This window comes from Saimiri boliviensis, chromosome 2, assembly GCF_048565385.1.
Source record: "Saimiri boliviensis isolate mSaiBol1 chromosome 2, mSaiBol1.pri, whole genome shotgun sequence".
NCBI classification, from domain to species: Eukaryota; Metazoa; Chordata; class Mammalia; order Primates; family Cebidae; genus Saimiri; species Saimiri boliviensis.
Genome location: NC_133450.1, coordinates 172,579,918 through 173,044,108, shown reverse-complemented (window position 1 = coordinate 173,044,108; position 464,191 = coordinate 172,579,918). Strand labels below are relative to the sequence as shown.

The 464,191-nt window shown below is 39.8% G+C and overlaps 1 protein-coding gene, 2 long non-coding RNA genes and 1 pseudogene across 4 annotated transcripts; 1 reads left to right on the top strand and 3 right to left on the bottom strand.

Moving 5' to 3' along the window:
• Positions 1-115,985: 115,985 nt before the first annotated feature.
• Positions 115,986-118,027, bottom strand: LOC141583734 (uncharacterized). Its single transcript, XR_012516593.1, has 2 exons — positions 117,918-118,027; positions 115,986-116,135 (listed from the first exon to the last, which is right to left on the bottom strand). It is a non-coding gene; the product is annotated as an uncharacterized LOC141583734 (long non-coding RNA).
• Positions 118,028-118,150: 123 nt separating this feature from the next.
• SLC24A2 (solute carrier family 24 member 2) lies at positions 118,151-424,928 on the top strand. Of its 2 annotated transcripts, XM_010338722.3 has the most exons (11): positions 118,151-118,304; positions 120,163-121,245; positions 279,660-279,698; positions 282,291-282,399; positions 304,833-304,883; positions 325,181-325,279; positions 328,773-328,891; positions 381,080-381,220; positions 403,815-403,904; positions 411,480-411,646; positions 415,995-424,928. In XM_010338722.3, exons 2-11 carry the CDS (start codon positions 120,316-120,318, stop codon positions 416,242-416,244), a joined length of 1,995 nt encoding a protein of 664 aa, XP_010337024.1. In that variant the 5' UTR covers positions 118,151-118,304; positions 120,163-120,315; the 3' UTR covers positions 416,245-424,928. The 2 variants fall into 2 exon arrangements, with proteins under 2 accessions (XP_010337024.1, XP_010337025.1); XM_010338723.3 differs by lacking the exon at positions 304,833-304,883 and having other exon boundaries at positions 118,152-118,304.
• LOC120366401 (uncharacterized protein C11orf98-like) lies at positions 190,172-190,810 on the bottom strand (annotated as a pseudogene).
• LOC141583732 (uncharacterized) lies at positions 374,318-380,733 on the bottom strand. Its single transcript, XR_012516591.1, has 4 exons — positions 380,459-380,733; positions 377,525-377,628; positions 377,056-377,232; positions 374,318-376,281 (listed from the first exon to the last, which is right to left on the bottom strand). It is a non-coding gene; the product is annotated as an uncharacterized LOC141583732 (long non-coding RNA).
• Positions 424,929-464,191: the final 39,263 nt, after the last annotated feature.

The window sequence follows — 464,191 nt, the reverse complement described above, 5'->3', positions numbered from 1 at the left end:
CTATGCCAGAATTTTCCCATCAGATTCTAAGAGATGACAGAAAGATCAAGTAAATACAGCCTATCAACATTCCGTTTTTTCTGTGCCTGTAAATATGAGATGAATGACAATTGTAGCTCTAAGCAGCAAGGTGCTTTCTCCAGGTTCCTCTGCATTATTTTCTGTGTCACTATAAATGTGTATATCTTTGACTGGATATAGATAAAACTGTAGCCTAGACCTGTCCTTACAGAGAAGGTTTGATGTTTTGTTTGTACTACAGCACATCTGTGCAGGTCTGTGGGGTCACTAGTTATTCGTGGAGTGATACTGTATGCTCCCTGGTGTAAGGCAAGCTGTGTTTTTCTTCGATACTGAAGACCAAGGATCCAAGGGTGCTACAGAAAACTCCAGTTTGATGCATTGACTGCTCTGGGGCCAAAGACCCCTTAGAATTGACTCTACTTGAAGCCTGATCTTCAAGAGTACTGAGCCTAGAATCGTCAGAAAAGCTGGGTTCGTTCTGTCTGTGCTGCATTCAAAGGCATGGTTCTTTAAGAGCCAAATGAGCTGAAGGATAGTCATTGTAGGGCAAACAATAGACTCTCACAGAGATAGCAGAGCAGGAGGATGCTGGGGGGTTGCTGGTTGCTTTAGTGAAAAAGTTATTCCACTTTGTCCTGTGTTTTACCCTTAGAGGTTCAGTCTTCTTTTCTCCTCTTTTATTTGCCCTGGGGCCAATCTTAGGAAATTAACACCAGCAGGCAATGAAAGGTATTTATTTTGAGCCACAAGACATGGACTCCCTATTGGGTCTTGAGGAGGAGTCACTTGGCAAAATAACTCCTTTCTGAAACAGTGATGCCTGTGATCACTGATTAGATTCACAATAGCACTAAGTATGGACTCTTGCAAATCCATTTTCTAAGATTTCACCTCCAAACAGGGTGCTTATAGAATATACTATGGCATGATCCTTGAAATAATATGCTTGCTTCGAGGATAAAAAAAAAATCCTTGGAAGACATTTGTTTAGACCCTCGTTATCCTTCTCCCAGGAGCCCTAGGATTATTGGTAAAATCCAACTTAACACCCTCAGTGGCTTCTGTGGGAAAGATGTCTGGAAACACTGATTTCACTGATGGACACAGCTGACTAGATTAGTGATGGAAACCTGACCAATAGGACATTCTAGAAGCCACGGGCAGTATAAGCCCTGAAAAGGGGAGAAGCAGGGAATAGGTAACTGCAAACTGCAGGAAAAATGGGGTGGTGGACTCCCCCAAAAGCAGCCATTATGGTAGAGCTCTAGTGAAAAGAAACACTCATATCTGAGGCTGGGGACAACACATCCTAAATTGCACGACCACCCTGGACAAGCTGGCACATCTCAGCTAACTGAGAAGGGCATCCTGGCCGCTCTCGTCTCTGTTTTCCTTACTCCTATGCAAATAGTTTGAGAGTTACCCGCATTGCCAGAACCAACTGGGTATATATCCGTGTTCCTTAAAGAAATTACAGAAAGTTCCTTAAAGAGCAGAGCCAGCTGCTCTGCTCCCTCACAGGATGACGGTGGTACAACGGAGTGAACACAGTGTCACTTCTCTTTGTTCATCACCCTTGCTACCCACTTCCCTTTAGAAATGATCCAACTCTTTGTAATCCCAGCACTTTGGGAGGCCGAGGTGGGGGAATCACCAGAGGTCAGGAGTTTGAGACCAGCCTGACCAACATGGTGAAACCCTGTCTCTACTAAAAATACAAAAGATAGTCAGGCATGATGGCACACGCCTGTTATCCCAGCTACTCAAGAGGCTGAGGCAGGAGAATTGCTTGAGCCCAGGAGGTGGAGGTTGCAGTGAGCCGAGATTGTGCCATTGCACTCCAGCCTGGGGAACAAGAACAAAACTGTCTCAAAAACAACAACAACAACAACAACAACAACAACAACAACAAACACAAAATAATGTATTTGTCATTGTAGGGGGGCACTTGGCAGATTGCATTCTCCAAAGGTGACCACAACAATATCCCTATTTCACATGTTCTTCTACCATGTGGCCTTGTCATTCCTCCATGAATGGGGTGGTCTTATGACTGCTTCAACCAAGAAGACGGCAGAAATGATGCAATGTGGCTTCCCAGGTGGGCTGATAAATGACAAAGGACTGCTTTTGATGTGTGGCTGGGTGGGTAGGGAGCGGAGAGAGCCAGGTCAGGAGAGATCCCGGGGCAGGGCTGACTGCTTCCTCATCATGGCGAGGGTGCCATGCCTCCTCCATTCTAAGATGTTGCATATTTTGAAAGTGTTATCAATTCAGTGAAGACTTTTAGGGAACAGAGAACCACCACCTCAATGTTAAATGTGTCATCTATTATGTGATGCATTAAAGAACACATTAAAATATGAAAGAAATTCATGAAATGCAAGAAAGTACGGTAAGTCCTTCAGTGTCCATGGACATCTTTTAGTACATTCTAAAAGTAGAAGGGATGGAAGGCTTCTAGGCTTTATAAACCTCTGACTTCCCTAGTATGTGCCAGCCATGCCGATTTATCTGCTAGGCACAATGTGGAGGGCCCACAATACTTTTAAGGTCCCAGAAAAATGTCTTCATTTCTTTTAAAAATTAAAAAAACCTTTTAGGTTGAATTAAATGTTTTATATATATATATAAATATTTATAATATATAATGGGAATATATTCATCTTTAATCCAACATACTCATAAAATATAATTTTTAATATTTAAGATATTTCACGTAAATATTTGTAAATATTTAAGTTATTATGATCATGCATTCGAGTTGTCTCTGATCACCTGAGACTCAGACTCGTACAAGCTTCTCTTTTTTTTTTTTTTTTTTTTTTTTTTTGAGACGGAGTTTCGCTCTTGTTGCCCAGGCTGGAGTGCAATGGCGCGATCTCGGCTCACCGCAACCTCCGCCTCCTGGGTTCAGGCAATTCTCCTGCCTCAGCCTCCTGAGTAGCTGGGATTACAGGCACCCGTCACCATGCCCAGCTAATTTATTTTTAGTATTTTTAGTAGAGACGGGGTTTCACCATGTTGACCAGGATGGTCTCACAAGCTTCTCTTTTACCCTCTCAGTATCTAGATCTCAAGGAACCTCTAGGAATGAATCCCTGAAGGGATTTTTTTTCCTTTCAGCACTTCCAGATTTGGAGTCTAGATGGCCCCATTGCTCTAGAGTTAGCTGTGTGATGGGCTGTGATTTACAGTGACTGTTAGGATGCTCGCCAATGCCCCCTATGAAGCAGGCAGCGGTTACTACTTTCAGTAGACATTGTTCAATGTGCATAGCTGGGAGGAGGCCTGGGATTTTTCATAGCTGTCATTCTTTGAAACCCTCAGTCCCTGAGGATAATCCCATGGAAGGTAAAACCTGGCCATTTTCCACTCTGCTTGAATTATTGAGCATGCTGGGCATGAAAAATTTAAATGTCTAGGAAAATAAATAGGGTACGTAAAAAGGTTTTATTGCATTTCTCCAAATCAGAGAAGAACACTAAATGGCTGCTTTTAAAAAATATCATAGGAAGTCCCTGCAATTTGTTAGCGGGCTCCTGCCTCCCTTGAAAATCATGGACTCAAATACTTAGGGACAAACTATCAGAAAAAAATATAGCTCCCTGAAGCTGTTTCATACTTAGGGAGATGGCTTATGAAACTTTTGAGTGAAACAATAAATTTTCCACTTAAAAAATGTTTAGATTAGTCTTTTAGACTGGATGGTTGCTCATGAAACAATGGGAATAGGCCAATGTATCCAACTTTATTTTCTCTATCTGCTTGGGGAAGAACATACATGCAGACATGTATGAACAGAATTAGGTGAATCAAGGTACATCTTAAGAGCCTAAAAACCCACTCATAGCATTCTTGGGACAGGAGTCTCATTTCTTGTATTTCTACTTTTAATTTGTCTTACATCAATAGAGACTTCTTAACCCTTTTCTCCTCTCTTGGCCACTTTGAAAAGTGATTTGCTCCTATCACATTAAATTCAAATTTCATATAAATAATAGATGTGCTGTTTGTGTTGTGAATTGCCAGCAGGGCTTGGAGTCTCTTGTCTGTAAAAAGAGGTGAAAAGAGGCCTTATGCCATAGAGTTCCCTGAGGAAATGCATGTTTAGACGTTGTGTTATCTCTAGGAAAATATAAGACTCTCTCAGCTAAACTTCACCAAAATATGTTCAGGTGAAGGGTCTAAATGCTCCCCCAAAATGATGATGAATATATTCTTCCCTGTATGCATGGAAAATGAGCTTTTTTTGATTGAGGTGAGATTATTCAATATTGCATATGGCATGGTAAGTTCTAAATTCTTAGTGAAGATAGTAATACTATAGAAAGGTCATTAAATGAAATATTATCAAATAAAGGTGAGGAGAAGACAGGTAAATGGTAACTGTTTACCACAGGGGCACTATAATGGCAGGTTGATGATTTACTTTAGAACACCCCCCCCCATAATTAGGAATAAATAGTATATGGCATACGTCAACATTATTTTTAACTCATTAATTATATCAACTCACGTAACAGCCCTATGAGGGTAGTACCATGATTATCTTTATTTTATAGATGAGGGAACTGAGCACCAAGAGGTTAAATGACTTGCTCAGGGTCACAGACAAACAGAAGCAGAGCTGGTTTGAACCCAGGTTGGCTCTGGACTGTGTGATTTTATATTCAGTCTTCTGCCTCTCAGATCCAGCTCCCTACAGATACACACAGTGTAGGTTGTGGAGGTTGGTCATTCCTAGAACTCACCATTGTGTCGTCCCTTACTGCCCAGGACTCTCTGGTTGTAGATATGCATCACACACAGGCTGGTGGGAAGCATGAAAAATTGACACCCACCCCTTCCCTAGCAGCTCTCAACCAAGGCCCACATGGAGATGGTGGATAGATACCAGCTCACTGCAGGTGGGCTCCTTCAGCCTCCCAGAGGCTCCCTGCAGGTAGTCCACAGCAGTACTTAGGCCCTCAATGTACCCATTGCTGGTTTCCTTACCTTCCCTGTTTTACTTCCTCAATTCCATGGCAGTATTTCCTGGGATCTCCTCCCAAATAAACTGCTTGCCCTCAAATCCTGTCTCAGGCTCTACATCTGGGGACCCAGCCTAAGACATGGACTTTGTATTTAATAGTTTGAAAAAATCATGACTGCTGAAGTAATCATTGGCAACTATGAAAATTATTAAAACTAACTCCATTTCATTCTACCATACTGCATTGACCAAAAACAAATAGTCAGTCTGCATAAAATATTGAGAGTCTACCAAATGATTTTAAACAATCCTTGATAATGGAGGAGATCATTTGTTTCTATGCCCCTGTACTTAAATGAATCAATTTGACAAATGTTCTTAATAGAAACTTAAAAAAAAAAAAAGGAAATATATAAAATGTTGCATGACTATACCAAGGACCCAGAATTACTTTTAGAAATCTGACCTAAAAGGAATAACACAAATAAATAGGATATTGAAAATACTCAGATCAAAGCAAAAACTGCCACATTTCATTATAATTTTTCCAATATATTGAATATATTGGGCTCCGATATTTTTTGGTTGTATCCCCACCCAAATCCCATCTTGAATTTTAGCTCCCATAATCCCAGCGTGTTTTGGGAGGAACCCAGTGGGAAGCAGCTGAATCATGGGGGTGATTCCCTCCATGCTGTTCTCATGATAGTGAGTTCTCATGAGATCTGATGGTTTTATAAGGGGCTTTTTGCCCCTCTTTGCCCTGCACATCTCCCTGCTGCCGTCATGTGAAGAAAGACATGTTTGCTTCCCCTTCCTCCATGATTGTAAGTTTCCTGAGGCCTCCCAGCCCTTCAGAACTGTGAACCAATTAAACCTCTTTTCTTTATAAATTACCCAGTCTCAAGTGTTTCTTCAGAGCAGTGTGAGAATGAACTAATACAGACTCTTTTGGGAAAAAAATGTTTTTATCCACAAACTGTGCATTTTGATATTTAATTGTAGTTTTAATTTGTCCTAAGTATATGTTGGTTTCTAGATATTTTTCTTTTGCCAAAAGCCCATGTGAGCTATTTTTCTTGCTCTCTTTAAACGCTTTCCTTGTTCCTCCATTTTATTTCAATTAGAGATCGTAGCAATAAAAAGCACATCACAATGTCCAAGATTGAGCTTAACTGGTACCTTGCCATCATCTCCCAAAGCACAATAAAGTAGAATATTCTAAAAATAACTGTGAAAGAAGGTGTGGAATCACTCTCAGTGATTATTCTCTAAGTGCCTCTCTTTGGGCCTGTTTGCTTACTAAGCTGAACCCCCTGGGAGCAAGCCACACTGTTCTTTCCCACCATAACCTCCTCTAACTCTGTTCAGAAATCATTTCCCCGAAGCAAGTTCAGATAGGTTCCATAGCTTTCTAGGTACTTTCTGGTAATAAAAGTTTTCCTAAAATTGTTAAATAATTAAAATCCCATTCAGTGTGATATCAAAACTCCAACCTTTATTTAATTTAAATTTTCTCTCCTCCTCTCTTCAGATCCTGGGGAAGAGAGGAAGAAACCTTATAACTCAAATGATCCTTCTTGCCCAGAACATTTTAATCTGGCAGCAGTACCATCTATGTGGTGGTTGCACAGTGGTTGGCCCCCTTTTATATAGGAGTTTGGTGGTTTCCTAGAAGTTCTTCCTATTAGACATAAAAGGGCAGTTCCTCAGAGGCAGATAAGGCAGCATCTGGCTGGTCACATGGGCTGTCCACCTCCCAGGATTTGGACTTTTCTTGGACCACCTGTGGGTGGGTCTTGGAGTCATATTATTCTCTTGGTGAACACCTTTAAGATGAATCTCACTAGGACCCTTTTTATGGCATATACACTTGGAGTCTGGGGAAACACACACAGGACTCTTCACTGGCAGCAGATAGACAACCTCAACCAGCATCTCACCTTTAGAGCTATCATGCTCCAACGCAGTGACATGGGGGTGAATTGGTGGAAATCAGAGATGTGGAAAGAAGGGAAAGTGTGAGCCAGGGAACAAGAGAGGGAACCTGCACAGAATGAATCTAAAACCCACACAGTGTCTCAGAGCATAGAAGATGACAGCAGAATACTTTCCTTTCCTTTTTTTTTTTTTAAATATAAAGGCAGAATAGCCACAATATCAAAAGGTGACACATATAGCACAAAACAGCAACAAAAAATGCCAGGCCAGTCTTTCATGATATAATGATGATAAGTGCTAAATGCAAACAAATAAAATTCAGCAATAACTTAAAGAAATGCTACACTACAACCAAATGAAAGAGTTCCCAGGAATGTGAAGATGGTTTATATTAGGAAACACATATATGTATATGTATATACAGACACACACACGTAATATCACTTGTTAGAAGAAAAAATATGATATTTCAAAGGATAATGACAAGGTTGTAATAAATTTCAACTCAAAATTTTTATTCAAAAAAATGATTTTGCAAACCAGGAGTAGAAGGATGCTTCTTTAACACAAGGAAGAATTTTTATCTTAAGCCAATAGCTAATTATTCCCTTAACAGCAAAACAAGCACTACCGGTATGGCCATTACCAAAGGAAAAAGATAAGGATCCCCTTTGTCCACACTGTTATATAATACTGTTGTTAAAGTTCTAAATATTCTACTAATATTTGAAAAAGAAAAGTGACATATGTTACCAGTAATGAAGAGACAACATAACAACTATAAGCAAATAATATCACATAATCTTAAAACTCCAAAGCATCTACTGAAAACTATCAAGGTATAAATTTGAGACCTAAATACAAATTGAAATGTTTATTAAGTATCTGTTAAAATACATTTTAAATAGAAAAGCAACGAAAGGTTTCTATTCATGATTTTATCAAGACACACAGACGACTCAAGGGATAAGCTTATGTGCATGATCCATACGAAGAAAATCACAAAACTCAGCTGTAATTCATAGAAATAGAGGGATAGATTATGTTCCTGGATGGGGAAATAAATACTGTAAGGATATCAGCTTAATGTAGAGGTCTAATGTAATCCAGATCTCAATGGGATTTTTTGAAAATTTGACAAGGTACTGATAAAATTCATCTGGAGGCAAAAGTGTACACTAAATGCCAAAAAAGACCACAAAAAGACAGAAAACTCAAGATCAGTTCTAGCAAATCACATTTTAAGACCATAAGAAACAAAATGTTATGTCTAAAAAGTTACGAAAGAATCTAATTAGATAGTTCCTAAAGACATAACACTAAAATAAACTTCAGGTGGCTAAGTGAGATCAAAACAAAACCTGAAGGTAGAGAGAGACAAATATCTGTGGTCCCTTTGTGAATAAGGACATTCCAACCTAAAACAGTTAAAGAAAATACAAAAGGAAAATAAGAATGAAATTTAGAAGATTTAATTTCAAGGAATATCTGAAGCTGCCATAAGTCAAAATATTTAATTACCAAAATTAAATGTAGATACGAAAAATGAGAAGAAAATTTGCTATACATAAAACAGGTAAATTATTTGCACCCATACATAAAGAACTTGGAATTCGTGTAACTCATTAGGAGTGGTACAGAATTTAATCATGAAAATGAAGACTCTTAAAATAGTCTTTGATCCAGTGATTCTACTTATAGCATCTATCCTAAGAAGGGAATTAGAGATGCACAAAAAGACACATAAGCAAGTTTATTGCATCATCATTTATGCCAGGAAAACACTAGAAATAGCCTACATATCCATCTCTCAATAAGTGACTGTTATATATCCATATAACAGAATGCAGTTGTAAAAATGGCATTTTCCAAGAATATTTAATAATAGGGAAAATTGATCCTGATATAATGCTATATTGAAAAAACCAAGATATGAAGCTATGCATTTCAGTTTCCATAAATATGAAAATGTGTATTATTTATGTTCTTAGATGTACATGCAGACACATTTGTAAAAGCGGAAGGAAATGCTTCAAAATGTTAACAGTGGGTTGACAATGACTGGTAAAGCTTCTCTCTTCATTTTTATCTTAAATTCTTAAGTAAATTTTTAAGTTGCATAAAATAAGCACATAGTAGTTTAAAAATTATTTTATATGAAGATGTGCACAAGCTTTTAAATTTTTGAAGTAAATGAGAACAAAGTTGGAAGACTCATACTTCTCAGTTTCAAAACTTACTACAAAGCTGTAGTAACCAAAACAGCATGGTACTGACATTAGTATAGACATATATACCAATGGAATTGAATTGAGTGTCCAGAAATAAACCATACATGTATGGTCAATAAATATTTTGCAAGGATTCCAAGACCACTAAATGAGGAAAGAATCGTCTTTTCAATATATGATCCTGGGTTAACTGAATATTTACATGCAAAGAGTGATTTGGACCTCTACCTCATACCATTTAAACAAATTATCTCTAATGGATCCAAGACTTAACCTAAATATTAGTGCTAAACCTGTAAAATTCTTAGAAGAAAACAGCTGTGATATAGCTTTATGACCTTTGGGTAGGCAACAGTTTTTAAAATATGACATTGAAAGCACAAGCAGCAAAAAAAAAAAAAAAAGTTAGACTCAATCAAAATTAAAATATTTTATGTATAAAAGGAAACTATCAAAGGAAAAGATGACCCAGAGAATAGAAGAAAATTTATGCAAATAATATATCAGATATATCCAGAATATATAAAGAATTCTCACAAAACTCAAGAATAAGGCAACCCAACTAAAAGATGAACAATGAATTTTAACAGATAGTTCTCTAAAGAAGATATGCGAATGGATAATAAACATATGCACAGATAGATACTCATTAGGAAGTAGAAAAAGGCAAATAAGAAACCACAATGAGATGCTACTTCATACCTACTAGAATAGCTGTCATCATCATTTTAATAATAAACCAAGAAAATAACAACTCTTGGTAAGGGTATGGATAAACTGGAATCTTTAATATATTACTGGTGGGATATATTATAAAATGGTGCAGTGCTCTGGAAAAAGTTTGGCAGTCCCCCAAAAGTTAAAGATTTACCATTTGACCCTACAATTCTATACCTAAGTATATAGCCAAGAGAATTGAAAATATATGTTCACACCAAAGCTTGTACAGGAATGTTCATAGTAACATTATTCACAAGAGCCAAAAAGTGGAACCAATTCAAATGTCTATCAACTGATAAATGGATAAACAAAATGTGATATATCCATGCAATGAAATATTATACACAATAAAAAAGAATGAAGCACTGATACATGCTGCACTATAGATGAGCCTTGAAAACATTATGCTAAGGAAATAAGCAGACAAAAGAGGTCACATTTTGAATAACTTTATTCATGTGAAATATCCAAAATAGGTAGATTCATAGTGACAAAAGCAGTTGCCAAGGACAGGTAGAGGGTTGGTTTGGGAGGTACAGGCTGCCTTTTGGGGGTGATGGGAATATTCTGGAGTTAGGTAATGGTAATGGGTGTACAACATTGTGAATATACTAAAAACTATTATATTGTATACTTTAAAATGGCTAAAGTGGTGAATTTTACATGAATCTTTTTTTTAATTATTAAAATATATGTTTTAAAACAAAATACAAATCAAATGTATGCAGAACTCCTGAAGCTCCTCAACTCAGATCTTTTATATAGCCAGACTTCGTAAAGACCTGGCTAAGAATCTGGATCCCATTCTGTGCGCACGACACTGGGGAGGATATTTGTTGTCTGGAGCCCATTTTCTCCTCTATGAAATGGGATGCCTTCCTGCCTCATCTGAGTCATTACATGGTTCAAACGACATAATTTGGTAACTTTTGGTTATGACAAGCCAAGGTCAAAAGAGATTATTATTGTAATCTCTTTTCACTTTTGGCTAGAATGTCAAATGCCAGAGGAGTGAACAGAATGCCTTAAGAGAACATGTCTTGCCTGACTCAGAAAAGATGGTATTTGAGCTGGTCTTAAAAGATGACTTTGCTAGGCCAATACCTGAGGAAAGCCTTTTTAGACAGAGGGAAATGTATATTATTAAAAATGCACAAACTCAGAAAATGCCACATGTTTAATTAGTAACTGGAAATCACTGGAATGCAAGTTGTGGGAGAGAGCAATTGAGAGGAATTTGGACCAGATCAGCTAGGGTCTTTTGTATAGGGTGTCTGGGTTTTTTTTAAATAAAATGTGGCATATCCGTGCAATGAAATATTATACACAATAAAAGAGAATGAAGCACTGATACATGCTACACCATAGATGAGCCTTGAAAACATTATGCTAAGGAAATAAGCAGACAAAAGAGGTCACATTTTGTATAACTTTATTCATGTGAAATACCCAAAATAGGTAGATTCATAGTGACAAAAGTAGTTGCCAAGGACAGGTGGCGGGTGCATAATAGAAAGCCAGCGGAAATCTTTAGGAGGCATGTGTGAAGATCTAGTATGGGTCCTAGGAAGAGGTTGGATGACATCATGGAGGATGAACTGTGTAGGGACTGGTATTCAGCAGATATCTGACAGGAGGTGATTGAAACACCTAAGTGAGAGGTATCAAGAATCTAACCTGAGGCAAGATAAAAGTAAGGACAAAAAGCAAGATCTGAAAGGAAGAGCATTTTGAGGTAAAACCCATTTGGTAATAGACTAGATGTGTAGTGAAGCAGAGGAGGAATAAAGGGCAACTGTGAGGTTTCTGGTTTTGAAAACTGGGCATACTACCCAGTTAATCAAAAGTGTGCATACTACCACTGATCAAGATTCTAGGCTTTTGGAGGAGTTGGCATAGTGAGGAAGACTAGGTTGGTTTAGGATATATTAAGAATTATCTTGCATGTCCTTCACATGTACCCCAAAACCTAAAATGCAATAAAAAGAGAAGGAAAAAAAAGAATTAAGTACTTACCCAGAAAAACAAAAATTTTAAAAAGGAAAAAAAAATTACATGTGAATTGATGGAACGCAAGAAACAAACACACTCAAAGAAATGCAGGTAAGCAAGAATTTACTGTGAGAAGGCAAAAATCAAATGTAGATCTGTGGGGTCATAGACCACGTTTTCCTTATTTAGCAAAATTTCTCTTATACCTAGCAAAGTTCCTGGCATAAAGTAGGTTTTCAAATTGTATTCAAAAAACGAATGGTAAATCTCACGAAATACAGTGAAAGCAATAAAGCATAGGCTTGCTGGCACTGGAAAATTCTCAGGCAGCCACATACTCTGTCTTTCTGAAATCACGATATCCTTTGCTTTGCTACCCTTTGCATTTCTGCCCAAATCTCTGGATTCTTCCTGTATATTGGCTTTCTCTGCTTATTTATCCTCAGGACACATTCTAAGCTGTATATCACCTTACAGTTGGAGGTGATTGATTCCCACACAGGGGAATCTGACTGGACCAGCTTGGATGAGATAGCTACTTGGGTCAAATCAGCTGTGGCCTGAGGAATGAAGTCACAGAGTGATTTATGTGACTACTCTTTATGGGATGTGGGCACGTCTCTAAGAAGGGAATGTTGGCAGAAAAAAAATGACTGGCATCTTGGTATAAGGCTGCAGCCAAACATTTAGGAGTAGATGAGAATATGGGGCCTCCATTTGGAAAGACTAGCCATAAATCTTGGAGTCATCGCAAATAGATGGTGGTTGTATTCATCAATTTAGATGAGAAAACCAGGGAAGAGTATGTAAAAATGATGTGAGAATGCAGAAGTGATAGAAACTGGGCTACAGAAAATAGAGAAATAGCCAACGAATAAGAGAAATAATTGTCAGAGAAACATAAAGAAAACCAGGAGACTTGGGTCATAGACTTTAAGGAAGGAGAGAATATTAAGAAATAGGTAACAGCTTCATTTTAATTTTTACAAATGATTTGCTGATTTGTAAGCCTGTAAGTTGAGGAAAAAGTTAAATACAGTGTTTCTGTACTTCAGCCAGGCATTTGACATCTTTCATGACATCATTTTGGGAAAAAATAAAGAAATAAGGGCTGGAGTGAGTTCAAAAGGAAAAATCATCAATTAGGCAAATGAAGAATCCTAGGACATGCAGGTTGATGGGATAGTATACACCACTGGAGGTTTAATGTGAGCTGAAAGGCTCCAGTGTTTTTTTCTTCTTTGTGAATGTTTTATAAACGATGTGAATGTAAACTAAGATGATTTATTTATCCATTTTGTGAATAGGACAAATCTGGGAGGAATAGTAAGAAATGTGTGACCAAGTGAGGGTTCCACATGTATTTAGTGGAAGAGGGGTAGAATTGTTTATTGTTAGATAGATGCAGGAAGGCCATGTGTTGTACTGTAGAGAGAAGGGAACCCATGTTCTAATCCTGACTGTCACCCAATAACTTGACAAATTACTGAAACCAATGATTTCCACCCTACATCTGAGTTAAATCCCTGCTGGGATAGAAACAGGGAATTCATATAGTATTTCTAACCATTTTTCCAGGATGTTCAAATGCTACTCATCTCTATCCACATGATAACATCTGAAGGCACTGACCTAAAATTTTAATAGGCTCAGTGTCTCCATCTCTAAAATGATAGCTCACCAGGATGATCCCTAAGGTCTGCTTTCCAGCTCTGACATTTGTATCTGTGCTTGTGTACAGGAAACACGTGTCTCAGCAGAAGAGCTTGCCTAACATCTATCTGCTGGCCTCAGTCCCCACCCTGAGATTTAAATACCTCCATGACACTCCATAGTTAAGAATCCTCATTCTCTGGTCATAGCGAAGCTATGTGGTGGCTTTAAAAGAATGCTTACAATGTAAATATACATTTATATAAAATTATTGGGTAAGTAAATAAAACCGTAGGTCTCAGACACTAAAAGGCTCACTGGCATGTAATGCTGATTGTCTGTTTGTCAAATATATCCACATTTGTTTGCTTAACCCTCAAGTTCACCCTTAAATGTCTGATTTTAGTCTGAATGGAAAGAGAATCCAGTGTGCTGGGATAAGATCTAGGCAAGTGATAGTGATGGTTCATCATAGACTTTTCTCCCACAGCCACAGGTCAAGTGGAGTTCCTACCACAAGACAGGCTTAATGGGGTATTGAGTGAAAGGCAAAGATAGAGCCATTAATGTCTCATTGCTAGGAAGAGAAGCTGAGTATTCAATGACACTTTCAAATAAAACCACATTTGAGACTGGGCACCATGTCAGTAGCTCAGGGAATCTCACTCAGTCCTGGAAAAGTTCAGATCAAGGCTTATCTGATGCCTCATTCCACAAACATTAGCTCAGTACCCACCATCTGCCAATCACTTTTCTAAAGGGCCTCACTGCCTGGTGAGAAAGATAGAATAGAGAGCTATAAAATGACGTAAAACACTACTATAGAAGCATAGAGGAAGAACACCAAGTCTTCCCTCCAGGAAGAAGGGCTCTCTGGGAAGGCTTTTCAGAGTTCTATAGGTAAGTATAAGCAAAGCTTTGAAGAAGAATCTAGAAACATCTGAAGGTAGATATAGCTAGGTGTCAGTGGGTAAGAAGGCCTGAGAAAGGTTGTTCCCGAGTTACAAGGTTAAATACATAGAAGTACCAAACATGCTATACGTGGAGACCTGCAAGTAGAGAGAGTACAGGGAGTTAGTGAGGCTGGAGATGGGGGCAGTGACAAAAATACGAGACCCCACTCAGGAACTTGTACTTTATCCTATAGGAAATTGAGAATCTTTTTGAGGGCGTATAAGCATAGGAGTGACCTCTATAGCCTGTATCTGGAAGGTGGCTTTAATGGAGCTAAAACTAGAGGCAGGAAGACCAGTTATAATAACCACTGATGAACAAAAGATGAGTAAGGCCCGTCTAGAAACATGGCAGTAGAGGTGGAGGGAAGAGGAATCATTGTGGACATTTTCGATCATATCCACTGGATTTGGTGATAGAAAAAGTAATGAGCAGGGTAAGACTTGGATGAGCTCCTAGGTTTTTGGCTTGGATGATAGGATGGCACTAATTTAAGACGAGATCACAGGAGGAAGATCAGGCAGCATGGTTCTGGGGTTCGGATGAGGTGGAAATAAGATTGGATAGTAGCCGGAAGGGATGGAGACACTAGACTATACATTTCAAGAAGGCAGAGATTACATCTGCATTATTCACGCACAATACCGTCAGCATCTAGAACAATGCTTGCCCTTGGTAAGCACTCAATAAATATTATTTTGAGTGAATATGGAAGGGCCAGTGGAAGGATCATTAAGATGAGAAGAATTTGAACATGTTTGCAGGAAGAGAGAAAGAGGTAAGTGTAGGAGGAAATAAAGCTGTAACAAAGGGAGGTTGTGCTTGGTATACTGGGGGATCAGCACATGCCACCCCAATATACACCACTCTGGCATAATAATTTTTTTGAGCTGAAGGCAATTGAAAATCAGCAGTTGCAGGAAGGGTATACTGCCTTCCTATCATGTGCTTAAAATCAGGGCATAAATTTACCTTTGTGAAGATGCCCTCCCTGCCACCAAGAAAAGAATGACTCTTATCACCAGAGACAGAAAGTCAACATAGAGATAAGTTTGCATAAACAGACCTTTCTAAAATATCCCTTCTGTTTCATTAGCTCTCCCACATATTTCTAGTCATTTCCCCATGATTTACAGTCCCTTAAAGCCCAAAACCCCTTTCCCTTGTTAAGATTGTATATAAACCCAAAGTCTAACCACTTCTTGAGTTTCACTTCTCTTCTGTGACCTCTTGTGTACATAAGTATTAATACAAATTATGTGCTTTCCTCCTGATAATCTGTGTTTTGTTAATTTGCAGATCCTCAGGGACTAAACCTAAGAGGGCAGAGGAAAAGATTTTTCTCTCTGATAATAAGAGGTCCCTTAAGAGGTGGGAAGGGATGGAGTCAAAGGCATAAGCATTTGACAAAACGTGCAACATTGCATCCTCTGAGACGAGAAAAGTTGCTGCAGATGAATATAAATATAGGTATTTACTGGGACAGTACTGGGGAACTGAAGGTAGTTGTGCCTATGGGCCCTCATTTCCTTGATGAAGTAAGAGACAGTCTGAGTAAGACCCCACTCTTTTTCATTGTCCATGACCCAACTGAGCCAGAGGGCTGGGCTTTTTGTTTCCTCCCTGTCAGATGCTGAATGATGCCTCTCTAAGCATCATTAAGTCCCAAGAGGTCTGGCATTTTATCTATTAATTGAGAGTAAAAGAATCTTAGAAACTCCTTTACAACAACAATAATAAATCTAATTTTCAAGACTTGCTATGTATCGTACATTGAGACTTTTTCCTTTACCTCCACTCTCTTCCTTTTAAATCAATTCTTTACTACATGGGTCTTTATTCCATTAAGTAAATAGAGTCCTGCCAGCCTTCTCTACCAGCTGTGTAGATATGTCCAGACTTGCCTAAATCCCAGGGCAGAAAAAAAACCAACAAACTCCGCTTTAAGCTACGTCTCCTACTGTGCAAATAGACCTGTGGATCCGTTCAGTAAGAAATGAGGCAAAAAATGTAAATGCCCAAAAGACTATAAAAATAGGTGAGGAATATGAAACAGCAAATGAGAAACCATACAATGTATGCAGCATTCATGTTACCTGACTGAGAAGAATCATGAGTAATGAAAACATCAAAAACCAGGAAAATAGTCTCTTTTTGCTCCCTAAATGCAAGAATCATTTTGTGGCAGGCCTTATCAATCTAGCCCTACTACTTTCAAATGGGCAAAGAAAATGTAGTTTCATTGTTTTCACCCCTGATTAATCTTGAGGGACCAGTTTTGGCCCAATCCAGTAAACTTGGTCCAATTCAAGAATTCAGCTAATGTCTTTAGAGAACGGAGTCTCTGGGTAATTCTTGGTCTTCTCATTTTCTCCCCCATCTTTTACTTCTCTCCAAGACAGCACATGGCTGCAGAGGGTGATATTGGTGTATAATCTCATGGTGGGTTACGGGAGAGAGGCAGATGCCTTGGATCAATATAATGTCCTCTATTTCACTGCTTCTGAAACTTAAATGTGACATGAATTAAGTGTTCATCTTGTCACAGTGCAGATTCTGATTCAGTAGTTCCAAGACGGTGCCCAAGATCTTTATATCTAACAAGATCCAGTGATGCTGGTCTGCTGGTCCTTGCACATACTTTAAGGAGTGAGGCTCCAGGTCCTTGCACGTCTCTGCTACATGTCCAAGCTGCTCAACTTCTAGGCTACTGATCTCTGAGGCATGATTTGTCCCATTAGCCCTGCTGAGATGATGTACTGGCCCTTACTACTGACATCCATGGTCTCAGCCACCTTCCCTTAGTTACGAAATCTTTGTGCACTGGAGCCTCTTTGATTCTGTGTTAGTCCGGCCTTCTGAAGAGAGGGGCTTTTGTTTCCTTTCTGCCGTATCCTGAGTTATGACTCCCTACTATGGACTGTGTGTTTGTGTTCTCCCAGAATTAATATTCCAAAGCCTTAATCCCCAATGTGTTGGTATTTGGAGGTGGGCCTTTGGGAGATAAATAGATTTAGATGAAGGTGGGGCACCCATGATGGGATTGATATCCTTATAAGAAGACAAAAAGAGACCAGAGCTCCCTCTCTTTGTCTGTCTGTCTCTGCCATCTGCCATGTGAGGATATATCAAGAAGGTAGCTGTCTGTAAACTAGGAGGAGGGCCTTCACCAAGATCCCAGCGAGGCTGGCATCCTGATCTCAGACTCCAACCTCTACAACTGGGAGAAATAAATATTTGTTTCCAAAAACACCCAGTCTGTGGTGTTTTGTTATGGGCTAAACTAAGACACGTTCTAAGAAGAACTGAGTCTCACAAAGTCTTGCACTTGATCTGATCATGGGAGTTAAAGAAATTTAAAAACTCGCTTATTTTTAAGCTTCATTTTCAAGACTTATTATCGACTTTGATACTCTGTGACTCTTTTTCCTAGGTAGGCTCAGTCCTCACTTTCCCCAGACTAATGAGCCTCCCAGCTCAGCCATGAAGTTGAAAGACTGCAAGGGAATGTGATTTAGGAAGGAAATAAAACTACGTTGGTTTACTATGTCAAATATGTTATATCTGTAACCATACTCACACCATATCACAGAAATGTTGGTTCATGTAGCCGATTTCTTCATTTCTGATGTAATTGTAATATAGTGATTACCTCTTATGCCTGCGTTCTCACTCCGAAAATATGGCTCTTTCTGGAGATCTCCAAAATAATGTTCACTGATATGTGATACTGATAGTAAAACTGTGACAATTCCAGAGACTCAGGCAAGTGACTCAGTATCTTCTTCCAGAATGAGCCTTTGTTAAATACAAAGGACATTCACTCTGCCTGGGCTAATCCTGTGGGCCTAACCTTAACAGCTTCTTGGGGCTTTGGCTGTTGTTGTTTATGATGATCATGATGAGGAGGATACTCAGTTTTCTGCTGTTAAAAGCTTTGCCTGTTAAAAAATATCTGACTACTGATTATCTGGGCCCTTTGATTTCTGTCAGGGCAGGATTAATTTGTTGTAAGGTGTAAGCATAGGGCTTTTCTCCTCGTCTATAATGTCCTTTTTCCATTTGCCTGCCTTGAAATTCTTAGTCTTGTAAACTAAAAGTAAAATCCTAAGCCTCCCAACTGACTGAAGGGACACCAACACACCATCTTGGCCAAAAGGAGCCCAGAGAAGCCTTAAAAACTGAGTTCCTGGCCATGACAGGATGGAGGTTAGACACATCTCATTATACCCCTTCACTTTTGCAGTCTAGACACAACCAACAAGCATTAATGTTAAAGTAGCCAGAACAGTCTCTCTGTGACAATAAAATACCAAATTACAAACAGGGCCTAAGGCTGCGCCAGGCAAGGGTTAATTAAGTCCTGCACCCTACACTTAAAGAATGAAGTATGCTCTAACTTCACAAGGCTTTTCTTGTTCTGTGGCAGCCAAACAAGCACTTGTCTCAGGGTAAGCAATATTCAAACAATTGGCAACTCAGTCACATTCAATTTACTGCCCACTGACTGCTGACCAACTGACCAGCACCACCTCAGTCCCCCTCCTACCCTACCTGTTCCACAAACCATAACTATAGCTTTGACTAGATAAGAGATCAGTAACTCTCTCCTGGTAAGAAGAGCACCAACCACAGACTAATCCTGGCCAGTTGTACGGAGATTGCACACTTGATTGCCTCCGTGTCCCAGCCTCAGCCTTTGACATCTGGGGCCTAATTGTATATATCACAATATTAAGTCTCCACCCCCAAAATGAACATGGATCATATGTTACATGAATATATAGTGAATACACATGCATTAGAACCACTTTCATGAATATTTATAGTTCCTTTTGTAACCTGTTGAATATGTGTAATAGCCAAACCCATTTCAACATAAAGCTCCTCCTCCTTTGACCTCCATTGAAGTGTCTGTCTTCTGGTCTTTGCCAAAGGCTACACTTTGCAGCCTGCAGCAGAACCATCTTTGCAGGCTGTAACCCCTTGTAAGCAATAAAGTTTCCTCTCAAAACGTATAGATCTCATTATTCTTTTGGTTAACAGTCTTTGAAACCCAGTTGCAATGCCGCCTACTGTGTACAGCATCCTCTGCGTCCTCCCCTACACCCAGGAAGTCTTAAGCTCCCTTTGTGCCATCTTTATATCTTGTGAACATCTCTATTATCACATTTTTCACAGTGAGTCATGAATATTTTCCACCATGCCTAGCTCCCTTACAGAGTTCTCTGTATCATTCACACCAGTTCACATCTGGCACACGACAGGTGATCAGTAATGTTTGTTGCCTGCTGAATGAATAAATGAGTGGGTCTCAAATGCCAGTGCCAAGGTCCCACAGCTAGGAAGAAAGAAGGCTGAAATTCAACATTGGACTGTGATCGGCAGTCAGCTTTTGCTCTACACCATGCTGCTTTGCACTTTTGGGATTTAAATTAGTTTGTTGTCTACCTGTGATATATAGGCGTGAACTTCCATAAGCCTTATGTGCTTTTCCAGTCCTTTCCCTCCTCCTCACCCTTTCTTTGATGAAGAGCATATTTCCCAAAATCATCAGTGGAACCGGGTTTTAGGGTGAATGTTAGTAAGAGAATAGAGAAGACTACCATCAAATGAGCGCTAAACAATGAAGAGTATGACAGAACGACTTTCCTTGAAGTCTTCCTCTAAGAATTGCTTGCATTGCTTAGGTGTTTCTTACGTGTTTGTCATAGTAGTAAGTTATTTCCATACTTTATTTCATTTAATTATAACAATTGTCCTTTAAAATAAGTCTTACTACTGTGCCTTATTTCACAAATCGGCAACTGAGACTCCTAAGAGAGAACGTTAATTTCCCAAGGCCTCATGGTTTTAGTTAGAAGAATAATTGGGACTTAAGCCTGACCAGGCCTGCCTGATACCGAAATCAACTCCCCAAGATAATGGAGTCCACCAAGAATAGGCGAATAGGGAGGAGAGAGGGGAAATTAATTATAAATTAACATTTATTGGGAGTAGTAGATATCTGTCAGTCTTTGTGGTCACCCAGTGTTTTTCACTATCTTTCCTACATTTGGGGAATTTTCCATATTGAAAGTCTCACATCCCAAAGGTGTAAGCCAGTTTCTTGTTCTTGGGTAAAAAGGGAAAATGCCATTTATCACACACACCAGAACTGGCTAAATGGCGCTCAGAAAGATAGAAACAGTAGCAGCTGTGCAGGCCCCTGTAATCCACTGCATTCTGGAGCAGAGCACGGTGGCTTAACAGGGCCAGACAACAGACTCCTAGAGAGAGACCCCAACCTTGGGCCATGGGACTTATGAACTACGTGATTAGCAGTGGCCTCTCCCCTCAGGAAGTAAAGGTTTCAGGGTGTAATAGTCATATGACATGTGATATGGTTTGACTGTGTCCCCATACAAATCTCATCTTGAATTGTGTTAAGATCATTAATAGTTCCCATAATCCCCATGTGTCATAGGAGGGACCCAGTGGGAGATAATCGAATGATGGGGGCAGTTACCTTAATGCTGTTCTTGTGATAGTGAATGAATTCTGACGGTTGTATAATGTAGCAAGCTATTGGCTTGAGCTCCAGCACCTCAATCTGCATTCAAGACTCAGGAAGTACCAGCCTTTCTCCTGGGATGCAAGACTCATGTCAGCCAGAAATTAATGCCTTAAGCCTGTCCTGTAGCCAGTTTCCATCAAGTTGTAAAGGAGCAGCTCATTTGCTAGATGGCAGCTTGCAGAGAATCAGTCTTTGACAAGGTTCCAAGGGGACAATTTCCCCTTTCTCCCTGACTTTCCCAGTCTCCCTGGCAGCAAGTGCATAAATGTGTGATTTAGGCTCTACCAGAGACATGCAAGGTTTCTCAGATTGTCTCACAAGCTCTGACTCACTCCAGGCACCAGTGCTTCAGGGCAAGTGGCTGGAGCCTGTTCTATGATCCTCTGATTTCCTCCTCCAGCCAGGCCTTTACTTGTCCTCTCTTCCACAGTCATGTAAACTCCAGTTCCTCTGCTATAGTCATGATTTCTCAAATGTGTAATTCTCTTTCCCTGACTGGACTGTGACTGATACAATCAGCAAAGTGAAAAGTGGGATGGGAAATGACACACGTGGTAAAAATAAACCGTGGTACATAATTCTGTTCAAAGCACCAGAATAATGGAAAAATATTGAGCTTTGGATCACACAGGCTTGGATTTTAGTCTCAGCTTTGCCCCTTGTAGCTGTAGAATGTTCAGCAAATTACCAAACATCTTCAGTTACCTCATTTTAAAATGAGGATCATAAATAATACCTCCCTCATGGGGTTTCTGATGATAAAAGTGTTGTGAACATAATAGACCCAAATATCAGAATGTTTCCATTTAATAATCAACTTTTAAAAACCAAATATAATGAGCACATGTATATGTTGCCCATTCTATCTTGGAACTGTTGCTTTATATGGACTTTCAAGGTAAAAATAATATCTTTACAAAATACAGTGTTTTAAACTATGTATACTTATAATTGTGATTGCTCTGGGTTTGCTTCCTCAAATTGGTTTTTAAATGATTCTATGTATGCTGTGTTTCTTTTAATACATGTCAAAAAGAAGAGTAAACTTTTATAGGCAATGAATTTTTAAGTTTTGGGAAAATGAAAATTTTATTTTTCACATTTATAAATATGAAAAAAACATGTTGAACTAACATGTACTTGATTAATAACTAATAGGGGGTCACTATTTACAAAGGACACATTTGACCAATACAATGAAAGCAGAAGGGTAGATAAGAGTTCATTGTACTCACATGGTGTGGCACATCAGCAACTTTGAAGAATTCTACCAAGGCCCGGTTCCCCAGTCTAAAGCCCCAGTAATGACTGGGCTCTTTGGACCTCAATTTCCTCATCAATTACTGTGAAGAAGGCTTAATGTGGACTCCTCCAAGTTCTATCAGTGTAAGACCACGAATGTGAGCTCTGTTGGCAATAAATGTAGTTTACTCAGTCCAACTTCTATTCGCCAAATGAGAAAAGTGCTGGTAATTAGATTTTTCCCAGTTCTTGAATTAGACACTTTAAAAGAATAATCAAAGCATGATGCACATAACAAGACATTTACTGAATGTTTTATGTTCAGTATATAATTGAATCCTCACAAACCAATGATATACAATTGTTTTTGTTCCCCTTGTATAGACAAAGAAATAGAGGCAGGGCAAAGCTAAGTAACTCCTGAAATGACATCCAGTTAGGAAGATGGACAAAATCTTCACCATAACTCAGTGAAGGATATTGGCTCTGTAAATCAGACTGACCTGGTTCAAATGCCTGACTCTGCCATTTAGTACCTTCATGAGTAATTTGGGGCCAAATCTGGGGCCAGATTACCTAACTGCTCCCATGTTCCATTTTTGTTATCTGTTAGATGGTGATTATACCAGTTGTACTTTCCTCCAAGGGTTGCTGTGAGAATTAAATGAAATCTTTTGTTTAGTGTTCACTCAGTTTTGTCTATGCTGGAGATAATAATAATTTAACCTTTCTCCCAAAGAGTTTTCTTTTAACAATGCCTAGTATTCTGAGCAAATTGGCATTTCAAAGCTCAAGCAGTGTATACCAATGTTGTTAGACAAATGTTTATCTTTTTAACTGACTGGAAAGACCAATGCCACATACCTGGCTAAGCTGTTTCACATTTCATATGTACTCACAAAGTCCAAAACATTGGCTCTTTTCGACAGATTGCTGTACATCATATTTACATTTCCTGTCACCCACAAGAACGCACTTGGCAATCCAGCAGTTTTTCAGCATGCTAATTAATGCAAATAATGCATCTTGCCTTCCTTTGAAAAGGGCAGAGGAATGTGTTAGATCTCCCTTTCATCTATTAGAAAATATTTACATTCTTCTGAACTTTCGTCTACTTTACCCTCAGAGCTGGCAATGCCATCAGGACTTATTGGACAATCTCCCCCAGAGCCTAATGGCAAGAAACATCTTGACAGCTTTGAGCTCTGCTGTGTTCATTAGGTTCAGAAAGGCCCCGAGAAGACAGCAAATGTATTCAGATTTTTATTTGTCTGCAGTTTGATGCAATAGTGTTTTATTTTGGGCCCCCAATTGCTCAGCAAAAGAAAAAAAAACAACAACAAAATAAACCTTGGTGAAGCTGCTGATTTCCTCTAAATCGCTGAGCACAGGGATTGTAGCTTGATGAAGTCATTTAGTGCTGGATGTTTATATTCAAACTGTGCCAATGGCTCTTGCTGGAGTTTTTCATGAGGAATGTGATGATGTTTACTTCTTTATGGAGTTAAAATGACTATGAATTTTCCAGAACTAACTTGCAAGGGATTTTCAAACTTTTATTTTATCTTTAGAGCTTTGAAATATACAATTTTATTTATGTTCTCAGGGAAGGAAATGTCACAAAGAGAAATCATGTAAACTTTGACCAAAAAAAATTAGCTGCAACTTCTCTAATATTTCTGAGTTCATTGGTCATCAGGCTGCCTGAAGGTAGCATCTTTAGACCATTCCCCAAAGTGTATTGTGGAAGTCCATTTGGATAGAAAAATTCATGGTTGTGGCATCAAAAATAAACAGAGAGAAGAAAGTAGGGATGAGAGAACTTATATAATAAATATACCTTGCCCATTTTTTTCTTTTCCTATTTTATTTTCTGTTTTCTCTCTTCTCCCATCCCTGAAGAGAAAAGAATAGTCTGAGAAGGTAGGCTGTGCTTACTCAAAATCAGAAAAAATATTAAATTAGAAAAGCTGTTGGCTCTCCAACCATTGATTCAGTAAACATGTATTTGTTGAATACCTGTAAAACGCTAGACATTATGCTAGAGATACATAAACAAAATTGGCTGGTTCATCAATTCAGTCATTCATGTAATAAACATCACCAATTAGCTAATGTTTGATTCAGGAAAACTGAAAATAAACAATGCTAACATACGGGATGAGTGTGTAAAAGTATTCAAAACACTGGAGCAAAAATCTCAGGACATTTCTACAATAACCTATAGCATGTGTCTCATGCTCAGAACCTCAGGCCACCTCAGGACACATAGAAAAGCTATCTTTGGTACTCTGCCTCCTCTCCTTGGCTGCCAAGTGCTCAAGAAGCAGTGTGGGATGATGAAAAGGTTCTAGTCTCTGGAAGCACATAGTCCTGTGTCCACATCCCTGTTGTGCCAGACTGCTAATTGTCTTTCAACATCCCCTTCCCCTTCTTCCTCAAAAACAGAAATCCTGAATTTAGCTGGGCACGTAGCCACCCAGAATAGACGATGTTTACCAGTCTCTCTTGCAGCTGGGCAAGTCTTTGAGATATAGTTCAGATCAATGGTGGCAAGTAGAAGTAGTGTTTGTCACTTCCAAGCAGTGTCCTTAAGAGAAGTGGAAATTCTTTTCTTCTCCCTTTATTTCTTCCTGCTAGTGGGTAGTTGGCGACCCACTGCAGCCGTCTTGGACCATCAGATGGAAGCCCTGTGTGGAGGATGGCAGAGAAACATGAGGTACAGAGTTTAACAATTGAGAAGACATGATCCCAGCCCTGTGTGGCCTGAGAGAGGAAAATACAACTCACGTTCTGTTTCAAACAATCTTGGGTTGCTGTCACTTGCAGTCAAAGCTAATTCTAACTAATACCAGTAATGAAAACTTAAACTCTCTGAGACTCAGTTTTCTCATATATAAAAATGAGGACAATAACATCTATTTTTACAATTGTTGGGAGGACTGAATTACAAGGTTAAATATGTTTAATTTACCTGGACTAATGCCAGTATCCAGTATTATTATTATTAACAGTAGCTACTATTATAATGTTTTCTGCCTATTTAAAATTCCTGCTCCATGAGTGTCTCCAAAACTTTAATAGAATAAAAACTCCTATTCCCTGACTGTTGCACCAACCAGAAAGGTGTTGATCTAATCCAAGACGTGTGATGTTTGAGACCTAGCCTTCCCAGGAACTATATGGAATATGGCTCTTTTCCAGATATGATACAGCCTTGGGAGAGAAATGCATGGTTTGATGGGGGAAGGAGAGCCTCCTTGCTTGAAAGCAAGGCCAGCAGAATGGACTCTGATAATGGGCAGGGAAGCTAATGTGATAATAAGAGCAATCTCATGTCTTCTGAGCTATCCCACCGTAAGATCCCTCCCTGCCCCACTTGCTTCTCTGCCTGCCACTCAAAATACTATTCATAGAGACTTTCTTACCTGCTAGATCAAAATGGGAACAAAATGGAAACATTATTAATGGGGAATTTCTTTTTGGTGGAATGTGTTTGGGGAAATCATGGAGAGGATTTTTCTCTAGAAAGGAGCTACATGTCTTCTTCCTCTCTAGAGGAAACAAAACCTCCCCTTGTTTTGCCTGGTCACTTTCTCTTATGATCTAAGGGTACTTGGGCAGCCTGTTGGATAAATGAGGCAGGTTTTCAGCCCTTGGAAAGGCCGTTGGGTGGGTATAGATTTACTGACAGCCAGACTGAGTTCCAATGCCTGATCTACCACTTACCAGCTGTGTGACCTTGGACCACAATCCACTTTCTTCTCCAACCTTCAGTTTCTTCACCCATAAATGTAAAAATAAACCAAAAATTTTTCTAGGCATGAAAAAAACCAGATGATCCAGTTAATTAAGTGGATAATAATGAACTTTAGAAACAAATTGGATATTAGCCCCTTGGTGATCACTTAGGTGGATTTCCTTAGTCCTTAGATCGCTCTTAACAATAAAAGTTAAGGGCCTGTCTTGAAGGTGTGTGGACAGTGGGTATTCAATTACATTTGTTGGTTGGATCAGGCAGTCAGTCAGCAAACACTTATAGAGCACTCGTGATGCACCATGCATTGCTCTAGGCACTAAACCTATTGTGAAGAACAAGAGAAACAAAGACCCAAACTCTAGCTCATTTTCTGGTGGGAGAGAGGGACAAAACAGACGTGAAAACATTGAAATAAAGTTATTTTGTTTACTGATAAATATCATAGGAAAATGACAAAATAGGATGTGATAGGGTCCAGCTCTCATCCCAAGGATCCCTGCCTTGGGATGAGAACAGGGATGGACACTACTTTACATGGGGTGGTCAGGGAAGGTAACTAGAAAAGCAGATTGTTTAGTAGAACATGAACTATAAGAAAGAGGCAACTCTACAAAGATTACAGGGAAAACAGTCTAAGCAGAAAAAAAAAGGAAGTGCAAAGACCCTGAAGTAGAACAAGTTAGTCATATGGGAGGGACAAAAAGAAGGCCCATATTGGTAGAGAGTGACAAATGAAGGGAACGAGGGAGGGAGCCGAATTTGAAGAGGTGAGTTGAGTTGAAGACATAGAAGTGAGTTTGAAAGAGGCAGATTATTTATCTGGTTATACGATTTGGATATTTGTCCCTTCAAAACTCGTATTAAAATTTGATCCCCAATATTGGAGGTGAGGCCTAATGGGAGGTGTTTGGGTCTTGAGGGCTGATCCTTCGTGAACGGCTTAGTTCCATCCTATGGTAGAGTGAGTTCTTGCTCTCTTAGTTCAGCTCTCTCAAGAGCTGGTTGTTTATTTCATTTTTAACTTTTATTGGTGTTTTGAGAGCCAGGACCTCGCTCTGTCACCCAGGCATAGCTCACTGCAGCCTTGGACTCTTGGTCTCAAGCAACCTTCCCACCTCAGCCTCTCAAATCACTGGGATTACAGGCAGAGCTGGGAATTTAAAGGAGCATGGCACCTCTGTCCCCTTTTCCTCCATCTCTCAACATGTGACTGCTTGCTCCCCCTTCATGTTCTACCATGAGTGGAAGCTTCCTAAAGCCCTAACCAGAAGCAGATGCTGGTGCCATGCAGAACTGTGAGCCAAATAAACCTCTTTCTTTATAAATTACTCAGTCTCGGGGGTTTTTTTAATGGCAACACAAAACAGACTAATACATCTGTTTTATATTAGAAAGTGAAGGAAGATTCTAGATTTAATTCTCATTACTATAGGAAGGCTTTGAAGCATTTTAACCAGGACAGTGACATGCTCTGACCTATGCTCTGAAACATTTTCTGTGGCTCCCTCTGCAGAATCTGCTGTGAAGAGGACAAGACCGAAGAAAAAAAGAGACAGGAGGCCACTTCAGTAGTCCAGGTGAGAGCTACAGTAATGGAGATGGGCCAGCCAGGTAAGATTCAGCACATATTTTGGAAGGAGAGAATAAAGGACTTGCAGATGAACTGGTTGCATTGTATGAGTGAAGAGGAGAAATCAAAAGTATTTTACTTAAAAAGTCGGGGATATAGGATAAGAGATGATCAGAGAAGAGGGTAGGCTTGGAATAAATCAATCATCTTTTTTGCAGATTAGCAAAGTTTGAGATGCTTATCAGGCATCCAAGTAGAAAACAAATGTCGAGTGAGCAATTGGATGTATGATTCTGTAGCTAATGAGAAAGGTACTGGAAAAGCTACAGATGTGAGATGTGTCAGAATATGGATACTATTAAAAGCTATGGGATGGTACGTGCCTATAGTCCCAGCTACTTCAGAGGCTGAGGCAGGAGGATTGCTTGAGCCCAGGAGTTCAAGACCAACCTGGGTAACATAGTGAGACTCCTGTATCAAAACAGTAAATTAATTTTTTAAAAAGCTATGAGAGAGAATGACATCACCCAAGAATATAGGTATCAAGATAAAAGACCAAAGAAAGAGCCTTCAGACATTTCAATAATGTTTAGAGGTCAGTAAAGGAGAAGGAGTCATCAGTGAGAAAAACCGAACCAATAAATATGCTGACACAGAAAACCAGAGACCTTGTATTTTAAGAAGGAAGGAATTAATTGTATCAAATGACACTGAGAAGTCAAGTAAGATGAGGACAGAAAATTGCCCATTGGCATTGGTGAGATTTGGGTCACTGGCAACTTGGATATGGTAGGCATCCTCTAAAATAGCCTCCTGTGGTCGTGGCTTCCTAGTACTCATGCCCTTGTGTGGTTTCCTTCACTTCATCGTACACTACATCTACTGACTTGTTTCTAATAGAATATGGCATAAGTAATACAATGTCACTTCTGAAATTAGGTTATGAGAAGACTGTGTCTTCCTTCTTGTTGACTCTTTCTCTAGCATTTGGCTTGGGTGCCAGCACTGAGTAAAAACATAGGTTTAAACTGGCTTGGAATTTTTTAAGGTGATTATGATAGAGAAACAGAGGTGTGTGCAACTTAATCGGGCTTGTAATGGAGAGGTTAAATTGGCGGTCCATAAACTCAAAACTAAATAAGAAGGTAAATGAGGCTATGAACTGTGTATAGATAGAAAGAAGTGGATGAAAATATTAGAAACACAAATGGATGAGGCTTGGTGCAATACCACAATGACTGAGAAAGGAGGATAAGAGGTAGTCAGTGGAAAGGACAATGCTTTAAATAGATATTTCAAAGCTGGTACTGATGAAGTCACATCTACAGTCCAACCCTAAGAATAAATGGTCCACATGGAGCAAAGGAGAAAACTAAGGATATAGAATGAATCATTGATATAGGTGGGGAAGTCATCTAGGATTTTGACAGCCATCGTGGTAAAACTGACAGTAAGGCAGATGTCAGTGCCATCAGTTCATGATTCCATGTGAGTGGCAAGTTGGTAGAGATAGAAACAAGAAGGGATAAAATATCAATGACATAATTTAAGAATCCTGAATTGAAGGAGGAAGGAGGGAAAATGGTTTGGAAGCAGCAATGGGGACCCCATTCCTAACCCTTGAAAAAGCAATAGAGGAGGAAGTGTTCTCAGGAGGAAACCTTGGTGATTGCTGAGGATGAATGGAGGACTATGGACTATTTTGTAATTACTAAGGATTAAGTTTGTATTTAACTTTATCACCTTTCAAGTGATGAGTATCAAAGAAAGTCCATCTGGGTATGCTACATCTATCTAACAACAATAATCTCCATTTATGGAACACCAACCAAATGCCAAAGACTTTTTTCCCCTATAATAAACTTGCACTACAGTTGAGGAAATCAGAGTTCAGGTGGATTATAGACACACCCAGTGTACTGGCTTTATACCATGTTTGTTTAGCTAAGCTGAAACCACAAGTCCTAGAATTCCCTTCCCAGTGTAAATCCAGGTTGAGGATGTTCCCAGGAGAACTTTGTGGAGGGGCTGGGTGGTGGAAGAGAAGCAGCAGCCATTGTGCTCTGAAGATTGATGCAGGGTGCCAAGTACTTGCTTATTCAGTGTCTGTGCTGTGCTGGCTCACACTGATGGTCCGAGGCCATGGCTCTCCTCATCTGGCTTTTCTGACTCCTGAGCTGGGGTGGGGGGGGCGGTGTGGCTGCACCAGATTCTCCATGAGAAGGCTACCAGGGTCTTTGTCAGGATACCTGTGTCACAGGGTTAGATTCAGGGAGAAACAGACCAGGTTCAAATTTTTACTTGTGGATTCCAGATCGTCCTCATGGGTTCCAGTTGTCTTTGTTTCCCCCTCCCACTCTGCCTTTCACAGGAAAGGGCATTTGGCACTTTTTCCCAAATGCCTTCTCAGTCGACCTATAGAGACTTCAGGCTACCACTGGACACAGAGGCAGCAAATTCTATACTTTGAATAAGTCTCTTATCACTCAGAGTGGGTTATCTTCCCTGACACCCCTAGGATCATATATTAGAAAGTGGTAAAACCAAGATCAGTACCATAATTTCTCTAAATACAGGTCCTTTGCATTTCTGCTCTTCGAGAATACCTCTGAGGCCTACAAATAAACATTATATTTAATGAAACACCACAGAATCAAAAGTTAAAAGTCCACAGATAATTACGTGCCACAAAGATTAAATCACTCTAAATAGGGAAGTCATGTTACACGCAAGATTGGGGGTTGTATTAGCAATAAAAGAGAAGAAAAAAGTGGGTTGCTTGTTGCATGCTCCTCAGTCACTTTACATTTTATCAGTGAACAAGAAGGTCAGAAAATTAGAGAAAGGCAAAAGGAATAAGGGAAAATTTTGGAAAACGGAATGAAAGGGAAGTTATGAGAAGATCTTTCAAGTCATTTGCACCTACCCAGAAATAAACTTAAAAGAAACATTATTCTGTTATATAAACATTTTCCAGAAAAATTAAAACACAATGGAGGCATTTTGTTTGTTAACAGGGTGACTAGGTCAACAGCCCACTAAGAGGTTGGAAAGGATACTTTTGAAAACCAATTGTTTCCATAGGATTTGGGGGAACATGCACTATTTGGTTACATGAATAAATTCTTTGGCGATTCCTCAAGGACCTAAAAATAGAAATCCCGTTTGACTCAGCAATCCCATTACTGGGTATATATCCAAAGGATTATAAATCATTCTACTACAAGGACACGTGCGCACGAATGTTCATTGCAGCACTGTTTACAATAGCAAAGACCTGCAACCAACCCAAATGCCTAACGATGATAGACTGGATAAGGAAAATGTGGTACATATACACCATGGAATATTACGCAGCCATCATAAACGATGAGTTCACGTCCTTTATAGGGACATGGATAAACCTGGAAACCATCATTCTCAGCAAACTGACACAAGAGCAGAAAATCAAACACCGTATATTCTCACTCATAGGTGGGTGTTGAACAATAAGAACACATGGACACAGGGAGGGGAGCACTACACACTGGGGTCCGTTGGGGGGAAATGGGGGAGGGGTGGGGGGGTGGGGAGGTGGGAAGAGATAGCATGGGGAGAAATGACAGATACAGGTGAGGGGACGGAAGGCAGCAAACCACACTGCCAAGTGTGTACCTATGCAGCAATCTTGCATGTTCATCACATGTACCCCAAAACCTAAAATGCAATAAAAAAATAAAAAAATAAAAATAAATAAAAATTAAAAAAAATTCTTTAGCGGTGATTTGTGAGATTTTGGTGCACCCATCACTCTAGTAGTATACATTGAACCCGATTTGTAGGCTTTTGTCCCCTACCCATCTCACCCTTTTTCCTGACTCCCCAAAGTCCGTTGTAGTATTCTTTTTTTTTATGCCTTTGTGTCCTCATAGCTTAGCTCCCACTTATGAGGGAGAACATGTGATGTCTGATTTTCCATTCCTGAGTTACTTCACTTAATAGTATCCAGTTCCATCCAGGTTGTTTTGAATGTCATTAATTCATTCCCTTTTAGGGCTGAGAAGTATTCCATCATATATATATAATTTTTTTATCCACTCATTAGTTGATGGGCATTTGGGCTGTTTCCATATTTTTGCACTTGCAAATTGTGTTGCTATAAATATGTATGTGCAAGTATCTTTTTTGTATAATGACTTCCTTTCCTCCGGGTAGATACCCAGCAATGGAATTGTAAGATCAAATGGCAGTTCTACTTTTAGTTCTTTAAGAAATCTCCGCACTGTTCTCCGTAGTGGTTGTACTGGTTTACATTCCACCAGAAGTGCAGAAGTGTTCCCTGTTCACCACAGCCATGCCAGTATCTATTATTTTTTGATTTTTTGATTATGGCTATTCTTACAGGAGTAAGATGGTATTGCTTTGTTGTTTGGATTTGCATTTCCCTGATCATGAGTGATGCTGAGCATTTTTTCGTATTTTTGTTGGCCATTTGCATATCTTCTTTTGAGAATTGCCTATTCATCTGTATAGCAAAAGATGCTATCAACAGAGTAAACAGACCACCTATAGAATGGGAGCATATCTGCAAACTATGCATCCAACAAAGGTCTAATATCCAGAATCGACAAAAAACTTAAGCAAGTTTACAAGCAAAGAAACAACCCCATTAAAAAGCGGGCAAAGAACATGAACATTTTTTTTAAAAAAAATTCTAAGTTCTGGGGTACATGTGCAGGATGTGCAGGTTTGTTACATGGATAAACATGTGCCATGGCGATTTGCTGCACCTGTCAACCCATCACCTAGGTATTAAACCCAGCATGCATTATCTACTTTTCCTGATGCTCTCCCTTTTCTTGCTCCCTCACAGGCTCTAGTGCAGGCATCCCCAAACTTTTTACACAGGGGGCCAGTTCACTGTCCCTCAGACCGTTGGAGGGCCACCACATACTGTGCTCCTCTCACTGACCACCAATGAAAGTGGTGCCCTTTCCTGAAGTGCAATGGGGGGCCAGATAAATGGCCTCAGGGGGCTGCGTGCAGCCCGCAGGCCATAGTTTGGGGATGCCTGCTCTAGTGTATGTGGTTCCCCTCTCTGTGTCCACATGTTCTCATCATTCAGCTCCCACTTATAAGTGAGAGCATGCAGTGTTTGGTTTTCTGTTTCTGTGTTAGTTTGCTGAGGATAATGGCTTCCAGCTCCATCCACGTCCCTGCAAAGGACATGGTCTCATTCCTTTTTATGGCTGCATAGTATTCCATTATATATATGTACATATACCAATTTTCTTTATCTATTCTATCCCTGATTGGCATTTGGGTTGATTCCCTGTTTTTGCTATTGTGAATAGTGCTGCAATGAACATATGTTTGCATTTATCTTTATAATAGAATAACTATGTTCCTTTTAGTATATGGCCAGTAATGGGATTGGGTAAAATGGTATTTCTAGTTCTAAATCTCTGAGGAATCACCACACTTTCTTCCACAAAGGTTGAACTAATTTACATTCCCACTAACAGTGTAAAAGCATTCCTATTTCTCCACAACCTTACCAGCATCTGTTGTTTCTTGACTTTTTAATAATCACCATTCTAACTTGTATGAGATGGTATCTCACTGTGGTTTGATTTGCATTTCTCTAATGATCAGTGATGTTGAGCTTTTTTTTCATATATTTGTTGGCCATATAAATATCTTATTTTGAGAAGTGGAACAGATACTTTTTAAAAGAAGACATACCCACAGCCAATAAGCTGATGAAAAATGCTCAATCATTAGAGAAATGCAAATCAAAACTGCAGTGAGATACCATCTCATACTAGTCAGAATGGCTACAATTAAAAAGTCAAAAAATTACAGATGCTGGAGAGGTTGTGGAGAAAAGGGAATGCTTATACATTGCTTGTGCATGTGTAAATTAGTTCAGCCATGTGAAAAGCAGTGTGGTGACTTCTCAAAGAACTTAAAACAGAATTACCATTCAATCCAGCAATCACATTTTTGGGTCTGTACCCAAAAGGCATATAAATCATTTTATCATAAGAACACATGCATGCGTATGTTCCTTGCAGCACTATTAACAATAGTAAAGACACTATTGAATGAACTTAAATGCTCATCAGTGGTAGACTAACTAAAGAAAATGTGGTAGATATACACCATAGAATACTATGCAGTCATAAAAAAGAATGAGTCCATGTCCTTTACAGCAACATGGGTGGAGCAGAAGAACTTAGCATCATCCTTAGCAAACTGACACAGGAGCAGAAAACCAATGACCACATGTTCTCACTTATAAATGAAAGCGAAACAACAAGAACATGTGGATAGATACAGGCAAATAACACACGCTGGGGCCTACTTGAGGGTACAGGGAGGGAGGAGGGAGAGGAACAGAAATAATACCTTTTGGGTACTATGCTACCTGGGTGATGAAATTGTCTGTACACCAAACCCCCATGACACACAGTTTACCTATATAACAAACCTGTACATGTACCCTTGAACCTAAAATAAAAGTTTTAAAAAATTATCCTTAATCATAATTAAGTGCTTAATTACCACTACGCCACATGCAAGCTGCACAGCTCTGAGCTTGTTTCTTCTGTAAAATGGGGAGGGGATAATAACAAACTTTCATAGAGTTTCTGTGAGGACCAACAGGCATTGTGTGTGAACATGTTTTATAAGTTGTAAAGTTCTCTGTACATTAAGGCATCATCAACCTGAAACAACCAAGATTCCATGTGAACAACTAGTGTTTCTGTCTACTCAGGCCCCTGCCCACCTTCTTTCAGTCATAGAATAGATCCCCTTCCTTTGAAGAACTGTTCTTCATTACTCAATGGAAGTGCCTCCCCACTGAAGCACATCTGGCCACAGTGATGGGTCGGGAAAGGCAAGACAGTTAAACCAATCTAATCAGAGCTCTTCTTGGGGAACTTTTTTTTTTCTTTCCAAGAACTGTAAGGATATGTCCCCAGAGACACTGGTGGCCACATACCCTGCCATATGGAGACACTCCCAAGGATAAAGCTGACATGCAGAAGGAATGAAAATTGAGAGACAGAGTCTGGAAAGAATTCCAGTCCTCCTATATGGTCAGTTCCATCCAACCTTGTTTACTTTGTAAGAATACAGATGCTCCTCACCTTACCATTGTGGTTATATCCCAATAAATCCATCAGAAGTCGAAACAAATCCTAACTCAAAAATATATTTAATTCACCTAACCTACTGAACATCATAGCTTAGCCTAACCTACCTTAAACACAGCCAGAGTACTTACATTAGCCTACAGTTGGGCAAAATCATCTAACACAAAGCCTATTTTATACTAAAGTGTTGAATATCTCATGTGATTTATTGAATACTATACCTAAAGTAAAAACAGTGATTGTATGGATACTCAAAATATGGTTTTTACTAAATACGTATCACTTTTGCATCATCATAAATTTGAAAAAATCATAAATAGAACAATTGTAAGCCAGGAACCATATGTTTATATATAAGAATATATTTTAGGGATATATATGTGTGCCTCTGTGTGTGTGTGTGTGTGTGTGTGTGTGCGTGCATGTATCATGTAAGCATTGGTATTTCTAGTGCATTTCATTCACTTCCAACCTCGCGTCTGGCTAATACAAATTTTGCAATGAAAAACTTACAAATTAAAAAATGGGAGAATAGGAGAACTTGCTAATAGTCTCTTTTTCAACTATACAACAGTGTTCACAATAGTGAAAACACAAAATTCAAATACAAAACCCAGATACAGCACCAGGATGGTGTATACAGAATGAGAAGCTGTCATCCAATAATCATCAAGCAGCAATATTAATTAGCAGGCATTTGTACAATGTGGTGGAGGAAATAAACTTCTTTAGAAATAGTGCTCATAAACACTGGGTGAGGGGACGGAAGGCAGCAAAGCACACTGCCATGTGTGTACCTATGCAACAATCTTGCATGTTCATCACATGTACCCCAAAACCTAAAATGCAATAAAAAATAAAAAAAATTAAAAAAAAACACTGAATTTCTTAAAAATTAATTGTATTGTTTTGGTTTAGCTATTCTAAACTAATACACGTTATTATAAAATTCTAAGTAAAAAAGATCATTATACATTAATTTCTAGACTGAATGCATTGACCCTCTTGTAAGGGATGATTAGTATATGTCATATACTTAGAATGAGGCACAAAATGTAGGCATATCAACCACTTGTCCTATTATTATCACATGAATATACTTGATATTTAAAGCCATTGTACTCAATAAGATCACTTGACTCTAGCAGAGACAAGGTTCTAAGACTGAGACCTGAGATGGCTTTTTTCAGAATAAGTAGTATCTTTTATAGGGTAGATTTTTAATAAGGCCAATTTCTGTCTATGTATGGTACATATTAGGACAGTGATCCAGTTGGAGGAGCCTTAGAGATACATCTAAAACAATGTAGAGAAACATCATTTTACAGATGAGGAAACTGAGCCCCTAAAATGGTAAATGACTTGAGCAAGTCCACATGCTTTGCAGATAAATTAGGTGAAGATTCTTTACTTATGAAATAATTCTTTTCCATATAAAATGCTGCACTCTAGTTTTTATTTTAATTGCTTACAGTATAAATTTCTTATCTCTATTAAATTTGTAAAACTCTGATTTGTACACAATTTAGGAAGGCATTTATTGCACCTGTATGTAATTTCAGTCTAGACATACCACTTATGATACTAGAAGTTTATCATCTTTTCAATGAGTCAGCATTGAGATAGATAAAATGGTGTAGATTGGCAAATCGCAATATCTTTAAGAAACAGAGACATTTGCCTGGTGCAAACATGATATTCATAAATAATGTTCTAGCAGTTCTTAAAGCAGTAGACAAAATCCTAATTGCTATTACTCTTGTATTAGGTAATTTTTAATCATTTGATATTCTAAATCACAGATGTTTAATCAAATGTTTGTAATAAATAGAGATCTTACACACAGCATGAAGGCTATTGTTAATAAAATTATGCCATATTTGGGATTTCTGCTAAAAAAAAAAAATGTTTAGCCAGATTCTCTTAAAGTACAATTATTTTCGTCAGTGTTCCTGCATATCACTAGCACTGAGAGCTCTAAAAGGAATCCTGCATCAGCTGCTTGGGGGAGTAGCCTTTTCACCCTGCAGGGCACAGCTCAGTTTAAAAGATTTTAAAAGATGACATTTTTCAGATGTTACTCAATGTTGCTTGCTGCTGGGTTTTATTTGAATCATTGAGCTAAATTCTCTAACACGTGGGGTGAGTTTTATATATCTTTAGAAAGTGTTTTCCCTGTAAATGACTGGGTGGTGCAAACCTATTCTCTTTTCTTTTCTTTTTTTTTTTTTTTAAAAACACCTCCTATATCCCATCCCTGTAGATCCTTAGGAAGCTTTTGCAGAGGGACCAAATCCCCAGTAAGTTCAAGTTGACAGTGGGCAGCACTGAGCATTTGCCTAGAGTCAGGACTAGGATTTCTATGCCATTACTTGCGCCCATTGCTTTTCAGGGGACTAAGGAAAGTGGGGGTGGGGGGGATGGAGGGAAAAGTCATTTCATGAACTATCAGTCATAAGGAAGAGATCCACACATATCAAGATGACATGTAACCATAGTGATAAAAACCAAAAAAGACCAAAGAAGTGGAACATAAAAATCTCAGAAGGAAAAGAATTCAATGTTTAATAAGCAAATAAAGATGCTAACCTTTGGACTGAAAACTAAAGCAAGAGTATGATATCTTTATTCATGGAGAAAAATGTCACAACTTAAAAATGCATGTTCAGTATTGGCCAGGGTGTGGTGAGGTGGGCACTTTATCTCTGTTGGCATATCTTATACTGGTATAATAATTCTAAAAAGCTACTTAACAGCAGCCTTTAAAATATTCATGCTTTAATCCAATTTTTGAAAACTACCCCTTACCCCAAGGAAATAGAGAGAAGGCCAAAGATTAATGTATGACAGATTAATATGGTGGTGTTTGAAACAATTAAAAATTATAACACCATCAACGTGCAAAAGAATAGTTAAATGAATTATGGAACAGTCATAGGTTGAATTATTAAAGTTATTAAAAATGACATTTGTGAAAAAAATTAACATGCAAGAATGCTCACAATTTAATACAGTGTGAACAAAGTGGGACACAGAACAAATGTACTGCTGAGTCCATGAAACCAAAATTGCCCACCACTTCCCAAGTTCCATTTTGAGGAAACCACCTTAGCAGTTGTTTATGTCTAATGTTGACTTAGCTTGTAACAAGACAGTGGTATTACATGGTTTGACATGTGCACATTTAACTCTATGTTTGCAGCAAAAAAAAAAAGAGAGAGAGAGAGAGAAATAACTACTAAAAGAGTTCTGGCAATGTTACCTACTATTCCACTAAATAAGCGTGTACCCCTAAGTTACCATGAGATTAGGGTTGTGAATTTTCTGTGCCCTCAGACAGTCTTAGTCTCTAAGGAGCTGTCATAGCGGGGGTTCCTTGCAAAAATAATCATAATTCTAGTGTATAAAGATACAAGTCTGTAATAGTATCCTTTACAAATTACCTCTTTTTTCTACTGTACTTTCCCATCCGAATAGCTCTTGTAAAGGTCCCTTAAAATCTCTGTGTAGCCAAACTCAGGAGACGGTTTGCAGGCTTCATCTTATTAAACTTGACAACAGCACGTGATATTTTATCTCTGCTTTCTTCTAGATATTTTCAGTTGACTTCTGGGGACACTATCCTCTCTTTCTTCTTATCCTGTTCACTCTTAAGTGTCCTCTAGTCTCTTCCCCCTTCTACAATCTAAAGATTGGAGGATCTCAGCTCTCAGTCTTTGAACCCTGTCTTCTGCTAGACTCAAGGGATCTCACTGAGTACAATGGCTTTAAATATCAACTAGACTTATGTGATAATAATAGGACAAATGGTTGATATGCCTACTTTGTGCCTCATTCTAAGTATATTACATATACTAATCATCCCTCACAACACCACTAAGATTGTTTCTACTATTATCCTCAACTTAGAAGGAAAAGGGAGGCATAGATAAGTTAAATCATTTGCCCAGAGTCATAGCTAGTAGAGTAAAGAGCCAAGACTGGAACCCAGGCAATCTGAATCCAGAGTAGCTGCTTTTAAGCACTACACAACATGCTTCCTTGATGACTCCTGAATTATACCTCTATATCCTGCGTGTCCTTTAAAATCAAGATTTGTACAATGAACATCTTTGGTTTGATGGTTAAGATGTATTTCAAACTTAACATATCCAATCCCCCCAATCTCTTCCTCCTGTATGCTCCTTCAGTAAATGGCCCCTGTCTATCCCAGTTGCTCAAGCCATCCCTGACTTCTCTCTTTCATTTCCCACACTCATTCCATTAGCAAATAATGTTAGCTTGCCTTCTAAATATACCAAGAATCACTGCTTTTTTCACCTTTTCTGTAGCTAATACCCTAAGTCACATCAACTTCTCTCACTTGAATTCTCATATTGACTTCATAAGCTAAATTCTGCATACATTGAGACTATACTATGTGCTAAGAGAAAGCAGCCCCACTTCCATGGCCATGAAATATTGGCCCAAGGATCAGAGTCCAAGCCAGTAGTAATTATGTAAAAGTGGACATAAGAAAGGTTAAATCCCTTTGGCCAATAAGGATGCTCCATGTGTGGTGATGTATGCCAGCCCAATCAGATGATAACTTTGGAAGATATAGGATGTAAAGTTGCATGCCAACCAGTCCTGAGTTACTTCCGTGGTTCTCCATGTGTTAATGTCAGTTTACTCTTGGAAGCATTGGAATGCTGTGTTCAGGCTAAGAAGAAAACATATCATACTACCTCTCATGCCATCTCACCATTGCTATAAACTCTCTTTTAAAAAAGTAATTGCATTATAATACTGCCTTATACTTTTAAATACCCATAGGGAAATGTACAGGAAAATAGTGGAAAAAAATAAATCAAAACACAAGAAGATTTTGACTCTAGGCTGGGTCACTTTATTTTGTTATTTTTTACTTCACCATCCTTTTCTACCTTTCAGAATATCTTAGTTTGATACTCAAAGAAAATATTAAGAACAAGTTTTAAGAGGGACTGTAGGAAGGGAGTTTTTATATTTAAAAGTGAGGGGATCAAGGTAATTATAAAAGACATTGTTATTTATGTGCTACTTTTATTATAAAATTTATTCATTCTACTTTGCAAATACTTAAATCCTCTAAGCAAACAAGAATATAAAAATTCCAAATGCTGACTTTTGCATTCATATTTGAAGCAACTCTTACTCTTTAGGGGGAGGAGGGAACAGTAATAGAGCTGACTCAAGAGCATTTTTAGTTCTAATCAACATGCCCTCTACTGGCTTTTTCTTCCATGTTTTTCAGTAGTTGTACTTTTGAGTTGGGGAGAATATTTTCTGATACTACCATGACTACTATGAGGCAAATGAAAAAAAATAACTATTCAGATATGTAAAACCAAGAACATTTTAACATACAAGTCTTTATAACAAGGTGCCATTGAACCCAAAATAACTTGCTATTTCCTTTAAAATAAATAGGTAATAATGACTACACCAGACATTTATATGATGCTCTATATAGGTTTTCCTAAACTCAAAGCAATTTGACTTGCCACAGCAATTCCAGCCTACCATGATTCACATATACAGCACTCAGCTATAAAATAGCTCTTTGCAGACTGCATGCAAATTAGCTTACTACCGTCAGCCTCCTCTCAGGGCTGCTGCAGATGGTTTCCTTGACTCTCAGCCTGTCTGGCCTCACAGCCCTGTGGTCCAGCATCTCTAGCTTCATGCCAGTAGCAGCCCCAGCATGGCCTTTCTGGGGATATAACTACTCCTTGTGTAAAGGCTGAGGAATGGACAGAGGTAGGAGGAGCTGCATTCAACAGAAAATAAAGAAAAGGTGGAATAAAGATCAGAGGGCTGATACAGAATGTCTAATTGCCATAAGGGAATGATGGAGTTTTTTTTTTTCCTGTGATGATAAATGGTTCTGAAGGTGGCTTCCAAAGAGAAGTCCAATATGTTTTGAATTATGTACTGTTGTCTCTATCCTCTAGAGAGAATTATTTTGAAGACAATATTCTATGGGTGACATAATTTGGGATTTCCTGGGAGAGCAGGGGAAGGAGATTGTATTAGTCTGTTCTTGCACTGCTATAGAGAAATACCTGAGACTGGGTAATTTATAAAGAAAAGAGATTTAATTGACTTCCAGTTTCACAGGCTATACAGGAAGCATGGCTGGGGAGGCCTCAGGAAACTTAAAATCATGGTGGAAGGCAAAGGGAAAACAAGCACATCTGACATGGCCAGGGCAGGAAGAAGAGAGAGATAGGAGGAGATGCCGTATACTTTAACAAGCCAGATCTGGTAAGAACTCTATCAGCACCAAAGGGGAAAATCCGCCCCCATGAGCCAGTTACCTCCTACCAGTCCCCATCTCCAACACTGGGGATTACAATTCTACATGAAATTTGGGTGCGGACACAAATCTAAACCATATAAAAGATTGTCATGATCATTATGCCATTTCTTATTTTGTTTTTAATTATTTCTATCCTGCTTTCTTAAGATAATTTCCAAAGATGTTATGGAGTAATAAGCAGTATTATTATTATTTTTTAAATCTAAGTACTCATCCTGGATTACCCAATGGCACTGGCCCCACTCCTACTCCTACTAAGAAACTTGCACCCAATCCTTCCCCTAGCAGCAAGAACTTCAAATTCTTATTGGCATCAAAGTCTCCAGGTGTTATGGAGCTGTTTTCTCAGGATTGCTCCAAACAGCAGCCACCTAAGTTCTGGCAGCTTGAAAATAAGGAATCTTCTTGCTGATGAGGGCATTTTTGTGCTCATTCCAAAAAAAATAACTAAGAGCAATAGGTGTTGTTGTCCCTCCTTGCAGCAGTCTGGATCTGTCCAGCCCAGAAAAGCTCTGCACAGGGTGGTAACAGGTCTGCTGTCTTTGTGGCTGTGAGTTCTAGCCAAAAACATCTGCCCCTTGTGTTACCCTCAAGCCTCATAGTTTCACATTTTTCAAAAATTAAATAAGCACAGGCATAAATTTATAGGAATTAATAATGAAAAAAATAAGGATGAGAAAATAAGATGGAACCAGGAGTAAAGATGTATATTAAGTGTACACCGCAAAATTGTACACTCGTGTAACCTAAAAGTCCCAGTTACTTCAGCCCTTGTTGTTTCACTGTTCTTTAATATCCAAAGCAAGAGTCCAAGTATCCATTCCAGGAGACCAAAGGCAATCCAGTCTTCCACCAGGTTCCTGTCTCCGAGTGTTTCTGGAGCTCTGCAGAAAGCCTCCATCTGCCACAGTTCTGTCTCAGGGGTTGCTTCCCTTCTCAGCTTTCTATCTCACTTTGGGCAACTGACTTCTGGTCATCTCAGATCCAGCTTTGTCCTGACTGCTGCTACATTTTCACATTCCTTCACTCCAAGCATTGTGCTATTCCACACTTGAGGTCAGTTTCTGCAATATGTAAGACTTTACTAAGAGAAAAGGAACTATCACAAAGAAGTTGCCACACAGAAAAGGAAAATTCTAAATTAGATATGAAAATGGTCAGTGCCTCTAGAATCTGTAAGCTCAACTATGGAGTTTGGAGTTGTAGGCCAAACAGATTCTAGAGGCACTGACCATTTTCATATCCAAACTATGGACCTCCATAGTCTCTCTTCCCAGCTGTCTCTCCTTTTCCTCAAACTCAGTCTAATGGCAGGCTCCAGCCTGCTTCTTACAGAGGAATTTTTCTTTCTCTGATTCCCCTCCCTTTTGAAAGTCAAGGAGCCTAGCCCTCCCTGGGATCCAATAAAAAGGAAAGAATATCACTTTTCCCTCACCCTCAGTCTCAAGCCCTTCTTCCAGACAATGGCATAATAATCTGCACAGACATGAGTCCCCTAAAGAAAGGCAAAGTTTCATATTAATATTTAGAGAAATTTAGCTCCCATATTGTCCAGTTTTCCATTCTGAAATAAAATTTTTGGTTTTACCTTTGCAAAAGATAAATGAAAATATTTCTTGTAATGTAGAAAATAGTCCTCCTCTAAAATGAAGCAGAAAACAGCTGGCAGCTTTAAAATAGCAGCTTGAACTGACTTAGATCAAGATCTCAAAAATATTGACTCAATATTTTTGGTGAACCACAAATATGGTTCTAAATCTTCTAGCAACCCCTGTGGAGAGAAACATGATTCACTTTGTGTTTCAAGGTGTCCATAAGACAAAAATAAACTTTTCCCATGGCTATGAGAGAGAGACACACACTAAGAAAGCTGTATAATGTAATAAAAACATCTTTCATAATATCTATTAGTTAACATAGCAACAAGCTCTATGAAACTATTTCTTACAATGATCCTCACTATAAATCAGAGACATCACCATTCATTAAAAGCAGTTCTATGGAGAGCCCATTTAAAATGGGTTAAGAGCATAATTTGCTGCTAACCTGACTTAATCCAGAAGAAGATTGTAAAAAATTTAGCCCCAGGGTCTTCATATAGCCCCTTACGTATGGCTTCCAAGAACTCTATGAATTAACAGAATTGGCACGCGCGCACGCACACACACGCACGCGCCTTCAATAAACATACACTTTAATTTCAATCCATGCATTGAGATATTATCTCATTCTACGTAAATGTGAGATGGCATGATATACTATTGTCTATCCTCAGGATTTTAACTCATGTAATTATGTTTCATTATTTCCTATTGAACATGCCCTGTGGCCATTGACTCACATTCATGATTACGAGAATCTTTCTATGTTTATGTGTTGTCTGGTTAAACTGGAAAATATTCAAGAAGCATAGTAATACTAATATACTCTTTGATTTGGCTTTAATAATCAAACCTGTTGGTACTAACAATCCTGAAGGAAGACTTTACATGATTCAAATATATTCCACAGAGGTTTTTCTTTCTTTTTTTTTTTTTTTTTTTGGAAAAAGTCTTGGCATTCTACTAAATCTTGCATTTTTCCCAAACATTAAACTTTGTTTTGAAGTATTGGATGAGGTTGCTTATCTCATTACCACACACAACTGGAGAAGCCTTGGTTAATCCATGTGCCTTGGAAATCATTGAGCAAATGTATGACTTGAAACAGAAAAGAATCTGAAGCAGTGTGTTCTTCAACTGACATGATCTAGCTCCACATTCTTCTCATATTTTAAGCACTTTCATAGAATAATTGGCAGCTATTCATTATTCCTTTCAGTATGCAACTGTATGCAACCACCACATTTCTCACTGTAGTTCACAACTGATTTTCATCTGCGATCAGGCCTATACTTCAAAAAAGAATTCCTCTTTCCTGAGCCCTGTTTTGAAATTTCAAAGGCTCTCACTGTCTTCAAAATGGTGGCAAGTTTCTTTGCACGAAAACCTCCCCATGAGGATAATCTTGATATTCTGCTCATAGATAGAGCCCTTGCAGGACTTGAGAACACATCTGAGTTGCTGCTTTGATGAACAAAGAGTCTCCATATGTCATAATGACTCATTGCTATACTCATCAGTATGCTTTTCAGTTAGAGACTCTGCCAACCAACTTGGAAGAAATTTTGTCATCATCTACTTAGAAGTAAGTCCTCAATTTCATCAGAGTCAGGGCTTCATCCACCTCATTTTCAAATGATTTTATGAAGAAATGAGAACAAAGTTAAAATGTTATCTACTAAGCAGAAGTACACTGGTTTTTTTTTTTTTTTTTTTTTTTTTTTTTTTTTTTTTTTTTGAAGACAAGTCTTAAAAGGATTGATTGAAGGATCAAGAGGAAAATTCAGTTCTTTGGGAGAGAAAAGAAAGCTTGTTCCATATAATCTGACACAAAGATATCCATTTATGATTGGGTTTTCTCGGTAATACTTTTGGCCATAGGCAAGAGTAAACTTTCCAATGAAGGTATCAAGTCACCCTATAGATGATAATTATTTATAAACAAACAAATAAGGCAAAAACTTTTGGCTTAGCTATTTTTTTTTTTTTTTGCAATTCTGGAAGATAAAGTTAAACATAGAAAACAAAATTAACTAAGTTAACTCTCTGAAGCTAGAAGTGCTTCTGTAAATGAAGGAGAATTAAAATAAAGCCTTAGAGGTTTGATTGTAGGCAGAAATTTAAAGACAAACATTGAAGAACAATACTCTGCTCAGATTATTTGCTTACAATTTGGAAAACCGATTAAGAAGACTTCCTTCCACTGCTAAGACAGCATCAACAACTCAGACAGAGACAAAGTTGACCTCAGAAATCAGGACAAATGAAATGATGCAGTGTAAATTCAACCTGAAGAATCTTGAGGGAACTCAAGTGTCTAGAAATAAGCCTGTCCTTGTCTGGCAAGAGAGACGTGAATACCACAGACCTTTCTAAAAGTTTTCAGACATTGACATGAAAATTTTAAAAGTACTTGGGTCAAAGTCATACACATTTCCATATTCAAGATTGTTATACAATTTCCAACTTTCTGTACATGCCAACAACAACCTCCTTCATCTTGCCAAAAACTTTTCTACTTTTCAGAATCAAATTCTACTTTTAATTTTGTTTGACTTTTTGGATTTTTTTCTAGCAAGTATTTTATTTTCTTTAAATGAAAAATAAGAATAGGAGATACTATCTTTTCGGGGCAATACTTTTCTATTCCAACTTTGTGGAGCAATTAAATTATCAGAGCAATGAATTACAATGATTGAAAAATATGCCTGGCCACCATGGCAAAACCCTATCTCTGTTAAAAATACAAATATTAGCTGAGTGTAGTGGCGGGTGCCTGTAATCCCAGCTACTCAGGAGGCTAAGGCAGGAGAATTGCTTGAACCCAGGGGGCAGAGGGTGCAGTGAGCCAAGGTTACGCCACTGCACTCTCTCCTGGGTGACAGAGCCAGACTCTGGCTCAAAAAAGTAAAAAGAAAACGAAAAATATCATATGTACAAGTTTACAGAATTTCTGCCTTCTGTAGCTTTCAGCCATTGTTTTTTTTTTAATTTTATTTATTTATTTTTTTATTGCATTTTAGGTTTTGGGGTACATGTGATGAGCATCATTGTTTAAAGGGATTTATTGCTTCAAAAATTTTAAGAATTGCTGATCTAGAGAAACGAGTTGAACAAATTATCCTTAAAGCAGGCAATAAGTGTTGTTTCTAGAAAGTGAGATTTTGATGGATATTGAGAAGTAGTGATTTGGTGATCTGGGGCACTGGGCAAGTACATGGAGTCCAGTCAGATCATTTTGTAGCTTCAATGCTGTGTAATATATTTTATCCCCCTTCTCCACCATTACTTTGGGTAGGCTCAAAATTCTTATAATAAAACTGAGTTTTGTCTCCAAAATTCACACATAGCAGAATCCAGTCCCTCTTTTTAGGTGGTGAAGATTCTCTTCTAAATATAATCTGGGTAGTTGAAGCCCCAAAGTTCTACATCACAGAATTTAATAATTTCAGCTGGAATAAAGAAATAATATTAGACATAAAAATCGAGTATTCTCTCTCATATGACAGAGACTGAAGCAGAGTCTAGAAACTTTAGTGGAATTAGAAAAAAAAATCAGTTATCTGTGAGCTTTTAAGACTGGGATGTAAAGTTGTGGTCAAGTTTAAAGAAAGGAGAGTGAAATTCAGGAAAGGGTTGAGTGAGCTAGCTAGCTTTCTTTCTTTCTTTTGCTTTTTCTTTCTTTCTTTCTTTTTTTTTTTTTTTTTTTTTGACAGAGTCTTGTTCTGTCGCCCAGGCAGGAGTACAGTAGTGCGATCTCAGCTCACTGCAACCTCTGCCTCCTGGGTTCAAACGATTCTCCTGCCTTAGCCTCCTGAGTGGCTGCAACTACAAGCATGCACCACCACACCTGGCTAATTTCTTACGTATTTTTAGTAGAGACAGGGTTTCACCATGTTGATCAGGCTGGTCTCGAACTCCTGACCTCAACTGATCCACCCACCTTGGCCTCCCAAAGGGCTGGGATTACAGGCATGTGACACTGCACCCAGCCACAGTTGAGTTTTCTGTTGTAAATGCATGTTCACTTTGTATAGCATCCATATACTAGATGAGACTGTTGGTGCTAACGAGAAAATAATAAATGGTAAGGTTTAGGTGACTTACTTGGTACCGACAGCTACATGTATATTATTTTATCAATTCACACATTTTAATAAAGAAGATGAAGTAGTGTGAATGAGAAAACATCTTTCCAAAGTTATAACACCTGGCTTTGCCAGGTGCAGTGACTCATGCCTATAATTCTAGCACTTTGGGAGGCTGAGGTGGGAGGATTGCCTGAGGCCAGGAGTTTGAGACCAGCATGGCAACATAGTGAGACAAAATAACTAGGCATGATAGTGTGTGCTTATAATCCTAGCTACTTGAGGGCTGAGGCAGGAGGATCACTTGAGCCCAGGAGTTCAATATTACACCACTGTACTCCATCCTGGACAACAGAATGAGACCCTGTCTCTGGAGAAAGAAAGAATAAGAAAAAGCAAGAAAGCAAGAGGAAAGGAAGGAGGAAGGCAGGGAGGGAGGGACGGTAAAAAGGAAGGAAGGAAGGAAGGAAGGAGGGAGAGAGGGAGGGAGGGAGGGAAGGAAGAAAGGACTGACTTAGATTTATCTATTTAATGCATGACAGAAATTCAAACCTGATTTCATAACCCAGTTCTTTCCCACTAAGGCCATACTGCCTCTTCAGACTTTCTGAGTTCAAACAGAGGGACAAACAACTTGATTTTTAATGATTATGCTTATTTCTGTAATGCCCTGAATCATTCCTCTTGTTCCCACCTAACCATTAACCAACACCTTAGACCAGTTCAGATCTCTTAACAACCTGGAATTTAGACATGAGGGATTTAAGGAGCTAATCCCCACCACTATAGGACTGACTTTATTGCCCAAGCTTTGGAAACCTGATTCTTCTCGGATTCCTGTGAGAACTTGCTATGAAATTGCTATGGTATAAGGGAATATTTTTACAAGGAGACCCAGCACTGCCAAAATCCTGCTCTGTCACTCATCCCTTCCACCTGAAGGGATGAGCTGAAGTTTCCAAAAGAGCTGCCATATACAGCAAGGATTACTAGATAATAAGAAACAGGTTAATATTGTATTACTTGTACTAGGGCCCTAATGCCCAAATGTCTAAATCTTTTAAAACGGAATTGGAACACAGAGTTCAGGATCAAGGCCTTAGGAGGGAGTTATCACAAACAAAAACCATCAGCAACCTGCTCTCAGAGCCCTATGAGACAAGGTGGGTACAGTGTAGAACAGAAAATGAGTAGAGAGCTTAGGAAAATGACCTGAGACAGAAAGCAGAAAATAGAAAAGAAGGCACCACATGCATACATATGATCTTCTGGTAAAACAACCTCAATCACTAGAAATGTGTATCCCTGTGCTAGCACCTGCCCAGTGAGAGTGTGAACTCCTCCTTTATCTTTCTGAATGATTTGAAGTGAGGAATTAGGCATAATCACCATAATAATGAGAACTCCATCTCCTTCCAGGGCTTTGAGTCCCCTCTGTGGATAGCTGTCTATGGAATGAGATCTCAGGAGTCTCCAAAGCTGAGTAACTGCCTGAATCTCTGAACAATGCATGTTGCTATATTTCCCATAGTTAGACTGCCTGCCTTCCTGTTACTATACATTGGAGCTTTCTAGTATCCTTTGTGACCACAAAAAAAATCTTACAAATTACAAGTTTTAAAAACATTTTCTTTAACTGTAAGTAGTTTTTACCACCAAAAAAGAAAAATTTGCATACGTTTAAAAAAACAACCAGTAAAAATGAGCTTACACTAAAATGTAACTTTTCTTAAGATAATATCCCAAATTCTCCTGCCCCTTCCAGAAAAACTATTGTCATTCCAAAAACATTCTATGCAAACACAAGTATAGATAAATAATAATAATAAATCCCTTCTTTTTACACAAAGTAAAGCATCTTCTATACACAGTTTCAGCCTAACTTTTTTTCAATTAACAACTACTCTTGTATATTGTTTCATGCAATATATAGTCTCTACACACATGTACACACATATATACAAATATGAATAAAATGGATACTATGAAATTGAAAAACACATTAACTGAAATGGCAAATTCACCAGAGGGGATAAAGAGCAAATCTGAGATAGCAGCAGAAAGATCCAGTGAATTTAAAGGTATAGAATGTAGGCCATTTGAAGAACATAAAAAACTACCAGTAGAACAACATAAATCTTTCTGTTCTTCAAACTGGATAAAGCTAAAGAAACCCAAGTAGCATCAACATAAAAGGAATTAACATCTAAACAATTTATGGTCAAATTACTGAAATACAAAAATCTTGAAAGCATCAAGAAAAAAAATTATGTTCAGCCAACAACAATATGAATAATGGATAACTTATTGTCTGAAATAATGGAGGCCAGAAGGCAGTGGAATTACATGTTCAAAGAATGGAAAGAAAAGAACTCACAGACAAGAATTTTATATTCAGCAAAACTATTATTCAAAAGTCAAAACTATAAAGCTCTTTGAAAAACGATAGGTATCTTTCTGATCTTGGATTAGGCAATAGTTTCCTAGATATGAGAGCAAACACATGAACAACAGAAAAAAATGAAACTAAAATTAAAAATTTTATACATCAAAGAATATTATCAAGAAAGTAAAAAGACAATCCAGAGGATGGGAAAAATATTTGGAAATTATATAAGCTGATACGGGACTTGAATCCAAAATATATACATAACTTTACAACTCAACAATAAAAAAGAAAAACAACCCAATTTAAAAATAGGCAAAGGATCTGAAAAGACATTTTTAAAAATTAGATATACAAATGGTCAATAAGTCCTGGAAAAGATGCTCCGCATCATTATCCATGATATAAATATAAATGAAAACTACAAGATACCACTTCACACCTAATAGGATGGCCTTAGTCACAAAATAGAAAATAACAAGTACTGGTGAGAATGTTTAGAAACTGGAATCCTCATACACTGCTGGTGGGATAGCAAAACGGTGGAGTCACTATGGAAAACAATATGACAGTTTTTTGAAAGATTAAACATAGAATTACCATATGAGTCAATAATTCTACTCCTAAGTATATAACCTAAAGAAATGAAAACACATATACCTACAAAAACTTGTACATAAATGTTCATGGCAGCGTTATTCATAATAGCTAAAAAGTAGAAATAACCTAAATGTTCAACAACTGATGAATCAGTAAACAAGATGTGGTATATCTGTACAATGGAATATTATTCAGCCATAAAAAGAAATACTGTGGTTACATGCTACAACATGGATGAGCATTGAAAACATTAAGCTAAGTAAAAGAAGCTTGTCACAAAAGGCTATGATTCCATTTATATGAAATATCTAGAATAGGAAAATCCATAGAGAAAGAAAGTGGACTGGTAGCTTCCAGAGGCTAAGGGGAGGGAAGAATGAGGAATAACTGCTAATGGGTACAGGGTTTCTTTTGTGAGATGCTGGAAATGTTCTAAAACTAGATGGGGATGATGGCTACAGAACTATGTGAGTAAGCTAAAAAAAAAAGACTAAATCGTAAATTTTTCAAGGGAGAGTATTATATTATGTGATTATATTTTATTTTTTAAAATTCTGTCCTGCAAAAGTAAGGATGAAGCGTATAAATTCGTAGATGAACAAGGACTAAGCAAACTCCTTGCTAGGAGGCTTACTTTACATAATTACTAAAGGAAGTCCTTCAGACTGAAAGCAAGTGGCACCAGACAGTAGCTTGAATGTACATAAATGAAAAGCACTAATTACAATAAATTTGTGGAAAAATACAAAAGCTCCTTAAATATATTTTTCTTTTAACTTTTTTTAAAAGACATGACTTCTTAATAATTATACTGTTGTTGGATTTATGACATATAGCGTTTTCATACACATGACAAGGATCGAACAAAGGAAGAGGGAGGAAAAGCACACAGCTTTTTTAATTATCAGGACTTAGTATCATTCTGAAACACATTATGATAAATTAAGATAGACGTTGTAATATGTACAGAAACCACCAAGAAAATTAACTTTGGAATTACAAGTTTTTAAAATCAGCAAAGAAATTAAAATGTTAAACCAGAAAACATTTATACGACCTGTAAAAGTTCGTGAAGGGAGGAGAGAGGACAAAAAAACTACTGTAGTCATAGACTACGGAAGAACAAAGAAAACATTCTTTAAAGGAGCAAGAGAAAAATGAATGCTCAAGTACGAGAGAACAAGAATGTGAGTAAGTGGTAAATTATTGTCAAAAATAGTGGAGGTCAAAAGATATGAAACAAGAAAAGGCCAAATGCCAGACGTAAATCCCATAAATAGGGTGCGGTAGCTCAGGCCTGTAATCCCATCACCTTGGGAGTCCAAGCCAGGAGAATCACTTGCGCCCAGGAGTTTAAGATCAGCCTAGTTAACATAGAAAGACCTCATCTCCACTAATAACAAAAAAATTAGCCAGGAATGGTGGCTTATGCCTTTGGTCACAGCTACTTGGGAGGCTGAGGGCCATAGGATCACTTGAGCCCAGGTGGTCAAAGCTGCAGTGAGCCATCGTGCTGCCACTACACTGCAGCCTGAGTGACAAAGTGAGACTCTATCTCAACAACAACAAAAAATCACACGTAAATAACTACATTAATTGTGATGAACTAAACACCCACTCAAAAAGCAGAGAGTGTCACACTAGATTTTTTAAAAGGAAAACTCAGGCCAGGCACAGTGGCTCAGGCCTGTAACCCCACTTTGGGAGGCCGAGATGGGTGGATCACAAGGTCAGGAGTTTGAGACCAGCCTGGCCAACATAGTGAAACCGTGTCTCTACTAAAACTACAAAACTTAGCCAGGTATGTTGGCACATGCCCGTAATCCTAGCTACTCAGGAGGCTAAGGCAGGAGATTGCTTAAATCCAGGAAGCAGAGATTGCAGTGTGCCGAGAGTGTGCCACTGCACTCGAGCCTGGGCGACAGAACCAGACTCCATCTCAAAAAAAAAGACTCTATTTTGAATGAAAGTGACACATCTTTCATTCAAAAAAGTAAATAGGTTAAAAGTAAAACAATGCAAAATGATATATCATACAAAGAGGAACCAAAAGAGAGCTAGAGTTGCTAAATTAGTATAAGACAATACAGACTTTAGAATGAGAACAATTATTAGAGACAAACAAAGCCATTACATAATGAAACCAGGGTGAATATGACTAGGAAGATGTAGCAATTATAAATATATACACAACTAACAACAAAGGTCCAAAATATATTAACTAAAAAACATGAGCAGAACTGAAAAGTGAAATAGACAAAAATAATATCCCACTCTCAAAAATGGAAAGAACAGCTAGACAGAAAGTTAACATGGACGTAAAAGACTTGTACATCATTAATCAAATTGACCTAACTAACATTTACATAATATTCCATCCTGTGACTGCAGAAGGCAAATTTTTTCCAAGCACACATAGACGATTTTCTAGGACAAACCATATGCTAGGCCACAAAACAAGTCTCAATACATTTACAAATATTGAAATCACAAAATTTATGCTCACAAATCTTGATAAAATTAAATTAGATTCACAATAGAATATTTGAAAAATAAATAATAAACCTCTACAGATCAAAGAATAAATCACAAGAAAAAAATTTTTAAAAATACATTAAACTTAATGAAAACCATTTTTTTTCAAAATTTATGGGTTGCATAGTGCTTACTATAATGGTATAACTAGTGAATGCAACTATTAGAGAGAAGTTACTATTTTAAGCACCTGTATCAGAAAGAAGAAAGATCTCAAATCACTGAATGTAAGTTTCAACCTGAAAATGTAAAATAAAGAGCACACTAAACCCAAACAAGCAGAAGTAAAGGATAAATAATAGAATAAAAATAAAGTAGAAAATCAAAACACAATTTTAAAACAAAATCAGAAGTTGTTTTTATGATTAATAACATTGACAAACCCTGAGGCAGACTGATCAAGATAAGAGGAAGGATCAAATTACCAAAATTAGGAATGAAAGAGGAGAAAGCACTAGTAATCTTAGAAATAGGAAAAAATAAATAAATAAAAAGGAGTATTATGACAATTGTATGCTAACAAATTAGACAACTTAAGTAAAAGAAACAAATTCCTAGAAAGACACAAATTACTGAAACTGATTCAAAAAGCAATAGAAATTCTGAATAATTCTCTAACAACTAAGTAAATTGAATTCATAATTTTGAAATGTTCCCACAAAGTAAATCCCAGGCTCAGATTGTTTCGCTGATGAATTCCATAATTTACTTAAAAAAGAAAAAATATCAATCCTTTAAAAGTCATTGCAGAATACAAATGAGGAAACATTCTCCAACTCATTCTATAAGTATTATCTGATGCTAAGGCCAGATAAAGATATCATAAGAACAGAAAACCACAGACCAACATAGCTCATAAACAATTCAGCAGCGAACCAAATTCAGTAACATATTAAAAGAATTAGGCCGGGCGCGGTGGCTCAAGCCTGTAATCCCAGCACTTTGGGAGGCCGAGGCGGGTGGATCACGAGGTCAAGAGATCGAGACTATCCTGGCCAAGATGGTGAAACCCCGTCTCTACTAAAAATACAAAAATTAGCTGAGCATGGTGGCACGCGCCTGTAATCCCAGCTACTCGGGAGGCTGAGGCAGGAGAATTGCTTGAACCCAGGAGGCAGAGGTTGCTGTGAGCCGAGATTGTGCCACTGCACTCCAGCTTAGCACCTGGCGACAGAGTGAGACTCTATCTCAAGAAAAAAAAAAAAAAAAAAAGAATTAAACACCAGCACCAGGTAGGATTTATCCTAGGAATACAAGGTTGGTTTAATGACCAAAAATCCATTAATATATCATATTAATAGAATAAAAGAAGAAAAATCAGATTATCACAAATTCTGCAAAAAAAAAAATTGACAAAATTCTTTAGCCATTCATGTTTAAAAGGTGTTTATGAAAAGATGAATAGAAACTTCTTCAACTTGATGAAGAGCATCACAAAAAAAGAAAACTCACATCGTATTTTATGTTGATAGACTAAATTCTTTACCCCTGAAATCAGGAACATGTCAGGAATATCAGCTCTTGCCACTCTTTTTTCCTGTTTTTTAATTTTTATGGGTACATAGCAGGTGTATTTATTTATGGGGTATGTGAGATTTTTTTATGCAGGCATGCAATGCATAAGATGGAGTATTATAAATCCCCTCAAGAATTTTTTTCTTTGTGTTACAAACAATGCAGTTATACTCTTGGTTATCTTTTAAGTGTACAATTAAATTATTATTATTATTGACTACAGTAACCCTTTTGAAATATCAAATACTATGACTTATTCATTTATTCATTTTTTTAATCCATCAGCCATCCTCACCTCCCATCCAAGCCCCTAATACCTTTCACAGACTCTGATAATCAGCCTTCTACTCTCTATCTCCTTGGGTTCAATTGTTTTGATTTTTAGATACTACAAATAATAAATGGGAACATTTGATGTTTGTCTTTTTGTGATTGGCTTATCTGCCTAACATAATGATCTCTAGTTCCATTCATGTTGTTGCAAAGATTCAATCTCATGATTTTTTATGGTTTAATAATATAAGGACCACATTCTCTTTGTCCAGTCATCTGTTGATGTACATTTAGCAAGATTTGGACATTCCAAATCTTTGCTGTTGTGAATAGTGCTACAATAAACATGGGAGTGCAAATATAGCTTCACTATATTGATTTCCTTTCTTTGGGGTATATCCTCAGAAGTGGGATTGCTGGATTTTATGCCAGCTCTACTTTTAGTTTTTTGAGGAATCTCCAAACTGTTCTCCATAGTGGCTGTACTAATTTACATTAGGATCAACAGTGTATCAGTGTTCCCTTTTTTCCACATCCTTGCCAGAATTTTTTATTGCCTGTGTTTTGGATATATGCCATTTTAATTTGGGTGAGATCACATCTCATGCTTTTATTTTCATTTCTCTGATGTTTAATGATGTTCAGCACCTTTTCACATGTCTGTTTGCTGTGTCTGTATTCTTTTGAGAAAGGTGCATTCAAATCTTTTATCCACTTTTAAATTGGATTATTAGATTTTTCCCCCCAGTAGAGTTGTTTGAGCTTCTGACATATTCTGGTCTGTATTCCCTTGTCATATGGGTAGTTTGCAAATATTTTCTCTCCTTCTGTGGGTTGTCTCTTCAATTTGTTTATCATTTCCTTTGCTGTGCAGAAGCTTTTTAACTTATGATCCCATGTGTTCATTTTTGCTTTGGTTGCCTTTGCTTGTTTGACTCAAGAAATGTTTCCCTAGACTGAAGTCCTGGAGAGTCTCCCCAATGTTTTCTTGTACTGATTTCATAGTTTGTGGTCTTAGATTTAAGTCTAATCCATTTTGATTTGGTTTTTGTATATGCCAAGATATAGGGGTCTTGTTTTATTCTTCTGTATATGGATATACAGTTTTCCCAGCACCATTTATTGAAGAGACTATCTTTTCCCCAGTGTGTGTTCTTGGCACCTTTGTTGAAAAGGAGTTAACTGTAGGTGTATTGTTTTGTTTCTGGATTCTCCATTCTGTTCCATTGGTCTATGTGTCTGTTTTTATGCCAGTACCATGCTGTTTTGGCTACTATATCTCTGTAGTATAATTTCAAGTCAAGTACTGGGATTCCTCCAGTTTTTTCCTTTTTGCTTAGGACAGCTTTGGCGATTCTGGCTTTTTTGTGGTTCCATACAAATTTGGGATTGGTTTTTAGGGTTGGTTTTTCTATTTCTGTGAAGAGTGTTATTGGTATTTTTATAGGTATTGCATTGTATCTGTAGATTGCTTTGGATAGTATGGACATTTTAACAATAGTGATTGTTCCAATCCATGAACTATGGAATATCTTTCCTTTTTTTGGTGTCTTCTTCCATTTTTTTCTTCAGTGTTTTCAGTTTTCATTATAGAGATTTTTCATTTATTTGGTGGTAAGTTGATTCCTGGGTATTTAATTTTACTTGTGGCTATTGTAAATGGAACTTCTTTTTAAATTTTTTTTTTTCAATTTGTTCCGTTGGCATATAGGCATGCTACTGACCTTTGTATGTTGATTTTGTAACCTGCAACTTTATTAAATTTGTTTATCAATTCTAGTCATTTTGTGGTGGAGTCTTCTGGTTGTTCCACATATAAGATAACATCATCTGCAAACAAAGATAATTTGATGTTTTCCTTTCTAATTTGGTTGCCCTATATATCTTTCTCTTATCTGATCACTCTAGCTAGGACTTCCAGTATTATATTGAATAACAGTGACAAAAGTGGGCATCCTTGTCATGTTCTAGATCTTAGAGAAAAGGCTTTCAGTATATCCCCATTCAATATACTAGCTGTTGATCTGTCATACATAGCTTTTATTATGATGAGGTATGTTCCTTCTATACCCAGTTTTTTGAGGGATTTTATTGTGAAGGGATGTTGAATTTTATCAAATGTCTTTTTATCAAATGAAATGAACATATGGTTTTTGTCCTTCATTCTGTCGATATCATGTATCACATTAATTGATTTGCATACATTGAACCATCCTTGCACTGCTGGGATAAGTCCTACTTGGTCATGATAAATGATCTTTTGTATTGTTGAATTTGTTTCCCTAATATTTTGTTGAGGATGTTTGCATCAGTATTTATCAGATATATTGATCTGTAGTATTTTTGTTTGTTTGTTGTTGTTTGCTGTGTCTTTTTCTTGTTTCAGTATCAGAGTAATACTGATCTTGTAAAATACGTTTGAAGTATTCCCTCTGCCTCCTCTGTTTTTTGGAATCATTTCAGTATGATTGGTACTAGTTCTTTAAATGTTGGTAGAATTCAGCAGTGAAGCTATTAGACCAGGCTTTTGTTTATTGGAAGACGTTTTATCATGGCTTCAATCTCATTGCTTGTTATTGGTCTGTTCAGGTTTTGAATTTCTTCATGGTTCAATCTTGGTAAGTTGTATGTGTCCAGGAATTTGTTCATTTTTTCTAAATTTTCCAATTTATTGGCATATAGTTGCTCGTAGTAGCCACTAATGATCCTTTTAATTTCTGTAATATCATTTTTAATGGTTTTTTCATCTCTGATTTTAATTGTTTGGATCTTCTCTCTCATTTGTTAGTCTGGCTAAAGGTCTGTCAATTTTGTTTAACTTTTCAAAAATATCTTTTTGTTTCACTGATCCTTTGTATTTTCTTCATTTCTATTTCACTTATTTCTGCTCTAATCTTTATTATTTCTTTTATTCTATTAATTTTGGGTTTCCTTTTCTAGTTCTTTAAGATGCATCATCAGGCTGTTTATTTGAAGTTTTTCTTTTTTGATATAGGCACTTATCTCTATCGACTTCTCTTATAGTTTTGTTTTTGCTATATTTCATAGGTTTTTGTAAGTTGTGTTTCTGTTAACCATTGTTTCAAAAATTCAGTTTTCTTTTTAATATTTTTATTTACCTACTGCTCATTCAGGATAATATTTAATTTCCATGTATTTGAATAGTTTCCAAAATTCCTCTTGTTATTGATTTCTAGTTTTATTATGGTCAGAGAGGATGCTTGATATTATTTCAATTTTTATGAGTGTTTTGAGACTTGGTTTATGACCTAACATATGGTCTCTCTTTGAGAATGATCCATGTGCTGAGGAAAAGAATCTGTATTCTGCAGTTCCTGGATGAAATGTTCTGTAAACATCTATGAGATCCATTTGGTCTAGAGGACAAATTAAGTCTAATGTTTCTTTGCTGATTATCTCTCTGGAAGTTCTGTCCAATGCTGGAAGTAGGGTGTGGAAGTCTCCAGCTATTATTGTATTGTAGTCTATCTCCTTCTTTAGCTCTGATAATATTTGCTTTATATATCTGAATGCTCCAGTGTTGAGTGCATATGTATTTAAAATTGTTTAATATTCTGGCTGAATTAACCCCTTTATCATTCTATAGTAACCTTGTCTCTTTTATAGTTTTTGTCTTGAAATCTATTTTGTATAACAACTACTTTTTTGGCTTACATTGGTATGAAATATTTTCCATCCCCTTATTTTCAATCAGTGTGCATCTTTATAGGTGAAGTGTGCTTCTTGTAGTAAACAGTTATTCCTATCATTGTGCTATTTATTTTTTGGTTGTTTTGTGGCCTTCTCTTCTTCCTTCTTTTTTTTTTTTAAATACATATATTATTGCACTTTAGGTTCTGGGGTACATGTGCAGATCATGCAGGATTGTTACATAGGTACATATGTGGCAATGTGGTTTGCTGCCTCCATAACCCCATCACCTATATCTAGCATTTCTTCCTATGTTATCCCTCCCCAACCTCCCTACTCCTTGCTGTGCCTCCCCTATTCCCTCCAACAGACCCCAGTGTGTGATGCTCCCCTCCCTGTGTCCATGAGTTCTCATTGTTAAACAACTGCCTATGAGTGAGAACATGTGGTATTTGATTTTCTGTTCTTGTGTCTGTTTGCTGAGAATGATGGTTTCCAGATTCATCCATGTCTCTGCAAAGAACATGAACTCTTCATTTTTTATGGCTGCATAGTATTCTATGGTGTATATGTGCCACATTTTCCTTGTCCATTCTATCATCGATGGGCATTTGGGTTGGTTCTAGGTCTTTGCTGTTATAAACCCTGCCTCACTGAACATACGTGTTTATGTATCTTTATAACAGAATGATTTATAATTCTTTGGATATATACTAAGTAATGGGATTGCTGGGTCAAATAGAATTTCTATTTCTAGGTCCTTGAGGAATTGCCACACTGTCTTCCATAATGATTGAACTAATTTACACTCCCACCAACAATGTAAAAGTGTTCTTGTTTCCCCACATCCTCTCCAGCATCTATTGTCTCCAGATTTTTTAACAATTACCATTCTAACTGGCATGAGATGGTATCTCATTGTGGTTTTGATTTGCATTTCTCTAATGACCAGTGATGACAAGCATTTTTCATATGTTTGTTGGCCTCATATATGTCTTCTTTTGAAAAGTGTCTGTTCATATCCTTCACCCACTTTTGAATGGGTTTGTTTGTTTTCTTGTAAATCTGTTTTAGTTCTTTGTAGATTCTGGATATTAGCCCTTTGTCAGATGAATAGATTGCAAAATTTTTTTCCCATTCTGTTGGTTGCCTGTTCAATCTAATGATTGTTTCTTTTGCTGTACAGAAGCTCTGGAGTTTAATTAAATCCCATTTGTCTATTTTGGCTTTTGTTGCCAATGCTTTTGGTGTTTTAATCATGAAGTCCTTGCCTATGCCTATGTCCTGAATGGTTTTGCCTAAGTTTTCTTCTTGGGTTTTTATGGTGTTAGGTCTTATGTTTAAGTCTTTAATCCATCTGGAGTTAATGTTAGTGTAAGGTGTCAGGAAGGGGTCCAGTTTCTGCTTTTTGAACATGACTAGCCAGTTTTCCCAACACCATTTATTAAGCAGGGAGTCCTTTCCCCATTGCTTGTTTTTGTCAGGTTTGTCGAAGATCAGATGGTTGTAGATGGGTGGCGTTGCCTCTGAGACCTCTGTTCTGTTCCATTGGTCTATTTCTCTGTTTTGGTACCAGTACCATGCTGTTTTGATTACTGTAGCTCTATAGTATAGTTTGAAGTCAGGTAGCATGATGCCTCCAGCTTTGTTATTTTTTGCTTAGGCTTGTCTTGGCTATGTGCTCTCTTTTGGTTCCATATGAAGTGTAAAGTGCTTTTTTCCAGTTCTGCGAAGAAGGTCATTGATAGCTTGATGGGGACAGCATTGAATCTATAAATTACTTTGGGCAGTATGACCATTTTCATGATACTGATTCTTCCTAACCATGAGCATGGAATTTTTTTCATCTGTTTGTGTCCTCTCTGATTTCCTTGAGCAGTAGTTTGTAGTTCTTTTTGAAGAAGTTCTTTATATCCTTTGTTAGTTGTATTCCTAGGTATTTTGTTCTCTTTGTAGCAATTGTGAATGGCAGTTCTTTCCAGATTTGGCTCTCTTTAAGTCTGTTATTGGTGTATAGAAATACTTGTGATTTTTGCACATTGATTTCATATCCTGAGACTTTGCTGAAGTTGCTTATCAGTTTTAGGAGATTTTGAGCTGAGACGATGGGGTCTTCTAAATATATAATCATGCCATCTACAAATAGAGACAAATTAACTTCCTATTTTCCTAATTGAATACCCTTTATTTCTTTGTCTTGCCTGATTGCTCTGGCTAGAATTTCCAATACTATGAATAGGAGTGGTGAGAGAGGGCATCCTTGTCTAGTGCCAGATTTCAAAGGGAATGCTTCCAGTTTTTGCCCATTCAGTATGATATTGGCTGTGTGTTTGTCATAAATAGCTTTTAGTATTTTGAGATATATTCCATCGATACCTAGTTTATTGAGAGATTTTAGCATAAAGGGCTGTTGAATTTTGTCAAGGCCTTCTCTGCATCTATTGAGATAATCAAGTAGTTTTTGTCTTTGGTTCTGTTTATGTGGTGGATTACATTTATAGACTTGCATATGTTGAACCAGCCTTACATCCCAGGGATGAGCCTACTTGATTGTGATGGATAAGCTTTTTGATGTGCTATTGCAATCGGTTTAGTGGTATTTTACTGAAGATTTTTGCATCTATGTTCATCATGTATATTAGCCTGAAGTTTTCCTTTTTTGTTGAGTCTCTGCCAGGTTTTGGTATCAGGATGATGTTGGTCTCATAAAATGATTTGAAAAGGATTCCCTCTTCTTGGATTGTTTGGAATGGTTTTAGAAGAAGTGGTACCAGCTCCTCTTTGTATATCTGGTAGAATTCGGCTGTGAACCCACCAGGACCTGGGCTTTTTTTGGTTGGTAGTCTATTAATTACTGCCTCAACTTCAGCCCTTCTTAGTGGTCTATTCAGGGTTTCAACTTCCTTCTGGTAGCCTTGGGAGGGTGCAAGTGTCCAGGAATTTATCCATTTCTTCCAGATGTACTGGTTTATGTGCATAGAGTTGTTTATAGTAATCTCTGATGGTAGTTTGTATTTCTGTGGAATTGATGGTGATATTTCCTTTATTGTTTTTTATTTCATCTATTTGATTCTTCTCTCTTTTCTTTTGTATTAATCTGGCTAGCAGTGTGTCTATTTTGTTGATCTTTTCAAAAAGCCAGCTCCTGGATATATTGATTTTTTTTGAAGCGTTTTTTGTATCTCAGTCTCCTTCAGTTCTGCTCTGATCTTAGTTATTTCTTGTCTTCTGCTATCTTTTAAGTTTTTTTAATCTTACTCCTCTAGCTCTTTTAATTTTGATGAGAGAGTGTCGATTTTAGATCTTTCCTTGCTTCTCATGTGGGCATTTATTGCTATAAATTCCCCTCCAGACATTGCTTTAAATGTGTCCCAGAGATTCTGATATGTTGATCTTTATTCTTGTTGGTTTGAAGAACATCTTTATTTCTGCCTTTATTTCATTGTTTATCCAGTCAACATTCAAGAGCTAGTTTTTCAGTTTCCATGAAGTTTTTTGGTTCTGAGAGTTTCTTAATCCTGAGTCTAGTTTGACTGCACTGTGGTCTGAGAGACTGTTTGTTATGATTTCCATTCTTTTGCATTTGCTGAGGAGTGATTTACTTCCAATTATGTGTTCAGTTTTAGAGTAGATTCAATGTGGTGCTGAGAAAAATGTATATTCTGTGGATTTGGGGTGGAGGGTTCTGTAGATGTCTATTGGATTTACTTGGTCCAGATCTGAGTTCAAGTCCTGGATATCCTGTTAATTTTCGGTCTCATTGATCTCTCCTGTTCTAATTACTCTTTTCTTTGTGTTTGTGAAGAAGGGTTTATGGGAGCCTATATTTGAAAGCCATTATGGCTTATGTCAAAATGTTGGGACAAGTAAGCACAGATTTCTTACCAGCTATAAAGAGCCTGCTCTGTTCATTCTATCATCAATTACCTGAGGGCCATTTTCATTTTCCACTTCCTTGTTGCTATTTCTGTTTCAGCAACATGCTCAGAGATAGGGATGATTTCTGTTAGGTGTCATGGCAAATTGCTTCTTCCATTCTTGCTGTACCCAGGGAATGCTATCAAGTAGTGCAGTCTGGATTGTATATTTCTCTTTGTTTCTGTATTTCTTTTTTGTTGTTGTTGTTGGCATCCGAACAGGGACATGAATCTGCATTTCTTTATAGAACCACCTGACACATTCTGTTGTGTAGTGGATTGATAATATAATTCAAATAGCAAATATATTTTTAAAAAGAGAGAAACAATAATTACAATTGTTTGAAGGGTCAAAGTCTGGATTGGTTGAAACTGATGGAGGAAGATCATGAAATTTAGGGACTTTTTACAGTTTGTGAAAGTGTTCCCTTCAGGCTCCAAAACACAGCTGAACTCTAGCAATAATTTCAAGAAATTATAGTAGTAATGAGCTGCATAATAACATTTAGGTCAATGACAGACCACATAAACAAGAGTAGTCCCATAAGATTATAATGGAGCTGAAAAATTCACCTAGTGATGTTATAGCTAGCCATTGTATTAATTGCCTACAGTATTCATTACATAACATACTCTACAGGTCTGCAACACAGAAGTAATAAGCTATTCCATATACCTTAGTTGTGCGGTAAGCTATGTCATCCAGGTTTATGTGAGTGCACTATGTGTTGTTTGAACACTGATAAAATCCCCTAAAGATGTATTTCTAAGAATGTATACCCATCATTAAGAGATACATGATTATGTGACATTTTCGGAATGGCAAAATAGAATTCAAAACATAACAAAATCATGGGAACTTCAGGGAGAACTGAATTTGTGATTCCAAGACCCTGCATAGACAGGTTAATTGTAGTCATTCAAAACTCATTTTTAACAATATTTCTGTATATAGCCTTTCTTTAAAAGCAATGGAGGTAAACACTGTCATTTCCCTAGGTAGCCTCTTTCAACAATTTATAGTCCTTATAACTGCAGCTATTTCTAGAATTAAACCAGTACTCAGCCTTGAACAGCAGTAGTCATAATAAGAAATAACAGGATTAAAGGACCCACACTAAAAATGGAAAGAGGAACTATAGGCCTCTTAATTTCGAATGTTTGAGGAGGGACTTAATGCATCCCATGCCCCTGTTCAGTTATACAGGAGCTTTCCCTGGGCCCTTAGCTAATCTCTTTTGTGACTTTATTTCTGGGGAATGACCTTGAGTTTTTGTCCTAGTTTAGTGAACAGATATTCATCAAATTGGGATTATAGATTGTTTTGTAACTTTACATTTATTTTGCATTTAAATTGTCATAAAGTTTTTCATTGAGTTAAAATTTACATAGGATGAAATGTATTTAAGTGTATCATTCAATGAGTTTTTGATAAATGCCTATTTCCATATGACTCCATCCCAATCAAGAATTACAACATTTCTATCACCCCGGAAGGTATCCTTGAGTTCTCTTCCTCTTTCTCTGATTTTTATCATCTTAGATTAGTTTTAGCAGTTATAGAACATCACATAAAGGGGATCATACAGGATGTACCTTTGTAACTGGCTACTTTTGCTCAACAATTTTTTTTTTAGAATTATCCAAATTGCTGTGTGCATCAGTAGTTAATTCCTTTTTATTGATGAGTAATATTCTACTGTACACAAGGGAGTATGCATCAGTTTCCTATTGATGAACACTTGAATGATATATAGTTTTTGGCTATTGTGAATAAAGCAATAAATATTCTTACGTAAGTGTTTTCATGGATGTTTTAAAGTTTCTTTGAACCATAGACTTTTCAACCACCATTGGCTTAAATGAACACAAAGAACATTTAAGTTTTCTAAAGCCATTCATTAAACACATATTAATTAAGTGCTTACTCTGAACCAGGCATTATTTTAAATGCTGAGGATGCAGAAATGAACAAAATAGCATGTCTGTTTTTGTGGAGATTGTTTTCTGGAGAAGAGACTAAAAATAAAATAAGTAAGAAAGATACAACGTTATATGTCAATAAGTGTTATGGAATAAAATCAGGCAGAGAAGAGGAATAGAGGGTGTGAGGTGGCCAGCAATGCCATTCCTGAGGGGATGGTATTTGAGCAAAAACCTTAAGGAGATGAGAAGCAAGTCATTTGGATATCTGGGAAAGAAGCATTCTAGGTAAAAGAAGAGCAGGGTGAAACCCTTCAGGCAGACACATACCTGGTATGTTCAATGTGCATTGGTGAGGTGCCCCTCAAAGAGATTGGTAGGATAATGGGTTGGGGGAGGGCATAATGTATTAGGTAGGATGACATGCCAGTTATCAATTTATTACCTCTTAGCTCTTAATTCACCCCTTTTGCCTGTTCTGTGAAATTGGATCAGTGCCCTTTAAATAGTTTTTCCTTGCCAGGTCACACTGAAGCTTTGTCATTTGAGAACACTGAATACAACAGGAATATTGGTAACAAGAAAGTCTGGGGAAGAGGTATACAGCTGGATCTCTCTCAATGGACATGGACCGCATAGATATTTGTATCCAATATCAATGCTCATCTACAGAGATCCATTGCAGAGGAGACTCTTAATAATCAGGGGACATAGTTATTCATTCTGTGGCTATCAGTAACACCAGCCACCCTAGTGCTTATTGGGCCCATGAACAAAGTGTCTGTGGTGGCAGGGATGGAGGCTAAGCATAGGATTAACAGCATGAACATCTCCTTATGAAGAATGATTTGTCTAATGTTACTGTTGAGTAGCCAATCTGCCAACAGCAGATGGAATCCAAGATGGAATCCTGCATATGCCATCATTCCCTGTGGGAATTGACTAGTCACCTGGTGACAGGTTGATTACATTAGACATCTTCTATTATGGAAGTGGCAGAGATTCATCATTTTAGGGATCATCTATATTCTGAATAAGAATTTGCCTTTCCTGCTTATAATGCGTCTGCCAGCACCATATCCAAGGACCCTCAGAATGCCCTATCCATCATCATGGATTTCTCTACAGTATTGAATCTGATCAAGAAACTCATTGGCCACAAAAGAAGTGCAGCACTAGGATCATAACTATCGAATGCACTGGTCTTACTACATACTCCATGAGCCAAAAGCAGCTAACCTAATTGAAAGATAGAACGGCTTACCGAAGACTCAGTTATGATGTGGTTAGGAGCCAACACTTTTAAAGAATGGGTTCTATTATACAGAAAACAGTTTATCCTTTGAATCAGAGTTTATTATATGCTGCTGTCCCAATGACCAGAATACAGGGGTCCAGGAATCAAGGGATGAAAGTAGGAATGGCTACTCTTACCATTCCAAGTCATAACTCACTCACAGACATTCTGCTTCTTATCCTGGCAACTTTGAGCTATACTGGTTTAGAGACCTTAGTCTTCAAGTGGGGTATGTTCCCACCAACAAACACAGTGGTTCCACTAAACTGAAATATGAAACTACAACTTAGAAATTTTGGGTTCTTTATGCTACTTAACCAATAGCTGTATTGTATTTGTGGTTTTATCTAGTCTACACAATCCTATCTGACAGTACCCATCTAAAATTTTTGGTCTCTCTTGATTCTTCAAAACACAGCTCAGATCACTAAGCTTCCACTAAGCTCCCTAGCTCCTGGGGATCTCTTCCTTTGAGAATAAATGATTTTATACTTTATCTTTCCTAATGCTGGATTATTGCTTATAACATGTTTTCACTGTTTAGATTTTATTTCCCCCAGCTGATTGTAGGGTCATTTGAAGCAAGAATGGTGTCTATATCCCATGGTAGTGTTTCTCAAGTGCTGGTGCCAGTTCATGAATAATGCTGTCATCTGTCTAGGACAAAGTGAAAAAAATAAAGATCATGTAGCCAGAGTTTTTAAAAAAGCTAATATATTCAAGAGTGTCCTTTATTTTGAAATTGTGGCCTTCATACTACCAAAAAAAAGTAGGTGGGTATTGTGGCGGGTACTTGTAATCCTAGCTGCTCAGGAGGTGGAGGCAGGAAAATTGCTTGAACCTGGGAGGCAGAGGTTGTAGTGAGCCAAGATCACATCATTGCACTCCAGCCTGGACAACGAGAGCAAAACTCCATGTAAAAAATAATTATTATAATTTCAACTTTTATTTTAGATTTGGGGGGTATACATGCATATTTGGTATATAAGTATGTTGTATGATGCTGAGGTTTGGTGTATGATCGATTCCTTCACCCAGGTAGTAAGCACAGTGCCCAGTATTTGCTTTTTCAACCCTTGCTGCCATCCCTCCCTCCCTATTCTATTAGTCTCCAGCGTTTATGATTGCCGTCTTTATGCCCATGAGTCAGTGCAGTGTTTAGCTCCCACTTAAAAGTGAGAGCATCTAATATTTGGTTTTCTGTTCCTGCATTAATTTGCTTAGGATAATGGACTCCAGCTGCATTCATGTTGCTGCAAAGAGCATGATTTCATTCTTTTTTATAGCTGCATAGAATTCCATGGTGTACATGTATGACATTTTCTCTATCCCATCCACTGTTTTTGGACATCTAGGTTGAATCTGTGTCTTTGCTATTGTGACTAGTGTTGCAATGAACGTATGAGTGAGTACATGTGTCTTTTTGGTATAACAATTTCTTTTCTTTTGAATATACACCCAGTAATGGGATTCGTGGGTCAAATGGTAGTTCTGTTTTTAGTTCTTTGAGAAATCTCCAAACTGCTTTCCACGGGGGCTGAATTAATTTATATTTCCACCAACAGTTTATAAATGTTCCCTTTTCTCCCTAGTCTTGCCAGCATCTGTTGTTTTGTGACTTTTTAATGACAACCATTCTGACTGGAGTGAGAAAGCATCTCATTTGATTTGCCTTTCTATAGTGATTAATGATGTTGAATATTTTTTCATATGTTTGTTGACTGCTTGGATGTCTTCTTTTGAGCAGCGTCTGTTTATGTCTTTTGCCTGCTTTTTAATGGGGTTGTTTTTTGCTTATCGAATTAAGTTCCTTATAGATTTGGGGTATTAATCCTTTGTCAGATGCATAGTTTGCAGACATTTTCTCGTTCTGTAGGCTGTCTGTTTATTAAGTTTATAGTTTCTTTTGCTGTGCAGTTCTTTAGTTTAATTGGGTTCCATTTGTCAATTTTTGTTTTTGTTGCAATTGCTTTTGGGGACTTAGTCATAAATTCATTCCCAAGGCCAGTATCTGAAACAGTGTTTCTTAGGTTTTCTTCTGGGATTCTTATACTTTGAGCTCTTACATTTAAATATTTAATCTCCCTTAATTTTGTTACATGGCGAAAGGCAGGGGTCCAGTTTCATTCTTCTGCATAAAGCTAGCTATTCCAGCACCTTTTATTAAACAGAGTCCTTTTCCTGTTGCTTATCTTTGTTGACTTTGTTGAAGATCAGATGACTGTATGTGCACAGCTTTATTTCTCAGTTCTCTCTTCTGTTCCATTGGCCTATATGTTTGTTTTTGTACCATTACCAAGCTATTTTTGTTATTGTAGCCTTGTAGTATAGTTTTGAAATTGGGTAATGCAATCAGTGCCATGCTATTTTGGTTACTGTAGCTTTGCAGTATAGTTTTGAAGGTGGTAATGCAATGCCTCTGGCTTTCCCACCTCCTAAGGATTGCCTTGGCTATTCAGGCTCTTTTTTGATTCCATATAAATTTAGAATAGTTTTTTTTTTTTTAATTCTGTGAAAAATGACATTGGTAGTTTGACAGAAACAGCACTGAATCTGCAGATTGCTTTGGGCAGTATGACCATTTTAACAATATTGATTCTTCTAATTCATGAGCATGGAACATATTTTCAATTTGTTTTTGTTATCTATGATTTCTTTCAGCAGCGTTTTAAAATTCTCCTTGTAGAGATCTTTTACCTCCTTGGTTAGGTGTGTTCTTAGGCATTTTGTTTATTTTTGTGGCTACTATACATGGGATTGCATTCCTGATTTGGCTGTTAGCTTAAAAGTTATTGGTGTGTAGAAATGCTACTGATTTTTGCACATTAATTTTGTATCTAAAAAATGCTACTGATTCTTGCACATTAATTTTGTATCTAAAAAATGCTACTGATTTTTGCACATTAATTTTTGAAACTTTACTAAAGTTGTTTATAAGTTCCAGGAGCCTTTTGGCAGAGTCTTTAGGGTTTTCTAGGTATAGAATCATGTAGAGATAGTTTGGTTTCTTCTTTTCCTATTTGTATCCCTTTTATTCATATCCCTTTTTGCAGTCTATTGATTTTTTTTATGCTTTCAAAGAGCCAACATTTGGTTTTTTGACTCTATGGATTTGGGAGGCTCAATTTTATTCAGTTCTGCTCTGCTTTTGTTTATTTCTTTTCTTCTGCTAGGTTGGGGTTAATTTGTTCTTGTTTTTCTAGTTCCTTTAGGTGTGATGTTACGACATTATTTTGTGATCTATCTAACTTTTTGAAGTAGATGTTTAGTGCTATAAGCTTTCCTCTTAAGATTGCTTTTGTTGCATTCCAGAGATTTTGGTATGCTTTGTCTCTAGTTTCATTTATTTTGTATAATTTTTTATTTCTGCCTTAATTTTGCTGTTTATCCAAAAGTCATTCAGGAGCTCATGCTAGTAATTCCAGCACTTTGGGAGGCTGAGGCAGGAGGATTGCTTGAGCCTGGTAGTTCAGTAACAGTATGAAAAATGTAGTGAGACCCCATCTCTGCAAAAATAAAAAAAATAGGCATGGTGGTGCATGCCTGTGGCCCCAACTACTCAGGAGGCTGAGGTGGGAGGATCACTTGAACCTGGAATGTTGAGGCTGCAGTGAGCTGTGATCATGCCATTGCTCTCCAGCCTGGGTGACAGAGTAAGATCCAGTCTCTTAAACAAAATGCAAATCTGGCTTAAGTTCTGCTCATATAATTTTAAGGTAAAAACAACTTCTCTAATTATTTGACATTATGCAGTTATTATATTGGACTATGTATAGTAAAGGATCTAATGCTGTATAAATGCAAGTAAATATGTAGTACAAAAAGAGAATCATTCATAAGGTAACAAAGAGTATACATTTCTGCATCTTTTAATAAAACTTTTGTTTATTTGTTAATTTAATATTGCCCATTACTTAAGTAGCTCTGAGATAAGTTTCTCTTAAAATTTTATATTGGGAAAAAAATTATGTGTTCCAAAGACTAAATTGCATTATTTTTCAGATAATGCAAACTATATATAATGTTTCTCTTTTAGCCTTGACTGCCAAGAAGTTCAATGCTAAACAAAACTCTCAATTGCATTAACCTATCTTCTCATTGGTTGTTGATATAAATCTCTCCCCCTCTCCTGGGTTCTTATTCCCTTCAAAGAATTGTGCTTACACATGTGTGTTTTTAAGGTAATTTGTCTCAATTACTTATGAAAAGTAGGAAAAATAAAAATAATAGATGTATCACCAATAAGTAGAACTATGCACATTGGAGAGAAGACTGGGAGCTCACCCAGAAGGCAAGCATAATGTATACTTTGCTACATCCATGTCAGCACTTGCATACCATCCTAATCCTTGTGATTTTGACGTTTTCATCTTTTATTCAGACCAGTAAACACTGGCCTAATTTGCTCAGAACAAACAAATGGTGAGTTCATGGAACTCACAGTCATTGTTGGGTCATTTTATGTTTGGATAAACAAAGCTCTCAGCCTCGGATGGCTGCAGAGGTTCATCCCAGCTTTGAATCTTATTGTCAAGGGACTTCTCTTTTTCAATAGCAAGTTGCAGTTCAAATTTGACAACCATCAGCAACTACCTTGTGACCACAATTCTTGTATGCGATCAGACTGTGTTACACTCCCTTGCCTTATTATTTAAACTATTCAGAACAGATGGATTTTGCTGAATTTAAACATGTTAACTAGACAACACTAAACTTGTATAGAAGTGGAGGTTTATTTATTTTGTTACCAACCAAAAATAAGCATTGATTTCTTTTTTGATTTTTAATTTTTACCAAGCAAGAGGAAGCACTGAGAGAGGAAGAGGTTTAAATTGTGGGTTTGCTGAAAATATTATGCTAACCCTTAGGGGAGAAAATAAGTGGGGTCAAATTTTGGCTCTATCATCTTATCTTCTAGCTGTGCTGTTACTTGTACAAATTATTTAACTTCCTCTTGTTTCTGTTTCTTCATTTATAAAATAAGCAACAATTTATTATTGGTGTGGAGAATAAATGAAATATATAGCAGTGTAGGTAACATATTGTATATAAATGATTTATATAGTGTATGTAAAGTATTGTGTGTAAATGATACATGGTATTGTATTTAAAGCACTTATGATGGTCATAGCCAAGGGATAGCTATTACTATTTTTGAATTACAGAAATGTAATTATATATAATAAGCATTACAAATGGATAATTTAAAAATATGCTTTCTAAGTTAAATTTCACAAAATGGGTAGAAGATAAGATAAAAAATGTAAAAACCTTCTAATCAGAAAATATTATTCTTCATTATTTAATTGGTTTCATACTTCTTTGTGGTCGATGGAATTATATCCACTGATTTTTGTGTGTCCTACTTGACCTGAGCGTTTGTTAAATAGAAGACGTTCAATAAATGTTGACCTGAAATAATCTGAATTCTGACCAGCTGCCATTCAAAGGCTATGTTTATTGAGTGCCAAGGATGCCCCAGGCACTGGATATACAAAGATAAATAAAATATGGATTCTGCATTCAAGGGAAGTACACCCTAAAGGGGGAGGCAGACATGTTAAAAAACAACTGCTTCTCCAGGGAAGTGGCACATACAAGAAATGTGCAGAGGGCTGGGGGCACTGAGTGGGCAGAGACCCTGGGGAAGCGTGGCTGTCGGAGGAGGTGTTCCCGATAGTGTGCTGCTGCATCTTAACCTTCTCTCTGCTCTGTGTTTGGGATTAAAGTCAGGAAATGAGGCAAGAAAAAAAACAAGGATGTATAGGGCAAAATTACTTTTGAAAATCTCTTAATTGCTTGCTAAGAATACATAAAATAAATCCTATAAAGATACACACTTGTATACATGTGAAATGTTTCTGATAATGTAAAGCATATCAGTAATATTTTACAATATTTTAATTTTTAAAATTATTTTTCTGAGACAATATTCTTCAATTCAGATAATTTAAAACTGTAATTGATGAGCTTCTCCTGAAAATAGAAGATAAGGCCTATGTTTTAACAATATTGGCTAATGAAAGACGTTGTACTACTATTACATTAATGACTCTAGTTTGTGAATGTTTCAATGGAGAAATAAAGCACACTGAGGAGAGAAAAGTGTGAATTTAAAAATGAAATGCATTATTGTAAAATAGTTATGAATGTGAGTGAAAATAAAATTTACTCACCAATGTTTAGGCTATAGCCTAGAAATGCATCTATTTTTTATGCTATAGACTTTCTGTCAAGTATCCAAGTAAATGTCTCTGTCCTTCTAAGTCTGTAATGTTATGACTCTGAGAAGACGTAAGTATAACTGGCACCAACCTAAACTGCAGAGAGCAAAACACTGAGATGATATTTTATCAACAATCAAGGATATTTAAAGTGAATGTCTCCATAATGAATTTAGATATAGAAGGTTCTTTAACAGTCGTTGTGAAATAAAAAGAAAAAGGAGCTGTTATATGTGAATAACATTTGAAAGGCAGTTAGCACATTCCTAGCAGGCTATTTTTCCACAAAAAGGGCCAGAACTCTAAATTATAAGAATAAAAGCTGCTTTTTTTGTAGGATGAATGTTATATAGAGCTATGTTTCTGAGTAAAAGCCTGATGCTCAGTTCTTTATAAGAATATTATCCTGAAATTATATAAATGCCTATACACTTATAAAAACCTTAAAATAATTAAAAGTAAATTAAGCAGTCATCAGAATAGTTAATAATTTTAAATTACATTTAATATGATAAAGTAACATACAACATTATTCAGTGCTCTCATCTTTATAATTTCTAGGTTATACTGCAATAAATGCAAAGTTCAAAGGACTTTTCTAATTTGCATTTTGAACATTTTTCAAATCCAAGGAAAAGTTCAGGAAGTAGAACATTTGAATTGTGTAGTCACCATCTAGATAACAAACTTTTTAAATTTGAAAAGCATATATATATATATGAGCAATGATATCCCCTCATAAATATGCATACCTTTTATTAATAGCTTTATTGAGGTATAATTAACAAAAGAAATCTACCCTTTTAAAGTATACAATTCAATGATTCTTAGCAATTCATAAAGTTGTACAGTCATCACCAAAACCCAGTATTAGAATATATCCCTTATCTCCCCCCAAATTCTCTTGAGCAATTTTCAGTTTTTCCTTCCATTCCAGCCATAGGCAACTAAGGATCTCCTTTATGTTTTAATAAGTTTGCATGATCTGGATATTTCATATAAATTGAATCATATAATATGTAGTGTTTTGAATCTTGCTTCTTCCATTTAGTATAATATTGTTTTATGTATTAAAAATACAGCATGTGTCAATATTTTATTTATTATTGCTGAATAGTTTTCCATTATGAGTATATGCCATATTATGTTTATCCAGTCACCAGTTGATGGATATTTACATTGTTTCCAGTTTTTGGCTATTACGAACATTCATGTACAAGTACTCATGTGGGCATATATATATTTTAAATTTGAAGTTCCAAGGTACATGTACAGGATGTGCAGGTTTATTACATTGGTAAATGTGTGCCATGGTGATTTGCTGCACCTATCAACCCACCACCTAGGTATTAAGCCCAGCATGCATTAGCTGTTGGTCCTGATGCTCTCTCATCCCCACCGCTGACAGGCCCATTGTGTGTTGCTCCCCTCCCTGTGTCCATGTGTTCTCATTGTTCAGCTGCCACTTATAAGTGAGAATATGTAGGGTCTAGTTTTCTGGTCCATTAGTTTGCTGAGGATAATGGCTTCCAGCTCCATCCATGTCTCTGCAAAGAACATGATCTCACTTCTTTTAATGGCTGCATAGTATTTCTTGCTGTATATCTACTACATTTAAAAAAAACTAGTTAATTATTTATTGGTTTTTGGGTCGATTCCATGTCTTTGCTATTGTGAATAGTGTTACAATAAACATACATATGGATTTATAGCAGAATGATTTATATTCCTTTGGGTATATGCCAAGTAATGGGATTGCTGGGTCAAATAGTATTTCTGGTTCTAAATCTTTGAGGAATTGCCACATTGTCTTCCACAGTGGTTGAACTACTTGACATTTCTACCAATGGTATAAAAGTATTCCTATTTCTCTGTAGCCTCACCAGCATCTATTGTTTGTTGACTTTTTAATAATTGCCTTTCTGGCTGGCATGAGATGGTATTTTATTGTGGTTTTGATTTGCATTTCTCTAATGATCAATGACATTGAGCTTTTTTTCACGTTTGTTGGTCACATAAATGTATTTTTTGAGAAGTGTCAATTCATGTCCTTTGCCCACTTTTTAATACTGATGTTTTTTTCTTGTAAATTTGTTTAGGTTCCTTATAGATTGTGGATATTAGACCTTTGCCAGATAGTTAGATTTAAAAAATTATCTCCTATTTTGTAGGTGGTCTCATTCTGTAGGTTTACTCTGATGATAGTATCTTATGCTGTACAAAAGCTCTTTAGTTTAAATAGATCCCATTTGTCCATTTTTTCTTTCATTGTAATTGCTTTTCACATTTTTGTCATGGAATCTTTGTCCATGCCTATTTTGTGAATGGTATTGCCTAGATTTTCTTCCAGGGTTTTTGCAGTTTTGGGTTTTACATTTCAGTCTTTAATTCTTCTTGAGTTAATTTTTGTATAAGGCTTGGTTGTCACCAAGTCTGTGTCTGAACCAGTTCCTCACTAAATGTCCTGTTTACTTTCATTTGACACTGTACTTCCAAGCTTACTGGGCCATCGATTTTTTTTTAAGTGTCATCATTTAATATCCTAATGAATAATTAGCATTGCCCCAACCTCACTTTTCATATTTCTAGTCTACACAACATGACTTGGTTGATCATTTTTATGGAATCCATTACTAATCACTCATTTAAATTACTCATATCTGGCTTATAACAAGGTGATATAGGTTTGTATGAACCATAAAATTCTCTTTTTTTTATTTTTATTTTTTCTTTTTATTGCATTTTAGGTTTTGGGGTACATGTGATGAACATGCAAGATTGTTGCATAGGTACACACATAGCAGTAACTTGGGGTAGTCATTTAAAATCAGCCAAATAAGATTGAAGGCATATTTTGTGGCCTCCTTGTTTAAATTCTAAATGGTACAGGTGTTTTGGGTTACAGCTGGAATACTCTGCTCATCAGACCAAAATCTGGGATTTCCTCTCCTTCTGGGGCAATTAGATTCTGCCTATTCTGAAACCAGCCTCTCTTGCCATGCCTTGGCATTTAATGGTTGCGGAAATGCCTGGATGAGAAAGTACAGACAGGCAAAGATGTTATCTAAATCTATCCCACTATTACAAAGTTCAACACAAACAACAAAATAAACAGACAAAAAATAATCCAACTAATGCTGGATCAGCAATGCTATCTTTTTCATTATGCTAGAATATTTTTAATTTGATATGTATCATAAGAAAAATGTTTACTTGAGAGTTACTAACATTTTTGTTGTATATATTCTTCTATGCTAAGTTTAGCAAGGAAATGCAATTATAATTTGAATGGCATATCTTGGCTCTAAATGTTTTCTTTATTTGGAAAGCAATAACATTGTTTCAAAAGGAAAATAAATATTTGGCATGGTGAAGGCTTGAGGTTTTTTCTCACTACGAGAAGTCTTTGTCCTTTTCTATTCTTTGTCTCTGAATCACTGAATAATTTTTAAGACAATGTTGTCTTTCTAATTAGAAATCATTTCAAAAATTCAATTGGGGAAATAAAAAACCTATGAAGCATACATCGAGAATCTAATGATATTTGTAGCACTACAATTGTTTGAACTGATTTGATTTCAAATTTATTTAGAGACATGCTTTAAGAATGCATGCTTATTTTTTTATTATTTTTTATTTTTTTCAAGTTTCAATATAGCTTATAAGTGGCCTTATTTTATGTGCTAGCAGGAAGAAGCTACTTTATATGGAAAGTTAAAGAGTGAGAGTATTGGAGGAATTTAAAAGAGGTATACAAAATAGTGGACTCGATTTTCTTTTAGTTTTTTTTTTTTTTTTTTTTTTTTTTTTTTTTTTTTTTTTTTTTTTTTTTTTTGGCTGAGATTTGTATTTTGCTTGTTATATGGCCACTTTTTACTATTGCTTCATGTGCATTCGAGCAGATATATAGTATCTTATTTGGGATGCAGAATGATATATAATTTACTTCTTTTATTATAAAGTTCTAGGGTACATGTGCAGAATGGACATGTTTGTTACGTAAGTATACAGGTTCCACTGTGGTTAGCTGCATCCATCACCCTGTCATCTACATTAGGTATTTCTCCTAATACTATCCCTCCCCTAGTCCCCCACTCCCTGACAGGTCCTGGTGTATGTTCCCCTCCCTGTGTCCCTGTGTTCTCATTGTTCAATATCCACTTATAAGTGAGAACATGTGGTGTTTGGTTTTCTGTTCTTGTGTCAGTTTTCTGAGAATGATGGTTTCCAGCTTCATCCTTGTCCCTGCAAAGGACATGAATTCATTCTTTTTTATGGTTGTATAGTATTCTATTACATATATGTGCCACAATTTCTTTATCCAGTCTATTACTGATGGGCATTTGGGTTGGTTCCAGGTCTTTGCCTTTGTGAACAGTGCCTCAGTAAACATACGTGTGCATGTGTCTTTATAGTAGAATGATTTATAATCCTTTGGGTATATATTCAGTAATGAGATTGCTGGGTCAAATGGTATTTCTGTCTCTAGATCCTTGAGGAATTACTACACTGTCTTCCACAATGGTTTAACTAATTTACACTCCCACCAACAGTGTAAAAGCGTTCCTATTTCTCCACTTCCTCTACAGCATCTGTTGTCTCCTGATTTTTAATGATTGCCATTCTTACTGGCATGAGATGATATCTCAAAAACAAAGCTAGAAGCATTACGCTACCTGACCTCAAGCTATGCTACATGGCCACAGTAATCAAAACAGCATGGTACTGGTACCAAAACAGAGATATAGACCAATTTAACAGAACAGAGACCTCAGAGATAATGCCACACATCTACAGCCATCTGATCTTTGACAAACCTGACAAAAGCAATGGGGAAAGGATTCCATATTTAACAAATGGTGTTGGGAAAGCTGACTGAAAGCCATGTGCAGAAAGCTGAAACTGGATCCCTTCCTTACACCTTATACAAAAGTTAACTCAAGATGGATTAAAGATTAAAACATAAGACCTAACACCATAAAAGCCCTAGAAGAAAACCTAGGCAATACCATTCAGGACATAGGGATGGCTAAGGTCTTCATGACTAAAATACCAAAAGCAATGGCAACAAAAGCCAAAATAGACAAATGGGGTCTAATTAAACATAAGAGCTTCTGCGTAGCAAAAGAAACTATCGTTAGAGTGAACTGGCAACCAACAGAATAGGAAAAAAAATTTTGCAATCTGCTCATCTGACAAAGGGCTAATATCCAGAATCTACAAAGAATTTAGACAAATTTGCAGGGAAAAAAAAAAAAAAAAAAAAACAAGTAATCCCATCAAAAAGTGGGTGAGGGATATGAACAGACACTTCTCAAAAGAAGACATTTATGCAGCCAACAAAAAATATGAGAAAAAGCTCATGATCACTGGGTCATAAGAGAAGTGGACTTGATTTTCATGTGGACTTTCAGGAGATGAAAGACACAACAAGAAGGTCTTGAATGGGCACTCTCCCCTGGCAGCCAGACTAAAATGCATACAGGTACCTAATCTAGCTAGTAACCAGAATTCTTATAGTCAGTGCTATGGTTGGAATGATGATATCCCCTCTAAAACTCATATTGAAACTTAATCCCCAATGCAACAGTATTAAGAGATGTAGCCTCTGAGAGGTGATTAAGTCATGAGGGCAGAACCTCATAAATGGGATTAGTACCCTTATAAAAGTGTTCACGGTTAAAGGGAGCACCTCTTGCCTTTCTTTTCCTTCCACCAGGTGAGGACACAGTGTTCCTCTCCTGTGGAGGATATTGCAACAAGGCACCCCCTTGGAAGCAGAGAATAGCCTTCACCAGGTAGATATCAATCCTGCTGATGTCTTGGTCTTGAACTTCCCAGCCTCCAGAACTGTGAGAAATATGTTTCTATTGCTTATAAATTATCCAGTCTTAGGTATTTTGTTATAACAGGACTAACAGACTAAGACAGTCAGGCATACACCATTCATTCAGTGTCCTCTGATTGGCTCTTTGGCACATGCCCCAATGCTGAAATCTTCAGAGTCCCTGTAATGTGTCCAGTTAGGGAAAGGCAGGAGTGTAGAGTCTGCTGGGTCTAGAGGATCTGCCGCATTGCAGAGCTGCTCAGATGAAATTTTTGTGGCTTTGCTGGTTCATAGAGTGGAAGACTCCTGAAACAGTCAATCAATTTCATTCTCTCCTGAAATATACTAATGTTATTGGGAATTGAGGTTTCTAATAAATGATTCTGGGTCCAACTCATAGCTGTGTGAATTGGGATAAGTTATATAACCTTTCTGAGAGTCAGCTTCCTGATTTGTAAAATGTAGCCACTACAAATTCTTACCTCACAGTGTTGTGGTGAGAATAACAAACTAATGCATGTCAAAATCTGACACAATGCCTCATGGCAAATAAACATATCAAATGTGTTAATGTAAGGAATATATTAATTAATTTAAAAGGCTCTAGATTCCTGAGGATTTCTCAGAAACAACTTACTTTGCCTGGGGCAAGGATACCCTGGCATAAGTGAAACTAAACAAAGTGGCTAGCAATTTCTTTTAGCCATAAAACCCAATACCTCAGATAGATGATGTCAGTGAACTCTATTCAAAGTGGCCTTAAGACCCGCATGGCAGCCCTGGAGATATGCCTTGGAATTCTGCTGGAAAACTACAAGAAAGACTCATCCACCATGGACTGGCTCCCTCATCACCCATCTGCCCCTGCCCTTGGGTGGCCAAGGAAGCCAAGCAGGCTGGTACTGTTTCAGGTTGTATTTATTTACTCTTCCTCTTATATCAAAAAAGAAAGAAAGAAAGAAGGATTGAAACTAGAGAATCCAAATACAATAAAATCTCAAACTTTAATAAAAAGAGAAAGGAAGGAAACAAGTAATTATGCCAGAATAATTAAAGTTTTAAAAAGTATATATATATTTTTTAATATAAAGTTACACATATATTTATAGTGTATATATGTTATATATTTAATATATTATGTTAAATATATATAATATATAAAAATATATATATTTATATATTTTTATAAATATATATTTATATATATAAATATATTTATAAATATATTTTATATATTATATATTTAATATATAATATATACAATATATATAAATATATAATATAAATATATATGAATATATATTATATATAATAAATATGTATAATATATATGAATATATATTTAATATATATATTATTTATTTATTTAAAGTTTGGCCCATGCCCCGATGCAGAAATCTTCAGAGTCCCTGTAATGTGTCCAGTTAGAGAAAAGCAGGAATGTGGAGTCTGCTGGGTCTAGAGGTTCTGCCACATTGCAGAGCTGCTCAGATGGACTTTTCGTGGTTTTCCTGGTTCATAGAATAGAAGACTCCTGGAAGAATCAATCAATTTCATTCTCTCCTGAAATATACTAATGTTGAGGATTGAGGTTTCGATGAATGAACTATATATGTATAAAACTTTAAATATAAATTTTATATATAAAATATATATATACACACATATATATTTTACGTGTATAAATGTAAATATATTTTATAAATATATATGTGTATATATATATATATATATACACACACACATATATTTTGTGTGTGTGTGTGTGTGTGTGTGTATAAAACTTTAAATATATGTATTTTTAGAGACAGATTCTCACTCTGTCACCCAGGCTGGAGTGCAGTGTTACAATCAGAGCTCACTGCAGCATCCAATTCCTGGGCTCAAATGATCCTCCCTCCACAGCCTCCTGAGTAGCTGGTATTACAGGCACAAGCCACCATGCTCAGGTTATAGTTTTTGTGGGTTTTTTTTGAGACGGAATTTCGCTCGTTACCCAGGCTGGAGTGCAATGGCGCGATCTCGGCTCACCGCAACCTCCGTCTCCTGGGTTCAGGCAATTCTCCTGCCTCAGCCTCCTGAGTAGCTGGGATTACAGGCATGCACCACCATGCCCAGCTAATTTTTTTGTATTTTTAGTAGAGACGGGGTTTCACCATGTTGACCAGGATGGTCTCGATCTCTTGACTTCGTGATCCACCAGCCTCGGCCTCCCAAAGTGCTGGGATTACAGGCTTGAGCCACTGCGCCCGGCCCAAGGTTATAGTTTTTTAAAAGGGGGAAAAAGAAATTTCTAATAGCTGAGGTATGATGGGAAAAATTAAAGTTTTTTTAGGTTTGATTCTCTGCTTAAAAAGCACTAGCCAAACCCTATCAATGCCTTTCAAATCATGTATTGAGTGCTTGCAACAGGCCAGGTCCTCTGTTAGATGCTCTTCAACAGCAAATCATTTAGTCTTCTCAACCACCAAGTGTGGTCTTAGGTCTTATCACCTCTGAATGGGGGAGGCTAGTAGCAACCACGCCTGAGCTCCAAACTGTTCTCTGTGCCCTTTCATGTGGCCGTGGACCTTATGGGCTTCATAGGCGGAGAGTCTTGAGAGAGAGGGCAGAGGTAGCAAGAAAGTGACACAAAGAAGCAAAGACTATACAAACCCTCACGCTCTGTGAGTTTCAGGTATGTGAAGAAGGTATCATCTCCATGATGAGAATTTGATAGGAAAGAGATTTATTGTGTAGACACCAAAAGGAGTTTAAGCAAGGGGTTAAAGATGTAAAAGGAAGGATGGGTAAAAGAGTATGGGAGAGGTGGCCAGTCAGTGTGAGGATTAGTAGGCAGTAGAGGAGAGGGTTGCAGGGTGTCCATTAGGGATCTGGAGGGAGATTTGCTAAACTTGTTAAAGTAGCCCCACCTAGACTGCAAATAGATGTTGGGGTGGAGCCAGAATTTCTCTGGGCCTGAGCAGCAAGCAGGCCCTCCCCTCTGCTAATCCTACAGACAACTTCAGCAAAGCAACTGATGCTGAATGACCTGCCAACATCTCCTCCCCTCCACATACCCACCCCCTCAGGCAATGTGGTATTTTGTGACACCTGTGGTATTTTGTGACACCTGTGGTATTTTGTGACACCCTCAGGCAATGTGGTATTTTGTGACACCTGTTCACTTTTTACAATTCATTGCAGCTGTCCAATCTGTGCACTGCCACCAGATTTTATCCAGTTTTAAATCTTAGGGTCTTAGGGGTTGTGGGAAAGTAAGGGCAGGAACAGGATATGATTTGCCCAGTCCCAATGTGGATCTAGATACAAGCCCCTCTCATTCATGAATTTACTCACAGAGTGCTGAGAACAGAAACTCATTTCCTATTTTTAAAAATATTTAATTCATATTCAGGGTTTTTTGTTTTGTTTATTCTTAATTTTTTATTTTGAATTATGGATAAATAATAGTTGTATATATTTATGGGGCACATAATGTGTAACCATCAAATCAAAATAATTGGGATTGCCATCACCTTAAGCATGCATCATTTCTTTGTGTTAGGAACATTTCAATTCCATTCTTTTAGTTATCTTAAAATATACAATAAATTATTGCTAACTATAGACACTCTGGTGTGCTATTGAATACTAGCTTTTATTCATTCTATCAAACTGTATTTTTGTACCCACATTCAGTTTTGTTCAGGATAAATAGAGCAATGTACCAAAGTGCCTGCACTTCTACTTGTAATTGAATCATCGTAGGACCATTTGTACCTTAAAAAATAATAATGTTGACCATCATAAAAATCAGGCTGGGCTGTTAAAAATTAATCCCTTGCTGCTTTCTGTCATGCAGTCTCTCAGGAGGACAGTTGGATGGCAGAGGACATGCCCATGTGGGAATTACTCAGATGAGTCTCAATTTGCAGGAGAAGAAAGGGCATCAGCTGATGGAAATAGTCTAGACATGTCTTATACATGGGAGATTCCAGAGTTGGTAGCATCCTCTTGGGAAGGATGCTTAACCCTCAATAGGACATTTTAAATAGATGATTTCTTCTCACCCAGCTAATAAGCAAAAAAGGTATCTCTGGGGGACAGGAGTGAGGAACTAGAAAATATCATCTTATTCCCTTGATTGTAAGACAGCAATTTAATGAGAGCTTCGACTTGTTTGTTTGATTTAAAGGACGAGGGAGGGAGGTAGAGGGGAAAGAAAACATAGAGATGCCACATTAAACATGCTTTGCTGCACCTATCAATCCATCATCTAGGTTTTAAGCCTCACATGCATTAGGTGTTTGTCCTAATTCTCTCCCTCCCCTTGTTCCCAATTCCTGACAGCCCCCGCAGTATGTTATATTCCCCTCCCTGTGTCCATGTGTTCTCATTGTTCAGCTCCCACTTATGAGTGAGAACATGCAGTGTTTGGTTTTCTGTTCCTGTGTTAGTTTGCTGAGAATGATAGCTCCCAGCTTCATCCATGTCCCTGCAAAGGACATGAACTCATTCTTTTTTTATGGCTGCATAGTATTCCATGGTGTATGTGTGCCACATTTTCTTTATCCAGTCTATCATTGATGGGCATTTGGGTTGGTTCCAAGTCTTTGCTATTGTAAATAGTGCTGCAATAAGCATACGTGTGCATGTGTCTTTATAGCAGAATTATTTATTTATTTATTTATTTATTTATTTATTTTGGAGACAGAGTTTCGCTCTTGTTACCCAGGCTGGAGTGCAATGGCGCGATCTCGCTCGGCTCACCACAACCTCCGCCTCCTGGGTTCAAGCAATTCTCCTGTCTCAGCCTCCTGAGTAGCTGGGATTACAGGCACACACCACCATGCCCAGCTAATTTTTTGTATTTTTAGTAGAGACGGGGTTTCAGCTTGTTGACCAGGATGGTCTCGATCTCTCGACCTCGTAATCCACCCACCTCGGCCTCCCAAAGTGCTGGGATTACAGGCTTGAGCCACCGCGCCCGGCCCAGCAGAATGATTTATAATCCTTTGGGTATATACCCAGTAATGGGATTGCTGGGTCAAATGATACTTTTGGTTCTAAATCCTTGAGGAATCACCACACTGTCTTCCGTAATGGTTGAACTAATTTATACTTCCACCAACAGTATAAAAGCATTTCTATTTCTTCACAACCTTGGCGCATCTGTTGTTTCCTGACTTTTTAATGATCACCATTCTAACTGGCCGGAGATGGTATCTCATTGTGGTTTTGATTTTCATTTGTCTAATGACCAGTGATGATGAGCTTTTTTTCATATGTTTGTTGGCTACATAAATGTCTTTTTTTAAGAAGTGTCTGTTCATATCTTTTGCCCACTTTTTGACGGGGTTGTTTGGTTTTTTTCTTGTAAATTTGTTTAAGTTCCTTGTAGATTCTGGATATTAGACCTTTGTCAGATGGATAGATTGCAAAAATTTTCTCCCATTCTGTAGGTTTCCTGTTCACTTTATAGTTACTTTTGCTGTGCAGAAGCTCTTTAGTTTAATCAGATCCCCATTTGTCAATTTTGGCTTTTTCTCCATTGCTTTTGGTGTTTTATTCATGAAGTCTTTGCCTATGCCTATGTCCTGAATGATATTGCCTAGGTTTTCTTTTGGGGTTTTTATGGTTTTAGGTTTTTACGTTTAAGTCTTTAACCCATCTTGAGTTAATTTTTGTATAAGGTGTAAGGAAGTGGTCCGGTTGCTGTTTTCTGCATATGGCTAGCCAGTTTTCCCAGCGCCATTTATTAAATAGGGAATCCTTTCCCTATTGCTTGTTTTTGTCACATTTATCGAAGACCAGATGATTGTAAATGTGTGGTATTATTTCTGAGGCCTCTATTCTGTTCCATTGGTCTATAGCTCTGTTTTGGACCAGGACCATGCTGTTTTGGTTACTATATCCTTTTAGTGTAGTTTGAAGTCAGGTAGCATGATGCCTCCAGCCTTGTTCTTTTTGCTTAGGATTCTTGGTTTTATGAACTCACCATACCACCCTGAAGGCATATGATCTAATCTAATGTTAATTTTTGATTAAGCATTGTACTGGGATTCTGTAAGAAAATTCTTTACCTTTAGAAAACACACATTGAAATATTTAGAAGTAAAAGAAGAACATCATGCATATAACTTTTTCTTGAAGGGTTCAAAATTATGTGTTTGTGAATACGCACATACACACAATGTCAATACAGGGAATCTGGATGAGGCTATTTGTAAATTCTTTGCACTATTCTTGCAACTTTTCTGTAAATCTGAAATTACGCAAAAATAAAAAAAGGTATAGAGGGATCTAAATACTATTATCTTACCTGTGTTCTGCTAAGATAGCCCATACTTTATAAGGATTAAGTAGCTCAACCAAGCTACTAGGTGATATGGCAGATCTGATCTTTGGAGAAGCAGATGCCTAGAAGGGACTACAATTGGAAAAGATTTTACTGGGGAAATCTCTGTTAAAGAGGGGAATATAAAGGAGTGGCCAGGGTGAGTTTTAGACAGCCATGTAGCTCTGACTCCTGAGAAGAAGAGGAAGGAAGGAGGCTGCCTCCATCCAAGTCTCTAGAGGCCTCTGTTCTCCTCCAGCTTCTTGGAGAAGGGGCCTGTGGCTTTGCATGAATGGAAATAAGTTTATCATATTAATGTGTTAAGGAACTAGAAATGATGGTACCTTTCCTCTGACTAATGAGCACTCCCTTACATTCTGTGATGAAGTCCTTGTAAATAACAGTCTTATTTTAAAATTCTGAGCCCGTCAACTTATTTTCCATTAGCCTATGCAATCACATTGTCTCAGAGATATTGCAAAGTGGGCTGTAGTTCAGCACATACCTAGTTAATTAATCAAGGCTAATATTTTCCCTAGCCAGTTTTTTGGTACAACAGAACATCAGTCTAATTCTAACTTCATGGTGAAGTGTATCATTCCAGTGATGATAAACCTTTAGATTTACATGGGATTATCAGAGGTCACATTTTGCATCAAGAAAAGGTGAGATATCAGTAGGAAGAATAAGACCAGCATCAGTCACAGGTCCTGAAAGAAATGTTTTACTTAAAGCTCTAAGGAGTTTGTCAAGAAAGAATTTTCATAATAACTCAAAAGATTCCTATCATCAATTATATATTTTTAGTCTAAGCCAACACTGCCTGGTCTGTAGGTGGCAAGCCCTTAAAGGGTCTACAAGTTTAAAATGAAGGCCAAACATGATTTGCATGGATAACATTCCCCTCATACATAGGTCTTACACTTTTACAAAAACATGCTGATTCTATCGTGATTAATAACATGTAAATACAGCTTAAAACATTGCTAAGAGTAGGCATTATCACTAGGTTATTCTTCCATCAATAGATACGAAAAGTACAACTTCTAACACACTATAGCTGGTGATGCTTTTCTTAGTTTCAAAATGGGCCTTGTATTTTAAAAAGTTGGGAACCACTGCTATAGATGATGCCTCAAACCGTTAAATATCTTGCACACTATATCAAGTCCCCAACGTCCTCGGGTGAGGGCTTTCATAAAATTGATATCACATTCTTATTTTTTTAAAACAGTACTGTATATTTTCAAAACTTTCAAATAAACACAAAGAATATGTAGGTATACATCTTATAGTTTCAAAGTCAACACTAGTACGTAAGTTTTTCTTATTTAAATACATACTAGGATACTTCCTATTTCAACACATATACCTACAAACACGTGGCCATGCACATAACCTTGCTTCCTGCCACTTGCAAGAAAGTTAGGATATACAATATTGTACACTGTTTCAACTTAAATCTTGTTAGAAAATTAATGAGGATGGCATTTAAAAATTCTGATCTAAGAAACAGAAATGCAGGAAGATAATTATTCCTTAGATTAAAAACACTGAAGGCTGATGAAAAGTTAAGATTTAAATTTGGCCTAGATCTTTCGATTTCAGAAGTTCTACTCGAAATTTTCAACCCGAGCATTCTGAGTGTTTTTCAGCCTGTCCTGTTCTCTTCTGTATCTTTCAATATCACTGGGCTATCACATTCTTAATAGATTCTTTTGAGCACTTCCAAATCCATCTGGAAAGGCAAAAAATAAATCAATTTCCAATCTATAAGATGAATAGAAATAGGGACTATCTTCACCAATATGTTAATTAATTAAACAAAATGAAGGGACTGTGTGTTTATTTCTGTATTCTAGATGCATAACCTAGATTACAAATTCTATGTGATCAAATTTCATTTTGGGTATCAAATTCAATTTTCACCCCTTAAGACTTAGCACCAGCTTCTTCTCTCTGTTTCTGACTCCTCGCAGTGCAGTATAAATTGGCATCACTCTGGGGGATACAGAAGTGTAGGCAGTTAAATTGGCTGTTTTCACACCTATATGTAAAGCTCTCCTACAAAACAATCATTCAGAAACTATCCACTAAAAAAAGTTACCGTTTTATTTCAAAAGCAAGCCAAAACCATTCAGAGGTTTTAAAATAAAAGTATTTTTCAAAAATATAACATCTTAGAAAAACATTTGGTTATTCACTAGAGAACTTCTTTATGCAAATATTAGGCTGGGGTCTAAAATGTGTCTTCTTCCTTGATGTTGCAGAAAACATAAATGCTACAACTAAGCTCTCTGATGGGAATATGGTAAGAACATGTAGATTTGCAAGCAAAGGTAATCTAGTCCAGCATTATTTGAAGGATCCAGGTCTTCTTCTGTATCACATAAACCTTAATCAGCAATGTAATCCCCTATACATGCCCACAGAGACAGACATACATATGTACAAATACACACACTTGCACACCGAATCCTTAGCTACCTTTATCATTAATCCATTACCTTGTGTCATAGATATCACCCTGGTGAATTTAATTAAAGGTTTTCTGTTACAAATCACTTCTGAAGTCCCTAACTCCTTATTTTTATTTATTTATTTATTACTTTTTAAAACTTTTTATTTCCATAGGTTTTAGGGAACAAGTGGTATTTGGTTACATGAGTAAGTTCTTTTTTTATTATTTTATTTTATTTTTCTATAAGTTATTGGGGTACAGGTGGTATTTGGTTACATGATTAAGTTCTTTAGTGGTGATTTGTGAGATTTTGATGCACTCATCACCCAAGCAGTATACGCTGCACCGTATTTGTACTCTCTTATCCCTTTCCCTCCCCACTCTTCCCCCCACAATCCGCAAAGTCCATTGTCTCATTCTTATGCTTTTGTGTCCTCCTAGCTTAGTTCCCACGTACCAGTGAGAACATCCAATATTTGGTTTTCCATTCCTGAGTTACTTCACTTAGAATGGTAGCCTCCAATCTCATCCAGGTCACTGCTAATGCTGTTAATTCATTCCTTTTAATGGCTGTGTAGTATTCCATCATTCATATACATATATACACACACACATAAATATATGTATATATACACACACACACATATATACATTTATATGTATACAGATGTATATACATATATATCTCACACTTTCTTTATCCATTCATTCATTGATGGGTATTTGGGTTGGTTCCACAATTTTACAATTGTGAATTGTGCTGCCTTATGTTTATACATGTGTGTGAAGCATCTTTTTCAAATAATGACTTCTTTTCCTCTGGTGGGATTGCTGGATCAAATGGTAGTTCTACTTTTAGTTCTTTAAGAAATCTCCACACTGCTTTCCATAGTGGCTGCACTAGCTTACATTTTCACCAGCAGTGTAGAAGTCCTCCCTACTCATCGCATCTACATCAACATCTACTCTCTTTTGATTTTTTGATTATGGCCATTCTTGCAGGAGTAAGGCGGTATCACATTGTGGTATTAATTTGCATTTTCTTGATTATTAATGATCTTAAGCACTTTTCATATGTTTATTTGCCATTTGTATATCTTACTTTGAGAACTGTCTATTCAGGTCCTTAGCCTACTTTTTGATGGGATTGTTTGTTATTTTCTTACTGATTTGTTTGAGTTCATTGTAAATTCTGGATATTAGCACTTTGACAGATGTATAGATTGTGAAGATTTTCTCCCACTCTGTGGGTTGCCTGTTTACTCTGCTGACTGTTCCTTTTGCCATGCAAAAGCTCTTTAGTTTAATTAGGTCCCAGCTATTTATCTTTGTTTTTATTGCATTTGCTTTTGGGTTCTTGGTCATGAAATCCTTGCCTAAGCCAATGTCTAGAAGGGTTTTTCCAATGTTATCTTCTAGAATTTTTATAGTTTCAGGTCTTAGATTTAAGTCTTTAATCCATCTTGATTTTTGTTTAAGGTGAGAGATGAAGATCCAGTTTCATTCTCCTACTTGTGGCTAGCCAGTTATCCCAGCATCATTTCTTGAAAAGGGCGTCCTTTCCCCACTTTATATTTTTGTTTGCTTTGTCAACGATCAGTTGGCTGTAAGTATTTGAGTTTATTTCTGGGTTCTCTATTCTGTTCCATTGGTCTACGTGCCTATTTTTATACCAGTACCACACTGTTTTGGTGACTATGTCCTTATAGTATAGTTTGAAATCAGGTAATGTGATGCCCCCAGATTTGTTCTTTTTGCTTAGTCTTGCTTTGGCTATGCTAGCTCTTTTTTATTTCCATATGAATTTCAGAATTTTTTTTTCTAATTCTGTGAAGGACGATGGTGGTATTTTGATGGGGCTTGTTGGATTTGTAGATTGCTTTTGGCATTATGGTCCTTTTCATAATATTGATTCTCTCCATCCATGAGGATGGGATATGTTTTCATTTGTTTGTGTCATCTGTGATTTTTTTCAGTAGTGTTTTGTAGTTTTTCTTGTAGAGGTCTTTTGACTCCTTGATTAGGTATATTCCTAAGTACTTTTTTTTTCAGCTATTATAAAATGGGTTGAGTTCTTGATTTGATTCTCTGTTTGGTCGCTGTTGGTATATAGAAGAGCTACTGATTTCTGTATGTTAATCTTGTATCCAGAAATGCTGGTAAATTATTTTGTCAGTTCTAGGAGCTTTCTGGAGGAGTCCTTAGGGTTTTTAAAGTAAATGATCATATCTTTAGCAAACAGTGACAGTTTGTAAAGTTCCTAACTCTATTTTGAATTCATTCATCAGATCGCAGAGCAGATTTATCTCATTGAAGTTGAAGTCCTTTCCAGCTTACAGATTCTCTGCTTCTCTGGCTCTCCTAGCTAGCCAAACAAATTAAGACTGGTGAGAACATGAAGCATCTTGTAGGGGGTAGGATTTAGAGACTTTGTGAAAAACAGTGCTGGATGAGCCAAAGGAATGTTACAGGAATGGGGAAAACAACGCCAGAAACTCAAAATGTGCCAGGTATTGCACCAAAGATTAAAGATAAATAAATCTTGTAGTCCTTGTTAATCTGATAAACTCCTCAGTAAAGGTACATATTTAAAGATACATTATAGACCAGTGTGGTAGCTCATGCCTATAAAGCCAGTACTTTGGGAGGCTAAGGTGGGAGGATTACTTTAGGTGGGAAGATATCTTGAGGCCAAGCATTCAAGACCAGTCTGGTCAACATAGACTCCATCCCTACAAAAGATTTAAAAATTAGCTGGATATACTAGGGTGTACCTGTAGTCCTAGCTACTCACTCAGTAGGCTGAGGCAAAAGAATCCCTTGAACCCAGGAGTAGGAGGCTGCAGTGAGCCATGATTGTACCACTGCATTCCAGCCTGAGTGACAGAGCAAGAATATGTCTCTTAAAAAAAAAAAAAAAAAAAAAAAAGATACATTATAAGGCTAACATTTAGGGATTTGGTGCAAGCAGAATTTCACTTTTAATCAAACTCCGTATTTTGTAATCAAATCTTAGCTATAATGTGAAAGAGGCAAAAAGTTTCCTGATGTGTGTTCTATGTATACCTAATTCCATATCTCAAATACATCATACCGCCATTGTAAAATTAATATGCAAAAATGAATATACATAAATATGTTAAGTGAATATACACAAAATTTAATATATAATTTATGTATTACATACTGATATACAAAGTCATCCAATGGGAATAGGTTGGTTTGCTCAAAGATCTTTACTCAATGATCAGTTAACCCAAATTCAACCCACTTTTGATTGGTTATTTATCTGTTCTGATGTTATACTATCTTTTGCCTCTTTTGGGCAATTAACTCATGATACAGTTTGAAATGGGAAGGCTAGTATTCAAGCAAGAGTCTCAGGTGTAATTCCCTTATAGTTGCTTCTCCTCTTTCTTTTGATACATATGAGGGGTGATCCAAACTGGCAGACTGAAGCAGAGATTTAAGAGTGATGCTGCCCCTCCTGGTACATTTGACATATGAAACTGAGAACACACAGTGCCTTCCAGATTATTATTTTGATACTGTGTAAATTGGGCATCTACAACCTAATAAAGCTGCTGCTTCTCTAAATTCTGTATACCACATGTGAAATCATTATAATACTAATCACAAACTATTTCAAACAATTGCATTCATTCCTTTTCATTTATGCATTCTATGAATATTTATTAGTGCTGCTATGCCGGTAATACATCATGGTGTGGCAGAGACAGGTAGTGACATGGTTTGTATATATGTCCCTACCCAAATTTCATATTGAATTGTAATTTCCAGTATTGAAGGTAGGGCCTTGTAGGAGGTGAGTGGATCATGGGGGGAGTTTCTCATGAATGGTTTGTACCATCCTCTTGGTGCTGTGAGGCTAGCAAGTGAGTTCTCATGAGATCTTGTTGTTTAAAAGTGTGTGGTACCTCTCTTGCCCTCTCTTACTTCTGCTCCTTCCATGTGAGATGCCTGCTGTCCTTCATCTTCTGCTATGATTGTAAGCTTCCTGAGGAGTCACAAGAAGCAGATGCCAATGTTTTACTTTATGTATAGCCTGTAGAACTATGAGCCAATTAAATCTCTTTTCTTATTAATTAACCAGTCTGGGATGTTTCTTTATAGCAATGCAAGAATGGCCTAATACAGGTAGCTACCACCAAAAATTAATTCGTCCCCTTCTACAGTGTTGAGATAACCCTAGAAAGTGGCTATTCATTCAGGAGTTCCATTTCTCAAACCCCCGTACACCTTGGGTAGAGCCATGCGACTAGTTCTTACCATCAGAATGTGTTTGGAAGGTAATGTGTGTCACTTCTGGGTCAAGGAAATTATAAATGGATGCCTCCTCTATCTTCCTTTCCCCTGCTAGAAGTAGAGAACTCTGAGGTCCTAGGGGATAATAGAGTAACAAAACAGAAAGAGCCTGAATCCCTAAATAACCATGTGGAAGCCACTTACCAACCAGGTGAGGCTGAGGAGGATTTAACTATGCAAAGAAGGAAAGAAAGACTGAAGGAAAGGCATGCACAGAATATTTCTAGTAAGAAAGCACATTTGTGAAGAACTAAAAGAGATCAGCATAATTGTTGATTTCAGCAGCTGGTTGTCACAAACAAGCCTGGGAAGTCATCAAAGCCATCAGGAATTAAAACATTCTGATTAGGGTTAAAAAAAATAGAGCAAAAAATAAATAGATAATCACACCTGTCCAAACATGGAAATTATTGGAATTATTAATACTTATTCTCCATTACCCATTACATGGGCTAAAATTGTTATACATATTTCTTCGTGTTATAATCCAGTGTGAGGTTATGAACTTGAAATAGTGAAAAGTAAAATATTCAAAAGTAGGAATATATCCTTAGGGATACAAAAGAGCCTGTCAACAAAGTGTTCAAAACTCAACAACCATATATTTGAAAGAATTTAAAATGTGTCATCGTTCCTTTAATTTAGGAGCCTGTCACTCTTATCATCCTGCAGGCAAAAGTTTGTGGTTTTGTGCATAATGTATTTTTCTAGGGATAGGTTCCACGGCATATATTTGAGTCTACAAGATTAAGAACTAAATGGATTTGCATGTAAAAATATTTAAAATAGGTTTTTTAAAGGAGAAAAAAGAATATGAGCACTCAAAAGGATGTAAAAACAGTAATAAAGTGCTGAATTTTAAGTGAGCTGGTAATTAGGAAGGAACAGGTTTTAAAGAAATTGTCCCAGAGCCCATCCAATGAACATAGAATCCTTCCAGTTATTATTTCATTAGTACAAGTAATATATCCTCAGAGGACAGATTTTGTCTTCCATAACAGATTGGAAAAGGAAGAAATGAGAATTTGAAAAATTAAGTGCCTTGTTCAGAATTTTCAGGAGAATCCCAAACACCTCTTGAGTCACTATTTTTTTTCTCTCTTAATCATCTGGTTATTCCCATAAAATTGAATTGGGTGCCAAGAGAGCTCTTACCCTCAGAATTTAAATCTCTTCCGTGTCTTAGGGCCCAATGTTTGTAGTTATTAACTTAATAGGAAAGTTTGCTTTGATTAGCCAAAATCTATGATTCTTCTCTATCTTTAAAAAGAACAAACATCTCAAATTGCAGACCAATTGGTCTGAGGGATAGTTTTTTAGAATTCTCTGTAAATTGTATTTTCACCAAATTTCAAGACCACATTTTCCAAACCTAACATAAAAGGGAAACTGTTTTCTGACATTATTTTTTCAGTGTTCATCACTCTTGCAAGATTTTTACCTTTCTGTTAGAAACTGAGACATCATTTGCAGGACTTTTTTCTAAATGGGATTCATTTTTTATTTCATAGACAGGAAACTGCTACTAAATTTAGCAAGAGATTCCTAATGTCTAAATGCTGACAATACTTTTGTAAGAGAGCCACAGCAGCAATCAAGTTCTAGTAGGTCAAGAAACTATAGTTTGTCATTTTATCCAGGGCAAAGTGGGCTAAAAAAGACTAGTTCATCATACAGATTATGGCAGTGGACTCTGGTTTTGATTATTTACCTTGAGAAATATAATTACCAAATAAACTGGTAGATTCATTTCTGAGGATTAGCACATTCTCTCCAGGTCTCTAAGGAAAGCTCAATTACTACCTCAAGGTTGTTTGGTAAGCAGGGATCCAAACATAGAGAGTTAGATGATTTTGATAGCAAATGTTAACCAAGTTATAATTGTTTTATGAGCTCTCCTAAGTCAGAGGTGGATTCTGGCAACTTGTTTCCCCAATATATAAAATAACCACTCCCTATTCTTCCAAGAAACTATAACTGGCTTCCATCTCTCACTTTGGAGCAGAGTGCTAGTTGCTTATCCCAACATTCATTCTCCCCATTGTTTCCTAGAAACAGAATCTTGATTTTTATTTGGGCATATTGTCATTTAAAAAAAAATAATTATCTTTCTCCATGTGAGATATGACCATATATAGAGAGTCTTGAGAATGAGATATTGGTGGGTATGATGAAGAACTTACAGCAGACCAATATTCCCAATAAGAATCATTAGAAAAGCTAAATAAAAATGTAAAACAAGCAAACAACAAATATGTTGAAAGCCATTAGAGGGCTACTAAAGCCAGCAGAACTATAGGAACTATCATAGTTCATTTGGTCCTCTATAGCAAACTATTATGGCCTTGGGTAGCTTATAAACAATAGAAATTTATTTTTCACTTCTGGAGGTTGGGAAGTCCAAGATCAAGGTACCCAGGATTCACTGTCTGATGAGGGCCCATTTCCTAGTTTATAGAAATGGCACCTTCTTCCTGTGTCCTCACATGATGGAAAGGGCTAGCTAGCTCATTATGATCTCTTTTTAAGGGCACTAATCCCCATAAATGGGGTCTGCACTCTTGTGACCTAATCATTTCCCAAAGTCCCCCATCTCCAGATACTATCACTTTGGTGATTTGGTTTCAACATATGAATTTTGAGGAAATGCAAACATCCAGATCATAGCAGGAATTAAATTTTGAAAAGAGGAAGATGGAATGGATGTGGTGGTTCATGTCTGTAATCCCAGTACTTTGGGAGTCTGAGGCAGGTGGATCATTTGAGATCAGGAGTTTGAGAACAGCCTGGCTAACACGGCAAAACTCCTTCTTTAACAAAACATACAAAAATTAGCCAGGCATTGTGGTATGCGCCTGTAGTCCCAGCTACTCAGGGAGGCACAAGAATCACTTGGACTTGGGAGGTGGAGGTTGCAGTGAGCCAAGATCATGCCACTGCACTCCAGCCTGGGTGACAGAGTAAGAATCCATCTCAAAAAAAAAAAAAAAAAAGGAAAGAGGATGATGGAGAAGTAATCAAGTTGAGTTGATCATTTGCAACTATTTCTCTCTGAGGGTACTTGCCCATTCTGAGCCAGGGCAAGAAGTGGTTGAGATTCCAGGCTTTGCACACACAGAGGGCTGCTAACAGGGAAACCAGTAGAGATTTCGATTGTGTCATGAGGCTAGATAATTAAAACTAGAAATATCCTGGGTCAAAAACTGTGAGGAAAGCAGGGGCAGAAAACGAAGCCTGACATGTGGCTGGCTCTTCCCTTAACCATTTACCAAATTCTGAAACTAAACTGAGCAGGAGACTAAGGAGCTAAATAGAAAACCCCTGGAAAACAGAACAGTTTTCAGCTAAGAGGCAAGGATTAGAACTCAGGATCTTTCAGGTGCCCAGAAAATATATCAGGCTCTTTGTTGAAAGCCCTGGAGGGCTACACCTTAGGAACAAAGAAGACCAGAAGTAGGCAGACACTTACTGAAACTAAAGTGCCTAAACAGAATAAGATTATCAGACCCAATTTTTTTCTGCCTAAAAAAATGGTGAATACTTTCTGGAAGGAGAAAAAAATTATCTGGAGGCTGTCGAGTAATAAACAATATTTGGCATTCAATTAAATTTATTATATACTCCAAAAGATAATACCATATGACATAAAATGAAAAGAAAAAGTAGACAACAGATATAGAACTACAGGTGGTTCTTATAATGGAGTTATCAGATTTTAAAACAGCATGATTAATATATTAGAGAAAATAGATGAAAAAATTAAGAATTTTATTATATAATTAGAATTCATAAAAAGAATCAAATGAAAGTTCTAGGACTAGAAAACATAATAGCTAAAAGTAAGAATTCAAATCATAAGTTTAACAAGAGATTAGAGATAGCAATAGAGAGCATTAGTGAAGTAGACATTAGATTGCTAGAAATACCTAGAGTGAAACACTGAGAGATAAAAGGATAGAACATTTAGAAAAATGTATGGTATACATAACAAAAAGTTTAACATACACTTAACTGGATTCCCAAAAGAAGAGAAAAAAGAATATGGGGGGAAAATTGAAGAACTTTTGAAGGACTGAAGAATTTCCAAAAGTGATTTTAAAAAATAGAAATCATTCCACAGAGCAGCTGAGAAAAGAAAGTATGTTATCTTCAAATACAACAACAATAACAACAATAAAATGGAAAGTAATTCTCAACAGAACTCCTGAAAGCCAGCAGATAATGAGATTGTGTGTTGAAGGAAATGAAAGAAAATTACTTTTATTCTACAACTGTATATCCAATGAAATTATTCTTCAAAACTGAAGGCAAAACAAAGATGTTTTTGAATAAACAAAACAATTTTTATCAGCAAATCACTAAGAGAAATGCAGGCAGTAAAGACAGGCAATGGAAAAGATTTTTAAAATGAAATATTAAGTATACAAAGCAATGATAATGTCTTACAAGGTTTTAAATACGTATAGAAATATAAAAGTTAGAAGAGGGATAATTGTTAGAAGTATCTAAAGTTTTAATGTTATCAGAAAAGTGGTAAGAGATAATCCATATTTGACTAAAACTAACCGAAGCTACATGCTGAAATCTTCATCAAAACCTTTGAAAAAATGGTAAAAATAAATGTAAAAATAAAAGTTAATAGAGGCTAGGCACAGTGACTGATGCCTATAATCCCAACACTTTGGAAGTCTGAGGTAAATGTAATAATAAAAATAATTTGATTAATTCAAGAGAAAACAGGAAAAGAAAGATAGAAAAATAGGTAAGTCAAATAGCAAATTGATATGTCAAACTAAATATAACTGTAATTACAGTATATATAAATAAACCCATTGCAAATTTAAGCTCAATAATGTAACTGAACTAAATACTCCAAATATTTTGTTTTAGTTTGGTGTGCTGTAACAAAGTACCATAGACTGTGTGCCTTCCAAACAACCGAATTTATTTCTCACAATCTAGGGGTTGGAAATCTGAGATCAGGGTGCCAGTATACTTGGGCTCTGGTGAGGGTCCCCTTCTGGGTTGCAGACTGTCAACTTCTCATTGTATGGCAGAAAGAGAGGGAACTAGCTCTTCAGCACTAATCTCATTCCTGAGGGTTTCCCCTCATATCCTAATTACCTCCCAAGTCTCCACCTCCAATAACATCAATTTCAACATATAAATTTTGTGGGGCATACAAGCGTTCAGTCTGTAACTTACTTGAATGATACACATCAAATTGCTCACTGTGGTACCCCTGGGGAGTAAAAGGGGTTGAGGGGAGAATAAGAAGAATTTTGTTTTCAAAAATTTCAGTTGTTAGAAACATTCCCAGTAAGTGTGTTTTATTTTTAAATTTAAAATAATTAAAATGTGATAAATATTTTATATACCTATTTATCTAGTCAACTATTCTACAAATTTTGTACATTTTTTTCTATGGTCTTCACATATTTTTTAAGGTTTTTTAAGGTTTATTGGTTATTATATAGTTTTTAAAATTATTATTATGATAAACTATCATTGTCCATTTTGTTTTCTAACAAGTTAATGGTTATACACAAAAGAGCTACGGATTTTATCATGGTTTTTCTTATAACTGGATATTTTAGTGGACGCATTAACTGAATCAGCTCTCCTCTTTCAGACATTAAAGTAAGTTAGCATCATGGAACATATAGGTGTACCCTCTTTTTACCTAGTTACGGAAGTGTGTAACACTGATGGACTGTGGGAACCCATTTCCTCCAGTTACCATTAGAGCCGATGAGTTCTTCATGTTCTTGATACAGTTCCTATTTTGTCTCCAACAATCACAGATCCTTGTGTTATTTGGCTTAATCGCAGATTAAGCCTGTGTTATTAACCCTGTGTTATTTCCTATTTACACAGGTTTTGTTTTTTGTTTTTTTTGTTTTTTTTGTTTTTTTAAAGAGACTAGTCTTTAAAAACAGACACTTTATTACCGAATAAAATAAAACACCTGCAAATATGAACCTTAACTGTTCCACCAGGCAGCTCACTTTCATGCACTCGAGGACCCTCTGCTCTGGATGTCCAAACTTCTAGTGGCTGGGGTATCTGTTCTCCTGAGACTGTGCTCGTGGGGTATCTGGGGGTGTCAAAGCTAACCTCACTAATCCCGGCAGCCACCTCTCCCCACTTTCAGACTTCATTAGAGCACTTACTCTCTCTGAGTTAAATTTCTTCTTGCTGCTTACTATGGTTCCAGCCAGCAGTGTGGTGTCTCTGCCCCAAGGGCTAGATCAAACTGAAATATTCTAGAGGCTGTTCATTTAGAAGTAGGTAAGTTGTCTGGGGTATACAGCCGGGGTTTGTTGTCTCGCACCAGGAAAATTTAGGACACGGACACACAGGAGGAGCTTAGGAGTGGAGGTTTAATAGGCAGGAGAAAAGAGAAAGTAAAACAGCTCTCTCTATAGAGAGGCGGAACTTGGGAGAGGAAAGGCCGGCAGTCGACGGCTACGAGGGAAGTTACAGTCAGGTTGGAGGAGATGCTGTCTGAGTGTGTGCTATAGGGCTCACAGACTGGTTCGATCAGGTATGACGTTTACATAGTGCAGGGGAGAGCTGGCTGCCCCACCCTAATCTTACAATGAAAATAAACTTTCCCCTTGGCTGGCACCATCTTGTCCGCTTCTTACTATACACGTGGCTGACAAACAGCAGGGAAGATAGAGCCACCATCTTGCACATGATTGGCACAGCTGCCAGCATCTATGTATGCAGCTTGATTTTACAGGCTGCTATTGTTAGAAAAGAAAATGATTTGGGGCTGCTTTTCATTAAAAGGAAACCTTACAGGGGGCTTCCATACCCTCACTGTCTGCCTACATAATTTCTTCTTAACTTCTGTGTCATTTGATATACTGAGAAAATACTCTTTCACCAGGTACATTAGTTTTGTAAATCCTTAACATTTTAAAGTGTTTATGTATTTTTACTCCTTTGCATTTCAGAGCATTTAATCCGTATCTGTGTAATTTCTTTAAAAATCCAATTGATTTTGATGTTTTGTTTTTTCTAAGTCCATTGTTGATAGATTTTTTAAAAATAGATATATAGACGTTAAAAATAAAACTAAAACTATCCTATCATTCCATTACCCAGATGACTCCTATGGACATTTAAAAAAATTAAAGTTATACATGTACATAATTAAAAAGTTAACAACAGAAAAACAAAGCAAAAGCCAAAAGGTCTATTCATTAACTCATTCATTTGCAAATATGTAACCAGAGGTTATGATGGGACCAGAAATGAGATCCAGATGCTGCAATCTTTGGAGATTGGGGCCTATTTTCCGTAAGTTTTTATTGTGATCTAGACAGAAAAGCTTTCTTAAATAATCTTGAAATGTTCATTTCTGTAAGAAAACATTTTAAATGGTCCATTTTAAAGGCACGATAAATCTAAGCACAGGCAGCCAGCCTGCAGATATAACAAACTGCATGGCTCAGGCTCCTAGAAAGTCAGAACAGAATGTAGAGGAGGAGTCAGCTCATAAAAAGGAAGAAAGTTTTATTATTGGGAAATCGAAACTTAAGCAGCTAAGGGGATGGGGTATAACCTTACAAAGGGGATAATGAAACTTGAGGCAATGCGACCCCATAGTGCTCAACCAGTGAGGAACTGTAGGAGGGACTTGCATGCAAGGAGATAAATTACCTGCAGTAGCTACCCCGGATATGCCTGATATCTGATCTTGCAAAACCGCTATTAAAAGTCTCACTTTCGCTGTTCTTTGTGCCTGAGTCCATTCTCTGGGTTTGGACAGGTGAGCATTTTTCCCACAATTTCCAACACTGAATCAGAAAACTCTTGTTCTTAAACTTGTAAACTGTTGTTCTCAGGACAAAAAGTTCTATAGTCAAATACTCACATTGTACATGTCAACCATTTCTTTCATAGGACATAAAGTAAGTTCCAATTCATTACTCACATGCTTTTTCAAAGCAGAATCCATGTATGTTCTTTAAATTTATCAGAGATGAGACAGAATACTGAGGTAAATTCAAGTACACCTGTGTCATCTGGTAATGCTGACACTACCGTAGTGGCTTTATTTCAGGTACTTTCCAGCACAATCTATATTTAACTACAAGGAACAGTGGCTATTTCTTAGGAGTCTAAAGCAAGATCCAGAAAGAATTCAAAAAGATTACTCAGTAACTCTCCATTTGTAGGGACTCCATGGGGAGCAGAACCCAAATTATCTATCTTTCCCCACAATTGTCTTTCACCACAGTGCTTTGCATTTAGAATTTGCTCTATAAGTCTTTTCTGAATTTATTGAAAGGGATAACCATTTAGAAGGGATGACTTATACCTTAAAGATGTTTCCGGTGAATCATTGTGCTTTTTCTTCATCAGAAAAAAAAAACGAGGTTGTGGTGGCGGGCATTCCTGAGGCTCTGACTCTGAACAAATGAAGAATCGGAGTTACAATGCTAGAACTGGTGTAAACTAGCCCTTACACAGGAAAACTAAAAGTACTTTTCAATTTCACAGGGCAATAGTTTTGTTTAAAGCAGATTCAAAACAAAAGCCATAATGTAGAAGAGGAGGTAGAGAGAGAGACTATCTGCAGTTTGAAAAGACAAACTTCATACAATTTCAATTAGCATGTGAAAGAGACTTTCATATCCATTTTTATTCAAATATACCGCCTTTGTAGTCATAGTAACCCTTTTATATTTAGATTTGGTTGCAGCTACAAGTCTACTTGAACCATTCATTGTATCCTTCTTCCTAAATATAATTTCTTTCTCATTTTTTCTTTCTAATAGAATCCACTGTTGTACTTCTTCTTTTTTTTTTTATTTTCATTTTTTTTTACTGCATTTTAGGTTTGGGGGTACATGTGAAGAACATGCAAGATTGTTGCATAGGTACACACATGGCAGTGTGGTTTGCTGCCTTCTTCCCCTTCACCTATATCTGGCATTTCTCCCCATGCTATTTCTCCCCACCTCCCCAACCCCCTGTCTCTCCCCCATTTCCCCCCAATGGACCCCAGTGTGTAGTGCTCCCCTCCCTGTGTCCATGTGTTCTCATTGTTCAACACCCGCCTATGAGTGAAAACATGCGGTGTTTGATTTTCTGCTCTTGTGTCAGTTTGCTGAGAATGATGGCTTCCAGGTTCATCCATGTCCCTACAAAGGACAAGAACTCATCGTTTTTTATGGCTGTGTAATATTCCATGGTGTATATGTACCACATTTTCCCTGTCCAGTCTATCATCGATGGGCATTTGGGTTGGTTCCAGGTCTTTGCTATTGTAAACAGTGCTGCAATGAACATTCGTGTGCATGTGTCCTTATAGTAGAATGATTTATAATCCTTTGGATATATACCCAGTAATGGGATTGCTGGGTCAAATGGGATTTCTATTTTTGGGTCATTGAGGAATCGCCACACTGTCTTCCACAATGGTTGAACTAATTTACACTCCTACCAACAGTGTAAAAGTGTTCCTATTTCTCCAAATCCTCTCCAGCATCTGTTGTCTCCAGATTTTTTAATGATCGCCATTCTAACTGGTGTGAGATGGTGTCTCAATGTGGTTTTGATTTGTATTTCTCTAATGACCAGTGATGATGAACATTTTTTCATATGTTCGTTGGCCTCCTGTATGTCTTCTTTTGTAAAGTGTCTGTTCATATCCTTTGCCCACTTCTGAATGGGCTTGTTTGTTTTTTTCTTGTAGATCTGTTTTAGTTCTTCTTCTAACATATCAGTTCTTCCTAAAGGATGTGAGAAAAGCAAAATAAAATATCACATTGAATAACCAAATTAGGAAACAACTTCCTGTACTAACAGAAAAGGCTAGAAGATGTTGTTTTCAGATAAATGGCAAAAGCCAAGTTCTTACATAAATTTCAAATCTATTGCCTTTTTTGTTGTTGTTGTTCCTTGTTACCATAAAGATACACCACTTTACTAACTTAAAGTCCTGGTATTATAAATAGCTCCACTTAGATTATGAAGTTCAAGAGTCAGATCAGCAAGATTGTTTCCAAAAAAGGACAGAATTCAAATGCTACAGAGACTTGAAGTCCATTTTTTATTTCTTTTTTAATCGTAAAAGAAAATCTCAACTGAGATATAAGATGTAGTATAAAATTAGCATTTCTCCCTATGTTTTCTCTTTCAGTGTCTGTTTTGACATGTGATTTTGTGATTACAGAAATGAGTTTTCAAATCTATCTCTTTAGAAACAGGCATCAAAATTTAAAGCAGATGGAATCTCAGGGTTTGTCTAGCCCAGAGTCTTTATTTTACAGATGAGAAAACTGAGGCTACAAAAAAAGGAGGGACATACTTGTGAAGTTGTTAGAACCCCCATGTGAGAGATGGGAAACTTCTTCTTCGAAGTCTAGATCTTAGACTACATTATAAGGAGTTATAATCTCTTGTTCTGTGGTCATTATCCACTATTAGCATAAACATATACCCATGTATATATATTCCCTAAATCACCTACATCTTAAATCAGCTACCTTGGCTCACTCCAGCATGTCTGAACAGAACTGGGCAAGCTCCAAACCCCTGGTACATGCCATTCCGTATTTGGAAACCCTCCTGACCTTCTCCTGACTAGCTGCTTCATCTTCCTTGTCTTCTTTCCCACTTATCTATTCAAAAAATTTTCAGGATTTTAGCCAATTGAGTCAAGCATAGAATGTGAGGTCCCATTCTGGCCAATGGAAACTGAACACAGCAGTAGGGCGATTGCGTCAGATTACGAAAGTTATAAATGTCCCTGTCTCCTTTGTTCAGGTGTGCTCTCATGAAAAGACTATGGGTGAGTTGTACCCTTTCTGCAGAAAGTCAACTAGCCTTGCTGAGCTATCCATTGTCTTGGTGTGGATTCTTTACAATGTTATAAACACATTTCCAAAACCCCAAAACTACTTTTAAGTTATAAGAGAGATGTGACTGTGATGTGAGTCGTATAGTACATAGTTGCAACTTCTGCTTCTTAGGTTATGGATTAACACTCTTTCTCATTATTCTTAAATGACTAGAAGAAACCAGAGACCAAACTTCCATGCCTTCTAATCACTGACTTTGTTATATTCATAGATTAGCTATCTCCTGTATTGTCCTGTCTAACTTAGATCGGATAGCACAGAAGATCTCATGACTGTCATATCTTTGGTGTAGAATGTTAAATATACCTGCCCTGAAAGAAAAATACGATCTCAACCAATTCTATCCCAAGCATATTGTAACTATACAGTAAACCTATACAGAATGATGCTGACATTTTCTTAAGCTTTCCTAAACCTCATCTATATAAATGACCACAAACCTTTATATTTCAAAACATTGATTTCCGTTCTTTGAAATCTGTGCTTTCCAAGCACATGTCCTCAAACTTTGTACTCAAATGAACTCTATATCTAATCATATTTTCTGAATCTCTCTATATAAGGTGGATATACCCAAAGTCACACATCTAGTTAATGGCTAGAAGCCAAGCCCCCGATGCTTGATCTATGTGTGCACTCCACTGTTTACCCAGTCTTCACACCAAGCTGATTCCACTATATCCTTTATAGCTTTAAATTTCAGGATTTCACCTGTTGCTGAAGTTTTTCTAGATAATTATATTTTTAAAATAAAATTAACCCTTTTTAGTCTGAGTTATCCTAATACTTGATTAACAGTATGCCTATTCTAGTTTTATCTAGTTTAGGAGCCAAAGTCAAAGTAAAATGAGGTACTACAAAAGTTTTGCTTTAATTTTTAGGAGAGAAAAATACTTTCATTTATTAATTTATTCAACAAGCTTGAATCTATAGTGACATTTCACTGTGAAGATAATAAAACTTAATCCTCAGGGACCCACATTTGCCCAACCCTATAAATGCCCTATAAATAAGTTTGCATTTTTTAAAATTCAGACTCATAAAAGCATTTGAACTTCAGGCCACACAAAACCAGAATCTAACAGTGAAAAAAAAAGTATCAAGCTGATAGCCTGAATGCCTGGATGCCTTTGAAGGCATAGGTTCAAAAAGAACTAATCAGGGTAACCTAATTTTTGTTTCTTGTCTTGATCTCTCACTAGGTTTGATTGCTCACAGCAAGGGATTAAATTCATTCACTTAGGCAACAAATGTTTATTAAGAGCCTTCTGTGTGTCAGGCATTATTCAAAGGTTTGGGGATATCACATTGACAAAGTACTTGCCCTCAAAGAGCACAGTCCAACGGAATCAACCATATGTATGTTCATTTTGAGTTAATCTCCTAAAATGTGTTTTTTAATAAGGTGAGGTAATACTACTCTGTATAATAGCATTATTGGGCAGATTTATTGTTAGATGAACCACCAAACATTAAGGTATTTATTAATGGATTTATGTTGCCTTGGATAGTAGTCTCTAGAAAAATAGCACAGGAAATGTTTGTTTATGGCATTGTCATGTTCAATTATACTAACTACCTCAATGTGAAACATAAGCATCCTTACAAAATATAAAGCTTAAGAGGGTAAGTCAATATGATGAGTGACAAAGTCAAAATATGTCAGTATTTTCCATAAAATATAGGGGGGTACTTATGTAAAATTATTCCATTATTGACACCATTATAACACATATTATATTGTGTTGACCAGTGTCAAGAATAATATATCAGTATTCTGTGTTCAATCATAATGATGGTTTGTCAAATTATGTCAGCTTTGATAATTAAAATATTTCTTTCTTGTAAAGTTAAAGAAAGTGCTAATGCGCTGTTAGAATATCATTTATTAAAATAAAATCTCCAAACATCTGAAAGTCAATTAATATAATATGCCACATTAGTAGAATAAAGGAGAAAAGCTACATGATCATTTTGAGACACAAGAAGCATTTGATAAAATCTAAGATGATTTTATGATTAAAAAATAAAACACTCAACAAACTAAGAATAGAAAGGAGCTTCCTCAGCCTGATGAGACCATCTATGAAAAATGCACAGCCAGCATTGTACTTAATGGTGGAAGATTGAATGCCTTCCCCCTGAGATCAGGAATAAGACAGCTCTCACCACTTTCATTCAACATTGTACTGTAGGTTCTAACCAATGCAATTAGAAAATGGAAAAAAAAAAAAAAAAAAAAGCATCTTGATTAGAAAGGAAGAATTAAACTCTATTTGCAATTGACAGGATCTTGAACACAGGAAATCCTAAGGACTCCCCTAAAAGCTATTACAATGAATAAACACGTTCAGCAAGGTTATAGGATGTAAAATAATATATAAGCATCAATTTTATTTCCATATACTAGCAATGGAAAATTAAAAATGAAATCAGGAAAGCAATTCCATTTATGATAACTTAATAATAATACAGTTAAAAATAAACTTGACAAGAGTACCTCCATAAATATGTATAAATAGCCTATATTCATTGAAAAATTTTTTCAAGAGGTATAAAACATATACTCTGAAAAGTTACAAAACATTTTTGAAAGAAATTAAAGAGGACCTAAATAAATATAAATAATTTCCATGTTTGTGGATGGAAATATAAATAATTTCCATGTTTGTGGCATTCTTTCCAAATTGGTCTACCAGTTCAACACAATTTTTATAAAAATCCCAGCTGGCTCCCTTGCAGGCTGCCCTCTTTAACAAGCTGGCTCTATAATTCATGTGTAAATGCATGACACCCAGAATAGCCAAAACAATATTGAAAAAGAACAATGTTAGAGAACTCACACAACGCTGTTTTTCCACAACATCAGAAGATGTACCAGGTCAGTTTATTGTCAATATCATTTCTTCTTCACTAAATAACATTTCTTCTTCACTAAATGTAATTTTGCATCACTAAAAACAAGAGAAATGTATATTTTTAAAAGATGAATTTAATGGGATATGAATTAAATCTCAATAAAGTTGTTTTATTAATAGAAACCTCAATGCTCCAAACTCTGTTTAGTTTCTCAAATATTAAACTATGCCCTTTCACAATTTCTAATAATGGCATAATTTCCAAACTGCTTTTTCAGCTCTAGCACCATAAGCTGACAATTGAAGTGCAAATATTTCTCTAATTTTTATTATTTCATTTATCATCTCTTCTGAATTATTAGATAATTCTTTCTGATGTTTATTTGATGAAAAGCAGTAAATATATAGTTCTTGAAAAAACATTTATTTTATATTTTTATGGCATTAATCATAAGTGATCAAATATGGTTACTTAAATAGTGCCAAATTAAAATATCCAGATTTTTTTTAAATTATGGTTAAAACTCCAGACTTTCTCCTTAACATTACACTGGCACAACTACATAAAGTCCAGTAAGGTTTTTATGTCCATATATTTCACTGAAATCATTTTTTCTCAAGCATCACCAACAAAAAACTTTTATTGATCTTATGTATGTCAGTTTCCCAAGACTAAAAAACAAAAGAGCAATTTTCAAGTCTCTCCTCAAAGTACTGAATTTTTCGTTTAAAGAAAATGATTCTACGATGTTTATATAGAGCAGATGAAGGTTCATCAATAATAATTGAAATTTTACTGTCTCAATTTATGTTTTCCAAAAGAAGCATTCTCATTTCACTACACCAGAACTGCCTATATAGATTACAATTATGTGTCCTGTCTTAGTCCATTCAAGATGCTACGACAAAAGTGCCGTAAATAGGTGGTTTATAAACAATAGAAATTTTTTTTCATAGAGTTCTAGAAGTTGAGAGTCCCAGGTCAAGATGTCAACAGATTCAGTGTCTGGTGAGGGCTCACTGTCTGCTTCATGTGGCAACTTCTTTCTGCATCTTCACATGACAGAAGAGGCAAATAAGCTCCCTAGGATTTATTTTATAAAAGCACTAATCCCATTCATGTGGGCTCCATCCTCATGACCTGATGACCCCCTAAAGGCCCAATCTTTTAATACTATTGCATTGGGAATTACATTTTAATACATACGTTTTGAGGGACACAAACATTCAGACCAAAGCATGTCCATATTAACATTATTATTTTTCTGAAATTTTATTAAATATTCATGCCTAAAACTGTCCATTACTTTTCTGCACTTTCACATAATTTCATTTACTTTTTCAAGAATTTGATTTTTAAAACTTTTAAACGTTATTATTATTTTACCCATTCTGGATTTTTAAAAAAGATTGTATCTCCTTTGTTTAAACCAAAAGATTTAATAGATCATTATTTCTAATCAAATAAAATATTTAAGCATTTAACATTTCTACCTTTTAATAATATAATTTTGATATCATTTCTTCTCTATATTACCACAGATCCAAACAATTCCTATTCATTGTATTTAACAGAAATGTTGAGAAACATCCAGAATTTGTTGTTCCTTCATCCTGGGTATTTGTATTCAGTATCTTATTATAAGTCCTTGTTTTTGAAACAATGTAATATACATTTACAGAAGATTTACAACACAGTAGCTATGAAAGACAAAAACCAAACTATTCAGATACAATAGGAACTATAATTCCATGATGAAGATACACTGGTGATTCTCCGAAAACACTGAGTTTTATAAAGAATACACAATGTATCTGTATTGCTTACAAGACATTGGCCAACCAGTCACAGAGCTACAAATATTTCTTAGATGTTGTGACAGCTGACCCATGTATCAGGGGTTGTTGAGATATCCTACAATATTTCACTTCAACTAATAAATTTACTCTAAAGCTTATAAGTCAACTTAGCTGCTTATCATGTTACTGTGATATAATGTTTCAAGTGATGTAGAAGTGTTTCAATATTTTAGCAAAAAACTTGCCCATTAACTATCAGCTCTAGATCTACGGGGTCCCTCTTTGTAGGGGCAAGAGAATTATCTTTAATAAAGGACAGCCTCCATTGCAGTCTGATACGTTCTTGGTTTATAGAAAACTAACAATACATGAAGTATGTGGGGAAAAGATAGTAATTATTTCCTAATACTTTTGCTATGGACTTTAGCCAAGACAAGGCTGGAGGCCCATTGGCCCTCCCTGTGAATTACATATAAGGTAGACTCACCACTGATTATTGAGAGAAGTGGAGTGATCTATGGGAGAATATCAGCAGAGAAGACTTTTCCTCTCCATCCCACTCATTAAAGATAGACACACATGAATTTCCAGATAGTTCCCCTTGGCAAGAAACATACTCCAAAGAAAATAAGAGAATCTTTCCATGCTGAGATACATGTATAATTATATCCATTACATTGTTATTTATAACTGGAAAACAACAATAGGGTCATAGGGGAATTGCTAAATAAATTATGATTCATATGTGAGATAAAATATTAGGCAGCCTTTTGAAATGTACTATATAATACATGTTTTTCCCCACTTGCCTCATTAAAGTGCCTCCAAATCAACAAGACAAAATTATACTGTGAAGGAAATTCCATCCACAATTAACCCAAGAAATGGCTATATTCGTAACTAACAGAAAGAATTTTTGCAAAGTACAATGATATTTGGACAAATTGAGAGAATTTTTTATAAAGTAGTAATGTTCCAGAGCTCAATAATATTCCCTCACAATAAGTGGTAAGACAAGAGAAATCTAAGTTCTTGCTTACAACAACAAAAAGTGAAGATATAGACTAATAGAGGAGGAGAGGCTATACCTTGGGGCCTCACTTTCTCATCATGGATTGGCAGGGCTAGAAGGGTCAGAATGTGGGACAATGTATTATTTTCTCAGACTTGGACTTCTATTCCACAAGTAGTGAGTTGAAAGATGCCTTCCCCATACATGGCTACCTGAAACCTCAGAACATGATCTATTCCAAATTTAGAAATCATCCTAGATTTAGAATGGGCTCTATATCCAATGACTAGTGTCTTTATAAGAAGAGAATAGAGGCTAGGTGCAGTGGCTTATGTCTGTAATCCCAGCACTTCGAGAGGCCGAGGCAGGCGAATCACCTGAGGTAAGGAGTTCGAGTCCAGCCTGGCCACCATGGTGAAACCCCGTCTCTACTAAAAATGCAAAAATTAGCTGGGCATGGTAGCGGGTGCCTGTAATCCCAGCTACTTGAGAAGTTGAGGTAGGAGAATCACTTGAACCTGGGAGGCAGAGGTTCCAGTGAGCTGAGATCACGCTACTGCACTCCAGCCTGAGTGACAGAGTGAGACTCCATAGAGAGAGACAGAGAGAGAGAGAGAGAGAGAGAGAGAGAGAGAGAGAGAGAGAGAGAGAGAGAGAATAGAGATATACAGAAAAGAAAGCCATATGGGAAGGATAGCAGAAACTGCAGTGATGTAGCCACAAATTCAGGAATGCCAAAATTTACTGGAAGCCACCAGAAGCTAGAAAGAGTCAATGAAGGATTCTTCTCTGAAGCCTTAACCATGCTAGGAGATGTCAGACTCCTCGCCTCCAGAACTATGAGGGAATAAATTTCTGTTGTTCGATGCCACCAAGTTTGTGGTCATTTGTTGAGACAGCCCAAAGAAACTAACGTATCAATTCAAAAACCAGAGTATGATAGAGAAAGGGGAGAGTATTAAGCATATTTATAGTGGTGACCAAAGTGGACTGAATAGAAATAAACACCAAATTATTAAACACAAAATATCTGGGATCTATTAGCCTTCATTACGACCCGTGCTGTGAGCTTGCCTGGATGTGCTTTCTTACTGCAGTTAGGGGAGGCTAAAAGTTAAGGAGAGAACTGGCTCATGCAGAGAATCTATAGGTTCTATGCTATCTGTGGGTTTCAGCTGATTTTAAGCTGACGGGTATCTCAGATGACTCCTCCTCGTTCCTTACCTGCCATTCCTCTCCAAACTTCAGGAGCTAAGTGCAAGCATGTAGAGAACTTACCACAGTCAAGATGAATGAGTAAAGGACACAATATGGATTCTACCAAATAGATACACACAGAATGCGGCAGGAGGTTGAGGGAAACATCACAGGCAGACGGCTGATAAATAATACACAGAAGAAGAATTACTTTAGGAAACAGAAAAAATATATCAGGCAAATACTTCAGCAAAGTATTTTCTCTCAAAGAAATAAAAGTGACAAAGACTTTTTCTAAGTAGATAAAAGAAATAAAGCTAAGAGAATGAATGAAATATAAGACTGGAGAAATGAGATAGTAGGGAAACAAAGCATGAGTTAGAAAAGTTGAAAAAAGAAATTGAATATAAGAAAACAAATAGAAACAATAGAAATAAAAGTACCATTAGCAGCAGCAAGAAGTAGAATAAAATCTGTTTTTAAAAAGAGTGAGTAGAATAGAGAAGCTTGCTTTGGCAATCCCATGAAATGAAATGAAATACAACAAGAAGACGAAAATGAGAGAGGAGATGATACAGAGGATGAAAAGGTGATATATGCATAATTGTACATTTCCCAATGAAGATGACACAACTAGAAACAGAAAAAAAAGTCACATTTTTAAACCAGTAATAAAGTAAGATTCAGAGAGAAGGGCATGCCTTATTTAATAAAAAGTAGAGAGGGGTATAAATAGCTATAGATCTTCACTGAGACTTGCCGTATGTGTTATAGAACTTCAACGATAAAGGAAGAATACTTCAGGCATATGAGCAGATAAAGCAAGTGAAAAAATTATGGAAACTGTACATGTTTCTCTAGACTAGCAAATCAAGTGACAGAGTCAGTGGAACAGTGTCTGCAATTTCCAGGGGTGTGTGTGTGTGTGTGTGTGTGTGTGTTATAAAAGATTTGATGAAACTTATTGTTAATATATAAAAGCAATGGAAAGATTTATCAGTATTAAAGATCTCACTCATAGACCCTCTTTGTAAAAATGACTTGGTAATTAAATCCAGTTAACCAAGATATGAATTAATATAAAAACTCTACAAATAAGAAAGTCATGTTTTGGAAGACGTAGATGGAGTATGCAACTTATTCAGTAAAGGACTAAGGCCAACTATGGTGGTAGGAATTATTTTGTTCCATACAGTTGGGAAAGGGATTTTAAGAAAGAATGTTAAGTTCATAGTGGTGTTGTTTTTAGCAGCAAATCAATACTACTATCTAACATTGACAAATCAACAAATACATGTGTAATCATATTACATAAAAGAACAAATGAAAGAATATGATGGAGCCTTAAAAACATAAATATGAAATGTGACAAATTTTAGATAAAACATATGTCAAGCAACTAAAATGAATAAACTAGTTTATTAAATGAAATTTAATCTCAGAATTGGATTACAAAGACAAGATCCAATTCTACAGATGCATGAATGAAAGGTAAGACTGGAGAAATGAGATACTAGGGAAAAAGAAAGCATAAAAGGAAAGAAGAACTGGCCCATACCCGATTTCTGACTGACAGAACTGTAAGATAATAAATGTATGTTGTTTTATAACACAAAGGTTGTGGTAACTTGTTACAGTCTGTAATAGAACACCAATAGAGCAAAGGCATGAGACGGGGCTGAAAATAGGAAGCTTGAATGGAAATCTTAAAGGTACAATAGTGTCTTCAAACACCCTTCTCCATCCTTTATGACCAGGAGGCTGCCCCTTCCTGCCCTGGCAAAAAGGGGGAGGTTGACTCTCTGCAGAAGCTAAGCCAGAGTTCTAGGACATCAAGCAAAACTGAAGATAAGGGTAAGCTACCTTAAAGTCTATAAACTGAATAATCAAAGTCCCCCAGCCTCTCTTCTAGCTCAGCTCTCATACTGCTGGCAGCCAAACACAAATACTTCAGAGAAGAGCTTAGAGAACCCTGCCTGGGGAAATTTATCAGCCTAAGACAAATTATGTACAGATACTGACATGTGTTTCTGGCAGTGAAATGGTTGCATCCTCACTTGATTACCCTGCAGTAAAGACCTCGACGAGGCAGGTCACATCCAAGCAAGCTTTCATTAGCATTTTAATGCCTGATTCATAATTATTAACAGACATCAAAGATCACCAGAAACTTTAGAAAGGCCTGTGGTATGAAACCCAGGCCAGAACAAATATTAGAGTAAAAAGGAACTTGTGGGAAACAGAAACTTCAGGGAGCAGAAGAAAATACACAATAAGCTACAGTAAATATTCTCATTAACTCAAAGGTACTTATTGAACACCTGCTATAGTAGGCACTCATTGTTCTAGACATTCAACATAAAGTAATGAACAAACAAAATAAAGTTTATAGCCTCATGAAATTTCCATTATTTCAGAGACATAAGAGAAGCTACTAGACCTATGAAATAAAAATGGGAAACTGTAATCGAAATATGCAAATAACAAGATAGAACTTCTTAAAAGTTAAAAATGTGAGGACTTTTTTTTTCCAAGAGAAGGGTTAAATGATAAAGTTGATGAATAGAAAATGGAGAAAAAATGAAGTCTTAATGAGAGGACCAGGCAAGGAAGGTCAATACGAAAACAATAGAGATTCCAAAAAGGAAAGAGAAATGGAGATAAGAAAAAAATTTAAATATACACAAAACAAATTTCCCAGATATTTGTGAGTTTCTAGACAGAAAATAATGAGAAAAGATCTACTCCAAGGCACGTTATCATCAAGCTTTAGAACACTGCAAATAAGAAGACTTTAAGACCTTCTTAAAAGAAAAAAATAGATCCCATCAGAAAGGACCAGGAATTCAGATGACATCAGGCTTCTCTACAGCAACAATGACATGTCAAATACAGTGAAGAAAGGATTACCTTAAAAATACGCAGGGAACACGATTTCTAACCTAGATATTCACACAAAGCCATATTTTGAAAACAGAGTGTGCGAGTGGGATAAAGACATGAGAAACAGACACGGATTCAAACGTTTTCCTCCTGTGCCCCATTCTGGGGAAGATACTGGAGGCTGTGCTCCAAAAACCAAAGGAGTAAACAAGAAAGAGGCTTCACGACACTGGATTTTTAACATAAAGAAGAGGCACAGAAAATTCCTAGAACGAGTACCATGTGGGAGACATAAAATCATGGGCATGGGCTCCCAAGGAGGAAAGAAGAACCTGGAAGATCTACTGACATGTCTGAAAACACTGAGGGGAAATGTACAGTTCCACCAGAGAGTTGGGGGTGAATTAGTATACTATGCAGCTCAACTGACGGTTATAGTTACATAATTAAAGGATGCAAATGGTGACTGTTTCTGTATTCCGAGTGGTAATATAACTTAAGATAACTATATGGGAAGAATGGAGGAGGGAGTATGCTGAGATGGAGGCTTCAGGGAGGGAGTGGGGAGAATATTTAAGAGGAAGAAATCCACCTCTTCCCTGATAAGAATTTAGCAGCTAACATCCAAATCAAAAAAATCAGGAGACAACAAAGCAACCCTACTACTTTGAAAGATGGTCCTAAGTATCAGGAAACAAAAGCTTTAAAAAACCAAACGGCTAAAACCTTTTAATACAGTTCTTTCTAGAGACCAGGAAGCAGAAGTTTCTGGGAGAAAGAATTAGTTTTTCAATATAAGCCTTGCAGCAATATTTGAAGTATTTGAGGGTTTCAATATATATCACCTGTCCTCTGTCTTGGCTTCAAACAAATTGAGAGATGAGCAGAAAAAGAAGCAAGTGGAGAGGTACTGTCACTGTTATTGCTGCTCGTCCATGAGATGTTAGCAGCAGTGATGTATCACTTCCAAGCTGCAGCTTTAAAAGCAAGTTCGAGATGTGCCATGCATCTTTTCTCTCTGCAACAGCAAAAATCGCATTCACCATTTAGAAAATGGTGGGCATGAACCCCAAACAGGCTTATTACATGAATCCTGGCATTGGGCCGGGGGATGGTAGACGGAGGGTGCCTGCTCACACAGTGTCAGGATGCTGAGGAACCCCCACCCCTCGAGAGTACACTACACCCACCACATCTGTACATACTGTATGGAGGAGATAGAGGAAGGTTTGCTCCAATTGAATAACTTGAGACCCCCTCCCCACAACTGAGCTGGGAAAATAATTAGTGACCTTCATTTCAATTTTACGAATTGCATAACACAAGTGTTTTGATTCAGCATTCAGAAACCAGACACAGCAGCACCTTCCTTCTGGCTTGCCCTATGTTTGAGGCTCAAGGCACGTGGCTCCTCTTTCCCAGTATCTTAAACTTTATGTTGAAATTCTGAAACAAAACTAGGTAGAGAGCATGTAGCTTAAGAAAGAAGGCAACAGACGCACAGTTTTTTGAGTTGTAAAAGGCAATGCTCCTTGTTTGCCTTGCGAGTGAGCTGTCCTGCCTCTGTACCCTCTTCTCCAGTGTGCCTCCCTTACCAGTATTATATATCCTTATTTCCTTGCTGATGTGGCTCTGAGACACAAGAGAGCACCCTGGGGGACTCTCAGGAAGTCCCTGCTGGAATCAGGAAAACAGCCAGTGTTTAAACTCCAAGTCTCTTGATGAAACTGATAGACCCCACTTCCAGCCCTCACACTGTGGCCTTTCCTTTTTTTTTTTTTTTTTTTTTTTTTTTTACTTTCCAACTTTTCTTTCATGTTCCAGAGGTGCAGGTTTGTTACATTGGTAAGTGCATGTCACAGGGGTTTGATGTACAAATAATTTTGCCACCCAGGTAGTCAGCAATCCTCACCCTCTTCCCACACTCCACTACAAGTAGGCCCCGTGTTTATTGTTCCCTTGTGTCCACGTGTACCTGATGTTTAGCTCCCACTTATAAGTGAGAACATGTGGTATTGGTTTTCTGCTCCTGCATTAATTCACTTAACTCTATAATGACTATAACCTATCTTGGTGCTCAGGAGCAATGAAGTTGAGCTGGTATTTCAAAGAGAAGCTTAATCTCAGGGCTTCTTGGGCATTGAAGCCCAGAAAAATTCCTGTTCCTAATGTAAAAATAATTGGCATTCATACTTCTCACCTCATAAGTGAATAAGAAAAGAAGAAAGAGCAATCATGTGGGGGTTAGCCTTAAGTGCTGTTGCAGAAACCTCCATCAAAAGAAAAGAAGCCTGCACTTTCATCCCTCAATCCCACAGAAATTTGTTTCTGCTTTTATGGTTCTCATTGAACCGAAAAGGAAAGCCACCAGTCAAAAAATGAGCTGAATGCAAAGGAAAACAAAATCAGTCAGGGTTTAGAGACCTGAGGAGAACATTTCTTAACAGACGTCAGAATATTTTGATACTTATATCTGTGATTTTTTTAAATAAGCAAAGCAGGTCCTTTTAGGAAGTAGACAGCTATCCTCAATTGTTGACTGGCTGTTGGTAGAAGAAATCCATAGGTTCTGCCTAAGTATATAATCTCAACAGGAAAAACACAACTAACTCTCAGGCAGAGACTGATATACTACGATGAATAGTCGAACTCGGGCTTTGGAGCTATTATTGGATTCACATGAGAGCTGTTTGGTATTTGGCAAGCTACTTAACCTCATTGAGCTTCAGTTTCTTCATCTGTGAATAATAATAGTGATAAAACTCGCGAGATCGAGAAGAGATTAGCAAACACCCTAGTTCATGGTAGATGCGTAACATATCAGTTCCCTTTTTCCACCACTGATGCCCATTGTGGTAGTTATTATTGATGATCACCAAATCTTTCCATTCTTCTCTCAAACACACAGTGGAACTTCACTTTCTTGCTCCCTTGAAAAATAGATATGGCCATCTGATTTGCTTCAGTCCATGAGATATTAGCAGCAGTGACGCATCACTTCCAAGCTGAAGCTTTAAAAGCAAGTTCAAGGTTTACCATGCATCTTTTCTCTCTGCAACAGCAAAAGGCAGTGTTCCAGATAGTGACCAGCTTGGGGTTAGGAGTGAGGATGACGCAGCAAAACACAAAGGACAGGTAGCACAAGTGAGAAACAAAAACCTTCGTTGTTTTAAGCCACTGTGATTTTTGAACTTTTTGTTATCATAGCATAACCTACAGCCTCCTGATTGACACACCTTCCTTTAAGTAACTGTATTTGCCATCATCTTAATTCATTCCACAGATATATGTTGGCCAAATGCCAAGCACAGAGCCAGATGCTGAGAACTGCATGATTCTGGCTCTTTGCTCTCACGGGGCTCATAGTAATGGCAGGAGAGTGAGGGTCATTATCAGGAGCCTTTTAAAAATATCCCCAGTTATTTTGTTTAGTTAATGTCAAGGTTGGGGGCTACTGCTTTTGTGCACATTGAATACTTCATATGTGTGCCGGTTACCTGTCAATTTTAATAACAGAGAAGCTAGACATTTTAATAAAAATCAGAAAAAAAGTGGTGTATCTGAAGAGAATGAAGAAAGAAATGATTAAACTAAGTATGAGTACTGTACTTCATTTTGTCCCTGGGTTGCCCACAACTTTATGATTCAGCTATCTTTTTTTTTTTTTTTTTTTGAGACAGAGTTTAATTCTTGTTTCCCAGGCTGGACTGCAATGGTGCTGTCTCAGCTCACTGCAACCCTTGCCTCCCAGGTTCCTGATTCTCCTGCCTCAGCCTCCCAAGTAGGTAGGATTACAGGCACCTACCACCATGCCCAGCTAATTTTTTTGTATTTTTAGTAGAGACAGGGTTTCACCATGTTGGCCAGGTTGGTCTTGAGCTCCTAACCTCGGGTGGTCCACCCACATAGACCTCCCAAAGTGCTGGGATTACAGGTATGAGCCACTGCACCTGGCCCTCAGCTAGCTCTTTTACCTTCCCCTCATGGTAGTTTACTAGAATTTTTTTCCCTTGAGACTGAATGTCAAATCAAAAACAATTAAAAATTGCTAATCATTACAATGACTTCAGAGCCACTTCTTTAAAAATTCTGGAAGTTACAAATTATAAAGCCAATGCAATGAATTTCTAATGATGGAATTGTAGACCAAGTGGCCCCCTGAGGATATTATTTCAGATAGGGCAAGTGAATATTCCTAACCCTATTTTAAATCATGTCATCTTAGATAGCTATGTGAAAATGATATGGGTGCTTAGCAAAACTATTATTAACTAGTACTGCTCTGGCAGTTTTATATTAAAAATTCTTTATTAGCTTAGGTGTGATCCAATGATTTTTAAAATTCATTACTGATTTTTGAAAGCCTCCTCTTCGGAGCAAAAAGAGCCCATTGTTCTTAACATTGGTAAGTAATAACAATGATTCCTATAAACTATATGTTCAAACAAATCTTACAACTAATAGAAGTGTAGATATAATGCCAACTAATGTTTATGCTTATATGAGTATCCACAAATATAAATAGCTCCTTAGTAATTTCTTAAAAAAAGGCCCATTGATTAATCTACTTGAGTCTCTTAGCAAGTGCTACTGTTAAATAACTCACCATTTGATGGTAGTAAATTTTCTTCTTTCTGACTAGACAATAAGGTCTGTGGATCTGGGAGACCTACAGGTGTTATTCAATTCCTCTGCTTCCATGTTGTGTGATTCAGACAAATGACAGGCCCTACTTTTCTCCATTACTAGCAGGATGGCAGTTGTAGCCTTCTCCACTCTTGTGGCAGTTAATTGCCAAGTTCTTGGTCAACTGCCAAATCTTCAGTCCAATATGGATCTCATCGAAATGCTTTGGAACTGCGTGTCAAATAATTCTAGTCACTCGCACATCTATTTCTCTCTTCTCCATTACTGAGAGATCCCTGATTTTCTAAAAGGTGACTGTGTGCCCAGTTAAAATATGGTTTATACTCCCTTACTATGTCTGACCATGTGACCAAGTTGTGATCAGTGAAATAAATGTAAGTGAAGCTTTGACAGTGTCCTTTCCTAAATAAAAAGACAAAAGCCTAGTGAGGAGGCCTTCTACCTCTCACCTTTTACTCTTTCCCTTCTTCCTGCCTGGAACACAGATGTGATGCCAAAGGAAGAAACCATTTTGTAGCCATGAAGATAAAGCCATACATTAAGAAAGACATATCAAAGGATCTGGGTTCCCGGATAGCATCTTGGAGTAATTTTATAAATTCTGGGCAGTCTGCTTTCAGACTTCTTTTTACCATGAGAAAAATAAAATCCCGTTTGGCTTAATCACCAAGAATGAATTTTTATTATATGCAACCGAGTGCAAACCCCAACCAATACAATCTCTGGTCTCATCAGGTCTTCATCTGGATTTCATTCCCCTTCTCACCAAATCAAGACTCAGAGTCATCTCTGGGCTGTAGGGAGAGAACCTGAAACCATAAAAAGTATAAAAGATAACGTAAGAAAAACTCTTCTAGACATTGGCTTAGGCAAGGAATTCATGACTAAGACCCCAAAAGCAAATCCAATAAAAACAAAAATAAGTAAATGGGACCTAATTAAAAAGCTTCTGCACAGCAGGAGATAATCAGCAGAGTAAACAAACAACCCATAGAGTGGGAGAAAATCTTCACAATCTGTGCATCCGGCAAAGGACTAATATTCAGAATCTACAAGGAACTCAAACAAATTAGTAAGGAAACAACAAATAATCCCATCAAGAAGTGAGCAAACGACATGAATAGACAATTCTCTAAAGAAGATATACAAACAGCCAACAAACATGAAAAATGCTCAAAATCACTATCAGAGAAATGCAAATTAAAAACATAAGATAATTTGTTCATAATCGACAATTTGTTCAGTTGTTTTTAAAAAATTATGAATTTATAGATATAATCATGCTAGATGTGTTTTAAACAATTGTGATTATTATTATTATTTTGATGCTCAAATTAGCCCATCTATGGTCAGTGAGATCCTATTTGAATTGTTCCCTGAGTCTCCTTGACACAACCCTAGTGGTAGTTGATAGTTTTTTTTTTTTTTTTTTTTTTTTTTGCTTTCTGAAAATATTTACAGCTTAAATGATATGATCCTCTGGGATTTGCTTCAAAATGATGGCACAGGAAGAGGTGGTAGAGAGGAAATATGATTGGCCATGAGTTCATAATTGTTTAAAGTTGGTGATGGCCCCATGCAGATTCAGTATACTATTTTCTTACATTTGTGTATGTTTGCAATTTTCTAAGTTAAAAGTTAAAAATAAAATTCAATCAGGCACCTGTAGTCTGCAAACCCTTGGGAGTCTGAGACTGGAGGATTGCTAGAGCCCAGGAATTCAAGACAATACTGGGCAACATAGACAGATACGGTCTCGAAAAGAGAAAGAAAAAGAAAACGTCCAGTCTTCAATGCCTGGATTTGATGGGGGAAAAAAAGATTTCTAAGTTCCCAAGTCTTCCTTTGACTTATGGATGAGTAGGCATAGAGGTCTCGCTACAGAGCTGTACTCTAAATTAGAGGTAATGAGCTCTCAGAATATATACCCATTACCCCATCATAAGGAGGGCATGAATAAACCCTCTTGGATAGGGGAGAGAACAGAAGGATGGAGGGTAAAGAGAGAGGAAAAAGTACGAAAAGCTTCCGGAGCTTCACGAGGTGGGTACCTCTTGGCAGCTTTGCTGGTGGTTGCAGGGCTGGGTTACAGGGGTTCCCTCACTACCAATTTGTCTTACCACCGTCTTCCATTCTTTGGCCCAGAGTCTAGCCTCTAATCCCCAAAAAGCCTGATTCTATTTCTTGTGGTCAAGGGGATCTTGCTTTCCAGACAGGACAGGAAGGAGCACTGGGCTGGAAGTCCCGAGGCCAGAAGCCGAAGCCTGTCAGTGATGCAAAATGGCACTGGGTCTTGCGTCTCACTTTCATCACCCATGAAATGAAAGATCAGCTTGCAAGACTAAAGCCCCTGCAGTGTCCCAGGCATCCAAATCCAACACTCAAGAAGTCCTGGACTCCAACAGCCTGTCCTGCAGGCCTCCGTGCCTTTTCACTGAACGTCTTTTCCACCATTACATATTACATCGCCTCCTACAGAAAAACGCGGCTGTAACCACTTTTTGCAGATAATTAGAGAGGCGGTGCTCAGCATAAGATGACCCCAAAGTTGACAGCACTTTCAGGCTTGGGGAATTAGGCGCGTCACCGACCTGTACGATTTCTCCTCTCTGCCCTTGCTCGCCTGCAAATCCTGACCCCCGTCCACACTGCGGAGAAATCTCCTAAGCGCGCGTCGCCTCTGCGCCCAGGAGGCGTGGAGCAGAGGACTCGGGAGCTGAGCGCGCTGCGGCCCCGCTCCCGGCGCACAGCCCAGAGGGAGGGGCCGGCGGGGGCCCGGCAGCGCCAGACTCGGAGCGCCGGGCTCGCAGCGGCTCAGTCTCCTCCCGAGCCCAGCCCCGGCTGGCGAGAGCCGCGGCCAGCGCGAGCCGGAGCCCGGGCCTCGGAGCAGGGAGGCGGAGGGCCGCAGAGGGCGGCGGACTGCAGCGGCGGGCCGCGCTCGGGGTCCCGCCGTGTGCGCGTCCTCCCAGCTTATCCTGGTAAGTGCGGGCGGCTGCGCCCAGCCAGCCGCGGTAGCCGCGGTGGTCGTCGTCCCCGGATCAGGGTTGCGCGCATCCCGTTGCTGCGCTGCAGGCTCACAGGTGGCTCTGCCGGGGATGTGGGCGTCCCAGGCCCCGCTAGGAGTTAGCCAACTCTCTCTGCTCCGGGACACGGATTTGGACCCCCCGCCACTTCTACCCTTACTTCTGGCTTGGGTTGGGGGGCGCAGAGTAGGGCCTGCCGTCGGGGGAGACGCGCAGAGGGACGCTTCTCTTCCCCCAACCACCTACAAACGACCCAGGGGGAAGCGGGCCAAGCGCCTCACCAAATGCAACCCAGCTCCAACCTCACAGGTGGGGCGTCTTTTTGTTAGGTTTATTTTCCTATCAATCCACCAGGGAAAGTTTGGGACCACGCAAGGCAAAGTTGGGGCGCAGCTGGGGGCGAACTTCTCCTACGGAGGCAGCTCCTGGGGAGACTAGCGGTGGGTTTGCAGGGGGAGCGAGGACCGGGGTGGATGTGACTTTGCGCCCCGGGAGTTGAGTCTGTCCCTGCCGGTCGCCTGGGCCGGGCATTTTGACAGTCCCCAGAGTGCTGTGAATCGCTTAATCGTCCCTGCTAAGCGTTGACGTTCGCAGCCAGCCACGAATCTCCGTGATGGGTTCGGGTTATCTTAAGAGTGGCAGCAACTCAGCCTGGGTTAATTTGTGCTCTTGCTTTACTCAGAAAACCTGAGCTCCAGCTAATCTCACTGTTTAAGTGGCGTGTGTTTAATTAGCTTATTTTACACCTGAGATTATCTCAGTGCCTGCCTCCAAAATGAAATCGTTGGTATGGAAAAGAATAATCTTTTTAAAGAAAAACTAAAAAGAAGGCTCTTCAGAATATCAGTCGTTGTGTCTGGCTATTTTACCTATCTCCTCCATGGGATAGAGAATGAAAACTCTGCTATGGATATATAACCTATTAAAGTCGGTGTTGGGGCTATTTTGGGCAGATTTTGTGGACAGAGGTATTGCTACAACTTGCGTATTGTTTATGAGATACACATGTGGTCTCTCGAAATAGCCTACTTGTTATTTCACTGCATTGGGAGTTGTTTGACTTACTAAGCTGCCTATTTTAAATATGACTAAAGGTTGTTTTTTTAAAAGAAGCTTTAGCTAAAAACAATGTCTAGATGTTTATGGAAGACAGCTTGTGCATGTCACCAGAATATTTTTTTGTAAACTTATATTTGTAAAGGACTACTTGACCCCATCTGATAAAGGAGAGGCTTTTTATGAAAAATAAGATAATAACACTGTGTGTGCAGAAAAGATCACTAAATTAAAGAAACACTCACTTTCCAAATGATAGATTAAATCAGAAAAATGTACCTACAACTGAGAATTATATAATCGGACTAAAAGAAAACATAATGAATAATGGTTAGTTGTCAAGTACCTAGACAGTTCTGAAAGAAGCAGGACCTTTATAGCACTGGAAGGTTGTTATGTAATTTAAGGTGAGATAATCTGAGAGATTTTCACCTATAAAATTTTTAATCTTACACACATCTACATTTTCTACATCTAACATTGAATTTACCGAAATATTTATTTGGGTTTATACATACATCTTCATGAGTGCCACATCCTATTCTAAGTGCTACCTATGTTTTTGCTCATCTTAAAAACAATCCTGGGTGGTAGCTACTATCATTGTCCCCATCTAAAATGAGAAAACTGAGGCACAGAGAAGTAACCCAAGATCACACAGCTGCAGGACAGGACTTTATCGTATCTGCAAAAATCTTTTCATTTAAAAGACATGATTTTAAGATTTACTTATTCTCATTTTTATTTTTTATTTAAGCATAAATGACGAACGTTTCCCGTGAAGCATAAGAATCCCTGACTGTGGACGTGCCTCACAAGCATCGTTAACTACAAAGTAAGGAAAAGTATGAAAGAACCATCTGACTGAGTCTAAAATTGGAAGATCACCACATCCACCAGAAGACCCAGGATGGATCTGCACCAAAGCACCACCATCACGTTCCTGGAGAAATGGTGTTTGGATGAGTCACTGACTGGCTGCAGAAGACATTATAATGTCAAGAAAAAACTGAAGTTAATTCGAATCTTAGGCCTTTTCATGGGTCTGGTAGCCATTAGCACTGTCTCATTTTCAATCAGTGCCTTTTCTGAGACAGATACACAGAGCACAGGAGAGGCCAGTGTTGTAAGTGGCCCTAGGGCAGCACAGGGTTACCATCAGAGAACTCTCTTAGATTTAAATGACAAGATTCGGGATTATACTCCACAGCCACCTCTTTCAAAGGAAGACGAGTTGGAGAATAGTACAGATCATGCCCAAGGAGACTACCCGAGAGACATCTTTTCCCTTGAGGAGAGAAGAAGAGGTGCCATCATTCTCCATGTCATTGGAATGATCTACATGTTCATAGCCTTAGCCATTGTCTGTGATGAGTTCTTTGTTCCTTCTTTGACTGTCATCACTGAAAAACTGGGCATCTCTGATGATGTGGCTGGAGCCACCTTTATGGCTGCAGGGGGGTCAGCCCCAGAACTTTTCACGTCTCTCATAGGGGTATTCATCGCTCACAGCAACGTTGGCATAGGCACAATTGTAGGTTCCGCAGTATTCAATATCCTCTTCGTTATTGGCATGTGTGCTCTGTTTTCTAGAGAAATCTTAAACCTGACATGGTGGCCACTCTTTCGAGATGTGTCCTTCTACATTGTTGACTTGATCATGCTGATCATATTTTTCCTGGATAACGTTATCATGTGGTGGGAAAGCTTGCTTCTCTTGACAGCTTATTTTTTCTATGTGGTTTTCATGAAATTCAACGTCCAAGTCGAAAAATGGGTGAAGCAAATGATAAACCGCAATAAGGTCGTCAAGGTGACAGCACCAGAAGCCCAAGCAAAGGTTAGTGATGGCGGTTTTTTTATTTAATGCTTTTCTTGACTACAGTTCTGAGTATTATGTTTTCGAGATCTGCAACTTTTTTGATATGATGATGTTTGGGGCTCTTGTGGATAGCAGGTTGATACTGAAGTTCTGTGACAGCCAGACTAACATAGGAATGGAAAAAATAATTTTAGGGTATTCTTGAAGATGTTTACTAAGTTCCTCAGCTACTTGCTTCAGAGTAAAACACTTGTAAATAGAGGTTACATAAGCCTCCCAGAGCCGATTCGGCAGTTACTGGCTTCTTATTTTCTGAAAGTAGGCATGATGATTTTGTGAGCAATTTAATTTTCATAGGAAAGTGTGCATGTGCCTAAAAAGTTGCAAGGCCTTGTCTTTTTAAATGAACAAGTGACAATTACCAAGAAAGAACCACCTCTTTAGATATGCCTGAGGAAGAAAGTTTGCGTCACCATAGCTGTACCTTCCAGTCAGCAACCCAACCTAGCAGGTCTGCTCGTTATTGTTATCATGGCTGTTTGCGTGACTGACACAATCATGTCTTAGATCACTTGACCAGGAACTGATTAGCATCCATTGTAAAGAGAGTCATTGGCCAGCCCTGCCATCTGCCTCTGCATCACTATGACCCATTTTGCACACCATAATAAACATGACTTCAAATATTTTTAGAGTAGAATTTGAGGGAGTCTTAATAACAATAGTGGCTATCCTGCCACTTAGATGGGTGGAAAGCAGATTGGTAAAGAGCTTAGAAGTAATTCCTGCCAACATGTAAATTACATTTTTAAATAGCGGACGAGTGGCATCAATAAAATTGTATGTCGTATTGTAAAGCAGTTCTGATTTCTATCCTAGCAGTGGAATGTCATCTCTGAGTGTGCTTTTAAATAGAAAGCCAAAATACACACATAGACTTTTCATGCCAGCATCTGGGAAAATCTCATATATGGGGGGGGAAAAAAAAACAGATGTTTGAGCAGGGGGTGAGAGGTTTTGTCCAAAAAGAAAAGAATCATGATATTAATTTAGTTAAATTTACATAACTTATTGTCAAGTTCGATGACCTTCATTTTCATTGCAGCCACAAAATGGAAGCGAAGTGCAGAAAAAAATAACTAGTAATATTTCTACTTATTACATGCAAAAGAGAAACGTTTTGTACTACATTTCTAACATGTCTCTTGGTGTATGCTCGCTTGTTAGAAACTATAGTAAAATCAAAAAATCGCTTAGTAAAATATATGGCAAAAAAGCATTCAAATGTGACAATTGAGTACATCTTCAGGGCCTAAGACAGGACCATCATTGAAAGTTCTCCCCTGCTCTAACTTGGCAGCCGAAAGAATCCTTGAAGCACTCTCTTGGAGTCTGTTCAGGTGGTTTACATTGATAGCCTTGTGTTTATTGAAGTTAAAGTGCTGAACAATTGTCAAGGAGATGTATATTTTTTAGAGGCAAGGAAATGATTTGATGTCTTATAAATTTCTTGGGCATATCCATAGTGAAAAGTCTATTTTAGAACTCAGTACTTTCTTGTTTTCTTACACCTTAGTGGAACTTCATTAACTTAGAGACTTGGCTGAATATTATATTGGCAACATTTATGAAAAATGAATCTGCAGAGCAATCCAATGGTGTATATACGATTGTGGGAGAATTTGGTATTCTGACTTTAGTGGGGTGGAAGATCCTTTAGTGGAGTGGAAGATGGTTTCATGCATTTTAGAGATAGTTTTCCAAATACAGGTTTTAGACTGTATTTAATCAATTGTAAACCTTTTATTAAAATATCCTTGGAAGGATCTTGACCTACTCAATTAGGTGATGTGTATTCTTTTTATGATTATTTTAAAGTCAAAAATTCAGGCTGTCATCACTTAGCACTTGTTATTTATATCCATAATTTTGTGCTATACTTAATATTGCATGAGTCCTAAAATTTGGAAATTCTAGATTTACTTAATTAAAAAAGAAAGCAGGTTATATTCCTAACTATTTCTGTTTCTGGTTTGCCCCCAAAAATGTTCATTGTATTATTTTCCCTTTAGCACCAAATAGTTTTAATTTATTCCATTTAGTCATTAATGTTTCTTTCGACATTCAATAATGAAAGTAGAGATTTTTTTCTAAACAAAGCTGTGTCTTATTTGGTACTTCCCAAAAAATGCTAGAGCACGGTCATACGTTTTTAAGTGGAATGTGCATAAAGATGTGTAATTTTTTTAGGAAGTTTCACCTTGCCAATTTTATTTTTGAATTATTGCTGGAATTTTTTTCAGCAATTGCAGCCCTTACCAAATGCCTGATTTCAGAAACTTATGGAGGTTTGCTCCCCAAGTACTGAACATCAGGTGTTCAAAAGAGGAATGAATTCTTGAATGTGGTCATCTAGTCCCCTGGGCTGCAGAGCTGAATTCTGACTGTGTAGCTTACCTTGCTTACAGAAATGCTTCTGACATCACCAAAACATTTAGGGAAAAAAGACTAAGCCAAATGTGGCCTTCAATGGAGTCTTCATAGAGAGGACTGTGCTGTACAAGAATTTAGGAAGCAAAATACTAAGCATGTTTTCATGCAAAGCCATTTTATTGTCCTGTTTGCAAAATTATGGGGCATGGGAGTTTGGGAAGGTAGAGGAAACACATTTTAGATATTCTTATGCAAATCATCAAATGGTTCTTGCTAAAAAGTCAACTCTGCTGGGCTCTAGGCAGTGAATATCTTCGAAACTGCTTGCTTCATAGACAAATAGAGAATCTTAATTTGGTTCCATTATTGATGATGTACCTCATAGGGTAACTGTGAAACATGGAAAAACGTAAACTGGCATTTTTTTCATAGTTAAAGCAACAGGTTATCATCTCATTTAATTGCTCTACCTTGTGTGTGGTTCTTGTTTTTATTGTTATTTCTTTTAGTGATGCTATTACCCTTTTAAAAAAGTTGTATACTGTCATGACATAGTGAAAAAACCCTGGGGCTTTAACTCAAAAAGGAAACAGTTTCTAGCTTGGTTGTGTTATAAGCCCAGTGATTTCAGAGAAGTCATTTTAACTCTTTGAGCCTCCGTTTCCTAACTGGAAAATGAGAATAATGATATCTACTTCATAAGATAGTAAAATTATTAAGTGAAGAAATGAATGTTAAGCATCTAGCAGGATCCTTGGAAAATGTGGGTTTCTTTCAATAAATGTCAATTGCCTGCCTTTTATGTTTCATTCTTAGATGAAAACTGAATTGGAATAAGTTATTTTAGATTCAAGAATTATAAGACATTCCTTGAAGACTGAATTTGCTCCAGTGAATCCTTGAGTTAAGCAGGCCATTATACCCCTTAGGGTTATATAATACTTGCCGTATTATAATATTCATAAGCTCTAGTTCACATACAGTGAATATGTATGGGCCAAATATTAACTCCAAGGAAGCTTCAAAATGTCTTTATTTTGTCCTGAAATTTTATTATTTGGAATTTTGCTTAAAGTGGGTAAGCCCATTGGCTGGGACTTAGCAATATCCATACTAAGCAAAGACTTTTGCTTTGGGGGTATTTTTATTTATAGATGGTTGGGGCTCTCTTCTTAAAACATAGCTATAGCTCATTAGAAATAAGTTTGAATCCTGCAGGATGTGAAGCAGTTAAGTTTCAGGTCATTCGGCTCATTTTGCTGTGCTCCTGGCCTGGCTGCTGGGGGCCCTTGATCTGTTATGGTGCTAGGCTGTCATTGGCCTAGAAAGCAGCTGTCCATGGTATTTAACTTCGTCTTAGACTTGGCACTGTAATCTGACAGCAAGTTGGCCTGGTTCTAATGAAGGGCACGATCTAAATAAAGATGCTTAAAGCTGGATAGTTGGAGGACCAGACTACTTAGTAATTTAGGTGCACTTTGCTTTATTCAGTTTGTATGTTTCCTAAAAGCTGTTAACAGTTTTTGCAGTTCACGTTGTGATTAATGTTCTTTGGAAAAACAGGATTAAAACAAAATCATTATAAATATTCTTCATAAAGTGAAGTATTTCTTGTGAAGGACTAAACCACAAACAATTGTACAAGTATACATGTGTTGCCCCAATTTTGCTTAAGATGCAGAATTTGTTAATTAGTAAAATTAATATATAAACTTCAAAGTAGATAAGATGGCCCTTATATTAAATAAAAAGATGTATTACTTGATAGATTTGGAAACTAATTCTCTGTCTGTCTTAAAAGAAAAAAATGCAGGCATTAAAATTTTTAACTGACTGTGAAAGTAGTGTGTTTATGTATCTAGGGATACAACATGGTGATATTTTTCTTATTTTGTTTCCCTCTACTTATCCTAAAAGTAAACCCAGCAGTTACTGTTTGTGATTGAGAGAGTGAACGAGGCGTTTTGAGAGACTCCAAAGGGCCCAGCGGGTTTTGATACACACCGTTCTGGTTGCCCTTGGCCATTCCCATTCCTATTCTGGTTTCACCCGGCAACAGATGACCTGAACTTTGTGAATCCTAGAGAACTGAAGGCACCATGTCTCTCCCTTCCGCCCTTTCCCACTTCGTCCTTGCCTCTCTTTGTCCTTCTTTTCGTCTCCTCTTCCCTCCTTTTCTTTTGTACGCCACTCCTCTTTTTTGGTAGAACCAGATAATTTGTATCTTAACTTTAGCAAAGAATGGGATTATTTGTTACTGGGGACACAAGTACATCCACAGTGTGGATTTGACAGGTTTAGTTTTTCCGTTCTTTTATTTTCAACCTTCTTTTGTTTTAAATAAGTCTCTAGTAACCAGAATATAGATGCACTTTATTTAATTCAGTTTGACAAGCATAATCTTGTAACTGCGAAGTTGAGTTTGTTTATATTGGCTGTGATTACTATAATACTTGGATTCTTTTCCATCATGTTACTGTATACTTTCTATTTCTTCTGGTCTTTCTTTTCACAGTTTTTTCTTGCCTTTTTTGGGATTTTTTTCTAAATCTGTTTTTCCCTTTAATAATTTGGAATGTATAAACTCTATTGGTATCATCTGGATGCTTGCCTTAGAAATTTTAACTTGTGTATTTAACTTAACATAGTATAAAATTAATAAAGATGTTTACACTTCAGCTAAAGGACTGAAGTACCTTAGAAAATTACTCAGTCACCTCTTCACTCATTGTATATAATTTAAAGTCCAGAATTTAAGTTCTACCTCAATGTTTTGTAGCGGCTTTATTTAGGCATAACTTTCATTTTTTAAGCCTCATAAATTAGACATTGTCATTTTACCATCAGTATTTTTAGTTTTATCCACATATGTACTGGTTTTTCCCCTCCTCATTCCTTCTTGTATATCAAACTTTTTATCTAGTTTTTTTTCCTCTACCCCTGATGTACAATCATTATAAGTTTTTTAATCTGTTAATAGTAAAAGCACCTGATTTTTATTTACTTAGAGGTGTATTTCATTTTTGTTCTTGAAATATAGGACAAAAGTTATTAGTAGAAAATTATTTTTTCATCCCACTTTGATAATATTCCAGTGTCTTTCAATTCCATTTTTCCTGTTGAAAGACTATCCATGTAAACATTGCTCCTTTATAAGAAATTTTTGATTGACTACTTTTGAGGTTTTTGAGTATTTGGCATTTTTTTAAAGACACGTCAGGTGTGATTTTCTAATTTAAGTATCCCGTTTGTGACTCATTAGGCTTCTTGATTTTGAGGATTAGTGCCTTCCAACAGTTTTGCTTCTATCCCAGTCGTCCTCTATCTGCCTTCTAGAATTCCAATTAGACATATCTTGTATTATCTTATCTTCCATGTCTTTTAACTGTTCACGTTTTTCTATCTGTGATCCTTATTCTTGTCATTGCTTTATAGCTACCTTCTAGCTTCTCATTTTCTCTTTAAGTTTGTCTAATCTGCTCTGAAGCTCATCTGTTGAGTTTCTAATTTTAGTTATCATATTATTCATTTCTACAAGTCTTACGTGGCTCTTTTTCAAATCTGTTAGGCTGTTTTTCATTGTTTATAATTTCATCATCATACTTTTAATGCCTTTTATTCCTCTAAACATGTTAAGTATATTTTATATTTCATCATTGATAATTTTTGTGGCTATATCCTTGTGAGTCTAGTTTTGTTATTTTATTGATTCTTAACCATGAAGTTTTTTTAAGATACGAGCACATGTTTCTTGGAACTTTACCTGTGGGAATCCAGCGAGGCCTGGGTTTTAAGTGCATTCCTCTAGAGAGGATTGCTCTGCTGTCAAAGGTCTGGGAGTACTACCAACTGGGACCATTCTAACCTACATGTTTGATTTTTTTACTACCCAGGTAGTGTGAATTCAGACTGCAAACCCATATGAGTGAGCCTGTGTTTAAAAATTCTTAAGGGGGTCTCATCTTTCTTCCCCTTCCCCAACTTTCAGCAGCACTAAAAACCAAGATTCACATAGACACATCCTGCCATCTCCCTTTCCGAGGTAGATTTTTTTTTTCTTGCTTGCTTACTCAAAGTGTCAACCCTTCAGGATTCTCAACTCACAAATAGAGAAGATCTCTTAACTCCCTTCTCCCTATCAGGCCTCGTGTTTGTAGCTTCCAAAAACCTAGTCTTTAGGCCACTAAGGAATGGCAAATACCTTGAAGGCAAAGCAGTATAGACTTTTCTGAATTTGTAGTCAGTGTTCTGGGTTCTAAGAATCCCTCATTCCTCACCAAATGAAATACTTGTATATTTTAAAAATATATTTAAAGTGAATATTTCAACATTTTAGGGAGTAATATATTAAGAAGGGTTTATGTGAATGCTTATTCTATTGCCAGAAATATATGCTTCAGACTATAGATTTGTCAAAAGATAATGCATATAACAAGTGACATTGTCACGGAATTTTAATGCCATACTCTCTAACACTTAATACAGCCTGATCATCATATTAAATGTTCTCATCAAAATAAGAAATCCTAGAAACAACAAAAGTTTTAGCCATTCAAATCTGAGAGGCAATTCTAACATGAAGTTATATGAGGCCACTTTAAATCTTAGGTTTGTCTTTTAAATAATATATTTGTCAGATACTTAAATAATGTTTTCATTGTACAAGAGTATAAAAACACATCAAAATATAAAAAAGAAGATTTTAAACAGTTTATAATCTCCATTGCATCATCCATGGATGACTATGCACATTTTTGCATATAGCATTCTTCTGAACTTCTCACATAAAGATACATATACACATGCATATGTACATAGGCATATATATATATATATATATACACACAGACACACACACACACACCCCTATATATTTAAATAAATTGGAACATACTGGACATGCAAAATTTTAAATTTACTGTATTGAATATATACAATTTTAAGATTTTTTTAAAAATTTGGCCTATTATGGGCCTTTTCCCCGTCATTAAATGTTTTTCTAAAATGCTATTTACTGTTTAGTATTATGATATAGAAAGCCATTTTCCTGTTGTATTTTTATTGTAATATTTCTCTACTATAAAAAACACTACAATAAACAGCTTTACACATGAATTTCTGATTTCGTAGAAGTGGAATTTCCGGATCAAGGCTTATTAGTTTTTAAAGTTTCTGCCACATTGCTACCTACTTGGTAGTGTTGAATATTGTAATTTTTAATGTTTTCCAATTTCATAGATGAAATATGGCATTTTAATTAATTTTTTAAAATTTGCATTGCTTTATTTGGGAAGCTGAGCTTTGAAGCATATGTTTATGAAGAATGACATTTTTCGTTTATAGATTGCCAGTTTCCTGTGTCCTTTGTGTCAGTGTTAAAGCTGGCTGTGATGACTCACACAAAGATCTCTTACAAATGTATGCTGAGAATCACTAACTTTAGCTCTCCTCTCTCTCCCCATTTCCACACCTAAATAAAGCCAGGAAGTTTTTGCAGGTTTTGTTTTTGTTTGTGTTTTAATGGGAGAACTATTCTGAAGAGGAGGCCTCATAACCAAGCAGTTGGGAAATGACATTTTCAGGGACTGAGATGGGCTCCTTGGCCATTTAACCTTGGGGAATGATTCTGTACCTCCAACGAACCCTGTGGCCACATCTGGAATATGGGAGATTCAAACTCAATGACCTAACAGATTTTTAGCTGGTCATTTCTATCCTCAGGAGCTCTCATATTTACAATGTGGAATATTCTAACCAGGCCAAAGCAGCAATCTAGTACCTTCATGCTAAACAGAAGACCAGAGTCTAACCATGCCCATATCGCCCAACTCTTTTTCTTAATTGATTTGCATGTAGTAGTTTCTCTCAAATGATTTAATTGACTTGACCAAGCAATAATTTTAGCTTAAGCATGCTGTGGGAGGTAGCTCTTCCAGACAGATGGGAGAACAACGTGCATGGGAGAAAGTCATTTAAAGTTTACTGTAGGACGCTAGACCGCCTCAACATTTGTGGCTTCTGGCAAGGAAAACTTGGCAGCTGCACGTGTGTCCCCAGGCTGCTGGTCTCTGTAGGTAGTCCAGAGAAGAGAGGGTTTTGAAAACTAGGCAGTGCTTAATACCAGGTACTTACTGCATCAACACTCTGAAATAAATATTATCACCTCCATCTGCAGATCAGGAGTCTGAGGATTGGGAAACGTAAATGCCTAAGATCCAAATTTAGTGATATTTAAACTGCATTTGAACTTGAGTCTGTCTGATTTCAAAGTGCAAGCTGGTTCTCTTGTACCTTAGTCCTTCTTACTGGGCAATTAAGAATAGAGACAAAGCAAGCCTCCAAATTAGATTCGCTTTTCACATTGGGAGCTGTCAAATCAGTGATTTTTAAATGTTTTTGACCATGACCCATGTAAATATATTTTGCCTCTCAACCCAATATGTGTGTGAACATGCATGCACATATGCATATGTGCATATTTACATATCCATATAAAAATAAAATCTAAGGTAAGGTACTTTTATATTTCTTACATTTTTTCATTAGATTAAAAATACTGGTTTCAAGTTTCTGAAAATACTGGTTTCAACTTTCTGAAAAACTTCTTAACATAACTTAGGCCACCAAAGGGCTATGGCCTAAGTTATGTTAAGTTTTTTTTTCCTCCTTCTTTCTTTCAGCAGGGCTGCCCTGCAAAGCTGTGCCAGCTGTATACTGGCACAAGGGCATCTTTTTGATCAAGGTGACAAATAGGAGCAGGAAGCCAGATGTCACTCCACTGGATGAGCAGAGTGCACTGATGTGGGACTTTGGCTGCCTAGAGGGAGGGGTGCCTTTTCTTAATTCCATGAACGTGTCTTTTAGGCTGGTAGTGGCCTTGCTTCTTACCCTCAACTTTACCTTTTTAAATAATTTATTTAGCATATCCGAGCCGGGATCTAAAAGGACCATTATATACATGTAAATCCATGCTAATCTTCATGGCTGGGACTCTTTCAGTCATTTAGACCTAGATCCACACATCATCATTGCTTCCTCCCCAAGCACACACACCATCTGTGTCCATTTGTCTAACTCTGACCCTTGCAGATTTCTGCAGATTCCTGAGGCCAACACCCACCACACCAAGTATTGCTCTCTGGCACTGACATAGACCAATTGCAGCCTAAGGAAGGTGTAGATCACAATATAATGGGCTTGCCAAACCTCCAGTCATTCTTGGATCCCAGTGAGCTTCTTATCAAGTGAAAAAGAAAGGTGGGTGAAGCAGAGAGGTTATGAAATCAGAGAAAAGCAGAACCTAGACAGGAAGCTGCATTTTGATTAGTTGAGTTTCCTTTTTATGAAGCATTGGATCTGTAAACCAAATGACGCAGACATGGTTCTTGTACGAGTGAAAACTGGTGGTTTTGGAAAGGATCTGGCACCAGGCCATATTTAATGTCGTGTTCACAGTTTTAAAGGGTGAAGTTCACAATTTTGCATCAGCCGGACTAAGCCTGGAAAGAAGTCCCTTTCGTCCCAGACACTGGCTGCGTAACCCTGGGCCAGGCTCTTTGCCCCAAGCATCTTCTCTTTGAAAACGAAAGGGCTAGTTTATCTCCAAGATCCTGCTAGCTCTGATAACTCTGTGCTTCTTTGTTAATGGGAAAGAAACAAGTATACTTGTTTGTAATTATGTGTTGGCCAATAGAAGAGATAGTCAGGTCATGAATCGCTGAACTTACTTCTTTCAGAGTGTTTTTCCAGTTAAGAAGCCCAATGAAAGAGGATTGCTTCCTTTGGAGGAGTTATGAGAGCTTCTTTACCCATCTTCAGGACCTTCTTAGAAAGGGCCAGATGAGTTTCTGGTTCTTTGTAAGTAGCTTTCTCTTTTACTGCTTGATGGATATTGAGATAGACAAGCAGGGTGCAGGCAGAAACATAGGTTTCACCTTCAGCTGAAACCTGAAGCCCCGTTTTTCCCACTTAACCCGTCATCTGTTGTTCTAACAACTTACATAGGCTGAGTTGATTTTCTTTTTCCCTACCACCTGATAGCAATCAAGTATATATTGAACCACTGATTTTAGGCCTGTATAGGCATTGAATGTTGGTGTATTCCAGGAACCTGTTAGTTTTCCGAGATGTGGGATGATGGTTAAAGGTTAACACAAGAAATTATTTATTATTTAGGCCTACGACAGAGATGATTTTGGATAGACTTTCCTAGCTGTGTGATCTTGGATACATTACTTAACCTCTCTGGGCTTATATTTACTTAGCCATAAATTTTAAAAGTAATGGAATTTCCCTCATAGGGAAGCTGTGAATTTTTTATAATATTAAACAGGAAAAGCGTTTAGCTGAGTCCAGCTTCTGCATCCCTCCTCCTCAACCCATCAAAGATAGTCTACTCCTGATCTCTTTTGCTCTGAATTCCTTCTCTGTGCTACAAGCCTACTCTTCTTCAGTCCTGTCTCTCCCTGCAGTTTTCCTCCTGCCATTTCAGGGCCTTGCCTACTGCCTAGGCTTCATTTCCTAGACCTCCCTCTTCATGTCTCCCTTGCAGCCATATGAATCTTCCGTTCCCCAACTAATCCCTAACTAATAGTCAAATCCTCAGTGTTTGGACTTGACCCTGCTTTCCTTTTATTCCTACAGAGGATTAAGAGAGAAATAGTTCCCTATCTCTGAAACTAAACCTTGCTCAACCATGAAATTCTCTTGAGCCCTCCTCTTGCCGCCCTGTAAATGCGTTCACTCTTTTCTTGTGTGCATCCTCAGTATTTAATACTAGCTATTCATGCATCCATCGAGTCATAGCTGTGTCTGATGTACGTTTGCCAGTATCCGTGTTTTCTGTCTTGGATTGAATCACTCCCCTTGACTCAGTAACTAAGCAGTCCCATTTGCAGTATTTGGTGCCTAGCTTGGTGTCATAGGTAGAAGGGCAAAGGGCACTTAATGCTTCAAAAAGTTGATCATGGTGATGATGAGTGTTCATGATAAAAAGTCTGGGCCTGAATGCGTCATAAAATGTAGTGGCTTATGTATTCAACTCAAGCAGCAAATGACTATTTCCTACTTAAGAAACAGGATCCTATTCATTAGAAATTCTCCCATCCCCTCAGTTTGCAAGTGTGGGCATCAGGGTAGGTAAGGAATCTCAATTCTAAAAGCCAGTTTATTCCAGCTGTGACCCAAAATAGTTCTCTTTGCCTTCTAGCATTGTATAATGTTTCTCTATTGACTTTTTAATAACAGCTTTTCTGAGATGTAATTCATTTACCATAGAATTCACCCTAAGTGTATAATTCAATGTTTTTTAGCATATACATTCAAAGTCACACGACCATCAGCACTACCAATTTTAGAACATTGTAATTACCAAAAAGAAACCCTGTACCCACTGGTAGTTTCTCCTGATTCCTCCCTCTGCCCAGCCTGCCATAGCCACTAATCTACATTGTCAGTATAGATTTGCCTATTCTGGATATTTCACATAAATGAAGTCATATAACATGTGACTTTCTGTGCTGGCTGCTTTCATTTAGCATAATGTTTTTAAGGTTTGTCCATGCCGTAGCCTTTTTATGGCCAAATAGTATTGCACTACGTAGGTATACCACATCTTATTTATTCATTCACCAGTTGGTGAATGCATTTGGATGGTTTTCACATTTTGGGCATTATGAATAATGCTGAAATGAACATTTACTTACAAGTGTTCATGTGAACCTATTGTTTTCAGTTCTCTTTGGCATATACTTATGAGTAGAATTGCTGGGTCACGTTTCTATCTCTGTGTTTAATATTTTGGGGAACTACCAACTCTTTTCCAAAGATATAGAGCAATTGGAACTCTCATACACATAGGAATACACAAAATCATTTTGCATTCCTGTGTGTATGAGTGTTCCGATTTCTCCACATCTTTGCCAACATTTGTGATTATCTGTCTTTTTTTATTATACCCATCTTCGTGATTCCAAAGTGGTATCTCGTGATTTTGATTTGCATTTTCTTGATAGATGGTGATGTTGCACTTACTGGCCATTTGTATAACCACTTTGGAGAAGTGGCTACTCAAGTCCTTTGCCCATTTTTGAATTCTGCTATTTACCTTATTATTGAGTTTCAGAGTTCTTTATCTATTCTGGTTACAAGTCCCTTACCAGATAAAGGATTTGCAAATATTTTCCACCATTCCGTGAGCTTTTAAGAAATGTGCTCCATAGATAAGGTAGCTCCTAGCCTGGGAACCCCTACAAAGCTGTTCTATATTTTTTTCTAAACACACTTTTCACAAGAGTGATTTGAGGCCCTTGGATCAACCCTAAAACTGCTTCTTCCTTTTGAGATAGTCCTCAGAAAAGATTGTTCCCCTGAAGCTAAGGACTGGAGGAGGATTCAGGGGTTGTTTGGGACCCAGGACTTCCTGATTATAGAGAACCTGGGAGTGCAATGCTGCTTGAACATTGGACCCAGGATGCCTGTCACCTGGTTGCTGCATCATCCTTCTTGGCCTACTCCTGATTCTTCTCTGCCTTATCTGAAAGACTTTCTTGTCATAAAATCTTCACCACTTCTTGCCCAGAAGCCCTACCAGCAAAGCAGTTAGGCCACAGGCCTTTGCTCCCAGATGTGAACTTTGCCTGTTTTGCTGTCTGTACCTGGGCCCTTAGCTTTATACGTTTGGTTATGGGCCAAACCTGCCCATCCACCTTCCATCACCCAGTATACGTAACTGCTCCCATTCCATCCCCTAGGAACATTTGCATCCATCTTGAATACCACTTTGTAATTGTATGAAGCTCCATACAGTAACAAATAACACTAGCGGTAATGATCTCCTCTGTCCTTGTCTAGCATGGACAGTAATTGCACAAACCTGATTAATGTGCACATTCCAAGGGCAAACAGAACTTAACCACATGATTGCGCTTTATACAAAAATGCACAATTGGTTCAAAGCTCCAGTGGTTTCCTAGGGGCCCAGGAAAATTCCTCGCTCTCGCTTCTAGCTTGTGTCAGCTACATAGTAACTGGTTGCCACTCTATGGTAGGTAGAGTTTTGTGGCCCTGTTGTATAATAATAGGCTGATTTGTTTAAATAGCATTCAGCTGAGCAGCCAGGCTGCTCTTTTGATGCTTAGTATGAAGGGCCATTACAAATCTACTATTTTCTGCTGCCTTTTATTTTAAGTCCAATTAAGTAGATAGCCACAAATAGCTCTGACCTTGAAAGTCTAAGTGAAGGTGAGATGGGAGAACAGGCTTAGGAAACATATGTTTTGGCGTGTTAATGCTCTGCAAGTTGCACACACTTAAGGAAAATAAATAGAACAGGACAAGATAGTGTTGTGGTTTAGGAGGAAGAATTATACACCCTGGGAAATAACACCACATGCTTCACTGGTGCAGAATCATAAACTGGGCTAAAAATTAATCCAACTCTATCTCCACTTCACTGGGAGAAAATCCCCAAGTAAGTGGTATTGCCAGTTATGCTCAATGCATAATCACCTTGGGTTGGCATCTGTGCCACATGCCACCACTGAGTGATGCTTCCTTCCTTTCAGCAATCCCAATACGTGCTTTTGGTTATTTATTTTTAGTAAAATGGTGCTTAGAATACCATACCACCATCTCAGTCCAGTTTCTTGCAACTGTGGATGACAGGATGAATCTTCCAGAGTTGAATACCTTGTTTAAAAAATATCATCAGCAAGGGGCCTTCTTAATGAAAGTGTTGAAGTCTTAGAGTTGGGTTACAAAAATTTAAAGAGCTGTGTTTTTACCATCTTAAAAAATACTGCTAAGTACTTATAATGTGCTAGGAGTTGCTCTTCTCTATCTTTAACCTTGTCAGTCCTGGGAAATAAATACCTTTATAAGGATCTTACTGACTCACTGAATGATCAGGGTTAAGTTTTAGTTTGTATAAACCTATCTCAAGATATGTTTATGTTGCTGCTATCTCACTACATGCTCCATTTTATACGTTACCTATGTATTTATCTGTTCCCAATTTTCTCCATCAAGAAGTGGGAGCAGATGGCCTTTCTCTTGCCTTGTGGGATAGTATAATAATTAATAAGGTAATAGGAATGGATCACTATCTGAGCCCATGCTAAAACGAAACTGCAGACATGAAGAGACAGTGACAAGTAGATTAAAGATTTCAAGCACATTTTTAGTGTAAGTTCAAATAGTCTTTATAGAAAGGATTATTCTCGTGCCTATCCTATGTAGTAATCCTGAGAGATTAATAAAGCACTCTCTGGCAAACTATATTTGGGTATGATTTAATCTCATAAACTTCCATTAATCCAGAAGTCTCTTACCTAGATGTCCAGACAGAACCAACATCCAAAACTGAGAGAACTTTTGAACAGCCAAATAGATGCCAGAAGATCGATGCTCTAAATTCTAGGAACTTAGTCATATAGCAACTTCTTGAGACTCTACATTAAAGTCTGTTTACTTTGAACATATACAGAAATCAGGTAAGTTAGGTTTCCTGGCTCATAAAGAAATTAGAAGCAGCAAATGCAGTCTACATGGGACGATATAGAGTCCATTTGCTGCTTCTAATTTTTTTTATGAGCCAGGAAACTTAACTTACTTGATTTAGGTAAGTTACCTAAAGTAACTAACGTAAGTACACAGTGTGCACAATGCCTGCCACTGACCTATTTAGTGTCTTTAAGCAGATTTTAAAAGGCTCCCTGGCTACGCCGACCAAATAGAACAGGCAACCCCCACAGACACAATTGTAGACAGACCTGTAGGTGTGGAATGTGTTGAGCAAAAGCCATTTTGTGCAAGAAGAAAGGTGCCAGTTTTTCTGGGTGGGCAGATGCAGTGGCCACCATTATGCATGGCTTAGAGTGTGAAACCTGGCCTCTGATCCCCACTCGGCCATGCATCTCTGGGCAGTGCGCAGTGTAGGCTGCAGCTCTGCTGATTACATTGGTAACACAGTCAATTGCAGTAAGCATCAGAAGAACTATAAGAACGTAGAAAAATACATTTGTCTGGGGTCAGTAAGTGTAGAGTCAAAACATAGCACTTTACCCCATGGCATCTGTGGGCATGAGAGTGATACAGTAATTAATGTTGATAATACCCAAAGAAACACTGACAAAATCTGACTTGTGTTCATTGTGAGTCATGTGAGAGGCAGTGGAACTGTTGAGACAGGCTGTAGGGTCAAGTGTGTGAGCAGAGTGACCCACATGTTCAGGCGCTGGTGCCATGAATCAGGTGGGTGACGGGTGGTGGCCTGGTCCAGGTGGTGGCAGCAGAGGCAGTAAGAAGTGATCAAGTGCCAGACGTATCTTGAAGGTAGAGCTAACAACATTTGCTGATGGGTTTGATGCAGGTATGATAAAAAGAGAAAAATCAAGGGTGTCACTAAGATTTTCTGGCCTGTATAACTGGAAGAATGGAATTGCCCTTAATGGAAAAGGGGAAGACTTCAGGAGGGGTGAGTTTCAAGTGGAAGAGAGAAGTTCAGTTTTGGGTTTAAAGTGATTAACTTGAACATTGAAATGGGGGTGCTGAGTCGGCAGCTGGGTATGAGTCTGGAATTCAGACTAGAAATACAAGTTCAGACATCCTGAGCATATAGGTAATGTGTAAAGCCATGGGATGGAATAAAATCACCCAGAAATGAGCATAGCAGGAAAGAACTCAAAGGCCTAAGTCCTGAGATTCATAGCATTGAAACATGAAGAAAACAAAAAGAAACCAGCAAGGGTGCCCAGTAGATGGCAGCTACTAAAGGAGGAAGAAGCCTGGACAATGAGGAAGCCAGATGAAGAAAGCACAGTAGTCCCTCTTTATCCACAGTTTCAGCTACCCACAGACGACCACAGTCTAAAAGTGTTAAATGGAAAATTCCTGAAATAAACAATTCATGAGTTTAAGTTGGGTGCTGCTATTCCACGTGGCATGGTAAAATTTTGTGCTGTCCCTCTCTGTCCCACCCAGAACATGAATTGTCCCTTTGTCTCTGTCCCATCCAGAACATGAATCATCCCTTTGTCTAGGGTATCCATGCTGTAGATGCTACCAACCCACTGGTCACTTAGTAGCCATCAGAGCAGTCTGAAGTCATCCTGGGAACTCGAGCTTGGTTAGGGGAGGAGTGTCCACCATGACTGAGGCTTGAGTAGGCCATTTTTCCCTCACAGTGTAAACAAAGTCTGGGAAGTTCAGACTGTAGCCACTGTAGCCGGACTGCTTCTCTAGATTCCTCATTTCTGGGCAGGGCATTTCTGAAAGAAAGGCAGCAGCCCCATTCAGAAGCTTATAGATAAAACTCCCATCTCCCTGAGACAGAGCACCTGGGGAAAGGGGCAGCTGTGGGCATAGCTTCAGCACACTTAAATGTTCCTGCCTGCCAGCTCTGAAGAGAAGAGTAGATCTCCCAGCACAGTCCTCAAGCGCTGCTAAGGGACAAACTGCCACCTAAGTGGGTCCCTGAACCCCATGCCTCCTGACGGGGAGACACCACCCATCAGGAGTTGACAGACACCTCACACGGGAGAGCTCTGGCTGGCATCTGGCAGGTGCCCCTCTGGGAGGAAGCTTCCAGAGGAAGGAGCAGGCAGCAATCTTTTCTGTTCTGCAGGCTCCGCTGGTTATATCTAGACAAACAGGGTCTGGAGTGGACCCCTAGCAAACTCCAGCAGACCTGCAGAATGGGGACCTGTTAGAAGGAAAACTAACAGACAGAAAGCAATAGCATCAATATCGAAAAAAAGAGCATGCAAAAACTCCATCTGAAGGTCACCAACAGCAAATACCAAACGTAGATAAATCCACAAAGATGAGGAAAAACCAGGGCTAATAGGCTGAAAATTCCAGAAACCAGAATGCCTCTTCTCCTCCAAAGGATCACAACTCCTTGCCAGCAAGGGTTCAAAACTGGGCAGAGGATCGACAGAAGTAAGCTTCAGAAGGTGGGTAATAACTCCTCTGAGCTAAAAGAGCATGTTCTAACCCAACATAAGGAAACTAAGAACCTTGAAAAAAGGTTAGAGGATTTGCTAACTAGAATAACCAGTTTAGAGAAGAACATAAATGACCTGATGGATCTGAAAAACACAGCACAAGAACTTTGTGAAGCATACACAAGTATCAATAGCTGAATCAATCAAGTGAAAGAAAGGATATCAAAGAAAGAAGATCAACTTAATGAAATAAAGCTTGAAGGCAAGATTAGAGAAAAAAGAATGAAAAGAAACCAACAAAGCCTCCAAGAAATATGGGACTATGTGAAAAGACCAAACCTATGTTTTATTCGTGTACCTGAAAGTGACAAGGAGAATGCAACCAAGTGGGAAAACACACCTAAGGATATTATCCAGGAGAACTTCCCTAACCTAGCAGGATAGGCCAACATTCAAATTCAGAAAATACAGAGAACACCACAAAGATACTTTTCAAGAAAAGCAACCACAAGACATATAATTGTCAGATTCACCAAGATTGAAATGAAGGAAAAAATATTAAGGGCAGCCAGAGAGAAAGGGCAACTTACCCACAAAAGGAAGCCCATCAGACTCATTATCAGATCTCTTGGCAGAAACCTTACAAGCCAGATTTTGTCACCACCAGGTCTGCCTTACAAAAGCTCCTGAAGGAAGCACTAAATATGGAAAGGAAAAACCAGTACTAGCCACTGCAAAAACAAATGCTCAAGGAAATAAGAGAGGACACAAACAAATGGAAAAACGTTCCTTCCATACTCATGGATAGGAAGGATCAATATCATGAAAAAGTCCACACTGCCCAAAGTAATTTATAGATTCAGTGCTATTCACATCAAGCTACCATTGACTTTCTTCACAGAATTAGAAAAAAAGTACTTTAAATTTCATATGGAACCAAAAAACACCCAGCATAATCAAGGCAATTCCTGAGCAAAAAAAGAACACACTACCTGACTTCAAACTATACTATAAGGCTACAGTAACTAAAATAGCATGGTACCAACACAGATATATAGACCAATGGAACAAAACAGTGACCTCAGAAATACCACCACACATCTGCAGCCATCTGATGTTTGAAAAACCTTACAAAAACAAGCAATGGGGAAAGGATTTCATATTTAATTAATGGTGCTGGGAAAACTGGCTAGCCATATGCAAAAACTGAAACTGGACCCCTTCCTTACACCTTATACAAAAATTAACTCCAGATGGATTAAAGATTTACATGTAACCCTAAAACCATAAAAATGCTAGAATAAAACATAAAAAATACCATTCAGGACATAGGCATGGTCAAAGACTTCATGACTAAAACACCAAAAGCAATAGAAACAAAAGCCAAAATTGGCAAATGGGATCTAATTAAACTAAAGGGCTTCTTCACAGCAAAAGAAGCTATTGTCAGGGTGAACAGGCAGCCTACAGAATGGGAGAAAATTTTGCAATCTATCCATCTGACAAAGAGCTAATATCTATAATCTACAAGGAATTTAAACAAATTTATAAGAAAAAAACCCATCAAAAATTGGGTGAAGGATATTATATGAATAATAAAAGAACATATTTATGTGGCCAAAAAATATATGAAAAAACTTGTCATCACTAGTCATCAGAGAAATGAAAATCAAAACCACAATGAGATACCATCTCATGCCAGTTAGAATGGGAATCATTAAAAAGTCAGGAAACAACAGATGCTGGAGAGGATGTGGAGAAATAGGAACAGTTTTACATTATTGGTGGGAGTGTAAATTAGTTCAACCATTGTGGAAAACGGTGTTGCAATTACTTAAGGATCTAGAACCAGAAAAACCATTTGACCCAGCAATCCTATTACTGGGTATATACCTACCCAAAGGATTATAAATCATTCTACTACAAAGACACATGTACACATATGTTTACTGCAGCACTGTTTACAACAGCAAAGACTTGGAACCAACCCAAATGCCCATCAATGATAGACTGGATAACGAAAACGTGGCACGTATGCACCATGGAATACTATGCAGCCATAAAAAAGAATGAGTTCATGTCCTTTGCCGGGACATGGATGAAGCTAGAAACCGTCATTCTCAGCAAACTAACACAGGAACAGAAAACCAAACACCGCATGTTCTCACTCATAAGTGGGAGTTGAACAATGAGAACATATGGGTACAGAGAGGGAAATATCACACACCAGGGCCTGTCTCAGGATGGGGGACAAGGGGAGGGAGAATATTAGGAGAAATGCCTAACGTAGATGACAGGTTGATGAGTGCAGCAAATTACCATAGCACATGTATACCTACATGATGAACCTGCACGTTCTGCACCTGTATCCCCGAACTTAAAGTATAATAAAAAAATAATAAAAGTAAGCAAAAAATAGTGCATTTGTTTGGTAACGGGAATTACCAGCAGAGGAAGGATTTGATAATTCAAGAGAGTGGGAATTACTGGTGCAATGCCCTTGAATGGGTGTGGAAAGGATGGGGGATTCTGCACACAAATGGAAAGGTTGGGCCTGAGAAGTGCCCACATATTAATCGTAAGGAGGAAGCCAGGTGACTGCACAGCAACAGGTAATGGATGAATACCTTAGTGGGATTTGAAGAATCTGTCTTTTTTATAATCCTATTTTCCCAATATAATAGGAGGCAACAGATTTTCAAAATTTGATTGAAAAATGCCTTGGTGAATATTGAAAATCATCTGTGGATCACATCAACATTCAACACAATAAAGTTATGTGGCTCAGATTGAATTACCAAAATCTGTACTGCTTGAGAAGCCAAGAAGCAGGGTGTAAACATTAATCTATCTTATTTTAAAAGTCCACATTATTTTTTAACAAAAGGGTATAGCAGAGTGTTTATATGGATTTTGAAGGGCGGCAAGGATGGTTCTCTCGCTTTCTCAGGATCCCTAGTTATGCTAGCACATGGTTTATGGTACAAACAGAAAGAATTCAGTGAACTGTAAGTTTCATTCAGGCAGAAATTTATTTTATTCACACATGAATCCCTAATGTCTAAAAGGGTGCCTGGCAAATAATAGATTCTCAGTAAATAATTATTGAATGAATGACATGTCAAAACCAAGGTCAACTAGAGCATTCTTTACTTAAAAAGGTACAACAATTAAGTAATCTGTTTTTACATTGTCAGTTTTTATCATTCAAGTGCAAGTGTCCATATGGCTGCAATGCTGCCATTTTCCTCCAAACATTGTTTTGTGAACTGACTAAAGAATAGTGTTCTGCTTTTATGGGATAACTTCAGAGGATTCAATCCATAAATTCACTTTGTAGTTGAAAAGCTGGCAGAATCTGTGCAGAATATAAGTCCGTTCCATGATCTTATCTGGTCCAATCTCATTATTAAATGGTTATGGAGATCATAGTGTTTAATGGGTAAAATGCTGGGCACCATCTGTTGGTAAGCTGGACATCAATACTGAGAATCCCAGATATGGTTATGGAAATTCAAAACAAGATTCTCTGGTATTTAGGTTATGCCAACTTGCTACCATATGGCAGACATGGTAAGAATTAGAAACTAAATAGAAGTATTGTGCTTTGTATTCCAGATCTAGGTGGCAATTTGTAGGTGCCTTTTGTTTGATCTTCTTTGTAAATGGCAGGATCACAAAGTAAGGTAATTGTACTTTATTTCTCTTTGCTTGGCAAGATGAGTATCTTCACCTAAGTCAATAGGCTGCATACTGATTGCTGTGCAATCTTGACACCAAAGAGTTAGACAAGCACTTTTTGCAATCTATCCCAGAAACCGAAGGAAGGTGTATTGCAGTATGGGGTAAGCTATTGAATCAAGGAGAACAGATGACTTTACCTTAGTAGAACAACAGAATGTGTTTTAACTCCAACTTTCTGATTAGCAGGAATTATTGACACCACTGATAAGCAGGAAGTGAAATGATTCTTGATTTCTTTCTTACTGAATATAGTATTAGTTAAAAGGAATTACTTTATTGAAAACAAACCAAACTTAGTAAGTTTCTTTTTCTTCTCGACCCTCACACTTGCAAAAGCCAACCCCATTGAACAACCTTTCAAATGTACACTACTTCTTTGGTTCTTTCTGGTTCCTTGGGCCAAAAAGGGAAAGCATGATCTCTTGTTCCTATTTAGCAAGGAGAGTTTTCCAAATAATGTTATATTCTAATTATTTGATTGATTTGTTTTTAACTGAAGACCTACTGAAAATAAATAAGGAAAGTTTAGAATTCCATATAGAGGATTCCTAATTAGAAAACTTTCTGACCCCACAAACAGGTTATATATAGTTTTTCCTCCTTCCCTATTCCAGAGAAGGGCTGGGGTCCTATTCATGTGGACAAACAGAGTGATGGGATGGGAAACTGGGGTTGATGGATACTCCCTGTGTTTGTATTTGTCACCAACTTAGTTCAGACAAAAGCTGGACTCCATGCCTATTGGTAGGTCACAGGTTATTTTCTTTCATGTCCTATAAGCCAGTTTTTCCTGTTTTGTATCAAAATTATTCTAGCATAGACTCAGTGATCAAATCTCTTCAGTTTCTCTGTCGGTATGTATCTTAGTCCATTTTGTGTTGCCATAACATACTACCTGAGACTAGATAATTTATAAAGAAAAGAGGTTTATTTAGCTGTTGGTTCTGCAGGCTGGGAAGTTCAAGGGCATGGCCCTGGCTTCTAGGGAGGGCTTTCATACTGCATCCTAACATGAAAGAGAAGGTCAAAGTGGAAGTAGACGTGCAGAGAGAAACCCAAAGAGCATTCTGGCTTTATAGCAACCCACTCTAGAGGGAACTAATGTATTCCCAAGAATAATAATACAGTGTTGCCAGAGGGGAAAACTCACCACCAAGAGTACAGCACTAAGCCATTAATAAGGGATCCATCCCTCATGACCCAAACACCTCCCACTAGACCCCAATTCCCAACCTCCCACCACACACTGAAGATCAAATTTCAACATGAATTTTGGTGAAGCCAAATAAATGATAGTAGTATGTCTATATCTTTTTCAAGGTTTTTACTGGGTTTTATGTGATTTTAAAAGACTGGGAAATTTCACTGGCTTATTGGGGTATTTTGGATTTTTCTTTAGTTCAATTCTGGGCCTAGATCTTACCTCAAGCTAATTTTTAATCATCAGTGGGCTATTTCTGCTTTGCATCTGTTTGCTAACAAAGAAAAAATAGCCTTCTAGAATTTTAGGTGAACATTATTTAAAGCAAGAAAAAGGAGGAGGAGGAGGAAGAGAAAGAAAAAAGGAAACAAAAGAAACTGCTTTACAATTTTTTTCTTCTTTGCAACTAAACTTATGAATCAGTGAAATTTTAAATTATGACAAGTGTTTATATACAGCCATGTGTTTTGCTGCCATGTTTAATTTCATCCAAAGGTCTCAAATTTATCAAACATACAGTGTGCTAAATACACAAAAATCTCCATTCTCAGCTCTTGGGGTACAGAGACAAATGAAACAGAGCCTTGCCTTCAAGGAATTTACAACTTGTTATCATCTGGTAGTCAGTTGTTTCAATTGTGAGTTGGCAAATTGGATGAATTGACTCCAGAATTTTGAGGTGGACATTTCTGTTTTTAAAAAGTTTCAGGCTGGGCACAGTGTCTCACACCTGTAACCCTAATGCTTTTGGAGACTAAATCAAGAGAATTTCCTAAGCCCAGGAATTTGAGGCTGCAGTGAGTAATGGTGGTGCCACTTCACTCCAGCCTGGGCAGCACAGTAAGACCCTGTCTCAAAAAAAAAAAAAAAAAAAAAAAAAAAAAAAAAAAAAAAAAAAAAACCTTGAGTAGAAGAAATATGAGCACAAAGCTCTAGCTTTATACATTTCTGGTGTCACTTTTTCTCTCCCTAAAGTACTTCCCTACACTTGAGCATTTGCTACAGAAAGATTGCAGAAACATCATCTTTTTCCAATTGAAGTCAACAGACGTAAGTCAAGGCTTCTTTCAAAGGACCTGGACTGAAATGGAGCCAGAGAAAATCTGGTTTTTAGCTCCAGAATCATCTGGAACTTTAGGATAATCCATAGTGCTTCTCAGAAGTGAATGTCACGTTTTAACATGATTGCCCTAGCAGAGAACCCAGCTGGGCCATAGTGGGCCTGGACTTCTGACAACAGAAACTGTGGGATAATACATAAATATTGTTATATGCCTCCAATTTTGAAGCAATGTGTTAGAACAGCAATAGAAAACTAATACACTCATAATAACAGCATTATATAAAAAGCTGTCCAAAAATGTTAGAATAGCAATAGTTAAGCTTTGAGTATTTGCAAAGAATCACCACAAAATATTTAAGCCTGTGATTCTCTTCTTCTCAGAGTCCCTTTGGATTTATTTTATTTCTTGCCATTTCTATAGCTTTTTTTAAACTCCTCTGCAGAAGGGCACATCCATTTGTTTATGGATTCATTCATCAAATATTTATTATATATCAACTATGTATGTGCCTGGCTGGGCATTTGGAGGTAAAATTCGATTTAGGGATGGTCACTTCACAGACATGAAAGCAGATCGTTGTATACAGTTTCAGTGCTCAAATTTGAAGGTTATTGCTGAGCACACAGGGCACTCGAAGCAGGTAGCAGGTAACTCAGTGAATTTACCACGGCCAGGAACCCGGCCCTCAGCCCAGTGGAATCATAAACCTGATTGTGATGGCTCTCTGCAAACGGATTGTCTCTCAGAGGTGGACTTATATGAACCAAGCTCATTACGACTGCTATATATTAATACAAATCCAATTAGAGGCTGTTGTAATACAATGAGAGCTACATTGCTGAAACCAAATGGAAAGCTAAAATCAGTACAGTATCTGCCTGTAGGCAAGTAAAATTATAATAACCAGGTGGCAATCTATTAATTTACAAAAAGGAATTAAACTGTCAAGTTGACTGTTCTGACCAGCACATTCGCTCTGTACAGATAACAAAATAAGGAGCCAGATTATGGCATCATGGTGGACTTAAGAAGTGTTGCTTTGCACAAATAGCTTGATACTCTCACTCACAGCAGGGATGACCTTACTGAGGAAAATGGAGCATTTGCGCAGCCAAGATTTCTTCTATCTTTGAGCACTGTTGGACAGGCCTAGCCAGCTCTGGCTGTGATTTTCCCTCTTTGTTATACTTCCACACCCAGCCACCTGTTTCACGCTATTTCGATAACATGGTACAGTAGAGACCATTATGTTTCCACTTAATAAGTTACAATTTTTTTTTCAGTGCTTCTTTAAAGTTACTCCCAAATCACATTGATTAGAATTCGGAGTATTCTACTTTTTACTTATATATAATAGACGGTCCTATGGGTTTGTGCTCACAGAGGATTGATCAATACAATGGGATAAGTGCTATAAGAGAAGTGTACAGAGGGTCCTATGGGAACTCAGGACAAGAAAAAACTAACATGTATTGAATTCCTACTAGGGACCAAGTACTTGGCAAGGATTCTACATGTATTATCTTATGTAATCCTATAATATCCCCATCATGTAAAAACTGAAGATTAAGGAACTTGCCCCTGGTTGCAAATCAAGCAAGAGGCGGGACCAGGGGTTAAGCCCAGGCCATCTGAGCTCAGAGCTTATGTTCTTAACTGCTGTGCTCTGTGGCCTCCCTTTCATCTTTCAGTCCTTACACCTGCTCAGAAGGATAGAGAGGTATATCAGTCTGGGCTCGGTTGCAGAAAATAGAAACCATCTTATTATTTTAAAGAGAGAGTAGGTTTTGATGTAAGAATTAGATGCTTACAAAATCACTGAAATGCTGGAGGAGCAGGCTAGGTCTCAGTGTGCTAGGTCTCAGACCACACTGTAAAACTGGTCTGCCCAGAGAGCAGCTGCTTCTGCCTGTCAGGAAGGAAAGGAATCGGGATGCTGCCACTGGAACTGTTGCATTTTGGCCCAGACCACCACAAGGGCCCTGCTGCTCAGTGCTTAGGATCCTAGTTATGAAACACCACAGGTTATTTAAAAAAAAAAAAAAAAAAAAAAATCCTCCCTTGATTTCCAGGAGAAGGAGCAGAAACACAGCCTCTACCCTGACTTTCACCTTCTAAATCCAGCTTGAGAGTGTCTGATTGGCTGAACCTAAATAAACCCTGCACCCAGCTGCAAGGGCATCTACACTGTCAGATTTCCAAGCCTCTGCAGATTAGGAAGGCATGCTAGAAGGAAGGTGGAGTAGACACTGGGCACCAGTCCTCATGTCATTGAAGAATTCAAGGCTCAGAGTTTGGGTTGAAGCGCTTAAGGTCACACAGTGAGAAATAGGGCTGGCCAGGCTCTCATCGGATTGTCACGCTCCAAGTCCTATGCTCTTCGTGGTCTTCTTCATTGCCTTGGGGAAGGAGGATAGACAGGGGTGGCTTCAGAAAGAAACTGGCGCTTAGAAGAGTGGACTGAGGTCATTTTCCTGCCTCAGCGCTCCACCCACCACCCGGGGGAGGCAGTGAGTGGGGGAGGGCCTGTGGCTGCAGGCGGATCCTTTCTACCACCCTGCCCACTGAGGGTGTGGCCCCTTTGACAGAATCTCTGAGGAATTCATTCAGTGGCTTACCTTGGTAAAAGCTGAGTAGTAATCTTTTTGACCTTCAATATTGTAGTTTAAATTGTTAATGTTGTAGAAAGATAGTTTTCTTTTTTTTTTTTTTAAGCGTGCTTTTCTGTATCCATGTGCAAATATGTAATTTAATCAGTCATTTCAAAAGTTCGCTACTAAAAAGACTGCTTGGTTCTCTAAGAGAAGCTTGGAGTTTGATGCAAGTAGAAGGAGATGCTGGCAGACGCCAGTTTTTGGAGCCAGAAAGTGCTTGTGGGTTTCATCCCCTGCCACGTTGTGACAGAGAGAAATCTGAAGGAACTGTTGTCCCATACACATCCCGATGACATAGGATGCCCATCTGGTCCTTGGCTTGCTTTTCTTACTAGTACATACCTTTGGTGGGATGGTAGTTTTTGCTGTTGTTTTGGGGATTTTTTGGGTTTTTTTTGGCGGGGGGAGGTTTGAGATGGAGTTTTGGTCTTGTTGCTCAGGCTGAGTGCAATGGCGTGATCGCAGCTCACCTCAACCTCTGCCTCCTGAGTTCAAGCAATTCTCCTGCCTCTGCCTCCTGTGTATCTGGGATTACAGGCATGTGCCACCATGCCCACCTAATTTTTTGTATTTTTAGTAGAGACAAGGTTTCTCCATGTTGGTGAGGCTGGTCTCAAACTCCTGACCTCAGGTGATCATGGGATGGTAGTTTTAAAGGAATATAGCTTATTCTAAAGAGGTGGCCAAATAGGCAAACACTGTGCTTGGTGGAAAAAATGAGAAAATACTAAAGCAAGGAAGTGCCTTAGGGCACATGAAATGGAGGTTCAGATATTACTGCTCACAGTGATGAAATTTAATTCATTTCTTAAAATATAGAGATGAACGCAACACTAAAGGAAGATGGTGATTTAAAAATAAAGATTGGTTTTGTGCCAGTCTGACTAATAAGCACCCAACTGTATGAAAATGAACAAACTCTTTGAAGATGTTAATTGTTTAGGGTTATTAATATTTTTCTGCATTCTTAGATCTGCTCACCAGCACTTAGAACTCTCCAGAATAAGCTCTGTCTCTATTCTTAAAAGCTTTATTGATTGTCAACACAGATAAAATCCAGTTGCACAAATGCCAGGACTACGGAATCTGAGAAATCAGATGAGCTGCCTGGTGAAGCACTGGATGGGAGAGACAGTTAGGTGAGAAATGATTTTTCTGCAGGTTCCTGTCCTCCCTGCCTGCTGAGTCAGAGGAGCCACCAGTGGCTTGAGGACTTTTGTGTCCTCATTCAAGGACCTGCTCCATCCAGCTAGAGTCTGCAAAGAAAAGTAGGGAATATGATAACATGTGAATCTAGGTCTGAATCTTACTCTTGGCACCTTAGGGATCAGGGACCTCCTTTGAAATCCTTAGGGATTCTGGCCCTTGCATTTTTCTTGCATCAGCCATTTGTCTTCATTTTGTCTTCTAATCCATATAGAGAATTTTGAGCTCAGTATTGCAGTAGGAGCCTAGTATTGCAGGTGGTGCTAGATTGCCTTGGATCAGAATCCGCCTTGGCCATTTATTATTATCTGTACTGCTTTGGGAAGGTCACCAATTTCTCCGTTCCTAAGTTTCTTCATGTCCTCATCTGTAGAACAGGCATAGGAATAGTACCTACTGTCTAAGATTGTTGTGAGGATATAATGAATTGAATACACAGATTCTCTCTCTTTTGCTCTCTCTGTCAGTGTTAGCTGTTGATATAGAGTCTTTTATTTCTTCCTCCCCATAACCATATGAAGTAGGTTTTTTATTGTCTATGTATATATGAGGAAACTGAGGCTCAGTGAGTTTAAGGAGTTTTCCCAACCTGATGGACCTCCTAAGGGGCTGGGCCAGGGTCCAGCTCCCCAGGACTGTGTGACTGCATGGTCTGTGTTAAATGGCATCTTTATCTGCCCTGATGATCGCTTTGACAGACTTAACCCTTGAAGAGACAGCCTCTTTTCTCCAGTCATAGGGAATCTTCATTTCTTTCTCATTCGGATCCTGCCAACCACTTAGTGTTTGGGTCAGAATTGATCTGTCCATCACCTCATGAGCCCCTATTGTTGTCCCACATTTGACCCCTGCTGATCAAATGTACAGTAACTCACCCTAGGAAAGGGATCACCTTGGATCAAGTCCTCATTCTTTCTGCACCTCTTCTCTCTAGTTTCCATTTCTTCTTATTTCTTCTCTGGAAAGCATCTAGCTCTGATGACACATAAACAAATGTGTCACAGGCACTCATCAAATGAACATTTTAAGGTCAAATTCTGCCATTTGACAATCTTTTGACTCTGTGCAAAGTGGCTACTACATTGTACCTTCTAATTTGAAGAAGAGAATGATTTCTTTGTAGAGAAGTAGCTGGTACATAGGAGCAGGACAGGTTCATTCTGTCTTTGAAGATTAGGCAGAATTATAGTGTCTGTGCTCAGAAACACCTAATTCAGCTAAGCCTTCTATCTCCTGATAAAGTGCACTGCCAGGTTAGAAAGGAACCAGCTCCACCACCCTTCTCACATCTCATCCTCCAGCCAAATATTTGCTAAGAAAAGAGCCTTGAGGACAAGGCTTGAGGACAGATAGGAATCTGTAATGTTCAGGAAGGGGGCAAATTGGCACGTCAGGTGAGTGTGACACTCTGCTCACCTACACATCTTATGCTTGATGGGACACTGGGGCCATGGCTGCACAGCTGTGGAACTCTCCATAATAGTAGTTCAGCCTCCTAAGGTTGCTGTGAGGATTAATGAATTAAGATAGATAAAGAGCCCCAGAAAATTGCCCAGCACATAGTGTTGGCTACAATAATTTTTACTGCTATAGTTATTACAGTCAGTGCTTGTGTGAAGTCCTAGGGGTTCGCAGCAAATAAAGCATGGTCCTTCCCCCAGGCTCATAATCCTATGAGGAAGACAAACATGTTACTGGATACGCTCAGCATAAAATAGTAAGCCCCATAGTGAAGGCATAGAATGCTATGGGTATGCAAATTAGGGAAGGTAGCAAAATCTGCAGTCGAAAAAGAAGCTGGCTTACCAGAAGCTGGTCTAACACTAGAGCAGGGTCTTCAGTGAGTTTGCCAGACAAAAGCAGAGTAAGCAGAGGACATTCCAGGCACAGGAACCGTATGTGCAAAGTCATCTTGATGTGGAAGAGCATCAGATGGCAGACAACTGTCTGGTAGTTTGGCACCATCTGTTGTTGGGGGAAAGTGATGGTCGGGAAGCTGGAAAAAGACCAAAGCCAGACCTTGAAGGACCTTTGTGTCTCCTGGGAGGTAATTGGATTTTATTCTCTAGGCATGAAAAAGCTGCTTAGGTACTTAAAAAATAGAGAAACATTCTCAAAATTGCGTTTTAGAAAGATATATCAATGAAAAGAGTAGAACAAAAGTAGAAATGGCTGGGCAGAGGCAGAGCTCAGTTCAGATACTTTTGCTCTTGTTGAGATCAGAGATAATGATAACTCGAACTAAAGGAGACATAGTCTCAAAAGGAATTGGCGTTTGATTAGCTGCAGTATGAGGGGGCAGCGGCATCCAGAGAAGACTTGAAGACTTCTGGGCCTGGGGCTGCTGGAGTCTTCCAGGCTGTCTGTAGTTGAGTTGGGAATTACAGGAAGGCAGATGGGTTTCGACAGGAAGAGGATGACTTGAGTGTTAAGCATGTTGAGTTTGAGAGCTGTGGGATGTGAGAGGATGCTTAGATAAAAACATTCATTAGGCAACTGGGGAGGACAGAGAGAGATTGCAGTGGCCCCTCAGCCTTTCTGGTATTCCCAGTGAATCTTTCTGTGTTCTGCACCTCAGTTAAAACATTATCCTCCAACCAGCTTTGCAAGCTAAAAGCTGGAGTGGTCTTCAAAGACTCCTTTGAACCACCTTCTGACACCCAGTATCCCCCGGCAGTATCCAACAACTGGTTCTCCTAGTCTGGGAAGCATGGGTCACTGCAGTTCCTCTGACCTTGGCTTGAGTTCCTGCAGGGTCTAGTAGCCATGTGCTTTGCTCCCAAACTTGGTATATTCCACCAGACTTGATCCCACGTAGGAGATAGGTGATCCCAGGTAGGAGAATTTGGTTTATGGTCCCTTTAGCAGAATGCACTGCAGTGCGACGTTTACTTTACACTACTAAAGAAAAATGTTAGCAAGTCTCAATTGTAAGTGTATGGACTCGCTGCTGCTGCACAACCCCAAACCCCACAGAGTCCCACCTAATTTGAGTTGCCAGATAAAATATAAGCTGCTAGGTAAGTTTCATTTTTCAGTATACAATGAGGCATTTTTTTTTAGCATAAGTTTACCCCATGCCGTATCTGGGGCATACTAAAAATGATTCATTGTTTATCTGCAATGCAAATTTAGCTGAGTATCTTGAATTTTGTTTGCTAAATCTGGCTACTCCTAAATTTAATCTGCATTGGACATTTCTTATAATGCCTAGAATCTCTTCTAATAAGAAATAAAAAATCCCTTTTGCCTTTAGCACAGGAAGAGACCAGTTAAACTCCTTTCTTGGGTGACGTGGCTGAGCTCTGGTTCTCCCTTATCCCACAAGCAGGAAACTCAGTTTTGTTTTGTTTGTAATCTTTGATGGTCTTTGTTTTATCTTTTGAACAAACACACCAATACCTTTTTAAAAAATGGACATCCAACCCAATACAAAAATGTGATCAAAAAAGATTCTGGTTGCTTTAATAGTATTCAGACCGGAAGACAAGCCAAAATAAATGAAATGTGTGCTATTCCTTTATCTCTTTTAAAAAGAATTGAATAACGGTGTTTCGCTGAGGATTCAGGAAATCTGGATAGTGTATCTTTTTGTTGTCTATTTTAACCTTTCTCACCTAAGCAACCTGAGCTGAGAGCAAGGAAGAGAAGTGACTTGGGTCAGTATCTGGAATGCCCACAGCGATTTGCTGATTCATGAGAACCTCAGGAGGTTATTGATGGCATCTGGAAATAACTCTGGAAAGCCCGTTGTGCTGATCAAATGTGTCTTATCCTGTACTTCAAGGTCTCTAGAGAGAAGGAGCTTATACAATCTGGTACAGCAACCTGCTCCAGATAGGAGGAGGTTCTTGTTGTTTCTAATTTAACACAAACCAGCTTCCTCCTGTGCTGTCTTCATTTGAAATGAAGAAGGGTTGCTTATCACCCTCCTCTGCGGTTGAACTGTACTTTGTGATTCACCGTTCCTTCCGCTTCTAGGAATGTTTTATCCCTTCTGGTCAGGCCAGTGCTCTCCGGAAGCTGAAAGGACGTCTTTAGCTGTGTTGTTAAAACCAATCAACAAACAAACCAAAAAAAATCAAAAAAGGGACAATAAAAACATCTGGGCCTAGGCTGCTTGGGTGAAGGGGCTGACCAATATTGCTGAAAATTTATTATCAGGTTAAACCACAAAGATCATAATTGTAACATTAACATTGCACATCTGACGTTCATTCTGCACAATCTTACTGCTCAGCTGTGACTCAAAGAACTTTAACAGATCTGTTCTCCTGCATAGTATCTCTATATCTGCCTCAGCTGAGCTAAGTGTGAGCCACTGTCCAGAACAAATGGCTTTGGGTATTTGCTTTTGGTAAATAGTTCAATAAACAACCTGGGAACACACATGATATTCACTATTACATATCTCTTTCGTGAACTTACAGATTTTGCAGAACCGGCAAATATAGAAATCTGTGTAGGCTAAGAGTCGAGAGGCAGCTGAGTGTCAGTCCTGAGCCCAGGCTCAGGAGCAGGACTGCTTGCATAGAGCATCTTGCTGTGACAGTACTTGCTACCTTTGTGATCTCTGGCAATTTCCTAACCGCTTTGTGCCTCAGTTTCCTCACATGTAAAATGGAAATCATCAAAACCCCTTATTGATTTGGATGGGTGAAATGGGTCGACGCAGAGCAGCCCCAGTCAGTTCTTGTCACATGGTTAGCCTTCGTGTGTGGGGTGTGTGTATGAGCATGTCTGTGCCATCACAAATGTGTTCAAGCAGTTTGTGGCGATACACTTGTATTTGATCTGTCCTGTGTCACATAGAGCAGATAATATATGAGTTAGAGAAGACACTCATAGTAAAAGTTAATTTCCAGATAAGAAAATTTGCTTTGGCTGTTCTCTTGAAAGGCAAAGGGGTATGTCAGATAATAACATGTGTATCACTAACTTCTGTCAAATGCTGATTACATACTAGCCACTGTGCTAAGCACTTTATCAGTATTATTTAGTTCTTTTCTAGGTAGGATTATTATCCCTGTTTTACAGATGAAGAGATTGAGGCGTAAAGAGATTAAGTGTATGTATAAAGACTTGCATAATGTAACACAGCAAAAACAAGCAAATTGCATGTATATATTATGAAACCTTTTATAGAAATGTTTTAGACACATATACATACATGTATATGTATATTATGGGAGAGAAAATATAGGCATAAAAAGTGCATAGGAATGATAAATATCAATTTCATGATGGTGAGGAAAGAAAGAGAATGAAGTGGGATGAAGAGGGAACACAAGGGGCTTGAAATTTATCTGGAGTATTTTATTTCTTTCAAATAAGTGTGAATATTAAAAATATTAAAATTTGAATAAATAAGGCAGTAGATTCATCGTTGGTTATTATATCATTCTGTATACCATTTTGAGTTTTTAAAATATTTTGTAACGTTAAGCTGGGTGCGATGGCTTACGCCTATAATCACAGCACTGTGGGAGGCCAGGGCAAGCGGATCACGAGGTCAAGAGATCAAAACCATCCTGGCCAACATGGTGAAACCTCATCTCTACCAAAATTACAAAAAAAAAAAAAAAATTAGCTGGGCGTGGTGGCATGTACCTGTAGTCCGACCTAGCTATTTGGGAGGCTGAGGCAGAAGAATTGCTTGAACCTGGGAGGCGGAGGTTGCAGTGAGCCAAGATCATACCACTGCACTCCAGCCTGGTGACAGAGCAAAACTTCATCTAAAAAAGAGAAAAAGAATCGTAATTTTAGAAAGAGGTTATACTCTAATGATTTGGAGAGCTCCAGCATAGTGCTGGCCCACAGCAGACAATCAACAACTGGGACTGTTGTTGTTAGTTGGCTTTTTCCCTTGCAATGCTCTGAAAGAAAATTGTTGATTTTATTGTTGAAATTACATTCTAAAGGAAAGCTCCAGCAGGTTAGGGACTCTTATAAGAACCCCCAAAAGGAACTCAAAACACTTTTGCAAAAATTCTTGCTAGCAGTCACATAAACCAACAAGATAAACAAGTGTGGCTAAAAATAAGCACCTATGAGTGCACTTAATAAACGTTGTTTGTCAGAAATAGCACTTAGCTTGGCCTTCCCATGGATTTTGTTTAGACTTTTTGACCTTAGCTTTTTAAAAGGAGATAAAGGAGTGAGGACAAAAATACCGGATCTCAGAATAATGCCAGAATCGAGGAAAAATAATTCTCTGAGTCAATAATAAATAATTAAAAGCTTCCCATTGTATGCCCTTGGGTATATTTTATATTTTTTCCTATTGTAGAAGTATCCATTTTCGTGACACCCTAGACTATTATGATAATGGAGTTTTTTAAATTAAATTCAATTATAATTAGTCACCATGTGACTACACACGCTATCTGCACTAGGAGTTGCCTTAGGCACCCCTAAGAGCATGGAGATATTGAATATTTTCATAAGGGATTAGCCATTTTTCTTTTATGTCATGGCTGTAAGAAAAGTCAGCAATGCTGATTTCATTTCACTTAGATTTTGCATCTGCTTTTGTAGTTACATAGAACTTTGTTGAATAAAAGATAAAATAATAATTTAAATTTATTTGTGTCCCATCGGAAAGTTGTCATAGGCATGGGGAACAAGAAAGCCACTTACCTCTTGACAGTGTTGTGTCCTGTAATTGGAAAAGGATTGAACCTGCACTCATATGCACTCATGCATTTAAGAAAAGAAAAAAGATTGGAGGGAAATGCATGATAGCAGTGGTAGAATTCTGGATGACTTTTTTGCTTTCTTCTGTAGTCTTTTCTGTATTTTCCAGCATTTCTTCAACTAATGTGTTAGACTCTTACAGGCAGAAAAAAGCACTATTTCTAAAACACATATATCATATGATATATGTCAGGAAACTAGATTGATATGAACTCTGACACTTTCCTAACTATGATTCTAAGAAAGCCACTTAACCTCTTATTGCTGCTTTCACATTTATATGATGATTAAAGGGGCATAATAAACTTTTTTGACTTGCTTTGCCTATTGTGTAAGATTCATATTTGCAGAAGTTAGGTAATAAAATATGAAAAACCATTTAATAAAAAGTGCTATATCAATGCAAAGTCTTTCCCAACATGTAGAAAAGGAGCTGAAATTATGGGGCAAAATTCAGAGGGATAGATTAATTCTTCTCTGGCAACATGTACACTCACAGGTAGGTATATTTTAGGGCAGTGGTTCTGAAACTTGCAGCCATCACAATGCCTAGAAGGCTTGTCAACACATAGATTACTGAATCCATCCCTATAGTTTCTGATTTAATAGATGTTGGAAGGGGCATGAAGTTCTTGAGTTCTAGCAGGTCCTCAGATGATGCTGATATTACTTCTCTTGGAATCACTCTTTGAAACTCTTGTTTGAAGAATGTATGAAGATATGCCCATGTGCATAAGTATTCAAGAGTATTCAGTGGTATGTTATTCCATTTGCATTGTGTAAAGGAATACCTGAGGCTGGGTAACTTACAAAGAAAAGAGGTTTAATTGGTTCACGGTTCTGCAAGCTATACAAGAAGCATGGCACCATCATCGGCTTCTGGGAAGTGCTTAGGAAGCTTTCAACCATGGCGGAAGACTAAGGGAGCAGGTGCATCACATGGCAAGAGCAGGCACAAGAAGGGGTCAGGGAAGTGCCACAGTCTTAACCAGATCTCACATGAACTCAGAGCAAGAACTCACTCATTACCAAAGGGATGGCACTAAGCCATTCATAAGGGATCTGTCCCCATGATCCAGCACCTCACACTAGGACCCCCTCCAATAGGCTGGGTCACATTTCAACATGAGATTTGGAGAATAAACATCCAAACCCTCAAGTGGTTAGAAACTTCCTAGTGACTTTCAAGAATATACTTTCAGAAGAGTGGAAAACATGTTGAAGTTGGATAAGGAGAGAACCATGAATGTGGAAAAGAAGCCAACAGTTACAGCCTAGATGCTTGGGAAGCTTATGAGTGCAATAACAAGGTATTTGAATGGGAAGCAGAATCAAATGAATGTTTAAATGAATAGGTGAAACTTGCAGTTGGAACTAATGAAGTATTCATTTCATCCACAATGAAACAACACACAGTGTTCAATTTTTAAAACTGTAGTCAACATTTAAAACTTAGCAGATTTCGTATGTAAATCCAGATTCCCATTTACTTTTGGAAAATCATACAACTTGGGGTCTTCATTTCCATGTGACAACATCAGTTGGAGCCAATGAGCAGCTGTCTCCTTTCTCTATGGTATATGCTTTGGGTTAAACAGCCCCTGTCTGGTCCTTCCCTTCTTTGGATGACCCACCAGTCCTCTACAAGCACGTGAGTCTGCAACCACAAAATCTAACAAGGTAAACATATAGACTGCTAGTGCGAGGACACAGAAGAACTGAAGATGCTGGAGTGTTGTGATCATACATGAACAAGGATCAGGAAGAGGAAGGAGGAGATGGAATCAAGGGCACAGTGGGATGGATGGCTTCGAGAATAAGTAGGAACATCCATCCCTCAATTATGGTAGGAGGAAAACAGAAAACATAGAAGTAAAGGAAGCGGTATTTTGAATCAGAGATGAGGATCTTTATCCTCTCAGTAATATGAACAGGACCCTCTTCTGAACCTAAGAGAGGAAGGCACAGGTCCTAGGGAAAAGAAGAGAAAGTTTGATGTCATTGATGTGTTGTAACATCACATAACAGCCCTGCCAGCCCATCTGAGATGAGGTATCCTGTGGCGGTCCTCTCTAGCAATGTTGTGAAGCATGAGCAGTGGGGGTGATGATCAGGACTGGGGATTGGTCTCTTAAGGGCACAAAGCTTTTAAGCCACTAAGCAATCAAATAAACATATCTCTGAAGTTTAGATATGGGCTAATAAAGTGAATAAGTATCCTCCTTACCTGCACCCCTACGAAAACCAGGTACCAGTCCACTGATGCTATTGATCCATCCTTCTGCAGAGGTTCTATAATGCCAAGAACTGTGTCTAAATGTCCATGCTTTTTTAATTGGGAGAGGCAGTAGTGTGCCTCAGGATAAACTGAACCCTAGGACCTGAGCTTAATTTTATTGGTAGATATTTTAAAGGAGGGAAGCAGTTAAATAATTTACTTAGCAAGTAATTCAGGGTATTTTATATTATGTGAACAAGAACATATTATAGAATATAAAATCCTTTTCTCTTTGTTGAATTTAACACCAGCTTCAAAGAAGTTGTGCTTCACAGTAACTGCTTTGGTCTACAAACTTCTGCCCAGCCCCCAAAGCACACCTATTCTGTCCCCTACCCTAGATCAATAGTAAAGTTTCAGAAATGTCACTGAAGGAGAACATTCACTCTTCAAAATTGAACTTATAGTATAGTCAATGATCATTGTTTTTTAAAAATGTAGCAAATTGGTGCTGTGTATTTCCAGTACTGTTTCCTTAAAATGCAGCTGATTAAAACTCTACGTAATTTATAAGGTAGATTACACATCAGCGTATGATCAAGTTCACTATAGACAGAAGTGATAAACTGACTGGCCCTATGATATAACCTCAGCAGTAATTGTCCGACTCAGCCATAACTACTTTCTGAGCACGCATCTTTTAATGCTGATCCAAAGAGTGAAACCAATTTTTACTTTTTTGATTTTTACATGCTGTTGTTTTGTAAGATAGTTGTTAAGCACACAATTCCTATATTTTTCAAAATAACATTTTTTTCAGACTTAGAGAAAAATCAGAGACATTTCAATTTTTTTTTTTTGACATTTAAAATTTCTTAAGCCTGTTATTGAAACAGCAACATAAGGATCCTCTACTTTTAATTGGAAATTCCCATTTCCCTTTGGAATTTCTATCTGCTGGTAAATAGTCTCAGTTGTTTCCATTCCAAACACAACAAAATAGTTCAATGAAGCAGTCATCCATCCCAAAGGTAGTGCCATCAACATTAGAGGTACATTTGTATCCCATTAGAGGCCAGTTGATCCAGATGTCCTATGAGAGGGATTCCTGAGGACAGATATGGGTGTGTGGAGTTAGGGGGTTCCTTTCACAGGTTGTCTTTTTGTTGGCCTTGTTCCTGAAGAAGGCATGTTCTAATGCTAACTAGAGAGCCTTCCTGAGAGGAGGGCCAAACCCTGAATCAGAAGACCAGGGTCCAATCTCTATTTTGCCATGGTTCCAATCTTCCTGTACCGAAAAATAAAATGTAAGAATAGATATGGGAAGTACAGAGTAGGGTAGTAGTAATACCATCTCGATTGCATGAGTAATCTCACTTAAGAGTGACGTGACAATTCAGTGTTGTTATGCTAGTGAAATACTCTTCAGAGACAGGTCTGTTGTTAAATAGAACATAAGATGGGTGTGTTTAAGGTTGTCTCAGAATTTTATTCAGAGATAATTTCCTTGAAATAAAAACATGGATTGAATGTGAACCTCATTATCTAACAAAAATTTAAAAATAGGTTTTTCTCTCTAAGTTAGGTTCCTAACTTAGGGCATTATCTATCTGTTGATTTAAGAAGATAATTTCTATACTATTGAGGGCCTCATTTCTGGTCTTCACACCTTCTGAAAGGATGGACAACTGAGAACACACTGCTAATATGAAATAGTCTAATCCAGGTGAATTCATTGTCATTTACTGAATTTTTTCCTTAGGATAATACCTGTCCATCTTTCCACAGCACATTTTGAGGGAGCTCTTTGTTTTTGGCGGTGTTGACCCATGTAAAATGCAATTTTCCTCTCATCTGTTTTTAGATTAAGCAGCTACCTTATGGCTTTCCTATGATTATGACATCAACACTTCAATGGCAGTTGCTGAGACAGAATTTGGCTTTTTGGCCTCTGAATTTCAAGTATTTCTCTATCAGTTTCATTCACAATGTAAAGGTTTAAGAGAAATAGTGTGAACTTGTGAGAGATGTGTGGCTTATGCTCAGATATACTTTGTCAAAAATTGTCCCATTACACACTGTACTAACTACAGTATTATTAAAGCAAAACTTACTTAATTTTCAGTAGTCATTTTTAAAAATATTAATTGAGATAGCTGAATTTTCACATAATTGAAATTGTTGTTCTGCTTACCTGGGATGGGGAAAAGAAGCAGAGGGTGTTGACTTTACACAAATGTTTGCTCAATGAGAGAAAATAATCACAATTTTATGTCATCACACTGGCAGCAAGGGCAAAATATATAACTCTTGGAGGTTGGATCAGTCAGGATCCAATCTGGAGGCAGAAATCACATCTGTTGTTTCAACAGAGCGTGCTTAATATAAAGACTTGTTAACTAGGTAGAAAGTTGTTAATTATCTAAAGTGTAAGAGAACTTTAAGGTCCCAGGGAGGTAGAATTGCAGGAAGCATCTGCCACTCCTAGGCCTGGAAGATCAAAGAGAAAAGGCTAGAATTATTAAACCATGGAAACTCAGATGAGGGAGCTGCTCAACTGGACTTGAGCAGAAAGTGTTGAGGCTGTTATATATATGAGTGTTGGAAAAACTGTGCCTTTGAATTCACCTGCTGTGACGGGAAGGAAATGCAGCCTCTGGAATGAATCTCAAAAAATCAGGAAACAGTAAGTATACAGGAAGTAAAAAGTAAAAAGCAAGCTTCTTCCTTCTTTTTCCTATAGGCTTCTCACCTCCCTCTAGTTCCCCTTTTTGGCAGAACCAGAAAGCCAGCTGGCAAATCAGGAGCATGGTTTGCAGAACCTCTTCTCAGGTGTCACAAAGCCTGAATATAGAAGAGTGGGTCAGGAGTCAAGAGGCAAGAGCTGAATCAATAGCACAAAAGTTTTCCCACAAGGTTAGCTGATGGCAGCAGCAGAAACCAAACCTCTAAGTGCCCAGGAAGGGTGAGACAGCATTCTGGGTGCCAGGAATGACATACAGAGGTTAGCAACATCTCAATGCTTGCCCTCAAATGACATTCCGTTTCCACAGTGTGTGTTTACCTTCAAATAAAGCCAATAAAACTATGATTCAATGGTTCAGTGAGAGAGGGCGGTAAAAACCATGATGAGGCCTGTTGTGGGTCTCTGTGAATAGTTTTCTCTTTCTCTTTTTTATTTTTTTTTTTTTTGGTCTTTTTTATCATGGAAAATCTCAAACATATACAAAATAGAAAGAATAGTGAAACAAACCCCCAGATATCTGTACCCCAAAAATAACAATTGTAAGCATTTGGCCACTCATGTTTTCTTTAGCTTCCCCACACACACACAGACACACACCTCCTCCCTATCCTCCCAGCTTCCCATTGAATTATATGTCATTTTAACCCTAAATAGTTTCATATTTCATTACAGCTCAGTGAATTTTCACAAAGTGAACATGTTTATGTAAACCCCACCCGGACTGGAAAATAGAAATTACAAACACCCAGAGCCCCCTCTGTAATACTTTCTTAGCCCTTTCCTCACTCATTCCCAAAGGAGTAGCCACTATCACCTATTGTGAACTTTGCATATATGGATTCATAGAATACGCGAATTTTGGGATTTGGCTTTGTCTAACATTGTTGGTAACATATATCCATGTTGTTGCATATAGCCATAGTTTATCTTCATTGCTCTATAGTATTTCATTGTAAGAATACACTACGATTTCTTCGTTATACAATTGGCTTGTTTCTACCTCTTGAATATTACAAATCATGCTGCTATGAACATTCTTATACATGTCTTTTTGTACACACCTGCATGCATTTCTGTTGAGTATATACCAGGAATGGAATTGTTAGGTCTTAGGATACACATATATTCAGATTTATTAAATACTGCCTAAGAATTTTTCAAAGTGGTTGTGCTATTTCACCTTCACCAGTTCTGATTGCTCCATATCCTTGTCATCACTTGGCATTGTCTGTGTTTTTCATTTTGACCAGTCTGGTCGGCATGTTATGGTATTCCATTGTCACTTTAAGTTGCATGGCATTGATGAGCACATTTTCTGATGCTTAATTGGCTCTTTGAATAGATTCTGTAATTGGTTTGTAGGAGTTCGTTATATATTCTGGATATAGGGTTTTTATATTGGACATAAACATTGCAGTTGTCTTCTCCCACTCTAACTTGCCTTTTCTTTCTCTTAATGATGACTTTGTTAATACAAATTCTAATTTTAATGTAATCCACCTTTCAGACTTTTTCTGTATAGTTAATGTTATTTAGTCTTGTTTAAGAAATTTTTTTCTGCCTCAATGACATAAAGATATTCTCCTATGTTATAGAAGCTTTTTAAGAATTTTTAACCTTTCACATTTAGCTTTATAATCTACCTACAGTTGACCTTTGTTTATGATGTAAGATGGGGTAGAATTCTTTATTTCCTCCTATTAATAACTAAGTGATTTACTGCCATTTATTGAAAAAATTGTTATTTCTTCACTGAACTGCAGTTTCACCTTTATCATAAATTAGGTGATGGTATGAGTTTGTTTATGGTTTGTCTATTTGTACATCCTTCTGCTAATACCATCTTTTTTAATTGTAATAAAGGTTGAGACATCTGATGGTATGCATTCTTGAGCTCTGTTCTTCAGAACTTTCTTGGTTCTTCTTGGCCTTTTAAATTTTTCAAATAAATTTTAAATCGGCTTGTCAACTTTCAAATTACCTGATAGGATTTTGAGTAGGATTGCTTTCAACTATAATTTAATGAGTAGAAATGACTTATTTACAATATAGAATATTTCTGTTCATAAGCATTTTGTATCTTTCCATTGATTTAGACTTCGTTTTCTGTAAATAATATTTTTGTAGCAGTCATGCACATTTTTTATTAGATTTATTCCTAGATATATAATTTGTATACTATCTTAATTTTTTATTTTTTCATTTTCTGTTTTTAGCTAGCATATGAAAATATAACTGATTTGCTAAAAACTTGCTTGTAATAGCCAAGAGGTGGAGACAACTAACTGTACATCAGTGGTAGAATGAATAAATAAATTGTGGTATATTCTCATAATGAAATTCTATAAAATTTAGTTATTCAAATAGTTTACTTGAAAATAATTTTGATGTTTTTCTATATATATAGTCATATTTTCTGAATATTATAACAGCCTTGTTTCTGCCTTTCTAATCCTTTTCTTCTTTTTCTTTTTTTACTTTATTGTATTGGTTAAAACTCATACCACTTTTAGACTAGCATGTCACAAATCCACCCACTGACCACAACAAATTTATTAAAGAATGCATGGGTTCTCTCTCACTTGTGATCCGTTACCCTAAATGTCCACTTTTACCCTAACATCATCCAGCCTCGTCCCAGAAAAACATTTCTCCATATCTCTTGACCTACATTTTTTAAACAAAAGGCAACAGCATTCAGATTCCATGGAAGTTTCTAAGTTGTGCTCATGTTGATAATGGGGACAAGCACTGCTTTTCCGTGAGGAAGAGTAGAGTGACAGAAGCACTCAGGTAGTTTGTCAAATTAACTTGACAGATCGATCCTCCTAGATAGCATAAACATATAGATTCTTTGCATAATATAATATTGATTCCCAGTAGGTCTGAGCTTTATTTTCTCACTTGTCTTGCATTCTGACTTTTAATTCTGAAGGTCAGCAAGTTATTCAGAAATTAGCAACATTTTTTGAGTAGTTGTATATGCCAACTGAGCAATATTTTGCAGTATGAAACAATTTATATTACTCTTAAGTTTTCATATATTTAGGTCTAGACCTAACATTTGTGAAGCTTCATGGTGATTCTTTTCATTGGCATACAGAAGTACATTCCATGTTAGAACTGAAAAAGTTTCATTTTTATAAAAATATTTAATAAAATGTATTAATTTTTTAAAAATCAAATTTAAAATATGTTTTCTTAATATTGATTTAAAATTTTGAGACTCAGTAATTTATTTGTATTTTGTCTTTAATTTTAATGTATAATCTTGAATATTTTAGAAAAATAGCATTTTTAAGCCAGAAAAAAATAACTTTTTAAATATCTTAGATGTTTCTTATTTTTGATAAAAAGATATCAAAATGTTTACACCTTGAATGCAATTGCATTTTGTTTTTTAACCTTTTTAATCATTAGTGTTAATAGTGTGCCAATATTATGAATATCTTATAAAAAGATAAATTTGCTAAAATAAAGGCATGAGAAATATTTTATAAAATAAATATGTAATGGTTGGTGGATTATTCATGCCTTTGCTTTATGATATCATCATTCACACATGGCCAGCCCATCAATAGAACACCCCTGCATGTTCCATAATAATTAAATATAATAATCTTTGGTATTTTGCTAAATTTTCATTTCTGTGTAAACAATAGTCATACTTTTAGTTTGTCACCATGAAGATAAATTTGTCAAGATAGGAGAATAAAATACATTTTGACAGTTTTTTAGCTTGATTTATTAAATTAACATATTTAGATATGTAGAATGTGGACCTCTCTCTGTCTTCATGCCCCTGCTCCCACAAATTAATCTGGGTGAGTCTGGCAAAGTCCTCAGTGCAGTGCTGCAAAGAGAAAAAGGTAGCAGATGTCCTTGTTCATCTTGTTCTTCAAATATTGTTTGTTCAATACTGATTTTTTTTTTGCTTGCTCTATCAATTTCTGGAAGAAGTATATTAAAATCTTCCGCTATGTTTGCAGATTTGTCTGTTTCCCCATTTGGTTCAGTTAATTTTTGCTTTGTCTTTTTTGAAACTATCTTATTAGACATTATAAATTGAGAATTATTAAATCATCATGACAGGTTAACTATTGCGTAGTATAAGATTATTTCTTTTTAAGACAGGGTCTTACTCTGTCACCCAGGCTGGAGTACAGTGGCCTGATCATAGCTTACTATAACATTAAACTCCTAGCCTCAAGGGATACTCCTGCCTTGGCCTCCCAAGTACCTAAGATTGCAGGTGCACACCACCACACTTGGCTAATTTTGTTTTTATTTTACTTTTCTTTTTAGAGATGAGGGTCGCACTATATTGCCCAGGCTAGTCTTGAACTCCTGGCCTCAAGTGATCCTCCCACTTCAGCCTCCCAAAGTGCTGGCATTACAGGCATGCTGCATTATGCCTGGCCTGGTCTTGATTTCTAGAAATTCTTATGGCTTTAAAGTCTACTTTGTCTAATTTCAGCATTGCTAAACCATACTTCTTTTGGTTAATGTTTGTCTATAATTTTCTATCGCTTACTTGCAACTTTTTCGTGCTCTTATATTCAAAACGTATCTCTTGTAAGCTGCATGTGATTAGGTATTGTTTGTACTGTTTTATTTATAATTAATTAGATTTAATCAATTTACATTTGATGTAATTTGGGGTATATTGGGAGTTTAAATTCATCTATTTTCTCTGTCTTATTGAGATTACATTATTTTTCTCTCCCTTTTTTGCTATTCTTTGGATTAATCAAGTATTATTACATTTTGCTTCCCTCCCCTATTTTGTTATTCTTTTATTAAAACTGTAGAAAACATGTAATGCATACTTAACTTACAAAAGTCCAGTATAAATGAGTACTTTTATGACTTTTCAGACAACATGGACTAAGAATCTCATAATATTTTAATTTCGCTAATCCCCTTCCACTTTTTGTGTTACTCTTATCACATATTTTAATTCTAACTACATCCGAGCATGGCTTAAACTGTTGTGTTTAGTCTCTGTTCAAATATTACTTCCTCAGAGAGCCTTGCCTCTATCATCATAATTAAAGTAACCTCACGCCACCCCTTTCTCTTCCATTCCCTTATTGTTTTGCTTTTCTTCCTGGATTTATTACCTGAAATAAGAGTATTTATTTGTCTTTGCCTGTCTCTAGCACTAGAGTGTAAGCTTCAAACATACAGGAGTTTTCTACCTTGTTCACAAAGGTTTGGCTGACAGAAGGCACTCAATAAATATATGTTAAACCACAAACGTAGATCAGAGGCGCCCAACAGAGACCACAACTATTAACTCTTAGAATGAGGAAATCAGGGGCCCATAGGACATTGGAGAACTTCTACAAACCACAAGTAAGGGTATTTTTATGTCAAAAAAACTTGGAAGGAATACTAGCATCAGTCCAAAAATAACTAAGTGGGCAGATTTCCTCTATTCATGGTTTTTCATTCATTCAACACTTCCTGAACACCTGTGCAAATCCTGGGTGCCGAGCGAGGTGTGAGTGCCGTGCTAGTCTTCATGCTGTGTGCTGCAAGCTGCATTCTCTGTAGGCTTCCTTCACAGACCGTCATTGGAAATGAGACCTGGTGTAAGGGGGCACTGGGCTGTGTGACTGAAGAGGATATGAGAAGAGAAAGGAGATAATCTTGCTCGTGAGGCATTCTGGGTTGAAGAAAATCAAGAGCTTTGATCCTGATACCTTTAGGTCAGTAATGTTAAGACGGTATCCAAATGATGTGAAAAGGCATTCACAAATACAGGGTATACAAAATTGTTCCAAGAAAATTCTAAATCCAGAGCCCCTGAATTTATAGTGCCCTGTTCTCCTCATTACTGAGACTTAGGCACCAAAGGATGGTAGTTCTGGAAACTTGGAACAAGATGCCATCCAGAGGGCAGCTCACATGCCCAGTGTTTGCTTAATTTGCCCAGTGTTTTGTTTTGTTTTGTTTTGTTTTGTTTCAAAAAAAAATCGCAATTTAAGACTTCTAAAATGTATCATCTTTATGTGACTTCACAGTCATCATTTTCTTCCCTGTAGCTATTGGGATTGAAATGGTCCAAGGGATACCCCTCTCTAGCTATTGCTCATTTATGAAACAATAAAACAAAAAGGGCACAGGTTAATTTCCAGGTTCTACTCACAGAATGGCAACTGAAAAATCTGGATTTTTTTTACACTGGGGCTGTATTTTCACATTTTCAATTCTCAGCCTTTTCTCCAGCCTGACAGGCAGATGGGAGGGCAGCTGGCCCTGCAATCAAAAGTGACCCTAGCACCCAGTGTCTCTGCTTCACAGTGTGTCCTGAGACAGGAAGACCTGGCTTCTGCATTTGAAATGTGATGGGCAAAGTGGCTGCAGAGGGAGAGCCGGCACAGACATGGGGTAGAGGTAGCTTTCAGATTGCGACGTTAGGACTATATACTAATGTATACCTGGCATTGCCGAAGCCTCGTTAAGACATTGGATATGTTCCTTAGCTTGACTGAATCTTTCTACAGTTTATACATAGATCGCAACCTCACATTATACCCCATAAATATACACAATTATTTTGGTCAATTAAAAATTAATTTTTAAAAATAAGAGAGACTGCCAGCCCGGTTGGAGCTGCGTGGATGGGTGTGCTCATGCTGTTTAATAGCCAGTATTGCTAGTGTTTTTGCAAGAGGTGGTCTCAGGCCACTATGACATTCCGAGCTAGAAGTCAAAGCTTTCTCTAACAGCTAATCAGAGAGTGTGGAAATTAATCCCACACCCTCTGCCTCTTCAGTACCAGCAAGGGGGCTAAACCACTTGGAAAGTTTGGACAGCAGACATAATGTGCCCACTAGGGGTCAGGCACTGGACTGAGCATTGAGCATAGCTGAACAAATATCTGCACCTGCCCTTTTGCAGGTATGTCTAAGTTCACCAGGAAGAGATTTTTTTCAATGAAACAAGGAGCTCTTTAAAGTTTTATATTGGACATCCATAAAAAACATAGCAATAGGTATCATTTTTGAGCACCTGCTCTGTGCCAACCCAATCTCAGTGCTTCTCCTCCATGTTTTCAATTCCTCACAACCCTGGTAGATACTGTCATACTCATTTCACAGACCAGAGAGATAATATTTGCTCAAGTGGTTGGAGAAACTGGCTCACAATGTATAGGTGGTAGCTGCCAGGCAGCGTGAGAATGCGGTTCCACTATGCATGAGGTCCCGCTAACAGGTTGCTGTGCAAAGTATGGGCTGCCTGCAGTCACCATTTATCCAGTTCAGCTGTGTTTCGTGTATTAATCAGCTAGGGCTGCTGTAACAAAATACCGCAGACTGGGTGGCTTTAACAGCAGAAATCTCTTTCTCATAGTATTGGAGGTGAGAAGTCCAAGGTCAAAGTATCAGCTGACTTGGTTTCTTCCCAGCTCATAGATGACCAGCTTCTTGCTGTTTTCTCCCATACTGTAGGTGCGTGCACACACACAAAGGCACACACACACACACAGAGGGGGAGAGAAACAAGTGCTCTTAAGTGTCTCTTTTTATAAGGACACAAATTTTATTAGATCAAAGCTCCATCCTTGTAATTTTATTTAACTTTAATTACTTCTTTATAGTATCTTCAATACAGTCTCACTGGGGGTTAGAACTTCAATATTTTAATGTGGGTGGGGGCAGTATGCAAACTATCAGTCGATAGCATTATGCATATAATCCTCACAAGAAATATATTTTACAGATGGAGAAACTGAAGCTCAGAGAAGGTAATTTATACTAGCAGCTTATGGCAAAGACAGGATTCAAATAGAAATCATGATTCCAAAATTCACACCTTTTCCACCAGTTAGACCACCTTCAAAAGTTTATTTGGTGGCTTGATATTAAGACAATATGTAAATGAAAAGAATTGCTAAACTTAGTTTATCAGCTGCTTTATGTTCTATGCTAGTTTGTTTTATGCTGGCTTATTTTGAAAGATTAACTCAAGATAAATCAATTATCACTTAGCATTTGAACAATTAGACTATAAAGCAAAATGAACTGAGAAGCGTGACAGTTTTAAGTATGGTCAGGTGCTTGAAAGATGAGTATTTTTTTTTTCCATTGTCAAAAACTTTTTATTATCAAAGGTAAAAAAATAACCTAAGAGTTATGGGGTTTAAGTATAGAAAGGAGTAGGAGTGATGATTTAAACACTATTAAATGTGACTTTAAATATAGCCATTTTTCCTTAGAAAATATATGCATCAAAAAATATTTGAAGCATATTTAAAGTTTTAATGCAAAAGTAATATATTTATATTTTAGAAATTCAGGCAATAAAAAAGGTATGAAAACCATTATCAATATACATATGCATGTATTCTAAACAACCAAACGTGACTCTTGAAGTAGATATAAAATTCTGCAACTTGCATTTTTCATTTACTATATAAGTTGGATATGTTTTCATGTTGTCATTTATAAACTTACCTCATTCTGTGAAATAATGGCCTAGCATTCTTAAGGTTGTGACGTCATTTGTTTATCCACCTATCGTTGGGCAATTTAGGTTGTTTTCCATAGCCACAAAAATATGGCATTGAACATCTTTGTACTTCTACCTTTATATACATTGACAGATAAATTATATAAGTTATATAATTATATATTTATATAATTATATAATTCTACAAATATAGCTATGTAATTTATCTGTGGGATAAATGCAGTTACTGTATCAAAAGCCTACACGTTACTGATCTTGATAGATATTGCCAAATTACTTTCAAGATAAATTTCTACATTCAAATATTTTGCAAAGACTCATTCTACATTGAAGGCAGTGAAATATTGTCATGGTTCTCACTGCATTCTGTACCTTCTCTTTGGTGACACTTGTTCAGAGGCCTGAAGGAAGCAAGGGAGACCCCAGGCTGCTATGGAAAGTACTCACAAAAGCAATCAGGTAGTCTGTTTGCTTTCCCTACAGCCTGGGGTAAAGGGACGTGGCATTCATGCATTTAAATGGCAGTGGCTTTCCATTTTTTTAATTTTATGTTTTTAACTGACAAATGATAATGGTACGTGTTCATAGGGTACATAGTGATGTTTAGGTACATATAATAATGTATAGTAATCAGATCAGGGTAGGTAGCATATCCAAAATCTCAAACATGTATTATTACTTTGTGTTGGTAATGTCCAATGTCCTTCTTCTAGCTGTTTAAAACTATCTAACATATTTTTAACTCGAGTCATTCTACAGTTGGTATGGAGCACTAGATCTGATTCCAGCCTTCTAGCAGTTATTTCGTATCCTTTAATAAATCTCTCCCTAGCCCTCCCTTCCTCCTGCCCTGTCCAACCTCTTATATCCTCTTCTCTTCTTTTTACGTCTGTGAGATCACTTTTTTTTTTTCAGCTTCTACATATGCATGAGAACATGTACTGTTTAACTTTCTGTTTTTGGCTTTTTTCACTTATCCACAAGTTCCATCCACATTGCTGTGGATGACAGGATTCCATTCTTTTCATGGCTGAATCGTATTCCATTGTGTATGTATAAAACATTTTCTTCATCCATTCACCTCTTGATAGACACCTAGGTTTAGTCCATATCTTCATTATTGTGAATAGTGCTGCCATAAATATGGAGTGCAGATATCTCTTCAATACACTTATTTCCTTTCCTCTGGATAAATGCCCCGTAGTAGGATTGCTGGATCATACAGTAGCTCTGTTTGTAGTTTTTTGAGGACCCTCCATATATTCTCTATGGTGGCCATACTAGTTAACATTCCACTAACAGTGTATAAGAGTTCTTTTTAATCCATATCCTTGCCAGCCTTTGTTATTTTTTTGTCTTTTTGATAGCAGTCATCCTCACTGGGGTGAGATGATACTTCCTTGTGGTTTTGATCTGCATTTCCCTGATCAGTGATGTTGAGCATTTTTTCATATCTTTGCTGGACATTCGTATATCTTCTTTGGAGAAAGGTCTGTTCAGTTTTACTTCTTATTATTTATGCAGCAGACATTTACTGTTTACTGTGTGAAACGTGAAATGATGGGCATTAAGAGTGTTCTAAAGATGAGGAAGTCAAATATGGCCTCCCTCAGGCTCCTGTGCTTCACTTTTCTTTTCATGATAGGCAGTTATTTTAGGTTTAATTTGCATAGAGTAAATTTTCTCCTTTTGGTGCACCGCTTCGCTTTTTAGTCTCAGCTTCAACTCAAACAAATAAAAATGACGATATTTTGGTATTGAGTATGTCCTCTCTCTCATCAGTAAATAAAACCTTCTAGTCTAGAGTTCTTTGAGCCTCTGGCTGTACAAAAATCAAGGAGTCTTTCAATATCTGGAGCTTTCTAAAACACCAGTCTGAACAATTAAACTTGTTTTTGGATGTAAAATGTTGGTGGCAACTGTCATTTTTTTTTTGAAGCAGTTATGTGGTCTTTGAAAATTGTGCATGCCTATTCTGAGCCTTTTTCCCGCCAGAGTTGAGAACCTTCTATAATCACTACATGTGTGACAGTTTAAGATTTTTTCATTATAAAAAGCAGAAAGAATAAAAGAATTTTAATGAAAGGTATAGTCTCCTGAGCTGAAACTACATTACCGACCTGAAGGCTGGAAAATGCTAATACTCAGTATATTAAAAGAACAGCCAGCTTAGTCCCTTTAATGCCCATTTGCCTGAATTTATGAGATATCATTCTTTTCAGCTTGGCATTTGTGAAGTTATCCAGCTGGGAGTGAGTCAAGTTCTTTTTTTTTTTTTTTTTTTTTTTTTCTGTCACTAATTCATTAAAAATATCAGTCATACAAAGAAACTCAAGGGAGACCATCTGCCTTTCTGAAAACCTTAAATGCCCATGAGAAAGAGGAACTGTATGCCTTGGACCTGGACTGGGACTGCTCTTAGAAAGGGCACAGCCTCAAGTGAAGGCAGGTTATGCCACGGATAATGTGTCTGACTGCGGATCAGAAAGGGCATGGCCTCCATGGCCCACACACCTAATCCCATTCCCAGTCCCGGCTTCCTTACCTGGCAAGCGGTGGAAATCTGTGAGCCTCAGCCATTTCACTTGGAAAGGGCTGATACACTGACCTCCCAGAGCTGTTCAGACCCTCAGGGTTAACCTGCTTTCTTTCACTTTTATGAACTTTTAGAGATGTACCACAAACACCAGAAGCAGCCCCTTTCACCACTGAGAAAGAGATAGGAATGATCTCAATTTGTAATTTCTGATTTTTAAAAGTAAATGACCATGTTTTTAAACAAATGTAAAACTGATCAGACCTTTGCTGAGAGGGATATAAGGTAAATTGTGGTAGGATATTTTTTCAAAGTCTTCTCTTCCACACTTAGGATAAATTCATTTTAAAAAGTTATTTCTTCTGGAAAAGGATGTGTAGCAAAATTACTTGAATCCTTAAAAGAAAAGTAATTGGAGAAAGAGTAAATGATGTCATATTCATTCACTGAACAAATAGGCACAACTGTCTGCCACATGCTAGCCATCGTTCCAGGTGTCTGAACTCCTGCAGGGAACAAAACTGGCCCAAATCCCTGCTTTCTTGGAGCTTCCCTTCTTGTATAGGAGGGAAGACAGCACAAAATAAATGACTAAATGATGTAGTGTGTGGGAAAATGCAAAATGCTATAGAGAAAAATAAGTTAGGAAAGATAGTGGGAAGAATTAGAAAGTCAAACTCTAAATGCCAAATGATCACATGCTTAATGGGATGTCAGTTTTTTAAGGCCACTTTTCTAAAATTTGGGTGATATCTAAAGTACTCTTTTTTTGTTTCATGGGTGATGACAAAAATATCACTATATACAGATACCCCCTTCTTTGATTTTATCCACATAAAAATGTCTAGTATTTATGTCAACTTAAACTGCAGCTATAGCATTAAATGCCAGCAAATTTGCTTGATAAGAACCTAGGAATGGTAGAGGCCACAGACACAGAATTGCTGCCTCTTCTTTCCTAATAAATAAGATGATACAGTCCTTGCTGTTTTAATCGTGGCAAAGTTTCACCCTGAATGTTTTAGGTGCTTCAATGAAATGAGAAGAAGCAATAAATCTGAGATTGACTTTACAGAGGCATCTGACAGTATGATGAACTAACATGTACTACCACGTGATAAATAAAATACCATCTTTCTGACATGAAGGAAAAAACAAAATGTACCCAGGAGCATTCATTATAACTTTAAAGCCAGCCTAAAATCTTCCCTTGGCATAAAAGAAAAGAAAGGCTCTATATATCACTTTAAATATGCCTTGGGATAGATCAATTCTAGAGGGTGCAAAAATATTCTATGGAACAGTTGGTAAACTGCAAATGAATTTAGCTATGTTAACCATATGTGAATAATGCCATCCTGCAATGATTTTAAGTAAGTCATATTCATGACAAGTAGAGGATATTTAATGCCAAATGATTGTATTAGCCAACAGGAATTTGATAATCATTATGAAGAGAGCAAAATCACATTTTGCACTCAGTTGAGTTTGGAGAAGGTCGCTGAGGTCTCCAGGAGCCAATCACAGCCTTCTCTTCTGTTCTTCGTCCTGCTGTATGGGGAGTGCTGTGCTTTCTGATTGCTCTGTGGAATCACACTGCAATTTTATTTGCTTTCTCATTAAAACAAACAAGAACAAACAAAATCAATATGAGTGAGAATAACACAAGCTTAACATATTCACACACACCAAAAGAGAACTAAAGTTTATGGAACCTGATTTTGCCTTTTCCTTTTACCTTTTTAAAAGGTTGGATATTTTCTTGAGGTTATATTCTTTTCCAGGCAATTAGAATGTTAATACTGCAGCAAGAAGACTGCCTATTGAGCTAAAGTGTAATCCTATGCAATGTTCAGTGTGAAATGTTTGTGCACCAAGAGATGACCCCAGGGAGACTGGTTTTTTAGGAGCTATAAAGCTGGAGGCAGAAATCTTGATTAGGGCTCATAGGCTTTGACTCTGCTTTCATTCTTCAATAAGGATGTGGCTTCCCTAGAGCTGAGTCTGCTTTAAATCAGTACATCATGGTGTTTGTAAATATTCCTTGTTATGAAGAAGGTATACAGAAAGCATACCTTTTTTCCCAATGCTATGTATGTCTGGATATAAAAGGACCAGGGTAGAGCAGGAATTGGGTTTTTCTTTCAAGTCAGACATTACTGTACCCCAGAGGGGAATATGGGCCGCAGCTGTGTATCCTGGGAGTATGGACAAAACTGCTCTCAGATATGCTACACTGAGGGCTGATCTGTGGGTCCATATTACTTACATTCAGTTCTGTGTCTTTAGAAACATGGAGGAGAGCATGTTAACTATTCTCACCACTTCTCACCCATAAAAAATTGCAGTCATGGTGGCCTTTATATATATTTTTAATACTGCAATCTTTATTCGCATACCATCTCATTATATTCTTGTGTATATTTCCCTTAAAATGGCAAAAATAAATGTGCACAAAAATAAAATGCTGTAAAAAATAAAATGCTGCCATGTATATAAATGAAGTCCTAGGAAAATAGCTTATTATGAAGACAGTTTACCTCCAACTCTGAAAGTTTTTATCAAAACATTCGACAGAGTTTGTACGCATTTCATCCTAAGCCAAAATAGAATAAAAATAAAATGTTGAGCCAAATTCTTACCTAAACTATTTACTTATTCTGGAGGAGGCACATTTGGATTGGCATTCGCTCTTTTAGCTACTGAGAAAACGACTGATTGAGTTATATGTAATTATAACGTAGAATATAAAATTAACCACTTACCAGATGTACAATGTGCAGGATATAATCAGAGTTTCTCAACCTGAGCACCATTTCTTTGTTGTGGGGGACTGACCTGAGCACTGTGGCTCTTTAGTGGCATTCCTGGTCTCCGCTTTCTAGATGCCGGTAACACACACACACTCTCCAGTTGAGACAACCAAACATGTCTCAAGACATAGCAAAATGCCTCCGGGGTACAAAATTACCCCACTGGCATGCACAATAGTGGATAAATATAACTACAGTGTAAGAGAGAGGTTTTGGATAGTACAGGCCAGGGCCGGTAAGGTTGTGGAGCAGGTGAGTGAGCGCCACTGGCAAGGAGTGTTGGGGAAGCTACAAGGAAGAGGTGAGGTTTGACTGGTGCTGAAGGTTGTATAGGATTTTGGATTTAACTGTGGTTTGCTTATTAGTCTTCCTTTAATGGTATCAAATCTAACTAGTGTTTGTTTGAAATATGCCCTACTGGTTCCAAAGAGGTTTAAATTTCTAAATATGTCAAAATTTGTGTATAAATCAGAAATTGAAAGAATTTAAATATTTTTTATTTCACTTTTTAAACTAAGAATGAATTTTTCCTGAAGTTAATAATGTGGGTCTTTTGGAATTAAAAGCATCTGGAGGTAATTAGATTGGGAATAAGCTGAACGTTCTCCATTTACAAATGTCACAAAGACACTTGGCATTGTTTTACTGAAAAGGAAGTAAAATATCAAACCTCGTATTAATAATGTCAGCTTTTAGCAGGATCTCCTCCCAACCTCTGCCCACACCCACAAAAAAGCAAAATGCGTGTCAAGTGGTTTAGACATTGTATTCCATCCCCAGTTCATCTTTTACAAATCAAAATTGCGCAAAGTTGTCTTTCAAATATTTATTGAATCTTTAATTTAATCTTAACTTTGAAGGCATCAAAGTTTAAGTCTACTTAAGCATTTAAGTCTGGTTAAGGAATATCCGCTACGCACTTAACCAAGTGTGAGATTAATCATGATTCTGTATCCACCAAACTTTGTAGTTCTGAATTATCCAAAAAAGAAGTCTTCTAGAAGGACTTGCTCTTGAATTCCTCTTCAAATGAGTTAATGTTCTCTCCCGGGTGCAACATTGTGTCAGTATTGATAGCACTATATGGAATTAAATTATGAGATAATGGCAAAAATTATAAAAGTGTTGACATTATTGAGTGTACCATAAATCAGTTTATATCATAAGTTAAATTATAAATTAAAGACATATAGATAGTTAAATGCATTCCAGCAAATGTAAATTGTAATAAAAAATACTCAGTATGGCAAAATGCTCACATCAACAGAGACATACCTTGTACAGCACTCAGTGTCTAGTAGACTCTCAGAAAAATGTTTGTTGAATTAAGCTTTTTTTGTTAATTTCTGTCCTGAAGTATGATGTAGGAAAAAGTTTTTGAGTCACAAATTTTGCTATAATTTTTTTCTCTCTTTGCCTCTGGCCCCGGACTTCTATTACTAATTATTAATAGAAATTCTTTTGAAATTTGATTTCAAGAATAATTCTATGAATAAGACAGTAAATGACATGTCCATATCTGATTCAACTATACTGGGACACAAGGTAATAGCCCCGATATTTCTTGGAGTCCCTTCTAATGTTATACTCGATCCTAAAGTCATATGGCCAAAATTGCTTATTTCACAGGGTCTATGTTAGAGTCATTATGAGATGATGAAAGACGCAGCTTATGGCTTTAAGATGGTTTGGTGGGGGACCTTGACTGTAAGTTAAATGGAAGATGATAGAATGTTTGGAATGGAAACACCTGTATTAAATATTTTTTTTTAATGAGGGAAGAATGCCAGATGTTCTGTGGGCTCATTCTTTTTTGGTGCATCTTATTTTCCTTTGTTGTTAGCAGAAATATGAACTACGTTTAAACTCCTTCATATCTATGCAACAAAAATAGAATAAGAAAGCAAATGACATGACTGCTAGATAAAGCACTACCTAAAATAATTGCCTTAAGCTATTTGGAGACTTATTGTAAATTAGATTGCAGGAATGTGCATGATAAAAATGGCATCTGTCATTTAAAAACAATATAATTTAATTTAAAATGGGTCCATGTGCATGCTTAGATTGACAGGTCTTTAAATTTTGATGATAATTTTATCACTACCACCCTCAAGCCCCAATATTTTATGTGCCGTTTGCTTTGGGATTTTCCTTGAATTAAAAATTGAACAATCTTATTGCACTAAGGAAGGAATTTCATTACTTTTAGAGGTGACCTTCCAGATTCTATTAGGACAAGAAAATAGCCTTTCACGTCAGTCAAAATATCTTTCCGTATGAGCTTCACCTGAGTCTAGCACCTCCAAATGCTCTAGAAACTCTCTTTGACATTTCTCCTTCTGCCTACCCTTCCCAGCCAAAGTCAATGATACGTATGTGCTAAGATTGTTTGGGAGTCATATTCTTTATTGCTTTGTTTGTTTGTATGATTCTGACACTGGAATTTCTGTTGCCTAGGCTCTTCAAGTTGAGAGTTAGTACCTTGAAGATAGTGATTGAATATTCCGTTTTCTTTTTAAAATATCCTATTTCTTAACTTTCCAGAGAAACTAATTCACATGCCTGTGTCTAATGGGCATTTTGTAACATTACTAACTGGTAATTTCTGATAAATACCCCATGATTCCTTTAAAGACTGTCTTGACTTATCCTGTACTTTTGAGGTATACCAGCAGAACGACAAACTACCTATTAATCAACTGTTTTCAGCTTTTCTGCCAGAGATATAATAGCATCAAAGGAGATATGATTTTTGTTTGTTATTGTCTAGCAAGCCATACTATTTTTATTTTAAAATGATACCAAAATATATGTTGAAACCAGCATTCTCATTTCAGCTCAATTAACAATTACATTACGGCAATTAACAACCATGAAGAGTTGTATTTTTATTGCTTCAAGAGAATTGATAATCTCATAAACTTTCCAAAAGAACATTCTTGAAGATGGTATCTGATTTCCTCTGTTTCAACATTCCTAAATCCAGTTTTTTTTTTTTTCACCTAAGGAAATCTATTAGCACCCACTTCCTACTATACATAGAACTACTTAAATACTCTTCTCTATAGTTTCCATTTGGATTTGAGCAAGACTATGAAGGTAACATTTACAAAAAATGTAATAGCAGCTGACAGGTAGCCTCTGGGATGCTTTCCCCTCTCAGGAGGGATTACATAACCAGTGGGGTGTGAGGAATTTGGGAAAGTACTATGCAAAGTAACCTTCAATTAGAAGTTGGAGAGTAAAAGAGCTTGAAAATATGAGGTCTATTTATCTGAAAAAAAGTAATGAACCTCACTAATTTAGTGACAGTTTTCAGTTATGTGAAGAATAATAACAATGTTTTCTCTATAAAAACACAAACATAAAGGCTAAAAAGGAAACTTTGCATGGCAAAGATTATGATTAAATAGGATGAAACTATCCTGAAAATGAAGGCTAATAGATGTTGGAATGATTAATTTAGGAGGTCCGTAGAACTGTTTCATTAGGAAGTCATAGGAATGGTGAAGACACATAAAACGTCTGAAATGATGGGGATTATATGTCATTTTAAAGAGCCTCCTGTTTTAATGCTTCTTAAGATTTATCTTCATTTATTATTTATTTATTAATTGTCCTGATTTTATCAGATTTATCTCACAATTAAAGCTTTTAAAGCTTCATTGTGAAAAAAGAAAGAAGACTTTAATGTTTAGCTATTTCGTTGGGACACATATTGCTGTCTTCTTTTGTTGTTGGTACAGCAATCAAATGAGAGCACTAGCTCCAAAATAATAAGTAATTTCAAATACACACAAAAATTCTTCTATTCAGTATCAACATAAGGTCAGCATTTTGGAATATTTATAACAAAAAGGGTTACGGTAACTGAAATCATTTTGCTCTGGGTCTCTATGAATATACAGAATTGATGTTTCATTTTAAAATAAACCAGGTGAGGTGTATTTTTAAAGTGAGATTTTTAGAGTGTATTTTCAGAATTGATGCTGTTTTTCAACTTCTTTCTTTTTAGTTTCTTCTGAGGAATTTGGAATCCCATGACATTGGAACAACCATGATTTTTCTTAAATTTATAAAAGGTAATTTTTACTATGGAGTTAAACTTACAGGAAGAAGGATCATAAACTGATATTCCTATTACACACTCCAGAGCCCAGTGTAAAATTGCTGGTACCTAAACAGTCACTTGTGTCAAGCACTGTACTTTGGGAGTGTAGACAATCAAATCATGAAAATATTAACATCTGGGAAATATGTGATGCTAGTAGAAGCTTTTGGAGATACAACACACACACACACACACACACACACACGCACACCATTCTACATACACACAAATTGTTTTAGAACTACAGAAAGAAAATTAAGAATATGAGTTTCTATTTAAAGTGTTTGTTATTGAGTTGAGTCACAAATACATTAAATCCTCTTGAACCACATCAAAGTGATTTGTTGTGGGGGTACTGGGTTTGTTTTCATTGTCATTGTTAATGCACAATATGTTCAGTGTAAAGCATTTCCATATCACAGACTTTGAGACTCCAGCATTAGGGAAAATTCCTAAGCACCATGGACAGCTACAGCTTTCTTTTTTTTAATTGCATTTTATATTTTGGGGTACATGCGAAGAACATGCAAGATTGTTGCATGGGTACACACGTGGCAGTGTGATTTGCTGCCTTCCTCCCCTTCACCTATATCTGACCTATCTGACCTGTCTCCCCGTGCTCTCTCTCCCTACCCCCACCCCCCCGTCCCTCCTCCATTTACCCCCCACAGACCCCAGTGTGTAGTGCTCCCCTCCCTGTGTCCAAGTGTTCTCATTGTTCAACACCCGCCTATGAGTGAGAACATGCAGTGTTTGATTTTCTGTTCTTGTGTCAGTTTGCTGAGAATGATGGTTTCCAGGTTCATCCATGTCCCTACAAAGGACACAAACTCATTGTTTTTTGTGGCTGCATAGTATTCCATGGTGTATATGTGCCACATTTTCCCTGTCCAGTCTCTCAGTAATGGGCATTTGGGTTGGTTCCAGGTCTTTGCTATTGTAAACAGTGCTGCAGTGAACATTCGTGTGCATGTGTCCTTATAGTAGAATGATTTATAATCCTTTGGATATGTACCCAGTAATGGGATTGCTAGGTCAAATGGAATTTCTATTTATAGGTCCTTGAGGAATCGCCACACTGTCTTCCACAACAGTTGAACTAATTGACACTCCCACCAACTGTAAAAGTGTTCCTGTTTCTCCACATCCTCTCCAGCATCTGTTGTCTCTAGATTTTTTAATGATCGCCATTCGAACTGGCGTGAGATGGTATCTCAAAGTAGTTTTGATTTGCATTTCTCTAATGACCAGTGATGATGAGCATTTTTTCATATGTTTGTTGGCCTCTAGCTACAGCTTTCTTCTAGCAGTTCCACAGTTTAACAACACTCAGGGACCAGTTAAGTATTCATTCTGGGCTCATAATCCATATGTTCACTGTGGAATTCCACCTTGAATTTTCAGACCATGGTGTCTCAAGTCAGCACTTTCATCTTCACGCCATTGTTGAACAGTTTGTGTGTCATCTTCTGCAGCTCTTTCACAGTATCTGATAAACAACTGTAGATTCTAAGAATAAGTCAAATTGATATCCCCAGAGCCCCAGATCAGTGTGGTTGGGTTTTGTGGGGCACACCCAGGATTTCTTATGATATAATATTTTCAACTTTTATTTTAGATAGAGAAGGTACAAGTTGAAAATTAAAAAATAAATACATTACAAATTAAAATTTTTAATAGAAAAAATACAATATAGCAAAGAAAGGGTTGCCTATATTTCTTGATAATATTAGGTTGGTACTTACTTTTAATGGCAAAAACTGCAATTACTTGTACACCAACCTAATAGTACTGGCAACATAGCATTTCCAGTTTATCTCCAGCCTAGTTCATCCATTTATGTTACCTTCCCAACCTCTGTAGAAATTTCATTATGTGAATCATATCATAGAGTTCCAATAAGATTTCGAAAGACTTCAGAGTTACCTCATTTGAAGACTGAGACCATGAAAGCTAATGTGGCTTGCTCGAAATCTCGTAATAATGTATGTATATGTTTCATGTATGCATTGATGAACACAGTTTCTAGATGTGATCAATTCTATTATGTGCAACTAATGGAAACCCAGAGAGAACGTGATTCAAAAGGAAAATTAAAACATGAGATAAAAACTTTTCAGCCATCGAGATAGTTATATGAAGTGTCTAGGTTTGAAATCCATTTTATTTAATCAGTGAACTTGCTGATATTCTTGTAAGTACTCAAGATTTGACCTTAATTAAAAAATGAAAGTTTCCATAAAGTCGTAAGTGCAGCCCAGGCTGGTTCCTTCTTTCACTGCTCCGCATCTCAACCTTCTGGGCCCTTTCTTCTCTATCATTAACAGGAGCTTTAAATGCAAACTCTCAAGCAGTCCAGTTCCTCTCATTTATCAGCCTCAGCTCTCACGCTGCACAACAAAGGTCTAGAAGCAATATAGTTAAAGGCAGCAGAACTCTTCTCACCTGGGAGTGTTGTAAAGAAGTCAGAAAAAGCAAAAAAAAATGATTTGGAGTAGTCTAGGTAAGACAAGAACCAGAAAAATAGTGCTAAAGAAATTAGAACTAGGTAGCAAATCATCTACAGGTTTTTCACGTTAGCAACACTTCCTCATCTACTAATTTGGTGACAAGAGTGCTGTAATAAGTCCCCAGAGTAATAGTGAGATGCTCCTACCCAAAGCTCAATGCTAGTAATCACAGAAAAGAATGTCTTGTGACTACAAGCACCAGGCTAGCAAACTATGCCCCAGAAAACTTCTTCAAGCAATAAAGTCTTGGCAGTTTATGCCCCAAAGGAAGATTCCTCAGGAACCCTGGAATTTGTGTTATTATATGAAGTAGAGGTGGAAGAGAGGTGAGTGAGTGAGACTCATTTTACAAAGGACTTGATTGCTTTCTTCTAATATTCAGTGTGACAGCTATTGCACATGGATTCTTCTTTCTCAAATAGTTTGAAATGTGTCAAGGGAAATGTGTCCCACTTTCACAGACCAGCTCTAAAATTTCAAAAGGCAAGAAACCAGCATAAATTCAGAGAGAGTCATGAGGGAAATAAGTTGACACCACACTTTAAAGTTCCAGAAGTTGAAGAGCACTGAAAATGGGTCATCTTTTAATGAACTGAAAGAAAGCTTTCCCACAGTGGAAACTTGATGTAAGCATTTGAACATGTATGAGATTCATGTCAAGGTCTAGTCATTCAGTGTCCCTGATGCAGTGGCCATAAGCCTGGCTGCCACTAAGAACCACATGTGCCAGTCCAAGTAACATGGTGATGCTATAAGAGTGTTAAATTGGCTGGACTCAGTGGCTCATGACTGTAATCTCCACACTTGTGAGGCTAAGGTGGGCCAATTGCTAGAGCTCAGGATTTCAAGACCAGTCTGGGCAACATGGTGAAACCCTGTCTCTCCAAAAATTAGAAAACAATTAGCTAGACATGATGGTGCACACCTGTAGTCCCAGCTACTCAGGAGGCTAAGGTGGGAGAATGGTTAGAGCCTGGGAGGCAGAAGTTGCAATGAGCCAAGATTGCACCACTGTACTCCAGCCAGGGTGACAGAGCCAGACTCTGCCTTAAAAAAAGTATTATATCGGCCAAATGCAGTGGCTCATGGTTGTAATTCCAGCACTCTGGGAGGTTGAGGCGGGTGGATCATGAGGTCAGGAGTTCAAGACCAGCCTGGCCAACATGGTGAAACCTCGTCTCTACTAAAAATACAAAAATTAGCCAGGTATGGTGGCGTACACCTGTAATCTGAGCTACTCAGAAGGCTGAGGCAGGAAAATTTCTTGAACCCAGGAGGCACAGGTTGCAGTGAGCTGAAATTGTGCCGCTGTACTCCAGCCTGGGCGATAGAGCAAGACTCCATCTCAAAAAAAAAAAAAAAAAAAAATTGTTAAATCATCTGGCCATTATTTTTGTCTTTAGACATCCCAATCTGATTAGATCTTAACACACGTATGCATTTTCTTCCTGTAGTAAAGTTTTTCATGCAATTTTCATTTAGTGGGGTCACTGAAGAATTAATTCTTTGATAATCTTGTAATGGAAAAGCCTACTCCAGTATAATCACTGCAAGAGGCTTTAGATGATTTTAGTCACAGAAAAAAGAGGAGAAGGTGTACAGAAGAATTAAGAAAATAATTTAAAAGTCAGCTAAAAAAATCAATAAATTAGGCCCAGAATGGATGAACAGGCCACTACGTAACTTTATTCTTGAAAAGTTTAACATTAGGATGTAGCTAGACTTCCATTTTTTTATAATTATTTTTAAAAGACAAATCAATAGGATTTTTTAGTTGTTATGTTCTTAATGACCTCTGAGGCAAATACTTTGGCAGCAACTTTTTATTGATACATGCATTTTATCCTGATTATTTAAAAATTAGAAATCTATAGTGCATATGATAATTCTTGGTTAATCAAAGTACTAAGCTTACCTAACCATTTCATTCCACCATCATTTCAAAATAAACCAGTGTGTGCTGAGCTACATGTGAGGTATCTTTTTCCTGTGGAACCTTAGTATATCTCTTTTTGTGGTCTAACATTCCCATTTTCTTTTCTGAAAACTGGAAAATCAGTGAACCAGCACAATATGTTGAAGTTTACATAGAAATACACTGCAAAACTTGGAGCCCTTTGGCCTGTCTTCCAGGGTGCTAGTTAAACATTGTCAGTGCCCCTTACATTTCGGGAAGAACTCTCATTGTCTCTGGCAAAGTGAGCTGCAGTAGTTGACTATCCAGAACTCATATATCAGATCACAAACAACTTCAAGCATCTAGAATAGCATCAAACTATGTTTGATCGGGGAGAAAGGAACACTGGGGGAACCGGTGAATGTGTGTTGGAAAGAATATTTTACCCAGCCTTTGAACATACAAAAATACAACAGTAAGTAAGAAGACCTGGAAACTCAGAGATTGTAGTAGTATCATTGACTGACCAGACTGAAAGCATTCAGATATGACCAAGACAAAAGACAAGAAAGCAGAAAACGTGGCAAACAACAGAAGAATAGAAAAGGAAAAGAGACTGTGGGGATGGGAGTGATGATAGTGGCTGTAAACTATAAACACCAAGAGTCTGTAAGAAAGGGTCAGATCGCGGAAGTAGGCAAAGGGGCTTATCAAAATCCTGTTCTAGATCTCACTGGTCTCTCAAGGTATGATTGCCCTAAAGGCAAATATCAGTCATCAGCCCCAAAAGAATACCACTGTATTGGTCTCAGGAGGGTCATATTAAATGTGAGGATAAATCAGATCACCCCTGGGATCACAAAAGAGTGTCACTGCCTGCAAAGTTGACTGAAGACCTTCATACATGTAGTTCACCAGTGACCATAAGCGCCGTGAAGCCAGGAACCTTGTTCTATCTGTCACTGGGACCCAAAAGTTTCTTGGCTCATAGTAAGTGCACAATAACTGTGCTGAATGAAATAATGAGTAAGCCGCCATCATTGTCATATAATCAGGATAAAATGCATTCATCAATAAATAGTTGCTGCCAAAGTAGAGCTTTTGGCTGCAGAATACTGTGAACATGTGCTGTTAAATAAAGGTGAGCGTGTTGTACATGGTATCTTGCAGTATGGATTAGGAAAGGCAAATGGAAGAAATAGAAGAAGGAAAGAAAACATAAAATGACTTGAAATGAGAAAGCTGGGAAAACCTAGGCTGATAAGTAGATTATTTATCCTTCTCTCTTCTAAAATAACTTGATTATAAAGAGATGCTCTTCATAAAGCCTCTAATTCTGTAAGTTTGTTGTGCATTTTATCCATATATTATTAAAGCTGCCATGCTTAGCTGAATGGGCATATCTCTTTTATTTGAGATTTTGTCCCTGAAAAAAGAGAATACTTTTCTCTCCCTCCCTCAAAACAACTGCAACTCATAACAACTTGAAAAGAGACATGTTTTGAAGAGCAAATTAGAAAAACAGATTCGTTTTAGTTGAATAATGCATGATACTTTCTGCTAGACACTTTGCCTGGTTTTAGCCTTTGTACATAATCAGCATATAATGCAGCTATATAAAAAACTGCCAGTTGCTTATTTCTTCAAGAGAATGCATTTATAAGCACTCTCCAGCCCTCTGAGGAGCGTGTAATGGTGTGCCTTGGTCACGTTTGCCAGTTTCCCTGTGGACTGTGCCTGGGTTCAAACGCAATGAGGACAGGTTGATGGTTCCTACAGGGACTGGCCTTGTAGAAAACTAAAACTTTCAGCTTTCAGAAAATATCTGTAGCACAGAGATATCTGAGGAGTTATAATGTTGATTCCAAAGAACAAGCAAAGACAGAGATGGATGTGGAATATTTCCCAAGGGGCTCTGGTTTTTTTTTTTTTTTTTTTTTTTGTACCTTCAGGGAAAGATTATTTCAAACCTGAGTCCTACTTGAGTATACTCTTCTCTCCAGTTAGGAATTAAGCCTCTAATCTTGAAGGGGCAGGGTTAATATCTTTGATCATCTTTCTGCCTGTCAGTGTATCAACTGAGATATATTTCAAAAAGCAAAATATTATAAAAGGAAATGCAAGAGGACTTTTGATATTCCTTGCAAATACTGTATAAAACATTCATACTTATTCATGAAAATGTATTTTGTAGATGTCTGTAATTCTTTCAAAGCCTGACATTGGGAAATGTAGTCTGGCATCTGGTGTCTAGAAGTGTTAATTCCCTGATGATGATCATTATTACGGTGTTTGGTGGTGGTGGTGGTAAGGAAGGAGTTAGGGGGAAAGGTTGAGGCAGCTTAGAAGTAGACTTTTCCCACCTCTTCTCACATAAATTCTTGGACTACTTTGTATCATTTGACTTACATCTTCCCATTTCCTTCCTCCCCACCTCACTCCTAAGAACCGCTGTTTATTCTCTATCTATCTCTGTACAAAGTAGCAGATATGTAGGACAAATGTGTCTCAAGATCTAATGTACAATGTGAAGACTATAGTTAATAGCATATTGTATTTCAGGATAGTTGCTAAATGAGTAAATTATAGCTGCTCGTGCCATAGGGGATGAAATGCATAACTCTGTGACATGATAGATATTTTAATTCATCTAACTGCAATGACCATTTTACTCTATATATGTATTTCATAACATCATGTTGTATACCTTAAATCAATGCAAAAAAATTTTTTTTATTCTCAAACAACTCATAAGGAATGCTCCTTCTCCATTCAAATAGTGAAAGGGAAAAGGTAAGTGATGTGAGTTGTCAAAATGGCTGACTGTAGAAATCACCAACAAGGTTTAGAGGAATACTGAAAAGTTGATAAGACTCTAGAAACAGAAGTAAAGATGGTGACTGATTGATTGATTGATTGATATTAGAATTAAGATAACCCTGAAAGGGAAGGGCTGCTCTTGGTCTTTGATTCAGCAGTCAATTTTAGACAAGACAGGCTAGGGACACTGCCTTTATGGTTCTGTGTGTTCTGCACTCCCTCTGGAAGAGGAATCAAGTTGTAGGGTCACCCTTGGGGTCATAATTCTGAGACTTTTACCCACCCTTGCTTGCACATATGCATAGCTTCACAAAAGGGTAGCCATAGGTTACACACGTACACACACACACACACACACACACACACTCTCTCTCTCTCTCTCTCTCTCTCTCTCTCTCTCTCTCTCCAGATTTCCGAATATTAAAAAGGATACCAGTGTGTGTTGTTGTAGATTTTCATCAGTAAAAACGTAGAAAATATGAAAGTAGAATTATGTAACTTTTAAAAATTCTAGTTAATATATTAAGAAGTTCTTAGTCCATTGAAATTTTTAGGATCTGAGGTGTTATGGAACTTCATTTAATAATTGGCTAGATCCAGGTTGTAGGAGAATATCCTGACCATTTACCAGCAGTTAGGGTATATTCTTCCCTTATTCTCCAAAATGTGCAATTTACTTGGTGCTTGTAGTTTCTTTTGAATATTTACGGTTATTTCCAGAAGAAATGTCACATTTTATAAATTAGTCTAGTATTCTTAAAGAATTCAGATAGACTATAACAAATCATCAGGGGGAAAAGCCTCATTCTTACAAGTAAGTAAGGACTTTTAGCACATGATTAAATTTCCTAGGGCTGGAGTCACTGAATTGATAGGCTTACCCAAGGCAATGCTAATAAAAACCTCTTGGAAACATATTTTCCATTTATAACTATGAAGGAAAGTGCAGGCCTTTCATCAGGACTTTTTCTCATTATCAGAATATTTTTTGCTCAATGGCAAGTAGACATCAATGTTAAAATCAGGTAAAAACATAGATTCTTGATGATATGAAATGACTGCAATTTTAAGTCTCAAAATTGATACTATTCATAAAAGTGGTTGACAAATACATTTAAAATTGTAATTCATTTTTGCATTCAAAGCATAATTTTAGATAAGGTGGGTAAAAGTGTACCCATTATTAGAAAATTTCCTAAAGCCTTGTCATTGTTATATAACAACCAATAACAGATTTTCACAGCTAAATTGAGTTGAAGCTTTTCTGTTGGCAGCATGCCTCCATTCCCCCAGAATTAAAACTTCCTGCCTCACTTTTGACTTTACGAATGGTGCAGGTACTTCCTTCCTTCATTCCTTCATTCAATAAATATTTATAAAGTATCCACCGATCAACTAGATACTAGGTGCTAGGATTACAGCAGTAAACAAAGGAGGCAAAGTCATAAGAAACAAAGAAGTATCTGATATAATGTTAGCTAGTGATAAATGCTAGAAAGAAAAATAAAACAGGGAAAGGGGACAGAGAGGTACAGGGTTTTGCAAAGGATTCCCTGGAGGTGACATGTGAGTCTAGAACTAAATTAAGTGGGAAAGTGAATCATGCAGATATCTAGGGCAGTGATTCTTAACCAGGGTGACTTTGCCTCTCCAGGGACGTTTGGTGTCTGGAGAAGTTTTTAATTGTCACAACTGGGGGAAGGGACGGTACTGGCATCTGGTGGATAGAGAACAAGGATGCTGCTAAACACCCAGTGCTGCAGAGGGCAGGTCCCTGTAGCAAAGAATTATCCAGCTTAAAATGTCACTAGCACTGAAGTTAAGAAACCCTGATCCAGAGAAAGAGCATTCCAGGATAAGAAGAAAGTAAATAAACACAATAGGCCATGAGATGGCAACTTGCTTGATATATTCAAGGAAGAACTAGGGGTGTATGTCACTGAAGCATAGCGACAAGCAGCTACATTTCAGGAAAAGAATTTGGAAGATAGCTCAGGGCCACGTCACATGGGGTAACAGGCAAGACTCCTGCCTCTCATGTGTCTGCTCTGCTTCCCTCTTTATTAAGCTCCTATTCCAAACTTCCCAAGGAGAACTAGCCGGCTTTGTTGGCAGATGTCCTAGGAAGTTGACTGGGTTTTGGTGGGAGACGAGGCTTTCACATATGCATTTGCCTGAAGAGTACATTCAAGCCCATCTTGCACCGCGATGCATCTTAGAGTTGGCTCTCCACAGGGCTGGGAAGATCATTTCACTAAAGTTCTGGAATAGAGTTTTCGAGTGTGGTCATTACTAGTCTCATGGCTCTTTAAATGTATATTAGTGAAAATGAAATAAAATTAAATGTTCAGTTCCTCCAATGTACTAGCCACATTTCATTCCTAACAGTCATATGGAATCCTCAATGCTAAGCATGGAACTCCGACTGCCCTCAGTCTCTGGGGCCATTTTCTGTATTGCTCTTATCTTGCCCCCCCCCCGCCAGACTTTTTGTGATGAGATACCCACTGACGTCTTGGAAGGGCAGCCACTTTGGTATTGTTCAGGTGCACAGACAAGTGTCCTCTACTGGCTCCAGGCCTCTTCGGATGGCATGTGGATGACTACCAGGGTTATGCTTGATTGGCTAGCCCACTGCCCTTGTTTTTTTTAATGATGGTTCATAGGGGATCCTAAAATCCTTGTGGGTTGGCAACTTGCCTTTAGAGCTCTGGTTCTGAGTCTGGTTTGCATCATTTCTCCTCACTGTGTTATTTTCCACTTGCCCACACTGTCACTTCTATTTTGCTTTTCTGCCCACACAACAGAGATTTTGTTCTAAGATACGAGTATTACTCAGTGACTCTGTTTTCTAACTTTAAAAATAAGTTTAAAGAACAAAGTATATTCAGAATTGCAGATACGGATTTCATATTTCTACTTAGTACATTGTATGGTATGTGCTTTGATTCTGTTTGTTGGATGTGTTCTTCTGGAAATGAAATCCCAGGTATTATCCTTATATTAAGCTGGCAATGGCTCAGATTTGAAAGGACAACAATGTTAAGATGAGAATTAGGCTCCTCAGGCTGGGCGTGGTGGCTCACGCCTGTAATCCCGGCACTTTGGGAGGCTGAGGCAGATGGATCACGAGGTCAGGAGTTCAAGACCAGCCTGACCAATATGGTGAAATGCTGTCTCTACTAAAAACACAAAAATTAGCTGGGGGTGGTGGTGCGAGCCTGTAGTACCAGCTACTTGGGATGCTGAGGCAGGAGAATCGCTTGAACCCGGGAGGCAGAGGTTGCAGTGAGCCAAGATCGTGCCACTGCCTCCTCCAGCCTGGGCAACAGAGTGAGATTCTGTCTCAAAAAAAAAAAAAAAAAAGGAATCAGACTCCTCAATCAGTAGAGTTTGTTCTCACTCATCATTTTTTTAAGCTTTTGATAGTGAATGCTTTTAAAATGCTTTTTAAATGTTTATGGCATTGGTTGTCAAATTTTGTGGCTTCAGGTTTCTTTTCCACTCTTAAGCATTATGGAGGACCTCGAAGAGCTTTTGTTGTGGGGGCCATATCTTTCTATATTAACTATATTTGAAATTAAAACTGTGACAAATTTAAAGCTCAAGAAAATCCAAGCACACATAACTTCAGCCATCAGAGCAATTTCATTATCACACATCGTGTAGCCTCTAGAAGAATCCACTGTATGTTTGTGAAAACACAAAAGCAAAAAAGGCAAACAGCATCTCAGGATTGTCAGGAAAATAAGTTTTGATCTCACAGACTCCTCAAATAGAAATACAGTGACCCTCAAGTATTCCCAGACCTTACTTCAAGAACTGCTAAGTAGACAGTTATTTTGCTCCTATATAATATTTTTTCTGCTACTACTGGGTTAATCTTCCCTTGGCCTGAAGTGGCCAATAGATGTCTGTGGAGAAGAAAATAGGTATTTATTAAGTATATTCTCTGTGCCTGTTCCATCATCTCCCAACTCCCAGTTAACCACCAATCTCATTTCATGTATAGTTATTCATTTCCACTGGCTTGAGGATAGGATCACCTCTCCCTGTGTTCCTGCAGCAGCCTCCTAGCTGATTTGCAGTCCTCCTGGCTTGTCTCAGTCCTTCCTCCACCTGTGGCCAGAGCAATCGGCTTAAAGCCCCACTGCGACCATATTGACCCTGAACTTTCCCGCAGCCCTTTGGATGAAGTAAAACTTCTTCCACATGGCCGACAAGGCCCATTCATGACCAAGCTCTACAGACCCCTCATATCATTTGCCTTCTTTCGACTACCCCCACCCTCTACCCCTTAGTATATGCTAAGACTCATATCTTAGCACTTTTAGTTTGTTGAACACCTGAATATTTGTGCTCTTTCTTAAATTCGAACCTGTAAATGTGTTATTTCCACCGTCTGGAGCCTCTCAGCTATTCCTGGCCAAGACCTACTGGTTCATCAGATCTCAGCGTAGACATGACTTCAACAAGGAAGACTTCTTTACCACCATACCACCACCACCACCACTCCCCTGGTGGGGTTGGTACTCCTCTTATTTGCCCCTGTGATACCTGGCCTTCTCCTTGTCATAGCACTTGTGACACTGCAGGGTAATTGTGTTCTCCTTGGTTGCATCCCCTTACCTGAAAGCATCCTGAGGTAAGGAGACATGTCTGGGATCATTTGCATCCTCTGTCCTTAGGGACAGATGATGGTCTCATGGTACACAGATGTTGAATGATGAATTAATTAATCAGTCAACTTCTTTTTTCCGAGTGCTAAGGCTTTATTACAAATGAAATTGACTGCTAGAGAGGCCGTTCTCCAGTCTTTATTCTGTACCTTCTTCCCTCCCAAAGACATTTTTCCAGAGGAGAATTAGGGAGGAAGAAATCTGGTGAGTGAAAGGAGGCACTGCTTTTGCCAAAGTCCTCTGAAACAACCACCAAGTTCTTCTGGATCCAGTTGAGAATCTTCTAGAGGAAGAGGTTTAGCTCTCCTCTTCAAGGGCCTTCATTTCTACATCCTAGGGGGCTTTTGTCTTCTTGTGACCTTTGAGTTGTGGTTCACTAGTCCTGGCTGGCTTTGAGGGGGTTTCTGCTTCTGTGGCTGCCTTCTCTTTCTGGGCAAGCTGGATCTGCTGGAGAAGTTTTCTGAGCTTCTTCCTCGACAGAGTAATGTTGGCACGTGCACTGGATGCCTGCTTCTTGAGGTGGTGCTGCATGATCAGCCCTTGGTCTGTCACAGCCCCGACCACCCGATGCCCCAGATGCTACTCCCAGTCCAACACCCACAGGTGCTTGAACAGCTCTGCTCCAGTTCCGTTTGGGGTCGGTTGATCTTTCCCTGAAGAGTCCCCATAGTCGTGCCACAACGCCAGTTCCTCCATTCAGTCAACTTTTTAAGTATTTCCTTTACAATAAAGGCTTTATGTGCATTATCTCATTTAATCATCTCAACTTACTTCCATTGCCTAAACATCCCAGCAGCTAAAAAACAGTGAAGCTGGAATCTGAATCTTTTTCTTACCATCATATGCTGAGAACAAAGGGATCACCCAAATGGGGACAACTCACAGAAATGAATAAAGTGTAAGGTAAATTTTCGAAGGGAAAAGGCAGGCAAAGAATCATTCTGACAAAGCAGGTGGGTCCTCTTTCAACTTCTAAGTGACATTGCTGGAATATTCCCAACCAGAACTCAAGAGTAAAACCACTAAAAATACTTGTTAAGGGAAACCGATCTGTTTCATCCTGAAAGTACTTTCCCAGTTGGCAGTCTTGAAAATGTCTATGCTCCTCGAGCTTTATAGCCTTACTTTAAAAAAAAAAAAAAAAAGTTTGGTTTTTAAAATAAATTCCAAGAGCTCTAGGAACATGAAGGTTACACAGACTTAGTTCACATTTAGCGGAAAATTCTTGTCCTACAGGTCTTTCTCTCTTCTGACAGTTTCTTGTTACATTGATTAAATCCCCATGGGCTGTTTTCTTCCAGTTCAGCCTGTTGGTTTCTGCTTATTTTTCCAGAAATAACACAGTAAAATTTTGAAAACAGAAAAGGAATCGAAAATAGAGTTTTATTATTTATAGTTTTAAAGAGGCATGTTCATAGTAGATGCAGATACACAAACACAGAAAAAAAACTTTAAATGATTTTCTGTAATTCTGCCACTGTTGTTATTTTAATATATATTCTTCCCATCTGTCTTGCACATACACACACACTCTCTCTCTTTCTCTGTTTCCCTCTCTTTCTCATGTGTGAATGTATGCATATTTTTAAAAATTTATCAATATAGTATCATGTGCAACTAATTCTTATAAAATCAGCCCATTTTATTTTATTGCAAATATCTTTCCATGTCATTAATTATGTGCCTCTGCTTTTCAAACTTTAATACATGTACGAATCACTGGGGAACTTGGTGGAAATGCAGACTCTCAGGCCCGCCCCCAGACCTACTGCGTCAGAAAATGCATCTTAACAAGTTCCAGGTAAAGGTGACAGTATCGGTTCACATACCAAATTTTAGTAGCAAAGGTTGAAGCCTTTTTTGAAGATGGCACAGGGTCCCGGTGTTGATGTAGTTAATTTTAAGTAACTAAGCCCCATATGGTCAAACATTCAAGTTATTTCCAATTTCTCTGCTAGGATGAAACACAGTCTTATAAATATTAGCATATATCTATCAATATTTCCTTAGGAGAAAAAGCCCTGTAGATGGTTTGCTGAATCATACATATTTTGAGGGCAATAATTTATTTTTAAGGATTACAAGATAGTGATTCATTCTACTTCATAGCACATAAGACTATAAAATGTGTCCATAATACTTCCTGTCATATATCTGTATTTTCCCCTACTTGCAGTGAACCAAGACAGAGCTTTGATATGTTTTATTATTCTGATCAAAGTGCTGTTATCACTTGAAATGGCTTCACCTCTGTCTTCAATTCATCTAATTTTATCCACCCATCAGCACAAGAGTTTTAATATTGTTTCTTCCTGAAAGTCTTCCCTACTAGTCCAACTTACAGTGGGCTCACTTGCTAAATATTTTCACTGTTATTCTTTGGGCCAGTCACCTCAAAACACACTTTTCTACTTTCTCTTGATACAGCTTAAATATATGGTTTTGGTCCCTCTCATCTCCTTGACTGGATTATAAGTGACAGAGGGAAGGGATCTTCATTGTGCTTTATCTTAGCCCTCTGCAACCCCTCTCAGTCCAAGAAGGTCTGAGTACGATAGAGAAAGCACAGGATTTGGAATGGAAGAGCTCGTGTTTGAGGCCCAGCTCTGCCATTAACTGAGGATTCAAGGAATAAGTCATGTAACCTCTCTGAGCCCTAGCTTTATCATCTGTAAAATGGAAACAATATCTGCACCGCTTATTTAACGAATTACCTAACAAGGTTATTGTGAAAATTAAGATTATAATCCATCGTATCATTTCCAAAAATCTAAATAATTCAGTGAAAATCTCAATGTAGAGCTTGTCTCTAAATTTGATATAGATATGCAAGTCTCTCTTTCTCTCTTTCTGTCTATCTCTCTCTCTCTCTCAATCTCTCTCTTATATATACACATTTACACACACAAACACAAAAGAATGTATCTCAAGCTCAGGAACTTAACCCAACAACAGTATCTGGCAGGAACTGAGCAACATTGTTTTGTTTTCACTGGATTACATTTATTTACTTTCTTTTAAAAATTATGTTACTTTCTTAATTGGCAAATATAAATGTATATGTATGTGCACAACATGATGTTTTACTATAGGTATACTTCATGGAATGGCTAAATCAATGAATTTATTTATTTTCTGTTTATCACAAGCAATATTGGTTTTCTAGGTATGGTAGTGATATGAAGTTCACTTTTTAAATAAACGTATTGAAATTTTAAAAGGTAAGTCAATTTAAGGTAAAACACTTGGTAAATAGTAACACATAAATTAAGAAAATGTGGCAAAATATCATGCTGATGTTATAAAAATACTGAAGTTTGGGCAACAGCTAACTGTAGGAAGCCACCGCCGACTGTAATGTAAGATGCAGACTTTGGATGTTATTGTAGCTATTATTATGTAAACCACTGGAAGACCAGTCCGGGAGCTCTCGATTTAATAGATTCTCAATAAAAATACTCAAATGTATGTTAAAATAGAGCAAAAAGTCAAGTGTTCTGTTATGTGACAAGTCACCATTGATAAATTTTGCAGAACTATCCAAAGTATATCCAGAAGATTGTTTGCTCCTGATGAAGTTAGATACAAATGTAGTGAGGGGCTTTATCAGCATAACTAAGATGAGCCAACACAGTTCCAACTGGGAAAAAGTGGTGAATAGATTACTTGCATAGACATTACTCTTCGTTATCAAAAACAATAAATATTTTAGGAGCGCCAAGTATACAGAGGATAAGTTGCTGGCATTTGACTAAAACCTGCATTCATGAGCAAAACAAAGGGTTTAGTGTCCTTTGAATCAACATGATTAGTTCTATTGTATTAGAACTCAAAGCAAGTTCACAGAGTTTTCCGTTTAACTCTGAAATCTCTCAAAAAAAGGAGTAAATTATATTCTGTCTTTACATGAAGAAATGAAATCAGTCAGAGAGAGATTAAGTGATTAGTCTAAGATCATGTGGTTATTTATAACCAGAATGAAAAACAAGAGATTCTGACTTTATGTACCTTGTAATTTTGTTATTGTTTTCCATCCAGGGTAGACTTCTGCTAGTCTTGGAGTATTAGATGATTTGACTCAAGTGTTCTAGATTGAGATTGTGCCAAAGTGGGATTAAATTAGATGGATTAAAATAAATAGAAGGATTAAATTCAATTAAATGGGATTAAGATGACGCCGGATATGCTTGACTTCAGGATAGTGCAGAGGAATTTTCACCACCACATTCTCCTGTCTTGGTTCTGATTATAAAGAGAAGAGGAATTCAAGAAGGCTCCTTCAAAGAATAAGGGGCCGCAGCTTGGCCTGCTTGTACCAGAAGCTCGGTCAGTATCCTTCAAAGCAGTTCCGTACTATCTTCAAACCTGCGTCTTTATTTTAGCCCAGTAAGATCTGTTTCAAACTTATGCCCTCCAGAACTGTTCAATAATACATTCATGTTTCTTTAGGCCTTTTTAGTTTTTAGTAATTTTCTACAGCAGCTATAGGAAACTAATACAACACAGCTCAGAGTTCTACCCAAAGGGCAAGGGAGCTGGAATGTTTATGTGTCAGCTCTGACCAGTTATTGGCTGAGTGCTGCCTGTCATGGTCGTGTGAATTCCTTAGCACTCAACTAAAGGTGGGTAGATGCTGGCCATTAGAAATCAACCAGAACACACTGAAGTGCTAAGACTCTGGAAAAATGGACTGGGCACTAGCAGATTCTGCTACAATATGCCTTTTATCTGCCTCTTCCTTTTTAATCTGTCTTCACAATCATGGTACATGTAGATCATCCCCTTCCATCACTCCACTAGCACCTTCCCTAAACAGAGAGGGTCTTCAGTGGGTTGTTCTCTTTCTCAAAAATCTTCAGCTTTCCCATAAGAAAAGATTCTTAAATAAGGTGGACCACACTTCAAATAATAAGTTGGACTCAGTCCTCTAATACTTTAATCTTAGTCCTTGAATTTTTAAGTTTGGCTGTACAGAAGGAACAGTGAGTATGCTTGGGTATCTATTTGGGTACAAAGTTCCAGGCTTGGCATACAAACCTTTGGAGTCTTGAAATGTTGATCCCTTAGGTCTGCATTCCTTAGAATAGCAGTAACACCATGAGGAAGTGAGAAAATTGATTTGAAAATGGAGAAGGTTAATTAAAGGAAACAAAACTTCAAGACATGTGGTTGTCAATTGACACTAGAGAAGCCAAGCCTGAGAAATTCTGAGTTCTGCACATTTACAGAATGTCACAGGTATATTTAGATAAATCCAGAATCTAAGGAGATCTAATTGCTGAAATAACTTCAGCCTACCAAAGCAAGGACGTTTTCACGCTTCCTACTCTGCCTGCCCTAATGGAAAGTGCTTACGGTTTCAGAGTGTTCTGTGGAAGACTTCAAGCTCAAATGACCCCATAAAATCTGTCCACAGTCCTCACATTGATTTTGGCAAGTTCTGCTTACTTTGTGTTTGCTGTTGGTCCAAACCATAAAATGGTGGAGAAAGGAAAAAGAGTGCATACATTTTTAACATATCAAAAAATCAAAGTAAATAATATGCTTTAAAATTAGAACAGAAAGTGCTGATGCCGGAGCATTTTTTTTTTTTAATTCTTGTTTCAGAGTAAAGGGTCGAGTGGGGAAAGACAGGGCCTAAGAAAGGAAGAAAGCTAACATTGACTGAGTCCCGCATATGGTGTTGAGTTCACATCGACCTTCTGAAGAAGGCAGTAATACCCTACCTGACAAATTAGTAGGCTAAGGTTCAAAGACGTTCTGTCATTTTAGTGATGTCCTAAAACCAAGAGGTTGCTCATTTGGGATTTGAGTGTGTACTCTTGTCTTATCTATGTCTCAGGTGAGACATAACTTGCATTTATATAGTACTTTTCAAAGCATTTCTCTTACGCTGTCTTTAAACTTCATCTATGAGGCAGATAGAAATTGCCACATTTTACAAATACAAAGGCTCAGACCTTTGCCCAAAAGGACCCAGCCAAGAAGCAGCACAACAAGTCTGGGTCATGGAGCTTGGGTCTCAGGACCTCTCCTGGGCATCTGTGTGTCCTAACTAGAAGGGGCTGAGTCATTGGTGTCCTGAAACCAGTCAGGAACAGACAGTAATTTCAGAGAATCATCTGTTCTCAACAAAAATTTAACTAAGACTTTTATTTTTCCTAAATTATGAAATTAATGGAATCTCCTTGCAGAAAATTTGGAAAATATACAAAGGAGAAAAATAAAAATCATCTATAATACCGCCACCCAAAAATAATCACAAGTATTTATTTGATACATTTCTTCCCAGTGCTTGTGGTACAGATATGCATGCATACTGTATTTTTAGAAAAGTATTTTTAGAAAATGTGTGCCATATATAGTTTAATATGCTGGTTTTCTAATTAACATTAGATGATGAATATTTTCCCAGGTCCTTAAGTAATCTTAAGAAACTACCTCATGTATCATAATATTGCATGAACGTAACCTTAATTTAATGAAACATTATTCACTTGCTGTTGAACATAACTGTCCCTGGTTATAAGCTTACACATAATGCTGCAACTTTGGCATCTAAACACAAAATTTTTATTTCTAACAGCAATGGATGATAGGACCAATTTCTCCATTATGAGTGTTTTTAAGACATTTGCAAAATAGATAGGTAGAAACAAATTCTTCCTTGAATTTGCGTTTTATAGATTACAGCCAAGCTGAATTTGATTCCCCATGTTTACTTTACCAGGTGTTCTGGTCCCCATACAGTCCCACATTTGTTAATATGCTAACACAGTACTCAGAGACCCAGCAGTAGGTACCAAGATGATCAGGTCTTACAATAATTCCCTGAACCCCTGAGTCTGGGAGCTGCCAGCACTGGAGTATAAGCACCTCTGGGCAGGAACTCCATCTTATTCATCTTTGTAGTCCCCATTCCTGGTTCTAAGCCAGATACCTGTCAAGTTCTCAATACATTTGGTGAAAATATTACAATAGACCATATATTCTGATTTTGGCCTTTCAACTTGCTCTGTGACTTTTGACAAGTTCGGTCACCTCTCTGTGCCTCCTTGCCTTCTGCTGTAAATGAATGGACATGTGATGTGCCATACTTTGTGAGCAGAGTGCTAGAGCAGTGGTACAATTTTAACATAAAAGGCCTCTATGGGCGGGTCTAGGTCATATAGGTAGGATTCCTTTCCTTCTCCGACACAGAGAGTGAATTCTATGTGTATTTGAGATTCCGGTTTGTGGTCCCTTCCCACCTTTCATACTGATGTACTATAGCTGAAGCAAATTTCTTTTGTTCCTTTTTAGGAGTAAACAAATGAATGGCTAAAGTCATTAATGATGAAAGGATGAGTAAATATTAGAGCTGAAGGAGATTTTACAAATCTAATTTTAGAGGTCTTCTTGGTTACCATTTTATTTTTGTAGGCACAGCTATACAGATTAAATATCCCTTACCCAAAATGCTTGGAACCAGAAGTGTTTTGGATTTCAGATTTGTTTGGATTTTGAAATATTTGCATTTATATAATAATATATCTTGGGGATTGTACCCCAAGCTAAAAATCAAGTTTATTTATGTTTCATAGACACATAGCCTGAAGATAATTTTATATAATATTTTTGTTAAATTTTGCATAAAACAAAGTTTTGAGAGCAATTTCACTGAGAACTGTCACATGAGATCAGATGTGGAATTTTTTTTTTCTTTTTTTTTTTTTTTCACTCCTGATCTGAGGTTTTGGTATTCTGCAGGCTATTGTGTTCTATTAATGAATGTTACAGTTGTGTTACTCAGGGGCTATTGAGAGTTTACTATGCAATACAGCAGCAAATAATATACCTTATGAGAGGTACCTGAATAGAGAGAAAGCCACTTCTTCAGTACTTTTCTAGATCTGATATATTGGTTTTAAAGAATTGCCTCTCTCATGATAGCTTGGATTTTGTTGTGTTTTGTTTTCTTTTCTTTTTTTTTTTTTTTTTTTTTTTTTTTAGAAAGAGAAAAAGAATAAGAAAAAGAATAAAGAAGAGGAAGAAAGAGAAAGAGGAAGAGGGAGAGAGAATGGGGGTATTGCTTTGTTGCCCGGGCTAGAATGCAGTCTAAATATGGGTATGCCTATAATTGTCCTTAATAATGGAGACATGAAAGAAAATGAGGGAAGAGAGTAACAAACAAGGAGCCAACCAACATTTCGTTTAAACTTCTAAGTTGATATGATGTGGTACTGATAAGAGTGTATATTTTGTGTAAAGTGGAGAGTTCTATAAATGTTAATTACGTTTACTTGTTCCAGATCAGAGTTCAAGTCCTGGATATCGTTGTTAATTTTCTGTCTCATTGATCTGTCTAATATTAATGTTGAAGTCTCCCACTATTATTGTGTGGGAGTCTAAGTCTCTTTATAAGTCTTGTATGTCTGGGTATTCCTGTATTGGGTGCGTATATATTTAGGACCTTTAACTCTTCTTGTTGTTGCATTCTTTTATCATTATATAATGTCCTTCTTTGCTTCTTTTGATCTTTGTTGCTTTAAATACTATTTTATCAGAGGCAAAAATTGTAACTTCTGCTTTTTATTTATTTATTTTTGCTCTCTGGTTGGTTGGTAAGTCTCTCTCCATCCCTTGTTTTGAGTCTTTGTGTATCCTTGAATGTGAGATGGGTCTGGATGCAGCATACAGTTTTAGTTTTTTGTTCAAATTGCCTGTCTGTCTTTGAATTGGGGAATTTAGTCAATTTAAATTTAGAATTAATAATGATATATGTGAGTTTAATACTGCCATTTAATATTAGCTGGCTATTTTGCCCATTAGTTGATGTAAATTCTTCATTATATTGATGTTCTTTGCTTTTTGGTATTTTTTAAGAAAGGCTGATACTGTTTGTTCCTTTCTATGTGTAGTGGTTCTTTCAGAAGCTCTTGTAAAGCAGGCCTGGTGGTGATGAATTCTCTGAGTGCTTGCTTGTTCACAAAAAACTTTATTTTTCCTTCACTTATGAAGCTTAGTTTGGCTGGATGTGAAATTCTGGGTTGAAAGTTCTTTTCTTTAAGGATGTTGAATATTGGTCCCCACTCTCTTCTGGCTTGTAGGGTTTCTGCTGAGAGATCTGCTCTAAGTCTGATAGGCTTCCCTTTGTGGGTAACCTGACCTTTCTCTCTGGCTGCCCTTAGTATTTTCTCCTTCATTTCAACCCTGGCGAATCTGACGATTATGTGCCTTGGAGTTGCTCTTCTTGAGGAATATCTTTGTAGTGTTCTCTGTATTACCTGGAGTTGAATATTATCCTGCCTTACTAAGTTGGGAAAATTTTCCTGAATAATATCCTGAAGCATATTTTCCAGCTTGGATTCATTCTCTTCGTCACATTCAGGTACACCTATCAAGCGTAGATTAGGTCTTTTCACATAGTCCCATATTTCTTGGAGACTTTGCTCGTTCCTTTTTATCCTTTTTTCTCTAATCTTGTCTTCTAGTTTTATTTCATTGAGTTGGTCTTCGACCTCTGATATCCTTTCTTCTGCTTGATCAATTCGGCTGTTAAAACTTGTGCATACTTCACGTAGTTCTCGTATTGTGTTTTTCAGTTCCATCAATTCACTTATTTTCCTCTCTAAATTTTGTATTCTTGTTGACATTTCGTCAAACCTTTTTTCAAAGTTCTTAGTTTCTTTAGATTGTGTTAGAACAAGTTCTTTTAATTCACAGAAGTTTGAAGCCTGCTTCTGTAATTGGAACACACTCGTTCTCCATCAAGCCTTGTTTCGTTGCTGACAAGGAACTGGGATCCCCTGCTGAGGAAGAGACGTTTTGATCTTGGGTATTCTCAGCCTTTTTTGGCTGTTTTCTTCCCTTCGTTGTAGATTTATCCATCTGTGGTCTTTATAATTACCGTCTTTGTAATTGGGTTTCTGAGTGGACGTCCAACTTACTGATTCTCAGCGCCGAAATCTGAGCAACCCACTGCACCGACTAAATCAGCGGCGTTAAGATTGATGGTGCTGGGCGCGGTGGCTCAAGCCTGTAATCCCAGCACTTTGGGAGGCCGAGGCGGGTGGATCACGAGGTCGAGAGATCGAGACCATCCTGGTCAACATGGTGAAACCCCGTCTCTACTAATAAAGTGCAAAAAATTAGCTGGGCATGGTGGCACGTGCCTGTAATCCCAGCTACTCAGGAGGCTGAGGCAGGAGAATTGCCTGAGCCCAGGAGGCGGAGGTTGCGGTGAGCCGAGATCGCGCCATTGCACTCCAGCCTGGGTAACAAGGGCGAAACTCCGTCTCAAAAAAAAAAAAAAAAAAAAAAAAAAAAAGATTGATGGTGCTTTTCTGACTCTGCACCAAGAACCGGCGCTCCGGCAAAACCGCCTCGCCGGTCACAAGAGTCGCGCTGGTGACCCGTGGGCCTCCTCCGCTGGGAATCTCCTGGTGCGTGAGCAACAAGAATTCATGTGAAGGTGTGGCGTCCTCTCGTTCTTTGCGTTTTCAGTGGGAGCTACAATCCCGAGCTGCTAGTGATCAGCCATCTTGGATCTCTCTCCAGATGTGGAATTTTTCACATATGGCACCATGTCCATGCTGAAAAAGTTTTGGATCTTGAAGCATTCAGATTTTGGATTTTCAGATTAGGGATGTTCAAACTGTATTAGCATCTTCACCTTAGAACCACTTGCTAGAATAAACTCATATCATTTAAACAAGACAAATTTCAATAACTAGCCATGGAAATTTCATTTGATAAAATGTGATAAAAATGTTTCCATATTAAAACATTTTTGTTCATTTTTGTTTTCGTTATTGGCCATGATCTTAATATACATTTATATATGTTAGAAGCATAGAGTTTTCACTTTTAGAGGGAACACACCTTGTAGGAAGGAAGGATTAGATTAGAAATTGTTTTTACAGGTAAACTTTGCCACCATATCAAAAAAAATGTAAAATTTCAGTTTCCAAAACTAATTTGAATGAGTACTTAATGATGTCAATGAAAAATGGAAAGTATAAATTGTGTCTTCTTTGAGGATCTTTTTCTTTAAAAGATGAACATGATTATTTTAACCTGCTAAATGTGTATTTTTTTAATGTTTTACTACTGGGTATAATAATATTTCTAAAATGACAAAATGATAATTTTAGCTAAGCCAATGTAAGGAAATTAAAATATATACTTATAGAACTCACTCAGAACTTTTCGTGTATCACTTATGCAATTAAAAAGGACAGATACTTTTTATGCTTTTCCCAATTCCTAAATGAATTCTCTGGTTAGAACAAATTTGTGCCAAAGAAAAAGATATTTTCTCTTCAACTTTTAAGTTCTGGGGTACATGTGCAGGTTTCTTACATAGGCAAACATGTGCCATGGCGGTTTTCTGCACAGATCAACCCATCACCCAGGTATTAAGGCCAGCATCCGTTAGCTATTCTTCCTGATGCTCTCCCTCCCCCACACCCCGGCAACCCCCAGTGCGTGTTGTTTCCCACCATGTGTCCATGTATTCTTAGAAAAAGATATTTTTAAAATAATTTCAGATGTTATTTCAATTTCAAAAGCCATTGATAAAATCACTTGTGTAGGTACTTAATATATTGATAAGATCTTAAAACATTGACTAACATGTTGTTTTTTTAATTTTTTAGAATTATTATTGTGGATCATAACTGCTAAATATTTCAAATATAATCAGTTCTACTTTTTAGCAATTAAAATTTTACCCCAATGTTTAGTATTAAGAACACTTAAAAAAAATAGCTCGACATGGCATGTGACGTATTGGGATCTCTTACAAAATTTTCAAACCAGGTACATGACACAGTTACCTTATATACCTGGTTATTAAAAAAGGAAAACTCAATTCTAAAATAATGCCACTAAGGTTAAATTTAAATTATATATTTGAAATTAAATGACAGATATTTTTTAAGAAAGCCTATACATTTTAATTTTATGTTTTAATGCATATAATAGGCTTTACTACACTTTAGATTCTCTAAAAACTACTATGTTTGTGGAACTAAATTCCTACTTCATGAATGAGACATTACTTTTTACTGGATGCGATATTTTATCTTTCTGATGACATTAAAAATAGGTTTATTTAATATAATTTAAAACGTACAAAAGATAGCAAACCCCAGTAGACCCACAATGCAGCTTAGGAAATAAAATATCACATCCTCTAAGTTGTCTGTATGCCCATCCCAGTTACTTTCCTTCCTGCCAGCCTCCCAGACGAGACCTCCATCTTGAGTCTGCCACGAGACTCAATAGCTAAAATGTAGTGCTTTACAGAATTGGTAGACAAGTATAAATCCTTAAAGCAGTGGTCCCTAACATTTTTGGCACCAGGAACTGGTTTCAAATTGTGGAAGACAATTTTTCCACAAACAGAGGTTGGGGTTCGGGGGTATGGGGAGGATGGTTTTGTGATAAAACTGTTCCACCTCAAATCATCAGGCATTAGATTCTCATAAGGAACACACAACCTAGATCTCTCGCATGCATAGTTCACCATAGAGTTCCTGCTCTTGTGAGAATCTAATGCCATCACTGTTCTGACAAGAGGCAAAACACAGGCAGTAATGTTTACTCACTGGTCGCCCATCTCCTGCTGTGCAGCCTGGTTTCTAACAGGCCACAGACTGGTACTGGTCCACAGCCCACGGGCTGGGGACCCCTGCCTTAAAGGAGATATAGTAAAGTTGTTGCATGTATTTATTCAAAGATTATTAACTTTGTATAGTATCTTAATGAATATGGTGTCCTATAAGTTGCTTTTCTTAAGTCAACATTATATTTACGAAATATATCTGTATTGAAATACTTAGCTCTAAGTCATTCGTTTTCAGTGATTTTTGTCATTCAACTCAACTATATGAATAGTCTATTATTAATCTATGCATTCTCTTTTTGGTGAATGATTAGATTTTTTTCTAGCTTTTGTTTGTTTTTTGCTACTACAAGGAATGCTGCTATGAATAACCTGTGCGTGTCTCCTAGTGACATGTACAAGACTTTCTCTGAGAATTGCTGGGTTTCAGGTGGGTTTAACTTCATATTTGCTAGATATTGCCAAATTGCATTTCAGACTGGGTTTTATCAATTAGTTTCTCTTTTTAAATTTTTTAACGGTTTCTGTTTCTCCAGTTCTTTTTTTTCTTAAGTTGTTTGGTTGGTGTTTGTGTATTTTCATCTCTGACTTTCTTTGTGAGGGCTTTCCTCAAGTGTCTGGTGAAAGGCAAGCCAATCATATTTAAGGGTAAAGTCCAAAAGAGCCTTTGGAAGTCCTGTGTGAGTGATGGGGACATGGGACAGGTTTTCTTAAGTGGCACTGCTGACATTTGGGACTGGATAATTCGTTGTTGTGAGGGCTGTTTCGTTGTTCTGCGCATTGCAGGATGCTTAACAGTTTCCCTAGCCTCTACCCACTAGATGCCAGTATCACCATGCCCCTCCAGTCATGGAAATCAAAAATGTCTCTAAATATCCATCCCCTAGTGAAGCCCACCCCCACCCCGTTCCAGTTAGAACCACTGCTCTAGGATAAATGCATGTCTGGCCGACTTTTTGATTTGCCTCAAATTTAAATCTCTAGTGGCCTTTTCTCTGAGGTCATTTACTTCCTCCAGGCAGGATTCCCCAGCCCCTATCCTTACTGGAGGAAAAAGGAAAAACAGGGAAATAAACTTGATGGCAGGCCCAGTACAGGCTTTTGCTCAGTTCCTCCATTTTCTCTCTGTATGCCCTGGTTGCCCTTGGCTGCATTTGGTATCTGTGAGTCTAAGCCTCCTAGTTTAAATTCCACAGATGCTCAGCCTCCTGTCTCTGTAGGGTGGTCTCACTTGCATGAATGTGGTGGGAAATAAGGATTTATACTTTTATTACCTCTGTAACTAATATTGCCATGATTATCCTTTTATCTTTGTGCGTATCTGAACTCTTTATGATAAATTTCTAAAAGTGGTATTTTAAAATATGTACAATTTGACATGCACTTCTCAGTATATGAACTTTAACCCTTGATGCATACTGCGAGTATTCATCTAATCACAGTCCTTTTTTTCTTTTGGGCACCATTTACATTTAGAAAGTCTTTCACCTGTTAGTTTCCCTGTAGCCTTTTCCTTATCAGAGAATAAAAGTAAAATAAATTATAAGTCCCCAATGGAATATGAGAAAAAAATATTTTTTTCCTCTCCTCTGATTAACAAATTGTTTAGAAAAGATATTAGAGAGAAAATCTTCCACTGGTGAGAGAACAAATACTTATATAAATGTAACCTGTAAAAACCTTGATTTAGCACCTTCCTTGTATAAAATATCTCTTAATGAAATATTTAAACTGAGTGAGAAGTGATTGAGCCAATTGCTAAGATAATATTCTATATGCCTTTACCCTATCTGTTGAGATTTCATTATTTATTATTTTCCTGTGCAAATAGGTAATCATTTTCCTAATCTTTTAAAAACATGTTAATTTAGAATGAACAATATAAGAATTGGGATTTTAGTTTTAGAGAATCCTAGTTAACCATGTTTTAATTGGCAGTTGTTTTAGTTGAACCAATTAATTTTGTCTTAGTGGTGAGAATTCGAAAATTCTAATTTGAAGAGGATTTAACATACATTTTCATCTTCTAAGAAAGTTTCTATTGATCATTTTTCCTCCCCAACCTACCTATTTTTTAGATACTTATCTTGTGTGTGGGAAACAACCAAAAACTTAATTTAGTGGCTGGGCATGGTGGCTCATGCCTATAATCCCAGCACTTTGGGAGGCCGAGGCAGGTGGATCATGAGGTCAGGTGTTCGAGATCAGCCTGGCCAATGTGGTGAAGCCCCATCTCTACTAAAAATACCTGGTATGGTGATGGGCGCCTGTAATCCCAGCTACTCGGGAGGCTTAGGCAGGAGAATCACTTGAACCCAGGACAGGGAGATTGCAGTGAGTCAAGAGTGCACCATTGCACTCCAGCCTGGTCAACAAGAGCAAAACTCTGTCTCAGAAAAAAAAAAGTAATTTAATTCTAGCTAATGAACAAAGACAGGTAGAAAGAAAGAAAAAGGAAGAAAGAAAGGGAAGAAGTTTTTTGTTTTTTGTTTTTTGTTTTTTTTAAGAGTGCCTTGGAAATCACCCTTATAAAAATCAAACTCAACTTTTCCCAACACTGTCTTCTGTAAGTGAGAAGCATCTTAAAAACAAAACTGACCTTTTAGGAGGGACCAGGGAAATGACTTTAGTGCTTATCAGTCTTGCTGATGTCCTGTTCTTATTTTTGTCCTCTAAATGTATTTGATTGGAGAAAACACCATTTTTAAGTCTCTTTATACTGAAGCTATATACAGAGTAAGAGTTTAGGTATATAAAGGCAATGCTTTCATCTAGTAATTTCTTGTCCTTGGTTTTAGACAGGGCCATCAACAACTGAAAAATCATTACTTCCTGTGACAAAATTAAAATAAAAAATTATTAAACTAATAAACAATCATGGTGCACCTACGATGGGCCAAATCCTTTACCAACAGGCTGTAGTCATACATAGACAGATGAATGAATACAGACCTGGTTGTGAAGGTAGAAAAACCAACACTTTCATGGATATTACCTCATTTTATGCTCGCAAGTGCCCTATCAGTCAACGATGTCCCCATTTTATAGACAGAAACATAACCTGTTAGAGGTTATATGGTTAAGTGACTTGCCAGAGGTCAAATGGCTAGCAAGTGTGTCTTTTATGGATCTGAATCTGATGGATAAACCTTGAAAAATGAGAGGATTTGCTAATTGTAAACTCTGGTCATTAATCAACATTGATTCATCTAACAAATTTTTATCAAGCACCTTCTACGTACTGGGCATTTTGCTAGGTGCTGGAAGACTACATGAATAATATAAAGTCCCTATCCTCATAGAGCTTACATTCTAGTGGAAGAAAGAGACAATAAACACAGCAAATAAGAAAGTGATGCATAGTAACAAGTGCTTGAAAGAACAATAAAGCAGGCTGAGTGGATAAAGAGTGATTATTAGAAGGATGAGAAACTATTACTCCACCTGAAGTCACAAAATAGATAAAGCATCTTTTCCTTGCAGTTCAAAGAGAAAGCCATGTTTTATGTTTTACTGCTGGCATATTTTATCCACAGTGAAGCTGAAACATGAAATTTAAAGAATTTTTTTAAAACTTTAATAAGGTAGCTTCAATTTTGTCTTACAGTATTATAGTCCATCTTCAAACAATATCTAAACTACAGTCTAATATTTTCTAGCATGAATCAAAAGAAAATCTAGTGAGGCCATTATTAGTGTCTGTAAAATTCAAATGGAAAAAAACGTGGAAATCTGTCTTTGAAAGTCTATTCCCAGAGTTCAAGTGGCAACTGTTTTGTGACTTGACAAGATAGTTCATGGCTTTTAAAGAGAGATGCCTTGTTCTGCTTAATATGGTTTCCTGCTAAGCCCTGAGATAATTTTTTAAATTATACTTCTAGTTATGCATACATAATTGCCATTCATCCGTGACATAAGTATAGCATTTGGTATCTACTGCTTTTACAGATGGGTTAATGTAGTGAACTCCTTGGTTATTCTTTACCCTTTTCTGAAGACAGGAGGTAACAATAATGCACTCACCTCTTGTTAAAAGCTCCATATTTGACTGTTTTACTCCTTTTTATAGCTCCAATGATTGTTTGCAAACAATCTTCCTTTGTAGTGTAAAGACAAGACATTGGAGTGGCCTGAGCAGAGGGGTGGGGTAGAGCTTTCAGGAACGCAGTGATGAAACTGATACCCCTGGACAGTATCAGCATCTCAAGGGGAGCAACTTTTATCCTCAGCCTCGTTCTTGACTTGAAGTCCAGTCCTTGTTCTATATACTAGCGTTGCCCAATGAGTGAAATCCAGTACTGTGGCATTTAAAAAGATTTTAGGTGGTACAACAAACATTTTTAATGATTATATGCTTATTTTAACATACACTAGGAAAGTGTATAACTGGTTATATACTTTTAACCAGAGAAATAAACCCATTTCTCAAAAGGTGTTGCTTAAAAGCAACAGGAAAGTAAGTGAAAGAAAAGCGAGTTCACTTAAAGCAGTAGGTTAATAAGAGCAGAGATAGAACACAGCTATGGCAGAACTGTGATGGTAGTGCATAGATGACTGAGGGTGAATGAACACAACCCTCACTGTGGTCTTCAGTCACCTTGAGCCCTGCTTTTCCTGAGACTGATTCCCTGTGCTCCCTGCTCTTCCAAAGACTGGTTCCCTTTGGTCCTTTTCTTCATTTTCTGATACCCTCTTCTGCTGCCCAGGGGAGATTTCATAGCCTGGCCCTGTCCTGTGGGAGCCTCACTAGAGTGAGTCTCAGGGGGCTGGCATGTGGCTACACTGAGAATTGCTCAATCCTTGGAGACCCCTGTCTATTGAACTTCCTTTTTTGGTTGGATAGATAAAGGCCCTTCCAAAGTTTCCGTTACATGCAGATGCATCCTACATTTGTGAGGGCTCCTCTCATCCTTTCTTGGTTACAACTTCAAAGAAGAATGTTTTAGTGTTGCCAGTGTACTAAAGTTGAACAGAATATCTTGTGCTGGGCTTCTGGGGTCTAAAATTATCTTGGGCATCTTCGAAGGTTTTCATTATTTAAATTGTCACATGACCCTATTGCTTGAATGGGACACTGTTCACTGTTTCTTTTGCCAGTACACATTCTCTCTCTCTCTCTCTCTCTCTCTCTCTCTCTCTCTCTCTCTCTCTCTCTTTCCCCTCTCTCTCTCTCTCACACACACACACACACACACACACACTCACTCTACACCTCCCTTAGTGGTGGCTGTACTACTCCAGCTGATCCACTTTTCCGTTCCATCAAGATCCACTGTGTACTGTGCATATTCATAATTTAGCATCAGGTATAATCTAGTGATTCATAGAGGAAAAGGATTTGGAACCAGACTAAATATATAAAAATCTACAGAATCACTTGCATTTGTTTATGCAAAAAAAGAGGAGGGGAGGAAGCCACAGTAGTTTATGAAACTGAATTGTCCAGTAGCTTCAGAATGGTTAGATCTAAAGAGGCCTCAAGCAGTTTCATTTAGCCTTTGCCTCTTTCTGTGTATCTCTTGCATTCAACTTTGCTTTTCTGTCACTTGGTTTTATTCTCAGGAAGGCTCCTTATACAGTAAACAAGAAAACCACCAGTAGCTCTTAGCTTACATCTCATCAGCTTAATATCCCCAGAGGAAAGACAACTCCTGTTTTCCAGTGCTTCCTCAATCTCAGCATTTGACCAGTTTGAGTCAAGTGCGCAGCCTCTTACCAGTTCCTGCAAGCCCTACAGCCCGGAGGTGAGGCATACTTACTGAATGAGCCTGAGTCATTCATCCTCATGAAGCTGAGGGGCTGAGGGTGGGATCTATCCCCTACTAAATCAAGTGGACTCACAGTAGGAGAAAAGGTATATTACTCAGAGTTCTCCAGATAAATAGAACCAACAGGAGAAGTCTGTGTGTGTGTATTGTGTGCCTGTGCCTGTGCGTGTGCGTGTGCGTGTGTGTGTGTGTGTGTGTGTGTGTGTGTGTGTGTGTAAAGCTACAGAGAGAGAGAGATGTATTAGGTTATTGCTCACACAATTATGGAGTCTGAGAAAGCCCATGATCTGGCATCTACAAGCTGTAGACCCAGAAAAGCTGGTGTCTTTCTGGAAATTCCAAAGTCCTAAGAATTGGAGCACTGAGGGCAGTAAATCAAGGTCCCAGCTCTGTTCTCTGCCTCCTTCTTCTTTTTTTTTTTTTTTTTTTTTTTTTGAGACGGAGTTTCACTCTTGTTACCCAGGCTGGAGTGCAATGGCGCGATCTCGGCTCACCACAACCTCCGCCTCCTGGGTTCAGGCAATTCTCCTGCCTCAGCCTCCTGAGTAGCTGGGATTACAGGCACGCGCCACCACGCCCAGCTAATTTTTTGTATTTTTAGTAGAGACGGGGTTTCACCATGTTGACCAGGATGGTCTCGATCTCTTGACCTCGTGATCCACCCACCTCGGCCTCCTAAAGTGCTGGGATTACAGGCTTGAGCCACCGTGCCCGGCCTGTTCTCTGCCTTCTTATTCTGTTCAGGTCCTCAGTGGGTTGGATGATGCATACCCACATTGGAGAGAGCTGTCTGCTTTACTCAACCGTTCAATTCATATGCTAATCTCTTACAGAAACACCCTCACAGACACACCCAGAAGTAATGTTTAACCAGCTGTCTGGGCATCCCTTGGCCCAGTCAAGTTGACACATAAAATTAACCCAAACAGAGGGAGCCTCTAAGATACTTGAGATGCTATTTTAAAAAGAGGAGGGGTAGATGCTGGGCAGAAGAAAATAGCAGATCCAGGTGAGGGCCTTACACATTGGACATGGTCAGAAGTGGAAGCCATTGTTTATGATGAAGATCAAATTAGGTGTGCCACACTGACAGTGGGCCTGTGGCATTTATTCCCTGCAAACTGTAAGAAACATGATGTCATATATCACACTTCCCTAGAAAGTAAAATGAATATTCTGAGCATTAGTCAGACATGTTGAAAGAAGTGCCCGATAATTCCTTAATATACGAAATGCTTTCAGCAGCTCCCCTTACTAATGAGAATATCAAATCAGAGGAGCTGTATCAATCTTATTGAAACTACATTGGGTAAACTAAGAATATGACCTTTTGAGAAAAGCTCAGAACAACAGAATTGTAGAATAAGTGGCTGATTTATTTGCTCTTTTTCTCCTCTTTCAAGAGTCCTAATGTAAGTAATACACTTCTTCGTGGAGAAGGGCACTGGCTGAGGAGCCAGGAAAGCTATGCCATTTGCAACTTACACCATTTAATTTACTTCATTCAGTCTGTTACCTCCTCTGTAAAATGGCAATGATGATATTTGTCATATTGAAAATGTGAGAAAATAATAAAACAACTAGGAAAATAGCCAGAATGAAAGCAATACTTAATATGCTAGTTTTTCTTTCAGTAAAGGGACATTCAAGATAAATTTAGAGTTTTTATAAATATATATTAATTTGTTTTATAGAACTTAAAGTTTCATGTTTGGGTAAAATTTGGACTGAGGTAATATATATTATGTACTCAGTGGTAGCAAAAACAATTTGAGCTTAACACCATGAGACTGTATTTATTCAAGTAACAGATTAAAAGAATTTAAATTCTGGCATCTCTGAGCATGACATCCAGGAACATGCAAAATAAGAGGCAGTCCTCCAGCTTAGGGAAAGACATGTATGTTGGGGCCAGATAAGAAACTCATATCAATAAAATGACTTAAAATTTCTGAAGATGCACTCCTAGTGTATTTCCTAAATGAAAGCTATCCACCAGGAACATATTCTGCTTTGTGTCCTTAAAATGAAGATAAAAACAAACTCATTCTAAGGAAATTTTCTTTCTAATCAACTTAACTGAGATGCAGGTTTTTTCTTTTCTTTTTCTTCATTTGTTTATTTGTTTTTCTTATATGCAACTCTTTTAAAAAAGTAAAGTTTCCTACAGCTTTTCCATAGACCCCAGTGACTACTTGGAATCACTTTTAGGTTTTCTGCTCAAATGAAGATTAACAAATGTGTAGTAAGCCTACCAGATGATACCCAGCATCCTATCCGCAACATTTTCATGTTTTCTCCTTTTACTTTGCCACAATACCATGAGGGAGATGTTACTGTTTCATTTTGTAATCAAAGAAACTGAGGCTCCGGAGAATTATATGACGTACCTAAAGCTACATAGTCAGTAATTCATAAAGCCAAGATTATCAAGCCCTGGTTTCTAAAGGCAGGGCTCTTTTCACAGGGTATTAGTAGCATATTCTAAACTAAAATATTTTGTTTTGCCCATTTAATCGTACCTTACTTCATCAAGATTTCTACAGGCTGAGCAAATTTATCTGCAGGTTATTTTTAGAAATCATTTCACCCATCACTGAGAGCAGCCTTCACAGGGCTTTTGAAAGCATATAAAAATATTGCCTGGCAGTTTAATGAAATCGTAAAAGAAGAGAGATAAATTATTGGAAACTACAGAGTGTTTATGCATAAACAGTAGAAGACACACATGGGGCAGAGGGATGACTCCTCACTATACTGCCTTGCCTGAATTAACATTTAAGTTACACAAACATTTTTGTCATTGCCTAGATTCTGAGGGGTCACAGCACCTGACTGGAGCATTTATCACTCAAATTACAGGGTCCAAAACCAATCCTAATGACTCAGGATGCTAAGCAAGATAGCTGAAAATAGTAACTGATAGGAATGTGAGTTGAACTCAAGAAGGTAAGCAAAGGTCAGAGCCAGAGTGCAAGTACCAAGGTCAAGTGTAAAATGCTGATCAGGAAAGTATTCCTATGATCTCAAATTTGGAAGCTCAGGAAGAAGTTGAGAAACATGGCATGAAACACATTGGTACAATTGTTTCAGAATGAAGAATGTGAACAGTGTGAGGCAGTCAGGAAGCATTTTCTGTCACAGCTAGGGCCTGATATGTGAGACCAACCAAACGGGCTAAAGGATTTTATTCATCTGTTTGCTCCCTAATTGATTCCACCTTCCTGTCTATCACATGAAGCTCTACAGAGTTTTATAATGCCTCATAAACTTTAAGTAACTTGAGGACTGTGCACACGGGGTGAGTAACGTGCCGTTTTATATATGGCATACCCAAAACACAGTGAACTTGTTCTGTCTTGTTTTGTTTTTTTTAATTTGTGTTTTAGGTTCAGAGGTCACATGTGCAGATTTGTTAGATATATAAATTGCATGTTACGGGTTTGGTGTACAGGTTATGTTGTCACCCTGGTAATAAGCAAAGTACCCAATAGGTAGTTTTTTGATCCTCACCTTCTCACCCTCCTCTCATTCTCCACACTCAAGGACACCCTGGTGTCTGTTGTTCCCATCTTTGTGTCTATGTGTACTCAATTATTTAGCTTGCACTTATAAGTGACAACATGCAGTATTTTGGTTTTCTATTCCTATGCTCACATAGGATTATGGTCTCCAGCTTCATCTATGTTGCTGCAAAGGACATGATCTCATTCTTTTTATGGCTGCATAGTATTCCGTGGTGCATATGTATCACATTTTCTTTAGCCAGTCTACTTTTGATGGGTATTTAGGTTTATTCCATGTCTTTGCTGTTGTGAATAATGTTGCAGTGAATATACACATGTGTATTAGTTCATTCTCACACTGCTAATAAAAATATACCCAAGGCTGGGTAATTTATAAAGAAAAGAGGTTTATTGACTCACAGTTCAGCATGTCTGGAGAGTCCTCAGGAAAATTATAATCATGGTGGAAGGGGAAACAAACACGTCCTTCCTCACCTGGCAGCAGGGAGGAGAAGTGCTGAGTAAAGGGGGGAAAGCCCCTTGTAAAACCATTAGATCTTGAAAGAACTCACTTACTGTCATGAGAACAGCATAAGGATAACTGCCCCCATGATTAAATTACCTCACATGAGCTCCCTCAAGATGTGGGGATTATGGAAACTACAATTCAAGATGAGATTTGGATGGGGACACAGGCAAACCATGTCAATGTGCATGTGTCTTTATGGTAGAATGATATATATTCCTTTGGATATGTAGCTAATAATGGGATTGCTGGGTCAAATGTTACTTCTATTTTAAGTTCTTTAAAAAATCACTTCACTGACTTTCACAATGGCTGAACTAATTTGCATTTCCACCTACAGTGTCTCATCATTCCCTTCTCTCTGCAACCTTAGCAGCATGTTATTTTTTGACTTTTCATATTGCCCATTCTAACTGGCTTCGTATGGCCTCTCACTGTGGTTTTGATTTGCATTTCTCTAATGATTAATGATGTTGAACCTTTCTTCATATGCTTCTTGGCCATGTTTATGGCTTCTTTGGAAAAGTGTCTATTCATGTCCTTAGACCTTTGTTCAATGCTTAGTTTGTGAGTATTTTTTCCCATTATTTAGGTTGTTTGTTTACTCTGTTGACAGTGTGTTTTGTTATACAGAAGCTCTTTATAGGTCCAATTTGTCAATTTTTGTTTCTGTTGCAATTGCTTTCAGCGTCTTCATCATGAAATCTTTGCCAATTCCAATATCCAGATGGTATTTCCTAGATTGTCTTCCAGAGTTTTTATAGTTTTAGATTTTACATTTGTCTTTAATTAATCTTTAGTTGATTTTTCTGTGTGGTGTAAGTAAGGGACCCAGCCCCGATCTTCTGCATATGGCTAGCCATTTATCCAAGCACCAGTTTTTGAATAGGGAGTCTTTTTCCCATTGCTTGTTTTTTTGTTGACTTGCTGAATATCAGATAGTTTGGGTGCGACTTTATTTCTGTGTTCTCCGTTGTGTTCCATTGCTCTGTGTGTCTGTTTTTGTACCAACACATGCTGTTTTGGTCACCATAGCCTTCTACTATAGTTTGAAGTCAGGTAAAATGATGCCTCCAGCTTTGTTCTTTTTGCTTAGTATTGCCTTGGCTATTTGAGCTCTTTTTTGGTTCCATATAATTTTTAAGATAGCTTTTTCTAATTCTGTTAAGAGTGTTATTGGTAGTCTGATAGGAATAGCATTAAATCTGTAAATTGCTTTGGGCAGTATGACTATTTTAACAATATTGATTCTTCCAATCAATGAGCATGGAATGTTTTTCCATTTGTTTGTGTCATCTCTGATTTCTTTGAGCACTGTTTTGTAATTCTTGTTGTAGAGATCTTTCACCTGTCTGTTTAGCTGTATTTCTAGGTATTTTCTTCTCTTTGTGGCTGTTATGAATGGGATTGTGTTGTTGATTTGGCTCTCAGCTTAGACATTGTTAGTGTATAGAAACGCTCATTATTTTTAGCATGCTCCAGTTGTGCAATCAGTTAATGTGCAGTGCTTACTTATAAAGAAATGCTAGTGATTTTTGTACATTAATTTTTATCCTGAAACTTCACTGGAGTTATTTATCAGATCTAGGAACTTTTGCACAAAGGATGTTGTTTTCCAGGTATAGAATTACATCATCTGCCAACAAAGATAGTTTGAGTTCCTGTCTTCCTATTTAGATGCCTTTTATTTGTTTCTCTTGCCTGCTTGCTCTGGCTAGGAATTTTAGTACCGTGTTGAACAGGAGTAATAAGAGTAGGCATTCTTGTCCTGAAAACATAGTGAATTTGTTAACCCAACCAGGAACCAGATTTGAACTCAGCTCTGCAATGCTGTCATCTTGTCATCTTCTGGGCTGAGTTTTCCAGGTTTCATATATACCTACTTTGTTCATCATTTGTCTTTCACAGTGAAAGATTCAAATTCCAGATATCGACAAGCCTAGATGAAAATCACTACCCCGAAACCCTTAAAGTGTCCAAGGATCACCTTTGCCTGTCAGATAGACTAGGCTTTCCCCTTCCTTGGTTATTTGGTGCTGTTATGCCCAGTTGTAGTGTGGTCTGTAAAGTGCTGCTCTCCCCAGCCACATGTCTTGAATGCTTCAGGAAAAGCACCCATGTCTCCTTGACAATCACAAGAACTGGTCTTGATCATATTGATCAAAAAGAGCATCATCAGGAGTCGTGAAAGAAAGTTTGCTCTAAGAACATTACCCTAATAATAGAAGGAAAACCCCCTTGAAGAGGAAGGAGGATGTTCTTCAGTGCAGCAGAGAAATTCCTTCACTGATTTCCATTGAGGGAAAGGATTCTTGCCTCTTTCAGCACAAACCACATGGTCCAAGGAGGACCATCTCTTTCCCAGGCCTTAGAAATTTGGATTAAATCTCACAAAAAAAACAGGAAAAAAAAATATTGGAGCAGGCCCTTCAGTGGCATCCTGAAAAGATTACCCATCAGCTCCTGCTGCCTGATCACCTAGAGCACCCTACGCTCTAGGTGTTTTTAAACCCGATTCTTGATTTTCTTTCTTTTAATCCAGTGAGTTCCCCATTCTTGACAGTAGAATGGCTTTTCCAAATTAAGCAGGAAGTTTATTTTGCTTGTAACCATCGTATTCCAAGGGCTACTTCCCAAGGGGGGAGATGGTGAAAAGCCAGACGCAGGGAGGAACTGCCAGGAAGTAGGAGAAAGAAAAAGAGGTGTGGCGTCCCTGGGCCCAGGACTGGTGACCAGGAAATCACCAACAGCTTTTTTGTTTCCCCCACAAAAAGTAATGTTTTTAAATGCTCCCATCTCAGCACAAGAAAGCTGTTCTAGCTATATAAAATTTCACTTCTGTTTACACTTAGATAGATTTTCATCACCCGGTATAGCAGTCCTTGCTACTTCAGAAGCTCTGGTTGAAAGCCTCCATTTAAAGGAAATGGGAAAACAAATTAAATATTGTTTCATTAGTGAGGTTTGGTTGAGCACACATTTCATAAAAAAATTAATTTATGTTTTTGGAAAGTGAAAAAAAAAACGTTCGGAGCACAATTTCCAGGCACAACACTGAGTGTGAAATGATCACCTGATCACAATGGCTAGGTGTGGTCAGACCGAACACCCATCACCTTTTCAGTACTCTTCCATTTCCAGAAAGACTGTGAGCTCCTCTGCATCCTTCCAGATACCACGCAACATCCATGTAATCTCCCAGAAACCTATGCTGAGGCAATAGTTCCTTTCCCTTTGCTTCAGTAGCACTCTAGGAGCAAAGACCTGTATTTCCTGGGATCAGTTTTGTAATTGTTCAGGTTTATCCATCTCTCCCAGCAAACTGCATCTTGCCTGTTTAGGGATTTGCTTTCAGTGTTCTACCTCACCATACTTACAGTGTCTAGCATACAGTAAGCACTCAATAGTTAATGTACTGTCCTTTAAGAGGATTTCATAGTAAACCTTCCCCTCCTCTCCCTTTGACAAATGCCCTGCACTGAAATTTTCCATCAGCATTATGCTAGGAATGACATTTGTGAAGCTGAATTTTCACAGTGAGTTCCTAGCTTTGCTGCACTCATATGGTGCACTTTTCACTCTAAACCTTTTTTGAAACAGCTGCTTTCAGTTTTGTTTTGTTTTTTAATCCATCTCACTCTAAGACAGTACAGCTAATCAATATATAAAGTAAAAAGAATGGAAAATTGATGTAAGTCATGACTTTTCTGGGGTTTCCTTTTGGCCCTACCTTCAAAATTTTTCCACCTCTTCCATCACTTGCTTAGAATAAAGACAAATTAGTTTTCACGATTAATGTATTTTACTATCAACTACACACATCTGTTTGATCCCAAATTAAAATGCCATGATATTTCCTGTGGATATTTCTTACAGTACGTTTTTGTATTTAGAGGTCACCCTCCTTATGCTGTGTTTCTCCTGCTCCCTGTATTGTTGCTGTGTCACACTATATAATGCAGTGGTTATACTGTGCCATGGGAACAGGCCTTTCCTCAGGGTTTTCTGCATACCATGGCCACAGAGATTGAGGTGTTCCACTTCTGTGGTTTGCTATTGAAGTTTTTCCCCTTTACTATTTTAGTTAAAATTTATAGAAGGGGGAAGGCGCTCTAAAGGAGAGGGTTGCTCCTGCTGACATCTTTATTCCTGCTACTATCCATTAGCAATTTAAGCTAAGATAATGTTTCTCCCAGTTGGGCTTACAAAAGGGCCCAGGTTTTGTTCTCAGTTATCTTACTGTAATTCTGTGTGCAGCCATCTACTATCAGCACCAAAAGGAACATTCAATGCCATTTCATGTGTGCTGCCTTAAACATTGAGACTTCCTCCTGCCCCAGTGAACATTTCTAGATGTTCATCTCTGCAGGTATAAGCATCGTTATAATTAGAATCTTATCTCTGGAAAATGTTCATATAAAGCACATCCATGATGCAGGATAATGAGTTTCAGAGGCTCCTCTCTAGGTCCCAGTTCCAATTAACCTGTGGCAGGGAGCACTGCATAAGAAATATCAACATAAAATCAAGCCCGTGAATTTGGGCAGAAGTAAGGATGATCAATTACCCTGGCAGAACCAATCAGTTCCTATTTCTGTTACATGAAGGAGTTGTTTTTCCAAACTAGTGTTTGTTACTCCTCTCTCAAATAGTCTTAAAACATAATACACTGCTTCTCAGATAAAGGTTAACTGAATGAGTCTCTAGAGAATGAAAGCAAATGATTTTGCCACTCATTAATGTATAGATCCTCAATATGTGTCTGAAATGCTCGTGTTTACAAAGAACAGAGATGACAGCCAAGCCTGCTGATGTTCTATTAGTGGGCTCTATTATTGCCCACTGCTTTATTTTTATGATTGTGCTGCATAAAGAATGCTTTTCCTCCAAAACCTTTTTTAACTGAGCAGTATGAACCAGGGACAAAGAAGATGGAGACACTGAAATCCCAGTGAGACCCAGTTTCTCCACAGGACCGCAAGTGGTTTGCTTTTCGAACTGCCCCCAAACCTCAACTGGGTTAAGCTAGGGAATACAGCAGGGAACAAAAGAGACAATGATCCCTGCCCTTGTGGATATTACATTCTGGAAGACAGAGCCATAACATAAACAAAATAAAATAAGTAAATGAGATAGGATGTTAGAAGATGAGAAGAGCTGTGGAAAACCATGAAGGAGAAAAAAGAGGGAGTTTGGCGGGGCAGAGAGGTTGCAATTTTAAATAAGGTGGTCCAGAGGCCTTCTTGAAAAAGATAATATTTGAGCAAAGACTTGAAGAAAGGGAGGGAGATATCAGAGATCTATGTGGATAGCTAGTGTAAAAAGTATTCCACAGGCCAGGCGCGGTGGCTCAAGCCTGTAATCCCTGTAATCCCAGCACTTTGGGAGGTCAAGAGAACAAGACCATCCTGGCCAACATGGTGAAACCCTGTCTCTACTAAAAATACAGAAAAAATTAGCTGGGCGTGGTGGCACGCGCCTGTAGTCCCAGCTACCTGGGAGGCTGAGGCAGGAGAATTGCTTGAACCCGGGAGGCGGAGGTTGCAGTGAGCTGAGATCGTGCCACTGCACTCCAGCCTGGAGCCTGGCAACAGAACGAGACTCTGTCTCAAAAAAAAAAAAAAAAAAAAAAGCATTCCAGAGAGTTAGTGAAAACCATTCTCTCCAGCTGGAGAGACACAGCAAGGCAGTTGAGATCAGAGAGGTAAGATTGGAAGGGGGTAGTTGTAGACCTGGAGGCTCTCTATAAAGGCACTGACTTCTGCTCTGAGATAGGGGCCATTTGGAAGGCTTTCAATGGAGGAGAGACATGTTCTGACAACATTTTATGCAGGGTCACTCTGGCTGCTGTGTTGAAAACAGACTGGGATGAAGGCAGAGGGGACAGGGAGACCAGTAAGACAGAGGCTATTGCACTTATCAGGCAGAAAGTGATGAACCAGGGGGTAATAGTAGGGGCCTCCAGAAGTGGTCAGATTCTGAATGCATTCACACACACACACACACACACACACACACACACACACACACCCTGGTGTCTATTTGAAGTGTTTAAACTCAGTATAAATGTCTGAGCATTTCTTGATGAGAAAGAAAGAACTGTTTGTCACTAGTTGTATTTGTGAGCTTCTCAACATTGTGAAATTGACTTTTCAAATGTTTTGAAGCCGTGAATCTTTGCCTTAAAATAAGTAAATTTGGGTCGTGGATAAGAGTATAGAGGAAGGGACCCCACAGTGAAATATATACTTTCATAAATTTGGCTATGAATATATATGTGTATATATATATATATATATATATATATATATATGTATATGTGTGTGTGTGTGTGTGTGTGTGTGTGTGTGTAGAACTGTCTGCATTTCTCATAATGTTTAAGAAAGTGGCATTAAAGCATTATTACTAACAATCATTTTGATGAGTGAAAGTTGCGCAAGGAAACTAGGATTTTCAGCTGAACCTTGTCAACAGTAGAGAAGTAGCTGTGGCAGATCCAGACCTCCATGTGGTGTGCTTCCTTCATTTTCATCCCTGACCTCAGCCTTTGGGCAGTGGGTTTGCCCGGCTGTGGTCACCTGAGCCACACTCTTCTCTCAGTGTGCCCTGATACTTTCTGCATCCATGCCTTTGCATAAGCTGTGACTTCCACCTGAAGTGCCCAGTTCTCCTCCAGGGCTATCATCCTTCAGAACTCAGCTGAAGGGATACCTCTTCCGTTAGGGTCAGATGCTTTCCCTATTGGTTCTACTATACCCAGGGACCTCAGCCCACTTACAGTACTTCTCAGTGTTAATAGAGTTATTTATGTGTCTTTTTCTGTAGACTGTAAATTCCCTGGGGGCAGAAACTGTGTCATAGTCTTTGTAGCCCCAGTGATGGAATAATATTGTCTGGCACATGGTCAGTACTTAGGGTGTGCTACCGAATTCACTTTCAGTTGAAAGAGTCCATAGTAGCTAATCACTTTATGTTAAATGCATTTGCAATGACCAGTTAAGGTTCCTTTCTGTGGTAATAAGAATGGCAACCATTTATGTTTTAGGGTTGTCCAGAGAAACAGAACCAATAGAATACACACACACACACACACACACACACACACACACACACACACACACTGTATATGTCAGGAGAATTGTTACGGGAATTAGCTAATGTGACTCTGGAAGCTAAGAGATCCCAGTATTTGCCATCTGCAAGATGGAGGATGAGGAAAGCCAGTGGTATGATTTATTCCAAATCTGAAGGTCCAAGAACCAGGAGCATCAATCACCAATGGCAGGAAAAGAATAATATCTCAGTTTAAGCAGAAAGAGCACATTTGCACTTCCTCTACCTTTTGTTCCATTCAGGCCCTCAATGGTTTGTATGATGCCCCCTGACATTGGTGGGGGTGATCTTCTTTACTCAGTCTACTGAGTCAAATGCTAATCTCTTCCAGAAACCCCCTCACAGACACACCCCAAAATGTTTTACCAGCTATCCGGGCATCCCTTAGCCCAGTCAAGTTGACACAGAAACTTAACCATCATGATTTATTAAGATTGTCCAGTGTCCCCAGTACTGTGTAAGGCACATGGCAAATATCTCATTCAGGCCTCCAGCAACCTATAAGCAAGGTGTGCTTTATTCCTATTTTATAGGTAGGCAACTGAGGTTCAGAAGAGCAAGGCAACAATAGAAATAAACCTTTATGCATCCTTAGAGATCATCAAAATGGATAATATAATGAACCTAAAGACACTATTTCCCTTTAATATGTATAAGTAAGTATTCTGTAAACTGTAACTTGTAAGGTAAAAACCTGTCACAAGCTGGCCTATAATAACACAAGCTTGGGTAACAGGGTGGGTGACTGCCTCAGTCCCCTGCTGGGTCCCTGTTCTCAGTGGAGAAGGTGATTCTCTCATCCTGAGAGTGCCAGGACAGAATTAGAACCTGAACACCTAGTGATCGTTTGCAGCTCCTTCAGCTTGGCCTTCAGTCACTTGTGTAAGTTTTGCTTTCTTCACTTATGTGTCTTTTGTGACAGCACAGACTGACTGAAATATATTATTTTTCATTAACCTCCTATTCACAGTTCCGCATTTACACAATCGATTTTCTTGCTCCACTTAGCATGTTATGGTAAGGTGCTTCTCTGGTTGGAAGGACGATAAATTCGCAGCCTCATTTAACAGTTGATTTTTATCAATTCTGTGAACAATGAAAAGGTATTTAGAAGAAACCCATTATTGTCTCTCAGATAGGAAGTCTCTTCATTCCAGACATTTTTATAGAAGTTTTATTTGAATGAAATCTTAATGTAACTAAAAGTGCCAGCATCTATGAACTATTTAGCAGGAATTAGTTGAAAAGGCAAAGGCACAATATTTGTTATTTATAGGGAGATCTTCAGATGTCTTGTCAGCGTGCTATGGTAATGCTTCTGATTTTCTTTGGATGAACAGTAAAATTCAAGAAATGAAGACAAGAAATAGAACCTGCAATGTTTTTTAAATAGAAATGAAGTATTACTCTAGACCACTAAGTTAGAGATATCAAAAGGCTAGTGCTTTATTTGGTTGTTTTATTTTTTTATTTTTTTTAATTGCATTTTAGGTTTTGGGTTACATGTGAAGAACATGCAAGATTGTTGCATAGGTACACACATGGCAACATGATTTGCTGCCTTCCTCCCCTTCACCTATATCTGGCATTTCTCCCCATGCTCTCTCTCCCCAACTCCTCACCCCCCGCTGTCCCTCCCCTCTTTCCCCCCAACAGACCCCAGTGTGTGATGCTCCCCTCCCTGTGTCCATGTGTTCTCATTGTTCAACACCCACCTATGAGTGAGAACATGCGGTGTTTGATTTGGTTGTTTTAATCATTTCATAGGTTTTCCCAGATTGGTAAGGAGGTTTTGAAGTCTTGAATCTGTGATGCATTCCAGTGAGCTGCTACTTCCTGAAGGTTAGGCAGCTGCAGAATTAGGTGCAAAGCTTCTTACCAGATATAGATGTTGGAGACGGTTCTGTGAGCTACACAAACTGTAGTGTTGGGTGGTGTGGTGGAAAGAACACAGAATTTAGAGTCAGAATAACAAAGAAAAGCGGCCATGGCGGGTTTCTGTTATTGAGTGCCTGCTCTATGCTAGGCTTGCCACCGCACCTCCTCATTTAATCTTTATAACAGTCCTGGGAGTCAGTGTTATTAGCCCGAGTGCTGGGATACGGAAGGAGGCTCAAAGGGGTTGAGTCATCTGCCTAAGCTAGATCTGCAAAGCTAGCACAACAGAGATAAGATTTAAGACCAGGATTGTCTGGTTGAAACCCTCTGTTTTTCCCGTGACACCTGATGCCTGGAACCTAGCTCCGTCATTGGTCATTGTTTTGTGTGCTTGTGTGTGTGTTTCTATTTTATATGTTTATGTTTGCTTACATATGTTTCTGTATGTATTTGCTTGTATTAACATAGTATATAATAAATGTATATGTTTATATAGAACCATATTTATACTATATACAAATCTATAATATATAATAGATGTCACAATATAGAATGTGTGTTATACGGAATGTATACCACTTTGTATATTGTATACAATAATTAGATATATAAATGTATAGTTTTTAAAATATTCAGAATGTTTATTTGATTTTAAATTGCCAAAATTCATGAGAATTGAAGGTTTTATTCATTTTAATTTGAATTTTCTAATGAAAAACTTTTTCTAACTTTTAAGTTTAGGGGTACAATGAACGTTTGTTATATAGGCAACTTTGTGTCACAGAGGTTAGTTATACACATTATTTCATCACCCAGGTATTAAACCTAGTACTTATTAGTTGATTTTCCTAATCCTGTACCTCCTTCTGCCTTCCGTCTTCTGATAGGCCCCATTGTGTGTTGTTCTCCTCCCTGTGTCCATGTGTTCTCATCATTTAGCTCCCACTTACAAGTGAGAACATGCCGTATTTGGTTTTCTGTCCCTGTCTTAGTTTGTGCAGGCTAATGGCCTTAAGCTCCATCCATGTTCCTGCAAAGGGCATTATCTCATTCTTTTTTATGACTGCATAGTAGTCCATTGTGTATATGTACCACAGTTTCTTTATCCAGTCTACCATAGATGGCCATTTAAGTTAATTCCATGTCTTTGCTATTGTGGATAGTGCTGCAGTGAACATACATGTGCATGTGTCTTTATAATAGAATGATTTATATTGCTTTGGGTATATACCCAGTAATGGGATTGGTGGATCAAATGATGTTTCTATCTTTAGGTCTTTGAGGAATCACCACAGTATTTTCCACAATGGTTGAACTAATTTACACTCCCACCAACAGTGTATAAGTGTTCTTTTTTCTCCATAACCTCACCAGCATCTCTTATCTTTTTAACTTTTTAGTAATAGCCATGATGACTGGTGTGAGATAGTATCTCATTGGTGAAAAACTTTTTATTGTTAAAATTGTTCATAAAGAATTCTCTTAGGTTAAGAAATTAACTGTTAAGCAATAAAATAGTTACTTTCCAAAGCCAAATTTGTCCCTCCTAATATGTAACTCAATATGGACAATATTTTATCCATTTTTTATGTGACATTTTAACTGGAATGAGATTGCAAGACAGTAAACATCTCCACTAATGAAGAGTTCATTTATTTGTTTTATTTACTTTCCCCTAGTCTTTATCTTACTTAACTAATTTTTAATGAAATACTCTTTTTAAGAACTTTTCCTACATTATAAGATACATATGTGGGGGAAAAAATGTTTTCATTGTGGGAAAAAAATAGAAGATGTAGATAAACAAGGAAACAAAGACAGACACTCAGCTACCACGGTGCCAGGACAGAGCCCAGCTCCTCAGACTTCCAGGTCTATCTGTTAAGATTCTGGCAGCGAATGGGGAGGAAAATGGCAGATAGGAGGCAGGACTAAATTGCATCTCCCACTCGGATGGACAGAACAGCAAGTGGAGACTCATATCGTGAAATTTTGCTCCAAGAACTACTGCAGGAACATAACAGGAAAGCCAAGAGAATCCACAGACCCTTTGAAGGAAGCAGATTGCTCCTGCAGGCGGCCCTGGGAGACAGTCAAAAAACTGTGAGTGCCCAAAGTGTGAAATTGTGAAAGGAGGATGATCCAACCTTGAACACACACCCTCACTGGGGAACCTGAAGGTCCAGATCACAGGAGGAGGATTTGACCTTACCTGGAGCTGAGACAGTTTTAGAGAGCTGAGAAAAATACAGGGGTAGAAGAAACAGTGGAAAGAGCCCTATAGGCTCTTGGTCCCCAGGGAAGCCATTTCTTACTTTGTCTCACAGAGGTCCTTGTTGGGGGGGCGGGCTGCCAGAGGAACAGGGAAAAGACCACAGGAAAAAGGAAACTTCCAGCTGAACTTTGTAACAATTTTGACCAAACATGAAGTTTCCTGAACAAAACTTGGGGAGAGGGTGAATAGGGAGTGCAGACACAGCATGAAGCCACAGCAGGCGGGGAGGCACAAAACCTGAAAGCCCTGTTTGATTTCTCAGCCAGGAGGCTGGCAGCCTGGGGTAGGTTTCCAGCCCTGCTCACCGGCTGGCTGAAAATAAACGTGGTGCTTTCGGAAGGGCATGGTGGGAGTGAGACTGGTCTTTGGGGTTGAGCTGGGTGAGGCCTGTAACTGCTAGCTTTCCCCCACTTCCTTGGCAACCTGCATGACACAGTAGAGGCAGCCATAATCCTTCTGGGAAAATAACTCCATTGGCCTGAGACCCACACCCTCATCCTATACGGCAGCTTCAGCAAGCCCCGCCCAAGGAGAGTCTGAGCTTTGACTCACTAACCCCACTCACATCTGATGGTCTTTCTCTGCCTGCCCTGGTAGCTGAAAGACAAAGGGCATAATCTCTTGGGAGCTCTACAGCCCTGCCCTTCACCGGATCCTCCCTGTTCTACTGTAGCTGATGCTCTGTTGCAATTGGCAACTCCCGGCTGAAGGCCAACCAACACAAAGCTAGTGCAATAAACAAAACTACAACTAAGGACTCTTAAAGAGTCTATTTCACTCCCCTACAACCTCCACTGGAGCAGGTGCTGGTAATCTATAGCTGAGACTGAAGACAGTTCACATCACAAGACTCTGTGCAGACACCTGCAGTACCAGCCTGGTACTCCACTGGGTGACTAGATCCAGAAGATAAATAATAATACCTGCAGTTCAGCTCTCAGGAAGCCTCATCCTTAGGGGAAGCGAGAGAACACTACATCAAGGAAGCACCCTGTGGAACAAAAGAATCAGAGCAGCAGCCCTTGAGCCCGATCTTCCCTCTGACATAGTCCACTCAAATAAGCAGGAACCAGAAAAGCAATGCTGGTAATATGACAAAACAAGGTTCTTTACCACCCGCAAAAGATCACACTAGCTCACCAGCAATAGATCCAAACCAAGAAGAAATCCCTGAATTGCCAGAAAAAGAATTCAGATGGTCAATTATTAAGTTAATCAAGGAGGCAGCAGAGAAAGATAAAGTCCAAAATAATGAAATTTTGAAAAAGATACAAAATAGGAAGGGAAAAATCTTCAGTGAAATAGATAGCATTAAAGAAAAAACATAACTTGAGGAAATGAAGGATACACTTAGAGAAATGCAAAACGCACTGTGAAGTCTCAGCAACAAAACCAAACAAGCAAAGAACTTCAGAACTCAGAGACAAGGTTTTCAAGTTAACCCATTTCAATTCAACAAAGAAAAAAGAATATTTTTTAAAAAATGAACAAAGCCTCCAAGAAGTTTGAGATTATGTTAAACAACCAAACCTAGGAAAAATTGGTGTTCCTGAGGAAGAAAAAAAATCTAAAAGCTTGGAAAACATATTTGAGTGGATAATCAAGGAAAATGTCTCTGGCCTTGCTAGAGATTTAGGCATCTAAAAGTTGTGATATTTTCCTGTTGGACAAGAAAATACCACAACAGGAAAATATCACAATAGGAAAATATCACAATTCTTCATATATTGTTGGGAGGCCAAATGGAAAATATCACAATTCTACATGTATATGCACCTAACACTGGAGTTCCCAAACTTATAAAACTATTACTACTAGACCTAAGAATTAGATACAATAATAGTGGGGGACTTCAATACTCCTCTGACAGCACTAGACAGGTCATCAAGACAAAAAAATCAACAAAGAAACAATGGATTTAAACTATACCCTAGAACAAATGCACTTAACAGATGTTTACAAAACATTCTACCCAATAACTGCAGAATATACATTCTGTTCATCAGCACATGGAGTATTCTCCAAGACAAACCATATGATAGGCCATAAAACAAATCTCAATAAATTTAAGAAAATTGAAATTATATCAAGTACCATCTCAGACCACTGTGAAATAAAATTGGAATCAACTCCAAAAGGAGCCCTCAAAACCATGCAAATACATGGAAATTAAATAACTTGCTCCTGAATGATCATTGGGTCAACAATGAAATCAACATGGAAATCAAAAAATTCTTTGGCCTGAATGATAATAGTGACATAACTTATCAAAATCTCTGGGATACAGCAAAGGCAATGCTAAAAGGAAAATTCACAGCCTTAAATGCCTACATCATAAACTCTGAAAGCACAAATAGACAATCTAAGGTCACCCCTCAAAGAACTAGAGAAACAAGAACAAACCAAACCCAAACCCAAGAGAAGAAAAGAAATAACAGAGATCAGAACAGAACTAAATGAAATTAAAACCAAAAAAAAAAAAAATGCAAAAGACAAATGAAACAAAAAGCTGGTTCTTTGAAAAGATAAATAAAATTGATAGACCATTAGCAAGATTAATGAAGAAAAGAAGAGAGAAGATTCCAATAAGCTCAATGAGAAATGAAATGAGAGCTATTACAACTGATAGCAAATGAAATGAGAGCTATTACAACTGAAACCACAGAAATACAAAAGATTATTCAAGGCTACCATGAACACCTTTACATGCATAAACTAGAAAAACTAGAGAAGATGGATAAATTCCTGGAAATATACAACCCTCCTAGATTAAACCAGGAAGAAGTAGAAACTTTGAATGGACCAATAATAAGCAGTCAGATTGAAATGATAATTTTGAAATTGCCTATAAAAAAAAAAAGTTCGGAATTCACGGCTAAATTCTGTCAGACATTCAAATAAGAACTGGTACCAATCCTATTGACACTATTCCACAAGATAAAGAGAGAATTCTCCCTGAATCATTCTGTGAAGGCACTATCACCCTTATACCAAAGCCAAGAAAGGACATTTTAAAAAAAAGAAAAATAGCCCTGATGAATATAGATGCAAAAATCCTTAACAAAATACTAGCTAACCAAACCCAAAAGCATATCAAAAACATAATCCACAATAATCAAATGGGTTTCATACCAGGGATGCAGGGATGGTTTAACATCTGCAAGTCAATAAATGTTGATATGCCACATAAACAGAATTAAAAACAAAAATCACATGATCATCTCAATAGATACAGGAAAAGCATTTGACAAAATCCAACATCTGTTTATGATTAAAACCCTCAGCAAAATCAGCATAGAAGGGACCTATCTTATGATAATAAAAGCCATCTGTGACAAACTCACAGCCAACCTAATACTGAACAGGGAAAAGTTGAAAGCATTCCCACTAAGAACTGGAACAAGAAAAAGATGCCCACTCTCACTAATTCTATTCAGCATAGTAGTGGAAGCCCTGGCCACAGCAATCAGACAAGAGAAAGAAATGGAGGGTATGCAAATTGGTAAAGAGGAAGTCAAACTGTTGCTATTTGCCAATGGTATGATTGTATACCTAGAAAACCCTTAAGACTCCTCCAACAAGCTTCTAGAACTGATAAATACATTCAGCAAAGTTTCAGGATACAAAATTAATGTACACAAATCAGTAGCAATCTACAAATTCAGTGCCATTTCCATCCAAACATCCTCACGTGTGATGTTTGAGTTACTTCTTTTACACTGCTAGTGGGAACATAAACTAGTACAACCACTATGGAAAACAGAGTGAAGATTTCTTAAAGAACTAAAAGTAGAAGTACCATTTAATACAGCAATCCCACTTCTGGGTATCTACCCAAAGGAAAAGAAGACATGCAAGAGACATACTTTCACACATATGTTTATAGCAGCACAATTTGCAATTGCAAACATATAGAACTAGCCCAAATGCCCATTAGTCAACAAATGCACAAAGAAATTGTGATACACGCACATACACACAGACACACAGACAGACAGACAGACACACACACACACACACACACACACACACACACACACTTGCAGCAACCTGAATGGAATTGGAAACTATTATTCTAAGTGAAGTAACTAAGGAATGGAAAATCAAACGGCATATGTGAAGAATGATGTATTTGGATGGAAACTGCATTGAATTTGTAGGTTGCTTTTGGCAGCATGGTCATTTTCACAATGTTGATTCTACCCATTCATGAGCATGGGATGTGTTTCCATTTGTGTCATCTGTGATTACTTTAAGCAGTGTTTTGTAGTTTTCCTTGCAGAGGTCTTTCACATCATCCTTGGTTAGGTATATTCATAAGTATTTTATTTTATATTTTTGCAGCTATTGTAAAAGGGGTTGAGTTCTTGATTTGATTCTCAGCTTTGTCACTGTTGATGTACAGCTACTGATTTGTGTCCATTAATTTTGGGAGCTAAACTATGAGGACGTCAGCCATGAAAAACAGTGAATTAGTGGCATCCACAGCAACCTGGATGGGATTGAAGACTATTATTCTAAGTGAAGTAACTGAGGAATGGAAAACTAAACATGTGTTCTCACTCATAAATGGGAGCTAAGCTATGAAGATGCAAAAGCAATAGAATGATACAGTGGACTTTGGGAATTCGGGGGAAAGGGTAGGAGGTGAGTGAGGGATACAAGACTACACATTGAGTACACTGTACACTGCTCGAGTGATGGGTGCACCAAAATCGCAGAAATCACCTATAAAGAACTTATTTATGTAACAAAACACCATCTGTTCCCCAAAAACCTATTTAAATAAAAAAGAAAACAAAAACTATGTGTTATTTTATCACTCAGAGATGATCATTGCTAATGTAAGAGGTTATAGCCTTCCAGGCTTTTTAATGCATCAATGTTTAAATGCTATTCCTACTTATTTATGTACTCAACACATAATTATCAAGCACTGTAATTAGTAAATTCTTCTGTTTAGGAAAGTGCTTTGAAACAAAGATCTAAGTTTCTTTTTATTATCAAACCTCCCTGTAAATAGTAGATGATCACAGAATTAACCCCATTCTAATCTGACTTTTTAGGCTAATTAGTTTGAGGTCCTGGCACTGGTGGCTGGATTAACAGTTTTTATCAGGGATATCAGAAATGTTCCTTAGAAAGCCATAAGGTTCATTCAGCACAGATAAAGCAGGCCTTGCTCTACCACCTGGTAACCTAAGCAGTGACAGCAACTTATGGGGGCGCATGGAACAGTTACCCTTACCCCGAGACATACAGGAGTTTGGGCCATGCCTGCCTCTTCAACCTAACCTGCATTTATGGGCCTGGGCATGTTCTGGAGACTGGTAGAGCTAGAATCAAACTCTGACTACACTTACTTGCTATGTGCTCTTTGGACAAATAATGTAACCTCTCAGTACCTAAGTTTCCCCATCTGTAAAATGGGAATAATAATAGCAACTAAATAGGATTGTCATAAGGAACAAATAAAACAGTGCATAAAGTCCCTGGCACTGTGTACTGGTAGCCAGCATAGTTATTATTATTTGAAGAACAAAATCATGGTTTTTGTAGAGTTGATTTTTCTAATATTATATTAATAATAAATGGCTTTAAATATTTTGTTTTTTAGTCATATTTGGAAGTTTTTGTCAATATCAGCATTGAGGACTAAGATGGCAAAAAAGTTAATAAGTATTAAGCCAGGCTAAATAAGATAACATGTCTCCCCATGACCTTCATTCTTACCTGTGCCTACCACCTCCAGCTACAATTGAGAAGGGGTCTCGAGACTGAGACCTGATGTTCCTGATGGCTTCCATTGGTGTCTCAAGAGACGGGAAGGGGTGTGGAGGCTGTGGGCCTATAAGATGGAATGATACTTCACAGACTGCTGAGGATTTTACTGGGGTATATATTTCAGAGCTCTCTAAGTGAAGACTATTCTCTGAATCCCTGTCTTGAGGCAGACCCATCTAACACAGAAGATAATCACCGAGGTCCAATAATTGTGGGATGTCCTCCAATGTGGGCACACTGTGATAGGCAGAATGATAGCCCACAAAGGTGTCACATCCTAATCATTGGAACCTGTGAATATTTTATGTTACATAGCAAAGGGAATTCAGGTTGCAGATACAATTAAGGTTGCTAATCAGCTGACCTTGAGATGGGCAGAGTACCCTGTGTTATCCCGATGGGTCCAGTCATCACAAAAGTCCTTAAGACAGAAGAGGAGAGTGAGTGATTCTGTGGAAAAAGGTCTCAACTTGCTGTTGCTGGTTTTGAAGATAGAGGACAGAGACCATAGGCCAAGAAATGTGGGTAACCCCTAGAAGATGGGAAAGTCAAGGAAATGGATTTTCCCCTGGAGCCTGAAGGCAGGTATCAGCCCTAAAGAGGCTTTGCTTTTAGCTCAGTGAGACCCGTGTGAGATTCCTGACCTACAGGAGTTTAAAGTAATAAGCTTGTGTTGTTTAAGCCTCAAAGTTTGTGGTTATTTGTTATGGCAGCAATTTTAAAAAGCTAATATCTGCACCATTGGCATTTTGGAGAGCACAGTTCTCTGTTATGTGAGATTTCGCAGTGCATTTTAGGGCCTTTAGTATTGCTGGGTTCCAACCACTTATGTGACTGCCAGCATTTCCCCCAAAACCCACCCCCACTCCCCACCCAACTGACTCACACATTTCCACCTACACCACAAGGGAGCTGTGTTCTACTCCTGGTTAAGAATAGTCTCCAGAGAAAGGTTGATCCTGTCTTTCTCTTTTTCTTTCAAGGATTCAGACCTGAAGACCCAAATTACGTATGCCTTTCCCCTCTCATCCTCCTCTTCTTTCAAGCTATGAAGAATAACTATACCATAAGATATAAATACAGTTGAGCCAAACACCTGATCAGATACTTATTTTCAGATTACCAGGCCAGGTGCTGAGGGGACAAGAATATTTATAAAACCTGTTCTCCAACAGAGACAGACTGATGAAATATAGCACTCATTCACTTATTCATTCAGTACTATGTGCTAAATAGTACTTTGTACTGTTATGTACATAGCACTATATAAGGGGCTGTGGTTACAGAAAAATGAAAAAGACCTGGTCTCTGCACCAAGGGTACTAATAACCATCATATGAGCTAGAATATGGTGAAGGCCGTGAAAGCGAAGGTTCAGGGATGTGTGTCTGTGTGTAAAGATATTGTAGGATGCACAGGAGAGGAAAACTATTATTTCAAGCTGACAGAAACAGAAAATGTGAAAGACGGGGAGGATCCCTTGAGCCCAGGAATTTGAGGGCTCCAGTTAGCTATGACGGATGGTGCCACTGCACTCTAGCCTGAGCAACAGATGGAGACCCTGTCTCAAAAAAAAAAAAAAAAAAAAAATGTCAGCAGCATTTGAAATAGAACTTAAAGGGGAAGTCAACAGCATTTGAACTACAACTTAAAGGGAAGTAGGAATTCTGCCGGTAGAGGAGAGGAGAGTGAAGATTGAGCACAAGTATGGAGGTACAGAAATGTTTTGCACTTTGAAGAAATTGCTCCCAATGTACTGCTTATATCCTGCAAAGGCAGCAGGGAGGAGCATTAGCGTATCCGGGCTGTGCAATTTCACCCAGCTCTCGGGTCAAATCCTGACTACTTACTAGCAGTGTGATACTGGTAATGTCTTCCATGCTCTGAGCCTCAGTTGCCTCATCTATAAGATGAAGATAAGAGCCTGGTGGGATTGGAAAATAAAATATATTGGGAGGATATAGAGTAGTGGAGAAAAGAAGTAACAGACTGTTGGCAATGCACAGCTGAGATCATAATTTACTTTAACATTTGATGGGTACCTGATGTGTCCACACAGTAAGGCCGGAGGAAGCAACAATGACTTAGAAACAGTCTCCACGTCCAGGGAGCTTCCAATATGGCCAGGGAGATAGACTGTATAAATTAAAACATTAAAAATACTGTATGGAGTATACAGAAATAAAAAGAAGGTCAAGATACAAAAGGGCTGCTGAGATGGCAGTGAATGAGAAGGAAAAGTCTAGAAGTCTTCCTAGAGTAAGAACTATCAGAACTAGCAGTGGGTTTAAGGATAATTTCCTAGGGTTACAAGATGGAGGAAAACATTTCCAGGCAGAGGAGCAGCATGGTAGGGTTGATAGGCCGCAGACAGCATAGAACAGCTGGAATATCAAGTGCAGGCTAGGGCAGGGAGTACTGAAATACAAGTCTTCACAGAAGGAAGAGATCATTCTGATGGGCTTCTCATGCCTTTCTAGGGAGCTGACCCTCCAGTCTGTAGGTCTTGGGGCCAGTGCTTCACCAGGGAAGAACAGGGCAATTTAGAAAGTTCCCATGGACTGCAGTAGAGAATGAATGGGAGAGCTCCAAGACTAGATGCTAGAAGACCTTTAATGGGCTATTATGGAAGTTCAAGAACACTTGATCCAGGGAGCAAATATAGGGGTGGAAAGAAGGAAGGAGCCAAAGCAGTAATCAGGAGGTAGAATTGCAAGGATCCAGTGGCCAGTCAGACCTGGGCAATAAGAATGAAAGTGTTCAGGACAATGCCAGACCTCAGTTTGGGTAATGGAATCATTAACCAAGATAGGAAATGTGGGAGAAAGGTTGGATCTGGGTGGGAAAGTAGAAAGGACAAATCACAGTGCATTCAGTTTTGAATATTTTTTGAGACACCTGAAGAAAATACAAGGGGAAATAACCAGATTGCAGAAGACTTTGGCATGATCTCTGTCCTTATTTTAGCAACTTACTTCTTTCATTATGATCCTTAGCTCAAGGTTTTATTTTCTCTTTTTACATGATAAATCATTGAGGTTGTGTTTTTAAAGGTCAAGAAAATCCAGTTACTTCTTTTTAATAATGGCATCTAGATTTATGAGTATCTTAGCTGAAAGAACAGATCCCAATTATACAAATATTAAAATACCCTGATCTTTATTAATTTATACTGAATGTTTTATTTTAAATATTTCAAGAAAAGTAAGAATTATTTGCATAGCCCTGACAATGTACACATAAATAGTACTTGTCGTGGTGGGAACACTGTGCTTTAGAAAAGATAAAATGTCTCAGACAAAGAACAGAGTCCCACTTAGGGAGCAGTTTACTGTCTGAAATCATGAAAGGCACCAAGTACTATAACCTCAGGGAAAGAACAAGATGTTCTGCATTGGAAAAAACATAATGGTTGTAGTAGCCCTTTAGACAGGGGGAAAAAATCTGCTAGGCAAGAGAAAGTGCTATTTTGTTACTGGTACATGCTGTTCCCATGAATTACTGGAAATAAAGAAATATATAGTCTCTACATAGCTGGGCTTTCATTCACTTACCTTGTCCTTTTAGTTAAAAATTTTTAAACTCTGCACTAAAAATACCTTATAGTTGCACAGACAGAACTAGAAAATGATTTTGATTTTCTTACGATATTAAAGGGAGCTTGCACTGATCTTTTGTATCTGTATTCTGCCATTTCCCCACACTTTTCCCACATTCAATTGAGGAAATAAAAACAAAATCCTCTCTATTTTAAGATAGTGATTTTTTTAAAAACAGCATCTCACTTTGTTGCCCAGGCTGGAGTGCGGTGGGGCAGTCACAGCTCATTGCAGCCCTAACCTCCCAGGCTCAGGTGATCCTTGCACCTCAGCCCCTCAAGTAGCTGGAACAACAGGTACATGCCACCACACTTTGCTAATTTTTGTATATTTTGTAGAGATGAGGTCTCCCCATGTTACCCAGGCTGGTCTCAAACTCCTGGGTTCAAGTGATCCTCTCGCCTTGGTCTCTCAAAGTGCTGGGATTACAGATGTGAGCAGCTGTGCCTGGCCAATAATAAAAATGATTAAGATGTATCATTGAAATGTTCCAAGAGGAAAGCATCATATTACTTATAAAATATTTTATAAATGCTAACCTCTGATTATTTGCTTACCATATGCTCTTTACATATGCTAACTCATATCATTATCTTTATTTTTAACAAATGAGAACACTGGCTGGATGCAGTGGCATACCTCTGTAGTCCCAGCACTTTGGGAATCCAAGGTGAGTGAGGTACGTAAGCCAAGGAGTTCAGGACCAGTCTGGGCAACATGGAAAAACTGCCTCTACCAAAAAAAAAAAAAAATATATATATATATATATATATATATATATACACACACACACACACACACACACACACACACACACACACACACACAAATTAGCCAGGCATGGTGGTTTGCACCAGCTACTTGCGGGCTGAGTGGGTGGATCACTTGAGCTCAGGAGGTCAGGCTACAGTGAGCCACGATCATGCCACTGTACTCCAGCCTTGGCAACAGAGTGAGACCCTGTCTCAAACAACAACAAATGAGGAAACTGAAACCCGTGCAGTTAGATGACTCACCCGCCGTCGCGTAGCTGCTGTATTGCCTTACAGGCAGTACATACCTACATTTGCCTGATTCTAAAGCCTGTTTCCTTAGAGAATTCTACCGCCAATGCATTTCAGTTAAAGTCTATTAGGTTTAAATCAATCGCAATAAACTCCCCTTCTCACGATGGCATAAACACCCACCCAGTTACCCAGGCCAGAAACCTGAGCATCCCAGCTGAAAGCCGCTCACCCTCGCCCCACATCTGAGGTGCTAGCAGTTTTCAGCTCTGCCTTCTCAATACCTATCACAGTCGTCAGTTTCTTCTCACTTCCACTGCCATCAGGTGAGCACAAGCCACCTACTTTTTCCTTGGACAATGGCAACACTTCTAACCAGTCTCCCGTGTGTTCCCCTTTATCCAGGGCCATGCCTTGCAAAACTCACCTCAGATAGGTGGTGTCATTCCCCTGTCTAATGCTTCTCACTGCTTTCCTCAAGAGCAGGCGAATCAGATATTGGCAAGAGTGAGGTGTCAACAGCCACGGAGCAGGCAGCCTTGAAATCCTTTGAGGAAGAGGAAGTATCTTTAGAATCAGCAAACCTGGTATTCCCAGGCATATTTGTTTTCTAGGGCTGCCGAAACCAACTGCCACAAACAGGGCAGTTTAGAATGACAGAAACTTATTCTCTCATAGTCCTGAAGGCTGGAGGTCTGACAATCAAGATGTTGGCAGAGCCATGCTCCCTCTGAAGGCGCTGAGGCCCCTTCCTTGCCTCTTTCTAGCTTCTGGGGGTTGCTGGCAATCTGTGACATTCCTTGCCTTGCAGCTGTATCACCCCCAATCTCTGCCTCTGTCATCATGTGGCCTTCCTTCATCTCTGTGTGTCTGTCCTCTATGTCAGATCTCTCTCACTCTCCTTATAAGGACACTAGTTATTGGATTTAGGCCCACCCCGATCCAGTATGACCTCATTTGAACATGTTCAAAGACTCTGTACCAAATAAGGTCACATTCACAGGTACTGTGGATTAGGACTTCAACATACCTTTTGGGGAGACACAATTCAACCTGCTTCACCAGATTGACTTGATAACTTTGCACTTTCAAACCTCGATTTCTCACTTACACATACAGCAGGAATGCTGATAGCTCATTTTCAGGGTTACCACAAACATCAGAGTTCATGTGTGTTGTGTGATCCTCCAGTGCCTGCATCACAGAGACCATGCTGTAAATGTCAGCTGATTTACAGCCAGACTTTTTTCTTTAAAAAATTATTTGTAAGCTAACTTCTATTCTAAATGCACCAATGAAACTTACCATTTAAGGAAACCTTGCAGCAAAGCCCTTGTGAAACAAAGCAAATAATCTTCCTCATTTGTTTTTATTCTGATTTCTACATGCTAAGTGTCTTTATAGCAGGATATATAGACTATCACAAAACAAACCGAAATCCAAACTCAAATTTTAGGTTTATCCAAGAGTGCTAATCTATGTGTGATAAGACTTCAGACTAAGCTGGCAGAGAAACTAATTGAGGAAACCCATCCATGTTCTCTACATGGTCGTGACCATCTCCAGGGAAGGTGCCACAGCACTCGGGATGGCAGGTGCAGCGAAGAGCAGCCCTGCCATCTCTTTTGCTTTCATCCGTCTATCTGCTTATCAGAAGGAGAGACAGGACATCAGAAGGGAAGTTGATTCCTCTTTGCAAATTTAGATTTGCACCCTGGTGCCCTGCTGCCAGGCTTGTTACTAGCAGCTTCAGTGTCTTGCGGTTGGTCTCAGCAGCCCTGGGATTCCTGTGATAGCAGCAACCATGGTGCCAGGCACATGCATGCTTAGTTTAATCAGTGCTATTAGGCAATGTTTAGGCAGACTCCATTACAGAGAGTGGCAGACGCACTTAATGAGGGAGAAAGCATCATTTCAAAAGCAGGGGGGCACAGTAAAGCAGTTTCTCACACTCAAAGGCTGGAGTTGACCCCTGCTCTCTGACAGCCTGCGGGACGTGGACCCAGGGCCTTTACTGCTGTTCTGATCTGTTCCCAGGTCCCCAGGAGCCTATTCTGTTGACAAGTCAGGAGGCATCTTCTGCCACTAGCATTCACATTTGACAGAGTGGGGAAGGGAGCAGGCTCTCCTGGTGGGGGGACTGCAACAGAAAAGACCTGTGGCTGTGCATTGTGCTCCCTCCGACGATCTGGATAGAGACTACCGCTGAGCTAGGGTTTATTTGAAGTGATCAGAAAGCTTCTGCTCTAGAACTTAGAGGGAACTGGGTCCTCAACACAAAGATCAGCTTCAGGGACACACTGACCTGGACTCTTAGTCCTCTTGTGGCACTCACTAGCTGTGCAGCCTTGAGCAAGTCTCTTGACCTCTCTGAGCCTCTTTTTTCCTCAGCTGTAAAATGGGGGTAATAGCACCTCCCTTGCAGGGAATCATAAGAATTGAAGTTCCATGTTTTCCTTTCCTATTCCAGGAAATGAGCCAGTATGTTGGGCAGTTAGCCATTTACCTATTTTGCAGGTGATAAATGAAGAGCATGTCTTAAGTCAGAAACCTATTTTATTTTACAGCTATAACGATCAATTGATGTTTTGTTTGGCATACGCTACGTAGCATTCCTGCATTCATTTTACAGGGACAGTCTTTGGTATTAGTGATCTAAAACCAGTAAGACATGGAATATACACAAACACACACACATGCACACACAAAACAGCTCATGGGGCAGTGAATGAAACCAAGGAGTAATTGTGAGTATATAATGTACATTTTGATGAAAGATGTTCAGAAAATGGGCATTAAATCAAATTGAGAGGTGGCAGGGGACAGGGTGCTCTGTGACAGCAGGTGTTATTTTTCAAAAGAGAAGGGGAAAGAACATTCCTGGAAGAGGTAACATGTACCAAGATGAGGAGGCCTGCAATGGAACTCCAGATTTAGGGACTATAAGCATCTCAGTGTACTCTGTGGAAAATCAAAGCACACTCCTTGGTCTCTTCCAAGGGCATGTAAATGAGTTGAGGGGATTAGTTCCTTGGAGGGTAACTAACACCCCTTGGAGGGTAACTAACACCGGCCACAGTGATCATTGCAAACTGACAGAGCAGAGATAAATGTGGCTAGGAGGAAGAACTGAAAGCAACAAATGTTTGAGTCTACCTGTGTGCCAGGAACTATGCTGTCCTTCTCGGAACATGCGGTCCAGTGTTGTGCCGTCCAGTACACATGGCTTCCGAGCCCTTGAAATGTGTCTAGTCTGAATTGAAATGTGTTGTATTGGCTGGGCTCAGTGGCTCATGCCTGTAATCCCAGCGCTTTGGGAGGCCAAGGCAGGCAAATCACGACATCAAAAGATAGAGACCATCCTGGCCAACATGGTGAAACCCCATCTTTACTAAAAATACAAAAATTAGCTGGGTGTGGTGGGACACACCTGTAGTCCCAGCTACCCAGGAGGCTGAGACAGGAGAATCACTTGAACCCTGGAGGTGGAGGTTGCAGTGAGCCGAGATCATACCACTGCACTCCAACCTGGGTGACAGAGCAAGAGTCCGTCTAAAAAAAAGAAAAAAAGGAAATGTGTTTTATTAACATACACTCTGGTTTTTAGAAAGCTGATACCAAAAGTAAATATCTCATATCTCATTAATTTTTTTCTATTGATTACATGTTGAAACAATAATGTGGCTATATTGGGTTATATTAAATATGTCATTAAAATTAATTTTACCTGTTTCTTATTACCTTTTTAATGTGGTTACTAGAATTTTCACAGTGACATGTGCAGTTCATATTATATTTCTATTGGACAGCAGTGGTCTAGAGATCAAAAGGTCTTGGCCAGGAATAGCAGAGACACGGAGCTTGAACACTACTGTAAAGAATGAGTAAAGCTCAGGGGCACGTAAAGAAAGGCGAATGAGGCCGGGCGCGGTGGCTCAAGCCTGTAATCCCAGCACTTTGGGAGGCCGAGGCGGGTGGATCACAAGGTCGAGAGATCGAGACCATCCTGGTCAACATGGTGAAACCCCATCTCTACTAAAAATACAAAAATTAGCTGGGCATGGTGGCATGTGCCTGTAATCCCAGCTACTCAGGAGGCTGAGGCAGGAGAATTGCCTGAACCCAGGAAGCGGAGGTTGCGGTGAGCCAAGATCGCGCCATTGCACTCCAGCCTGGGTAACAAGAGCAAAACTCCGTCTCAAAAAAAAAAAAAAAAAAGAAAAGAAAAGAAAAAAAGGCGAATGAAGGAGAATATGGTGCAATGGACAAGGTCTATTTAGGTTACCTGGAAAGAGCAGATGAAAAACTCTCAGTAGTATTTTGATAAAACAACGTATTTTCAGGAATCTACACTCAGATATGTTGATAAGCTTCCTAAGGTCAGTAGACAGACTTGGCCATTATTGGCAGCAGCAATGGAAAATTACAACCGGAGGATCCCTAGTTTTTCATTTTTGATGGTTTTATAGTCAAGGGTTGCCTTTGAGAAAATTAAAATGCTAACTCATGATTAAAGTTTTGATACAAATGAAGGGATTAATGATTCTTGTCACACCGTTTCTTTGGACTTTCTTAACCCAATGACTTCTTGGAACTATAAATATAAATGTGTTCAAGGAAGATATGCTCCACAGTGATACTCTGCAGCAAGAAATATTGAGCTGAATTGGTCCAACATCATAGTTTTCATTCTTGCTTTTAAAATACTTAGAAGAATATCCCTGGACATGATGATTTTACAGTAAATTATGACTTTTCTTTAACCATCCAAAAGATGACAGAGCAAGACCCTGCATGCATATAATACTGGGGACATTAGTAGTTTATGCAGAAATGTCAGTGATATGTGGTTAAGGACTGGTCATTAGAAGTGTCGATTAAATAACGAATACACAAAACTATGTTAATGTGGAAATAGATAAATCATGGGTAACTTGTATTGGATGAGGAAGAATCACAAAAAAAGGTTATTTAAGTCTAAATGCTTGTAATGGCAACATTTTTTACCATGTTTTTCTTGACCAGCAAGCCCACAGACTCACACAGGTGAAGGTTCTCACAAGAGCAAAAAGCAATAAATCCCATATGGAAGTCTGCAGGTATGTTCAAACACTAGCTCTTGTAGCAGGATCACTAGCTGGCAGGCTCTGGTGTACTAGCCACACCCCACTGGGCCAGAATTGTTGGATATCTCAGCTCAGACAGACATGAGTTACGAGACATTAACTAGTATGTTACCTTAAAAAAATTACAAAACCTCTCCAAGCCTCAGCTTCTTTATCTGTAAAATGGGATTATAATACTACCTGTCTCATAAAAGTTTCATGAGGGTTACATAAGATAACCTATAAAGTGCTTTGCCCAGTGCCCAGGGTTTGAAAGCTGGGTGTGTTGGTTGTGCTCAAAGTTCTAGAATACACTTTCCTTTTACAAGAGGAAAAATGGAGTCTCGGAATCACAAAGCAGCTTTTTCAGAAGGAAGTGCTTTCACTCCAAGACTTCTAACTCACCCAGTTACTAGTGCGAACCTTTCCCTGTTACTGCATAGTAAAGCCCAGGGCATCTGAAGTAAAATTTCCTCAATCTTTGTCTCTACCTCTTAGCTGCTCCCTCACCTGTCCTCCTCTTCAAGAGGACAGTGGTCCCTCCCAGTTTTCCCTTTCTTGCCCTCCCTCCTACCAATCTGAGAAGTTTTTCATTTCTCAAGTGTCTGGATGGAAACACTTTAAATAATTTTCAGATAAATGTCTGTGTTTTCCTTGGTGCTCTGAACCACAGCTGACCTGAGGTGCTCATTAAGAGAAGGGTTAAAGTATGAGGATAAATATAAATGCACTGAGACATAAGGGTTAAGTTGTCACTGAGAACGTCCCACCCTGCTACCCATACCTACTTGTATGAATGAGTCACTTCTACTAAAAATAGTGTCATCCTTAAAAGAAATGGTAGAACAGTAATTAGCAGCTTCCTCCACCTGCTTCCCCAGGGCAGGAACTGGGATATGTAGAGACAGGCACTGAGCTGGTCAGAAGGGACAACAGGCAGAGAAATCCTGTGCGGCAGAGGAAAACGTTCAACCTGTACCTTTCATCCGTTGGCTTTCTCTTTCTTTTTCATCTGGAAGAATTGCAGCTTGTTACGTGGCCAGCCTATTTGTATTCAAAAGGGCCTGGTCCCCTCACAATTCCCTACCAGTTCACCTTAAAAATGAGGATACTGTCTGATAGTTTTAGGTGTGATGGTATAAAGGTCAGCACCTGAGCTCTTGCCCGGCACTCTTCTGATGGTATTTGTGAGAAACTCTCAAGCATATTGGAAAATCCTGACCCCTGTGGACCCTGGATTTCACTTGTTCCATTCCAAGCATGTCTGTGTCTCTTCAAGAAATCGGGGAGGGACAGGGGGTGGGGAGGTGGGAAGAGATAGCATGGGGAGAAATGACAGATACAGGTGAGGGGACGGAAGACAGCAAACCACACTGCCATGTGTGTACCTATGCAACAATCTTGCATGTTCTTCACATGTACCCCAAAACCTAAAATGCAATTAAAAAAAAAAAAGAAATCAGCTCACTTAAGAGCTCACTTTTCATCACAGCTCTGCCAGTTAACACAGACCCACCTGGTCTGAGAATCAGACATGTCATCAATGCTAAAAATACCATCTGCAACTCTAGTGTTCAGGCTCAATGGCATTCAGGGAATTAATACAAGCACTATGTAAGTTTTATCCATGATTGTTATTAGCATTGTTATAGAGGATAAGTGTTTGAGTTTTACCTTCACAGCCCTGAATTCAGTTCCTAGCCTTTTCACCTTAGGAAGGTTGGGGACCCAGCAGAATACATGTAGCGCACTCAAAAAAAAATAATAATAATTGAAGAGAATTTAATGAAAGGACTATTTCCAAAGGCGTAAGTAAATGTATTTGTTCTATAGGGCTGCCATAACAAAGTACTACATGTTGAACGGCTTAAAACAGAAATTTGTTTTCTTACCGTTCTGGAGGCTAGAAGGCTGAAATCAAGGTGCTGGAAGGGTGATGCTCCCTCTGAAACCTGTAAGGGAATCGATCCTTCCTTGCATCTTCTTAGCTTCTGGTGGTCCCCAAGAATCTTGGGCATTCCTTGGCTTACAGCTACATAACTGGAATCTCTGCTTTCATTCCCTGTGTCTGTCTGACTTCCATGACCATCTTCTTCTAAGGACTCCACTCACATTGGATTAGGACCTCCCTACCCCTTATCTTAACTAATTACATTTGCAACAATCCTGTTTCCAAATAAGATCATATCCTAAAGTACTGAAGTTCTTTATTGTATCCTAAAGTACAGGTATCCTCTGATACCTGTGGCTGTAGAAAAGGGCTACTGGACAGTGACCTTGGTGGGAGAAACCAGCTCTTGGCCTTTTATATCTAGACAGAGGAGCGCTTAAGAAATTAGTATTGCGAGCTCTCTCCTCCCAACCTCTGGTCTCCTGGGTCTCCCGCTGGTATCTCCCATTGATTGGGTCCAATAGGAAGCCCCAGAGCAGGAGATCATCAATTCCACACCTAAAGGTTGGTTTCCTGGGGCATACAGCAGAGTGAAGAGGGTGAAGATTGGGTCTGAAGGAGTAAACAGACAACAATTAACGTAACCTGTTAACCTTTCCCAGGTTCCATTTTCCCGGCTGTAAACTGGGGATAATAGTAGTGCATGCCTTACAGGGTTTTTAGCTTGGTGCCCAGAACATAGTAATAATAAATGTTAGCTATTGTCTTATTACGGTTCTGATCATCTTCAAGTGAGCCAGCTTCCCCACCACTACCTTATGAACCTGGTAAATGTGAGAGGTACAGGTATTGTTTTTGTGAATGGATACAAATACATAAACAGGCATTTTTTTCCCAGCAGTGTGTTCTGATTTTTTGAGTCACCAACCCAAATGAAAGCTCTTTAATAGCTGTGACCTCTGCTGGCCAGAGGGCAGCTTGGGCAAAGGCTGGGTTAATTTCCATAATGGAAATTAGTATGAAATGAAAACAGTCTAGCAGGACACAGATAACCCTCACTGCAAGTAGAAATCAGGAAAGTTTTAAGACTCATAAGAAGTTCTCCAGCCTGGGCAACATAGTGAGACCTCATCCTACAGTATGTATTTTGTTTTTATTAGCTGGGGGTTGTGGTGCATGCCTGTAGTCCTAGCTACTCGGGAGGCTAAGGTGGGAAAATCGCTTCAGCCCAGGAGTCCAAGTCTGCGGTGGGCTGGGATTGTGCCACTGCACCCCAGTCCTGGATGACACCACAAGACCCTGTCTCAAAAAGGAAAAAAAAAGAGACTGAGGGTTCTACACTGTGACATCTGAGAGGATTTTGCGGAAAGGGCAGTGTATGGGCTGAGCCTTGAAGAAGTAGGATTTTGACTTATGGCGATGAGGGAAAAGGGAAAGCAACAGCCAAAGTCATAACAAGTGTGACTGGCCAAAGAATCCACAGGGAGGGTAGGGTGAGGGGAGGGAGAGCATTAGGACAAATACTAACACACGCAGGGCTTAAAGCCAGGATGATAGGTTGATAGGTGCAGCAAACCACATGTATACATATGTCACAAACGTGCACATACTGCACATGTATCCCAAAACTTAAAGTAAAATAAATAAAAAATAAAAACATGAAAAAAAAAAATACACAGGGGACCATGAGTAGATCTGGTGGTATAAATAAAATTGTGGGAGAAGGAATAAGACAACAAACAGGATCACAGAGGAAATAAGACTTAAAACAATAATGGTGGAGGATGGAGTGCCGGGCTGAGTTTCCATCTAAAGCTTAGCACTCAGTACATGAGAGATGTGCCTCTCTGTAGGCATCGCCATGTGTCTGTCATGCTCTGAATGCAAACAGACTCCTTTCCTCTTCATAGTCACCCTGTTGAAATACATGTAGTTGTTTAAAGGTTCCTCCAAGATTGAATTGAGATTATAGTCTGGAGTTGAGAGGCAACTCCTAGAAGCCAGAGATTGTGGTGGTAATTCAGCCAATGCAAAGGGAAGAAACTGAAAGCCACCAGCCACCAAACTGTCATCAGACAGAAGGGTACCCAGGAGCTTCTGAAGGGCCAGAGGGAGAGTCACCCTAGTGAATCCCTGAGGAGGTGGGAGGGGAGGGATGTCAGACGCTAGGGAAGGGGTTAAACTCCACCTAGAAGGTGAAAGGTAACAGTGGATGTGGAACATAGAAGCTGGGGGTGGGGAGCAGAAGGCAAAAGAGAAACTGATGCATTTCAACTACCACAGTTGCAAGGAAGAGGAGGAGTAAAGAGAAGAAGGTGAAGGGAAACCATGGCTCCACATCAGATTTCAAAAGAGGAGGAGGAACTGGAAAGGAAATGCAGAGAGATAAGAACAAGGAACACAGGAGTGTCTTGAGTCTTGCTTGTGGTGCTCTAAAGATGAGGGATAAAAACAGGAATATTCCAAATAGGGGAAGTGGGAATCTGGAAAAGAGACTAAAGAAAGTGAATACTTGAGGAGGGATGGTAGGAGAAGCTTTTCCTTGAGAGTATTTGGGATCAAGAAATAATAAGAGAGTTGAATGAATAAAGAGACACTTGAGATGGAAAGTGAGACTTTAGAATAAAAGGTTTTTAGACTGGCCAAATGCAAGAGAAAATAATCCTAGAGTTCTGAAGGCCAAAATAAGTCACATAGGTTGTGGTAGCCGCAAATAAGGGATTAAGTCAGGCTGATCTGACTTTCACAGAATAACCACACAAATCACTCCACACTTCCCAGGTATTAGTTTTTAGTATTTCCATTTTCATCTTTTTATATTGGTTGTAGCCTTGACAACCACAAAGACTTTGTATTCTGTTCATTGTGGTATGTTATATAGCAATTTGACTTAAATAAAAGTTCTCTCTATGGAAATGATCCATTCCCTGGTTTAGAGAGAGAAACAGTCTGGTTCACAGTATTGAATCTGACAGTCTGAGGTCTTGCACAGATAATTCTGATAGGGCCCACTTGCCATAATTGCAGACAAGGGTTTAGAAATCCAACCCGGTGACAGTGATTTCAGCTCTGTGAGGACAATTAGAATAAATGACTATCTGTGATCCTTTTTCGGTATCAAGTGTGGCACCTTGAGATTGGAAGGTTAAACATGAAGTTGTCAAACCACAGTGCACTTCTCCCATGCCTGTGGAAGACATCACCAGTCAACCTCAGCAGCCTCTGTCACTGAGCACAGCCAAATGTGAACTCAAAATTGTTCTCAGCACAGCACTCAGGCAACCTCCACCCACCAATTCTAAGTGGCAGGGGAGTTGAAACCCATTATCCCCCAGCCTTCAGAGAGTCTTTCTTGCAGTTTCTTAGAGGAAGTTTATATGACTGGAATTTACATCACTGGGCAACTCCAAAAATCCATAGTGAATAAAATCTTTCACCAGTTAGTGCCCTGACACCTTATTTATAAAGCCTTGTCACCGAATAAGAATTATAAACAAGTACACTTTCCAGGTAACTGAAACCTGTTCACTTTCATTGCCATTTCTAATAGAAGTCTTTCCAAGGAGTCCTCATTACACCCTTCCCCGCTTAGGAAATAGAGTCCGTTAAGCATAATTTAACCTTTTGTTAACTTAGCCTTTCATTTTTGAACATATTTGAACATATTTTTTGCTCTTGTAAAGATGCCACGAAAGTCATCTGCCTCCCTTTCTATCAAATTCTGCGTCTTTATGATGCTGGTGGATCAGCTTGTGGGTTTCGTTACCTTCTAGTTTTCTGTTTAAGCTAGATGAAAGGCCACCAAAAACCCCAGGTAACAAAAAATGTTCAATCATGAGCTCACTTCCCACCACTACCAAAACAACAAGTGGAGGGGCTTTGTGAAGAATTTTCCCCGCTGTGGTGATAGATACTCATTTTCCATACTTCTGAATCTGAGACAGCATTACACATGTGTGAGGCCTCGAAGTATAATTTCAAGGTGAACAGACTATTTGGACGTTATCTAAAAGTTGTTTTGTTTTGTCTACAAAAATATTAGGTGAGTGGGTTACAGGCTCTATTCAATGAACATCCATAAGGAGAGTGGCTTTTCTGAGCTTGAGCCAAGGAGAAAGAGGGCATGATCACTTGTATCCATGTTGTAGATATGGTTTATTAGGTCCCTTTTGCTTGTCTCCACAGTGAGTGCTCATCCTTGCTTTGCAATGTGTGTATGGAGAGCCTGTGCCGGGGATTTAGATGGCCAAAGGGAAGAAGTCTGGGCTGAGCAAAGCACTTGAACATCAGTGCAATCATGGAAATAGGATTATAAGCTGAGTTGGAGATACTGGAGGCAGATTTAAAGGGTATACGTAGGTAAATGAAAAAAGGACAGCTACCCTCAAGGAGATCACAAAGAATTACCAGCTGGTGCTAGATTCCCAGACCTACCAGACAGATGTTAGAACAACATGTTATGCCATCTTTTCTCATGCCTCCTTTACCTAGAATGAAATTCACAGATAATATGTCTAAGGGAGAGGGAAGTTGGAAGGGAACCTCCAGATTCCTCACTGGGGCAACCAAATAGGCAGAAAAGTGGTGCTGCTAACCAACTGAGGAGAAAAGCAGGTTCTCCAGGTGGCCACAAGTCATGGTCTCTTATGCAAGAGAAAAGGCCATGATTTAGGAACCATCAGCTTCCTGGGAGCACACAGGTGCTGAAGGGCAAGGCAGCCAGGCCAAATGTCAAGATCACACTGAAGCCACAGGCCTAGGCAAGACAGAATACAAATCCATGCTTATATAAGCAGCAGGACAGATGTGCCTCAGAAACATGGAAGAGTGCAGTATCAAAGACTATATTCTGTATGATTCCACTACATTCTATATGAGTTCCATCCTGTATGAAAGTCTCTAAAAGGCAACACTGTAATAACCAAAGGCAGGTCAGTAGTTGCTTGGGGCCATGGGTTGGGGATTACAAAGGGGCATGGAGAAACTTCTTTGAAGTGACGGAAGTGTTCTATATCATAAGTGGGGTGGTGGTGGTTACACAACCTTGACATTTGCCAGAACTCATCAAACTGTGCACTAAACATGAGTGACTTATATGTAAATTTTGCCTTAATAAGGCAATTTTTAGACACACAGTCTGGCATAGATGTGGAATCACTCACAAAACACCTTGGCTCTTGGCTTCGAGGACCAGCAGGTGAGATTGGATACAGGACATAAGGGAGATTTCGGCAGGTCAAGCATCAGCTGTCGCACTGGAATCTTTATTCCATGTACACCTACTACATGCCAGGCATCATGCCAGGCCCCAAGTGTGCAAAGATGATAGAGGAATGACAAAGTTAAAGTCAAGGCTTGGAATAAAAGTCTGAACTCAACTCCAAGCTCAAGATTCTACTGAGATTTGATATTTTTGTATCAAGCTTGTCAGCATGGCCATTTTGGTAACTTCAGGAGATTAACTTTCCACCTGGTAAGAAAGCTATCAGAATTAAGACTATTGATCCTCATTGGTAAATTATAAGGATATGCATTCAGACACAGAGATATTTATCCACAATGAGCACTAGCCTATAGTCACATCCATTCAGCACATTTCTTGAGCACCTATCATGTGTCAAGCACCAAAGACACATATATGAATGAGTCCCCAGTCTCAAGAGGATTATGAAGGAAGAAGACAGTCTTACTGCTGTGATCATAGTCAGTGATGGCGCATGATCAAGTGTCATAGCAGAACATCAGTAGGCTACAGTGCACAGGAGAGTGTGAACTCACTTCTGGCCATGCTGTTTAGGAAGATTTCAATAACAAGTCTTGTGTACTCTGGTCCCTTTGTTATCAAGCCATGTCCTCAAGGGAAACAGGTTTAGCTGTACATGTCCAAGTTTGTAGGGGTGAGCAGTGAGGTATCCTGAGGTGAGCCAAGTTTATGATTAGTCAGGTTTAGGTCTGAAATTAGAACACTGGGGGTGAACCAAAGTCAAGTAAGATGCCCTATGGGATGGGTTGGCTTTTACTTGACAGACATTGAAACAGAACATAAAAGATGGAGAAGAATGGCATGGAGGAGAAGGCTTTTCTTGTCATTCTGCTGACATAATCACAGTGCCTGGCACATAGCAGGGGCTCCATGAATATTGGTTAAATGAATTGAATGGAAGAGTGATCATTGAATCTGGTGAGATAAACTACAGAGAGGAGAGGCAGAGATCAAGGATGCTTAATTTTGAGCAGACATGAACATCTGAACAAGGGTGATTGTATTTAATTCCTATTACTATCAATACAAATTACAACCAAATTTGTGACTTAACACATATTGATTATGTTAAAATTCTGGACGTCAGAAGTCTAAAATCAAGATGTTGGTAGAGCTGTGTTCCTGGAAGCTTCAGAGGAGAATTTGTTTGTCTCTTTGCCTCTTCAATTTTCTAGCTAGACTGAGCTGCATTTCTTGGTGTGTGTCCCCTTCCCCCTGTCTTCAAAGCGCATCACTCCAGCCTCTGGTTCCATGTTCACACCTCCTTCTTTAACTCTGTCACCTCCCTCTTATAAGGACCCTTGTGATTACATTGGGCCCAACTGAATCATCCAGAATAATTTTCCCATCTCAAGATTCTTAATCACATCTTCTAAGTCCCCTTTTGGCATATAAAGTAACACATTCACAGGTTTCTGGGGTTAGGACAGGACACAGACATCTTTGGGGACCAGTATTCAGCTTACCATGGTAAAATCAAATTCTAAAATGTTGTCTTCACCAAACAAGAAACCAGGATCTAGAGGAAGTACCCTATCTTGAAAACCAGTGAAAGGTGAGAGTATAGTAGCAGTAACCTCTAATCACATACAAATCAAATATTAGGTACCACCAATTAGCTTTAGCAATAGAGATTCAAAAAGATTTGAAATTCCTCTCTATGCATAACACTTAGTATAATTTTATGGAACAAAGTAGTGTAGGTATCTCCTGTAATCAAGCAATTTACTTATGAAAGAATTCACTCACAGAGGACTCCCCAAAAGGAAGAGAAGAACCAAAATTTGCAGGGGAGGAAACCCATGGGGTCTTTGAGAAAAAGAGCTATCAGTGAAACTAGGAATGACATCTGAGTTGTAAAAGCGCAGCTGCTGAAGACTGTGGAGCACGTCCTAGAGAGACCTGTGAGAATCAGGAGCAGGTAGGTGCTGCTGCTGCAGGCACTGCCATTGGTTTGATGACCCCAGGAATTTTTAGGGCCCTCAATCCTGATCTTGGCTTGATTCTAAACCTCCTCATCTGCAAAATAAAGGCATTGGTTATATTATCTCTAGGGTTTCCGACAGTGTCATGTTTTTGTTTTGCCATTTTGGCCTAATTTTACCAAGTAGTGAAAGTTTGCTTCCCATAGACTAACACTTCAGGGAGAAAATGGGGAAAAGAGAGAAAGAAATTGAAGATGGTAGAGGTGGGGGGTTTTCCAGCAGCGAACCATATTTCCTTAGTGTCTAATGTCACGTTCTTCCCAGGAGGCCTTACTGACTACAATGTGAAGTGTTGTTAAGAATATGAGTTCAAAGTTAGACTGCCTGGGTCTCAGTCCTCATTCTATTCACCATATGACCTGGGACAAGTTGTCTCATTTCTCTCTGCTTTACATGTTTGTATATAAAATGGGAATGATAACATCACCTTCGCCATTGGGTTATTAGGAGAATTGAACTAGGCGGTACATGTAACATGCTTAAAACAATGAATCGTACCTAGTAAGTACTATTGCAAGTATTTGCATCTTTTTAATTGGATGTGATTAATGCTGACGTGGTTTCTGCTTAGGGTGTTGTAGCTTCACTTAGAGGGCTTCTTTCATACCATAGTATAACTGCAGATGAGGTCATCGGGGCTTCAGATGTGTGCTCATACTATTAGGTCTACTTCTGAGCCTGTTTCTGAAAAAGTACTAATTTTCAAGTTTTCAAATTTTATAAGGCAGCACATTATTTATCTGTGAGGGATGTAGACATCCTATCACTACAAGTTGACCACTTAGCTATGAGATTTCTTCAAATGTAAGCTAAAGGCATAGTTATCCACTTCAGAAGCATTTCAACCCTGCCAACAGAAGTGACTTTACAGACAGCTGTTTGATGCTGGCATACACACACACACACACACACACACACACACACACACACACACACGCAAAGCTGATGTTCACAGTGCCTGTGAATTTTTATTGTAGTTGTGAATCCTAGTGGCTGTTTGTTTCAGTATTTTTATTTGTGAGTGTGTGCATGCCATGTTTTGTTTCCTCTGCAGATGGCCTGGCTGTCTGTGAAAAATTGATCCACTCAGGAACATTGCTGACTGTTTTTAATGAGGCCAAGGTCACAGCTTCAATTCCCATTTGGCCAGTTAGCCTTGCTCTTACTCCCTTTCGCAGCCACAGGCTGCTCTCTAATCATCACATCCAAGCTGTCTCCCTGGGATCGGAGGCTGATGGGTGAGGCAGATTATCAGGGCTTGTCCCCAAGTGCAGACTAAGCACGTGATGGGCCAGCGGCCCAGCAAAATGATGGCTATGGTCACTCACTGGGTTGTTCTTCTTTGTCTTCAAGGGATCACTACTTAAATTTCGCCATGCTGGGTGCCTGCAAAAATCCATTTTGGGTTCTGTTTCTCTTATCCATTGCACAGGATCATTTCAGCATCCATCACCTTATACTGCAACATAGACTCCTGAGACCAGATTAGTACCATTATGTTTTTCTTCTGGAGATACTACCTTTGGTTTCTTACATTTTCAGCTTTTGAATCTTTTGCCAAAGAATCTGCTAATAAAAAGCTTACATTGATTGAGCATTTACCAGGTACCAAGACCCTCTATGTGAATGATCTCCTTTCATCTTCAAAATAGCCTGCATGGTAAAACCCAATATTCCTTTTTCCCTGTGAGGATCAAGGTTTTGTCACCAGTTGTACCCCAGCAGAGTTAGGATTCAACTCTGCAATCTGCTTTCAGAGCCTGCACTCCTTAGCCATTGTGCTGTGAGACTTGCCTACGAGCGTGACATGCTGAACAGAATAGCTAGCAAGTGGACGATTACTGCAGATTCACACTGCTTTGAATTCAGACCTAATTCAGAGGGATGGCTCCTGTATTGTGTCACTCTCGTCGGAGTTAGATCTCAGATAGCCACCTGGGAAAACTGTGCTAATTGGACAACTTCTTTCTGTGACAGTAGTTAAATCTTATTTCTTTACACGGTCCATATTTCTTTGTTGAACCACATGCAACTGGGAGTGAGTGGACCTAAGAAATGTTTGATTATACAGAGAAGCTTGAACATGCTAGTAGTGGTGACCAAATGAAACCTATGTTTGAGGAAACCTTTGATCCAGTTGTACTCTCTCCAAATGTCAGTGTGTACTAGACCATATTTTTGGCAGTGATTTTTCAAATGCTGAAAGAAAATCCACATTGAAGTCTAAACATAGTATTCTCACCAACGCCCCGCCCCCACCCCTTATCGTGAACATATGGTTCTAGCGCTTTAAAAAGCAATATGGTATAACATCAGTGCTTTCTTTTTAAAAGTGCACTAGTATTTTCTATCTTTCCTTCAATTTTGTAATACCCAACATATTTTTGTGCATAGCAATTCAAGCTACAGATCAACATATATTATCTGGAAAGAAAACAAAGAAAGTCGAATGCTTCTCGTTTATTGTAAAAGTAAATTGAAAGAGCCTACTCCATCATCTCAAGTGTACAAAGTTTTGTATACCCTGCTTATCAAAGCTATTTAGCTATAGTTACAAACCTCTGAACACTTGCAGTTTTTACAAGTTCACTAATATTTGACACTGATTCATTTCTAGTTTTTAAATTGGTCTGACTGATCCTGGACCTTGGAACTTTCTAGTTGATGTCCACTTTTCCCATCACCCATGTTTTCCAAAGAATTACTGGGGTTTATTTTGTTTTTAATCAACCATGAAAAATTCACTAAGCCCTCTCATTTTGAAATAAATATCTTTAGGCCCAGAGAGTTTGAGTGAAATCAACTTTATTAAATAACTTTGAGTCATTTCCTTCCCTGTTCTAGCTTTCTGAATCTGCCAACACACGTGGGTGGTCTGTGTGAAACTGAACACAGATTCAGTCTGTGAAACTGAATACAGATTGACCCTTTTATAGATTGTTTAAAAAACATAAAACCCAATAACCAACCCTAACCCCTTAATCTTAAAAGTGTCCTCTTTAATTAGATGTTCCTCCTTGTCAGTGAATCAGTCTTTACCTCGGTTCCTCCTGCCCAATAGAATTAAACAACGCTTATCCTATTCCAACTAATTCCCATTTAAAAATAGTCTCCTATTCTGGGCTTTCTTTCTACAGGTGAATTTTATTTCCTTCAATTCTCCTTAAGTGACCTGGTTTAGTTGCCTTGTTATGTAGCTTTCTATTATGTTGGTATAGCTTCTAGTTTTAGCCAAATTGATTCTTTTTCTTACCTCAACTTTTTCTCTTGTGTTTTGAAAGTATCTCCATCGGTGGCATCCAGCTCCTTTGGGTGCTTTGATTTGGGGGCATTTAGGGTTTTTTTTTAACTCAATTTTCTCACTGAATCTCCTGCTACCTCTCTGAATTCATTTAATCTGACTTTTTGAACTGCATTATTTTTATTTGGCAGATTTTCCTTGTTTATTAGAATCAGACAGATGTGGCAGTACCACTGCTTAATTGGGTGGCCTTTGAACATGTTATTTAACCTTGCTGTACCTCTGTTTCCCATGTGGATCATGAAGATAATAATATCTACCTTAATGAGTTGTTTGTCTGTTGCATAAGCTAATGATTACCCACTGCCTGCTACAGTTTATGCCACTTTTGTTAACGTTAGCACCATTTTTATTTGTGAGAACTAGTGAATAAGGCTGTCTTGGCTTGGCTAGTTGGCTCTTCGTCTTATCTTTTGTCTTTCTTTATTGCTTTTCATACATGTTCCCTGTCACTACCACCAATAGGAACAGGAAGGAAGTTTAAACTCAGGGTTCACAATCCTTATTGGAATACCCACTATAAAATAGATACTGTCCAACTCAAGTGAGAGACCCTATAACCTTGTTTATTACAGACCTTCTCTTTGTGCTGCTTGTGAAATCAAGTATTTTTTTACCTACCGATAGAAGTTAATGATTTGTATAGAGGTGAGAACCTATGTTTACTTAAAGGATGGGGGTTAACAATTGAGATATAAATGGTATCTAATTGACTAACTTGGTAATCATTCTTTCCTGCTGGTAACACATCTTGCTTGTTTTCCCCTTTCATCTAAATCCAGAAATGTTCTCCTCTTGTATTTGCATATGTACATATTGTCCTGCCCTTAAATTGCCATTAATGCCCCATTTCTCCATCCCCTCCATGGCATTGCTAAGCCAGTAGTCGTGTTCTGGGCAATGCTTGCTGCTATACCTTGTCTCAGGGACACCTGCCACATGAAAACATAGTCATGGATATCCATATATTTCTCATCTTTCCCAGTGCTTTTACTTCTTCAAATTTAGAGAACTGGTTGTAGTCTTGTCCTTTCTGGCCAAAATTTTCAGTAAAGGAGATATAGGAAACCCTAATACAGACCATCTATAAGTTCTCCGAGATTAAAATAAGGGGGGAGTGGCTTTGAAGAGTTTTAACAGATAAATATTTCTATGGACACCTTTAATAAATGGTTAGTTTCTATGGGGGATACATAGATGTCTGAGATTTCTTGTCAAGGAAGAGTTCATAACATAGTAGAGAAACAGAAATAAAAAGTAAGTTGGTGATCATGGCAGGCTATGAACCTCTTACAGTAGAGGGAGAGAGAGAGAGGAGACAGAAAGAGAGGAAAGGGAAATGAATTTCATCTGGGAAAATCTTGGAATGATTCATGAAAGTGGTGAGAGTTAAAAAATGGATGGAAATTGGACAGACTTCTACAGGGGAATGAGCCACAGAGAGTATTGCAGGTAAGTAATAGAGAATTAGTAACTGCTCTCCCTCAGTGTGTGCGAGCGTATGTGCATATGTACATACATGTGTTTTGGGATAAGGAGAGGCATTGTAGGGGGAAATACTTGCCTGGGAAAATTGGTTGCAGCCATATTTTTAAGGCTGTAAAAGCCACAAAAACTTATTTTCACTCTAAACATGTCAAAGAAATAACATTGTGGGAAGAAGGAGAGAGAGAACAGAGAGACTGTGTTTATATCTTATTCCTGTCTGTGTAAGCACACCCTTGAAAGAGGAAAGCTTGTTATTATCCATCAAAATCTTTCTGGCGAAACAGCGTGTCTGTCAATCTATTCCCACCCAGTTTGAGGCCCTGCACACAGATCCATCCCTCACAGCAATGACCTTTCTTTAAAAGGCAAACCTGGCCTGACATCACTGATGTTTTGAATTCAGCATTCAGAGCTTTAGAGAAATTTCTCTCTGAAGGAGAGAAAGTGTGTCAGCCCTGAAGTGACAGCCTCCTGCATGCTGCTGAGAAGGATACGGGTTTTTGTGATAATTCATGGCAAGGGCAATTTCAGAGAACAGAAATGATCTGTTGGGTAAAAGCACAGTTTATCTTCAAATTTTCTTCAAGGAGAGTCTACAAACAAGCAAGAAACTGAAATGGCTTATATTTTAGTTTGTGAGGAAAAGAAGCATTTAAGAAGATTTATAGGCATTTGACTGTTAGTTACACAAAGTGGCCAGAATTCCTTGCATTCTGATTAGCTGTATGCCTAGAAGAAGTTGCTTGATAGCAGTGATTGAACTGCTGTACATCATTTCCATGGTAATCTAATACGCATCATCCCATTTAATCTTCCTACCATCCATAGGAAGGATGATCACAAAGCTATCAGTGGAGAAGCTGTAACCAGAGAGGCCAATGCCTTTCCCAAGATCACACAGGTAGGAAGACACAGAAACAAGACACTGATTGAATCATCTGACACAGGTCCAGTGCCCTGTGCATTTCAAAGTCACCTCTTTAGGGATTCTTTTCTTCTTCTTTAAAAAGAGAAGACTGGACAAGAATAATTGCTTCAGAAATTGTTTGCAGACTAGAAAATTTTGTATTAGTGATTCATAATCAAAAATTAGTGCAAAGTCTTCCTTCTTGCAGAATCAATATAAGGAGCCAAAGATTGAGGTGTGGGGTATATCCAGAGTCATGGGGTGCTTGGGCCACTGGGGTGTCCTCCACTGTCCCCACCCCCATGCCGCTCTCTACTTGACCTCAAAACTGTCACCAGAACTCACCCAAAAAATACTCATTCATCCCACCTCTATCCTAAGCCCCATCTCTTCCACATCCTTCATTGTCACTATGTTTTTAAAACACATTTATTTTTTGCCACGATGTTTAAAAACCAGAGCATGTTTATGTGAAGAATTTATTCCAACATATAAAATATGTCCCTGTTTTTCTCTTACGACCATAAACTCACAAATTAAAATATGCAAAATCATAGCCCCGAATATTAATTGTCACTATGTGGCATACTCTATGTGGAACAAATAAATTTTAAGTCTAAAATGATAATTTTATAATCATCAATCACCAGTACAAGATATTCTTAAAATGGCAGAATTTCCAGATAGCTTGGTCTTTACAAATGAATGTGAATATAAATTGTATTCATACCGGAGCTAAGGTAATCTCTAGGAGCTGGGGTACTACAATGTCCAAGCGTTTTTTATGTCCTTGGTAACTTGTCCCTCTGTCCATAACTTTGCCGTGTGGCGCTTGAATACTTAAACCATTCTTTTCACCAGTATACATGAGGAGCATCTAAAAAACCATACAAAATAGAAAGAATAGAGTGTTTTTTTCTCACCTTTAAGCACTGTATATTTCTTATTCTCCTCGTATAGTTTCATGCCTGTTCAAATTTAGCCTGAAAATTCCAATTTATGCTTAATGTATGAAAAAGACCATATTCCAGGAAATGCACTTTCAGATTTCAGAAATCACAGGGTGAGAATATTAATATAGCCATTCACCTAGAAAATTTTCAACGCAAAAAAGTAGCATTAATGATGACAAATAGTCTATATAAGGAATTCATTTTTCTGATATTTACAAGTATTTATTAAGCAAAACATGACCAATGTCTTTTTTTTAAAAAAAAAAAAAAACTTATGTTTCAGGCATATTGCTTACATAAAAATATAGAGAAAATATACATAAGCCAAAGTGAAGTGAGGAAAGCAGTGAGGACTGTAATTTAAATTTATACAAGCTAGAACTGGAGATAAAGGGCAGCATGATGAATCGGAACACAGACTTTGAATGTAGACTGCCTGAGTTCAAATCTCAGCCTGTTCACTTTCTGTAGTATGCATTGGGCAAGTGATTGAATATTTCCCTTTCTCACTTCCCTCAGTTTTCCCATCTGTAACATAGGGGTGAAAACAAAACTGATCTCATAGGTTTACTATAAGGATTCAATGAGTAAATCTATGCAAAATACGTAGACCCTGCCAGCTACAATAAATGTTACCTTTAAAAATTACAAACATGTCTGTTTAGGCTGGATGTTCTCATCCCTCAGTCTTCTACCTGCATTTGCATGAATTGAACTGTGCTAATAACTTTATTGGCTTCCAGAAAAAAGCAGAAATCAGCAGTTCTAACGTCATATCTCCCCAACACCACAAATGCCAGTACTTCTATCAGCATTTCTAACACTGCACCTTATTCTCAACATGTAAATCTTTTCTCTTTCAATGGGAGATACCATTACTCACTAAGCTGTAAGTTTACAACTGAGATGTTAAGGTGAAAAGGAATGTCTTTAGTTGTGAGGTGTGTCAGTCAGACACAGTTTATTATTCACAATGACTCAAGTGCCTAATTTCATCAACTTACTTTTAAAAATAAGAATAGTTTCAAAGTGATCTCAATACCATCAGTCCCCCTTAATTGAAGTCCAGCAAGCTACCTCAAATAGGAAGAAGGTAAAGATATAAAATTCTACTGAATCGTACAAACTGTAGATTAAATATATCACATGATGCACAAGTGTCACACATGTCAATGTCATCATGTTTTGCAGAAAAAAAAAACTTAAAGTTGACAACTGCTGTCCTAAGCAACGTGTTAACAGAGATATATTACAAGATCTTTTCAGATTGGAGATGCATGCACAGATGTTCATAGTTATTTTGAGTAAATATATGTTACAGAGAGAATGCTCAGACATGACAAGTCTGCCTACTCCAAAGGATGGGAGAGTTTGGGGCTGTTATCCTGGACACAGTGTCTATGGCAATAAGCCCTTCTCCATCGTCTGGCACATCTGGATCAGGCTCACTTGCTGGCCCATCCACAGCAAACACCCTGCATACAGAAAAATATACCCCAAAGGATCTGTGCTCAATTTGCTACCATTTTAGGTACATTTCCTTCAATTATTCCATTTTAATGGTGGTAGCCATTAAGTGTGGAGTATCAGGGACTTGTCAAAAAATAAGCTAAATATACTTGATGCAAACAAGATTAATAAAAAAATAAAAACATCTTGCCTGAATAATGGATCCTTTGATCTCTGCAGATAGTTCAGTGGGAAAGAGAGATTATATATAATATTTTTATACTATAGAGAATGAGTTTAGTAAAATGCAGGTATGAGTAAGACAAATATTTATAACCTTTAAATAGGTAGCATTTAGATCTTCATATGAGTAGGGTCATGACAACTTACATTTGATATGCAAAGAACATTCAAAAGCAATAGCTACTAAATTAAAATTTACTGGTTTTTATCACTGAATATATTCACTAATTTTTTATAAGGCAGATGATTGATGAATTCATTCAGATCTGTTTAAAAGAAAAAAAAGAATACTATCTCTAGAAGCAGAACCTTGCAATAATGCTACATGAAAAATCATAGCATCACAGTCTCATATAAGCCATTCTCAAAGCCAAATTAAACAACAAAGCAAGCAATCAAACAACCTCTATTTTGTCAATGTAAGTAGGGCCGGACCTATAGGCATAACTACTGGTTAAGTGGCCTCTGCATTAGTGTACTTGGCTCTCAGAGGAGTATGCAGTATACACTTAGCTTGGAAAATTGACCCTGTTATTTTGGTGCACTGCCAGCTGGTGTCAGCCCTATGCAGGCCATGGATGCTAAATTCATACAGGCTGAGCTCCAGCTGAGCTTTGTCACCAACCCTCTCTGCTCTGGCCCCTGCCAGACAGATGACTGGACCCATCTTCACTAAGATCACTCTGCTCCCTGTAATACTAACCAGCAGTACCTACTAAAGTCTTCTGGAGTATTTCCCCTTCTGGTCCCAGGCCCAGCTGTGCAGACCCAGCTGGTAGGAGGAGAGAGAATGTGTGTGTAAGCCTAAAAGCTGGGACATCTTCTAGTCTCTGTCCTACCTGGAAAGGCTCAGGCATATTCCAGCTCTCTCCACCCTGCAGCTTCCACCTCCCTGAAGCCAAGCCAGTCTCTTCTTATACCCTGACTTGGGAATTTAACACTCCTACTCATACACTCTTCCTCTCTCTCCCAATGACTGCTCCTTCCACTGAGTCAGAAACTACCCTACTGTGTGGGAGCTATACCCTTAGTAGGCCTACTGAGGTTGATGCTGATTTTATTTAAAGAAAAATCAAGAAACATTTTGGCAAAATTGATGGGATTTCCTGGTGGATTGGATGTGGGAGAAAAGGAGAAAAAAAAGAAATAAGCAGTAATTTTTAGCTTGAACAGCTGAGTAGAATGATAATGCCATTCTCTACTGGAAGATATATGGAAGATTAACACATTTGAGAATAGACATAATTTCCAGTAAACATGTTGCTTTCATAGTCTAAACACATATATGTTAAGTATTAAAAAATGTTTAACTCCATCCCTACTAAAAATACAGAAATTAGCTGGGCATATTGGCACGTGCCTGTAGTCCCAGCTACTCGGGAGGCTGAGGTAGGAGAATTGCTTGAACCCAGGAGGTGGAGGTTGCAGTGAGCCAAGATTACACTACTGCACTCCAGCCTGGGTGACAGAGCAAGACTCCACTCCCCCACCCCCCAAAAAATAGTTTAAGCAACTTAAACAAGAAATATAAAGATGTTTTGTAATACCTACATTTGTGACTGAATGACTGAACTAATCCCAACAGCAGAGAAAGACTTCTTTGAAAGTGAATTTTCATTTTGTTAAGTTTGTTATGACATTGAATGGAAATGGTGAGCTGGCAGTTGCAATTGGATCTGCATGTTTGGAGGAGACAAATTCAGAACTAGAGATTCTGTTGCTGGAATTTAAGGCCAAGGGATTATGTGACAACACAAGAGGGCTGAGTTCCCAAGACTGAGAAGTCAGTAAAGTAGAAGGACAACTATGAGAGAATCAACAGCAGTAAGGCAGATGCTGAGATGTCACATAGATATGTGGACAGGGAAGTGGCCACCAACTTTACATCTGTGTGGTCTTTGGTGACTTGGTCTGGACCAGAGCAGAACCACTAGACTGATGCATCAGCCTCCTAACTATTCTCCCATTCCCCACTTTTGATTTCCTGCCAAACTCCACAGCAATGAAAGCCAACTTTTACAACACATCAAATCCTATCAGTCATTTGCTTTAAAACTTTAATTAGCTTACCTTTGGAACTTAAAATAGAATATAACTCCCAGGGATGGAATTAGGATAAGGTGAGGATGGCACGCAGGCACAAAATTTAAGGGGGTGTCCAAAAATCTTGGTCATCAAAATAAATAATATTTTAATGCAGTAGTTAAATTAGCAGACTCCAGCTCATGAACCAGCTGCTTGTTGTTATAAATAAAGTTTTATTGAAACCAGGGCCAGGACTAGGGTAAGATGAGTAGGGAAGATTTAAGTGCAAGGTAAGAGCCTCTCTTTACTTAAAATCTTTACATTTTGTTCATTGTGCATTATATTTTGCACTAATTTTGATTTTTTGAAATATTGCATTATGTCACTTATCCGTAATACTGAGTTTTTTGGTACTGCCTTACATTTTGTCCAGGAGACAAAGCGAGGCATTCATCTCATCCTTATCTTGGCTCTGCCAACCCCGTATCAAGGTCTATACTTTCCAGTCAACATGTGTAGCTTTTATGGTCAGAAAACATAAATATTCATTTATGCTTTCGAAATTTTTTAAGTAACTAAAAATAAAGTAATATGAAGGTGTTTTATGTAGCAGTACAGAGAGAAAGGAAGCCAAATTTAATATCTGAAAAGATAAAGATTCAACTTATTTTCCAAATGAATCTGCTCTTCTTTATGCAGTGAATACTCAGCAAGGCACATGGATTAATAACAGCAGGAGAGCCATTTTTAGATAAAACTGGTGATGCTTTTATGGAAAGGTTCCAGGCAGATTAAAATTGTATAAGACATAATGCTCTTTGACTGCTTAAATATGTTATCATCATAATTTTATTTTGTGATTGCAACAGAGAAAAAGATTTTCCTTATTTATTAGGTTATCAACTGAAAGAACCAGGCAGCTTTAATTTCTTCATTTATCTAATAAACTCAAGTTACTATGCTGAAGCATGAAGGATCTTAGAAATCCATTCACAAACATATTTTTAAGAAGGCATATGGTTTGAGGCTTGATTAACAGAATAAATATTTGTAGGTTTTCCAAGTTAACATAAAAATGTTTTCTTTCTCTTAGTCTTTCCTCCCTCTACTGTGCCTTATGTTTTAAAGGTTGGTTTGCTTCCTCTGTGGATATAACATTGTGAATAAATGAATTCAACAGAGCTTATAAACTATTGACCTCATCTTAGTTAAGCTTTTATATTAGAGGAGATGTGTCTATCTCAATTTCCCTACGTCAGGCTGAAGAATTGCTAAGGCAAAATGTTGTCATCATTACAAATGGAAATACGTTATACAGATATTGCCAATATGACCCATATATCTGTACAAGATTATTGGTAAGAAAAACACCTGAGTGAGTCCCATGCACGTACACAGCCCCAAAATATCTGCCTCCCTGGGCAGTTGTGATTTTCTGTCCTCTGACCAGATGATGGCTGGCAGCCAGTAGCATACCCCAGGCTCGTTCAAATGGCAGTTGGGCAGAGGTATAAGGGACCATCTGGAGGCGTGCAAGGCTTCTTGAGGCCTAGGCTGAGAACTTCAACCATATTCTGTTGGTCAAACCAGCACAAGTCACAAGATTAACCCAAAACAAGGGGAAGGAAAATAAACTTTACCTACTGACACAGGGACCTGAAAAGTCACCATTGCAAAAGGACTTCATTATAGGGAAGAGAAGAATTGCAGTCTTTTTGTAAACTACCACAATTAACTAATAAAATTAGAAAATCCACTCAATGATCTACAATAAAGTGGTACATTTTAACAAGGTTTTTATGGCGGAGGAAAGGGAGTGAAGATCTGTGGGAGGGAATCTTTGTATTAGGGAAAATAAACCACTTGCAAATGCAGAATAGCGATCATTTGATAAGACCATGGAGAAATTGAAGCAGATTATGTTTCCGTCTGTCTGGAATGATGATGATTGACTTGCCCTATTCTTCATATTTATGTGAAACTGAAATAAACTGAAATTCTTGGCCGAAGCTTAGAGTGAATCAGGATTTGTTCAGAGGTAGAAATTCCAACCTGGCTACCTGCCATCTCCAAGTTTATACAGCTAATTGCTTCAGTTGGAGATTCTTATCATTTTATTTTCTTATACTCTTCAGACACTGTTTATTGAGTGTCAGTAGAGATCCAGGAATTTTACCAGTGTCATCTTATTTGATTTGCTGATTAAACAACCCTCTGAGATAGCCATCATCCACATTTTGAGGCTTAGAGCTCTTCAGTAACTAGTAAAGGCCACAGAACTCATCAGTGGTAGAGTCAGGACTCTTTAAAATATTTTCTCTTATTCTGAGTGTCATCCCATAGCTTTACCCTTTTGAATTATACTTTATTTTTAATATTTAATATTAGAAATAAAAATGTCACAATCTAACTCACTGGGAAATAATTATTCCATTAACCGAAAAAAAAAATAGAAATTACCTTAGATCCCCCAGGATGTTTAAATGCTTATTTGTGAATTTTTTATTCAGTAGTGAGAGCAAGTAAAAAGAAAGTTTTAGAATCATCTGCCAAATGAATATTCATTGGCAATAAAGGCAAATTCAACTTACTAAAATTTGATTTCCTGTGAAACTGCTTAGGAATGTGTGTATTGACTATGAGTGGCCTCAACTGGAGGAAAATAACCTTTTTCTCTAACTTGGTGCTCTCCAGTGGTCTGAAAGTCTGTGCCGACAGAGAGGTTAACAATTATCCAATCTCACCTGACCTATAACCTCAAGCCTGTAAGGAGGAGAGCCAGACAGCCCCGAGTATGGCCCCAGCTTTATAAAGTACTGTATTTGAGACCTTGGGCTATTTACTCCTCTCGCTGAGCCTCTCTTTCTCCAGCAGGAAAATGGATTCAGAATGGAGCTATAAATATTAAATGAATAATACATTTAAATCAAGTAATTTGAATGCTAAGTGCTATTGATTTCTCTCTCACTGTACATTTTTCAACAGAAGCTAGCACAAAATAAAGCAAGCAAGCAAACTACCCCCCAGTACAGGCAGACTTCACTGGTGATTGTTCTTTTGCATTTTTGTATCCACACCTGTCCTCTCCCAGTGCGTTATAAAACAACAAACTGCGATAGAAAAGGACATTTTACCAACACGGGTTCTAGCCTCAGCCCTGCTCACTGAGTAAATGGCTATCTTTACATCATCCAGTTGCTCCATCACTTTGAGCTTCACTCCCATCTAGCTGTGCAACAAAGATGCTAAGATGATTCTAATCATTTTAAAACTAGGAAGCAACTATGTAAAAACACCACACACTGTGCCTGGTACTTCTCCATGCCTTTATTTCCTTTGGTATTTACAGGGAGTGCACCCATTTCCAAAATGACCAGAAAGGTAAAAAAGAAGACTTTTTCGCACTCGTTTGTTTTGGGTTTTTCTGCTTCCCCCTTGTGTGTTTTTTCAAGGTGAATGCAACCACCCTCAAGACTACCAAAACCTACAGAGGGGCAACAGTTAGAACAAACATAGTTGGGCAACATTGGTGCCTGATGCCCAGAGCAGACCTCCGGCACCCTGCCCAGTCTCTGCCCACTGAATAGAGTTGGACCATCTGTAGTGACATTCAAATCTTTTCCTGAAGAGCTTGAACTAATTGAGTACTTGTCAGCGTGATAAAATGCTTTATGCTGCCTCCTGCTCTGTTCTTTGCCTGTGCCAGAACCCATTTCAGTGGTACCAGGCTGTTAGTTGGATGGGCTAGATGGGTCCTTTTGGAATTTATCCTTTCCATCAGTTAGCATTTAATACTAATGCCATTAGTATTATTTGAATATTATTTAAGGCTTTCAAAATGCATACCCTTTGGAAGCCGGAAGGCATTATTCCAAATAATTATTCCAAATATTCCAAATAATTATTCCAAATAATATCTTTCAGCTTCCAAAGGGCAAGTATTTTGAAAGCCTTAAATCAATGATTCTTAACCTTTTTAGGGTCATGGACACTTTTAAGGCTCTATTGGAAGTTATGGACACTCTTCCCCCTCCGCCTCGAAAGTTTATATACACACAAAACTTGACAGTGTCAGAAATTTCACAAACTGTTGCCCCCCCAACCTAAATTCAGACTATAGATTCCAAATTTAAAACCCTAGCACTGGCCAGGCGCAGTGCCTCACACCTGGAATCTCAGCATTTTGGGAGGCCAAGGCAGGTAGATCACTTGAGATCAGAAGTTTAAGACCAGCCTAGCCAACATGGTGAAACCTCATCTTTACTAAAAATACGAAAATTAGCTGGGCATGGTGGTGGTGCCTGTAATCCCAGCTACTCAGGAGGCTAAGGCAGGAGAATCACTTGAACCCAGGAGGCAAAGGTTGCAGTGAGCCAAAATTATGCCACTTCACTCCTCCACTCCAGCCTGGGCAACAGAGTGAGAAGCCATCTTGAAAAAAAAAAAAAAAGAACCCTAGCACTAAATAGCATTTGTATCTATAAATGTCTGTGTAGTGATGAGTATTGTCCACCAATAAGCCAATACAAGCAGCAGTCAACAAATGGATACTCTTGTCTAAAGCAACTTTGTTTTTAATGAACTAAATTATTGTTGTTGATTTGCCCTCAGGGGTTGCTGGTAAAGTAGGGAAGGGAGGATTATTATATAATATAATTTATTTGTTAATTATATTAACAAATAAAATAGATATTTTGTATTACATGTATTTAATAACTAACTATGGGGACAAGAGTGTAAACACCAAGAAAATTAACCATGTCAAAAAATAAACACCAGTAGTAGGTGTTAACCTGCTAAGGCAACACATACCTATTACATACATACAAAACGTACACGCATCGTTGTTATGACTGTACAGGAGAATGTCCATATCCTGAGAAGATAAACATATGAAACATTTAAGGGCAAAGAGGTTGTGTCATCTGCAGTTTATTTTTAAATTACTCACATAGAATTATTAATATGGACATACTGATAAAGCAAACAGAGAAAATGTTAAAAATGATTCTAATAGTGGAACTATAGCTATTCTGAACTTTTCCTATGTTTGAAATTTTTCATTATAAGAACTTGAAGAATGAACACACATTATTTTGAGAGAAATGTCAATAGAAGTAGTCTTTCACTTTGGAATTGGATTTTATTTCTTTGGTAAGTGTGAATTCTCCTGTAAGTCCAACATATTTTTTTGTTGTGATTTAATTAAATCCTTTCCAAAGCTATCCAATGTTTCTATGATTTAATAATATAGTAAACTTTCAGTGATGATATCATGCAATATTGTATGATTATTATCAGCATTTAAGATGCTCGCTGGGCAGTAAGCTTGTACTATGGGACCTGCTACAAAACAAAATGCCCACCAGAACCATCTTGAGAAGTTTCTGATGGCTAAAGCCAAAATTTCAGAGCCAGCAGTAATTAGGGGAAAAAAAAAAAAAAAGCTTTTTCAACAGGATATTTCTCCTGTCATTTTCCCCTAATTCTACAACAGATTTTTAATTCCAACACTGAAAATAGTCCTGACCATTTGGCCAAGAAGTTGGTGCTGACTGTAATGTAAGTACCTCCTGGCTTCATTTGACAGTAATGCAGTGATGACTTCCAGAGCCCATCTTTTCCCTCTCTATGACTGTGAGGCTACGTCTGTTTTCAACAGTGCACAATTTCCATTGTTCTATTGACAGATAACAGATAAGATATATCCTAGGAGACCACAGCTACTATCTGGAACCAGAATTTTTATTTGAAGGGTGAATCTCTAACATCATCAATCCATTACTACTTCCTCAGCAAAAATTGAGTTGTAACCTTACTTAATGGTAGATCTCAATTTCATCTCTATTTTTCCATTTTGTACTTTATAAGATTAGATAACTCTTGTCTTAATAAGATTAGAAGGATGCCTGATATTGAAAATAATCACTTATTTTTTAATTATGTACTTTTCCTTCAAAGCAATGCTAATAATTAAAGCTCTAGGTTTCCCTAAATCGTTCTGTAAAGATTCGATGATTTCTATTTTCTGAATACATTTTGTTCTGTCCCACATAGAGGGTGAATTTAGAGGGTTTTATGTTTACTTGGGGAAAGCAAAGAGATTCGCCTTAAAACAAGCAAGTAAAGTCATTAAGAGGCTATGGTTTCAAGTTAGATTGTCTGCATTTTAATCCCAGTACCTTCCATACTATCTGTATTGTTGTGGACAAGTTAGTTAACTTCACTCAGTCTTTTACCCCTAATCTTTAAAATGGGCATATTTGCATCCATTGAGGTACAGATAAATAAACAAATGTAGGGCATAATAGCAATGGAAAAGCCATGGGCAAAAAATGGGCCATGACATAAAATTATAAAACATCTAGGAAAAAAATAGAAAATCTTCAGCACCCAACACTAGGCAAGGAGTTCTTAGACTTGCTACCTAAAACTGACCCACAAAGGGAAAATTTGATAAATTCAGCCTCATCAAAATTAAAAAACTTTTGCTCTGTCAAAAACCATTTTTAGAGAATGAAAGTACACATGAAAGACAGGGAGAATATGTTTGCAAACCACATATCTGACCAAGGATTTGTATCTAGAATATACGAGAAACTCACAAAACATAACATTAAAGAAACAAACAGTCCAATTAGAAAATGGCAAAAGATATGTACAAACATTTCACTGAAGAGATGCACAAATAGCAAATAAGCACGTGAAGAGATATTCAACATCATAAGCCATTACAGAAGTTCACGTTAATACTATAGTAAAGTTGAGCACCTGTAATCCCAGTGATTTGGGAGGCCCAGGTGGGAGCATTACTTGAGCCCAGGAGTTGAAGACCATCCTGGGAAACAGGGTAAGATGCTGTCTTTACAAAAATAAAAATGAAAATAAACAACTTTGATACTATAATGAGATACCACTGCACCTTTATAGTGGATAAAATTTTAAAATAACAATAATGTCAAATGCTGACAAAGCAGAAACATTTCATCACTCACACATTGCTGGTAAAAATGTAAAATGCTATAGCACTCTGGAAAATAGTTTCCAGTTTTTTTAAATAAAAAATGGTCTTATTGTATAATCCAGCAGTTGTGCTCGTGGACATATATCCCAGATAAATGAAACCTGTTTACACAGAAACTTGTACCTGAATATTCATAGCAGCTTTAGTGACAATAGCTCAAAATGGGAAACTATCCACATGCCTTTCAACATGCAAAGGTCATTAAACTATGGTGTATCCATACCATGAAATATTACTGAACAATAAAAAGGAACAAACTGTTGTTACATACAATAATCTGGATGCACTCTAAGGAAATTATGCTAAATGGAAAAAAGCAAACCTGAAAAGTATACATATGACACTATTCTATTTATATATCGTCTATGAAATAATCACAGAAATGGAAAACAGATTAGTGGTTGCCAGGGATTAGCAGGTGGGGTGGGAATGGGTGTAGACATAAAAGGATAGCACAGGGGAGTCTTGTGATGTTGGTACGGTTAAGGAACTTGATTGCAATGGTGGTTACATGAGGCTACCTGTATAATTAAACTGCATAGAACTACACACATACAATGCACAGACATAAATAGGTGCACACGTAACTGGTGAAATCTGAATGTGTTCCGTGGATTGTACCAATGTCAACTTCCTAGTTTTAATATTGAACTATAGTTGTGCAAGCTGTTTCATTGGAGGAGGTTGGGTTAACCTCACTCGGCCTTTTACCCCTAATCTTTAAAATGTTTAAATCAATAAACAGGATCACCCTGTTTATTGTTTTTGCAACTACCTGTGAATCTATAATTATTTCCAAATAAAAAGTTCTTAAAAATGTTTCCTATGAATACCTGCCACCTAGGATTACAAATGAGCATTTAGCACAGTATTTCAACTATAGTTAGTGCTCAGTAAAGGTCGGAAAGGATTTTATATATTAACTGCTGCTGTTGCTACTTAATTGGAAGAACGTGTCTTCGAAGTGAGATTTAGGCTAGAATATACACTACATGAAAGCAAGGATTTGTTCTATTTTAGTCACTTTTTTATCCCTGCACCTAGAAAAATGTAACACATAGAAGATGCTTTTTAAGCATGCGTGTGATAGAGAATGAATGGGGATTTTTTTAAATGCCGCAAAGAAGGATATTTGACAAATGAAGCAAGAGGGAATAACATAATATCCAGGGTAAGCACAGATAAAATGGCAATTTGCCTGGACTGCCTATGAGAGCAAAGGATGGCAGGTGGGGTGCAGGGAGTGAGCTGAGATATTGAGGATGAGTTTGAATCTTGATTTGACTCACTCTACCCTAAACTGCATCAGCCTCCGGTGCCTTGAGAAGGCAACTGTCCTCGTGTCAAGCCCCACTAGTGGGACTCCTAGTCCTTACCATGCGCTCTGTTTTCCAAGGTGGCCAGGTGTCTCACAGTCAACACCCACTGGAACTGATTCTTACTGCCACATTCTCCACTTCACTTCATGGTGGGCCTATTCCATTCAACACTTTCACCAGCTGAAAGAGATGACCCCTACTGTACTCACCTCAGCCATTAGTAGTGCAGGTTCAACTGGACCACCAAAAGAAAGACTGGCTTTCTCAGGTTAAGAGACCCATACAACAGTGTCTGGGCACAGAGCCTCAGGGACTAAGCCAGACAGTGTTTTAATAACACCACTCTGTGTTAGTCAGATAGTTTCTGCTGACCGTGCCCTAGGCCCCAACACTGAATGCAGTCACCTCAATTCTTTTGTGCCTCCTGGTGAGTTTCCTGCATGTTTGAGAATTCTCCTTCCTTGCAAAGTCTAGTCTAACCGCTTGTAACCAGCAATCGAAACCTCTATGTTTGCAGAGTGTCTGTGAGGTGGCAGCACACTGGTAGGAAAATATGAAGTATAAAGATGTGTAATATGTTAAGACCCCCTCACTCAAGGAGTTTTCAAGCCCAACGAAGCAGGCAAAATGGCAAACACAAGCAGTCGGGAGAGTTCTGAAATGATGACTTTAACTAACACAGGAATTCAAAGAAGGGAGGTTTGATATTGCTGCATTTCCAAAGGACTGAGAAGATAGTGGCCCGGTCAGAGCACTCACCCCAGATACCTGGGAGGAGACTGATTCCAGAAGCAGTGGGTCATTCACAGGAACAAATGCCAAGAGGAAAGTGACACAATTCAGCGTTGGACCGAGAGGAAGCTATTTACCTCCAGCCTCATTATGGATGAGCATATGGGCTCATTAAAAATATATAAGATCTGATTTAACTTATTTATTATTAAACACGCATTTACCAAGCATCGAGCACCACTATGCTAGGTACTGTGGAATGATATCAAATGGAATAGGCATGGTCTGTGCCTTCAGAAGGGTGCTCAGTAGTGAAAGAGAGAGAGATGAGACAAATGATACAAAAGAATGAACTAGGGAGGAAATGGGGAGGAGGGGACACACAGTGGGAATGGAATGCGGCAGTAGCCAGGCCCTGTTTGAAATGAACTTGCTGTGTCCCACTTTTATAACTCATCTTCGTGACATGAATGATTTTAGCTTCCTCTTGGCCTCCCTTGGGAAAGAAGAGCAGATCAAGGAATGAGACTGGTTCTCATTATCAGTGCATTTTCAAAAGAAAATGCTATATGCTTGATATTTGTGCCCTTTATTTTTCCCCAAGTTTACTTACATTTGCATTTATATTATTAAATATTTAAATTGGTTTCATATGATGTTTTTGCTGCCTGGAAATTCCAAAACTAAGTTCAGCAAATTTGGCGTCTGTATTTTTCTGCCTATATGGAAATTTTATCAGAGTCCTTTGGAATCAGGTACTGATAACGGTAACTGCTGAAATTTCTGAGATCAGAAGTTAAAATGTGATGAAGAATGAATCGACTATATTAATGAGGCTGCACTGTTGTAGCTAGAAGACCATAAATATGAAAAGTTTTGTGCATCAAAATCACTATTTACATTCAAATTGTAGGGTTTTGTTCTCTTTGAGGTTCAAGGTTTCTCCTTTTTTAAAAGATTGGCAAACAAATTGTTACCATTAATATTATAAAAAATTAAATTACACCTTCAATTATCAGTTTTAAAAATTCATCGTAGATATCTAGTGCCCTTTGCTCAATCAATGCTGTTAATATATGTGTTGTTTGTAGTTTTATAGACATAGGTTTGTTCTTTATGTTTTTTATAGTCTTTGCCAGCTTCTCTCCAAACAAGAATAGATGCTAAATCTAGGATTAATAAATGTATGATAAAGTGTGATTACAAAAGCAATGATTAGACCACAGATAATCCTCCTAAGTGTATTCTTAAGTGTAACACTTAATTTTAAGTAATCTAATAATAACTACCCTTTCTATCTAGTTAATTTAATGATATAACATATTTATTCTGAAATGCAGGTTCCATAAAGACAGATATTTTTGCCAGTTTGGGCCACATCTAAATCCCAGGAACCTAAAAGAATCCCTGGCCATATATAAGTGTGTGATAAAGATTATCAAATAATTATTGTTAAATGAATGAATGAATGTTCTTTATTCAAAACTTGCTATTCAGACTCTCGCTGATGCTTTAAACACTGAGTGATTATTTTCATTTTTTGAGCTTGTTCTTTCCCTGAAACAAAGAAACAGCACTAGTCCTTGAAGTGTCAGAAATAAAGACCAAGCCCAAACTGCCAAACTAAATATAGAATAGTGTCTCATGATCGCAGTGATAACTGAGACCACCAGGGGGCCCCTCTTTTCCCACCTACTGCTGAGCTATCAACTCTTTAATGCAAGTCAACTTGATACATGGAGTAACTCATTTGCAGTTTTACTTAAACCTGTGCCATTCTGAAGGCATAAAAAGTGCCTCCATGACCTTCAAGAGACACAAATAATAATAGTAAATCATGACAATAGTAAGCGAGTCTAAATAACGATGCTGGAAGAGAAAAAATAGCCTCTGCAACTTCCTCTGCTCCCAGATACCAGCTTTTTGTGCAAAATAAACACAAAAGCTTTCATTCTAAATTCACAACAATCACTTGCCACTATTTTCTCACCTCCATTGGAAGTCAGAGCTTATAAACAGGTTTTTTCCCCCCTACTCTTTTTTATTTTATTTTATTTTATTTTTTTCTATTTTTTGAGACTGGCTCTTGCTCAGTTGTCCAGGCTGGAGTGCATAGGTGTGATTGTGGCTCACTGCAACCTCTCCCTCCCCGTTTCAGATGATTCTCCTGCTTCAGCCTTCCAGGTTGCTGGGATTACAGGCAGCTGCCATCATGCCTGGTTATTCTTTGTATTTTTAGTAGAGGTGGCGTTTCACCATGTTGGCTAGGCTGGTCTTGACCTCCCAGCCTCAAATGATCTGCCTGCATTGGCCTCCCAAAGTGCTGGGATTACAGGCCTGAGCCACTGCACCTGGCCTAATTTTAGCTTTTTTTTTTTTTAATTTTGTGTTTCTAATAAGTCTTTACCAAACATGCAACTTTTGCTGAATGATTATTGTGTATTCCTTTTTTATTTTTTCTTTTTTTTTTATTAGAGTGGCTAAACTAGCTTTTTTTTTTCTTTTTTTATTGCATTTTAGGTTTTGGGGTACATGTGAAGAACATGCAAGATTGTTGCATAGATACACACATGGCAGTGTGATTTGCTGCCTTCCTCCTCATCACTTCTATCTGGCATTTCTCCCCATGCTGTCTCTCCCCAAGTCCCCACCCCCTCATCCCTCCCCTATTTCCCCCCAACAGACCCTAGTGTGTGATGCTCCCCTCCCTATGTCCATGTGATATACACAAAATATTTTTTACTGTATTTGGAGTTGTACTGTCTGCAGTCTGCTCACAGGTCGCTGCAAGGAAAATGCCACTTTCTCATTTCCCCAGTGCTTAGGAAGGCTCTGGAGCCCAGCTGTCGGAGTTTGTATCTGAGCTCTGCCACTGGCTGGCTGTGCAGCCTTGGACAAATTGTCCAACTCCATTGGCTTCAGGGTCCTCGTGTGTTAAAGGAAGAGTAAATGCTTATAATCCCTGTTATTGTGAGTATTCAATGAGTAAGGTATTATATATATAACATTTGGCACACATTGAGCCACAAATATTACCTGGTATTACTGAAATCTGCCTCATTTGCTACAAAGTACTCTGTAGTTTGTTCCACACCAGCATTTGTTGGACCTTTTTAAAAACTCACATCCTCTAAGCTTGTCCAACCCGCGGCTTACGGGGCACAAGCGGCCCGGGATGGCTTTGAATGTCGCCCAGCACAAATTCTTAAACTTTCTTAAAACATTATGAGTTCTTTTTTAATTCATCAACTGTTGTTAGTGTTAGTGTATTTTATGTGTGGTCCAAGACAGTTCTTCATCCAGTGTGGCTCAGGGAAGCCAAAAGACTGGACACCTCCTGTCTTCAACACATTCCTCAAAAGAAGTAAGGCAACCGAGACTTAATAGGTGGGTGCATGTTGCGTTCTTTACTAGTCAAAGGAAATTTGTGTGACTAATGCCAGAACACCACTAACAGACTCTGTTTGATTGGCATATCAAAATTATTCATTAGCAATTGTGAGAATTGCTAAAACAGTACAACAAAGTAAATTAGGAACATCTGGATTTTTCAGGGGAAAAGATAGCAGTGGTTAAAGTTGGGTTGTTAATTCCTAAATCAAATGAATTAACACTGGTGCTTAGTATCCTCAGTACAGAAATAGTCTGAGGCCCTTCTTGCTTCTTTCTCCATTTGTAAGATGAGGGTTACTGTCTTCTATGTACCTACTTAATAAGAAAGATTAATTAGTACTTTAAGAAGTAGACTTAAATAATCACCGTTACTATTAATTTAGCCAGTGGCACAAGCAACTGAGAAGCTCTGGTAACTGACACAAACACACAGTTCTGTTCTGCCTGGGTGCTCTCACTCACCCAGGCCACTTGATTGTGTTTTAAGTAGCCACAGTTAGGGACCATGGAAGGCACAGAGGTGAATCCTGTCCTCAAGGATCTTACAACTTCCAGTATTAGGGAAGCTAACTGAAGGAGTTGGGTAAAAGATATTAAAATATTGCATATAGCTTATCAATTCTGTGACAGGCATTGAAAGAATTCATTTTTTTTTTATTGCATTTTAGGTTTTGGGGTACATGTGATGAACATGCAAGATTGTTGCATAGGTACACACTTGGCAGTGTGGTTTGCTGCCTTCCGTCCCCTCACCTGTATCTGTCATTTCTCCCCATGCTATCTCTTCCCACCTCCCCACTCCCCCGCCCCTCCCCCATTTCCCCCCAACGGACCCCAGTGTGTAGTGCTCCCCTCCCTGTGTCCATGTGTTCTCATTGTTCAACACCCACCTATGAGTGAGAATATACGGTGTTTGATTTTCTGCTCTTGTGTCAGTTTGCTGAGAATGATGGTTTCCAGGTTCATCCATGTCCCTACAAAGGACGTGAACTCATCGTTTTTGATGGCTGCGTAATATTCCATGGTGTATCTGTACCACATTTTCCCTATCCAGTCTATCATCGTTGGGCATTTGGGTTGGTTCCAGGTCTTTGCTATTGTAAACAGTGCTGCAATGAACATTCGTGTGCACGTGTCCTTGTAGTAGAATGATTTATAATCCTTTGGATATATACCCAGTAATGGGATTGCTGGGTCAAATGGGATTTCTATTTTTAGGTCCTTGAGGAATCGCCACACTGTCTTCCACAATGGTTGAATTAATTTACATTCCCACCAACAGTGTAAAAGTGTTCCTATTTCTCCACATCCTCTCCAGCATCTGTTGTCTCCAGATTTTTTAATGATCGCCATTCTAATTGGTGTGAGATGGTATCTCAATGTGGTTTTGATTTGCATTTCTCTGATGACCAGTGATGATGAGCATTTTTTCATATGTTTGTTGGCCTCCTGTATGTCTTCTTTTGTAAAGTATCTGTTCATATCCTTTGCCCATTTTTGAATGGGCTTGTTTGTTTTTTTCTTGTAGATCTGCTTTAGTTCTTTGTAAATTCTGGATATCAGACCCTTGTCAGATGGGTAGGCTGCAAAAATTTTTTCCCATTCTGTTGGTTGCCGATTCGCTCTACTGACTGTTTCTTTTGCCATGCAGAAGCTGTGGAGTTTGATTAGGTCCCATTTGTCTATTTTGGCTTTTGTTGCCATTGCTTTTGGCGTTTTGGTCATGAAGTCCTTGCCTACACCTATGTCCTGAATGGTTTTGCCTAGATTTTCTTCTAAGGTTTTTATGGTAGTAGGTCTGATGTTTAAGTCTTTAATCCATCTGGAGTTAATTTTGGTGTAAGGTGTCAGGAAGGGGTCCTGTTTCTGCTTTCTGCACATGGCTAGCCAGTTTTCCCAACACCATTTATTAAACAGGGAGTCCTTTCCCCATTGCTTGTTTTTGTCAGGTTTGTCGAAGATCAGATGGTTGTGGGTATGTTGTATTTCCTCTGAGGCCTCTGTTCTGTTCCATTGGTCTATATCTCTGTTTTGGTACCAGTACCATGCTGTTTTGATTACTGTAGCCTTGTAGTATAGTTTGAAGTCCGGTAGTGTGATGCCTCCTGCTTTGTTCTTTTTGCTTAGAATTGACTTGGCTATGCGGGCTCTCTTTTGGTTCCATATGAAGGTTAAGGTGTTTTTTTCCAGTTCTGTGAAGAAGGTCATTGGTAGCTTGATGGGAATAGCGTTGAATCTGTAAATTACTTTGGGCAGTGTGGCCATTTTCACGATGTTGATTCTTCCTAACCATGAACGTGGAATGTTTCTCCATCTGTTTGTATCCTCTCTTATTTCGTTGAGCAGTGGTTTGTAGTTCTCCTTGAAGAGGTCCTTTACGTTCCTTGTTAGTTGTATTCCTAGGTACTTTATTCTCTTTGTAGCAATTGTGAATGGCAGTTCGTTCTTGATTTGGCTCTCTTGAAGTCTATTACTGGTGTATAGCAATGCTTGTGATTTTTGCACGTTGATTTTGTATCCTGAGACTTTGCTGAAGTTGTTTATCAGTTTCAGGAGATTTTGGGCTGAGATGATGGGGTCTTCCAGATATACGATCATGTCATCTGCAAATAGAGACAATTTGATTTCCTCCTTTCCAATTTGGATACCCTTTATTTCTTTTTCTTGCCTGATTGCTCTGGCTAGAACTTCCAGTACTATATTGAATAGGAGTGGTGAGAGAGGGCACCCTTGTCTAGTGCCAGATTTCAAAGGGAATGCTTCCAGTTTTTGCCCATTCAGTATGATATTGGCTGTTGGTTTGTCGTAAATAGCTTTTATTGTTTTGAGATACGTTCCGTCAATACCTAGTTTATTGAGGGTTTTTAGGAAAGAATTCATTTTTTAAAGTTTATGCTAATGTTCCAATGGAGTGCACAAGATAATGATTTGGTATGCCAGATAAAAAAGGTTAAGACTTCTATTTATTGTTATCTTTTTAAAAAGAGGGAAGAAATTAGTCCATGTTTTTATAATGGTTGACAGTAAGTAGTACATAAATAGATAAGTAGATAGACTGGGAACAGTTGCTTACACCTATAATCTTAGCACTTTGGGAGGCTCAGGTGGGAGGATCACTTGATGCTAGGAGGTCAAGACAAGTCTGGGCAACATAGCAAGAATCTGGTCTCTAAAAAAATTTTTTTTCTTTTCTTTTTTTTTTTTAGACGGAGTTTCACTCTTGTTACCCAGACTGGAGTGCAATGGTGCGATCTCAGCTCACTGCAACCTCCACCTCCTGGGTTCAGGCAATTCTCCTGCCTCAGCCTCCTGAGTAGCTGGGATTACAGGCACGTGCCACCATGCCCAGCTAATTTTTTTTATTATTTTTAGTAGAGACAGGGTTTCACCATGTTGACCAGGATGGTCTCAATTAGCTGGACATCATAGTGCTTTCCTGTAGTCCCAGCTACTTGGGAGGCTGAGGCAGGAGGACTGCTCGAGTCCAGAAGTTTGAGGTTTCAGAGAGCTCTAGTCCCATCACTGTACTCCCGCCTGGACAACAGAGCAAGACTCTATGTCTTAAAAAACTAAAATAAAAGAGTACATGAAGATTCACATTATATATGCTACTTGTTGAGAATGTAGAATGTTTCTGATAATGGTATATGATCAAGAAATTTTGGAGACTCTGATTACAGTTGTGTAGATTTAGCTTGTCAGTTAAGTTCTGCTTCATGAAGTCACCCTGGCCCCCTTGCCTTACTGAGTATTTCAAATTGTTCTTCAACTGTCTCTAAGCAATTTCTCTTCTATTCCTTCCATGTTGGCGAACATATCTATTCTTCTCAAATTTTTTTCTACTACCTCAAGCATTTCGTGATCCTGAGGGTTATTCAAACAGATCATCAAAAGGCTTTGCTTCCACACTGTGAGCTTTCATTACCACATTTCTTATTTAGTTCATTTCTACCCCTTCTGTTCATCACAATGTATTTCTTTAAACCAGAACTGTGAAATGGGTATTCCTGGACCCTGGGCTGTCCTCTTCAGCACTTCATTGTTCTCTGAGATTCCTTCTTTACAGAAGGAGCATGATTGTGGGATAATTACCCAGCAACCAGGCAAAGTAATTTGAATTTAAATTTCTATTTCTTCCTCTAGGAATATATTTAATCTCTCCTCCCTTAATGTTTTAGGGAATATGTAAAGACACAGTAAAAGGAGGGAGAGAGAGATGAGTTTCCATCTGACTAAGAGGTGGTAGGATCTCTTTCCTTTTAGACTGCAGATTTGTGGTCTCTGCACCTTGTATCTAGTCTTCCCAGTAGGCTTTGAGGTTTATTCATCTTTAACCAGGAGAGACATTTTGAATGTTTTTGTTTGTTACAGTAATGTATTGAAAGAAAAAGGAGACATCATTTTACATTTTGATGTTAGTTTTTTTTTTAATGAATATCAGTCATTTAAATCATTCCTCATCAAATCTTTCTGAATTCTAAGACATTAAAATTCATGTCCATTGGAATATTGGATTCCTATTTTAATCAAGGGCATATTTGTTTCAGATTTTTTTTGACAAAATAATTATATATTTAAGTTTATTTCTATAGACTTCTTAATGCTTCCAGGTCCTTGGCACAAGGCATTTTAGGCACATTTTGCAGGCGTCGGTGGAATATTAAAGTGGTAGAAGTTGATGGCTGTTACTTAGCTTTTGTGACAAATTGCTTATTGTTCTTCCGTGTCTGATGCCACGTCATTGACCAGAAAAACCATCCCTTATTTTCCACACTTGTCTTTTGGCCTATGAAGTCTTCTTGGTGACCCATTTGATTATGTGGTTTGTAAATGGATAATTACCAGAGTGAACCATGGACATGTTAGTATCCTCTTATTGAGTGGCCCTGAGGCAGCTGGACTGCAGTATTGACCTAATTTTTATGTGTGTGAGGTGGGACTAAGGGCCTGTATGTGGTGAAAGGCTATATACAAAGTTCCATCAAAACTATACCGTATAGTCAGCAAAATCATTTCTGGCTTTTGAGGATCAAAGGAAGAAAGATGATTTAAGGACTTGGGACTGATTTATAGTGTGAAAATGCTATCTAAATGAGCTATGCATTTTGTTATCTGGAGTGGCAGCATAAATGGATACATTCAAAACACCTAGGAAATAAGTAGCAAAATTCCTATGTAGAAATGGGATTTCCACCAGGAAGGACAATAGAGATTAACAGCATCTTCCAGTTGCTCAATTTAAGTGAATTCACCATATGACTAATTTGGAGTTATCGAGAAGAGAGCTGGTTTAAATCGAATAAAGATTTGAATTACAGAATAATTTCTTGTAAATGGAAGATGGCCTGCAAAAGTCTTGCTTTCATGAATGGAGAGGGGAGTCTGCATTGGCACACCAAAGCCCTGACCTAAACTTCACGATGCACTTTATGAATTCTCTTAAACAGTCCTCTAAGAATTGCTGTGTGTGTGTGCGCGCTATGGATTGGCTTAAAAGATTTTTTTCTATAGCTATCGGAAATTTATTTATAAAAGCATTCATTAAGTTATTTATTTATTTATAGGAATTCGTTAAGCCATCCTGCAGCACACTGACCACCAGGAATTGGGCTTTCATAATGGTACAGCCCAAATGAGTGGTATTTTGGTGTGTTTAAAATTAAAGGAGTTAAAAAGCAAAATGCATCATAAGCATGCCAAGATTAATCCTTAAAGTCATGTTCATCCTCTTTTGAAGAAGGCATCTTCTGTAACATCCCGTGGGTTAGAATAAACTTGCCAGCTATTCAATGGCCCTAAAAATAAATTCACAACACTAGGCCAACCCAAAACCTACTAGCTATACATATGAAAATCATTTCTTTGTCACCTTCGCTAGTTACTTCCAGTGTAATTAAACCCCTCTAAAATTAAATTTGTAATGCAATCAGCTGCACGTTGTCATGACTGCGAGTCTGCTTCAGCATGCAATTAGAGCAAGGCTGAGTCAGGTGAACCTTGAATTATCAGTAGATGTGGGTGAGCCCCTGGAAATGGGCAATTACCATAATAGTCACACTTCTTATCTCTTTTGCAGCAGGGCTACATAAAAGGAAAGTAGAGGGGTGTTTTAATGGCCTCCGCTGCCATTTGTGTGTATCCCTAAATTTACCTATTATACCCTGATGTATATTCATGTCTGCAGATCACACTTGAAAGAAAACTAATGATGTCAACCGCAGACATTAAACAGTGGGAAATTTTGTAAAGAATTTCAGACCTTTCTCTGCACTCAGTTTTTTCTTTGTAGAATCTATGTACAAGGCATTTTCCTTCCACTTTTTATGTATTATGATCCTCCTTGTTTATGAGAGAAAAAAGAATTAAATAGAGTAGATATTTTTTTCTTCCTTTCAGACCAAAAAACAGGTTTGGATTTTTTTTTTCCTTCTTTAAATAATTTAGTTAGATATATTTTTTAAAATTCAAACTCTTAGCTGGTGATGGATGTTTCTGCCCACCTCTTTCTCTCCCCACCTTCCTCCTGTCCCTTCATGTTCTATCACTGTGGTATCAATTCCGGCTCATAATTATTGGCCTCCCATTTATCCACAAGGTTTTAAAGTTGCTAACTGATGAGGAGTGCTCTGATGGTTCATCTCAATGTATATCTACAGGCTGAGCTTACAGCCCTGGAAAATTTCCCTGAGGGATTGCTCTGTAGAATGTGAGGCCATTTGTTGAGCTGTCTGATGTGGAAGGAAACAAAAGGAGAGGACCTGCCAGAGAGAAGCAGGATTTCAGAGGAAAGCGAGAAATCAAAGGACAGTTTCCAGTCCACTCCAGTTCCACAACAGGCTCTGGGGAACTAGGGCATCAGGATATTTCCCTATTAGAATTTTTAGAGAAGTCACTTAGAGAGAGCCTCCAACCCAAGAGGTATGGCAAATTTAGAGATGCCCACAGGCTGCGCTCAGAAATACCACCAACCCAGAACCCTTCTATGTCTGAGACTTGCAAGTTCTTCAAAAGCCTATAAAAATGCTTGGAACCAGAAGGGGAAAAAAACACATTGGTATTGACTCCAGAATCCAAAAAGGTGCTACAAAAATCAAAATTATTAAATGTCTAATTGAATATCCACAAAATATTTAACATCAGCCTCATTATGTATTAAATTGCATCTTCTTAAAAATCCATTACAAGTGAAAATAAATTGTAGATTTCATCTTTTCACTTTGTAAGATTTTGAGCATGCTGATACTAAATTAAATGAATGGCACATAGCCAATAATTTGAAATTCAAAATTATAAGAACCCCTTCTATTTTTTTTTTAACACAGAACTGTATGTTTTAGGTGAACTGTATGTTTTAAATGGGGTATCGGGAGATCTTAATATCTTTACATGGCATGTGTGGTAGACCCTAAAAGAGAAAGCCTGGCGCATGTGAAGGTTTTAAAACAGCTCTGTATCTGGCTACTCTTCTCTAAGTGTGTGATTATTCCTGAAGACATCTGCTCAGACCCTAATGGGGAGGACCAGAAGGCAAGACAGGGGAAGGGTTCCAGTTTGTTCTTGCTGCCTGCACCTGTAGTTGAGGTGAAGAGATGAAGGTAGCGTCTAAGCATGAGGAAATATTCACCTGGCACCTGTATCTCATTGGAGAGATCCCAGGGTAGTGCCTTATTCTGGCAAAGGAGAGTTCCTATTGAATTGAAGCAGTAAAAGCTATCCAGGTAGTTCACGTGGGTAGAATTCCACTGCCCATTTGTCTGCATTGCATTCACACCCAGCAGATTGCCAGGCCTTTATGTGCCCTTGTGTTCTAATCCACATTTCCAAACTGAACAGAGACTTCTATTTTTAGAATAGAACACTTGAGGTGGCGGGAACAGAAGAAAAGATGAGTTATCCGATTTCCCTGTGGGGTAACCCTAGTCTTTAATTCAGTGGCCTAACTTCTGTGAACTTTATTTTACTCATAATGCGTAGAGCAATGAGTGCCGACCTCCTCCAAAACGTAGAAAATGACATTTCTTTGCAATCCCATCTCCCAGTAACAACCACTAATAACAATTTGGTATCATTCTTGCAGAATTTTTTTTCTTTACAGGCACTAAGGTATTAGTAATTTATTTTTCTTTATGAAATGAAACAATAATAAATATAAATGTTTAATTTTTTGGCTATCAATATATCTTAGATATTTTCCATATCAGTACATGTAAATTACCTCATTCATTTTAATGATCACATGGTACTCCACTGCATGGCTGGACCACAGCTGACTTAACTGTTCTGTATTGCTGGGCATTCAGGTTGGCCATTCAACTTTGACCTTTCAGAAGAATGAATCATGTACCTAAATAAACCCTTATATATTAGCTAGAAATATATATCCTCAGTCCCCTGTTTTGGTTTAACTCATCCCAGGAGCAGAAAGAATGAAATCTTCCCCTATACTGATGCTTGTTATTAAATGTAAATGTCATATGTGATTCCTCATTTATTTATTTCTTTGTCTTTTGTCTTTGCCCTTTCCTCTTATGCAGCCATCTGCAGCGAGGGACAAGGATGACCCGACTCTGCCGGTAGGAAGCAGTGGCTTTGTCTGTACCTGCTCGTGTGCCTGTGGAGAGTGGGGGGCAGGGGTGGGAGGGGTTTGTGTGCTCAAATAATCTCTTTCCCTTGGAAAACTTAAATAGTCTAACCCCTGATGTGTACTTCTACTCCATGCTACAATGAGGGATGACTGAATTCTGACATTCACTGACACACGTTTTCTGGGACTAGGTTTCAAAAGTTTGAATTTCCTCTTCCATTTGATGTGAACTTTCTTAGGAGTTGGAAGAGTGAGATATTTTCAAATTGCATTCCAAGGGATGTTGAACTACTGTTTGGGGGTGGTGTGGATCTAATGCTCAGTATCTGTTTTCTTTGTGTGTCTGCATGCACTACCTCTGATTAGAAATTTCTTTTGGTCTCATCAAAAGAAATGCTGCATGAGACCTATATGCTTAATATGTATATTTACTTCCCAAAAGAATGCTTTCAGTATTTCTCTAGACATAATCTTTTTCAGATGAAGATCTCCACAGCGGAGTTCTTCCAGTTTCCAAGAATAAGGACAATAGAGGTTATGACAAATTATTACTGATAAACACATTTTTAGTTCCTATTTAATTAACACATCACAATTCAACTTTTGCAGCATGGTAAAGAAACAACCTTCAAATTTTTTGTGTTCAGCCATCAAACAGTGATTAAATTTCCATTCTCTTCAGGTCTCCTAAGCTTGCTCCTAAAATATTTTGAAACTTAATCATCTGAATCCTCTATAATAACACAATACATTCAGAAATGTTTAAGATTTTCAAGGCTAAAACGATTCATAATAAAGATACATATGACCCTGTCTTTCCTCTTGTAATGCTCAGAGCAAAGACATAACATTCACTGAGAGCCCATAGAATACACCTGATCCAGTACCAGAAACAGTACAGACTCAATCTCGTCTACTGAGGAGCTATAATCTCGTTCACCATTGAGACACCAGTAATCCCCACTGATTCTTTTCCAACCCTATTGAATTGGCAATATGATTTCCAATAGAATATTATAATGAATCACACTAAGGAAGCCAGATTTCTTCAGTTACCTCAGAGTGAGATTTTACCCATGCTTTCTACGGGTTTCACGTTTGTCTCCAAATGTGTGGACCATGATTATTAACAAGTATTCTACAAAATAAGAGCCTACGGGTAATAGTTTGGAAACACTGCCCAAGTTAATCAAGTTAAACGTATTTCTGTAGTGTTAGGCTTACTGGTCTAATGTGTAGTTTGAAACCCAAAGGTGAGTTGGTCTAGGATATGGCACTTTCCAATATATATTAAATATGTATTTGATCATGGAGTCCCTTATGGGGCGTTTTTGGGGAAGCCCCCTTGTGGGTCTGGAATATAATGGAATATTTTGGAAAACCCTGTTATGCAGAAGTTTAAAAGACATAACGAAGAATAGTATTTTATTTTTACCTGCCCCAGAAAATTTACATGTCAAGCTTTTACACTGGAAATTCAATACAAAATTAATTCCCTCACGTTACAATACCTTTCAGCTCCTTAAATCTGTCTGTCTGTAAAGCTTGGCTGCCTCACAGCATCTTCCGCTCGTGATAATCAGCACAAAATCAACCGTGGGGAGGCAGCAGATCCTATTCAGGATACAAACCTGTCAAAATACAGAGGAATTGGGAGTTTATACATTGTTTGCTTTTAAAGATAGAAGAAAAAGAGTTTGTTAGCAACTTTAGATATTCATTCTCCCTTCTCACCTACCGTTTCCACTTACTCGGCCAAAGGATCACAACTAGCAGTTTGTGCCAAAGGAGCCCCCCTCAAAGTCAGGAGAGGTCTCGTGGCTTCATGATAGCAGGTTCTGTCTCCTTGAGCCTCACTTCACACAGGCCGTGCTGCTTTCTGCATCAGAGCTGTAGTCCCAGGCTAGAGACGAGGTAGCGCAGGAGATGTACAAGACGAACCTTTGGAAAGCGAGGAGAAAATATTAGCACCTCTGTCATTTACTGTGTTAGACTTCTTAATTTCTGTTTCTGAAAATGTTTTATGTGTTTGTATTTTAGTATGTGTGTCTATGTAGATATGGGCATAGATGCCTATTTATATACATTTAAACATTTTACTGATAGGATGCACACTTCAAAAATGTTAGCGACGACCCACTGGTTTAGAGAGCAGTCTTTGAGTAAAGCAGACCTGGGATCCATCCCTCCAGCCTCCACTTCTTGTCAGTATGACTTGGACACCTCATTTCACTTCTCTGAGATGAAATGTCCTCATCTATCTAACAAGAATAATAATAGCATTTACTTCATAGGGTTCATTTTGCCAATGAGATAAATGAACAGATGTGAAGCATGTAACACATTGCCTGGCATTTACAAAGCTCTTTTTTAAAAGGGAAGCAATGCATTCATTTAGTAGGAAAGGATGCGGGACAGCCATTGCCTCAGAGGCTTTGAAATGTACTTTGAAAATCTTTGGCTCAATAGTGTGTGATCATGCGACAGAAACGAGTGGCCACCAGACTAGGTGAGGATCTTGTCTGTAATGTACTTGCCTTTCATTTCTGAGACTAACCACTTCTTTGGTTTCTCTGCTCAGGCTAAGCCGCGTCTCCAGCGAGGTGGAAGCTCTGCCTCCCTCCACAACAGTCTCATGAGGAATAGCATCTTTCAGCTCATGATACACACCCTTGACCCACTCGCTGAAGGTAAACATCAGGCTTTGGTTTGGGAGTGTGTTCGGGGGTGGAAAGGATGTCAAAAGGCTTCTCTACATAAAACATGTTTGTGCTGTCGTCATGCACGCCTGCCACCCTCCTCTTGTTTAGCATCTGCCACAAGCAGCCCTGGCCCTTTGACGTGTTTTATCTGCAACAGCTCAGTTCATGATCAGTGGTTTTTGTACCAGGAGTAGGATGTGAGGTCTGCGTGCTGATTCTATCTTTTGATGCCTCCAGCATAAATATAGTTTGTTACGAAGCAGAGAGGTCACAAAGGTTTCCCTCCCTTCCACCTAAAGTAACAGTTGTCTTTTGTCATCATTTCTAAATTTCAAAACAAAATTTGTGTGTGAAGCTAAGTTGTGCACCTTAAGAAAGAGAGAAAAAGAACTCTTGATTTAGGAGGGCCGTGATTGGTTTGGGGAATGCTATTCATGGTAGAACATTGAGACTGTATTGATTCTTTGGCAATTGGAGGGTGAGAGGTGAGCATCTATGCATCTAAAAAGCCCTCTCTCAGAGAACTGCTTAGGAGCTGTCATTGGAGACCCAAAAAGCCTGGCTCACCTCCCAGTGTAATCACATGAACCATCACAAACGACCCATTATTGTGTACTTCCAGTGTTACTCAGGCCCAATGAAGCCACATACATCATGTTTCTTCAATTGCATTAATATTCCCCCCAAATTATTTTCAAGTAGATAGATATTTGATGTGTCGAATAAATATTAGTTTTGCCTCTAGGAAGGGGTTCAAATATAACCAAGTGTGTTCTCCCTTCATCCCTGGACTTTATAATTGGGCTCGATGTTACAGTGGAGCTAATATAGCCTGGGAAACAGACACGTGCCACTGAATGAAGCCAGGGGATCTGATTGTCAAATCATGTCATATGCATCAGAGATCTTACCCAATATCAAGCTTTGCTAAATAGTTTCAAGAATATAGGCAATCAAGAAATTCATATGAGGTAAAGAAAAATCTGAGACCCAAACATGACTCCCAAGGACCTATATTCCTTCCTTGGACACACATCTCACTCAGAATAATAGGTAAGGAACACAGGGTCACCTCTCCCTGCAGAGCATGGAGCATTTCAATCACAAAACATCTCCCTGCTATACCACAGAGAGTTGTATAGCTGATGCGATATTCTCCAGGGAGCCTTGCTTCACAGGTCCTGGGATATATTTACTAGAGCTAATTCTTAGCCAGGAACATCCTACATATCATTACTCTATCCACGAAGAGGTCCATTTGACAAGGAGGTTAGACCTGGTCACCAGCCTTCTTTTCTTTCCTCTGGGATATGCCCCCAGAGATGGGAGTAAAGGGTTTGCAGGCCAATTGCTTTAACTCCTTCCTCCCCACCACTAAGCAGTTGTGTGACTTTGGGCAAGTTAGGGTCTCTAGCATTTGGTTTCATCATCTATAGTTATAGTAATAGTTATCTTTGGTACCTTACAGTTGACAAAGCATTTCTGCATCTGTAAACTTGTGTTTACAGTAACACTTTGTAACTAACATTATTACTCTTCTTTCACAAAATATAGCGCCACTAACGTAGATCTCAAATGTATCTACTGCTCTCCCTCCTGCAGCTCCTTATTCCAAATCATCTCCATCGCTTGCCTGCATTCCTGTGGTAGCTTCGTAGCTGATCTTTCTGTTCTTCCATTGCCACTGCCTAGACATATGTTCCACGCAGCAGCCCAAGTAATCTTCTTAAAAAGTAAATCAGGTTATGTCATTTCTACTTATAACCTTCAGTGGCTTCCCAGGGCTTTTAGGAAAATTGTGAAATCCTTGCACAAGCAGTATTTGTGCAAAAGGAGCCCCCCTCAAAGTCAGGAGAGTTCTCAGGGTTTCATGATAAGAGATTCTGTTTCTTTGAATCTCACTTAACACTGGCCATGCTGATTTCTGGATTGGAGCTGTAGTCCCAGGGTGGAGATGAGGTAGCTCAGGAGATGTGCAAGACAATCCTTTGGGAGGCAAGAAGTAAATATCAGCACCTTCATCATTTACTTAGTCATTCTTCTTAGCTTCTATTTTTGCAAATGTTTTTGTTCATATTTTAGTATGTGTATCTATAATCAATATGAATATAGATATAGATATGAATATAGGTGCCTATTTATATACATTTAAAAATTGTGCTTATAGGATGCACAATTCAAACATGTTAGATGGCAGTTGGAGGGTAGGAGGTGAGCCACATTATGGTCTACATTAGGGGTCCCCAGCCGCCAGGCCCTGGACTGGTACCAGCAGGAGGTGAGCGTCTGCAGGGAAGCAAGCATTACCTTACTACCACCTGAGCTCCGCCTCCTGTCAAATCGGCATTGGCATTAGATTCTCATAGGAGGGCAAACCTTATCGTGAACCTAGCATGACAGAGATCTAGGTTGTGCACCCCTTACTAGAATTTAATGCCTGATGATCCAAGGTGGGAACAGTTTCATCCCTAAACCATCCTCCTTGACCCAGCCATGGAAAAATTGTCTTCCACAAAACCCATACTAAAAAGCTTGGGGACCACTGGTCTACATGATCTGCCTCTTGCTCCAAACTCAATTTCACTCTGCTTTAGCCACACAGGACTTTCTGTCTTCAGACAGACACCTCTTCCCTGCCCCAGGTTTTTGCATACGCTGTTCTCTCCACTTCAACATTTTTCCTTTCCCCCACCCCTTTCCATTTTTCCCTGTTTTACTCCTGCCTGTTTTTCAGCACTCTGTGTAAATGTCACTTCCTGACCATTCAGCATAAAACAGGGTTCCCAATCCTCATCTGTCAATGCACCCCTTAATTTTTCTTTATTGCTTACATTATGATTTCTGTGATTGTTTATTTATTGTCTGTTTCTGCCAGAATACGGGAAGTTTCTTGAGAGCAGGGACTCTATTTTGTTCACTAGTTATCCACAAAGCCTAGAAGAATACCTGGTACATACTACCAGCTGAGGCTCAGAGACATTAAGCAACTTGGCCGAAGTCATGATATTGACCTGATATTGACTATGTGAGAGAAGAAAGGAACAATTTTATGTAGGCCAACTCAATTATGATCAAGGGCCTGAGTATGTTTATTGGGGGTAAGGCAGTATTCTGTAGCAATTAAAAGGACAGACTCCAGAACCAAACTCTGAATCCAGATCCCAGTGCTGCATTTACTACCTGTGTGATCTTGGACAAGTCACATTACCTGTTCATATCTCAGTTTCCTCATCTGTAAGACCAGGAACATATATTATGATGTCTGCATTTCAGGTTATTTTAAGGATTAAAAAGTAAATATACCTAAAGCATTAAATATACTCCCTAGCACATCTTAATTACCAAATACAGGTTTGGAATTATTCTGTTTCATTATTTTGAAAAGTAACACAATACATGATTTTTTTTAATTCAAAATATTGCAAAGGTTAAATTGGAGAAAAAAATGTCTCCTTCTTTCACCAGCCTTCTAATTTTCTCCAGTTCCCCAGTTCTCCACAGAGGAAACCACAGTTCTCAGTTTTATGAAACTCCTTCTAGAGATGTTCTATCATATACAAGTGTGTGTGTGTGTGTGTGTGTGTGTGTGCGCGCGCGCGCACGTGCACACATGGGTACCTGTGAGTGCAGGCATGTTCTCGCCCACAGGTCTCAACAATCTAAATGTTTCCGGGTTTTGTTTGGAAGAATTCAGTTTCTGGTAGGGCTTGTTTCTGTTTTTTCTGTTTAGAGAAGAGGTTATGTTTTGTTTCTGTGAGATAAGAGAAAGTGAATCTAGTTTGTCTCAGAGTTGGGCCATCAGTGATTTTCCAAAACACCTGGCCCATGTGGAGCTGTGCTACAATTAAACTGTTTGTTCCTGCTGTAGCAAGATGTGCCTTCTGAATCCAGGCACCTGCTTTCAAGGTGAAACCTCTCCCTGAAAGATGTGGGAGGCTCCAGTGGTGTGAATCTGAGAGATGCTGACAGCCATAATCAGCTCTGGACTTGAGTGATTAGAAAATATGGAAAGCACTTCAATGCTTTAAAATTGCTCCGTAGCACGCGGCCAAGAAAGCAGATTGCTCTGGTATTTTCCCCCAAAATTCACAATCATTTTCCATTCCAAGAACAGCCAAAAAATTAACCCACAGCTCTCAGAAATAGTCATCTCTCCTTTAGTTTGCATCTAATCACTTGATTCACATGTCCTTGTGCCAAACTGCCACCTTTTAACAACATAGAGTGTGCTAGTTACATCATCAAGTTGATGGCATGAGCGCTGCAGTCAGTAGGTAGCTTCCTTATAGCACTAAGGAACAGTTTGCTCATGTCACTGGTGTTCACCTGGTGGGGTAGTGCATTGGCATTACTGGCATATGGTGTATGTTCAAAAGGAAACTATTCAAATGCATTTGGAAACATCATCTAGGACAGATGGCCTATGGAAACACATTCCCCTTTGTCTCATCTGTGCCACTCAGGTGTCGTTGTTGTCCAAAATCCAGTGATTGATCCCTTGCCAAAAGCCTTCATTGGTGGTTAGTTCAGCCTCTGAAGCCTGAGTCACAAGGGTCCAGCAGTGTTTTGTGTTTCATTATTTGTTGATGTTGATTTAAGCCGCTAAGCACCCCAAGACTTAGTGGCTTAAAACAGCCACCATCTTATTATTACTCGTAATTCTGTGGATTAAGAATTTGAGCAGGGACCACCTAGGTGAATCTTCTGTTCCATGTGGCATCATTGGAGGTCATTTGGTGAGATTCACCTGGTGGATGAGTAGGTTAGAAGGTCTGAAAGGACCTCTCTCACGCTTGTCACCTACATAGGAAGACACATTGGAAAGCTGGGCTCAGCTGGGTTCCCTGACTCCCCAAGTGATCTCAGGACCTTTCCATGTGGATAGACTTGTTTTCTATGGTAGTTAAGGGTTCCAAGAGCAAACCTTCCAGAAAGCCCAGGCAGAAGCTGCAAGGCTTTATATGACCTAGCCCTGGGAAATCCCAGGATGTTACTTGTACTGCATTCTGTCAGTCAAGCAGTCACTAAGGCCAGCCCAAACTCATGGGGATGAAATTAGACTCCACCTCTCAATGGGAGAAATACCAAAGAACTTGAAACCACCTGTGATCTCATCCAGTCTATTTCAGGGACATACATTGCTTATTGGTTCCACTGTTGATTGTTCATTGGTGTGCTCTGGACAAACCACATTGTGTAGAGGGGCCAAAGCTGGCCTGCCTGGGTAAAGGTTTAGTCCAAACAAAACTGAGCAGTGCCTTTACAGGGACACAGAACTCTGAACAGGACATTGTTCATGAAAAGAAGGAATCTGCTTAAGGCAGATGAATGGTTAGACTAAATGTTTTCTTTCCTTTATAAGCAAGCCTTGAGGAACTATAATTATTGGTCTTTGAGATCACAGACTGGCTGTCTAAATCGATCTTTCTAATAAATTCAGTGTCCTATATTGATTTTAACATTGTCTCTAAACAAGCTTTTATATTTGCTCAGGGGTACATCTTCATGAACCTAAAACAAGGATGTGGGATGCTGCACTTTTGCAATGAGAAATATCTTCTCCTATCAATTTGTCTCATAATGGTAGCACCAACTAACATTTGCAGAGTACTTACTGTAGGCCAGGAACTATGCTTAGTGCTTTGTATTAACCATCTCATTTAATCCTTCCATGAGCCCTACTCCATTCAGAGGACACTGACATGTAAAGAGGCTATGGCTTGCCCCATCAAGGCAAGGTGACGAAGGGAGTAAACGGCAGAGCCAGAATTTGAACCTCTCTCTGCTGAACTCCTAGTCTGTGTTTGTAGTTCTTCTGCTACTCTGCCTCCTTGTGTAACCTCATGTCCAACCCAGCATTCCCTGTTCTCCTGGTGTAGACCCTAGCCTAAATCACAAGAGCTCTGCCCTATCTCTAGACTAGGGATAGATTTTTATTATCATTATTATTTTATTATTATTATTACTATTCCTCCTACTATGCCACCACCCCTACTACTTAGGAAGACTCGAAGAACCTCTTTTGCCAGAGAGAGTTTTTTAAAAGCTCTCTCTTCCTCTGGTTTGGGACAAGGAGAAGAAAATAGAATGCTGGGAATAAATATGTTCAGGATTGACCTTCTTTCAGAAAGAGGAGCATAGAGAAAACATGGTGATGTCTTCCCCCTCTCCACCTTCGTGTCCTGATCCTGTGCCGTGGTGGTTTCGGTTCAAAGAAGTGAAAACTGTGAAAACATGTGGTCTTGAACTGCTCCTAAAGCTTCTGCAGCCCAGTCCGCCATCTCTAGAAAGGAACTGGCAGGTCGTATTCGGCAGGCATATCGGCATATATCTGCTCCCAAAGACTTCAGAGAAAGGAATCCCAGTCTTTTCTGGTGATCAGTCACAGTCACCACAAGGCAAATGACTTTTAGAAATTCAGGGGTGAAAATTACCACCTTGACCAAAGAGATAACAAAGCTGTTAAAAAGAGAGGGTCTACTGTAGGCTAGTATTTTTACTGAACAAAGTGTAGCATGATCACTATGGGCAACAGTAGCTTCCACTTATTGAACACTTGTCTCTTATAAATCTCATCATCCCCACTTCATGGATAAATACCAAGGCCCAGAGCAGCTTGGTGACCTGCCCAGATGGATGTTATTCTCCACCCACGTTGATCTGGTTCCAAAGCCATTTTCTCTGTCTGCTGAGTACTAGGAAATCAAACACAGAAAATCCCGTACATGACTCAAGATGAAAATTGTTTTCTATCAGTTGTTTTTTGTTTGATTGATTTTAGAAACAGGGTCTTGCTGTGTTGCTCAGGCTAGACTTGAAGTTCTGGGCTCAAGCTATCCTCCCACTTCAGCCTCCTGAGTGGGTGGGACTACAGGTGCCTGCCACCATACCCAGCTTGTTTCTTGTCTTTGATAAAGACCTATGAGCACTGAATCAGCAGAGAGGAATTCTCGTACAGCATTCAATAAGAGTGAGGATTGACTGAAACTAGACCCCTGGGTTCTGTTCCCAGCTCTGCCCTTCACTATCTGTGTGACCTTGGATGACTTGTTTAGCCTCTCTGTGCCTCAACCTCCTCGTTTGTAGAAAGAGAGTAATAATACCTACTGCACAGGGTTGTTTTAACAGTATACTAGCTAATATATGCTGGGCATGTTGGCATACACCTGTAATCCCCGCTACTCTGGAGGCTAAGGCAGGAGGATCACTTGAGTCTAGGGGTTCAAGGGCAGCCTGGGCAATGTAGCAAGATCCCTGTCTCTTTTAAAAAAAAAAAAAAAACTAATGAAGAGTATATGAGCTAATATATGAAAAGCACTTAAAAACGGCCTGTCAGAGAATACGTGCCAGTTAAATGCACAATGTTACTATTAAGAAATGACAGAAAATGACCTCAGGATAGAATCTTGCTTGCTCCAGAGAGTCATAGTGATAATAATAGTGTTTAGCTGTCACATTTGAGCTCTTGGTACCAGGTACCAGGTACTGTGCTTTGCAAACATTATCTCACTCAATTCTCTCAGCAAGCTCATGAGAAGGAACCTGTTACCCTCATTTTACAGATGAGGAAACTGAGACCCCAAGTGGTTTTCTTACCTGCCTGAGGCCACAGTCCTGGGATAGTAGAGCCAGCTCTTTAATGCAGATGGTCAGAGCCAGCCCCACTGCTTAATACTCTCTGTTCCCTCCACCTCTCATGAGCAGTCCCCTCGCCAAGTGTCGTGCTTCTCAGATGAGATCAATTTGACGAAATCTGTTTTCCCAGGTGCACACTATGTAACTCTATAGCAGACGACAGTTACAGTCAGATGTGTTCACCTTCTTCTTCTCATCCCTAGTAACCTTTGTCCTGTCTTCTCAAGTTCTCAATTTATAGGGAAGAGATAGAAGTTCCCCTTTTCCCTCTTTTTGAAGGGCTGCCTTTGACCCATGAGTCCACATTTTTTACAGTGGCTCTGAATCTTTACCCAAAAAGGGCATGCCCCAAACTTGTCCGTAGAAGAATCCTGGTTCCCCTAAAATGTAAGTCAAATCATGCCCCACCTCTGCTCAAAACCATCTCACCAACAGGAAGAGCCCTAGACCTCACAGTGGTCCCAGGCCCCCTGCGACTTCGCTCTCTACCTCCCTCGCTTTTTCCCCTCCCACCTCCTCTCTTCCTCCCATGCTCGCTTCTGTCCTCTCACCCCTCCTTCCCTCCTGTCCTCCCTCCTCCCCCCTCCTTCCTCTCCCTCGTCTCTCTCTGCCCTTCTCTCACCTTCCTCCCTTCCTCCCCTGCTCTCCGCCCTCCTCTCCCCTCTTTCCTGTCCCCTCATGTCTCAGCTCTTCTCTCTCTTCTCTCGCATGTTATTTCCCTTGTTCTGCTTCTCCAGCTGCCTAGCTAGTTCCTTCCAAATTCCAAGCACACTCCCGCCTCAGGGCCCTTACACGTGTTCCCCCTTTTCCTAGATACCCAGTTGGCTCCTGGTCTCCCTTCCTTCAAGTCAGCCTTCGTGTGTCACCTGATCAGAGGCCTTACTCCGTCAACCTTTTGAAAATATCAGAAGTAAAACGATGAAAGTGAATCCGAGTTCTCGCTCTGCCTTGCCCTGCTCTGTATTTCTCCCTAACACTTATTCTCACAAATGTGGTTTATTTGTTGTGTGCTGCCTGTCTCTACCCTTATACCTACAACAGAACAGGACTCAGGGCAGGCTCAGCTCTATCCCCAGTGCCTGGCACAAGTAGGCCCCAATACATATTTGCTAAATGAATTGAATGAGAACTTGCCTTTATAATTTTTCTGCTGGGAAATTACATGCCTCTAGCCATGTAGATTTTCTTAATCCATGCCCTAACAAAGGGCTCTGTTGTTGTGTCCAACAGAGTTCTATTTAATTGATGGGTGTCTCGCGGCTGTGAATGGTGATCACATCTGGTTTGGCCACCATTGTATAATGCCAGCGCAGCACTGCTGTTATTACTTAGGTGCTTGGTTGGCATTTGCTGGATAATGGAATATGTCTCTCTCTAGTTCTGGAGTCACTGCTGCAATGGGAAACTTTTGCGGTCTGCCTCACACCTTCCCGATGAGTTCTCACGTGTCCTTGTTCCTCTCTTCCATCCAAATGCTTTGTTCTTCTCTTGTTTCCTTTCATTTTCTTCTCTTCGATAAACTGTTAGTTCTTTCCTTTATTGCATTCCCCAGGCCTAATTCTATATGTTCAGAGAATTACCATTGCAACAAGATGCTTAGATGTTTACTGTTATAACCATTCATTCCTTTGACAAAATCAAACACCTGTAAAATAACATACATACACCACTTAATGTGGTGTTAAGATGAGTTTGAGAAGGAAAAAAAAACAAAGCTTCTTATTCATTTTCTGTGGACTCTTGCATACTTTCCTACATTTCTAGTAATGTCTCCTTCCTCATAGAGATTCAAATTTTGATTTACATTTTTTTCACTATAACAACAATTGTATTATTAAATGCCAGTATTTAACACATTCATTCACTAGATACCTTAAGAAACACAAAAGTAGAAAAATACTTAATGCATATAAAATACTCAATTACGTAATTGAACTAAAGCAGTGGTCCCCAGCCCCCAGGCCAGGGACTGGTACCAGTTCATGGCCCATTAGGAACCAGGCCACACAGCAGGAGGTGAGCAGCCAGTGGGCGAGCAAGAAACCACCTGAGCTCCGCCTCCTGTCAGTTCAGAGGAGGCATTCGATTCTCATAGGAGCGCGAACTCTGTTGTGAACTGTGCATGTGAGGGATCTAGGTTGCGGCTCCTTATGAGAATCTAATGCCTGATCATCTGAAATAGAACAGTTTTATCCCAAAACCATCCCCCCCACTCACCCCATGCCCATCCGTGGAAAAAATGTCTTCCATGAAAACCAGTCCCTGGTGCCAAAAATGCTGGGGACTGCTGAACTGAAGGATTATTTACCTACAGGACTTGAGCCAGTTTAGAACAGCAGATCCCTTCATGCCTGATATATAATTCCCTTGGGGCCACTTTTCCTGACAAAAACCTTTTGAATCCTGTAATAAGATGGTTGAAAACGACCTCATACTCATAGTAGGATGCCTGCCTTATTTGCCATTAGAAAGACAGCAAGTTTTCTCCATGGTAAGCTCGCTTCGTGTCGTCAGAGCTGACCTTTCTGTTGCTGTTACTTTCCAGCCAAAACATTTATGTTTCTTTCATTGAGATTGGTCGGGGAGCATCCCGGGAGCGTTTCTCCCACCTTTCTGATGATGGCCGTCAGAGAGGAGGCCAGGCAGCAAAACTGTCTTTCAGAACATCTGAATTGTAAACACCTCACACATGAGTACCGAATATCTAACTTTTCACCATCTTCTCTGTACCCTAACGGGTTTTCAAGTATTTAGCAACAGAGCCTTTTGTTCAAGGAATTCTCACAGGGAAAAGTAAATGGTGCTTGTAAGTTGTTAGAACTACTAAAAGTTTGCTGGTGTCAGAATCTGTACCAGTGTGCCTAATTCAGTCGTCTTGCTATAGGCCAGCAATAACAAGCATGAAAGCAATAAAGACCCCACTCACAAGTGCAACAAAACCGTAAAATACCAAGGATTAACCCAAAAGAAATACCTAAGAACTTTATGGCAAAAATCATCACCATCATCATTTCTGAAGAACATAAAATATCTAAAGAAGAGCCGATATATTATAAAGATGTTCATTCTCTCCAAATTAAACTCTAGTGCAACTCAGTCCCAGTCCTAGTGTCCAACGCTTTTGACAAAGAAGGACAAAAGGGATTATCCCACCAGAGATCAAGAGGTATCATCAAGCAGCAGCTTTTAGATGCTCTGGCTGAAGTACTTAGGAGGAAGGTGAAGAGGCTGGGTCGGAGGCCACCGGGGTCTCCTCTGAGTTGGTCCTGGAGGGACGTACTGCCATAGGGTGTAAGCATCACTGCCCTGGCCAGATCCACTAAGCTACTCTTGATGAGGCACTAAGTGGGGCAGGAGGGGGCTTCCTGGAGCATTTGAATCACCAGGTTGAAGGGACATGGGCCTCATTCCTGAAGCCGTGAGAGCACACATTCATGGAATGGCCTCCTGGCATGGCAAGCGCCCTGGTGCGTGTACAGCAGGCATGGCGCTGGCCAGAGCACTGGCTGCAGGCGGGCATGGCATGCCAGACCCTCAGGAAATCCAGATCATTGTGTGAACCCTGAGGAAGGGCCGTCGGGGAGTGTTCCTGGAGAAAGTGAGTTTTGAAAGCAGGTTCTTAAAGGAGGTGAGGCGCCTGCGTGAGCAGAGGAACCATCTGGCTCAGGGAAACCCAAAACTGTGTATTGTTGTCCCAGCCAAAACATGGTTCCTTTGAGATGAGCAGGCATGCGGCTTCATGCCCACTGGACTAAGGCTCTAGCAGTGTCTCTTGTGGAGGGGTGCTAGGAATGTGTGAGTGTCTTTGCCTGTGTGTGTGAGAGAGAGAGATCTCAGTACATGAAACCACAGGCCTCAGAGATGGGGGAGACGGAAAACAAGCAAGTGGGGCTTCTGTAGTACCCGCTCGGTGCCATCTCACGTAAGTCTCTCAGCAGTGGCTATGGGAGGTCATATGCGCGTCTTAGCTCTGAGAAAACCGCAGTTTCAAGGGGTGGCATGACTTGCTCATAGTCACCGAGCTCCTAAGTCTGACTTCCGAGCCTGGACACTTCACTCACACTGAACTCTTTATCTAGGGCTGCACATGCTCACACATCTCTCCGTTTCAAAAAGGCTTTCCAGGTCTTCAACACAGACTTGGAAATGTTCATGTTAACTTGAAGCTGACACGAAGATTAAACTGTCATTTGCTTGCTGGATTTGCTTTCTGTCTCACCAAATACCAGAGCTTATTTCTCTTCCCTTCTATTAAAAAAAAAAAAAAGCTCCAAAATGAGCTTTCATAAAATTTTGTTTGGTCACAAAAGAAAGTCATTTCATGCCTCTTTTATCCAAAAAGTGGGGAAGGTGTCTCTCAAAGGCAGTTTTGTGATCTTTCTATCTTAAATTGTAGATCATTTTAAATTAGAAAGATGTTTGTGTGCAGCCTCCACCTGGTAAGTGGATAGGCAAATGAGTGAAAATCTTCACTGGAGAAAAATAAAATCCAGTCTACTGGCCATGGTTTTCTAAGATGACCGCAGCATCAATCCCTTGATAGAGGAGGACAGGCCATTAGTGCCTCTCACAGAACAAACACAGGTTGAGTTAAAGAGCCCCTCTCTTTAGGGAATAGTAAAGCATTATTCTCATGTTTGAATGTGAAAGATTGTTGGAACTGAATCTCTCTGTGTTGTACACATTATAAATTAATATTATTTGAGCCATAAGAGAATGTGAATGGTCTTAGTGGAAGAAATGCTTTTGAGTATGAGCAAAGTTCCCTCTCTCTTTCTTTCTCCAATACAAAGATTGGCTTTGAAGTTAAAGCCACAAGGTATGTGGCCAAAAAATTGATTTTGATGGCATTTGAGCTCAGACATATCATGAAGAAGGAAAAAGTATCCCTCAAATTAGAGCTTCATCTTTGTCCTCTGGAACTTATGGTAAAAAGGGAAATCCTTCAGAAGGGAGGGCTTAAGTTCCCAGAGATAAAAAGCAGCTGTCGCAGATGCGATTCCCCTGGGGGCGGGGGGGGGTGGCAAAGGATGAGGGCAGTCACTGAAGGTGAAAAAGCACTTTCATTAACCAAAGACGGCCCCTTCAAAATGTATAGTTACACAGACATCTTCTGTGATGTGAGAGCATCCAGAGGTGTTTTTTCCCAGATGAAAGGCATTTACACTAAAGACACCTCTCAGTGTGTAATAAAGTAGCAGGGCCTCACTTCACAGGATGAGGCTGAATGACTTGCATTCGATGATGAGATGGCTTTCTCTGACACTAGGGAACACTCTTCCTAGTTGGCTCTTCCGTCTGGGATTTACACTGGACACAACTCTCACGTGTACATGCTGATCATATTGTAAACTCAATCCTCAGCTGACTGTCAGGGTCCATTTCTCTCCTGACCTCACATTATCAGATCCACCAAATCTTGCTTCTTTACCTCAGCTATTAAAAAGAATTTTCTCACCCACAGCAAACTGTCCTTTACAGGCTGTCCCAGGGCTCAAATGAGGCTATGTTATACACACATGCACACACACGTTTGCAAAGAGTCAAGCAGCATCGTTGCTTACATTGTTTACAGGTCTATATCAGACTAGTTTTGTGTGTGTGTGTGTGTGTGTGTGTGTGTGTGTGTGTGTGTGTGTGTGTTCATATATTCATTCATTCATTCACGAAACATACTGCCACCACTGCAAGCTGACATGAGTGGTAACCCTATTGGGAATGTTCTCCTTCACAGGCCCCCACTATAGAGAGTACTCTGGGGGGGCATCAGCCAGTTCTTGCCTTAGACTAGTTAACTCCCCGAACACCAGTTTAACTGCTGTTGTTGAACCTGCCCTTTAGAAATGCAGTTGCAGTAACCTGTGTGACTGCTTCTCTTTGACCTTCTAGATGGCAGCACTTAAGCCCAAAAAACCAATAGTGAATGTAGCTTTGCTTTTTAGTCTAAGGCCCTGAGGCCAGAACAGCCAATAATGGCAAGCATTAAATTCCACAGTAAACCAATCTCATTTTAGAAAACTGTTTATGATGAAAATTCTCCTCTGCCATTTCTGGGAAAAAAAAAAAAACTTATCCAGTTTTTCATATTTTTTTCGTGCAGCACCTTTCCGTAAGTGATACAATACGTCATGTAAGGTTTCCTTTCTGGAACAGGTTACAGCTGTTTTCTTGACCTGATAGCTATACTCCATCTTGTCAATGCCATTGAGGATTAGACCCTGAAGAGCTGATTTCAGGAACCCAAAGGTGATATCACACAACGTGCCCTTTAGAAAAACCCTCTCTAGCCTGCTTGCGGCGTGTCTGGTGACCTCTTCCCATCGGCTTCTTGGGAGGAGTGGCAGAACTAGTTGTTGAGCAGACACAATGAGGAGCCAGCCACCTGGGTTTGAACTCCAGTTCTGCCTCTTACTAGCTGTGTGCCCTTGGGCAAGTTATTTAACTTCTCTGTAACTCAGCTTCCTCTTTTGTGAAATAGGGAAGATAACGAGGTATCTGTCATGGGCTGTTAAGTGTATTCATTGGAGTCCTATTTGTAGGGCACATAGAACAGTGCCCACCACATCATTAGTTCTCCAGATAAGTTGCTGTCAGTTGTTCATTTTTTCTTGCAGCCATCAAAATTTTAGACAGTTTTCAGTGGTTCAGTCTTAAATCCTTGAATTATCTTTTCTATATTTTCTTTCCTCAAAAAGAAGCCTATTTACCATGTGCCACATCTTCAGGTCCTGGCGTCTGTCTGTAGGATAACATGGGAACCGATTTTCTATTCATCAGCTTCTCATTGAGCAAAAGTTATCCCAAAGCTATATAATTATAGTCTGTATTTAGAGTTCTCCTGTCCTTTGTGCAATGAGAAGGAAATCATGTGGCATAATACTTAACTCATTTTCTTCCAAAAGGGCCAGATTTCATCTGGGGTTCATAGCTGTTGAGCAGACTTGAAAAAAATTCCACCTGGGGTCCACAGATGTTCAACAGACTAAAAAATTTGTCTTTCCAATATATTGATAAAAATCTACAAAGCATTTACTCTATTAATTTTTTAATTCTGCTGAAACAGTCTTAGGCTACCCTTTGGGGGTCACTTGAGTGTCAGCAGATAATGGCATGCCCTACTTCCTCTTGCATAACCAAACCTCTGGTTTACTGGCAGCCATTTGCTGTTTAATCAAAGGTGTATAACTATTTGGGAAAGATATCTTAATCTTTCACCCTTTCTTTGCATGCAATATTTTAAACTGACTTATGTAATCCCACTTATACAGTCTAGTATTTAATAGGAGTAATGGTACATAGATTTATACTTGCAAAAGATGAACTCTAAAAGAATGTATGAACATTCCACTTTAAATTCATTCCTGTGAATTATTCATAATTTGGGGTGATTGTTTCTGTTGCGGTAAAGATCCAAGTATTCAGGAAAATGACATACCACATAATACTGTAGTAAAGAATATATCATTGTAAGAATCAATTTTACCTTCAATTACTTTCACATCAGTGGCGTTAATTTTATGTCTTCCAGTCTTTTTTCTCTTAATTTCATTGTGTTCTCGAATTCTCTTGCCCTCTCATATTTCTCTCTTTTCTCTTGCCTTTTTCCCTTCTTAGATGGCAGGAGTTTAATTTTTTTTCTCGTTTCACTGGTTTTCCTCTCCTCCCCTTGGATACTTTTCTAATATTGTTGGATGCTTATATGCACCAGAGGGTAGAAACTCGGCTGTGCTGACCCAGTAGCTGGATATAAATTAGCACTGATTCTCTCTGCCTAGCAAAAACTGCTGAATCCAGCCAGGCCACAAGATGGAATCAGGAGTATATCCAAGTTGTTCTCTAGCCAGCATGCAGCATCCATTCTGTGCACCAGTATTTGCCACTTCCATTTTTTAAAGACAGTGCTGCCATTTTATCTTTTGTGTGCTGAGGACTCTCCTGATGGCTCTGTTGCATGATGTAAGTCCTCCTACTTTGCAGAAGCAATGACGGGGATTCCAAGAGTCAAGACCACCATGTATTTTTACTTCACAGGATTCCTCCCCACAGTGACGCTGTAAACAAGAATAGTTGAAGCTGTGGAATTAGAACACTAAAATGGGAAGAATCATAGGCATCAGTAGCAAAGGCAACAAGGGTGAGGAAGATTAACAGAGCACTTTAAATAGATATTTAAATCAACTTAGCAGCCGGGCGCGGTGGCTCAAGCCTGTAATCCCAGCACTTTGGGAGGCTGAGGCGGGTGGATCACGAGGTCAAGAGATCGAGACCATCCTGGTCAACATGGTGAAACCCCGTCTCTACTAAAGATACAAAAAATTAGCTGGGCATGGTGGCACGTGCCTGTAATCCCAGCTACTCAGGAGGCTGAGGCAGGAGAATTGCCTGAACCCAGGAGGCGGAGGTTGCGGTGAGCCGAGATCGCGCCATTGCACTCCAGCCTGGGTAACGAGAGCGAAACTCCGTCTCAAAAAAAAAAAAAAAAAAAAAAAATCAACTTAGCAGCATTTGTTGAACACATACGGAGTGCTGATTTACTCTGCTGGGTGCTAAAATTAGCAAAATGAGTACAATGACTCTTTGCCCTAAAGGGCAGAAAACAAGCAGGTTAAGGTACGTTTGATGAGCACAACAACAAAAGTGTATACTTGGAACAGATACACAGGAGGAAAGTGACTTAATGCTAGGGATGGGTGTTGAGTAATGCTGCATGGAGGAGGGAGCCTCAGTGGGGTTCTGAAAAATTAAGTAAATTAGGAGACATAGTAGAATCCCAACACAAAAGCACAGTATGTGCAGGATTGAGAGGTGTTGTAGTTTCACTTTGTGTTTAGAAACGATTACCCTGACAAGGATGAGAAAGGTAGGTGAAGGGTGCTGGGGACAGACAGGTGGTAAGAAAGATTAGGAAAGAAGCATGCAAGTAAGACCATTGCAGTAGTCTCGGCAAAGCCTCAGACTAAGGCCAGGGCAGTGGAAATGGAGCAGAAAAGACAGAATTGAGGACGTTTACTGGTGGAATTGATTGGACTTTGGGACTGGTTGGATTGTGAATATGGCTTACAGAAGCATCAGTATCACTCTAGTGCCTCCTGCCTCCCCTTGCCCTGTGGATCTTACTTAGTCACATGTAATATAACCAAGCTCCTGTTTCTGTGAAAGAAACTGACGGGCCTATCTGTATACATCATCTCATAAATCCTTTAAAAAAAAAAAAAAAAGCATAGGAATAGAATGGAATGCTTTGCCACCTCTAAGACTGGGTAATAAATGTTTTTCTAACCCCCAGCCCAAAATTGATAGGATTTGGTGAGAAAGTACCTTTGCTTGATTTTGTAAATACGGTTTTTCTTTTTATAGACATGTGAAAATGTACCCAAGATGTTAGATGTAATTAATGAAAATGTTAGCTTCCTAACCCCCTAACCACCCACCCCCAAAAACTTAAGGACATATTTTAGAAATTTGCTATTAGAAGAGTTCAAACATATTTTCTGGAATAAGAAATTCCAAATGTTGGATGGATGGTTTCAGACATTCTATGCTCCTTTCTCTTCAAATCGTATTTTTTCACTTTCTTTAGCAATACTGTTTACCCCCGTCAAACTACAGCTGAAAAAGGGACCAGAGAAAATATTGAATATTCAGCTCGAACTCTGAATTAACGCATGTGGAGGCAATAATAGTGACAACAGGAATAACTAATATTTATTGAATATTTACCATGTGCCTGCCAGACAGTGAGCTAAGCATTTTCTACAGATTAACTTATTTATTTTCCGCATCAATCCTATAAGATAGGAACTTTTATCATAACTATATCGCAGACAAGAACATTGAAGTTTATAGTAACTAAATGATTTACCCAAGACCACACAATAGAAACTGATAGAGCTGGGTTCAGGTCCAAGATTCTTGAACCCCAGAACCCACTCTTTTAACTACTGGACAATACTACTTTCCTAAATAGCTAAAGTCCCTTTTGAGTTTTCCTTTTAAAAACCAAAACTTAATGATTGTTATGTTATCTCTTTCTCTGAGTTGTACATTCTTTAAATAATACGAATGTTGCTGACATCAGATCTCAATGTGCCTGATGTTAGATTATACAAAAGGATGTAAATGACATTCACAGACCTCCTTTAGCATGACATCACTGGTCATTATTTTTGTCATTCTCTTTTTACCTGTTTCTTCTCCAATATAAACTCGTGAAAAGGATGTTAGAAACAAGGTTCAAATCCTGGGTGGTCACTTGCAACATATTATCTTAGTCTGGGCAACTCATCACTTGCTAGCTGGGGCCCAATCATAGAATGATGGGTCCCATGTATATGAGCACTTCCAATGTTCCGAGCATAGCACAGAGCTCCTTGCGACAACATATTGAGGGAGATACTAGAATTGGCCCATTTACAGATGAGGAAACTAAGATTTTGAAAGGCTGTCTTACTACAAAGTCACACTGCTAATAAGAAGCAAAGTCTGGATTAGAACCCATATCTGTTGACTCCAAAATTTCCACTGTGCCACAAGATCGCCTTGTTCTGCACTGTAGTGATAAGGTCTCTTGATACCAAGTTCACTCTGATTTGTGAAGATCAGAAGAGTACTATGTATGGGAGCTTCCTGATTAATTTGAAGGTTAACCAACTGATGCATTAAAGTCGTAATAATACTTACCATATATTTAGTGAATATTACCTGCCAGTTACAGGTTAAGTGCCTGTAATTCTCACCACAATTTTATAAGACAACTAGTATTGTTCTCATTTATGTAAATGTGAGAACTAAATCTCAAAGAAATTAGGTAATTTGCCCAAGTCTCACGGCTAGCAAGTGGCGGACCCGGTTGTCAAGTCAAGGTCTGTAAGGCTGTAAACTATGCATGCAACCGTCATGCTGTATCATCTCTTGTCTCTTGGACTTTGTGAAAAAGGAAAAAAATATGTATATATTCTAAGAAAGTGTCATGTTTAAAATTATCTTAAGATTGTTATTGAGATTTTTAATTATACAATAGAAAGATATTCATAAAAGGCAGATTGTTTGGGGTTGATTCTCTTGTCTAGGTTGCTAATTGCTTTTCTTTAAAAATCCTTTTCAAAAACCTGGCTATTCTGTCCTGCACTCTCCCCCTTCCTAGCCCACATCAAAAGGAAAGCAGCAGAACAGCACATCTAGGTCCCATTTTTCTTGCTTGATCATCCAGAGCATGTAAAATAAGGTGAAATACGGCCTGAGTCAGCTCCTCACAGGACAGAAATCAGTAACCACTGATATTGCTAAGCAACACCACAAAGAAGCAAAGCTGAAAATTAGCTGGCAAATTTATAAGAAATTGCAGAATCTGGGGACTCGCTTGGGCATTTCATTATGAACCATCTGCATGATCCACAGTAATGACCACACATTATTGTTCACTGTTCGAGGATGATAATTCCTACGTAATTACATTGGCACCTCCCTCTGTGATCGTAACCTACCTTTCAGAACTTCCACCATATTCTCTATAATTGAGACCTGCCCCTGTGAGATAATTGGGAATTGTTACATCTAATGGGCAACTTTTATTCCTCCCCCAAATGAAATTTAAAACAAAACAAAAAAGTCACTCTTTTGGCTAGTATGATACAGAGCTAGACTGGTAGTAATATACATAAAGGAGAAAATTAGTCATGGGATCATCACAGCTAAGTGACATGGACTCTGCCACAGTGGCATGAAGGCGAGTGTGATTCTATGATGGGCAGCATTCACCATCGGATTACAGGCTCATCTCAAACACTGACCACAGGGTTCTGGAATTTCTTCTCCATCTGTATGGGCTTCTTAGAGAAATGTTATAGAGAAAAGGCACTAGGTGGTACCCAGAATGACATTCATAGGTGACGTATGGCTCTTCCAGTTCTGGCTGCCTCTTGCTTCACTGATAAAATAAACAGGCTAGATGATGTTAAATAATACGCTCTTGAACTCCCTTACTTCTGTCTCCTGTTAGCCCCAAAACTAACCTTGGATTAGCCCCAGTTTGATTCCTAATCCAGTTATGTTTAAGGTGCCTTGGTTATTCATTATCGGGAGTGTGCTGGTTGCAAGTCATGTTCCTATGCAGGTGAGTTTTCATTTATGCCTCCCAAGTCCTCTCAGTGAGAGCAGGTCTGGCCACAGGCTATCAATAGACAGTTACTGAGGCCACTTTCCAGGAGGTATCGTGGCCTGTAGGACCCCAGCCAGGTGCATGATGGGCTCTGGTTTATGCATGCATGATGTATTTGCTGGTTGCATGTCATTCCTCTTCCTGTGCCTCCTGAGTCCCTGCTTCAGGGAAGAGGGCCTCGTGGTTCCTGGAGTTGCTGCCCCACCCTCCTTAGGATGCTGCTGCTGAGTTCACCATCTCACCATCTTGTTGCTGTTAGTGTTACAGACTGTATTCTAGCAGGCTGGTTTCCATCTCCATTCTTTTCTAACTTTTCTTCAGTAAGCTGCAAACATGGTTCCCTTTGTGTGGGCAGATACCATCCCCTTCTGCTGCCGCCTCACTGTGCCTTGAGTTGCCACATCACCTGCTGTTACTCAGGTTTTCACTACTCTTCTTCCTTCTATTCCACCATCATTAGCCTCATTTTCATTATGTTCTGCCTAGTTCTTGTCCCTCTGTCCCACTCATCATGCAGGGAAGCAGCTAAGAAGCGATCTAGACATTGCCACATTGGCAAAAATGTATGAGCTTTGTCCAATATGTACAGTTCCGATTCCAACTATGTAAAAACAAAGCGATAATTAAACAGTATGAATGTATTTATACCTGATTCTGCAGGAGATGAGGTGAGGAATAATATCATCTGCCACAAGCAGATGTTTGACAGTTGGGATTGATACATGAAAACAGGTGTGTGCATACAGAGAGGTTTGCGTCTACAAAAACGGATCTATAAAAATGCAATGGTGTATAGTCACTGCGTAGAATATAGTTTATACCCAACTTTGCAAACACAGAGCCACCCACATTCTGTTTGCTGAGCAAATGGTAGAGAATGCCAGCTGCTTATTCCACTGCTTACCTCGGGGAAGGAAGAAAGGTCAGAAAACAATTAGTTGGCTGATATGATTTGTTAATCTCCTGCAAGATTACTCACACATACAAACACATATATTATGTGTGAAACCACTAGGAACATATGTTTCAGATTTATATGTTTTATATTTATGAAAGTATTTAGGTCATTTAAGAATTCCAAACTTGTGCAATGTCAAATATATAAAACTGTTCTTAAAATACCAGAATATACATATATATATGCATATATATGTATGTGTGTGTGTATATATATATAGATATATATATATATGCATGTGTGTATATATATATATATATATATATATATATATATATATATATATATATATATATTTCACTGGTGGCAGTCCCCAAAAGTCACGAAAAAAAATTTCTTTTTATTTACACAAAATTCAATTTCTTGTTGAAGCACCTGCATCTTTTGTAATATGTCCAACAAAAGCCAGAATAGGCAGCTCTTTGTGGAAACATAAACATGTGGTGATTTTTCTCCCCAAGATATAATTTTGTACTGGTGTATTAAAACAGTTTTAGATAGAAATCTAGGCACATGAAAAATGTATAAATGATGTATCATTTAAATGTGAAATACAAGAATATTTATTATTGCATTTTAAGCTAGATGCTTCATCTTGCACACAAAACCCATCAATTTTAAGTTGATCCATATGAGGATTCCCAGCAGCTGGCCCAGTTAATGGACCATGGGAGCATTCTGCAGAATCACGGGAATATCTCTTGAGTCTAATTAATGTCTTGACATTTATTGGGAGAGTGATGTTATGACCAGAAAAGAATATTTTTAACCTGCTCACAAAACTGCTTAAAATAATCTAGAATTTTCAGACAAACAAGGATAAAAGTTGTTATTTTAAAACTGAAGTAAGAAAAAAGAAATGATACATCCCCACCTCTTCTCTCCCCTCACTACAGCTGCCACTTCCACCAGCTCACTCAAAACAGATCACAGTCTGCCAGGGGTTTCCATTACAGGGGGGTTCATTGATGATCTGTACACAGAGGAGGATCTGCTGGTCCTTGCCTTGCCAGCCACCAATGCTGTGGTCCTGGAGCTGTGGCTGCCCTGTCACCTGCCTGAGCTGGTGGTCTTCCCTGGGTACATGCCTCCTTTTTCCTCCCAGAGCACTCTGTGTTGTCTGTCTAAAACACAAGATAAGAAGAGAAGGGGAAGTTTAGAACGTGGTTTTTCATGTTAGGTTTTCCTAGGTAGCCTTCCTTTTTCTCTAGGAAATGGTTCTGTTGGAGAAAAGCTGTGAAATGACCTTGAACTCCTGTTCCATGCCAAGGAATCGCAGTGTCTGCAAGCTTCCATGAGCCTGGACATTGTCCTTGTTCAGTCCCTTTCTCTTGGAGTGTCACCTCTATAAAAATTACAGGGTTACAATAGACATGGGGTGAAGCTATCTTTGCCAAGTACTCTGTTTTATTGGATGTTAAGATAACTGTGCCCTATTCTGTAATGCAGGGCACACTCTATCCCCAGTAGAATAATATATTTAAAGTGATATCTGAAAATGGGCCGTGAAAGCTGTCTGCCACATGGCCCATGTTTTCACATTTCCATATAGTTACGATTGCAAAATTTGACAGTATAACTCTGAATCTGATTAATTAAAAATGTGTAAAAACAAAGTTCTTGCATTATAGCTCGTTCCTTATCTTTGTGTCTTTTACTGTGATGTTGTAGAACTTGGATCATATGGAAAACTAAAATATTATGACACAATGACTGAAGAAGGTAAGAATGATTTTAGAATTGTATGCATTGGCTTTTTTTTTTTTTTCATTTATGGCGTCTGTTGCTTGCCCATTTTTTATTCTTTTTTTTCCTTCTCTGCATGACTTCAGTGACATTGTGTGACTTACTCTTCTTTCTGCATTTTTGTCTAGTTTTTGTCATTGTGTTTATTTGGAATTGGAGACGTGCAATACCATGGGTAATCATGTTATTCCATTCAAACAATTCAAACCATCATAATTGTATAATACACTCAGAGAAATGGTGTCAGTAATGTAAACACAAACACCTACTGCGCCAGTACTTTTCCCCCACATGCTCACACAACATGTAGAAACATTCATCCAACACTTTTCTAATGTGTCCTTTATTTCAAAGGGAGATGTATGTTCTGGTGATTTTCTGATTTAAGCAAAAGAATGAAAGATCTGAAATGACTTCTGTACCCAGAACCAGCTAGACACTTGATTCTGAGGCAGAGAACTCCAGGCTCACGCCCTCAGACCCTGCAGTCCCTAATGGATCAGATAAAAGCCTTACTTTGAGAAGCTGGGTCCACCCTTCCAGCCAGTAGCATTGTCTACATGAGGGTTCCCACACCATGAGGATGGGCATATGATTTTAACCATTTTCTCTGAGTAGAGATTTATTTAAAATGTATTTATTAATGAATTCCAGGCATCCAGAACACAGCCTTGTCCCAGAAAGAATCTCTTTTCTGATTTAGGGTCACCATGGAACAGCAATGTGAAGATTTTGAATTCTTGTTAAGGGAGTTATCCTATGGCCTTATCCCCTATTTCATCCTACACATGCTGTGACCTTTTGAATAATATACAATATTTGTAAGTTATGAAAACATTTAATGTTTTTACATGACTTTTACATGGATACTAACAAGCAATCGAAAAGTACCCTAGTAGAGGAATCAGTTCATTTTATTCTTCAGCATGAGAGAGAAACTCCCAAATGTGTTGCATATCTTGCTTTCAGCTTCTAATATTTCTAAGCTGCCTTAGCTTGCCAAAGATCTCCTAGTTGCTTTGCATGCAAGAAGTGGAATATCCGACAACCGTAGGTAAGAGGAAGCCCCTTCCCGGCCCCTCTCCACTCTGGCTTTTGGACAGCACCTAGGCCCTTCTCTATTGCTAGCCCCGTGCTCTAAATTAACAACTGTGATAGTTTCTAAAACAGCAGGCCACTACTGGGATCTCAGACTGGGCCCTACCAACAGCTTGGGGAAATGTAGACCCAGGGGCAGCAAGCGGTCCAACAGCAGAACCCTACATGTAGGAATGTACCTGCTACCAAGGACTAGAAAGCGCTAGTTATACCTTTAAGGAAGACTCCCGTCCCAGCTGTTATTTTATTCTTGGCTTAGGTGGGGTGGATTTGTTGGCATCCGCCTGACCTGTCAAGCCCGTTACTTTCTCTTTTTCCTCCATCCTGTCCATTACCCTCTATCATGAATGTCCTACCTCCCACCTACCTTCTGTTTCCCTGCCATCCCCTTCTCCTTTCCTTCCTCTTCTCACATCCATCTGAGCAAATGTTATCCAAGTGTTCCCTTTTTTCCCTCCCTACACCAGACAATTCAAGATCAGATGAAGATGAAAAATTGCACTTCCAATCTGATTATATCACTTGATAACAACTAGGCTTTGGAAGCAGGAAAACACAGTCAGAATCATGTCTGAAATGAGAGCTATGGCTGGCCCTGAGCAAAACTGTCAAATTGTGTTTGGTGGCCCTCCCTGGTCACCATTGGCATACTTCATTCTTCTCTTGATTTTCCCATCCCCTCCATATATCCCTTTGTGTCCCATTCTTAGATGAAAATTTATCCCCATTACAGTGATAGGTAATAATTCCAAAGGCAGCATTTTAAAGGTGTGTTCTATGAAATACCAGTTTCATATGATGACACTAGGAATTTTGCAACAACCAGGAAAAAAGAAAAAACAAGCAAGATTGATTCCATAAATAAGAGAGTTTCTGAGTTAAGTTAAATAGGTCTCTTTTCCTTTTTTTTTTTTTTTTTTTTTTTTTCCTGAGACAAAGTCTCACTGCGTCACCCAGGCTGAAGTACAGTGGCACGATCTTGGCTCACTGCAACCTCCACCTCCCAGGTTCAGTCAATTCTCCTGCCTCAGCCTCCTGAGTAGCTGGGATTAAAGGCGTGTGCCACCATGCCCAGCTAATTTTTGTATTTTTAGTAGAGACGAGGTTTCACTATGTTGGTCAGGCTGGTCTCAAACTCCTGGCCTCGTGATCCACACACCTCGGCCTCCCACAGTGCTGGGATTACAGGCAGGAGCCACTGTGCCTGGCCAAATAGGTGTCTTTATCATGTAACTTCTCAGAGTTCTCAATATGCTGCTGTGCACTGCAGCATATAATAAATTGTAAAGAAGGATGGAGTAGGCAGTGTTTCCCAGACTTTCTGATATGAAGCCTCTTGTGGAACCTTTCTGGAAATGCTGGCTAAGAACAGGAACCTTGGAAAGATTTTTAAACCTTCTAAATGTATAGCAATTCCTCTCAAGTACTAGAAAAAGCATATTCTGGAATAGCAGCTCTCCATCCAGCCACCTAAAATCACATCCTTTGACAGCTGCCTCCATGACAAGCCACGTCTGGCTTAAACCTCAATCTGATACTCCATCTAAAAGGCTCAAAGTCAGTTCAGTAACCTCAGACCTGGTAGAAGCCAGGCTTGGCCAACTCTTCAAACTCTCAAGAGCCTCTTCCCTCCCACTGGAAAACAAGTCTAGTATCTGTGACTTATGTCACTTTCATGTTGTACAGTTTAAGGAAGTATAACATAGACAAAGGTGTTTGGGGCAGTAACTGTGGACTAGCTAGCCTTTGAGAAATACCTCCTCCATTTAAGCATTTGCACAATTTTAGAATTGTGACTAGCTTTTGAGCAGGAATTTGTTGTGACTGCCCATGTGACAAGTCCTTATCTATAACTGTTTCCAGGAAATTCTCTGGATGTTGTGTGAGGACAGCTACTTGTAATGAAGCCTGGCTGGTGGTGGTTGTTTTCCTTAAGTGGACCCAATGGAAAGATGCTTTATATATGCCACCCCATATCCAAAAAAGAATTGAAAGATGATTTCTGAATATAGAGACTTGTGCTACACATATTCCATTGATTGTTTTTAAGCACCTGTTGTGTACAAATTATTCTGCTAGGTGCTTTGGGAAAACAAGAGTAAAGGGTGGGTGATTTGATCATGGAACTTACAGACTAGGGGAAAAAATAACACACAGCAATCACTGAGACACCGGGAAGAAAGTGGTAAGTACCACAAGTGTTCAGAAGATGACAGACTACAGGGGAGGAAAGCTTACTTTCCATGGAAGTTGGGTGGGTGTGGGAGGAGATTTTATGGAGAAGGTGATCTTTGAACCGGGCTCTAAAGAATCAGTAAATAGGAGGTAAGTCAGAAAAGGAGGGTGACCTTCTAGGCTAAGAAAGGGATGAAGGGATGAGCACACACCAGCATTCACTGGGTGCCTCCAACTTGCTGGGTTCAATGCTGTGGGCTTATAAATATTCTATATCATTATCTTCATAATGATCACAAAAAGTAGATTTTATTGACGAGGAGAAAATCAAGGCTCAAAGAATTATTTTATTAGCTAAGGAAACTAAGACTCAGAGAAACAAAGTAATCTGTTTTGGGACACAGAGGTGGTGAGTGGTGATGCAGACCCTGAGCTCAGGACTGTGAGTTCAAAGGCCGCCAAAGCCCTGCCCTTTGGGCTCCACTGCAGCTTATTGTACAAGATGGGGAGCGGAACAGAGACAGATGGAATTGGCCACAGCATAGGGAGTGGGAAGGAAGACCTGATGGAGACCATAGACTAAGAATGAGGGCATCATGGTGTGGTTGACAATGAGCTATTGAAGAAAGCATTTCCCCCTACATGAACACTTTGCCATGAAAAGATTGTTTTAATAAAACCATACACTTAATCTCGCATGCAAGACAAAGTCATGATGTTTGAAAAGTTTCTCCTTGCCCTCCAAGCCTTTTCCCCCTCCCCCATCACCCTCAGTATTAAGGTTCCCTAGAACCTCACTGAAGCAGCTCCTGGGGCCATACTCAACCTCCTCTCCCACCCCAAGCCAATCTGAATTTTAGCCATTTATTTATTCATTCCTTCATGCATTCTTTCATCAACATCCAGTATGTACCAGGTGCTGGACTGGGGTCAGAGTGGAAGAGATTAAAGACAGTTCCCCTAAAGAATTCATCATCTTGTGGGAGACACAGGCAGAGAGATGAGTAGACCCTAGGTGCTGTAAGAGTCCAGTGGAAGGCATCTTTCTTAGCCTTAGGAAATGAGGGCAGGCAGAATCCATAAAGCCCACAGCACTGTGCCTGGTAGGTGATGATGTCTCCACTGCCATGTTCATGTGTCCCAAGATGACACCCTGTGTTTCCTGCCACCTGTGCTAACAGATTCACTTAGTAATAACTGGGCACCTTCTCTGAACAAGACATTTTGCTAGACATGATAAATTAGTGAACTTTACTCCTCCCAGGGACTTTACCTCTGTAACAAGATGTTTCTGGGGACGAAAATGGCATTTGATAGCTTCAGCTCCCTCTACATGGTCAGCAATCACCTTATCTTCTCATACAGTGATACTGCGTATTTTTGGGAGAGCAGTCTCCAACTTCTAAAGTCAATAACACGTATCTTGTTTCTCATCTGAAGACACCCAAATTTCATATCATTCTCATTCCAGAAAATTCTAAATAAATTGAATTTGGCTTCCTTCCTAAAATTACTCTAAATAATAATATAGAATGCTTCTTCAAAAGTAGGAAAGTTTGTGTGATGGGGAAAATGGACTAAAACGAGAAAAGACTTTTCCACCAATGGCAGTATACAGAATTAGTCATTTTTGCTCCTCGAAGATAAATGTTTCACAGAGACATGTAGGTGGGTAGATAGGTAAACAAATATCCCAATTAGTATCTTGCATTGAAGCAATATGTGGGGAAAGCTGTCTGCATTGTATGGTCCTAAACTCACTGCCATTTAACCAAAAACATTTCCAGAAAAATAATTTCACCACTATTTAAAAAGTCAATCTTTGTTCATTTGTCTAAGGGAGAAAAAAGTAGAAAAATTTTTATATCAAGGATAAATTATAATGACCTTTTCCATAATTAAGTTAGGCCTACTGTTTCATGGCAATCAACTGCCCCTTTACCAAGCTGAAAAACTAATAATGTCTTACATGAATCATGGGGTCCCAAATAAGGCCTGTGGCTATCTTGAAAACCCCTATTATTTCAAAGAAACAAAAGCATCTTAAAGTCACATCGTCCAGCCAATCATTTGATGTTCTTAGTTGCAGTGAAATAGTCTAATTCTTTTCAAAGAGAAATTGAGTTTTGGAATACCATTCAGCAGTGTTTTTCATTGCCCAGGATATATACACTAAATAATGTTATTTTAAAATAAGTCCTTCTTGTTTTCTGCGACCTTCACAGGACATTTTGATCCTTGCTTGAATGGATGAAATTGTGTCATATACACTGATACATCAGGCAAGATAACTTCAGCTATATATAGCAGAAAATCCAAATTAACAGTGAATTAAATAAGTTGAAAGTGTATTTTCCCCTCAAGTATAAGAATTCCAGTAGCAGAAAATACATGGCAGCTCTGGCAGCTCCACGATAACTCAAGACCCAGGCTCCTTCCATCCTTCTGCTCTGCCACCCTAGTAAATGATTTGTAACCTCAAGGGCACTTCATGGTCCAAAATGGTTGCTCTGGGGCTCCGGCCATCACATCTGTGTTCCTGGAAGGAGGAAGGGTCAAAGTGATTTTCTCTAGATATTTTGTCTTCTTTTTAAGGAGCTTTCCCTGAAGAGCCTCTCCATAAAATTTGCTGAAAACTCAGTCACATGACTACCTAGTTTCAAGGAAATTTGGAAATGTAGTTTGTTAAACTGGGTGAATAGCTGTCCCCAATTATGTCATTAAGGAAATGGGAATAGATATTGGATAGGCAACTTGCAGTCTCTCCGCAGCAGGGAAATCTCACTTTCATTAATGTTCAGGGAAATCTCACATAACTGTGTGTTGGTGGGAAAGACGGAGAATAGAGCAAGCTATAGGAGGAAGCTTGAGCACTCATGTTAAATTTAAAATGCCTATGAGACATCCAAATGGAGATGTTGAGAAAGTGTGGATATAGGAGTCTGGAGCATGGGACAGAGGTCAGGCAGAGCTGTAGATGTAAATTTGGGAGTCCTAAAATGTACGTGTTATTTAAAGCTACAGAACTGGACTATAATACCTAGCTAATTGATAGAGAAGAGAAGGCCAAGAATTGAGCCCTGGGGACTCCAAAGTCTAGAGTCTGGGAAGAAAGGGGAGGCCCAGCATGGGAGACTGAGGTGGGAAGAAAACCAGGAGAGAATGATGTCTCCAGAGCCTAGTGAAGAACATGTTCAAAGGAGGGCAGTGAAAAGGTGAGAGCATCAATGAATTGACCAGTAAGATCAGAGAACCATTATAGTAGAGAAAAAAGAGTGATGGACAGAAAGTGAGATGCTTCACATTGGGGGCTTTTTGACTCCCCAAAAACTTAATATTGAATTGGGGTTTTGGAAGTGGTACAGATATTTCTGGTGATGAGGTGTCGGGACTGACCGCAGGAGTGGATGGATGAGGACAAAGGGAGCTAGGAGCGAGTAGGTGAAGGTACTAAGGTAAGGAGCCAGGTGTCGCAGGGCTTACCTACAAAACGTCATCACAGATGGGGACAGGAGTAAGGGCAGAGAGGAAAATAGTGAGCTAGGTTCTACAATCTTCAGGAACCAATGGAGGGAAACCAGGAAGTCAGCTTGGGTAGAAAGGGTGAAGTTACTGGTTTGTGCACCCAAGGAGGGAGGAGAAATTATCTAGAAGCAATAAGGAAGGGCAGGATGGAGAGCAGGTTCTTTGGAGGAGCAGGCAGCTGCCACTTTCAAGGGCTACAGGAGAAAAGGGGCCTTCGGGAAATAGTCAAGTTTCAGTAGGAGCAAGAAGACAAAGAGAATTTTCAGAAAAAAAGGTGAAGGATCTAGATTTACTGATGTCAGGAGTGGGAGATTGAATCAGGTCGGGGACGTTCAGGGCCATCTGGATATGAGGATCTGGCTGTTGATGAATGACATGGAAGCTCTGCTGAAGTGAACAAGGATATAGCATGTAGTTAGGAAACAACTTGAAAATGTTTTAGAAGCTGTTACTATAGCCTATTGCTTGAAATTGGTCCCATGGGCAGCTTGCCATGATAAAGTAGGGTCTGTCTTTCCAGGAGAGGGGAGCTTTGGTTAGGGAAGTACATCAGCCTTCCTCAGTTCGGAGACAGACAGTTCAGCCCAGCATAGGAAGACCTCTCCTACAGACATATCCAAAGATGGAATGGCCTGCCTCAGAAGGGAGTAAGTCCTTTTCTCTGGAGAAGACAGGGAAGCCTCCATCCAAACAGTGTTCAGCTACTGGCACTTTGATGCCCCTTCTTTTGCCATGCTCAAGATTCTGTCCTGGCACCTTCTATTAAGTGTAATGGTAGACATTGGTCTGCAGTCCACTTAAACCCTATAAAAACTTGACCTTGCATTTTGAGTAAGCTGCCACCAAGACTATGGTAGGTAGATTCCTGGGTCACAGCATCTGAAATAAAAGGCTTGTATATTATTTGATCTAGTTCATAGCCAAAGTCTTTATTAATATGGTTAAATATAGCAAATAGTACATTGGATAGTTCCTAATGTGCTATTACATTCGTGAAATAAACCTTTAAAATGATGAAAAAATAGATATTCCCTTTTAGTTACAAATCCAAACATTTACCACAGTAGAAATCTTAAATCATAAAATAATTGTAACTATTTTTTGTTATAAAAACATTACATGCACACAGAAGTAAAAAGCAAACACCACATTAGGAAAGACAGTAAGAATGAGTCTCCTTCCTACCCCAGATCCATTTATTCCCTAGAGATGCCCAGTTTTATCAGTTTCTTTTCTAACCTGGCTTTTGTTACTAATTGTATCTTGGAGATCTTGCCACGTCAGCACAGTTAGACTTTCATTCATTTAACAACTACTTAGTATTTTACTGCATGGTTGGTTCAATCAATCCCCTATTGATGAACATTTAGGACATTTTCAGTTCTTGTTTATTTATTTAGTTATTACAACAATACTACATCAGTATCCTCTTTGCCCATCGAGCACATTCTGCTGAGTAGAAGGCATAAACATATAAAATAAATTTCTGAAAATTGAAATGCCAGATCAAAAACCATCTGCATTTCAAAATTTGAAAGATATTTGTCAAATTATCCTCCAAAAGAATTGCACCAATTAACGCTCCCGGTAACAATGAATGAGAGAATCTCAACAGGTCTTGTTTTGTTTTGTTTTTGTTGTTGTTGTTGTTGTTGTTGTTTTTTTGAGACAGAGTCTCAGTCTAGAGTGCAGTGGTGCAATCTCGGCTCACTGCCTCCTGGGTTCCAGCAATTCTCCTGCCTCAGCCTTCCAGGTAGCTGGGATTACAGTCAGGCACCACTGCACTCAGCTAATTTTTGCATTTTTAGTAGAGATGGGGTTTCACCATGTTGACAAGGCTGGTCTTGAATTCTTGATCTCAAGTGATCCGCCCACCTCAGCCTCCCAAAGTGCTAGGATTACAGGCATGAGCCACCACTTGGGGCCTCAAACAGTAAATTTAAATAAGTTGTTTGAAGAGAGATTCAAATTGACTTCATTACAAAGCACATAAGACTTTGTAGTATAACTACCTTCTAATCTACTTGTTTTAGAAACCTGAGTTTTACCAAAGTTCGGTTAAATACAGGGTACAGTTATGATAGAGGTATTTGACCTCTCTAAATTAAATGATAGGGTCAGTCTCCTACACAGAATATGCAATTTCTACAGCAACGTGTGCCCTTCGTACCTCAAGATCATTGCTATCCCTACAGAAAGTCTGAGAAGCACACTGCAAGTTGGCTTTCTACCTTGCAGTTACCAAAGCAGGGAGCTCTAATTGTGCACAGACACCATTTCTGATACCGTGTTATCTTTCATTCATTCCAAGTTTTAGTTTAGCTCATGCAGTTCAAACTTTCATAACCAGAGGATTTTTCTGGGTACTTGAATAGATGTTCTCTGTAAGGCTGGGCCTTATCAAAAAAAAAAAAAAAAATGTAGTGAACCAGTACTAGCCACATTACTGCTTCAGAGATGTATTCTTATAAGCATCTTCCTGGGGCTGGATCTTAGGAAGACAGCAGCCTAGTCTGTGTGCGTAACCAAACTAACCAGCTAGTAACCAGCATCAGGTCTGATAGAAAGACCAAACGAGCTGTGTGGGTAAAGCCACAGTCTTCCTGAAAACAGGACCAAGGAATTCTAATTAGAATACATCCAGCTTTTCAGACTTCATTGCATCTTATTTTCATCATCTGAACTGTCAGCAGTAAAAGCAGAAAGATTGGACTTGGCAAAGAGAGGCAGATTTTGCCACACTGCATATGTAGAAGGTGTTAAATGGCAGCAGAAGGCAAATTGTGGATGCTTCTTTTTGTGTGTTTTTGAAATCTCTAGAGATGAAGATTTAAATTGCCTTCATCAGTCAAACATGAATACTGTTATTTTAAATTAATAACATAATCCCCCCACCCCAACTCATGAAGCTTTCTCTTTTTTAAAAAAAGAAAAAAAGATGGGAATTTGTTATATTCAGAAGCTGGCATGTTCAATTACGCATGGTAAGTTTCTCTTTTGATTAGACCTGCGGTGAACCAAATCATCTCATTTTAGTCATGGGCCTCTAAGCCTTTAGTTAAGGACTCTCCGCATGTGCCAGCGCTTCTGCTGCTAACCCGCGTTTCAAATGAGATTTACAGGTACCAGATTACAATGTAAAGTTGAAGACTAAAATAAAAATAGAAACTTAAGAACTCAGATTAAGTGACAATTCATAGACCTATGAAATCTAGGAGTCAAGAGATGCTATATGTTCATAAAATAGGGTCAACTACTGAATACCTGCTAGCCAAATATAAAATCTCCCACTTTATAATAAAATAAATGATTGGGCAAAATATTAGGTTCCTCAAAAGAACTATTTTGCCTGATTCTGCTTTTTATATATAGGTCATCATAATCTTTCAACACATACTTCTTGAGCACCTACTATTTTCCAGATGCAATAAATCAGATCAAAACTCCCCAAATGAATAATGTCACAACCCACTTGCAGAGAGACATACCCAAAATATGGGCTTTGACAAATTGACTCTGAAGAGAAATTTTATACCCATTAGGAGGTAGTTGGGTTAAATGCTAGCAGGTCTTAGGATATGAGGTCTTCCTTTTTAGTAAAGTGATTCTTCATTCGTTTATCTCTTAGACATTCAGAGAGTTCCAGAGATGGGAACAAAAGGAGACATTTAAAGCTTCTTTCCAGCAGGCTCTACCTGGCTCAGAACTCCAAATCTGAGCATCAGACAAACCCCTGAGAATTTCTTTGTGTGATCCATTTGTATCTGTATATCTGAGATTGAAATGTTCAAAAGATTAAGTTCCTAAAACAATGAAGAAGGTGTCCGAAAATGATAAAGAACATCAGCTCTGAAACAGCATCAGAGTCAGCCATGATTAATAAGTTGGTCCTTTTCCTGAAGCGTCCTATTCTGCAATCTGATACTTGCTGGGAGGTTTTTTGTTTGTTTGTAAAATACCAATTACATCTGAACTCAGTTAGATTATTTTTTTAAAGGGGGTGTATGAAAATAGATAAACATTAACTATAAATGCTATTAGACTTAGGAAACTTAACCACAGCATTAACCAAGCAGAAAATCTGGCAAGTTTCCCACAGTGTGTTTCTAGTCTTTCCTTCTTTCCCTACCCCTAGAAAGGAAGGTAAGCTCAGAATATCATTTCATATAGTGAAAAATCTGAGCACCTTCTCACACTCACACCCACTAATGTCTTCTTTGTTGTTTGTGTTGATGTTGCTATATTCACTAACACTTCTGAGGACCAGCCTAGACAGTGAGCATTGAGGGCACAGATGAAGAACAGCATCCTTATCCTTGAGAGCCTCACAGTCTAGTTGGGGAGAGAGTCAGTAAAACACGTTTGAGGCTCTATGACAAGTGCCATAATAGGATAGGTATCAGGTGCTATGTTGAAAGAGAGGGACTCAAGAAAGCTTCCAGAAGGATGAGATGCCTAAAGCAGAGTCTTGAAAAAGAATAAGACAAATTCCTTAAGCTTCTTAAGAAGAAATAAAACAAATAAGAAGTGTGGAGAATTCCAAGCCATGTGAAGGGTAAATCAGGAGGATGCAGGTGATGCGATTGAAAATTGGGAGACCAATTACAAAAGCACATTCTTATTTCTAATGATAAGGTGACCCTGCTAGGAAAGATGGTAGAACCAATTCATATTTGGGCTGATCCATCCTTTATGGGTAGCCACAAAGGTCATTATTCTAGAACATTATTAAAGAAAGCCTGAATGGGCACATGTGGGTAACCATATAAAAAGATGGCACTGGATTTGTCATTTACCATTTGCATCTGGATGGCTTTCAAATGAAGCAATTAATTATTTAAATGGAACACAGTTATTTAAATGGAGCACAAAGCTGCTGGAAAAATATACTGGTTACTTCTATTACAATTAAAGCACAAAAGTCATAAATAGATAAAGACAGCTATAGCTATAGAAATTTATATATATAATTCCATATACATGTATATCTTTTCTTAGCTCTGCCCACTAAGAAAGCCTAGGAGCAATGACATCTTAGTAGGCGTAAGCACACATAGTTCTCAGATCTTGGTTTCTAAATACCATTTTCCAATAAAAGGAGTCAGTGCTTCTGGAGAAGTTATTACTTCCAAGTGCTGAACCAGGAAACATACAAAATGATATTGAAACATCTTGTGATGCCAGAAAATAAAGAAATGCTTTGAAAAGGATGAAGCATATTGACTGAACACAGAATCCAATCTAAAAGAGCTCCCAGAGTCTAGGCTGAAACAATTAACCAAATAAATAATGGACCCATAGAATAAAAGAAATATCCACACATTTATACTATGTAAATAAATAAATAAATAGACAGGTACTACTTTTAGAATTCCAATTAATGAGTGTAGAGGAAATGAGGAAAATATCTTTTTTTATGCAGTAGACATGAATGGGGGAAAAAGGTCTTAATAAAAAAATTCAGCTGCCCCATTTCATTGTATAATGGGTTTGGTCACCACTTGAGGTACAATCATGAATGTATTCTCATTCATCACAGAAACTAGTCCTATGATTGTATCTATAAATCTAATATGACAATTAAATGTTGTTAATCTTCTCTATTATATGGTTTATTAACAAAATATTTACTAAAGACACTACAAAATATTACAAGAGTAATTTAATTTTTACTGATATCTGTGTGGCCCTGTAATAAGTGGTTTGCATCATGCTTCACAGAAATTAGAAAAATAATTAGAGGTTATACCTCAAAAACAGATTTGGAAATAAATAAAATTCTATGTTCTTAGTAGTTTTGTTTAAGATGAAATTATTGTTTTTAAGAAATAGAAATTTCTTTAAAATGTTGCTTTTAAGAATAAAAATTAAGCCTGCCTCTATTAGGTGAATTAACTGTTCCCTTAAGACAGTCGGTAGAATAAAAGAGGATTTGTTTCTTCTAGTTGCTAGGTGGCATCTTGTGTGGAGGAACTTTGACTCTTATTCTCTGAGCCTGTATATTCTCCTAAGAAGGCCTCCACCATCCATCAGAGCACAAATCCGAAGTGTCTTTCTCACTTTAGGTTATGAACTCTACAAGGGTACCAGCCAGATCTATATTATTCACCAAATACAGCCCAGCACATAGCACAAGTTTGCTTACTATTTGCAGTGTGTTAATTTGTGACTTGTACTAGCTTGAAAGGAAGCTTGACTTTCTGGAAGAGCTGATCATAGTGAGAGCTTCACTGCAAGACAGTGGAGGCCTGTGATGGGCAAGGTATGATCCTAGGACACTTGTACAAGGATACTAAAGATGGCGGAGGAAAGATCCCTTTCCCAGAAAAGACTGCTTGCTGCTGGGGAAAGCAGATGTGTGAACAGCAAGCTGAAATAGGGGCTGTGACATGTACGAAGTGCCATGAGAATGATGGGTTTCCACTTGGAAAAGAGGGGTGTGTGCAGAGAAACCTTCAGGTTGGACGTTGAGTTAGGCTTTGATGAATGAGGGGCAGCTTAATAAAAACAAGAAGCCCAGGCCCAGTTTTCCCTGCCCTGCTCTGTGTTCACCTAACCTCCTGTCCCATGAAAAGGGCTCCTTTGCACATGCACCTTGCTGGCCCTGGAAGTGTGTAGAGGGGGACAACTGATGTGTCTCCCCTGCCTTCCACCACTACAGTGCAAACAGCTGGTGTACCCCATTTTTCTCCTATTTACCTCTAGAAAGTTCATGGGATCTCATAGGTAGACACTCAGCTCTACTGGGGCCATGGGCTTGGAGGTCCTAAAGACATTTACTCTGAGTCATTTGCCAACTGGAAGCACATTACAGAGTCATAACCTCATCTACTAGCCTAGAAACCATGAACACAAGGATTTGTTGAGCCCAATCTGATGCTGGAGATACAGCAGTGAACAAAACCAGTGAAAAGACTTGCCCTTTTGAAGCTTGTCTCTGCCAGTGAAAAGCACCAAACAATCATAATCATAATGATAGAGTATATTAGATGGTGATACCTACTTTAGAGCAAATAAACCTGGGATAAGAAATGCTGGAGAGAAGCTACAGATTTAAATACGCTGCTCAGACAAGCCTCAATGAGGTGACCTTCGAACAAGCTCGGTGGCCCTTTGCAGGAAGAGTACTACAGGTAGAGGGACCAGACAATGCTATGGCACAGAGGTGAGATGGTGCACAATGTTTTCAAGAAACAGCCAAGAGACCAGCATGGCTGGAGCAGTGAGAGAGGAGAGGGGTAGGGCACAAGGTCAGGGCAGTCAGGATGAGCTTCATTGGACAGAATCAGTAAGACTTTGGCTTTCACTTTGACCTGGGGACCCAGTGCAGGATTTTGCAGAGAAGTGTCATGCTCTGTTTTATTGATCACTAAAGATGCTGGAAGGAGACTGGCCAGAAGCCAGAGAGGGAAGCGTAGAAGCGGAAGACTCAGACCAGCAGAATTATTCCTGTGTGACTTGGTGCTGGTTGGGTGGGCGTGCGGAGTAGGGAGTGGGAAAGGGGTGGAAGGAAGAAGTGGTCAGATTCTGAAAACTTTTAAAAATAGGGACACCAGATTTGCTGGTAGATGGCATGTGGGGTGTGAAGGAAAAAAGGGGAACCAGGATAACTTCACGGTGCTGCGTCAGTTCTTCTGCAAGCCTTCAAAGAGTGATGATGGCCAATCTGCCTAACTCAAGTCTCTGCTTCCAGAAAAAAAAAAAAAAAAAGGACGAGAAATAAAGGGTAGGAAAGTTCAGGCACACTTTTGCTTTTTAAGCTACCTGCCAAGCCATAAACTTCAAAGAAAGGGACAAGAAAAGCAGAACTGAAAACACAAAAATAGATTTTAAAAGGCTGTTTCCTAGTTTTTCGTCCTGTGTTATTTTTTCCTTTCTTCTGCCAAGGTTTGGTCTGTTCACCGAGGTATGTGCAGCCACTCTCTTTGCATCTTTTCCTCTCTTTGGTCCCATCGTTGTTTCTGTGTTGCAGATGCTTAGAATGCTCTGTAGCAGCTGGAAGCTAATCTGATCATCACCCCAAAGGATTCCATTTGTGACCTTGCCTATTATAGGCTGGGTGGGAAACATGGGAAGGAATTTCCAAGGGGCTGTTTTAATAAACAGCAGAAGAGAAAGTACATTTATTTTCTTTGCGTGAACAGACCCTCCAAAGGTGGTTTTTTTTAATGCAGCATGAAGCTTCTGTTTTGTGTCAGAATGATCTGGTCAAGGATTTTGATTGCTGGTTGTTTTTCAAAATTCACATTCGGCTCTTATGCGTGGATCTTTTACTTCCGCACTTCCCTACCACCCCCTCAACACACACTCCTCTGAGGACGCTCAGCTGGTACTCTTTGGCAGATTTCAGACCAAGCTAAACTATATTAAAATTGTGTACTAGGTTTTGACGTAGGTGCCTCACGATTTGAGCAGTTTGCTACTTCTGAGATTTTTAACTATACAAATATCTGTAGCTACATAAAAATACAACACTTTAAGGGTTTAGACCACAAGAGAGTATACTTTTTAAGGTTGCCTCGAAACACATTAAAAATAACTCCTTCGCTCACCTTGAAAAATATCATAATTCTTTTTCGCCAGCACAAAGTTATACAATCATTTCTTAGATTCGTTCCTCTATGCCACCCTTTAGGGTGGAATCTGTGCCTAACATATCTTGGAATCTGTGCCTAAAATATCTGAGCGATCCCTTTACCACCGGGTCTGCACCTGAGGCTGCTAGGCATCAGTTCTGTTTTAAATATCAATCTTATTTTCAGTAATTTAGGGGAAGAATTTCCTGTGTTCCGCTTCCATAATAATAGCAACCCTTTCTGAGTAGCAGTTCCTAAGCTCTTGCTGTTTATCAGAGGCCATTGAAACATACAATGGGTATTAACCCATTGGACCTTCCAAGAACTGTATGAGCTGGATGCTCTTCTTGTCTCCATCTTACTCATTGTGAACCTGAAGTGGAGAGGGGTTAAGAACCTAGTGTATCATGAGGTTCTTTTGAGCAAATGCCTTTTGCAACAGCAGTAGTTCCTTGGTCTGAATTTTGGTTCTGCAGGTGATGGGGGAAAACTGATCATTATCTTCCCATTTTAAGATTGCAGAGCTATCCATGGTTAAAGCCCAAAAGCCAGCTCTATCACCCTGACCTTCTTAATTGCAGAAAGATGTAAAATGATTCTTTTTCTAATCAGTTTTGGGGGATTCACTGAAACCTGAATACCAGTCCAATAAGGCCCTATATGCTTCAACTCCTGGGTCTGAATGTGGCTGATTATTTAGCTCAGCCTGTGTGGATTGAGAGAAGAGAAGATGGCAAAATTCTAGAGTGACTCTGGGCCACATCACCCTTATCCTTGAGATTCTGTTTGATTCTCGTTTTTCCTCTTACTTAGAGTTCTTTCAGTGCCACACATTGTGATAAGCCCTTTACCCACATTTTCTCACAGAAGACCCCTGCAGCTAAGCTCTTCCCTGGATGACAGAAAATGAGTACAGGGCATGTATGGACATAGTATGTCACCAGTAACTCTACCAATACAACTGGAATCCCTGCTTAACAGATGGGAAAACTAAAGCCCAGAAATATTTAGAAACTCACCCATCACTCAGCAGAGACACTGAGAGAGCTGGGAGTTGAACTCAGATCTACCTGCCTCTCAGTCACATCCACTTAGCCTCCATTTAACCATCAAATTGTGCTGTCCCAACACACACACACCCTGTTACTATTCTTCCTAGCTTGTGACTTGGGGATGAACAGATTCTGAAGGTGCCATGTCTTCCAACCCCAAGGCAGAGAGGATCACTTCAAAACTCACAGGTTCTCTGCTGGCTTCTCCCCCGGTCCTTCAGGCTCACGTGTATCTGTTAGCTTCATCCTCACAGCATTTCTCAAAATGTGCCCTGTGACGATCCCAGGGCTGTCCAATGGGCTGGAATCAGCGAATCTGGCTTTGTCTCGCTCTGCCCCACCCTCCTGAAGGATTACACATGTGTGCCACATTCTGAAGGTGGGCCCTCAACTGCTCCCTTTCTAGAAACTAGTCTTTAAGGGAAAATCCTTCTAGGCTCTGGAGCAGCCGTTGTCAGCACTTATGTCATGGAATGACGTAATGATGCGACAAAAAGAGAAAAGATGGAGATAAGAGCATCCACCTCATACAGTTCTTGGATGGTCCAGGGGACTGTCTTTTCCTTTCCTTTCCCTTTTTCTTCCCATTTTTAATACCCATTGCATGTTTCAATGGCCTCTGATAAACAGCAAGGACCTAGGAATTGCTACTCAGACAGGGTTACAATTATTATAGAAGTGGAAGACAGGAAATTCTTCCCCAGGTCATATTAGTTGGGACAAAGAATCATCTAGGGGAGAGGTTGAATTGAAGAAGGTGGAGAGGTCTGTGGAGAAGATAGTTCCCCACCAGTCTTGCTGCTTTGCCTTGCTGCCCCTAAGGCTAAATCCCAAGAGGATACAAATAAGGCTAATCCCTCCTACTGTTCAGTAGTGCAGAAAACCTGAGGTGCTGCTGCGGTGGGAAGAGAGTAACATGCAGTCTCACTGGCCTGTAAAGTATCTGAGAAACTATCAAATTCCAATTCTAGGGTTATCGCCTACCCTGTTCGCCTAGATTTTCCTTGGAGATTTGGGGAAAACCAGCCCATGAGTGCCAGTGGCCAACAGTGTCCTGAAAGATGCTTCCTGGCAGACGGCATGGTTCCCCTTCCATGCTTTTGGGTCCCTTTTATTATCATTTCTCTCTGGCACACACCTTAACTCTGACAAGAGTCTTATAACCACAAGCAATATGTGATTAGCTGGTTTCTATCCAGTATTTTCTCTGGCATGATTCATGACTTTCGGACATTGTTTAAGTTGAGTTATTTCAGGTTTAATTTCCACTGACCTATTTGTTTCTGTTTCTGAATGCTTTCCTGCTTTATTATTATTTTATGTATAACTTTAAAATAGCAAATACTGATCATCTATCTTTCTTAGAGTGGCAGGATATTCTAAGTTCCAAAAATGCCCCTCAGACCATGATGGAATGGTTTTACTAGTAGAAGCCTCGTCTCCAATAAAGTTTCAGAACCTCCTTTTTTTCTCTTCTGGGTGGAAAGCACATGATTTGGGACTTTCTGGAGTTATCAACCCCTCTTTAGGCTGAGAGCTGCAGAGTACTGAAGCTCACTCTCGTTATCTGTTTATCTAATCTCCTAATAAGACTAGGTTTGGTGGCCAGGAAAGTGTCTTACGTTCACACGGCCTGGACAACCTCCAGGCAATCATAGCCCCCTGCCTGCCTCCTTCTTCCTTGCATTCCTCTCTCTCTCATTTCTATCCTTTCTTGTTCTTCTTTACCGCCTCCTTTTCCTAATCTTCAGGCTTTCTTTCCTTTCCCTTATTCTTCCCAGAGTTTCCCTTGGAGATTAAATAGAAACAACCAAATTCCAGCTACCTGCCAGGATGGTGAAGCTAATGCTGACCTTCAACATTCCTCACGGATGGAGTCATGCCCATCACCTTATCCTTCTTTCTCATTCCTTAGGCAGCCCAAGCCACACACTGACCTCTTTTTCTCCATTAAATGTTTTCCTTCCTACTTCTTTTGAGAGTGTACTCAGTGGTGCCCATTCATTGCCTAGACTAAGGTACTTATGTCCTAGAGATTGCCTTTGTTGTAACAGTGTCCAGGCTTGTGACTAATGGAGCCGTGAGCAGAAAAGGTCACACAGCCTGTGTCATTTTCACCGCTGGAGTCCATTGATCTGACTCTAGTTTACAGGTGCTGTCAGTCCCAGCCAGTCACACAAGTCATCACTATGACCACATGCCATGACTCCAAACCATGGAGGCAGGCAGTGGGTGCCTGTCTGCCATGCTTTATCCTAGGAAAAGAAGCTCTCCGGGAGAAACATTTTTATTTGGTTTGGTTCTAAATAGAAAAGTAGAGTGAGATCCCTTGTTAATATTCTGCTAGGGAACACAGTCAACAGAAAAATACCTAGTGGGAAAACTGTAAGGGTTGTGGTGTTTTGAGACACTCATATCTGAATCTAGGCAATAGTCAGTTTAAAATGAGAATTTTTTTATATATCTTAAATGTTCCCAAGGAAGAAATTCAAGGATTAAAAAAGAAAAATGCTGTTTCCCTAATCTCTGCACTTTTGCCTGCTTTTTTTGTTGTTGTTGCTTATTGCATGCATTTGCCCATTCATTATGTCAATAATGAAGAAGAAATTAAACAATGCACTTGCAGCATAGCTGTTTAAAATGATTATTTTGAGAATGGCATTTTTTTCTAGTACCTTTCTTTTTTTATTTTTCCGTAAGTTATTGGGGTACAGGTGGTATTTGGTTACATGAGTAAGTTCTTTAGTGGTGATTTATGAGATTTTGGTGCACCCATCACCCACACATACACTGCACCGTATTTGTAGTCTCTTATCCCTCATCCCCCTCCCACTCTTCCCCCCAAGTCCTAAAGGCTAGTGTATCATTCTTATGCCTTTACATCTTCATAGCTTAGCTCCCATATATCAGTGAGCACATACGATGTTTGATTTTCCATTCCTGAGTTACATCATTTAGAATAATAGTCTCCAATCTCATCCTGGTCTCTGCAAATTCTGTTAATTCATTCCTTTTTATGGCTACATAGTATTCCATCATATGTATGTATACATATATACCATGGTTTTCTTATCCACTCGTTGATTGATGGGCATTTGGGTTGGTTCCACCATTTCTCACTTGTGAATTGGGCCGCTATAAACATGCCTGTCTGGCACCGTTCCCAAAGTGTCTCATCACCAACATTACTTGCTGCACTCAGTTGATCCTTCCTTGCCCTAAATCCACAAATGGAATCAGTTGCCTCATTGATGCCTTAAGTGCAGCTGACTCAGCTAATCTGGAAAGCCCTGATGCATGCTCCTGACTCATTTAGAAACAGCAATGTTAATTATAAGAGAGGTTGAGTATCCCTTATCTAAAATGCTGGGGACCAGAAGTGTTTTGGATTTCAGATTTTGGCTTTCTGAATTAGGGATACTAAACATGTAAATGTTTGAAAACTGAAGTCAAATCAGGGGACCCTGGGTTTGGCTTTCCTTCCCAGCCCATTGTCAAAATCTGGTCTGGGATGAACGTTTAAGTCCAGAGAAATGGCCATGCCTCCAGAGCAGCTCTCTTTCTCTAGACCTGTTTTGGAGCTCAGCAGTAGGGGAGCTTTAGTGATGCTTGGTGCTTTTGTTAATTTTATCAGCAACTTGGATGGGAGGGAAGAGATTCTCAAATAGAGAATGGGCTGAAAAATCTACAAAGGCAAGAAAGTACCCTTCAGGAAGGTCCTGGTGCATTGGAGTTGGACAGAGTGGAGTGATCGTGCTGTTAGTACAGCGTGACTGAGGCGGCCACGTGCCTGCTTGGCCCTGAGACTCTTTATCTTCTTTCTCATTGTGTCTCCTTCCTGCTTCAGGGAGGTTCAGAGAAAAGGCTTCAATTCTCCACAAGATTGCCAAGAAGAAATGTCATGTGGATGAGAATGAGCGGCAGAATGGGGCTGCCAACCACGTAGGTAAGTGCAGGGAAGCATCAATCCCATACCTTTCCTGGGGGAAGCAAGGGGAGCAGAGAGTCAGAACCAGTGTGGGAACCCCTGTCTTGGTGCGGACACAGACCTCTGCAGCACAGCCCTTTCCCGGACAACAGGAAATGAGTCCCTCTTCCCCTGTGGGAACAGGGTATGCATGGGCATTGCACGTCACCAGTAACTCTAGAAGTCCAAGAAGAGTAAAATTATTCTCTGAGGAACCTGAAGTAAAACCAACTCTTAACTAGTCATCTCCATTCAAGAATAGAAAATCACTGTATTTCAGGAATTCCACATAAAGAGTATACACGTACACACACATACACATGTACACGCACGTGCGCGCGCGCACACACACACACACACACACACACACACACACACGATGTCATTTAATGTTTAACCAAAGGTGAGAGTCCCCCTTTTGTAATTCTTGCCTGCTAACCAGATTTTTTTTACCTGTGACATTGCTTATGGCACAGACTTGGTCACTCCTGAACTGAGTGACAGAGTCCTTTTGAGATGAAGCTGCCTCCTGTTTCTTAAGAATTCAGCAATAACAGTCCCCAGGTCTCTTTACACTGACTTTTGCAGAGCTCCTATGTGACCAGATTGTGACATTCAGACATCTTATTTTAACTTGGAACATGATGTTCCTTCTCTCCTGTCTGTAACTATAATATAGCTCTCTAATTCTAAATTCAAACTAAATTTAACCTGATCTGGATCTATGCTATAAACGAAGCTATTACCCAAGTAACTAAAATTATCTGCAGACAAAATTCAACAGCATTGCACTCCAAATACTGACACTCCATAGAAGACTTTCTGCCTCTCCTGTCATCCTAACTTCTACCTCAGGGAAAATTTTTGGCCGAGAAATAGTTAAGATGCAGTTAGATATGAAAAGAGAAACTGGAAAGAAGTCAGCTAAAATGTTAACAATAGTTACTTCCTAAAGCTGGGATGATGAGTTATATATTTTTTTTCTGCTACTTTATGCTTCTATAAAGTTTTTTAGAATAAGTATATTTTACTTTTGTACTATAAAAAGGTAAAGCCACGCCATGAAAGTCTACCGCATAGGTTGAGTTTTGTTAGTGATGTTTAGATTCAACTGCACAAGTTATTTTTTCTACTTCCCTTGTTGACTCGTGTTTTGTAGAATGAGGTAGCTTAGAATGAAAGATTCCTAGGCTCAGTCCTAGTCCTCCTCCTGATGACTGGCCAAGCTTAGACTTGGATTTAATCTTTTTTAAGGAGGTAGGACACTTAATTCCAAGGATTTTTCTAATGTTATTGAGTCTCTGAATGACTTTGTAACTAGAAAATAGTGTGTGTCTAATGCTTTTCAAAGTAAGATTTATGTTCATATTTTCTTTGAGTATGAGCCCCCACCCAGCCTGCTGTGTAAAAGCACTTTGTAAGCTAAGATGTGCACACACAGGTTCAGTATCATCCCTGGCCAGTAGTCTCTGCTCCTCTGTTCATCTCTGTTCTTGGACATCTTCACTCCCCTTTTATGCGGTATTCTGTGTTACTAGGGTCAACTTACCATTGCAGGCTGATCCTAAGGTTGTATCACATCAGCCAGTAGATTTATCCAAACAGAGTTTTAATGTTTACCCAAGGTCCTTAGTATTTTTTAATTTAAATAACTGAATCAAGCATACTAAGAAAAACTGGCATAGCCACACGTACCACATCACATACATATTGCTGTCACTGCTAAAAACTTGGAAAGATAAAGTAAATTTGAGTTTCTATGGTATTTCTAATTTAAATCTTTTCATGTGTCTATATTCCACAACTAAATACATAAATAAACGTAAATATTTCCATGTGATTTCCAAAATGTGGCTGCTTCAAACTCAACAATTTTTTTGTAACTCAAATTATTTTCTTAAGCACCAGTGATAGAAATGTCTAGTCCTTCTGAAGCTGCTGGGGAAAAAAAAGGTTATTCTCATGTTTGATGAGCGGCTGATACTACTCAGATATGATACTGATGAGCATTCTGATACCCCCAGCAATGCTGACAGCGTACTACAGCCTCATTTCCTCCCAAAATCCATGATTTGACCTAAAACAGCCAGAGTGTGTGCTTTCAATAGGAACCTTTAAATTTCCCTCCCAGTGAAGTCTGAGCAGACCTCAGTGGTGCAAAACACTGATCACCTGGAGGTACTCCTGTTTGTTATGATAAAAAAGAATTCCTCTAGTGAAAGGCAGGCACTATAATCAGGATCCAAATCGTTTATGCTTCTTAATTGCTCTGCACAAGGCACTGTGCTCAATGCTTTATATGCATTTTCTTATTTAATCTTTACAGAAGTACTCTTTTCTCATATTTGTCTTATTGTCGTTATTAGTGGTAGTAGTAACAACAGTAATAGTAGTAGCAGTATTGTTGCCATCACCCCAATTTTACAGATGAAGAAACTGAATCTCAGAGAGGTTGAGTCGCTTGCTAAGGGTCACATAGCTCAAGCTGTAGATCCAGAATATGAAGCCAGGCTTGTCCGATTCCCAGTGTTACAGAGTCCTAGTGCTTAACCATTACCCTAGAGTCACTTCTCAAGTGTCAGATCCACACTTGCTGACCTCTGACTTCACTCTAGCCAAATGTTCTCTCTGATTGAGGAATGACACAGGCTTTGGCCTCTATTACTTGTCCGGCTCCCCGTTGCCTTGCCTGCAATAGGAAGCGCCCATGTGGAGTGTGCTGAGTAGCATTCACCAGCCTGCCCTGCCCATGGCCACCTAGGCACTGGAAGAGTTTCCACTCACAGAGCCTGAATTACAGCTGAGCATAATGTCCCTTGGAGGTCAACCTGTCAAACCCCCTCATTTCACAGATAAGTTTCCCAAGTCCCAGAGGAAGAAGGAGACTAGCCTAAGGTGACAGCCTGATCGTAGCAGAGTAAAGTCTAGGACCCTGAAGCCCTAGCCAATATCATTTCCAGAGTACAGTATGAAAGAAAAGGTATTGTTGTAAGAAAATATCTGAAGGCTGCAGTCCTGGGTGTAAACAATAATATGTAGATTGGGTATGGTTTTGGTTTTTAAATGTCTACGTTCATGTTCCTGAATAGCTAGTTGGTAAAATTGTCTAGACTCGAGAAGGGCATACTATAGGAGCTGATAGGGCACTCAGGGTAAGGTGTCATGCCAGAGCAGCAAGCCAGGGTACTATTAAGGATTCAGGGTGGTATCCTGAAAGATGTGGGGAAGAACAGTGAAATTCCTTTCCCACTGGGCTCAATACCAGCCCTGGGCCTTATCACCTCTGGGACACCACTGTCCTCTGCTTTGGCCCAATATTTTAGGAAGTTCTTTTCAATATTGCTCTTTACCCCCATTGATTCCATTTGCGCTCTCTCTCTCTCTCTCTCTCTCTCTCTCTCTCTCTCTCTCTCTCTCTGCGTGTGTGTGTGTGTGTGTGTGTGTGTGTGTGTGTGTTTAAATTATGTCACAGAAAAAATAGAGCTTCCGAACAGCACCAGCACAGAAGTTGAAATGACACCATCCAGTGATGCTTCAGAACCTGTACAAAATGGAAATCTCTCCCACAACATTGAAGGTGCAGAAGCCCAGGTATGGCTTTTCTCCATTGCTGTAATGGGCTACTGTTCTTATTGATGTCCTACCTTGCAGCACAGACCCTGTTTTCTCCTTGGAAGCTCCAGCTCTCAGCTCGGTGGGAATCAGGTCGGGTCTTATTCATCCTTGTGTATATTGCCCAGTGCCACCTCAGGGTCCCACATGCGGCAAGCTCTACATTTATTGAATGAATATGAATATTCTCTAAGCCACTGTTTCTCCAGGTGAGGACTTATACATCAGCATCTCCTAGGGATGAAAATGCAGATTCCTAGGCCATGTATCAAGTGTGATAAAGCAGGATCACTGGGAAGAAGCCCATAGGAATTAGCGTTTTTAATTAGCTTCCAAGGTGATTTTTTTTATTTATTTTTATTTTATTTATCATACTTTAAATTCTGGGGTACATGTGCAGAACATGCAGGTTTGTTACTTAGGTGTACACATGCTATGGTGGTTTGCTGCATCCATCACCCTGTCATCTACATTAGGTATTTCTCCTAATGCTACCCCTCCCCTTGCCCCCTACCACCTACAAGCCCCAGTGTGTGATGTTCCCCTCCCTGTGTCCATGTGTTCTCATTGTTCAACATCCACTTACGCATGAGAACATGCAGTATTTTGGTTTTCTGTTCTTGTGTTGGCTTGCTGAGAATGATGGTTTCCAGATTCATCCAAGTCCCTACAAAGGACACAAACACATCGTTTTTATGGCTGCATAGTATTCATGGTGTATATGTGCCACATTTTCTTTATCCAGTCTGTCATTGATGGGCATTTGGGTTGGTTCCAAGTCTTTGCTATTGTGAACAGTGCCGCAGTAAACTTACATGTGCATGTGTCTTTATGATAGAATGGTTTATAATCCCTTGGGCATAGCATATACCCAGTAATGGTATTGCTGGGTCAAATGGTATTTCTAGTTCTTGATCCTTGAGGAATTGCCACATTGTCTTCCATAATGGATGAACTAATTTACAATCCCACCAACAGTGTAAAAGCGCTACTATTTCTCCACATTCTCTCCAGCATCTGTGGTCTCCTGATTTTTTAGCGATTGCCATTCTAACTGGCCTGAGATGGTATCTCAATGTGGTTTTAATTTGCATTTCTCTAATAACCAGTGTTGATGAGCATTTTTTCATATGTCTGTTGGCTGCATAAATATCCTCTTTTAAGAAATGCCTGTTCATATCCTTTGCCCACTTTTTGATGGCATTATTTGTTTTTTCTTGTAAATTTGTTTAAGTTATTAGTAGATTCTGGATATTAGCCCTGTGTCAGATGGGTAAATTGCAAAAAAATGTTTCCGTTCTGTAGGTTGCCTATTCATTCTAATAATAGTTTTTTGTTTGTTTGTTTGTTTGTTTGTTTGTTTGTTTTTTGCTGTGCAGAATCTCTTTGGTTTAATTAAATCCTACTTGTCTGTTTTGGCTTTTGTTGTCATTGCTTTTGGTTTTTTTGTTAAGAAGTCCTTGCACATGGCTATGGCCTGAATGCTTTGCCTAGGTTTTCTTCTAGGGTTTTTATGGTGTCAGGTCTTATGTTTAAATCTTTGATCCATCTTGAGTTAATTTTTGTATAAGGTGTAAGGCAGGGATTCAGTTTCAGCTTTCTGCATATGACTAGCCGGTTTTCCCGACACCATTTATTAAATAGGTAATCCTTTCCCCATTGCTTGTTTTTGTCAGGTTTTTAAAAGATCAGATGGTTGTAGATATGTGGCATTAATTCTGAGGCCTCTGTTCTGTTTCATTGGTCTATGTCTCTGTTTTGGTACCAGTAGCATGCTGTTTTGACTACTGTAGCTTTATAGTATAGTTTGAAGTCAGGTACTATGATGTCTCTAGCTTTGTGGCAGGGGGGTTTGTTTTTTGTTTGTTTGTTTGTTTGTTTTGCTTAGGATTGTCTTGGCTACTTGGGCTCTTTTTTGATTCCATATGAAATTTAAGGTGTTTTTTTTCCAATTCTATGAAGAAAGTCAATGGTAGCTTGATGGGGATAGCACTGAATCTATAAAATACTTTGGGCAGTATGGCCTTTTTCACAATATTGATTCTTCCTATCCATGAGCATGGAATTTTCTTCTGTCTATTTGTGTCCTCTCTTATTTCCTTGAGCAGTGGTTTGTAGATCTCCTTGAAGAGGTCCTTCACATCCCTTGTAAGTTGTAGTCCTAGTTATTTTATTCTCTTTGTAGCAATTGTGAATGGGAGTTCACTCATGATTTGGCTGTTTGTCTCTTATTGGTGTATAGAAATGCTTGTGATTTTTACACATCGATTTTGTATCCTGAGACTTTGCTAAAGTTGCTTATCAGCTTAAGGAGGTTTTGGGCTGAGATGATGGGGTCTTCTAAATATACAATCATGTCGTCTGCAAATAAAGATAATTTGACATTCTCTTTTCCTAATTGAATACCCTTTATTTCTTTTTCTTGCCTGATTGCCCTGGCCAGAACTTTCAATACTATGTTGAATAGTAGTGGGGAGAGAGGGCATCCTTATCTTTCAAAGGGAATGCTTCCAGTTTTTGCCCATTCAATATGATATTGGCTGTTGGTTTTTCATAAATAGCTATTATTATTTTGAGATACATTCCACTGCTACCTAGTTTATTGAGAATTTTTAAGATAAAGGGCTGTTGAATTTTGTCAAAGGCCTTCTCTGCACCTATTGAAATAATCATGTGGTTTTTGTCTTTGGTTCTATTTAACTTATGGATTACATTTATTGATTTGTGTATGTTGAACCAGCCTTGCATCACAGAGATGAAGAAGACTTGATAATGATGGATAAGCTTTTTGATGTGCTGTTGGATTTGGTTTGCCAGTATTTTATTGAGGAATTTCACATTAGTGATCATCATGGGTATTGGCCTGAAATTTTCTTTTTTAGTATGTCTCTGGGGGTTTTGGTATCAGGATGATATTGGTCTCATAAAATGAGTTAGGGAGGATTCCCTCTCTTTGTATTGTTTGGAATCGGTTCAGAAGAAATGGTTCCATCTCCTCTTGTACCTCTGGTAGAATTCAGCTGTGAACCAATCTAGTTCTGGACTTTTTTTAGTTGGTAGGCTATTAATTGCTGCCTCAATTTCAGACCTTGTTATTAGTCTATTAAGAAAGTCAGATTCTTCCTGGTTTAGTCTTGGGAGGGTGTTTAAAGTCCAGGAATTTATTCATTTCTTCTAGATTTAGTGGTTTATTTGCATAGAGTTGTTTGTAGTAATCTCTGATGGTAGTTTATATTTCTGTGGGATCAGTGGTGATGTCTCCTTTATCATTTTTTATTGCCATCTATTTGATTCTTCTCTCATTTCTTCTTTATTAGTCTGGCTAGCCATCTATCTATTTTGTTGATTTGTTCAAAAAACCAGCTCCTCAATTTACTGATTTTTTGAGGAGTTTTTTGTGTCTCTATCTCCCTCAGTTCTGCTCTGCTCTTAGTTATTTCTTGTTTTCTGCTAGCTTTTGAATTTGTTTGATCTTGCTCCTCTAGTTCTTTTAATTGTGAAGTTAGGGTGTTGATTTTAGATCTTTCCTTCCTTCTCTTGTGGACATTTATTGCTATAAATTTTCTTCTACACACTGCTTTAAATGTGTCCCAGAGATTCTGGTACATTGTGTCTTTGTTCTCATTGGTTTCAAAAAGCATCTTTATTTCTGCCTTCATTTCCTATTTATCCAGTAGTCATTCAGGAGCAGGCTGTTGAGTTCCCATGTGGCTGTGCAGTTTTGAGTGAGTTCCTTAATCCTGAGTTCTAGTTTGATTACCCTGTGGTCTGAGAGACTGTTTGCTATGATTTCCATTCTTTTGCATTTGCTGAGGAATGTTTTACTTCTAATTCTGTGGTCAATTTTAGAATAAGTGTGATGTGGTGCTGAGAATAATATATATTCGGTGGATTTGGGGTGGAGAGTTCTGTAGATGTCTTTTAGGTTTGTTTGGTCCAGATCTGAGTTCAAGTCCTGCATATACTTGTTAATTTTCTCTCTCATTGATCTAATATTGACACTGGTGTGTTAAAGCCCCCCACTATTATTGTGTCAGAGTCTAAGTTGCTTTGTAGATCATTAAGAACTTGCTTTATGTATCTGGGTGTTCCTGTATTGGGTGCATGTATATTTAGGATAGTTAGCTCTTCTTGTTGTATTGATACCTTTACCATTATGTAACGCCCTTCTTTGTCTCTTTTGATCTTTGTTAGTTTAAATTCTGTTTTATCAGAGACTAGGATTGTAACTCCTGTTTTTTTGTTTTGCTTTGTTTTTTCTCTCCATTTGCTTGCTAAATTTTTCTCCTTCCCTTTATTTTGAGTGTATGTGTGTTTTTGCTCATGAGATGGGTTTCCTGAATACAGCACACCAATGGGTCTTGACTCTTTATCCAATTTGCAAGTTGTGTCTTTCAATTGGGGCATTTAGCCCATTTACATTCAAGGTTAATATTGTCATGTGTGAATTTGATCCTTCCATTTTGATGCTAGCTGGTTGTTTTGCTCATTAGTTGATGCTGTTTCTTCATAGTGTCGATGGTCTTTACAATTTGGTATGTTTTTGCAGTGGCTGGTACAAATCATTCCTTTTCATGTTTAGTGCTTCCTTCAGGTGCTCTTTTAAGGCAGGCCTGGTGGTGACAAAATCTCTCAGGATTTGCTTCTCCATAAATGATTTTATTTCTCCTTCATTTATGAAGCTTAGTTAGGCTGGATATTAAAGTCTGGATTGAAAATTCTTTTTTTAAATAATGTTGCATATTGGCCCCCACTCTCTTCTTGCTTGTAGGGTTTCTGCTGACAGATCCACTGTGAGTCTCATGGGCTTCCCCTTGTGGGTGACCCGACCTTTCTCTCTGCTGCCCTTAGCATTGTTTCCTTCATTTCAACCCTGGTGAATCAGGTGATTATGTGTCTTGGGGTTGCTCTTCTCAAGGAACATCTTTTTGCTGTTCTCTGTATTTCCTGAATTTGAATGTTTGCCTGCCTTGCTAGGTTGGGAAGTTCTCCTGGAGAATATCTTGAAGAGTGTTTTCCAACTTGGTTTCATTCTCCCCGTCACTTTCAGGTACCCCAATCAAATGTAGATTTGGTCTTCTCACATAATCCCATATTTCTTGGAGACTTTATTTCTTTTCACTCTTTTTTCTCTAATCGTGTCTTCTTGCTTTATTTCATTGAGTTGATCTTCAATCTCTGATATCCTTTCTTCTGCTTGATCAATTCAGCTATTAGAACTTGTGTATGCTTCATGAAGTTCTCATGCTGTGTTTTTCACAAGTTGTTTATGTTCTTCTCTATGCTGGTTATTCTAGTTAGCATTTTGTCTAACCTTTTTTCAAGGTTCTTAGCTTCCGTGCATTGGATTAGAACATGCTTCTTTTGCTCATAGGAGTTTGTTATTACCCACCTGCTGAAGCCTGCTTCTTTCAGTTCATCAAACTCATTTTCTATCCAGTTTTGTTCCCTTGCTGGTGAGGAGTTATGATCCCTTTGAGGAAAAGAGGCATTCTGGCTTTTGAAAATTTCAGCCTTTTTTGCTGGTTTCTTCCCATCTTCGTGGATTTATCTATCTTTGGTCTTTGAAGCTGGCAATTTTTGGATGGTGTCTCTGAATGGATGTCCTTTCTATTGATGGTGAAACTATTTCTTTCCGTTTGTTAGTTTTCCTTCTAACAGTCAGGCCCCACTGCTGCAGAACTGCTGGAGTTTGCTGTAGGTCCACTCCAGACCCTGCTTGCCTGGGAATCACCCACTAGGGCTGCAGAACAACAAAGATTGCTGCCTGTTCCTTCTTCTGGTAGCTTTGTCCCCAAAGTGTACCCGCCAGATGCCAGCCAGTGCTCTCTTGCATAAGGTGTCTCCCATTCAGGCTACATGGGGGTCAGGGAGCCACTTCAGGAGGCAGTCTATACCTTATTGAAACTCAAGCACTGTGCTGGGAGATCCATTGCTCCCTTCAGAGCTGCCAGGCAGGGACGTTTAAGTCTGCTGAAGCTGTACCCACAACCGCTCCTTTTCCCAGGCGCTCTGTCCCTGGAAGGTGGGGGCTTTATTTATAAATCCCCGAGGAACTGCTGCCTTTTATCAGAGATGACCTGCCCAGCAAGAAGGGATTCTAGTGACAATCTGCCTGCAGAGGCCTTGCTGAGCTGCCATGGGCCCCACCCAGTTGCTGTGTAAATTTCCCGGCAACTTTGTTTACACAGGCCAGGTTAAACCACCTACCCAAGCCTCAGCAGTAGCAGACACTCCTCTTCTACCAAGTTCAAATTTCCAAGGTCGAGCTCATACTGCTGTGCTTGCTGCGATAATTTCAAGCCAGTGGATCTTAGCTTGCTGGTCTTTGTGGGGGTGGGACCCGCCAAGCTAGATCACTTGGCTCCCTGGCTTCAGCCCCCTTTCTCAGGGGAACGAGCAGTTCTGTCTTGCTGGAATCCCAGGCGCCACTGGAGTATGAGAAAAAAAAAAAAAAAAAAAAAAAAAAACTGCAGCTAAAATGACCACCCAATTTTGAGCTGGAAACCTGGGGCACTGGTGTTGTAGGCACTAGAGGGAATCTCCTTGCCTGCAGGTTGTGAAGACCGTGGGAAAAGTGCAGTATCTGAGCCAGAGTGACAGAGTGTCAGAAAAAGTCCCTAATGGCTTCCCTTGGCTAGGAGAGGGAGTTCTCTGGACCCTTGTGCTTCCCGGTTGAGGCAATGCCCCACCCTACTTTTTCTCACCTTCCTTGGACTGTTCCCACTGTCTAACCAGTCCCAGTGAGATGAACCTGGTACCTCAGTTGGAAATGTGGAGATCACTCGCCTTCTGTGTTGCTCATGCTGGGAAGTGCAGACCAGAGCTGTTCCTGTTCGGCCCCTAATCCCCATGTAGCTTCTCCAACCTAGCAGGGCAGGCCAACATTCAAATTCAGGAAATACAGAGAACACCACAAAGATACTCCTCAAGAAGAGCAACCCCAAAACACATAATAATCAGATTCACCAGGGTTGAAATCTTGGCAGAAATCCCCAAGATGATTTTTAATGTATGATAAATTTTGATAGTTGCTGCAGTCTAATCCTTTCTCCGTGACTTTAAGGTCAGTGTTAAGTAATAGAGAAACTGTAGCCATCAAAACTCAGTGAGCCCACTTTGGCTTTCTCTGTCCCTGCGGTTGAAATTAACACTCTCTGGCCCAGCCCACTATCCAATGGCACAACCACTTGAACTGTTCGGTGTAGTAGTTGTAAAACCTAACATTTCTCAAACACCTTCTATTTGCCACAGCTTCGGCGCTAGGCATTTTAAAGATGTATTAGTCCATTTTCACACTGCTATAGAGAACTACCTGAGACTGGGTAATTTATGAAGAAAAGAGGTTAAATTGGCATATAGTTCCACTGAGAGGCCTCAGGAAACTTAGGATCATGGCAGAAAGTGAAGGGGAAGCAAGCATGTCTTACCATGGCAAAGCAGGACAAGACAAGGGTCAATGGGGATGTGACGTACGCTTTCAAATAACCAGATCTCATGAGAACCCACTCACTATCACAAGAACAACAAGGGGGAAATCTGTCCCCATGATTTAGTCCCCTCCCTCCAGGCTCCTCCCCCAACACATGGGGATTACAGTTCAAGATGAGATTTGGGTGGGGATACTGCCACACCATATCAACATCACCTTTAACCTCACAGATGAAGGTATAGGCATTACTAGCTTACTAGCTCCTCTTTTTTTTTTTTTTTTTTTTTTTTAGACAGAGTCTCACTCTGTTGCCCAGGCTGGAGTGCAGTGGTGCAATCTCTGCTCACTGTAACCTCCACCTCCCAGGTTCCTCCCTTGCCCTCCTGAGTAGCGCACACCACCACGCCTGGCTAATATTTTTTGCACATTTAGTAGAGACAGGGTTTCACTCTGTCTGTTGACCAGGCTGGTCTCACACGTCTGACCTCAGGTGATCTGCACGCCTCAGCCTCCCAAAGTGCCAGGATAGGCGTGAGCCACTGTGCCCAGCTAGTAGCTCCATTTTAGAGTTGAGGAAACTGATGCTCAGTGAGATGAAGTGGTTAATTAGGATTACCTAGTTTGTAGATGGTAGAGCTGAGATTTCATCTCAGGACTGTCCAACTATACCATTTCCACCACTGCCTCTAAACCACAGTTGCTCAAAGAGAAGGCAAAACCACCTTTGGTGCTTGTTAGATTTCTGGATCTCATTCTGATCAGGTGAATCAGAGTTTCTAAGGCCTGGAGCCCCAAACTTGCATTTTAATTAGGCATTTTAAACCCTGCATTTTAACTAAGTCAGTGTTTCTCAAACTTTAATGTACTTATAAATTCTCTGAGGGGTCATATTAAAATTCAGATTCTGAATTTGTCAGGTCTGCCATGAGGCCTAAAGTCTGCAGTTCTAATGAGTTCCCCAGTGACACTGATGCTGCTGGTCCAAGGACCTTACTTTGAGTAGCACTACCCTAAAGTTTGGAAGCAGCCTCTAGACAGAATTTCCCCAGTGAGCTGAGAAGTGATATGATGCCTGCAAATAGAAAACAGTGTACAGTCAGTATAACCCAGCAGCCACTTCTTAGGAAAAACATGCTAATTGTTGCCTGTTACCCTTATTCTCTGATAGAAATTATATATTTATTTTCTAAGGAAAATTTCTTGATTTAACAGAAAAAGTAAAGAGCCTGCTCCTCCTTCTAGCCTTGTCTCCCCTGCCTTCTATACTCCTTACCTTCCTGCCCAGAGCCCTGTGTTCCCTTTGCATTAGCTCAAGAGAGAGCTGGAAGAGCAGCTTATGTCCACATGGATAAGCAGCGTGTGGCAGCAGGAGGCAGGCCCCAAGGACATCTGGCTGCCCTTGGGGATGGCACAGTCACAGGTGTGCAGAGGGCAGCCTCATCGCCGTGCCTCTGCATCTGACTGACAGAGGGACATCTGTGCCCCTGCAGGGGAGGACCTTGCTGCAGGGGAGAAAGAGTCCCAGATGACCCCTCTCTGAACAGGGCTGTGCTCCTAGGTCTCCACAAAGGGGAACAGAACAGATTTGTGCACCACCCTGATAAGCTCAGAGCTCAAGAGCAATCAGGTCCTCAAAGAGCCACCCCACCATGGCCCACTGCATTTTTGGTAGAGACGGGGTTTCACCATGTTGGCCAGGATGGTCTCAAACTCCTGACCTCAGGTGATCCACCCGCCTCGGCCTCCCAAAGTGCTGGGATTACAGGCATGAGCCACTGCGCCTAGCCAGAAGCAGTATTTCAGTTGAGATCTAAGGACAATAGGTAGTAAAGGAGAGAGGTGGTGAGAGTGGGGGTGTCAGCAGGGCAGGAAAGAGAAGAACATCACCCTTTTTAAAGTTTTTAACTTTTGTGGGTACATAATAGGTGTATATATTTATAGGTTACATAAGATAGTTTGATACAGGCATGGAATGTGTAATAATTGCATCAGGGTAAATAGCATTTACCTTTGTGTTACAGACCACCCAATTATACTTTTAGTTTTTTAATTATTTTTGCCTGTAGTCACCTGTTCTGTTAGAAAATGCTAGGTCTTACTCATCCTTACTATTTTTTGTACCTTTAACATCACAGCTTCCCCCCCGCCCCACAACCCTCCTGCTACCCTTCCTAGCTGCTGATAACCATCCTTCTATGCTCTGTCTCTTTGAGTTCGATTATTTTAATTTTTAGCTCCCACAAATAAGTGAGAACATGAGACGGTTGTCTTTTTGTGCCTGGCTTATTTCACAATATAGTGACCTTCCCATTCCATCCATGTTGCAGATGATAGGATCTCATTCTCTTTTATGGCTGAATAGTACTCCATTGTGTATATGTACCACTTTTTTTTTTGGGGGGGGGGGACGGCATCTTGCTCTGTCACCCAGGCTGGAGTGCAGTGGCGTGATCTCGGCTCACTGCAACCTCCACCTCCAGGAATCAACCCATTCTGCTGCCTTGGCCTCCCAAGTAGCTGGGATTACAGGTGCGCATCACCACTCCCAACTAATTTTTGTGTCTTTAGTAGAGATGGTGTTTTACCATGTTAGCAAGACTGGTCTCAAACTCCTGACTTCAGGTGATCCATCCACCTCGGTTTCCCAAAGTGCTGGAATTACAGGCATGAGCCAGGATGCCTGGCTTGTACCACATTTTCTTTGTTTACCTGTTGATGGATACTTATGAAAGCAACCTGTTGATGGTTGCTTTCAGATCTCAGCCATTGTGAAAAGTGCTGTGCAGGACAGCCTGTGAGTGAATTCTAGATCCATCAGGGTCAAGTTACCTAGCTTCCCTGAGCTTTAATTTAGTTGCCTCATCTGTGAAGTGCCAATAGTAACAGTGCTTGCCTCATTGTGGCTATTATAAGGTTAAATGAAATAATATACATAAAGCCCTTATTACAGAGCTAGATGCTATTCATATGTCTCATTACAGCACCATTCAAGGTGTCCTTTCCCTGAAGGAGCTCATTGTAGGTAAAATAAAAACTTTTTCTGTGTATATTTGGGGAGCGTTCTGGGTATAATCAGTGAACATTGTGGTAGGTAAATAATTATGACCTGGTATGATCTTAGAGGTCTGTACAAAATGCTCTGAGAGCCTGCTGGAGGAAGAAGTTGGTCCTAACTAGGGGAGGTATAAAAACTCCATAGTGGTAGGTAAATAATTATGACCTGGTATGATCTTAAAGGTCTGTACAAAATGCTCTGAGAGCCTGCTGGAGGAAGAAGTTGGTCCTAACTAGGGGAGGTGTAAAAACTCCATAGAAGAGGCAACATTCAAGCTGGGTGTTGATGGGTGAGTAGGAGTTTGTCCCTCAGAGAAGAAAGAAATAACCAAAATAATAACGTGTGCAAAGGTGTAAAACCTTAAAAGGGAAGGTCATGTTTAGTGATTGGAGAGAAAGATAATAGAACTGGAGCCTAAAATAAAAGGTGAGAAGTAAAGAGCTATCCACCAGAAAAGGTGAGTTGGCTTGAATTTCTTCCATTATCTAATCAGAAAAGTTTGATTGTTTATCTAATATGTGTCAGACAATGTACTGGGCACTGCAGATCCCCACATGTTCTAGCGGAGAATATAGACAGGCCATGAACAAAACAAAGCAGCATGACAGGATGGAAGGAAAGTGGAGAGGCCCCTGTGGGCTGGGAGATGAGGGAAGGCTTCCAAGGAAATGGCATTTGAACTGAGACTGAACTTTGAGAAGGAACCAGCCAAGGGAACAGCACCCATAAAGGCAGAAATAAACTTGGCTTGTTTCAGAAACAGAAAAATCAGTATGGCTGAAGAGAGAGGAGTGGAAGGAGGAAGCATGGTAGCGACGAAGTCAGAGAGGAGGGCCAAGCAGAGCTGGCAGGCCTTGTAGACCGTGATAGGGGAGTTGACTTCTGTCTAGGGCAGCAACAGGCCATTGGGAGTTAGCAGATGTGATTTGCACTTGTAAAAGGTCCCTGGCACCATGGCGTCTTAGAGGTTGGATTTGGGGGAAAGAAGTGTTTATGATAATAGTGGGGCAAAGAGGTTGTTGCAGGCGTTGAGGAAAAGAGCGGCTGGCGACACGGTCTGATGTGATAGACGTGGAGGTGAGGAGAAATAGGTACATCATGAAGAACATTGTGGTACTGCCAACTAGTCTGGACTTCACCCTCTTGGGAGTGGGGATCTGCAGAAGATTTAGAGGGAGCAGTGGCAGCATCAGATTTGTTTCATAGAAAGACAGTTCTCTTAGAACGGTCTAGAGGGATCAGAATAGAAAAATACTAGACGTGGGGAGGCGAGGTAAGAACCCGCTGGTTCCGGGATTAGCACACTGCGCTCCACGGGTCGGATCTGGCCTGCAGCCTGTTCTGTGTGACCCATGAGATGAGAATGGGTTTTACATTTCTAAAGATTTTTTTTTTTAAAGGAAGCAACAGCAGCATATGTGGCAGAGACCATATGGACCTCAAAGCCTAAAATATTTACTATCTGGCCCTTTACAGAAAAAGTTTGCCCATCTTTAGTTTAAACCATCTGTCTTAAAAAGCAGAAAGAAAGGGGGAAAAAAGGAGTAAGAAGCTCTTCATGTACTGCAATGCAATGACCTTCAATCCATGTTGTTTAGTGAAAAAGGCAACCTGCCAAATTGTATCCAGTCTATTTGTACACTGAAAAAAAAGGGGGAAGGGAAATATCATAGAAGCATTTGCTTGGAATGCTGTCAAATAACTAGTGAGGCTACTTACTTCCAGAACAGGGGCCTGGGCAGTGGAAAACTGGGATGGAAAGGAAGCTTTTTGATATGCACCCTTCTATAACTTTTGAATGTTGGACCAGGCAATTGCATTACCTTTTCCAAAAAAATAATGCTAAAAATAATAATGGGTTAAATGAATACAGGAGCAGTATGCTTTGGTCACTAGAGCACGGACTCTGAGGATGGACCACCTGAATTCGAATCCCAGCTCTGCTGCTTACCAGCTGTGTGACCCTGGATGAGTGACTTAACCTCTCTGTTATCCATTTTCCCTCTCTGTGAAACAGGGATAATAATAGTTTCTATCTCAGGCGTCCCCAAACTTTTTACACAGAGGGCCAGTTCACTGTCCCTCAGACCGTTGGAGGGCCGCCACATACTGTGCTCCTCTCACTGACCACCAATGAAAGAGGTGCCCCTTCCTGAAGTGCGGTGGGGGGCCGGATAAATGGCCTCAGGGGGCCACATGCGGCCCGCAGGCCATAGTTTGGGGACGCCTGGTCTATCTCATAGCACTGTTGTGAGGATAAATGCTCTTAGAACAGTTCTTCACACATCATAAGCACTGCTAGGTGTGTGCTGTTATTAGCAATACTTAGTAACATTTTTTTAATGGCTATTGATTTTTTAATGCCCAGATGGCAAGGTAGTCTGTTGGTAGACCATGTATGAAGTGTGGATGAATGGCAGTGGCTGGATTTGAGAGGCATTTCTGAGCCTGAATTGGGAAGATTTGGTATTGACTTGGTCATAGAAAGTGAATAAGAAAAGGAAGCTGCAGATGATGCTGAGGTTTCCAAGCTGGAAAGTCTGGATGATGGGATGAAGTAGGGCTGAGCCTCCAGAGTCGGAAGGAAAATGTGAATGCGGGATGATCAGGTCACCAGAAGCACAGGTCCATGGAAATAATTCAGTGCCTTTTCATTTTGTTAGTTTTATTTCCTTTTGAGTTGTATTTTTAGCAAGCTCCATGAAGAGTGAGGTGCACATCCTGACTTTATTAATGGAAATTATGAGCCTCACGCACCACACTCGTTGCTGTTATTCTCCTGAGAGCTTAGCCTGCCTTGTGTAATTAACCTGTTGTTTTAAAAACCCTATTTACAAGTGAACTAATTTCACACTGTCACCTCATCTGTGAGAGGTTTCTGCCATACAGTCTTCACCGTGGTGATGGAGAGCATTTTAAAAATACTCTCTCGCAGAGGAATGAAGTTTTTGCTTCATTTATATATTCTGTGGAACCGAGAAATAATATGACTTTTTAAATGGCTGACTGATAATTATCTTTTCCCAATAACTGCTGACCCAGTGTTGTTCATTCCAACCCTGAGAAATCTGATCTGGGCTGCCACAGAATTTATCAACCTTCTCAAATCTTTTTTTTAATTATCATCCTTTAAGTTCTGCAGTTCATGTGCAGATCATGCAGGTTTGTTACATAGGTATACATGTGCCATGGTGGTGGTTTGCTGCATCCATCGCCCCGTCATCTACATTAGGTATTTCTCCTAATGCTATCCCTCCCCAATCCCTCCACCCCCTGTTATTCCTCCCCTAGCCCCCCACACCCCAGACCCCGATGTGTGGTGTTCCCCTCCCTGTGTCCCTGTGTTCTCATTGTTCAACATCCACTTATGAGTGAGAACATGCGGTGTTTGGTTTTCTGTTCTTGTGTCAGTTTGCTGCCTTCTCAAATTTTTGATGTTGAGAATTTAGCCAGGTTTGAAAGATAGTTCAAGGCAACATGCCCTCCCACCCAGAACCCAGCGTTTTCTTACATTTCAATTTTCCTGATCTAGATGGGGGATTTGCACTTGGCCCACATATACTGCAAAACTGTCTGCCTGCTGCATCATAATCCCTGCTGCTGTGACACATCAAAACTCTTTAAATACGCTCACAATGAGGGTAGCAGGGGGAGAGACTTGCAAATTCCTTAGATTCTAAAATCTAAAACTTCAACTTTATAAAACTGTGTCCTACATTTTCACGCAGCATGAGACGGCTTTTTATGTGTTGCAGTTTTTATTTCATTTCACTTCTAAGATTTTCCTCTGTCCTTAGGGAAATCAGAATTGTCCTTGCTTGGGCTAAGAGCTTCCCAGACGCACCGGTGGGCAAACAGATTTATATAAGAAAATCACATTCCTAGGAATGTGATTGACCAATTGACAGATAGATACAGAGACAGGAAGATAGATAACAGATGGCTGGAAATAGAGAATGTGTAAAATGCAGGCTTTTTTTTCTCACTCTACAACTGAAATACTACCTTGCCATATTAAGCTCTCTTTTTCTCTTTTTGGGAATTTAGCCCTGACTTACTTCTCCCTATCATTATCTTTACGTAAACTCAGTGAACTTTTTAAGATCTGCTTTCATAAAGCATCGTGGTGCTGATAAAAGTGTTAGTGAGTTTTATGTCACTAAGTGAAGAATGAGTAGTGGAAACATGATGGAAGTGACTGTGATTTTTAATTTCTCTTTTTTATTAAAAAATGCTCAAAAATGTCTTCCTACTATTAAATTTAGATCTCTGAGGTTGGTTTTTAAAAAACATGCCATGGCCAGGCATGGTGGCTCACACCTGTAATCAATTCCTGTTTTGGGAGGCCGAGGCGGGCAGATCACTTGAGCTCAGGAGTTCGAGACCAGCCTGGGCAACATCGCAAAACCCTATGTCTACCAAAAATAAGAAAAATTAGTGGAGTGTGGTGGTATGCACCCATGGTTACAACTACTTTGGAGTCTGAGGTGGGAGGATCACTTGAGCCCAGGAGGCAGAGGCTGCAGTGAGCCATGATCACACCAGTGCCCTTTAGCCTAGGTGACCCCATTGAAAGAAGGGGAAGGAGGGAAAGCAGGAAGGGGGAAACGGGGAAAGAGAGGAAGGAAAGGGAGGAAGGGAGGGAGGGAGGGAGGAAGGAAGGGAGGGAGGAAGGGAGGAAGGGAGGAAAAGAGGGAGGTCGGTCATTATGAAAATCAGCACTTCGTTACAGATTGTTGTTGTTGTTTAAAGTTACAGCTATGATTTTAGATCCTCTTTGGAAGATTTAATACATGTTGGTCCAAAAATGTTAGCTCTGATAGGGTTTTCCAAGATTATCCAATCATATGGTATCTGGAATTCATATGATGTCTTTCTTCCTACAATATTACCCTAAGTAAGCAAACACCTAAGTTCTTCACAGTGGTGAGGTTTAATACAGGGTTTAGGAACTTCCAAAGAGAATGTCACCTTTCTAAATAATTAAGGGGTAACAGCCAGGTCCACCATTTTCAAAGTTTAAAAATAGGCAAGACCTGCATTTCCCTGGTTTTTCAATTTCCTGAACGTCAGTGAAGTATAAGAGGCTCTGCCGCCCAAGAAGTAAAGGCATTGGCGAAAGGTGCCGTGTGTGTATCTGTGTCTGACACCTCCAGAACACAAGAGCAGTGATGGGGGAGAGACTCCAAAGCTGAATAGTGAAAGAAACAGGAATATCAAAAGACTCTCCATCAGACTGGATTATTTTATTTTATTTTTTAAAGCTGGGGTCTTGTACCATCACCGAGGCTGGAGTGCAGTGGTACAATCGTGGCTCACTGCAGCCTCCAGCTTCGGGGCTCAAGTCATCCTCCCACCTCAGCTTCCCAAGTACCTAGGACTACAGGTGCACGCCACCATGCTCAGTTAATTTTTTAAAATCTTTTGGAGAGATGGATCTTGCTGTGTTTCTCAGGCTGGTCTCAAACTCTTGTCCTCAAGAGTCCTTCTATCCAGACCCCCAAAAGTCCTAGGACTACAAGTATAAGCCACCATAACTCAGCACCAAAATCAGACTGGATTTTTCAAGGCCCAAACAGTGTTAGAACTATGACTGCCTTAGAAAAGAAATCCATTCGTGTCAGAGAAAACCCAAGACAAATTACAAAGCAAGCAAAAATTAAGTTTTTTAATTGACCAGGCCTTGGCATATGGGTTCCATTTTCTGGAGGGGATGTTTTTCTATACATACATATATTTTAGGAAAAATTAAGAGTCTAGTTCCTGTATGTGATAACCTGAAAAATATTTACCAACTGCTTAAGATGCACTCAAAGGCCTTTCAATACATTTAAAAGATGAAATAGATACAGATTAGAGTTCCTGCCTTAATTTTAATATGGACAAAGAATTATATATTCACTAAGCATCTTGCTATTAAAAATGCCATTTGTCATTGTGCTTTTTGAAGGAGTTTAAAGAATGTCAATTGTCCACATAAGATACATTAAGGGCTGATCATTAATAAAAAGGAAAAAAATTCCATTACCACCCTAGAAAGAAATACTACCATTAATATTACTGTTCCTATGAGTAATTTTAATCCAGTTGATAATAAGATGATGAAAATTATTTTTTAATTTTTTGATGATTCTCCAGTTAGCTATTATGTTAGCAAATCTCTTCTGGATTGTACCAGCAAGATTTACAAAGCCTATGAAAACTCTACAAAAACCAATTTACTATAGCAATACAGAAAGAAATCCATCTTGTCTGCAGGTTGCACCTCAGAATCATTGGAGCAAAATGTGAAGTGAGGGAAAACAATTGCATTTCACCAGACTCTTCAGAAGCCATTTTGCATGTTTACAATATGGTTTCTTGGCCTCTCGGAAAAGTTAGGTCCAGACAGCAAAATATTTTGAAACCTTGATTTCAGTTCAGAGTCTTGTCCAAGAAGATTAAGTTGTTTTCAGGAGGCCATTACTGAGTGAAACCTTCTCATGTTGTGTTTAGGGTGCCAAATTCTTGATTTTTTTTTCTATCTATATGTAAAACAAACCATATGATGGTATTATAAAGGGAGTGAATTATTTTCTACCACCAGGCAACCAAATATTTATCATTTTTAAGAAGTCTGTTTTCCACTTAACTGTTAGCTCTGTTGGTTTAGGATGTTCACACAGAAGGCAAGACAAATGTCTCAGATGGCACTGCCTTCCAAAAAGAAACATGTAAACTTGCCTCTTTTTCACTTATCTCATAAACAAGAGATAAGTGATAGGAACGTAAAGGATGAGAACAGACTACAGAGAATGAGTTGGTTAAAAATTACAAATGCAGGCCGGGTGTGGTGGCTCCGGCCTATAATCCCAGCACTTTGGGAAGCCAACGTAGGTGGATCACTTGAGGATAGGAGTTCAAGAGCAGCCTGGCCAACATGGTAAAACCCCATCTCTACTAAAAATGCAAAAAAAATTATCCAGGTGTGGTGGCTGGCACCCATCATCCCAGCTACTCGGGAGACTGAGGAAGCAGAATCACTTGAACCCAGGAGGCAGAGGTTGCAGTGAGCTGAGATCGTGCCACTGTACTTTTCTAAGCCTCAATAAAGAATGAGTGAAAAAAGGCCAATTTAAAAATAAATTACACTAAGTGAACACAATGATTTATTTCAAAGCCAAAAAGTTCTATTCAAAAATGAGAGCCTTGAAAAAGATAAACATCCATATGGGCATTGTATTAGTCTACTGGGGCTGCCAGAATAAAATACCATAGACTGGGTGGCTTAAACGACAGTTTATTTTCCCACAGATCTGGGCTTAGAAATCCAAGATCAAGGTTCTGGCAGATTCAGTATCTGGTAAGGGCTTCCTTCTTGGCTTGCAGATGGCTGCCATCTCATTATGTCTTCACATGGCTTTCCCTTGGTGCACGTGCACTGTGGGGGGAAAGGGGGACGTAGAGACGGAGATAGCACAAGCTTTCTGGTATCTCTTCTTATGAGGACACTAATCCTATTGGATCAGGCCCCACCCTTATGACCTCATTTAGCCTTAATCACTTCATTAGAGGTCTCATCTCTGAATATAGCCACACTATAGGGAGTGGAGTTTGGACATATGAATTGGAGGTTGGGGGAAGGGCTCGTAAACTTTCAGTCTATAACAGTCAGTAAGGACTGACATCATAGAATTGAGTAACTGAACTTTTCTGAGTACAGCTCTCTGTTTTCCTATCGTGTAGTCTAACAGTTTTTCTTCTTCCAGACTCTCCCTGTTTTCATTTTCTTTTCAAAGAGGAAAAGCAAATGATGCTTTATCTTCAGCCTTAGAGCCCTAGGAAAACCATCCCAGTACTCGGAGTTTGCTTTGGAAGTGAATGACAGCACGCCTTGTTTGGCGAGTCCTAAACTATGGTTTCTGGGTCCCAAAAGTTCGTTTTCCATGTGTCACTTAGGGATTTTGAGATCAGGTATTTGGGTCTGTGAGACCAAAATGATCCAAAACCCAGTAGGGAATAATTGTATGGGTCAGTCTTCCATATCCCAGTTTCAAGTATAATGTACGATTTTTTAGTCCATTGACTTAATGAAGGCCATTAGTATGCTGACCCCACTAATTAGGCAGCCTGTTCAGGAAACAATGAAGGTGAGAACAACTTTCTATTCCTGAGCCAGCCAGTATTTTGGATGGGAGTTTATAGGCATTTCCTTTGTGAAATGTGTGGTGTGATTTAAGCTTACAAAATGGAGAGCGCTTGACGGAACATTTCTCGGGAGGCACCTTTTATTTGGCAAATAGTTGTTTATTTCAGAGTGTTTCCCTATTTCAAAGTGTGACTGTGCATTTTTGGTAATTTTACCTTCTAGAGTTCCAACTCTACCATTGTTTTCAGCTCTGCACAAAACACGGAATTAAGGTGTCACAATATTATGAGTCTTGCCACCTGCTTAGAAGCTTTGTTTCTGATAGAAAGTCTACTCAAAGCTTATCTACTGGAATAAAATCGTATTTTCTCTTTAGGGCTGTGAATTTTCCCTTTCATCTCATTTACAAAGGCTTTCTATTTATTCACATTACCTGAGAGAATAAGAAATTATTGATCTCATTAAAGTCAATGAATGCTCGATAAATATTGGATCAAAATTTTTGCAGTTTCCACCTTCATATCAAAAAATTGAATTATAGAATTGTATTGCTAGAAATGTTGTTATAATTTACCTAGCTTTTCTCCGTCTTTGAAGAAATTGTTTTCCCATTTACTTTAAATAATAAGTAACTTTTTTTTTTAATGTTTGAGTGTTCACTATGCGACAAATACTCTTCTAAGTGCTCTTCATGGATTATTCCAGTTAATTTTATAACAGCAGTGTTGTAAAAGAATGCAATTTATATTTAAGACAGCCTTGGGTTTGACTTCCTGTTTAGTAGAAAACCATGTGAAAAGTGGGTCTGTCCCTTGATCCCCTCTCCACTGATCCCTGCTATTAGGTAAGGCACTCTCAAGATGCCTTCTCCTCGGGGCCTCACACACCCTCACTGTTTTACCAGTTTCCAAGGAAACCTGATTGGAAAAATAAAACATGCCACCTTTGTCAGAGAGAATATTTTTAATGCTTCAATAATGAAAGAGGAGGGATCTAGGAGGAGAAGCAGATAGTTCCTTGTTTAAAGATGATGCTGTTTCTGTTGTGCATATTCTTCTCATGGGGCTCTCTTGGCCTTTGAACACTGAATGCTAGAGTCTGAAAATAACCCATCTCCTATTTCAGTTCTTGCTAAAATTAGCCCCAGGAAAGTTTATTGTTGTAAAGGGCTTAATCTATCTTCTACAATGTCCCCCAGATATCCATTTTAGAAGTAGCCAGTGTAAGCTTCTCCACAGTTATGGGAATTGGGGGTGACATCAGCAATGAAGTGCATATAAAATCACAAGCCCTCATTTTGGCCATAGTGTACTTGGTTGCCACCTCCTCGTACACCGACCTGGGCTAAACCTCTGTACTTCTTTCTTGGACAGAGATGCTAAAGAACAAGTCTTTCTTCCTAACTTATATTTGAGGTCCTGATGTTCATTGATGACTTAGCCCCTACACTTCCTTTTTAAATTTGCACCTAGGAACTTGGAGATGTTACTCAATGAGCTAAAGGAGAGAAGAGAGCATCTCAGTGAGCCCTACTCTCCACACCCCCCCCAGATCTGCCCTTTATTTTCTCTTCAAGGAAAAGGAAAAAAATACAACATAATACAACATTCAGATTTTTCCTTTTTTTTTTTTTTTTTTTTTTGAAGTTCAATGTTTATTGAAAACCAGCTCTACTACTAAATTTTTTGTATTATTATACTTTAAGTTCTGGGGTACATGTGCAGAACATGCAGGTTACCTAGATATACATGTGTCCTGGTGGTTTGTTGTACCCATCAACCCATCATCTACATTAGATACTTCTCGTAATGCTATCCGTCCCCTAGCACGCCCCACTCCCCGCCACTGATAGGCCCCAGTGTATGATGTTCCCCTCCCTATGTCCATGTGTTCTCATTGTTCAACACCCACTTGTGAGTGAGAACATGAAGTGTTCTGGTTTTCTGTTCCTGTGTTACTTTGCTGAGAATGATGGTTTCCAGCTTTATCCATGTCCCTGCAAAGGACATGAACTCATCCTTTTTATGACTGCATAGTATTCCATGGTACATATGTGTCACATTTTCTTTATCCAGTCTATCATTGATGGACATTTGGGCTGATTCCAAGTCTTTGCTTGTGAACAGTGCTGTAGTAAACATACATGTGCATGTGTCTTTATGATAGAATGGCTGATAATCCCTTGAGTATATAACCCATAATGGAACTGCTGGGTCAAATGGTATTTCTAATTCTACATCCTTGAAGAATCGCCACACTGTCTTTCACAATGGTTGAATTAAGTTACACTCCCACCAACAGTGTAAAAGCTTTCCTATTTCTCTACATCCTCTCCAGCATCTGTTGTCTCCTAACTTTTTAATGATCACCATTCTAACTGACATGAAATGCTATCTCATTGTGGTTTCGATTTTCATTTCTGTAATGCCCAGTGATTATGAGCTTTTTTTCATGTTTTTTGGCTGTATAAATGTCTTCTTTTGTGAAGTGTCTGTTCATATCCTTCACCCACTTTTTGATGGGGTTGTTTTTTTCTTGTAAATTTTCTTAAGTTCTCTGTAGATTCTGGATATTAGCCCTTTGTCAGATGGGTAGATTACAAAACTTTTCTCCCTATTCTATAGGTTGCCTATTCACTCTGATGATAGTTTCTTTTACTGTGCAGAAACTCTTTAGGTTAATTAGATCCCATTTGTTGATTTTGGCTTTTCTTGCCATGCTTTTGATGTTTGTCATGAATTCCTTGCGGTTGCCTATATGTCCTGAATGGTATTGCCTAGGTTTTCTTCTAGGGTTTTTATGGTTTTGGGTCTTATGTTTAACTCTTTAATCCATCTTGAGTTAATTTTTATATAAGGTGTAAGAGAAGGATTCAGTTTCATCTTTCTGCATATGGCTAGCCAGTTATCCAACACCATTAATTAAATAGGGAATCCTTCCCCCATTTTTTTTTTCCTTTGGTCAAGTTTGTCAAAGATCAGATGGTTGTAGATGTATGGCATTATTTCTGAGGCCTCTGTTCTATTCCATTGGTCTATATCTGTTTTCATATCAGTACCATGCTGTTTTGATTACTGTAGCCTTGTTGTATAGTTTGAAGTCCAGTAGTATGATGCCTCCAGCTTTTTTGTTGTTTGTTTTGTTTTGTTTTTGTTTGTTTTTTGCTTAGGGTACTCTTAGCTATCTGGGCTCTTTTTAGGTTCCATATAAAATTTAAGGTGTTTTTTTCCAATTCTGAGAAGAAAGTCAATGGTAGCTTGATGGGAATAGCATTGAATCTATAAATTACTTTTGGGAGTATGGCCATTTTCACAATATTGATTCTTCCTAATCATGAGCATGGCGTGATATTCTATTTGTTTGTGTCCTCTCTTATTTCCTTGAGAAGTGGTTTGTAGTTCTCCTTAAAGAGGTCCTTCACTCTCTTGTTAGTTGTATTCCAAATCATGAGTGAACTCCCATTCACAATTCCTAGCAATTATGAATGGGAGTTCATTCATGATTTGGCTCTGTTTGTGTCTTATTCGTGTATAGGAATGCTTGTGATTTTTGCACATTCATTTTGTATCCTGAGACTTTACTGAAGTTGCTTATCAGCTTAAGGAGATTTTAGGCTGAGATGATGGGGTCTTCTGAGTATACAATCATGTCATCTGCAAATAGAGACAATTTGGCTTCTCCTTTTCCTAATCGAATACTCTTTATTTCTTTTTCTTGCCTGATTGTCCTGGCCAGAACTTCAAATACTATGTTGAATAGGAGTGGGGAGAGAGGGCATCCTTGTCTTGTGCCAGTTTTCAAACAGTGCTTCCAGCTTTGGGCCATTCAGTATGATATTGGCTGTGGGTTTTTCATAAATAGCTCTTATTATTTTGAGATGTGTTCCACTGACACCTAGTTTATTGAGAGTTTTTAGTATGAAGGGGTGTTGAATTTTGTGAAAGGCCTTCTCTGCATCTATTGAGATAATCATGTGGTTATTGTCTTTGGTTCTGTTTATGTGATGGATTATGTTTATAGATTTGCATAGTTCGAACCAACCTTGCATCCCAGGGATGAAGCTGACTTGATGGTGATAGATAAGGTTTTTGATGTGCAATTGGATTCTGTTTGCAAACATTTTATTGAGGATTTTTGCATTGATCTTCATCAGGGATACTGACTTGAATTTTTTTTTTTTTCTGTGTCTCTGCCAGATTTTAGTTTCAGGATGGTGCTGGCCTCATAAAATGAGTTAGGGAGAAGTCCCTCTCTTTCTATTATTTGGAATAGTTTCAGAAGGAATGGTACCAGCTCTTCTTTGTACCTCTGGTAGAATTCTGCTGTGAACCTGTCTGGTCCTGGACTTTTTTTGGTTGGTAGGCTATTAATTGCTGCCTCAATTTCAGAACTAGTTATTGGTCTATTCAGGGATTTAACTTCTTCCTGGTTTAGTCTTGGGAGGGTGTATGTATCCAGGAATTTATCCATTTCTTCTAGGTTTTCTGGTTTATTTATGTAAAGGTGTTTATAGTATTCTCTGATGGTAGTTTGTATTCCTATGGGAGCAATCATGATATCCCCTCTATCATTTTTTATTGTATCTATTTGATTCTTCTCTCTTTTCTCTTTTATTGGTCTGGCTAGTGATCTATCTATTTGTTGATCTTTTCAAAAAAACAGCTCCTGGATTCATTGATTTTTTTTAAGGGTTTTTTTGTATCTCTGTCTCCTTCAATTCTGCTCTGATCTTAGTTACTTCTTGTCTTCTGCTAGCTTTTAAATTTGTTTGTTCTTGTTTCTCTAGTTCTTTCAATTGTGACATTAGAGTGTCAATTTTAGATCTTTCCTGCTTTCTCTTGTGGGCATTTAGTGTTATAAATTTCCCTCTACACACGGCTTTGAATGTGTCCCAGAGATTCTAGTACACTGTGTCTTCATTCTCACTGGTGTCAAGGAACATCTTTATTTCTGCCTTCATTATTTATCCAGTAGTCATTCAGGAGCAGGTTGTTCATTTGAATGACTGCAGTCATTCATACAGCAGTTTCCACATAGCTGTATGGTTTTAAGTGAGTTTCTTAATCCTGAGTTCTATTTGATTGCACTGTAGTCTGAGAGGCTGTTACGATTTTCATTCTTCTCCATTTGGTGAAGAGTGTTTTACTTCCTATTATGTGGTCAATTTTAGAACAAGTTTGATGTGGTGCTAAGAAGAATGTATATTCTGTTGATTTGGGGTGGAGAGTTCTGTAGATGTCTATTCTGTCTGCTTGGTCCAGAGCTAAGTTCATGTCCGGGATATCCTTGTTAATTTTCTGTCTTGTTGTTCTACCTAATATTGATAGTGGGGTGTTAAAGTCTCCCACTATTATTGTGTGGGAGTCTTAAGTCTCTTTGTAGGTCTCTTAGAACTTGCTTTATGAATCTGGCTGCTCCTGTATTGGGTGCATATGTATTAAGGATTGTTAGCTCTCCTTGTTGCATTGATCCCTTTACCATTATGTAATGCCCTTATCTCTTTTGATCTTTGTTGGTTTAAAGTCTGTTTTATCAGAGACTAGGTTGCAACCCCTGCTTTTTTTTTCTTTTCATTTTCTTCATAAATCTTCCTCCATCCCTTTATTTTGAGCCTATGTGTGTCTTTGCACATGAGATGGGTCTCCTGAATACAGCATACTGATGGGTCTTGACTCTTTATCCAATTTGCCAGTCTGTGTCTCTTAACTGGGGCATTTTGCCTATTTACATTTAAGGTTAATATTGTTATGTGTGAATCTGATCCTGCCATTATGATGCTAGCTGGTTATTTTGCTCATTAGTTGATGCAGTTTCTTCATAGTGTTGATGGTCTTTACAATTTATTATGTTATTGCAGTGGCACCAGCCATTCCTTTCCATGTTTAATGTGTCCTTTAGGAGCTCTTGTAAGGCAGGGCTGGTGGTAACAAAATCTTTCAGCAGTTGTTTGTCCATAAAGTATTTTATTTCTCCTTTGCCTATGAAGCTTAGTTTGGCTGGATATTAAATTGTGTTGAAAATTCTTTTTTAATAATTTTGAATATTGGCCCTCACTCTATTCTTGCTTGTCGAGTTTCTCCAGAGATCTGCTATGAATCTGATGGGCTTCCTTTTGTGGCTAACCCAACCTTTCTCTCCTAGCTGCCCTGAGTGTTTTTTTCCTTCATTTCAACCCTGGTGAATCTGACAATTATGTGTCTTGGGGTTGCTGTTCTCAAAGAGTATCTTTGTGGTAGTCTCTGTATTTCCTGAATTTGAATGTTTGCCTGCCTTGCTAGGTTGGGGAAGTTCTCTTGGATAATATTCTGAAGAGTGTTTTCCAACTTGGTTTTATTCTCCCCATCACTTTCAGGTACACCAATCAAACGTAGATTTGTTCTTTTCACATTATCCCATATTTCTTGGAGGCTTTGTTCATTTCTTTTCACTCTTTTTTCTCTAATCTTGTCTTTGGTTTTATTTCATTGAGTTCATCTTCAATCTCTGATATCCTTTCTTCTGCTTGATCAGTTCAGCTACTGAAACTTTTGTAGGCTTCATGAAGTTCTCATGCTGTGTTTTTCAGCTCCATCAGGTTGTTTATGTTTTTCTCTATGCTGTTTATTCTAGTTAGCATTTTGTCTAACCTTTTTTCTAGATTCTTTGCTGTCTTGCATTAGGTTAGAACGTGCTCCTTTAGCTTGGAAAAGTTTATTACCCACCTTCTGAAGCCTGCTTCTGTCAATTCATCAAACTCATTCTCCATCTAGTTTTGTTCCCTTGCTGGTGAGGAGTTGTGATCCCTTGGAGGAAAAGAGGCATTCTGGGTTTTGGAATTTTCAGCCTTTTTGCACTGGTTTCTTTTTATCTTCATGGATTTATCTACCTTTAGTCTTTGAAGTCTGTGACGTTTGGATAGGGTCTATGAGTGGATGTCCTTTCTTTTGATGTTGAAACTATTTCCTTCTGTTAGTTTTCCTTCTAACAGGCCCCTCCACTTCAAGTCTGCTGGAGTTTTCTGGAGAAAACTCCACTCCAGACCCTGCTTGCCTGGACATCACTAGTGGGGGCTGCAGAACAGCAAAGATTGCTGCCTGTTCCTCCCACTGATAGCTTTGTCCCCAAAGGGTACCCACCAGATGCCAGCCAGAGCTCTCCTCTGTGAGGTGTCTCTCAGCCCCTACTGGGAATTATCTCCCTGTCAGGCTACATGCGGGTCAGGAAGCCACTTGAGGATGCAGTCTGTCCCTTATTAGAGCTCAAACACTGTGCTGGTTGATCCACTGCTCTCTTCAGAGCTACCAGGCAGGAACATTTAAGTCTGCCAGAGGTGTACCCACAACTGCCCCTTTTCCCAGGTGCTCTGTCCCAGGAAGGTGGGCACTTTATAAGTCCCTGAGGGGCTGCTTTTTTCATAGATGCCCTGCCCAGTAAGGAGGGAGTCTAGTGACAGTCTGCCTGCAGAGGCTTTGCTGAGCTGCCCTGGGCTCCGTCAGATGTTTCCTACTAGCTTTTTAAAGCAATGTGATGCAAGGCACAGTAGCTCACACCGATAATCCCAGCACTTTGGAAGACCAAGGCAGGAGGATCACTTGAGTCCAGGAGTTTGAGACCAGCCTGGGCAACTAAGTGAGACCTTATCTCTACAAAAACAAAAATTAATCAGGCCTGGTGGTACATACCTGTAGTCTTAGCTATTTGGGAGGCTAAAGTGGGAGGATTGCTTGAGCCCAGGGAGATGGAAGCTGCAGTGAGTTGAGATCGTGCCACTGCACTCTAGGCTAGGTGACAGAATGAGACCCTGTCAAAAGAAGGATAGAGGGAAAGAGGAAGGAAGGAAGGAAAAGGAAAGGAAGAAAAGAAAAGATAGAAGAAAGAAGAAGAGAGAGGATGGGAGAAGAGGGAGAGGGAGTGGGAGGGAGAGGAGAGGGATTCATTCAAACCATTAGAAATTAGTTTTACACTCAAAAAAATAGAAAAAAGTCAATTAAATGCTTCATGTTTGCTATAGCTAGCTTTTATTTTTTTTTTTTTTTTATTTTTTTTTTTTTTGTTTGTTTGTTTTTTTATTGCATTTTAGGTTTTGGGGTACATGTGATGAACATGCAAGATTGTTGCATAGGTACACACATGGCAGTGTGCTTTGCTGCCTTCCGTCCCCTCACCTGTATCTGTCATTTCTCCCCATGCTATCTCTTCCCACCTCCCCACCCCCCCGCCCCTCCCCCATTTCCCCCCAACAGACCCCAGTGTGTAGTGCTCCCCTCCCTGTGTCCATGTGTTCTCATTGTTCAACACCCGCCTATGAGCGAGAATATACGGTGTTTGATTTTCTGCTCTTGTGTCAGTTTGCTGAGAATGATGGTTTCCAGGTTCATCCATGTCCCTATAAAGGACGTGAACTCATCGTTTTTGATGGCTGCATAATATTCCATGGTGTATATGTACCACATTTTCCCTATCCAGTCTATCATCGTTGGGCATTTGGGTTGGTTCCAGGTCTTTGCTATTGTAAACAGTGCTGCAATGAACATTCGTGCGCACGTGTCCTTGTAGTAGAATGATTTATAATCCTTTGCATATATACCCAGTAATGGGATTGCTGGGTCAAATGGGATTTCTATTTTTAAGTCCTTGAGGAATCGCCACACTGTCTTCCACAATGGTTGAATTAATTTACATTCCCACCAACAGTGTAAAAGTGTTCCTATTTCTCCACATCCTCTCCAGCATCTGTTGTTTCCCGATTTTTTAATGATCGCCATTCTAACTGGTGTGAGATGGTATCTCAATGTGGTTTTGATTTGCATTTCTCTGATGACCAGTGATGATGAGCATTTTTTCATATGTCTGTTGGCCTCCTGTATGTCTTCTTTTGTAAAGTATCTGTTCATATCCTTTGCCCATTTTTGAATGGGCTTGTTTGTTTTTTTCTTGTAGATCTGCTTTAGTTCTTTGTAAATTCTGGATATCAGCCCCTTGTCAGATGGGTAGACTGCAAAAATTTTTTCCCATTCTGTTGGTTGCCGATTCACTCTACTGACTGTTTCTTTTGCCGTGCAGAAGCTGTGGAGTTTGATTAGGTCCCATTTGTCTATTTTGGCTTTTGTTGCCATTGCTTTTGGCGTTTTGGTCATGAAGTCCTTGCCTACACCTATGTCCTGAATGGTTTTGCCTAGATTTTCTTCTAAGGTTTTTATGGTATTAGGTCTGATGTTTAAGTCTTTAATCCATCTGGAGTTAATTTTGGTGTAAGGTGTCAGGAAGGGGTCCTGTTTCTGCTTTCTGCACATGGCTAGCCAGTTTTCCCAACACCATTTATTAAACAGGGAGTCCTTTCCCCATTGCTTGTTTTTGTCAGGTTTGTCGAAGATCAGATGGTTGTGGGTATGTTGTATTTCCTGTGAGGCCTCTGTTCTGTTCCATTGGTCTATATCTCTGTTTTGGTACCAGTACCATGCTGTTTTGATTACTGTAGCCTTGTAGTATAGTTTGAAGTCCGGTAGTGTGATGCCTCCCGCTTTGTTCTTTTTGCTTAGAATTGACTTGGCTATGCGGGCTCTCTTTTGGTTCCATATGAAGTTTAAGGTGTTTTTTTCCAGTTCTGTGAAGAAGGTCAATGGTAGCTTGATGGGAATAGCATTGAATCTGTAAATTACTTTGGGCAGTATGGCCATTTTCACGATGTTGATTCTTCCTAACCATGAACATGGAATGTTTCTCCATCTGTTTGTATCCTCTCTTATTTCGTTGAGCAATGGCTTGTAGTTCTCCTTGAAGAGGTCCTTTACGTTCCTTGTTAGTTGTATTCCTAGGTACTTTATTCTCTTTGTAGCAATTGTGAATGGCAGTTCGTTCTTGATTTGGCTCTCTTGAAGTCTATTACTGGTGTATAGGAATGCTTGTGATTTTTGCACGTTGATTTTGTATCCTGAGACTTTGCTGAAGTTGTTTATCAGTTTCAGGAGATTTTGGGCTGAGATGATGGGGTCTTCCAGATATACAATCATGTCATCTGCAAATAGAGACAATTTGATTTCCTCCTTTCCAATTTGGATACCCTTTATTTCTTTTTCTTGCCTGATTGCTCTGGCTAGAACTTCCAGTACTATATTGAATAGGAGTGGTGAGAGAGGGCATCCTTGTCTAGTGCCAGATTTCAAAGGGAATGCTTCCAGTTTTTGCCCATTCAGTATGATATTGGCTGTTGGTTTGTCGTAAATAGCTTTTATTGTTTTGAGATACGTTCTGTCAATACCTAGTTTATTGAGGGTTTTTAGCATAAAGGGTTGTTGAATTTTGTCAAAAGCCTTCTCTGCATCAATCGAGATAATCATGTGGTTTTTGTCTTTGGTTCTGTTTATGTGGTGAATTACGTTTATGGACTTGCGTATGTTGAACCAGCCTTGCATCCCCGGGATGAATCCTACTTGATCATGGTGGATGAGCTTTTTGATATGCTGTTGCAATCGGTTTGCCAGTATTTTATTGAAGATTTTTGCATCTATGTTCATCATGGATATTGGCCTGAAATTTTCTTTTCTTGTTGAGTCTCTGCCGGGTTTTGGTATCAGGATGATGTTTGTCTCGTAAAATGATTTGGGAAGGATTCCCTCTTTTTGGATTGTCTGGAATAGTTTCAGAAGGAATGGTATCAGCTCCTCCTTGTATGTCTGGTAGAATTCAGCTGTGAACCCATCTGGACCTGGGCTTTTTTTGGGTGGTAGGCTCTTTATTGCTGCCTCAACTTCAGACCATGTTATTGGTCTATTCAGGGTTTCGGCTTCTTCCAGGTTTAGGCTTGGGAGGTTGCAGGTGTCCAGGAATTTATCCATTTCTTCCAGGTTTACTAGTTTATGTGCATAGAGTTGTTTGTAATAATCTCTGATGATGGTTTGGATTTCTGTGGAATCTGTGGTGATATCCCCTTTATCGTTTTTTATTGCATCAATTTGGTTATTCTCTCTTTTCTTTTTTATTAATCTGGCTAGTGGTCTGTCTATTTTGTTGATCTTTTCAAAAAACCAGCTCCTGGATTTATTGATTTTTTGAAGAGTTTTTTGTGTCTCTATTTCCTTCAGTTCTGCTCTGATCTTAGTTATTTCCTGTCTTCTGCTAGGTTTTGAGTTTTTTTGATCTTGCTCCTCTAGCTCTTTCAATTTTGATGATAGGGTGTCAATTTTAGATCTCTCCTTTCTTCTCATGTGGGCACTCATTGCTATATATTTTCCTCTAGAGACTGCTTTAAATGTGTCCCAGAGATTCTGGTATGTTGTGTCTTCGTTCTCATTGGTTTCGAGAACATCTTTATTTCTGCCTTCATTTCATTGTTTATCCAGTCAACATTCAAGAGCAAGTTGTTCAGTTTCCATGAAGCTGTGCGGTTCTGAGTTAGTTTCTGCATTCTGAGTTCTAACTCGATTGCACTGTGGTCTGAGAGACTGTTTGTTATGATTTCTGTTCTTTTGCATTTGCTGAGGAGTGATTTATTGCCAATTATGTGGTCAATTTTAGAGTAGGTGTGATGTGGTGCTGAGAAGAATGTATATTCTGTGGATTTGGGGTGGAGAGTTCTGTAAATGTCTATTAGGTTTGCTCGTTCCAGGTCTGTGTTCAGGTCCTGGATATCCTTGTTGATTTTCTGTCTGGTTGATCTGTCTAATATTGACAATGGGGTGTTAAAGTCTCCCACTATTATTGTGTGGGAGTCTAAGTCTCTTTGTAAGTCATTAAGAACTTGCCTTATGTATCTGGGTGCTCCTGTATTGGGTGCATATATATTTAGGATCGTTAGCTCTTCTTGTTGCAGTGATCCTTTTACCATTATGTAATGACCTTCTTTGTCTCTTTTGATCTTTGTTGCTTTAAAGTCTATTTTATCAGAGATGAGAATTGCAACTCTTGCCTTTTTTTGCTCTCCATTTGCTTGGTAGATCTTCCTCCATCCCTTTATTTTGAGCCTTTGTGTATCCTTGCATGTAAGATGGGTTTCCTGGATACAGCACACTGATGGGTTTTGGCTTTTTATCCAATTTGCCAGTCTGTGTCTTTTGATTGGGGCATTTAGTCCATTGACATTTAGGGATAGTATTGTTATGTGTGAATTTGATGCTGTCATTTTGATGCTACCTGGCTGTTTTGTTGGTTAGTTGATGCAGATTCTTGATTGTGTTGCTGCTTTTTTACCATTTGGTGTGTTTTTGGAGTGGCTGGTACTGGTTGTTCCTTTATATGTGTAGAGCCTCTTTCAGGAGTTCTTGTAGAGCAGGTTTGGTGGTGATGAAATCTCTGAGTGCTTGCTTGTTCACAAAGGATTTTATTTTTCCTTCACTTATGAAGCTGAGTTTGGCTGGATAGGAGATTCTGGGTTGAAAGTTCTTTTCTTTAAGGATGTTAAATATTGGCCCCCAGTCTCTTCTGGCTTGTAGGGTTTCTGCTGAGAGATCTGCTGTGAGTCTAATGGGCTTCCCTTTGTGGGTAACCCGACCTTTCTCTCTGGCTGCCCTTAGCATTTTCTCTTTCATTTCAACCCTGGTGAATCTGACGATTATGTGCCTTGGGGTTGCTCTTCTTGAGGAATATCTCTGTGGTGTTCTCTGTATTTCCTGGATTTGAATATTGGTCTGCCTTGCTAGGTTGGGGAAGTTTTCCTGGATAATATCCTGAAGAGTATTTTCCAGCTTGGATTCATTCTCTTCATCACATTCAGGTACACCTATCAGACGTAGATTAGGTCTTTTCACATAGTCCCACATTTCTTGAAGATTTTGTTCATTCCTTTTTGCGCTTTTTTCTCTGTTCTTGCCTTCTCTTTTTATTTCATTGAGTTGGTCTTCGACCTCTGATATCCTTTCTTCTGCTTGGTCAATTCGGCTGTTGAAGCTTGTGCATGCTTCACGAAGCTCTCGTGTTGCATTTTTCAGCTCCATCAATTCACTTATTCTCCTCTCTATGCTGTCCATTCTCGTCAGCAGTTCGTCCAATCTTTTTTCAAGGTTCCTATTTTCTTTGCGATGGGTTAGAACATGTTCTTTTAGCTCATTGTAGTTTCTTACTACCCATCTTCTGAAGTCTGATTCTGTCATTTCATCACCCTCCTTCTCCATCCGGTCTGGTTCCCTTGCTGGTGAGGAGTTGTGATCACTTTTAGGAGGAGAGGTGTTCTGGTTTCGGGAGTTTTCATCCTTTTTACGCTGGTTTCTACCCATTTTTGTGGGTTTATCCACCTGTTGTCTGTCTCTGTCCCAGGGAGTTGGAGCTTTATGAGTTTCCGTTGCACTACTGCCTTTTTTGATTTTTTTTTTTTTCAGGTCGGACCCGCCCAGCTAGCAGCACGCCTAGCCTCTGCCTGCCCGCAGGGGCTTTGCTGAGCTGCTGTGGGCTCCGCCCAGCTGCCCTGAGCTCTTCCCTGTAGTCCTTTTTATATGGGCGTAGTTAGAACTGTCTGGGCAATGGTGGCCCCGCCTCTGTTATGGCGGACTCTCTCTGTTGTGGCAGGTTGCCTCGGCAACGGCGGGTTGCCTCGGCAACGGCAGCCTGCCTCCGTAGTGGTGGAGAGTCTCAGTAATGGCGGAAGCCCCTCCCCCACGGAGCCGGACCGTCCCAGTTCAGCTGTGCTTGGTTTGAAGGGCTCGACCCAGAGGGTTTCCAATTACTGTTTTTGTTTTCGTTGTTGTTGGGGGTGGAGGGGTGGGACCAACCGAGCCTGATCACCTGGCTCCCTGACTCAGAGTCTTTTCTTTTAAGTTGACCGACCCCGCGTTCCGGTCGCTTGTTGAAAAGGCGCCGGGATCTCCCGTGCTGCGACTCACGGAGTCGGCTCGAACCGCGGCGCCGGCTCCTGGCGGATTTTTTGCCTAGGAATCTGCTGGCCTGACTCGCTATTTCAGATGAATGGGCAGCTCTGCCGTCTCAAGGCTCTGCTCGCCAGCTAAGAGGGCTCCCAGACCAGTGGCTTTTGTACGGAGAACCGCAGCAACAGGGAGTGGTCACAGCAGCCGCGCGGGCGGAATCAGCCCCGCGGGGGCCAAAACAGCCGCACCGGCTGGGACTGCGACGCTGGCGACCCCTCTGCCTGGGTATCTCCTGGTCTGTGGGCAATAAGAGTTCGTCTGGAAATGCGGCGTCCACTCACCCTCTGCACTTTCACTGGGAGCTGAAGTCCTGAGCTGTTCTTAGGCGGCCATCTTGAAAGTCGGATCGCTAGCTTTTATTTTAATAGGTTAAATTTATTACAAAATAAAGCTGAGAAGCCTGGTATAACTGGATGTAAAGCCCATTCCTATCTATTTTTAGGACCAAAGGAGAAAGGCAGTGTGGAATAGGGGAAGATCCTTAATCTGGGAGTTAGGAGATACTCAGGGTTGGCCTGGCACTGTGATTTTTGTTCAGTAGTTCACTTCATCTCAGGTTCTCTACCCATCAAATGACAGGGCTGGTCGCAAGGACAGGACCTTTCCAACTCTGAAATTCTGGAGCTTCTTTTCTTGGGGCCTAAAGCTCCTACCGTAAATGATTGCAGCTTGTCTGTTGTGATCTATTATTGTCCATATGATTAATTGAGTAACAAGTTCTTGTACAGAAAGGTAATCCCACATTAAAACATCCCAGGAGACAAATAAGCTCTGACTTGCAATAACACGGTGTTTAAGGTCTGGCGAGGTCTAGAAGGCAGGAGATGCACTAGTGATTTTAAAGTAAGTGAATTATGTTTTTACATAAATATGTAAGTGATGACATTCCATTTTGACCCAGCATCATGCCACACTGAAAGGGCTTCCCAGTGATAAGAGGTGGAATTCCTAAGAGTTGAAGTGAGCAGGGAGAGAGATGTAAGATCTACATTCCCAGCCTGAATCAAACCTCAACTGAGATTTAGGCAAACCTGGGTGATCCTCTGAGATTGCTCCTTGTGAACTGGTGATGAGATCTATTACCAGTCAATAAAACTGAACTTGAATTTGGCCTATTTTCAGATGCCTCCTGGGTTTTCACTTTATTTCTCTGATAGGAGAAATTGTGTTAAAGTGGGCTCACCTTTACCCTGGAATGTTGCTCAGTGCCCTTCACAGACAAAAAATAAGAAACTTGGTTGTCTCCAAGAAATACTTTTCTTGCTTCTGAGGCAAGCTCTGAACTGGTGAATCCAGCTCAGACCCCTCCTCCAAAGACCTGATGTTTATTTGGAGACAAACATCTATACCAAATTCAAGTGGAAAGAGTGTTAGATGTACATGCAAAGCTGAGTGGATTCTCATAATGCTATGAGAATCTGGACCAGCTACTGCCTCACCTTCCATTTACCAAATAAATGAAAATAGAGACAAGTTGATTTTAGCCTTTCAGTACATGCTAACTGACCACTAAAACTCTTCTGTGTTCTGTAAGATTTCTGATGGCCGAACCTCCAGATTTCAATCTCCAGTATTGATAAATGAGTCCTAGAAGGTGGTTATCCATTTGTCACCAGTTGTCACTTAGAATAACATTTATATTCTCTCTTTCTCAAGTCTTTCTATTATTATACTTTAAGTTCTAGGATACATGTGCAGAGCATACAAGTTTGTTGCACAGGTATACACATGCCATGGTGGTTCGCTGCACCCATCAACATGTCATCTATATTAGGTATTTCTCCTAATGCTATCCCTCACCTCACCCCACACCCACAGACCTGCCCTGGTATGTGATGTCCCCTTCCCTGTGTCCATGTGTTTTCATTGTTCAACACCCACTTATAAGTGAGAACATGCGGTGTTTAGGTTTTCTATTGTGTTAGTTTGCTGAGAATGATGGTTTCCAGCTTCATCCATGTCCCTGCAAAGGACATGAACTCATCCTTTTCTATGGCTGTATAGTATTTCATGATGTGTATGTGACACATTTTCTTTATCCAGTCTATCATTGATGGGCATTTGGGATGGTTCCAAGTCTTTGCTTATTGTGGCACTGTTCCCAATAGCGTACATGTGCATGTGTCTTTATAGTAATTTATAATCCTTTGAGTATATACTCAGTAATAGGATTGCTGTGTCAAATGGTATTTCTAGTTCTACATCCTTGAGGAATCGCCACACTGTCTTCCACAATGGTAGAACTAAATTACACTCCCACCAACAGTGTAAAAGTGTTCCTATTTTTCCACATCCTCTCCAGCATCTGTTGTCTCCTGACTTTTTAATGATCGCCATTCTAACTGGTGTGAGATGGAATCTCATTGTGGTTTTGATTTTCATTTCTCTAATGACCAGTGATGATTAGCTTTTTTTAATATGTTTGTTGGCTGCATAAATGTCTTCTTTTGTTCATATCCTTCACCCACTTTTTGATGGGGTTGTTTTTTTCTTGTAAATTTAAGTTCTTTATAGATTCTGGATATTAGCCCTTTGTCAGATGTATAGATTTCAAAAATTTTCTCCCATTCTGTAGGTTGCCTGTTAACTCTGGTAATAGTTTCTTTTGCTGTGCAGAAGCTCTTTAGCTTAATTAGATCCCCAATTTAATTGGAGACAGAGTCTCACTGTGTCACCCGGCTGCAGTGCAGTGGCTAGATCTCAGCTCATGGCAACCTCTGCCTCCTTCAAGTGATTCTCCTGCCTCAGCCTCCTAACTGGCATTACAGGCATCAGTCATCATGCTCAGGTAATTTCTGTATTTTTAGTAGAGATGGGGCTTCACCATGTTGGCCAGGCTGGTCTCAAATTCCTGACCTCAAGTGACCCACCCACCTCGACCTCCCAAAGTACTGGGATTACAGGTGTGAGGCACCGAGCCTGACTCTCAAGTCTTTTCAACCTGATAAAGTTACACTAAAATTTCTATTAGACCACTGAGGAATGTTAGTTTTTTTACTTAGGCCTGTCCCACCTTGTTTTACAAGATTTGAGGCTACTTACAAAAATACATCTGCTAAAAAAGGAAAAATGAACAGTTATGAGAAAATACAGCCCAGGATTAAAAAGTGCAATAGTAAGACTGGAGTACAGCAAGCACAGATCCAGCACAGTGATTGCCGGGTGTGGGTTAAAAACTTGGCTCTGAACTCCCCAGTGAACAAAGCAAAGAAAGAATCATATTGATTACATGACTCCCAGTATTTCTTTTTTTTCTCTTTTTTTAATTGCATTTTAGGTTTGGGGGTACATGTGAAGAACATGCAAGATTGTTGCATAGGTACATATGTGACAGTGTGATTTGCTGCCTTTATCCCCATCACCTATATCTGGCATTTCTCCCCATGATATCTCTCCCCAACTCCCCACCCCCTGCTGTCCCTCCCCTATTTCCCCCCAACAGACCCCAGTGTGTAGTGCTCCCCTCCCTGTATCCATGTATTCTCATTGCTCAATGCCTGCCTATGAGTGAGAACATGTGGTGTTTGATTTTCTGCTCTTGTGTCAGTTTGCTGAGAATGATGGTTTCCAGATTCATTCATGTCCCTACAAAAGACACAAACTCATTGTTTTTGATGGCTGCAAAATATTCCATGGTGTATATGTGCCACATTTTCCCTGTCTAGTCTATCATCGATGGGCCTTTGGGTTGGTTCCAGGTCTTTGCCATTGTAAACTGTGCTGCAATGAACATTTGTGTGCATGTGTCCTTATAGTAGAACAATTTATAATCCTTTGGATATGTACCCAGTAATGGGATTGCTGGGTCAAATGGAATTTCTCTTTCTAGGTCCCTGAGGAATTGCCACACTGTCTTCCACAATGGTTGAACTAATTTACACTCCCACCCACTGTAAAAGTGTTCCTATTTCTCCACATCCTCTCCAGCATCTGTTGTCTCCAGATTTTTTAATGATTGCCATTCTAACTGGCGTGAGATGGTATCTCAATGTAGTTTTGATTTGCATTTCTCTAATGACCAGTGATGATAAGCATTTTTTTATGTTTTTTGGCCTCACATATGTCTTCTTTTGTAGTGTCTGTTCATATCCTATGCCCACTTTTGAATGGGCTTGTTTGTTGTTTTCTTGTAAATCTGTTTTAGCTCTTTGTAAATTCTGGACATCAGCCCTTTGTCAGATGGGTAAACTGCAAAGATTTTTTCCCATTCTGTTGGTTGCCAATTCACTCTAATGACTGTTTCTTTTGCTGTGCAGAAGCAATGTGGTTTGATTAGGTCCCATTTGTCTATTTTGGCTTTTGTTGCCAATGCTTTTGATGTTTTGGTCATGAAGTCCTTGCCTATGCCTATGTCCTGAATGGTTTTGCCTAGATTTTCTTCTAGGGTTTTTATGGTGTTAGGTCTTATGTTTAAGTCTTTAATCCATCTGGAGTTAATTTTAGTGTAAGGTGTGAGGAAGGAATCCAGTTTCTGCTTTCTGCACATGGCTAGCCAGATTTCCCAACACCATTTATTAAACAGGGAATCCTTTCCCCATTCCTTCTTTTTGTCAGCTTTGTCAAAGATTGGATGGTTGTAGATGTGTTGTGTTGCCTCCGAGGCCTCTGTTCTGTTCCATTGATCTATATCTCTGTTTTGGTACCAGTACCCTGCTGTTTTGATTACTGTAGCCTTGAAGTATAGTTTGAAGTCCGGTAGTGTGATGCCTCCTGCTTTGTTCTTTCTGCTTAGAATTGACTTGGCTATTTGGGTTCTCTTTTGGTTCCATATGAAGGTTAAGGTGTTTTTTTCCAGTTCTGTGAAGGTGGTCATTGGTAGCTTGATAGGGATAGCTTTGAATCTGTAAATTACTTTGGGCAGTATGGCCATTTTCACGATGTTGATTCTTCCTAACCATGAACATGGAATGTTTCTCCATCTGTTTGTGTCCTCTCTTATTTCATTGAGCAGCGATTTGTAGTTCTCCTTGAAGAGGTCCTTTACGTTCCTTGTTAGTTGTATTCCTAGGTATTTTATTCTCTTTGTAGCAATTGTGAATGGCAGTTCGTTCTTGATTTGGCTCTCTTTAATTCTGTTATTGGTGTATAGGAATGCTTGTGATTTTTGCACACTGATTTTGTATCCTGAGACTTTGCTGAAGTTGCTTATCAGTTTCAGGAGATTTGGGGCGGAGACGATGGGGTCCTCTAGATATACAATCATGTCATCTGCAAATAGAGACAATTTAATTTCCCCCTTTCCTATTTGAATACCCTTTATTTCTTTTTCTTGCCTGATTGCTCTGGCTAGAACTTCCAGTACTCTATTGAATAGGAGTGGTGAGAGAGGGCATCCTTCTCTAGTGCCAGATTTCAAAGGGAATGCTTCCAGTTTTTGCCCATTCACTATCATATTGGCTGTTGGTTTGTCTTAAATAGCTTTTAGTATTTTTAGATACATTCCATCAATACCTAGTTTATTGAGGGTGTTTAGCATAAACGGCTGTTGAATTTTGTCAAAGGCCTTCTCTGCATCAATTGAGATAATCATGTGGTTTTTGTCTTTGGTTTTGTTTACGTGGTGAATTACATTTACAGACTTGCATATGTTGAACCAGCCTTGCATCCCTGGGATGAAGCCTACTTGATCATGGTGGATAAGCTTTTTGGTTATTGCAATCCACTTGCCAGTATTTTATTGAAGATTTTTGCATCTATGTTCATCATGGATATTGGCCTGAAATCTTCTTTTCTTGTTGAGTCTCTGCTGGGTTTTGGTATCAGGATTATGTTGGTCTCATAAAATGATTTGGGAATGATTCCCTCTTTTTGAATTATTTAGAATAGTTTCAGAAGGAATGGTACCAGCTCCTCTTTGCATATCTGGTAGAATTTGGCTATGAACCCGTCTGGACCTGGGCTTATTTGGGGTGGTAGGCTCTTAATTGCTGCCTCAACTTCAGACCTTGCTGTTGGTCTATTCAAGGTTTCAACTTCTTCCTGGTTTAGGCTTGGGAGGAAGCAAGTATCCAGGCATTTATCCATTTCTTCCAGGTTTACTGGTTTATGTGCATAGAGTTGTTTGTAATAATCTCTGATGATGGTTTGGATTTCTGTGGAATCTGTGGTGATATCCCCTTTATCATTTTTTATTGCATCCATTTGGTTATTCTCTCTTTTCTGTTTTATTAATCTGGCTAGTGGTCTATTTTGTTGATCTTTTTGAAAAACCAGCTCCTGCATTTATTGATTTTTTGAAGGGTTTTTTGTTTCTCTCTTTCTTTCAGTTCTACTCTGATCTTAGTTATTTCTTGTCTTCTGTTAGGTTTTGAGTTTTGTTTTTTTTTTATCTTGCTCCTCTAGCTCTTTCAATTTTGATGATAGGGTGTCAATTTTTGATCTCTCCTTTTTTCTTATGTGGGCACTTATTGCTATATATTTTCCTCTGGAGACAGCTTTAAATGTGTCCCAGAGATTCTAATATGTTGTGTCTTCATTCTCATTGGTTTCAAAAAACATCTTTATTTCTGCCTTCATTTCATTGTTTATCCAGTCAACATTCAAGAGCAAGTTGTTCAGTTTCCATGAGGCCGTGCAGTTCTGAGTTAGGTTCTGAATTCTGAATTCTAACTTGACTGCACTGTGGTCTAAGAGACTGTTTGTTATTGTTTCCGTTCTTCTGCATTTGCTGAGGAGTGATTTGCTTCCAATTCTGTGGTCAATTTTAGAGTAGGTGTGATGTGGTGCTGAGAAGAATGTATATTCTGTGGATTTGGGGTGGAGAGTTCTGTAAATGTCTATTAGGTTTGCTTGTTCCAGGTCTGAGTTCAGGTCCTGGATATCCGTGTTGATTTTCTGTCTGGTTGATCTGTCTAATATTGACAATGGGGTGTTAAAGTCTCCCACTATTATTGTGTGGGAGTCTAAGCCTCTTTGTAAGTCATTAAGAACTTGCCTTATGTATCTGGGTGCTCCTGTATTGGGTGCGTATATTCGTACGATCATTAGCTCTTCTCGTTGCATTGATCCTTTTACCATTATGTAATGTCCTTCTTTGTCTCTTCTGATCTTTGTTGCTTTAAAGTCTATTTTATCAGAGATGAGAATTGCAACTCCTGCTTTTTTTTTTTTTTTGCTCTCCATTTGCTTGGTAAATTCTTCCTCCATGCCTTTATTTTGAGCCTTTGTGTATCCTTGCATGTGAGATGGGTTTCCTGGATACAGCATACTGATGGGTTTTGGCTTTTTATCCAATTTGCCAGTCTGTGTCTTTTGATTGGGGCATTTAGTCCATTGACATTTAGGGTTATTATTGTTATGTGTGAGTTTGATACTGCCATTTTGATGCTACCTGGCTGTTTTGTTGGTTAGTTGATGCAGATTCTTGATTGTGTTGGTGCTCTTTTACCATTTGGTATGTTTTTGGAGTGGCTGGTACTGGTTGTTCCTTTATATGTGTAGAGCCTCTTTCAGGAGCTCTTGTAGAGCAGGCCTGGTGGTGATGAAATCTCTGAGTACTTGCTTGTTCACAAAGGATTTTATTTTTCCTTCACTTATGAAGCTTAGTTTGGCTGGATAGGAGATCGTGGGTTGAAAGTTCTTTTCTTTAAGGATGTTGAATAATGGCCCCTAGTCTCTTCTGGCTTGTGGGGTTTCTGCTGAGAGATCTGCTGTGAGTCTAATGGGCTTCCCTTTGTGGGTAACCAGACCTGTCTCTCTGGCTGCCCTTAGCGTTTTTTCCTTCATTTCAACCCTGGTGAATCTGACGATTATGTGCCTTGGGGTTGCTCTTCTTGAGGAATATCTTTGTGGTGTTCTCTGTATTTCCTGGACTTGAATATTGGCCTGCCTTGCTAGATTGGGGAAGTTTTCCTGGGTAATATCCTGAAGAGTATTTTCCAGCTTGGATTCATTCTCTTCATCACATTCAGGTACACCTATCAAACATAGATTAGGTCATTTGACAGAGTCCCACATTTCTTGGAGACTTTGTTCATTCCTTTTAACCCTTTTTTCTCTAATCTTACCTTCTTGTTTTATTTCATTGACTTGATCTTTCACCTCTTATATCCTTTATTCTGCTTGGTTATTTCGGCTGTTGAAACTTCTGCATGCCAAGTTTCAACAGCCGAATTGACCAAGCAGAAGAAAGGATATCAGAGGTCGAAGATCAACTCTATGAAATAAAAAGAGAAGGCAAGAACAGAGAAAAAAAGCACAAGAAGGCATGAACAAAATCTTCAAGAAATGTGGGACTATGTGAAAAGACCTAATCTACGTTTGATAGGTGTACCTGAATGTTATGAAGAGAATGAATCCAAGCTGGAAAATACTCTTCAGATATTATCCAGGAAAACTTCCCAAACCTAGCAAGGCAGGCCAATATTCAAATCCAGGAAATACAGAGAACACCACAAAGGTATTCCTCAAGAAGAGCAACCCCAAGGCACATAATCATCAGATTCACCAGGGTTGAAATGAAAGAGAAAATGCTAAGGGCAGCCAGAGAGAAAGGCCAGGTTACCCACAAAGGGAAGCCCATTAGACTCACAGCAGATCTCTCAGCAGAAACCCTACAAGCCAGAAGAGATTGGGGGCCAATATTCAACATCCTTAAAGAAAAGAACTTTCAACCCAGGATCTCCTATCCAGCCAAACTAAGCTTCATAAGTGAAGGAAAAATAAAATCCTTTGTGAACAAGCAAGTACTCAGAGATTTCATCACCACCAAAGGTGCTCTACAAGAACTCCTGAAAGAGGCTCTACACATATAAAGGAACAACCAGTACCAGCCACTCCAAAAACATACCAAATGGTAAAAGAGCATCAACACAATCAAGAATCTGCATCAACTAACCAACAAAACAGCCAGGTAGCATCAAAATGACAGTATCAAATTCACACATTAACAATACTATCCCTAAATGTAAATGGACTAAATGCCCCAATCAAAAGACACAGACTGACAAATTGGATAAAAAGCCAAAACCCATCAGTATGCTGTATCCAGGAAACCCATCTTACATGCAAGGATACACAAAGGCTCAAAATAAAGGGATGGAGGAAGATCTACCAAGCAAATGGAGAGCAAAAAAAAGCAGGAGTTGCAATTCTCATCTCTGGTAAAATAGACTTTAAAGCAACAAAGATCAAAAGAGACAAAGAAGGACATTACATAATGGTAAAAAGATCACGGCAACAAGAAGAGCTAATGATCCTAAATATATATGCACCCAATACAGGAGCACCCAGATACATAAGGCAAGTTCTTAATGACTTACAAAGAGGCTTAGACTCCCACAAAATAATAGTGGGAGACTTTAACACCCCATTGTCAATATTAGACAGATCAACCAGACAGAAAATCAACAAGGATATCCAGGACCTGAACTCAGACCTGGAACAAGCAAACCTAATAGACATTTACAGAACTCTCCACCCCAAATCCACAGAATATACATTCTTCTCAGCACCACATCACACCTACTCTAAAATTGACCACAGAATTGGCAATATACCACTCCTCAGCAAATGCAAAAGAACGGAAATAATAACAGTCTCTCAGACCACAGTGCAATCGAGCTAGAACTCAGAATGCAGAAACTAACTCAGAACCGCACAGCTTCATGGAAACTGAACAACTTGCTCTTGAATGTTGACTGGATAAACAATGAAATGAAGGCAGAAATAAAGATGCTCTTTGAAACCAATGAGCATGAAGACACAACATACCAGAATCTCAGGGACACATTTAAAGCAGTCTGTAGAAGAAAATATATAGCAATGAGTGCCCACATGAGAAGAAAGGAGAGATCTAAAATTGACACCCTATCATCAAAATTGAAAGAGCTAGAGGAGCAAGATCAAAAAAACTCAAAACCTAGCAGAAGACAGGAAATAACTAAGATCAGAGCAGAACTGAAGGAAATAGAGACACAGAAAACTCTTCAAAAAATTAGTAAATGCAGGAGCTGGTTTTTTTAAAAGATCAACTAAATAGACAGACCACTAGCCAGATTAATAAAAAAGAAAAGAGAGAATAACCAAATTGATGCTATAAAAAATGATAAAGGGGATATCACCACAGATTCCACCAAAATCCAAACCATCATCAGAGATTATTATAAACAACTCTATGCACATAAACCAGTAAACCTGGAAGAAATGGATAAATGCCTGGACACCTGCATCCTCCTAAGCCTAAACCAGGAAGAAGTTGAAACCCTGAATAGACCAATAACAAGGTCTGAAGTTGAGGCAGCAATTAAGAGCCTACCACCCAAAAAAGCCCAGGTCCAGATGGGTTCACAGCCGATTTCTACCAGACATACAAAGAGGAGCTGGTACCATTCCTTCTGAAACTATTTCAGACAATCCAAAAAGAAGGAATCATTCCCAAATCATTTTATGAGACCAACATCATTCTGATACCAAAACCCAGCAGAGACTCAACAAGAAAAGAAAACTTCAGGCCAATATCCATGATGAACATAGATGCAAAAATCTTCAATAAAATACTGGCAAGTGGATTGCAATAACACATCAAAAAGCTTATCCACCATGATCAAGTAGGCTTCATCCCAGGGATGCAAGGCTGGTTCAACATACGCAAGTCCATAAACATAATTCACCACATAAACAGAACCAAAGACAAAACCACATGATTATCTCAATTGATGCAGAGAAGGCCTTTGACAAAATTCAACAGCTCTTTAGCTAAAAATCCTCAATAAACTAGGTATTGATGGAACATATCTCAAAATACTAAAAGCTATTTAAGACAAATCAACAGCCAATATCATAGTGAATGGGCAAACACTGGAAGCATTCCCTTTGAAATCTGGCACTAGAGAAGGATGCCTTCTCTCACCACTCCTATTCAATAGAGTACTGGAAGTTCTAGCCAGAGCGATCAGGCAAGAAAAAGAAATAAAGAGTATTCAAATAGTAAAGGAGGAAATCAAATTGTCTCTATTTGCAGATGACATGATTGTATATCTAGAGGACCCCATCGTCTCCGCCCCAAATCTCCTGAAACTGATAAGCAACTTCAGCAAAGTCTCAGGATACAAAATCAGTGTGCAAAAATCACAAGCATTCCTATACACCAATAACAGAATTAAAGAGAGCCAAATCAAGAATGAACTGACATTCACAATTGCTACAAAGAGAATAAAATAACTAGGAATACAACTAACAAGGAATGTAAAGGTCCTCTTCAAGGAGAACTACAAACCGCTGCTCAATGAAATAAGAGAGGACACAAACAGATGGAGAAACATTCCACGTTCATGGTTAGGAAGAATCAACATCGTGAAAATGGCCATACTGCCCAAAGTAATTTACAAATTCAATGCTATTCCCATCAAGCTACCAATGACCTTCTTCACAGAACTGGAAAAAAACACCTTAACCTTCATATGGAACCAAAAGAGAGCCCGCATAGCCAAGTCAATTCTAAGCAAAATGAACAAAGCAGGAGGCATCACACTACCGGACTTCAAACTATACTACAAGGCTACAGTAATCAAAACAGCAGGGTACTGGTACCAAAACAGAGATATAGATCAATGGAACAGAACAGAGGCCTCAGAGGAAATACAACATATCTACAACCATCTGATTTTTGACAAACCTGACAAAAACAAGCAATGGGGAAAGGATTCCCTGCTTAATAAATGGTGTTGGAAAACTGGCTAGCCATGTGCAGAAAGCAGAAACAGGACCCCTTCATGACACCTTACATCAAAATTAACTCCAGATGGATTAAAGACTTAAACATCAGACCTAACACCATAAAAACCCTATAAGAAAATCTAGGCAAAACCATTCAGGACATAGGCGTACGCAAGGACTTCATGACCGAAACGCCAAAAGTAATGGCAACAAAAGCCAAAATAGACAAATGGGACCTAATCAAACTCCACAACTTCTGCATGGCAAAAGAAACAGTCATTAGAGTGAATCGGCAACCAACAGAATGGGAAAAAATTTTTCAATTTACCCATCTGACAAGGGGCTGATATCCAGAATTTACAAAGAATTAAAATAGATCTAAAAGAAAAAAACAAGCCCATTCAAAAGTGGGCGAAGGATATGAACAGACACAAAGAACTAAAACAGATCTACAAGGAAAAAACAAAGAAGCCCATTCAAAAGTGGGCAAAGGATATGAACAGACACTTTACAAAAGAAGACATACAGGAGGCCAACAAACACATGAAAAAATGCTCATTATCACTGTCATTAGAGAAATGCAAATCAAAACTACATTGAGATACCATCTCACACCAGTTAGAATGGTGATCATTAAAAAATCTGGAGACAACAGATGCTGGAGAGGATGTGGAGAAATAGGAACACTTTTACACTGTTGGTGGGAATGTAAATTAATTCAACCATTGTGGAAGACAGTGTGGCAATTCCTCAGTGACCTAAATATAGAAATCCCATTTGACCCAGCAATCCCATTACTGGGTACATATCCAAAGGATTATAAATCATTCTACTATAAGGACACATGCACACGAATGTTCATTGCAGCACTGTTTACAATAGCAAAGACCTGGAACCAACCCAAATGCCCAACGATGATAGACTGGACAGGGAAAACGTGGCATATATACACCATGGAATATTACGCAGCCATCGAAAACGACTAGTTCATATCCTTTGTAGGGACATGGATGAACCTGGAAACCATCATTCTCAGCAAACTGACACAAGAGCAGAAAATCAAACACCACATGTTCTCACTCATAGGTGGGTGTTGAACAATGAGAATACGTGGACACAGGGAGGGGAACACTACACACTGGGGTCCATTGGGGGGAAATGGGGGAGGGACGGGGGTGTGGAGGTGAGAAGAGATAGTATGGGGAGAAATGACAGATACGGGTGAGGGGAAGGAAGGCAGCAAACCACACTGCCGTGTGTGTAAGTATGGAACAATCTTGCATGTTCTTCACATGTACCCCAAAACCTAAAATGCAATTAAAAAAAAAAAAACTTGTGCATGCTTTGCGAAGTTCTCGTGTTGTGTTTTTCAGCTCCATCAATTTACTTATATTCCTTTCTAAGTTGTCCATTCTCATTAGTATTTCATCAAATCTTTTTTCAAGGTTCTTAGTTTCTTTGCATTGGGTTAGAACATGTTCTTTTAGCTCACAGAAGTTTCTTATTACCCACCTTCTGAAGTCTCATTCTGTCATTTCATCACACTCATTCTCCATCCAGACTTGTTCCCTTGCTGGTGAGTTGTGATCCCTTGTAGGAGGAGAGGTGTTCTGGTTTCGGGTGTTTTCATCCCTTTTGCACTGGTTTCTTCCCATCTTTATGGATTTATCCACCTGTCGTCTTTGTAGTTGCTGACTTTCAGATTGGGTCTCTGAGTAAACGTTCTGTTTGTTGATGATGAAGTTATTTCTGTTTCTTAGTTTTCCTTCTAACAGTCTGGCCCCTCTGCTATAGGACTGCTGAGGTCCACTCCAGGCCCTGCTTGCCTGGGGATTCACCTGCAGCAGCTGAAGAACAGTAAGGGTTGCTACCAGTTTCTTCTTCTGCTATCTTCGTCCCCGAAGGATACCCGCCAGATGTCAGTCTGATCTCTTCTTTATGAGGTGACTCTTTGGATATACAGGGGTCAAGGAGCTGCTTGAGGAGACAGTCTGTCCTTTATAGGAGCTCAAGTGCTGAGCTGTGAGCTGCATTGTTCATTCAGAGCTGCTGGCAGGTACGTTTAGCTCTGCTGCAGCAGAACTCATGAACTGCTTTTTGTTCCCAGGTGCTCTGTCCCAGGGAGTTAGGGCTTTATTTATGAGTTTCCATTGTGCTGCTGCCTTTTTTTCAGGGCTGCCCTGCCCAGCAAGGAGGCAGCCTAGTCCCTGTCTGCCTGCAGAGGCTTTGCTGAGCTGCTGTGGGCTCCGCCCAGCTGCCGTGTGATCTTCCCTGCAGTCCTGTTTATATGGGTGTAGTTAAAACTGCCTCGGCAATGGTGGCCCACCTCTGTAATGGTGGATTCTCTCTGTAATGGCGGGTTGCCTCAGCAATGGCGGGCTGCCTCAGTAATGGCAGATGCCCCTCCCCCACAGAGCTGGACTGTCCCCGGTTCAGCTGTGCTTGCTGTAAAACTCTCAATCCAGAGAGTTTCCAATTGCTGTTCTTTTGTGGGGGTGGGACCAGCCGAGCCTGATCACCTGGCTCCCTGCCTCAGAGCCTTTTTTTTTTTTTTTTTCATTGAACAGTCAACTCTCTCCCAGGTGGTCCAGTTGCCTGTTGAAAAGGTGCCGGGATCTGTGTGATTTCCCCTGTGGTGACTCACTGTGCTGGCTTAAACAGCAGTGCTGAGATTCATGGCGCTTTTTTTTTTAACCCAGGAATCTCCTGACCTGGCTCCCTGTTCAGTCCCCTTTTTAATCAGATGAATGGGCAACTTCCCGGGGCTCCAATCGCCAGCCAAAAGGGCACCTGGAACAGTGTATTTTGTACAGAGAACCGCTGCGCTGGCAAAGCAGCCATGCAGGCCAAAACAGCCACGCTGGCGAACCGTGGGGCTCCTCCGCCTGGGAATCTCCTGGTCTGTGGGCAATAAAAATCCATCTGGAAATGCAGCATCCACTCACCCTCTGCGCTTTCACTGAGAGCTGCAATCCTGAGCTGTTCCTAAATGGCCATCTTGGATCTTCCCCTCGCCTCTAAGACTTTTTAGTTTCTCAGAAGAGGTCTGACTTTTCTTAATGCTGAGATGTTAGAGCTGTTTCTCCCTTGAGTCCTCATAAAGAGAACTGTAGATCAGTTAGGATAAACTTGCACTGTAAAGAACCAAAAACTCAAAATAACAGTGGCTTGAAGAAGATAGAATTTTTTGAGAGTGCTCTTTTTATCATCCTTGTGGGAAAGAACATATCGTGATGTGAAGTGGGTTCATGACTTGTGCAGAACTTCCTGTAAAAAGCGAGAAAACCAGTTTCAGTCCTGCATTTTGACATCCTGTCTAGTGTTAACATGGGATCCCCTGACCTGCATTACTAAGATGTAAAGAGACCAGATTCCTGCTTCCTGTGTAATTTGTAGAGTGGCCAGGCTGCTCAGCAAATGAAGTCATAGCTTGTGGATGCCACTGTCTGGAAGCATTGCAATCAGTCATCAGTTTGGCATTGTCTCTCAAGTTCGTATAGGCAGTCCAGGGCTCAAGTAGCCCTTGATGGGTGTCAGAAACTCAGAGCCTTGTTCCTCCACCCCATGGCCCAAAAATATCTTCAGCTCTGGTCCAAAGTCCCCTCCAGCCAGCAGGAAGGAGGGAGCAAGGACATATCCCCGCCCTTTAAAGATAGATCCAGGAAGTTGTGGGGCACACTTCCAATACATCCTTTGGCCAGAACTTAATCACATGGCCACACCTTGCCAAGGAAAAGGCTGAAAACTAGAGTCTTTATTCCAGGCCTAGGTAAAGGCAAGCTTTCTGTTTATTAAAGCATAAATGCAGTACTGTCATCCCTTGGTATCCATGGGGATCCCTTTGGATCCCAAAAATCCATGAATGCTCAAGGCCCTGATATAAAATGGGGTATAATTTGCATGTAACACACATATACCCTCCCGTGTCCTTTTAATCATCTCTAGATTGATTAGAGTGACTAATGCAGTGTAAATTCTGTGTAAATAGTTGCTACATTGTATTGCTTTTTGTTTATTAAAAGTTACCTTATTGAAACTTACTTTATCGCAGTTCTGGAGGCTGGAAGTCCAAGCTCCGCAGTTTGGCAGGGCTGGTGTCCTTGCAGGCCTCTCTCCTTGGCTTGCCGATGTCGCCATTGTGCCGTCTTCATCTTCATGTGGCCTTCCCTCAGTGCACAGGAACCCCTCCTGTCTCTCCTGGTGTCCTAATCTTCTCTTCTAAGAATACCAGGCAGATTCAATTAGGACCCACCCTAGTGGCCTTGTTTTAATTTAAAGATCCTATCTCTGAATTAGTCGCATTCTGAAGTAGTAGCAGGGGTTGCAGCTTCGATATATGAATTTTTGGTGGGGAGAGAGAAGGAAGGGGCGTGGCTGGGGGGAACACAATTCAGTCTGTAATAGGCAGAATAGATATGTGAAGACAAGCAGTCGTCTCTTACCACATAACCTGCCGGCATCCCTGTAACTGGATAAATATCATTCTTTGGAATCTTCTGTTCTGGCTCACCTTTTAAATCCAAGACTCCTCGAATTGAATGCAGTGCTTTATACCTGTAGGTGCTCAGTGACTGCTTGCAGGCAATGGTGTTGACTCCCCAAGGCATCATGGGCCTGAGCAAAAAAATGGAACTCAGGATTTCTGATTCTCTACCACCTACTCTGCCCAGCATGCTGCACTAATTCTTTTAAGTTCTGACAACTAACACACCACCACCCACCATATGGGAACTTCAAGTCATATGTTTTGTGTCAGATTTTCCATATCAAAGATTACAAGGCCTTAAAGCTTTGCACGATTCTAGGGCTTCTACAGAGACCCCAGCAGATATCAAGCTATTTTAAGCCCTTATATGAAAAGCCTTTTGACTCCTTTCTGAAGCATTGTGCTTCGTTTTGTTTTCTGTGGACTCTCTGCAGAAGTTTTAGGAGGTAAGGGCGAGTTGTCACAGGGTCAAAGCCAGTGTACCGCAACTCTAGCAAAAGTTGGAAAATCACTGTCCTCACCTCAGTGGCCTCTCCCCTGGAGCATCCAGTTTGGACAAAGATAAAATGAGCCTCAAACTTGGAACAGAATTTTTTTTCTTCCACTTTTCAAACCAGCTTGCAAGCTGTCTCCCATTGAGCCAGAGTGAGACTTTACTTGGCAAAGAGAATTTCACCTAAAGTATACTGACAGCCTTGTTCCTGGGGCACCTCTCAAATCCACCCCAGGATTCTGGGCTGCTGTTCTTCCCTAGAGCAGGACTTGGCTTCCAAGAGGCTGTGAAGTTTCCAGGGAGAGCCCTATTGGCACAGTCTGAGAGAGTCTCTTCTCCTAGTCCATTTCTGCCCTAGCAACAGCTACCTCCAATGCCGCATTAGAAGCTGTACAATATAGCTAATTGTTTGCATTGGACACTAGTGTGTTTAGAGCTTATGCATCTAAACAGACAATTATTTTCTGCTGTTTGCTAGTGGCAATGCCTGCCTGGTGACTTTGGCAGATGGAGAAAGGAGCTAATCCATAGGTTATAAGCAGAAGGGTTATTGATGAAATGTCACCATCTGTTGGTGTCATTAAAATGATATGAATCATGAAGAGTTGCTTTTGTTTTTTTCTCAGAAAAAGGTTAGCTTGAAGTTGAGAGATAAGTTGCTAGATTGTGGATAGTAGTGATGAACAGAGCTGGGGGAGGCATCAGTGCCAGAAGGGGGAGGAACCTTAATGAACTTATCAGCTTGATGGGTCTTCAGGCAAGTTGACTGACCCTCTGCTGGAAAAAAAAAAAAAAATCCTCTCTCTCATGTGAGATGGAGTATTTATTAAGAATGAGGCAATATCCCAGGGCTCCCATGCCCATTTCTGGGGCATCTGCCAGATGGGAAGGGGAAAGTGATTCATTTGGGTTAAATAAGAATGATCATATCTCAGAGGGAACAGATAGGAAAATATACCTGTCTCCTTAATCTACATTGGCCCTGTGGCACAGAGATTATTCACATAGCCAGGTGACACCTTGGGAGGCTGGTGAGCCCAATAGGGAATAATATTCTCTACACCTGCTACATCCATAAGGGAGAGAGGAGGTGGCATAGAAGAGGGACCAAAGCCAGCACACCAAGCTTCCATCAAAGATGGGAGCCCTGAGGATGGAATCAAGAAAGCAATGGACAGAGTGACATGAGAATTTCATAGTAAAGAAATAGGAAGTGTAAGGTGTGCATTTAATAAGGATCCAGGGGACCAAAATAAACTGCCAGCTTCCTGTTTCTGCCTTATTATTATAGCTAATCCCCTTAATTTCCTCATATTTGCTGTTTACAAATTCTTTTACCCACTGCCAAGGACATATACCCAAAGCAGAAGAACCTGTTGTTACCAACCTTTTTCAATATGGCTTGTTATCCCTTTTTATTATTTATTTCAAATTTTAACTCCTAAAGAGAGTTGAAGAGTTTGTATAAACCACTACACATACTTTTGACAGGACCTCAGGTTTGCCAGATAAATATGACATAGCACTGCTGCGAGCCCGGCCTCTCGTCCAGTACTGACCTCTCCTGGAGGCCAGCTGACCTAAGCCTGCCACACCTGCCACCTCTTCAGGGGCACAGGCGCTGGAGTGGGGTGCTGTTACTGTTTGGAAAGTGTGTGGTGCTGGAAGCAAGAGCCCCAGGAATAAGCTTTCTAAAGTTATTTATATGATCTCAAAAGGAAGCATCAGTGGAAAAGTTCCTGTTGATATTTTTAGATCTGATGCGTGGTCCACTGCTGCACTTTCATTTTTTAAACAAGCAGGGAAGCGAGTGATTGATGATGTCTACAGTGCTGTTTTAGAAGTGCTGAGGGCCCATCTGACAGGCTAATGGTCACCCTGCTGGGGCCAGATCCTCCCTCCGTCTCTTCCAGCTCTGACTTCAGAAGCTGCTGACTTCAGGGACTGACAAATAAAACGCTGGCCATGGGCTGCCAAGTCAGAAACTCTGAAGTTTGTTCCCTGGCTCTGACACCCTGTGCAGGTTCAGTGTCTTGCTCGACTTCTGCCTGCTGTTTCTGAGGACTGAGGCATATGTTTGCATAAGTCACCTTTGGCTACAAGTACAATGGTTTAGAATTCATCTGTGGTTAAGCAGGTGAAAAACTCACAACATGAGAAGGGTGTGGGAGTGAGAGGGAGAAATGAAGAGAGGTTGGTCAATGGATACAAACTTAGTTAGATTGAAGAAATCAATTCTAATGTTTCATGGGAGACTAAGGTGACTATGGCTAGCAAAAACACACTGTATATTTCAAAGTAACTAGAAGAGAAGGCTTGGAACGTTACCACACGTAGAAATGGTAAACACTCAAGGTGATGGAGACCCCAAATACCCCGACTTGATCATTACACCTTCAATGCATGGAAAAAAAACATGTACCCCATAAATGTGTAAAATATCAATGAAAGAAAAAAAAACTCACAACTACACAAAATCGATGTGCTTGACTCTTCCAAGGCCAGTGGGAAGTTAACCTCTCTTAGTAGTATTACTGAATTGTTTCTGTGGTTACTTTCATTTGCCTGATGGAAATTAGTGTTCTAAAAAACAAAGAGAGAAAGAAATATTGTTATCAGTCCTCTCCTTCCCAAGGAATCTGAATCTTGTGACTCTGTCTTCAAGGAAATGGGAAGATGGGGAGACGGTGGTCATCAAGTCTTCTCCTCCACATACAGTTTCTCATAAGAAGGTAGTGAATGGTAGTTGTAGCCCACTCCAGTGGAATAATCAGTTGATGAACATGAGAAGCTGATGAGTGTTCAAGGAGAGAAAAGAAAATTCTTACATGCTTATGAATTGGCAGTGTTCCTAGGGCTTGTTCCTAGGACTTAGACTATTACTGTTTCTTACAAACCTCAAAAAGCTATGTATGAAGCTACTGGATGGAGTCTGGAAAACTCCTGTTAAGACATGGAACTTCCGCTTTTGCTCTGTGCTCCTACTGTTGTGACTGTATATATATATATATATATATATATATATATATATATATATATATATATATATATATTTGTTTGTCTAATTGTACCTTTTTCTACCACAGACCACAGAGACAGCTGACGATGAGGAGGACCAGCCTCTCAGCCTTGCCTGGCCTTCTGAAACCCGCAAGCAAATCACATTTCTGATTGTTTTCCCCATAGTGTTTCCTCTCTGGATTACCTTACCTGACGTTCGCAAAGCTGTAAGTAAAGCATTTTTAAAATAGTTTCCTTGTAAAAAGTATGGTACATAACAGGGTGCATCTGCTTCAATTTGTGTTGAAAGGAAAAAGGAAGTACATTTGTATAAAAATTTCACATGTACCCCATAAATAGGTACAACTATTATGTAACTCAAAAAAATTTCTTTAAGGAAAAGGAGAAAGTGTATATAAGATACAAATTTCTCTGAGTAATCACACAGTTATGGTGATTGATTGTTCAGATTATTAAATCTGTGTAACAAACTACCCCAACACTTACTGGTGTGAGACAACCACCATTTTAGTCTGCCCTTCGATCCTGTCAATCAGGAATTCAAATAGGGCACATTGTGGAAGGTTTGTCTCTGCTCCATAATGTCTGTGGCCTGAAGCAGGAAGACTTGAAGGGTTACTTGTATCTTGTCTTGGGGTCACAGTCATCTGGAGGATTCTTTGCTGTTTCTGGCACCTGGGCAGAAATGATTCAAAAGCTGGGCTCAGCTGGGACTGTCTACTGGAATGCCTAAACATGGCCTCTTCATGTGACTTGGGCTTCCTCACAGCATGGTAGCCTCAGAATAGTGAAATGTTTTACATAAGAGGTCAGTCAGGACTCCAAAAGTGAATGTTGCAGTGACAGAAGACAGAAGCTACATGGTCTGTGATGATCCCATCCCAGAAGTTACAGAGACTTACTTCTGCTCTACCTGACTGACCAAAGCAATCGTAAGTGTGTCCTGATTAAAGGGGGAGGAAACAAAAAGTTTACCTAGAATAGATCAGTGTCATATAGCATGTCACTCTCCTGATGGGAAGAGTGTCAAAGAATTTGCAACCATGTTTTAAAACCCCACAGTGATCGTCTCTGAGAAAGACCACTGAAGGTCTGAAGCAGGAAGGCTACTCACTTTTTCTTACATATTCTCTTGACTATGAACATTATCACTCAATTCAAAAAATAATTTAAAGAGATGCATTTATATAGTATAAATGCCTACATGTCTGATGTTCTCTCTCTTACGTTACTATCATTACTTTAATTGATTTTATTATCTACTGTTATATACTGGGTGCTCCGAACACAACATCAGCAAAGTACAATCTGAGTATAGACCAAATCAAGAGAATACCCCCACCCACTGTTGTTGAAGTGAATCCTTGGGCCATTGCCCCAGAGGTTAAAAAAAAAAAAAACTAATGAGAAAGAAGGAAAAGCAGCTCTACCTCTTAGTATAGCACCACACACAAATTCATTCAACAAAACTGTATACCTAATATGCATCAGATTCTGCACTAAATGTTCCTTGTGACATTCTCACTTCTGCATAGAACAGCAGCACACAGTATACTCGGAAATCCAGTCTATCCCATGGCTGGCACTTGGAGCAATGAGAGAAAGCCCCCTGGCTACCCTGCCCACACTGCAGGGGCTGGCTCTCAAAGGGGGACTGCACAGGGAGGAGAGCATCAGGACAGCTCCATTTTCGTGTTTTGTGCATCAGCCAGGGTGGTTGTTGTAACCCAGGTAACAACTGCCTTGATTGATTCCTGTTGATTTGCCAGCAGTTGCCAGTCAGGAGACTTTGATCTTCTCTAATACCTTCTTGATCTTTCAACTCAGATTGTCAAAAGGATGAACATTTTGCCAGCATTTATTCTGAAAGTCTTTTCCAACACTGAGAGCCCAGGGCCTTGAGTTATTGGCCCACAGTAAACTATACTGTGGAACTTCAGCAAACATCTAGGGTAGGAATCTGTAATATTACTAGCGTAAGTAGAAAGAAACTTAGGCACAAGGAAGCTAACTAATTTATACTTGGCCATTTCACAGCAGGTAAGACTGAGACCCAGACCCAGGTCTATGTGTCCACATTGCTTGGCCTTCTCATCATATTTTAATGATGCCAGAGGTAGAAAACTGAAAAAAAAAATTCTAAAAGCACTTGGAATAGAATATTTTGATAACTTCCAGTATAATGTATCTTAAGTCTCCAAGAGCTCCCTCATTTGAAAAAGAAGAAAAACCCCATCCCCTTTACCTGGCCCTTAAATAATGCAGCCTAGTGGAGAGCCAGGTCTTGTCAAGTAGGCAACAACCAAGGACTACTTCTTGTAGGGACTCCCAACAGGAGAGGGTTCCTGGTAAAAGATGCATGACACAGGTGTGGCTCACTTAAAGCAATATCTAGGTTTCTTTATTCAAGATGCTATTGTAGAGCATCTGCACTATGCAAAGGCCTGTCCCTTCCTGAAAACCCACGAGCAAACAAACAGTTGAATGTGTTTGATTTTTCTTGGCTCACACCACATTGACATTTCTGAGATACGCTTGCTTTCTCTCCCGCCCCCGCTTTCCCCCATTGCTCTGCTGTTTAGTGCAATGCTTTTGTTTGGCCCTAGGGAAGAAAATCAGGGAGTGACAGATAAAGTTTTCTAAATTCCCAAAAAGGGCCTCATGAGGTGTGGCCCCCAGCAGAGGGGCCAATTGGCTGATGAGAGGATGTTTGCACACAACCATTGAGGCAGTCAGGAAGATGTGCAGGAATGGGAGGAAGATGCCAGGAAGTCAAGGCCCTTGGCTCTCAGGGCTAGGAGGAACTCTCAGAGAAAGGGCTGGCAAAGTGTTCATCCTCTTGGTAATTCGAGGTGAAAGGTCAAAGAAGCTGTTAGAGAAGATCAAAAGCTCCCAGCTTCCTAACTGGTAACTTTTGGAAAACCAACAAAAGTCAGTCAAGGCAGTCGTTACTGGGTCAGGACAACTGCTCTGGCTGGTGCTACAATCCCTAAAGGCACAGAGCAAGAAAACAGGCTGTCCACAGTGTCCTTCTCCCCGTGCAGTCCCCCTTTGGAAGCTGGCCCCTGCAGTGTGGGCAGGGTAGCCCATGGGGATTTCCTTCATTGCTCCCCCAAGTGCCAACCCTGGAATGGACTGGATTTCTTTTCTTTTTCTGAGTATACTCTATGCTGTTCCAATCAGAAATAAAAGACTCTCATGACGGACACTTTTTTCAACTTCCTTCATAAATATGTATCGAGCACCTATTATGTGCCGAACACTGGGTCTCAGCTAGTGTTTAAGAGATCTAAAGACACAGAATTGGCCGGCGTGGTGGCCCACACCTGTAATCCCAGCACTTTGGAAGGCTGATGCTGGTGGATCACAAGTTCAAGAGTTCAAGACCAGCCTGGCCAACATGGTGAAACCCCATCTCTATGGAAAAAAAAAAAATACAAAAATTAGCCAAGTGTGGTGGCAGGCACTTATAATCCCAGCTACTTGGGAGGCTGAGGCAGGAGAATTGCTTGAACCTGGGAGATAGAGGTTGCAGTGAGCCAAATGCAACTGCTGCATTCCAGCCTGGGCAACACAGCAAGACTCTGTCTCAAAAAAAAAATGTACAAAATTCACTATTTCTATGGTTAAGGAGCTCTAAGTTTAGTAAAGGAAACAAGGCATGGTTTCCTTTGTATGGCATGGCCACATATAACCACAGAGCAAGATTGTACAGCTGTGCAAGAGAAGCTGGACTTGAACCCAAGTCTCTTGACTCCAGAGCATTTTCATTCTACCACATTGACAGTGAAGGGTTTTCCCCCACAACTGATGAGCTGTACAACATTGGGAAAAACACTTCTCAACCCTGGACCCCATTTTTCCCCTCTGTGAATCAAGGGTTGGAAGGTCTCTAGAGTCCCTGCCAGCCATGACATTCTGTGATTAAGGAAAGCATAAAGAGATAACCATCAATAAGCTATTGCACATGTAAGGTGAGCATACATCCCATTTTACCCAGGACAGTCCCAGTTTATTCTCAAAGCACATTGGTTTGGAAGATAAATTATATGGGTATATTCTGCATATATGATATACCAAATGAAAGAAACCATGCCAGTTAACACAAAAGCCTATAAGTGATCATGCTTAGTTAAAATATTGTTAGATTTGACCTTCTATCAGTTATCTTCCACTGTGTAATATATCATCCCCACCTAGTGGCTTGAAACAAGGCATTTTTTAACCCATAATTCTGTGAATTGGCAATTTGGGCCGGGCTCAGCTGGAAAGTTCATCTGCTGGTCTTAGTGGTGCTCACTTAACATGGCTGGGAGCTGGTTGGCATAGGGCTGTCGCAGATTCAACAGCTTGTCTTTGCTCTGCATAGTCTCTTATCCCAAAGCAACTAGCCTGGACTTATTCACATAATGGCAAAGTGCCAAGAACATCAAGCATGAAAGCTACAAAGCCCTCTTGAGATCTAGTTTGAAATTTGCACACTGTCACTTCTAATACATTCTATTGATCAAAGCAAGTCATAAGGCCAGAACAGATTCAAATGATGGAAAAATAGACCTCACCTCTCGATGACAGGTGGAGCAAAGTATTGTGCCCATTTTTGTAATCCACCATAGAACTCAGGTACTTCCACAAGGAACTCTTGAAAAAATATCTAGGGAGAGGAAAGAGAAAGGAAAATTATTAACTAATACATATTTGCTCTACCTTAGGGCCTAGTAGCTCTGCCTCTTCCCTAGATTTTGAGTACCCAAGGAGACAAACCTTGATATTAATTACAAGGAAAACATGATTTTGTAATGTATACGTATGGTTTCAGAGTATATAGTACTCCCACTAGCTTTTATTTCTGCTTAATTTATCTGCAAATTGTATGATAGTGTTTGTTGAACCATGCATAATTTTAACTCATATTAATTAATATGGGCTTCACACTTACCGTTTTCTTAAATTAATAGCTTTCTTTCAAAAGTAAAAACTAAAATAATAAACCTCCATGAGGAACAAGTCTTTGATGAAAATTGAAAATAATAAACAAATCAAAGACCCAAAAAGTTATCTTCTCTCATGACTAGGATAGGTACTCCTGCAATACAAGAATGCATATAATGAGATATGATAACATGGCCCATTAGAACTAGAAAGGAACCTGAGAACTCAGCTAGGTGTTGCAATTTCTATTATTCATTCACCAAGTATTTATTGAGTGTCTATTATGTACCAAGCAAGGTCTAACAAGGATGTAATTGAGATCCATAGAGGTTTTGGTGATTCGTTCAAGCACACCCAGCTAGAAAGAGGCAAAGCCAAGACCCTAGGCCAGATCTTCACAGTCCCTTTCACTTCCCCAAGTATCAGTTTCTTCATCTCTTAAAAAGTAAAATGAGCATAATACAGTTGGCTCTTCATATCTGGAGGTTCTGCATTCAAGCAATCACAGACTGAAAATAGGAAAAAAATTTTAGTACACAACAGTGAAAAAATATAGATTAAAAACAATACAATTTAACAGCTATTTACACAGCATTTATATTTTATTAGGCATCATAAATAATCTAGAGCTGCTTTTAAGTATATGGGGTGATGTACAACGGTTATATGTAAATACTCCACTATTGGATTTGAGCATCTGCAGATTTTGATGTCCTCAAGGGTGGTGAAACCAATCACTCATTGATACCAAGGCATGGCTGTATTGTCTAATAACAAATATAATTATTATCTGAGCACTTATTATGTGTGAGTTATTTTGCTAGACATTTTATGTACATGAAGTCCTCAAAACGACTAGATGCTATTTCCCCCATTTTACAAATGAAGAAACCTAAGCTTAAAGGGAGTAAATAATTTGTCTCAGGTCATATTGCTGATAATTTGTGAGCAGAGATTTTAATACCAGTTATATTCACCCAGAGACCACACTTTTAATCTTCAGTAGGATTTCGGGATGGGGGGAACCTCATTAAATATATATCCCAGAACCTTACACACAGTAGATGCTTAGTGAATATTTGTTGAATTTAAATCAGTAAGGATATAGCTAATTTGTACAACCAGCTAATGTCCAGCAACTTTTTCCCAGGCAAGCCAATATCACTCTGAGGTACTAAAGCTTCTAATGAGAGCATCCACTGTCAATTACATAAGTCAACCACAACATGGGAACAAAATGGCTAGCACATGGATGCCATTTGCTTATTTGCTCATTTATATGAGGTCCATCCCAGCAGATGGCAGGATGAATCCATTAGTATAACCATAAATTGTCATGTTAGACCTTGGCCCCAAGAGCTATTTTCTTCCCTCCAATGACAGTGGTAACCAAATGACTATACAGTTGCTACTGGGCAGAGATGTCTGGAATGAGACCATGCTGTCCAAGTAAAGGGAATGGTCCAAGAAAGGTGAAAGAAGTGATTACCTGGGTTGTGAGAATGGAAATGGTAAGGTAAAGTTTGACAGTTGGGAAAATGCCCAAACGCTGATGCATGAAAGGTGGTTATTTCCAAAGCAAGAAAAACATGGGAGGCTGGGTGAGGCAGATGGCCATGTAGCTGGAATGCTAGTTTCTACTTCTGTGATGCTTTTTTTATTTTCTGACATTCAGAGCAGACCTAATATGATGATCTTGATCATTATGTCTGTGGTGGGGTGTATTTTAGCATTATTGGCCCTGTTTCTCTTTGAAAAAGAGTCAGTATAACCTAGACATTGGGAGTACATGTAGTACAGTCAGGCAGACCTGGTTTGAATTTTATCTCTAGTTCAGAATCTGGGTACAGAGTAAGTTCTCAGACTTTATCTACCTCTGGCTTATGATGAAGACTCTGAAATTCGCAAAGAAAATATAGTTTTAGACTTTTTCATTGAGTCCCTAATGCACATTAGGTATGTTTCATTGTCCATTAATTACAAACTGGCTTCTTGATTAAGAATCATGAGGATCAAATACTGATTTAGAGAAGTTTTCAACTAGTAAATTGATTTGAATTTAGTTCCTTTAACTAACTCCTTGTCTGATGCCTTGCTTTCTACCTTTGACTAGGAATTTTCTGTAGCTCAGTTAACTATTTTTCAGATGAGAAATAAGTTCAAATGATTTGATTCTGACTTGAGAAGTTATCTCAAAGAATAGATATGCAGAGATACAAAGTTAAAATAATAATTACACATTTAGTAAATGAGCTAACCTGGAAAGTAAGGATTATATGAAATGAGGACTCTCTTAGGACATCCTGTACTTATGCCAAACTTTAAAGCATGGAGAAAGTTTTTTATTCCCCTCATACATTGCCTGGAATCAAGCACTGGTTGGGGCTCAAATCACACACGTGGACCCCACGTGGCAAGAGGGCCCTTCTCTTTCCTGTAACAGAGCACAGCCATGGAAGATGAAACCCTCATTGCACGTAACATTCTGAAACAGCGACTGTGACCAGAGGAAAAGATTGGGAACTTTAATAAGCTAAACGCTTTGCCTGGGAAAGCTTGATCTCTTAGCACTGGCTCAGGGAATTCAGTCTCCAGAATCAATCCGATTCCCTAGCTTTAAAAAAAAAAAAAAAAAGTGTGTTGGGGGATTGCTGGCAAGATGGCCAAATAGGAACAGCTCCAGTGTGCAGCTCCCAGCAAAATTGACATGGAAGGCAGATGATTTCTCCATTTCCAACTGAGGCACCTGGTTCATCTCATTGGGACTGGTTGGATAGTGAATGCAGCCCAAGGAGGGTGAGCCAAGGCAGGGTAGGGCATCACCTCACCTGGGAAGTACAAGGGGTCAGGGAACTCCCTCTCCTAGCCGAGGGAATCCACTAGGGTCTGCAACAACCTGCACTTGGCTCAGATACTGTGCTTTTTCCATAGTCTTTGCAACCCACAGACCAGGAGATTCCCTCTAGTACCTGCACCACCACCAGGGCCCAAGGTTTCCAGGTGTCCATTTGGGCAGACACTAAGCTAGCTACAGCAGGTTTTTTTTTTTTTTCTCATACCCCAGTGGTGCCTGGAATAGCAGCAAGTTGGAAACGTTCACTTCCCTGGAAAGGGAGCTGAAGCCAGGGAGCCAAGTGGTCCGACTTGGTGGGCCCCACCCCCACGGAGGCCAGCAAGCTAAGATCCACTGGCTTGAAATTCTCTCAGCCAGCACAGCAGTCTCAGCTCAACCTGGGATGCACAAGCTGGGTGGGGAGAAGGGCATCCGCCATTGCTGAGGCTCCAGTAAGTGTTTTTAACCTTACAATGTAAGCAAAGCCTCAGGGAAGTTCTAACTGGGTGGAGCCTATCACAGCTCAGCAAGGCCACTGCAGACAGACTGACTCACTAGATTCTAGGTCATCTCTAAAAAAAAAGGCAGCAGCCCATTAGTGACTTAAAAGTAAAGCCCCCACCTTTCTGGGACAGAGCACCTGGGAAAAGGGGCGGTTGTGGGCACAGCTTCAGCAGACCTAAACATCCCTGCCTTGCAGCTCTGAAGGGAGCAACAGATCTCCCATAGCACTCGAACTCTGATAAGGGACAGACTGCCTCTTCAAGTGGATCCCTGACCCCCATGTATCCTGAGTGGAAGACACATCCCAGTAGGGGCTAACAGACAACTCATACAAAAGAAATGTGACAGGAATCTGGTGAGTACCGCTCTGATACTGCTTCCTACCAGAGGAAGGAACAGGTAGCAATATTTGCTGTTCTGCAGCCTCCACCAGTGATGCCCAGGCAAGCAGGGTTTCTAGTGAACCTCCAGCAAACTCCAGCAGACCTGCAGCAGAGGGGTCTGACTGTTGAAAGGAAAACTAACAGAAAGGAATAGTTTCAGCATCAACAAAAAGGACATCCACCCACAGACCCCATGCAAGCGTCACTGACTTCAGAGACCAAAAGTAGATAAATCCACAAAGATGGGGAGAAATCAGCACAAAAATCCTGAAAATTCCAAAATCCAGAATGCCTCTTCTCCTCTAAGGGATCACAACTCCTCTCCATCAAGGGAGCAACACTAGACAAGAATGAATTTGATGAATTGACAGAAGCAGGCTTCAGAAGGAAGATAATAACAAACTTTTCCAAGCTAAAGGATTACGTTGTAACCCAATGCAAGAAAGCTAAGAACCTTGAACAAAGGTTAGACAAAATGCCAACTAGAATAACCAGTTGAGAGAAGAACATAAACAACTTGATGGAGCTGAAAAACACAGCATGAGAACTTCATGAAGCACACAAAAGTTTCAATAGCTGAATCGATAAAGCAGAAGAAAGGATATCAGAGATTGAAGATCAACTCAATGAAATACAACAGAAGACAAGATTAGAGAAAAAAGAGTGAAAAGAAATGAACAAAGCCTCCAAGAAATATGAGATTATGTGAGAAGACCAAATCTACATTTGATCAGCATACCTCAAAGTGTCAGGGACAATGAAACCAAAAGTTGGAAAACACTCTTCAGGAAATTACCCAGGAGAATTTCGCCAACTTAGCAAGGCAGGCCAACATTCAAATTCAGGAAATACAGAGACTACCACAAAGATAGTCCTCGAGAATAGCAACCCCAAGACACATAATCATCTGATTCACCAGGGTTGAAATGAAGGAAAAAAATGTAAAGGGCAGCCAGAGAGAAAGGTCAGGTTACCCACAAAGGGAAGCCCATCAGACTCACAGTGGATCTCTCGGCAGAAACTCTACAGCCAGAAGAGAGTGGGGGTCAATATTCAACATTCTTAAAGAATTTTCAGCCTAGCATTTCATATCCAGCAAAACTTCATAAGCAAAGGAGAAGTAAAATCTTCTACAGACAAACAAATGCTGAGAGATTTTGTCACCACCAAGCCTTCCTTACAAGCGCTCCTGAAGGAAGCATTAAACATGGAAAAGAACAACCGGCACCAGCCACTGTAAAAAAAAAAAAAATACCAAATTGTAAAGACCATCGATGCTATGAATGAACTACATCAATTAATGAGCAAAATAACCAGCTAGCATCATAATGGTGGGATCAGATTCACACATAATCATATTAACCTTAAATGTAAATGGGTTAAATGCCCCAATAAAAAGACACAGACTGGCAAATTGGATAAAGAGTCAAGACACATCACTGTGCTGTATTCAAGAGACACACATAGACTCAAAAGGGATGGAGGACGATTTACCAAGAAAATGGAAAGCAAAACATTCCAACTCTAGTCTCTGATAAAACAGACTTTAAACCAACAAAAATCAAGAGACAGAGAAGGGCATTACATAATGGTAAAGGGATCAGTGCAGCAAGAAGAGCTAACTATCCTAAATATATATACACCCAATACAGGAGCACCCAGATTCATAAAGCAAGTTCTAAGAGACCTACAAAGAGACTTAGACTCCCACATAGTAATAGTGGGAGACTTTAACACCCCACTGTCAATATTAGGCTGTTCAACAAGACAGAAAATTAACAAAGATATCCAGAACATGAACTTAGCTCTGGACCAAGCAGACTGAATAGACATCTACAGAACTCTCCACTCCAAATCAACAGAATATACATTCTTCTTAGCACCACATCACACTTGTTCTAAAATTGACCAAATAATTGGAAGTAAAACACTCCTCACCAAATGCAGAAGAATGAAAATCATAACAGTCTCTCAGACTACAGTGCAATCAAACAGAACTCAGAATTAAGAAACTCACTCAGAACCACACAGGAAACTGAGCAACCTACCCCTGAGTGATTACTGAATAAATAATGAAATGAATGCAAAAATAAAGATGTTCTTTGAAACCAGTGAAAATGAAGACACAATGTACCAGAATCTCTGGGACACATTTAAAGCAGTGTGTAGAGGGAAATTTATAGCACTAAATGCCCACAAGAGAATGCAGGAAAGATCTAAAATTGACACCCTAATGTCACAATTAAAAGAACTAGAGAAGCAAGAACAAACAAATTCAAAAGCTAGCAGAAGACAAGAAATAACTAAGATCAGAGCAGAACTGAAGGAGATAGAGACACAAAAAACTTCAAAAAAAAAAAATCAGTAAATCCAAGAGCTGTTTTTTTGAAAAGATCAACAAAATAGATCAGTAGCCAGACTGATAAAGAAGAGACAAGAATCAAATAGATGCAATAAAAAAAAATAAGGAATGCTGGGAAGATGGCGGCCTAAGAACAGCTCAGGACTTCAGCTCCCACTGAAAGTGCAGAGGGTGAGTGGACGCCGCATTTCCAGACGAATTTTTATTGCCCACAGACCAGGAGATACCCAGGCAGAGGGGTTGCCAGTACCGCAGTCCCGGCCGGTGTGGCTGTTTTGGCCCCTGCGGGGCTGATTTCGCCCGCACAGCTGCTTTGGCCACGCCCTGTTGCCGCAGTTCCCCGTACAAAAGCCACTGGTCTGGGAGCCCTCTTAGCTGGCGATCGGAGCCCTGAGATGGCAGAGTTGCCCATTCATCTGAAATAGCAAGCCAGGCCAGGAGATTCCTAGGCAAAAAATCCGCCAGGAGCCGGCTCTGCTGTTTGAGCCGACTCAGTGAGTCGCGGCACGGGAGATCCCGGCGCCTTTTCAACAAGCGACTGGAACGCAGGGTCATTCAACTTAAAAAATAAAAGAAAAGACTCTGAGTCAGGGAGCCAGGTGATCAGGCTCGGTTGGTCCCACCCCCCACCCCCACCACAAGGAAAACAAAAACAGTAATTGGAAACCCTCTGGGTTGAGTGTTTCAAAGCAAGGACAGCTAAACCCGGGACGGTCTGGCTCGGTAGGGGAGGGGCGTCCGCCATTACTGAGACTCTCCACTGCTATGAAGGCAGGCCGCTGTTGCCTAGGCAACCCACCGTTGCCGAGGCAACCTGCCACAACAGAGAGAGTCTGCCATAACAGAGGCGGGGCCACCGTTGCTGAGACAGTTCTAACTACGCCCATATAAACAGGACTGCAGGGAAGAGCACAGGGCAGCTGGGCGGAGCCCACAGCAGCTCAGCAAACCCTCTTCAGGCAGGCAGTGGCTAGGCGTGCTGCTATCTGGGCAGGTCAGACCTGAAAGAAAAATAAAAAAGGCAGCAGCGCAATGGAAACTCATAAAGCCCCAACTCCCTGGGACAGAGCACCTGGGAACAAAAAGTGCTTTATGAGTTCAGCTGCAGCAGACCTAAATGTACCTGCCCAGCAGCTCTGAATGAACAATGGAGCTCACAGCTCAGGACTTAAGCCCCAATAAAAGATAGACTGTCTCCTCAAGTAGCTCCCTGACCCCATAGATCCAAAGACTCACCTCATAGAGGAGAGAACAGACTGACAGTTGGCGAGCATCCTTTTGGGACAAAGAGGAAGAGGAAACTGGTAGCAACCCTTACTGTTCTGCAGCTGCTGCAGGTGATCCCCAGGCAAGCAAGGCCCAGACAGGACCTCAGCAGTCCTACAGCAGAGGGGCCAGACTGTTAGAAGAAAAGCTTAAAAAATAAATAAATAAATAAAAAAGAAGTAACTTCATCATCCACGAACTAGAAGCTCACTCAGAGACCCAATCTGAAAGACAGTAACTACAAAGACAACAGGTGGATAAACCCACAAAAATGGGAAGAAATCAGTGCAAAATGGATGAAAACTCCCGAAACCAGAACACCTCTCCTCCTAAAAGGGATCACAACTCCTCACCAGCAAGGGAACCAGACCGGAAGGAGCAGGAGGGTGATGAAATGACAGAATCAGACTTCAGAAGGTGGGTAGTAGAAACTACAGTGAGCTAAAAGAACACATTCTAACCCAACACACAGAAACTAGGAACCTTGAAAAAAGATTGGACAAAATGTTAACGAGAATGGACAGCATAGAGAGGAATATAAGTGAATTGATGGAGCTGAAAAACACAACATGAGAACTTCTTGAAGCATGCACAAGCTTCAACAGCAGAATTGACCAAGCAGAAGAAAGGATATCAGAGGTCGAAGATCAACTCAATGAAATAAAAAGAGAAGGCAAGAACAGAGAAAAAAGTGCAAAAGGAATGAACAAAATCTTCAAGAAATGTGGGACTATGTGAAAAGACCTAATCTACGTTTGATAGGTGTACCTGAATGTGATGAAGAGAATGAATCCAAGCTGGAAAATACTCTTCAGGATATTATCCAGGAAAACTTTCCCAACCTAGCAAGGCAGGCCAATATTCAAATCCAGGAAATACAGAGAACACCACAAAGATATTCCTCAAGAAGAGCAACCCCAAGGCACATAATCTTCAGATTCACCAGGGTTGAAATGAAAGAGAAAATGCTAAGGGCAGCCAGAGAGAAAGGCCAGGTTACCCACAAAGGGAAGCCCATTAGACTCACAGCAGATCTCTCAGCAGAAACCCCACAAGCCAGAAGAGACTAGGGGCCATTATTCAACATCCTTAAAGAAAAGAACTTTCAACCCAGGATCTCCTATCCAGCCAAATTAAGCTTCATAAGTGAAGGAAAAATAAAATCCTTTGTGAACAAGCAAGTACTCATAGATTTCATCACCACCAAAGCTGCTCTACAAGAACTCCTGAAAGAGGCTCTACACATATAAAGGAACAACCAGTACCAGCCACTCCAAAAACACACCAAATGGTAAAAGAGCATCAACACAATCAAGAATCTGCATCAACTAACCAACGAAACAGCCAGGTAGCATCAAACTGACAGTATCAAATTCACACATAACAATACTATCCCTAAATGTCAATGGACTAAATGCCCCAATCAAAAGACACAGACTGGCAAATTGGATAAAAAGCCAAAACCCATCAGTGTGCTGTATCCAGGAAACCCATCTCACATGCAAGGATACACAAAGGCTTAAAATAAAGGGATGGAGGAAGATCTACCAAGCAAATGGAGAGCAAAAAAAAGCAGGAGTTGCAATTCTCATCTCTGATAAAATAGACTTTAAAGCAACAAAGGTCAAAAGAGACAAAGAAGGACATTACATAATGGTAAAGGGATCACTGCAACAAGAAGAGCTAATGATCCTAAATATATACGCACCCAATACAGGAGCACCCAGATACATAAGGCAAGTTCTTAATGACGTACAAAGAGACTTAGACTCCCACACAATAATAGTGGGAGACTTTAACACCCCATTGTCAACATTAGACAGATCAACCAGACAGAAAATCAACAAGGATATCCAGGACCTGAACTCAGACCTGGAACAAGCAAACCTAATAGACATTTACAGAACTCTCCACCCCAAATCCACAGAATATACATTCTTCTCAGCACCACATCACACCTACTCTAAAATTGACCACAGAATTGGCAATATATCACTCCTCAGCAAATGCAAAAGAACGGAAATCATAACAAACAGTCTCTCAGACCACAGTTCTAACTACAATCCAGTTAGAACTCAGAATGCAGAAACTAACTCAGAACCGCACAGCTTCATGGAAACTGAACAACTTGCTCTTGAATGTTGACTGGATAAACAATGAAATGAAGGCAGAAATAAAGATTTTCTTCAAAACCAACGAGAACGAAGACACAACATACCAGAATCTCTGGGACACATTTAAAGCAGTCTCTAGAGGAAAATATATAGCAATGAGTGCCCACATGAGAAGAAAGGAGAGATCTAAAATTGACACCCTATCATCAAAATTGAAAGAGCTAGAGGAGCAAGATCAAAAAAACTCAAAACCTAACAGAAGACAGGAAATAACTAAGATCAGGGCAGAACTGAAGGAAATAGAGACACAAAAAACTCTTCAAAAAATCAATAAATCCAGGAGCTGGTTTTTTGAAAAGATCAAAAAAATAGACAGACTACTAGCCAGATTAATAAAAAAGAAAAGAGAGAATAACCAAATTGATGCAATAAAAAACAATAAAGGGGATATCACCACAGATTCCACAGAAATCCAAACCATCATCAGAGATTATTACAAACAACTCTATGCACATAAACTAGTAAACCTGGAAGAAATGGATAAATTCCTGGACACCTGCATCCTCCCAAGCCTAAACCCGGAAGAAGCCGAAACCCTGAATAGACCAGTAACAAGGTCTGAAGTCGAGGCAGCAATAAAGAGCTTACCACCCAAAAAAAGGCCAGGTCCAGATGGGTTCACAGCCAAATTCTACCAGACATACAAAGAGGAGCTGGTACCATTCCTTCTGAAACTATTCCAGACAATCCAAAAAGAGGGAATCCTTCCCAAATCATTTTATGAGACAAACATCATCCTGATACCACAACCCGGCAGAGACTCAACAAGAAAAGAAAATTTCAGGCCAATATCCATGATAAATATAGATGCAAAAATCTTCAATAAAATACTGGCAAACCGATTGCAACAGCATATCAAAAAGCTCATCCACCATGATCAAGTAGGATTCATCCCGGTAATGCAAGGCTGGTTCAACATATGCAAGTCCATAAACATAATTCACCACATAAACAGAACCAAAGACAAAAGCCACATGATTATCTCAATTGATGCAGAGAAGGCCTTTGACAAAATTCCACAGCCCTTTATGCTAAAAACCCTCAATAAACTAGGTATTGATGGAACGTATCTCAAAACAATAAAACCAATAGCCAATATCATACTGAATGGGCAAAAACTGGAAGCATTCCCTTTGAAATCTGGCACTAGACAAGGATGCCCTCTCTCACCACTCCTATTCAATATAGTACTGGAATTTCTAGCCAGGGCTATCTGGCAAGAAAAAGAAAGGGTATTCAAATTGGAAAGGAGGAAATCAAATTGTCTCTATTTGCAGATGACATGATTGTATATCTAGAAGATCCCATCATCTCAGCCCAAAATCTCCTGAAACTGATAAACAACTTCAGCAAAGTCTCAGGATATAAAATCAATGTGCAAAAATCACAAGTATTCCTATACACCAGTAACAGACTTAAAGAGAGCCAAATCAAGAATGAACTGCCATTCACAATTGCTACAAAGAGAATAAAATACCTAGGAATACAACTAACAAGGAATGTAAAGGACCTCTTCAAGGAGAACTACAAGCCACTGCTCAACGAAATAAGAGAGGACACAAACAGATGGAGAAACATTCCATGTTCATGGTTAGGAAGAATCAACATCGTGAAAATGGCCATACTGCCCAAAGTAATTTACAGATTCAACGCTATTCCCATCAAGCTACCAATGACCTTCTTCACAGAACTGGAAAAAGACACCTTAAACTTCATATGGAACCAAAAGAGAGCCCGCATAGCCAAGTCAATTCTAAGCAAAATGAACAAAGCAGGAGGCATCACACTACCGGACTTCAAACTATACTACAAGGCTACAGTAATCAAAACAGCATGGTACTGGTACCAAAACAGAGATATAGACCAATGGAACAGAACAGAGGCCTTAGAGGAAATACAACATACCCACAACCATCTGATCTTCGACAAACCTGACAAAAACAAGCAATGGGGAAAGGATTCCCTGTTTAATAAATGGTGTTGGGAAAACTGGCTAGCCATGTGCAGAAAGCAGAAACAGGACCCCTTCCTGACACCTTACACCAAAATTAACTCCAGATGGATTAAAGACTTAAACATCAGACCTAACACCATAAAAACCCTAGAAGAAAATCTAGGCAAAACCATTCAGGACATAGGCGTAGGCAAGGACTTCATGACCAAAACACCAAAAGTAATGGCAACAAAAGCCAAAATAGACAAATGGGACCTAATCAAACTCCACAGCTTCTACACGGCAAAAGAAACAGTTATTAGAGTGAATCAGCAACCAACAGAATGTGAAAAAATTTTTGCCGTCTACCCATCTGACAAGGGGCTGATATCCAGAATTTACAAAGAACTAAAACAGATCTACAAGAAAAAAACAAACAAGCCCATTCAAAAATGGGCGAAGGATATGAACAGATACTTTACAAAAGAAGACATACAGGAGGCCAACAAACATATGAAAAAATGCTCATCATCACTGGTCATTAGAGAAATGCAAATCAAAACCACATTGAGATACCATCTCACACCAGTTAGAATGGCGATCATTAAAAAATCTGGAGACAACAGATGCTGGAGAGGATGTGGAGAAATAGGAACACTTTTACACTGTTGGTGGGAATGTAAATTAATTCAACCATTGTGGAAGACAGTGTGGCGATTCCTCAAGGACCTAAAAATAGAAATCCCATTTGACCCAGCAATCCCATTACTGGGTATATATCCAAAGGATTATAAATCATTCTACTATAAGGACACATGCACACGAATGTTCATTGCAGCACTGTTTACAATAGCAAAGACCTGGAACCAACCCAAATGCCCAACGATGATAGACTGGATAGGGAAAATGTGGCACATATACACCATGGAATATTACGCAGCCATCAAAAACGATGAGTTCACGTCCTTTGTAGGGACATGGATGAACCTGGAAACCATCATTCTCAGCAAACTGACACAAGAGCAGAAAATCAAACACCGCATATTTTCACTCACAGGCGGGTGTTGAACAATGAGAACACATGGACACAGGGAGGGGAGTACTACACACTGGGGTCCGTTGGGGGGAAATGGGGGAGGGATGGGGGGGTGGGGAGGTGGGAAGAGATAGCATGGGGAGAAATGACAGATACAGGTGAGGGGACGGAAGGCAGCAAACCACACTGTCATGTGTTACCTATGCAACAATCTTGCATGTTCTTCACATGTACCCCAAAACCTAAAATGCAATTTAAAAAAATGATAAAGGGAATATTACCACTGATCCCACAGAAATACAAACTACCATCAGAGAATACTATAAACACCTCTACATAAATAAACCAGAAAATCTAGAATAAATGGATAAATTCCTGGACACTTACGCCCTTCCAAGACTAAACCAGGAAGAAGTCACATTCCTGAGTAGACAATTAACAAGTTCTAAAATTGAGGCAGAAATTAATAGCCTACCAACCAAAAATAAGTTGAGAACCAGATGGTTTCACAGCTGAATTCTACCAGAGGTACAAAGACAAGCTGGGATCATTCCTTCTGGAATATTTCAAACAATAGAAAAAGAGGGACTCCTCCCTAACTAATTTTATGAGGCCAACATCAACCTGAGATCAAAACCTGGCAGAGACACAACAAAAAAATTTTAGGCCAGTATTCCTGATAAATATTGATGTGAAAATCCCCAGTAAAATACTGGCAAACCAAATCCAACAGCACATCAAAAAGCTTATCCATCACCATCAAGTCGGCTTTGTCCCTGGGATGCAAGGCTGATTCAACATTTGCAAATCAATGAATGTAATTCATCACATAAACAGAAACAAAGACAAAAAAACACGTGTGATTATCTCAATAGATGCAGAGAAAGCCTTCAACAAAATTCAACAGCTCTTCATGCTAAAAACTCTCAATAAACTAGGTATTGATAAAATGTATCTCAAAATAATAGCAGTTATTTATGACAAACCCATAGCCAATATTATACTGAATGGGCAAAAACTGGAAGCATTCCCTTTGAAAGCACAAGACAAGGATGCCCTCCCTCACCACTCCTATTCAACATAGTATTGGAAGCTCTGGCCAGGGCAATCAGGCAAGAGAAAGAAATAAAGGGTATTCAATTAGGAAAAGAAGAAGTCAAATTGTCTCCATTTGCAGATGACATGATTGAATATTTAGAAGACCCCATCATCTCAACCCAAAAACTCCTTAATCCAATAAGCAACTTCAGCAAAGTTTCAGGATACAAAACCAGTGTGTAAAAATCACGAGCATTCCTAATCACCAGTAACAGACAAACAGAGCCACATCATGAGAGCTCCCATTCACAATTGCTGCAAAGAGAGTAACATACCTAGGAGTACAATTTACAAGGCATGTGAAGGACCTCTTCAAGGAGAACTACAAATCACTGCTCAAGGAAATAAGAGAGGACACAAACAGATGGAAGAACATTCCATACTCATGCATAGGAAGAATCCATATCATGAAAATGGCCATACTGTCTAAAGTAATTCATAGATTCAGTGCTATACCCATCAAGCTACCATTGACTTTCTTCACAGAATTGGAAAAAAATTACTTTAAATTTCATATGGAACCAAAAAAGAGCCCACATAGCCAAGACAATCCTAAGCAAAAAGAACAAAGCTGGAGGCATCACGCTGCCTGACTTCAAACTGTGCTACAAGGCTACAATCAAAACAGCATGGTACTGATACCAAAACAGAGATATAGAACAATGGAACAGAACAGAGGCCTCAAAAATAATGCCACACATCTGTAACCATCTGGTCTTTGAGAAACCTGACAAAAACAAACAATGGGGAAAGGATTCCCTATTTAATAAATGGTGTTGGGAAAACTGCCTAGCCATGTGCAGAAAGATGAAACTGGGTCCCTTCCTTACACCTTATACAAAAATTGACTGAATATGGATTAAAGACTTAAATGTAAGACCTAAAACCATAAAAACCCTAGAAGAAAACCTAGGCAATACCATTCAGGACGTAGGCATGGGCGGAGACTTCATGACTAAAACACCAAAAGCAATGGCAACAAAAGCCAAAATAGACAAATGGGATCTAATTAAACTAAAGAGCTTCTGCACAGCCAAAGAAACTATCACCAGAGTGAACAGGCAGCCTACAGAATGGGAGAAAACTTTTGCAATCTGTTCATCCAGCAAAGGGCTAAAATCAAGATTCTACAAGGAACTTAAACAAATTTACAAGAAAAAACAACCCCATCAAAAAGTGGGTGAAGGATATGGACAGACACTTCTCTAAAGGAGACATTTACGCAGCCGAGAAACATATGGGAAAAAAAGCTCATCATTACTGGTCATTAGAGAAATGCAAATCAAAACCACAATGAGATACCACCTAACACCAGTTAGAATAGTGATCATTAAAAAGTCAGGAGACAACAGATGCTGGAGAGGATGTGGAGAAATAGGAACAGTTTTACACTGTTGGTGGGAGTGTAAATTAGTTCAACCATTGTGGAAGACAGTGTGGTGATTCCTTAAGGATCTAGAACCAGAAATACCATTTGACCCAGCAATCCTATACCTGGGTATATACCCAAAGGATTATAAATTATTCTACTGTAAAGACACATGCGCACGTAAATTTATGGCAGCACTGTTCACAATAGCAAAGACTTGGAACCAACCCAAATGCCCATCAATGATAGACTGGATAAAGAAAATGTGGCACATATACACCATGGAATACTATGCAGCCATAAAAAAAGATGAGTTCATGTCCTTTGCAGGGACATGGATAAAGCTGGAAACCATCATTCTCAGCAAACAGACACAAGAACAGAAAATCAAACACCACATGTTCTCGCTCACAGGCAGGTGTTGAACAATGAGAACTCATGGACACAGGGAGGGCAGCATCACACACTGGAGTCTATTGGGGGTGGGGGGCTAGGGAAGGGATAGCATTAGGAGATATACCTAATGTAGATGACAGGGTGATGGATACAGCAAACCATGGCACATGTATGCCTATACAACAAACCTGCATATTCTGTACATGTACCCCAGAACTTAAACTGTATTTTTTTTTTTTTTTTTTTTTTTAGGAAACTACTTTCAAAAGTGAAGATCTAATGGCTGGGTACAGTGGCTCACACCTATAATCCTAGCACTTTGGGAGACTGAAGTAGGCATATCTCGAAACCAGCTTGGCTAACATGGTGAAACCCTTGCTCTACTAAATATATATATATTTAAAAAAAAAGCCAAGCATAGTGGCAGGCATCTGTAATCCCAGCTACTTGGGATGCTGAGGCAGGAGAGTGGCTTGAACCCAGGAGGCAGAGGTTGCAGTGGGCCACGATCACACCACTGCACTCCACCCTGGGCAAAAGAGCGAAACCGTGTCTCAAAAAGAAAAAAAAAGAAAAAGAAAAAAAAGAGCCGGGCGCAGTGGCTCAAGCCTGTAATCCCAGCACTTTGGGAGGCCGAGGCGGGTGAATCACGAGGTCAAGGGATCGAGACCATCCTGGTCAACATGGTGAAACCCCGTCTCTACTAAAAATACAAAAAATTAGCTGGGCGTGGTGGCGCGTGCCTGTAATCCCAGCTACTCAGGAGGCTGAGGCAGGAGAATTGCCCGAACCCAGGAGGCGGAGGTTGCAGTGAGCCGAGATGGTGCCATTGCACTCCAGCCTGGGTAACAAGAGTGAAACTCCGTCTCAAAAAAAAAAAGAAAAGAAAAATGAAGTGAAGGTCTCCAATTCCACTTTGAAAAAAATGATTACTTTTTTCTTCCATTACCCATTACAGCACTTAGGTCACCAGGAGGGATCTGAGTCCTTGTCCACAGTATTTTTCTTCTAAGAAGGAAAGGGGGCAGAAAAAAGCATTTGAGGGTAAGGTGTTGGCTCGCTGTGGCCTGGTGCCGTCCCCAATTTAATCAAGCCTGCTTGGCCTTTCAGCCATCCCAGCTAACAAATGGCCCCACTAAACAGTAGTCATTTAAAGAAAGGAAGGGATGGTATGAAATTTAACAACCATGCAAATGATCATAAAGAATATATATTGAACTTAGTAAATAAAACCTAAGCCTAGTTTGGAGCAATAGAGACTGTGTTCCTTATTATTGATATTCAGAAGATTACCATATACGAGTTTATCTTTTCCTTTTAATGAAGCTCTCAAAAGCCATGACGGAAAATGTTCTATGTGGCTGCCCAAAGTCAACCTTTCAGACAATTGAGATTGCTTTCATCCAAGTCAACTCTAAAATTCATTTCTCTGGATAAAATTGGATGGCATTATCAAAGCAAAATGTGGGATTGTTTCTCCATGTAGAAAGCTTGGAAATAAAAAGTGTTTGGCAGTAATAGGTGAGAAGCTGTCTGACAGCATTGTGCTGTCTGAGTGTGTTTTTAAAGGACCCCAGTTTTTCAACAAAGGACATCAAAAGAACACCACTAGGATGCAAACCTGGATTTCTCTTTAGTGGGGCTGGGTAGGAAACACTGCATTTCAAATGTCTGATTTTTTTACCATTTCTAGGAAACTTTAAAAATGTTCACACTTTATACCTGAAATAGCATAAAGTCTACATCTAGAAGCAGAATCGAACATTATGTATTTTGGGGTGGTGAACAGGAAAGAAAACATTCTGAAGAGGAATGTCTGATCTGCCACCACAGTGGAAATCAGTACAATTGGGCATCTCTGCCTTTGTCTACTCTAGTCCATGTGTGGTTCTAGGGTCCTGGAGACTTGCCATCATCCAGAATCTATAAAAGCTGTGGTAGTGGCTTCTTCTATGTGGCTTTCTTGACAATTCGTGAAACTGTAAAATGAGTCCATCTATCTTTAAACCTGCTGATACTTCCCATTTCTTGTTCAATGGAATTAATCACATAGGTTTCCTGCCTTATGGATTGTTAGGATTCATGGTTTGCAAGCAGTAGAAACTGATTCTGACAAACTTTGGAGCAAAAGAAAGAAAAAGGAAGAGGGAGAATATGGTGTTAATATTGAAGGAAAGGTCAGAAAAAAAACAAAACAAAAAAAAAAAAAAACAGGCCTTAGAAAGGGCAAGAGTAGAGGGAATCTAAACGTCTAGCAGCAGGAGCTAACAGACATTCTCTTCAAGACTTCCATCTCAGGAACCAGCACTGCGATCATTCAGTTCTATCAATTTCACATTTCCAAGGGAGAATCTTACTGTCCCAGCTTGATCAGGAGTAGGGCCTTTTGATCACTAATCCTAAGACGCAGGAAACGCTAGAGAAATGGCTACAATGGTGGTTTTAGCTTTGGACTTCCAGATCCATCTCGATGAATAACACTGACATTCTCACCTCTTCTTGGTTGTCTTTCAGTCATCAAGGAAGTTTTTTCCCATCACATTCTTTGGCGCCATTAGCTGGATTGCAGTATTCTCTTACTTGATGGTCTGGTGGGCACACCAGGTAAGAATTTGATAGGGACATGCATCTGCCTGGTTTTTCTCCTGTCCTGATTGTCAAGTGCTTAATCATTGTGTTTGGTTTCCGAAACTGCCACAACAGTATTGGGTATGACAGAGACGAGTTGGCATTCTAGGACTAAAGGAATTTATACACTTAACTTTCCCTAGTCTCCTGGCTGGCCTTTCCCTGTAGCATGGAATTGAATCAGCATAGCCTCTGGACAGCCATGTGGAGGCAGACAAGTCGAACTGCTTCTTGCCTCTGCGTCCTGAAGCCAGGACAACCCAAGCCTGGGAGGAATGTCAACATTTTGCCTGGTACTTACTTCATCTTGAGCAGCCACTCACTCCATGTTCTAACCAGCCTTTCAAGACTGGGTCTTAGGAAAGCATCTGGAGACCAAATAGCCTTTTCCTTTGGCTTCACTTTATAAAAGTGATAATGTGTTTCATTTTTATTTTTAACCCAATACCAGTCATAATGCCTATCACAAGAATATACTCTCAGTAATTGCTATTGAAAAACATGACTGAAGAGTAAGATTCAAGGTTTCACATGTCACATAGTGGTAATCATTGATAACTGAGTGTGCACTACATATCCCGCAATTCATATCCCTTTGTCTTTATAATCTTGACAGTAACCCTTTATATACATTCAGAGCCTTTAAAGGAGGTACTGTTTTTATCCACAGTTTACAGGTAAAGAAGTTAAGCTTAAAGCTGGTAAGATTACCCAAGATCACATAGGTAGAACTGAGATTTTAACCTAGGACTCTGCAACTCCAAAAATCAGGCTTTTAGTCTCTGTTAAAAACTACATAAATTCCAAACTTCCCGCTTGTATCCTTTGTTTAATATAGTCCTAAAATTATTATACTTGTTAACATAAATAAAATATAGCAATTTTAAATCAGGAAATGTACGCTCAGAACATATGTGAATAGACTTTTCAACAAATGGTGCTAGAATAATTGGATTTCCATATGCCAAAATAAACAAACTTAGATCCTTACGTCATACTTTACACAAAATTTAACTGAAAGTGGATCACAGTTTTAAATTTAAGAGGTAAAGCTATTAAACTTTTAAAAGAGTGAAAAAAAAATCTGTATGACCATAAGCCAGGCAAAGAGTTCTTTGATGTAATACCAAAGCATGATCCATGAAAGCAAGACAATTGATTAATTAGATGTCATTAAAATTAAAACTTTTGCCCTTCGGGCTGGGCGCGGTGGCTCAAGCCTGTAATCCCAGCACTTTGGGAGGCCGAGGCGGGTGGATCACAAGGTCAAGAGATCGAGACCATCCTGGTCAACATAGTGAAACCCCGTCTCTACTACAAATACAAAACTTAGCTGGGCATGGTGGCGCATGCCTGTAATCCCAGCTCCTCAGAAGGCTGAGGCAGGAGAATTGCTTGAACCCAGGAGGCGGAGGTTGCGGTGAGCCGAGATCGCACCATTGCACTCCAGCCTGGGTAACAAGAGCGAAACTCCGTCTCAAAAAAAAAAAAAAACTTTTGCCCTTCAAGAAACACCATTTAAAAGGAATAGAAAAACTACAGACTGGAAGAAAATATTTGCAAATCACATATATCTGATAAAGCACTTGTATCCAGGATATAAGCTTAAAGCTCCGTAATAGGAAGGCAAGCATCTTCAAGTATCCTAAAGATCTGAACAGATATTTCACCAAAAAAGATATGCAGATGGCTAAAAAGCACAAGAAAATATGCTCAACGTCATTATTAATTAAAGAAGTGTAAATCAAAGCCATAACAAGATACCACTTTACACCCACTAGGATGGGTATAATGAAAAAGACAGAATCTAACAAGTGTTGATGAGGATGTATAGAAATTAGAATCCTTTCATACTGCTGATAAGAATGTAAAATAGTGCAGCCACTTTGAGAAATAGTTTGGCAGTTCCACAAAACATTATAGAGTCACCATATGATCCAGCAATTCCACTCCTAGGAATAGACTTAAGAGAAATGAAAACATACATCCTCACTTGTACACAAATTTCCAAAGTAGCATTATTCATAATTACCAAAAGATGAAAACAACCCAAATGTCCATCAACTGATGAATGGATAAGCAAAATGTGGTATATCCATAGGAAAGAATATTATTACACAGTAAAAATAAATGAAGTACTGATACAGACCACATGAATGATACTCTAAAATGTTATGCTAAGTGAAAAAAGCCAGTCACAAAAGGACACGTATCATATGATTTCATTTATATGAAAGGTACAGAATAGGCAAACCTATAGAGGCATGTAATAGGTTAGTGTTAATAGTTGCCTAGGATTGGGAAGGTTGGGGGGGAAATGGGGAGTGACTGCTAGTGGGTATGGGGTTTCTTTTGGGGATGATGAATAAGTTCAAAACCTAAATTATGATGAAGGCTGCACAACTCTGAATGCACTAAAAACCATTGAATTATATACATTAAAATGGCTGAGTTTTAAAGTATGTAAATTATATCTCAGTAAGCTTGTTTAAAACTAATTACAAGGTATCACTTCACAACCTTTTTTTTTATAGGCTGGCTATTAAAAAAAAAAAAAAGACACACACACACACAAAAAAAAACAGTAGCACGTGTTGATGAGGGTGTGGAGAAACATGGCTACATACATTTGTAAAAACTGGCAGGCTGGTTGCGGTAGCTCATGCCTGCAGTCCCAGCACTTTGGGAGGCTCAGGCAGGCAGATCCCTTGACCCCAGAAGTTCAGGATCGGACTGGGCAACATGGCAAAACCCTGTCTCTACAAAAATACAAAAAAATTAGCTAGCCATGGTGGCACAGGCCTGTAGTCCCAGCTACTCAGGAGCTTGAAGTGTGGAGGATCACTTGAGCCGGGAGGTGGAGGCTGCAATGGGAGCTGAGATCACACCACTGCATTACAGCATGGGTGACAGAGCGAGACCCTGTCTCAAATAGAAATAGAGAAAAAAAAATTGCATGCAGAACTGTACAATATTTTTTAAAGATGAATAAGTGTTATTATATGTAGAGCATACCTTGGTTTTTTAAAAAATGCATGTTACTAGCAAAATACACAGAAAATGTTGGCTGATATACTATCTTATTTCTACAATAATTTTGTGTTGTATCAGTTATTCTACTGACATTTAACTTCAGATTACTCTTCCTGGATATTTCCAAAAACCATTAGTTCCCTGAGCAAGTTCTCTGTTCCCTGGAGTCATTAATTTCTACATTCATTGACAGACATTCACTACCAACACCTGGCAGAAATCACAGCGGAAGGTGGGCTGCTTCTCAACCTCCAGATGTCCAGGCTGAAAGGATTGTTTACCATTTATAACATATAATAGCTTTTCTTAATGATATTTTATTTCCTCATTTACTAATAAAGAAAAAATGGTGTTTTTCTAACTTGCTGGGATATGCTATTTTCCAGCTATTTCTTTTCAGCCATCCTAGAAAACATCATCTTGGAAAAAAAAAGATTCCATCTTTTTATTTTCTTTTTAATGATTACCTTAATTACAGTCTTGTTTTCTTTTCATTCTTTCAATGAAAAGGAATATAAAGTCAGGTACAGTGGCTCATGCCTGTAATCCCAGCACTTTGGGAGGCCAAGGCAGATGGTTCAGAGGTCAAGAGACCGCGACCATCCTGGTCAACATGGTGAAACCCCATCTCTAACAAAAATACAAAAATTATCTGGGTGTGGTGCCACGTGCCTGTAGTCCCAGCTGCTTAGGAGGCTGAGGCAGGAGAATCTCTTGAACCCAGGGGGCGGAGGTTGCAGTGAGTCAGGATTGCATCACTACACTCCAGCCTGGTGAGAGAGCGAGACTCCATCTCAAAAAAAAAAAGAAAAGGAATACAAATTCTATGCCTGAAACAGTAATTTTAAAAAGCCAAGATGAATTAAAGGTATAAACAGAAGCCTTACTTTTCAATGATGGAAGAGAACTTTCTCTTTTCTTTCTCCTGTAGAAATGCTTTTTTGTCTTTCAAAACACCAAGACAGCTGAACAAAATAGCAGATTCTGTTCCAAGAAGTCTAGCTCTAATTCTGTTGTTTGTATTTCTGAACTATAAAATCCATTAGCAGTTATACAATTTAGTGTTTAATTCTTTTATCAATGCCTGTATCAATCATAAATGCTATTTGATAAATTATTTGGCTACTGTTTGGCAAAAATACATGCCCTTCACCTACAACACGTTAACTCAATTTGCCCTTAGCTTTTTTTCTTTTCTCGTCCTTTAGTTTTCGGGGTTTGTTGTTGTATATTGTTTTTGTACTTTAATGAATTTAATAGGTGATGCAAATCTGTGGTTAAAGTTAATCCTGCATCTAATATTAAGAGTTAATTTTAAGAGTTAAGTAAGATCTTGTATTTCATTTAGCTCATATAACATTCTTTCAGATCCTCCTTAAATCAAGGCACAGAACTGTATCATGGAATATTGGGAGCAGCATGGAGTCTAATCTCTGAGTGGCCTCATCATTTGCTGTTTTTAAGAAGATGAGGGAATTTCCCCCAAAAGACTGCTGATGTTCTATTTATAGCTCTAAACTTCTCTGATGCACCCTGATTTTTCAGAGTACTGTCCCATCCACGCACCCATCATCTTTACTGATTTGACAAAAGTTAACTTCAGTGAAATGTACTCAAAACAAGCTTATAAAGGCTAGTTCCCCTTCCACAGAAGTGTTTCTAGAGCCACAGATTCACCAGGGGTTTGATGTCTAATGAAAACTCTCCTGCAGTTTTCTGTGATGTGAATTGACCCCAGTAAGTCCACTTCTGTCCCTGCTGCCAGACACCTGACAGTCTGATAAATTAGAGAGGGAGAGGAGTAATGTCTGCGTTATAAAATTTTGTTTTTTGGCTGGGTGCGGTGGCTCACACCTGTCATCCCAGCACTTCGGGAGGCTGAGGCAGGCAGATCACGAGAGTCAGGAGTTCAAGACCAGCCTGGCCAACTGAAACCCCCATCCTACTAAAAATACAAAAATCAGCCAGATGTGATGGCAGGCACCTGTAATCCCAGCTACTCAGGAAGCTGAGGCAGGAGAATTGCTTGAACCTGGGAGGCGGAGGTTTTAGTGAGCTGAGATCGTGCCACTGCACTCGAGCCTGGGCAACTGAACAAAATTCCTCTCAACAAAAGAAAAAAATTAATAATAAAATCAATTCTGGGTTTTCTTGAACTTTTACTGTATGCCGAACACTGCTATTTACTTTATTTGCATCATCACGTACAGTCATCAACAATTCTGAGTGGCTATTATCTTCATTTTACAGATGGGAAAATCCAAGACTCAGGAAAGTTGTCTACCTTGCGCTAAGAGGGGCAGGCTAGGATTTGCACTCAGCACGATCATCTCCCAAGCCAGTGCTCTTAAACACATCACCTTTTTTATTCTCTTCAATTCCTATGTTTTCCTGTATAGGAAAACTCCAAATATGAACTATTTTGTTTATATTCTGGGGACAAGGTTTTGCTATATTGCCCAGTCTGGTCTCAAATGTCCAGGTCTCTAGTGATCCTTGTGCCTCAGTCCCAAATAGCTGGGACTACAGTGGATGCCACTGCACCCAGCTAAATGATTTTGGACTATGGTGGATGCCACCACCCAGCTAAATGATTTTTCAAACAGTCACTGCTTTAGAATACTCTTGGAGAATTTAAACTATTAAGAATGTTTTAAATAGATTAGAACTTGCTGATGGTGACAATTGTTTAGTCAGCATCTTTGCAGTCTTTGACAATGCTTCACTCCAAATCTAACACAAAATTGACATCAAGGAGAGTATTTTGCTCAAATAGTGTGCTCCTCTACAAAACTCTTACTGAACATTTTCTAGGAGAATCAGCACAAAAACAGGCTAGTGAAGTCACCTGTGTATGCAGATTGATTTGCTTACTCAGCATATCGGTATGGAGAATCTGCCATGTACTAGGTTATGTTCTGTCAGTTATGGAGATCACAGTGACCAGGGCAAGGATCCTGCATACATGGAGCTTACTTTCAAATGGGGAGCAGTGACTCTGTGCACTGTGTGGACGGGGTAAGCTAGTGCAGCTCACCAGGCTCTGGAAAAGGCATGAGCATCAAAACTAAAATATGCTTTTAAGCCAGTAGAAACCATGCTATTTCTTATAAAAATAAGAATTTTTAAAAAGGATTTAGAAATGAGTGATATTATTCCCTAAAAGCCTTTATCCTTATATGCTATTTTAGCCCTGTCATTTTTTCAAAAACTGCCGGACATCATCAGGTAACCTATTGGAAACCAAATGGAAAGCATTATCTTGAAGGTTTTCAGAACCACACTTCACCAACTCCGGCAAAACATGTATAGGTTTTTAAATTTCCAAGAGACCAGGCAGTGACTCACACTTACAATCCCAGCACTTTGGGAGGTAAAGGCAGGAGGATCTCAAGGCCAGGAGTTCAGGACCAGTCTGGGCAACATAGTAAGACCCATCTCTTAAAAAAAAATTAGCAAGGTGTGGTGGTGCTCACCTGTGGTCCCAGCTACTCCGGAGGCTGAGATTGGAAGATCGCTTGAGCCCAGGAGGTTGAGGCTGCAGTGAGCTATGACTGTGCTACTGCACTCCAGCCTGGGCAACAGAGCAAGACCCCATTACTTAAAAAAAAAAAAAAAAACATTTCTAAAAAGTCGCAAGAAGACAAAGAATTTGCTTAAGAGAATGGAGGAATTTCCACCTGAGGCTAGACCAACCTTCCAAAAAAGAACTCATCAGTCTTAAAAGGCAAAGACAAAGACCAAAAAGAGAAAAAAGTCATAGCTGCTCTCTCCTTGCTTTTTAATAATAATGTATTATTTACAAAGGGCCTGTCACAAATTTTCACAGGCACCTGGTATGGTAGGTATTATTATCCCCAGTTTACAGATGAGAAAGTGAGACTCAAAAGACTTCACAGTAAGCAAAATGTCAAGAAATTAACACATGCCAGAGCCAGATATTGGATCCAGGTCCTCTGATTTTCTGGCTTTTGCTTCTCCACAGCTGCTTTGCCGTGTGTTACCAAAACCCCAAAACATCCAGAATCAAGTTTCCAGTGGAAATGATAGAGTTCGCGTGTTTAAGAATGGGTTCCAGACACTAGGAGATGCAAAAGGAAAATGTAGACCCTGGGTGTCAGTCCTTGGTTTTGGTGATAAGTTTTGTTCTTGCTGCCCCTGCCAGGTGCTGCCCCTGGATTCCATGGCAAATTGGCTTTTCTACCTCTCATCTTGCAGCTTCTCTGACTCAGCCTTAGAAAGCACCAAATAAAGCTGCAGCCTAGCCCTCTAGAAGTCTTTTCTATTTGAGATTATCTGTTTAATTCTCACGTGAACATTCCTGATGACTTGGATCTGAATATCATAAGAGTATAAACTCTATTAGTAATGATTGTGGCTTATTCATCTTTATCATATCCGCACTTTGCATAGCACAGTATAGAAATGCATTTAAAGGAGGTTGCATTGAAATCTTTGTGGTTTTTATGATTTTGTAACTTGGAACACCGAGATGTTTATTTCTGTCCTGACATTTAGGTTGGAGAGACGATTGGCATCAGTGAAGAGATTATGGGCCTGACCATCTTGGCTGCTGGAACCTCCATCCCTGATCTCATCACCAGTGTCATAGTGGCCCGGAAGGGGTTAGGGGACATGGCCGTGTCAAGCTCTGTTGGAAGCAACATTTTTGACATCACTGTAGGGTGAGTAGAGACAGTTCTACAAAGGTGTGTATCAGCTCCACCACTGTATTTGTCCCTAGAAACAGGAAAGACATGACCAGGATCTCTGAGCCTAAAACTAACCAATACCACTAGAGAGTAAAGACTAAGAATACCTGTTTCCCTAATTCTGTTTCTCATTTCAGAAAACATAATAAAAAATAAGTCATCCCTACACAAGCAGAAACACATACCTCCGTACAGAATGGATATTTTAGAAAATAGGAGAATTTCACTTACATAACAACAACATTCAAGTGGAACTGAGATACTGTGATAGCTTCGTGATAAAAATGTTCACATTCTAATTTTAATTAAAGTCCCCACCAGCCTAAGGTAAGATTGGGATTTTAAGACAGACTGGGACAAACATATATATCCCGTCTCCTGTCCTGTCTTGGAAAATGCTGACGGTCTTGGCATTACCATTTGTTTATCTGTACTGGAAAAGATAGTATAGGTTTTTTGTTTTTCTTTTTTAAGAGATGGAGTCTTGCTCTGTCGCCTGGGCTGGAGTGCAGTAGCACAGCCTCGGCTCACTGCAACCTCTGCCTCCTGGGTTCAAGCAATTCTGCCTCAGACTCCTGAATAGCTGGGACTACAGGTATATGTCACTATGCCCAGCTTATTTTTTACTTTTTATTTATTCTTGCATTTTTTAGTAGAGACAGGATTTCACCGTGTTGTCCAGGCTGGTCTTGAACTCCTGAACTCAGGTGATCCACCTGCCCTAGCCTCCCAAAGTGCTACGATTACAGGCATGAGCCACCGTGCCCGGCCAATATTCTACATCGTTTGAAAGCCAGAAGGTAAGATTTGTTCTTGCAGGGAAACAAACGTGTCATCTCAATATGAATAATCACTAAAGTGAATCAGACTGGGGAGAAGTGCTGTGATCAATACCATTTTATTTAACTTGTCAAAAGTAAAAGTAGTCTGACAAATACCTTGAACATCAGTACCCTGTGAAAATAAGACATAAGATGTTATCCTTATGTTCCCTGGAGTACTGGGCTCCTAACACTTGAGTTTGGAACCTCACTAAAAGCACCTACTTTCTCATTAAATGTCTTGAATATTGTTCTTACACCTTTTCAGGACCATTAATATTTTTCATACATTGTCTACCACGTGCACTGTATATACATTTTTCTCCATTTAAGCCACACGATAATTCTATTAGGTATGTATTATCACCCCTATTCTTCAGATTAAAAACACTGAAGGGGCCCAGAGTTCACACAACTAGTAAATAAGGTAGCTAGGATTTGAACAGAGTCTGTGCTCTCAGTGGCAGCACTCTCTGTGCATAAAACTCTACTACGAGTGTCCACTATCTGAACCACACGTGAACCACACTGAAGAGCTCTCCGTGCACGTCTGACTGAAAAACACTGACTTATCCTTTAGTGATAACTTAAATCCTGATTTCTCCGATTCTCCTGGGCCCGACTTCGAGGTTCTTGCCCCTGTCGATTCTCTGTACATCTTACTCTTGTGGTGGTGTATCTGCCCGCTAGACTGTGCATCCCCAAGAGCAGGAAACTCATCAGGGCTTACTACATTGCTATCCTTGGTAGTTGTTTGACAAATGTTTATGGGATGGATGGATGGATGAATACATGAATGAATGCTTTAAAAGGTGTATGTTTTGAAGGAAGTTGTCCCTACTGTAAACAGTGTTTATCAGATCTGTGGTAAATATATTGCATATATTCATAGTAGTGTTCTTGTAAAAAAAAATAGTAATGGTCTACAGTATATTATAAAGAATTACAAAATGCTTTCTGTTCGTTATTCTTAAATTGTACACACACACACGCACACACAAATTGAAGTTTAAAGAAAAATCACTCCTAATCCTATTACCCAGAAACAATATGTATGTGCTTTTCCATATATTTCACAAAGTTTTCTTAGTAAAATATTCAGTTTTGTCTTCTTGGAAGGCTTTTATTTTTCCATTTTAAAGCAATATATGCCTGGCATAGAGAGGCATCTGTGAATAAATTAGTAAATCATATCAGCCATTTTTCTAAGACTCTTTATAGCTCTCATAACTAACATTTTGTGGCGTCAAATATTCCCTCTTGATGTTTTGTTTTTCAGTGGTTTTTTAAATCATTATTTAATAGGTTTTTTTAAATTTTTTGCTGTGAGAGTGTTGAACACCTTGATGCAGAAAAACCTCCTTTTTAAATTATTTTGTTAGGATAAATTCTTTTTAGCAGTATTAATAAATATTTTGGACATCTTAATGGCTAATGATGTATTTTGTAGATTTCTTTTCCAAAAGTTATTTCCCAAGAATTTATACCAGCTTATAACATTTTTGACAATACATTGAGTGATGTCATTAACAATATATTAAGTGTAAAAGTTTCTTCATAGCTTTGCCAGCATTTTCCTTATGCTTCTAAAATTAACATATACTCAGATTTAGAAAATAAACAGTAACTCAACACCCTTTAATTCTTGTGTATTCTACATGATTGAAATTACATTGCTTTTTGTGCCTATGTATGCATCTTTCATTTTTAGCTTAGAATTATATTATGGTTATTTTCTTGTATCATTCTAAGCTTGCAATTTTAAACAGCTATACAATATTACATTTACTTATTTGGTATTTAACTAGTTCCCTAATATTAGAGGTTATTAGAGATACCCAGTTTTTTATTATTCAAAGTAACATTGAAATGATCTCATCTACATTTTAAGTGAGTTTTATGCTTAATTCCTGACAATAGAATTGATGGAGACCAAAAGGCATAAAAAGTTTAATTTTCCCCAAAAGGTTTTTGCAAGCCATTTGTAGTGCTGTCAAACTCAACTTCACTAGAAGAGTGAGAGAGAGAGAGAGAGAGAGAGAGAGAGAGAATGAATAAGAATAAAATGTATTTTGGTCTTTTCTTTACAAGAGATGGAAGAAAAGTTTCCTGTACAAGTTCCTGCCAATGGCTCTCATTTTGGCATCATTCCCACTCTAAGGCCCTCCCCTTCCCTTTTCTGACTTTTCACTGCTGACCCCAGGATGCCAGGGCTGCCCCCTCTTGCGGAGAACTGGAATTACCCCCTTGTTCCCTGGCTTCGAACCTCTCCTGGACAAGTTCACATAAGGAAGCACCTCCTGGCCAACTTGTAGTGGGCAAAGTGCCTGTACTGATCCCTGCAATGCAGTCACATCGGTCACTTTAACTTGGCCCAGGTTAACATATGCACCCAGTTAGGGGTTGCATGTGCCAGGCCTGGAATTGCAAACATCCACACTGCATGGGTTCTGCCTTCTAATGCCCTCTCTCCAGCAGAGGAGGCAGATAAGTAAACACACTGCCCCTTTCACTCTCATTATTTCTCTTCCTTTGGAGAACGTAACGTTTCCAAAGAGTACCTCCCCTTCCACACCCTCAGACTAAGCCAAAACTGAACCTCCCATAGCTATTTTTGTCATGCAGAAAGCTCGGCCAGCCAAGTAGGTATCTCTTAGCCACCATGCTATCATTAGACTGGTGGGCAGAGCCAGATACCTATCACTAGCCACTTGACAATGTCCACATCCCCTGAGCCCTGCACTTCCAGCCATCTTCCTTTCCCAGGGTTCTAGTCAACTCTTGTGGTATCCTGGCAACTAGCTTTCCTGAGGGCTTTCAGAATCACCACTCTGGATAGGAAACATAAGATATCCTCAGATTTTAAAAGCTGAATGGAAAAGGGAGAAAACAGGTATAAAAATATAAAGTTTTTTTTTAAACACACATCAAAAATGGAAGACACTGACTTCCTTAAATCTTTCGAAAAGACCAATTTCTCATCAAACCATTGACATCTTTCCCAGAATAAACTTCAGATCCCCACCACCGTCATTTAATTTTACTTGCCTTTAGACTGTTAAGTCATTGCTATTCTTTGTCTGCATTTTTTAATTTTTTTCCCATTTTCACCACCCATTTCTATGCCTTTTTTATACCTGCCTGTTCCCTTCACCGTGTGCAAATCCTGCTATTCACCTTTTTGGGACTGAAAGCAACCTTTTAATCTCAACTAGGAAGGAAACAAAATAATTTCCCATCAAATTCGCAAATGCAGAAATCACCTACAGCAGTCATGTCTTTGATGTCTGACTGCTCCCTCTGTTCTGAATTCAGTCAGGACATGGCCAAAGGTTTTTAAAGTCTGGGCCCACCACACCTGAGACATAGTGAACCTCACGAGACACCCTTTTCAGATTAGAGTTCCTGAGAGCATAATGTTCTGTTGTTTGCCTTCTTCAACGTGTCTGACTACTCCCTTGTCCTCCCACTCCCCTCTGCCCTGCTTTGCTCCTGCACAGGCTCCCACTGCCCTGGCTCCTGTACACAATCCTTCACAGATTCCAGCCAGTGGCTGTCAGCAGCAATGGCCTCTTCTGTGCCATCGTCCTTCTCTTCATCATGCTGCTCTTCGTCATCCTGTCCATTGCCCTCTGCAAGTGGCGAATGAACAAAATCCTGGGCTTCATCATGTTTGGCCTCTACTTTGTGTTCCTGGTGGTGAGCGTTCTCCTAGAAGACAGAATTCTTACATGCCCCGTCTCTATCTAGCAGGAAAAGCCATATCTTGCACCAACAGCATGAATGGTCCCTCCCCACTCTCGGCTCTGGGCTCCTTGACCTCTTGAGAAGAGGAAGCTGGCACATAGCCCTGGGTGCCAAGTGTCCCTCCTTGGTGGATTTGAGGAGAGATGGATTCACACTGGGCCCATTCACTTCACAGGCTGCTTCCACCTTGCCTACCAAAATGACTTCACGTAAGAGACAAAGAGAACCGTCATTATGGGGCTTCTCCCCATTCACCACTGACAGGTACTCCTCGCTGGTCGGAGGTACATTCGATGCAAACAAGGACAGAGGCTATATATGTATACCTATAAATATACATATTATAAATATACGCACATGAACACACAAATCCTGCCTGTTCCTGTACTATAGCTCTCCTTCCATACCTATAGATTAGTACATACCTGTAAATAGACCCAAAGAAAAATTATATATATATATATATATAAAACAAGATATATATATATAAGTACAATTGCATCTTTTCAGGGATAGCTCTAGTATATTTATAGTACTTATTTGAAGAGGGGCATCAACCTGCAGTCTGGGCTTTACCTCTTAAGTGCAAGAGGTGAACTAATGGAACCAATAGACAAAGGTAGCATTGCTGTGACCTTCAGCCTGCCTTGGACTTGCTGGGATCCTGCCTGGTAAGGTAGATGGTTTAGGGAAATAGTTTGCAGGGAGGAGGGCTTAGTGGAGAAGGTCCATAGGGGCCCTGAGCTGAGCCTTCCAGAACTTTCCCACAAGCAAAACAGGGAGAGACTGTGTGCCCACCTCCACCGGAGTACCCTGACCAAGAAACTCAGGGTACTTAGAACAGACAGAGATAAAAACCCAGACCAGGTGGACACTGGTATGGGGAAGCGGGGAAGTAACAACCAGGGTTGGATTTTTTGTTTTGTTCTTATATTGTCCCAGCATGCAGGTAGAATATATGACTACAAAGCAAATTAGTGCTTTTTCTAGGACAGCAAAACTATATAAACTGAACCTGTATTCTTCCAGTGCATGTCCCATTATCATCAAAAGGCGGCGGGTAAACTTAGCTGTAATTGTCATTTAGATTTATTTTGATGCTAAGGGCTGCCAAGAGAGCTTAGATGTGTGATAAGAAACCATCCAGTAGAGGTGCTTAGTGGGCCTTGCCACCTAATGGGATGCAAGGGCATAGTTCTTTAAAACGTTTTCTAATGTAGTCATAAAGGGCTTTAGTGTCTGCAGAAATCATTATTCCCAATAGCACTAAATTAACTCTGATCAGCACTGCTTGGGTTGAGGCAGCTTAGAGATGCTTGGAAAGGCATTTGCACACTCAGTGCACCCCAGAAAGGTTTCTGAGTGCTAGGTCAAGTTGTACCAGGACCAGGCTTTGGTTAAAGTTCTTCTAACATCTGTGTCTCTGCTTCTATCAGGACCCCATCTGGGACTCTCTCTAGTTTTTAGAGTACACTGTATTTGATAGCTTCCTAACACAAATTTCAAGCTATTCGTTGCAACAATTTGACTTCTTGATTTTGCTCGTTACATGGAATATTTTAATTTCATGCGTTCGGTGCCCCAAGTTCTATATGACATCTTGTATGATTTCTAAGATCTATGTCAGTAGAAAATAAAACCAGCAAGGGGGAAAAAATAGGCAAACTAAATCAATGAAGAACTGCGTAGATTGCTTATACCCATTACTGAGAAGAAAAAAAAAAAAGAAGGCTTTTCGTTTCTCTAAGTCATGCTTTTCCTTAAAATCAATTGAAAAATTGAATCAAGGATGGTTCATTATTCTGTACCCATCCTAAGTCTAAGTTGGCACATACGGCATGTGGGAAACTTCACCATGTGCGTTCCCATCTCCAACCTATTCTGTCATTGAAGGCTGCTATGATTTTGTTGTGAGCACATACCTCTTAACGTGGGAAGGTAGCATGCAGAACTCACAGCGGAGTAAGAGGAAGGGTAACCTGACAGCCCCAGATCAAGCTCAATATTCCTTCCAGAAAACCTCAGCTCACCCCACAGATCATGGCAATAACAGGAAGTACCCATCATTATTGCTCTTCACGAAGAAGCAAAAGGCACTTTAAACCCAAGGCCCCCTGGGAAAACAAGAAATCAAGATGGCTGCCAGTCAGAGGCTGGCTTTCAAGTCTCTCCAGCTTGGCAGAGTGGGGGCTTCAGATGTGTGACAATGCCTGCCAAGACATTGAAACACCATCCAACAGAGGTGCTCAGTGGGACCTGCCACCTAAAGGGAATGAATCGCATTCATCGAGGTTAGGACTTTGTCCTGGGGCAAGAACTTGTGCTATTTCCTTAGAGTAAAAGAATGAGGAAGTGAATTTCACGTCTAAAAATTCCAGTTGTTTTCCCTGTGTATTTCTTGAAGGGCAGCAAAGTTGGTTATTGTGTGAATTTTATATTATTGACTGGTGTGTTGTTTGAAAAAAGGTTTAAATAGGTGACCGACTCAGCTGCAAACAGACTATGTAAAACCAAAGTTGAAGGAGATCTGGTGCGACCCTCTTCTTATACCTGATCCTCCCCCTGCCTCCTCACTCCCTCCCATTTATTCCCAGCTCACAGTGAAGGCTGATGCAAGCAGCTGTGGTGCCCTTGGTTTGTCTGGGAGCTCCGCTTCACAGGAAGTGTTGTGGTCTTCCATGTGAAGTTGCATTTGAGAAGACAGTATTTCCAGCCCACTTCCCACCTCAGTCATGTGCACTGAGCCTGACCTACAGCAGCACTGCTCCCTCGCTGGATGGGACACAAGTGATTCCACAGCCTGCCCTTGCTTTCCCTTCATTTCTGTGTCTGTGAGTAAGTGGCTATGTGTTGGGCTAGGGTCAATTCAGAGAGATGTGTACAGAGTGCAACAGTGGGTCTTTAAACCATTCAACTCATTGGTATAATTATAAGAACGTTCCACATTATGATTTCCAGAGCAAGTCATTTCTAACTTCTTTTCCTGCATGCCTATGTATATACATATATAAATATACATATATCTTTATACCAGATCTATATGTACACATATAATATGACTTACATCATCACCCTCTGACTCTATCAAATTCAGGATTCTAAAGCAGGGAGCATCAACTTTGCCAAAATCAAGGAAAAGGAAAGTCATGCAAACAAACCAAAGGGAACATTTCTTCCTGATTTCATAAGGTGGTTTTGTTCCATGCACATATATATACAAATATACATGTATGTACCCATATTTCCCCACCCTAAGAATATCGATTTATAGCCTTAAGGAAATGGTCAGCCATATCCCTAATGCTGATATAGAGGCAAAGAATACACAACAGAAAATACAGAGCAAAAATTTAGACTGCAGATATTCTCTTTGCTTCTCTGGAGCAGGGTATAAAAGATATCACCAATTCAAGAGCCAACATTGTACTAATCAATCTAAAATAAAACGAGATGCACACAAATGATTTCATTTACTCACAGCAAACCAAACAGGTCTTGCTTGCTGTCACCGCCCGCCCTCTCCCATACTTCCAAGGCTGCAGAGCAGCTTGGCTCAAACTGACAGTTCCCAAATAGAAACTCCTAAATTGTATCTGAGAATACCCATGCTATCTCCAGCTGCCCTCTGAACCTGACCAGATCCTGATGAACTGAAACTGAAGATTAGGTGGTGTTCATGCAGCTTCCCAGGACCTAAACTGAGTCAGGCAGTGACAGAGCAGTGCTGTATGCCGGAACTAAGGGATGGGGTTGCTTATATACTTGGCAGATGCAGCAGAATGTCCTAAAGCCTTGCCCAGGAGATTATAAAAAGAGGTGGAGACTGTTTCATATTCAGGGAAAATGCTTTGTAAGGCTTCTAACAGGTGTCACCTGACAAGGGCCATTATAATGTATTTTATAGGGAAGACATGAATCAGGTGGTTTGGAGCCTTTTCAGCAAAACACAGCTGCCTCGCTGATTAGACATTTGACAACGTTAATGTACATCCATTCCTGGGCAGGGAGAGAGTTGGCAAACTCCCCACCACTGCACATAGCTTTTAAAGGCTTCTGGATCCGTTAGAGGAGAGAGGAACTGCAAAGGGAGCCCACCCCCAGACCACTTTAACAAAAAGTTGACCAAAGAAATGACACCTGGTAGAGCAGCTGGCCAGATAGAGTTGAAGAAGATGGAACTTGTGTTAAATGCTCTGCAGAAATTACTGCGTTGGACCATCTAACAGGGGTCTGATGGCAAGCATTTCAGAACATGACCGTGTGCTTTCCTCCCCACATCTACCAAACACACACCCAAACCCCCCACACGCAAGACTATGTGGATGCCATGCTTCTCTGCACCTGGACACGTTGTTTTTCCAGTAAGTAGGTGGTAGCTCTGTTCCAGAAGAAGAAAAAAGTGAAGCTGTTCTCAGGATGATTTCTGGAGAAAACAACTGTCTCCTGAGAGCATAGAAGTCAATGCTCACTCTTGCTAAGCCAGATCTTCCTTGACCATCAGCTTAACGTTTTTAAAAGATGCATCCTCAACCCCTATACTCTCTCAACAATATTGTCTTCAATTACTAGGTAAGGCCTTATGATTAAGAGAGGGTTAGGGGGAAAAAAATAGAAGAATAAGGAACGGGAAGAAAGGAGGTATTAATTTCCTAGGATTCCCAAGAAAACAAGCGTCACATTGAAATATATCCCTATGTAGTTTAAAATGGTTACAAATATCAGGCTATGTTTAGCCAATTACAAGAGCCCATATAGTTTTAGATTTAAAAAAGATAAAAAAATAAACCTTCTCAAGAAGACCTTGGGAAAGAAAGGTAACCCTGCCCTGTTCCACCATCTATTTACAGTTAGGTCTCTGATTCTGCCTCTATCTCTGTGTTTCATTTTTAATCTCACAGCTTCATATTTTTTGAAATATATAGCAAACAAGAAAAGCAATAAGGGAACTACTCAGAACCAGCTCAATCCTATTACTTATTATTCCACCATGGCAATACTCCTTTCACTTCACCAGGAGCTTTGGACGCGCACAGGCTGTGGCATGTAATCACCAGGAGCAGGTAGGAGTCTGTCTGTAGAAATCATAGGCACACTCATGTTTGCTCTGGAAGGAATCTGTTTTCCACGCTGACTCCCCCCAATTCATGTACACACTGGCATTTTACATGCCTTCCTCTCACGTGGGGCGCCAGCCTTGCTCAGAACTACCCAAACTCCACAGAGGTCCTTAATATGATTAGGGACAGATTTCTTAACAGTGAGAAATCGCTACAAAGGACAAGTACATCTACAAGTCAGGCAGCATTTGAGAGGCAAAAATGACCCTGCAGTGACGACAATAGTCAACTGTTTTTAAATTAGCACACGAATAGTGAGGGACTTTTTAGATCACGCTATTATCTCAGCCAGAGCACTTCTACCAGATGATCCATTGACAGACTGGAAAACCTAACTGAATTTTTAAAAACAGACAAATATCTAAGTCTGAAAGAATGCCATGGAGTTTGCGTAGGCTCCCACCAAAGATTTCATTCCATTAAGAGGGTTTGTCTAGCCTATAACCCTAATCCAAAGGATAGTCCTCTTACAGGGGAGAGTCCAGCATAGATGCTGGTGTGACCCAGCTCAATGTTTAACAACCATCAGCATCAGAAACGGTCTCCAGGTTAACCCTCCAGGTTAACCCAAACCCCTCCACTTAATGACTTAACTTTTTTTTTTTTTTTTTTTTTTTTGGCAAAAAATAACTGCATCTGGGCACTCTTCACTGTTTGCCCTAGACATAGTTAGAAGTCACCACTATGTGACTCTTTACCTATTGTCATTAAAAGTATCTTTAGACTTTTATTCGAGTCTTTTAACCCTCAGTAATTTTTCTAGTTCCTCTCTACTAAGCCTTTTAAAATTCTTTATATTGTTCTTAAATGATGAAACCTAATGACTAATCAGGACACAAGGATAAGGTCTGAACAGTGTTGAACTATACTGGATGCAGCATGACCATGAAGCCCTGGTGAAGTCAAGATCATACACTGTTTTTAAGGTCACTAAGTCATAATCTCAGACTCACAAAGGACTCAGAATCGGGGAGACACCACTTTAGATTACTCCAAAACTCTGGGCCTGTACTTACTAATTTATCAAGAGGAATCAATATTTTTATTTTGAATATGGAACTGAGGGAAATAGTTGGCTCTCCACTTATTGACCAGTACTGCAGTGTATTTACATCATTTTGTGTGGTAGGTTGGATAGGACTTTTCTTATCGGCTAGGGTTCACCAAAAGGATGGGAATTTGTTTCTGCATTCTTACATGTTGGGTTGCATATTTCTTCATAATGGATCCGTAAGTAACTAAGGCCTTGGAGACTAACAGTTCTCTAAACTACTCAGCTAACCAAAAGAAAATACTTATTTTTTAAATCATGTCATGGAAAATAGAAAAGTGAAAAAGTCTGAAACCCTGAATAAAATTATTTTAAAAATGAAATTACATGCTTGAATTAAGGATAGATAACTTCTTGCCATTTAATTAAACAAATCTCCAAATCTTCTCATCAGAATAAAACTGAAGGACAATGGATGCCTTTTGGGTTTTTTAATTTTTTAATATTGCACTTTATAGTACTTCATAAGAGACAATTGTCTTAATTAAAGCCATAAAATACCAATAATACATATATTCAGGGCTTCTGAATATAGTCAATCAATAAGCAGTCCATGAGTCATTCCTGTTTTGTATTGTTTGTTGTAAATTGGTGTTGATCTGTTATATTTTTTATTACCTACAATTATTGTTCTAGGCAATTCTAATCTACTTACAAATTTTAGATGTGTGGTTTAATAAAACTGTTTGAAAAATCAAAGAAATTATTCATTTCACAAAAGCATTCTTCACTCTCAAAGTAGCTTCTACAGTTTCTTTAAATAGCAAGTTCTAATACTACATGGAAATTATTTTACAATTATAGATTGTTTTTCAGGAATCCATTTTGTTATGTAAAGCAAGGTTCACCCATATGGAGAGTGAAACAGATAATTCGCAAACATATACCTGGGAAATGTAGGGTGTGTTTGAGCTTTAATAGAAATACAGATGGGTCTAAGAAGTTCCCTTATAAAAATGGCAGATAGAGATACATAATTTCTTATGCCAAAATTATTAACTTTCCTTGGGAGGACATGTCAAACAGCATACTTCATAATGCATTGGTGGTGTTTTCTCCCTCTCTGCTAAAATACGCAATTTCTAACCTAGCATGGTACACTGTTTATAAACACATATATAAAGTTGTCCCTACAACTAAAACTTTAATGTTTCACTTCATCACAAATGTTTATATAGTTTTCTTTAACAGACAGGGTCTTGCTCTGTCACCCAGGCTAGAGTGCAGTGGTGCAATCATAGCTCAGTGCTGCCTCAAACACCTGGACTCAAGCGATCCTCCCACCTCAGCCTCTTAACTAGCGGGGACCTCAGGCACATGCCACCATGCCTAATTTTGTTGTTGTTGTTAAGAGACAGGGTCTCCCTCTGTTACTCCAGGCTTGTCTCAAACTCCTGAGCTCCGGAGATCCTCCTGCTTTGGCCTCCCAAAGTGCTGGGATTAAAGGCATGAGCCACCGTACCCAGCCCTTTTATATCATTTGAGTGAAAGTAAAATAATGACTAAAGCACTGAATAGTCTAGAAATATCTACCAGAACTGGGTACCTAAATTATCTATATAGAGTAAACATACTAAATTGGACAGCCCCATCAATTTTATGCTTAAATGGCCAATTTGCCCTAAAAAAAAAAGGGGGGGGGGTATCTGAACCAAGGGCCAGTGATATTCCTCTGTTGGAGATTGTTTTGCAGTCTAAAGAGTTTCTCTAAAGGGCTGAGACTCTATTCAGAAGAGGGAGCCTCTGTTACCGAATTGCCCTATTGAGCCCTACATACAAAGTTCATATATAAGCCCTGCATCTAGCCTTGTTATTTCTCAAGTCAAAAACATCTGGAAGCAACAGCTTCCACCTTCAAGCAATCCACAGACTCAAAAAGCCATCAAATTAAGAATAGCAAAATTACCTTCCTGATTCAGTGAAGTTGCTGCTAGCACTAAAGGAAAGAAAAATTATACTTTTGTTCTTCAGACATGGTTAAAACAGAGATCATGTTGTCAATGTTGACTCCAACATAGACATTTGCTCTATAAACTGTCTTTTAGACAACTTATGTTAAAAATATCAGAATGCCATTTTTGTAAAGGACCTTTTTTAGGATGGACGTGGTCTCATGCTTCCTTTGCTCCCCTCCATTTTAAAGGAGCATTGTAATCCCTATCCTCACCCCTACAAAACTCCGTGGATGCACTTCCAAATTACTTCTGTCATTTTGTGTATGTTGTGTTTATTATGAGCAATTTTCACTGGATGATGGGATACATGGCAATACTATGTCAGTTTATTCTCTGTGAATATGTCTGTACATAGGCGGGAAGCTCTATTTATTTGTACATAGGCTGTTTGGAGTATGTACTTCTGTCACATGGACTTCATTCTGATAAACGGCGTTTCTCCTTGTTTCACTGTCCATACCTTTGTGCTTCTACTACTGATAATCAATTCATAGAATATCACTTTATGTAACTAAGTCTCCTCAGTGTGGAAAATAATAGTAATAAAATTATTGACTCAAAGAAGTACTGTTTTGTTGTTTGGAGTAATTCTTACCTGTGACTAATCAGGACCCTCAGGGTCACAAGAATACATACACTATCATGGAAGTTTTATTGCAGGGATTCCAGGGGACAACAGGGAAGGCAAGAATTACTGTTAATTATATAGATGCTCCTCAATTTATGATAAGGTATGTCCTGATGAGCCTATCATATGTTAAAATATTGTGAAGTTGGCTGGGTGCAGTGCTCATGCCTGTAATCCCAGCACTTTGGGAGGCTGAGGCAGGTGAATCAAGAGATCAAGACCATCCTGGCCAACATGGTAAAACCTCATCTCTACTAAAAATGCAAAAATTAGCTGGGCATGACGGCACACACCTTTAGTCCCAGCTACTCAGAAGGCTGAGGCAGGAGAATTGCTTGAACCCAGGAGGCGAAGGCTGCAGTGAGCTGAGATCGCAACACTGTACTCCAGCCTGGCAACAGGGCGAGACTCCACCTAAAAAAAAAAAAAAAAATACATATATTGTTCAGTCAAAAAGGCATTTAATACACCTAATCTGCTGAACATCATCGTTTAGCCTAATCTACATTAAAGGTGCTCAGAACACCTGCATTAGCCTACAGTTGGACAAAATCATCTAACACAAAGCCTATTTTATACTCAAGTGTTGAAGATTTTTTGTAATTTATTGACTTTCTACTGAATGTGCATTGCTTTTGAACCATTGTAAAGTCAAACATAGTTAAATGAACCATCAACAGTTGAGGGACCATCTGTAACTAGCATTTACTGAGTGCTTACTATTATCATTTGAGCTTTTGAGTATCTGTGGGAATATTGTGCACTCAAGGGACTACTCCAAAGAAATGGAATTTTAATCAATTAAATATATTCAAAGTGTAAATTCAAAAGACTAGTGTTGCCTAAGCCTTTAAGTTCAACCTAATCGTCTTGTTATAAATCTAGTATTTTATATAAAAACGAGAATTCAGGCCAGGTTCAGTGGCTCACACCTGCAATCCCAACACTTAGGGAGTCGTATTACTTGAGGTCAGGAGTTGGAGACCAGCCTGGACAACATAGTGAAATCCCGTCTCTATTCAAAATTCAAAAACTAGCCGGGTGTGGTGGCACATACCTCAGCAACTCAGGAGGCTGAGGCAGGAGAATCGCTTAAACCCTGGAGGTGACTGCAGCGAGCCGAGATCACTCTACTGCACTCCAGCAACAGAGTGAGAATCCATCTTAAAAAATAAGAGGCCGGGCACGGTGGCTCAAGCCTGTAATCCCAGCACTTTGGGAGGCCGAGGCGGCTGGATCACGAGGTCGAGAGATCGAGACCATCCTGGTCAACGTGGTGAAACCCCGTCTCTACTAAAAATACAAAAAATTAGCTGGGCATGGTGGCGCGTGCCTGTAATCCCAGCTACTCAGGAGGCTGAGGCAGGAGAACTGCTTGAACCCAGGAGGTGGAGGTTGCGGTGAGCCGAGATCGTGCCATTGCACTCCAGCCTGGGTAACAAGAGCAACACTCTGTCTCAAAAATAAAATAAAATAAAATAAAATAAAATAAAATAAAAAATAAGTAAGAATTCATGGTCTCTTTTTCTTTGATTACTTCAGTTAACTCAGTTTAAAAGATTAAATTTTAAATAATCCAATTTATAAATTCAGTTAATTAAATTCCCTCAGGCACGTTTTAAATTTTACACATTTAATATATCTGATTTTCTCAAACACTCCAAAAGTTGGTTTTATCTTGTTCAGGACACAAACCCTTCTCTAGACAGAGAGACAGACTTGAAATGCAAATTGAGCAGGTGTCATTGTTTTCTATCATCCTCAACTCACCTGCAAGCACCAAGTCCACTCTTTTTTATTTTTACTTTGTCTAGGTAGCTCAACTAACATCTTGTATAGTCCTTAGCTTTTTAAAAGAAAGCATAGGCTGGGCGCGGTGGCTCAAGCCTGTAATCCCAGCACTTTGGGAGGCCGAGGCGGGTGGATCACGAGGTCGAGAGATCGAGACCATCCTGGTCAACATGGTGAAACCCCGTCTCTACTAAAAATACAAAAAATTAGCTGGGCATGGTGGCACGTGCCTGTAATCCCAGCTACTCAGGAGGCTGAGGCAGGAGAATTGCCTGAACCCAGGAGACGGAGGTTGCAGTGAGCCGAGATCGCGCCATTGCACTCCAGCCTGGGTAACAAGAGCGAAACTCTGTCTCAAAAAAAAAAAAAAAAAAGAAAGAAAGCATAACCTACAAACCTAGAAAACAAAATTTTCTACACACTTAAGCAATTTCTAAGCAATTAATGTAGTAAGTAAAACAAAATGTAAACTGGTTATAATAAATATTTCAATACCATTTAAAAACCAAAAGTCTGTGACATCTTTAAAATTAGTTTCATTAGTCTAATGTAAATTACACATTTCAGATTGCAATCAGATTATCCAATATTCTGAATTCCTTAACACCTTAAAATATCCAAATGATTATAAAACATAACTCTAAACCACACCAAAGTATTAACACTATAAATTTGATATACCTCATTGTCTCTATATTTCTATAACATTTTCCCAAGCTTTGAAAAGTCACCCAACTAATGAGCAGATTTACCATCTGGAGCAGGATATTATGACTGATGCCAAATCACAAGACCATTACTTATCATTTAGAGAATTGACCACAGGACATGACACATGGACCCTACATATGATGTCTTAACCTCAGGGCCTTGGTTTCCTCATCTATGAAATGAAGATAATACATGTGTCTTCATAATAGAATGATTTATAATCCTTTGGGTATATACCCAGTAATGGAATTGCTGGGTCAAATGGTATTTCTATTTCTAGATCCTTGAGGAATTGCCACACTGTCTTCCACAAAGGTTGAATTAATTTATATTCCCACCAACAGGGGAGGAATAGCAGGGGGTGGAGGGGGTTGGGAAGGGATAACATTAGGAGAAATACCTAATGTAGATGACGGGGTGATGGATACAGCAAACCACCACCATGGCACGTGTATACCTATGTAACAAACCTGAATGATCTGCGCATGTACCTCAGTAAAGTATAATAAATTTTTTTTAAGAAGTTAAAAACAGAAAAAAGTAAATTTTTGATTTTAAAAAGTGAAGATAATGGCCGTGCGCGGTGGCTCAGCCTGTAATCCCAGCACTTTGGGAGGCCGAGGCGGGTGGATCACGAGGTCGAGAGATGGAGACCATCCTGGTCAACATAGTGAAACCCCGTCTCTACTAAAAATACAAAAAACTAGCTAGGCGTGGTGGCGCGTGCCTGTAATCCCAGCTACTCAGGAGGCTGAGGCAGGAGAATTGCCTGAGCCCAGGAGGCGGAGGTTGCGGTGAGCCGAGATCGCGCCATTGCACTCCAGCCTGGGTAACGAGAGCGAAACTCCGTCTCAAAAAAAAAAAAAAAAAAAAGTGAAGATAATAGTATCTACCTCAAATGTGGATGACATAATTAAATGAGATAATATAAAGTGCTTGGATAAAATCTAGCCCATAATAATCATTTTTAAAACATCTACTATTTTAAGAAACTCACTACTAAAATTCAGACATAATTACTAAAGTATAATATACTAGGAAAGAGTATCAGATAATTCTGGCCTCATTCTGTTCTTGGAAAACCCAAAGCTTGCCTGGGGTGATCCACACTTCTGGTTCTGACGATTAAGAGTCCATTTTAATAACATTCTCTAGATTTTGGCCTCAACCAGCATCAAGCCAGCTGGTCTTCAGTACACACGGGAAATCCTTTTCTCCATCTTGAAGACTGCGGTTTTTTGCTCTTGCTTTTGCTTTCCTCTGTTCGCTAAGGGGTAACACGCAGGGGTTTGGAGTTCTCACACGCAAAGTTCTTGTCTCACTACCCTTCCAGGCCATTGCCCAAGGTCTTGAGACTTAACAACCACTTAAGTTGGTTCCACATAGTTTTAGCATCTTATTTCCCACATGGCTCTGTTCCCCATTACTGATGGTTTCATCTTCTTCAGGACACAAACCTTGTCTAGACAGAGAGACAGACTTGAAATGCAAATTGAGCAAGTCTGATTGTTTTCTATCATCCTCAACTCACTTGCAAGCACCAAGTCTTTACTTTTACCTAGACAAGTATTTACTTGTCTAGGTAGCTAAACTAGCGTCTTGTATAATCCTTAGCTTTTTAAAAGAAAGCCTAATTCTTATTCATGGCTTTTAAATATTTCTTGAACTTGGTGTGCAATAAATGAGCTATGGAAGGACTTGGGAAACCTGATGTTAATAAAGAAGTTTTGACTAGCTTTTCAATTACTTGAACATAAAAAAGTACTTCTTAACGGCTTAAAAACCATTTCCAATTTTAATATCTTCAAAATTCCCATAGCAATGATTTATACTGACAGTTGCCTCACCAACATCTTTATCGTGCATGGGTCTTTTTAAATACTTCTTCCTGGTTGTCAGAAATATCAAGTTACTGGGGTCCTCATGCATTGCTAAGTTACCAAACATGCAGAAGTCTTGATACAAAATGTGCTGTGATCAGAGTCCAGACTGTCGGGAAGGTTGACTTTGTGTCTCTCTTTATGCAACAATGCAAAAGTTATTACACAACTCTGAATCACCAGTTCCTCCCCTGTATAATACTATTAAATTACTATATTACTACCCCCATGGGGCTGTTGGAAAGATTGAGTTAAAACTACATAAAGTGTCTGGCTTATAATAGGCTCCTTAAAATGTGTTAGCTCCCTCCTCCCCACCTCATATGACTTTGAACACTTATATAACCTAAGATGCAGAAAACCTCCAACCTGGATTGCTGGTTGGGTTAACTGAATACTTTCTAAGCTTAAAGATTACAGAAATCCTAATTGTCTTCACACTCTAATGACCCTACGCCCATCAGAAAATCCATTGCTTCCTGGGATGCCACCGATTTTGGTCCCCTACCTACCCTAATCCAGCAATATACCAGGTGACCTGGGGATCTGATAATCTAGCCTGGTTAATAAACACATACTAAGAAGCAATTATATTTCAGTCTAAGTAGCAGGGTCATCCAGGACATTAAAAATTCTGAAGTGCACTCAAAGACCCCAGAATTCCCACATCTTTTGGAGGTTTTGGTGATGTATACCTACAAATAACATACTGAAATACTAAACTACTGCCTGGTTAATTTTGCCTTTAGGACCAACTAGAACGTTAACCACATTCTATATACCTCTACAAGGACAGACCTAAGATATTGCAAACCTGGAGTTGGCAAACACTGGGTAAATCTTGCCCCTCATGATCCCTCACCCATGGGATACCATCAGCAATAAAACAGGAGCATCTCCCCCTATCCTTTCTCAGTAGACCATTCCAAGCAACTGCTGCCAGTCTGTCACACTGGCATGCAGAAGATAACCTAACAGCCATGTTCTAGTCTCTCCTGTCAGTGAGGATAATGAGGACTAAATAGGCCAGTTTACTTTCCTGAGGTCAGACCATGAAGCAGCAGAACTGGGTATTAGGGTCTGTTTCTCTCATTTTATGAGTGGTCTTTGCTCCAATAGTCAAAATGCATGGGAGGTGTTTTGCATGTTACCAAGGGTGTTTTGCACACCAAGCTGCAATGCACACAGATGTCAGGGTTGAGGATTTGCCACTCACAAGCCAGAGTATCTGAAAAACTGTGATAACAAGCTTCTTGTTTAAAAGGCTTAGGGTAGGTCAGTAGTTAAGTTCCAGCCAGACCATGACTAATAGCAGGTTCTAATTAGTGAGAACTATGAAGAAAGAAGAGAAAGGCTTTTGCTGCTGGGATTTAATACTGGAATTTCCAGCAAATAACAATCTCCTCAAGGACCAAAAACAACCTTATATCCAGATTTGGTCACAAAATGGTTGGCATGTATGCATCTGTCTCTGTCTGCTGGCAGATGCTAATGATCCACGTCCTTGAAATGAATCAGGGCAGGGAATGTTGTCAACATTCTAACTTCCCTGTTTCTTCCCGGGAGCTCACTCCTATGTGTAATCAATCTCAGTAGCAGTTCCACTAGACTTCATGGAGGAAGAAAAAATGTTTTTTGCAGGGAAAATAATGCCATTCATTCTCATCAGTCTAATTCAGGGAAGGTCTTTCAAAGAGCCTGAGAGATGGAAGGAAGACCCTGTCTGTGCCCAGCATCCTCAAATTCCCTGTCCACCTCTGGGCTATTGCCTAGAATTTTGCTTTAGCATCATTATCTCTCCAGCTCAACCAACGGGCTGTACCCTAAGGGCACTTAGAACAACTAGAGGCTTTTTCAAACTACTTGTGTGAAACCTGGCCCCCACCACCTCCAGTGTGCCCGCCCATGTGCGAGCCATAGACAGCCCTCTATTAAGGCAGCGAGCCATAACCCACAGCAGTGCTGGATGGGAAAAAAAGATTAAGAATCCTGTTTAGCCTAACACCCTGACCTCTCTGGAAACTGTAACTGGCACAAGGAGGAGTTCATGTCAAGTTCTCCAAGTGACCGTGTAGAATGCCCTATGTTCATTCACGCATTCGGCAACAGGGACTCAAGACCGGCAGTGTGCCAGACACAGGGCTTCGCACTGTGGCCTTGAGGAACATAAACACCAGTCCCTGTTCTCAACCACTTCACTGTCCACAGGGGAAGACAGCGTTAGGTTGGTGCAAAAGTATTGCTGTTTTTGTCACTGAAAGTAATGGCAAGAACAGGCCAAGCATGGTGGCTCACACCTGTGATTCCAGCACTTTGGGAGGCCAAGGCGGGTGGATTACCTGAGTTCAGGAGTTTGAGACCAGCCTGGCCAACATGTCGAAAACCCATCTCTACTAAAAATTTTAAAATTAGCCGGTGTGGTGGTGGGCATCTTGTAATCCCAGCTACTTGAGAGGCTGAGGCAAGAGAATCACTCGCACCCAGGAGGCGGAGGTTGCAGTGAGCCGAGATCATGCCACTGCACTCCACCGGGGTGACAGAGTGAGACTCGGTCTCAGAAAAAGAAAAGAAAGTAATGGCACGAATCGCAATTACTTTTGCACCAACCTAATAACAAATACAGGCCTTGTCCTAGAAGCAGCAGCCAACGGAGCAATTAGAAAGCCAAACTGCCCAAGTTTCAGTCACAGCTCTGCCACTTACTAGTTGGGTGACCCAAACCTGTCCACGCCTCACCTTCCCATCTATGATTTTATGAGAATGATTCTACGCGGCTTAGTGAGTACTTCTTTGAATCATCTCTAGAACAGTGTCTACCTTAAAGCAATATAACCCTGTTTGATAAATAAGTGTTATAAGCAGGTATCTCCAGGCCATACGCTCCCAGAGGAGGGGCTGATTCACTCCATCTGGGAGTTCAGGGAAACCTTCAGAGAGAAGACATGGCCTCGGAGCTAGGGTTGAAGGATGAAAAAATCCAACAAAAGGAAACACCTGTTGTAAGTGGTAGATTTTTTTAAAGTGTGATGTGTGGGGGAACAACACTGAGCATGGCTGGAAAGGCAGGGCTTCCTGGGAAGTAGAGACGTCAGTCCCAGATTGCAGAGGGCCTGTTCCAACCCAGGGAGCAGCAGGGACCTTCTCCTGCCACCAAACATCATTCATCAGCATGTGACATGGTCAGACTGGAGCTTAAGAGAGCCCCCTGCACATACTGAAAAGAAATGGCTTGGATTTGCTTCCAAAGGAATATAGGGGTATGGAAGAACCAGGTGGGCTATAAGTTCATTATTGAGGCCTGATGATGGATATGCAGGGGTTGATTATACAATCCTTTTTCTGTGTGATTGACAGTTTCCATTATAAACAATTATCTTAAAACAGTAGTCCAGAGAAAGCTCTCAGGAACTGTCACTCTCAACTGTTATCAACCATTTGCACCTCAGTGTGAAAGGAAGAAAGTACTGATGGGAAAGAAAGACGTAGGGGATGCTTGGGGCGAGAGGAGACCAGAGAAGTAAAACTGAGAAGGGAAAGGGCAGTCAACAGAGAGGCACAGGCATTGCACCACCACTCAGCCTCCTCGCTCCTGCCCGCTGCCACGGCGCCCACCACCACTCAGCCTCCTTCCTCCTACCCGCTGCCACGGCGCCCACCACCACTCAGCCTCCTCCCTCCTGCCCGCTGCCACGGCGCCCACCAACAGTCAGTCTCCTCCCTCCTGCCCGCTGCCACGGTGCCCACCACCACTCAGCCTCCTCCCTCCTGCCCGCTGCCATGGTGCCCACCACCACTCAGCCTCCTTCCTCCTGCCCGCTACCACAGTGTTTCCACTAGTCATTCTCCTGCCTGGGTACTTGTGGCTGACACAGGCTGCATGCTCAAGGTGCAGAGTAAACACACCTGATAGCAATAATGTAAGCAGACCCGGAGAATTGACCCTGTATGGCAGACACATCGGAATGCATGTTCCAAGCTAAGGAATCCGGCATGGCCAACCCGGAGACTCATACCTTAAGAGTGATGAGCATCTGAGCTCGCAACCCATCCCGTGGAACATGGGCCAAACAAGGGATTGAGGCCCGGAGTTTTGGGCTAAACAAAGGTTGCCAGGTAGAGGTCATATGGGAAGGGTGTCAGGTGAAAACGCTATTTAAACTGTATGCTGTTTGCAAGCAGTGTAGGTTTTCCTGCCCAGCCCACCACCACTGGACGGTACGTAAGGTGGTCATCCTGTCCAGCCCACCGCCACTGGACTGAACGTAAGGTGGTCATCCTGTCCAGCCCACCGCCACTGGACGGTACGTAAGGCGGTCATCCTGTCCAGCCCACCGCCACTGGACTGTACGTAAGGCGGTCATCCTGTCCAGCCCACCGCCACTGGACTGTACGTAAGGCGGTCATCCTGTCCAGCCCACCGCCACTGGACTGTACGTAAGGCGGTCATCTCGTCCAGCCCACTGCCACTGGACTTTCTCCCCTGTATGTGAGCCCCTAAAATAATCCCATGTCCATTATGCATGGTGGCTCATGCCTATAATCCCAGTACTTTGAGAGACCGAAGCAGGCAGATCACCTGACGTCATGAGTTCAAGACCAGCCTGGCCAACATGGTAAAACCCCATCTCTACTAAAAATACAAAAGTTAATTGGGTGTGGTGGCACGTGCCTGTAATCCCAGCTACTTGGGAGACTGAGGAGAATCTCTTGAACCCAGGAGGCAGAGGTTACAGTGAGCTGAGATCGCACCACTGCACTCCAGCCTGACAGAAAAAGACTCCTCAAAAAAAAAAAGTAAAAGTCTCCTTTGCTGACTTTGGGTCTCTTCTTCCACTTCCTGAACCTAACGCCTTCCCTATTGAGGTTAATTGGGGTTTGGCACAACACAGGCCAGGCCACGTCTGCTCTGACCCCCTGGATTTGATCTAGTTTGTTTCTGGGGCCACTGCTGACTGACCTCTTCCCCACAAAGAATGCCCAGGTGGCTGCAGGACTTCCTTTTCTGATGTGAGCTGTTCTGTCTGGGGTCTTGGATCTAAGATGTGTCCAAGATCTTGTGTCATCTCCTTAAGGAGAAAGGGTTCACTCCAGGACAAGCGGAGGGTTACACACGAGGGTTCCAAACCAAATGAACTCCCGGGAACCACTGCATCGTGTCCCCTGAGCCAAGAGGTTCAGAGAGAAGTCCCTTCCCTGTGAGCCCCAGGAGAAGAAATTGTCAGCAGTTAATGCTCACTGGTGACAGAGCAGGTGCTGTCTGTTTGACAGAAAGAAAATAAACTGAAACTCATGTGTGCAAGTGAGAGAGCATGAGTGAGTTCACACAGGAAAGACAGCACAAGACCAGCTAAAATCCTCCTTAGAAAATCCATTACTTCCACAAGCATGCAGGCCAAGGCAAGGAGTGTCTATTGAAAGAGAGGAAAATGTTCTCGTTTGGGGGCAACATTAAATCCAAAGATCCTGTTGAGACAGGGAGTTAAGTGGGACTCTTTCCTGCATCTCCGTGTTGAAGGGGGCAGAGGGGATGGGAATATGGTTATGAGCTGCCAATAGAACCGTCTTCCCGAATCGGAACTTTGCCTGACAACCTTCTCCCCTTGGGTTCTTTACTCTGCTTTGCATGTTGGGGTTGGGAGAGGGAGAATTATAATCTTTCTATCAGCTGCTTTGACATCTGCTGTTTGGCAGGAACTAATCTAATGACGAAAGACTGACTCAGATTCTTTCTGGGAAGAGGCATTTTGGGGACAAGAAAGCAAAAGAGGATATATGCGAGCAAAGCCCCAGAAGTCGGCAGCGGGTACAGGCTTCCCAGACAGCCACCTCCCACAGTCACTGGGCACTGCCAGGTGGCCAGGCTGTGGGGCGGAGGCAGTCCCCTCTCAGCCACGCTGAAAGCAGGTGGGCGTCCAGCAACACCATTGCTGCACCCTAGGTGGCCTTCCTGGGCACCAGTTGCCGAGGCAATGGGGGTACTTTGAAAATATTTTTTAGATGTGACTGCGAGGTGAGAAGAGGGACAGAGGGAACAGAGATACCAGGTTGATACCCACTTGACACTTAAAATGCAGCCAAGACGTTCTTGGTGCTGCTGCCCTCTACAGGCAAAATCGTACATTACGACGATCGCCCACCAAAAATGCCCTGAAAATGAGCTGTATCATTTTCCCACCAAGCAGCCTGGGAGTAACGGAAAACAGGAGCAGAAATAGGGAAGCCCAGGGGTCCTGCTACAGCGACGGTATTACCAGAAAGGGAACAGACAGTTTGAGAAACACTAGGTCAAAAGTTGTATGTTGCCAGTTCTGGAAATCGCTTGGTCATAATATGATTGTACATCCAAATGCAAAAGCAGACACTGAAATCTACATACTGCAGCTGGCTGGGAGACTCATCTATGCCACTCATGTGCTGCCAGTTTTGTGGGGAACCTGGTGCTAAACCACTGGTGAACCACCTGCTTCTGTCGGGGGATTTTGTATGTAGCAGAGCAGCTCCCTCGCCGCCCTCTACCGTAACTCAGCCCTTCTTGACACAAGGAATTGTAAAAAGGAAAAATATATAAAGGAAAAGGATGATCATCTATAATCCACAACAGGTGTGAATCTTTTCTATTTGACAAGGAAATCTCAATTATAACAATGTGGTAAAGAACTCTCATGCCCTCCTGAATGTGTTGGGTATCTTCTGTGTAAAGCAAGGGTACAGACAATTTAATCTTTGCTTATAAAAGTGCTCCAGCTTCCACCACTCCACCACCAGCAGCAGCACCAGAGAACTGTAATGCAAATTCCCAGGCCCCACATCAGACCTGCAGACCCTGAAACTCTGGGGGTGGAGTCTAACAATGGTGCTTTGACAGGTTCTCCAGGTGATTCTGATGTCCACTAAAATTTTGAACTACTAATTTATATAATAATTTTTCATTTGAAACTTCAAATATTACTGACTGCAACACACTCATGCATTTCAGGCAGTGACAGAGAGAAGAAATGCGTTGAGATAGAAGCAGCATGTGCAAAAGAAACAAAGCCCATCCCCTCCTTGCCTGGGCAGATATCACAATCTTAGAATCTCAGGATATCAAGAATTTCCCTTTCTACCATTGAGGGAAGGGGATTCCCTCTGCTCCTGGCCAGGCCTTAAAGCTCAGAATGAGCTCCCAGCTTTGCACATGATCTAGGGATTAAGAGAAATGGGTTGTTTGGCAGGAGGTGCAGGAGAGAAGAGGTTAATGCCAACTGAGTGCTGACACCAGGGCTCTCAGAAGGACCCTGTTATGCAAGAAGAATTACCCCACTAACAGATGCAGGAACTGAGCCCTTAGGAAAGTCAGATGACTTGCCCAAAGTCACCCTACTTCTTGGTAGGGGAAATGAGATTGAGACCAAGACCCATATGGCAAAGACGACCATATGTTTCTTCTAAATTCTACCGGGCCACTCTTCGCACTGTCTACCAATTTTTCTGAAAGAAATGTCTTTTATCTGTAGCCACTAGCCACACGTGACTATTGAACACTTGAAATGTTGCAAGTGACCAGATGCTGTGGCTCACACCTATAATTCCGACAGCTTGGGAGGCTGAGGTGAGAGGATTGCTTGAGGCCAGGGGTTTGAGACCTGCCTGGGGAACATAGTGAAAACTTGTCACTTAAAAAAATAAAATTGGCCAGGTGTGATGGCTCATGCTTATAATCCCAGCACTTTGAGAGGCCAAGATAGGTGGATCACTTGAGCTCAGGTGTTCGAGACCAGCCTGAGCAATATGGTAAAATCCCATCTCTAAAAAAAAAATACCCAAAAAAATAGCTGGGCATGGTGGCACACACCCATAGTCCCAACTACTGGAGAGGCTGAGGTGGGAATATCACTTGAGCCTGGGAGACAGAGTTTACAGTGAGTCAGGGTCCCACCACTGCACACCAGCCTGGGTGACAGAGTGAGACCCTGTCTCAAAAACAAAACAAAACAAAAAATTAATTCACCAGGTGTGGTGGCGCATACCTGTAGTCCCAATTACTCAGGAGGCTCAGGCAGGAAGATCGCCTGAGCCCAGCAGTTGGAAACTGCAGTGAGCTATGATACTACTCTACTCCAGCCTGAGTGACAGAACAAGATCTCATCTCAAAAAACAGAAAGGAAGGCAGGCAGGCAGGCTGGCTGAAGATAGGTGTAACTGAGAAACTAAATCTTTCATTTATTTTAAATTAAAGTGGTCACTTGGGGTTAGTGACTATTCTATTGCAGAACAGAAGATCATATGGTTTTGTGTAACAATGCCACAAGAGTGGAAATCTTCACCCAAAATAATCCTCAGGGGAAAAAATTAACACATACAAGAGCATTGGTACAGCTAGCAATTTGTCATCTTATTCATTAATCTTTTCTTAATGGAAATGCTGACAGATTCTTATTAGCAGTGTCTGAGTTAAGGAAATAGAATTAATCCACAGACTCAGATTTAAAGAGGCCTGCACGTTCCTGAATGTTGGCAGTCAGCAGAAGCCAGAGATGACAGCGTGAGGACCCCATACCACCAGCCTGAGAGAGGACACAGAAGGCAAATGCAACCACTTCAACAGCCCATCTTTTACCCATTTGACAGACTTGAGAGACACCCCGTCTTGTTTCTTCTAATCGCTGTTCTTCTACATGTTGAGGACATATCAGACAGCTATACCATTGAAACTCACCCATAGCAATGAACTTAGCAGCGATAACTGACCTTGCGTTACTTGGCGCTGGGCAGAGCAATTTCCCTAGATGGCAGTCCAGAGTGGCAAACCTGCTGAACATGGAGAAGACAGATAATAGCATATGTCATCGAGCTAATGTAGTTGGCATCTGTCCCTTGGCCATTCAACACCCATGCAGATGGGAAACCCAGCCCACAGGACTGTTTAATAGATACCTAAACAGGTGAAGGACCCCCAATTAAGGTTCTATTGAATAAGACTGCCTCTTATAAGTAGGTTCCACTCCCAATTCCACTTGAAGCCTTGTGAATTGCGTAAGATTCTGAGTATTTTTTCAATAGAATAAGCAAATCAGCAATAGCTGAGGTGGAAAAATACCCCCTGTGCTCTGCAAAAGCAGGGCCTCCGTGAAAACTTTGAGCCAGCAGGAAAGTAGTGGAGAAGCAGATGGTGAGGATGGGGAGTGGAAGGACAGAGACAAGCTCCCAAAGCCACCAAGAGAATTGGGAGAAATCCTGAAACTTGGGTATTAGGGCCTATGCAATGCAGGGCAACATAAGAGTTAAAGGAATTTTGTTTCTTTTTTGTCATCACTATAAGGATAAAAGAATTAACAGCAGAGGGAGAAAGAAAAAGAAAGAGTGGCACAAAGTAAAAACAGGGTTCTCTTTCCAGTCTGTGCTTTGCACGGTGCCTTTACACTTAGCAAGCTACTTTCAAAGACAGAGCTCGTCATATGCTTCATTGGTATCTACCACAGTCCAGCACATTTCTGGGCACATAGGAGACTCTTAAAATACTAATCAGCTACATCGTGGCTTTTCTAACCCAGTTCTTCTCAAACTTTCATGTGCCTATAATCACCTGCATGAGTTGTTAAAATGTTTTAAATTTTGAGTCTCTTTTTTTTTTAAGATACAGGGTCTCGGCCGAGTGTGGTGGCTCACGCCCGTAATCCCAGCACTTTGGGAGGCCGAGGTGGGTGGATCACCTCAGGTCTGGAGTTCGAGACCAGCCCGAGCAACATGGAGAAATGCCGTCTCTACTAAAAATACAAAATTAACCAGGCTTGGTGGCACATGTCTGTAATCCCAGCCACTTGGGAGACTGAGGCAGCAGAATTGCTTGAACCTGGAAGGCGGAGGTTGCAGCGAGCCGAGATCACACAACTGCACTCCAGCCTGGGCAAAAAGAGCAAAAATCTGTCTCAAAAAAAAAAAAAAAAAAACAGAAAAAGAAAGAAAAGAAAAAAACAGGGTCTACAGTGGTACAATCAGAGCAGACTGCAGTCTCAAACTCTTAAGCTCAAGTAATCCTCCCACCTCAGCTTCCCCAGTAGCTATGACTACAGGCAGGCACCACTGTATTCGTCTATTTTCATACGCTATAAAGAACTGCCCAAGACTGGGTAATTTATAAAGGAAAGAGGTTTAATTGACTCACAGTTCAGTACGGCTGAGGAGGCCTCAGGAAACTTCCACTCAAGGCGGAAGGTAAAGGGGAAGCAAGACACGTCTTTCACAAGGTAGCAGGAGGAAGTGCCGAGCAAAGGGGGAAGAACTCTTATAAATCCATCAGATCTTGCGAGCCCTCATTCACTAGCACGAGAGCAGCATGGGGGAAACAGCCTCCAAGATTCAATTACCTCCACCTGGTCGCTCCCTTGACAGGTGGGGATGATGAGGCTCACTGGGATTGCAATTCAAGATGAGATCTGGGTGGAGACGCAAAGCCTGACCGTATCGACCACCATGCCAGGCTATTTTTTTTTTTTTTAAGAGATGAGATCTTGATATGTTGCCCAGGCTGATCTCATATTCCTGCCCTCAAGCAATCCTTCTGCCTTGACCTCCCAAAGTGCTGGAATTACAGGTGTGAGCCATCACACCTGGCCTCTGATTCACTATTTCATTAGCTCTGGAATGAGGCTTAGAATCTGCATTTCTTACACAATCCCAGGGAGGCCAACATGCTGGTCACGGACCACACTTTGAACAATGAACCCTTATTTTTCTCTGCTGGTCACAAGCTAGCTTAGCTGGCTGAGAATCACATGAGGACAATCAAGGACGTCAGTCTGATCTCTGCCAGGGGGATCACTCTTGTTTCACGGTTGAAAACTGAACCCACAGTTCCAGCCAGTTATCTTAGGTCTTGGAGACACACAGACACAGAGGAGGGTGAGAGAGAGAGAGAGAGAGAGAGAGAGAGAGAGAGAGAGAGACAGAGAGACAGAGAGAGAGAGAGAAAGAGAGAGAAGGCAGGGGAAATAACACAGGAAAAGATCACCATGCCGATCTGAAGGGTGGCGTGTTATACCAGCCCCACTTAAGTAATAGCTATGTCCTCCAGTAGCCCTGACTCTGCCCCTTTCCCTCCCCAGTGTCCTCTTAGCCCTATTCTCTGGACATTGATTTCAGAATTGCTTTTAGACAAATTCACTCAGAAGCAGGACTGCAAACAAGTCTCCTCTTCCATGCTGACTGGATGATCCAAAGTGGCTGCCTACAGAGCTGTCTTGGAAAAGACTCTGAAACCAGATTCTGGCTCTGCTGGAATAGCTATCATCAGGGATTAATGGTGTCTAGTGTTGGGGAAAGATGGGGGAGTGGCAGCGTAGCCAGCATGGGGCAGTCTCTAAGCAGGTGTGAGGATTTTACAGGGAGGCTTATCTCGCCTCCTCTCAAATCCCAGAATAGAAAGAAGCTGGTGGCAATCACAGGGTCATTACCCCAACGCTCCTTGGAACGCACTCAGTATGAAGCCCTCCTGATGAGCGCACCTGTGCTCCGCTGCGTCCTGCTCACCGGCTCAGGCTGAAGAATCAGGCTGCAGGTCACTTGACTTTCGACCAGAACACTTCTGTCAGAAAGGGGCACTAAGAAGAAATGAACACTTTAATGTGACTGGCGAATGATTGGCCTTTGAGTTCATCCCTCTTCTGCTTACCATGGGATAACACATTCTTCCCTGAGCTGTAACAGTGGGAACATTCCAGAACTCTGCCTTTTTCAGAACAGCAATACCTGCATTACTAAAAAACAGATGGGAGACTGGGTACCTCCTGCTTTGAAGTCTGAGGCACGTGTCTATACTTCTCTAAAGAACACAAACCATTAAGTAATTACTTTTCTGAAATCGCATTATCAGGAACTCTATCCTTGTACCCTATCCGCCAAACGGCCCTAAATGCAGACTCCTCACATCACAGAAATAGGCCTCCTGCTGTTTGTTCCCTTCTGCAAAATCATTGGCTTCATCTACTCAGGGACATAAATGGGAGCTGTGAGAAATACAGTGAAGCATCTGGGTGTGCTTGCATGCTGCCTCCAGATTCTGATGTCACCGACCCGCTGTTCATCATAGAGCTAAGTCCATACATGACCTGGTAAAAATTCAGAGCTTCAGTGGCACCCAGGCAGGTAGCGTGTAGAACTGTAAAAATAAAGAACTAAAAACATGTTTTTGTGCTTGTTCTGTCAGGCTGGAGTGAAGTGGCATGATCATGGCTCACAGCAGCTGACCTCTCGGGCTCAACCAATTCTCCCATCTCAGCCTACCAAGTAGCTGGGACCACAGCATGCACCACCAAGCCTGGCTAATTCTTTTTTATAGAGATGGGGGTCTCCCTATATTGCCCAAGCTGGTCTCAAACTTCTGGGCTCAAGCAATCCTTCCACCTAGGTAGGCCTCCCAAAATGATGGAATTATAAGTATGAGCTAAACATGCCCGGACCGAAAAAAAAAAAACCGGACTGGGCACAGTGGCTCAAGCCTGTAATCCAGCACTTTGGGAGGCCGAGGCGGGTGGATCACGAGGTCAAGAGATCGAGACCATCCTGGTCAACATGGTGAAACCCCGTCTCTACTAAAAAATACAAAAAATTAGCTGGGCATGGTGGCGCGTGCCTGTAATCCCAGCTACTCAGGAGGCTGAGGCAGGAGAATTGCCTGAATCCAGGAGGCGGAGGTTGCAGTGAAGCAAGATGGCACCATTGCACTCCAGCCTGGGTAACAAGAGCGAAACTCCGTCTCAAAAAAAAAAAAAAAAAAAAACGTTTTAAGAAATCTCTTCCCTGCACATTTGCTCCTGTACTTAGTGTTCATGAACTGTTAAAGTTGCTATGTACAAGGATGGAATTCAGGTAATAGAACGCCTCAATGTGACAAAAGGCCTACACTATTATTTGCTGTGTGATGATTCACTTAATTCTCCTACACTTATCTCTATTTGCACAACTTAGGAAATCCTCACTCATTTATACATTAGGGCTTCACTTGGATGCAACCCGTCATCTGTATGTTAATATTTGTTACTAGGATTCTTTTCTCATTCGCCTGTAATAAAGTAGTCCATATCTGAAAAAACTGTTCATAAAGGAAAAAGCAGAAAAGATAACTAATCTGGATCTTCTTAGAAGGGCTTCATAATGCAGGGCTCCCAAGCCTGCCCAGGAAGTAGTGGGCATGTGTTACATGTGTGCATATATGCACAGTGGTCCATGGTTTCTAACATAGCTTCTAGGGGCCAGGCACAGTGGCTTGCTTCTGTAATACCAGCTACTTGACAGGTGTGGCAGGAGGATCGCTTGAGCTCAGGAGTTCAAGACTAGCCTGGCAACATAGCCAAACACCATCTCAAAAAAAAAAATTTTTTTTTGGCTGGGTACAGTGGCTCATTTCTGTAATCCCAGCACTTTGGGAGGCCAAGGTGGTGGATCACCTGAGGTCAGGAGTTCAAGGCCAGCCTGGCCAACACAGTGAAACCCCGCCTCTACTAAAAATACAAAAAATTAACCAGGCATGGTGGTGGATGCCTGTAATCCCAGCTACTTGGGATGCTGAGGCAGGAGAATTGCTTGAACCCGAGGGGCAGAGATTGAACCGAGGCAAAAAGAGCAAGACACTATCTCAAAAAAAAAAAAAATTGTTTTAAGAAAAGGCTGAACAAACACTTGTTAACCAGAGACCCCTCTTGGAAAGGGCATGTGCTCTGAGAACAGATCAAGACTTCAACATGATGCTGGAACTAGAAATTCCACTTGAAGGAATCTAATCTACAGGTATACAAAGAACATTCGAAGTTGTTCATCTAGCATTGTTTGTCACAACAAAAACTAGAAACAGCCTACGTGTCCATCAGCAGGGAAAGCAGTTGCATAAAACATGGTGCCTTTATTCAGTCGACTGCTACGTAGGCATTTAAGCGAATGGAGTGTTTCTGTTTGTGCTACTACGGAAGGAGCTCTTAGCTATATTGTTAAGTGAGAAGACCGAGGTATAGCATCTTGGCTATATTGGACCCCCATTTATGTCTATGTACAAAATAATTGTATTAAGATACACACAAAACTCGGAATGGTATTTACATGTGGAGAGTAGGAGAATGTGTTTTCCTCCCCCAGGGGTAAAAGCGAGACTTTCTCATCCTCGTTTTCCCTTTGTATACTATCTGAATTTTTCTCACGTGCATACACTATTTTCATAATTGAAAAATAAAATCCTACCCCTGCCACTTAACAACTGTAGCTGATTGCAAAAGGAGACTCAATTCTCACCCCTCCCTGTCTGTGCTCCCTTTATAATACGACTTCGCAGTTCTTTCCATCTAGCGACGGAGTCTGTTTCACCTCCCTTGCATCTGGGCAGCCCTCGTGACTTGCTTTGGCCAGCAGATTATGGTGGAAGTGCTGCAGTACCTTCCAAGCCTAGGCATCAGGAGGCCTTGCACCTGTCCACTCGTCCTCTTGGAATCCTGCCAGTCTGCCATGTGAACAAGCCCAGGATAGCCTGCAGGAGCGTGAGAGCAATCATGTGGCCAGTGGTGCCCTACTCCTAACCATCCAGCTGACAGCCAGACGATCTCGAGAACTGTGAGCTAAATAACTGGTTGTTGTTTTAAGCCACTAATTTGGGGACTGTTTATAACAAGCTCTTTGTAGAAAGATCTAACTGGTCTTTCTACCATGTGGTTTTGGGAAGAATCTCTTTCCTTTTTTGGAAGATGGGGCTAACTATCCACCACATAAGGTGTTTTTTTTTGCAAAAGTTTAAGGGAGATAACATGTAACAACTCAAATAGTAGTTCCTTTCCCCTTCCCCAATGCCAATGACAGAATACGAATCTCGAAGGATGGATGCCCTCACCAAACCAGGAAGGCATCACCCTGTGCCCAGCTGAAAAGTTGATGACTTCACCTGAGGGCACAGGCCTGGGTGAAGTATAGCATTATGGATATATTGGACCCCCATTTATGGAAGTACCAGAATCCTGGGTGGGTGGAATGGTGGGTAAGTACTGGGAACATCAAGTAAGGTCTTCGTAGCTAGCCCCTACAGAAAAAGCTCTGTAGGCCCAGTAAGAGGACATGCAAATCTATACACTGGGGGAACCTCCTGACAGAGCTGGAGGTGAAGAGAAAGGACTCGAACCTTCTCAGCAGGGCCACTCTGGAGGTCAGCTCAAAGCCAGGAAGGGGTGAGAAGATCCCTAATGGAAGGGATCAGCAGAATTTGCCATGGCTGTGGCAGCCATCACAGCCCCTCAGCCATTAGGCGGCTGCAGTGCAGAGTTGTTGCAGGTCTTTCTCCTCTGGAGATAGCAGAACAGCCTTCAGGGATTATCTATGGTCATAAAGTCATGTTATTCCCCCAGGGCTGCCAACCTCATGGGATTTCATGTGGTGGCCACAGGAGATCCAGCCTCCAGCTTCTCAGGCTGTTCCAAGTCATAGCTTTGAGCTGCCCTGCTCCTGTGAATGGTTCAAGAGGAAGAGTTATCACCCTTTGAGGGATCCTGGGGAATCGCTCCGTGGGGCCCTGGAACACTAGAGCCTGGTAAGCAAGATAAAGGAAAGGAAGCCTGCCTGAGCATGAGCAGTCTTCCACCAGAGTGAGGCCTCGGAAAGCAGAGAAAGAGAGAGTTGCCCAGCCCTTCCACAGAAAGAAGACCTTGAGAACTAATTACTCATCCACCACAGGATGCTCAAAGAATCTTGAGACTGATAGGACAGCAGCCAGATCATTCATCCAAGAGGATAGGTGGCGACTGCCAGGCAGTGCTGGGCACCTGTCTTAGTTCTTTTTCTGTTGCTAGAACAAAAATACCACAAACTGGGTAATTTATAAAGAAAAGAAATGTATTTCTTACAGTTCTAGAGGCTGGGAAGTCCAAGGTCAGGGATTACATCTGGTGAGGGCCTTCTTGTCATAATGCAGCAGAGGTTATCACATGGTGAGAGGGCAAAAGTGTGCCGGATCAGGTCTCTCTCTTTTTTTTTCTTTTTTTTTTTTCTTTTTTTCTTTTTTTTTTTTTGAGACAGTCTTGCTCTGTTGCCAGGCACCGGGCTGGAGTGCAGTGGTGCGATCTTGGCTCACTACAAATTCTGCCTCCCGGGTTCAAGCAATTCTTCTGCCTCAATCTCCCGAGTAGCTGGGACTACAGGCATGTGCCACCACGCCCAGCTAATTTTTGTATTTTTTTAGTAGAGACGGGGTTTCACCATGTTGGCCAGGATGGTCTTGATCTCTTGACCTTGTGATCCACCCACCTCGGCCTCCCAAAGTGCTGGGATTACAGGCGTGAGCCACCACACCTGGCCCCTTCATCTTCTTATAAAGCCAACAGTCCCACCATGGGAGTCCCACCCTGATGACCTTCTCTAACCCTAATTACCTCCCAAAGGTGCCATCTCTGAATGCCATCAACATATGACTTTGAAAAATGGGTTTCCAACACATGAAACCTGGAGGATACATTCAAACCATAGTGGCACGCATCTTTTCTCCAGTTTCCGTATCAGGAGCTCCATCCTATGAGAGAGGCCAGGTGGAAAAGCCAGGGAGATGTGTGGAAAGGGCATTCTACACGCAGGGAAGGAGAGTATGAGACGGGCACAGCGGCAGGAGAGCCTGGAAGGACCCTAGAGATTGGAGCGGCTGGAACTTACCAGCATGTGGGCCATGGCACTGACAGCCAGCAGGGTGTGAGGGATGGGGAGGCCAGGTCATCCTAAAGAACTTGAATTTCATCTTGAAGGCAATATGGTCTTTTTCCTTTCAACTAGAGAGGGGAACTTGGCACAGATCCTAGCACATAGTAGAAGCTCAGTCACTGTTGGATAGATTCATTCAAGAAGAAATGAATCTGGGTCCCTGGAAGCCCTCAATTTCAGCACTCTACTAAATCTCACTCAATTTTTAATTATATTAATAAAAGCTGCAATTACTCATTGAGCACTTATTATTAGTATCTCACTCACTCTCATATATAGCTGAACGTTGGAATTATCTACAGAGATTTTAAAACTATTAATGGCTGGCTCCCACATGCAGAAATTTTGCTTTAACTGCTCTGGGTACTCCATGGCAGTTGGACTTTGAAGACTCCTGTGGTGATTCTAATGTACAGCCAAGTTTGAGACCCACTGCCCTATCTTATTTAATCTCCACAACATTCCCATAAGATAGATACTATCTTTATCCCAGTTTGCAAGTGAAGAAAGAGAATCTTAAAAAACATAAAATAACTTGCCCAAGATCACATAGTTCAGGCTGGGTGTGGTGTCAACATGCCTATAATCCCAGCACTTTGGGAGGCTCAGGCAGGAGGATCACTTGAGGCCAGGAGTTTGAGACCAGCCCTGGCAACATAGCAAGACTCCATCTCTACAAAAACTTTAAAAAATAATCCAGAGGTGGTGGTATGCATCTGTAGTCCCAGCTACTCAGCAGGCTGAGTGGGAAGGATCCCTTGAGCTTGAGAGGTTGAGGCCTTCGTTAGCCACGATCACACTACTGCTCTCCAGCAAAGCAAGACCCTATCTCAAAAAAAAAAAAAAAAAAAAAAAAAAATTACACAATTTAGTAACTAGCGAATTCAGGAAACAAAGCTGGCATGGATTTTCCCAGAGATACAGGAGAATAACTAGAGGCTTTCATACTCACCTTTCTTCTTTTCTCCAGAAGTTCTTGGTGATTAGAACAAAAGACTTCTTTTTACATGAATGTTGGAACATTGAGTGATCTGTGTGTTTGTGAAAGAGAGAGACAGAGGATGACTATGAGTCAAGCGGAAGTTCATCAACTGTCAGACTTTCTTAGAGTATTAGAGTTGAGACTTACACAGATTTAACCACAGAAAGAGAGATTAGACTGTTCGTTTTCCCAGAGCTGGATGGGAAAGGATCGAGCGATGGCCTCTGTGTTCCTGGACCAGGGAAAGAGAAAGCAAAATGACGTAAAGAGGAAGATGATGGTGATTCTGCTGAGGAAGGGTAGAAGCGTGAGTCCTGACAACAAGCTCTTCTCATCCTCCTGCCAGCACAAGCAGCTGGCTACTCTTTTAATAATTCTTTGTCTTCTCCAAAAGGACACAACACATTCGCCATAAAGACGCTTCTGTTAGGAGCTGTGGTGGTGGTTTCAAAGGCGGGGAGTCAGGGGAATGGAAAGGACAACATTTTCATGATTCTTTTCCCTCAGATGTGTTGGGCTGCTGTGGTAAGGAAAGGAAACGCATTACTAAACCAAGTGGGAGCTGGATCTCTCTGCTGATGGGCACAGCGATAAGGGCGCGGCCACTCAGCACGGCGGATGCAGCCTCCGAGGGGAGAAAGGGGGCGTGGGGGGGAAGCCCCTTGGCAGTTCCAATGCTGCGTGAGATCTAACTCTACTCAACAGTTTTTCTTAGAGGTAATTATAGAGCTGGACTTCAGGAAGGAACTAGAAAGTTGTCAAGACTCCCTGCTCTGCCAATAGCCGTTCCTTTTCCCTCACTCTACACATGCCGCACACGCTCCACTGCTCCAGTCCACAGGACAAGGAGCCGGCCGCCGTGCTGCGGGCTGCCACGCTGGGCCGGGCCAGCTGCCCCAGTCCAGACTCCCGGGGCAGGGTTGCTGATGGGCCCAACTTGGGTCGGGGTAAATCCCTGGTCCAACTAACTGGGGACGTCGGGGAGGCGCGCCAAGGGAGGCTGAGGTTGAGAGCTGCTATGTGTGCGGGGAACCATTAAAAGGGAGGGGTCATTCTAAGTTTCAAAAGAGACTCCAGAAAGTGCTGACAACAGGTGTCAGAACAGTTCCTGACCTTCACGTCTCCATCCCTCCACCCACCTCAGTGTGCGCAGATGAGGACAGCCTCCCCATCAGCCACATGCTTGACGTCACTTTCCTGCAAGTCCAAGGAGTTTCTCAGCTTGGCAACCAGACAGACTCATGTGGCTGCGTTAGAAGGATGCTAACCAGGCACAGCTGAGGTGTTTTAAAACACAGTGTGGACTGGGCACAGCGCTCATATCTGTAATCCCAGAACTTCGGGAGGGTAAGGAGTTTAAGACCAGCCTGGGCAACATAGTGAAATGCTCATCTCTATATCAAACAAACAAACAAAAATTAGCCAGGCATGGTGGTATGTAACTGTAGTCCCGGCCAGTTGGGAGGCTGAGGTGGGAGGATGGCTTGAGCCCAAGAGTTTGAGGTTGCAGTGAGGTGTGATTATGCCACTGCACTCCAGCAAGGGTGACAGAGTGAGACCCTGTCTCTACCAAAAAGTGTAAAAACATAAAAATAATTGGCCTGGTGTGGTGGCACACTCCTACAGTCCCAGCTGCTAGGGAGGCTGAGGCAGGAGGATTGCTTGAGCCCAGGAGTTCAAGGCGACATGAGCCACAGTCGAACTACTGCACTCCAGCCTGAGTGGCAGAGCAAGATCTTGTCTCAAAAATAATAAAGAGTGTGGCTGACTCTGCCCCTCAGTGAGCCACGAGAGTCACCTGAGATGCAACTGTCCTGGGGGATTTCAAAGAAAAGGAATCCAGAGAAGGGCAGCCTAAGTGCTGATGACACAGGCCCTGGAGCACATGGCAGCCTTCTGGTCACTGCTCATTCCTGGCACTGGCTCGGTGGTGCCTGACTGGAAAGAGCCTCCGAGAAAGCTGCCCCAACCTTGCCCGAGTGGGAGACGTCAATGCTCTCCTGGACCAAAAGCAGATAAACTCTCTCAACCCACAGACCCCAAGAAAACAACATGGACACCATCCCCGAAAACATCTCCCCACGCAGGCAGGCTGTCCTATCTTTTTGCCTTCTTGCCTTTCTTCTTTTTAATGCCTCCTTCAGGCAGAGAGAATGTCCTGGTTAGGTCCAAGTTTAGAATTGGAATGCTGAGAGGATAGTTACCCCATAAACTGAAGTGCCCTACAATCTGAGGTGGGTCACCAAAAATCCCATTCTTGGGGCTCTGAATATTTGAACTTTTCCTAAAAAAAAAAAAAAAAAAAAAAAAAAACACTTTCTACTGTATATTTGTAGGCAGAAGGGTGCTGATGACCCGTAGAATGACAGGTCACGGTCAGGGCTCCTCCCACCCAGGTGGGACAAGGGGACGGGGTAGAACAGTGGCCCGCAAACCTGGTCTGCATCAGAATCATTGCAGGGATGCTGAAGCAGATTGCAGGGTCTTCTTTCCAGAGTTCCCAATTCAGTAGGCTGTGGGTGGGCCCAATAATTTTCATTTTAATGAGTTTACAGATGATGAGGATGCTGCTGGCCTAGGAACCACCCTTTGAGAACCACCGGAGCAGAAGATAATGTGAGTTGCTTTCATTTCTTAAAGCATAAAATATTAGTCATTTGCAGATAAAGAAGGCTGAAGTGACTGTGTAACAAGCATTTTCTTTTTTTTTCTTTCTTTTATTTTTTCTTTTCTGAGACAGAGTTTCGCCCCATCACCCAGGCTGGAGTGCAGTGGTGTGATCTCAGCTCACTGCAACCTCCACCCCCCAGGTCCAAGCAATTCTCCTGCCTCAGCCTGCCAAGTAGCTGGGATTACAGGCCTGCACCACCACGCCAGGGTAATTTTGTGTATCTTTAGTAGAGATGGGGTTTCACCATGCTGGCCAGGCTGGTCTCAAACTCCTGACCCCGTCATCTGCCCGCCTTGGCCTCCCAAAGTGCTGGGATCACAGGTGTGAGCCACCATGCCCAGCCTACAAGCATTTTCATTCTGTCTTTCGATATGTCCATCCCTTAGATAGATGTAGTCCTCTGAATTTTCATCCCTTTAACCTGATTCTGAAAGCCAATTTAGTCAAGTTTTACCTTGATAAAAACAAAAAATACTGGGCCCACAAATCCGTAAGAAAAAGACAAGTGGCCCAATAGAAAAATGTGCAAACAATGTGAACATGCCTTTCACAGAGGAGGAAACAGGAATTGCCCAATCAACCTCTGAAAAGTTAATCACACTGGTAATCAGGAAGACACAAATTACACCCACAATGAAATATCATTTCATAGCAACCAAAATGTCTAAAGTTACAAAGTCAGACACTGCTTCGTGACGGTGTGGAAAACAGGTACTTTCAGGTGCTGCTAGCAGATGGAAACAGGCATGACTTCTTTAGAAAACAATTTGGCATTTCTGGTGAGGCATGTAAGTCCTCTAGCAATTTAATGCGTAGGTAAATAACCTAGAGAAATTCGGCCCTTTGCTCCAGGAGACAGATATGACTGTTCAGAGCTGTGCAACGCACAGTAACAAAAGTTGCAATGTTTATTGACAGAAGATGGAGAAACGGTGACGTATGCATCAAATGGATGTCAGTCAGCAGAAAAAGCATACGAACTGCGGCTATAGACATCAACAGGACGAAGCTCAAAAACAATGCTGACGGGAAGCAACTCACAAAAGGAACATACCGTGTGATTCCATTTATGTAGGAAAAACCTCAGAGTACATTATTTAGAAGTCCATACAGGATGCCTTTGGGGGAGGGAGGAGGTAGATTTGGAGAGGAGCACATGGGTAAGGTGACCAGCTGTCCAGGCTTCCGGAGACTAAACGGTTAACCAGGACCTGGGACAGTCAGTGCTAAAACCAGGAGAGTTCTGGACAAACCAGAAGGAGGCAGTCACCCCTTGGACAGGGTCAAAGACACTGGTAATATTTTAGTTCATTACAGCTGGGATATGAGAATGTGGTGGTTTTTTATTTTTGTTTAGCCTTTTAAAATGTATGTATATGTCACATAAATTTTTGTATGTGTGATGTTGCATACATCACGTACAAAATGTTGAAAAAATATACCAAGAAAGATATGCCATGGCAGGTGATAAAACTGTTCATCAGTATGACTTTTCTGGAGGACAGTTTGGCAATATATGTCAAAAGCCTGAACCATGCGCATAGTCTTTAATCCAGGAAGTTAACTTCCGTGATTCAACGCATTGGAAAAAAATCAGATATGTGAACACAAGTGTATACATAGAGGTTTGTTCATTCATTATTACAGTAGTTATAATATCAAAAACTAGAAATATGCTAGATGTTCAGCAAAAGGAAATTTCAAAATTAAGTTACATTCACATGGTTTATAACTCCGCACCAATGTATTTATATTTATTTCTTTATTTTATTCTTTTTTTTCTATAGCTTTAAGGGTACAAGGGTACCCATGGTTTTTGGTTACATAGATGAATTATATAGAATTCATCTACATTTTGGGTACAATGGACACTCGTACATCCCGCAAGTGACTGCTTCACTAAAGTCTGAGACTTCAGTACTCCTCACCCAAAGAGTACGTTGTACCCAATATGTCGTTTTTTAACCCTCTCTCCCTTCCCCCTTCCTTCTCCTGAGTCTCCAATGTCCAACATAACATCTGGGAGCCCTTGTGTATGCATGGCTTAGTTCCCCCTTATAAGTGAGAACCTATGGTAGTTGGTTTTTCCAGTCCTGAGTTATTTCACTTAGAGTAATGGCCTCCAGCTCCATTCAAGTTGCTGCGAAAGACATTATGTTGTTCTTTTAATGGCCGAGTAGTATTCCATGGTGTCTATATACCACATTTTCTTTATCCACTCATTTTTTTTTTTTTTTTTTGAGACAGAGTTTTGCTCTTGTTACCCAGGCTGGAGTGCAATGGCGCGATCTCGGCTCACCGCAACCTCCGCCACCTGGGTTCAGGCAATTCTCCTGCCTCAGCCTCCTGAGTAGCTGGGATTACAGGCACGCACCACCATGCCCAGCTAATTTTTTGTATTTTTAGTAGAGACGGGGTTTCACCTTGTTGACCAGGATGGTCTCGATCTCTCGACCTCGTGATCCACCGGCCTCGGCCTCCCAAAGTGCTGGGATTACAGGCTTGAGCCACCGCGCCCGGCCTTATCCACTCATTTTTGATGGGCATTTAGGTTGGTTTGATATCTTCATAATTGTGAATTGCCTGCACCTATACAAATCATGTTGATTTCTAAAATTAAAAGCATAAACAAAAGGACTGTGGTGGTTGTCATAAACATCTTCAGAAATAGAAAGACTTCTCTTTGGTTTAGAAAAATACTTCAGTGTGCTATTTTATAGATGAAAGGTGGAGATACCCCGGAAATGGTGGGGAAGGAAAACACTGCAGGCGAATAAACTTCCTCTGAACGAGAAAGTGAGAGCAATTTGTCTGCCAGCTGATGGTGCCCAACAGACCTTGGAACAGGAACAAAGAAAACTGGGAGAAGGGTCTCGCCTAAGGGGAAAAATAGACTGTGAGGGATTCCCCATTGCGGGGGAAAAGAGATGCCTCATATCCTTGGGTAAATCCCAAACGTCGAGGGGAGTGCTCACACTCACAACAGCCTCGCATCACTGACACTTGCGAATGAAGGAAGAAGTGCCTGGCCAATTCGGTCGGAATCTCCTAGGGTGGGGGATAAGCATCACTGTTTTCTTTGAAAACCTCCTAAAAGCAGCTAAAATGGAGCACTATTGGGCTAGAGTAAAAATAAAAGCTCAGGCCGGGCACGGTGGCTCACATCTGTAATCACAGCACTTTGGGAGGCTCAGGCAGGCAGATCACCTGAGGTCAGGAGTTCTCAAGAAGCCTCGCCAATATGGTGAAACCCCATCTCAACTAATAACAAAAAGTTAGCCAGGTGTGGTGGTACACACCTGCAGTCCCAGCTACTCAAGAGGCTGAGGCAGGAGAATCACTGAAACCCAGGAGGCAGAGGTTGCAGTGAGCTGAGATCGCACCACTGTACTCCAGCCTGGGCAACAGAGTGAGACTCCATCTCAAAAATAAAAATAAAAAAGAAAAGCTCCAATTAGTGAGCTCTGGCTGGGCTAAGCCTTATACTAGGTTGTTACTCATTTAAAGTTCCCAACTTGATGAGATGGGTACAATTCCTTCTATTTCACAGATTTGAAAACTGAGACACATGGAGGCCTAAGTAATCCAAGAAGACTTAGACAGATTGTGGGTCTTGCAGGCTACAAACTGGAGAGGAGCTGAGGGAGCACTGGGGAGGGGGTACAGCCTGGCAGGGCCAGAGTAGGCAGCGCACAGTGGGCCAGGGGCACATGAACAGGTGACAAAGAGACTCAGGGGCATTCGAGCTGTCCCCAGGGATGACTTCACCCCTGGAAATGGGAGGCAGCCTCTACTTGAGCCCTGTGTGGCAGCCGTGTGGACACGGGGAGCAGGAGTGAAGAAATTGTGCTCTGGGTTCAAGCAGGAGAATTGCTTGAACCCGGGGAAGCTGAGGTTGTGATGAACTGAGATCACGCCACTGCACTCCAGCCTGGGCAACAAGAGCGAAACTCCATCTCAAAGAAAACCATTTACAGAGAGAAACTCTTAGCCCCTTGCATGACTTTCAAACCTGTCCACTGAAAAGAACTAGAAACAGCAGCCAACTCAGTAACAGTGAGCAACCCTAAAGCCCAGATTATGGTCTTGAAGTACAATTTCTCATCAAACTAAAACAATAAATAAACAAATAAGCACAAACATGGCTTCTCAGTAATGGCTGAGCCCAGGTCTGGGAGGAAATGCGCAAGGTGAGCCTGGAACTTACGGTTTCACCAAACAACAATAAAGCTGCTGAAGATACCTAGGATTATGTCAGAAAGATTCAAGAACCAACCACTTGAAGAGAATTCTAAAATAGCACCTGTTATGGGTTGCATTGGGTTCCTTAAAATGTGGCTGAGTGCGGTGGCCCATGCCCATAATCCCAGCACTTTGGGAGGCCAAGGTGGATGGATCACGAGGTCAGGACATCGAGACCATCCTGGCCAACATGGTGAAACCCCATCTCTAAGAAAACGAAAAGAAAAGCAGAGATCAGGGTAATGTTACTATAGCCCAAGGAACACCAAAGATAGCCAGCGAACCACCTCACGTCAGGAGAGAGGCATTGAGCAGATTCCTCCCCACGGCGCTCGGAAGGAGCCAAGCCTGCCGACAACTTGATCCTGAACTTCTGTCCTCCAGAACTTCAAGACAATGCATTTCTGTTTTTAAAAAAGTACACTAGGAGAAAGGTTTTAGATACGCTAAAAATAATTCTACTAATTGCCATCAGTTGGTAAGAAGCACTCAGATGAAAAGAGGTCTTATGTGTCTGAAGACGCATAATGAACCCACCTCCTCACCTTTCAGATGCCACATACACGTGTAGCTTAACGGAGACTATTGATAAGGAGGAGGAGGAAGGAATTATCTTCTTCTTCCCACTCTTACCCACCCAGAAGCACTTAGTGAACAGGGAACAAAGAAAGGTACATGCCTTCTTGTTCTAAGACCTGGGAGACTCAGCCAGGTGAGGGAGAGAGAAAGGTGCCCTGGGAAATGTTTCCATCACAAAATGTGACAGAGCCCAGCAGTCCACTGAAAGTGGGAAGCACTGGCAGACTAGCCGACGGATTTCCAGGTCTAGGGGAAGTAGTCTTCCTGTCCTGAGGAAGCTATTTAATGCTTGACCGAGAGAACTGAATTGCAGAGTAGCATTTACTGGGCGTCTGCTAGACGCCTTGGTACCGGTTGGATACTGTACCAGATACTTTTGCACTGTAATTTCAGTTAATCCCCATAGCCATCGGCATTAGGGTTTTCCAGAGAAATAGAATAAAAAGAACATGAGGCTAAGGAGAAAGAGATGTACTGGCTGGGTGTGGTGGCTCACGCCTGTAATTCCAGCACTTTGGGAGGCCAAGGAAGGTAGATCACCTGAGGTTAGGAGTTCTAGACCAGCCTGGCTGACATGATGAAACCCCGTCTCTACTAAAAATACAAAAAGTTAGCTGGGCATGGTGGCCGGCACCTGTAATCCCAGCTACTCAGGAGGCTCTCTGCCCAGCTACTCAGCAGGAGAATCGCTTGAACCCAGAAGGCAGAGGCTGCAGTGAGCTGAGATCGTGCTGTTACACTCCAGCCCGGGCAACAAGAGTGAAACTCCATGAAATAAGAGAAAGAAGGAAGGAAAGGGAAGGGAAGCAAAGGGGAGGGGAGGGGAGAGGAGGGGAGGGGAGGGGAGGGGAGGGTACGGGAGGGAAGGGGATGGGAGGGGAGGGGATGGGAGGGGAGGGGACGGGAGGGGAGGGGACGGGAGGGGAGGGGAGGGGAGGGAGGGGAGGGGAGGGGAGGGAGGGGAGGGGAGGGGAAGGAAGGGAAGGGAAGGGGCGAAGGGAAAGAGAAAGGGAAGGGGCGAAGGGAAAGGGAAAGAGAGGGAAGGAAGGAGGGGAAGGAAAGGTGACGGGGAAGGGAAAGGGAAGGGAAGGGAAGGAAAGGAAAAAATATTGGAAAGGAAAATTGGAAAGAAATATTGGAAAGAATTATTAGAAGGAATTGGCTCACACAATTATGGAGAATGGGCAAGTCCAGAATCTGTGGAGTGGGCTGGCAGGCTAGACACCCAGAAGAGCATAGGCTGCAGTTCCAGTCAAGGCCAGTAGACTGGAGATCCAGCCAGTCTCTGATACTGCAGTTTAAGTCTGAAGGCCATCTGCTGTAGAACCAGGAAGAGCTGATGTTGCAGATGTAGTCTGAAGGCATCTGCTAGAGAAGTAGGGGAAAGGTCTATTTTGTTCTATTTTGGCCTTCCACTGATTGGCTGAGGTCTACCACATTATGGAGGGAAGCCTACTTTACTTAAAGTCTACCAACTTGGGCATGGTGGTTCACACCTGTAATCCCAGCACTTTGGGAGGTCAAGGCAGGAGGATCACTTGAGTTCAGGAGTTCAAGACCAGCCTGGGCAACATAGCAATATCCCAACTCTAGAGAAAAAAAAAAATGAAATAAAAAAATTAGCCAGGCATGGTGGCATGCACCAGTAATCGCCACTACTTGGGAGCCAGAGGTGGGAGGATTTCTTGAGCCCAAGAGTTCGAGGCTGCAGTGAGCTATGGTCACCCCACTATACTCCATACTGGGCAATAGAGTGAGATCCTGTCTAAAAAAAAAAAAATTCATGGCCAGGCACGGTGGCTAACCACTGTAACCCAAGCACTTTGGGAGGCCAATGCAGGCATATCACCTGAGGTCAGGAGTTCAAGACCAGCCTGGTCAACATGGTGAAATCTTGTCTCTACTAAAAATACAAAAATTAGCTAGGCAGGTGCCTATAATACCAGCTACTCAGAAGGATGAGAATCGCTTGGACTCAGGAGGCAGAGATTGCAGTGAGCCACAACCACGTCATTGGACTCCAGCCTGGGCAAGAACTACGAAATTCCATCTCAAAAAATAATAATAATAATAATAATAATAACTAATTTAAATCTTAATCTCATCCAGAAATATTCTTATCTCACAGAAACATCAGAATAATGTTTGACCAAATATCTGGAAACTCCATCATCCAGCCAATTTGACACATAAAACTAACCATCACTCCATCTAAAAGTTAGATGGGCTCCCTAATTTTGTATATGAGGAGACTGAGGCTCAGAAAGACTAAGTGACATACCCAGTTACATGGCTGATCGGAGGCCAGGCTATAATGAAACCCTACTCTCTCTGACTCGAGAAAGTTGGGAGTGAGATACCTATCATTGAATCTCACCGGGAAAGAAGGTCCAGTTCTCCTCCACCTACGTTAATAACCCTCCAACTAGCATTCAGTCATCCAGCAAATATTTAAGCCCCAACTGTACCCTGAGCTGTCAGGAAAGTAAAATCTTATTTCAGCATCGAGACCAAAAAGTTACAAAACTGTGCAGCGGGTCTTATTTTCTCTCTGGTGCAGGTGCTGGGTGGGAGTTGGGGGTGGGAATGGAAGGTTAAGTCACACCAGAAGTGGGCAGCAGTGTGGGGACCAGGACCCAGGTGTGTCACCGCTGCTGCTTCAAGGCCGCTTTCCCTCGAAAGTGGGTTACCACAGAGAAGATTAAGCACTCCGGCTTTGGGATGAGGACGGATATCAAACAATTCCCTTTCATAAGGGGGACTGCCTGCTGGGGTCCCTTGAGAAAGAGGGCAGGCATTCCAAAAGCCACTTCTTTCAGCAGGGTGTAGACACAAAGTATTCCCTTAGGACGACTTAAAATGAGAACACAGAAGAGTCACACGGCAAATGTCCCAGAGCCCTATTCCCACATGCCCCCACAGCACGACACTTGATCTGGTGCCTCTAGGACCGTTGTGAGTCTGAGTCTCACCCACTCAGGAAGCCAAGTTCTCCCTCCACCGCAGGCCCCAGGTTTGTCCCCAGACCTGCCACCTGGTGTGGCCTCCTTCCTCTTGGTGGCCTGCAGGACCACTGGTGACACCTAGTGGCCAAGGCGGCAGTAGCAGCCGAGAACCAGAACTGATTTTCTCTCCTGGAGATGAGAGTTATGACGGTGCCCTTCCGTCCCGCGGACCAAGGAAGCCCCCAACAAGGGAGCATGTGAGATTTCCCAGCAGGGAGATCCCCCCGGGTGAGAGGAGAAAGTGAGGCATGATAAGGGCTCATGACACCCTTACCATAAGTCATGTGGTTTGAGCATTAAAAGGAATGTGACCTCATTTCTTATTCTAAGATGAACCCTTGGCCTTTTCTTGATTCCAGTCCCCGGGAAAGGACCAAGAGAAGACGCCCAGGCTCAGACCCCTGTCCGAGGCCCCCTTTGCAGCCCTCTCCTCTCAGCCACACACCACTGCCCCGTCCAGCGGGCTCCATAGCCATGAATCATAAGTGGCTATCTAAATTAAATTAATTAAAATGACATTGAAAACTCAGGCACACCAGCCACATTTCAAGCGCTCAACAGCCACAGGTAACCAGTAGCAGCACAGACTATAGAGCATTTTCATCATCACAGAAGGTTATCATAGACAATGCTGGTCTGTAGGCTAGAAATTTTTTTCAGGCATCTTAAGATTTGTTTTTAATCAAAGTTCTCTTTGGAAAGAAGAAAACGAGGTGGAGGTGTCATCTTGGTATACTGTGCTTGGAAGCACAGGATGACAGAAGAAATTGACACAAAATTGGCTTGAACTGGGTTTTTTCCAGATGCCACTTTACCAGGCCTCTCTCCCAAGAACAGGAGCCGTGTGGGCGTGTGTGTTTCAGGCTGCGTTTGGCACTGGAGGTTAAAACAGGGTGTTCTCTTCCTTCTTGCTTTCTCTTCAAGAGAAATAACTTTTGCCTCAAACTTATGATAAAGAAGACACTTGATAAAAATATTTGGGAACCTCTGGTTGGGCTAAGTGAAGGTTCTTTTGAGACACACACAAGCCAGATTCTAAGGCATCATTCTTTTATAAGCCAGATTCTTTTATAAGAAGTCCTGGATGCCAGGGGACATCAGACTGGCCACCAAGATTAATCATCCCATGGGATCTCTTGGTACCTCATTCATTCACTCATTCTATGAGCATTTACCAAGTGCCTGTTACGTTCCAGGCACTATTCTAAGCTACAGAGATACAGCTGTAAGCTGAACAAAGACCTTCCCTCACGGAACTTACCCACAAGAATGGGAGAATGTGACCCACAATATAAATAATGGTGTCACATCAGTATCAGGGATCCAGGCCAGCCATACACTGATGACAACAGCAGCTGCCTCATTTTGAATTCCATGATCCCACCCCTATTCTGTACCAAGCACGGCTCACTCGGCTCTCAGCGGATTATCACAATCCTCACAGCCACCATATTAAGTCTCAGTTATCATTAGTCTCATCTTCCATTTGTGCAAACACAGAGAGGCAAGGCAAGTAGCTCAAAGCCACACCACTGTACAGGCATGAACCAGTGTCCCAAACCTGCTCTCCAATGTCATATGGTAGAGGGGAAGCATATGTCTTCACATACTCAGGGATTCTAGAATGCTGCAAAGAGAAGAATGAATAAGACATACTCAGTGGTAAAGACAGATACAGTGTGATGTATGGGTAAATAGAAAATAGAAGTCACTGTGGAAACAAAGGAAGGGTATATAAACCAGCCTCCCGGGATGTGGCAAGGGTGTTATCAGGGAATGCTTCCTGGAGGAGGTGATGCATGAATGAAGTTCTAAATGAAAAATAGAATTACAAGCGTTAAAAATGTGAGGAGGGAAGAAGGTGTGCTGGGCAAAGGGAACACAAGTGCCCAGGCCTAGAGGGAAGTGGGTATTTGGTATGGGTGGGATACAGTTTGGAAGAAGAAGAAAAGGGGCCCATTGATGGATTTTACAACCTGCTCAGAAGTATTTACTTGACTTGGAGGGTTTCAGGTAGTCATCAAACAATGCTGCAGATGAAAATGCTCCTGAGCATCAATATCAGGAAGGTCACCTGTCACCAGCTTGAGATGGTGACAAGAATGCCATGAATATCCACCCTAGGCTTTTACGCACAGCCCTTTGTAATTTACAAAGCAATTTCATGTACCCAAACTCCCAAAGCCGTTAACCGGCAGGGCCAGTCTGCAAGCTCAAGCCAGGGCTGCAGCCTCTATTCCACAGCCAGCCTGCCAGACCCAGCGGTTGGTTGGGTGACTATCCTGGGAAAGACTAAAACCAAGACAGTTTCCAGAACCTGGGGATGCCATCCTGGTCTCCAGGCTGAGGCAGTGAGAGTCTGGAATCAAGTCTGGTTAATACAGGTATTGATCGACTTACGACCTATGCAACTTACAACCATTCGACTTTAAGGCCACAATCGCTAGCCAAGACTGCTCCACGTCTAGCAGCGCAAACGTTGCCCAGCTGGGCGTACGACGGTGCGGACCAGCTTCTGGCAGCACTACCATCTCTGCGTGCACCATTTCAACTGTACACATAGCCTACTCAACTTACGACCAAATCGTGTTACGACCGGTCCGTGGTCCCGACCGTGGTCGTAAGTCGAGCACTGCCTGTACTTCTTTCCTATTTTTCTTCCAGACTAGGTGGACTTCAGAACTTACCTGTTTTTTCTGACCATGGAATATCAGAAACTAAAAGAACTTATCTGTGGTTCTCAAGATGTCACACCCTGTTGGGCTTATCAGAAGTACTTGCAAGGCTGTTTCAAACTTTACAGAGGCTAGCACTGAGATTCTGTGTCCCCACCTGGCCCAAGCCCTGTCCCCTTTTGCATGTTCATTTGCTTCCACCTTAAATTCTCCTTAAAAGATGTCAGGCGTGATGGCTCACACCTGTAATCCCAGCACTTTGGGAGGCTGAGGTGGGCAGATCACCTCAGGTCAGGAGTTCGAGACCAGCCTGACCAAAATGGAGAAACCCTGTCTCCACTAAAAATACAAAATTACTCGGGCATGGTGGTGCATGCCTGTAATCCCAGCTACTCAGGAGGCTGAGGCAGGAGAATCACTTGAACTCAGAAGGCAGAGGTGGCAATGAGCTGTGATTGCACCATTGCACTCCAGCCTGGGCAATGAGAGCAAAACTCCATCTCAAAACTAAAAATAAAAAGGGTATTAGTATCTTTTGGCCTCTGTGACCAATGGGAATTGGCATCTCGGGATGTGCTAGGAAGAGAATGCACCAAGGGTGGCTGCCTTCATCATAAAATGGGTGCAGTGGTATTACCTACCTCGGCTTATGAGGACTCAATAAGCCAATGCTTGAAAAGGATTTCAGAAGCATTCATGCCTGGATGCCTGGCATACACCTGGATAATTGCCATTCTTAAGGGAAAGGTCAGCAGTTTTGACTACCTAAAACTTTCAAAATCTGTGTGTTAAATACCAATCATAATAACAACCAGAATTTTCAAACAAGAAACTGGGAAATTTTTGCAATAAGTACTATATTCAAAAGGCTCACTTCCTTACCAAAAGTTCTTGCAACTCAGTAAGAAAAATACTAAAACCCCACAGTTGACCATTGAAGAAGAAACAGGCAAACGGGTCACGAGGTCAGGAGTTCAAGACCAGCCTGGCCAACATAGTGAAACCCCATCTCTACTAAAAATACCAAAAATTAGCCAGGCATGATGGTGGGCGCCTATAATCCTAGCTACTCAGGAGAATCGCTTGAACCTAGGAGTTGGAGGCTACGGTGAGCCTAGATGGCTCCATCGCACTCCAGCCTGGGCAACAGGGCGAGACTCCGTCAAAGAATAAGAGGGAGGAGGAGGAAGAGGAAGATAAGAAGAAACAGTCAATAACCTATTACTGAATGTTTGTGTATTACCTTACCTGTCCTCACATAACCCAATGAATTATACTATTATCGACTCCAATAGTGACCAGTGACTGTGACAATGGGACCAAGATGTTCAGTGTTTCTTTTTTTTTTTTTTTCTTTTTTTTGCATTTTAGGTTTTGGGGTACATGTGAAGAACATGCAAGATTGTTGCATAGGTACACACATGGCAGTGTGGTTTGCTGCCTTCCTTCTCCTCACCTGTATCTGTCATTTCACCCCATGCTATCTCTTCCCACCTCCCCATCCCCCCATCCCTTCCCCATTTCCCCCCAATGGACCCCAGCGTGTAGTACAGCAGTGTTTCTATTTCACAGCAAAGTCTGTAATGCACAATCTTCAAATGATGAGTTAAGGTTTTGATCGCCATCTCTTGAGCCATGGCATAATTCCTTCACCAGGTAGCCAGAGGGAGCTGACATTTTCAATCCTGCAGCGCCAGCAAAATGAAATGTCCCATGTTCCTGTTGTTTTTGATGATGTCTGCTGACCTCTGGCTAATGCAATGTGATATATAGCCTAGAACTGCAAAAACGAAGACTCCTGAGGCTGCTTGGCTATGAATTAATGTGCTTTTCTTCACTGTGAGATGAAGCCATAGATTTGTCAGCACTTACAGCCAGAGGCCTCACGGGAACCCAGGACCTCGAAGGGCTTGACATCTCTCTTACCCCAGATTACGGTTCATTCTAGAAAAATCTGAGCATGTTTTCTGGCTCAGCTCAGCCCCTTAGAGTCATACACTGTTGCTCCTGAAGAGAATTTGGAGGATCAGTCTGTCTGTGTTTTTCAAATTAGGCTCCTTTTAAGCCTTGAGGGTCACTCCACGGCAGCTTGGGGGATGGAACCAAAAGGATTGGATAGACTCAAAGTTCTACTTAAATCTTTTGTATATATTGGTTTTCATTTGAAGAACAATTCCTACTGCTACAAAAAATTTGAAAACCCATGAGCTAGTCTAGCCCCTTTCAATTAAAGAAAAGAAAATGGAAGCTGGGTGTGGTGGCTCACATCTGTAATCCCAGCACTTTGGGAGGCTGAGACAGGAGGATGGCTTGAGCCCAGGAGTTTGAGATCAGCCTGGACAACACAGTGAGACCCTGTCTCTACAAAACATTTACAAAATAGATGGGTGTGGTAGCATACGCCTACAGTCCCAGCTACTGGGGAGGCTGAGACTGGAGGATCACCTTAGCCTGGGAGGTTGAGGCTACAGTGAGTCATAATTGCACCACTGCAGCCTGGGTGACAGAGTGAGACTCCATCTCAAAAAAAAAAAAAAATTAAATTAAATTAAAATTAAATCAAGGCTGAGAGAGGAGAGCTACAACTGTGACTCAGGTCTCCTGGCTCCAGAGCTCTTTCTCCACTGTCCTGGCTGTCCCCTTTCCTCTCCCCACATCCAGGTTATGAGATATAGTTGGCTGGTTTGACCATGGCTTTGAAATCAACACACTTACCAGGATCCTGAGCACCTCCTGACCACCTGGCATTTGCTAACAGCATAAGCAAATAGGCTGCTTAGTTCAGTGCATGAGCCAGAAAGCACAAAATACTGTGTTTGGCTAAGATAAAAGTTTATTTCTCTTGGATACCAGAATGTTTGAGGACAGTTTTTTAAAAAACAAAAGGGGAAAAAATTAATTTTATGTCTCTACAACCTCGGTGGTGCAAAATAGATATGACAATTACACAAAACTTTTAGGAACCCAAGCTCCATCCAATCCATCACTCTGTCATCCCAGGGGTGTGCTGCTCATCCTTGTGTTCCAAAGTGGCAACCAGCGCTCCAACCATCATATCCACATTTCAGGAAGCAGAATACAGGGGACAACAAATAAAAGGAGCAAATGGAGATGTCATTTTTTAAAGAAAGTTCCCTGAAAGGGGCCATATAACACTTCTACATCTCTTTCAAACAGAACAGGTTGGGAAAACAAAAAACAAAAAACAAAAAAGATGAAAAATGTAGACTTTTATTCCAGGCAGCCATCTTCCCAGCTAACCATCAGAGCTTCTGTTACAAAGGAAGAAAGGGGAAGTGATATTGGAGTAAGAAATTTAAAATCTCTGCCACAAAAGAATTATGTTTTTAATCCTCATAACAGCCTATGAAGTAACTTCAGTGATTATCTCCATTTTACAGATGAAAAAATTGAGCCTTAGAGAAGGTTTTTTGTTGTTTTTTGTTGTTGTTGTTGTTGTTGTTTTTGAGACAGGGTGTCACTCTGCCACCCAGGCTGAAGTTGCAGTGCTGCCATCACAGCTCACTGCAGCCTTGGCCTCCTGGGCTCAAGCAATCCTCCCACCCCAGCCTCCCAAGTACCTGGGACTGCAGGCACGCACCACTACGCTCAGCTTATTTTTGTACTTTTTGTAGAGACAAGGTCTTACCAAGTTGCCCAGGCTGGTCTCAAATTCCTGGCCTCAAGTGTTTCTCCCACCATGGCCTCCCAAAGTGCTGGGATTATAGGCGAGAACCATAGTGTCCAACCAAGAGAAGATTCTTGACCAAGGTCTCATACTCAAAAGCCCTGGCCAACATCTCACTGAAACTTATGAGAGACCCTGAGGCAAAACTGCTCCCAGTTCCTGACCCAGAGAAACTGAGACTATTTATTTTTGTTTCAAGCCACTAAGTTTCAGGGCCATTTATTATGCAACCACTCATCTAGTTTATGGTGTGTGTCCTCCAGGGGGACGATATTTTAAT

Excerpts from the sequence above, each read along its gene's own strand:
- SLC24A2 (XM_010338722.3), top strand. The coding sequence starts at position 120,316 with ATGGATCTGCACCAAAGCACCACCATCACGTTCCTGGAGAAATGGTGT. Across the intron at positions 121,246-279,659 it reads CACCAGAAGCCCAAGCAAAG|CCATCTGCAGCGAGGGACAA; the intron begins GTTAGTGATGGC and ends CCTCTTATGCAG. Across the intron at positions 282,400-304,832 it reads CCTTGACCCACTCGCTGAAG|AACTTGGATCATATGGAAAA; the intron begins GTAAACATCAGG and ends GTGATGTTGTAG.